This window comes from Panonychus citri, unplaced genomic scaffold (genome assembly GCF_014898815.1).
Source record: "Panonychus citri isolate SS breed McGregor unplaced genomic scaffold, ASM1489881v1 Contig00092, whole genome shotgun sequence".
Classification (NCBI taxonomy): Eukaryota; Metazoa; Arthropoda; class Arachnida; order Trombidiformes; family Tetranychidae; genus Panonychus; species Panonychus citri.
Window position 1 is genome coordinate 591,139 of NW_026515497.1, and position 557,546 is coordinate 1,148,684.

General features: G+C 31.2%; 97 protein-coding genes and 10 long non-coding RNA genes across 202 annotated transcripts; 45 read left to right on the forward strand and 62 right to left on the reverse strand.

Moving 5' to 3' along the window:
- The first annotated feature begins 1,854 nt into the window (after positions 1–1,854).
- Positions 1,855–50,717, forward strand: LOC128387618 (uncharacterized). Its single transcript, XM_053346843.1, has 4 exons — positions 1,855–2,912; positions 33,559–33,797; positions 47,845–48,055; positions 50,054–50,717. The coding sequence occupies exons 1-4, from the start codon at positions 2,669–2,671 to the stop codon at positions 50,590–50,592; spliced, it is 1,233 nt and encodes a 410-aa protein (XP_053202818.1). The 5' UTR covers positions 1,855–2,668; the 3' UTR covers positions 50,593–50,717.
- LOC128387619 (probable serine/threonine-protein kinase DDB_G0291664) lies at positions 27,389–31,646 on the reverse strand. 2 transcript variants are annotated; one of them, XR_008325121.1, is made up of 4 exons: positions 31,592–31,646; positions 31,355–31,522; positions 27,807–29,409; positions 27,389–27,722 (listed from the first exon to the last, which is right to left on the reverse strand). XR_008325121.1 is itself a non-coding variant. In XM_053346844.1 (3 exons), exons 1-3 carry the CDS (start codon positions 31,629–31,631, stop codon positions 28,523–28,525), a joined length of 1,095 nt encoding a protein of 364 aa, XP_053202819.1. In that variant the 5' UTR covers positions 31,632–31,646; the 3' UTR covers positions 27,389–28,522. The 2 variants fall into 2 exon arrangements, 1 of the variants encoding a protein (XP_053202819.1); XM_053346844.1 differs by having other exon boundaries at positions 27,389–29,409.
- A 168-nt stretch (positions 50,718–50,885) lies between the features above and the next one.
- On the forward strand, positions 50,886–54,734 carry LOC128387615 (TBC1 domain family member 8-like). Its single transcript, XM_053346837.1, has 3 exons — positions 50,886–51,343; positions 51,576–52,662; positions 52,774–54,734. The coding sequence occupies exons 1-3, from the start codon at positions 51,114–51,116 to the stop codon at positions 54,184–54,186; spliced, it is 2,730 nt and encodes a 909-aa protein (XP_053202812.1). The 5' UTR covers positions 50,886–51,113; the 3' UTR covers positions 54,187–54,734.
- A 593-nt stretch (positions 54,735–55,327) lies between these two features.
- LOC128387617 (ankyrin repeat and SAM domain-containing protein 3-like) lies at positions 55,328–57,353 on the forward strand. The gene is made up of 2 exons (XM_053346842.1): positions 55,328–55,557; positions 55,646–57,353. The coding sequence occupies exons 1-2, from the start codon at positions 55,439–55,441 to the stop codon at positions 56,862–56,864; spliced, it is 1,338 nt and encodes a 445-aa protein (XP_053202817.1). The 5' UTR covers positions 55,328–55,438; the 3' UTR covers positions 56,865–57,353.
- Positions 57,354–57,723: 370 nt separating this feature from the next.
- LOC128387621 (uncharacterized) lies at positions 57,724–58,923 on the forward strand. Its single transcript, XM_053346845.1, has one exon. The coding sequence runs from the start codon at positions 57,960–57,962 to the stop codon at positions 58,887–58,889; it is 930 nt and encodes a 309-aa protein (XP_053202820.1). The 5' UTR covers positions 57,724–57,959; the 3' UTR covers positions 58,890–58,923.
- Positions 58,924–59,053: 130 nt separating this feature from the next.
- Positions 59,054–63,456, reverse strand: LOC128387614 (UDP-N-acetylglucosamine--peptide N-acetylglucosaminyltransferase 110 kDa subunit-like). Of its 2 annotated transcripts, none has more exons than XM_053346835.1 (4): positions 63,325–63,456; positions 62,961–63,148; positions 60,265–62,692; positions 59,054–60,125 (listed from the first exon to the last, which is right to left on the reverse strand). In XM_053346835.1, the coding sequence occupies exons 2-4, from the start codon at positions 63,143–63,145 to the stop codon at positions 59,595–59,597; spliced, it is 3,144 nt and encodes a 1,047-aa protein (XP_053202810.1). In that variant the 5' UTR covers positions 63,146–63,148; positions 63,325–63,456; the 3' UTR covers positions 59,054–59,594. The 2 variants fall into 2 exon arrangements, with proteins under 2 accessions (XP_053202810.1, XP_053202809.1); XM_053346834.1 differs by having other exon boundaries at positions 63,262–63,452.
- Positions 63,457–63,957: 501 nt separating this feature from the next.
- LOC128387616 (serpin B9-like) lies at positions 63,958–67,029 on the forward strand. Of its 4 annotated transcripts, none has more exons than XM_053346840.1 (2): positions 63,958–64,332; positions 64,473–67,029. In XM_053346840.1, exon 2 carries the CDS (start codon positions 65,121–65,123, stop codon positions 66,804–66,806), a length of 1,686 nt encoding a protein of 561 aa, XP_053202815.1. In that variant the 5' UTR covers positions 63,958–64,332; positions 64,473–65,120; the 3' UTR covers positions 66,807–67,029. The 4 variants fall into 4 exon arrangements, with proteins under 4 accessions (XP_053202815.1, XP_053202816.1, XP_053202814.1 ...); XM_053346841.1 differs by having other exon boundaries at positions 64,751–67,029; XM_053346839.1 differs by having other exon boundaries at positions 63,958–64,311.
- A 1,292-nt stretch (positions 67,030–68,321) lies between these two features.
- Positions 68,322–72,192, reverse strand: LOC128387622 (histidine-rich glycoprotein-like). The gene is made up of 4 exons (XM_053346846.1): positions 71,983–72,192; positions 69,214–69,264; positions 68,941–69,054; positions 68,322–68,859 (listed from the first exon to the last, which is right to left on the reverse strand). Exons 1-4 carry the CDS (start codon positions 72,133–72,135, stop codon positions 68,734–68,736), a joined length of 444 nt encoding a protein of 147 aa, XP_053202821.1. The 5' UTR covers positions 72,136–72,192; the 3' UTR covers positions 68,322–68,733.
- A 1,174-nt stretch (positions 72,193–73,366) lies between these two features.
- On the forward strand, positions 73,367–74,443 carry LOC128387716 (uncharacterized). The gene has a single exon (XM_053346966.1). It carries the CDS (start codon positions 73,765–73,767, stop codon positions 74,248–74,250), a length of 486 nt encoding a protein of 161 aa, XP_053202941.1. The 5' UTR covers positions 73,367–73,764; the 3' UTR covers positions 74,251–74,443.
- A 436-nt stretch (positions 74,444–74,879) lies between these two features.
- On the forward strand, positions 74,880–76,472 carry LOC128387714 (motile sperm domain-containing protein 2-like). Its single transcript, XM_053346964.1, has one exon. The coding sequence runs from the start codon at positions 75,285–75,287 to the stop codon at positions 76,155–76,157; it is 873 nt and encodes a 290-aa protein (XP_053202939.1). The 5' UTR covers positions 74,880–75,284; the 3' UTR covers positions 76,158–76,472.
- A 585-nt stretch (positions 76,473–77,057) lies between these two features.
- On the reverse strand, positions 77,058–79,162 carry LOC128387711 (serine--tRNA ligase, mitochondrial-like). Its single transcript, XM_053346962.1, has one exon. The coding sequence runs from the start codon at positions 79,008–79,010 to the stop codon at positions 77,634–77,636; it is 1,377 nt and encodes a 458-aa protein (XP_053202937.1). The 5' UTR covers positions 79,011–79,162; the 3' UTR covers positions 77,058–77,633.
- A 181-nt stretch (positions 79,163–79,343) lies between these two features.
- On the reverse strand, positions 79,344–80,659 carry LOC128387712 (protein shifted-like). The gene has a single exon (XM_053346963.1). The coding sequence runs from the start codon at positions 80,508–80,510 to the stop codon at positions 79,446–79,448; it is 1,065 nt and encodes a 354-aa protein (XP_053202938.1). The 5' UTR covers positions 80,511–80,659; the 3' UTR covers positions 79,344–79,445.
- LOC128387710 (cell division control protein 45 homolog) lies at positions 80,097–84,094 on the forward strand. 3 transcript variants are annotated; one of them, XM_053346960.1, is made up of 3 exons: positions 80,097–80,231; positions 81,027–81,489; positions 81,575–84,094. In XM_053346960.1, exons 2-3 carry the CDS (start codon positions 81,143–81,145, stop codon positions 82,929–82,931), a joined length of 1,704 nt encoding a protein of 567 aa, XP_053202935.1. In that variant the 5' UTR covers positions 80,097–80,231; positions 81,027–81,142; the 3' UTR covers positions 82,932–84,094. The 3 variants fall into 3 exon arrangements, with proteins under 3 accessions (XP_053202935.1, XP_053202936.1, XP_053202934.1); XM_053346961.1 differs by lacking the exon at positions 80,097–80,231 and having other exon boundaries at positions 80,681–81,489; positions 81,575–82,943; positions 83,152–84,094; XM_053346959.1 differs by lacking the exon at positions 80,097–80,231 and having other exon boundaries at positions 80,681–81,489.
- Positions 84,095–84,465: 371 nt separating this feature from the next.
- LOC128387715 (adult-specific rigid cuticular protein 15.7-like) lies at positions 84,466–85,812 on the reverse strand. The gene is made up of 3 exons (XM_053346965.1): positions 85,657–85,812; positions 85,093–85,516; positions 84,466–84,930 (listed from the first exon to the last, which is right to left on the reverse strand). Exons 1-3 carry the CDS (start codon positions 85,660–85,662, stop codon positions 84,809–84,811), a joined length of 552 nt encoding a protein of 183 aa, XP_053202940.1. The 5' UTR covers positions 85,663–85,812; the 3' UTR covers positions 84,466–84,808.
- Positions 85,813–88,302: 2,490 nt separating this feature from the next.
- Positions 88,303–93,129, reverse strand: LOC128387652 (putative uncharacterized protein DDB_G0277255). Of its 3 annotated transcripts, XM_053346887.1 has the most exons (3): positions 92,829–93,129; positions 92,399–92,428; positions 88,303–92,021 (listed from the first exon to the last, which is right to left on the reverse strand). In XM_053346887.1, exons 2-3 carry the CDS (start codon positions 92,399–92,401, stop codon positions 88,908–88,910), a joined length of 3,117 nt encoding a protein of 1,038 aa, XP_053202862.1. In that variant the 5' UTR covers positions 92,402–92,428; positions 92,829–93,129; the 3' UTR covers positions 88,303–88,907. The 3 variants fall into 3 exon arrangements, with proteins under 3 accessions (XP_053202862.1, XP_053202864.1, XP_053202863.1); XM_053346889.1 differs by lacking the exon at positions 92,399–92,428; XM_053346888.1 differs by lacking the exon at positions 92,829–93,129 and having other exon boundaries at positions 92,399–92,730.
- A 71-nt stretch (positions 93,130–93,200) lies between these two features.
- Positions 93,201–97,794, forward strand: LOC128387657 (uncharacterized). Of its 7 annotated transcripts, none has more exons than XR_008325150.1 (6): positions 93,201–93,594; positions 93,699–93,825; positions 93,999–94,222; positions 94,685–95,646; positions 95,742–95,874; positions 95,995–97,737. It is a non-coding gene; the product is annotated as an uncharacterized LOC128387657 (long non-coding RNA). The 7 variants fall into 7 exon arrangements; XR_008325151.1 differs by having other exon boundaries at positions 93,202–93,594; positions 94,757–95,646; XR_008325155.1 differs by having other exon boundaries at positions 93,999–95,646; positions 97,713–97,794.
- Positions 97,767–100,953, reverse strand: LOC128387655 (sideroflexin-1-like). Of its 2 annotated transcripts, XM_053346897.1 has the most exons (8): positions 100,174–100,953; positions 99,351–99,584; positions 99,041–99,211; positions 98,860–98,958; positions 98,626–98,787; positions 98,422–98,549; positions 98,258–98,357; positions 97,767–98,173 (listed from the first exon to the last, which is right to left on the reverse strand). In XM_053346897.1, exons 2-8 carry the CDS (start codon positions 99,524–99,526, stop codon positions 98,029–98,031), a joined length of 981 nt encoding a protein of 326 aa, XP_053202872.1. In that variant the 5' UTR covers positions 99,527–99,584; positions 100,174–100,953; the 3' UTR covers positions 97,767–98,028. The 2 variants fall into 2 exon arrangements, with proteins under 2 accessions (XP_053202872.1, XP_053202873.1); XM_053346898.1 differs by lacking the exon at positions 100,174–100,953 and having other exon boundaries at positions 99,351–99,787.
- On the reverse strand, positions 100,220–102,815 carry LOC128387656 (protein HIRA-like). 3 transcript variants are annotated; one of them, XM_053346900.1, is made up of 5 exons: positions 102,628–102,814; positions 102,389–102,451; positions 101,420–102,165; positions 101,007–101,347; positions 100,220–100,734 (listed from the first exon to the last, which is right to left on the reverse strand). In XM_053346900.1, the coding sequence occupies exons 1-3, from the start codon at positions 102,662–102,664 to the stop codon at positions 101,516–101,518; spliced, it is 750 nt and encodes a 249-aa protein (XP_053202875.1). In that variant the 5' UTR covers positions 102,665–102,814; the 3' UTR covers positions 100,220–100,734; positions 101,007–101,347; positions 101,420–101,515. The 3 variants fall into 3 exon arrangements, with proteins under 3 accessions (XP_053202875.1, XP_053202876.1, XP_053202874.1); XM_053346901.1 differs by lacking the exon at positions 101,007–101,347 and having other exon boundaries at positions 102,628–102,815; XM_053346899.1 differs by having other exon boundaries at positions 101,007–102,165.
- Positions 102,816–102,953: 138 nt separating this feature from the next.
- On the forward strand, positions 102,954–106,893 carry LOC128387653 (syndetin-like). 6 transcript variants are annotated; one of them, XM_053346892.1, is made up of 5 exons: positions 102,954–103,618; positions 103,761–104,039; positions 104,314–105,787; positions 105,858–105,954; positions 106,052–106,893. In XM_053346892.1, exons 2-5 carry the CDS (start codon positions 103,892–103,894, stop codon positions 106,670–106,672), a joined length of 2,340 nt encoding a protein of 779 aa, XP_053202867.1. In that variant the 5' UTR covers positions 102,954–103,618; positions 103,761–103,891; the 3' UTR covers positions 106,673–106,893. The 6 variants fall into 6 exon arrangements, with proteins under 6 accessions (XP_053202867.1, XP_053202866.1, XP_053202868.1 ...); XM_053346891.1 differs by having other exon boundaries at positions 103,833–104,039; XM_053346893.1 differs by having other exon boundaries at positions 103,836–104,039.
- Positions 106,894–108,783: 1,890 nt separating this feature from the next.
- LOC128387701 (sideroflexin-1-like) lies at positions 108,784–111,642 on the reverse strand. Its single transcript, XM_053346952.1, is given in 9 exon segments — positions 108,784–109,175; positions 109,260–109,359; positions 109,424–109,551; positions 109,628–109,774; positions 109,776–109,787; positions 109,860–109,958; positions 110,041–110,211; positions 110,348–110,581; positions 111,262–111,642. Coding segments are annotated over 8 exon segments (978 nt in total). The 5' UTR covers positions 110,524–110,581; positions 111,262–111,642; the 3' UTR covers positions 108,784–109,030.
- Positions 111,643–112,117: 475 nt separating this feature from the next.
- Positions 112,118–113,473, reverse strand: LOC128387703 (phytanoyl-CoA dioxygenase domain-containing protein 1 homolog). Its single transcript, XM_053346954.1, has 2 exons — positions 113,312–113,473; positions 112,118–113,154 (listed from the first exon to the last, which is right to left on the reverse strand). Exon 2 carries the CDS (start codon positions 113,140–113,142, stop codon positions 112,297–112,299), a length of 846 nt encoding a protein of 281 aa, XP_053202929.1. The 5' UTR covers positions 113,143–113,154; positions 113,312–113,473; the 3' UTR covers positions 112,118–112,296.
- Positions 113,474–114,632: 1,159 nt separating this feature from the next.
- LOC128387682 (phytanoyl-CoA dioxygenase domain-containing protein 1-like) lies at positions 114,633–116,485 on the reverse strand. Its single transcript, XM_053346925.1, has 2 exons — positions 116,479–116,485; positions 114,633–115,279 (listed from the first exon to the last, which is right to left on the reverse strand). Exons 1-2 carry the CDS (start codon positions 116,483–116,485, stop codon positions 114,633–114,635), a joined length of 654 nt encoding a protein of 217 aa, XP_053202900.1.
- A 437-nt stretch (positions 116,486–116,922) lies between these two features.
- LOC128387693 (serine/threonine-protein kinase RIO3-like) lies at positions 116,923–120,740 on the forward strand. Its single transcript, XM_053346940.1, has 5 exons — positions 116,923–117,810; positions 118,178–118,482; positions 118,868–119,460; positions 119,549–119,719; positions 119,806–120,740. Exons 1-5 carry the CDS (start codon positions 117,317–117,319, stop codon positions 120,145–120,147), a joined length of 1,905 nt encoding a protein of 634 aa, XP_053202915.1. The 5' UTR covers positions 116,923–117,316; the 3' UTR covers positions 120,148–120,740.
- Positions 120,741–121,134: 394 nt separating this feature from the next.
- Positions 121,135–123,267, forward strand: LOC128387700 (probable phosphoserine aminotransferase). The gene is made up of 5 exons (XM_053346951.1): positions 121,135–121,655; positions 121,808–121,868; positions 121,950–122,019; positions 122,083–122,634; positions 122,732–123,267. The coding sequence occupies exons 1-5, from the start codon at positions 121,593–121,595 to the stop codon at positions 123,102–123,104; spliced, it is 1,119 nt and encodes a 372-aa protein (XP_053202926.1). The 5' UTR covers positions 121,135–121,592; the 3' UTR covers positions 123,105–123,267.
- A 1,419-nt stretch (positions 123,268–124,686) lies between these two features.
- On the reverse strand, positions 124,687–129,771 carry LOC128387709 (uncharacterized). Of its 4 annotated transcripts, XR_008325160.1 has the most exons (7): positions 129,568–129,771; positions 129,319–129,470; positions 128,604–128,999; positions 128,078–128,282; positions 127,303–127,903; positions 126,404–127,232; positions 124,687–126,270 (listed from the first exon to the last, which is right to left on the reverse strand). It is a non-coding gene; the product is annotated as an uncharacterized LOC128387709 (long non-coding RNA). The 4 variants fall into 4 exon arrangements; XR_008325162.1 differs by lacking the exon at positions 124,687–126,270 and having other exon boundaries at positions 126,774–127,232; positions 129,319–129,362; XR_008325159.1 differs by lacking the exon at positions 124,687–126,270 and having other exon boundaries at positions 126,774–127,232; positions 128,921–128,999.
- Positions 127,131–134,310, forward strand: LOC128387691 (kinesin-like protein KIF16B). 2 transcript variants are annotated; one of them, XM_053346936.1, is made up of 3 exons: positions 127,131–127,270; positions 130,261–130,344; positions 130,580–134,310. In XM_053346936.1, exons 2-3 carry the CDS (start codon positions 130,298–130,300, stop codon positions 133,614–133,616), a joined length of 3,084 nt encoding a protein of 1,027 aa, XP_053202911.1. In that variant the 5' UTR covers positions 127,131–127,270; positions 130,261–130,297; the 3' UTR covers positions 133,617–134,310. The 2 variants fall into 2 exon arrangements, with proteins under 2 accessions (XP_053202911.1, XP_053202910.1); XM_053346935.1 differs by lacking the exon at positions 127,131–127,270 and having other exon boundaries at positions 129,834–130,344.
- Positions 134,291–135,275, reverse strand: LOC128387705 (U7 snRNA-associated Sm-like protein LSm11). The gene has a single exon (XM_053346955.1). It carries the CDS (start codon positions 135,149–135,151, stop codon positions 134,405–134,407), a length of 747 nt encoding a protein of 248 aa, XP_053202930.1. The 5' UTR covers positions 135,152–135,275; the 3' UTR covers positions 134,291–134,404.
- A 7-nt stretch (positions 135,276–135,282) lies between these two features.
- Positions 135,283–147,893, forward strand: LOC128387692 (solute carrier family 41 member 1-like). Of its 3 annotated transcripts, XM_053346937.1 has the most exons (7): positions 135,283–135,378; positions 135,445–135,496; positions 135,679–135,739; positions 135,943–136,260; positions 139,001–139,173; positions 144,337–145,784; positions 146,969–147,893. In XM_053346937.1, exons 6-7 carry the CDS (start codon positions 144,359–144,361, stop codon positions 147,670–147,672), a joined length of 2,130 nt encoding a protein of 709 aa, XP_053202912.1. In that variant the 5' UTR covers positions 135,283–135,378; positions 135,445–135,496; positions 135,679–135,739; positions 135,943–136,260; positions 139,001–139,173; positions 144,337–144,358; the 3' UTR covers positions 147,673–147,893. The 3 variants fall into 3 exon arrangements, with proteins under 3 accessions (XP_053202912.1, XP_053202914.1, XP_053202913.1); XM_053346939.1 differs by lacking the exons at positions 135,283–135,378; positions 135,445–135,496; positions 135,679–135,739; positions 135,943–136,260 and adding an exon at positions 138,412–138,607; XM_053346938.1 differs by lacking the exons at positions 135,283–135,378; positions 135,445–135,496; positions 135,679–135,739; positions 135,943–136,260; positions 139,001–139,173 and having other exon boundaries at positions 144,159–145,784.
- Positions 141,195–142,263, reverse strand: LOC128387702 (phytanoyl-CoA dioxygenase domain-containing protein 1-like). Its single transcript, XM_053346953.1, has one exon. It carries the CDS (start codon positions 142,218–142,220, stop codon positions 141,324–141,326), a length of 897 nt encoding a protein of 298 aa, XP_053202928.1. The 5' UTR covers positions 142,221–142,263; the 3' UTR covers positions 141,195–141,323.
- Positions 147,894–148,019: 126 nt separating the features above from the next.
- LOC128387694 (diuretic hormone receptor-like) lies at positions 148,020–154,645 on the reverse strand. Its single transcript, XM_053346941.1, has 12 exons — positions 154,502–154,645; positions 151,481–151,827; positions 151,288–151,413; positions 151,100–151,206; positions 150,934–151,034; positions 150,509–150,623; positions 149,606–149,771; positions 149,453–149,534; positions 149,295–149,367; positions 149,122–149,207; positions 148,857–149,031; positions 148,020–148,738 (listed from the first exon to the last, which is right to left on the reverse strand). Exons 2-12 carry the CDS (start codon positions 151,638–151,640, stop codon positions 148,055–148,057), a joined length of 1,875 nt encoding a protein of 624 aa, XP_053202916.1. The 5' UTR covers positions 151,641–151,827; positions 154,502–154,645; the 3' UTR covers positions 148,020–148,054.
- Positions 154,646–154,670: 25 nt separating this feature from the next.
- Positions 154,671–159,079, reverse strand: LOC128387696 (molybdenum cofactor biosynthesis protein 1-like). Of its 4 annotated transcripts, none has more exons than XM_053346945.1 (6): positions 159,057–159,079; positions 157,307–157,670; positions 156,567–157,045; positions 156,361–156,481; positions 156,182–156,229; positions 154,671–156,012 (listed from the first exon to the last, which is right to left on the reverse strand). In XM_053346945.1, the coding sequence occupies exons 2-6, from the start codon at positions 157,563–157,565 to the stop codon at positions 155,402–155,404; spliced, it is 1,518 nt and encodes a 505-aa protein (XP_053202920.1). In that variant the 5' UTR covers positions 157,566–157,670; positions 159,057–159,079; the 3' UTR covers positions 154,671–155,401. The 4 variants fall into 4 exon arrangements, with proteins under 4 accessions (XP_053202920.1, XP_053202919.1, XP_053202917.1 ...); XM_053346944.1 differs by lacking the exon at positions 159,057–159,079 and adding an exon at positions 158,142–158,237; XM_053346942.1 differs by lacking the exon at positions 159,057–159,079 and having other exon boundaries at positions 157,307–158,088.
- On the forward strand, positions 159,060–160,165 carry LOC128387706 (uncharacterized). The gene is made up of 2 exons (XM_053346956.1): positions 159,060–159,496; positions 159,621–160,165. The coding sequence occupies exons 1-2, from the start codon at positions 159,221–159,223 to the stop codon at positions 159,987–159,989; spliced, it is 645 nt and encodes a 214-aa protein (XP_053202931.1). The 5' UTR covers positions 159,060–159,220; the 3' UTR covers positions 159,990–160,165.
- LOC128387697 (RAC serine/threonine-protein kinase-like) lies at positions 159,892–167,224 on the reverse strand. Of its 2 annotated transcripts, none has more exons than XM_053346948.1 (7): positions 167,013–167,224; positions 166,321–166,786; positions 166,005–166,202; positions 164,774–164,965; positions 163,560–163,991; positions 162,846–163,040; positions 159,892–160,029 (listed from the first exon to the last, which is right to left on the reverse strand). In XM_053346948.1, exons 2-6 carry the CDS (start codon positions 166,768–166,770, stop codon positions 162,855–162,857), a joined length of 1,458 nt encoding a protein of 485 aa, XP_053202923.1. In that variant the 5' UTR covers positions 166,771–166,786; positions 167,013–167,224; the 3' UTR covers positions 159,892–160,029; positions 162,846–162,854. The 2 variants fall into 2 exon arrangements, with proteins under 2 accessions (XP_053202923.1, XP_053202922.1); XM_053346947.1 differs by lacking the exon at positions 159,892–160,029 and adding an exon at positions 160,822–161,010.
- Positions 167,225–168,677: 1,453 nt separating this feature from the next.
- LOC128387689 (protein HIRA-like) lies at positions 168,678–173,001 on the forward strand. The gene is made up of 5 exons (XM_053346934.1): positions 168,678–168,850; positions 169,028–169,090; positions 169,324–170,417; positions 170,492–172,170; positions 172,245–173,001. The coding sequence occupies exons 1-5, from the start codon at positions 168,814–168,816 to the stop codon at positions 172,645–172,647; spliced, it is 3,276 nt and encodes a 1,091-aa protein (XP_053202909.1). The 5' UTR covers positions 168,678–168,813; the 3' UTR covers positions 172,648–173,001.
- Positions 173,002–173,528: 527 nt separating this feature from the next.
- Positions 173,529–176,377, forward strand: LOC128387698 (homeobox protein 2-like). The gene is made up of 2 exons (XM_053346949.1): positions 173,529–175,313; positions 175,404–176,377. Exons 1-2 carry the CDS (start codon positions 174,335–174,337, stop codon positions 175,856–175,858), a joined length of 1,434 nt encoding a protein of 477 aa, XP_053202924.1. The 5' UTR covers positions 173,529–174,334; the 3' UTR covers positions 175,859–176,377.
- A 1,350-nt stretch (positions 176,378–177,727) lies between these two features.
- On the forward strand, positions 177,728–179,855 carry LOC128387707 (neurocalcin homolog). The gene is made up of 3 exons (XM_053346957.1): positions 177,728–178,627; positions 179,007–179,136; positions 179,266–179,855. Exons 1-3 carry the CDS (start codon positions 178,380–178,382, stop codon positions 179,458–179,460), a joined length of 573 nt encoding a protein of 190 aa, XP_053202932.1. The 5' UTR covers positions 177,728–178,379; the 3' UTR covers positions 179,461–179,855.
- A 131-nt stretch (positions 179,856–179,986) lies between these two features.
- On the forward strand, positions 179,987–182,321 carry LOC128387699 (uncharacterized protein YfbL-like). Its single transcript, XM_053346950.1, has 4 exons — positions 179,987–180,765; positions 180,839–181,608; positions 181,679–181,979; positions 182,049–182,321. The coding sequence occupies exons 1-4, from the start codon at positions 180,660–180,662 to the stop codon at positions 182,183–182,185; spliced, it is 1,314 nt and encodes a 437-aa protein (XP_053202925.1). The 5' UTR covers positions 179,987–180,659; the 3' UTR covers positions 182,186–182,321.
- LOC128387708 (uncharacterized) lies at positions 182,230–183,190 on the reverse strand. Its single transcript, XR_008325158.1, has 2 exons — positions 182,882–183,190; positions 182,230–182,699 (listed from the first exon to the last, which is right to left on the reverse strand). It is a non-coding gene; the product is annotated as an uncharacterized LOC128387708 (long non-coding RNA).
- A 2,221-nt stretch (positions 183,191–185,411) lies between these two features.
- LOC128387599 (syndetin-like) lies at positions 185,412–189,543 on the reverse strand. Of its 3 annotated transcripts, none has more exons than XM_053346815.1 (5): positions 189,403–189,543; positions 188,980–189,186; positions 186,551–188,768; positions 186,383–186,479; positions 185,412–186,284 (listed from the first exon to the last, which is right to left on the reverse strand). In XM_053346815.1, exons 2-5 carry the CDS (start codon positions 189,125–189,127, stop codon positions 185,664–185,666), a joined length of 3,084 nt encoding a protein of 1,027 aa, XP_053202790.1. In that variant the 5' UTR covers positions 189,128–189,186; positions 189,403–189,543; the 3' UTR covers positions 185,412–185,663. The 3 variants fall into 3 exon arrangements, with proteins under 3 accessions (XP_053202790.1, XP_053202792.1, XP_053202793.1); XM_053346817.1 differs by having other exon boundaries at positions 188,980–189,258; positions 189,403–189,536; XM_053346818.1 differs by having other exon boundaries at positions 188,980–189,183; positions 189,403–189,529.
- Positions 189,544–189,665: 122 nt separating this feature from the next.
- On the reverse strand, positions 189,666–192,340 carry LOC128387600 (ribosomal oxygenase 1-like). The gene is made up of 4 exons (XM_053346819.1): positions 192,182–192,340; positions 191,590–192,038; positions 190,119–191,490; positions 189,666–190,014 (listed from the first exon to the last, which is right to left on the reverse strand). Exons 1-4 carry the CDS (start codon positions 192,230–192,232, stop codon positions 189,943–189,945), a joined length of 1,944 nt encoding a protein of 647 aa, XP_053202794.1. The 5' UTR covers positions 192,233–192,340; the 3' UTR covers positions 189,666–189,942.
- Positions 192,341–193,617: 1,277 nt separating this feature from the next.
- LOC128387601 (uncharacterized) lies at positions 193,618–197,206 on the forward strand. Of its 2 annotated transcripts, XM_053346820.1 has the most exons (3): positions 193,618–193,771; positions 194,037–194,873; positions 194,995–197,206. In XM_053346820.1, the coding sequence occupies exons 2-3, from the start codon at positions 194,321–194,323 to the stop codon at positions 196,056–196,058; spliced, it is 1,617 nt and encodes a 538-aa protein (XP_053202795.1). In that variant the 5' UTR covers positions 193,618–193,771; positions 194,037–194,320; the 3' UTR covers positions 196,059–197,206. The 2 variants fall into 2 exon arrangements, with proteins under 2 accessions (XP_053202795.1, XP_053202796.1); XM_053346821.1 differs by lacking the exon at positions 193,618–193,771 and having other exon boundaries at positions 194,018–194,873.
- Positions 197,207–197,480: 274 nt separating this feature from the next.
- Positions 197,481–200,185, forward strand: LOC128387604 (syntenin-1-like). Its single transcript, XM_053346824.1, has 4 exons — positions 197,481–197,674; positions 198,190–198,672; positions 199,279–199,718; positions 199,817–200,185. Exons 1-4 carry the CDS (start codon positions 197,624–197,626, stop codon positions 199,869–199,871), a joined length of 1,029 nt encoding a protein of 342 aa, XP_053202799.1. The 5' UTR covers positions 197,481–197,623; the 3' UTR covers positions 199,872–200,185.
- Positions 200,186–200,372: 187 nt separating this feature from the next.
- LOC128387606 (tRNA-uridine aminocarboxypropyltransferase 2-like) lies at positions 200,373–202,533 on the forward strand. Its single transcript, XM_053346825.1, has 4 exons — positions 200,373–201,169; positions 201,273–201,492; positions 201,567–201,972; positions 202,060–202,533. Exons 2-4 carry the CDS (start codon positions 201,398–201,400, stop codon positions 202,324–202,326), a joined length of 768 nt encoding a protein of 255 aa, XP_053202800.1. The 5' UTR covers positions 200,373–201,169; positions 201,273–201,397; the 3' UTR covers positions 202,327–202,533.
- Positions 202,312–204,877, reverse strand: LOC128387608 (uncharacterized). The gene is made up of 2 exons (XR_008325120.1): positions 204,749–204,877; positions 202,312–202,655 (listed from the first exon to the last, which is right to left on the reverse strand). It is a non-coding gene; the product is annotated as an uncharacterized LOC128387608 (long non-coding RNA).
- On the forward strand, positions 202,683–206,865 carry LOC128387607 (ras-related protein Rab-35-like). Its single transcript, XM_053346826.1, has 4 exons — positions 202,683–204,504; positions 204,831–205,005; positions 205,282–205,406; positions 206,044–206,865. The coding sequence occupies exons 1-4, from the start codon at positions 204,453–204,455 to the stop codon at positions 206,301–206,303; spliced, it is 612 nt and encodes a 203-aa protein (XP_053202801.1). The 5' UTR covers positions 202,683–204,452; the 3' UTR covers positions 206,304–206,865.
- Positions 206,866–207,571: 706 nt separating this feature from the next.
- On the reverse strand, positions 207,572–209,402 carry LOC128387602 (UDP-N-acetylglucosamine--dolichyl-phosphate N-acetylglucosaminephosphotransferase-like). Its single transcript, XM_053346822.1, has 2 exons — positions 208,055–209,402; positions 207,572–207,960 (listed from the first exon to the last, which is right to left on the reverse strand). Exons 1-2 carry the CDS (start codon positions 209,080–209,082, stop codon positions 207,666–207,668), a joined length of 1,323 nt encoding a protein of 440 aa, XP_053202797.1. The 5' UTR covers positions 209,083–209,402; the 3' UTR covers positions 207,572–207,665.
- A 184-nt stretch (positions 209,403–209,586) lies between these two features.
- On the reverse strand, positions 209,587–211,414 carry LOC128387603 (uncharacterized). The gene is made up of 2 exons (XM_053346823.1): positions 210,879–211,414; positions 209,587–210,733 (listed from the first exon to the last, which is right to left on the reverse strand). Exons 1-2 carry the CDS (start codon positions 211,279–211,281, stop codon positions 210,087–210,089), a joined length of 1,050 nt encoding a protein of 349 aa, XP_053202798.1. The 5' UTR covers positions 211,282–211,414; the 3' UTR covers positions 209,587–210,086.
- Positions 211,415–211,753: 339 nt separating this feature from the next.
- On the reverse strand, positions 211,754–213,290 carry LOC128387575 (uncharacterized). The gene is made up of 2 exons (XM_053346777.1): positions 212,690–213,290; positions 211,754–212,619 (listed from the first exon to the last, which is right to left on the reverse strand). The coding sequence occupies exons 1-2, from the start codon at positions 213,129–213,131 to the stop codon at positions 211,958–211,960; spliced, it is 1,104 nt and encodes a 367-aa protein (XP_053202752.1). The 5' UTR covers positions 213,132–213,290; the 3' UTR covers positions 211,754–211,957.
- Positions 212,925–216,557, reverse strand: LOC128387574 (uncharacterized protein DDB_G0283357-like). 2 transcript variants are annotated; one of them, XM_053346776.1, is made up of 2 exons: positions 213,318–216,557; positions 212,925–213,059 (listed from the first exon to the last, which is right to left on the reverse strand). In XM_053346776.1, the coding sequence occupies exon 1, from the start codon at positions 216,405–216,407 to the stop codon at positions 213,888–213,890; it is 2,520 nt and encodes an 839-aa protein (XP_053202751.1). In that variant the 5' UTR covers positions 216,408–216,557; the 3' UTR covers positions 212,925–213,059; positions 213,318–213,887. The 2 variants fall into 2 exon arrangements, with proteins under 2 accessions (XP_053202751.1, XP_053202750.1); XM_053346775.1 differs by having other exon boundaries at positions 212,962–213,100.
- Positions 216,558–217,342: 785 nt separating this feature from the next.
- Positions 217,343–227,633, reverse strand: LOC128387553 (uncharacterized). Its single transcript, XM_053346755.1, has 12 exons — positions 226,892–227,633; positions 225,802–225,996; positions 225,032–225,144; positions 222,082–222,199; positions 221,584–221,806; positions 220,961–221,109; positions 220,685–220,861; positions 219,390–219,481; positions 219,165–219,273; positions 218,402–218,665; positions 218,053–218,300; positions 217,343–217,979 (listed from the first exon to the last, which is right to left on the reverse strand). The coding sequence occupies exons 1-11, from the start codon at positions 227,448–227,450 to the stop codon at positions 218,185–218,187; spliced, it is 2,115 nt and encodes a 704-aa protein (XP_053202730.1). The 5' UTR covers positions 227,451–227,633; the 3' UTR covers positions 217,343–217,979; positions 218,053–218,184.
- A 3,931-nt stretch (positions 227,634–231,564) lies between these two features.
- On the reverse strand, positions 231,565–236,243 carry LOC128387629 (uncharacterized). Of its 4 annotated transcripts, none has more exons than XR_008325141.1 (6): positions 235,943–236,243; positions 234,847–235,847; positions 234,501–234,697; positions 233,131–234,375; positions 232,821–233,019; positions 231,565–231,990 (listed from the first exon to the last, which is right to left on the reverse strand). It is a non-coding gene; the product is annotated as an uncharacterized LOC128387629 (long non-coding RNA). The 4 variants fall into 4 exon arrangements; XR_008325140.1 differs by having other exon boundaries at positions 233,131–233,244; positions 234,285–234,375; positions 234,847–236,243; XR_008325138.1 differs by having other exon boundaries at positions 234,847–236,243.
- Positions 236,244–236,375: 132 nt separating this feature from the next.
- On the forward strand, positions 236,376–239,663 carry LOC128387631 (uncharacterized). 4 transcript variants are annotated; one of them, XR_008325145.1, is made up of 6 exons: positions 236,376–236,762; positions 236,816–236,889; positions 237,166–237,517; positions 237,907–238,072; positions 238,218–238,580; positions 239,405–239,663. It is a non-coding gene; the product is annotated as an uncharacterized LOC128387631 (long non-coding RNA). The 4 variants fall into 4 exon arrangements; XR_008325142.1 differs by lacking the exon at positions 239,405–239,663 and adding an exon at positions 238,751–239,395; XR_008325144.1 differs by lacking the exon at positions 239,405–239,663 and adding an exon at positions 238,759–239,395.
- Positions 239,664–239,677: 14 nt separating this feature from the next.
- Positions 239,678–246,026, reverse strand: LOC128387628 (uncharacterized). 15 transcript variants are annotated; one of them, XR_008325131.1, is made up of 9 exons: positions 245,650–246,026; positions 244,848–245,574; positions 244,531–244,727; positions 244,170–244,463; positions 243,787–244,055; positions 243,486–243,579; positions 241,106–243,026; positions 240,754–240,932; positions 239,678–240,290 (listed from the first exon to the last, which is right to left on the reverse strand). It is a non-coding gene; the product is annotated as an uncharacterized LOC128387628 (long non-coding RNA). The 15 variants fall into 15 exon arrangements; XR_008325129.1 differs by having other exon boundaries at positions 239,680–240,290; positions 241,106–242,504; positions 242,721–243,026; positions 244,531–245,574; XR_008325135.1 differs by having other exon boundaries at positions 239,680–240,290; positions 241,106–242,015; positions 242,721–243,026; positions 244,531–245,574; positions 245,650–246,025.
- On the forward strand, positions 245,414–255,437 carry LOC128387624 (potassium channel subfamily K member 13-like). Its single transcript, XM_053346851.1, has 3 exons — positions 245,414–245,553; positions 246,035–247,128; positions 254,362–255,437. The coding sequence occupies exons 2-3, from the start codon at positions 246,789–246,791 to the stop codon at positions 255,435–255,437; spliced, it is 1,416 nt and encodes a 471-aa protein (XP_053202826.1). The 5' UTR covers positions 245,414–245,553; positions 246,035–246,788.
- Positions 255,438–255,600: 163 nt separating this feature from the next.
- Positions 255,601–258,020, forward strand: LOC128387626 (histone acetyltransferase KAT6A-like). 2 transcript variants are annotated; one of them, XM_053346854.1, is made up of 6 exons: positions 255,601–255,741; positions 256,189–256,255; positions 256,345–256,391; positions 256,450–256,666; positions 256,883–257,369; positions 257,443–258,020. In XM_053346854.1, the coding sequence occupies exons 2-6, from the start codon at positions 256,195–256,197 to the stop codon at positions 257,792–257,794; spliced, it is 1,164 nt and encodes a 387-aa protein (XP_053202829.1). In that variant the 5' UTR covers positions 255,601–255,741; positions 256,189–256,194; the 3' UTR covers positions 257,795–258,020. The 2 variants fall into 2 exon arrangements, with proteins under 2 accessions (XP_053202829.1, XP_053202828.1); XM_053346853.1 differs by lacking the exon at positions 255,601–255,741 and having other exon boundaries at positions 256,026–256,255.
- A 182-nt stretch (positions 258,021–258,202) lies between these two features.
- On the forward strand, positions 258,203–260,003 carry LOC128387627 (endoplasmic reticulum resident protein 29-like). Its single transcript, XM_053346855.1, is given in 4 exon segments — positions 258,203–258,518; positions 258,800–259,098; positions 259,281–259,441; positions 259,444–260,003. Coding segments are annotated over 4 exon segments (780 nt in total). The 5' UTR covers positions 258,203–258,401; the 3' UTR covers positions 259,647–260,003.
- Positions 260,004–260,938: 935 nt separating this feature from the next.
- LOC128387623 (exportin-1-like) lies at positions 260,939–268,878 on the reverse strand. 4 transcript variants are annotated; one of them, XR_008325122.1, is made up of 14 exons: positions 268,737–268,878; positions 268,209–268,246; positions 267,618–268,125; positions 267,337–267,452; positions 266,954–267,188; positions 265,916–266,044; positions 265,224–265,814; positions 264,909–265,143; positions 264,645–264,808; positions 263,977–264,528; positions 263,226–263,870; positions 262,542–262,720; positions 261,187–261,263; positions 260,939–261,121 (listed from the first exon to the last, which is right to left on the reverse strand). XR_008325122.1 is itself a non-coding variant. In XM_053346848.1 (13 exons), the coding sequence occupies exons 3-12, from the start codon at positions 268,071–268,073 to the stop codon at positions 262,574–262,576; spliced, it is 3,270 nt and encodes a 1,089-aa protein (XP_053202823.1). In that variant the 5' UTR covers positions 268,074–268,125; positions 268,209–268,246; positions 268,737–268,878; the 3' UTR covers positions 262,224–262,348; positions 262,542–262,573. The 4 variants fall into 4 exon arrangements, 3 of the variants coding, with proteins under 3 accessions (XP_053202823.1, XP_053202824.1, XP_053202825.1); XM_053346848.1 differs by lacking the exons at positions 260,939–261,121; positions 261,187–261,263 and adding an exon at positions 262,224–262,348; XM_053346849.1 differs by lacking the exons at positions 260,939–261,121; positions 261,187–261,263 and having other exon boundaries at positions 262,355–262,720; positions 267,618–268,061.
- A 69-nt stretch (positions 268,879–268,947) lies between these two features.
- Positions 268,948–270,730, reverse strand: LOC128387625 (uncharacterized). Its single transcript, XM_053346852.1, has 2 exons — positions 270,527–270,730; positions 268,948–270,423 (listed from the first exon to the last, which is right to left on the reverse strand). The coding sequence occupies exons 1-2, from the start codon at positions 270,547–270,549 to the stop codon at positions 269,196–269,198; spliced, it is 1,251 nt and encodes a 416-aa protein (XP_053202827.1). The 5' UTR covers positions 270,550–270,730; the 3' UTR covers positions 268,948–269,195.
- Positions 270,731–274,802: 4,072 nt separating this feature from the next.
- On the reverse strand, positions 274,803–276,510 carry LOC128387572 (uncharacterized). Of its 2 annotated transcripts, none has more exons than XR_008325113.1 (4): positions 276,375–276,510; positions 276,129–276,205; positions 275,309–275,724; positions 274,803–275,208 (listed from the first exon to the last, which is right to left on the reverse strand). It is a non-coding gene; the product is annotated as an uncharacterized LOC128387572 (long non-coding RNA). The 2 variants fall into 2 exon arrangements; XR_008325112.1 differs by having other exon boundaries at positions 274,808–275,208; positions 275,309–275,660.
- Positions 276,511–276,719: 209 nt separating this feature from the next.
- LOC128387683 (uncharacterized) lies at positions 276,720–280,877 on the reverse strand. The gene is made up of 5 exons (XM_053346926.1): positions 280,706–280,877; positions 280,577–280,602; positions 279,525–279,538; positions 278,963–279,099; positions 276,720–277,996 (listed from the first exon to the last, which is right to left on the reverse strand). Exons 1-5 carry the CDS (start codon positions 280,726–280,728, stop codon positions 276,838–276,840), a joined length of 1,359 nt encoding a protein of 452 aa, XP_053202901.1. The 5' UTR covers positions 280,729–280,877; the 3' UTR covers positions 276,720–276,837.
- On the reverse strand, positions 278,599–279,978 carry LOC128387738 (uncharacterized). Its single transcript, XR_008325163.1, has 2 exons — positions 278,921–279,978; positions 278,599–278,723 (listed from the first exon to the last, which is right to left on the reverse strand). It is a non-coding gene; the product is annotated as an uncharacterized LOC128387738 (long non-coding RNA).
- Positions 280,878–281,095: 218 nt separating the features above from the next.
- On the forward strand, positions 281,096–283,015 carry LOC128387722 (uncharacterized). The gene is given in 5 exon segments (XM_053346979.1): positions 281,096–281,706; positions 281,771–281,929; positions 282,009–282,017; positions 282,020–282,442; positions 282,539–283,015. Coding segments are annotated over 5 exon segments (1,365 nt in total). The 5' UTR covers positions 281,096–281,399; the 3' UTR covers positions 283,006–283,015.
- A 49-nt stretch (positions 283,016–283,064) lies between these two features.
- LOC128387734 (ubiquitin-conjugating enzyme E2 C-like) lies at positions 283,065–284,757 on the reverse strand. Of its 2 annotated transcripts, XM_053346996.1 has the most exons (4): positions 284,600–284,757; positions 284,233–284,402; positions 283,948–284,122; positions 283,065–283,845 (listed from the first exon to the last, which is right to left on the reverse strand). In XM_053346996.1, exons 2-4 carry the CDS (start codon positions 284,382–284,384, stop codon positions 283,666–283,668), a joined length of 507 nt encoding a protein of 168 aa, XP_053202971.1. In that variant the 5' UTR covers positions 284,385–284,402; positions 284,600–284,757; the 3' UTR covers positions 283,065–283,665. The 2 variants fall into 2 exon arrangements, with proteins under 2 accessions (XP_053202971.1, XP_053202972.1); XM_053346997.1 differs by lacking the exon at positions 284,600–284,757 and having other exon boundaries at positions 284,233–284,593.
- Positions 284,758–285,066: 309 nt separating this feature from the next.
- On the reverse strand, positions 285,067–289,504 carry LOC128387725 (inositol-tetrakisphosphate 1-kinase-like). Of its 2 annotated transcripts, none has more exons than XM_053346985.1 (9): positions 289,248–289,504; positions 288,425–288,680; positions 288,223–288,340; positions 287,796–287,891; positions 287,667–287,710; positions 287,057–287,216; positions 286,141–286,377; positions 285,898–286,053; positions 285,067–285,618 (listed from the first exon to the last, which is right to left on the reverse strand). In XM_053346985.1, the coding sequence occupies exons 2-9, from the start codon at positions 288,650–288,652 to the stop codon at positions 285,575–285,577; spliced, it is 1,083 nt and encodes a 360-aa protein (XP_053202960.1). In that variant the 5' UTR covers positions 288,653–288,680; positions 289,248–289,504; the 3' UTR covers positions 285,067–285,574. The 2 variants fall into 2 exon arrangements, with proteins under 2 accessions (XP_053202960.1, XP_053202962.1); XM_053346987.1 differs by having other exon boundaries at positions 289,428–289,446.
- Positions 289,505–289,575: 71 nt separating this feature from the next.
- Positions 289,576–293,288, forward strand: LOC128387718 (uncharacterized). 2 transcript variants are annotated; one of them, XM_053346969.1, is made up of 5 exons: positions 289,576–289,900; positions 290,111–291,870; positions 291,935–292,072; positions 292,132–292,976; positions 293,148–293,288. In XM_053346969.1, the coding sequence occupies exons 2-5, from the start codon at positions 290,504–290,506 to the stop codon at positions 293,267–293,269; spliced, it is 2,472 nt and encodes an 823-aa protein (XP_053202944.1). In that variant the 5' UTR covers positions 289,576–289,900; positions 290,111–290,503; the 3' UTR covers positions 293,270–293,288. The 2 variants fall into 2 exon arrangements, with proteins under 2 accessions (XP_053202944.1, XP_053202945.1); XM_053346970.1 differs by having other exon boundaries at positions 290,554–291,870.
- Positions 293,059–297,042, reverse strand: LOC128387720 (mesoderm induction early response protein 1-like). 2 transcript variants are annotated; one of them, XM_053346976.1, is made up of 6 exons: positions 296,836–297,042; positions 296,063–296,180; positions 295,468–295,604; positions 294,420–295,373; positions 294,205–294,332; positions 293,059–294,134 (listed from the first exon to the last, which is right to left on the reverse strand). In XM_053346976.1, the coding sequence occupies exons 2-6, from the start codon at positions 296,124–296,126 to the stop codon at positions 293,507–293,509; spliced, it is 1,911 nt and encodes a 636-aa protein (XP_053202951.1). In that variant the 5' UTR covers positions 296,127–296,180; positions 296,836–297,042; the 3' UTR covers positions 293,059–293,506. The 2 variants fall into 2 exon arrangements, with proteins under 2 accessions (XP_053202951.1, XP_053202950.1); XM_053346975.1 differs by lacking the exon at positions 296,836–297,042 and adding an exon at positions 296,454–296,650.
- Positions 297,043–297,185: 143 nt separating this feature from the next.
- On the forward strand, positions 297,186–298,218 carry LOC128387736 (40S ribosomal protein S12-like). Its single transcript, XM_053347000.1, has 3 exons — positions 297,186–297,346; positions 297,508–297,618; positions 297,875–298,218. The coding sequence occupies exons 1-3, from the start codon at positions 297,330–297,332 to the stop codon at positions 298,146–298,148; spliced, it is 402 nt and encodes a 133-aa protein (XP_053202975.1). The 5' UTR covers positions 297,186–297,329; the 3' UTR covers positions 298,149–298,218.
- A 153-nt stretch (positions 298,219–298,371) lies between these two features.
- On the forward strand, positions 298,372–302,465 carry LOC128387717 (ATP-dependent RNA helicase DHX8-like). The gene is given in 2 exon segments (XM_053346968.1): positions 298,372–301,200; positions 301,203–302,465. Coding segments are annotated over 2 exon segments (3,723 nt in total). The 5' UTR covers positions 298,372–298,589; the 3' UTR covers positions 302,315–302,465.
- A 1,442-nt stretch (positions 302,466–303,907) lies between these two features.
- Positions 303,908–306,679, reverse strand: LOC128387726 (beta-1,3-galactosyltransferase 1-like). Its single transcript, XM_053346988.1, has 2 exons — positions 306,538–306,679; positions 303,908–306,244 (listed from the first exon to the last, which is right to left on the reverse strand). Exon 2 carries the CDS (start codon positions 305,462–305,464, stop codon positions 304,442–304,444), a length of 1,023 nt encoding a protein of 340 aa, XP_053202963.1. The 5' UTR covers positions 305,465–306,244; positions 306,538–306,679; the 3' UTR covers positions 303,908–304,441.
- Positions 306,680–306,820: 141 nt separating this feature from the next.
- LOC128387735 (uncharacterized) lies at positions 306,821–307,688 on the reverse strand. The gene has a single exon (XM_053346999.1). The coding sequence runs from the start codon at positions 307,575–307,577 to the stop codon at positions 307,146–307,148; it is 432 nt and encodes a 143-aa protein (XP_053202974.1). The 5' UTR covers positions 307,578–307,688; the 3' UTR covers positions 306,821–307,145.
- A 794-nt stretch (positions 307,689–308,482) lies between these two features.
- Positions 308,483–310,245, forward strand: LOC128387684 (ATP-dependent RNA helicase DHX8-like). The gene is made up of 2 exons (XM_053346928.1): positions 308,483–308,556; positions 309,366–310,245. The coding sequence occupies exons 1-2, from the start codon at positions 308,483–308,485 to the stop codon at positions 310,243–310,245; spliced, it is 954 nt and encodes a 317-aa protein (XP_053202903.1).
- A 76-nt stretch (positions 310,246–310,321) lies between these two features.
- Positions 310,322–311,744, reverse strand: LOC128387732 (beta-1,3-galactosyltransferase 1-like). The gene has a single exon (XM_053346994.1). The coding sequence runs from the start codon at positions 311,293–311,295 to the stop codon at positions 310,612–310,614; it is 684 nt and encodes a 227-aa protein (XP_053202969.1). The 5' UTR covers positions 311,296–311,744; the 3' UTR covers positions 310,322–310,611.
- A 2,654-nt stretch (positions 311,745–314,398) lies between these two features.
- LOC128387739 (uncharacterized) lies at positions 314,399–316,240 on the reverse strand. Its single transcript, XR_008325164.1, has 3 exons — positions 316,090–316,240; positions 315,715–315,925; positions 314,399–315,597 (listed from the first exon to the last, which is right to left on the reverse strand). It is a non-coding gene; the product is annotated as an uncharacterized LOC128387739 (long non-coding RNA).
- Positions 316,241–316,509: 269 nt separating this feature from the next.
- Positions 316,510–325,951, forward strand: LOC128387724 (solute carrier family 35 member G1-like). Of its 4 annotated transcripts, none has more exons than XM_053346981.1 (4): positions 316,510–316,841; positions 319,734–320,948; positions 322,100–322,848; positions 324,673–325,951. In XM_053346981.1, the coding sequence occupies exons 2-4, from the start codon at positions 320,755–320,757 to the stop codon at positions 324,831–324,833; spliced, it is 1,104 nt and encodes a 367-aa protein (XP_053202956.1). In that variant the 5' UTR covers positions 316,510–316,841; positions 319,734–320,754; the 3' UTR covers positions 324,834–325,951. The 4 variants fall into 4 exon arrangements, with proteins under 4 accessions (XP_053202956.1, XP_053202959.1, XP_053202958.1 ...); XM_053346984.1 differs by having other exon boundaries at positions 320,638–320,948; XM_053346983.1 differs by lacking the exon at positions 316,510–316,841 and having other exon boundaries at positions 319,243–320,218; positions 320,477–320,948.
- A 1,168-nt stretch (positions 325,952–327,119) lies between these two features.
- On the reverse strand, positions 327,120–334,646 carry LOC128387719 (merlin-like). 3 transcript variants are annotated; one of them, XM_053346974.1, is made up of 4 exons: positions 334,202–334,646; positions 333,900–333,930; positions 333,438–333,774; positions 327,120–333,352 (listed from the first exon to the last, which is right to left on the reverse strand). In XM_053346974.1, the coding sequence occupies exons 3-4, from the start codon at positions 333,619–333,621 to the stop codon at positions 331,368–331,370; spliced, it is 2,169 nt and encodes a 722-aa protein (XP_053202949.1). In that variant the 5' UTR covers positions 333,622–333,774; positions 333,900–333,930; positions 334,202–334,646; the 3' UTR covers positions 327,120–331,367. The 3 variants fall into 3 exon arrangements, with proteins under 3 accessions (XP_053202949.1, XP_053202948.1, XP_053202946.1); XM_053346973.1 differs by having other exon boundaries at positions 334,133–334,646; XM_053346971.1 differs by having other exon boundaries at positions 333,900–334,646.
- A 150-nt stretch (positions 334,647–334,796) lies between these two features.
- Positions 334,797–337,664, reverse strand: LOC128387723 (ras-related protein Rab-40B-like). The gene is made up of 4 exons (XM_053346980.1): positions 337,311–337,664; positions 336,631–336,769; positions 336,219–336,441; positions 334,797–335,472 (listed from the first exon to the last, which is right to left on the reverse strand). Exons 1-4 carry the CDS (start codon positions 337,583–337,585, stop codon positions 335,000–335,002), a joined length of 1,110 nt encoding a protein of 369 aa, XP_053202955.1. The 5' UTR covers positions 337,586–337,664; the 3' UTR covers positions 334,797–334,999.
- Positions 337,665–337,753: 89 nt separating this feature from the next.
- Positions 337,754–341,607, reverse strand: LOC128387721 (peptidyl-alpha-hydroxyglycine alpha-amidating lyase 1-like). The gene is made up of 5 exons (XM_053346978.1): positions 340,935–341,607; positions 340,422–340,834; positions 340,033–340,334; positions 339,174–339,270; positions 337,754–339,002 (listed from the first exon to the last, which is right to left on the reverse strand). Exons 1-5 carry the CDS (start codon positions 341,294–341,296, stop codon positions 338,512–338,514), a joined length of 1,665 nt encoding a protein of 554 aa, XP_053202953.1. The 5' UTR covers positions 341,297–341,607; the 3' UTR covers positions 337,754–338,511.
- Positions 341,608–341,659: 52 nt separating this feature from the next.
- Positions 341,660–343,602, forward strand: LOC128387728 (DNA-directed RNA polymerase II subunit RPB3-like). The gene is made up of 2 exons (XM_053346990.1): positions 341,660–341,819; positions 341,970–343,602. Exon 2 carries the CDS (start codon positions 341,980–341,982, stop codon positions 342,805–342,807), a length of 828 nt encoding a protein of 275 aa, XP_053202965.1. The 5' UTR covers positions 341,660–341,819; positions 341,970–341,979; the 3' UTR covers positions 342,808–343,602.
- Positions 342,826–343,453, reverse strand: LOC128387737 (intraflagellar transport protein 20 homolog B-like). The gene is made up of 3 exons (XM_053347001.1): positions 343,327–343,453; positions 343,178–343,263; positions 342,826–343,104 (listed from the first exon to the last, which is right to left on the reverse strand). Exons 1-3 carry the CDS (start codon positions 343,451–343,453, stop codon positions 342,919–342,921), a joined length of 399 nt encoding a protein of 132 aa, XP_053202976.1. The 3' UTR covers positions 342,826–342,918.
- Positions 343,603–343,880: 278 nt separating the features above from the next.
- On the reverse strand, positions 343,881–346,740 carry LOC128387729 (BCL-6 corepressor-like protein 1). Of its 2 annotated transcripts, none has more exons than XM_053346991.1 (3): positions 346,146–346,740; positions 345,091–345,349; positions 343,881–344,924 (listed from the first exon to the last, which is right to left on the reverse strand). In XM_053346991.1, the coding sequence occupies exons 1-3, from the start codon at positions 346,243–346,245 to the stop codon at positions 344,522–344,524; spliced, it is 762 nt and encodes a 253-aa protein (XP_053202966.1). In that variant the 5' UTR covers positions 346,246–346,740; the 3' UTR covers positions 343,881–344,521. The 2 variants fall into 2 exon arrangements, with proteins under 2 accessions (XP_053202966.1, XP_053202967.1); XM_053346992.1 differs by lacking the exon at positions 346,146–346,740 and adding an exon at positions 345,429–345,695.
- A 174-nt stretch (positions 346,741–346,914) lies between these two features.
- Positions 346,915–348,016, forward strand: LOC128387733 (39S ribosomal protein L49, mitochondrial-like). The gene has a single exon (XM_053346995.1). The coding sequence runs from the start codon at positions 347,117–347,119 to the stop codon at positions 347,792–347,794; it is 678 nt and encodes a 225-aa protein (XP_053202970.1). The 5' UTR covers positions 346,915–347,116; the 3' UTR covers positions 347,795–348,016.
- On the reverse strand, positions 347,893–349,112 carry LOC128387730 (polyubiquitin-B). The gene is made up of 3 exons (XM_053346993.1): positions 348,797–349,112; positions 348,437–348,664; positions 347,893–348,311 (listed from the first exon to the last, which is right to left on the reverse strand). Exons 1-3 carry the CDS (start codon positions 348,984–348,986, stop codon positions 348,040–348,042), a joined length of 690 nt encoding a protein of 229 aa, XP_053202968.1. The 5' UTR covers positions 348,987–349,112; the 3' UTR covers positions 347,893–348,039.
- Positions 349,113–349,670: 558 nt separating this feature from the next.
- LOC128387727 (phospholipid phosphatase 1-like) lies at positions 349,671–352,740 on the reverse strand. Its single transcript, XM_053346989.1, has 4 exons — positions 351,559–352,740; positions 351,247–351,398; positions 350,506–350,865; positions 349,671–350,355 (listed from the first exon to the last, which is right to left on the reverse strand). The coding sequence occupies exons 1-4, from the start codon at positions 351,617–351,619 to the stop codon at positions 350,032–350,034; spliced, it is 897 nt and encodes a 298-aa protein (XP_053202964.1). The 5' UTR covers positions 351,620–352,740; the 3' UTR covers positions 349,671–350,031.
- An 8,597-nt stretch (positions 352,741–361,337) lies between these two features.
- LOC128387612 (conserved oligomeric Golgi complex subunit 7-like) lies at positions 361,338–362,244 on the reverse strand. Its single transcript, XM_053346832.1, has 2 exons — positions 361,952–362,244; positions 361,338–361,878 (listed from the first exon to the last, which is right to left on the reverse strand). Exons 1-2 carry the CDS (start codon positions 361,952–361,954, stop codon positions 361,489–361,491), a joined length of 393 nt encoding a protein of 130 aa, XP_053202807.1. The 5' UTR covers positions 361,955–362,244; the 3' UTR covers positions 361,338–361,488.
- A 170-nt stretch (positions 362,245–362,414) lies between these two features.
- On the forward strand, positions 362,415–374,547 carry LOC128387610 (serine-rich adhesin for platelets-like). Of its 3 annotated transcripts, XM_053346830.1 has the most exons (7): positions 362,415–363,004; positions 363,163–363,283; positions 363,802–363,953; positions 366,764–366,829; positions 366,983–367,235; positions 367,310–371,936; positions 373,140–374,547. In XM_053346830.1, exons 1-7 carry the CDS (start codon positions 362,858–362,860, stop codon positions 374,122–374,124), a joined length of 6,351 nt encoding a protein of 2,116 aa, XP_053202805.1. In that variant the 5' UTR covers positions 362,415–362,857; the 3' UTR covers positions 374,125–374,547. The 3 variants fall into 3 exon arrangements, with proteins under 3 accessions (XP_053202805.1, XP_053202803.1, XP_053202804.1); XM_053346828.1 differs by having other exon boundaries at positions 367,310–374,546; XM_053346829.1 differs by lacking the exon at positions 362,415–363,004 and having other exon boundaries at positions 363,180–363,312; positions 367,310–374,546.
- A 24-nt stretch (positions 374,548–374,571) lies between these two features.
- On the reverse strand, positions 374,572–377,325 carry LOC128387685 (uncharacterized). Its single transcript, XM_053346929.1, has 6 exons — positions 376,848–377,325; positions 376,685–376,743; positions 376,158–376,603; positions 375,687–375,835; positions 375,202–375,260; positions 374,572–375,120 (listed from the first exon to the last, which is right to left on the reverse strand). The coding sequence occupies exons 1-6, from the start codon at positions 376,986–376,988 to the stop codon at positions 374,667–374,669; spliced, it is 1,308 nt and encodes a 435-aa protein (XP_053202904.1). The 5' UTR covers positions 376,989–377,325; the 3' UTR covers positions 374,572–374,666.
- A 554-nt stretch (positions 377,326–377,879) lies between these two features.
- LOC128387686 (glutathione S-transferase theta-2-like) lies at positions 377,880–380,822 on the reverse strand. Its single transcript, XM_053346930.1, is given in 7 exon segments — positions 377,880–378,403; positions 378,478–378,536; positions 378,709–378,761; positions 378,764–378,848; positions 379,880–380,330; positions 380,395–380,453; positions 380,531–380,822. Coding segments are annotated over 7 exon segments (1,305 nt in total). The 5' UTR covers positions 380,672–380,822; the 3' UTR covers positions 377,880–377,946.
- A 1,156-nt stretch (positions 380,823–381,978) lies between these two features.
- LOC128387613 (sperm surface protein Sp17-like) lies at positions 381,979–405,108 on the forward strand. The gene is made up of 3 exons (XM_053346833.1): positions 381,979–382,249; positions 385,376–385,514; positions 404,162–405,108. The coding sequence occupies exons 1-2, from the start codon at positions 382,103–382,105 to the stop codon at positions 385,475–385,477; spliced, it is 249 nt and encodes an 82-aa protein (XP_053202808.1). The 5' UTR covers positions 381,979–382,102; the 3' UTR covers positions 385,478–385,514; positions 404,162–405,108.
- LOC128387611 (uncharacterized) lies at positions 396,486–400,131 on the forward strand. The gene has a single exon (XM_053346831.1). The coding sequence runs from the start codon at positions 396,924–396,926 to the stop codon at positions 399,612–399,614; it is 2,691 nt and encodes an 896-aa protein (XP_053202806.1). The 5' UTR covers positions 396,486–396,923; the 3' UTR covers positions 399,615–400,131.
- A 1,265-nt stretch (positions 405,109–406,373) lies between the features above and the next one.
- Positions 406,374–412,507, reverse strand: LOC128387594 (stearoyl-CoA desaturase 5-like). 2 transcript variants are annotated; one of them, XM_053346798.1, is made up of 4 exons: positions 411,890–412,507; positions 409,240–409,370; positions 408,953–409,158; positions 406,374–407,086 (listed from the first exon to the last, which is right to left on the reverse strand). In XM_053346798.1, the coding sequence occupies exons 1-4, from the start codon at positions 412,203–412,205 to the stop codon at positions 406,651–406,653; spliced, it is 1,089 nt and encodes a 362-aa protein (XP_053202773.1). In that variant the 5' UTR covers positions 412,206–412,507; the 3' UTR covers positions 406,374–406,650. The 2 variants fall into 2 exon arrangements, with proteins under 2 accessions (XP_053202773.1, XP_053202774.1); XM_053346799.1 differs by lacking the exon at positions 411,890–412,507 and adding an exon at positions 410,891–411,406.
- A 1,926-nt stretch (positions 412,508–414,433) lies between these two features.
- On the reverse strand, positions 414,434–416,080 carry LOC128387592 (uncharacterized). Its single transcript, XM_053346797.1, has 3 exons — positions 415,926–416,080; positions 415,805–415,825; positions 414,434–415,720 (listed from the first exon to the last, which is right to left on the reverse strand). Exons 1-3 carry the CDS (start codon positions 415,978–415,980, stop codon positions 414,576–414,578), a joined length of 1,221 nt encoding a protein of 406 aa, XP_053202772.1. The 5' UTR covers positions 415,981–416,080; the 3' UTR covers positions 414,434–414,575.
- Positions 416,081–420,481: 4,401 nt separating this feature from the next.
- LOC128387595 (uncharacterized protein DDB_G0271670-like) lies at positions 420,482–427,095 on the reverse strand. 7 transcript variants are annotated; one of them, XR_008325119.1, is made up of 9 exons: positions 426,708–427,095; positions 426,465–426,591; positions 426,056–426,389; positions 425,831–425,997; positions 425,586–425,759; positions 423,638–425,040; positions 423,383–423,559; positions 422,754–422,822; positions 422,457–422,526 (listed from the first exon to the last, which is right to left on the reverse strand). XR_008325119.1 is itself a non-coding variant. In XM_053346803.1 (8 exons), exons 7-8 carry the CDS (start codon positions 422,854–422,856, stop codon positions 421,568–421,570), a joined length of 1,062 nt encoding a protein of 353 aa, XP_053202778.1. In that variant the 5' UTR covers positions 422,857–422,879; positions 423,383–423,559; positions 423,638–423,918; positions 424,533–425,040; positions 425,586–425,759; positions 425,831–425,997; positions 426,056–426,197; the 3' UTR covers positions 420,482–421,567. The 7 variants fall into 7 exon arrangements, 6 of the variants coding, with proteins under 6 accessions (XP_053202778.1, XP_053202781.1, XP_053202780.1 ...); XM_053346803.1 differs by lacking the exons at positions 426,465–426,591; positions 426,708–427,095 and having other exon boundaries at positions 420,482–422,526; positions 422,754–422,879; positions 423,638–423,918; positions 424,533–425,040; positions 426,056–426,197; XM_053346806.1 differs by lacking the exons at positions 426,465–426,591; positions 426,708–427,095 and having other exon boundaries at positions 420,482–422,526; positions 422,754–422,879; positions 426,230–426,371.
- LOC128387598 (myophilin-like) lies at positions 426,415–430,295 on the forward strand. The gene is made up of 4 exons (XM_053346814.1): positions 426,415–426,556; positions 427,102–427,235; positions 429,579–429,786; positions 429,908–430,295. Exons 1-4 carry the CDS (start codon positions 426,506–426,508, stop codon positions 430,028–430,030), a joined length of 516 nt encoding a protein of 171 aa, XP_053202789.1. The 5' UTR covers positions 426,415–426,505; the 3' UTR covers positions 430,031–430,295.
- A 24-nt stretch (positions 430,296–430,319) lies between these two features.
- On the reverse strand, positions 430,320–433,878 carry LOC128387590 (steryl-sulfatase-like). The gene is made up of 4 exons (XM_053346795.1): positions 433,735–433,878; positions 433,502–433,659; positions 432,123–432,375; positions 430,320–432,028 (listed from the first exon to the last, which is right to left on the reverse strand). Exons 2-4 carry the CDS (start codon positions 433,580–433,582, stop codon positions 430,539–430,541), a joined length of 1,824 nt encoding a protein of 607 aa, XP_053202770.1. The 5' UTR covers positions 433,583–433,659; positions 433,735–433,878; the 3' UTR covers positions 430,320–430,538.
- A 100-nt stretch (positions 433,879–433,978) lies between these two features.
- Positions 433,979–436,531, reverse strand: LOC128387596 (coiled-coil domain-containing protein 174-like). Of its 7 annotated transcripts, none has more exons than XM_053346811.1 (5): positions 436,283–436,531; positions 435,912–436,043; positions 435,507–435,747; positions 435,193–435,297; positions 433,979–435,084 (listed from the first exon to the last, which is right to left on the reverse strand). In XM_053346811.1, exon 5 carries the CDS (start codon positions 435,035–435,037, stop codon positions 434,078–434,080), a length of 960 nt encoding a protein of 319 aa, XP_053202786.1. In that variant the 5' UTR covers positions 435,038–435,084; positions 435,193–435,297; positions 435,507–435,747; positions 435,912–436,043; positions 436,283–436,531; the 3' UTR covers positions 433,979–434,077. The 7 variants fall into 7 exon arrangements, with proteins under 7 accessions (XP_053202786.1, XP_053202782.1, XP_053202783.1 ...); XM_053346807.1 differs by having other exon boundaries at positions 435,184–435,297; positions 436,283–436,529; XM_053346808.1 differs by having other exon boundaries at positions 435,184–435,297; positions 435,831–436,043; positions 436,283–436,529.
- A 246-nt stretch (positions 436,532–436,777) lies between these two features.
- On the forward strand, positions 436,778–445,710 carry LOC128387588 (protein PHTF2-like). Of its 2 annotated transcripts, none has more exons than XM_053346791.1 (7): positions 436,778–437,336; positions 437,491–438,741; positions 442,865–443,001; positions 443,081–443,433; positions 443,922–444,367; positions 444,438–444,656; positions 444,741–445,710. In XM_053346791.1, the coding sequence occupies exons 1-7, from the start codon at positions 437,283–437,285 to the stop codon at positions 445,146–445,148; spliced, it is 2,868 nt and encodes a 955-aa protein (XP_053202766.1). In that variant the 5' UTR covers positions 436,778–437,282; the 3' UTR covers positions 445,149–445,710. The 2 variants fall into 2 exon arrangements, with proteins under 2 accessions (XP_053202766.1, XP_053202765.1); XM_053346790.1 differs by having other exon boundaries at positions 436,781–437,336; positions 443,081–443,853.
- Positions 445,711–445,910: 200 nt separating this feature from the next.
- LOC128387591 (glucose dehydrogenase [FAD, quinone]-like) lies at positions 445,911–449,033 on the reverse strand. The gene has a single exon (XM_053346796.1). It carries the CDS (start codon positions 448,387–448,389, stop codon positions 446,569–446,571), a length of 1,821 nt encoding a protein of 606 aa, XP_053202771.1. The 5' UTR covers positions 448,390–449,033; the 3' UTR covers positions 445,911–446,568.
- An 898-nt stretch (positions 449,034–449,931) lies between these two features.
- On the reverse strand, positions 449,932–454,653 carry LOC128387589 (uncharacterized). 4 transcript variants are annotated; one of them, XR_008325118.1, is made up of 6 exons: positions 454,352–454,653; positions 451,261–454,074; positions 451,055–451,125; positions 450,565–450,754; positions 450,369–450,443; positions 449,932–450,230 (listed from the first exon to the last, which is right to left on the reverse strand). XR_008325118.1 is itself a non-coding variant. In XM_053346794.1 (5 exons), the coding sequence occupies exons 1-4, from the start codon at positions 454,537–454,539 to the stop codon at positions 450,377–450,379; spliced, it is 2,991 nt and encodes a 996-aa protein (XP_053202769.1). In that variant the 5' UTR covers positions 454,540–454,652; the 3' UTR covers positions 449,932–450,230; positions 450,369–450,376. The 4 variants fall into 4 exon arrangements, 3 of the variants coding, with proteins under 3 accessions (XP_053202769.1, XP_053202767.1, XP_053202768.1); XM_053346794.1 differs by lacking the exons at positions 450,565–450,754; positions 451,055–451,125 and having other exon boundaries at positions 451,261–453,679; positions 453,758–454,074; positions 454,352–454,652; XM_053346792.1 differs by lacking the exons at positions 450,565–450,754; positions 451,055–451,125 and having other exon boundaries at positions 454,352–454,652.
- A 684-nt stretch (positions 454,654–455,337) lies between these two features.
- LOC128387573 (putative uncharacterized protein DDB_G0277255) lies at positions 455,338–459,809 on the forward strand. 2 transcript variants are annotated; one of them, XM_053346774.1, is made up of 4 exons: positions 455,338–456,362; positions 456,519–456,771; positions 458,473–458,869; positions 458,931–459,125. In XM_053346774.1, exons 1-4 carry the CDS (start codon positions 455,516–455,518, stop codon positions 458,988–458,990), a joined length of 1,557 nt encoding a protein of 518 aa, XP_053202749.1. In that variant the 5' UTR covers positions 455,338–455,515; the 3' UTR covers positions 458,991–459,125. The 2 variants fall into 2 exon arrangements, with proteins under 2 accessions (XP_053202749.1, XP_053202748.1); XM_053346773.1 differs by having other exon boundaries at positions 458,473–459,809.
- A 19,700-nt stretch (positions 459,810–479,509) lies between these two features.
- On the forward strand, positions 479,510–491,022 carry LOC128387636 (neuroglobin-like). Its single transcript, XM_053346865.1, has 3 exons — positions 479,510–480,243; positions 483,569–483,800; positions 488,852–491,022. Exons 1-3 carry the CDS (start codon positions 480,017–480,019, stop codon positions 489,044–489,046), a joined length of 654 nt encoding a protein of 217 aa, XP_053202840.1. The 5' UTR covers positions 479,510–480,016; the 3' UTR covers positions 489,047–491,022.
- Positions 491,023–491,341: 319 nt separating this feature from the next.
- LOC128387632 (oxysterol-binding protein-related protein 1-like) lies at positions 491,342–493,997 on the reverse strand. Its single transcript, XM_053346857.1, has one exon. It carries the CDS (start codon positions 493,842–493,844, stop codon positions 491,601–491,603), a length of 2,244 nt encoding a protein of 747 aa, XP_053202832.1. The 5' UTR covers positions 493,845–493,997; the 3' UTR covers positions 491,342–491,600.
- A 499-nt stretch (positions 493,998–494,496) lies between these two features.
- LOC128387635 (UPF0692 protein C19orf54 homolog) lies at positions 494,497–496,516 on the forward strand. Its single transcript, XM_053346864.1, has 3 exons — positions 494,497–495,062; positions 495,140–495,261; positions 495,355–496,516. Exons 1-3 carry the CDS (start codon positions 494,794–494,796, stop codon positions 495,903–495,905), a joined length of 942 nt encoding a protein of 313 aa, XP_053202839.1. The 5' UTR covers positions 494,497–494,793; the 3' UTR covers positions 495,906–496,516.
- A 138-nt stretch (positions 496,517–496,654) lies between these two features.
- Positions 496,655–501,458, forward strand: LOC128387633 (WD repeat-containing protein 20-like). Its single transcript, XM_053346860.1, has 4 exons — positions 496,655–497,151; positions 498,021–498,203; positions 498,779–500,317; positions 500,425–501,458. The coding sequence occupies exons 1-4, from the start codon at positions 496,843–496,845 to the stop codon at positions 500,509–500,511; spliced, it is 2,118 nt and encodes a 705-aa protein (XP_053202835.1). The 5' UTR covers positions 496,655–496,842; the 3' UTR covers positions 500,512–501,458.
- A 13-nt stretch (positions 501,459–501,471) lies between these two features.
- On the reverse strand, positions 501,472–502,358 carry LOC128387637 (uncharacterized). Its single transcript, XM_053346866.1, has 2 exons — positions 502,176–502,358; positions 501,472–502,066 (listed from the first exon to the last, which is right to left on the reverse strand). The coding sequence occupies exons 1-2, from the start codon at positions 502,216–502,218 to the stop codon at positions 501,876–501,878; spliced, it is 234 nt and encodes a 77-aa protein (XP_053202841.1). The 5' UTR covers positions 502,219–502,358; the 3' UTR covers positions 501,472–501,875.
- Positions 502,359–502,465: 107 nt separating this feature from the next.
- Positions 502,466–528,984, reverse strand: LOC128387634 (suppressor of lurcher protein 1-like). 3 transcript variants are annotated; one of them, XM_053346863.1, is made up of 13 exons: positions 527,888–528,984; positions 527,236–527,624; positions 525,373–527,151; positions 523,322–523,536; positions 519,935–520,229; positions 516,623–516,870; positions 516,488–516,559; positions 506,627–506,813; positions 505,794–505,984; positions 504,159–504,197; positions 503,916–504,084; positions 503,642–503,841; positions 502,466–503,490 (listed from the first exon to the last, which is right to left on the reverse strand). In XM_053346863.1, the coding sequence occupies exons 3-13, from the start codon at positions 525,660–525,662 to the stop codon at positions 503,357–503,359; spliced, it is 2,040 nt and encodes a 679-aa protein (XP_053202838.1). In that variant the 5' UTR covers positions 525,663–527,151; positions 527,236–527,624; positions 527,888–528,984; the 3' UTR covers positions 502,466–503,356. The 3 variants fall into 3 exon arrangements, with proteins under 3 accessions (XP_053202838.1, XP_053202836.1, XP_053202837.1); XM_053346861.1 differs by having other exon boundaries at positions 525,373–527,168; XM_053346862.1 differs by having other exon boundaries at positions 525,373–527,168; positions 527,812–528,984.
- An 8,535-nt stretch (positions 528,985–537,519) lies between these two features.
- Positions 537,520–540,360, forward strand: LOC128387563 (akirin-2-like). The gene is made up of 5 exons (XM_053346768.1): positions 537,520–537,951; positions 538,397–538,520; positions 538,678–538,868; positions 538,941–539,015; positions 539,451–540,360. The coding sequence occupies exons 1-5, from the start codon at positions 537,756–537,758 to the stop codon at positions 539,459–539,461; spliced, it is 597 nt and encodes a 198-aa protein (XP_053202743.1). The 5' UTR covers positions 537,520–537,755; the 3' UTR covers positions 539,462–540,360.
- Positions 540,361–541,184: 824 nt separating this feature from the next.
- On the reverse strand, positions 541,185–556,741 carry LOC128387557 (ribosomal protein S6 kinase alpha-2-like). 2 transcript variants are annotated; one of them, XM_053346762.1, is made up of 11 exons: positions 555,934–556,741; positions 555,489–555,569; positions 554,930–555,009; positions 554,617–554,723; positions 554,037–554,285; positions 553,475–553,731; positions 552,773–553,059; positions 551,945–552,193; positions 550,575–550,813; positions 543,223–543,340; positions 541,185–542,890 (listed from the first exon to the last, which is right to left on the reverse strand). In XM_053346762.1, the coding sequence occupies exons 1-11, from the start codon at positions 556,139–556,141 to the stop codon at positions 542,627–542,629; spliced, it is 2,139 nt and encodes a 712-aa protein (XP_053202737.1). In that variant the 5' UTR covers positions 556,142–556,741; the 3' UTR covers positions 541,185–542,626. The 2 variants fall into 2 exon arrangements, with proteins under 2 accessions (XP_053202737.1, XP_053202738.1); XM_053346763.1 differs by having other exon boundaries at positions 555,489–555,600; positions 555,934–556,073.
- Between the last annotated feature and the right edge of the window lie 805 nt (positions 556,742–557,546).

Genomic DNA, 557,546 nt, shown 5'->3' on the forward strand with positions numbered 1-557,546 from the left:
ATCAATTTCCTTGTGAATTATAATAATGTCACCATTAAATTAACTACAATATAATCAAATCATATCCATCTTGTTTCTGTTTGACCAGAACAATTGACCAATCGAGATGGACAATGTGCTCAATCAAATCTAATCCCAAGAATGGAAAATGTCTTATGTCCAGTAGATTACCAGGGAACAATGTCCATTTCATGATTAACTTTTTCTATTCTTTTTTTTCATTCGTAAATTCATAAAGTTCAGTGGTCAGTTTATTTCTTTTTCTCCATCAAATCGAAAGTTCTAAAGGAGAGAAAGAAAAAAAAAGTTCTGAAAAGTTTTCTTCGTGGTGAAATAGCTTAATAATCAATGACACTTGACAATTAAGTGTTGATGATTATAATCAATTTAAAGGTTTCGATTACAATTAATACAATTAGCAAATTGTTTACATCCTTTTGTTTATCAAGGTTTAGATCACAATTGAAATGATTGTCTTAAACTGATCACAACAACAAACCACTTGTAAAGATAATTAATTTTTCAATTGTGATTAACACTTATTTTTATGGTTAACAATTAGTTAATTGTTTAATTCGAGACAATAAAAAAAACATAAACAGTTCATAACCTCTTCAAGTTTCACATAACCATTTAATAGTTAATTGTTAGACAACAATTGAAACTTGTTAAGTAAATACAAAAAGGAAAACCACTCATCACAATCAAATTAAGTAACTGAATTAAAAATCGATCACAATTAACAAGATGAAACAAATAAAAAAAACTAACAATTAAAGTTTATCAATCATATGAATGACATAATCTTATCACATTGATTGTGTTTCAATGATAATTATCAACAAGTAACAAGTTTGGAAACAATTAGATTGTGATAACTTAATTATTATCAAAATGATGTGAACAATTAAACCTAAAGATTAACAATTAACCAGAATGATTGATTAGATAGTAGAAAAAGTTAATCAAATAATTGAGATACAGAAATAGACTCAGATGAGAATTTTTTTTCAAATTGTTCAGTTGATTTAGTTAACCATAATGGATTTAGGTGATTACCTCGCCTCATCAAGGCAACAATCAGCTAATTGTTCATCAATGTTTCTCAATTTAATCAAATACACTCTGTTAATCATTTTGTTACTCTCATCGCTTTACCTGCTTACAATAATTTGTGTTTTCTTATTTAATCAAGATGAATGGATTAACTCATTAGCCACCAAATCCAATGTTGATCCATCAACAATTAGTTCATCAACATCGATCGTTGATGTTTACGAACCAATTCCCAGAGTTCTAAATCCAATTTCAAGTCAACTCGATATTCAAATTGAACTTTTCCAGATTAATTCTGCTCTTACCCTGGTTTACCTTGCAATCGGTTTTATATCGATCATATCGGAAGATCAATTTATCTCCTTATTTTTTGCATTCTCATCGGTTATCGGATTCCTGTTCAGTCTCTTCAAGCATCAGTCCGAATTTAAAGTCGAATCGATTGTCTTTTCAACTCTGGTCTCACTACTATCAATCATTTACTGTGTTCTATTAAAATTATCTCACAAATCGAAATCACCGTATTATTATGGTTACCTTCAAGCTTGAGTTCGAAATGGAAATGGTCCATTGAAAATTTCGAAATCGAAATTTGTTTATAACATATTATCACATAATTGTCAATATTAAAGTTCGTAGAAAATAGGACCAAACTTTTTCTCTTCTTTATTCCAATCCCCTGATCGCCATCTAGTTTTGGCCATTGAAAAGTAGTTCGAAGATGTTGATGGTTACTTTCGATCATCTGGAGCCATCTATTGGTTAGAACTTTTTAGAAATTATCGAAAGTTTTTTTATATCGAAAGGAAAAACTAAAAGTTCCAACCAATAGATGGCTGTAGAGTTAAACAAAGAAGGAGAATAAGTTGACTCGAACCGCGTAAATCGAAAAAATCGAAATAAAAAAGTTCGAACCAATGTTCATTAGTCAGTCATGGATTTGGTGCTCGACATAATTAACTGAGATCAAGGTCATGGTCTCAGTAAATTCTGATAACTTGACTGGTTTACTAATAAAAATTTCGAATTGAAAATGATTGATTTTAGATTTGTTTCCAATGAAAATTGAATAAAGAATTAATTTATTGGAGATAAATGTTGATTGTTCAATTATCGTCAATAATTGAGTTGACTTTTAGTAACCACCTACTCAATTTTGATGTAAACGTAAGTAATTTAGTAATCACTTTACAAACCGATGATCGAAAATTGAATTGACTCAATACGCAACTACTCAGAACTTTACTCTGAGTATTAATCAGAATTCATAGAAATCTTCATGGAATAATATCTGCTCATGTTTCTTCACAATCTCCTCTTTCTTCATCTCCCAAACTCTAACAACGTTGATCTTCATTGGTTTTCATATGAGTCTTTACGTAATCAAACGACAAGAACGTGAACTTTTTTCGAAACTGTTTCGAAAACTTATCAATAGTTCCAAGGAGATAAAAAGTAACATTATGTCTTTCATTCATCTTTTATTGTCATCATCATGTTTGTTTCGTAGTTTCAATATGATTAAGTTTAAAGAATACAGAAAAAATTGTATTATCAGTAATTAGATTGTCACTCAACAATTAGATTGTTATTTTCATTGAAAAGTTTCACTATGTTAACCGCTAATTACAATATTGTGTTGGCCATTTTTTATTATTTGACATCTAATTGTTCAGCTAATCAATTCAAATGGATTCCAAGGCTCCCCAATGATCAACCTTTGACTCCATTGACCTCATCATCTTATTTACAATTTTCGTCACCTTCATTTTCATCAACACCATCAGTGACTTTATCTTCATACAATCAACTATTTGGATATAATTTTGAAACCCGGAAACACAATTATGACAAAAGTAAGCAGCTAGTAAATGTAATAATTATAATTGGGTAACAATCAACATCCTCTGAATGATGATTAAATTTGATCAACATTTCATTTCATCATCCATTTAATTCAATACTAATAATCAACTTAAACTTAATTAACGTTAATTGATTGAAAACCTTGAAGGCTTTTTAACTTGATTCAATTTCAATTGATCACAAGAAATTCATGAGAAATTATCATGAACAGTTTAACGTTTTGAACATTAAGTTAAACATTTCTTATTGTTTATGATTAACTTTAAACATATTGAACTTTAATTTAATAAGTGTCTTGATATGATTTACCTTTCACTTTTAAGATGACATACAAATGAATGATTATCCATTAACATGATCATTCATGATAATTTTCATCTACAACTGAATCGAGAACTTTTTTGTATATAATAAAAACATTTCAATGTACATTAAATTTCTAGCTCGACTTATTAATAATACAAGTTCATTCAAATTCTGTAAGTTTCATCTAATATCCTGAATTAAGAAGGTTTCGAGCTAATATTTAATATCCATGAGAATATTAAAAAGTTTGTGGTTTATTATGGTTCATATTTATCAGGGAAATCGAATTCATTTTCATGATTGACCACAGAAAGAAAACCTTAGTGAGAAACAATCGAGGATTTAAGGAATATTACAAGAAGCATTTTCCTTGGAATTCTGGTAGAAAAGAGAGAGAGAATTTAGAAGATGAAAATAAAACTTTCTTGGTTTCGATATTGATAAATATTAAGTAACCATGGAGAAGAAAAATTTTGACCATAGATTATATTGACCTTTACTTTAATAGTCTTCGGAAATATTATTATTATTTCATAGATAATAATGATAATTTTATAATTCTATTATGATATTATTAATAATATATAATATCTCCACCAAGTGGAATAGAGGGTAAAAAGAAAATGATTCTGTGGTTAGAGAAAAGAGAATTTTTTTTCTCTCTCTTTTTCATCATGTTTCATTTTTCTTTTATTTTCTCACCATGAACATTGAAATTTTGAACGAAAGGTAAAATACTCGAAGCGAAAACAATTTGATTGTTGTCTCCTCTTCCTCCTCCACCTACTTTACCTCATCATCATTATCATCTTTATCTTGAGTACATCAAAAGTATCTTTTTCATCATCATCATCTTCACCTTACAACTTACACAACCATAAGAAAGTTGCGACTCAGAATCTTAAGTAGCAAGAAAATTATTGTTACATGGTCATTCTTATCTTCCTCATCATCATACTCTCAATTTCTTGATTCATCTTACTTCCTATCTCACTCATCAGCCTCTCTCTCACTCGCTCTCTTTTTCTTTATTACATTATCTATGCTCCATGTCATCAACTTTATCTTCATCTCTCTCTCTCTCCATCCACCTCGATTTCTGGGTTCTCATACTTTTCCGTTCCAATCTAATGTCTCTTAATGGTGTTGATCCAGTTGAGTTTTCATGTTTTACTAAAAATTTTCACCTTCTCCCTTCTTCATCCCACTGATCCTCCTACTTGCCCACCCTTTTCCTCTAATCGTCATTTTCCACCTTAGCTACATGGTGATGATGATGATGTTCAACAAAATACACTGAGAAAGATGAACAACTAGTTATTTACTTTTTCGTTAGTCTTTTACCTTATTCACTCCCACCTTTCAGCTTCCTTGTTCTTCCTCAATCTATTGTGTTAATAAGCTTTCAGATTATTTGTCATAATCTTTTCTCATCTTTAACTCAATTTGATTATAATCTCTCGCTCATTCTGATATTAATAGATAATCAAACACGAATTCCAAAAGGAAAAATCAAAGAGAATCAAATACAATCCAAAGTTCCATGAACAAAAAAGAAAATTCTTTCTCTCATCTTCTTACGAACTTTATATTTATATATAAATATATGTTCCATTTCATTCCAATCATCATCATCTCGAATAATTCATCTTCCTCATCATCATATTAAAATTTCTTCTCTCACCGCATTCTCATTGTCTTAATTTATTATCAAGTAACTTCCTCATTCTGTAAAAGTTTCAGTTCTAAGAATAACTATTCATGGTGACATTTTTCACTCTTTCACCCTTGATTACCTTTTGGTTCTTGAATCTCCTCTATTGAACATGATAATTATGTTATCATATTAATCAACTGTCATCCCAAAATTTTAATTGACAAAAACTTTCCACAATTAACTGTACATATACAAAATTATTGATCTAAAATTTAATTCTAATTATCATCACTTTTCATCATCATTAAATGAAGATGATGATGATACCAGATAATAATGTCCATTGGAATAACAATTGATGCCCATTAATTAACACACTAATCTATTGATATTCTTATGCAATCTTTTGATTCTGATTTTCATCTTCCTGTTTCAGTTTTACTATTCATCCTTTTCACCATCACCATGAGAATCATCATCATCATATTATCATTGTCCGCATCATCAGAGTCTATTGTCAAGTAAACATTATTAGTTCATTAATGTTCAGTTGTTGATGATTTTTTTTTCACTCATATTCAAAAGGGAAGACAATGACTACAGGAAGATGCTGATGATGATGATTATTATTAATACATTTTCATCATCAAGATGATTATTGTTACAATAATAATTTTATTAACTCCTACATGTAAAGACTAATGTGTTTATAATTTTGCTTCAATTGTGATGATTTGATCTGGTTTTTCATGAGATGAATCTGAATCTATCCATGATATGATCATGATAATACCTTGAGTCAACAAAGATAAGGATGATGAGAGGATAAACAAAGTCAGCAGACACGAATCATTAATTATCATGTTCATGTGATATTTATATTTGTCACATCATCTCATGTCATGATGATCATCATGATGATACTTAAGCTTCATTTGTTAAAGTTTGTGATCATATCAAAGTTATTGATTAAATTAACACTGAATAGAGGTTCACAATTTTAATATTAATCGTCTTCAAACTTTGTCCATGATTAATATTCAAATTTTCAATGGTTGATTAACAGGAAATTATCTCTCAGAATGATTGTCCTTTCGGTTACTTATTGACATCGAAAAATATAATCTTTGGACTATTTATCGTATTTATCTCTGGATATGTCAGTGTGAATTCTGGTTCATTCACCAGAACATCGTGATAATGATGACACTGAATTATGAGAGTTCAAGAATGAGAATGAAGGGAAAATTGTTGGATAACCTTGTTAATTAGCATATGATTGGTTAAATGGTTGGTTGATTACGTTTAATCTGATGATGATGATGATTAACAGGCATCAGCATTATCGTCATTAGTATCATGTATTAATCAGAATGAGCTACAATCAAAAAAAAACGACAACTAAAACAAAAGCAGATGAAAACATGATGAGCCGATTAAGTTGAATTCTGATCAATCAGAGGAAAGTCAATGTTCAGTGATAATAATAATAATACCTTACCATGATGATGATGGACAAGAAGATAATGATAGATGGAAATACAATCAGCAAAAGTTGACCATCATAAAGATTGACCATTGGATTAACCTGTCATTTTGTTTTGGACATAAAAAAAAGGTTCGAGATCACCTTTTGTCATCATCACGAATTCAGGTGAAATAGTTGATTCAATATTCATGGGTTACACATTGTTATCCTTAATAATATATATTTTTCTATCATGAATTATAATGATACATTCTGAATACAATGTCTATTTATTGTATCTAAAATGATGATCACCATGGTGTCATTGAGAAATTAATATAAACCATGAAAGATGAAAAATTATCTCCACCAGTTTGATTAATATTCAAATATCATTAATGATTATTCATTGGAAATTGATATCATGATGTTGGTGTTGGTGATGATGATGATAGATTGTTGCAATTCAATTCAATTACACGGCAATAGTGTTATTTCATGGAGTAGAAGATAAAGAAATTAGAATGGAACAAGAGAAAAAAGTTCTGTTAGAACATTTTTTTCTCGAAAATTTTCCGAATTCTCAAAATTCTGTGACAATGATTCCTTACCTTGTAGTGTTGCTTATTGTTGTTGGTTGGTTGTTATTATTATTTAATAACAATTTCAATTGATTATGATTCTAATGTAATCGAAAAAGTTTATTTTCAGAATTTCCCATGAATTCTGTGTGTGTGAGTAAGATACTGAAGAAAATGAAAAAACCAGGAACAAAATGACAAAATGATTTCACCATTGAACTGGAACCAGAGATAGTAAAATCCAGATACAAAGTTCTAGACTCAGTAAGAACTTTTTTATTATTATTATTATTTTTATTTTATTCTTCTCTCTATTTCCATGGTAAAAGGTTACACAGCTGATGGACCATGAATGGAAATGTGAAATTTTTTTCTACCACTTTTCGTTTTTTTTTCTATGTGTGTATACACATTTTCTTACCACCCCTTTAATATCATGTTCATCATCATCATCAGGGTGCTATCGTTCATGCTGATGATAATCATGAAAACCCGTATGAACATATGATTGGAAAGAAAGTTAAATTCATATTTTTTTCCTCTGGAACTTTACTCTTTACTCTTTAACTGTTTTTCTGTATTAAGAGTTTATTATTATTATTCAAGCTCAGAGAATTCATGAGAATTCAGTTCCATAGATTTTTATTAATATTTATCTTGAACGATTTATCTATTGGGTTAACACGCACAAACATCATTTCACCGTGAAAAAATAAACTTATCGATAGTTATCATGGAATCCGAATCAGAATCATGTTTATCATCATCATTTTCATTCTCAATGGATTCAGAATTTTTCTTTTCTTCTGATTAATCTCTCAATTATCTCAATCAATAGATTACTCTCTTGATCTAATTGCATCAATAAAACTAATGTCCACTCATTTAGATGACCACTTTAAATTGCTTATGATTCACTAATCTGATTAATTTTGGTTTTGTTTTTTTTTCTTGTTCATTATCGGATTAATATGTACATGGAATTGAATTAAAGTTGATTGTGATAAAGATAAATTATCACCGTTCATGGAGATGGATTAAATCACTGATTAGATTAACTAATGGTCATTGTGAATGAAAAATGGTCAAGAAAATTTGATGAAAATGATTTATTGTTCACCCTGATCATCAATATAAATGATAGTTTGTAAAGGTGATTTTCAATGTTGACCATTTGACTGACCTTAGCTCATTATGAAAATGATTAATTACCAACTGATTTAGTTAATCTAAAAAAAATGGCGGAAACGATGATGATAAACAAAAAACAATTATGATTAACCGTTTACAAACTAATCAGTATCAAAAAACGTAGTGATAATTAAGTTAATTGTCAACAGTTAATCTGATTAGTTGATTAGAGTTGCTCTCGCTTTTTTTTTGGTTTAGATAAAAGTTAATATTTGTTGTTGTCATCATTTAATTGTGATTAACTTTTTAAATGTTTTCCGTTAATCTTTTTTCTTGCCTTCACAATGAAATATCATTTATTTTATTCATGAATTCGTGATGATTATTATCATGGTTTATTCAGATGAGTAAATGTATCTTCATGAATAGTTGACTGAATCATTGAACATTTTATGTAACAACTTTTTCCTGTTACAACTTGAACATTTACTGAACTTTTTTTTTGTTTCATTTCATGATGATCTCCATTTACATTTACACCATGATGATGATGATTACAGGGTGATCAATGTTGACTGGACATTACAGTTGAAGGTGTAAGCTGAAATAAAAAAAGATTCAGCGATGGTAAAAAAAGACGAAGTTCCCAATTGACAGTTTCAATATCGAATCTAGTTTATCCTGAACTTTATGAAGAAGTTGATTTTCCATGTGTATATATTATCTGTAAGAATGAAAATATTTGAGATGAAATTTTATTTCTCAAGTGAAATTTTGTCATGAAAGTTGATGAAGATGAAGGATGATGATGATGATAACTACCAGGTTACACAAGTACCAATAAGTTTGTCACCTACAATTCAGATTCTTATTTATGCCAAATGAATATCATGAAAATTTTTATCCTCTTTCACTTTGGTGGTTGAATTTGGCTTGATTCATTTACATGGGAACATTTTTCACACCCCATGAATATCTTAATGTTAATAGATTGAATAAATCACCTTTATCATCATCATTTATCTTCAAAGTCATTTAATGTTAATGTCAAACAATCTGATGGATGAGAAAACTTTTACCATGAAATTCAAATTGACTGGAATGAAACATGATAATTTCAGAATTTTTGTCAATCATCACCTTCATTGAAAAAGTTCTCATTGAGTTCTGGACAGTTCAACTTTTCCCATGTTATCATTTTCCCTGGGACAAAATGATAACAATCAGAATGGAAAAGGGTTCAGATTATCATGATTGATTTTCTTATTTATATCAAGTGACCATTGGATGGACATGAAATTTTGTTTACTTAATGATTAAGGTTCACCGATTTCAGTGTTTATATAAAAAGTAAAACACATTGATAATCATTGTTTATCAAATTAGCAAATAACAAAACCTTGATAATCTTGACCATTCAGTGGACATACAATCCAATTGGCCGTTTGTAAGTAAACAAGTTAAACAAGAGAAACTTTTAATCTACTTTGATGTTGACAACCACCAAAAACAATAACAATTAGTTGATGGTCAAGAAAATCTCACTCTATTTATTTTATTCAAAATCAGTATTTACTTGATATTATTTTATATTATCCTAACAATATTAACCATAATCATTATAAACACAACAATCAGCTGATCAATTTTTATCAATTGATTTTACTCAAATGCATTTATATTCATTGGAAACATGATCACGTTTTCATGATGATCAGAAATCCAAACTGATCAAGAAAATGAAAACAAACAGAGAATCAAATTAAACGAAATAAGTTTAACCCTCTTCATTATCTGATGGGGTGGGTGGTTGAGAGAGTGAGAGAGAGACTGTCTCCTCATGTGTCCACCCTCAAGTCAATGAGTTCGAAGGGAAGTCGATTCCGTTTGATAGAATTTTCTTTTTGTTCGAAAATGCAAGAAATTGCTCTTTTTTCTTCCGGATATTCAACTTAAAATACACACAAGGAAACTGAAGAAAAAGAATTTGTAGAAAATTTTCGAACTTGAACTTTTATTCTTTTCTTGTTTCAAACTGGAATCCAAGTAAATTTTATCTCCATGATGATGATGAGCATCATCATGATAACTCTGTATTCATAACTTGATTGTTTCACATTCTCCTTGGGGACTTTTGATGACAAAGGTTATTCATTGATTCACATTGAAGGTTCAATTGTTTCTTACACTTAATTTAATTTCCTAATTGTAACCAAGGTTTGAGAAAGAGGAAGAAGAGAATCAAGAAAAACAATTGATGATGATTAAGCTAAAGTTAGTTAGTTAAATGTGAATGAGAGATACAAATGAAATGAAAGATAAATGAATCAACTAAACAATTACAACAATCAACTCTCATTGACAATTTAACGAAAATAAGAAAACATTAGTTATTAGAATGGAGAAGAAAAGAATTTCGAGCTGACCAATATAATATTTATTGGATCTAATTGCAAGTTCTGACCAGAACTCGATGATTTCATCACAATTAAGAATCGTAATTTAATCAGCATAAACATCATTAGATTGTTAGAAATGAAAATATGTAACCAATTTGATTACAATGTAAAAATGATGCTGATTGTTAATTGGCTGGGATCACATTGATGATTAGTTTCAGGTAATCAAATTAATCTTAATGATACGATTCAGTTAAATCTTGATTATCAATAATTATCATTGATAAATTTTTCTTTTTACATATTTGTAACTAATTGATTGATAGTAATCAAGTTTACTCGTTTAACCTTAATTTGATTCACTAATTTGATTAGAATGACAATCAACCATTAATCTTGATTTACTCATGTTAAAATGATCCATTTGCTTAACATGATAAAAATTATCATTTATCAATTAGTTTAATGATAATTAGTCTCATGAGTTGGTTTACATTATCATTTTGATCTACTAATTAGTTGATTTTGATTAAGATTATTGTTATTAAGGATTTTAAGATGAATAATTTAGCCGAACTGATTAAGAAATCACTTAACAATTAGAGTTGATTATTGGATTTTAACTTTCGTTTCAAGTGAATTAAACAAGAATCGTAGATGAAAGTTCAGTTTAATATTATTTCAAGTTCTCGATGATTTTTTCAGAGAATTGAACTTTCATCATGATCTTTTCAATCTTGCCGATTGACTTTTGTCGTTCACCCTGAATCATATTAAATGTCAACCAGAATTAATGATAAGTCTTGTACTCTGAGCTTTCATGGGTAAGATTTTATTTTTTTGTTCGACAAAATTTTCGGTAATTTAATATAACATGAATACTAAAGGATAACATTGAAATTCTAAGACAATCAGAGTATTTTGTTCATCTTGAAGTGTTGAATATGTCATCATGTGAATTAGAACAATGTGTTACATGGAATGGAATACAAGAAAAGTTCTTATCCTGAATATTTTCAGAATTCTCAGAATGTATCTTAGAATGTATTTATTACTGATTATATGAGAAAATCTCTTTATCGTTGGATTAGATGAATTTTTCTAGTAATCTTATCATCAAAGTTCTGTACTGAATTATATTGTTACTCTTTCATCACATTTCATTACCATCGATTGACAATAACTATCATTAGCAATAAATTCAATCGTTTTCAGAGCATTTACAAATTCTCAAGAAGTTATTTTCTGCTCGATAGTAGTATGAAAACCTCCGCTTCTGAGCCAGAAGCGGAAACGGAAATGGGGGTGGGGATCAGAGAACGTTCTAGAACATTCTAGAAAGTTCAATGAACTGTCTGGGATGACGTCAATAGTGTCCTTGAAACCATCATTCGATGTTAGGACTAATGAACTGAGTAGAATGACGTAATAAAAGATGATGCAATAAAAATAGGTATAAAAAGCACTAGTCTTTGTTAGTTAACTATTAGTATCAAAATGTGGACAGATCAAGTTGTGTTTAATTATGGTGCAAGTGGTCTAAAAGCCAATCTAATAATTGATATTGTTAAAAATGAAAATTTGACAGTAAAGATAACTGAATGGGCGCATAGTGCACCAGCAGGATATGATGAAATCGATGGACCAAATTGGACTGTTGTGGTCTCTTTCGTTACATTCAAACGTTTAAAAGCTCTTGTTGACCAAATAGATTATGACAATCTACCGGATAAATTGACATTTGGTCATGTTAAAGCGGATTTGGAGTTGATGAAGCTACTGAAGAGCAAAGAATTCTCAGAGAAATATGAATCTTTCTTGGTCAAAAATGATCTAATATAAGAATAAAGTTATTAAAAAAAAATGTATAAATACTTGTAACAATTTATTTAATCGGTCAATCATGAGTGATCTAGTCTACGCGTTGCTGCTTTTCCTCGCTCTAACCATTCTCATAATCTTTAGGTATTATTTCATCATTTCTTTTGTTCAAAATGAAAATAGCTAATCTCGTGTCATTATGGGACTATGGTCAAAAAATTCCTCTGAACAATCGAATGAAAAAATTCAATGCAGATGTAATAAAAAATGGTCTACAGACTCTTCTAACATTTGAATCAGGAAAAATTATTGCCACAGGATGTAAAACAATAAAACAAGCTCGTGTTCATGTTCAATCTGTTTATCCAGGAGCCAAATTTATTCGTATTGTTAACATCACAGCATCTGCTTTCCTTAAAAGTAAACCCAATATTGAAAATCTACCTGGAGTGAGTTATGAACCTGAAATTTTTCCTGCATATATTTGGAGAAAAGATAAATTATGCGTTGTTTATTACTCAACCGGAAAGTTAATCGTTACTGGAGCTAAGTCTTACAAAGGGTTGCAGGAGATGTTCAATGAGTTCAAAACTCTAGTAGGTATAAAAAGGGAAGTGAAACGAGGTGAAAATTCATTATAAATCAAGCGTTCAACATGTCAACATTAAACTGGTTATCGTTAAATCCTATTAAAATCAACAAGTACAATTTAACTATTTCATGGGGTGAACTCAGAAATGGTGAGATTAGATGTGCAAGAGTAGATCTACGTGAGTTCATCGAAGACAAACCTACATTGGCTGGTGTTAATCTAACTAGACGTGAACTCAGTGGACTTGGTGATTTCTGTAATTCGAAGATAGACGAAATTGGAGCCACGGAAACAATAGAAGAACTAACAATCGAAAACAATGACAATGGAATTACTCTATCTAAAAGAAACCGAAGACTTTGTATAGATAAAGTTGTTGTTCCAACAGTAAATGCTCTAATCCCTGGTGTTGTTTACTTAATGGAAATGTTATCACCTGTAATCTACTCGTCAAGGACTCTTAAAGGCTCATTATTTCTTGCAGACGTTTTTATCTTAGCAACATTGATAAAGGAAACCGGTCGTATTGATCAACCTTGGAAAGAAGAAGAAATGATTATCAACGGAAAACTAACGAAAGAAAGCTCTAATCAACTCATAACTAATTCTGATCAAATATGGCAAGACTATGCAAGTAATTACATCAACACGATGTGGCCACGTGAACATATCCCCAAGGTTATCTTTATGAAAAAACTCAACGGTGACTTCTTGAAGGGATTGGTTGATGCTCATACTGAGAATCCCGCCCTCTTGCGGTCTTTACTGTATATGAACCAAATGTTTAGTATAAATAAAGAGAGTCAATGTTAGTTGACATCAGTTCATTTAATCATCATGGAATATATTTGTTGTTACTTTGATGCTCAAGGTTTCTATTACAATGATAAGTTCTATCCTCGTGAGTTTGCTATCCATAACAAGACGGGTACTAGTGTTTTCAGCGTTGATCATGGTATCAAGTACCAAGACCTATCTTGGTATGAAAAACGATCAGCCTCCCACTGCATGCGAAACCTTCACGGTTTGCCGTTCGATGCCAAGCGAGGAATAAGCCTCACCGCTATGAAGACTCTTCTGATTACGTTTTACGAGGCTAATGTTAACCCTGATCAATATCTAGTAGCCTGTAAGTCGAAAGAATCAGAGTCTATCCTTCGAGCCTTTGGTATTCCTAGAATCAATCTTGAAAGACTTGGTGGTACTTGGAATTCATTGGAAATCAGTTCTACCCCTTGTTCTCTCCATAATGGCCCAGGTAAGTGTAGTTTAAATGCCGTTATGGGAATGAGCAAGTGGGTCGAAAAGGGTGGAAAAAAACCTGATTTAATTGACTTTAAAAAGAAAGATTGTTCACCGAGAAAAGAAGACAAAGATCGTAAAGATGGATGGCCAGACAGTTATGGAACTCTTGTCTAATTTTGTATAAGAAATTGAAATGAAAAAATAACAAATAAACATGATTCATTATAAAATCTATTTGCGTCACCCTTTTACTATGTTAGTTGCCGGTCCAACGGGTTGTGGAAAAACTGAATTTGTTAAACAATTGATTGACAATTCAAAGATAATTAGTAAACCTATTCCAGAAAGGTGTGTATATTTCTATGGTGAATATCAAGACAAGTTCAATGAATTTCAGAATGTTGAATTTATTCGCGGTTTACCGGAAGACACGATAAACTCATTAGGTAAAAAACCAACATGGATAATCATCGATGATTTAATGCATGAGTCAGCCAGTTCAAAACTAATCTCAGAATTGTTTACAAAAGGAAGTCATCACAGAAATTTATCAATAATTTTAATTGTACAAAATTTTTTCATTCGTGGAAGTGAGAGTAGAAATATATCACTTAACTCACAATATATAACCTTATTCAAAAATCCACGTGATCAATCAATAGCAACAATTGTTGCTCGACAAATGTTCCCTCGTAAAATAGCCAAGTTCCAAAAGATCTATGAAGATGCTACGTCACTCCCTTACTCTTACCTTTTTATTGACTTAAAACCTGCAACACCAAATGAAGTTCGACTTCTATCAAATATTTTCACTATACCAATAATAGCTTACCAACTATGATTATATAAGATTAACTAAACTAGATAAATTAAGAAAATGTCAGTCAAAAGAGCGATAAAAGTTTTACCTACTCTACGTCAGTTGGCAAAGACAAAGCAAAAGTTAAAAAGAAAGAAAATACTGGCTAAATGTCCTTGTCAGGTTTATACTGTTTTAGGCGACATCTCAAAAAACATTCTTAAAGGAAAGATAAAAGTTCCACCTAAAAGTCTAAGTAAACTCAAATTATATAAGACTCAAATGAGATCATTGGCACGAAATAAAAGCAAAGCTAGTATGCAAAGGATTTTGAATCAAAAAGGTGGCGCTCTTCTTCCATTACTACTCAAACCAGCCTTATCTCTTTTAGCATCTTTAGTAGCCAGTAAAATAGCCAAATGAACACTGTGACCCGTATGTTGCTTGTTCCTGAGGATCGTTTCAAGGATCCAACTAATGTTCTGTTAAAATCATCCATTCCAAATGACAGGAAAGTGAGATTGATCAATAATCTTAAAATTCGTGACCTTGACAAAAAAGAAGATAAACGTAATCTATCAACTATTTTGAATTCAAATCTATCAGCTAATCAAAAACAGGTTCTGATTGAAGGATTAATCGGAAAAGCAACAATGAAAGTTGATGCAGGTGTTCAAGGTGAACAAGAATTACCAGTCATTCCAGACGAATCAACACTAGCTTTTCAGACTCCTAAATCTGATCTATCACCATCAGATAATGATACAACAATGTTAAATTTAGATGCATGGACAATGAGTGATAAAACACCATCTGTTGAAACACAAAGTCTACCTACAACTCTTTTCGATTTACCATCAACAAGTAACACAACGAAACCCTCGAGAGCTAAAAGTGGTTTATCTCTGAATATTAGGAATAGCTCAAACGATCTTGAATTAGCAATAAGGAATATACCAAGTTTAGTCTCATCAACAAATAAAATAATAAGGGACGATGGAAAAGCGTTTGAAAGAAGTAATCTGTCTGATATTGTTAAGTACCTATTGAGTGAGACAGGTGGCGCTAGAAAACCTGATGGTGCCGGTTATGTTGTTGAGGTTATAAGAACTGAAAAGCCAGAGCTGCTAAAACTAATTAAAAATCCATTAGTATCTAAGAGAAAAGAGTCACAAACATGGGATCAGCTACAGAAAGCATCAGAGAAGGTTACATATCGCCGGAGAGCTCGGGAAGTTTCGGAGGAGTCAGACGACTTTTCGAGTTAGTTAAAAATAGAGCTAAATTATCACAAGTTGAACAATGGTTGAAAAGTCAAGATACTTATGTTTTATTCAAACAAGTACGTAGAAACTTTCCAAGATTACCAATACTTGTAAATAAACCATTCGAACAATGGCAGATTGATTTAATGGACATTTCATGGAATCATAAAGACAATGATGGAGTTCGTTATCTTCTTAACATAATCGATTGTTTCAGTCGTTATGTTTGGTGTGTCCCTCTCAAAACAAAAAACTCTGATGAAGTTGCTAATGCTATGGAATCAATTCTAGTTAAAAAAGCTCCTGAAAAAATCCAGAGTGATCAAGGAAAAGAGTTTCTAAATTCAAAGTTCAAGGATCTATGTAAAAAGTATAATGTTAATTTCTTCACAACAACAGATGACGCAACAAAGTGTGCAATTGTAGAAAGGTTCAATAGGACATTGAGAACAAGATTATATCGTTATCTCTATTACTATAATACAAAAAGATATATTGATGATCTTCAGAAGATTATTAAATCATATAATAACTCATTTCATCGAACTATTCAAATGTCTCCTAGCGATGTTAACGATGATAATAAAGTTCAAGTTCTATTGAATATAAGGAAAACACACCCAGAAAATAAAGCCAAACAAAAGCCGTTTAAAGTTGAAGATCCTGTAAGGATAACCAGGCGTAAAGGAACATTTGAAAAAGGATCAACCAGTAATTTTAAAGAAGAAATTTTTTACGTTACTAAAGTTAAAAAACGCCCCAAGGGTATATCTATAAATTAAGAGATTATGATGGGGAAGCGATCACTTCAATTTTTTATCATTATGAGCTTGCATTAGCTACTGAGCCTCAGACGTATAAGATAGAAAAAGTTCTTAAAACTAGAATTAATTCAAATACAAAAAAGAAAGAATATTTTGTTAAGTGGTTAGGATATCCATCTAAATTCAATTCGTGGGTGCAAGATGTCGAATCAATATGATGAGTATTTCATCGAAGCTGTTTCAAATGCTTCAATGGATCTTTTCCCTGAAAATACGTTAACCAAGTTTACTAATCGTCTTCAACAAAACATCAACCTTGAAGGTGAATGGTTAGTTGGAATACAAGAAATTTTCTACCCAGTTGACTTATCACCATCAAAAAGTGTTATCAGTGGAGTGATTGTGTCAGCATTTGGTGAACATGAATTTCGAGTTACATTGACGGAAACAGATGATATTCAAAAATTTGTTTCAAAATTCAATGAAACAATGGAGCGACTATTCAAAAAGAAAAAAGAAGAGATTATTATTGAACCACCAAGAAAAAAACGTTATACTCTTAAACAACTTTCCGATCTACCTGATTCAGAATATGAAATTATTGGAAGTGATAAACTGGAGGCCGAATTGAAAGACATCATGTCACAGTTAAAGGATGATGAAGTCGATAAAACAATTCCATTGAAACGTCTGGTTGAACTTAGGATCTCAAGTCTTAAAAGAGATAAAGAATTGGGTAATAAGATCAAGCAAATTGAAATTTTACACAAGTCAATAGAAACATTGAATCTTGATATCAAGAACAAAGAAAAATCCATCACTGAATTAACCAAAGCATGGTCAGACAGAGGAATCAAACTGGAATCAGCTAAAGGAGATGAAGAAAGTCTGAAACTACGTATTACCGAACTCAACAAAAAATTGGAAAAGGCTGAGAATGATCATCATGAAATGGGTGACAGGTACAATTTACTTGTTATCAAACATGATTCACTAGAAAAAGAAAAAAATCGAATTTCTAAAGACAAAGAGAGTCTCGATATTGATCTACAAAACTTGAATGTTGAAATCGGAACAAAAGAAAGTGAAATCGAGGTGTTGAAACAAAAGTTGAGTACAAGTGAAAACGATCAACGTTTAACTGATGCTGAAAATGAGAAAGTCAAATGTATCAAAAAGTATGAAGAAATAGTTAATGAGAAAGATAAAGTTGATATAGTTTTGAAACAAAAGGTAACAGAGATTGATGAATGTCAAAAACAAATAACAAAACTACAGGAATTAATGAATGAAAATAAAAAACTTCAAGATGAAATAAAAATAGGCAAAGCTGAAATTGCTATCGTACAGAAAGAAAAAACTGATTTGAAAGCTAAAGTCAGCGAACTTGATGAAAAACTGAAAAAAGAAGAAAAAGATCACGAAGAGATGATTGCAAAGTATAATCATTTGATTTCTGATTACAAGTCTTTAGAAGTTGATAAGAAAAGAATTGCGATGGAAAAAGAAAGTCTTGACCTTGACCTCCAAAACCTGAATGCGATAATTTCTACCAAAGAAAGAGAAATTGAGTCACTCAAAAAAAGATTAACTGATGTTGCTCACCCTCCAGCCGTTATTGCAGCAGAAATCGAAATGAATCGATTCAAACAGAAGTATGAAGATTTGGACAATGAAAAAAAGAAACTTGATGGAATTTTGCTACAAAAAAATTCAGAGATTCAAGATTGTCAGTCAAAAATCACCGACTTACAAAATGTGATGGATGCTAATAAAAAGTTACAAGATGAGATTTCAACTATAAGATCTCAACTTGATAAAAGCAATAATGATAAAACAAATGTTGAAAAGGAAGTACGTGATTATAAAACTAAATTAAGTAACTCAGAAAATGATTTAATCCAAACGAGAAAACTGTTAGAAAATACTAAATCGCAACATAAAAAAGAAGCAAATCTATTAAAGGAGCAATTGGAAAAGTTTATTGGACAAAAAAAGGTGAGCAAAGATAAACCAATAGAAAAGATGGAGATAAGCCGATCAGAATGGAGTATTCTGGTGGATTCATTTCAATTTTGAGAGGATGGCTTGGAGGTAAAAAAACTACACCAAAATTTTATGACTCATCAGTTGTCAGCGCTCTTGGATTTTTGAAGATCCTTCCAAACTACTTGCGGTTGAAGCAAAAGTAACTGCGCCTCGTGCTGCGGACCTCACTGCTAGGTCAAGTCTCTTATTTGTCTATTCTGATATTGTTGCTCCTCATTTTGTTGGTGATAAACTCGCGAGAGTGTTAAAATTTTACCTCTCAAAAAGGTCAAAAACATGACATGGTCCACGAAAGATTTACTAAACCATTTTATTATCCTGTAAGAACAAATAAAATAGAAGATGTAAACTTCATTTTAACTGATGAAGTGGGTAATCCAGTTGAATTTGCCTCTGGACGAGTATTAATTGGTCTTCATCTGAAAAGATTTGTATAAGATGAAACAAATAATACATTAATAAAAATTAAAATGCAAAGAAAAGTCTATTGTCCCCTTCATTCTGATTTTAGATCATTTTACAACTCCCAAGCTGGATCAGGTTTCTCTGATATCGAAGTATTCAGAGGTGCACCTTATCAGAGAGGATATGGTATTGGAAGTCTCATCTCGAGATTTGCCTTACCCGTTTTAAAATTTTTAGGAAAAGAGCGTTAAAACAGGAATAAGTGTTGGTCAAGATGTGTTAGAGAAAAGAATTTTAAACAAGCTCTCAAAGAGAGAGGAAAGGAGGGACTAAAAACTATTGCTCAAGATACATTGTCAAAAGCTGGTAATCTTCTAAATCAATCTGGTAGAGGAATCAAACGGAAAAGAAGAGGGTATAAGAAGGTAAAACGAAGGAAAAGAGACATTTTCAATTAATTATGGAGTATCTTCACCCATCATCCGTTCCCTCATCAAAGAGTGAACTTTCTCTTCAAAGTTCCACCTACACAAGTCGCAATTGATTCAACATATGATGTTGAATATAGACCTTCAGCATCTTTAGAAAGTGCTACTGTTCATGAAATTAACATTCCAGCATCAGAAGACTTTACTGATTTGTCACAAACGATGTTACATCTTGGCCTTGAAGTCCTAACTGATGATAACGTTAAAGTTTCAGATGATAAAGTTAAATGTGTTGAAAATTTCGCAAACTCAATTTTTGATCAAATTGATTTTTTTCTTGGTACTGTTAATACATCGCAGGCTAACAATATGTATCACTATACTTCTTACATTGAAGACTTACTCTTCCGTCATCCTACCAAAGCAGATATTAGTAGATATGATAAATCAGTTTACATAAAAAGTAATATTGAATTATACTTCAGATTACATTTACCAATGTTAACACAAGATAAATTATTGATTAATGGAATACCGCTAATGTTTAGATTCACGAGAAGTCCAAGTAATTTCCCTATAATCGCTGAAACGGGTTCATTTAAAATTAAGCTGACGAAACTTGCAATTCATATGAAACGTGTTAAACTTTTCCCTGACGCTCAAACTGGAATCATATCAGCTTTGAATAATTCAAATGCAAATTATTTCATCATAAGAAATGAAGTCAAGAGCTTTTCGTTAAGTAAAGGTCTAAGTTCAGCAACAATGGAAAATATTTTCGCTGGGATTCTACCTCGTCGATTAATCATTGGATTTGTTGAAGAAAGTGGCTATTCCGGAGACATAAAGATGGATCCATATAAGTTCGAGAATTTAAAAATAAAACAAATTTCTCTTAGTGTCGACGGAAACACAATACCGAGTATTCCATATCAACCAGATTTTCCTGATAATTGTATGAGGGAGTATGTAAATTTATTTCGTGTTCTAGGACAAGACGAAGGAATCCTCAAATTGACTTGTCTTATGATGATTACAAAAGTAAAAAAACATTATTTGCCTTTGACATTGGTGGAGCTCTTGGTGGTGAGTCAGGATCTTTATCATTGTTAAAAAGAGGTGCAATTAGATTAGAAATTAGATTCACATCGGAAACAACAAAACAATATAAGATAATTGTATTTGCTCAGTTTGATAATTTAATTTCAATCGATAAAGACAGAAATGTTTACCTAGATTACTAATGTTAACGACAATTGATATTACTAGATTACTCAGGAAAATATCATATTTTGGTGGTGTTTATCCAATCAATCGTTTACCATTAATTTCAAAAACCAAGGTCTCTGATAATTAATCTTGATCCTAGTTACAGACCTGGATCACATTGGGTTGCAGTGCACTTTTATTCTAATGGAACTGCCTTTTATTTTGATTCTTATGGCAGACAGCCGGAGGGGGAAATTTTAACGTTAATCGAACGGTTTGCACCCAGAGGATATGAATTTTCAAGGATGAAGTATCAAAATGATTCAACTACATCTTGTGGTTACTTTTGTGTGTTATTTGTTATCATGGCTGATCAGAAAAACAAGTTTTTAAAGTTGTTTGAGAAATGTAAAACAGAAAAAAATGAAAAAACCTTGAGTTACTTAATAAAGACTTTTATTGATTAATCTTGAAATGCCCGTAAGCGTAAGAATTTATTTTATCGTTTAACAAATATCGTTTATCTTCAAATGGTGAGATTGCAATTTTTTCATTTTTATACATTGAAATTTTATGGTTTTCAGATCCAATTCTTCTCGTTATCTCTTTATGGCATCTCTCTTCATATAAACTCCGTTTATAGTCATCAAAACTCATTTTCTTTTCCACAACGGCTTTTTGTATTCCTTTTGCCCTCTTTTTTTCCCCTTTAGATGATTTAATTATATAAAGTTTTGGCTTGATCGCAATAACTTCGTGAATTGCGTCACCTGCCATCTCATCTTTTAAACAACCAATTTTTTTCTTATTCAAATTTGAATAAAGAGGATGAGATTGGTCCAGGTCACTGAAATCCATAATGTCCTCAAAGTTTTCATATCATCAATCAGTGAATTGGTCTTGATCTCGAGAATGAATGAATCAGTATCAGAGTAGACCAAAGTTACATTTTCTTTATAAAATGATTTGAAACGATCATAATAAAGTTTGTAGACATGTAATTTCGATAACTCTAAAACACTAAATCCAGCAACAATAGCTTTGTCCATCAGTACTTTTTCAGGTTTTTTCTGTATCAAAACTTTATCTTCATTGAGTATTTTAAATCTTTGACAAAACGGATTGGCTATTTTTTTAGTAGCAATTTTTTCACTCATTACTAAATCAACATTTACATGTTTTCTTTTATCCTCCATAAGTTTTCCATAGATACTGTTGACAAAAAGTTTATATAATGATGATGTAAATGAGTCAACAGCTTGATGACGTTTCAATGTACAAAAGTCAATGTAAGGTTTTAACCATGCCTTTTGTTTGAATGTTATCACTCGATGAATCTTATCAACAATTAGTCCATTTTGTAAGTAGAATTTTAAATTACGATAATGTAAGACATATCTTTTACGAGGTAAAAATGTTGATACAAGTTTTTCTGATGATGATGGTTTAGTTCCTTGCATGTTGAGCTGATGAAAGAGATTAAGAGTGTATGGACTCAAATATATTTTATCAATTTTCATTCGATGAGGGGCCATTGGGAAATCATTATGAAGCTCATGAAGAGATTCAGGGTAAATAAGATCGAGTTCTAAAATATAACCATCATCAGCATCATCTTCTGTATTGATAATCATTTGAATCAACTCAAAGTCATCCGACCAATTGAACCACTTGTAAGAGCTAAACGGTAATACGTCAATCATCGCACTTCCATAAAGATTATTAACATCAAAGTATAATAAATGAATTTGATCACCGCCATCGTAACAAGGTGTCTTAGGATTATTAGCGATAGCATGACGTTTAGCAACAGTTGTGAATCCACCTCTAATTCCATTTTCAATCATTAATAACATATCAATTTGAGTGAAAAGTTCAATAGATATTTTCAACATCTTAAGTGCTGCAGCGAATGATAAACCAGGACAAGTCATATAATGAGGTGGATCGATTCCAAAATCACTTAAGCTTGTATCACGAAAGTTTTCAAAAACAGCTGCTAACATATAAATGTCTACTTTTAGATACAAATCAATCAGATCTCCTAATTTTTCACATTTGAATTGTGACCAAATTCTCTCTAGTCTTTGATACATTTCATCACTAATGTGTGAATCATTAAGAGATGAATAGAATAGCTCCTTAGCAGGGAGATTGCGTTCATCAAACTTATCAATTCCATTTAGATATTCATATGGAAGAGTAGCTTTACCCATCAGATCTTTCAAATCAAGATCAAACCACTCTTGTTCTAGAAACTTTTTCTTGTCATCAATTGATAAGTTTTTACTCAATGTATCGAGAGAAGCAGGTAAAAATCCATAGGAATCTAGGAAGGCGAACTCATCCACATACCAACCAATGTATTTTTCCATAGTTGTGGGTATAATTTTGAGATTGTCGGAGAATGATGAGCTGTTGATTGTGTCAATGATAATGTGACCATCATAATTTTTCAAATTGTGGAATATAATTGGAATTCGCGATGGAATTTGATAATTAACATTACAGTTATTATGAGCGGCACCTCTGAACTCTCCAGTGAAATGATCATGATCAGCCACTCGATCGTCCCTTAATGGTTTCTCACATATCCAACAGTTGATAGCATTTATCATTTCACCCTCAATTTCACTTGTCATCACTAATGGTTTTTGAGCTTGTTTAGTGTACAAAGCAGCATTTATCGCTGACTTTTTAAGATTTTCAAGAAAGTCAGGGATCAAATTTTCACCATGTTTAAATTGTTTATCAATTACTTTTTTGTTCCAATCAACAACAATGTAACCATAACTACAAGGTAAATGAACAAATGGTTTCTTAGGATCGTTGGTTGGAACATTAAGACACTCAAAGTCACAATAAACGATGATCGGGTGTTTGACCTCTTTTTTAAGATCTTTACGTTCGCAAAAGTTCCTTCTTGGTTTATTTTCAGTTGGAAATGGCATGACAATTTTTTGCGCAGGTTTAGTTGAACAATCCATTAGATGATTGTCTAACTGCCATTGAAATCGGAAACCAGAAAGACATCGCTCGCAATGAGCTCTATGCCACCCACTCCTTCGGTTCAAAAGTCTTTGAAAGTTGGAAATTGTATAGTAATGATCATCATACCAAAATAAACGGACATGGTGAGGAGCTTGTTTGTTACTCACTCGAAGTGGTACAACATACTTTTGATTTGTATCATATGTGAAAACACTTACACTTATTTCATTTTTCGATTCGAATTTGGTGATTTGATCAATGTCAACTTTGCCTCTGAACTTCTGGAAGTTGTGACGGTTTATTAAATTAGTATATTGGGTTATTCTTGATGGATGACTCGGATTGTAAATACCACATAAAACACTGTACATGAAACAATCATTGTCACATTCGATCGTTATAATACACTTTTTGCTTATCAATTCCTGGGGTAACTTATTTGCAAAGCAACCTCCGCGATGTGGTTTATATTTTGCAATCCAAATAGTCATCTCAGGAATGTCCATTATCCAGAAACCACTACCCTTTTCAGTGAACTGTTCGATTATCTCTTTCATTTCCAAGAAACTTTCATCTATAGAATGAAGAATATCAGTTGCTGGTAATAGTGATTTGAATATTGATGGAATATTTGTTTCGACTACTTCATCTATACCCAGTTTTTGGAACATCACATTTAAGAAAATCATGTATTTTACAGGACCTAGTTCCTGTAACGATGAGAGAAGTAGATTATACAGTTGAAGTTGTATCCTCTTTTTCACAAGATCTATGTCAATTAATCCATCTAACTTTCGTTGATAAACACGAAAACTTTACGGAAGGCTGAATGTTTAAGAGTAAATGATGATAATGATTCCGATGGTCTAGGTAATTCCATAAGTGATTGTGATGAACATACATTTTTATGGGCATTGAGTCTGTATCTGTTGGAAAAATAATGTCTACAGGATGGGCACTTGAATTTCACTTTTTCTTTGTTTTTTGTTGGCTTAACTTTTTTAATATCACTGATAATTGATTCTTGTTGGAGAAAAATGTCCATTCGTCTATCCTCTGTTGAACTACACTCATGTGATAAATAGTCGATTAATATTTCTGCTTCAAATTGACAACTTGGACAAACAAAAGAGTCCTTAGATTTTTTAGCTGGTGATTGCTCAAAAATGTCCATTCTTTTACAACTACCCACACAACAATGATGAGATAAATAATCCCCGAGATTAGAATATGAATGAAAGCAACAAGTGCACTTCATAACCTGAAAATAGATAATTAGTTATACATTAAAAAATTACACGATGAATGAATGAGAAAGGAGATTAAAATTGATTTCAATATTTAATAATTTTGTAAATAAAACTTCCAGTGAGTTACACCTCTTTTCAATACAGAAATGGTTTCATTAATTCTTGATATAACACATGAAGTTTTTAGAATTTTAACTAATTTTCTTTTGCTCTTTCAAGTTTGATTATTTTTCCATAGAGTTCGATAATTTTAGATTTAACTCTTCCTCGCATTACAACTTTCCTCACTCTCTCTCTCTATCGATAAACTCTTCCCAAAGTCGCTCGAATCGCCCTCCGTCCAATTCCATAGGATCAAAAGAATAGTTATCTATGTTGTATCTATTCATAATTTGTTCAAACTAAAACAAAAAAATTAAATATTAAAATCAATTTTGATTACAAAAAGTTAAACTTACTTCATGAGATAGTTCCATTTTTCTGGTACAGTTAACTTACAGTTAGATCCCCAAACACTAGAAATAATGAAACATGAATGAGAAAATTTTCAAGATCTCGGATTTATATCATCCTTGACCGTTAAATTTATCATTTGAATTACAACCACTCACCGTGCATCATTTAATTTGAGGCGGAGCTTAACCTCAGCAAGTTTTTCCCGGGCTGGTTTATGTATTTTATGATCAATGATTAAGTCAGGTCTAAAATACCCTCGAATGGAATGATAATATTGAGTTACATCTTCCACATTGCTATTCCATGTAGAAAAACAATAATCTATTTGTTTAACTGTAAACAATCCTTCATATTTTTTGTATTCAAAAAAAGCTATCTCAAGAGAAAAAGCGTATTTAGTAAATTGAAGGTTCATCTCTGGAATAACTATAGTTTTTATTGATGGAATAAGATTGACTGGCTCAAAATAAGGTCGGATTTTGGCTCAATGTGCCATCCACGATTTTTAAGTTCCTCACGCTTTATCCGTTCCATACACCCTGGTTTTCGAGGTTGACGATCACCATCAATGTCAATACCAACAACATGTAACATTATATTCCGTATTTTAGAAAAACACAAACCACAGTAAACACACATCCATTGCCATTGCCAATCGTTGTTACCTAAATTTTCATTTACTAAATAAAAAACAATGAAAAATAAATTTTTCTCATAAATAAGAACTCACCATATGGAGATGAAATAATCCGCATTTTTGGTCTAAATTTTGGCGGACAGGCACGATTTATTAAAGGAAAAAGGTCAAATTCTTTTATACCGAAACACGGATTTTCAAACCGAAAAATATCATGAGGATGACGATTTTTTTCTTCATCTTCTAACCTTTCTCTCACACACTTTAGGTATATCTCATCACTAAACATGATTATCAATTGAAGTAAAAACCTGAGAAGGAAATTCTATTTATCCTGATTTTGCACACGGTACCGAGTTTAAAAGAGAGTACAAATAAAAGTAAAAGAGAAAATTTTTAATGAAAAACAAAAAAGGTATTGCATACCGATTGCAAATCAGATTTAAATATGATTTGGTATATCAGGGTGGTAACGATTTATATTTTCTTTTATATATTTACGTTCAAACTTTTTGTATCCAATGTATAATAAATAATCAAGATAGTTAATCTCTGATTTGATCCATATTTTCCCATTCTGACCGTCCATTGAATCGCATTTCGATTTCCAATAGTTTTTTGTGCCCAAATATTGTTGCATAATCATTTATAAACTGTTTCTTTTCCTCGGTCAACCACTCATCAGCTGCGTTTTTCATTGTATGGAGAAGCAGCCAAAACTTCAAGTCGGTCATGACGGGAACGTTTTCGATGTTTTCCTGAAATAGGTAAAAAGAATATTGTTGAATTTATAAAGTAGAGATTATTTAAACTTAAAGCAGAAGAGATAGATAAACATACCATTATTTGTTGATTTTGAATTTAAACGTACTTTCCAAGGTATAAATTTGCTTTGATAATTTTCTTTGGCTTATTTTTTCTTTTATATTTTTTTTCAAGGTTTTCTTGAAGAAGTTATGAAGGAGCTCGCGATTGTGAAATAAATAATCGAGATAATAATATTAATTCTCATGTTAAATTTTTAATTGATAAGGTTTTAGTAAAATTTTAATCAGTTCGATAGATTTTTTCTAGAAAAACACACATTTTTTTAATACAAATGAAATCTTCCCACAGTTGTTCATTGTAATAATCGATCTCCGTTTTCAACCAAAGGTTTTCCCATTCATCTTTATCATTTGTTTTCAGCTGTATCTCCATTGTTTTGATTGAATCAAAGGTAGATAGGAATGATCGATACATCGAATGCAGTTCTATGTGATTGTATTTTACCACTGCCTTCCTTATTTGAAAAAGAATTTTCCAAAACGAGTCATCGTTAAGGTGAACAGTTTTATATGAAAAATCCTAAAAAGAAAAAAGAAAAAAGAAAAAAGAAAAAGAATTGATATTAAAAAGATTAGAGGAAAAAGAAAAAAGAAAAAAACTTACCATTTCAAAGCTTTAATTCACGTTGAAGGTTCACAAGATAAGGATAATATTAAAGTGAAGGATAAAGATTAAAGCAGTCTTCTTTTTATTCAATTTAAACAACTTATCTTTATCACCAATCTTTGCCTGGAGCATATAAACTATATACATTGAAACTCTTTTTAAGATAATCCTTTAATCCTGTCCTTAGGGGATAATTAAACCAATTGCAACATCTTAATACCATTAATATGGATCATGATTATAACCTGGGGTCTAGCAATAAATTAAAATATTATCCTTGGGATAATCTTGAGTACTTAAAGTAATAATTCATTGATAAGTTTAAAGATAAAATTGGTTAACTTAGTTGCTTAAAGTAAGCATCCACCCTACACCACGTGGAGGTGTTAACCTTGTAGGGCACCTGAAAAGAAAAAAACAGAAAAAAATGATGAATAAATAATAATATTAAAAAGTGATTGAGTACAAAGTTTAATGATATTAAATTGATGAAAAATATAATAGATAAAAAGAAATGAAAAAGAATACAAATCAGTTAATCAGTAAAGAGCAAAAAAGTGAATAAAATAAGTAGATAGTCTAAAGGAGAAATTAATGAAGAGAATACAAATAAAATGAGTACAAAATAAAAAGAATAAAATGAGTATAAATAAAAGAATATAAATGAAAAAAATAGAAAAAATTTCACCAATATTAGTAAGCCTATGACATTGTTATTTGTTGGGATCAATGAATCTTGAGTTTTTGAATAACATATTGGTTGTACAATACTTATTAAATTCGTTAACAATAGTAAGTGGAATTTTCGCGGACAATGGTATTAATGGATCCAAAATAGCAAATCTTGCCCATGGGTCTCGCCGTGGTACATTATTAACCTGGTTTGAACGTAGATTGTCAATTTTTATCCTTTTTTGACAGACACTTCTGAATTGGTTCGCTGCATTTTTGTTTCCTCTAACATGTCTGTTTAGATTTACTCCTTTGGTGTAAAAGGCTCCACAATATTTGCATTCCAAAACAAACGGATGATTTTTTTTATAATCCTCTTCATAGTCAGCAGCTTCTTTGTGTGTGATGTATTGTTCTTTTTCTTTTTGTTGTAGAGTCGCATATTCCAAAACGTTTTCATAAAAATCCTTTATTTCATCATGGTCCAAATCAATAAAGCTAGAAAGTGGTAGTAAATATTTAAGGAAAGTGGTTATCGCAAAAATTTCTCCATCTGGCATTCGCATTAGACCAATAATGTTCGCTGGACTGATAGACAAATTATGATACTTGACCATTTGTTTAGCAGGAACTATATCAGACAGGCGTGTTGATGAATGTCGTTGAACTACTTCGATCACATTATTCGGTTCTTCTTCCTGTTCTTCATCCGACAGTTCGAATCGTGCAGCTTTTTTAGTGGGTGAAGATCCATGACTGGAAAGTGGTCTTTTACTCCTAGTATTGGCTGAAGGAGATGTGATGGCTGAAGTTGAAGGTGCTGAAGGAATACCAAGAGAAATAGAAACAGTAGAGGATAAGGCCTCTGCTTCAGAAACAGGTGGAGTGGTAGGTTGAGTAGACGAGCTGGACAATGATGCATCATTTACTGGAGATGAGATGGAAACAGAAGAAAAAGCTGTATTAATAATAATAGAAGAAAATATTAGCAAAGTTATACAAAATTTTCATATAAAAATTTTTCGCCAAGTGCGAATCGATTAATTTTCGGTGTGAATGTTAGTCCTAATACTACTAGTAATAATCTCTAATGATCATTAGTCGCACTCATACTTTGATCTATTAACCCTATTTATCATGTAATGTCCATAGAGAAAGAAAATGTCTATAAAAATTTTTCGCCAAGTGCGAATCGATTGATTTTCGGTGTAAATGTTAGTCCTAATACTACTAGTAATAATCTCTAATGATCATTAGTCGCACTCATACTTTGGTCTATTAACCCTATTTATCATGCAATGTCCATAGAGAAAGAAAATGTCTATAAAAATTTTTCGCCAAGTGCGAATCGATTGATTTTCGGTGTAAATGTTAGTCCTAATACTACTAGTAATAATCTCTAATGATCATTAGTCGCACTCATAATTTGGTCTATTAACCCTATTTATCATGTAATGTCCATAGAGAAAGAAAATGTCTATAAAAATTTTTCGCCAAGTGCGAATCGATTGATTTTCGGTGTAAATGTTAGTCCTAATACTACTAGTAATAATCTCTAATGATCATTAGTCGCACTCATACTTTGGTCTATTAACCCTATTTATCATGCAATGTCCATAGAGAAAGAAAATGTCTATAAAATTTTTCAAGTGCGAATCGATTGATTTTCGGTGTAAATGTTAGTCCTAATACTAGTAATAATCTCTAATGATCATTAGTCGCACTCATACTTTGGTCTATTAACCCTATTTATCATGTAATGTCCATAGAGAAAGAAAATGTCTATAAAAATTTTTCGCCAAGTGCGAATCGATTGATTTTCGGTGTAAATGTTAGTCCTAATACTACTAGTAATAATCTCTAATGATCATTAGTCGCACTCATAATTTGGTCTATTAACCCTATTTATCATGTAATGTCCATAGAGAAAGAAAATGTCTATAAAAATTTTTCGCCAAGTGCGAATCGATTGATTTTCGGTGTAAATGTTAGTCCTAATACTACTAGTAATAATCTCTAATGATCATTAGTCGCACTCATACTTTGGTCTATTAACCCTATTTATCATGCAATGTCCATAGAGAAAGAAAATGTCTATAAAAATTTTTCGCCAAGTGCGAATCGATTGATTTTCGGTGTAAATGTTAGTCCTAATACTACTAGTAATAATCTCTAATGATCATTAGTCGCACTCATACTTTGGTCTATTAACCCTATTTATCATGTAATGTCCATAGAAAGAAAATGTCTATAAAAATTTTTCGCCAAGTGCGAATCGATTGATTTTCGGTGTAAATGTTAGTCCTAATACTACTAGTAATAATCTCTAATGATCATTAGTCGCACTCATACTTTGGTCTATTAACCCTATTTATCATGCAATGTCCATAGAGAAAGAAAATGTCTATAAAAATTTTTCGCCAAGTGCGAATCGATTGATTTTCGGTGTAAATGTTAGTCCTAATACTACTAGTAATAATCTCTAATGATCATTAGTCGCACTCATACTTTGGTCTATTAACCCTATTTATCATGCAATGTCCATAGAGAAAGAAAATGTCTATAGAAATTTAGCGCCAAGTGTGAATCGATTGATTTTCGGTGTAAATGTTAGTCCTGATGCTACTAGTAATAATCTCTAAAGATCATGAGTCGCACTCATACTTTGGTCTAACCTAACCTAACCCTATTTACTATGTAATATACATATAGTAAGAAAATGTTTATAAGTCTTTCGTAAAGTTCTAACGATTTTATGTACGGTCCAAACAATTTTTGCTACACTAAATGTAACAATCACGAATATTTTTATCTCATATATTTGTTACAGTACTAACTCTCACATCAGAGGATAACAAAATTCGATGACTCACCATCTGTTGTTGTTTCAATATTTTGGTTCTGTTGTGATGCGTTTCTTTCGACTTGTTCCTGTTGGTTTGTTTCAGCTTGTACTTCTTCTTCTTCTTGTTGCTGTTCTTGTGCTTGTTGTTGTTGTTGTTGCTGCTGCTGCTGTTGTTGTTGTTGCTGTTGTTGTTGATCTTTGAAAATAAAAATAGATGACATATTATTAATGGTATAAAATGATCACAATGATAATTTAAACCTACCATTTTGACTCATAGTATTATTAGCACTTGTATTTGTCATGTTTGCATTGAAAACCATTGCTGCAAAACAAAATATAAAGATTATTAGTCAAATTCATTAATATGAAAACGTTCTGTAAACTTACCAAACAATAAAAGTAATTGAAGTGGAGCTCGAGGTATAAACATTGTTATTAATATAATAAAACAAACGAATTAATCAGATAACTCAAAAAATTTTATGATGAAAAAATAACCACAATAACATTTACTGTAAAGCTAGATGAAAAAAGTAAACAGGAAAATAGTAAACAGGAAACGGAATGGTCATGTGATATGTTGCTTAGTAGCAAAAAATCACGTGACCATTCAACCGCATTATTTAAATAAATTTCTATTAATTAATAAAATAGACAATAATTTTTCCCCCACTTCCGCTTCTGAGTGGCTCAGAAGCGGAGGTTTTATTACTACTCTCGATAAAAACAAATCGTCAGAATTTCATGGAAATGGTGTCAGTAAAGATGAGCGAAAGTCTCAATGCCATAACTGGAATCATTTTTCCTCAGAACTTTTCATAGTAAGAAAATTTCTTATGGACGAAAGAGAGAGAGAGAGAAAGTGAAGAAAACTAAATAACAGAAATATATTAATATAAGAATTTACTATTTTTCTACCCTAAGGTTACCTTTAGGACGAATAGATGCTCATTATCACATGTTATCACAAAAGAAGATGAACTTTCCAATTGACCAGAATCCCAATCAGAATCTAAACACTGACCAGCTAAAATAGAAACAAACTACCCAATAGTTTTTACATCTTATCTTGAGATTTTTTTGTTCATTTCCTTGGAAGTTTATTCAGCATTCATATCACTAAATCAGATCTCATGAAGGCATTTCATCTTGAGAATGACTTAGAAATTGAATGAGAATGATAATTTCATGTCTCAAGGTGAATTAACTGTTCAATCATTATCATCATGATGCTGAGATCACAATCTGTCTATGTTAACTTTAGTTCATAAGAGGAAAACAAAAAAAATGTTATTGACTTCATGATGAAACCTGTAAAAATTTAGCCTCAGGGATTTCATGTTGAAACCTTTGATCACGTTAATCTTACCTTTACATTATCATCATCACCTCTAAGTAGAGCCTTTTTATTTTTTGTATCCCTCAGTATTTTCTGCACCTTATCCATCAAGTGAACCCACTGTGATCAATGATTTTTTCACCTTCCACCTCCATCATGATCAACTCCTTTTCCTTGTACTTCCTATTCATTGAGAGAGATTAACTATTCGTGTTGATATTGTTTTCCCATGAACCTTGTTGTTACTATTTGGGTCTTTTTATGTTGTTCTAATTGTGACCACTGGCTAAAGAGGAGGATAAAAGTCGTGGTGGTGAACATGTTAAGGAAGTGGATGTTGAATAAGAATTTACTATGTAAAGGAGGAAAATCGAGGAAAGAACAATGAAACTCGAATAAATTGGTTTCTCTTCGTAGATGAAAAGTCGAACCATTAACCTTTCAAGTTAAATTGTCTTTGACACTTTAAGATGATTCGAGTTACAAATTTTGTCTCCATGTTGATCTTTCCTTTTTTGCCTACATTAAGATGGGCACAGGGATTGAGAGGGTGGGATAAGAATTTATATATAAGAGATGATAAGCTAAGAAGAGAAATAGAATGGATGATGAAAGGGAAGACGATGAAGCTGTTAAGACAAATCATCATTACTGAACATCCAAAAGCAATTGATCAAACAGCTACAAGACAATTACTCATGAACCCATTGGTTATACCCTGAAAATTAACCTTTTGTTTCGAACAGTAAAAGTATAAGAATTTATGTCAGAATTTTAGTTAACTCCAAATGAAAATTCACATTTAATTGAACATTGAAAGTTGATGTTGATCATCAATGAATTTATCGGAATCTCATGAAAATTTCATTCTCTTCTCTTCTATTATCTAGATGCTCATTTCAATTCTGTCGCCTCAGCATACAAACAACAACAACAACAACAACAACAACAACTTCCATCAACTATTTTCGGTACAACCAAAATCGAACCACCCTCTAGACCTCTTTCAGCCTGGGACGATCCCTCCTTCAAGCCTTACTTTGATGACCATAATGTGGACAATGTGACAACTCAATTAGGTAAAACTGCTTACCTTCATTGTAAAATCCGTCAACTTGGTGATCGAACGGTAAGTCTGTCCAAAATTTAGACCAATTCTAAATACAAACATAAAATACAAACAAGAACAAAACAAAGTTTCAACTGTTAGATTAATTGGTAAACAAAATGCACCAAGAAAAAAAAACTCCCATGAAATAACCCGAACCCTTGATATAAAACATAATAAAAAATAATCTTGCATATAAATTATCATAAAGTAAATAGCAATTTAAATTGGATACAATTAATCTTATAGCTTATTATGAGTCTCTAAATAAAAAAAACAGGGTATCTCATATTATCATCAGCTAATACAATGTAATCTTGAATACGGAAAGTATATAATTCAAGTTCAAAAGTATTAATATAAACAAGCTTCGAAGTGGTAAAGCTGAATAGTCCCAATGTTCAGGGTGATTCTGATTCCTCTCTCCCTCTCTCTCTCTCTCATGAAAATCATGATATTAGCTTACAAGCCTCTTATTTATATGATCATATTCATTATTATTGGAAACTACTTGTGTTACCTCTGTAAATAAGATTTAGGTTATCAGTTTTTGTTTAGAATTAAGAAATCGATAAACTTTTTCATTTGTTCTAATACACAGTTACCATTTTCACCTATTAAAAGTTAAATTAGATCAACTTACCTTTTCGATTTCCACCTCACCCTAAATAATACTTGAGTTTGTTTCTTTCTTAATCATCTTAATTTAATTCATGAGACTTGATTGTTATCATCTAAATTGTTTTATCTTTCCTTCACCATTACTGTTAATCACACACACACCTTTTTATACCATTTAGATAGTTGAGTTGATTTAGTTAATTATTGTTAACTATCATTGAAGGTGAAACTTTTGTTACTTTTAAACGAAATTGAAAGTTTACTTGATAAAAGGAAAAGTTTTCAAGTCTCTTCTCATTTATTTGCTAAAGTGTTAGAACTTTTTATTTTCTCTCTTCTCGAATTTGAAATGTTCTTGCCAAATTGACATGAAAGTGTGAGTATTAAAGAGAGGATTGAAAATAATGAAGAAAACGACTGAATTATCTTCTTATTACCTTGGACAAATAACCATGGAAAACCTTGATCTCTCTCTCTCTCTCTGACTGAATAATATACCCACAGGAATCATGGAAATATAATTATATCCTAGTTATTATCCAATTAAATGGATTAACCTCAGGAATTACCATAGTATCCATGGGAATTTCATCATCCTTCCCTTTGATATTACTCTTTTGGTTTCCAACTTAACCACCATCAACTCATCATGGTGATGAACTTGGTGTGTAATTTATTACTCAACCTCGCTAATTCATATTCTCGAGTGTTGACACTTAATCAGAATTTTCCTGTGTCAAAAGTTCAGTGTGAGAGAGATAGAGAGAGAAATGAAATGTTCACCTTTCATCAGTTGGTAGAAACTCACTTAGGTGATAATGTTTTTTTTTCTCTTTGTTAATGAAATTATCAGATTGAGTTTTCAATCAGAATTTTGTGAAAAAAATAACCAAATCAATCAATAGGCTCAGGCAACACCCTGAAATTATCATGCTAATCATGAAAGTAATTCTGATGGTTACGAAAATCGTTACCTGTCAACATACATGTAACTTAATTGACTGATCATCAGGAGCCGTTGAATATTTCATTAATTTGAATTGTGATGATTTAGGTGAAACATCAACATGATCTACAAGGTGAGATCATGGTGACGTTCATGAAATTGGATGAACCAAAAAATGTATTCCATGTAACTTTATATTCATTTGCGAGGAAAGAACGAAAAAAAAAGTCTTGATGAAGATTCGTATCCATGGAAACAATGTCAAGTCGATGATGATGAAAGTGAAGATTGTTTTTGCATGGAGGATGAACGGATACCCATGAATAAGATGGGATACATGGAAGGAAAAAGTTCCATTGATGTTTAAGAGAATAATTTTTCTTTCGAATCTCAATTTTCTCATGTTATATCACATGCAAACCGAAAGTGACGAAAAAAAAAGATGATTATAAGGGAAAAAGAAAAAGTGTGTGAAGGTGAAGAGAGAAAAAAAGAAAACAATGAAAAAAAAAAAATCTCTTTTCATTCTTGTCGAATCACTGGAACAATTCAGTGAAAGAATAAAAAAGTTCTATTTTTTCCTCTTCCCTTCTATCATTTTCCATGATGGTGATACTTTTAATATCTCTGTAAATTAGAATCACTAGAAAGATCATCATGAGATCAGGAGAAAGTAAATTATTCAGAATAACAGTCATGATGAACTTTTATTTTTTCACTCATGTGACAGTTCAAGAAAAGTTCATTATGTTTACCAAAACGATGAAAAAGTTTTATTTTTTTTTCTTCAATCGATTGTAAACTAATCAGGCATTAGAACTTTTGTATTCCTTTTTTTAAGTTCGCAGCATTTACTATCCCTTGACGCTAATTGTTCATGATTAGGTTGAGAGAGACAATTAAATCTGATTAGTCGATATCAGGTAATCATCATTAACTAATCATCACGTTGTAACGATAACATTCAACTTGGATAAAACAAACATGGGTATAATATGATAATGATTAGCAAGAGTTTTCCTTTTTTTCATTAAAGCTCAGGGCAATTTCATGATAGTATAAATCAGATGAAGATGCTGATGACAGAGTTGAATAGAAGATGAAGTTTTTTTTACTCTTCATTGTCAATATAATATGTATAAAGTGAAAAAGTTTATCGTTCAACTCATTTCAATTTACACTGAGCTTTCATCAGTATTAACATGATTATTATCATCATCAAGTAAATCCTTGACGATCTTCAAAAATAATCATCATCAAGCATGATGATGATGATGATAATGATAATGGCGATGAAGATTAGAGCTGAAAATGAAATAGGATGAAGCTGAAAATATTCCTACAATACCTTAACCCACTCTAATCATCCACTTTAATGATATATATCATCATCATTTAAGTTTCATAATAATCAAGTTAATCAAGTCCAAGGCTCATTAAGCAGGACAGACTATTGATTAGCTTTCAATTGGCAACAATTGAGTTGATTGTCCAGAAAAATCAAAATTTGAACATTTCCGTTTCCTTTTATCTCTCTCTCTCTCCTCCTACTGAAATGATAATATCTCCTGAAGTTCATGTAATTTAATTCAATCTTATTATCATTTAGATGAGCAAAAATTTAGTTATTTCAAATTGACCAGACTATCCAATGGAGGAGCGATTTTTGTTCATGGTTTCATGATAATTTTTATGATGATGAAGTGATTATAATGACAATTTAAAGGTAAACTTTGATTATCTTCACATTGTTATGAAGATAGGTCCAGGTAAATGGTCAACAACCTAATTAGCTGTTGACTATTATGATGATGATGATTCAATTTCATCCTTTTGTGTTATGTGCTTATTGGATATTATTTGATATTGTTTAGAGATTAAATTACAATCATTATTAGATTGTAAGTGTTCAAGGTTGTTGGCCAGTTTAATAATAGATGGACAACATATGGCAACAAGTTTAGCGAAGAGGAAGAAAATAAAAAGTTCTGATTCAATTGCTAACTCAGAGATAATCAGATAAATTTAATCCATGGAACTGATTGGAATCAAGTTGAAACAAAAGACGAGGAAAAACAAAGGAAACATTGGTCAGCCTTGAAAAGTTCAATCTATTATTAACCTGAAGAATTCAAATTGACCATCTTAAGATGTTTTTTCGAGCGATTTATGAATTCGGGTGAAATAAGTTTCTCATCATGTCAGATGCTTAAGTTTTGATAGATATGAAAAAAGTGACCACAATGATTTTGATAAATGTGATAATGTTTGACCATCGATTCAGGATGATCTATTAATTCTGATGAAACTCTGAGCCAGGATTAGATTGGAGAAAATTTTTCACCATCCTCAGCAACAATTTACTAAACATGATGAGACAAAAATTGTAAGGGAGATAGATAGAGGTTAACCGATTGATGTCCAGAGGGATGGACACACAAAAAAAAGGATGATATTGATTTGAGAGAGGAAATGAAATCTTTGAAAATGAAACTGTAACTCAGATACTCAAACATGAATGAAACATGATAACAACATGGTTGAAGTTCAGTGTGGCTGAAAATGAAACTGGTCAGCAAAGTGATAACCATAGTCCAAATACTGAGTAGTTTAGGATCAACCAATGTAAACTTTGTATTGTAACCAAATCACGTAAACATGATGATGAACCAAAAACAGAACTTTAATATTTTCCACCCTCTTTTTTGTCTCCATCATGATAAACATCACCCGACTTCAAGTTATCATCTTCCTGTTACAATGAATCTCATCAAGTTAACATAAAATGATCAATGAGATTGATATTAATCATCACTCTTTCCACTCTCCTGTAACCAGAAACTCTGATGAATCTGATTCTTTGGTTGAAAATAAACTTTACGAAACCAAAGTGTCAACTTTTATTCACCAGCAGCACCTCCCATTCCCTCCATGAACAAATTTCATCTTCCAATGTCAATCTATCATTAGTCTAACAAACTTTCTGAGTTTGATTAGAAAATCTCATGGAATTGATGTTAATTCAGTTAATAAAGTTATCATGTTAACCTGTGAAATTAGAGAGGAAAAAATTTCTTGTCTAATGGTGATAATCTCGGATTCGAATTCAGAATTTCTCATTCTTCACCAATTCTCAAGCTATTAAGTTCTTTGCCTCATGATTATTATCAATTTTATTCAGATTTTTCTCTTATACTCTGACAATAATTTTCGATGAAATTTAATCTGCATCTTGTTAGAACTTTTTTTAAATACTCTTCTAGTCTTGTAAAAATTATCATTATCATAGAGTTGGGAGAAAAAAAGTTCAATAATGAATTCAAACTTTTTACTGTCAACGAAGTTGAGATTTTCTCCTCAACTTCGTGTTTAAACAAGAAAAAAGAACACAAAAAATTACTCCATGGAAATTCAGATTTCTCATGATAATAATGAGAAAATTAGAGAGGAAAAAAGTTCTCTGTTCAATCACATGAAACTCTATCTCTCCAGGAATACAAATCGTTATTTGATTATGATCCTTACGATAAATTGTAATGATTTTCTGTTATCAAGTCATTTTTTTCATCACCAGTGAGGATAATTTGTTTCCTCCATCATTATCAATACTCTATAAATTCAAATTTACATGATTCTAATTTTTCCTCCCTCATCTTCATCATCATTGTCCTCATGCTCATCTTATTTACCGCCTTGTTACTCTTAGTGATTTATTATATGTCTTCCCGGTGGGTTGAATATCTTTTGGTGGGTTTCATTTCATTGAGCTTTCTCATTATCAACTAAATCTTTTTTATGTAAATTGTATTCACCACCCACCTTCAAGAACCACCACCACCTAACAATCCCCACTACCACAATTTACCATCTTGACTCTTGAATTTTTTCCACTTTTATCATCATCTTCTTCATCTTTATCTTTTCTCATGAATCTTGTTGCATCATTTTATCATTCAACTGTAACAATTTAAATCGCTACATTTCTTAACTTTATCATCTTTATCCTCAATCATCTTTCACCTTCATCTTCCCAAATGATAACAATACAATCTCACCATCATATTCAGAGTATGTGTAAGTCGAAAAGTAAGAAAAGAAAACATCATCATCATCATTAAACAATTTTCCATGTTCAGATTCCAAAGAAAATGAACCATGAAAACGAAGATAAAATAAAACGGAAAGAGGAGAGAAAAAATTCCACTATCAAACCCTCTCTATCTCTTTTACACTCATTCATTGAAATTTCATGTTTTTCTCTCTTTCCATTGAAAAAAGGAGCAAATAAAAAGTTCTGATGAAGAAAATACTTTCTCCGAGTATATTGAGTATGCATTATATTAGTCATGTAACATTGGTGACGATGACTTACAAAACTTGATTTCATTCAATGATGATGAGGATGCGGAGGTGGTTTTACAGGGATGATAATGCCCTTTAACAATCAAATTACTTTAATACGACTTTTTATTTGTTACTTTTTTCAAATCCATCTTGAAGATTGTTCATTCAACCATTGGCAATTTAATACTAGAAGATAATAGTTACTAGGAAAACTTTTACTTCTGTAAAAATGTTTTCTTCATACATCTTTGTCACAACATCTTCATCTTATTTCTTACTCTTGTTCACAATCTTCAATTATTACCAATATCAATCTTATCATCTTCCACCTTCACTCACTCACCTTGTTAAATTGCTTTTGTTTGTACTCTTTGTTTCACTTTACTTACCAATCTATTGTCTTAAAAGTTTCTTCTTCATTCTTACCTTAATCTCACTTTAATATCATGAGTGGTAAAGGTAGAGGGTTGAGATATAAGATAAGTCCTTCTTGAGGTAGGTGAAATCTTAATCCAGAAAATTTATCTTTTCTCTTTCTTTCCGGCAACAAGATAACACTTTTTTGAGCGGGTCTCTCGTTTTCTGTAATTAAAGTAATTAAGTTAATTAAGATCTCGGCTATTTAAGTCCACAAGTTCGGGCTCAGTAGTAACGTGTACGACATTTTTAAGGCTGTTTATTCCTGTTCATTCTTCAGCTTCATCTTCGTTCCCTGCTTCTCCTGTGCCTCGTAGCATACTCTTTGCGCTTCACGCTCAGAGGACATGAAGATTAATTAACATAGTAGCAAGCCAATAAAGCCCAAATATGGATTTAATACCTTTCTCACTATGAGTGCTTATAACTTTTTGATGATAAAGGGTAAGCAACAGTCACTGGTCGTTGATAAATAGAAATAAATACTAAAATAAAGACTAAATATCAGATGGATTTATTTTTACACTCAGAAATTTGAACTTAGTTTTACAATTCTTAATAAATGAGCACAAAATTTTGAATAACTAACTCAAAACCGTCATACTGATTAGATTAAATATTCCTATCGTTAGTTAGATAGTTAGAGTTGTTTACTGATCGAATCTTATTAAAGACAATATAACTTTATTTTTATAGTGAATTATATTGTGACTGTATCGGGGTTCGAGTACCTTAGAGAGAGAGAAAGAGAAAGAGAGAGAGCAGAGGGAAAACTTTGATCAGCTTTTACAAAGTAAAAACTAAGAATCCAAAATTTGAGAGAGAGATGTAGACAAGAGAAGATCTCAGAGTAAACATAATTTTAATTTCATTTTGTCTCTGCTTATATACAAAATTGAGAGTGAGTCTTTTCATCATCATCATCTTATCTTTGACCAATGGTCAGTTGGGTCAGGGTAAGGTGATGATGATGATTACAACACAATGTTGAGCAATCAACAATCATCATCATCAACCAATTGCTATTGTTGATTGTGTGTTGATGATGATTGTTGATTGTAAATGGTTACAATCAGGGGAGAGAAGTTGATCTCACAATATTATATCAATAACTTGAAATTAGAGTTAGTTCCCGTCACAAAGTTATGGTTAAATCAACGAGACGAAATTTTCTTTGGCACAGCACTAAATCAGAAGGTCCCTATCAAAATACTTAAACGGATTATTCGTATTCGTCTTAGGAATTAGCACAATTATTATAAATGTCACAAAAAAAATGACGATGTCCCGGTGAAGAGAGTGAGACTCGTTGGCGATGACTTGCCTTTTTGAATCTAATTATTTATTATTTCTTAACCCTTTTTATACTACATTTGTTTTTTTCTAATCTTGAGAAATCATAATTCTTTTAAAGGTTAATTGGTTTGGGAACAGATTAAGGGGGAAGAGAGAGATATCCTGAGAAGGAAAAAGAGAGAGATAAAGAGAAGGTAAATGAGAAGGAGAGAGATGCAGTAACATTGTAATCTAAAAATTATAAATATTAATTAAGGTGATTAATTAATTAAAGGTTAGAAGATCAAGAGAAGGGGATTTCTTGTAAATTTTAACTCTTTCGGTTGTTAAGGTGATAAAATGAGTTAGCCTTTTGTTTATTTCGTTACATGTCCCCGGCTCGATTGATAACCGTCTCGGTTATTATTTTAGAGGTTTTTTATCGTTTCCTCGAAATCTTGTAGGATAACGTTGAAATTTACGTTTTTCACTTCGATGGTTAGTTCTTTCGATAATTTGAGCCAATGAACTCGAGCTTTTCCATATATTTTTTGCTTGGGTTTTGTTCATTTCGATTCGGGTGTAATAGATGTGTAACAGTCGATACAAACAGTAGCATTTAATTGTTTTGTATAAGTTCGATAAATGTTTATTCTTAACTTTAATTGATTGTGGACTCGGCGATTTGATTTTTTGAATGTGTAGAAATTGCATCTGAGTTGACCAGATGAGTAGCTCTTTTAAGGTTTCTTCCATTGTTGACATTCTTCAGGTGAATTTATCTTAATGGTTAATTTGATGATGAATTTTTATTATTAAATTTGTTTTTGTTAATTTTATTGGAATCTTTGAACTTTAATTGCTTCACGACCTTTTTGTAAGTTTGATTGATGTTTAACTGTGTGTCAAGTACCAAATATTTTTGTTTTTGAATCGACCCGATAATCACTTTCGTAGATTTTCTCTTGAAACTTTGTTTATGTAAAGTAATTTATTTGAAGTTTAGAGATGGTGAATATCATGGTCATCATCATGATAACGTCCTAGACGAAACAACTAACTGCTAATCAATAATTTTGTTACAATACCGATCAAGACTTATTTTCAATTTAATGTAATGGAAGGTAACCTTTTGTATTCTTTCACATGATGACCTCAAAATGACCTTTCAATGCGTTTGGAAAATGTCCTCAATAACCTTGAAAATCTTAGGGTCTCGTGCTTGATCTCTGTTCAATCATCTGGCAGGGTTTGACATTCATTTGACTTCTAGTTCTTGAATATCTGTGAAATGCAAAGCGAGCTTCATAATGATTGAAATTCAAATGAACGAGAATGTTCATGACTAATTAGTGCATAAAGTATTTGAATTCCTAATTCAATCTCATTCAACCTAACTAAACTAACCTAACCTACTTGACATCTATTATAGTATAAACCTCAGCACTTAAACTGCGCAATCTTTTCTTCACCCCTACCCACCATTCAAATGGGCGTACTCACTTGTGCCCTTGTTTTTGTTGATGGATGGAAAATCAATTCGGAAATAGAAAGACTTGTCCCATCATCTAATAGGGGACAACGAAGCTGCCCCTGTGATTGTGAACAGTGATGTCAATAATTCTATGGATTATCAAAAAACCATTAGGACCCACAAAATGAGGTAACTTCTTCTGATGACCCAGTTATTCCAGACATTCAAGCCATTGAACCTGTTGCTGACCCTTTAATTGAAGAACATTCAATTGTTGATGAAGACATGTCATCGAAGGAATAATCGAATGAAAGTGATAATGAATCTTTTTACCAAACTTCTCATCATCCTCTAATTCATCTTCACCTCCATATTCACCCTAGTCATCTTTGAGGGAATCTAAACCCGAAGACGATCACAATGATAACGGTAATACCCGATTGCTCGAGAGGATTTTAGAAACAATAGAAAGGAGCCTTGTTGTAGTGAATGATGAGTAACCTGTTTTCGTTGTGCAACCAATAAAAACTCAGGAAGAAGCCAATAATATTGTTATCCAGATGAGAGCTGCGATCGGTCCAAATGAAAGGCGAGGAATTTTATTTGGTTCTGAATTGGGTGAATATCTCAAGAGACATCGAGCTTTATCAGACTGTTCAAGAATGCAATGCCTAGCTCAAATGAAAACGATTACCGGGTATGGTCATGCGTGGATACAATTCCTTATCAATTTGCATTATCTAACAACATTATATCCTTAAATACTCAGAAATCAGCTCAAAAAGTAGATTAGTATATAACCAATTAACCATACGTTAGATTATATTTGGTTCAAATAACCTTCAAGTTCGAATATAATATTCGAGACCATTTTAAGGTTAAATGCAAGATTTTGGAACTCTGGGTTTTTGAATGAGAAACATTTATGAGTCGCCATAGAGTCGTTTTGGTAGGTGGATCAATGGTCGATCAAAGTCCTTATAGCAATAGTTAATTTATTTAACTAAAAACTTAATTTAGTTTATGATTTCGCTTTGCTTCTATACATAATTTTGAGGGAGCTATAGTGAGAATCTCACCATCACATCGATGACATTGTGTCGATCAATTAATTATTATTTTTTACAGAATAATCAATTAATTAATTTTTACTCTCTTTACAAAATTGTTGTTACATATTCGTCCTGTAAATTAATAACATTCCCTGTTATTGTACATAATTATAAGGGGAAAAATGAAATTTATAAAATTACTTATTTCTGAACAGAGGTTAACATAAGTGAATTTTGTTTTTGCTAAAAGGCCAAGAAATTGATTAAATTGCTTGCTATTTCGATACAATGTTTTTTTGATTCTTGAATGTTACCATGTTCGTAGTGTTGAATGTAGGCAGCAAGATGATAACCAATAATTTGGATTAAATGTTCATAGATTTTCGATAGGATTACCATTTGTTTGCTCGTTATTTCTGGTAATTGTTTAATTTCTAATTCATTAAATTTGATTTCAGTTCATGGATCGAGATTTTACATTTTTTTTCTTCTTGTTCAGATAGAAAACAAGCATAATTAACATCATCTTTTTTGATATAGTTGAACAATTACTGGGGAAAGTTCAATTTGAAATTACAAAACTCATTTTTTCTTATTTTTTAAATATAGTTGTATGAATTTAAACAATTTTCTTACAATCTTGATTTTCTTGAATAGAATTTCTGAAAATCTGCCAATTTTTGATTTATCGTTTTCGATCAAACTGTTTTCAGAATCTGGTATTTGCTTATTAATTAGATTGATTAAAGTTGAGGTCATTTAACGAAGGTAGCGTTACAAGGTCATTTTAAGGTCGTCGTGTGAAAGAACACAAAAAGTTGCACTTGAGTTTTGGGTTTGATGATATTCCGTCAAAAGGCAGCTGCGATACAGACTTTTCTTATAAACTTGGCTCTTGAAGTGTTTTCAGATTGAAACATGCCTATCTTCTAATCAGTTCATCACAGACACTTCAAAATAAAATCTGAAGTGTGATTTGATTTGCTCTTTCACACAATGACCTTAAAATGACCTTTAAACGCTACCTTCGTTAAATGACCTCAATGACCTTTAAAATCGTAGGGTCGAGCGCTTCAACTTTGTTCAGTCCTCTGGTCAAGTCTGACATTCGTTCTTGAGATATTCAGTGTAATAGCCGTAGTGGATAAAAAACGCCCCGTAGAATATGAATATAATAGTAGTATGTAAGTGTACCCCTTAAATGCAGGTATGACTTAAATGCATTATTTATTCAACTTGTGTAGTTTATAAATGCTTATTTTTTCATTTCCTTTTCCTTTTGATTTAATTGTGATGATCCAGGTGGAGAGGGTAAAAAAGGTAGATTATCTGATTAACAAATTTATTATTTTTAATTAAATGAGAAGAAAGCCACAGGGTTAGCCACGTTCAGTAAACATGAAAAACAAATGGGAAATTGGTAGCTTCAATATATGTTCATGATGGATGATAAAAAGACGATAAGTTTATTCAGCTTGAATGAAAAAAACATATCAAAAGAAAGAGAAAAGTACTTCAAATTATCAGTAAAACATTTAACTCCAATAATAACTATTGAATAAGTTTAGTCTTGTGACAATTTCTTCGAACGATTGAATCATCTTGTTGAAGTTCCTTGGGTTATCTGCTTCGTTCTTTGTCTTTGGATAGACTTGTTGAAGTTCCTTGGGTTATCTGCTTCGTAATAAAATTTATAACAATCATTTATGGCTCAACGAGGACCAGGCCAAGCACGATATGTCGAGGGCATGCATGCAATTGAGCTAAAGGCATGGGCAACAGACCCCGAAACAGGAATAAGAGAATATTTGTGGAGTTGGGGTTTCGGTGGTGGAAGCGAGGAAGATGCGTATCTTGAAGACGATCTCATTGAAGATTGGTTGGCATAAAAGTATGTTATCAATGTTGGAACTGGACTTATTGTTTTCTCTCTATTTTCAGTTAGTCTCTTCACCCAAAATGATTTTCCACATCCACTGGGTCCTGCCACCATCATTGTGAATGGGTGTCTCAAGTATATTGAATACATGTTGTTCATTTCAAATCTCTTATCACTCAGATAATCTTATATGATTCATTTAAAATTACCATAAATTTTGAGACAAAGTTACATTAAACAGGACAGGAAATGTGCATTTTTGAAAAGTGCATTTTAAGTCATACTTGCATTTAAGGGGTACCTGCTTTTAAGGGGTACCTGCATTTAAGGGGTACACTTACATACTACTTATAATTGAAATCAAAATAACTATGATTAGTTTTTCTGAATGTAGATAACTAAAATGTAAAATTACTATTAAAACTAGTAATTAACTATTTACAGAGATAAAATGTTTCACCAGCATAATAAAGGATCTAAATGATAAAGTTATCCTAATAGTTTCTGATTGTAATAAAGACACTTTTTTTGTTCAACAGTTACAAATGTTGAGTAATTTAAATTATCACAATGATGAAGGAAATCAAATTGATTAAGGTTTTTTATCTTTAACTGTTGTTGACTAATTAACTCAGAATTAGCTTATTTAACTGCTTAATTAAAGGTTAATGGAATGAAGATTCCATGTCGTGGTAAAGAAAAAAGAAATCTTTTTGTTTTTTGTTCTCTTTTATGTAATATTAACTATTGTAACAATTAATCTTCACTGATTATCATGATTATAGAATATAAATTTCGGGCTGTATTTCTGAATTTTTATTCTTTCTTCAAGATAGAAGTACATGTATTAATATAATTCTTTGAACCAAATAGATTTACAAGTGGGAACGATTGATTCATTATCTTCATGGTGATCTTGATAACTGAATCATCTTGATTATATTACATCATTAATATTGACACACATTGAAAATGATTGTTAATCAAATACACTTGATAATAATCAGATTCAATTATATTCAATGATAATGGTCCAGGTTGTTTTCTATCACCATGGAATCTTATTCCCTGTTACTCTGTGAACTTATGGAATGGATATTATCATGAAATCAGGATCTATTTTATGTGTAAAAGTTATTATCTAATATATAAGTTTGATAATAGAAACAATATCATATGAAGGTAATGGTAGAAGAAGAGAAAAATTGATCATTTCCATGATGATGACTGCAAATGATAAGAATCAGAAAATTTCATGTCATCATGTCCTCTTTTTACCAGGTTACATGGTCACACCTACAAGATGATATAAGATTTTTATTTCTTCCGGTTTCCAATGATAATGTAACATTAATAATATCTCACCAATAAATTTCATCATACATAACATTCATCCCCCTTCATTTATGGTGTTGGAGGTGCAAGTGTGAGTGTAACATTCAGAGTCAGAACTTTCAGATTCTATAAGATAAAAGTAATAATAAAAACAAGATATTTTATCGTTATAATGATTGTTATTATTTCATAAAAGATTCTCATGATTTTCATGAAAGAGAGGGAGAGAAACTTTCATGTCAGAAAATGAGATAATAAAAGTTATGGTTCTTTCTTGTATTCAGATATTGAATAGATTTTTTTTATCGAAAATTTTTCTTTTGTTCTAATTTTAATAATATTAATTATTTTGTGGTATAATAATTTATGGATTTCAATCTATTCTGGTGATGATTAATTGTCTCAATATGGGTTGATTTAGTTTCTGATTGTGGATTTGATTCAAACCAATCAATTTGATTCTAGATGATTAATCATAGTACGTAGTATATATGTTAGATTATACTATTGGTTAGTGGTTGAACTAAATCATTTTGATTTAATGTTATATCATTTACCTTGAAACTGTGAAAGTAATCATATTATTTTTATGGCTCCATTTAATATTGTCAATGATTAATTGTACTAATTGATTTTAGGCTATTACACTTCTAAATATCTAATATGCAGCTAATTGTTTACAATGTAATAATTGATTTTTTTGTTTTTCTATTTCTATGATTTAGGTTTCTTGGGTTAGACAAAAAGATTTGCATATTTTAACGGTTGGACGTTACACTTATACGAGTGACCAAAGGTTCACTTGTGTCCATCTTGACGATTCTGATGATTGGACACTCGAGATCAAGTATATTCAAAAGGACGATGCTGGAATCTACGAGTGCCAGGTCAGCACTGAGCCCAAAATGAGCTTGAGCATTAAACTTGGAGTTGTTGGTAAGAATTTGCCATTAACTGTAACCATATGAATTTTCGTTCGAACGATTCAAATGATTAGAAAATAGAAACTTAAATAGTTTAGAATAACTTTTTCTCAAAGGAATCAGAAAGTTTAATCCTCTTTTCCTTTTCCTTTAGAACCCTTATCGATATAATGACTCTGCGAATAATGATAATCGATCTGCATGTAAGATGTTAACGATGAGTTAAATTGTTATAGAAGAGGATAAATTATCTAAAGTTATTAAATTGTAATCAGTTGAGTTAAGATGAGATGAAATGGAAGAAAGAGAGAAAAAATTCAAATTCGATAGGGAACAAAAATTGAGACTTTTTTTTCTAATCATTAATATCTACATCACATAGTATCATGATCATTATCTTCATATTTCATCAGTAAACATCATCTTTATCATCATGATGATCATCAGGATCAATGAACAATAATCACAATAAGTTATCATTTTAATCATCATTTGAATATTATCAAACCTAGACCAAGATGGAAATTATCTTCCTCTCTTTTTTAGTATCATCATTCAATATCATGATATAAGAACCATGAAAATTATCATCATGATGAAAATTGAAGAAACAAAAAAATTGAGCTAACAAAAAGTTATCATCGACTATTTTAGCTTCGATATTTGTTATCATGATGAGAGAGAGATAAAATCAGTCCCTATTGGAATCCAATGTTAGATTATTGTGATGATAAGACATCAATCAAATTGTTTATCATCTTGATCTTCATCATAAGTGGTAGTTGGATGATAACCAAGCAAGAAAAACAGATAATCATTATTTTCATCAATAGGTAATTGTGATTATATTATCATGGTGATAACAATGATATTACATGAAGATAATGATTTAGATACAATTTCATTGCTTATCATCATCATCATAATTTATTACAACAACTTGAGACAATCAACTCAACTATTTACATAATCAGACAATCAATTCAGTGTTCATGATGATTAGATATGGAAACTTTTTTTTTCTTTACTAAAATTATTATCATTAGCTGACAATTTGAATCTTTTAAACTTTTTGATTAACTTTTTAATCCGATTAAACTGATTAATCTCAATCTATTTATTAAATTACAATATTGATTTTCTATCCGCTTTCATAATATTTATCGTCATTTTTTTATTTCTTATATTAATTGTGTTTGAATTTTAATCAACTTGATTGATTGTGATCGTATTGACTGGAGTGATTTATTATCATGGATTCAGGGTTAATCAATGAATTTCTATTAATCCAATTTTCCATTATCAAATATTGACGTTAAATTTAATTCTGATTAATCAAGTCTCCTCTTTTTTTTTATCAACATATATTCAGAATAATTAACTCCAAGTGATAAATGATTAGATTAAATTACATTTTGTTTTGATTGTTGGTAAAAGTTAGTCAATTGTCATATTATGGTTACAAAATTGGATTTAATTATTTTCTTATTTGATCTAATTAATGATCATTATTATTTGTATATTAATTTAATATTGATCTACAAATGAGTAACGATAAATATTTTAATCAATCAGAATCTTGATAATGATTGAATATCAAGATATGGTTAATCAGGTTAATTTAATGATACTAATGATTAGTTTATAGATGGGGAAAATTGATTCTCTGCTAATGACAATAAAGATGATTAAGATAATTATCTTAATCACTGTAATGATTAAGAGAAATGATGATTATTATTATTGGTCTTTATCATCATGGGAATCATCATGTTTACAGAATCTATTAGATCATTATTTTCATCTTATTATTATCACATTGGAATCAAATACAATCTCAGTTACAATTAGGAATCAATAAGAATCAATAATAGAGCTAATTAATTCCAATCTAGTGAAGTTAATTGTTGAACACAATTATCAATAAAATTAACTTACAAACAGATTTTGTTTTGCCTTATCAATTAAATTACTTGTGATCTATTTTAATTTTCATTTAATTTTATTCCAGCGGCCAAAGCAATTATACCAGAAGGATCAGAGTTAATTGTTGAAGTTGGTGTAACAGTTAATTTAACTTGTATCATTAGTGAACAATTATTATCAACATTATCATCACCTTCATCTTCATCTTCATTTTCATCACCAGTCTATGTTTTTTGGTATCATGAAGGAACCGTAATCAATTATGATTCACCTCGAGGTGGAGCAATTAAAGTGATAACTGATCGTAGTTCATCAATTGTCTCACGATTAACGATAATTGAAGCTCGAATTGAAGATTCTGGTGAATACTCATGTAAACCCTCATACGCTGATTTTGCCAATATAACTCTTCATGTAATCCAATCATCTGTATCATCTTCATCCACATCAAATACTTTTGATAATCATGATAAAAATTCATTTAATGATAAATCAAACTATCATTTAAGCTCAGGTTCAAGTTGCCTTTATAAAATTAACTCTACCAATAATTATGTAATTAAGTTAACCAATTTAATCTACTGGTTCAGTTTACTTTTTTTTACTCAAATGAAAAATAAATAAACAAAAAATTCTTTATGTATCAATAGTTATAAATATGTAAAACAATAATGTTATTAATGACTTTCTATTGGCCATATAATTAATAAAATTTTTAACAATTCAACTATTATTTGGATAAAAATAACAAAACGAACAAAAGTTTTTCGATTTACTTTTTTATCTCTCGTTCGATTTTCAAATTTCGCGCTTCAAAAGTAACAGAACATTTTCACTCTTTTCCTGCTGCCATCTGGTGGATCGAAATTGTACTTTTGTGATTTTCTCTTTTTTTTTGATTGTTTTTGTTTTCTTTTTGTTTTTATTGTTATTGAAATGATTAAATTAATTCACCTTCACTATGTTGATAGTTTATCATTTTTTACGTTTTTCATAAAATAATCTTTCTAATCTTGTTCTCTTTGTCTCTCTCGATATATAAGTTGTTATCTTTTCTTTTTTTCCCTTTTCCATAATCTCTGCAGCTCTTAAACACTTTTGGTGAATTTTGTTTGTTTGTTGTTTACAACATCTGATTTGACGAAATGGAAGAAGCAAAAGAAGAGAGAATGGAAAAGGCAATGGAAAAAGTTGCAAGAGCGACTGCCAAATGGCTGTTAAAGGACTTAGAATTACCAACTAGTCCTCTCCGTGAACAAAACAGTTACTTGGGTAGAGCTAAACACTTTCTCTCCAATGCTTCTAATCCTTTGAATTTATTTAAACCTTCATCATCTGGTGTTTCTAAAACTCGAAAAATGGTAGATAAACACAGGTTAGTTGATAAGCTTCGCAATCTCTTGTCTCTTTCATTCTTTCTGTCTCTTTCTATTCCTTTCTCTTCCTCTCCCTCTTTCTCACTTTCTCTCACTTCAACTTTCTCTCTCTCTTTCTTTCTCTTTCAATTTTGATACAGTTGAGATTTAACATTTGTTTTCATTTATGTTTCATTACTCTTAAACTCCTGTTAACTAATTCAATCTGTTTCTTGTTTCTATGCATCTCAGAAAAAGTAAAGACATTAGTCAACGAACTGAGTTTGTTCAATCCCATTCCAGGGTAAGTGTGTCTTCTCACAGTTCCCGAACCCTTGGAGGTGGTGGTGATGATGGTGGCGGTGTCGTTGGTGTTGCTGGTTATGCTGATGGTGTTGGTGGTGGTGAAAGTGATAATGAGTTCGTAATTCAAAGGCCTTTAAATGAATTGTTTACTATGCCCAAAGAGCCCGAAGTTGAGGCTAAAGAAGCAGTTCGTGAAAACCTTTGGGATCTTTATTTCGCTGATTTTGGAAGAGGTTTACCTACCCATCGAACACCAAAAGCTCGTGAATTGGTAATGAAAGGGATACCAGATAAATATCGAGGTGAACTTTGGATGCTTTATTCTGGAGCAATTAGTGAACTTAAACATTATCCAGGTTATTTTCAGAAAATGGTTGAAGCAAGTGCAGGTAGAAAGTGTGTTGCTGCTGATGAAATTGAAAGGGATCTTCATCGTTCACTTCCTGAACATCCTGCCTTTCAATCACCCGTTGGAATTAATTCACTTCGTCGGGTTTTAAATGCTTACGCTTTTAGAAATCCATCAATTGGTTATTGTCAAGCGATGAACATTGTCACCTCTGTATTACTTTTATACGCCACAGAAGAGGAAGCTTTCTGGTTACTAGTTGCTCTCTGTGAACGCCTATTACCTGATTATTACAATACAAAAGTGATTGGTGCCTTAGTTGATCAAGGAGTATTGGAAGAGCTTGTTAAAACCCATTTACCTCGATTATATCGAAAATTAGAACCTTATGGAATTCTTAATATGGTCTCACTTTCCTGGTTTTTAACGATCTTCCTTTCGGTGATACCTTTCGAATCGGCTATTCGTATAATGGATTGTTTCTTTTACTTTGGTGCTAAAATTGTCTTCCAAATTGCTTTATGTATCCTCGAATGTAACGAAGAGGCTTTATTAAAATCTAAAGATGATGGTGAAGCGATGACCATATTAACTGGATTCTTGGAAAATATTACCAATCTTGATGCATCTTCTCATTCAATACATTCAGTTTCTTATGGTCCAACAAGTAAAAGATTTAATCAGGTAGAGAAAATTTATTTCTCTCTATTGTTGACAACACACACGACAACAATTACAATTACCTTTGACGTATAACTAATTAGATGTTTTATTTTTGTTTTTCCTTTACAACAGAAAGTCACAGAGATTAATGAGCTAATCAATGATTCTTATACAAAATTTAGTTTTGTTACTATACAATTAATTGAGAAACTACGTTTCGATAGACGCATCAAGGTGGTTCAAACAATGGAGGACAATAATATGCGTGATGTTATCCGAAGTGTCCAAGCAAATCCATTTATAAATCATTACCTTAAACATGAAGAAATACAAAATTTGTATTTTATCGTTAAAGAAGGTCAACTTCGTCAACAAACATGGAGACGATCAACACCAACCTCTAAATTAACCAATACAATAGCAACAAATTGGGACTCATCTAAACCTTCATATGAAATGTACAAATTAAATTTTGATCAGTTTAAAAATTACTTTCATCAAATCTCAACCTGGACGGGAGGTGATAATGCCGAGACAATTAGCCTTCGAGTTTTCAAAATACTTGATGAAGATGATGATGGTTTCATCAATTTCCTACAATTTCTTCAAATAATCATAATAATGTGTAAATCGGACATTGAGGTTCGACTTAAACTCCTCTATTCTTGTCATCTGGTTGATCTTCCGGAAAATGAAAATGTAAACTCTACCGGTGGTACCAATCACCCGTCAAACTGTGAATCTGAAGTTGAGGAAGCTGAAGAAGTTACAGAATCATTTGAATTTTTTGGAAAATCTTCCTCTTCATCACCTTCACATCTCTCACCTTCATCATCATCATCATGTTCAGCTGAACTTATTTCAGGAAATGAAACTCCTTCTATTAAGATAACCGATATTATTCCAAGTTGGTTTGTGGTTCCTTCGTCTCTTCCTTCAAAAGGTTTCGAGATAATCTCTTCTGGTCCTTCAAGTGCTCCCTCATCTTCAAACTTAACCTCATCACCTTCATCTCTCGGGGTTACATCAAATGTCAGTCTTAGTCCGTGCCATGAGAATAAACCTTTACCCACAATGAAACAAGAACAATTTTTCGAACTTTGGAAAACTTTGTATGATATTTTCTCAGGTTTACCAGATGAACAGCGAATGTACCATTGTGTCGCCTCTTTGGGAACAACTTTACTCAAAATTGGTGAACTCTCATTCCAACAACGTAAACAAGCTCAAGAATTGTCATCAGCTAAAAGTCCAACATCGGATACAAAGTCACTGGAAAGTTTTGACATTGTCTCTCAATCATCAATCTATGGTGACAATGATTCTCAATCCAATGTTAATCTAAGTTATATAACTTTCGATCAATTTCAGGCCGCTTTTTTCATTGAAGAATCGTTGGTTAATTTCTTTGAAAAGAAACCTAAATTATCTGAAGCATTCCAAAAACCTCGTTCCGCTCGTAGTCGAAGTTCATCAAATCGATCGAAACCTGATGAAACCACCAGACAACGAACGCGTTCCCGTTTGATGAAAAGATTCCATTAATTGAGAAATAACCTTTTTCCTGAGCTATTTCTCTCTCAATCTCTCTTTCTTTCTCTTTCTATTTTCCAGCAATTAAATTTTTTCGAATTTGTAGTAACCTGCAAACGAACAATAAGAAAATCGTAAAACAAGTGAACCAAAAAGAAAAAAAAAGTCAATCGTAGCAATTAACTTGGAAAATCCGATCGAAACTACAACAAAAAATCGTTAATTAGCTTTGAATTGTACTTGGAATCGTAATTAACTTGTTGATCAACAGGAGTACAATTAACACCCGAAAAAAAATCAACTACAATCAAACTCAACTTCCGCCAATCGATCATGAGTTTACCTCCTCCGCCTGTGATGAAATGTTTTATCTCTCTCACTCTCTCTCTCTTTCTAATATATTTAATTATGAGCTAAATGCATAAATAATTAACTTTTGATTATGATAACAACAATTATTATTTTACTAGATAATACAAATCGATGTATTATTATTTTCACTAATTTTTATCTGTCAAAAAAAGTTCACCAACAACAACAATGGTGTTTACCAAAACCAATCAACAATTTGTTTCATTTTATTTCAATTAACCAGTTACATTTAACATTTTGGTTAAATCATAAAATCAATTGGTCACAAGATTAGCTTTTCTTAAATTAGTGACAATTAACATTAACTAGTTAATATTGATTGAGTTTAATTGTGAAAAGATTTTACGATTTTTGGTTATGTTTGATTAGAGAAACTTATTTAAGTGGTTAAATTACATAGATGATTGTTAATTAAGGTTAATTATGTCGCTAAATTGGTAAGAATTCTGGTTAATTGTTTATTGTCAAACCGAATAAGAAATTAAGAAAATGCTCTTTCTTTGTTTGTTTCTCTATTTTCACCAATAAAGAAAAGGAAACTAATTGTAAATAGAGAAGAAGAAAAAATTTTCTCAACAATTTTCTGGGAAACAATTTACCTTTTCTAAAGAGGTGAAGGTCAATTAGATGGACAATAAACGTGAACTACTTGTTGACCTCTACGAGAAAAGGGTAAAGGAAATTTAAAGGGAAAGGAAAGTTGTTGATTGTGTTGATTGATTTGATTCGATGGTGACAATTGGCTCAATTTCTTATATAATTGATTGGAAATTAACTTGAGTTTATTTTCATTTTTCATCTTCATCTCATCTCATCTTCATTTCTACTCTCACCTTTTTGTTTGTTTGTTTTTTTCTCTCTTTTTTCTTGTTTTTCTTTAGAATTAGTAAAAATGGAGTCTACATCGATTTCTTTCAAATATTTCAATGAAATTTCACCGGAAATGGATCTATTGACCGCCTCGAGTATCGGTGATCCAAGTCTTGTCCACAAGCTCATTCAACAAGGAGCGTAAGTGAAATTTTCCCATTTTGACCAACTAACCGATCACTTTGATCATCATCATCATCATCTTTTTATTTTTATTTTTTATCTTCAGAAATGTTGATCAACCCAATGAATCGGGATGGACACCATTAATGTACGCAGCTCATTATGGTCACTACAATGTAGTTAAAATGTTAATCGATTATGGTGCTAATGTAAATTTATGTGAGAGTGTTAAAGGTCGAACGCCATTGATGTTGGCTGCTTCTTGTGGCCACACTCGGTGTTTAGAAGTGTTGATTACTTTAGGTGCTGCCGATATTGAGATGACCGATAGTCAAGGTCATAATGCTGCTTATTACGCGATCCATTCTGGCCATGGAAGGAACAAAATTATCGCCAAACTTTTGAAAATTCAAGGTAAAAGTCGCTCATCAGCAACACCAACAAACCTCCCATCTCCGAATTGTTTATCAGCGTCTCACTCAAATCGGCAAATTCGCCATCAACAACAACACCAACAACAACAACAACAACAAACATCATCTCTGACACCATCATCAAGCTTCACACCCACCGTCAATCATCACTATCATCATCATCATCATGCGAAATCATCCCTGACACCATCACCATCGCCTTCACCGTCATCTTTTTCATCATCAACAACAACAACATCAACCGCAACCTCGACAACTACAACTTTACCTCCTGCAAATTTTTCTAATAAAAAATCAAGCCCCGGGGTCATTGGTTCTCAACTTAAAGTACCCTCCCCGTGGACCTATGATCGGTCAACCGCCAGTCCAAAATATAATGACACTAGAATCAGTTGCTCAGGTACAACGGGTAGTAGCCCATTGGCTGGAAACAGTAGTAACAGTAGTGGCGATGAATCATCTTTACCGACCATCATGAGCGATTCCGCTTCGACATGTTCAATAATCTCTTCAACCTCTTCAATTTCCGATGGGGGAATTAATCGAAGCCGTTCACCTTTACCCGAAAATCTCGACACTTTATTAGAGAGAATTGGCCTTAGCCAGTATAGTTTGTTGTTTACTCTACATGGAATCGATTTATATTGTTTCCTTACCCTGAACGAATCGGATTTCGAGGAAATTGGAATTACTCTTTTGGGCCATAAGCGAAAACTTTACATGGCTCAGCTTCGATTCCGTGAATCAGTTGAAATCGCCAGTACACAAGAGCGATTCTTTGCCGATTGGCTTCTCTCCGAACGAGAAAATCTAAAAAAAGAAAACCATGAATTGAAAAGTAAATTAAAAGGAAATGATTCTATTAGTCCTTTAACTTCAATCTACAATTAATTCTCAACAATTATCTCAAATTTGAGACAATCAACATAATCAAATTTTTTACTCTTCTCTCTCCAATGTATTTGTTTATATCTCTTTTTTTTCTTAATTGTTTTTCATTTTTAATTGTTCAATATTTCTAGTCACCCAATTCATATCATTTTCTGAATTGTTCTGAACTCTTTTCTTAATCAATTTTAACCAAACATCAATATTTGTTTGTTTATCTTTTTTTATATTTATAATTTGAATCTCTATTGTTGACACACTACCAAAGACTCACAATTAAATTGGTTGATTTACTTTTTTTTCTCTCTATGAAATTGAAACAAAATTTTCGTAATTTTTTTTTTCAAAACTTTGCAAACTAATCAGTTTCTCTTTCTCTTTGAAAACAATTGACCAAAGGTCAGTTTGTGTTGGGTAATTGGAAAGTTGAATTGATTTCGGGTTCAAATTTCGCATCGTAAAAGTTTAAATAAACAATTTAATCAATGATAATTGATTTTCTTTCTTAATTATTCACTTGGATTCGAGTGTAAATCTTGAATTGGAAAATATGTCCACCAAGTAGAGGGAAACAAAAGTCAAATGAAAGCCCGAAGACAAGTTAACCCCTTTAGAAAAGAGCCTCAAGTCTTTAGATAAAATGATTGAGAATCTAATCTAATTGAGATATTTTTTTTTTCTCCAAAATTAAACTCTCTATCTTTCTATCTGTTTATAGAACAAAATTTTCACGGATTAACCTTTCGCTGGATTTAAATGGTCTCAGTTTATAGGCGAAAGCCAATCGATGATTGGACGAAGGGCGGGATCAACTCGCGAGTTAATCTCTATGTACATAAAAAGGTTTCACTCGTTCTTGATTTTATTGTTTTTCAACTGATTCTCTTTGTCAAATTTTCACTTTTTCTTTATAAGTTAATTGTTTTCCTATTTAGTTGATTGTTTTTCGAGAGATTTAGTTACTTTTTGTTTGGAAAACAAAGAGAGAACTTCTCGAAAACAACCTAACCTTAACTCTAACCTTTAACAAGCGAAAAGTGTTTTCTTTTTTGTTTCTTGTTGTGACTTTGGACTGTGAGATTATTTTTATCAATCAAAATGTCTTCAGTTTTTACCCAAGACCAGCGATATTTGGCCTGGAATTTATTCATGTTACATCTTATGAATGATTATGATTTCATTGAGATGAATAGTAATCCAATTTCCATTTACCCTGAATGGGCAGATTTTTATGCGGATAAAGTGAAAGAATGTATGTCCGATCTTCTTAAAACTGCCACTCGAGAAGCTTTTCCACCAGCAACAATTAATATTCCTAGAGATCAGGAGCCATCATCACCGATTCCTCTTAATCCCAATGAACCTTATCAAGGATTATTGATGATCGCACCTCAATTTGTCGACATTCCATCATCTCCATCATCCATTTCGTCGGGTTCTTCTTCTTTCTCTGATCGCGATTCACCAGCATCTTTCTCATCGGCTCATGAAGAATCACCACCAACCTTTTCCAAGGTAATTGCTCGACCAGTTCCAGTGATTCGACGACCATCTTCCGGTTACATTTCGCCATCATCATCATCATCAAGTAATACATCATCATGTTCTTCCTCGGCTTACAATTTATCCAATGATTCCGCTGACAATCAAGTTCAACCTCGTTTACAACGGCGACGACGAGTCAATCAACGATCTCCACAGCCACAACAGCAACAGGATCGACCTAATCAACAACCACAATCACCCCAACAAAATCAACCAGCCAACAATCTAATGTGCAGCTTTTGTCGACGAAATTCTGAACCAAGAGAATTTTATACCAGTCATAATACTAAAGATTCCCAGGGTAACGTAATCTGTCCCATTCTATTTGCTTACAAGTGCGAAGCTTGTGGTGCCACTGGACCCGATGCTCATACTCGCAGTTATTGTCCCATGGCCTCTGTTGTCCGATCAGTTTTCAGCGAAGATTCAAATGTCCAGATTCGATATGCCAATTATGCTCGAACTGCTCGTGTCCCACAATAAATACAAAAATCATTTTTTTTTTTACATTTTTTTTTCACAACGGACAAATAGGCAATTGGAAATTTTTTTTTCTCTTTTTCTAAATAAAAATCAATCAAGGAAAAAAAAACAACACAAATTTGTATTGATTATTAAGATATATATAAGTTGAATGAAACACCATGTATAATCTGTCTTTGTTTATTTTGTTTTTTATGTTGTCAATTCAAGCTCCAGGTTTTGTGTGTCACGGCTCGGTACCATTTACTTGAACGGGTTAATGATGATTACGATGATGATGACAATATATAGTTATATCTGTTTCTTTTTGATGATAAAGAGATAGAGGGATATAGAGTGAGAGAGAGAGAGAGAAAGAAAGAAAGAAAGAAAGAGGGAAAGATGATAATTGGAGATGATGATGGAGATAATGTGTTGTTGGTTTGATGAGAACGAAATTTGATGAAAGAAAAAAAAAGTTGATGTATTTTTCAAGAGCTAAATACTTTTTAAGGTCTAATTGAATTAATCAAAATAAAAGACCATGAATTGATTAAATAGATAATATATGCTCCCGGTTATGTGTGTGTGTGTGTTTGTATATATTTTTACACTTTGTACACCTTGTGAATTTCATCAACTTGATTTCTGCTTCTTTATATTAGAGTAGGTTTTTTGTTTGCCCATCAAAACAATTGATAAGTTTCAATGGTTCCAATAATTGATTCACCATTCGGTTATATGATCAGGTTTCTCTCCTCTTTCATATTTGGACCACATTCGTCTGTACAATTTTTCAAGGTTCGAAGTGTATATTTTAACATTGAATAGAGATGATTCAGTCCTTGCTTTCCATACTTTTGCTCTAATAGCTTTAAGATATTGCCGATCAGTTCCAAGTTTAACTGCAATGTCCTCATAGTCTTGACGATTTCGGGCTACTAATTCAGGTACACCTAAACAGGCCAATTGTGAGGCTGCCACTCTTGATGCTAATGTTTCACCAGCTAGAGTTATCATCGGGGTTCCAGCCCAAAGTACATCCATTCCGGTTGTGTGTCCATTGCATAGAGGAGTATCCAAGCAAAGATCGGCAAGTTGACCTCGACGAACATGCTCTTCCTTAGCAGCTACATTCGATAAAACAATTCGATTTGTGGGTAAACCCAATTCTTCAGCCATTGATAAAATATTTGGTTCGCCATGAGCTGGAAATCTAAGAAGCCATAAAACACTTTTTTCGACTCTTAACAAAATCTGTAAACAAAAAAAATAAACAAAATAAAATAAAATAAAAAGAAATTAATTGCAAAATTAATTTATAATCTCTATTAAGTGTTGATGATGATTTTCTCCAAGTGAACAAATTGCTGAATCAATCGATTTTCATACTTACATTTACCCACATAGTTAATGTTGGTGGATCAATTTTATACAACTGATTAAAGTTACAATAAACAATAGCATCTTCAGGTAAACCGTATTGTTGCCTTGTAGTGACCACAATTGATTTAGGTGCCTCCTCTCCTGTAGCTGCTTTATTATTAAGTTGGGTTGTGGCTAAACCATTTTGTACAACAATACCATTAACTGAAGTTGAAAGTTGACCAGTACTTATCATTGCCTGAACAGCTGAGGTAGTTGGTAATTCAACCATTTTTTTAACAACCTCAATCTTTTCAGTTGTATTTGTATTTGAGGTGAGAGATTGAGTTGTAACAACGGCAACTTCTTTAACCTTTTTCACTTCAACTTTTTCCATGATTGGTGATAAATCGGTAGCATTGACAATGGCCACATTATCTGGTGGTGATTCATTTATATTTGAATTAAGTGTTGACGAATAATTGTATAAACTAGAATTTTTTTTCAATCCATTGGCTTCAGAAAGGATAACCCTTTCAATTAGATGGGGGAACATGTTAAAATGATCACCAATGAAAAATGTATCAGGCATAAAAGCCAATTTCTCTGAATATTGTGAAGCCAATTCAATTGGTGAGGTAATTTTATCGGTAATTATATAATCCATAAATGAAGCACCACTGGTTCCTGGATAACCAAGCCACATAACTTGTATTGGTGCTGGTTTAAGGGAAAATATTTCATTACGTGCTCCTTTCGTGTAACCATTCATGTTGATTAAAATGTGAAGTTTATCTTCATAGATAATGTCAGCTGCTTTACCATTACAGGTAACTGTTGATAGATCAGTAAAATGGTCACATTCACCAGCAATTTTACTTCGGAAAGTGGTTCCATCATCAGGGGAGAGAGCATAACAAAATATCTCAAAATTTTCACGGTCATGAAAACCTGGGACACTTTGCATAAGATGTGAAGTTGGATGATTACCAAAATCAGAACTGACGTAGCCAATTCTAAGTCTATCAACCTTACCAAACTTAAATTGATAGGGTGGTTTATGGAGTACTTGAATCTTTTCTAAGCATAAAGCAGCATGACGAGCTGCAATTGCTTTACGATATTCATGAGATAAAGGATATAACATTGAATGATGAGGATGAACGGAGGGTAGACGATTTTTTTTCAATTGTTCACCAACTATTGAAACCAATTTTTTCATTCGAGCCTCATAGTCAGTCCAATCGCAGATAATTTGTAAACAATGGGCAAGATTACAATAAGCATCAGGAAATTCTGGTTTAAGCTTTAGAGCGGTTTTGTAGGATTGAATTGCTTCCGGAATATTACCAGAATCTTTGTGAACCGAAGCAAGATTTGAATGAGCATCAGCAAATGCTGGATTTATTTGAATAGCACGACTGTAACATTGAAGGGCTCCTTGAATATCTCCCATTTCTTTAAGAGTGTTCCCCATATTAGAATATGCATCAGCAAAGGCTGGAGAAATTCTGATCGCTTCTTTATAATGCATTAAGGCTTCACCAAGTTTACCCTGTTGTTGTAGAACTGAAGCTAAATTGGAATGTGCTGCGGCAAATTCAGGGAAAACATCTAACGCTTTAAGATACAACCTGGTAGCTTCCTCAATGTGACCTTGTTCACGTTTAATATTGGCTAAATTGTTTAAAGAATCGGCATGAGTTGAACATAAACGAAGTGCTGTATGGTAACAATCTTCTGCTTCGGAAACACATCCTTTCTCCTTTAAAGCATTAGCCAAATTACAATAAGCATCAGGATAATCTGGTTGTAATTCAATTGCTCGGCGGTAAGTGTCAATTGCAAGATCAATTAAACCTTGCTCATAATAGACACCAGCAAGATTACCATGAATTAAAGCATTATTGGGACTGAGATTTAGAGCTCGTAGATATGCAGCAGCGGCTCGATCAAAAATTCTTGCTTCTTTCAATACATTTCCAAGATTTATATATGCATCAAGAAAATTGGGATCCAATTGAACTGCCTTCTCAAAATGATGAATAGCGAGCCACATTTCACCCTGGGCATTAAAGACACACCCGAGGTTAGACCAAGCAACTGCAAATGTTGGACATGTTTCAATTGATTTAAGGTAACAAGCCTTTGCCTCATCAAGTCGTCCAATTGCTTTTAACAGGTTACCAAGATCACTTCGAACACAATAAAGATCCTGATTATATTGCAAAGAAGATACATAGGCTTGAACTGCTTGTTCCAAATCTCCTGAAGCAACCAAAGCAGCGGCCAGATTAATATAACCATCAATAAAGTCCGGTTTAAGTCTGACAGCATGTCGATAATTTTCCAATGCCTCTTGGAGTTGACCTTTCTCTTTGTAAACATTTCCAAGATTTGAATAAGCCTCAGCAAGTAATGGATTCTGTTTGATAGCTAGAGAGCTGAAATGTGCCGATCTGGCAAAACACACAAACAACAACAACAAAAACAAGGAAAAATAAAATGAGATAAAGAGAAATGAAAATAGAAGAAGAAGAGAAAAAAAAATAAAGAAAAGGTAAGATATAGATTAAAAGATATGGGAAAAAAAGAGAGAAAGAGAAAGAGGAAGTGAGAGTAAAAAGAAAGAGGAGAAAATAAAGAAGAGTGTGTATGTGTGAGTAAATAAAAATTCACTCGCAGTGGAGAAAAAGGAACAATCTGAAAATTGATGAATTAACTTACTTATCAAGACGTCGACATTGAAAATTTATTGAGCTAAGGAGTAATAAAATACTGGTGTTGGTAGGATCTTGTCTCCATAGTTGCATACAGTGTCTTTCAGAGCTTTCATAATCTGCAGCAGTGTATTCTCTGTGAGCCAATTCTGCTAAGCTTTGGAAGGCTGCTGCTGACGAGTTGGATGTCATTTTCTGAATAGAGAGAGAGAAAAAAAAATATATAAGAGAAAAAAAGAAAGAGAAAGAGAAAAAGAGAGAAAGAGAAAGAGAAAGAGAATAGAAAAAAATGAAAGAACGAGTCACACTTTTTATCCAAACAAGTTCACTTGGTATTGATTAAATTTACAACGATTTGCCGATGATCTTACCAAACAGTCCACCGTCTTTTAATTTATTCAATTAATTGACAAATTAAACTAAATTACAAATGAAAAGGAGAAAAAATTATTCTAAAAAAAATCTTCTAATCTTCTTCATTCTCTTCGTGTTTATAATCTTGCGGGTAAAGAATCCGAGGTAGAATCATTTTCCATTCCAATCCAAGATTCGATTCTAAAATATCGATACCCGAATCCGGTTCGAGTTTTCGACGAAATTTCAATCGGTTCAATTGTTGTTTATTTCTAATTGGTAAGAGAATTAATTGTTCTGAAAAAAGAGAATTAAAATTTATTTAATAATCTATTGGAAAAAAAGAAAACAATCCAATTGTTACCATTAGAAAAATTCTATTAACTGTTTACTTTATTTTAATCGAAACTAAAGTTTAACCGGTAACTTGGATTCTTTTTTTATCTTGTTCATCTTTTCAATCGTTTAAATTGTTGATTCAATCAAGGAAAACTATTAATCATTCAATCTCAATGACTTTGATATTCTCAATTATTCACTAATTAACTAATCATCTTAATCTAATAATTATTTTTAATTTAATTTTGTTTTCTTCGTACTCTCGTGGCGCCTCCACTCGGTCAATAAAAGAATCTCAGTTTAATCTTTTTTTCTAGTTAATCAAATTATTTTCAATTTCTTAATTTTTGTTTAACAAATAACATCATCATCATAATCGTCATCATCCAGTAAAATTACCATGTTAACCCTTTAATTAGTTTGTCTAATAGTAGTTACATCATCAGATAAATTCTCGTAATTTAAATAGTTATAAATAAATTGGTGTTTATGTTGAAAGAGTCACGAAGATGTTTTTTTCCTCTTGTTTTTATAAACAATAACAATCTCTTAATTGTTGATGATCACAAGTTTATAGAAAAGAAATTATGAGAATTGTATTTCTAAATTTAACCAGAGGAATTAATTAGTGTATCAACTTGAGAGAAAGAAGATTAATAAAAGAGGTAAGTTGAGATGATTTTAAGGTGAGCAAAGAAAAAGCCAATTCCTGGATTTAATGGTTGATCGTTTTTGGAGAAGAAAAAAAAAATTCTTCCAATCATTTTGTGTGTTTCTCTTCATCATCATGACTCTGATTCATTGATTTTATTTATTGTTCATTTAGAAATTTATACATATTTATAGTGTGACAACGTTTCCTGGACACAATGGAAGATATTTCAGAGTTTCCCCTTGCCAATGAAAGGAATTGTCTTCATCTTCCATTTGCTTTTGTTAACAATCACTCTAAACATATAATCAAAATTGATATGAAACCGATGAATATCATTTAAGCTAAATTTTTATTCTCTTCTTGTTTTTCATTTTGTTTTTTCTTCTTCTTCTTCTTATCATCTTATCATCTCTCTCTCTCTCTCTCTCTCTCTCTCTCTCTCTCTCTAGGCATTTTCCCTTTACCTCAAATGCAAGTTTAATTCCTGCGGAAACCGGATTTCCCTTCGTACCCAAAGCTCCATTCGTTTTAATTTAGTGTAACCATTTTGATTTGGGTATTTTCACTGTTTGATTGCCTTCTTGTCTCATCAATCGTTTCAATAATCAAGCCCAATCATAGTTTCCATTACACTTAATTCCATCAACACACACACACACATCGTATCGGATTCTTATCATCAATACTTGATCTTCCAATTGTTGTCATCCCTTTGCTGGTCAACATTCATCTTTGTCTATTCACATATATAGCCACACGAAATTCATCATCAACATCACAACCATCGTCATCTTTTAAACTAATCAAATTAGAACCAATATGATTTGGTCAACTTTCAATGGTCACCAATATATTTTGGCTCTTGTGCTATTTATTTCCTGTGAATTTACCTCATCTCACTGTGGATACACTGGTAGATATGAAAGACGACGAACATCAATCAACAATGACCCTTTAACTGGACGATCAAGTCGAAGTGATAATAGCAATAGTAACAAATTTTCACTCTCTCCAAATTTTGCAACAGATAATAATAACAATAACAACAACAAAAATAATGATGATAAAGATGATAGTCAAACAATTAATCGACCATCAAGTCATGTTATCACTTCTTCAAGATTCACCGAAAGTTTATCATTAACTTCTGCTTCAGTTTCCCTCGCATCACCTTCATCATCCTCATCCTCTTCATTATCTTCATTATCTTCTTCACAATTACCTGATGCACCCTTATCTCCATCTCCATCATCATCATCATCTGATTCACCTTTATCATCTTCAATCTCTCCTGAAAACATTGAACCTCAACTTCCTCCTTCTCCATCACCTCCCAAATTTCCTGGAGTAAGTGAAGGAATTATATCTCGAGATATGTTGAACATTGTCACATCGAACAATATTTTCGGCTTTAAATTGTTCAAAGCATTGAACAAATTCCATGGAAATGAGAACATATTCATCTCACCTTTATCACTTTTCTCAACTTTAGTGACAGTTTACGCTGGTTCATCTTCGTCAACAGAAGATGAGATGATTTCTCTTCTTCAATTGAAAACCATGACCGAAAATCAGATACAAACAGCATTTCGAGATGTTCTACATACCCTTTTATACGATATTGGTAAAAAGAATAACCTTAAATTACTTAACGGTATTTTCATCGACAAAGAGTTGAACGTTTCCTCTGCCTACGTTGATAAGGTTCGAATCTATTACAATGCTTGCGTTGAAAAGGTCGGATTTACCACCGAACCCGCGTACGTAACCTCTTGGGCAAACGATTTCGTCTCTTGGTGGACCCATGGATTGATTCCTTCCCTATTAGATTCAACCTTAGATCCATTAACTCGACTTCTTCTAATCAATGTGATCTATTTTAAAGGTGCCTGGGCCGAACCATTTAATCCTACCCTCACCAGTGAGCAAAACTCATTCCACAATTTTGATGGGTCAACTTCAAAAGTTCCCTTGATGAGGTCAACATCGACCATCAATTATCACTGTGATCACAATCAAGTTAAAGCCTGTTTTATTGAGAAATTATATTCCACTGGATCATTGAGTTTCCTTGCAATTACTCCGACCAATGGAACTGATTTATCTCACATTGAATCTATTCTTGGAACTCAAACCATGACTGAAATGTTGGGTCAACTTCAAGATGCAACCGTCGAACTTGGTTTACCTCGATTCTCTGTTTCCGGTTCCTATGATTTACTTAAACCTCTCGAATATCTTGGAATGAAGGCCGCATTTTCACCCAAAAAAGCCGATCTCTCGAAAATGGGTAACTCGAAGGAGCTTTTCGTCAAAGAGGCTAAACACAAAACGGTTCTTCAGGTCACCGAGGAGGGAACTCTTGCCGCTGGAGCTACAGTTGCCGAAATTGGAACAAGAAAACGATCTCCAAGATTAATTATCGATCGTCCATTCATTTTCCTTATTCGAGATCTTAGAACGGAAGCCATTCTTTTCCTTGGAAGGATCAATTCACTTCCATGAATAAATAAATGAAGAAAATTAATTGATACCAACAATTAAGGTACAATCGATAATCCTTTCCAATTGATTAACAAATATCAATCAAATCGAATCAAATTATTTCTATCTATTCGAAAATCTATTTTCTATTTTCGCTATACCTGGTGTACTTTATTTCTTTAATCAAGTGTCATTGTTACTCTCAACTTAACAATTAACATTAATAATAGATGATAAACCGATAGCTAATTATCGTAATTTAAAATTGATTTATTAATATTTTCCTGTTTGTTTACTATCAACTTGATTGTAGTTCGGGAGTTGAAATTAGATCATCTAATTTAGATGATCATTATTTCATTCAGTTGGTGTCAAATTTTTTCATCCAAGAGTTTTAATTGTCTCATTGGATTCAGAATATGATTAGATTGATGATCAAATAATCAAAATTGATTGAACTTCAACTCATTTCCCTCGAAAAGAAAACTTTAAATTAATATTAACATTGAATTTGAAGCATCTTGATCAGCCTCCACTTGCTGGTCAGTCGGTTAGACGCAGGAAAGGAAACCTGTCGTGTCCGAGTTCTAACCTGGGTCCAGTCGGATAAGTGGAGGGTGTTGAATAGCCTCTGATTAAGGACCCAAGCTGTCGCTTTGTGTAAGCATTTAATGTTTCAATAGTTTCTTGCTTTTCAAGTCAACAAATGCTCTTTCACGAAATTTTTTATCTTTATTAGCGGCAATTAAACCGTTCATCACGATTTTATACAAACTCATGGCTTCTCGATAACTCCATTGATAATTGTTGGTATCAACACTTGATATACTACTAACAGCCGATTGCCATTTGGCATCTACAGAGTAATTCAGCTACTTTGCTGGTTTGTTTTTCACGATTAATCAAAAACTACTTGACCGATAGGGTGTATATTTCGTCTATGGAAGTTTGACCGATACTCAATTGTCATATTTCAAGGTCATAAAGTTTATTCATGAAAGAAAACACTTGAAGGTCATTTGAAGAACTTTTTGAAAACTAGAAATTTTTCCATCCTGGTCGTGAAGTCAAAAAATAATATTATTACAAAGCAACGTTAGTAACGCGCTAAGACAAAATCATACCCAGTAAGTGCAGAAATGATAAAACATCACAGGTGTGCTTGAAAAAATTTCTAGTTTTCAAAAAATTCATCAAATGACCTTCAAGTGTTTTCTTTCATGAATAACCTTTATGACCTTGACCTTGAAATATGACAATTGAGTATCGGTCAAACTTCTATAGACGAAATATACACCGTATCGGTCAAGTAGTTTTTGAGAAATCGTGAAAAACAAACCAAAAAAGTAGGTGAATTACCCTGTACATTATCTTCGCCAGAAATTAATTCTAAGATCATATTTAATTGTCTATGATTGTACTCTGGTATGATTAGTACTTTTACGGGTAATTCTACTTCGCCCGAGATTGAGAGACTGAGAGAGAGAGAGAGAGAGAACAGATAAAGAGATGGAAATATGAAATAATAAAGAATCAAGAATCAATTAAATTGTAATGATAATTTTTATTGTTTGATTTTAAAATCTTGATTTGATTTGAAGACAAGAAAAAAATTGAAAATCTACAAACTTAATATAATTAACATGGTAATTATTGTAAGTGTAAACTTTTCATTTAATTACAATGGCCAATTAATAATAGATTATTAATCGATAATTGTCAACATTTCAAATTGATTGATTTTGTTGTTTTGTTTACTTTCAACTTGATTGTTGATTGTAAGATTAAATTAATTGAATATTATTTTATTTGGTAAACCAAATCAAATAAATTCACTTGGAGTAAAAATTTTCTTTGTGTATATTGATTGATTTGATTGTGTCTTCTTGAGTGTATTTGTGAGTTGGAGATGATTAAGAATGATAATTAATGATGATTAGTGATTAAATCATTTTCTAAAATCAAAATCTAATCCAGAGTAACCATGAGCTTCGGGTTTACCCCAATGGTCATTGTGCTTCTTTCCGTAATGATGATGCTCTTCGGAGTGTGAGTGTTTATGATGTTCCTCAAGCTAATTAGTTGATCATAAAGAAGAAGAAAAAATCACAATTAAAGTCAACAAAACAATTAGAATGTTAATTGTCGCAATTACCTTATGTTTTCCATGGTGATTGTGTTTATGATTATGCTTGTGGTCATCGTTATGGTGATGATCATGTTTATCGTGGTGCTTATGAGATTCATGGTGATCATCATGATGTTGATGCTGATTAAATAGAGGAAATTGAGTTACAATTAGCCGGTGAAAATGATGATTGTGTAATTTTCTCACAATTTAAATAATTTAAACGGTAAATGATTCGTTAATTGTGAGAATTAAACAAATGATAGAACGAAAAAATATCCGATTAATTAATTCACTTACATCTTCCTTTTCCTTGTGGTGATGTTTATGTTTATGTTTGTGATCATGATTCTGAAAAATACAAATGATTAACAATTAGAAATAATAATCAACAATTAACTGTCATCATTTCAATTAAATAAAAAAAATCTACACCCAATTGATTTGATTCTGATTGTTATACTTTCATTTAGTGATCAACAAGTTAACAATCAAGAAAGTAAAAAGTGATCAATAACCTGTTAATTAACTGTCACTTGATGGATTAATTGTTATTCTGTTGATTATAATGTTCACAATTAAAGTTACAATCCAAATAAAGTGAACAATTGCCTTTCAATTAACTTTTCCATCCCCTCTCCATCCTTGTAATCAAATCTGACAATTAATACTCGGTTTTCAACCTTGTTAATTAAATTACAATTAATACACTAATACAATAGTTAATTAGTTCTTATTGATTATTAGTAAGTATTAATTGTCATTCACAATTAAAAGTTGATAAAGTTTCAAGACAAATATGAACAAAAATTAAAGCAAATTTATTAATCCAATTTGTTCAATTGTTAATTGTGACTCTGATTTGATGATTTGATTATTGATTAAAATTTTGATCAATTTCCGGATAACATTGATTTAAATTGGTCGTTGAAAAAAATCAACTAATCAAATTAGGTCAAAACCATAAAGGTTAATTGTAAATTCAATCCCAGTGATTAGATATTAACCCGGAACGTTAAAATCTTGTCAAATGTCAATGATCACAATTAAATCAATTACAATTTAAAAGTTATTAACAATAATTTAAGTTTCATTGGTAAATCAAGTTATTAGATTTAAATTGGTTACAACAATTAACGACCAATTTTGTAGTTGTTTTCGTCAATAATAAAATTATCACCGTTGATCCAGTTTGTAATATTATCTAATAATTTAGTTAATTGTTAAAATGATTAAGATTGACCTGTTAATTGCAATGTACTTGTTTCGTGGTTCAATGATCAATGAAATCTTGATTTCTAATCATAATCACTAATCAACTATATTAAATTATCCGTTTGTATATAATATTTTTAATCATATTTGTAGTAAGTGTTAACAGTTAATAACAACAATTAACTTTTCCCTGATCACAATCAAAAATAATAATTAATCTTCACAATCAATTGGATTAACAGTTTCAATAGATTTATATAAAATTTGTTAATTATCTTGATTGTTATCATTTTTATTTATATAAACGACAATTGAATGACATTGAAAGTAAATCAATTGATGAAATTAATTAAATCATTTAAACAATTAACTTGATTTTAATCATTTTGTTATAATTTTTACCTTAAAAGATTGAAAAAAATTGCAAATTGATTAGTTGATTGTTTGAATGGTTAAAAGTCACAAATAATAAAATTAACTATTAATACAAATGACAATTTGGTTGATCATAAACCATTAAGATTAACTAATCAACAAAAATAACCGTTGATTACAGTTGATTGATTGTTTTAATTGTAGTTATGATGATCAACAATTAAAGATACATTTTTAATCCTTAATTGAACTTTTAATTATTTCATTTCGTTTTCCTTTCACCTTAATTGTTAAACTTTCATTGTTTTTCTTTAATTATTGATTACAAATTAAAAAGTTAATTATAATTGATTATACACTTGACACAAAACTAATCAACTAATTTGTCTTCCCAGTGAAAGTGATTAGATTAACATGATTACAATTTTCCTGGATAATTTAATTGTTGTTGTTTGTTTTTCGTTCTCGTTTTATACTCACACTCACAAACCAAACAGTTTAAACAATTAATCGTAACAATTTAATTTAGATGGTCAGAAATCAACTGATTATCTTGATAACCATGGGAAAAAAACAGTGAAGGTCAAATCGGAATGGTCATCATTTTAATCAAAGATGGACATAGGTCACGAGAATCAGTGATAAAATAATCTCACAATCAAGTAAACAACAATTAACATTTACAACAACAATCAATTTAAATTTTTCTCATCAAGTTCAAATCGTTACCTTTAAGAAAATCAAAATAACAAAAGTTTTCGTCTTAATTGTTAATCATGATGATAACAATCAAATGGCTTGAAGGTAACAAACAGAAAACAGTTAATTATGATTAAATTCATTCATCAAAATAATAGTCACAATCAAACAATTTAAATTTCATTGATATTTGAGGTGTTAATTGTTGTCCTTTCTATTGTTGTTAATTATTACGATTCACACTTAATTCATCATTACGATTTGAATCAGAATCGAGATCAAAGTGAACATTGATTGAAAGATAATCTTTTGATTTAGTAACAATTATCATCTAAATAGCTTAATTAGAATCATTGATCAAATTTTCCAATTCCTTTTAGCAATTAGAAGAACGATTAAGTTTCACAATCTAAATTAATCCATAAATTAACTGGAATTAGATTCAATTAGATTAATAATATAAATGAAAATCGTTCATTGAACTAATGAGAAGGAAAAAGTTTCCAATCGAATCAAATTTTCACTCCTAATCTTTATCATGAGAATCTTGCTAATTATTATCATTAATTTGATAATAATCTCAATCAATCGGAAGTAAGCAACTACTCAATTAGCTTATAATCTTAATTAACTTAATTATTTGAAAGAATCACAAGCTAAATCAAATGGAATCACAATAATTAAGCTTCTCATCTGAATCTTTGGTTATTGAAAGTAAACAGAATCAATAATTTTCAGAACTTTAATATTATATGATATAAATTTCAATTCAATTCTTACCTCATGATGGTCATTTTTATCATCATGATCATGCCAGTGGTCATGGTGATGTTCATGTTCATGCTCTTGCCAACCATGGTGATGATGATGATCACTTGAAACTACAACAATTAACACTGAAAGTGTAACGAAAATAATAAAATAAGAATTCATTTTTTTTTCTTCTTCTTCGTTGATTAACTAATCGAAACTGTCAAACTGTTTGTAAACTTTGAAATTGATTTACACTTATATATAACCAAGAATTTAAATTGTTAGCAAATAGAGATAATCATCATTGAGATAGTTTTCAAACAATTAGAAACATCAACCAACCATAGCTCCCCATCAGAGCTTAATTGCTTGATTAGCATCGTTACTATTTAACGAACGTTATTAACTGTTGATTATTAGTCTGACTCTCGATCTCTCTCTCTCTTTCTTACTGGAAAATGTTACTAATTTGATTATCTGTTGATTAGGAAGTAATTTTGTTCAATTGACAAAATTAAGTCGATTTGATTGTTTCGGTTTAGGTTAAAATCGAAAGTCAATCAACTAAATTGTTAATTGTGTCTCTCTATCGCTCTACCTATTTACCTATTGTCCACAATTCATTGAATCCTAAATACGCTAATAAAAAATTAAATTGTCTCTCTCTCTCTCTCTCTCTCTCTCTCTCTCTCTCTCTCTGATTTAGGTACTAAAATTAATTAATTGTTAACAATTCTAATGATAGAGGTTCGTTTTTCTCTGAGTAATTAGAATAGTTTAAATTTCAATTGATTTGATTCAAATTTCATGGTCTATTAGTGAGACTTCAAGAGTGATTTAATTGTACCGATTATTGTTTTCCCATCAATCAGGGTCATTAATTAATTTTAATTTGATTAGATTTATATGCGTATTCATGTTTAGATTAGTAAATTGTGTAAGGTTAATGGTGAATTACCAGATGATTAGTGTCATCAATCAGTCTTGAGACTCTAATTTGAATATAGAACAACAGTAATTACTATTGTTAATTAATCACCAACTTTAATCAAGTTTGATTATTGTTATGATGTTATCATGATGATCTTGAAGTTTAATTGTTAAAGCGAGTTTTTGTAACGATTGAACTTAAAAAGTTTTTTAAATTTTAAAAATATGGAAAATTTCAACTTAATCTCATAAATGATTCAGTTTCATTGGATAAGTTGAATTAATCCACTTAATCCATTGAAGGTAATAATCTAATATACAATTTACGATAACTGTGATTATCGAATTAGTAAATTCAGAAGGTGTGGATTGAAACTGGATCATTAGAAAGTGAGACAATCAGCTGAGAGAAGTGAAAGTGAGTGAGTGGATGAGAGAGAGAGAGAGAGAGAGAGAGAGAGAGAGAGAGAGAGAGAGAGAGCTGAAGTTCTGGTGAGAGTTCAGGTGAGCGTTTGTTTATCTTCTTGTGATCATGTGAAAGTGAATTAACGGACAGTTTAACCGATTGTCCAGTTTCGTTTAACTGACCAAATCAGTTAACAATTAAATCATTCGTCATGTTAATTATTGGATAAATCAGATTAATCCCGAGTATATTGGATTCTTTCTGATAAAATACAACAAATATCTCACCTAAAAATTGATAAATTTTCTTAATCAGTGATAAAATATTCTCATCTCAATCTTTTATTGACCAATCAACTGACCATATCTCACCAATAACAAACCAATTCCTGTGTAATGTGATTTTTGTTAACATTTTTCATCAGAAAAGCAAAACCAAACATTCTGAACATTTAAGTTTACAGTTATTACCATATGATGGTCAAGTGTGATTTAATTGCTTTTATATTGTTTCTGATTAATTTAAATTTTGTTCTGTTGGGACGTGTTCGCGTTAAAATTTATGACCATCGAGCGGAACATGATCCAAATTCCTTATACGGAACTGGACCTTGGAAATACAAAGGCTACGGGTACGGAATTGAATATCAATACGAGCCCGATGGTTCCTATGGTCGGGAAAAAGGTTATGGCTTCATGAAAGCTTTCGGTGTTGATTTTTGTCGTCACTCGAAAAGTTCATTGTGTCGGAAATCATCACCTTTATCCATGTCATCCTCATCATCATCCAATGAAGATGAGGAAGATGATAAATCTTTTTTCAAAGAGATGATCAATCCTGGTGAACCCTATTGGGGTCATCCTTCAGGTGATGTCCTTCGAGATAATTTGTCAACGTTACAAAGTCAATCTAATAAAGTTGTTGGTTCATGGAAACCTAATTGGATTCGTCATGATTAACAACAATTAAACACTATTTAATTATGTTCCTGTTTAATGATAATCAATAACACAAAAAAAAACTTTTACCTTCTTTTCCTGTTGATAATCATAATCATTGTCAAAAGTTAATTCAAGTACAATTTATTAATCGAAATGTATATTATATGTAATAGACAATTTTTCTTGATTGTAATTAAATTTCTTTCTATTACATTATTATTATTGAAGAAGAGTTTTTAATTGTATCAATGTGATAGTTAATTGTAATCGTTTCCAATTGATTTTCGTAAGTTTAGTTGAGAGATTAAATTGATCTGAATGAAATTTTATTCGCAACGATTACAATTTACTAATTCTCTCATCTAATCTTGCTATTTATTATTATTCGTTGATAAATTAAAGAGATAATTTTGAAAAGTTAGAGAAAAAAAAAATACGATGATGATAAATATCTTGCAGTTACTTGAGGACAAATAACGGGATCGGGTGTAAAGAAAGAGGCCAAGGTCAAGCAAGAGAAACAAGATGTTTATCTTGGATGATAGATTCTAACATCTGATCATCATCCAATTTAAGGAAGAAGATGATAACCAATATGATGATGCAAGAGGAAGACAAGTAGTAGGGTCAAGTAACTGCCCACCAGCAACAGCAGCAACAACAACAACACCAGGAACATACAGGAACTAATAGTTGATCGAGTGATGAAGATGAAGATGATTAAGATGGAGAAGGGGGAAAACCTATTTTGGTTCCGATTCAATAGTAAGAAAATAAGGTCACCAAATTGACCTGAGGGCTTGTTCTTCATCGGTAAATCAGGGGGAACACCAGAAACCAGTATAACGAATGGAAGCAAAAAAAAAGTGGTCATCATGAGAGTGACCAGTTTATAAGGATGAACCCACCGGGGAAATAGATACAAGTTGAATTGATTGTGTGTAGACAATGAACAGTTTCAATTAACCCTCAAAACTAACCACTGGTCAAGCTGAACGTTTTTTTGCTTGTTTCATTCTTGTGTATGTTAAAAGTTGATCATAATCATCATCATGACAGTAATTCCAATTCATCTTAGTTATCCAGAGGAAACATTGACTCAAGTACGAAGTAAATTACGTGAAAAATTGTCCAATCGTTTGACGGAAATTGATGTTAATTTATTAGATCGTCTTATGGTTGATGATCTTTTATTACGTCGATACATTAAACGACGAAATGGTGATATTGAGACGAGTGTTCCGTTTCTCTGTTCCGTTCTGGAATGGAGGAAACGTATGGGTTTCCCTGAATTAACGGAAACCTCATTTCCTAGTGAATTCTATGAGGTTGGTGGTATATATAATTATGGTATCGATTCTGAAGGTAACCCGGTTGTTCATATCCGGATTCGTTTATTTCAAAAGATTGAAGGGATTCTCGATATATTGAAAAAGTTTTCCATCTATCAAATGTATCGAGCCGATGAATTGGCCGCTTCAAAGGGACCAGAATTTGGTTGGGTTTTGGTTTTCGATTGTACCGATGCTTCAATTGCCAATGCCGACATTGATATGGCCAATTTTGTCTCGTCAACTTTAAGAAACTATTTCCCCTCAGGTCAAAAATATATTCTGGTTCATCGGCTCCCCTGGTTACTCTCGGCGGTGAAAACTTTGGTCTACACAATGTTACCCGGTTATGTCAAGAAAAAGATTCGTTTCTGTGATGAGAAAACTTTAACTGATCATATCGCAATTAACAATTTACCTGATTACTTGGGTGGACCAGGGACTCCAAGTGATTATCGGTTAATCCCTCAGGGTTTAACCACCACCCGTGAGTTAACAATTAAGGGATTACTGCCAATGTCAGATGAACAATTAAGTAAAACTTATCAGTATTATGATAAATTGAAATGCTTTTTATATCCAAACAAAGATTGAAACATTAAAGAAACAATTAGAATATATAATTAATTGTTCAATTGCTATTTCGTATCTGATTAGTTTCAAACAATTCTAATCATGATGAGGATTAGCAAACAATCTAGTTAATAGTAAACAATCAAATACAATGTTATCAGTTTTTGTTTACAATCGATTAACAATTTAAACCACCGAACCTTTTTTTTTAATTCTTTCATCAATCTTTATGATTAACTAATTCACTTTAATTGTTTGTTTACTAACTAATTGTCCACTAGATTTAATCACAATAAAAGTCACTTGCTTCTTGTATAATCTGCTGGTTAATTTTTCTTACATGTAATCATTTAATCAGTCTAACAATCAACTGATTAATTAGATTATTTTAATGATAAATATCATTAATTTTTTTAGATTTTTTTTCCTTATAATTAGTTACATTTGATTATGTTTTTTTTTTATCAAATGTTGATTGTTAATCTAATTTTGATCATAATTTTAACTCTTTTTGATTGTGATCACTGATTGTGAACTTTGATAAAAATTAACACTTTACAATCAATGATAATGATTAACTTTTCTCATTCAACAATTTATTTTTAATCCATCTTTGTTAATCTAATTGTTTGACCGTTAGAATTGGTCATCCGTCAATTGACCGTGAGTACGAACAACAATTGTAATTATTTGATTTCTTACTTTCACCAATCAATTGATTGTGAATTTATTTTTTCTCTCCATCATCACAATTATAATCTAATTTGTTACTCAGTTTAATTTAATATCACGATCACGATTAGTTATTAAATTGTGTCTGTTGGTATCAACAACGATCTGATGGTAATGATGTTTTTTTTTGAATTACGAGTTAAATTATCATGTCAATTAACTTAGAATTGATTTCAAGGTTTCACCTAATTTTAAGTTGATTGTTGGGTATTTAATTGACAATTTAGTAGAAAATTTTGAATATTTTTTCTTCAAATAATCGGGAACCACTTCGTCTTCAACCCGATATCGAGGTAATCAGATTTTCTGTGAAATCGAGAAGGAAAAATTTAGATAGAAAATTGATTCTATTAGTAAATTGTTGGCTTTTTGATTGTTAGAAATTAACAGTTTACAGTTCAGATCAAGACTAGGGTGATGACGACAATTGTCCGATAGATTAAGATGATTAAAGGCAATAATGATAATAGTTTCATAATGATGATGACAATAATTTGATGCCTATGGTGATGATGACGATGGTGAAGTTGATTAACTTAATCATTGTTGCAGTTATTTAACAGTTTCAAGGTTAAATTGTTGTTTCTTTTTATTGAAAATTTTTCATTTCATTGTAAAGTTGATCGTCCATGAAGCCATTTTATCTTGGTAATCAAAATTTTCGCTGAAATTTGTTTAATCAACTAATCGGATCGATGGTATTGATTTTTGTTTCCACCCAATTGATGAAATTGTCGTGATCACAAGTAAATTAGTTGAAACAATTCACCTTAAAAATAATTCTCTATTTGTATCAATCAAATCTTTACCCATGTAATTGCGAAGCACCGGCGGGATTACTACGGTTCCATCGGCAGTTTGTCCATATTCAAGAATCGCTAAAATGATCCGAGGTAAGGCACAAGCGGTCGCGTTAACGGTGTGAACAAATTTCGTCGCAAATGGTTCATTGGTTTCGTAATTTGGTTCCACTACTTTGTACTTGATGTTAAAACGACGAGATTGAAAATCTGTACAATTGGAAGCCGAAGTAACTTCACCCCACATTCGAGATCCTGGTAAAAGTACTTGAATGTCAAACTTTCGGGTTGCCGTTAATCCCAATTCTTCTGGTGGCATATCAATAACCCGACATTTTAGATTAAGTTGAGAGAGAAGATGTTTCTGAATTTCCATAAATTCAAATAACATCTCAGAACTTTCCTCCTCTCTGGTTAACGAATACATTTCCACTTTAGTAAAATAGGGAACTCGATATATTCCAGTTTCCGTTTTAACCTTTGACACTTCAGCTCGATAACATCGACTAACAGTACAATACTTTTTAGGTAAATCTTGCTCATTGAATGTTTCACCCACATGAAGACCAGTTAACGGAATCTCCGATGTTCCTGCAAGACAAATTTTCCCTTCAAATTTATCCTCATTACTTCGGGTCCAAGGCTCATCTCCGTTAAATCCTAACAATTTATACACTTGAGTTGCTCGGCCTCTTGGTTGATATCCACAGCCACTGATGGTATCTTCATAGACTATATTGGGAACCATAACTGGAATGAAATCAAATTTATTCATCAACTCGTCGAGTGTCCAGTCAATTAGAGCCTGATGAAGTTGAGCCAATTCCGCAAGGAAAGCGTAACTCCGTACAGATGTGACCACACCAACGCCGTCATGTTTACTTGTCTGGACCAGGCCAAGTTTATTGGCGATGTTTAACCCTTTCTTTACTTTATCCTCTTCCAACATGATCGTTGATCCAAATTCTTCCACCATGAAATCATCTATGGCCGATCCTGGTGTATAATCGTTCCACCTTTCATCTAATCGGTTTGGTAAATTGTTTACATTTTGTTGTAAAAATTTTCCAATCTCCTCTTGGTTTGTACACTTTTCCAATTCTCGATTAAATCCACGTAATCCTCGTTTCTTTATATTGTCAATAATTTCACTTTGATTAACAGGATCCAAATAATATTCTCGATTAACATGATCATAAGTAATTATTGATGATAATCCATTTGAATCAAATCTTTTCCAATCTCTCCAACCATCAAAAGTACCATTGAAACGAGTAGAATGACTGAAAACACATTTACTTAGATTTTTCAATGTTAATCCGATTCTTGGAACAATCAACATGATTAATTTAACTTAACAGAAATTTAATTGTAATAGTAAATCACAATTAAGAGTAAAACAATCAATCATTTACAATTAAAGTTGATTCTGTTAACCAAAAATCTTACCTTGTTTTTCACATGAGAAATCAGCTGTAACTTGATTACCATAGAAACCAAAGTGACAAAATAATTTGACTTTTTAAATTTTAACCAAGTGAACTGATTTATTTTAAAGATGATTAATGAGAAATTATGATTGGACAGTGACCAGAAATTAATGACCGGATATGATATGGTTATACTTTTAAGTTTATACGCCATAGGTAAAGTTAAAGAAAGAAGAAGAAAAAAATTCATTTGAAAAGTTGTCATATGTATATCGGTGAATGAACAACAATTACGAGTTTAAATTGTTTGATAAATTTGTTGATAAAATTAAAATCAATCAAATGGATTAAACAAATTTCCTCTTGACTGGTTTTTTTCTTCTTCGTGAGCTTGTTAATGGGTCACGTTGACCGGTCAAGCTTATTTCACATTGTAAACCAGTGAATCCTTTTCGACATCGACATTTGTCAACTCCAATACAACGACCTCCATTTAAACAGGGAATTAAACACTTTGAATATTCACACCGAGGACCATAATAACCACGGGAACAGGTACACGTATCCTTTTGATCACATTTTCCACCATTGAGACATCGTTCCCAACAAATTCCACCCTCACAGCGTTGACCTTGATATCCATTGATACAATTACATATTCCTGGTGCTATACAATTACCACCATTAAGACAGGGTGGGAAACACAAAGGTGTCTCACAAAAGGTTCCAGAATAACCTCGACGACATTCACAATTAGAATCTAAATTACACCAGCCACCATTGTGACATTTGGTATGACAATTGATGTCATTTGATTGTTTTCCTTGACAGTGTTTTCTTAGCTTCATTCTAATCGGTGTACCTTCCAAATTCTTGTTATTCTCACCATCTTTTATTGCCAAAGTGATGGCAAAAGATGAGACACCAGGTATTGATCCTGAACATAAAATGGTAACACGAAAAATACTTGGATCATTGGGTATAAATCCTTCCCGGTTGATTGAGATAATTGGATCAAATAGAATTGACCGATTAAATGATTTCAATTCTTCAAACTCGTATTGATACATTTTACCAGCTCCTGAAGTCCATGTAAAGTTAATTGAAATCACTTCAGCAGGAATATTGGGCAGGTAAGTTTGAAAATTAGGTTCCAATAGGTAAGGTAACAATTTACCTTCTCTTATGGCATAAAGTTGACTTGATACATTGGCAAGTTCTCTAACTTGATTCTCATCTAACCAAAGGGAAACATCACGAGGTGGATGATCAAGGTAACCACGATAATCATCTTCTTCATCAATTATCAAAGGAATTGATTCATACTCAGATGAAGAAACACTAGACAAACCAACCAAAAGAATCCAAAACAAACCAACTGTTGATAAGAAAAAACCTTTAAAAGTTAACATTGAAACAACGAAAATCAATCAATCCAATTAATTCTCAATCCAAATAGAATATAATCCAAAGAGAAAAAAAATTCCAATCAACAGCTAAACAACATAATTAACACCAACAATTTAATTTAATAGAAAATTAATTCAACAATCAAAAAGAAATGGAAAAGTTGATAAAGAAAAGAAAAAGAATTTTTTTCTAAAAGTAAATAAATTCTCCACCCATAGATGGCGACACATCGTTTTCTTTTTTATCAAAGAATTTGAATTGTTTATGATTCTTGGCGGGAAACATTTTGGGTCAACCTTTGAGTCTAAATTACACGTTTCTAATAAATTAGCTAATTGTCATCTAATCACAATTAACTTTAATAATAATTGGTGTTAATTAATTAACCATTACCCTGTGAACTATCCAATGATCCAACTAAAATAGTCACAATTGATTTGGATCTTTAAACTGTAACCGAAAACAACTGTTACCCTTATTTTTTTTTGTTCTGTTTCTTCATTGTTAATATTATAAAGATAATTGTTTACTCATTGTTATCCTTTGGTGGCTTTGGTGGTGTTTTTGTTTCTTCTTGGGACTAATATATTCACCTTGACATTTGTGTAAAAGGTTAAATTGATGGTTATTTATCATGTTTCTACAAGATTATCGGAAAGAATTTTATGAATTACTGTTTGGTCAACGGATTTTGGTTCTTGTTAATTATGATGTAGATGCTGTTTGTGCTGCGAAGCTTTTGTCTTCGCTTTTCCGTTCGGATAATATTGTCTTCACCATTGTACCTGTTCTTGATGCTGAAGATCTTTACAAAACATACAATGCTCACCGAGGAAGTGTTAAATATATTCTATTGATTAATATTGGTGCTACTTTTGATATAGTCGAATTACTTGAACCAGATGATGAACAAGTTTTCTTTATCGCTGACAGTCATCGGCCCATCGATGTCTACAATGCCTACAGAGGAGATCAGGTTAAGTAAGTGTTTCTCTCTCTCTCTCTCTCTCTCTCTTTTATTTCTCTAATTGTATATTAATCATGTGTTTATTTTCCCGTTCTTTAGGTTATTAATGAAAGCTGATGATGTAGGTGAAATTCCTGAATACAATGATCTATTTCGTGACTCTGACGATGAAGATGATGAAGATGATCATTCAATTGCTGGTATGAGTTTGGAACAATTGGAAAAACGTCAAGAGAGAAGACTTTGGAACGAGAAAAGGAGACAAATTCTATTCGATTATAGTCAATTTAGTTATTATGGTGATTCAATTTCATGGACTTTCTTTCAATTAGCTTGTAAGCTAAATAAAGATACTAATGAACTTCTTTGGTTGGCAATAGTTGGTATTTACGATTTACTCTCATCTGGACGTATTGATCGTAGTGTTTTTAAAGACTACCTGAAGCAGCTTAAAAGTCATTGTAAACGTTTAGGTGAACTAAAGAGTAACGTTAATCTATTCAAAGAATCTGCTCCAATCGATGATATAATCAATACTCCGGCTGGAAGGCGAAGTTGCATTTCGGTAGTTCATAAAAAAGATTTACAATTACTCCTTTATCGTCACTGGAATCTACATGATAGTCTTAAACACACCATGCACGTTTCTTGTACATTCAGAGTGTGGCATTTAAAGGGTTATAAGCGTCTCCTTGAATTTCTCGCTGAACTGGGAATACCTTTGAAACAAAGTAAACAAAAGTTTGTCTCTATGGATCTGGAATTGAGGAAACATGTTCAAGAATGGGTTTCCGATTTAGCCGAGAAATATGGTCTAAACAAAGTGATCGGCGATTCGTTCGAGGCCAGTCATGGATTTAAGTACAAGTTTGTCGCTAACGATGTTGTTTCGGGAGTTAAAGCACTATTAGAATCACCAAATAAGGAGCTCTCACCGAAAGAAAAATTTATGAAAGCACTTGACTCACTTTCTTGGACCAAAACCGATGAACTTATGGAAGGCATTGAATTGGCCAAATTAAAATACGAAGCTATACTCAAAGCGGTTCACGATATTATCGAGATGAGAAGTGTTGAATCTTCTGGACCTTTTTTACATACAATTATTCCCGAAGGTTCACCTGATGCTAAATTATTCGCTTATCCTGGAAGCCTGATAACTTTGGCTCGATTTATTTTGGAAGCATTTGTGGCCACTTCCCGACGTAAACGTGTGGTCAATTTACCACTGGTCGTTATAACCCCAGACGTAAATAACGCTGGACTTGCTTTAGCAGTGGGAATACCACCGATTGCTGAAGACTCGACAAGAAATTTATTCGGAAAAGCATTCATCCAAGCTGGACAAACCATGAACTGCCAAATCGAACCCACCCTGTACGATTTATCTGTAGTTCGTTTCCCTTTTGAAGAAAGATCAAATCTTTTCTCTACTCTAATCTCACTACTCAGTTAATTATCCTTCAAGGTAGATTTCACCTCCTCATCCTCATCCTCATCCTCCTCATCCTCCTCATCACCATCATCATCATCATCATTATCATCATCATCATTTTCATCATTCTGTTACCACCCATGGTAATAGCTCATCACACAGAGACACACCCAACCTCAACTATATAAATATTTAAATTATTTATATTTAAACCATTCAAAATTCAACATTTATTATCTAGTGGCTCGGGGCATCCAGATTCAAAGCGGAAAAGGTTACAAAAAAAAAATGTCATTCGTCAATATATCAGGATAAGGATAAGCACTTTCTCCCCTCTCATCGTCATCCTCTTATTAATTTCATCATTATTATTACTATTATCATCCAAATCTATTTTATATTGTAAATTTTTACAAAAGGAAGTGAACAAATCAATTGATTGGCTTATCAACTGCTCAAAGGATACACATGGATCAACCATTATCAACAACAACAACAACAACAAAAACAATTGAATCATCTTATTGTGCATGGGATTTAAAAACAATTAATAGTTAATCATCATCCAATCCTTGGTTATATAACAATTCATTTAAATTGACCATCAGATTGATTTAATTTTCAATCAAGAACATCATGAATCCATGAAAAGGGAAAAGTTAAATCATCTTCTCATACTGAATTAATATTCATAAATGTTTCAATGGTTTCTAAATGGTTAGACGATTGAAATTAACAATCAGCTGATTCTTTTCAATGATAAAACAAAAAATTAACTAAAGACTGTCAAGAAAAAAAAACCTTCAGAGAGCAATGATAATTGATAAACATCTAAATGTTACAATTAAAAGGGATAAAAATTGTTGCGCGATTAAATTGCTCGAGTTAACTTTCTTCTTCTTTTTCTTCGTAATCACAATCAGTTAATTGTAATCGCAATTAATTCAGGTAAAACTTGATCAAAGTCTTTTTTTGAATTGATTATTGTTTTAATCCTGACGAAGAAATAAATTGTCGTCTCAATGTTAATTAGTTTTCTTTCTAACGATTATAAAAGACGACAATTAGTTTTGCACTTTAAATTACCCGAAAATTGATCCTTCCATTAATTAAACAAATTACGAACTCAAATTGTGAAAAGAAAAATTAATAAACTAACCATATATTTTATATGGGGAACTGATTCTCTTTTCTTTTTTAATTGGATTAGTTAATTACAATCACGGTCATCAGACTAATTTAGTGGAAATTTTTGATTCATTTGACAAAAAAAATGAAGAAAAAAAATCAAGTTTATCTTCAAATTGTCTCAATAAAACGGAGAGTTTATCAAACTTAGAAATCAAGGTAACAATTAGTGTGATTATGATCATGGTTTATCAACCTAATTCTTAATTGCAATCGAAAGATTCACAATCAGTTAATTGTTAACCTTTGAATTTTTCTTTCATCGATTTCCTTTTCCTTTTTTATCTCTCTCGTTCCATGTTGATTCTGTAACAAAAAAGGGTCTCAATTCACTCGTTGATTGGAAAATAATTAATTCGATGGACAATTAAGAGATTTAAATAGCTTTTATTGGTTTTGACAAAATTGAAAGAACAATTTTCATGAACTAATCAGAATCATGATCATCATGATTATCTGTAAGTTAGTAACAAAAAAGTTTTTCCTCTTAACAAAAAGGTTGATGTCGTTGATGGTTCGATCGGTAAATCATCAGAGTTTTTGGATTTTCAATGATGATTAGTTTTGAGAATTTCAATTGAGAAACGATTGGAAATTTAGACAGTGTGAGTTTGTGAAAAAGGAACAAAAAAAGTTTTCGAAATGAGAATAAAGTTCGTTATTGGTTCTACCAAATATGAATTTAGACTCGTTGGTTGGGTAGAAATCACTTATTGGAGTTGGAAGTTACCGAATGGAGAGAAAGCTCGAGCTGGAGCTGAGAAGACATTTGGTGCGGCGATGACTCGGGCTGGTTGTGGGGCGAAAGCGATTGGAGCAGCGACTGGGGTTTCTGTTTGGTAAGGGAGGAAGAGAAATTCAAAGTTTTACTTGGTTAAAATTTTGTTCGAGTTCGAAAGAGTTGGAAAGTTTGATTTTTCTTCTTTTAATGTTCTGTTTTTCGTTCTGAGAGAAGGAAAATTGAAATTGAACTTGAAAAGAAAATATTGATTACCTGGTGGTGGAGGTGGAGCGTTTGCGAGTGCGGTCAATTGTTCACTGGTTCGTTGGTTGGTTGCAGCGGCGATTCCAACGGTGTCTGGTGCAGAGATTGCGGTATCAGCGCCAGCCAATGGAGCGGTTCCTGGTTCGTTTGTTTGGATGGAAGCACGGAAACCAGTTTCATCGGCAACATATGAGACAATTCGTTGACGACCATCGGCATCACTTAAAGCATATGAACCAGTTTTACGACCGAAAGCATCACCTTGTTCACTTCGTTGAGAACCACCGGAAAGTCCTTGTTCAGTGTAAGCGAATTGATAATTACCTGTACCATCTTCAGATCTTGAGACTGATGAAGAACCAGTTGAAGCAATACCAGCGGGGGTAATGACGGCAGCCGAAGCGACAGCAACTAAAGCAAGAATAATGATGACCTTTGAAAAACGAAAACGAAAAACGAACAAAAAAAAGGAAAATTATATTATTAAAATAACAAAAGTTAAACAAGAAAATCAGTTCAATCAAATGATAGGAAAATTTTGGATCATCAAACCAAATTAGTGAATATATTTACCTTCATGTTGAAATGGTTTAGGATTAAACACCGAACAGGTAAATTAAAACTTCTCGAATGTTACAAAACTAAGTTAATGTTTCAAAGTGAAATGTTTTAATCAACTGACTCTGATCTTTATACCCAAATGTTTCTGGGCAGTGGATTAACTTGGTCACCACCTCTTTCATAATAAGATTAGTGGATCAGCGTTTAAATTACATGAATATCTTATTATGTTCAACACCAAGCGACTAATCATTTTGTATATTTAAGGTAAGATTGTTTTAAATTGTGGGCTGTCTTTAAATTGTAATTTTCTTGCTTTTTATTTTGTACTTTCACTTTCTCTTTCACTCTTATCAGGTAAATTATCCAGGATGATGATGATGATGATGATGAGGATGCAGAAAGATGATAATGATGATGATGTGAAAGATGAAGATGAAGATGAGAAAACCTTGAGACTTATAAAGATGAAGCCTCGAGCAATTATGATGAGAGAATCAAGATATTTATTCATTATTATTTTACTTCATCTTCATCCTCATCATTATCATCATTTCGCCATCATCATCATCATCATCATCATCATCATCTTCGCCATCATCCTTGGCCATTGATTTTTCATTTCGATTGGACTTTAAATAATTAGATTGTGATTAAATGTCCTTGAGGTTTACTTTTTTTTTCTCGTTTCTCAAGATTAAACTTGATTCCTCTCTCTATATAATTCATACTGTGATTAATTTAAATTGTTGTTTGTCGTTAGTATTATTTACAATTAAGAGAGTCTCATGTTATGGTAAATGAACATGATGATGATGATAACGATTGATGAAAGTTAATTGTCTACAATTATAATAGTAATTTACCAGAGAGATAGGAACCAATTAATTAGGTGGTTTTCCTTTTGTTTAGCATTTTCGTCTTAATTTGTTTTTTCTCGTCTAAATCAAGTTAATTGTTCCCTCTCTCTATCTCATAATTTATGGTGATTATCATTTGATTCATTTTTCAATTTACAACATTAAATTGTTTAGTTCATGATGTTTAGTTAATTGTTTAGGTTTTGTTTTCTTTGTTTCAATTTCAACAGATTCACTTACAATTTCATGAATCAAATTGAATTTAAGTTAATTGTTGGTTCACTTGGTCACTGATTCTTTTGATTAGTTTATTAATTCATTGGATCATTGGATCAGTGGGTTGATTTTTTTTTCTTATTCTCCTGTTAATTGTTGATTTAAATCTTAATTTGTTTTATCTTTACCTTAGTAAACTAGTTTGTCCAGGTTGATTAGTGATTAATTGATTAGGGATTAAGACAAACAAGAATCAATGATGAAAACAACTTTTGATTTTAAGATGAGTTAAATTGTTGATTAACTAATTGATTGTATTTTAACCCTGACATGTTAATTTGAGGTAAAACTTTTAATTTAAATTGATTAGATTATAAAATGATCAATAACAATATGAATAATCATTGATTAGTGACCGTTAATTTAAATTATTCAAAAGTCACAAAATTGTAATTAACTAAAATTGTAAAAGATTCAATTTTTGGTGTTAAATCTGCTAAAGGCAATCACGATTAGTTTTAATTCATTTAATTGGTAATCAATAAATTAAACTCAATCAATTAACAGTTAACAATTAGCTGGAAAAAGTGTTGATAGTTTTTGTGGTTTAGGTTAATTTGTTTTTCTTTTGATTGTTGATTAAATTAATTGATTAATGAAAATGATCAATAAATCAAAAATCGGATGGACACTTGAATCGGGAAATGATTTAATTGATCTGATTAAATTGCCTTGAGATTAGTTAATTTACTAATTGTTATAATAGTTAGTTGATTGCATCATATTTAATTATTTTTGGTTAAACAATTAAACAATTAACACCCTTAAGCAATTGTTTTAATTGCTCAGTTTATTATTAGTTAATTAATTAAAATGATAATTGTAATTTGTTATCAATTGTCACCAGTGTTTATTTACCAAATGAGTTACAATTAAAACTAATTGTGTGATTAATTGTGATGATAATAAGACAAAAAAGTTATTGTTTTAATTAATCAACTACTATTAGAGGATAGTGATAACAATTAAACAATCAAATAGACAATTAAAATACAATCATCTAGAATCTAGAGTAAGGATGATAAATCAATTGTTGATTGTAATGATTAGTTAATCATAATAATAATTTTACTCATTAAATTGATACACCAATTGATTGGATATTTCAATCAATCTAATTGATTGATTAAACTTGAAGAGAAATTATTTAGATGAGTTTAATTTGTTTAAGAAAAAAAAATTAATTATTGAACAAATAAGCGACTGATTGTCACAATTAACCCCTGAAAGAACAACAATTAATCAATATCGATTGAGATTTAGAAAATCTCAAAACTGATTATCCTTAAAGAGTAAATTAAACAATTTAATTTAAAGATTAAGATACTAATCAACTTTGGATTCCATTGGTTAAGATTAAGATACAATATCTCAAATTAACGAGAACAATTAACAACACCAAGTAAACAATTGAAAAGAATCTCCATTTAATCAGTTAAACAGAAAGAAGCTTAATTGTTGAACTAAATTCGGTTCGATCAATAATAATACGAAAAAAAAAATTGGAAGATCACAAAGTAAATTTACTTTTTTTCTTATAATTGATTATGTTTATTGATAGATTTTAATTTAGGCAATTGCGGACGTGATTAGGTTTCTTCATGATATTTTCTTAGCTTAACTAATTTTCTTTTTTGTTTTGCTTTTTAAATCAAAATTCAATTAAATCTTAGAAGATTTGAACGTGAAGAGGAAAAAAAAAATGTTTACATTTGTATTACGATATAACTTTTTCTCATATGTATATAAAAGGGATTTAAAAAGGAAGGATAATCCACTTGAACGCACGAACGAAGGCAAATGAAGGAATATTTGTATCGCCATCTTGTGGTGAATATTTTCATAATTCGCCGAACCAAATTGACTTAAAATGTGGGTTTAAAAGAGAACCAAAAGATGGCGAGACAAGCGAAAAAAGAGATTGCGAAATTGTTCAAATTGTTTCAAGTTGAATTTCCCCTTTTCCCTTGAAAAAAAAGGTGATTATGTGAATGTGTGTGTTGAATTAATTAATTGTGTGTCTTTTGTATGTGTGTGTTTTGTGTATGTAATGAAATGTATGTAATGTATGTGTTGGTTGTGTGTGTGTGTGTGTTTCTCTCATTTATATATGTAGGCTTTAAAGGCTTAACTAATTGGTTGATTAGTTGTTGTTGTTGGTGATGATAATGATTTTGTCGATAGATTTTTATAGCTTAGATCAAGTGCATGGACGGCGAGGTCTAAAGGCTGCGTTGATGAGGTTGTAAGACCAGCATTAAAAAGCATGGCACTTTTGATTTCGGGTTTGGACGTTTTCTTGTGACGTTTGCGAACGTGTCTCTCACAGTTCGCTTTAGTGGTGAAAGCGTATTTACAGATAGCACATTGGAATGGTCTCTCTCCGTTATGGGTTCTCAAGTGACGAACTAGTGTTGATTTGTCCATACTCGTGTAAGAGCAAAGATTACAAGCATAGTTATGGCTACCTTTGGTATGTCCACGATTCGCTCGTTTTTTGGATTCTTTGGTTTTGACAGAATTGGAATGACCATTTATCTTTCCAGTTGAGGTTCTTGGGTGATTTACTTTTGATTTAGCCAATAAACTATTATTATTATTATTATTATTGTTATTATTATTGCTTAAAGTGTTCATCTTGTTGGAGGTTGTTGTTGTTGTTGTTGTGGTTGGAGTTAAAGTTGGAATTGTTGTATTATTGGTACTGTTAATGGTGCTAGGAATATTAAAACGATTAAGAGTGACTTTAGCATTGATAAAATATGAAGGATAATCAAAATTGTTTTTCTCATCTTTAAACAATAATGATGATGGTGAAGATGATGATGATCCCTCGATTGAAGGGTGAACTTTGACCAGGTTGTTGATGTTAGTTTGATTGTTGTTTGAATCGTTAATTTTATTGGAATTGTTGAGAATGATCTTGTTCTTTTTGTATAATTGAAGCATGGCGAGAAATTGTTCCTTCTCATTGTCACTATTTGCAGAATGATCATCATCATTATGATCATCAACATCAACATCATTATCATTATCCATCTCCTCCTCCTCCTCTTCATCATCATCATCATCATCTTCTTCTTCTTCTTCTTCTTCTTCCCTCTCCTCGCTACTACCATTATGGATACCATCATCATCTGCATTATCATTATTAATCGAAGGTAGTTTACCAGTAATGGTGGTTGTAGTTGTTATTGGTGAATTAATAGTCGGATTGGTGACAATTGCTTTGAGAAAATTGGACGGAGATGAGGTTGTTGATGATGATGAGGGTGGTGAAGATGATGAGGTTGCTGTTCTTGCTGAGGTTGTTAGATTAACACCACTAACGGCATGGAAAATGCTTTCGTATTGATGGATTGCTTGATGTGTAAGGTAAAGTACAGGACTACCAAGGTCTACTTGGCAAAGGTGACAAAAGGTTGAACTAAATAATGTCCTGTTTGTAGGTCCCAAGCCTAATGATGTTGCATCAATTGGTGATGCAAATGGTGATGATGATATAGCCTCATGATGTTGAAGATGAGGGTGGACTGTTTGCTGATGTAAGGAAAGAGCTGAAGCACAAGGAAATGCTTTAGGACAATTTGAACATTGAAAATCGTGATAGGGTGAACTTGATTTGCGTATGTTGGCCTCGCAAAATGATTGGGCGATAAGTGGATACTTGTGAGAGGAAAAATCGGTAAATGTGAGATCATGAAACCCAATCGAAGCATAACCAGAATTAATACCATTATTATTATTATTATCATCATTAATATTACTATTATTATTGTTACGTTTGATCCCTGATTTGCTGTTGGTGTTACTTGTAGTAGTTGTTGTTGATAATGTTGTAGGAGATGTTTTTAATGATGATGATGATGGTGATGATGATGATGCTGTACAATGTTGTTTGGAAAGAGATGATGAAGACACTTCGTATAGATTACATCTAATTGATTCAACTTTGGAATGACTCGTTGATTGTAATGGTGATTTTTGTTTTCGCAGTTTTTCTGATGTGGGTGCTATTGCTGAAGATAAATTCATTTTTTTACCGTTTGATGATGAATCTGAAGTTAAAGTGAATGATGATGATGATAATGAGGATGTGAAAGAGGAGGAGGTTAAAGAGGAAGTTTTATGTGAAGATGATCTATCACATAGTGAAAGTGCTTTTTGATTTTTGCTATTACTTGTGCTGGTGGTGGTGGTGGTGGTGGTGTTTGTGGTGGTAGCAGTTGAATTTGTATCATTATTATTATCGTTATAATTTGAATTAGTAATGCAATTACCCTTTGAATCAGTTCGTAAGGCGCTACTCTTAAGTGAACTACGAGATGTTGGTGATGATGATGATGATGATATTGGAGTTGATGATGACAATGGTTGAAGAGGTAGAGCGTCATTCTCCAAGTTAACTTTGGTTTTATCATTAGCTATTGATGATGATGATGATGATGATGATGTAGTATTAGAAGTTGTTGTTGTTGTTGTTGTAACTGATGATGATGATGATGGTGCTGTAGTAGTTTTTGTCGATGATGATGATGATAATAATAATAATGATGAGATAGCAAGGTTAATATCAGATGAAGTCATCGATGATAAATTTTCAGGATGAGTCTCATCATCATCATCATCATTATCATCATCATAAGTAGTCATCATTGCTGATACCCCCACTCCTGTTCCCTTTCCTTTTCCTCCTCCTCCACCTCGTTTTCGTACCAACATTTTATGATGATGATTATTATTATTATTATTATTGATGGTCGTTGAATTATTATCATCCTGATCAGTATCACCATCGTTGTTGTTATTGGTTGTTGTTGTTGTTGTTGGATTTTTATTTGCATTAGATGAATAAGCACCCTTTAAATTTCGTGCATGGTGATGATTATGATGAGGACTATGATGAGATTTACTGTTACCATTGTTATTATTGCTATCGGGAGCATCGTTTTCATTTGATTCCATACCATGGGTTCTCATGTGTCGGTGCATATTACCGTTTGTTGTGAATGTCATGTTGCATATTTTACACTTAAATGGCCTTTCACCGGAATGTATTAACATATGTCGATCAAGGGAACTCGCAGAGGAAAGTGTTTTACCACAAATAGAGCACGTATGGGAATGATCAGTTGGATTATGCTGGCGAATGTGTACCGTAAACGAATGTTGAGAATCACATTTTGTATCACAAACAGGACAATTCCATTCACTGGTTGACATAACTGGTTGATTCTTTTTCTAATTTGTTGTTGTTCACAGAGAAAATAATAGATAAAAATGTAGATAAAGAGACAGAGAGAGAAGAAATTAACACAATTATAATAAAAAACAAAACAAAAATGACAGAGAAAAAAAGAAGATAGAAAGAGAAAAGAGAGAGAAAAGAGAGAGAGAGAGAAAAAAAAGAGAAACTCTTGTTACCAACACCAAAACCCAAACAAACACTGACTGTTTATTTTTTTCTGCTTCTTCATCATCCTCATCTTCCTCATCTTCCTCATCATCCTCCTCATCATCATCATCATACTCATCATTCTCATTCTCATTCTCATCATCATCATAATCATCATCATCATCATCATCATTATTATTATTAAAACCTGTTTCTTCCTTACCATTTATATTTTTTTTCGTGTTTCCTTGAGCTGAGTTAGAGAATCATCATCATCATCATCATCATCATCATCGATCGAAGAGAGTGGAAGAGAAAAGAAGATGAGATGAGAGAGAAAAAAATGAGAAAAAGAGAAAGATACACACATTGGGTTGGCAAGGTGATGAGAGAGAAAAAAAAGAAGAGAAAGAGATGATGATGATGATGATAATCATTATTATGATGATGATGATTATCATTATTCTCTCTCTCTATCTCTTTTTTTCTCTCTATCTCTCCACCACCACCATCATCATCATAATCATCATTTACTATCATCATCATTAACATCATTTCTCATCATCATCATCATCAACATCCTCAACATCATCAACATCATCATCATAATCATCAAAACAACAAACAACCTTTACTTTCCTTTCCTTACTTACCTTGGATAATCACAAAACCGAAGAAAAAAAAACTCTCCACTTCTTGGGCACTAATTGTCACATTAATTAATATATTCCTTTTGATCAAGAGATGATGATGAAGAAATAGATGGTTAACTTTATGGTAGAGATGATATACAAAAGATACACTTAAAAGATAGAGAAAAGGGAGAAAGAGAGAAGAAGAAGAGAAGAAGAAGATGAGAAAGAAAAAGAGAAAGTAACAATAAAGAATCTTCAATGTTTTCACTTTTCGCATTCTCTTTTCTTTTTATTTTTCGAATTCTTTTTTCCTTATCCTTCTAAATCTCTAAAAATTTAAATTTCCTTCTTTTCTTCCTTACCCAATGGCAGCAGTTCGACTTTACCATAGGCTTTGGGTTCTCTCTTATCTTCTTCTTCTTAATTGTCTCTTTATCCCAATCTGACGATTTTTAATCACTCGTATTATCAATTAATTCAAAAGATGATTAGTTGATAAGTAGTAGAAGAAGAAGAAGAAGAAGAAGATGAGAGAAAGAGACTCAATAGAAAGAGATTGTTCTGGTTTCCATGCCAACAGGAATATGGGTTGAAGATGAAGTTGGAAAGGGAAAGTTCATCTTCCGGTTTTGTTTTCTTTTTTTTCAGTTAAATGGATTAATAATTTTCGCCATTAATTAAGCTTTTTTTCTCTTTCTCTTTCTTTTTTTTTTCTTTCTTTTTGATAGCAACAATTAACCTTCAATGAAGAAACATTGGTTTCTCTGGTTTTCCTCCAATTACGGTTTGTATCTTTCCTTTTTTTTCCCTTTCTTACTAACCCGTTCTCATCTTTCTTTCTCACTCTTTCTTTTTCTCTCTCTTTTTCTATTCTATTTCGGTTTGTAGGTGTATTTTCAATTGATTGTTGGTTGATTACTGTTTGATTACAATTGATTTTCACCTTTTGTTATTATTTTCTCTCTCTCTCGTTGATTACTGGTGTGTATGTACATTTACACTGATACGAACACAGGTAGGTTATCATGTAAATTGTTATTCTAACATTGACTAAATAATCATCATTTTCTATTCTCACTAACCCATTTTTTTACCTTTCTCTCTTTTTTTCCTTCTTTTCTCTTTCTTTTTATCTTTCCTTCTCTCTCTTTCTCTCTTTCTCTCTCAATCTCTTGTGTTTGGGTTAAGGTTTTATTATTTTTGTCTTTGTTAATATACTAACGTTACCATTGGAACCCAATATTTCTCATCATTATCATCATCATCATCATCATCATCATTCTCATCAATAAATAAGTTTTAAAGGAAAGTAAAGTTTGCCTGATGGATCTGATGATGATGTCAAGAAGAAGAAAAAAAAAAGAGTCAAAGTAAAGGTAGGTAGGTGGTATAAAGGTACATAAGGTATAATGGTAAGTTTTTTGGAGGAAGAAGATGACGAAGAAAAAAAAGAAAAGGAAAAAGAAGATGAAGATAAAGATGATGATGTTGATGATGATGAGGATGATGATGATAAGGATGAAGGAGCAGGAGGATGAAAATGAGGTTGAGGAGGAGTGAAAGAAGAAGGAAAACGAAGGAGGACATTTTTTACATGTTACAAATGGAGAATGTTGTTTCTTTCTCTCTCTCTCTCTCTTCCACCCTCAGTTCTATCTCTATCTCACTATCTCACTATCTCTATCTCTATCTTCCTCTTTTTCCTTTTCTCTTTCTATCATTTCCATTCTCTTTCACTCTCTCTTTCATTTTCTCTTTCTTTCTCTCTCATTTTTTATCTCTATCTTTCTTCTTTTTCCTCTCTCTCTCTCTCTCTTCCTTGGCGATTCTATGGATTTTACAATGATGGTTGGTGACCTGATACCACTGGGAAGTAATTATCATTTGCTTTGTTGCTGCTGCGTGTTAATTGGTCACAAAACTGATTAATTTACTCCAACTACAAGAGTTAATCAAAGAGGAAAAAAGATGATCTTTTGATGGTTGTTTACGTTTATGATATGTCTTGAAAAGAAAGAATGAAAGAGAGAGAGAGAGAGAGAGAAAGTAAGAAGATCTTTATTACTCTTTGGTGTTGCTTAAGGCATAAAGAAAATAGAGAGAAAGTGGAAAATCTCTTCTTCATCATCAGAATCAGAATCATCATCTCAAACTCGTTTTCGTAATTACAATTAACCCCAAAAAAAAGATCGCAGATGAGTTGATCAAAATTCAACCTCGAATTGAAAAAATTTACCTGATTGTAGTTAATCATCAAGATTACTCTTCAGTCTTATTGATTGAACTTTATTGATTTTGTCAATATTTAACTGCTTCCAAGTTTTCCTTTGAATATAATGTATTCATCTAAATTGTTACATCTCTTCCTCTCTTCATCTTTTGATTATCATCAAATTTTCAATGCACTTTTAACTGTTAATTGTTTTTCGGTTAACCCTCTCTTTGGAAAATAGCAATAACCAATTTGGCACCCAAATGATTAACTTACAAGTTTAATTATCCTCTCATCAAGACAATTAGCATCGTATTACAATGAGATTCCCATTCACACACTCACAATGCGACTGATTAACGATTTAATTAGCTCAACTCATCATTTCGCTATCAATTGGATCACTCAAATTGTCACCATCTTTCTAATTGTTTTCCGTTACTCGCGAAACAATTAACTAACAAGCAATCGCGATGATGATCATACAATTGACAATTTGTTTTCTTTTTTCCATCTTCAGGTTTTGTCAATATTTTTCTCATAAATTTCCATGTTTTTCATTCTGTTGTTAGGTGATGATCATCAATCGAGTTAATAGTTGGTTCCAAATAATCTGAATTAATAGTAATCATATTGATGATCATGGATGATAATAAGAATCACTATTGTAATCACCTTATTTTTTTTCTTCTTTTTTTTCTTTTCTCTCTCTCTTTCAGAACTTCATGGTGTATAATAAGTGAATTGATTTTCTTTCTGAGAACCAACAACAAAAATCAAAGAGAATGAACAAAAATGAGGAAATTTTTTCTTTCGAAAACAAAAAATTGACCAACGAAAATGAACATTCAGGTAACTATTCACATCTCTTTCTTTCTCTCTTTCTTTTTCAGAACTCAGGTTATCTGATCAATTCTAATCGATATTTTTTTGCTTCTTCGATTTTCTCACTCATGTTTTATACTTTCATAGGAATATCAATCAAATTATGTAAAAACGAACTGAGAGAGAGAGAGAGAGAGAGACTTACGAAACTAACGGCGATTTATTCTGAATAAGTTCTGATTGTTTTTTTCTAATTCGATTCGAAGATATTTTTTCATTTTCTTCTATTGAAATTCAGTTGTAATCATGAATTTTTTTAATTCTTTTACAATTTATATTTCGAATCTATTAGCTGATGGAAAAAAGCATTAAGCTCATAACGGTTTATATTAGAGATATAAATTCAATTAGAGATATTGAACAGATTAATTAACTAAATTGTTTGTACTCGTGAATGTCAGGGTCAGTTTAGAGAATGGGATAAACTTGGAAATGAATTGTTTAGTAATTAACTGATTCTCTTTTGGACCTTTTCGTTAATCTATGTGATAAATTTGGTCTTAATTGTTGTCTCTCTCTCTCTCTCTTTTTCTCATCACAATTTTAACATTGATTGTGATTCGAAAAATGTTTCAACTATTAACTGTATTTAAGATGATGGTGATTCAATTGTGTAAACAATTAACATCAACTAAATGGTCAGTCGATTACAAAATCCTCTTCTCATCATTGGGCATCTCAAGTTACTTTTCAACAGACAATGAGGACTACAATTTAACTGAAACCATCAATTGTACACAATCAAGAAAAGATCATCAAGAGAAAAAGAGAGAGAGAGAGAAAAAAAAGATTTTTAATAATCAACAGAACAATTTACTGATCACGAAACATTAATTTCGTTTTTTTTTCTCTCTTTTCTTCATCAACTTCGAAAAGTGAAATTCTTTTTTTTTATCAAAAAGAAAATTAAGAAATATAATTTCACTTTCTGTTCGCAAATTTTTTTCTCTCTTCTAACTACATTTTCTCAACGAATCAACTCAACAATTAACATTCAATCATTTTCCATCATTGGGTTGATTCATTGAGAGAAAAATTTACAGTTAACAGAGTTTCAAATTTGGCGCGTTCGAAAATTTCGCTTACCCGTTTCCATGGAAACGATTGACCTTAAAGCTTATTTGAAGTTTCTGATTGTTTTGATTAAATTTGATTCTCAAGTCAATTGAATTTAATCAAAGTGAACACAATTAATGTTAATGTTTAATTGTTGCTGTTGGTGATTAGATTATCTTGTTAATTTGATGTAGTGACTTGTAGCGTCATCTGTCATTAACCATAACAATATTTTTTTCCATTTGTTTTGATTGTTTAAGTTTATTTGTTTTCTTAATTGTTGACCAGTAATTTTATTTACTTTTGAGTACAAACAGTTTGATTTAATTAATTTAAAATGTTTATTTTCATTGTAATTTCTATTCATCAAATCTTCTTTGTCTTTTTCTTTCTCTCTCAAGTTCACGTTTGATTGCTGTTAATCACTTAGACTTGTTGTGTTCATTTCAAGCGTTAGTTTATCAACTATGGAAATTTTTTTATGTTAATACAACATTAATTGTGATAATCTACTGATTGTTTGGTGTTCATCTATCTAATATAATCTCGGAGATATTGTCGGATTTGTGTCTTCTTTAATCTGTTGCCGAACCCTCATTGAAATATTGTGAAATCAAGGAGACGATCGAAATCAATTTACTCTTTAACTTTTTTGTTAATCATCTTTCCAATTGATCATGTTTCAATCTTAATTAGAAAGTAATCAATTAACTCAACTTTAAACTTGTTTTCTCTTCCAAATCAAATAGGAAATAATTGTTTTTGGCAAACAAATCAAAGTTAAATTACTTTGGACTTTGAAGTCTCACAACAGTCATAACAATAATATTATTTTAATGATCAACAAGATGGGTAGTAACTACAATTTAGAAAATAATTGTTAAAATATTGATATTCGAACACACAAATTCAATAAGTGATTTTTTTTTCCTTCGATTATTAATTTTCCTTTCTGTTTAAATCTTAGATCCATTGGTAAACAATTAAACTGTTCGTTTGATTCCGAGTAAAGAGAGGGAAGATGATGTCCTATTGGAACTTTGGAAATGTTTTAATTGATTATATTTACAATCCTTTGTTGTAATATAATTTTTCCGGGGGTTGAGGCAGTTTCTTCAATTCTTCACGAAGTTCTGGTTCAATTTGGTCCAATAATATTGAGCTTTTTTGAGGGAAAAGTGCACAGCATAATGGAGTTGTGAATATTAAGCTGAATTTCCGGAGAAAGAGAGAAAAAAATATGAAATTTAATTCAATTAGAAGTTATAAACAAATTTCCGAACTAATAACTCACAAGAAACCACAGATTACGACTTGAAGTGGAGCATTGATCCAGGGCATTCGCCTGAGAAATCCTCTTTTCTCAAGATAGTTCATTAAAATAGGCGGTAAAGCTTGATTGAAAAAAAGAAAAGTTAGAATTAGTTCATAATCGTAGCAATTAAAAAAGAGACTAACTCATTCCAGGAGCAGCCATTCCAATTCTCGAAAGAACGACCTGAGTAATAGCCTTTTGCGCTGCCACTTTCGATTCTCCGACCGGGTTATTATTCTCGTCATAGAGAGTGATACCTTCTCGAATTTCTCTATTAACAAGAGAGAGAAAAAAAAGTCAATCAATGAGCCACAAATTAAGCAAGAGAATGACAGTGAATTAATTACTTTGATCGCATCATGGGAATGTTAACACAATTCGCCGCAGCGACAGCACAAAAAGGTACAAATCGACCGACCAGTGGGGGAGCTTTTTTGACTAAACTATTGAGACCCAAGGCAGTGACCAAAGCCCCACTCGTTGCGAAAGCATAAGAAGTACCTAATTGACTAATGACAGAAGCACAATTTGTATTAGATAATATTCAAGGTAAATCAGTTAATCTTTACGATACGACTTACGAAATTGGAATATCAGATGTTCCACTTCTATTAGTATAATTAACGACTGCATTGAAAGACTGATTAAACCATTGCCAAAAGATTACTTGTTTAGTGCTCCTGAAAAGAGATTAAATAAAATGAGAGAAATTGAGTTAACCAAGAAAGTTAATCAAATGAGAATTTGGTTAATTGATCCTACTTGTAAAAAGTTAACATGCAACCAGTAATGAACATATTCATTGGTACTTGAGCCGACATCCGACCAATAATGAGTTGTTTTTCCCCTGTTTCCGGATGATGAGCACTGTCATAAAGATATTTGTAATACCAGAGTTGATCCTCGGTTAATGGGCCAATATCTTTACCATTTCTGTAATAAATACAGTTGATAATTCAGGGTAATTTGGAGTGTTGATTGTTGAAGGAGAGAGAGAGAAAGTTCAATTAGATTCTGACGATATTCCCATGAGTGAATGAGTTTGGATTAATTTTCTCATCATTCTGCTAACCTGTAATCTTCAACAACTTGTTTAGCCTTAACAAGTTCAGATGAAGGTTTGAATAAATTCAATGGATTGGTGACAACGAAAAAGTGTTTAGCTCGACCCAGGTAAGTACTTTGATCGTAACGAGGCGATTCAATGTCTATCATCCTTTTGGCAATTACACTTGGTGCTGGTTCCATGTCGTCAGATGTGATATGTAAACAGTGGATTCAGTAACCAGGGTGTAAACAGAAGATACTATAGAGAGAGAGAGAGAGGGAAAGGAAAAAAGAACAATTTAATAATCAGTTAGTAAGGTAGAAGAAGAAGAAGAGAATTTGAAAAATCAATGAAAGAAAACAACTTCTTGATGATCAATCATTTATCCATTGAAGGACATTGGTTCAAAAACGATGTGTTCATCTTGAGAGATAAGATATGATTTGAGAGAGAGAATGAGAGAGATCACAGGAAATTTAATCATGTTTGATGATAATGAAGATGGAAGAGTAAGAAAAACTAGATATTAGAATCGTAATCAACTCTAAAATTATCTTGAAATCTTAAAGAAAAAGGCAATAGATGCTAAGGGAATCTCTCAACTAACCAGATAACCCAAATCTCAACCATAGAATTGCCAGTTGAGGTTATTGAGCAATGTTCTTGTTACCAAGTAATCAGTCAATTAATAGTAATCGAGGAAGAATTTGTTACAATTGTAAAAACAAAGTGAATACTCTCATTGAAATTGTAATACGAGACCAGAATTTTCTCAATAATTTGATTGGAAAAAAATCTATTGAATTAGAGTTAATTGAGGAGGAGCAGAAATTACCGATGATCTTACCTGATGGAAAAGCTGAAAGAGGGAAAATAAACAAGAGAGAAAATGATTGAACAAATTAAAGATTTATTATAAATGCACTGATAATGAGAATTGTTGTTATGTGATGATGAAGATTGTAATCTACAAGTGTATTCTTCAAGGTTTAACAATAGGGAACATAATCTGATGAAGATGATTCATCCTCAGGCACAAGAAAGAAAAAGAAAACAAGAGAAAAGAGAGAAAAAGAGAAAGAAAACAAGAGAGAAGAGAGAGAGAGAGATCAATATTGGAGTCCAAGGTCACGGTCACGTAGATCAAACTGGCTGCCATATCTGGTGGCAACTTCTTCACTTCCTTTATTTAAGGCGACTTTCAACCCATTGAAAATCCCTTCCGTTATTGTGTAATAATGTGACTTAAGCTCCTCTATCGTCCAACGATGAGGATTTGAAGTATCTGCAGGAATGTAAAGTTGAAAGGTGAATAAAGTTTCATCCCAATCAAGCAGGTTGTCTGTTGTTCGCCAGAATCTATCCAAAAGAAATTTACGCTGGTCAATATTGATACTTGCGACAGTAACTTGAGCCATTTGTAATAAACAATAAAGAGGAAGTGAAGAGTTAATGAAGAAGGAGTTGTTGTTGAAGAAGAGTTGATTAAGAAAAAGAAGAAGAGTTGATGAAGAAAGAGAAGAAGAGTTGATGATGAAGAAGAAGAAGAGTTAATGAAGAAGAGTTGTTGTTGAAGAAGAGTTAACAGGAAGCACGTGAGAGAGAGAGAGAGAGAGAGAGAGAGAGAGAGTCAATCAATGAACTACAAATTAACCAAGAGAATGACAGTGAATTAATTACTTTGATCGCATCATGAAGAAGAGTTGATGAAGAAGAGTTGATGAAGAAGAGTTGATGAAGAAGAGTTGATGAAGAAGAGTTGATGAAGAAGAGTTGATGAAGAAGAGTTGATGAAGAAGAGTTGATGAAGAAGAGTTGATGAAGAAGAGTTGATGAAGAAGAGTTGATGAAGAAGAGTTGATGAAGAAGAGTTGATGAAGAAGAGTTGATGAAGAAGAGTTGATGAAGAAGAGTTGATGAAAAAGAGTTGATGAAGAAGAAGAAGAAGAGTCAACAGGAAGCACGTGTTTGTGTGTGTGTGTGTGTGAGAGAGAGAGAGAGAGAGAGAGAAAGAGAAAGAGCTGAGAATCAAGAGAGAAAAAGTCAATCAATGAACCACAAATTAACCAAGAGAATGACAGTGAATTAATTACTTTGATCGCATCATGGGAATGTTAACACAATTCGCCGCAGCGACAGCACAAAAAGGTACAAATCGACCGACCAGTGGAGGAGCTTTTTTGACTAAACTATTGAGACCCAAGGCAGTGACCAAAGCCCCACTCGTTGCGAAGAAATTGACCATCAGGTGACCAATTCAATCGAAGTACATGAGTTGTACCACCACACTCACGAAATGGTTCACTAACAGTTTTCTCTTCTTTCCAATCTTTGGTTCGCCAAATTTTAACTGATTTGTCATCAGATTGTGAGGCAACGTATTTACCAATGGGATCCCAACTGACTCCTTTGACAAAACCATTGTGTCCATTTAATCTGGTAACTATTTCAGGAAATTTACGAGCATTCCAAACGATAACATTATTATCAACTGAACCGGAAGCAATATATTCATCTGTAGGTGACCAATTGAGATCAAGAATATCACCAGAGTGTCCACGAAGAGTGGCAATACACCTCCATTGTTCAACATTAGCAGATCCTCGAAAGATTGAAGTCGCTGATGATCCCAAATACTTAGAGATTTGCCAAATCATGATGGTTTCATCATCTCCAGCCGATGCCAAATATTTACCAGATTGAGACCACCTGACAACATTGACACAAGCCAAGTGATTGTCCATTTGACACAACAATTTAGGCACTGATTCTTTTTTCTCCAATTCTTCATTGATGACAGGTCCAAAATTCCATAAACATACTCGCCCAGCATCACCACCTAAAGAAAAAGCAAAAAAACGAATCAAACGAATGAACAAAAACAAAGACAAAAGAAGAAAAAAATATCACACAAAGAGCTAAAAATACAGTAAATGAAAGATGATGAGATAGAAAAGTAAGAGAGAGAGAGATAAAGAAGAGGAAACCAACAGACTAAGAGAAAGCAATTAAAGCCGGGTTACCATTGAAGAGAATAAAAAAATATTCTGATAGAAACTCACCTTGTCCACCAGTAGCAAACTTTGTCCCATCCGGATGAATATCAACAGAGAATATGGGTTGACCTGTCAACACAATACCAATAGAAACAATTACAATTAATCGAATTAAATAAAGAAAATAAAAGAAAATTAATCACTGATCAATTAGATTAGATCACATGTAAAAACAAAAGGTGAGAAAAGAATAGAATAAAAAAAAGCAAACCAACAAAGTGACAATAAGAAATTAATCAACTAACCGTCATGATTAACCCAAACGGGCTTGAGGAGTTTCATATCACCCTGTTGATGTAAAATCAGTAGTCATAAAAATTAATTGTAATTAAATGAACAATTAGTTAAATTGTGATAAAAAAAAATCAAATCAAAATAAACTCTCATCAAAAATTGGAAACAAAAATTATCAAGATGATCCAATTTTCGACTGGAAGCGCCACCTGTTGGAAAATAACACAATCGATTTTCGATGGAATTTAAATTTCCCTCTTTACATTTTGTTCTTTTTAAACGATCGCAACTCCATCTATGAATTGTGTCAGGTGGTTTTTTCATTTTCTCTTTTATATCTCTGTTTCTGTCACTTGTTCAACTTGTTTTTATTTTTATTTTTCCATTTATTATTATATTTTTGGTCTCTCTCTTTCTCTCTCTCAATTTACATGGAATATCTAAATTAAATGTAATTTTGTGTTAATTTCGATTAACTCTGTGCTTGGTTCTTCAACCAATTTAAATTTCTGTATCTTTAATCAATTTCTCATCTTGATATTCTATTTCTTTTTTTCTCTACCTCCTCTCGCTCTCTCGCTCTCTCTCTCTCTATTTGTCTGTCTGTATCTTTCTCTCTCTCTCCCTTTTTCTTTCTCCCTCTCAAATAATCTTGATTATCATTTTATATCAATATGTCAACAACCACTAACAATTTGAAACAAAGGTTTATTCGTCTTAGAAAATTTAAGCTTCCGGAGACTGAGGCTTTTGAATCTGAGGAACAGTATAAAGGTTATATGGAACAACGATAAAAATGAAAGAGAAAAACAATTAAATTAATTATTCTCATTACGCAATGTTAAGATGATCCCACATTCGCTCAGGTGATTACCCCCTCTAGGTGTGTGTGTCTACAATTGAGTTAATTTGTTTTTCTCTTGTTGATTGTTACCATCATGATTGGTCAATTCTAATTAATCGAGATTGTCAATTAAATGATCGGAGGCCATTTATGAGTTGGTGAGTTAAATTGTTCTCAACAAATAATCAACAAATCAAATGATAATCTAATTTGATTGTTCTTCTTATTTCAAACCACCTTACACCTTTTTTTTCCTATTGGTTATTAAGAAAATTTTTTTCTATTCTATTTTTTTTTCAGGTTTTCTATTTGATTTTTGCTTTGTTTATATTTTGAAATTCTATTTCGTTTCTATTTCTAATTTATGTATAGAAGGATTTCTCACCTGATTAATTATCTCCTGGTGTATATAGAATTATATCTCTCTCTACATGTGCACTACCCCCAACATCATCATGGATGAAGAGAATGACCAACAGATTCTTGATGGAATTGATGAAGACATTTTCAAGATAGACTATCAACTTGGATCTTTTGAGAGCTTAAATTATATTCTTGATAAGGTTGAAAGTGAACTGAGTAAGTATAATCAATAGATGTAAACAATGGTTAACCTTATGGTGAAAGAAAATATTCCATGACAGTTTCTCGTTGTTGGGTAAAACCCAAACCTCGATGGATTCACTGTGTATGCATTTTGCAACCGCAATTAGTGATAAAGCCTTTGGTGTGGTTCATGGTTATGTTGAATTATGTTCAGTTGAGGTTAAAAAGATTGATAATTTTCGTAAAAAAGAGTATAAAGAATTGTGTAAATATGTAACCAACGAGTGTTTTATACCCTGTTTGATAGATCTCAGCAAATCTTTATTTAACATTTTACTCAACTATAAACGCATTTTATATTTCCATCAATGTGAAATTGATTCAAATAACGCAAATACAATTAATCTGAATAACATCAACAATAATGAGGATCATTTACCTCATGAAAGTGAACAAAATAGTAAATGTCAACCATTGGATACGGGAAATGAAGGTGGAATCAGTGGTTATGGTGATGAAGGTGAAGAACGTTCAATTGCTGCAGCAACAATTACAACAAATTCAATAATTAATTCAGATAAAGGTGATACAAGTGACATTGAAGATGATACTGGTTGTGATGGTGGTGGACCTGAGGCTGTTAATGGTAATTCAGCTGATGAAACAATTGGTGAAATTGAAGAGGAAGAAGATCAAGTGGAAGCGGATTTTAATCGTCGATTCATTTTACAAAAACTCGAACATGGATTGGGACGAATTTGGCAAGAAGCACAACAAAAGTTACGACTTTTAGTTCAAAGTCATGACATGTCAACCTGTTCATTTGAAGAGCTTATGACAATATTGAGAATTTCCCGACGAATGATGGACATTGGATCAGAATTTTGTGACAACAATTCAACCGAATTTGAAGAAACCCTTCACGCTAAGACAGTTAATTATTTCAATCATTATCACAAAACTCGACTGGATGAATTACGAATGTACCTGGAAAATGAATCATGGACTGTGTGTCCAGTTAAAAATGGTTTCCAATGTTTTGACCTTCAAGAGTTTAAATTTCTTAAACCTTTACGTACTTATTCATTGGGTAACCTTTCATTAGCTGCTAGTGAAACAAGTGGACCACCAGGTCAAGGGTCACCTGAGAAGTGTAACTTTTTCCGTGATTCACTTTTGAACGATTCTTCCGGTGCAATTGAAAATCCTTTTGATAATATTTGCTTGGAAAATGAAGATGCAAGTGATAGTATCATCAGAGAATTGGAAAGGACAACCAATAAAGGAGGAGGTGGTGATGATACATCGGAAGATGAACTTGATGATGAGATGACATTAGATTCAAATAAAACAACAACGACAACAAATTGTGGTGATAATGATAAAAGAGTCAACAATTGTTACAATGAAGGACCTTTGGTGACCAATACAAGTCTTTACGTTGTTCGTCTCATCGGAAAATATATGCAGATCATGTTTCTCCTCCGGCAAATTGCATTTGATATTTTATTATCCATATTCCATTTATTTGATTACTATTTTTATACAGTTTACACCTTTTTCGCCAAGGAAATTAGCGAAGTTCGTAACAATTGTCTTTCCTTGCGTTTTAAATCCTGCCTTGCACGAATTGAGTCTTCAATGAAAACCGATCTGATCAATGAGACAAATGATCTTGATCAACATCCATCGACAATACAATCAATGGGCCTTATGGATCGTAATTTATGTCCTGAAAATCTTCATGGTTTAGCCGAGAGAATTGTCGGAATTGAATCAGTGTAAGAATCAGCGAAAAGAAAATTTCACAAACAATTAACTAATTTTGTTTCTCTTTCTATTCCCTTTTAGGATGTTCCTTGCTTCACAATTAAATACTTTACAACAATTTTTCCGAGATCTTATTCCATCTGGTAAACATTCAATTCTTGACAAATACTATTCACAGGTAACAATTAATTACTCATTATTGGTTGATTGTTGGTCGATTCCAAATAATTTAGTGAATAAGTTTTAACAAGTTGTCTTGTTTTCCCCATCAACAGGCTGTATCAGTTGCTCAGGACTTACGTTATCCTTGTTATATGTTGGTTGCAATTAGATCAATTAATATCGAGTCAATTTTATCAACAGTTGAAAATGTCCGTTGGGATTTAACGGAAATACCGACCATGCATAATAGTTACGTTGATTGTTTATTGAAGGAGATTCAATTGTTTTCCTATCGATTGGAAAAAATTTGCTCCTCACTTGAAGCTAAAATTCCCCAAGAAGCTAAAGATATGTTATGGTCATCAGTTCTGAAATTGGCCAATCGAACCTTTGTCGAAGGATATTCAATGGCCAAAAAATGTACACCCGCTGGTCGAGCTCTTATGCAATTAGATTACCAAGAATTTTTAACCAAAGCTGAAAAAATGACCGCAATCAAACCAATACCGGAAAGAGAATTGGTTGAAGAATATATAAAAGCTTATTACCTGATGGACGATGCCCTCGAGCAATGGTTAATGTCTCGTAATGAATATACCCAACGACAATTAGTTTCATTAGTTAATTGTATTGCCTCTGAGAAGAGAGTTAAGACTCGTCTTCTAGCCATCATTGAAAACAAATTTGATAATCAAAATTGTCCAAATTCAACAAATAACGAGACAAGACACTAAATTTAATTATCAACAAACATAATTACAGAAATTATAATTGTAGCTCTCTCTCTCTCATCTTTATCTTCCTTTCTCTCTTTCTCTCTTTGTATCTTACTTTCTTTTCTAACTCTAAATTGTTCATTCATGATTCTCAGCGATTCATTTAACTTTCGAATGTGCAAATGTTAATTTAATTTATATTCACAATCAAAACAATTAAACAAATTTTCTTGTTACCATTTAACTGAATATGATTTTAATCAATTGTTCGTGTTTTACAAGTTGTCAGATTTCAATTATAATAATCGAAGGGCCTGATGATTACAAAATTTAAATGATTTGATTTCAAGAGATTCAAGTTAACCAAATTTGGAGGATGTTGGTTCAGGCGTTGACTCAGTTCCAAGGTCACTGGTTACTGTCAAAGGTCACTGTTCGGCTAAATCAAGATCTCTATTTTTCAGCCATCTCGCAAGATTTTCATCACCTTGAAGTCCATCGAACGTTTCAATGCCTGAAGTTAAGATGAGATAATGAGATTTTACCTCTTCCACAGACCATGAGTGATTTTGGCTACTGGATTCAAGATCTTGGACAACAGAGTTTCGCGTGACTTTCCAATTCAATCGATGATCATTTCCTCTAATGAATAGACCGCACAAATTGCGCTGTTGGGCCGTATTCAACACTGGAACCTTATTCAAAGTATTCTTTTGATAATGGTCACCAACCCATTCAAATAGAGCATTTTCAAACTCTCGAGTGTACTTTTTGTAATCTCGTATTCCAAAACTAATTCTAACCATGTTTAGTTGGAATTGAAAACTTACAAACAAAATCAACTGATTTAAAAGTTATTGAGAGACAAAACGAAAATAATTATATCAAATTTCAGAACAAAGAATCAATTCTAAATAAACTGAAATTATCCAATGAAGTGAATTTCAATAACTGAAATTATCGATCTAGAATTAGGCTGTTAACAATAAGAATCGATCTAAAATCGTAAGTAAACTAGAATGGTTTCTATCCGGATGCGGAAGGAGACCTGCGATTAAGCATACAGCATACCTATGTACCAAACGCATTTTAAGCCTCGCCCTGAGGAACAAACTTTCTTACCACCCTGTAACTAGATACCGAAGTGAGTGAACATTAGCTAGCTAATAGCCAATTTCAAACCAAATGGCTTTAGCCAGCAGTCGCGTTCGCTTAGCCGGTTTATGGTCGCTTATCTTTTAAGTAACTTAGCTACCTCGAATCACCTTAAAATCATTCATTATTGGTTAAAAACCTATTTAAATATCGATTTAGATTATAGAAAAAATCTATTTGTGAAATTCTGCAAATGTTTTACCTTGATTATCTAGAAACAGACAATTAATTTTTGATTTAAAAAGATCAACTATCAAACCAAAAATACCCGCGCTAATCAAAGTTGCGATCTCAAAATTTTTTTTTTGATTTTTGGATGTTTCATAGACTCAAAGCACCTTTGAGTATCAAAGAAATTGATTTAATTAGTTAACTTTAGGTTTAATTGTTGTATTAATGCATCTTAGCCACTTTGATAAATGGCTAATTGGCTAATCGACTAATAGCTAGCTAAGGTTAGCTAATGGTTGCAAATTTGTGCTTTTAGCCGGCTAATAAAATCTTCACTCACTTCGGTATCTACCTGTAACTACTGCTCGGAGTAGTCAAGGCGACACTGAAGCGCCTCACATGAGTGACTATTGCCGCGACTTTTAAGATATTGTTCGTTCTGTTCATTGATTTATTCTTTTTAGTAGATACCGAAGTCAGTTTTTAGCCAAGTAACTGACTGACGAGAAAATCAAGTGGCGGTCGACTAAAGTCGACTGAAGTCAACTCGCGATATTTTGTCGGTTTAAAAACGCGAATTTGCAATTTTGATGAAATTTTTTGTACAGTAGAGTACTCAGTTAATCAGTTACAGTTAGTTGTTAATCATCTTTCCAATTGATCATGTTTCAATCTTAATTAGAAAGTAATCAATTAACTCAACTTTAAACTTGTTTTCCCTTCCAAATCAAATAGGAAATAATTGTTTTTGGCAAACAAATCAAAGTTAAATTACTTTGGACTTTGAAGTCTCACAACAGTCATAACAATAATATTATTTTAATGATCAACAAGATGGGTAGTAACTACAATTTAGAAAATAATTGTTAAAATATTGATATTCGAACACACAAATTCAATAAGTGATTTTTTTTCCTTCGATTATTAATTTTCCTTTCTGTTTAAATCTTAGATCCATTGGTAAACAATTAAACTGTTCGTTTGATTCCGAGTAAAGAGAGGGAAGATGATGTCCTATTGGAACTTTGGAAATGTTTTAATTGATTATATTTACAATCCTTTGTTGTAATATAATTTTTCCGGGGGTTGAGGCAGTTTCTTCAATTCTTCACGAAGTTCTGGTTCAATTTGGTCCAATAATATTGAGCTTTTTTGAGGGAAAAGTGCACAGCATAATGGAGTTGTGAATATTAAGCTGAATTTCCGGAGAAAGAGAGAAAAAAATATGAAATTTAATTCAATTAGAAGTTATAAACAAATTTCCGAACTAATAACTCACAAGAAACCACAGATTACGACTTGAAGTGGAGCATTGATCCAGGGCATTCGCCTGAGAAATCCTCTTTTCTCAAGATAGTTCATTAAAATAGGCGGTAAAGCTTGATTGAAAAAAAGAAAAGTTAGAATTAGTTCATAATCGTAGCAATTAAAAAAGAGACTAACTCATTCCAGGAGCAGCCATTCCAATTCTCGAAAGAACGACCTGAGTAATAGCCTTTTGCGCTGCCACTTTCGATTCTCCGACCGGGTTATTATTCTCGTCATAGAGAGTGATACCTTCTCGAATTTCTCTATTAACAAGAGAGAGAAAAAAAAGTCAATCAATGAGCCACAAATTAAGCAAGAGAATGACAGTGAATTAATTACTTTGATCGCATCATGGGAATGTTAACACAATTCGCCGCAGCGACAGCACAAAAAGGTACAAATCGACCGACCAGTGGGGGAGCTCTTTTGACTAAACTATTGAGACCCAAGGCAGTGACCAAAGCCCCACTCGTTGCGAAAGCATAAAGTACCTAATTGACTAATGACAGAAGCACAATTTGTATTAGATAATATTCAAGGTAAATCAGTTAATCTTTACGATACGACTTACGAAATTGGAATATCAGATGTTCCACTTCTATTAGTATAATTAACGACTGCATTGAAAGACTGATTAAACCATTGCCAAAAGATTACTTGTTTAGTGCTCCTGAAAAGAGATTAAATAAAATGAGAGAAATTGAGTTAACCAAGAAAGTTAATCAAATGAGAATTTGGTTAATTGATCCTACTTGTAAAAAGTTAACATGCAACCAGTAATGAACATATTCATTGGTACTTGAGCCGACATCCGACCAATAATGAGTTGTTTTTCCCCTGTTTCCGGATGATGAGCACTGTCATAAAGATATTTGTAATACCAGAGTTGATCCTCGGTTAATGGGCCAATATCTTTACCATTTCTGTAATAAATACAGTTGATAATTCAGGGTAATTTGGAGTGTTGATTGTTGAAGAGAGAGAGAAAGTTCAATTAGATTCTGACGATATTCCCATGAGTGAATGAGTTTGGATTAATTTTCTCATCATTCTGCTAACCTGTAATCTTCAACAACTTGTTTAGCCTTAACAAGTTCAGATGAAGGTTTGAATAAATTCAATGGATTGGTGACAACGAAAAAGTGTTTAGCTCGACCCAGGTAAGTACTTTGATCGTAACGAGGCGATTCAATGTCTATCATCCTTTTGGCAATTACACTTGGTGCTGGTTCCATGTCGTCAGATGTGATATGTAAACAGTGGATTCAGTAACCAGGGTGTAAACAGAAGATACTATAGAGAGAGAGAGAGGAAAGGAAAAAGAACAATTTAATAATCAGTTAGTAAGGTAGAAGAAGAAGAAGAATTTGAAAATCAATGAAAACAACTTCTTGATGATCAATCATTTATCCATTGAAGGACATTGGTTCAAAAACGATGTGTTCATCTTGAGAGATAAGATATGATTTGAGAGAGAGAATGAGAGAGATCACAGGAAATTTAATCATGTTTGATGATAATGAAGATGGAAGAGTAAGAAAAACTAGATATTAGAATCGTAATCAACTCTAAAATTATCTTGAAATCTTAAAGAAAAAGGCAATAGATGCTAAGGGAATGTCTCAACTAACCAGATAACCCAAATCTCTACCATAGAACTACCAGTTGAGGTTATTGAGCAATTTTCTTGTTACCAAGTAATCAGTCAATTAATAGTAATCGAGGAAGAATTTGTTACAATTGTAAAAACAAAGTGATTACTCTCATTGAAATTGTAATACGAGACCAGAATTTTCTCAATAATTTGATTGGAAAAAAAATCTGCTATCTGTTTACTCTCATGTTACTGCCTGATAATTGTATCCACGTATGTGAATATGTGGATGGATATTGGTTTGTTATTATATACGAAATAATTGATTCTATTGAATTAGAGTTAATTGAGGAGGAGCAGAAATTACTGATGATCTTACCTGATGGAAAAGCTGAAAGAGGGAAAATAAACAAGAGAGAAAATGATTGACGAAATTAAAGATTTATCATAAATGCACGATGATGATTGTAATCTACAAGTGTATTCATCAAGATTTAACAATAGGGAACATAATCTGATGAAGATAAATTCAGTGGATTGATTTAATTCACAGAATTGAATTAACACCTTAATCCCAACGAATTGGAAAAAATCACAACAAAATTGTAAATAGAATAGAGAAAAATATTGAAACAAGGAAAATCCAATGGAAGAGACAAAATTATCATGGGAAGATGAAGATTTTGCGTTGTGGTAACGATGAAGATGATGATAAATGTGAGGGAGAGAAAGAGAATGAGAAATAAGTGAGAGAGAGAGAGAGAGAGAAAAATAAAGAGAAAAATGAGAAAAGTGATGAAGAAAAAAATAAACAAAGTCTATGAGAAATTTCTGGTTGCTAGGCAACCGAAAGGTTTAATTTCGTAACCAAATTGAACGATAAATTTAATTGCTCTTTCGAACATGATAATCACAATTGATTCAGTTCTTTTAATTTTATCCTTTAGTTACAACCTAAGCCAGATAATTAGAACAATATAAATCACTGTTAATCTTTAATCATAATCGATTCAATTGTTGTTAAGGTTATGAAAATCGTTTGAGATTAATATTAATGCAAACTAATCAAAGATCATGTTGAAATATTAATCAACATTTAGACGAAATTGATTAGTTGAATTAAAACAAATTCTTAAATCAACTTGGTGGTTATCAGATATTGTCTGTATTAAGTTCTGAAACTGAATTGAATTTTTTTTATTCATTCCAATCAATAAATATGATAGACAAGTTGGTGCAAGTTGAATATTTTTACTGATTCAGTTAATTAGTTGATACAATTAGTAGTTTTAAATCATAATTTGAGAAAAATGATTATCTTATGATACTTGTATTGGTTGGGTTTTATTGGAACAACGATCGTTGGGTGGTAACGATTTAAATCGTTGGGAGTTTTTGAATTATACTATTTAGATTAATAGACTTTGGGAAAAGGTCTTGAGATTTGAAGCCAACATTTATCGGACCATTTGCCCTTATTTTCATCGATAACGTGAACAGCGTAAGCGGGTCTCGGTTTATCTGAGGTGTTCGGTTGACTCCGATGAACCAATGCACCGTCGAAGACTAAACAAGACCCTCGAGGAACGGGAACTGGGACGAAAGCGGAATCTTCAAACTCTTTTGGTGGACCATCGAATGCTACCTTAACGCCATTCTCATCAACTGAACGGATGAATCGACGATGAGGTGGTTCTACATGAGAACCTGGAATAACCTCAAGACATCCGTTTTCTGTGGTCACATCGGTCAATGCGATCCAAAGAGCGCAAAGACTGTCAACTGGTTCGGTGAATAAAAACTCAAGATCTTTATGAGGTGTCACTTCTGAACCAGTTCGAGGATTTTTAAAAACAACGATACCTTGACAAACGGCTGGATCTTGATAGTTGATCGCTTTTAGAACACTTTTAACCCGATCGTTAAAGGTCACTTTGTAAAACTTTTCATTGCCCAAGTGAAGACCATGGCCGAGCTTTTGTAAACAAAGACTTCGAGGTAAAATGAGTTCGCCTTTTTCATTAAAAGCTTTTTGCTCGAAAAAGAAACCCGCTTTATCACCGGAGGCCATATAATAATCCGTGGGTCGATGTAAATTACCTGGGGCAATGATACTACGATGCTCGTTTAGGTCCAAATTTTCAACGATATCTTTCATTTCCTTTACGAGTTCATCAACTTCTTCTTGAGAGAGAAAGTTATGAATTAAACCATATCCATTTTTATGGTAATCTTTCAATTCTGCCTCGTAATTAACCATAATTAGTGGAATCTAGAAAAAAATCAACAAAGAAACAATCAAATAATAATCAAAAATAACAATTAGTAAATCAAGAGGAGGAAAACTTAATAAGATCAAAGATTTAGATTCAATTGAACAGAGGGAACAAAAAAGTTAATCAAATTAGTCTAATTAACTAGATAATTACCTGATTGGTGATAATTTCGTTGAACAGGTAAAATAAAATGGACAATTTGTTAATTGTTCACTTCTAATTGTGATCAATTGTCGTTTTCGATCGGCTATTTATATACTGACATCGATGGTGAATTAAATTCAATTGGAAGATCGTTGAGACTCGTGATCATGATAATCAATTGTTTTGACACGTTTATCAACCTTTTTTAATTGTTGATCATCCCTCTAACTGGGTTGATTAGTTAATTGTCAATCCTACTTATTATTATTATTGTTGAATGTTGGTGATCCTTGAGATTTCAATGACTAATCAATTGTGATTAAAAACAAAATCCAGTGCAAATCAATGCACCACCACCTCGATGATTATCAATTAACGAGAATTAAACATCGTCAAGATCAAGTCGAACGATTTTAATTGTTTTAATATAATCTATCAATTCAATCAATTCAATTGATGAGTCCATTGTTGTTATACTTTGATACCAAATTGATGATTATTTTTCTCATCAATTGAAAATTCAATTGATTACTTGATTAGTGTGATAACTTTTTAATTTGTCTGCTCTATGAGCTAATTAATCATCACAAGGTAACTTTAAGTTTGAACTTTTGCCAAGTTAATCAATTCATTGAGATTTTCATAATCTCAATTGATTAACTAATTGTAGAAAATCAGTTTAGTCTATCTACTTGATCAATGAAAAGAGACACAGACTCATATTCAAAGTTAATCAATTCAGATTTAGTGCTCACCGACACAATTAGTGTTAATTATGAGTTCGAACGCGAAATTTACAGCAATTGTGCTAATCGAATGTGACCTTGTTGTTATTCCGTCAAGTAATCGACGATCGAGATGAGAATATCGCTCGAAATCAGGTAAGTTTTATCCTTAGGAAATTCTATAAAAACTTATTCTTTTTCATTTTTTCTCTTTGTATTAATCACATCCAAATCGATAATCTGAATATCAAATCCAATCGATCAATTAAATCCGAGTCAATGGATTAACAAATCTTTTTACTCAACTTTTCAAGATTAAATTCTATTATTTGAAATTAGTTAATCCATACCAACAATTAGTCTCAATGGTGAACTTTAGTTTTCGTTGAGACAAATTTTTCTTCTTTTGGTTTAATTGTGATTTTAGAGCAATTAAATCATTTCTTTGATTAATTTATTCATTTTTTCATATATTTTTTGTTTTCATCTTCAATTCCGTTATTCTTATTATTTTGTGTATCATCTAGTAACTTTCGTTTCTTTCGTCACCAAAAGTCGTTATAAACGTAGATCAAGTAATGATTTAAATCGTTGGAGGAATTAGATTAATAAACTCTGGGAAAAGGCTTCGAAAGCTGAAGCCAACATTTATCAGACCATTTGTTTTCGGCTTCATCAATGAAATGAACAACGTAAGCGGGTCTCGGTTTATCTGAGGTGTTCGGTTTACTCCGATGGACCAATGAACCATCGAAGACTAAACATGACCCTCGAGGAACGGGAACTGGGACGAAAGCGGAATCGTCATATGATCCTGGTGGATTATCGAAAGCTGCCTTGACTCCGTTTTCATCAACTGATCGGATAAATCGACGTCGGGGTGGATCTACATGAGAACCTGGAATAACCTCAAGACATCCGTTTTCTGTGGTCACATCGGTCAATGCGACCCAAATAGCGCAGAGTCTATCAACTGGTTCGGTGTATAAAAATTCAGCATCTTTATGGGGAGACACTTCTGAACCAGTTCGAGGATTTTTAAAAACAAGGATACTCTGACAAACGGCTGCATCAACAAACTTAATGGTCTTTAAGATGCTTTTAACCCGATCATTAAAGGTCACTTTGATAAACTTATCGTTTTCAACGTGAAGACCATGACCAAGTTTCTGTAAACATTGACTGCGAGGTAAAATGAGCTCACCCTTTTCATTGAAAGCTTTTTCCTCGAAAAAGAAACCCGCTTTATCGCCTGAGGCAAAATAGTAATCACTCGTTTGTTTCAAATTTCCAGGGGTGATGATAGCACGATGCTCGTTTAGGTCCACATTCTCGACGATATCTGCCAATTACTTGATGAGTTCATCAACTTCTTCTTGAGAGAGAAAGTTATGGATTAGTCCATATCCATTTTTATGGTAATCTTTCAATTCTGCCTCGTAATTGACCATAATTAGTGGAATCTAGGAAAAAAATCAAAAACAACAGTTAGTAAATCAAGAGGAGAAAAACTTAATAATTAAAGATTTAGATTCAATTGAACAGAGGGGACAAAAAACTAATTAAGTTAACTATAGTCTAATTGCCTGGATAATTCCCTGATTGTTGATAATTTCGTTGAACAGGTAAAATAAAATGGACAATTTGTTAATTGTTCACTTCAAATTGTGATCAACTGTTGTTTCAACCGACTATTTATGTAACGAAAGAGGCTAAAAATCCGGTTCATTTTGTAAATCATTTAGATTTGTTATCATGATAATCAATTGTTTTGGCACGTTTATCAACCTCTTTTTTAATTGTTGATCATCCCTCTGGGCTGATTAGTTAATTGTCAATCCTTCTTATTATTACTGATGTTGGTCCTTGAGATTTCATTAACTATAAATAATATGAAATAAAATTCAGTGCAAATCAAATCAGGATGTCAATTACATTGTTGTTATATCAATACTTTCACATCAAATTGATAAGCATTTGTTTTCCTCGGTTGCAAATTCAATTGACTAGTGTAATAACTTTTAATTTGTCTAGTTTAGATACTCTATAAGTCCTAACTGATCATCATCAAGATAATTTTAAGTTTGAATTTTTGCCAAGTCAACCATCATAATCGTAATTAACTATTGTGGTTGATCAATGAAAAGAGACTCATATTCATCCCTCTATAAAATATTCAGATTCAATTCATTTGTATTGATTGGCCGATCGAGCATAAAATTTGCTCAATCAATCAGTGACTTTGATACATCATTTCGCCAAGGAATTGACCATCAGAGTGAATTAAAGTTGAATTTTCTTCTTGTGATAAGTAAAAAGATTAGCTAATCCATCGACTTTTAACAACAAATACTGTAAATTGATCAATTGAATATGGAAATTAAATGATCGATTGGCTCACCTTCAACACTCATCTTAACCTGAGGGAAAAACTTTTGAGAATATAATTACCATTCATGATAATTCATTCGTTTTTAGAGACATCTCAGGGGGGGAACTCACCTAATCGAGGCCACTCAAACGATGGGAATAGAAAGTTTCGAGCTTAATTCTGACCCTTATAATCAAATTTTCTCATTAATCACATCAACCTTTAGTCTCGAAATCCACACAAACCGTTCCTTGTGTATTCGAAAACATATCCTGCAAACATCTTTGTGATAAATCAACTCGATCTCGAAAAATCGGCCACTTCCTGAAAATCCCCAAACTTTTTCTCCACAAAATAAAAAAAAAGAGAAAATGTTAAACAGAAAATTGAAATTCCCGCGAAAAGAATTTGTTACTAAAATGTAACCATAGCAACCAACATATGGCCTCAGATGAGAAATTGAGTCAATTTAATTGAGTTTTCGTTGAGAAAAAATTTTCTTCTTTTGGTTTAATTGTGATTTTAGAGCAATTAAATCATTTCTTTGATTAATTTATTCATTTTTTCATATATTTTTTGTTTTCATCTTCAATTCCGTTATTCTTATTTTTGTGTATCATCTTATTTGGCTTCTTCAATTCTCTCCATCATCTAGTAACTTTCATCTCTTTCATTGTTTGTACAGATTTACGTAGATATTTATTATTTACTATAAATTCATCTCTTCTAATTTCACCTCTTTTGCTTTTTTTATACTAATCAGTCCATCAAAACGATCATTTTTTCATACTTATTATATAAATAAGTGTACATATATATATAAATTTATAAATTATTTCATTAATTGTATAAATAATCTCATCAATTTTTTTGTTCTCTTTGAGCCAATTTTTTTACATTACATCATTCATAGTCAAAATGTCTTGTTGGGATAAAAGAAAATTAACTGAAGGTTTATCTAACGTTTCCAATGGAATCAATCCTGCCAATAACCATAAGGATGACAAAGGAAGTGTCCAAGGGAAGATTGAACCTGGTAATCATGATGGTGGCGGTAAACTAAGGGTTGAAAAGATTGTCTATGGTTGTGAAGGTGAAAAAGGAGTAAGTGATAGGATCGAGAAAGAAATGATTCCTGAGGTATCTTTTGGTGAGATAATGAATGAACAATATGCATCTTATTTGATGGAGAAAGAAGGATTACCAGGAGAAAATTTTACCAATCAACTGGTTAATACGACCGAGACTCTATCAACTGATTTAAACGATGATAGCAAATTATTGAATCCAATTGAAACAGTTACAGGTGATTTCCAAATTCCAGATGATAATGAATCTACTGACAATGATCTGCTTTTGGCTCAAATGCTACAAGAAGAGTTTGACAAAGAGTTCAATGATCACCTTGAAAGGTAATATATTTATCTTTTTCTACTTGTTCAATTTTCCAATTTATCATTGAAACATTTAAAGATGAGGTAATAACAGCTACTTGTTACATTTAACCATAGATTCTGTCATCATTCAGGTTAACCTAATGTTAATTTAACCTGTTTTCTATTTCCTTTTTCAGAAGATTTTCTCTCTTTCAATTTGTTACTTGAGATCATCAAAGCCTAGGAATTAATTTAGGTTTTGTTTTTGTCTGAATTAGTGGAATAGTCAATCATTACCACTTCAACTATTTCCTTTTCCAATATTTTATCTTATAGATTTTTTCCTTCATTCTTTTTATTTCTAATTATCTAATAATTTATCTTTCTCTCTTTTCACCTGTAGCCAAAAGGAAACCGTGACAACAACCAATAAGCAGGAAAGTGTCAGTGTATCTTTTTGTCCTTCTCGTCCGATTCCCAATTCATCAACAAGTGAATCTGACGTTGAAGATGATACAATACCTGGTGGGGAATATCGTGAATGGGATTCATTTTCCAGTGTTGAGAAAGGTACATCAGCAATTACACTTGGAAGAAAAGGTTTTGCTAAAAATGCTGAAGGTTCTTACACCACGAAACATGACCCAACGGTTTGTGGTCGTCGGAATGCTTGTCGAGTGATGGATTTTGATGTCGCTGTTAAAACAGGTACGTTCAGGATCTTAATTGTTATGACCATTATTTATCCAAATCTTTATCTCTCATATTTCTATCCATCACATTTACCATCACAATAACAACATTCATAGAGAAAGAGAAAAAAAAAAGATTGAATTTAAAACCCATTCACAAAATTGAACTGAATTTAAGTGACTATGAGTAATTGATCATTTGACTCAATGATCTAAATGACTTTGATTATACGGATATTCAGGAAGTTATCCCGTTATTATTGATGAATATTAACAGAAAATAATTAACTATCATTATCCTCTTTATCAACCACTTTGTCACCATCAACATACTCTCATTTTGAATTGGTTTTGTCTCAATTTAAGATAACAATCAAATTGATATTTTTGATATAACATAGGAGACGGTGGTGGGTTTGATATGAAATTGAACAACAACGTTTTCAATGCCCTCAAGGTTCATTCAAAGAAGGAAAGTAAACGAGCAGCTCGACTTCGCCAGGCCAAGGAAAAATCTACCGTTGAACATGTTATGGATGAAAAGACTCGTCTTTCCCTTTATAAATTGCTTAATCGTGGTATCTTGGATGAGGTTAACGGTACAATTTCAACCGGTAAAGAATCACATGTTTACCATGGTATTGGCGGTGACCCCGAGAAACAGATAACCTGTGGTGAGGTGGCAATTAAAGTTTACAAGACAACCCTAAATGAGTTTAAAAATCGTGAGGCTTACATCAAAGATGATCATAGATTTAAGGATAAATTTTCACGGCAAAATCCACGCAAGATAATCCATTTATGGGCTGAAAAAGAGATGCACAATTTAATCCGAATTAAGAGAGCAGGTATCCCTTGTCCCGAAGTTGTTATGCTAAAAGATCATATTCTTGTGATGAAATTTATTGGGATGGATGGTAAACACGCTCCATCACTGAAAGATGCTAAACTATCATCAACTCAATTATCTCAAGCTTACCAAAATGTTGTTGAGGTGATTAATTATTGAGAATCAATTTGATTACCTCAATTGATTTAATTTTGTAAATTCATTTTTCTTTCTTCAAAATTTTCTGTTTTAGATAATGAAAAAGATGTACGGTAAATGTGAATTGATTCATGGTGATTTAAGTGAATACAATTTACTTTGGTATTCCAACAAAGTTTGGGTTATCGATGTGAGTCAATCGGTTCTCACTAATCATCCCTTCTCACTCCATTTTCTTTCGCGAGATTGTCTCAATGTTACCAAGGTAAATTTTTAATTTTCGATTTTCGATTCTACTTACTTTGTTCTTTTTCTAATGTTATTCTTTTTTCCATCTTTTTTGGTTAACAGTTTTTCGAAAAATGTGGCCTACAAGAGATCAGATCAAGCGGTGAACTTTTCTATGATATTACTGGCAAAGAATTGGAAGGAAATGATCTAGGAGATATCGATCATCTTGCTAATATAGTAGATTATGAACGAAACGTTGAACTATTGACCTATGGAGTAAACAGTAAAGTGGACAATTTCGAGGAATTGTTTGAACGAAGTGTCCTCGAAAGGGAAAACGCTGCTCTCAACGGAAATAACAATAAATATCAATCTAAAGGAACACCTTGTTACTCATCTTCCTCTTCCTCTTCAACTGGATCATCATCAAATGGTTCTCGAAAGAAACGACCATCTCATTGACCGAGGACTAAAATTAACTATCAATGAAAATTTAATCAACTGTGAGAAGTAAACAAAAAAAAACGCTCTTGAAAAACGAATAGAAATTCAAAAAAAAACAATAAGAGTAACAAAATATTTGAAAAAAAAATTCGAGGTTCCAATGGGAAGCCAAATGTTCACCTTCGATCGTCAAATGTACAAAGAAAGTAAAAATCACCAAAAAAAAAAGACAATTGGACATTGTGATGGTCAAGAAAATCAACTTAACTGTCACAATATCGTTAATTATAACAATCTCGGATTTAATCATTGGAAACCTAAATGATCCTGATCAGTTGAATCGCAATCACTAATTAAACCTTTCATTGTCTAATTTATAACGTTAATTAGTTGGAGAGAAAAAAATTACAACCAAGTGATACAAAATTTGCAAAAAAAAAGTCAACTCAATAAAATTAATGTGGCAATGAAATCTCACAATTAAATCTAATCAAATGGTTTTAATTTCACTAAATCAACTTGATTTGTTTATTATCCAAGTTTAGGTTTGATTGAATGAGAAAAACAAAACTCATTCAATTGTTACAATAAAATAATTTCCTCTGATTTAATCGAGATAATTTATCTTAATTACTTTGATCGTAACATAGATGACAGAATTACTGATAAATTGTAACTGTTTATTGGATAGAATTAATTTTCCAACAATCAACTGTTACCAATCACTAAATCAATATAATCAATTGTGATGAACAATCAGCAATCAAATTGATTGTTTATCTTACCTACACCAAGTAAATCATGAAGATGAATCAACTAAAATAGTCATTAATCTATTGATTATCATAACCAATACAATGTCAATCATATTTAATCAAACAATTTCTTGATTATCATTAGATAATCAAGATAATCAGTTAGATTGATTTTCTTTGATTCCGAAAATGATTCTCAGTTTTTTTCTTATGAGATTTTCCCTCATCTCATTTCTGTAAACACATAAGTCGATATAAAAACGAACTGACTTTTTCTTGATTCTCTCAGTGATTAATTGATTTAGTTACTAATTTCCATTTTCTATTTTGTTACTATCAACTTGTTGAAGGATTGGAAATCAAATTGTGATAATTAAATAATCAAAAGAGTTTGTTATTCATGTTGAGAGATTTTATTTTCTAATCCTATCAAGTTAACTCTCTGTTGTTTTGATATTTTTAGTTGGTACTTTTTTCATCCTTTACATCATCATTTTCATCATTTTCTCCTCATCATCATCTTCGTCATCATCCTCGTCATCATCCAGTCTCTGTTCAAGGTTATTTGCTTGAAAAATTCGTATAATTAACCTTGATAATTAACTCATAGAGTTAAAAACACGTTTCAGTTTGGTTTTCTCGCTTCTCTTTTTCCCTTCTCTTATTAACTCTTTTGATTTTTCAACAATCAATTCTAATTGTTTCAATATGGTTAATCAATATGGCCGATGTATTAACTTCTCCGCTGGACCTTCAAGATTACCTGAAGAGGTTAGTGATTAATAAATTGTCTCTGAAAAGAGAATAAAATTTGTTCTTTTCTATTGTTGCTATGATGCATTTGATTTTCTCTTTGGAGAATTTTTTTGTTCTATTCTTTTTAACCCTTTTTCTTTCTGTGTCTCTTTTCTTTCGGTTTTTAGATTTTGGTAAAAGCTGCAAGTGAATTACTTAATTATGAAGGATCAGGATGTAGTGTTATGGGTAAGTAAACGTTAATCTTTCGTCAATTGTCATTCTAATTGTAACCAAGATTAATCTGTTAATCTCTTTTCTTTCTTTCAGAGCTTAGCCATAGATCGGCTCAATTTAGTAAGATAATCACTGAGGCGGAAAATGATTTAAGGGAATTATTGTAAGTATTTGTTTTCTTCTATTGGTTTACAATTGAATTAATTTTCTTTGATTAACCTTTAAGGTCAGTGCCAGACACTCATGCGATTCTCTTCTTTCAAGGAGGTGGAACTGGTCAATTCTCAGCAATCGCCATGAATTTATTATCTAATCCCAATGAATCTGCCGATTATCTTGTCACTGGTTCCTGGTCAAAAAAGGCGTTTGAAGAAGCTGCAAAATATGGTAAAGTGAAACAAGCCAATCAACCAACCAAAGTTTTCACCTCAATTCCAGATTCATCTACCTGGAATATATCACCGGATGCCAAGTACGTTTACTATTGTGCCAATGAAACCATTCATGGAATTGAATGGCACGAATTACCTAAAAGTGTGCCAGAAAACATTCCTCTTGTCGCCGATATGTCATCTAATTTCATGACTCGAGCTGTTGATGTCTCGAAATACGGTTTAATCTTTGCTGCAGCTCAGAAAAACATTGGAATCGGTGGATTAACGGTTGTCATAGTTCGTAAAGATTTAATTGGTAAATCACAACCAATTACTCCAGTTACCTATGATTACAAACCGATGTTCGATAACAATTCACTTTACAACACTCCACCTTGTTTCGCGTTAGTATATATCGTTTTACATTTTTAAATCATTGATCAATTGTTACAATATCAATTTCTGATTGTAAATCTTTTTTTTTCCTCATCTATTTTGTAGTATCTACATGACAAACCTTTACTTGAAATGGATCAAAAAAGAGGGTGGACTTGCTGCTATGGAGGAAAATAGTAAAGTTAAATCGAAAATGATTTACGATACAATCGAAAATTCTAATGGTTATTATCATTCACCAATCGATGTTAACTGTCGAAGTCGAGTTACCATCCCTTTTAGAGTTGGTGGACCAACAGGTAATTCCGACCTGGAAGCCAAATTTCTCAAAGAAGCGATATCGGCCGGAATGATCCAACTTAAAGGCCATCGATCGGTTGGTGGGATACGAGCTTCGATTTTCAATGCCATCTCCATTGAAGATACCAAAACATTGGTACAATTTATGGAGCAATTTATGAAAGCTAATCCATTATAAAAAAAGATTGTTTCATTGAAACCACTAACAATTAACGAGACAATTGAGAGAATCTATTAATTAATTCTAACACTAATCCTGCCAACTTTATAATGAGTTAGCCAACAAACAAAACACAAAAATCAAGTTAACACAATAACAATTAAATGATTTATTACAATGACAGCTTTATGTATATTTAATCAACCGCTAATTGTTGGTAAACATTTTTTTCTCTTCTCTCATTCAACTGGATTAAAGAGTTTAGGTCACATCGTCATGTCAATACAAAGTCAATTCAATTGATTAAGTATCTTCTTCATCAATATTAACCTTTCACTTAACAATCATCCTGAGTCACTTAAATTGCCACAATTTAACTTTAAAGAGCTGCAATGAGAAAAAAAAGAGACAACAATCAAACAAAAAAATCTAATCACATTAATAACCAATGAAGCCAAAAACTGAAAATTATGATCAACTGTTGACAATCAATTATTCAATCGATGACGTTTTGTAATTGTTGATTTAATTGAGATCAGTTGAATGATCGATACTGATCTTAATCAGTATCACCAAAATTAACAATCAATTCTAATGATTGGAGAGCAAAAAAAGAGTAAATTGTTGATAAATCGCGAAAAAGAAACTAAATCAAATCAAGAAAGTGAAACAACAAGAGATCATTTTTTTTGGAAACTTTTTCGCTTTTCATTCAAACTTTTAATTTCTCTTTAGCTAGAAATCAATTAAAATGAACTTTAATTCAATTGTCTGAACTTCGTTTTTTTTAAAAATCCAGTTTAGTGACAAGAAGAAAAAGAAAATTCGAATGAATCGAATTTTGAATTTAGAGAAAAGACTTTGGAATATCCAAAGTTCCATTGTAAATGGAGAAAAGAACTTTTTGTTTATTCTTTCATTTCATTTTCTCTGCATCTCTCACATCGCGTTAATTAATTGATTCTGTGATCGTCACATAGGAAATGATAATCTTTGATTCTCTCCATTGGTTGAAAGATTTACTGTTATTCCGATCACTTTCGATTTCCTTTGAATTCTGTCTCCCGACCAATAAATTTCTATTTTTCATTGTTTGTGTGATTTTCATTGAAAATTCGTCGATATGATTTCAAGGGGAAGTTGGAACTCGACCGGAGAACCAAGATGGGAGCTGATTTGTTCCTTTCAAGATTGAGACCTTCAATTACGAGAAACATTAACCATGTTGAATGTTTTTCCACTCAAGCCTCAGCGTCCAACTCTCCCTGCGAATCTGATTCTAGTCCATATCCCGTTGATCAAATACTTTTGAGTCCAGTCGTGGAAACATGAGAGCTTGAGTAACCTAGTAGTTAAGTCCTCTTTTCCGTGGTTCTAGTGGCGAAAACGATGGAAATTTTCTTGTGCAAATCGTAAGATTGATAATGAAAGTAATTCAAATAACCTGAACTGACCTATTGGCCTCGAACCAATGCTGCTGACATTATCTTCTGGAAGTAGTGATAATAGATATTCAGGTTGGCCTTACCGTAAATGGAAAGTCGAGTGAACGGCACACCTATTCCAGTAGATAATCGAGAGGAGAGCTCACGTAGCAATCGACGTTCATCCTTTAACCCCCAAATACTGTTGGAACATTGATCTTAGATGAATAAGTTTTTCTAATTTCCGAATTAATTAAGCCACTTCCATTTACGACGTTGTCGAGTCAAGACTTCTTCGTCTCTATCAAATGCCACTTCTTCATGTTCTCAATGCCTCGTGTTGGTTATACGTTATCATGGGCTCTGGTTAACAGGGCCAAAGATTCAAATTTTAAAGCTCAATTTAATGCGAAATTTTTGTTGGTATGATGATCGCTGAAACCTTAGCTCAAATCTTAGATGCGCCTTTCGGTGATGCCATTTATTGTTTAATCGATGTTGATAATAAACATAATTACCCGAAGTACTCAGGTCATATTTCATTAAATCACATGAATGAGTAGTTTTGATTAGACAAAAAACTTAAAATTCTTGATTTAATCTGTCGATACATTTGATAATAATAGTAATCAAATTTATAACGATCACAATTAGACTGGTTCCTCTTTTTGTTTCATTATTACTTTCGTTGCATAAACTGTGCTGATTGTTGATTCAGTTCCCCGGTCTAATCATCAAACAATGATTTACATTACAATTAACAATGAGAAACATGATAGAAAATTAAATTTCATCAACACTCTTGAAGTGAAAGTAAATCAAAGTTACTCTGTTAATTGTTGGCCTTGAACAATTCAAGCAATACAAATAACAATTTATATTAGTTAAGGGAATAGTGATTTATTTTCAGTTGTTGATCAGTTTATGATTAAAGTGAATTAAAAAGTGTTGCTAACAAGTAAATTGAATCAAATTGTTAATCATTAATCTTAAAATAGATTGATAATAAGAGTGAGAGGGAAATTTTCAATTAGTTAATTGTTAAAGTATGTTAGTGGTTTATGGTGATTTGTTGATTGGTCACAAGTAGCTGATGATTGTTATATTGAACTATTGTTGGTTAACTAACCTGAAGATGATTAAATTATTTTCGTTGGTTGATTAATATCGAAGGTGATTAAGATTCTTAATGATCAGATAAATAGAATCCATTTAATGATGAAAATATTCAATTAAAAGGAATTAGATTATATCAACATGAAAATGACGACAATTAAAGTCAAAGGCGTTTACACACATAGGGAGATATTTTTATCATCACCATTATCATTTAGATTAGTGACAATTAATATTATATTATGAATAATATTTAATCGTTCGGATGTTTACTAATGATTTGATTATGAATAGTTGCTTTTAATTAATGAATATGATCAAGAGACAATTTTAATGTCGCCCAATCCATTCACATTTGAATTTATCTCTTTTTCCAAACTAACCTTTTTTTGGGACTTTTTTAGGAAAATGATGGAGATAAAGTTGATGGTGATGATGATGATGATGAGAGAGAGAGAGAGAGAAAAGGTCGATTAAATACCCTTTAAGCAAGAGTATGTAATTTAGTCGATCATCTTTGCGTGACGATATTGTTGATGCTTTGATTATACTCATGATGTTGATGTTCAAATCAGTTGATGATGAGAGTTAACTTTATCTTTTTGATGATGATAATTGTTGGACTCGATAGAAATGATAAAGATCTGAAAGAGAAAGAAAGAGAGAGAGAGAGAGAGAGAGAGAGATAAGTTTCTCAAGAGAAAGAGACTTAAGGTGAAAAAATGGAGAAAGAAAAACAAAAAAAATGAAGGAAAAAGAGAAAAATATATAAGTTACAGGTAAGAAATCGAAAGAAAGAGACAAATTATTTCGTAAGTTTGAAGAAAATGCTGGAAAGAGAAAGAGAAATAATTGATTCGATTGTGATTTAATTGGTGACCTCGATGCTCGAATTTCCTGGCAATCGGTTTTGATTGTTTGTTATTTGATTTTCATTCGTTTGTCAAATTGAAATTGGAGAGAGAGAGAGAGAGAGAGAGAGAGAGAGAGAGAAATGGAAAGAGGTAAATAAAGGTGAGAAAGAAACGTAGGAGGGGATGAGAGATGAAGAGTGAGAGAGAAAAGTGTTTATGAGAGAGAAGGGGTAGTAATGAGGAGGAAAAATACAGGTAAATAAGTGTGTCTATTGGAATCGCTGGTGAAACAGTTTATTCAGAAACACTGTTGTTGTGAGTTGGCTTAATGTGTCATTCAATTGATGGTTTAAGGTGCTGATAGTTGTTGTTGAACGTGTTTCAAGTTGAAGATGATAATGATTATGATGATGAAGATTGTTGTTGGCGTTTCAATTTGATGTTGTTATTGATGAATATTAAGAATGAAACAACATGGTGATGATGATGAGAAGAGAGACAATTGAAAAACAATTGATGAAATAATTCAACTAATTGTTGTCACTTTTTAACTTCTTCATGTTATTTGTTTTCAAATTAACCAATTGAATTGTGCTTTTCCTAAATTGTTACAACAATTTTCCTCCTTGTGAATTTTCACCAATTATCGGATATTTATTGTGACTTAATTTCATCCATTTATCCATGGGACATTTAACAACTGGATTTGTAGCTGGTTAATTGTTATCATCTCAACAGAAGTTAATTGTTACCTGTAATAAGGAAAGACGAACAGAAATCAAATTTAATTGTAAGTGGACGACTAATTTTTACTTCTTTAACCTTTTTGTTTTGATTGTCATCGTTTTTTTCATGTTAATTAAATGATTGATGGCTAATTGTCACCATTGTTATTACCACAGTGATTTGAGTACTTTAAAAAAGGTTATTTCAACAATAACGTGATAAAGATGAGATTTGATAATCAGCTCGTCATTTAACCTAATTTGTTGTATTATCAATGAAACGGTTGACAATCATCTTGAAATTACTGTTGAATTGAAAAACAGGTTGGTTAATTTGATAATAATGTTGATTGAAGAAAGAGTAAAGAAATGACAACAGGTAATTGTTAAATCCAAGGTGATTAATTTGATTGTAGCCAAAACAATCAACGAAAGAGTAATCAACATACAATCGTAATAGTGTTCAACTAATTTTTCATCATCTCCTCATGGTTGTCACCTTGATTTCCACAGAGGAAACAGATAATATTTATATATTAATGTACATCTGAAAGTCTGAATCAAATTAACTTATTGTAATAGTTATTTTTGTCATCTTAATCAATTTAAGTGATAACAAAAAGATGAAGTTGATGATGATGAAGGTAAGTTAATCAATCCATCATCAAGTATAATCCAAATAAGTTATCATCTCGATTCTTATAATAATACCAGCGTTTTGTTGTGAATGAAGAAGAAAAAATTAATGAGAAAATGAAATAACATTTGATTAGTTTATATTCTTGATCAGTTGTAAATTGCTAAGAGCAAATTAACTATCCAATTAACCTTATAACTCTTGGTGTATTATTTAACTTGAAATAAATAGTTACCTTTTCATACCGGTTTATCATTAGAAACCATTATATTTATCTAACGGTATTCAGTTAAAATAGCAATGGAAATGTGATTAATTAACATCATCATCATCTTAATCAGCTGTTTAATCAATTTGTCAGCTTCATTATCTTTCAACGTCTTTGGTTGCGTTTTTTTATGGGTCAGAGGGATTAGAGTTACGACTTAGTCAATTGTCATCTAAAAGAGTAAAAAACAAGAGAAAATATCAACATAATTAGTAAATTGTGTATATCAGAATCAGTTGATTAGTCAATTAAAGATGGAAACATAAATCGAGGGAGAGAAGGTAAATTGATACAAACAAAGTTAATTCTGGTTGAACGTGTGGATTAATATTTCACTTTTTTTAAAAACGATGATTGATTTGCTTAATCATGACAATAAGATGATATCTTATTGAATATATTGATAGACAATTAACTAATGAGTAGTATAATGTGAACAACGTGACAATCAACAATACAGTTGAATTACAAGATATTACTCAAAGAAAATTACCTCTAAATTACAAACAATCAAACAAGATTGAAAATGTAATTTGCCTTAAAAAATTTGCTGGGTGTAGATTTAAGGTTTACTTGTAAGATTAAGGCTTCCATCCTCTTGGATGATTCATCTCATTAATCTAATCATTATCGTATTGGTAAATTAGTGTAGAAAAAACAACAACAGCAACAATTAAGTGCAATACAATTGGTAGATTAGTGATTAATTGTTAAAGTTAAAGTTTAACAACCAATGTTGACACTAGAGGAAAACGTTATCATTGAGCCTTTTAAAATTTAGATAAATTGTAACGATGAAAATGTAAACACCTTGAAAAGTAAACCAGGAAACCGGAAAGATAAATCAACCAGATAACACGATTAGTGGTCCACAATTTATATAAATTATCTGAATCAAAATGGTAAATAAACATAGGAACAAATAAAAATTAACAAACCATTGAATGAAAAAGAAGCGAAGAAAAAAAAAATCAAATCTAAACAAAATCAAAGAGAGAAAAAAAGTAAACAAAGAATCAACATCTTTTTCTTATTCTCTTTTTGTTCCACTCCTACAATTAGATTATATCAAACAGAGTTACATTAATCATACTAATAATCCCTAATGAACATGTATAGTTACAATAATTAGATAGTAATTAATCAAATCAATGATTACAATCAAGATTATAGGAAAAACAAAAAGACAAACAAATATGTTTACTCACCAAAACAAAGACATCAACAAGTGACCAAGCAAAAACCGTTGACACTTTTTTGAAAGCAAATTTTTACCAATTAACCATCAAGTTGATTAAAAATGGAAGTCCAATTATAAATGAGGATAATGAAAATGTAAATTAAGGTTAATATGAATAATCTATAGAGAAAAATAAACGCTAATTTCAGGTCACTTTTATCAAGAAGAAAAAAAAATAAAACCGATAAAAACACCAAATAGATTTAATCATACGAACCTTTTTAATCTGATTACCTGTTCTCCTCATTTCACTTTAACCATATAATCTGATGAATGATTTAAATCCAATTTACGAAAATGATTTAGAAAAAAATAAATTGTGATCAGTTAATCAAATTATGTTAACCTTTCAATTGGAACTTTCGAAGAACAAAAATTTTCTATTCGTTTGTTGTTCTAGTTGCGATTTTTATTCGCTAGATGGGGTTAGTGTTTTTCTTTCTTTTCTCTTTCTTTTTGTTTCTCTTTCGCTTTCATCGGTTGGATTTTCATTCTAATGGAAACTTCATCAAGAGCAATGTTGAATTCTGGATTTTTCATTTTCTCTTATTGTTTTTTACTTCTTTTAATTATGATTATTGTTGCTACCTTAATGATTCTTAATTTACTTTACTTTAATCACTTGTCACTATTTTCATCATCTCAATCATCATCTTCATCGATTGTGCCTTAGTAACACAAGTCGCAAAAAAGAAAATTGAAAATTACAACTGTCAAGTCAAATGGTCAATTTTTTCTTCTCTTTTTACATTTTATGTTCTTTTCTCTTCAATTTTTCCTTTGTCTTTGTGTTGTTACTCTCGATTTAAAGTTATACATCTTGTTAACAGAAGAATATCCGTTTTTGTAAATAATTTCTCATCTCATTTTCTCTCTTCATGTTAATATTTACTTGCTTTTATACCTTAAGGTTACTGGTGACGAAAATTGAACAAAGTTAAACAAAAATGGCCTCCGTTAAAGTTGCTGTCAGGGTGAGACCTTTCAATAATAGGTAAGTTTGATTTTTTCGCTTATTCTTTTGATTTCATTTTTTATCTCTTTCTATCAGTGTAATTTTGCCATTTCTATCATTAGATTTAACTTCCTTATTGTTCTAAAAAAAATTCTACTGAAATTTACTATGATTTCTTTCAACGATTATGTTGAAAGAAAGTCTTCTCATGCGTTTCTCTTTAAACACTATTTTTAATTTTTCTGCCAATTATCTCTTACTTTCTATCTCTTAGGGAAATTGACATGGGTAGTTCTTGTATCATAAGAATGGAGGGTAAAAAAACTGCTATTGTTAACCCTAATCCTCGACCTGATTTATTGGATACAACTGCAAGTCCAACGGTATTTGATGGGTCACGAAAAGAGTTTACTTTTGACCATTCGTATTGGTCATTTGATGAAAGTGATAAAGATTTTTCTTCACAAGAGCAAGTTTATGAAGACTTGGGTCGCCCAGTGGTTGAAGATGCTTTCGAAGGTTATAATGCTTGTATTTTCGCCTATGGTCAAACTGGATCGGGTAAAACTTTCACCATGATCGGTTCTCCTGGAAATGAAGGATTAATCCCTCGAATTTGTAAAAATTTATTCGTTCGAATGAAAATGGAGTGTAACAAAGAAAGTTCTTATCGAACTGAGGTCAGTTATCTGGAAATTTATAATGAAAAAGTCAAAGATTTACTGGGTAAAGGAGAGGCCAGTTTAAAAGTTCGTGAACATCCAAAGCTTGGTCCATATGTACAAGATTTATCGAAACATTTGGTTACCGATTTTCGTGACGTTGAAGAGCTAATGGCCCGAGGTAATGCTCGTCGTACAACAGCAGCAACCGGAATGAATGATACCAGTAGTCGATCTCATGCCATTTTTACCATCGCCTTTTCTCAAGCAACTTTTGCTGGTAAAACACCAAGGGAAACATTGAGTAAAATAAATCTAGTCGATTTAGCTGGTAGTGAGAGAGCCATGGCCACTGGTGCTAGTGGACAAAGGCTTAAGGAAGGTGGTCACATTAACAAAAGTTTGGTAACTGTTGGATCAGTAATCAAAGCATTGGCCGAATCAAGTCAACAAAATCTTAATCCACCAACAACCTCAACTCCACGTCATGTTTTTATCCCTTATCGAGATTCGGTTCTTACATGGCTTTTAAAGGACAGTCTTGGAGGTAATTCAAAGACTGTAATGATAGCCACCATATCACCAGCTGATTGTAATTATAGTGAGACTTTATCAACTTTACATTATGCTAATCGAGCCAAAAATATTATCAACAAACCAACAATCAATGAAGACACTAATACCAAGCTTATACGTGACTTACGAGCTGAAATTGAGAAATTAAAATTATTACTTGGCGATCATCCAACATTTATTGAAAAAGTTCACGAAAATGAGGCTAAAGTGAAAATGTTAACTGAAGAATGGACTGAAAAATGGAAAGAGACACAAAGAATATTGAAAGAACAAAAATCTCTTGGACTTCGTAAAGCTGGACTTGGTATAATTTTAGATTCTGATTTACCTCACCTACTATCAATTAATGACGGTTTATTAAGCTCGGGTATGACTTTATACCAATTGAAAGAGGGTCGAACATTAATTGGAACCGAATATGGATTAACCAAACAAGATATTAATTTACAAGGTTTTGACATAGAAGATGAACACTGCTACATCGATCTTATCGATGGTGTTGCAACGATTACTCCGATAAACAATTCATTGTGTTTTATGAACGCTGTACAAATTGATGAACCAACTCGTCTTACCCATGGATGTGTAATTATGCTTGGTCGTAATAATATGTTCCGATTCAATGATCCAGGAGCCATGAATAAATTAAAAAGAGAGCGAAATGATAACAACTCATCTTTACTCAATCTATCTAAAATAATGAGTCATTCAACTGAATTAGCCAAATCATGGGATAATTTATGGTCCCAGGTAAACGAAGGTGAATGTTTCGATAGAGGAGTTGACCTTTGTGATATTGAGGAGAAACGTCGTGAGATTGAAGAGCTGGAAGAGGAGCATCGTCGAGCCGAACAGCGTAGATTGGAAGAGCAACAACGAGCTGACCTTGAATTGGAAATGAAAAGAAAAGATTTGGAAAAGTTAATCACTGAAAATGAGTTACTCGAAAAGAAAAGATCAGAAACCGAAGCAGAATTAAAATTGATGAGGGAAGAAATCGCCAACATAAGTGGTCTTAATGGTGGTGATGTTGATGTTACACTCGAAAAATGTTCAAAATGTTCAACAAATGGAGGTGACCTTTTGTTAAGTTACAGCGATACTGGTTTAACCAATGGAGAGACTGATAAAAAGACAGCAAATGATAACAATGATACAAATGTTGATGATGGTCAACCAGAAAGTAATACTGAATCTTTTAATTTATCATCAACGTCTTCATCTACAACCGTTTGTCAATGTAATAACAATACAATTAGTGATACATCAGCAACGATAATCTCATCATCATCATCGTCAGAGGAAATACCATCAACAACAACCGAAAACTATGTTAATAAATTAAGTGAACTGAAAGCTTTTGAGGAGCGATTAGTTGCCATGGAGAAAAATTTAAATGAACAAAAGTCACTTTTTGAAATGCAACGAACCAAAGAGTTAAGTCAAATACAAAAGGAGAAGGACAATCTCAATGAGATGGAGAAACAAGTTGAACTGGACATGTTTATCGAACGAGAGGTTCAACGTCGACTTCGTGATCATCAAGCAAAATGTGAGAAAACCTGGAGAGATGGACTGGAATCGCGAGCAAATGATTATCTTCGTATAACAACATCATCTCCCACCTTGATGCTTGCAGAGGAAATGGAAGAAGATGAAGATCAAATATTCATCAAAATACTTTCTTACAAATGGATAGAGCGAGCCTTTGATTCACACTATGAATATATGGTTGTTATTTGTATTAATGGTCATCGATTGACTATTCACCGACGATATCGTCAATTTCGTGAATTTCATCTTACTCTAGAACGAAATTATGGAACCCGGGAGTCTATAATGATACCCTATTTCCCACCGAGGAAAATGTTCTGGACGAAATCATCAACTTCCCTGGCTGAAGAAAGGAGGAAAAGTTTGGAAAAATATCTTCGAAAAGTAATTCCAATGTTCATCCGAGTTCCTGATTCTCCTCTAAATTATAAAGTTCAAGGAGCTAAAAAATTATCTCTTTCTCATCTTTTACAATTTTCTAATTTCTTCAAAGATGATGTTCCAGATATTGAAGATTAATCAATTCCCAAGTCTAGTCCAACCATCACCTCCCATAAGCATCATCACAATTAGCAACCTTCCCAATCTGATAATCCATTGGATCAAAAAAAAAGTTCTGATGTGTCAACAATCAATCTTCCCTTAGACACTTGTCATTGTTTTCATCATCAATTGTTTACCTGATCAAGATGCTATTTCTTCCGCTCCAAGCAATTGAGAGAGAAATTGTCTCATTGGTAAAAGAGCTAAGAAATTTGTTAATTGTTTTAATTACTTTGCCATCTATGTTTCTCTCTCTCTCTCTCACCATCTATTCATTTCTTTGGATGATAACAACAAAAAGACAACATCAAAAGAATCAACTTTTTAAATTGTTTCACAAAATCAATCACCTTTAAATCCAGTGCATTTTTTTAATAAGCAAGAAAAAAGTAGTAACAATTAACTCGATATATCATGAAAAGTTCACAATCAATCTACCAGAAATCAAAGTGCAACTTAAATCAAATTATTCTGTCATTTATGATGACAACATTTTGTGCGAAAAATTTTTCTAATCTTGTAATTTTCTCAATTTGTTTTTATGTATTTTCGTCAACAGAAAACTTATCACTATCATTGTACATTAATATTATATATAAATATGTATTTATATTGTTGCTAATTAGCAAGAAAACAAAATTGATGCATAATTAAATTTTTAAATTATTAATTTTCTTACAATAAATTGCTAACCTTTTGAAGGTAATTCAAAATGGTTACTAATACAAATGGAAAAAAATTTCAATTCGAATGATTGAAAAACTTCAATTAACAGATTCTGATGATTCCAATGAAACGGTTAACACATTTGATCCTCTGACAAAAATTGTTTTCAAATTTCTTCGAACATTTTTGGGTAAATCATCAGGAGAACAATTAGAAGAATCATCTTCAGATGATTTAATTAGAGCAACTTTTTCAATCACATTTGACAAAATTAAGTTGTAATGTTTATCAAAGGCAATCAGAGATCCAAATAGTTGAGCGATTTGTTGATGATGATGGAAGATAATTTTCCTCCGTCTGATTACCACTTTAATCTGTTGACCGATACACTTGAATAGAAACGATTGTGGTCCAGTTACATCAGAATTCATGAGAGATAAAACTGATTTTCCATCTCGCTTTTCAAATCGTAAATTTGGAACAAGAGTTTTTTTTAATTGTTCTTCACGTTTTTTCACATCTATTTTAAATCTACTCTCATAATCACCATCACTTGTTGGCAACACACCAATTTTAACAGAACCAGCACCTTGACCACCAGCAACCGGTGAATTAGCGGATAAACCCATTGGAGAATCTGTAACAATTAACCCTAATTGTGTTGCTCCACTTTTCTTTTCATATTCATCAAGATGATTATACGTTTTAGCTTTTGGATCGGGTAACTTGATTGTCTTTATATCGGCAATTAAAACAGCCCTTGGATCCAATTGATCTGATTCAAGATTCAAACATTCCAATGCATGATCGACACTTGTAACCTTTGAACTACAACCTTCATCCATTAAAATAGATAATCAGCTAATTGGAACAATTAAATTAACAAAAGTTAACTCTGATTAACCAAAACAATTTTTTCATTTTCATTAATTTTCAAAATAAAAACAAAACATTTTCATTGGACGATCGTGTCTCCATCTATCGGATTCTTTAGTAACTAATTAGGTAAACAAATGAATTTTTTTTTTCACTTTTTGATTGTAAGAAAAATGGTTTTCAAATTTTTAATTCAGTAAGTTAATTGTTAATCTAATCAAGCGGTTAAATGTTATTAATTTAATTTATTTTACTCTAACAGGGCCTTCCTCAGGACACAGAGTTCACCTTACATCGAATCATTAATAGATAAAGTAAGTAAAAGATAATTGTTAATCCTTTTTGTTGAAATTTTCCTTCGTCTCAATGATGTTGAAGGTTTTTCAATTTCTAATTTATATTCTCATTCTCATTTAGTTAATTAATTGTTTTATTTAGAATTTTATTCTTTACAAAATATTCTAATTCTCTTGTTTCATCTGTTTCAATTGTCTAGCTATCCAATACCAGGCCTATTAGACGATCTGCTCAATTGGCTGCTTATTTTATTACCAAAGGTAACAAAATTGTCAATACAATTTGAATATACAAATGTATTAATGACAATCTATTAATTATCTATCATTTATTGATAACTAATCATCAAGCTCTTTTGTCTATCTTCCTCGTCGTTCCTCTATTGATACACCTTCGATGTGTTACCGTTTAGTTTTAAATGATCACTAATATTTAATTTTGTTTCCTCAATATTTTCCTTTAGGAAGTCAATCAATTGGTAAAGATTTGCAAGGATTATTTAACTCGAAAGGAATCAAAGCAATTAAAGATAAATTTAGTGGAGGAGGAGGAGGTAGTGGATCAAAATATTAACTAATTCAATCGCAATTACAAATATAAATATTGTATCAATTTTAGTTTATTAATCAAATTACCTGTTTACCCGAGTTGAGAATGGTGTTAATTCAATTTGCCTGTGATACACTTACAATTAATTATCTTCTTGTAGTAATATATTTGTGTACATATTATATGAATGGAGGAGGAAGATGAAAACAAAAAAGTACAGATAAATGAAGAGGTAAATTAACAATCATCTTTACTTTAATCAACAAACGTAGTGTTACAATTTACTAATCGTGATTTGATATCAAACAACAGGGGGGAACCCGTGACTTTGATTATCAGCTAATCTCAGGGAATTAACAAATCACCTTGGGTGTCAATGAATTAATGATTAGCATCAGTAACTTTGTTGTTGTTTAACATTCAACTAAAAGAATCAGCAACAATTTAACATTCACACTTAAAATCATTAATTGTCAACTTTTAATTCTTACCTACAAAGTGTGAATTTAATGGTACACCCTTGTTGTTGTTAATTCTGTTGATGACAATTAGAGATGATAATCAACTAACGTCAACAAATATAATGATTGTTGATTAATTAATTAATTTTCTCATCCAACAATTTAAACGTAAAATTTATCTGAAAATAAACAAAAATCTAACAGTCACTTTGCCTCATCTTTTGATTTAGTAGCAATTAATCAAAAGAAAAGCTAATTCACTAAATCAGAAAAGCCCATCGGTTAATTACCATAACAATTAAGACCTTGACAATTAAACAGCAATTTCAAGTTAATTGTTGTATTTCTGTTGAAACAATTTAGTAAACTTTTTCTTTTCAACATCAGAGACAATTGAATTTGAGTTTAATCACCTAACAATTAACTTCCATATACTAGTTAACCGACCGTTAATTTGACAATTAATTAACTGGTTAAAAATTAGGGATAGTTTTTAATTGAAATGAGTTGACAATTAGTTGATTATCTCTATGATTTACCAAATGAAAAGTTTTCTTTTGTCTAATATCATTGTGATTTCCACCATCAGGAGTACAACAATTAACTGATTATTTGATTGATCTTTGATTGGTACTGATTTTATTTCATTTCAAATTTGCAAGTTAATTGTTGATTAGCTGAAGAAAGAAAAAAATAAATTAATGAAGCAATCATTTACTTCCTGACATCTAAATTAAATCATACTAAATGTAATTACCAAAAATCAACCAATGAATTAATATCCAAGGTAAACAAGCACAAAAATCACAATTAACTTAATTATTGAAACAATCAAAGGAAACAGATCTAATTAACTCAACTATTAAAGTTTTTTTTTCTCACTCCCTTTAATCAACAAATTGTCATCAATATCTCAGATTTAAACACTAACAATAAACAATTAGTTAATCATTTTGATACCTCAAGTACAAAATTTTAAATATAAATAATAATTTAACCGATATCAGTTTTAATCACAATTAGTTATATAAAATATATAACTAATTGTTACACAATTGATTTGTAGATGAAAATTTAATTGTCTCGAATCAAATAACAAACACAATTAACCATCAAAATCAATTACAAAACTTTTTTTTTGTTCGTTAATTGTAATTAATGAACAGTAACTACAACAATTAGTAAATCAATATAAAGATTAACATCTTACCTTGTAAAAATTGAAAAGTTACTCGAAACAATCAATAACAATTAACTCACTCAATGAATTTTCAATATATTGATTGAGCAAAATTTACAAATCATAACTTAATCAACACCAAACAAATCAACAACAATTTATCATATTGATTAGATTGATCAACTAACCTTAAATTTTGTAAACTTTTTGTTAATCAACAGAAAAAGTTTTTTTGTTGTTGTCTAATTGTTTCAAACACCAGATTCATTTTAATTGTTGTAATACAAATTTCATTGATAATTAACTAAATCACTACATCTCATCATTTGATTTATATCAACAATCAATGTTAATTATTTTATCCAAATCTAAATCAACCTTGTGAATACATAATATTGTTAATTGTTATTGTTGTTGTTTCCATTGATTAGTTTATCCTTTAATCATTTTGTGATTATATTAAATTGTTGGAGGTAAAAAATTAAATCACATGGAAAAATTGACTGATTAGTGATTAATTATCATCATTATTGACCAATTGAAAAAAAAACTGTTCAACAATTTATAACAATTAACTAAAAGGTAAATTTGTTTCCTGAAACTTTTTAACTCAATTAATTTCTCGTTATCATTTTTTGATTGTTGATTAAAACTGTAATTAACTTTTGAACTGCAGTTAATTGTTAAGTTTTGAACTTGATCATGAATGTTATTTATTTAAAGGATGATCAACAAGATGATGATGATGATAATGATGATAATCAAGGTGAATCCCTTAATCATTAACAACAATCATCAAGGATAATCATGATTGTGTATAAAATTGACTTGAATCAAAATCTACATAGAGACTTGAGTCTAATCATTACAATTGATTGTTGTTTTATCGTTATTGCTGATTGCTTATTAATTGTAACCATCCAGTAACAATCAAATAGGTAAATATCGTCATCTTTATCATCATCATCATCATGATTATAAATCATAATCAATGAAATCAATCAACAGAATCATGTTAGATTTTTTTTCCTAATTCAAAGTTATAGTTTTATTATTGATAAAAATGATTAGTGTTTCTTATTGTCTTGCAAACAATCAACTTAATTGTCTCATTATTTGTTGGTGATAATCAAATTAATTGCGTCTTCATAACCATTAGTTTCATGTCGACTTGACAGTTAACACCTATTTTTAAATTGTTGACAATTAACCAGATTTTTGTTGATTCTCATCGTTAATTTTGATTGTTTAAATTGTCTCGTTGTTAATTTTTAATTGTTACTTTTCAATGATAAAGTTTAATTTTCCGTTTTACAATCTCATCAAATTAGTGACCAATCAAAGCTGACCTGTGATGATGATTAAAGTAATTGCTGTTTGATTGGGGTTAAATCATCTTCCAATAGGAATCAAATCAAATCAAGTTAATTGTGATCAAGTGATTGGTGGTGAAATTGTGAGTCTCAGGAATCTAGTTAATTGTCAACAATTTTAATCCAATTGGGTAAGTTGATCAACTTGATTATCATTATCACCATTTTTTTGTTCGGTTTACAATTAACTCTAATTTCCAACAATAACAACAATTAACTTTAATACGGGTGAATCATTGAATCAATACAATTACAATTGTATTATTAACATATTACTCTAACAATTAACTCTTAATCAATCAATCAATCAACTCTCGTGTCAATCAAACGTCATGTTTATTGTGATTTTAATCAAATGTTAATCAACTGTCATTCACATTTATGCTAATCACCTTAAAGATAATCCCAATAGTTAAACTAATTGTTTGATCAATACCATCAGACACAATTAAATTAATCTAGAAATTTAATTTCTCAAATCAAATAACTAATTTTTCATCAATTTTTGGATCACGATTGAAAATCCTAAATGAATTTCAATCAATTTTATATAAAAATTTACTAATTGTCACAACAATCACACTCGTTAATTGTAAATAATCACTTTAATTGCTACCCGAAAACCTTTCAAATAAAATTAATTTAATTTTCTTCAAGTCAATCATTTGATTATCTGAGTAACGATTTCAACACTTAATCAAGTAATCAAATTCAATTTGCTTTTAAATTGTATTAATATCGTTTCTAACAATCAAAGAAAATTATCAAACAACAATCAATTAACTTAATTATCATAACTGTCGATTACAATTAACTTTTTAGTTAATTGTTGAAACACTTTTTAGGAAATAAAAATTGATCAGAATTTTTTTTTCTCCACTTTTTTCCTGAAACATGAAACAACAATTAACTAATTAATGTCAATAGCAATTAGTGTATCAATTATTATCGTTACCATATTTAAATTACATAACGTTGATTGTTAATCAATAATTATGGTTAAATTATTGTTACTAATTAACCTGCAATTCAAATTTAAAGTTTATCAAAACTTTTTCAATTGAATCAATTGAAAATCTCAACCTAACCTTGACCAAGACATTTAATTGTTGATTAATCAACTAATTAATACAAAGGAATTTAATTAACTTGATTATCAAATGATTAACAATTAATAACCCGCAGTAAATTTGCCAATTTACTAGTAAATCAAATGAACTACAATTAGATCAGTAGAGGTCACAATTAAATCTAATCATTAATCAGTTTAGGTGAATGAAGATTTTAATTATTACAATAATAAATAATTTTAATAATTAACAATTATCTTTAGACTTTTAAATTGTATCCATGTAAAATTTTCATTGATTAACAATTAAAACTAATTGTTGAAATTTTTCAAACTTATTAATCTAATCATCTTTGATTGAAATCTAATTGTTAACAATCAATTGTTTTGGTATGTTACTGTTGATTGTTTTGTTAATTGTTTCAATGTTTTCAGTTTCACCTTCATGATTAACAATCAACTGATTTGCTTCAACAATTTATCATTTATTTACAATTTAATAATATTAATCATTGACAATTATAAGAAAAGTATTTGTCTTTATAATATAATTTATATATTTTACTTGAAACAATTAAGTAAACAACAATCAAGTTGATTCAATGTCTGATCACAATCAACTAACAATTAAGATGATTGGTACCAGGTTGATGATTAACAAACATAATCAATTTAGGCCAAATCAAATTGATATCAATTCCTTAAGCCTCCAAATGATTTAATTTAATTCAAGGTATTATTGATTGTTGATTGTACTGTAAATCAATTGTTTAATTGTAATGATGAAACATTTGATTGATTTGATTGACTTTGTTTAATCAATCATTAAATTGTCGGTAATATGATTAATTGTTTATAGTTGATACTAAATGAAAACCTTAAAGAAATGAGGGACAATTAATTAATCATTGGGATTAGATTTGCTTATCAAAAGTAATTTAATAAAAATAGTCAACAATTAACTCCTGATTGTTGATTGATTTCAAACGGGGAAATTAAATCAATCGTTAATTTTTCACATCTTCAACCGTAAACTTGAATTAAACAACTTTCATCATCGACAATCATTGACAATTAACACGATTGCAGGGAAATCAATGAGATATTTTAATTGTGGTTAGTAAATTGAAATCTTTAGGATAGTAAATGATAATAATAGGACAGTTTGTTTTTCGCGGGTAATTTTTTTCGAGAAATTTTTTCTTTTTTGATCTAACCGTTAACTCGAGGGAAAGGTTTGGACAATTGAAGCCAACAATCGGGTGACCATTTGGTTTCATGTTCATCGGTAAAATGGATAACGTAGGCTGGCCTTGGTTTATCGGAGAGGTTTGATTTGGACCGATGGACAAGTTTACCGTCAAATACAAGGCACGAACCCTTAGGAACCAGAACTGGTACAAAAGCGGAATCTTCGTATTCTTTAACGGGTCCATTGAATTCGGCTCTTGATCCTGTCTCATCGTCGGTCCTTATGTACCTGCGATGAGCTGAATCTACATGAGAACCTGGAATAACCTCAAGGCATCCGTTTTCTCGGACCACATCGGTCAGTGCAATCCAAAGAGCGCAAACCTTGTCAACTGGTTCGCTGAATAAAAATTCCGTATCCTTGTGAGGGGTCACTTCACTTCCGACCCGTGGATGTTTAAAGATGAGCATACCTTGAACTATAGCGGGCTCTACATAACCGATTCCCTTCATAATGGCTCGAACTCGATCTGTATGTCCAATTGAACCGAAAGTCTTATTACCCAAGTGAAGTCCGTGTCCCAATTTCATGACACACTTTTCCCGAGGTAGAATCAAATTTCCTTCACCATCAAAAGCTTTTGGCTCGAAAAAAAAGTTGGCCTTACCAGCTGAAGCAAAATAATAATCGGTGGTCTGTTGTGGACTTCCGGGAATGGCACAAAGTCGATGCTCCGATAAGTCCAAATTGTCGATCAATGATTTAGCCTCATCCATAAGCATTTTAACCTCTTCGGGTGTCAAGAAATTATCAATCACCGCAAATCCATTCTTACCATAATCAGCCAATTCTTTCTCGTAATTAACCATAATGATTTTCTTTTCAATTTTGATTGATGATTGAAAATTTAGGCACATAAACAATTCACTTGTTATTGATCCGGCTCAACGAAAATCATTTGCTTTTTATTTAAACAGTTAATCTATTTTTCAACTTATGCAATTAGCTAATTGTGATTAATTTCTCTTATCGATTGTATTGTCTTCGTGGTCACGTTAACCAATGTGATCTCCTCGAAGTGGGGGATATCCAACGAAGTCTAAAGTTCGTTGGAGAGAAAGCAAAAAGTACTAATCAACAAAAATTGTAGTACAAATCAATTTAATCTTCAATCAATTCCAAGAAAAAAGTTGACTAATAATCGTTAATATTGGGAGTTAATTGTAGATGATAATTGATTGTTTCTATTCATAACTACGAAACAATTAAAGTTGAGTGCAAATTTAATCTCTTGTTTTCCGATTCTCTTGACAATTAATCCTGATAATGGTTAATTGTTTGATTCGATTGGAACAATTAACTACCCTTGAGTTATATTTATGACCATTGATTGTCAAGTTAAACTATTAATTGTATGATTAAGATTACAATTCATCTTTTCAATTATTACGAAGTTGATTATATTAATACAATTGAAATTGATTTCTTTTTATCTATTTTTTAATTGTAAAAATTTTATTAATACTTGATTCTCATGCTGATTGTTGTATATAGTTAATTGTTTAATAGAAAAGGGGAAAAATTTAACTAATTATTTTGATACAAATCGTTAGAGCGAATCATAATCAATTGTTTAACTTGTTTTCCCAAACAATTTAAATAGTAATTTTAACAGTAACAATTAAGAGATGATTGTACAATTTAAACTTTCAATGCTTCGTTTGAATACAATTTAAGTTTAATTATCTCACTAATCATGAGTTTTAATCATCATTTTAATCATGATCCACTTTAATCAGTGTGTGTATCAATTTGTTATATACTCAATATTTAAACACATCTAATTTATACCAATCAAATTGATCAATTTTTGTCTGATTGTTTTGACAACAATTAACCAGGTTAACTTGAAATTAACCCAGAAAAATATATTCACAAACAAAGTAAACTTTTTAATTCCTTAAGGATTTAGGAATCAATTCAATGAACAATCAACAACAATTTGATCTCAATTCAAATAAACAACAACTGATTTAAATGTTGTTATGATTAACTTTAAACCCTAATAATCAAATCACAATTTAGTGATCAAAGTGATTGGTTAAATTGTAACAAGAGCAACAACAACAAAACAAAACTAATCACCTTATATCAAAGTTTTGTCTTATTGATTGTTGATTAAGTAAATCATATGTTGATGATTAACCTTATATAATGTCAATCATCAACAATTATCAAACTATCAACTTTAATTGTTAGTTCAACGTCCCTCATAATAGTGGCAACAAAAAAAGCATCAACATTAATCATTTATATGTATGATTCAACTAATCAGGGATTAACAATTAACCAGAAAAAAAACCAAATCAAATCAAATTCAATAACAGCCAAATGATTAACTAACTTTATTAATATTGACATTTAACTTTCTTGTTATTGTAACAATTAATTTAATTTCCACGTGAATTATGGTGACGATGATTAAGATGATGATGGTAAAAAAATTACCCAACAATTTAGTGATTAGCGTAATAAAATCAAATTAATCTTGTATAATTAACCTTTTTTCTTAACCATAGATTTACCGTTGATTAATTAAAAGCAATTAAAAATTGTATCAACATGAGTTTTTAAAGTTTAATCAAAATTAAATTAGTTAAATCAAATGGTTCAAATTGTTAACTCTTTTTATTGTTGTTGTTGTTTAAAACATTGAGTTAACTTTAATACTGATTCATTGATTCACTTACAGTTAATTGTGACAATTAACAGGTGAATAAATTATCACCCACCCTCTAGTGAGCAAGGTAATGGTGTTGATGGATGATGATGAAGACAGAAGGATAGAAAGAGGATAAGAAAGAGATGATAAGAGTGAGAGAGAGAGAGAGAGGGAGACAAGTGAGTAAATAACCAATCACGTTGATTTACCTGTTGATTGTTACAATTAACATTTAGATGGTGATCAGTTATTGTTGCTTTGTGCCAACCATGATCAACTTTAACTGTACTTTAATTTGTCCAATTATCAAGATTCAGAATATCAACTCGACCAATGGATCACCCGACGGCTAAAGATGTGAACAACTGCCCTTCCGCAGACCCACCGCGACCCTCATCACCACCACCACCACCGCCGCCATCGCAAATCGTATCAAACGCAAATGTAATCCCAGTACCCAGTCCCACTTTTTTACCCTCCGTGATTAACGTGACAGGTAAACCAATAAGTAAAAGGTTATCGGTGAAAAAAGCGACACCAACATCAACTTTACCTCTTCCAAGTTCGGTAAATTTATCTGTTCCCAATGGTACAAGTGCTAATCCCGTTTCGAGTGAAACAATGTCGACAAATGTTGTACCTGTTAAACGGCCTTGTGTTGACCCGGAAGATGATACAAAGTCCGCTCTAAAGGAAATGTTTCTTCCCGTTATGTTGAGTGGTTTTGGTAACATGGGCGCTGGTATGGTTTTAGAACGGGTTCAATTTATGGACATTTTCATGGCGATTCCCCAGCTTATTCAACTGGTTCCACCGTTACTTGGTCTTAAGGGTAACGTTGAGATGACCCTCGCCTCGCGTTTATCAACCCACGCCAATTTAGGCCATCTTTCCGATAAAAAGACTCGAAGACGTATCATCATTGGTAATATTGCTCTATGTCAATTCCTCGCCACCGGGGTTGGTTTCATAGCGCCGATAATTGCACTTTTACTTTCACACTTTCAAATCACCGGTTCTCATGATACATCACCCGTTATTCATCAACCACCCTCATTGATGGTCAACGATGGTCATCTTTCGGCAACCTCATTGTTAAGTTCGTCTAATACAATCGGCAGTGGTTCGACCTCATCAATGGTCACCTTTGATGTTGATCATACGAAAGATTTTGTCTCACCTCAGTTGACCAAAAGCCTTTTGGTTGTGGCCATTTTTCTGGCCACTTCGGGGTTAGCCGATGTAATCCTTTCATCGACCATTACCTGTGTTGTTATCATTTGCTCTCAATTTCTTGGTATTAATGCCGATAATGTGGCCACACCAATTGCCGCTTCGGTTGGTGATCTTATGACGATGTGTTTCCTTGTCTATGTTTCAAATGGACTTTACAATTTAACAAAGATCCTCCCATGGGCACCATTAGTACCCTTGATCATATGGACGGTAATCGTTATTTGTACCGGTATAATTGCTCGGAGAAATCCGTTCACCAGGTCAATAGTTTTCCATGGTTGGTCTCCGCTTGTTGTCTCAATGTTATTACAAAATATCTCCGGTGTAATCATGGAAACATCGCTTCGGCGTTTCCCTCGAATGGCCATTTATCAGCCCATAATCAACGGATTCGGGGGGAACCTTGTGGCCATTCAAAGCTCGCGAGTGGCCACTTACCTTCACAAACACGCACCCAAACGGGAATTGGTCAACGAAAGTGACTCTTGTTGCCATTCACCGTTACTTTTTTTCTTTGGTGAAGGTAAGATTACCACGATTACTAATTTCCAACAATTAACTAATTGTCGACCTTCATTTTAACTCTACAACGATAAGAAATGTTTCCCTTGTTAATTGTAATTCTAAACTTTTTTTCGTTTCGTTTCGTTTCGTTTCTTAATCAAATCAAATCTTAATCATGATTATTTTCATTCTCTTGATTAGTTTGTCTAATTATTAACTCTCTTGTTCAGTTTAATCAGTTGATTAGTTAATTGTTACAGTTATTCAATTTATGTCTAATTAGTTAATCCTCATCGTATTAATTATTGATGAAGAAAAATCAAATTTTTCCTTCACCTGATCATTAGTTATCTTGATGATTACTGTTAATTGTTGTTAATTAACTTTAATGCTTTTAATTACACACTTTGATTATGATATTTATTAATAGTTAATCTCTAACAATTATCACAATCAATTTAGATGAAGATAATAATTAGTTTTAACAATTAAGTAGCTTTTAAATCACTCGAAACTAAATTGTTTACATAATATTGAATAGTATTGGTTCAGTCAACCTTTAATATCAAATTAAATTGCTGATCAATTGTTAATTGTTTGACTTTCTCAAAGATCATTGATCTTGATGTTAAAATTAATCAACTGGTTAAATCTAATTTAGTGATAAATTAACAATCAACCAGTTGATTTTTGTTTAATCATCAACAATTTAACATGACCATTGAAAATTAATCACGATATTCAAGAGTGTTTATAATCAATACCACCAACAATTAACTTAATCGCGATGACTTTTCAATCAACTAGTAATAATTTGATCCCTTTATTTATCATTACAATGGTGATAAATCAAACTAATTAACTAACCGAAGTGATTTATCAATTAATAGTTTCGTTACAATAAAAGTTACATGATAAGAAATACTAACGATTAATCAATAACCAATTAAACTACAACAATTAACTTATTATGATAATATTTGAGAGACACACAAAAACCTAATCCCAATAATCTGATTAAATCCTATTGTCACTCGATTAAGACAATTAATCAGTTAATCAGCCATTAAACCAGGAAATCAATTAACTGATTTCATAATTAACACAATTGATCAGTAAATGAATAAAAAATAAGCGAAAATTTTTGATTCTAAAATTTTATTTTCTTTTTCCTTACCAAACCGTTAATCCTTTTGACCACAGGTCAGCACGGGAAATTGGCATTTCTAATGGTTCTACTCGCAGGTCCAATTCAATTGCCCTTGGTACTAATATCGACCCTATTGTCGCCCACCTCGCAGATAACAATTTCCCAATTGTTGACTTACTATTTTTGCGCTACAATCCAAGTGATCATAATCCTTTACATTGGCTATTGTTTTGTTAATCTCCTTTGGGTATTTGGTGCTAATCCGGATGATAATGCGATACCAATACTGACCGCTTTGGCTGACCTATTGGGTACCATAATCCTTGTGTCGGGTTACATGTTTCTGGCCTCAATTGGTGATAAAAACGCAACTCCAATCAACGAGGACAATTTAATTTCCCCCGAATCAATATCTTCAATTGTTTACAATGCAACGACAACTTTAATCACAACCAATATCAATAATAATAATCATACTAGTAATCCGATTGTTAATTATTCAAAATATAATAGCTCATTATTATCATCATTATCAACAACAACTTCATCACCTTTATCATCATTATTGTCAACAACAACAGTCTCATCACAATTAACTACAATACCTTCAATCATTGCTACCAAATTAATTTCAACAACTTTGGCTCCAATTTCAAGCAATATTAATACAACAACAATTAATCAATTTACCTCTTCGTTGATTGCCAATTTAACAACAACAAAATCTACAATTAAACCAACCAATATAACTTTCTGAAATGAGGTGACACTTTTAATTGATCATCAAGTGATCATGATTAATGATGGATTTAATTTACTATTGAATTATATTATATTTTTCCCAACAAACAATCAAATATTTTACTTATTATTAATACTTATAATTGTCTTACTTATTATAATTATTATTAGTTTTAATTGTTGTTGTTACCATTTTAATAAAACAATTAAACTTGCAAAAATTAACCAACTGTACAATCAATTGATTGATCATAATGCTAACAATTAAGCAAGAGAGAGAGAGAGAAAGTAAATTTTGTTAATTGTAATGTTATTAATCAGATTAACACGTTGGGTGGACAGAAAAATAGATGATTAAGTTAATTGTTGTGAAAATTTTTAAAATTTAATTTAGTTTCTCAAATGATTTCTTCATTAATTGTTTCAGTTAATTGTTGGTGTTGAGTATGAAAACAATAATTATGAGAATGGTGATTATTATGATTGTTAACATGATTTAGATTTTGATGATAATGATAATGATTAAGGTGATTGTGATCATGATTATTATTATAATTGTAATGATAATTGTGGTTGTGATTTGTGTAATTATTAAATTGGCAATAGTGGTTGTAATCATTGTGTCCATTAGAGTTGATTAATTTACTGGTGACACAATGATTACCGTTATCTTCATCATCTAGTGATGATTTCAATGTACAGGGTGGTGGCGATGATGGTGTTGGACTTGATGGTGGAGATATTGTTAAAGGCTTATGAGGTGGTGGTGGTGTTGATGTGGGTTGGGGTTGGGGCGATGATACTGTTGATTTATTGTTAATAATTTGATCTTCATTGGTTGATTGATTGGTTATCGGTTTAATTGGTTGACCCAAGACGGTCATGATCCCGGAAGAGTTTAATAAACTATTGCTTGTAGTTGAATCTTTGTGGTCAGCGGGTAGTTTGAAGAAAGATGACCTTTCCGAATTGATCGATGAACAAAACGCGATCATTTTACGTCCATTAATGGAATCGTTACTTTTGTGAAGACTTCGAATTGTTTTCCACCTTTCGAGATGATGACGAACTGTATTTCGAACCTGGAACAAAAGTTTTGAATAATATAAGAATCATTTTGTCAAGAGAAATTTGCAGATTCCAATTGATTGATTGATTAGAATTGGAAACTTTTTCTTTTTCTCATTTTAGTTTAATTACCTCACCATTAAGGAAACAGAAAAAAACGGAAACGGTAAAACCTTGTGTTGAGTATAAAGTGGCCTGGAAATAAGTGAACACCGTCTTAGCTGGACCCGAACCAGGAGTTACCAGGAAAAGGATATAAGTCACTCCCAAGAGTGGAGTTAATACTAATAGAGCTTTGGCTGCTTTTCTGTTATAGAATTTAAATTAGTTAATCATAACAATTAGCGAATTGATTGAGAAAATTTTCGCGAAATCATTTGGTCTTTTTAATACTTACCGATATTGACGAGACTCCGGTGATGTTGCCGCTCTCAGTTTCGTTATCAAAACCCACATTATTTTACAAAGAAAGTAAATATTTAACTACATTTGTAAGAATTAAAATTTTACCAACAATTAACTTGATTGTTTTCAATTTTTCCAATCTTCAAATGAGATTCATTGACTTACCATGAGGACAAATATTATTGGACATATGAAAATACTATCAATTGAATCCTCAGCTTGCCAAGGACAATTAGACCTGAAATTTAAAGTAAATTACCAAACCAAATTATTATTAAATCCGACAATTAGTTGATTGATTAAAGAATTGAGATAATACTAACCCAGATTCAGCGTAATTTTCCCCTGATTTGTTAGAAAAATATTTAAATGGAGCCCAAAACATTACGACGATTGCAGGTAATCCTTAAAGAGAGGGTTGAAAATGTCAAATTTTAAACTAAATTAAGCTAATTACTGGACAATTAGCAACTTACCCCATCCAATTGAAGCATAAAAGTGCATCTTAATTGCTTCAACTGATGAAAATGTTTTCACCACGAGTATATAAAGATACAATCCTTCAATGAACATCCAAAAAAACTGAGTTCCAGTAAAATAAGGTAACAATATATAAAGAAAACACAGAATCGATGATGCAATCTGTGAACAATTAGACAACAATTAAAGAAGTGGACAGAACAATCAAGAGAAAATGAATTTCCAATTTAAAAACAATCAAAATCAAACAGAAATAGACTAATTTATCCTAATGAATATTATATTGTTTAATTGATGGACATGGATGAGAATGAGAGTTGAATTGATGATCAATCCAATTATTTAAATGGTCAATTGTAAGTAAATGTCTTTAAGTGGACTAAACGGAAACTTGACCATTAAGAATGTTAATCATGATGATTAAATCACGTTTTCAAATTACATCTCTAATCTATTGACACGCATTTAAATTGTATTAATATAATCATCATAATAATCTGAAACTTAATCATTGACTGGACATTTAAGTTAATACAACCGATTAATTAATCATCTCCTCTGGTCAAGGATAAACTATTTCCGTCTTCAATATTGTGACCTTATTTCTTAACGATTTCCGTTCAATTTTTTTTCTTCATCATCTATGTATCATCATCATTATTATTATCCTTTGATGACATTGTTTCTCATCTTCATCTTCATCTTTCATCATTTTATCATCTTTACTTTATGTACATAAAATTGTCAATCTCAATGTTTACTTTTATCATCTTCATCCATAGGGATCAATTGAGATTCCAATTGTAACACTTTACCTAATATAAGAAAGATAAGAATCAAATTAAATACTAATAATTGTTAATCTCGAGGATTAATTAACTCTTAATTGTTTACAATACCTCATTTGTTGGTTGATATGATTGAAGGGTCGCAGTTATTATCCAGGTTAAGGCAAAAAGTTCATAGGTCACCATTAGATTGGTATGAATTGTATTACGAGCACACCGCAAGTCTCTGGTAATTAAAACAACAATTTAGAAAACAACAGTTAATTATATACGATTAATCAACTTTTCCATTGATTAATTGAGCTCTAATTGTAGCTGAATGTTAATCAAATTAATGGGAACACCAAAACAACAACAATGTCCAAATAATTTTGATATATTGTCACGAAGGTAAATTCTGATTAAGTAACTGATTAGACCTAAATAAGACAGATTTAGTCTTATAATCAATGTTATATTGACATAATTGTGTTCTAATTAATTGGATAATATCATAATTGAGGACAATTTGAATATTATTAACAATTAAAACTCACTTGAAGTATAAAAATATGAAGAGAGCTGTGGTCAGTGCGAGGACTGAAAGTCCATAACCAAAATAGTAAACAGTTGAAGCATCTTTAGCATTCCAAATATCCTTGATAATTAGGAAATAAATTTAATTAGTCAACAGTAATTAGTTAATTGTCCAATATTACTTACAGAATAACTTGCAGGAATCAATTCTTCCGGTGTAATTGGCTCACATAATGAATAATCTGATTTCTCTGCCCAAGTCCCATTGGCAAGGCAAAGTTTAGAAGCATTTTCTAAATTGACAACAGAACAACAGACAAATACAATTAACTAATTGAACAATTATCTTTAATTGTGAATATGATTAAACTTACGAGATGAATCATATGTAATACCATTTAACTCCTTAAAACAAGGGATAATTGCTAATTGATTAACTAAAGTTGTCGGCCAACATGAAATCCTATCCCAAGTTGCTGAACAATATTTCAAATCGGAATCTGAAAAGTTGACATTTGATTTAATTGTTTCTCTCTCTCTCTCTCTCTGATACAACAATTAACTTACCAATTGGTTGTGAACTATTCTCACAGATAATTGCTTCGGTTAAATTGTTATTAAATAGATAATCATTTGCCTCCTCATCATGATTGTGATCAACTCCATAATTAAAATCATCAAGTCCATCCTCACTTGAAGCCTCTTCAGTTAAATTAAATATTATCATTACTTTTCCCACTAATCATTTAAATTTAATTGTTACAATTGATTTATTTTGATTTAATTAATTTTGCTTTTTTATTAATTTCAGAATCTCAGCTGATCATAAGAGTCTCATTGTTAACAATTAACTCAATGATCATTTTTGTTTCCTTTTGGCACTTGATTGATTGATTGATTTAATTGTCTTTCTCCTGGTAATGATTATGGAAAAGGTAAACAGTTAATTATTAATTATTAATTGTAAGTTTAATTTGTTAAATTGTCTTGTTTGATTTGCTGGTAAATCTATTTAATCATTGGATAACCTTGATTGTGTTGTTAGTGATTCTAATCACCCGGACAGTTAAATTGATTGTTGTTGTTGTCTTTGTAATTGGATTTAAATTGGATTGATTTTTTTATTCCGGTTTTCTGGTTAATTGTTTTACTTTTTATTTGCTCATTTAATTTAATTGTGATTACAATTGTTTATTTATTGTTGATATAAATAAATACAATTAAAAATGAAAATCCTCTCAGATTAACTTTGCCTTGTGATTTAAGGCAATTGGATTAATATATTTGATTCAGTTAATCAGTTGGGATTTAATTTGGATTAACAAGCAAATCAAATGATAAAACTTTTTTGTTTACTATTAGCTAATTGTTGTTATTGTTTTTTTTTACATTCTAATCATTCGTAATTAACAATTAACTAAGGATTTAATTGTTCATAATGTTAATATAAATTTCATTTGATTTGTAAAATAAAAGGTTAATTGTATTAGTTAACAATTTAAGTTGATTGAACTTAAATCATTAAGTTAACAATGTTCATTTAAGTTGTTGGTCATTTAATTGTTGATGATTAAATTTAATTGTTAAGATAATCTCTCTCTCTTTAACTAAATCAATTGAATCATTAGTCTGTTAATTGAGTTAATTTAATTACTTTATTAGATTTGAAATCAATTCGTAACCTTTACTAAGAAGCTTAAATGTTACAATTTAAATTGTTACGCTTAATTGTTTAGATATTTTCAGAGTTGATCATATAATTAATTAGAGTTGTAACAAATTAAGTAACAATTTATTGATTTAATTAAGTCGATCAGTTATAATAACCAAGGTTAAGTAAACTGTTATTTGTTTGAAACGTAAACAAATTAATTAACAATCAACCACTGGCAATCAATAATATAACTTAAAAATTAAAAAAATTAACTTAAATCATAAATTTTATTGATTAATTAACTTATTGAAAAGTTAATTGTTACTGGTGGTGTAAGTGGATTGTGATGACAACCTTCAATTTGATTTTAATTGTTGATAGAAGATCAATTTCCAGAGCCTGGTAATTACATCGTTAATTGTGATCACTGAAAAGGTAACAATCAAATAATTTCATCTGATTGACATCAAGCCAATAAGTACCTGGGAATAATTAATCAGATTAATTAATCATCACTTGAAAGTAACTAATAACAGTTTTGATAAGCTAATTACCATTAGAAATTATCAATTAAAATGATTAATCAAATATTCAACCTGACAACTAAATCAATCGCTAATTTAACTAATCACACACAAGTTAATCCAATAGCCAATCTGATGTGTCAACAATTAACTTAATCCTAACAATTTGTAATCATTTAGTTTCATCGCAATTTGTAAACTTACAATTAAGAAATGCGAAAATTAAATTGTCATTTCAATCAGGCAATCAGTTAATTGAGTGGGCCATCATCATGTTAATCATAAACTAAATTGTTGATTAACTTTTCTTTCAATTTTAAGTTGAAATAATCAATGGGAAACCTTTGTAATTAATTGATTTACAATTTATAAATAGTTACAATTTAGTTTTCAAGGTCTTAAAATGTAAACAAGGAAATATGAAAGTTTTGTATAATCAGTTAATCATTGCTAAGGATTGATTAACAATTAGATTAGTAAATTGCATTGAAAATTAACTAAAGGTTAATCATTGACAATTTAACTTTGCTACTGATCAAGGTTTTTACCTTTTGTATTATTAATTGTTACAATTTGTTACGATCCAATTGATTTAAGATTCAGGTTAAGATATTGGTTTTAATTGTTGATCATTATTAATTGTTGTTGTTGTTGTTATTATTGTTTGTTTATTATTGATTAAAAGTGTTTCTTAGTTGATTAATTTAATGATTAAGATGAGAGGGCGATCTGATTGTCGGTCAATAACCTAATCAATTGATTTTAATTGTAAGTGTTGTCTTTTAGTGATTAAGTGTCTCTGTGATTAAAACAGAAAATGATTTATTAGTTTTTTCCTGTTTCACTGATTTAGTTAATTGTACGATTTATTTTGGGATTTAATTGCATTTCAAACCATCATCATTATCTAACAAGATTTAAATTAACAAGTCATTAGATTTACAATTAACCATATTAACACCCGCTTAATACTTAGGGTAAGTCCAAGGTATTAATTGATTAATCGTAACAATCAATTACTATTTATAACAATTAGTTTCTATCTAAATCACAATTAACATGTTAATTATATATTCCTGGTAATTCCGTTGGTTAATTAGCTAATCCAGTTCTTTGTCGTTCAACTGGATTAACTAAATTGTCAAAATTTTTATATATGAAGTTTTGATCATCTTAACAATTATCCTTAACAATTTAAATTGGCTAAACAGATCCAATGAAATCCTTAATTGTTCAATAGTTTATTTTGATACAACGTTGATTTATCAACCATGATTAAGTTAATTATGCAGATTAACACAACAATTAACAAGCTGATTCAATCTAAATTTGACAATCAGATTAACACAATCAAGGTAAACAAAATGCAATAGTTAATTAGATTTGATTAATTTGGCAAAAAAATCTTACCTTTTCGAGGATTTTAAATTGTTGATTAAATTAAATCACAATTGGGAAATTTCAAAAGGAAGACACAATCAAAATAATCAGTGATATTAATTGTTACACTTGGTGATTAATCAATTGATAGAAAAGTTTTCCAAATTTGTTTTCAATAAGAAAATCACAAGAAAATAAATTAACAGAGATTCCAATTAGTAATCAGATTAGTTACCAAATTTAATTAACTGTTGATGATTGTTATCAATTATTAGATCTTAATTGTGAATTTACAAATCAGTTGAATGAATGACAAAAATACTATTCACAGTTAGAATGAAAATTCAAAGGTAAGTTGCTGATGATTATGATTATGATGATATAATGATGATGATGGAAGGTGATGGAAGATGAGAGAGAGAGAGGGAGAGAGAGAATGAGAGAGTCAATGAGTGAGTGAGAAATTGAGAGAGTGAGAGATAGACAGAGAGAAAAGAAAGTGAGAACATAAAGATTAGTTGATTGTAGCGCAATCGCCGATCACAATTAACGATATTTTCTTAAGATTGATATTAATTTATCTTCTTCCATTTTCTTTACCTGCTAAACCAACTTAATTAACTTAATTATCACCAGAAAATAACAACAATTCAGTTGATTAATGTAACTTTTTTTCCGTCATTCCAATTGCGTTGAGTTTGATTCCTTAAAGTTGAGCAAATCTTTCAAATTGCTCGCAATCAATTTTAATCATTGGCACCATTAATTTAAGACTTTTAATCATCATAATCTTTTCTTATCATCCTCATCTCTCTCTCTCTCTCTCTCTCTCTCCAGGTGAATTATTATTTGGGCTATCAAGTTATATCTTAAACACAATTAGATCAAATTAATTTAATGATGTTGGTTATTCGGCTTGTATTTTGTTGATCACTTGTTGATTGTTGGAGTTGTTGTTGTTGTTGTTGTTGGTATTTGATAATCTGATTTACCTCCGGTTTTCTTGATTAATTTGATTTCTTTAATTACCATTGATTTGTTGGCTGATTTACACATGTCGTAAATTGTTAGAGCTGCAATTGATACTCCGGTTAAGGCTTCCATCTCAACTCCGGTTCGGCTAATTGTTGAAACGATACAATCAATTTGGATCATCTCATTGTCTATTATTTCAAAGTCAATTGTCACCTTGGTTAATTGTATTAGATGACATAAAGGAATTAAATTAGCTGTTGATTTAGCAGCTAATATACCAGCTATTCGTGCAGTTGAAAGGACATCTCCTTTGGTCAGTTGATTGTTAACAATTAACTTGATTACTTTTGGCCCGATGTAAATTGTACCCATGGCTTGAGCCACTCGCCGAGTCTCATGTTTACCAGAAATATCAACCATCTCAGCTGAACCATGTTGATTAATATGAGACAATTGATTATCATCACTTGATTGTTGATCAATTGGTTCCTTTCCATCATTATGAGTCTGGTTAATTGTCGATGATGATGTTGATGACAATGAAAAAGATGAAAACATCCGATTGGCTAATTAACAATACGAAGTGATTAGAATACAAAATATTAGCCGATTGATTTTTCTCTTGTATTGTTAATCACTTTGTGATTTAGAAAATGAATTAAATTAAAACTCAAACAATCAAAAAACAATTGACTTTTATATCTCTCTATTGTTTTAATTGTCTTGATCACCCACCAATTAATATCATCGGTCGATTAGGAGATTTAGATATATTAATTGCTCCTAAAGAACGTACGAGAAAACAAAAACAACACAATTAGCTGATTTCAAGTAATAGAAACTGTTGACAATTAAAATCTATTATTAGATATTTGTGTACTTTGATTAATTTGGTTAATTTAACAACAATTTACCTGCATGTCGTTCACGTTTACGAGATAATGTTGATTCAATTAGATTGATTATCTGATCATCACTCCAACCAGATCTTAGTGGGTCTCTTAATGACACCTCTTCAGCTCCAAAGAGACAAACCTAATTAACAATTAGATTAAACAGTGATTAGTGAACAACATGGTTCGTGTAAAATGTAGTAATTTACTAATTGTTAATCTCTCACCTTTAAATTACCATCAGCAGCGATACGAAGTCGATTACATGTCGAGCAAAAGTTTTGTGTCATCGACCCAATGAAACCGAATCGGCCTTTGAAACCGTTAATCGTAAATAGTGTCGCCGTATCAGAGGGATTATCTTTAGCAATTGGATTAATCTCATCACCGTATTTACCTTTAATTGTTTTCATTATCTCATGGGCAGGTAACATTTTACCTTGAGACCATTTATTACCATCAAATGGCATATACTCAATAAAACGAACCTCTAATTGTTGATCTTGGGTTAATTCAACAAACGATATTATCTCATCATCATTTAAACCTCTCATGATAACACAATTAATTTTAACGATTTTAGGTAAACCAGCGGATAAACATTGTTCAATTGATTTAATTACCAAATTAAAACCTTTCCTACGAGTGATCAATTCAAATTTCTCAGGTCGCAAAGTGTCAAGTGATATATTGACAGAATCTAAACCTATGGAAACAATTAGAAAACAATATAATTACTAAGTTTTAATCATTAAGAAATTAGATTTTATCTAATCAAAGGTAATTTAAAGAAAACAATTAGATGATCAATTTGAGGAAATTGATTGGTAAAAGAAAAGGATTCATCAGGAAGCGGAACAGAAAATTAAAGATAGACATTAATCTAAGGTGGATAATCAGTCAACAACCAGAATTAGTAAATAGTAACAACAGAAACAACAATTAAGTAGATGGAAAGAGGAATTACCTGAATCAACAAGCTTTTTAATTGAACGGCCCAAAACCAGGCCATTTGTGGTTATGCCGATTGTTGATAATCCGATGGATTTTAATTCTGCTAAATCGTTAACGATTGAAAGACAATCCGATCTAACCAGTGGCTCTCCACCGGTTAGTTTAATTTTCTTAACACCCAAGGAATTAACAAATAGTCTCGCTAATCGGTTAATCTCATCTCGTTGGAGGAGAGATGATTTCGGTGAAAGGTCAACTCCATCTTCGGGCATACAATAGAGACACCTAAGGTTACACTTTTCCGTTAAACTGATCCTCAGGTAATCATGTTTACGTCCAAACGAATCCTTGAGAGGTAAAGATGACCAATATTTTACCTGTGAACGTTTTAAATTAGAGTAGAAATTAATTAGTATTAATTGTCTACAATTGGAAAACCACATTATTGTTATTAAGGGAATTGCAATTGAAAAGTAAACAGTAAGTGAAGAGGTTTAATTGTTGGTGAGAGAGGGAAATTAGATACAGTTGATCATTGATTCCATTTCTCTCATTGTGAACCTGTTGATTGTCATTAATTGTAATTGTCTCTCCAATCACAAGTATTACAATTGTAGATAATTGATAATCTTCAATTTGATTAGGAAAAGTTTAACAATAAGCAATAGAAACACACGTTTTCCCTTCATACACATTCAGTGTGTAGGAATTTACAGTTATAAACACTAATTAATTCAGTTTATTGATCATCTAGATGATTAGTCAATTTGATACAATTAGTAAATTGTTTTCGATTGAGAAACGAAAATTTATCCATAAGTGAATCTTTCGAGGATCTGATACTTTACCTTGATAGAAACATTGATACTCTTGACAATTAACAATTGTCTTTAATTATGACAACAATTTAATCGCAATTAATTCAGACACAAGAATGTTTTTAATTCAGTTGTTTACAATTTAGAAAAATGCAAATGTGCTGCCATCTCTTTTTCCATTATCTTACTAAAAGTTAATTTTTTTCGTTTTTTTAATTGTTGACGATTTCTTATTAACATCGATTGTTATAATTAACCCTTTTCTGATTTCATTTAATTATCTTAGGTGATTATTGTTCAAAGATTGTGATTAATTTTTCTATTGAATTATCTGAGGAAAAACAATAACCTCATGATGTATATTATACAACGATAAGTTAATTAGTATTGAAACTGAAACAATCTAATCATGATGAGAATGACTCACTGATTGTAATGATAAAAAAAAGATACGAAAAATTAATTATCCTAATTACAATTAATCTCCTAATCATTGGAAAACAATGAGAATGATAAAATCCCTTAAATCAGTTGATTGTTGTTGTTTTTACATTCAAACAAAAAGTTAATTGTAATCAACCAATTTCTAACATGTTGATAACAAAAAATGATGACTAATTGATCCTGAAAATTATTAGACAATTATCAGTTAATTAGTAAAAAAAAATTTACAATTATAATCTTGAAATCGACAATATTAATCAGAACAATTAAATTTCCAAGGTAACAATAATCGCTACCTTTTAATTAACCAAAAACATCAATTAAAATCGTAATCATATCGACAAACCTAACAATCAACCTTTGTATTATTTGCACAATTAAAATAAAAAAAGAGATTAACTAAAACTAATCAACTAAATTAATCTCATCATTTGCTATTAATACATAATTAAAACAATAGCAATCAAATACAAAATGAACATATAAAAACAAATCGATTACCTGGTTAACAATTATGATCAGTTAACTTTTACCAATCAGTTAATTTGGATTAGAAAATTAAAAAGGAAACTTTTCTTGTCCGTAATTGTTTAATTGCTGTTTACTTTTCCTTTTCGCCAATTACAGTTAATTAGTAAATTACGATTACAAACATTGGAATAACAATGATAAAGACAATCTATTTATGTGCTTTACTTTTGGGTGTTTTCTCATCACCATGTAGATCTGAACATCTCCCTGAAGATGATGAACAAGATCCAAATGCTTTCGTTGATTCAATTCTGTCAACTGCCGTTGAAAAGATTCACCAACAAGGAGTAATTCCGATTCCCGGTGAACATAAATTTGGACCTTTCGGACTATTGACCATTAAGGATATTCACTTGCTGGACATTGAAAATATCTCAAGACGAGGAGATTCATTCATCAGGGGAGATGAGGTTTGTATTAGCTGTTCCAATTTAATTGTCTTTCTTTTCTATAGTTTAATTTAATTCGGTTCCGAGTTGTTAATTGTTAATTTGTGTTTCCTTCTCCTTCTCTCTCTCTCTCTCTCTCTCTTAGGATTCAGGAATCATTTATGTTAATACATCGTTCACCTTGACCAATGTCCATGCCAATTCAAGTTTCGTTGTTAATTTACCGATGCAAGGGAAAATCAGAGTGACTGCAACCACCACAATTAAACAAATTGATTTAACCCTTCGGTGTGAATATGATCCTGTTAAGGGTACACTTAAACCCACCGCGATTCATATTGACTCTTATACTGGAGTTGAGACCGTTGTTCAAGGTTTAGGTCCGTTTAACCCGATCGTTGAAAAAATGGCCACAATAACTGCCGATGTGCTTGAAAAAATTATCGCCAAAATTTTGAACTTAACGATCGCCGCTAAATTGAATGGACTAGTTATCGATTTACCTCAACTTTGACTTGACCACTATTTCCGAACTGACCAATTGATACTCATATCTAATAGACAAAGATTCAAATAATAATAATCAGCATTCAAATTTTACATGATAATCAATTGTTACAATTTACTAATTATTTAGTAATTTTGATAAAAATAATAATAAAACATGACGAAATTGTCAATGAAACCAAATTGTTCAGTTATCACAATCAATTAACAATTTAATTGTGAAATCACATGACAATCATAATTGTAATGACGATTTTCATTACGATTCATCGTTAATGATTAAGTTAATTGTGTACTTGATTTTAAGATCAATCATTGAACAACAATCAACAAAAATCAATTCAATTAATGAGAAACATTTAATTTTTTAACTTTTTTTTATTTAAATAACATAATCAACCATTTGAAAGACTAATTAATTATATAATTAAATGGTAATTAAATTACGCAATTAAATGTTACTCTTTTTTTTGGACCAATTGTTATTTATGATTAACTTTTTAATTGTTATCAAATCATCATCATTGTCCATATAGCAATTAATGATAACACTTGGTAACATTTTCTCAGTCAACAATCAAGCATATTAGTTAATTGTTCAACAATCAAGAAAAGATTACAATTGATTTACTGTAACATTTAATCAAATTAAGGGGAAAAACACAATTAAAACACTTTACCATTGAGAAAATGAGTTAATTGTTGATGATAGAAATTAATTACTAAACCCATTGGATTAATTTTCCTACTTAATCATCACAGTTTTTTATATAAATAATTTAATCTCGTAATTTTTAATTGTTAGCATAATTGTTTCAATGGTGGACAATTGATTTAAGTTAAGGAGATAGAGGGAGTTTATTATTAATTAAATTGTAACATTGTATCATCATTATCAAACAAAATTAGATAATTAAAGTAATAATAATTATAATAATAAAAAGAAAGTTAAAATTAAAAGTTAATTGCAATTGGTAACAATTTGATTTGCCATTTTATCGACTTGTAAAAAAAGCTTCATTTGATTGCTGGAGATGAGAAGAAATAAAGTAACAATTAACTAATTGTTAGAAGATAAAATTATATCAAATTATAGAGAAACAAACGAAAACATAAACCTTACCTGAGAACAATCAAATTAATTTAATTATAAACATAGAAAAAAAAGAAAGATAGAGAAAAAGATTTGCAATTAGTTAAATTGTTGGTCAATTTTGCGAAATGATGATATTATGATTGAAGAAAATAGATTAATCTTCTTCCTCATCGTTAATTAATTAATTACTGATTACAATTTATTCTCACTCTTGTAATTGATAAATATTAATCTCTTACCTAAGCTTAAATTGTGAGATAGATACATACAATTAACTTAATCAACAGTTTTATCTCTCTCTCTCTCTCTCTCTGTTTATTATTTATAATTAATATCATCATTATCATTAAGCTAATCACACACAATTTATATCGTCTTGATTTCATTGACACAATTAATGGTTAAATCATAATTGTAGTGATTAATTAATAAGGTAAAATCATAAAAACCGGATAAAGGTTCAAATTTCAGATTTTGATCAACACATCAATTGATTTCTCGATTGATTAATATGGTGATGTTACATTTGATTATGATAATAATCATTAATTGAACGCATGTTTCAACAATTAATCCACATGCAATGTGAATCTCATCAAAATAACGATGATAATTAATTATAATAATAAATAGTAATCAGATTTTAACACACACACACACACATAACTAATGAAGAAAGAAACACAAACACAATTAAATTAACAAGATTAAATTAAAGTAAAAAACAAAAGTTAAGCAATTAGATGAGCTTACTTTATAACAATTAGTGTGTGATTTTTGTGTGATCGGTTAATTTTTTCCTAAATTAAGATTAGGAGATATAAATATTGACTCAATCTATTGCTGTTGTTGTTGATTGTTGGTTCTTGTTGTTAAATTGTTGAGGTTCTTGAAGATATTGTTGATTTTTAAAATTGGTTTGGTTAATTGAAGGACAATTCAACTAGTGGATAAGCAGTAACCAATCTCAAACATAAATCAAACTTTATGGTGTTAATTGTTGTTGTTATTATTAAACTTGCTGATATTGTTGTTGAAAATAATGATGATGGTGATGCTTGATTATGATGATTATGTAGTTGTAATAATTGCTGCTTCTGTAGGTGTTTAGGTGAGTGTGGTCTTTGTATGAATGTATTTGTGAGTGTGTGTGTATTTATATTTATATGGTTGGATGTGTGTGTGTATATGAATTGATTTAGATGTTAATTATTTATAAATCACGTGATAATTAATTAACAGTGTGATTGATGGAAAAAGGGAGAAGTTGTTACAGTCCTGAATTTGATTAGATTGTAATTAGTTGTGAGTCTTTTTCAATAGGCGCCATCCTTTTGATAAAATTACATTAGTTAAGATTAATTGGATTCGGGTTTGTAGTTAACTAGTGTGTGTGTGTGTGTGAGTGCGTGTATGTTATTGTTTTTGTAACTAGTTAACGGATTAATCAAAAACCTTGAACATTGAATGATTGTGTATGTTGATCACCACGAGAAAAGAAAAACAAATAATTACAATCTAGATTACAGTTAACCAGCCTGACCAAATTAAAAGGACTCTGTTGATTTCTTGTTGATTGTTGATTGATGATTTTTCATTTGTTTCTCTGCTTCACTTTTTCTTGTTGCTGTTGTTAAATTGTTGAGGTTGTTGCTTTTGTTTTACTTCTGAGTTGGTTTTGTATATATTTTTATATGCAATTAGTTAATTGTTTTTGTGTTTTGTTTTGTTTTTTTTTCTTCAAAAGAATTAGTTATTAAGCCCAACCTTGGTCAATCAAGCTCCTGTGCTGCCATGATAGGAGAATTGTTGGAAATAAGGCAATTCATCCTCTTCCGATATGGAATTCAAATTAGTTGGATCTCTAGGTGGTGTTAATTTAACTGATTCACCGGTAAATTCAGAGTCAAAATATCTAGTGTCCGTATCGGATGTAACGGCGGGTTTAAATGGCGGAGAAACCTTCAAATAGGAAGAAATAGAAGAAGAAAAAGAAAAAGTTAATCAAAATGTTTCAATAAGATTGATTAATATCATGTATTAATAATAATAAAAATAATTGAGACATATAAACATATAAACATCATCACCAGTAACACAATAATAAAACAATTGGAGACGATTATTATCAAGTTACATATGTAAAAAGCAATTTACTGATTGTGTTAATAATTAGTTTTGATTTGTTACTTAGTGTTACTCTCTCTCTCTCTCTCATTTCCCTGTCTCACTTTTATAATATGATTCTAATTATTCACATTTCAATAACAGTAAATAATACTGAAAGTATATCAAGCAATCGTGTGTGTTAGTTGATATAACTATTAATCATTTTTAAAAGGTTGTAGAAAATTAATATTATTGCTCAATTAACTAGAATAAACACTTAAAACTAATTATCGAATAATTAGATTGGAAACATATGTTTAATCGAATTATTCTTTAAATTTGGTGATTTTTTCTTCTTTTTTTTGTATTTACCTTCTTCTCGAGGACATCTTGCCAATTGACACCGGCGAAAAATGGATGAACCATGATCTCTTTAGCATCATCAGGTCCACCGCCGAGACGTTGTTTCGGATCTTTATTGAGTAAACCAGACAGAAGACTTTTAGCTTCAACTGAAAGATTCCTTGGGAATTTGACCTCTTCGATTAAAATAAGTTCAAATAGAACATCATGATCACGATCATAGAAAGGTAAACGGCCACACATCATTTCATACGTAACAACACCCAATCCCCACCAATCAACAGCTCGACCATAATCAGAGTCTTCCAATACCTCTGGAGCCAAATACTCGGGTGTCCCACAAAAGGTTTTAGTTGTTGTACCCCAATTAATGTCTTCCTTACAAAGGCCAAAATCGGCAATCTTAATATGACCATCTTTATCTAGAAGTAAGTTTTCCAACTAATGAAAAAAAAGAATGAATCAAGTAAACAAATGAGTGAAGGAAGAGAGAGAAGGAAGAAGAGGGAGAGAGAGACAGAGAGAGTAAGAAGATTAACAAAAGATTAATATTTATATGAATCAATAGATTGAATTGTGTTCAGTCAATGATGATGATAGTAAAAAAGAGGGATGAAAATGAAGGATATGAAGATATAATAACAAGAAGGCAAATAAGCAAAAGCAAAAACAAGGGGAAGAAGAAGAAAAGGAAAAGAAGAAAAAAAGATGATGAGTGAGAAAAGCAAAGAGTATTATGTTATTATTATCAAGAATTCATGTGAGAGGTTCATTGAAAATAATAAGTATTGGCAAGTTTATGCACATTGACGGGGAATGATAATGATGATGAGATGATGGTGACGATGATGATAATAATAAACATAATAATAAATGACGATGATTGGCACAGTTGACATTGGCAAGGAAAAAAATAAAAACAGAGGGAGAAAAAGGGAGACATAAAATTGGAAATAATAAGTATGGGTAAACAAGAAAAAAGTTGTAAACAGAAACAATGTGTTAAAATGTAGATACAAAGTTATGGTGATGATGAAGATAAAATAGGAGGGAAAGTAGAGAGAGAGAGAGAGAGAGAGAGAGAGACGATGATGATGATGATGATGATGATAGCGATGATGGAGTGACGAAGATGAAAATAACGAGGAATAAAAAGAGAAATGATAAAAGAATGAAAATCAATCATTGAATGAATTTGAACACAAAGAAGAAAATAATTTTACCTTTAAGTCTCTGTATATTATTCCTTGTGAATGAAGATAATCGAGAGCTAAAAGTATCTCACTGGAATAAAATCTTGTTCTATCTTCGGTAAATATCCTCTCCTTTGACAGATGGAAAAACAATTCACCCCCATTAACATATTCTATTACGAAACATAGACGTAGATCTGTTTGAAATGAATATTTTAGTGTCTGTGGGAGAGAAAAAGATAAAAAGATGAGGAGAGAGAAAAAGGAGAAAAACAAATTAAGAGATTAGATTTTAAGGACAAGAGTAACAGTAGTTGTTGTTATTGTGATAAATTGTATCATTTTGGTTGGTAGATTTTTGTTATTGTTTTCAGATTATTTGTTGACACAATTAAAGTTATAGCCGAATAATAATAATAATAATAGCAAGTAAACAATTTAGTTTCTATTTTCTATTATTATTATTATTATTATTATTATGTTGTTGTTGTTTTGCTATTTTTCAATAACAGTAATCAATCAACCAATCAATCAAAAGATAGTTATAGTAGATGGATAAGTAGATATAATAGCAAATGTATATTTAAGAAATAAAAGGAAAGGTAGAAAAGAGGAAAGATAATGATTAAATCGTGATAAATAGAATTAATTGAATGAGCAACAATATATAAATATAATAAAGATAATTAATTGTAATAATGTTTCAATAAAGTATAAAATTGTGATTTCTATTTTTTTTTCTTGAGAAAAAAGGTGTATGTTTCATGATTAGAAAGAAATTGTTATTGTGGTAATACAAACAAGGGAAAAAATCACTAGTTGTAAGAAACTAAAGAGAGAGAGAGAGAGAGTGAGTGAGAGAAAAATAATTCCAAGATAACGAAAGGAAAAAGATGATGATAGGAAAGGAGAGAGAGAGATGATAATGAAAATTAGTAGATAATGATGGATACACATATAAAAAGCAAGGAGGAAAAATAAATTAAATGTAAATATGATTATCATAATGGGCAAGAGTGTGTATTTTTTTTTCTTTTCATAGCCTTTGGTAAAAAAAAGTGCAATCTTGATTAGGGACATCGAACTCGTTGTTAAAAGAGATGATAGCCAAAAGAGGAGAGAGAGAGAGAGAGAGAAAGGCAAAGATGGAGAGAGGGAGGATGATGATGATGATGATGAAAGAAAAAAAGAAGAGTGTGGTAAAAGAGAAAGGGAGAGTGAAAGGGAAAGAGAATCAATGAAGGGCGGTGGTCAAACTTACAATTAAAAAAGGATGTTTAGTATTCTTTAGGACTCGGTTTTCGGTTAATGTGTGGGTTACTTCGTCTTTAGCGATGATCACTTCTTTCTTTAGCACTTTCATTGCGTAAAGCATTCGACTTGCTTTCTCTTGGCACAATATTACTTTGCCAAAAGTTCCTTTGCCCAGAACTTTGATGAACTCAAAATCTTCGATACTCTGTGTATGTGAGTGTAAGTGTGTTTTTAGAGGTTAAAGGGAGAGAGAGAGAAAAAAGAATTGGATTAATATTTACAGGTAAGAACAAAGGAATAGAAAAAGAAAATGTATAAATTACAATTTTTCTGTCCCTTGATGATGAACTGTTACGGGTTATGTTGAGTCTACTGCTCATATCTTCATCTTCCTTGAGATCCATATCTATGTACATATCCTGATCATCATTAGCCGACATAACGGAGGCAACATGTTCAATGGCTTGGCACCATTCATTTCTGTCAGAATCAGTGTCAGTACAGAAAGTCCTTTCAATAACACTTGACCAATGGAGACCTTTCAACAGAAAGGTATAAGGCTTTGATTTTTCAATTTTAAACACCTGACATCCTCTAACAGTGAAACGATTTAAAGGTTCACCAAAATCTCTTTCAGGTTTTTGTTTAAATCCTTTGAGATCACCATTATCATATAGAATAAAATACCTTGGCCTCCAATTTTTAATGTGTTCACCTCTTTTTAAAAGCCATCCTTCCTTAATTAACTTGGGCTCTGGAATGTTTGTTAACATAGTAAAAATTTGATCACTAGTTAAAAAAAAAGAAGAAAAAATTGACGAAGAAAAATGATGTTATTTGTGTTTTAACTTTAGTAGAGCTGAAGAAAGAAGACAGAAATGGAAAAGAGAAAGAAAAAAGAGAGAGAGAGAGAGAGAAAAAGAAATGAAATAAAAGAAATAAGAGAGGGAGAGAAATAATGAGAAAAAGAATATGAGAGAAAAAGGGAGAGAGATGATGAGAAATTTATACGTACAGACAAGTCAGAGATAGAATAATAAGATAAAGAAGAAAAAAGTAAGCAAGGTAGGGAGAAAGAGACACGAGACACTGTTGAAAGAGAAAAAGATGATCAATTTAACAGAATAACAATTACATTTAATTTTGATATTCCATGTAAATTATGAGAGAGAAGGAGAGAAAAACCAAAAATACAATAATACCAAACGAAAATAAAAACAAGTTGATCGACAGAATGAGAGAGATAGAAAAGAGAAAAGAGAAAATGAAAAACCACCTGACACAATTCATAGATGGAGTTGCGATCATTTAAAAAGAACAAAATGTAAAGAGGGAAATTTAAATTACATTGAGAATCGATTCGTTTTCTGTTTTGTTAATTGAAATGTTTTACTTTATATTTATTCATTTTTCCTTAGAGAAAGAACAATAATTGGATGATTATACAGAAGGAATGATTTCTTCATAACATATGAGATATTTTCTTAGATATGAGAGAGTTGTAGAGAAGGAAAAAGAGAGAGAGAGAGTGGGAGAGATAGAGAGAGAGACATGAGATGGAAATATAAGTTGGGACCGAGAACATTGTGAAAAAAGAAACAATTTTACTCAAAGTCACTTTGTTTACTCTATTTTTTGTTTTTAATTGTTGAATCTTTTTTACGTAAAATCCTCCGAAGTTTAGATGATTTTCCTACAATAGGAGTGGTATTTGTTGTTGTGGTTGTGATTGGTGATGATGTTGATGATGTATTGTTGATGGAGGTGTTAAGATAATTGGTTGTTGGTGTCGTGGTGTTTGTTGATGTTGCTGTTGTTGTTGTTGATGATGATGATAACGGTGAATTTGTTGGATTTATATTGCTAGATTGATGAATATTTGATGTGGTTGGAGTTGATTCATTTAATGTATTACTAAAAGATGATGAATCCCTTGGACCTTCAAGAGTCCATGTTGAAAAATAAGGCTTCAAACTTGGCTTTGGTGTGGATGATATGCTTATATCGTCAAATTCTTGCCCTGAATCACTAAAATCACCAATATCATCTTCATCGAGAAAATCATCTATTTGAGTATCATTTTGAGCCATCACTTGTTCCATATAACCTTTATACTGTTCCTCAGATTCAAAAGCCTCAGTCTCCGGAAGCTTAAATTTTCTAAGAAGACGAATAAACCTTTGTTTCAAATTGTTAGTGGTTGTTGACATATTGATATAAAATGATAATCAAGATTATTTGAGAGGGAGAAAGAAAAAGGGAGAGAGAGAGAAAGATACAGACAGACAAATAGAGAGAGAGCGAGAGGAGGTAGAGAAAAAAAAAGAAATAGAATATCAAGATGAGAAATTGATTAAAGATACAGAAATTTAAATTGGTTGAAGAACCAAGCACAGAGTTAATCGAAATTAACACAAAATTACATTTAATTTAGATATTCCATGTAAATTGAGAGAGAGAAAGAGAGAGACCAAAAATATAATAATAAATGGAAAAATAAAAATAAAAACAAGTTGTGACAGAAAAAGAGATAGAAAAGTAAAGAGAAACCACCTGACACAATTCATAGATGGAGTTGCGATCGTTTAAAAAGAACAAAATGTAAAGAGGGAAATTTAAATTCCATCGAAAATCGATTGTGTTATTTTCCAACAGGTGGCGCTTCCAGTCGAAAATTGGATCATCTTGATAATTTTTGTTTCCAATTTTTGATGAGAATTTATTTTGATTTGATTTTTTTTTATCACAATTTAACTAATTGTTCATTTAATTACAATTAATTTTTATGACTACTGATTTTACATCAACAGGGTGATATGAAACTCCTCAAGCCCGTTTGGGTTAATCATGACGGTTAGTTGATTAATTTCTTATTGTCACTTTGTTGGTTTGCTTTTTTTTTATTCTATTCTTTTCTCACCTTTTGTTTTTACATGTGATCTAATCTAATTGATCATTGATTAATTTTCTTTTATTTTCTTTATTTAATTCGATTAATTGTAATTTTTTCTATTGGTATTGTGTTGACAGGTCAACCCATATTCTCTGTTGATATTCATCCGGATGGGACAAAGTTTGCTACTGGTGGACAAGGTGAGTTTCTATCAGAATATTTTTTTTTTATTCTCTTCAATGGTAACCCGGCTTTAATTGCTTTCTCTTAGTCTGGTGGTTTCCTCTTCTTTATCTCTCTTTCTCTTACTTTTCTATCTCATCATCTTTCATTTACTGTATTTTTAGCTCTTTGTGTGATATTTTTTTTCTTCTTCTTTTGTCTTTGTTTTTGTTCATTCGTTTGATTCGTTTTTTTTTTGCTTTTTCTTTAGGTGGTGATGCTGGGCGAGTATGTTTATGGAATTTTGGACCTGTCATCAATGAAGAATTGGAGAAAAAAGAATCAGTGCCTAAATTGTTGTGTCAAATGGACAATCACTTAGCTTGTGTCAATGTTGTCAGGTGGTCTCAATCTGGTAAATATTTGGCATCGGCTGGAGATGATGAAACCATCATGATTTGGCAAATCTCTAAGTATTTGGGATCATCAGCGACTTCAATCTTTCGAGGATCTGCTAATGTTGAACAATGGAGATGTATTGCCACTCTTCGTGGACACTCTGGTGATATTCTTGATCTCAATTGGTCACCTTCAGATGAATATATTGCTTCCGGTTCAGTTGATAATAATGTTATCGTTTGGAATGCTCGTAAATTTCCTGAAATAGTTACCAGATTAAATGGACACAATGGTTTTGTCAAAGGAGTCAGTTGGGATCCCATTGGTAAATACGTTGCCTCACAATCTGATGATAAATCAGTTAAAATTTGGCGAACCAAAGATTGGAAAGAAGAGAAAACTGTTAGTGAACCATTTCGTGAGTGTGGTGGTACAACTCATGTACTTCGATTGAATTGGTCACCTGATGGTCAATTTTTAGTCTCAGCTCATGCAATGAATAACCGAGGATCAACAGCTCAAATCATTGAAAGAGAAGGATGGAGAGCACAAAAAGATTTTGTTGGTCATCGTAAAGCGGTTGCCTGTGTTCGATTTAATCCAAATATACTCACCGAAGATTCAAATTTTTATACATTAATCGCCTTAGGAAGTCGTGATAAATCAGTTTCTGTTTGGAGTACAAAAAATAGACGACCCACCTTAGTGATTCATGATCTTTTCCAAAGTTCTGTCCTTGATTTAACTTGGAGTAAAGATGGTTATTCACTTCTTGGTTGTTCTAGAGATGGGACAGTGGCATTTATACAATTTGAACCAGGAGAAATTGGTAAAACGGCATCGGAAGAAGCCAAAATGGCTTATTTTCAAAAATTATATGGCAAAAGCTTACAATCATCATCCAAAGAGACTCTGCTTATTGAAGATCCAGAGATTCTAAAAGTGCGAGAAGAACAACTGAAGAAGGTAAAAAAAATCATCTTAGCTTTTTATATCAATTAATTGACTAAACTTTCTTTCATTTTATTCTTTGTATACAGAAGGAGCAAGAAAAGTTGAAACAGCAAACATCTAGTTCGTCTAATAATAACAATAACAACAATAATAATAGTAAAGAGCAAAATTTGAATAATTGTTCTGGTATCTCGATTGTGCAAAATGGTAACAATGATTTACATAAATCTGGTCTAAATCTTAGTGATATAAATAATATTAACAAAGGTCCGACTGATAAACAAATAGAGACTCGAATGCCAAATGGTCGTAAAAGGATTACACCGATATTTATTCCACCTCCAAATGATTGCGATGGAGCACCAATGCCATTTAACGCTAGTGCAACAACATTCTCAACAACCGAACCCGATGTGGCCTCACTATTATCATCTTTAAAGTCAGATCAAAGGGCAGACTCAAATATTTCATCAACTCCTAAACAAAGTCCAGAGAAACAGGAGCAACCCGAACAACAGAAACCATCACAACAACAACAACAACAAGTACAATCAACACCAGTAATCAGTAATCAACAAACACCAAAATTATCTGGAGTCTCACCTGTTACACCAGGATCGATACTTTCACCAATAGAAGCACCAATAGTCTCTCTCACGGATTCAATACAAAATAAAACTCAAAACACATCAAATGGTGATAATAATAACAATGAGACACCTCTCTCATTAACTTCATCATCTTCAACGTCCAAAAATCCTTCCGAGTCAACCGAAAAGCGACCTGCCACACCAAACGAAAGTATTTCACCAAACTCTTCCGCTAAGAAGATTAAATTATCTACAACCACTACAGTACCACAATCAACAAAAACATTGAATAACAAATCAGCTGATCAACCAACAGTTAAACAAGCCAACGGGCCAACACGACCACCTGCTGTACATTTGATTCAGAAACTTATGCCCAACGATAAAAAGAAACCAAATCGTCAAAATTTCAGTAATATTACCAAAACACCAACTTCATCCATCCAAGTTGTTCGAGTTGAAGATCGAAACGAGAAATCATCAACAACGACAACAACATCAGCACCTCGATCAGAGGTTAGAGGATCAATTATGTTACCAAGTTTAAAGATTGATAAAAATTCAACAATCAGTGTTAAAGTTTTGGATGAAAACGGTTTATCAAAATTTTTAAGTATCGAAATTGAAAATAACATTAGCAATTCATCACTTTCAATTGTTCGGGTTTTGAACCAAGAGAATGAAAAAGTTTGGGAAATGATTTTATCGTCAAAAATTTGTGGTATCTCAGCTTGTCCCAATCTAGTCGCAGTGGCCTGTTCTGATTTAACTCTATCAGTTTTTAGTACCACAACGGGTAGACGGCTTCATACACCGATTACTCTTGACTCATTGGCGAGTAAATTAAATTGTTATAAACATTATCTATTAGCAGTAACATGTAAAGCATCAGCTTGGCTCTGGGATTTTGAAAAACATTCAGTGGTTGTCAAAAATGAATCTCTTCAACCAATCTTGTCATCTAGTACAACAGTTGTAAACACTGGAATCACTGATTCAGGATCACCGGTAATCACAATTTCTTCCGGTAAATCATATGTTTTCGACCTTTCCTTTGGTAGTTGGTCACTAGTGTCCAATGATAATGATCTACTCAACTTTTTCTCTGACTATAAGCAAATGTGGAAACCTGAGACCAATTCTTATCCATTAGCAATTCTTCAGTCACAAAACAGGTGAGTGAAAAAACTGTTTACTTATTATTTGATTATTAATCTTCTTGTATGTTTCTTTTTCTATTTATTAACAGTTTAATTAAAAAGAGTCATAATGTTTTCCTGTCCAATTCAAATCTCCAAAAAACTGGAACTTTAAGTTTCATTGATCAACAATTATCTTCAGCTTTTATTCTTGGCTCATCTAAGGAATATCGTCATTGGCTAATCACTTTAGCCCAATTTTTAACTGAACAAGGGATTGAACTTCGTCTCCGAGAATTGTGTCAATTTCTTCTTGGTCCACCATTTTCCTCGTCTGAAAGTAATTGGGATTCAAGCATTTTAGGAAATGAGAAACACTCACTTTTACGAGAGATTCTGGCGATCATCACAACTAATTTAAAGTTACAGAGGATTTACACGGAGTTTAAACAACAACTTGATCTCATCTCATCATTTTCATCTTCATCCTCGTCATTTTCATCATTTTCATGATGCTCAACTGCTCTTTCTCTATAACTAATCATTATGATCAACCTCGGATCGTTTTGGATTTGTAAATAATTTTGTAAAAAGTAATTGTAATCACAACAATCACGCTCTCTCTTTCTTTCTTTCAGTTCGCCGGTTTTTTTTTTCATTCACCTTTAATCTCACCAAATTGTGAGAATATGATTTAAATTAATTGCTAATCAACTTTACCCTCTCTTCAACCGTCAATTATTTCCTTTTCCTATTTCCAACTAAGAAAATATTTTTTTAGAAATCAAAGTCAATTTAAATGTAATAATCAAACTTTTTTTCCCTTTATCATAAAAATCAACTTTTTCAACACAAAACAAACCAAAACTTTGCAAACTTTTCTCTCACAATCAAGTTACCCTCGAACTAACAACTTCTCTCTATCAGCCCAACGAAAAATAGTCCAGAATGAAAGATAAACAATGAAAACAAAAGGAGATCGTTAATTGTTGACAAAGATCAAAGATCCATGACAATGAGGATGAAAGAGTGAAAAAGATCAACAAACCTAAATCTCGACAACGTTTCTCTTTGGACTAGACTTAAGGTCAAAAGTCGATCGCCCTCAGTGTGACCTTCCCAAGGTCAAAATCCAAGACTAGAAATATTTATCATCTCTCACTCTCTTTCTTTCCTCCCTTACTTTTCACTTTTCGCCCTCTGGTTAGCCTTTTATTTCTCATCTTCTTCTCTACCGATGTTCTGGTAGGTTGTTTTTTTCTTCTTCTTCTATCTAATAACAATAATCTTCCATTTTCCATCATTATCTTAATTTCTTTTACATTCGTGATTTACTATTCTAATATTTTCCAATTGTGATTATCCTCATCATCTATTTGATTATCAACAATTTCTCTCTTTCTCTCTTTCTAAATAGAGTAGAAAACATTTTTCTCTCTCAATCTCTTTGTTCATGTTACTTTTTTTTTCTATTCTTCCATCACCAATAATAGAAACTGTGCTAATCTACAAATCCACCTGAAAGAAGAAGATTAAATCCCAATCATCAGTAAATCTTTTTTTTCTCTCTCTCATTAGAAGAAAAAACAAAATTCATCAAGTGTCGTCAATTATTGTTATAGAATTTCGGTTAAACCTGTTTCTTTTTCTTTCTTTCTCCTCTTTCCTCTTCTTCTTCTTCTTCTTCTTTCCTTGTGGTTCTCTTAATCCACCGAGAGGCGAAAAGTGTAAAAGATTAACCATTTTGATTAACCAACTTGTTGATATTCTGTCTTCTTCTTGTACTTCATCAATTGACCAATCCAATTGTTGATTAAATGTTTAATTATGATAACAAAACGATCAGTAGATTAGATAACCATTACAAATTCTCTCTCTATATCAACTCTCACTTTAGAAACTCCATCTTACCAGTGTGTTTGTTTCTCTATCAACATAATGTATTAGATCAACAACAACACTTTCAACTTTTCTATTCTATTTCTTAATGAATAATCTTTCTTTTTTCTATTCTCCAATCTCTCTTTCACCTTCTCATTACTGTGATTAGCCGATGATCTTGATATAAAAACAAGAACAATAATCCATCAAGTGTCCACTGTTGATCCTGATTGTCTTTCAACCTACTCTCCTTTACCATTGTCTTTCATATTGGTCATCGTTACCACCGCCGTCCGTTCATAACCCTGTGACCTTCACCATGACATCTATAGCTGATCGCCATCTTTATCCAATCTTCATGTTACCATCAAAATTATTTTCCAAATTTCGAGGTTGGATTTATGGTTACATTAGATTACTCCTTGGTATGGTTTGCTCAGTTTCCTGTTTATTTTGTGTATTCACATTTATTTGGTATTTAACCTTTCGAGGTCTTTATGGTTTCCTGATTAATTTACAATTATGCCAACAACCCACTGGCTGTGGACCTGATGATGATGAAAATGACCTAAACATTGAATATACCGATTATCAATCGGGTAAACGTGGTAGTTTTCTGACACGATGTCGAGCACAAGCTGAATTAATTCAAAAATCATTGAAAAAAAGTCGATCCAATGGAGATAATAAATCTCCCAATGGACATAATGTTAAACAAAACAATTGTAATGATACTATTCAAGAAAACAATGGTAATAATCATCATCATCGTTGCCATAACCATAATCAAAGTCACAGTCACAGTCACCATCATCATCATCATCACCATAATTCACCCACCAAGGAAAACTCAGCTCATGGAGTTCTTGTTAGAAACTCTTCATACGTTTCTGAAGTTTATTACGATGAAAATGGTCATAAAATTGGTGAACAAATTTACCTTACAAATGATTCTGACGGTTTGGAGGAATCATATTTCCAATTCAAAGTGAATGATTATCAACACCTCAAAGAACTCGGTGCTATATCTACAAGTGTCCTGGTCGAAGAGGAACCGTTCGATGGTGGAGCTAAACAAGAGACCGAAGCGAATGTTGAAAATTCCCCTGATAATGAACCTCAAGAGGATAAACATGGTGCTAGTGGTGGAGATTGCGAAGAGAAAATCGTTGATTCCGGCGATGACAACGGCAGTGGTTCCGCCACAATTAAAGAATCAAACATGTTCCACCTTTCAGTTTCCCACTCCCCTGAATCAACCACCTCTTATTGTGGCTCCATTTTAACCGATGAACCAGGTAATATCTATGAAGACGATTCTAGTGCCAAAACTTTGATTAACAACGAAAACAATACAACAACTTATTCATCGACAATCATCCCAACAGATAAAACAACCAGCGATCAACAATCAACATTATTACATTTAAAATCTGAGAATCAAGAAAATGATTCAAGTAATAGTAATTATCCTGATCCTGATAACATTTGCTCAACAACAACAACAAATCAAGTCCAGTTGAACAAATATCCAATCGAATCAATTAAAGAAGAGGAAACCAAAGATTCAACAATTAACTTAGTTACAATACCTGATTGTTCAATTGATAAAGTTAATTGTGATAATATTAATGATGATAAACCAAATGGTGTTCAACTTAATGGTAATGCTACCGGTGAAAAAAAACAAACCACCAATGGTGATGATACTAAATCTAAATCAGTTAATGAAATTGCCAGAGAAATCGAAAGCTCAATTAAAGACCAATCAACTGGACCTTCGAAAAGGACGAAGAAAAAACGTCGCTATAATAATAATTACAATCGAAGTAAAAACAGTTAGAACTTAATTGTGATCAATTTAAAGGATATACGATCCATTGTGTATACATTTTCATACGTTTTCCTATTTCACCGATTAACCAACATTCGCCCATATATTTAATTATTGTTGTAATTATTTTTTAATTGTCTCAATTTTTCACTTAATTATTTGTCTACACATCTAAAAACCCAAGACTTAATATTTGTAAATCATCAGAACAAGATAATTACGATTGTCTTGTTAATCACTTTGAAGAGCAGATAATTGTTCATCTTTACCTTTATTTTTTTTCATCATCATCATCATTCAATTAATCAAAGGTCTCTCTGATCATCATCATCATCATCCAACTATAATTATAAAAATCTACAATTAGCTGATATTGGAAATCAATCAACGCCCTGATTTAATTGAATACAAACCGAATTATATATTTGCTCTTCATTCATCATTTTAATTATGTTCCTCTCGATGATGATTAAAATTCATCATCTCAAAAGTGTTATTTCATATAAAGTAATTAAGCAAAAATCTTAATCACAATTATGGTTTTCACTCTTATGAGAGATTTAATTTTTTTCAAACAAACTTTAATCATCGTAATTGTAAATGTTAAACAATAGAGAGAGAGAGAGAAAAAATTAACTTTCAACAATTTAGTTGGAATTTGATTAGTTTAATTAGCGATTGATTTGTCTAATCAATTGGATTACAGATTTTGTTAAATCAACAGGTGAACAATTAGATTACTATTAATCAAATATCTACAAATGTTCAATGGTTAAGGTAAATTGTTTGCAATTGTTTCTGTTTACAATGTGTATCAGGATTTTAATGATAATTAGTTAATTATCATCGTCGTCATTAAGTTTTAGGTTCATTCACATTGATAAATGATTTGTTTTTATCTCAATCAACAATTAATGGTTGATTGTTGTCATTTGATTACCATTATTATATTAATCATAAGAAGAAGATGAAATTGAACAATTATAATTGTATTTAGGGTTTTTCACTTATTTGAATAATCAGAATTTTGTAGAAATTGATTGTTATTAATTAATCGTGTGTGTTGATTAGTCAAAATGATCCTGATATGATTTAGACAACAAGCTCTTAATTGTTGACCATTGCTCCATTTAGAGTTGATTAACTGTTGTTATCTAATCTTTTTTATCATTTATTTTGATTGTAATATGAAATTTAACAATTGTCAAGTATTGATCTTCAAATGGAAAGTTGATATTTGATACAATGATTTAGATACTAGTTAATTAAGTCTAATTAACTTCGATGAGCTCACTGATTGTGAGGGTGAAAATTACTAGGTAAAAGAGAGAGAGAATAACTGAATTAACTAATATAAGATTGATTGAGAAGAGAAAATTTAATTGAAGAAAAAAATGAAACAGAAATCAAGTGAAAAGATTAGTTAATCCATCGACTTGGATTAAATTGATCGACTGGATTAAGGTAATTAATTGTCGATCGGTTCACCTCGAACACTATTATCGCTCATGTTATCAAGTTAATTCTTAAATCATTCAGAAATTTTAAAGAAAAATTTAATCACCTGTTGATTTTTTCGCCTTTTTCGTGGATACACCGAAATCTCAGTGATACTCACAATTCAATTGGCACTAATTAAGATTACCCGATAGAATGATCCATAAATTTCCACTTAATTATCGAGTTTCAAGCTCTTAATCAACTCGATTTCTTCTCATACAATTAACAATTAATTCTCAATTTAAAATACCCACCTCAATATTCAATCGAAGGTAACAACTAGTGAGATCTATGCTTTCGAAATCAAACTTGAAACAAATTTGGAAAAAAGATTTTCCCTCATTTCGACTGTTCAATCAAAATTGTCAACAATTTAATCGTCACTTTAAGGCTGATTAAGCTGTAAATTGTGTTGTTTTTCTGTTTAATCATACAATCAATTCGCGGTTAATTTTTGATTCAACCCTCAAATCTAATTGATTATTGGAACCATGAAAATGCGCAATGGATTGTGTTTCTTTTTGATTAATTGTTGAGAAAAAAAAAGTTCTATTCTATTGTAATAATATTTAGATGATCATTCTCAGTGTGTTTGACAATCATTGAGGTAACAATTTACCTGTCTAATTGTTGTTGCTTGAAAATTTTCATTCTTTAATCAGCTGAGATTGAAAATCTATTCTTAACATGATATGTGTCTCTCTCCTGTGAATGTCTAATCATCTTTGTGTATTTTTATCCACATAATTAGTTGATGACAACTTTTTTTTTCTTCACTTCTCTTACAATTTAACTAACATTGGCTCAAGGTTTCATTTTTTTCTCTGTCTTCTATCATCATTATCATCATCATCATCATCCCATCAACATCGTTTGATTATCCCTTGCGATTTACTTCATTTTAAACTGTGGTTCGTTGTTCAATTCAGTTGCCATTGTGATAGATTTTTTTTCCCGTTCCAACAAAAACAACAACAACAACAACAACCAATCCAACCAATAAATCAATCAATCAGTAACCTTAATTGTTATGGGTAAACACAACAGTAAACTAAAACCAGAGGAATTAAAGGACTTAAGGTCAACAACGGAATTTACCGACACCGAAATCCAAGAATGGTACAAGGGATTTCTGAAAGACTGTCCATCGGGTCATCTCTCTAAGAATGAATTTAAAAAAATCTATGGAAACTTTTTCCCTCATGGTGATGCATCAAAATTTTCTGAACATGTTTTCCGAACCTTTGATGCCAATGGTGATGGAACCATAGATTTCAGGTAAGTTGATAGAAAAGTTCAATCGTCGATTAGTACATCATGGAAGTGAAAAAAACGGAATTCAGATGATAAAGATTTTCCAATCGATTCTCAATCATTTGTTTTCCTTTGTTGTTGTCGTTTTATTAGCAAATTACTTACACTTGCCTATTCTTAATGGGGAACAATTAGCTGAAATTGTCACGTTATTTACCTTCATGTGTGCTCACTTTTCTGTGTGAATTAGATGAGAGACATGTTTATATTTAAATCTCTGTAAATATCATCTTATTCATCATTCCAATTTAAACTCAGCAACTTGGCAACAACAACAACATTAACTAAATGGAAAAGATTAAAAAGATTCTGAAATTTTGTCTCTTTCTCTTTCCTGTTTCAGGGAATTCCTATGTGCCTTAAGTGTTACTTCACGAGGAAAACTTGATCAGAAACTCCGATGGGCATTTAGTATGTACGATTTGGACGGTAATGGATTCATCTCTCGGCACGAAATGTTGGAAATTGTCTCGGTAATGATTGAATGAGAAAATCGTTACGATGTTGCAATCAATTAATCGTTGCAACTTAAATTCGTAAACATATAATCATGATGATTAGATTGATAATAATTCTCTGTGTTGTTTCATTATATATTGAAGGCAATCTACAAAATGGTTGGATCTTTGATGAAAATGCCTGAGGATGAATCGACTCCCGAAAAGCGGACTGATAAAATTTTCCGTCAAATGGACAAGAATCTTGATGGTCGATTGTCAATGGATGAGTTTATTCAAGGAGCTAAAAGTGACCCTTCGATTGTTCGTCTTCTTCAATGTGACACTCAAACATTTTAATCGAATCATTTGTTCTCATGATAATTTATTCATCTGATTGTTGTCATCGTTGGAACCTCAACAGAGAATCATTTTCCCTGGAACTTAATTATATATAAATATAACTTTTTGTTCCTTGTTTTCTAGTCCATTTCGTAAAGGAAAAAAAATCCTCAATCATCATCAAGAATTAATGAAAATTCTGAACATAATGAAATCTCACATCATCACCATGACATTTACAATGAATCTCTGTCTCTCTTTCTCTCTCCGTTCAATGTAATTGTTTTGTTTTTCAGGTAAAAGGAAAACAAATTAATCATGTTAATTGTTAATAACAATAAAAGATTCATTTTCATACAAGAAAATTAAAACCACTCATATGAGATAAATTTTACAGGACATTTCACCAAGTTTCCAAAGATTCGGTTAAATTTTCTTTCAATCCGAATTACTGTCAGGATCAACGCTCTTCGGAATCATCGAAACAGAGATTTTTCAGTTCCTCTTCCGGTTGTTTTACTCACCGATACAGATAAGTAGTACACTAATCGACAATAGCAACGATTAATAATAATTCCATTGGTCCATTCCATTCTGACCATCAAATGACCTTGATATTAAAATATGACAATTGAGTATCGTTCAAACTTCCATAACTCGAGTCTGGGGTCTGAACACTCAAAAACAGAAAAGTTATTTAAGAAAAACTTGTTGGAAATTTAGTGAAATGCCCTGAATTTGACCGATTTTCTTTGTTTGTTTGGTTAATCATCTTGACCTTGAACCAGTTTAAAGATCAATTTAAACTCTTATGACCCAAGATGACCACGAGTTGGCCTAATATTAATCAGCGCTTCCTGTTCATTGGCCTCATCATGGGTTCATGAACTTGAGAGATAAATTTGTTTTCTTTTTCTATTCTTTTCCTCCATCATCTTAATCATCCAACTGACCAGACCGGGTTTTCTTGGTGTTTTCAATTAGGTAATCAGATCATCTTGATTATCATCATGTTCAGGCCACTCTCATGATAATACTGTTCATGTCTTCAAGTGTTATTGTTATTGATTGATGATCATGATCATGATGACGATGATTTTTTCCTTCTACCTGATTTCAACTTTGATTGTTCCTTATTTAGTTAATCTTGATTAACATTTTAATCGGGTTAATTTCATTTCCAATGTCTTCTTGATTCTTTGATAGTGATCAATTCAATGTCATTACTTGTTTATCTGATTCTATCATCACAATTAACTTTAACCTTCCAACTGTTGATTGTTAACAGGTCGACTATTATTGATTCCGATGAAGATGATCAAGGTAAGTTGATTAGTTCATTGATTCTTTATTGTTTTCTTACCTTAATTGTGGTGGTTTTTTGTTGATTGTTTAGATAATTTGTTTACTTCTTTTGAACAATTTCCTGGTATTCGAGCCGCTGAACATCATGTGGACAAAATTCTCGAAAATTTGAATGGTGTTCACATAGAATCGAAAATAATTACCAACGATTCGGTTAAATTTTCTTTCAATCCGAATTACTATCAAGATGATTCAACTCTTTTTCCCGTTCATTATCAACAATTTAATACTAATCAAGGATCAAATATCAACAATTTACGACGATTATTGTCGGAAAATTTTTCTAAACAAAGAAACCACGAAGCAGATCCAATGTACAAAGACGAGGTTAGAGCGACAATTTTAGGACGATTGGCCTATTATACTCCAGAATCGTTTGTCCAACATTTTGAAGCATCGGTCAGTTTGGGTCGGACTGTTAAAGGTGCAAATATTGTCGGTATCTTACCAGGAATTCATCGTAACTCAAAATCTGATTCAATTGTACTGATCGGTGCTCATTATGACACGACAAAACACTCACCCGGTGTAAATGATAACGGTTCAGGAGTGGCCGCACTACTTGAAATGGTTCGTCTTTTGTCACCTCGATCTGGTGAGTTAAATCATACCATCATGTTTGTCGCATTTGACCTTGAGGAAAACGGGATCCTTGGCAGTCTAGCGTTCGTTAATCAATATTTAATCCCAAAAGAGTTGAAGCCTAAGAAAACGAGCTTCACCGGAGCGTTTATTATGGACATGATTTTGAACTTTGATCCAGCTAAACGATCACAAACATTACCAAACGACATGACTCGAGTAAGCACCAAACATGATTGATGGAATAACAATTAATTTGGACAATATAATCAAATCATTTCCATTTCAGGCTGTACCTAAAGTAGGTACGTTCTTACGTGGTAATCGATATGCCGGTGATTTCATCGCTCTGGTCACTCGACGGGATCTCGATGATGGCCTTTTAGAACCTTTTAAAAAGGCTTGGTACACGATGCCCGCTCAGAATAAGTATAAACTTCTCGTCATTGACCCTCCGATTCCTCAGTATCCACATTTTATTTCCGCTTATCGTTTCCGGAACTTTATGAGATCAGATCATGCCGCTTTTTGGAATCATCGAAACAGAGATTTTTCAGTTTCTCTTCCGGCTGTTTTACTCACCGATACAGGTAAGTAGTGCACTAATCGACAACGATTAATAATAATTCCATTCTAACCTGAATGTTGATCGATTTTAGGTCCATTTCGAGGAGTCCAACGAGCCTGTTACCATGAATTCTGTGATGATAAGAACCAAATTACAAACGAAAATCTTGATTTTCTAAAGCGGATTGTCGATACTCTCATTTCAACAGTTCTCAATTTAGCCAATTAATTTGTAATAGAGATAATAAGACAATAAAATATGCAAATGTAAAATAATAAAATGAAGAAATTATTTAGTTGGAATTGGACATTTTCGGTACATGAGGTGAGCGAACAGGTAGCAAAGGAGAACATAAAAGAAGAGAGAAATCTCCTCAATCAATGATCTCCATTGATGGTAAACTGAGACAAAGTAAATGACTGAGATGAAAATGTTATAAGTTAAGATGATGTAACATTGCTCTTTGACCGCACCGAAAAGGGCAACAAACGACAAGACGATGCCAAAGAAAACACCCAATATAAGTAGAGCAGTTTCTGGGGACCAAATGATCACATTAGGAGCAAATAGACAATACAATTGACCCGCTAAAGCGACAGCATTGATTGTGATAAAAAGCCATTTAACCAACAGGAATAACCACCTGAACGAAGTTGTCTCTTGACCAAGAAATATTGACGCATTGGTGACAATATTGACACTTTTAACGGGTTTACCTGTTGGTCCATCCATAGTAACCATACTAATTAAGAGAGAGAGAGAGAGAGAGAGAGAGAGAATAAAAAAATCAAAATTCTCAAAGTAAATACAATTGAAAAAAATATGGAACAAGAGTCAATCTGATCTATAAATAGATCCAGAGAAACCAGAAAAATGAGCAATCAACAATCAACATAGAGAATTGTAATCAGCTAATTAACTCACCTTCTGGTTGATTAATATTATGTTGGTCATTAACAATTAGAATATTTAAATTGCAGCAATTAACAAATGAATTGTCGCCATTAACCAGCGATAAACAATCTCGAGCTTTTTGTCAACAAACTGAACTGTTCATACGAAAGGTCAACAAATGGGTTAGCGGTTTTTACGAAATCATAATTAAAATTCACAATTCGAACAGAAATTAACGTAACAATTAACTTGGAGAAAATTTTCGCAATTAATTAGATTAATTGTGAGAATTGGAATTGTTTTTGTTTTGAAACAATTTGTTTTCTTTTCTCTGTGTAACCATCGCGACCAAATTAGTGACTCTTACAATTTATTTTTCTGATCCTTTCGATTGTGATTACAATTGGAAATTTAAATTTACCTTTTAATTGTTGAAATTTTTTCTTAATTGTTTCCATATTATTCAGCTTAGAGAATGAATTTAATTCATGGTGTCATTCATTTCTTTACTAAACGCTATGTGAATACTTATTTAATTGTTAGTTTAATCATCTTCCTTTGGAAGGCAATTAGGCTTCCATATGATTCACTAATCTTTTGGTTGGAGATTTGTCTCTTAATCTTAATCACCTTAATCCATCACTTATCCTTCATCTTATCTTACATTGATCAACCTTATATATCGGCAGGGATATTAACTCCAACCATTTTAGCAACAATTTACTTCATGATTTGGCAACAATACATTTTAAGGATTGAAGTTTTAACCAATGGTTTCCTATTGGGCTTTCAAAGTTTCTTCATATTAACTTGTTTCATTAAGTAAATTGTCTGGTTAATCATGACAACAATCAACTAATCACCATCACCATCATCATCATAATTATTTTATTCATGAAAAACAAACTACAATTTACTTGAAATTTGGTTAACTCAAACCTCTTGCAATCAAATCATTTAGGATTTCGTGATTACCAGACTCTTTGATTATTATCACAATCAATTGATTGTCAATTTGAGTTGATTATCATCTTGATTTGCAATAAAACTAAATCAGCAATAATTGAAGTTGGGAAAAGTTATCATTTACCTGTGTTGATTTGGGAAATTAACAATTAACGGTTAATTATCATTACACAGCAAAAAGGATTCAAGGAAAAGTTTAAGTGATTTCATCTGATTTATTTTCTGCTGTAATCTTTTCATCATTTAATTGTATTAAAACTGAAAACTTTGGTAATCAAATAAACAATTAATACTAAATTGGACTAATCATTGAATCAGTTAATCATTCACTCTTCCTGTGGATGTCCAATTGATGATTATTAATATTTACTTTTGCTTTTTCCTCAAGTGAGTGTTTCAAATGGTAAACAAATGATTATCTTTCTTTTGGTTAATTCCATTGATTAAGTTGATTTAGTCTGAAAATTTAATCAAAGAAATCAAATTATTAGTTATTAATTATCTTAATTGTTTCACTTTCACGTTTCAAACATCGAGACCCAAAAACAAAGTCCAATGATTACGTGACTATCGTCGTGTTGATTCATTTGTATAACTTTAATTGTGTCAAATTATTAGTTTATTGATCAGCTGAACAATTACCTAATCTCATTTATTCATTTCTTATTTGGATTAATTAATTTGCACTAATTAATTGGATTTTAGTTCTCTACTTTGTCGACGATTAAACCCAATTGTCTAAGGAATTGGATTCATGTTGGTTTATGATCTATATTTAAGGTCACTTTAGTTGTCGATCAATGAATGGAGAGAGAGAAAGAATTATCTTTGTTACCTATAGGGAAAAGGTCATTCTGGTTGACCACAAGCTCTAATATTGTTGAAGAGGTTGATGGAGATTTGGACACTGTTTCCAAAACGGGAAGAGCGGATGTAGATGGCTCATCATCTTCTGAGATCTTTGTTTACTTATTACAATTTTGGTACAAAATTTTTTAATATTTGAACCGATTCTTATTATCAACAGTCGAGTTTTTGATTTTGTTTGTAAGTTTTCAATTCCAACTAAACATGGTTAGAATTAGTTTTGGAATACGAGATTACAAAAAGTACCCTCGAGCGTTTGAAAATGCTCTATTTGAATGGGTTGGTGACCATTATCAAAAGAATACTTTGAATAAGGTTCCAGTGTTGAATGAGGCCCAACAAAGCATTTTGTGCTGTCTATTCATTAGACCAAATAATATTCGATTGAATTGGAAAGTCACGCGAAACTGTGTTGTCCAAGATCTTGAATCCAGTAGCCAAGATTACTTATGGACGGTGGAAGAGGTAAAATCTCATTATCTCATCTTAACTTCGGGTATTGAAACGTTCGATGGACTGAAAGGTGATGAAAATCTTGCGAGATGGCTGGAAAATAGAGATCGGGATTTCGCCGAACAGTGACCTTTGACAGTGCCCAGTAACCTTGGAACTGAGTCAACACCTGAACCAACATCGCAAATCTCTTGGAATCAAATCAATTTTGTAATCATCAGACTCTTCGATTATTATAATTGAAACACGAACAATTGATTAAAATCATATTCAGTTAAATGGTAACAAGAAAATTTGTTTAATTGTTTTGATTGTGAATATAAATTAAATTAACATTTGCACATTCGAAAGTTAAATGAATCGGTGAGAATCATGAATGAACTATTTAGAGTAAGAAAAGAAAGTAAGATACAAAGAGAGAAAGAGAGAAAGAGAGAAAGGAAGATAAAGATGAGAGAGAGAGAGAGAGAGAGAGAGAGAGAGCTACAATTATAATTTCTGTAATTATGTTTGTTGATAATTAAATTTAGTGTCTTGTCTCGTTATTTGTTGAATTTGGACAATTTTGATTATCAAATTTGTTTTCAATGATGGCTAGAAGACGAGTCTTAACTCTCTTCTCAGAGGCAATACAATTAACTAATGAAACTAATTGTCGTTGGGTATATTCATTACGAGACATTAACCATTGCTCGAGGGCATCGTCCATCAGGTAATAAGCTTTTATATATTCTTCAACCAATTCTCTTTCCGGTATTGGTTTGATTGCGGTCATTTTTTCAGCTTTGGTTAAAAATTCTTGGTAATCTAATTGCATAAGAGCTCGACCAGCGGGTGTACATTTTTTGGCCATTGAATATCCTTCGACAAAGGTTCGATTGGCCAATTTCAGAACTGATGACCATAACATATCTTTAGCTTCTTGGGGAATTTTAGCTTCAAGTGAGGAGCAAATTTTTTCCAATCGAGAGGAAAACAATTGAATCTCCTTCAATAAACAATCAACGTAACTATTATGCATGGTCGGTATTTCCGTTAAATCCCAACGGACATTTTCAACTGTTGATAAAATTGACTCGATATTAATTGATCTAATTGCAACCAACATATAACAAGGATAACGTAAGTCCTGAGCAACTGATACAGCCTGTTGATGGGGGAAAACAAGACAATTTGTTAAAACTTATTCACTAAATTATTTGGGATCGACCAACAATCAATCGATAATGAGTAATTAATTGTTACCTGTGAATAGTATTTGTCAAGAATTGAATGTTTACCAGATGGAATAAGATCTCGGAAAAATTGTTGTAAAGTATTTAATTGTGAAGCAAGAAACATCCTAAAAGGGAATAGAAAGAGAAAAAAAAATTAGTTAATTGTTTGTGAAATTTTCTTTTCGCTGATTCTTACACTGATTCAATTCCGACAATTCTCTCGGCTAAACCATGCAGATTTTCAGGACATAAATTACGATCCATAAGGCCCATTGATTGAATTGTCGATGGATGTTGATCAAGATCATTTGTCTCATTGATCAGATCGGTTTTCATTGAAGACTCAATTCGTGCAAGGCAGGATTTAAAACGCAAGGAAAGACAATTGTTACGAACTTCGCTAATTTCCTTGGCGAAAAAGGTGTAAACTGTATAAAAATAGTAATCAAATAAATGGAATATGGATAATAAAATATCAAATGCAATTTGCCGGAGGAGAAACATGATCTGCATATATTTTCCGATGAGACGAACAACATAAAGACTTGTATTGGTCACCAAAGGTCCTTCATTGTAACAATTGTTGACTCTTTTATCATTATCACCACAATTTGTTGTCGTTGTTGTTTTATTTGAATCTAATGTCATCTCATCATCAAGTTCATCTTCCGATGTATCATCACCACCTCCTCCCTTATTGGTTGTCCTTTCCAATTCTCTGATGATACTATCACTTGCATCTTCATTTTCCAAGCAAATATTATCAAAAGGATTTTCAATTGCACCGGAAGAATCGTTCAAAAGTGAATCACGGAAAAAGTTACACTTCTCAGGTGACCCTTGACCTGGTGGTCCACTTGTTTCACTAGCAGCTAATGAAAGGTTACCCAATGAATAGGTACGTAAAGGTTTAAGAAATTTAAACTCTTGAAGGTCAAAACATTGGAAACCATTTTTAACTGGACACACGGTCCATGATTCATTTTCCAGGTACATTCGTAATTCATCCAGTCGAGTTTTGTGATAATGATTGAAATAATTAACTGTCTTAGCGTGAAGGGTTTCTTCAAATTCGGTTGAATTGTTGTCACAAAATTCTGATCCAATGTCCATCATTCGTCGGGAAATTCTCAATATTGTCATAAGCTCTTCAAATGAACAGGTTGACATGTCATGACTTTGAACTAAAAGTCGTAACTTTTGTTGTGCTTCTTGCCAAATTCGTCCCAATCCATGTTCGAGTTTTTGTAAAATGAATCGACGATTAAAATCCGCTTCCACTTGATCTTCTTCCTCTTCAATTTCACCAATTGTTTCATCAGCTGAATTACCATTAACAGCCTCAGGTCCACCACCATCACAACCAGTATCATCTTCAATGTCACTTGTATCACCTTTATCTGAATTAATTATTGAATTTGTTGTAATTGTTGCTGCAGCAATTGAACGTTCTTCACCTTCATCACCATAACCACTGATTCCACCTTCATTTCCCGTATCCAATGGTTGACATTTACTATTTTGTTCACTTTCATGAGGTAAATGATCCTCATTATTGTTGATGTTATTCAGATTAATTGTATTTGCGTTATTTGAATCAATTTCACATTGATGGAAATATAAAATGCGTTTATAGTTGAGTAAAATGTTAAATAAAGATTTGCTGAGATCTATCAAACAGGGTATAAAACACTCGTTGGTTACATATTTACACAATTCTTTATACTCTTTTTTACGAAAATTATCAATCTTTTTAACCTCAACTGAACATAATTCAACATAACCATGAACCACACCAAAGGCTTTATCACTAATTGCGGTTGCAAAATGCATACACAGTGAATCCATTGAGGTTTGGGTTTTACCCAACAACGAGAAAGCCTTTTGAAGTCCTTTATATGTATCGATGTTGAAATTATGGCACATTTTGGAAAGGCTTGAATCTATGTGCTCTTCAATCATTTCCAGCATCTCGGTTAACTTTGAACTTAACTCGGAAACACAACGATAATGTTTCAAAGTGTTAACAACCTTTTGACATTCGATACAAAGTTGAATAGCTCCACAATAGTCACCATCTTCTTCAACCATCTCTTTCAATCTAACATTGGTCTGTTGAAGAGTTTTAATTGTTGATAAAGATTTGAGAACATCTCTTAAACCTTCCCGTCGCCGGTAAGAAGCAACAATACCTAAACTGGCACAGGTAAAATTACTTCTTCCCTTATCGGCACCTTTACGAGCTGTTCGACAAATTTCAATGGCCTCACTTAATTTATTCTGAATGTCCATTACACGTTTCATCTCTTTTCCATAGGCTCCTTCCTTTTCCATGATGGAGGTTGATAAACGTCTTGAGACGACATTCAATTGTTTCTCTAATCTCTTCTTCTCTTGGAGGATATAATCTAAATCTAGTTGCAAGATTATCAGAGGGAACAAGAAGAGGATGGAATCACACACAAAGATAATAAAACAATAAAAAAAGAAAGTAATTAGACATGATTATCACAATAAAAGGATTTGTTTCTCTCTAGACAAAAATGACAGTTAATAGAAACTGTCATGGAATATTTTCTTTCACCATAAGGTTAACCATTGTTTACATCTATTGATTATACTTACTCAGTTCACTTTCAACCTTATCAAGAATATAATTTAAGCTCTCAAAAGATCCAAGTTGATAGTCTATCTTGAAAATGTCTTCATCAATTCCATCAAGAATCTGTTGGTCATTCTCTTCATCCATGATTATGTTGGGGGTAGTGCACATGTAGAGAGAGATATAATTCTATATACACCAGGAGATAATTAATCAGGTGAGAAATCCTTCTATACAGAAATTAGAAATAGAAACGAAATAGAATTTTAAAATATAAACAAATCAAAAATCAAATAGAAAACCTGAGAAAAAAAAAATAGAATAGAAAAATTTTCTTAATAACCAATAGGAAAAAAAAAGGTGTAAGGTGGTTTGAAATAAGAAGAACAATCAAATTAGATTATCATTTGATTTGTTGATTATTTGTTGAGAACAATTTAACTCACCAACTCATAAATGGCCTCCGATCATTTAATTGACAATCTCGATTAATTAGAATTGACCAATCATGATGGTAACAATCAACAAGAGAAAAACAAATTAACTCAATTGTAGACACACACACACACCTAGAGGGGGTAATCACCTGAGCGAATGTGGGATCATCTTAACATTGCGTAATGAGAATAATTAATTTAATTGTTTTTCTCTTTCATTTTTATCGATAGATTTTTTTAATTCTTTAATAATGATTGATAGGCAATTATAATTGTTATCGATTTCATGTCAATGTTCACATTTATTGCCAAAAATTGGTAATTGTGATGGTATAAAGGGACAATTCTCAGTCAATTTAATTCAAGACGATTATTAGAATTGTCTAAGTGATTAATATTGATTCTGGTGTGTATTTAAGGTCACTTGTGTTGTCAATTAATGATTGAAAGGAAAGAAAGAAAGAAAAAGAGAGAGGGAGAGAGAGAGGTAATTGTTAGAATCGAAAAGAGATTCGAATGTCCAGATTGCATGTTGTCATGGTTATTTATCTAATCCGATTCAGAATCTGCTTCGACGATAGTAATTAATCCTTTGTCAAATAATAAATTAGATATTTCGAGCTAAAAGGTAAAGATAAAGAGAAATGATAAGATTAGAATTAGTTTCTCGCATTCAATTCAGTTCATCTCAACTGATTAATAGGAAATGGCTTTTGATTACAAACCTTTTCATCAAGTTTTTCTAATGGTAGACTGGAAATTTCAACATAATTTGGATAATTCTTGATGAGATAATCAATCGCTGGAGCAAGATTCGATTCGATTTCAACGTATTGTGGATCAATCTCATGATTTGGATCATAAGAATTTTCCATACAATGATAAAGACGAACAACATCTTCTTCCATCACAAGTCTAACTATTCCATATCGAAGAAGGCGAATTGATGTTTCAGGGGAAAGTTCAATTCCACCTTCAACTGTTGCCGAATCAGCGTCCCAATATTCACCTGACCCATGGATACTTGACCTCTTTTCTTGAGCTGTTAAAACTGGAGGTAAACTTTCATGAAGTAATTGTTTTGCTTTCTGGTCTACAGCTGAATCAACATTAATGTGAGAAATTAATTTGGTCATTAGATGTTTAATCTTAGAGAGGAAAACAGTTCTATTGTTGTACATCTCATCGGCGTGAACAATTCCCATGTTTGCAAGATAATCAACAGGTAGAGATTCTCGAAAAGCCCGATCCTCCGTCATAGCAGTTTCCAATGCAGCGGGTAATAGGATTTGTAATAAATCTCCGTAGGTGTTTTTCTGTGCCACTGAAATCGTTATGTGAAGTGAGTGTTCACCTTCAACCGCTTGAGCTTCATGAATGAATCCTCGAGGAAAATAAAGGAAATCACCGGGTTCCAATTCGACCGTTTTCAATGGCGGAGCGGTGAGTTCGCTTCGTTTGAAATTTTTACTAGAGAAACGTGGTAAAGTATTGGCTTCGTCTAAAGGTGGATAAACTTTCCATATCTTTCGACCTTCCAATTGTAAAACGAAAGCTTCAATATCATCATAATGAGGTGCGAATCCTTGTGATCCAGCCGGTGTAAGATAAATATTGGCACCAACACGGGAACCGAAAAATTCTTGTAAAATACTATTCAATTTCCAAACTGATCTAGAATAAGTTTGTGGATTAAGTAATCGAATGGAACAACCAACTTGAAAATGATCCCAAACAACCGCTGGATAAGCTCTTCCATCGGGATTATATGTTTTTCTTTCGTCATTTATGTAACTGGTAATATCAATATTCTTGGTAAACTGTAGATGCCTCTCACGTAAGGCTCGATCTAAATCAGCGGTACTAAAAACACCTTGGTAATAATTGGGTTTATCACGTTTAATTAGCAATGGTTCCTTTTCCCAATTGTCTGACATGAAACGGTCAACATCAAATGGATTAATCAACCATTGGAAACATCTTCTAGCTTGTTCCCTACTGTCGGTTAGATATGGAGGAATATTGAAAGATCGGGTGCTTTTGGTGTCTTCATCACTTTCTTTTTGTATTCTAATAGGAATCTCTGGCATTGTGGTGCTGAAAGGATAAGAAAATCAGAAGAGTGAGAGATTAAGGATTGGAAAAAGAGTAAAAGGAAGAGAGGGAGATTAAGGTGGTTTGGATTATCTTTTCTACCTTGGAATATCGAGGCTACTGATGAATGGAGATTTTTTAAGATCATCGAGACTGTAACTCTGTTTATGTTTCAAAATGGACTCAATTCGACGGATCTGTTTGGAAGGTGTTTCCTCTTTTGACTTTTTATGGACTTTATTTCTAAACGAGAGAACACCAAATGTTTTCTCTTTCTCCTCGTTAATGGCATTATCGGTAACATCATCGCCATCGGTTCCATCTGATTGTGGACCATCAAATTCATCATCTTCCGCAAATCGAACTCTTTTACTACTGGAAAAAGGTTCTTCTAGTTGACCAAAAGTTCTTTTATTTGTTGTTGAAGAGGTTGACGGGGATTCGGAAGATTGTGTTGCTCCAAAATCAGGCAAATCGGATGTAGATGGTTCATCACCAAGTGATCTTCTTCGTTTCGAGTTCTTGGGTTTAGGTGATTTTGACTTTTTACCCTTTGGAATATAAGTACAAGGTCAAACAAATTTGAACAAAAAAGAAACAAAAAAAACGTGTCAATCTCCATACAGAAAATAATCGGATATGATTATGAGAATAAGAAAAGCCGGTAACCTTAAAGATGTTATATCAAACTTACCTTTGCTAATTTGTAGAATTCAAAAGCTGACAATTGTTTAGGAATCTTCATGATTAAGGAAAATTTGAAAAAATCAATTTAAAACAAACCAAATAGAAACTCAATCAACAGTTGATTACCAACTGAGATTTTGGTTGACGATTGATTAAGATTTTCGGTTCAATAATCGATTCTTATTATCAACAGTCGAGTTTTTAATCGATTAATTACTTTCTTTGTATCTTTTTGTCTCTCAAAAACTTTTAAATCAGTTGATTTTGCTCGTGAGTTTTCAATTCCAACTAAACATGGTTAGAATTAGTTTTGGAATACGAGATTACAAAAAGTACCCTTGAGAGTTTGAAAATGCTCTATTTGAATGGGTTAGTGACCATTATCAAAAGAATACTTTGAATAAGGTTCCAGTGTTGAATGAGGCCCAACAAAGAATTTTGTGCTGTTTTTTCATTAGAGAAAATAATATTCGATTGAATTGGAAAGTCACGCAAAACTCTGTTGTCCAAGATCTTGAATCCAGTAGCCAAGATCACTCATGGTCGGTGGAAGAGGTAAAATCTCATTATCTCATCTTAACTTCGGGTATTGAAACGTTCGATGGACTGAAAGGTGATGAAAATCTTGCGAGATGGCTGGAAAATAGAGATCGGGATTTCGCCGAACAGTGACCTTTGACAGTGCCAGTAACCTTGGAACTGAGTCAACACCTGAACCAACATCACAACATATCACAGCCACAACAACAATTTACTCCAATTTTGTTCAACTTAAATCTCTTGCAATCAAATCATTTGAATTTTGTAATCATCAGACTTTTCGATTATTATTAAAGATCAGAAAAAGAGAGCTACAGACATTTTCAACTGTAAATAAAATTGACTCGATATCAATTGATCTAATTGTAGCCAACATAACAAGGATAACTTAAGTCCTGAGCAACTGACACAGCCTGTTGATAGGATAAAAAAAGACAACTTGTTAAAACTTATAATAAGTTACTTATTCAATAAATTGGCCGGAATCGATCAACAATCGATCGATAATGAGAAAATATTTGTTACCTGTGAATAGTTTTAAAAAGGAAAAAGTTACACTTCTCAGGTGACCCTTGACCTGGTGGTCCACTTGTTTCACTAGCAACTAATAAAAGGTTATCCTATGAACAGGCTCGTAAAAGTTTAAGAAACTTCATCTTTTTTTGACCAAAAACATCAATCTTTTTAACCTCAACCGAACAGAATTCGCTATAGTTACGAACCACATTAAAAGTAATTGATTCACTAATTGTGGACACAGTGAATCCATCGAGGTGAGAGAGTCTCTTTCAAGTCGATTCGATGTTGATTCAGTTGACTGATTCGCTTTTCAATTTCGCGCCTTTTTCGTTTCCTTTCTGTTTGTTGTTACTTGGGAACAGAAAAGTAAATTTTTCAAGACAAATTGTTCATCTACTCAGTAGATTTTACTGATTGTTGTTTTTTGCTAATTTAATTAACTTTTTTCTCTTCAGATATTTAGTTATTTTTTCTATAATCAACCATTTTCTCATCTAATTCTATAATTGATTGTAGGAATTAAACCAGTTGATTAGAAGTAAGTAAACAACGTTTGATATTTTCATCTATTTTTTCATTAGATTTTATTGTTTCCAATCAGTTGCTTTTGTTTTATTTTTATTTCTCTCTCTCTAATTACCTTTTCTTTTTTCTTCCTTGATCATCATCTCTTGTTCATTAATATCCGTTAATCAAGCCAGTTGATCTTAAATTGGTGCTTCATGTGTTTCCTTTTTCCCATTTTCTCATATCATTATACTAATAAGAGTCATTTATTTTGCTCATTTTCTTCATTTTTCCAGGAAGGATACTAACTGTTGAAATGAACATGTGTTGACCACTCATCTGATTTCTATTATATTCTATTCAAAAATTGGTGATTACTGACCATGAGTTGATGGTTAATTCTTTGATTTGTTTGGCTTTAAATTAGAAAAAGCAAAATCATCTTTTCCTTATTCTCAATTGGACAATTGAAAATATTTCCTCCAAATTTGTTCAATTCTTTTTTTGTTCATTATAGTTCTTAAAGAATCTGTTCTACTTATTTTCTCTTGAATTCTACCTGTTTGAATCTTCTTATTCAATGGATAATGGAATCCGATTGTCTCCCACTCCTCGATTTAACCAACAAACAATCCGAGATGTTTACAAGTGTGGATACCTTAAGTATTTTAGTAATGTTCCAAAAGGATGTAAGATAACCCAAGTTCCTGTGAAATATTGGGTTTCATTTGCCATCATCAATGAATGTGAACCTTTTCTTGAGATGTTTAGTGAAAAACCTTCAACCATAATTGCCAAACCAACCTATTGTTATCCACTTAAAGGATGTCTCCATTTATGTCCTGCTATTGTGATCGAGGAGAAAGAAGATTGTTTCGAGTTCTCCATAACCTTAGAAAATCAATTAATCCGATTGATAGCTCCAACTCGACAAATGATGGATGAATGGATTGATTGTATTCGAACCAAATTGAAACAAATGTCTATATTAGGACCTCAAGATAATTATTACACTAAAGAACCACATTTTAACCTTAAACCTCGAACAAGTAATCAAAGTTCACGACCATTACCCCCGATTCCTCCTTCAGATTCAACGGACACACTACAACCACCAATCACACCACCCAGGGGTTAGTCTCTTTCCACACCTTTGATTTAATTTCCGCTATTATCTATCTCTCTCTCTCTCCCTTCCTCTTTGTTAATTGTCATTAATAATAATCTTCTTTCCTCTTCTCGTTCTGTTGACAGCTTTGACACCCACTTCCTCATCTCTAACGGTTAACAATGGATCTCTTTCAACGGTTACACCTCGATCATCAACAACCAGCCTTAATCAATCTCGACCATCAACACCACCACCACCAATTCCACCTCCACGTTCATCAACAAATCCTTTGGGTCAATCTTATTCAGCAACACAATCTCTTTACGGTGATATCATTGATCACGTGCAATCAAGTTATGAGCCAATTTTTGGCTCAGTTGCCAATCGTTTATCAAACTTGTCACTTTCAACTCGAAACTCAGCTTTACCCCATGAAGAAGGTCCACCTCCATATGATGATGAACAATCTACCAGAACATTAAATTCTGGTAATAATAACAGTAACGGTTTAAATCATTTAGATCAACAATTAAATCCTGATCATCATTTGAATCTTCTCTCCCTTCGAGAGTCACAAATATTACGTTTACAGAAAGAAATGGCTCACAAAGATGGTGTCCGAGTGGTGGTCCGAAAAAAGGATTGCAATGAATCAATAGCACTTGTTGATTGGTTGGGTAAAGTTTGGATTGCCGGATGGAAGCAGAAAATGTATCCCCAACTTCATAACACTTTTCACATTGGTGATTGTCTAATTAGCGTTTGCGGTGAAAGAGTTCACGATTCTTGTCAAGTGCTTCGTCTAATGAAAAGTCAACCCTTAATTGTTGAGATAATTTTATCTCGACTTCCCTATGGATTTGTATTTGTACTCAAACGAGACTATGAGGGACAAGATTTAGGACTTATTCGTGATGGAAACACCGCTGAAGTGATTCAAGTGATTCCCGATGGTTTGGTTGCAACAAACGGTTTAACACCTCGAGCTCCTTGTGTTGATCCAACAAAGGGACGAGATTGTAATTGGATAATTACCGAGATCAATAATAGGCCATTAAATTTGTTCTTCAAAGGAAATGAAATTCGTGACAGATTGAATGCCGTCGGTAAAGATATTTCACTTCTATTTCAACCTTCGGATTTAGTTAAGGTTCTCAAAAAACGACTTAAATCTTTCAAGAATTATAAAGATTATATTGTTCAATAGATTCAATTGTCAATATCAAACCAATCAACATTTTCTGGCCTTTCAACAATCAACTAATCATTGAACTTTAGCCTCAAATTTACTTGAAGAAAACAAACAATTACCAGTCTTTCATTGTCACTATCAATTTCAACATTTGCATCACTATTACACCACCATGACCACCATGAGTATCATCATGATTACCATAGTCATCATCACGTCAACCACAAAATTATCTGAGCAATCAACACACATAATGATATGAATCATCATCATCTCTCTCTCTCCACTCATAAGATATCAACTATTTATAAAGCACCACGTGCTCAATTATTTGTTCAATGAGAATCAGAAACATCATTAATCCGGCAATCAACTGAATCCAACCTGGTTTCACAATTTAAACACCAAATTTCAATCTTTCATTGATTGAATATCTGAAAATACTGTTGAAACTGTGGAAATAAGGAATCTTTTCATCAATGAAATCACTTTTATCATCCATTATTATCATCATCATTTTCCTCATCACTTTGACTGTCAATTTATTATCTGATTACTGTCACAATCAAAAGCTTCGTGTTGGACAACAAGGAAAATACCATGAAAAAAAACGAGGAGACAAAGAGACAAGAGGAATAATAATCTTTACCATTATAATCTCACCGATCATCATCATTCCAGCATCAAACTGATTAGCAATTAACTTAAAATCAACTACATGTTAAGCATGGAATCGAAAACAAAACAAAACAATTCAAAAAAACAAGAATCATCAACAAATCATTTTGCATTTTTCGAGAAGATCAAAAACAAAAAATGTCACAATTCTCATTGACAATTTAAACCAAAGCAAAACCCCAAATGATCCAATATATTTACAATACCAAACAAATCAATCAGAACAATCAATGGAGTGAAAGAGAGAGCAAAAAAACCAAATTTAATTTTGATTATTCTAATTGATTACAATTAATCTCAAATCAACAGTGACAAAAACAAAACCCAAAAAACATATGATGATATTTATTTGCTTGTGAAATTAACTATATATACACTGTAACAATTGATCACTCATACATACATATATCTATATTAATATACTAATTGCCTTGTAAAACAAAATGAATTAAACGAAAGTAAAATTAAAAACCAACAATTAACAAGTTCGCGAGAAAGTTAATCCAAAAGTTTCAATCGAAAATCATAGTCAACTGAAACTTTACTTTTCGAATCAAAAATCAATTTAACAACTCACACAATTTCCTTCTCTAAATCATCAAGGATTAAAAAGAAAATCAAATTTAATTTAATTTCTAATCAGTGACAATTAGAATCAAATTTCATCAATTGAATCAAATTGTTAAATTTTGCGCTTTAATTGTTAATCTAAAAAAGAGGAGGGAATGAGTCTGAATGAGAGAAGCTCTTGAATCTTGTTTTCATTGTCAGACGACAACCGTTAGTTTAAATTGATTGTTTGATTGATCAACTTAATTGTATTAATTGTGTGCCAACAGAGAAATTAAATCTCTAATTGTTTTCTATTAATTGCCAAAATAATCTCGACAAATTCATCAATCATGTCTATGTATCCATCATTGGAAGATATGAAAGCTGATCAAATGATCCAGGTAAATGAAGTAGAAATTATTGTTTTTCTTTTTCTTTTTTTTCTCTTTTTCTAATTGTTCTCATTAATTTATTCGAATTGATCATTTCATGGAGAATTTATCATCTCCCTCTTCATCTTTATCATCATTTATGTTCCGTTTTGATGTTCCCCATATATTTTTCTGCCCATTTATTCAACAATTTGTATTGTCATTCTGTTGATTTGGTGTCTTCATTTTCTATCTTTTGCCTACTCTGGTTTTCTCTGGTTTTCCATCTTCTTCCTCTCTTATCTTCTCTTTCTTTTTCTCTTTCTTTTAGTAAAATTGATAGGCTATAATATTGATAATGATACAAAGAAAATCATTGCGTTTTTCTTTCTATTAGCAATTCAATTTACTGGTTAACCCAATTTTCTCAAAATGACATCTCGTTCTCTTCAAATTTTCCAACCTCATCATCGACTCTTCCTATTAGTTTACCTTTTTTTCTACAATCAATTATTCTCACAATTTATCGATTTTTTCTCTTTTAGGCTCAGATAAACACTATCCGATATTCTGCCAATTCACCATCACCTTCTTCAACAACCACCGTACGAGAGGGAGGCTATCCCACTGTTTTACCATTCGCTTCACCTCCTTCAGCTCCAGTTTATCCTCCAACCTTAGGAGCGACATCTTCTCCTCCTCCTCCCTATCCTGTTGACTCTCGTCGAATCGGTCAAAATGAACTACACATGTACCCAGCATTGGTTGATCTTCATGAGTACATGGGCCTTAGTTTAACCTCAGCTGAACTTGCTCTAATCACTCCTAGTCCAACCAATAATACAGTTTCAATCAGATCTCCTCGAGAATTGATTCCAACCTCATCTCCAAACAGCAATATGGTTGCTCCTCTTTCCGGTGATTCATTAGGCCTCAAAAGAGCCGCTGTTACTCATGGTCTCCGTCAAGTTGTTCTTTGTAAAGATAAAAGTGGTAAAGTTGGACTTCGAGTTAAATCTCACAACAAGGTAAGAATTAAATCGCTTATTCTTTGCTAATTTAGCTATTGTCTCAATCGATTGCAATAACTATTGTATCGCTAAAACCAGATTAACAATATCCTCATCTCTCTCTCTCACGACTGTTATTATGTCAATCAACTCCCCAATCAGCTAACTTGATTTCCCTGTTTATCTGGTTAAACTCCTTGTTAAACCCAAATCAATGAGTCATACTAATTACCATGAAAATTATCTTGTTTATATTGTTTTGTTGTGTTAATTGTTTCTACAATTGTTACGATTTACAAGAGAAAAGGTCAAAATTTGATCTTTTCTCTTATTAAATCACTTGGAAAGAGAAAAGACATTTTAAATGTTACATAATTTGCATAATTTACTCACATTTAATTGAAAAATCTATCCAATTGTATTAATTAAAATGTAAAAAATCAACACCATCAATATCAACAAGTTGATGATAAAACGTAATTTATAACGTTTAATGTCATCATAACAATCACTTGCTAAGTTTAGATGCAATAGTAAATCAACTAACGTAATTACTCAACAAATGGAAACATTTCTAACAAGTGATTAACTAATTTTTTTTTCTCGTTAATTTTATTCTAAAAGGGAGTTTTCATCATTCTGGTCAACGTTGATTCGCCTGCAGCTCTTGCTGGACTTCGGTTTGGAGATCAAATTTTACAGATTAACGATGAAAATGTGGCCGGTTACTCGATGGAAAAGGTTCACGATATCATTAAAAAATCTCCAGTCAATGGGATTAACATGGTGATTCGAGATCGACCCTTTGAACGAACGATAACTCTCCATAAAGATAGTACAGGTCACACTGGATTCGCTTTTAAAGAGGGTAAAATCACTCACATAATTAAAGATTCATCAGCCGCTCGAAATGGTTTACTAATTGATCATCAATTGTTGGAAGTTAATGGGCAAAATGTTATCGGATTAACTGATAAAGCAATTAGACAAATCATGGAATCGAGTGAAAATGTTATCACCATTACAATTATGCCTTCAGTTATCTTTGATCATATGGTTAAGAGGTAATTAATTTTTTCTCTCTCTCTAATTATAAACAATTTACTAATTTGTAACTCATTGGCAATGTTTATTTGTTTTCCGTTTCTATCAAATTAAATAGTATGGCTTCCGGATTGATCAAAAAATTGATGGATCATTCAATTCCTGATTTCTAATCAATATGATGAACAAAAAAAAGATGCAACAAAATTTCAACAATCAACTAAATGAAGCTACAATTGATCATCACAATTACAAATTTCTAATTGTGATTTTATTGATATTCTCTCTATTTTGATTTGATTTAATTTAATCACAATTCCATTACTACAACAACTCCTTTCTCCATTTTAAAAATTCAAAATTTTGTGACATTTGATTTGAAACAATTTGTTAATCATTTCAATTAATCATTGATTCATGTTCCCCAATTATAAAACTCTAGCTATAAAAGTATCAACCACTTTCAAGCTTAACAACAAAATCTTAATCATCATTTAATTGTTGCCAATTTATTATAATCCAGTTTGTTTATTTAAATTGTTTTCTAATCTCCGTTAATTGTGATTAACTTATTAAAGGTGGAACAATTTTGTTTACCCTAAACAATTAACTTCTACCCAAGGTTCAAACAATTAACCGGAACAAGGAGTAACCCTGAAAATAGACTCACTGATTAACTAATTGTCCGCTTTTCCGATGATCGCCCAATTAATTGTTATACTAACAGAAAAAAACAATCCCATTGATTGACTTTAATTCCCACAGGTTATTTACCATTTAACCTCTCGGAAGTAATTAACAAACAATTAATTATTCTGGTTAATTTCCACACTTAATTGTTAAGTCCAACTAATCCAATGTACAATCAACCATTGAAAAAAAAACAAGCCAACATCCAGTTGAAGAAAATTAATTTAATCAGAAAAAAAGAATAGAAAACTTTGAAACCAATTAAATGGAATCAGTTGGAAACTAAATTGCGAAAAATTTAATTGTCAATCACAATTTGTGATTCTAATTGTTACTCACCTTACGCCCTCTTTAATTTGTTTACTCTACTTTTCCTCGGAAAGAAAATGAAATGAAACCAAAACCTTAAGTCTTTTCATTTATTTAATTGTTTCCATTTATTTTGTTTTCCATTTTTAATTTAATTTAATTACATAGTCACTCCACTGATTAATCAGCAACTTAATTATCCATTGAACTAATCAATTTAATTCTATAACAAGTGGTGATACTTTTACCTGAACCATATCAACATAAATATCTCCACGTGGGTCTGTTGATGTTTTGTTCAATTTGTTAATTCGGTTCATTGATTTGATTTGATTTACATTTTAAGTGACAATTATCATCATTGACCTTGACACTTTCACCTTTTACCTTTGAGAAATTCGAATGAAAAAGAAAAACAAATGATTAGTGTTTTCTATCAATTGAAGAGATTTTATTTCTATACGATCATATGGTAAGTTAATTGTTCTATTCTTTTTTTATTTTGTTCTATTTTGTGAGTCATCCATTGGTCAATTTACATTTTAATCTTAATTTTTTCTCACCTTCTCTTGTAGAGATCATGATGTTTGAATGATTTTCTCACTTATTCTGTTGTTTGTTTGAAAGAAAAAAATAGATCTTCTCTTTGGGATCCATTTTCTTTTTCCATTTTTACTATATCATTGTTTTCATTTCTATCATGTCGAGTGAAGATGAATTAGGTGAAGTGCTTGATGAATTGCTCAATATTCCATCAGAACCTCAGGAAAGTCGAAAATTATGTGATAAATGTTGGTAAGTGTTTGTTGTTTACCTTTTCCTTTAAATGTTTAATTTCCTTTTCTTTTTCAACTTTTTCTTTTCCTCAGTAGACCAGAGAAAGTTTGTCTTTGTCCTTATTTACCAGGTAAACCAATACCTGTTTCGAATAAGTTAATTATCCTTCAACATCCATCAGAGGAGAAACGATGTCTTCGAACAGCCAAAATTTTGGAATTAAGTTTACCTGTTGATAAATTTCGCGTTATTAAGGCTAAAAGATTTTCCGCTCATAAACAACCCGAATTGGCTGAGATTCTGAAAGATCATGAGAGAACATTTCTTCTTTTCCCTGGTAAATCATCTCAGCCATTGGAAACTATTGACACACGTCAACCTTATAACATCGTTATTATCGATGGTACTTGGGCCGAAGCTCGTTGCATTTACCATAATAGTCACGACCTCAAAAATATGAAGAAAGTCGTACTTAATGTTCAGAAACGAAGCAATTATGTAAGAATTTTCTCTTTTCTCTTTTTTGTTTCTTTGTTATTTTTCTCCAATTTCCAATTATAATTTGTATTCTCTCTCTGTCTTTAGGTTATTCGGACTCAACCCACAGAAGAGTCTCTTTCCACTGTCGAAACGGCCGCTATTACTCTGGCTCATTTGGAAAACAATCAATCAATTTACGATACATTAATGAAGCCTTTACAAGCCTTATGTACATTCCAATTAGAGCATGGAGCTGTTCATCACTTTTCTAAAGAATATCTTATACTCAATGGTCTTTACAATAAGCCAATTACTCGTAAAATTCAAAAGAAACTTGGGAACAAACAGGAGATCAAATACTTTATCCGGTGATGGTTTTTTTCTTTCTTTTGATTAAATTGTTTCATCATCCAATTTCAATATTTCTTGATATTATATAAATATTCTTGACTAACAATTTAGTACCAATTATTTATGAAAATTTTCGCATGTAACATAATCTCCAGTCTCTTGATTGTAATGGAATCCGCAAAATCTTGAATCAACTAGTGGGTAAATAAAACGTTAAGAAATTATCAATCGAAATTGTCCATATCGTCCTTTTCACAATCGGAAATGGTTTTAAATATAAATCCAACGATCTTTCCCTTGGTTGCTTTTGGATATTAATCACGGTCAAAATGGAAATGGTAAATGAGCCGCTTTAATGAGCGAAGAGAAAAAACAAACAATCAAAATTGATTGCACACATTACGTGGTTAAAGTCATTAAGAGTTGGTTATTATTATTTAACAGCAGAAACATGACTTGATTCTCACAAGTTGATTGCAAGTGAAACCATCGGAAGCACATGAGTGATAATAATAGTTGTTGTTGGGAAGAAAAATTATAACCCAAGACAATTAACAATTTGAGACTATGGCCTTCAGGTCTCACCCGTTTCTCCTCTTTGTGTATTCAAATCACCAACTTTAATCTCATTTTTTTTTCTCTTATTTTTCTGGTGAACAATCAACCATTACAAACGGCTAAACAACAGCAAACACTTAACATAGGTTAATGGGGAAGGTAAAATGACACACAAAGATATTTTCTTTTTTTAAAACAGACAAACACTGGCCTGGAAAGAAAGATCGATAAGATATATGAATATCTCTCTCTCCCTTTCCCTCTTTCCCTAGACAAGATCCTTTACCACCATCATCACCAGTAGCCTTTGACCTCTTCCTACCTAGACTGGACTCACCATCTGCCATGAAGAAGCCACCTTGCTAAGTACAACTACTTGTAACCTTAACCGATATGCTTCATGTACCAAAAGCCATTGTGTCGCCTTCAGGTCATAGAGACAAATTCAAAATGGACACCACAACATTGGAAGAAAATAAGAAACTCAATTACTCCAATTAAATTGTAATCACCAAACGATCAACTGAGACACTGAAACAATTAAATTAAATTGTTTACAAAGAAACAAAACTAATCACAATTAAATTTAACCAACGAATACAAATCAACACCTGACGCCCTCTTTGGTTTGGGAGGGAATAGAATAAAAGAGAAAAGAACAAAAAGTGAAAAGAGAAAAAAAAGAAAAAAGAAAGAGCCGAAAAGGAGAGAAAGAGAAACAGATGAAAAAATAGACATTAAATTTTCTCTCTCACTTGAACAGTTTCTTTTTCTTTTCTCTCTCTCTTTTTTCATTTATCTTCCAATTAATTAATTGTCAGTCTTGTTAAACTGTGATTCTAATCATTACTCAATTCATGTTATCCATTCAATTGAATACAATTAAAATCCAAATCTTGTTTTCTTTAATCAAAGATCAACAATTTTAACTTGATTTTTTTTTCTTCTCCCTCTTAATCATCGTCATCTTGGTTTAATCATTAATCTTCTTGTGTACTAATTTTTTTGTGTGTGTAACAATTACAATTAACCAATTTTGCTTCATCAGTTAGAGTTATTACAACTTCAAGTAAAATATATTTTACTGATTCTCTATCAGTACAGTTACTTTAACGGGATAATCTCAATCAACCATCAAACCTTTTTGTTTGTTATCACTTTCATCGTCATCATCATCATCTTAAAACAATATCAACCTAATTAGGATAAATTGTGATTAATTTTGTGTCTTCAATCAATTATCTCTTCAATAATCTTACCATGAACGCCCTTCACAATTAATTTATCAACTGTATTTAGTTGATTAATATTGTTATTCTATTCTATTTAATTTTTACTATTACAAATTCTCTCAAACCTTTTTTTTTGTGTTTGCCTCTCTTTTTTTCTCTCTCACTCTTATTTCTCTTTCTAACTACCTCTTTCTCTTCTCCCTCTTTGCCTTGATTCTCTTTCTCTTTCTCTTTCTCTCTCTCTCTCTCTCTCTCTCTCTCTACTATTCTTGTTTACTTTTTTTCAGATACAACAACATTTGAGACCAAAGTTAATTTTTGTTTCTATTCTCAGCTTCTTAAATAATCATAATAATTATGTCAAAAGATTATGATCACCTGTTTAAATTACTAATCATCGGAGATTCAGGTGAGTCTCTTTTAACTTTTCTTTTCTTTGCCCTTCACCATATCGTTAATTGTGTCACCTATGGTTTACATTCATCTGGGTGGATTCAGTGAAACAACCCTTTTTTCATATACAAAAACCACAGAAAAGGAAGAAACTCTCTCAATTACCATTAGGGAGACAATTGTGATCTTAAAAACAATTTGTTCTCTGTGATTGTGATTCTGTGTCTTTTCCTCTCATCATCAACAACATTCTTATTTACCTTTTTATTTCTTTTCTCTTTTCCTGTTGCTATTTTTTATTTCTTCTCCATCATCAACAACCACTTCCATTGCTACTTTTAGGTGTTGGTAAAAGTAGCCTTCTACTTCGGTTTGCTGATGACACCTTCTCTGGCAATTATATAACCACAATAGGAGTTGATTTTAAGATAAAAACATTAGAAGTAGATGGACAAAAGATTAAATTACAGATCTGGGACACTGCAGGACAGGAAAGATTTCGAACCATTACAGCAACGTATGATAATTAATTCTTTACTTTTAAAAAGAAACTACAACAACAACAACAACTTCTTATTATTATTTTGTTTATCTCTTTGTTCTCTATTTGTCACACCTTTCTCCTTGGTTCTTCTGTCAATCACATTTTTAATACTCTGACAGAAGGAGAAAGTAATATTTTCTCATGTGTATAATTAATCCTTCTTCTAAGAAGTTGCTTGTTTTCTCCCTCTGTTATTATCAATTTCCTCATATTCTAATGTCATTTTGTTTTGTTTCTTCGCTTCAACAGATATTATCGAGGAACTCATGGAGTTATAGTTGTGTATGATGTTTCAAATGGAGACACATTTGCCAATGTGAAAAGATGGTTGCATGAAATAGATCAAAATTGTGAAGATGTTTGTAGAATATTAGGTAATTATTGAGCAAATCATTTGTCAAAGAAAAAAGAAGAGAAATAGAGAGAACATGTAAACATTTACCCCAAATCAAAATCTATCTCTTATGTCTTAGAGATAATTCTGTTCTTCATGACTGTTCATCTCTCTCTCTCTCTCTCTCCCTCCCTTCCTCTGACTCACGTTTCTTTTTTCTCTATGTAGCATCCGATCTATTTAGGCCAAAGACTAATGTTATTTTTTCTTTTTCTCTTTCTCGTTTCCTTTATATTTCACACGAACCCTCTCTCTCTCTCTCACCAACACACACATTATATACAAATACACATTCTACTTTGATGTAATATTGAATGGTTTCCCTTTTGGATGATGCCAATATCCTCTGTTCACCACTCGCATTGGAATCATTAATGATGATCTTATGAACTGCAAACCTCAAAACATGCAACAAAACAAACAAACAATTTATCCTTAATCCATATCTCAATTTTGATGTTCACCATTTTAACTGTTAATTCTTCTGACTTCTGTTAACCATCATATTCACCATTCACTATTTTTGGTTTACAATTAATTGGATTGTTAAATTGATTACTATTTTTGGCTGTTGAAACTAAATAATCATCACCATCATTATCGTTACATCCTAAAAGTCGGTAACAAAAATGATGATCCTAACCTTAAATTAGTATTGACCCAAGATGCTCAACGGTTCGCTGATCAAATGGGAATCGAGTTATATGAGACCTCAGCCAAAGAAAATGTCAACGTTGAAGAGATGTTCATGGCAATCACTCGAATGGTATTAAGAACGAAAAAAGAAAAGGAACATAGACAACAACAATCCCAAGATAATGCGATAAGGTTACAAAAAGGCAGTGGTCACAAGGGCAAGAAAAATAAGTGCTGTTAACCAAAAAAATCGAACACAATCAGAATCAAAGAAGAACCAAATTGTGAGCCAAAAAAAGAGGAAAATCAAATCAAGAGAAACCTTTCCCGTTTTAACTAAACCTTCACCAACGAGAACAACACCAACTTATAGAAAATCGAATGTCCTTTTTTTTCGATATGAGAATTTAAATATTTTGAGTCTTCTCCCTCTCTCTCTATCTCTCCCTGTTTCTCTCTCACTCACAAAATCTCCTTTTCTACCTTCTTTTTTTTCTTCTTCTCCTCTTCTTGGCTCCCCAATAGTTGAATCAATATCTATTTTCACCGAAAAAAACAAATAATTTAGCTTAAAGGTGAATCAAAAGCCAAGTCAACGTGAAGATTATATAATTATAATGATAAACAGCTCTAGGGTTAAACAATTTTTTTCCTTTTCTATTAAACATCGATGACTTGTAAACAATCAGCAAACAATTAAGATACATGAGAAACATTTTCTCACTGATGGATTGCCAACATTCATTATTGTATCTTTTTAAATGTAACTTTTCTTAATCATTTAATTTTCTTTCCTCCAATTAGTTTCATTGTAATTAACTGATTTCTTCAATTCATCTAGTTGACAATATACACAATTTACAATTAGCCTTGTAAACAACAATATGAAAGACGATAATATAATTATCCAGAAAAAAGGTTAAAACAATTAGCTTCAAAACAAGAACAAAACTCAAGATAAGTGACAATTAACTCTACACATTTAATTAGTTTAATTACTTCCAACTCTTTACTTGTTTTCTTTTAAAACTAATTCCTCATCCAAACTAATCAGTTCTCTTCCAGCGTAACAACAATACTCTTAATTGTAATCAAGAAACAATAATTTAATCAGCAATCAAAAAAAATGAACAATTTCAAGTCAAAAAACTAAATTCTTTTACTCGGAAAACAAGATTAACCGAATCAAAAAAAAAATCAAATTCCATTTTCAATTATTGATCACTTTTGAAAATCTAATTTAATTGTTACTATTTAATTGTACCTTTTCCTCTCGTACAATTATTTTTCTCTAATTGTCACTGATTACAATTAGATTGGAATCAGGAACATTTTGTATTCGCCCAAGAGCTTAAGCCATAAGTGATTGTAAGAAAAATTTGTCATCTTTTATATTGAATTAATCGAAATGATTAAAAATTGAAAACGAAATCAAATCAAATTAACTTTTTGATCTTCTTTCTCGTAATCAATGAAAAAGTTTTGATTGACAAAAGCTACAAGAGACAATTTGTTTCAATGGTTTTCTAGTTAACCCAATTGACTAGTCAATAATTTAATTCCTCTGCTGATTGTTGTACAAAATTGTTAATAGAATAGTTAATTAGTATATAAATTGAACAAGATAGTAACGGATGAAAAAGGCGCACGCAGATGAGGCCATTTGAATGAAAAGTAATCGACGGACAATTGAGTCTTCCCGCTTTGGACCAGACCATAAGATGACTAAGTTGATTAAGGTTAAATTGGTACATTTAATTTTGGTTGATGAAATTGTTTCCTCGTTGATTAGTTTAAATGTGCGAGCAAATTTAAGGCAAAACCAACCAAGGAATTTAACTTCTTTCGGGTTATATTCAAAGTAACTGTTGTCCATTAAATTTGTCTTCGAATTGTACCTGGAACGAGTTTGGAAAAGAATTGAGATTTTTAGTTGATCACCAGAGATTCGTTGATAACAATTAATGACAATTAAAATGGTTTTTAACTTACTTGGGGAGTCGATGTCGTGGACATGGGACAAAGTGAAATAATTGGGGACAAGAGAATAGAAAATTGAAAATCTGTGGAATAAAAAATAGTAACATCGTTTTACTAAAATGACCCAAGATTCCAACGACAGCGAAAGTCATTCCAGCGAAGTAACAATAAGTATCGCCGACGAAAATTTGAGCTGGATACCAGTTGTACCAAAGAAGAGCCGATGATACACATATAAAGGGTAATATAAAGGTGATCGAAAAAAGATGAACTTTCCAAACTGTGCTGGAGAGTTCGATTAGATTGTAGATGAGAACCGAAATCGAAATGATCAAACTTTGACCAACTTCCAGTCCATTGATTCCAGCGAGTATGTTTATCGCGTTAGTACAAAAAACCGCCATCATTGCCATATAAACGTAATAAAATATACCCAAATTAAGTGCAAACGAAAATGGTTTGGGTAATAATACCCAAGTACAGTTGTAAGTGACCGCATAAACGGTCAACAATGGGAACGACGCGATCGTGGGTAAGGTTAACTTATGAAGCCATCGAAGGTCCAAAATATCATCTACGAATCCTAATAGAACCATACAACAGATTGAAAGAAGAGCGGCAATTAATGATTCGAATTGAAGATCATCGAAAACACGAGCCTTTAGGTTGATCATTGGTACGCTTAATTTGATTGAATCGGTGAGGAAATTTTCATTTATCAAATAAGTTTTGTCAAACTGGAGGAAAGGGATCGGGATAAAAAGTGACATTGTCATCAGGAAAACAGAACCAGCGATTACACCCATGGCTTCGGGTATCGGTTTACCGTTAGGTTTACACATATCGACACCGGTAACTTGAGCTTTTACAAATTTCTCCGATAAACTGGGAATAGTTTTCATGGTAACGTGGAAACTGATCAATGAAAATATTCCAATGGACAGAAAATGAATAAATAGATGAGGAGATAAACCAACAGCAAGACTTGTTGTTAGTCCGAGAAAAAGAAACATGAGATGATAGGGATTCACATTTGCCATTTTGTACCACAAGTCTTAAGTAATCTTATCAATCAGCGACCAAATATTAGCAGCAATTATCCTTGGAGAATCATTGAGAGTGGTCAAAATTAATAACAACAAAAAGATTCACTAATTAACTTTAAAGAAAATGATGTAAACAAAAACACCGGTTGTCTCCTTGTTGAATATTGTCAACATCTAAATGGTTGTTAGGGTAATATAACTGTCGATGTGTCAGTTGATTTCGATGAATCGGAACAATCGTTGAACTAATTATAGTTATCTTCTAATTAAATTGATTCAACACAAGAATCAGATAGTTTAATTGTTGAGAAATAATTTCGTCCATCAGATGAAAACATAAACAAAGTCCAAGAAATTTGGTCAGAAGAAAAAAAGAATAAATAAAAAGTGGCTCCATCTATTGGCGGAAAAAGAAACTAAAAACGAAAAGATGAAAAAAGTTGATAAATTTTGATTGAGTTTCGATTGTAGTAATTAACTAATTGCTGAGGTCAACATATTTGTCCTGAAGGATTTTCATGGATCTGCTTAATTTTAATTCTTCCATGGTTATTAGTTGATTGAAGTTTAATGGAAGTGAAAAGAAATTAATAGAAAAGTTTGAAAATCTTTTTTAATATTTAACTTTTTCAACTTTTTGTTAATTGTTACAATTTATTATTAATCGTTTGTATCTCATTCATTAAGATCATAATATATAAATATTGACCAAAGTGCTCTGCTAATTAATCTTAGCTTGAATGTGAAACAAGAGTTACAATGTAAATCTATTGGAAAATGAGTTTTGTTTCAATCAAATTATTACTAAAAAAATACATTACAATTAACCTGTTAATTAAACCCGTTTAATTGCCGATAACAATGAAGTTTAGATTTTCCAACACTTAATCATTGAGAATTAATCTGAAAAGCAAAAAGTGTGAAAACCTAATCTTCATAGATGAATAATAAATATTTGTACCATTCTAAATTGCGAAATTGAATTTGAATAAAGATGATTAAGGAAAAGATGATTCGATCCAATTGTAAATAGAATCTAGAATTAAATTGTGAAAAATTGTCATGAATTCATTATCGAAATCAAATGAGAAATTATTATCACCGATTGACCTTCTACCACGAGCTAACGCAGGTCCACCCGATCGGGTTCCGTTCGTAGCACCTCCAAGTCCCGTGGCCAGAACAGCGATCAACGTGGCTAAATTGAGTAGGAATAAAACACCAAGAGGAAGTAAAAGAGCGCCAAGTAAAAGGGGTAAACCAGCGGCAATAGCGATCGCCGCTAGTAAAGTCGTCAAATCGTGTTTGTGATGCGACGATTTCTCTTGATGACCAACCGACACTGGAATAGGAATATATTGAACTGCATGGTGACCATGATGCTCGTTTTTCGGATAATGATGCTGATAACCATAACCTTGTCCATGGCCATAACTATGGCCGGAAGAATGGCCAGAATCGTGACCACCACCACCATAACCAGAGTCCCCACCAGCATAGTTGTAAAGTGCAATCGGTTTAAACATTTGTGCCGGTGAAGCAAATGACGGCTGACCCATGAAACTTGCCGACATTGGTATCGATGAAGCATAAGATGCAATCGGATTAAATGTCGACCCTCCAATTCCGGGACTAAGATCCATTCCTAAAATGAAAATATCATAAAACAAATAAAAGTGAAATCGACCAGCCGACCAATTGATTGACGATTTTTTTCAAGTTCAATCCAACCAAGATCGCTAATTGTTGATCCTTTTTAATTGTTTATTTCTCTACTTATTAGTACTTACCCATTTCGGGTGTTGTTTGCCGATAACTAAGATCACTGTAAGATGGACTTTCGGGAAAAGCGTAATACTTGTTGAAATTGTTGCTCTCCGATGAATTAGCCAATTCTAGTGCCGATGAAGGTAAAATTGTTTTCTTAATTGTATGATAAACATAAGGATAAGTTGATTTGTGGGTTGGATAAGTTGATCGAGGTGTTAATTGTGATTCACTTGGGGTAATACTCTCAGGTGATTTAAGTGAATTAATATGATCCATAATTGTTTGGAAACTCGTAGCTATCGGAGCAATCGAAGGTGTTGATTCAGTAGTTGATGAAATCGGTAATCTAAAAGTGATTAAAAGTCTTGGCACTTGGAGTAAGAAAATTAATCCATACAGAATGTTAATTGTTGAGATAATCATGATTAATATTAGAGGGACAACTTTACACTTATACTGATTATTAGAAAGTGAACATATTTAAACGAATCAACTGATTGTCATTCTGTAAACAATTAAGATTAGTGAGCAATCTTAATTGTTACATCGAGATTGCACTTTACCTTTGTGTATTTGTCATTTTCATTGTATCAAAATGATCACAATAGAAAGGAAAAGTAATTGCAAGTTTAAAAATCTTTTCTAATTGTTTAAGCTTTTAACTTTTTGATTGTTACAATTTAGATGATTGTATTATCAATACTCTCTCCCTCTGGTATTGTATTAAATAAGATCCACTGAAATGTATCTCTGATTTATCAGAAAAGTTCATCGATCTACTAAATTCTGAGATGTTCAAATTTATCCAGTGATTTTCCAACACCAAGATATGGTTACAATGGAATCAAGAATACAATTAATTGTAAATAACCATTAGAATTGTTAAGCAATTAAATCAAACGAATAATTTATTGTTCTTAAATATTATAAATAACATTGGATTGGTTGGGATTGGACTGAGGTAGAAAATTGGAAATTTTTTCAATGGATTAATTTTCTTCCGGTTAAGATTTCAAGCAATACGATTAAGTTAATTGTGATTACCTGGGGAAGATAAACAATTAAGAGAGTGAAATTTGTTACAATAGAATTTTTTTTCTCAAAATTTTCGAATACAATCAAGAATGAATGATTGAGTTTCATTTAGTTTCCGCTCGTCCCAAAGTTCAGAGGAGAGACTCCGTTTCCTTTTTCCGGCCGCTATGGCTCCGGTGGTCCCATTAACTGGTATAAACGTGCCACCTCCGCCTGGGCCAAGAACCGCTAACAAGGTAAATAAATTAAGAGCAAACAACAAACCCAACGGAAGTAATAAAGCCCCCAAAAGGATGGGCAAAAGCGCCGCTGCCAATAGCCCGTAAATCCAATAGGACACATCGTTTTTATGATGATCCTGATGATGATGTTTAATATGTTTCACATGAATAACTGGATAAGGAATTGGAACATGAATATATTTAACTTTATGTCCTTTCTCATGATGGTCAGTCAATGGACCAATAAAATTAGGTAAAGGATACGAATGAAAATTATGACCAAATGAATTGAAGGAATCAGTTTGTTTCTTAAAATCGTCCAATGGTTTCAAAAAATCGTACGAAGTTGAACCAATCGGTAATCGATAATCTTGTTGATTACCTGGAGAAATTGATGATGATGATGATGATGATACAGAGATCGACGGTTGATCTTTATTACTACTTTGCCCTCCAGGTAAACCAGGTAATCCCAATGATTGGACAGCACTGTTAATACCAGAGACTAATCAAATATAAAGATAATTAATCGACTGATTGATTTTCATCCTCAACTAACAATCACTTATACTTACTAATAGGATTTTGATTGAGAGATTGATCTTCAACATCGTCCATGAAATCGGAGTCGGTTAGAGTAACATAATTGGGTAGCCCGTTGGAACCAGAGAGCCCATTTAAACTGCTGATACCAGGAAAACCAGAAAACCCACCCAGACTATCCTGTAGCTTGGGCTTACGAAACAAATAAACCACCGGCACCAAAGGTTTACCACCGTCACCACTTCCTCCTCTTCCTCCTCCCGCTCCGGATCCACTGCCGTTAGAGGCACTATTATGTTGACCGGCGGTCGATTGGACTTGGTGGAATCGTTTCCGAGTAAATGGTCTTCTCCATGATTTAATTAACTTATTTGAGATTATATTTGTGTATCCATTGGTTGTCTGGTCAGTTGGGGTCAACAAGGTGATTACAATTAAGTTAACTGACCAAATGAAAAGAGGCAAAGAAAACATAACATTAACAATAAACTAATATTCATCTATGATAATCATTATAATCTTACACTCAACATTTACAGTTAATTGTTGGAAAGTACAAAATTATATCATCATCATACACGAGACACTAAAATGATTAGATGACTAAATTAAATTGCTATTAACAAGAATATTTCATTTGATTAAGTTAACGGTTATTACCTTAAAGGGTTGGGTGATAAGAGGAAGCACCTTTTTTCCCGTTTCAATTAATTGTTGATTGTTAATTCTTGCTGATTGTCAATTGTTTGGATACTTAAATTGTAACAATAATCAATAGATTGAAACTAAATTTACCTTTCCGGCTGTTAATTGTCACGTTGTTAACTTGGTGATCATGATGAAAGGTAAATAACTAGGATAAGATGAGAAAACTTTTCTACAACAATTTAAATTAATTGTTGTGTAAATTGTTTTCTTCCGATTGAATTATGATAAATTGTTGATTCGTGTGAGCATTTTAAACTCTGTTCATTTGTCAATGATAACAATTTAAATTGTTAACACATGAGATTCACAAATTTACATTGAATCGGTGATGAAGTTAATTTATTTTAATTGTTGACAGGATTTAGATTAGATTTACAAATATTATTATTAATACAATCGTAATCTAAATAATTGTTTTTGAGTAGAGATTGATTTTTGTAAAAGTTAAAAGATATTCATTTGATAATTAGTTTATTTACAGTTTGATTTGTTTTAATTGTGGATTAAGTGATTCAATTGAATTTAGTTAACCATTGTAATACTTTTGGTTATATTTCCTCCTGATTGGGGTAATTCAATTGTCTTAATTGTAACCGATGGAACTGAACCATTAGGAGAAGCTCTAATTATCACTGTTGGTTGATTTGATTTCTGTTGTTGTTGTTGTTGGTTTAATTGTGAAGGTAATAGTTGTTGTAATTGTAGAGTTGATTGTTGTTGATTAGGTAATTGTTGTTGTTGTTGCTGCTGATGTTGATGTTGTTGTTGATTCAAATTGTGATCTGATAATCTAGAGATTATCGGATTAAGTGTTGCGACCCCAGCGGGTTTACTTGAAGAAACATCAACATTCATTGTAGTTAAATGGTTATTATTAAACATCATTTGTTGATTGTTTTGATTATTTAATTGCGGTTGAAGTTGATGAGTAGTTAGTGGAGGATGAGAAGGAGACATTATATTATAAGGATGAGGTTGCGGTTCATGATGATGATGATAATTATGATTAGGGTGATGATGAACAAGCTGCTGATGCTGATTATGATTATGGTTATGATTATGATTAGGGTTATGATTATGATTAGGGTTAGGATTAAGATTAGGATTAAGATTAGGATTATGATGGTTTTGATGATGATGATGATGATGATATTTAGGTTTCTGTGGTTTAGTCTCAACTGGCATCGACGGAACTGACCCAATGGCCATCCCTTGGATCTGTGGCACCGGAACACCAACAATACTTTCAATTGGAAATCCTCTTATAACGGGAATCACTTGACCGACCAAATTTTTCATTCCTTTAGCATCGGCGGTCACTAAATTGTTAACTTTACCGGTCAACACATCCACCTTATTACCCAACACGGTCTCAAATTTAGCGTCACCATTGGCCACTGTTTTAGCGGTCAGTTGTAAATCGTTTTCATCATTATTTGCATGTTTAACCGTTAAAAGATTTGATGGTTTTTTATTTTTACCGTTTGATTTCATCATCATCATGATTAATTCACGATTATTGTTGTTATTAGCATTGGATGATTTACTTTCACTTGGAGCTTTCATTGAGTAAATTTTATTCATCTTTGAGTCAATCGTGTTGATCGGTGGCTGCGGCGACGGCGGTGTTAATATCGGACTATTGTTGATCTCAATTGGACCTTGGTCACTTGAGGTAAGTATCTCGTTCATTGTTAATGTTGGTTTATTTCCGATTCCGTCTAAAAAGTTAAACTTATTGGGAATTGACATACTTGTCTTATGTGCGACCAGGTCAGTTAATTGATTACCCACCGAGTTAATTATTGAAGCTTTGGTTCCAGCGATACCATTTAATTTACTCTGTACCATATTAACCTTTGACCCAACTAGTCCACCGAATTTATTGCCGACATTGGTCATCATGTTTTTCTTGCTGTTCCAAAGATTTTCAAATTTAGACTTTACCATGGTCACTTTTCCGTCTAACAGATTATCATCATATCCAAACTTTTTCCGACTGAAAACCGTTTCATCTTCAATCGGCGTTGGTTGACCTGATCCAAGGGGAGATAATAGTCCACATGAACGACCCCAACACTGATCCAGTCCACAGAAACATCCGTTCATTTGTGAACAGTTCGACCCTTTACAGCCCATTTGATCGCAATAACATCCATCCGTCAGGTCGGCCACGGAATCTTCAGCGATATTTTCACTTGGTAGGATTGTTTTGATTTCATCGGAAATTTTCATGGAACTTGAATTGTTTGCTAAATTGAATAAGTTAAAAAGCGGATCAACCAAAAGGCCATTTGACGGTGTTTCCACTGGCGTTATTGACGGTGGGGTGGCCATCAAATTTTCCATAATTCCAGTTTCAACGGGAGAATCCAAACTACGATCAGTGTTTACCGATCTACTCGCTGGACAATTGTTACCCCAACAGATCCCGTTATCATCGTTACAAACACAACCATTAAGTTGATTACAAGCGTTCCCCCGACACCCAAGTGAATCACAGAAACACCCACTTCGAATAGAAAGTGGCTTAGTTCTTACACCGCCATTTTTACCTCGAACTCGTTCACGATATCTGACAATTCGCTTCGTCGTTTGACTTCGAGTTGGATTCCTAATAGTCGCCTTTTTACCAGTCGAAGGTCGAGGGACCCGTCGAGGATTGATCATCATGTTCACTCGAGTTGTCGCACGGGAACAGTCACAATAAACACTCGAAGCAGGACAATAACAACCCGACACATGCCAACCCGATTTCTTACCAGCCGTAGGTTTCTGTTCAAAACGGAAAGTTGCGACAACCGCCGGTCGAATAGTCCGCTGTCGCTGTTGAATATTAGCCCGTCTAATTCCAGGTTGACTTCGAACTTTGGCCAAAGACCCATTAGAACCAAAAATCGAACCCGTTAAACCATTAGGATAAACATAATACTCATTAATACCATCGTAATACTCTTGATGATGATTAACAGAAGTTGAATTGATTACATGGAAATCCTTTAGTATCCAAAACAAGAAAAGACTCAAACTGATTAAAAACATTTCCAATCAACAATTAAAAGCTAATTGTTACCGTTAATCACTTTATAATCCATATAATAATCACCTTAAAAGCTGATCAATATTAATCAAAAAACGATTAAAATAATAAATCAAAGTTTCCATGATTTAAAATGATAAGACAATTTGGAAACTTTGAAACATCCTAATCAACTTTTTGATTGTTACTGTTAACAATTTCTAATCTTCTTAATTGTTAATCCTTAATCAGGATGTTTTCCTAATTGTCTCTCTTTCTCTTCATAATTTTTAAAATCATCACAATTTAATAATTGTATTGTTATTTAATTGTGAGTGTTTCAGTCAACTGATTTATTTTCAATTTCTCTAAATTTTTTTTTTGTAAGAAACAAAGTAAATCAAAATAAATTGTGAGTTCTAATTGTGATCAAATGAGCTTAATTGTTGTCGCAACGATGCTTTTCAAGTTCATCATCAAGATAATCAATTGATCAGAATAAAGGAGAAAAATTAATTTCCATTCATTTCATTTTCTACCATTTTAATTGTTGTTAATTCACCTTAAACGGACTTGTCTAAATTATTAACGATTCCTTTAAACAATTAACTTAAATCGAGATGCTTTCTGATGATTACAATTAAAAATCATCTCAACCATTAACAATTAATTTCCATCCATTAATTTTGTTAAATTTAAACATTTGAAATAAACTTTCACTTACAATTAATTAACTTTTCTCATCACTAATTTGTTTCTTAATCAACAATCTCAATTGTTTTACTCTGATTAATCTGATTGTCTTAACGAACCTAATTAACAATTAACAATTATGATTACTGATAGGTAACATTTAGCAAACTAAGGAAGTGATTAAATGAGAAAAAAAAGTCAATTCAGTTTCAGAACAATTAAAAAATTTTGTAACAATTTGATTGATTAAATTAATTTCTATTGATCAATTTTTTAATATAATTGTTTATTGGAATCACAATTAATTATTCAAGTATATAAATCAAATTGTTCATATAATTGTTGTGATTTTACAAAATTAATTTGCCAATTGATTGACAATTAAACTAATTTAATTACATATCTACATCAATATATATTTACAGTAATTGTAATTGTGGTTTAATTAAAAACAATTGATGACCAATTTGTCCAGTGTTTTTGATTGGATTGTCCAGTTGATCACAATTAGAAGATCAAAACAAATTAACTCAAGCAATTAATTTAATTTTCTCGGTATTAGTTTTTGGAGCTCTAATTAAATCCACCAGCATTTGATTTTAATACTATTAAAAGTATTAATTAACTTGTAGAAATGAATCAGTCAATTGTTTGGGTTTACAATTAAATCGTGATTAATTCAATTAATCATGGCAGTTACTCCGTAATTGTTTCCATAATTATATAAGACTAATTAGATTTGATCAGTAAAAATAGTTGGTTAATTATTGTTATACTTTGACTAGGATTGTGGCTCTGGTTTTATATTACAATTTACAAATTGTGACTTTAAGGATTCCACTTGTGATTAAATTAAAATCAGGTAGATTTATTAATCTAGTTGGTTAATCAGTGATTAATTCCTATGATGAAAGAGAAATAAAAGTTTACAATTAGTTAATTGATAACGAGAAATGTGTAATCAAATTAACAAACCTTTTCGTCTTAAAATATTGAAGATCAGTTTAATTTTTGACTAATTGTTGTCATCTTTTAGTAGTTGAAAATAATAACGATGATAACAATTTAAACAGGATCAACACCGTCTAATCAATCCTGTTAATCTGATTAAGATGTTAATCCAAATAAGCGATTGATTAAGATTAAAGGGATAATTAACCAAATCATCGGAACAATTGATGAACCAGAATTTCGTCTCATCTTTGTATGTCTGAATGGAATAACTGTAAATTATACAAGACAATTAGTTAATTGTTGTGACAATTTTTCCCAAAGAATAGGATTAAAACAGAGAGAGAGGGTAATCCCTCTCAATTCAACTTACTTGAAGCGGGTTTAGGATTTTTCTTAGCCGGTGTATCAGCTTGGTACCAGTGGGGATTAGTGTCACCGTAGCCCAACATGGCGGGTGAGGGACGAGGGATATATTGAGGTAGAGCGGAAATTGGTTTAGTTGATAAAGTTTTCACCACCGGTGGAATTGAAGGTTTGTGATAAACGGAAGGTGACAATTTATCAGGTCTCGATTGCCAAGTGGGTCTATTCACAATGTACGAAGGTACCTGAGGAACACCTCGAGGACAGGCAGCTAATTGTAACAATAAGAATAGAAAATCAACAAATTAATTAATCATAATAATAATTGCAATCAATTCCTAATTAACTTTAAAGACAAAAGGACAAGATAGATGGAGCTTGTTGTCCACAAAAGTTTCAATTGTTAAAAAGTTTGATGAATCAACTAAGAAGTTAAATTGTGAATAAACAATCAACTAATCAATTGATAAACTAATATGATAATAAAAGGGAAAAGATGATAATTCTGTCAACTGAATTAATGGTAAAGTTAATTTAGAATAGAAAAAGTTGATGACAATCAAACAAGTTGAATTTTAAAGGTTCCTCTTAATTGTTTTGCTCCTCAATCATTTGATTTAAAAATCTCATCAAGTGTAATAATAGTAATTGGAATAAGCCAAGCATCAATTTAAAGTCATTAAAGGTGAGTAATTAAGAAAGAAGAAATAACGAAAATGAAGCCAATCGAAGACAATTAAAGCTGATCAATAGCCGAACAATTAAATTACCTTGTTTGATTATTTTCATTCCAATGGTGGTTGGATCATCACCTCGAATACAATTTTCTCCGGCTTCCCTTATATAAGCAACTTCCCCATTGTCCATGATTTTACCAGCCTAGAAACAGAAGCAAAAAACAAACAGGAAAAGGAAATAAAGCAAAGAGAAAAGATAGAGAGAGAAAAAAAAATTAATGAAAACAATTAAAACTCTAAAAGTAACAATTAACTTACGAAACATTGATAACCAGTTGTATCTCTACGTTGAGTGAAGGTATAAAGGATTCCATCTTCTTCCCAATTACCAAGGCATCGATATTCACGTTCTGTAATTAAGAAAATGATGAGGACAACAACAAATTAGAACTTCATCTTTTTTTTTGTTCATTTAATGGAAAACAATAATGACGATGATAATAATAGTGTCATGATGATAATGTTAATGATTCCATTCAGGGGAGAGATAGACACACACATTCATTGAGAAAGATTGAGTTTAAGAATGGGATTTAAAGGTCAACTTCCGGAAACAAGTTTGAATAATATAAATAAATAAAAAAAGGTAACATTAAGATGACCGGAATTAGTTTGACTGGTTGGTTGGTTAAGGAACCAAGAATTAGCTGAATAGTTTAGTAAGGGAAAAAAATAATCAGATAGTTAACTGAATGTGAATGTGAATGTGTATGTGATTTAAAGGGATTGTTAAATCCAACGAACCATTCAATGTAATTAAGATTGAAATCTATCTTGTCAACAATCAACAAATGATCAAACTAAATTAACGTATTTGGTACGTTGATTAAACAAAAAAATATATCCAACACATACAGTAAATAATATGCTTGGATCGGTCAATGATTATGATGGAAACATTTATACAGATTAAGATTAAGAGATAATCATTTCCAAGAGAAACTAATCTTAATAATAATCATCAACATCAGAATAATGATAAGTAACAATCAAAATAATAACAATCGAAAAAGTTAATCAAGTTGAATAATGAAAACAACAAGAGGACGAAAAAGTTTCCAATCAGTTAGAACCGTTAGAACCACGAATCATATTAACTCGATTATAATGATAACAATTTAGAAAACTATTGATAAGATTAACTAATCAAGAAGAGAAAAAGTTGTTCTTTTTTTGTAAATTACGATTAGAAAATATAATTAGAACTATTAGTTTCGAATTGGAATCTCATTGATGAAGGAAATTCATTTTTTTCTCTCAGGAAATTTACTTGTTACATGTTAGTAAATTGACCAATATAATAATAGAACGAGAGAAATTCATCACTTTTTTACCTTTAATAGAAAAGAATCTTTGTTGTTTTTTTTCTGTAAATTCTATTCTATTCTATTCTATTTTATATTCTATTATCATCTTCATCTCCACCTTCACCTTTGTGCTGGTTGGTGATGAAGTTTTCTATTCTCTTCCTACTTCAATATCTTCATCTCTCATCTTTTCAAGTTTTTACTTTTTCTTTTTGATGGGAAATGTTTATGGTAAATGTTATTTACCTTCAAAAACATGAGATCGATTCTCACAGCTTGAAACTGAATGGAACATTATATCAGGATTATTACAATCAGATGAAACTTTGGCACAAAATCCAGATTCACCAGGAGATGCTACAGGAACAACACCAGTATAATCACCGGTAATTGGACATGGAGTTTGTGTGGAAACGATTTTACCTGTTGGTTGAAAGAGATGGAGAAAGATGTAGATAAATATATGACAATTAGTTGATTTAGATGTAGATTGACTAATTTTATTTCGTATCATCAACTTACGTCCTTGGGTAATCCAGTTCTTGGAAGTGAAATGTTGATCATCACATAAATTTCCCAAAAAGTTAGAACTTGATTTAGAACCAAATTGAAATTCGAGTATATTTGTTGATCGACGTTTCATCCAAACGCAGGTATAAAATGAATCACCACTGAAAACATTGTAACAATTAACAGATAATTAGATTTACATGATACATCATACAAAACTGATTGAGTTTAATTAAGACAAAAATTTGTATCAATCTTTTTTTTTATATTTCAAATCATTTCTATTATAAAAATAGTTAACTGTGAAAGTTAAATTGTATTAATATAGCAAATCAAATTAACTAAATAATGATCCATGTCCAATAAGCTAAAATGATTAAGATTAAGAAAAAAAAATTAACGGTTTTTGGAAAGTAATCAATGAAAAAGTGATTAAACTTTAATCTCTAATCAAGTCACTGACCGAGAAATCAATCCAAACAGTTAATAGCTAATAATTAATCTGATTAGTGATTAAAAAAAAATAAATACAATCATTTCTCTCTCTATGCACAATCAACTGATTGTTAAGCCAATTAAGATTGAAATATGAGTTGAATATGTTTATGGAAAACAAGTCAATTCAATTAACTTACCATTGGGAAGTTGAATGGACAATGAATCTATCGTTGGGTGTATTGGTTTGTCTCATGATACATTTAGATGCTAATGTCCGGTAATTGTTGACCACATCTTTGAATTTAAATTGATTGCCCTCAACACGAGCCCGTTCCCATTTACCTTGAGTCCACTCGGGAAAGCGGCATTTAACACTATCCGAGAGCAAATAAGATCGGCTATTAACTTTCTCAGGAATTACTGGTAATTAGAGATGAAGAAATAAATAAATAAATTAGTTAATGATTTAAAGGAATTTACTAATTACAAATTCAAAGTAATTCATCAACAAACAACAACCACAACAACAGAATCAACAATCAAATCAATCTCAAGTTGTTGTAATTAAAGAAATACAAAATTAAACATATCCTTTAACACTAATCTAAATATTTTCACAGTTGAAAGTTAATCAAATTAACCATGGTGATTGTTGGTAAATTGTTTATCTTTAATTATTTAAATCAATTACTTACTTGGAGTTAATGTAAATGTCTCGTAACCCGATTTAGCGTTAATTAGATTGGTAAGACAGGTTGAATCAGATGATAGAGAGACATAAACTTGACCAGTGGTCACATTTTCCCGATACAACTGGAATATAGAAATAGAAGACAATTAGTTAATCACTAATTAGTAAATCCAATTGATTGAAAATCAACAGTTGATTTGATAATCTGATCATTAGATTGATCAATTTGTCCCTTTCTCCATATTCAAACCAACACCCATGTTTATTTGCCCATAGAAACAAGTGATTAACAAATTTTCCCGCTAATCTAATTAATTGTTGTTAACCTTGTGAAAACACAATCAACAACAATAAGTCCAATTACCCAATATCAAACTGGTAATTGATTAACAACGGAAATGTCGTTAAATTGTTAATACTTTCAATTATGTTAACGGGTTAAAAAAGCAATAAGATTAATAGATTTGATCAAAATTAATGTTTCTCTTTAAGGAAAACAGAACTTTTTTTATCATGAAAATCATCATCATCATGATAAAGATATCAGAAGAAAAAAAAACAGCAAAAATGATGGAAACAAATTGATTCAAGTTAATAATCAAGATATACAGACATCACAATTTAATCATTTGACTGGAGATGGTTATATGTATGTGTCAACAATCAACTGGTAATAATAATCAAAGGCAATCAAGATGATGAGGCAAAAAGAAATCAAGATTAAGTAGATTGATAGAGCGAGTGAGAGAGTGAGAGAGTTGTTAATGGTCAACACAGCGGATTCAATGGTAGTAATAAATGGTAATAGATTTACAACTACTAAAGAAATCATTCAATCGATTAATTTGATGGAAAGAGAGATAAAATTCAGTGTAAATTGAGAAATTCCTAGTTACTACTCAACCGGTAAGTCAGCATCATCTCCATCCTCATCTTCACTCTAATCATTTTTTATTTCTCTCTCTCTCTCTCATCTACTAAATGATCAATTTGAAATTTCTCCTTGGTTAATCTGTACACAGAAAACAACATCAATTGAATTGATCAACATCACTTTTTACGAGTTGGTTAAAGTTTATTTGATAATCAGAGAGAGAGAGAGAGAAAGTATCTAAAAGGAAGATGCTGATTATCATGGCGAAAAAGGAAATTACTTCAAGACCTTCAAAACTCTGTAGAGTTTCAACTTTCAACCATAAAGAGCCCAAAGCAATAAAAGGAGGAAAGAATATACTTGTTATATGTAAGCCGAAATTGGGATAAAAGCGAAAAAAGAAAACAGGATTGGTCTATGAGAAAAGAATAAACCTGAAGAATGAGAGAGAGAGAAAGAGAGAAAAAAAGTTCTATTTCAATAGTTAACATTGTAGAAGAATTAAAATTACCAATAATTTATGATTAACTTTGATTATGGTGGAAAGAGCGAGGAAACGCCTTAGACGATAAACAATCTTGTTCCGATTTAGTTTCCAAATAAACACCAACACTCAAGAGATGGAAAATAAATCAACACCAATCGTTAATATTGACAATTAACTCGATATCCTTTTCCAATCAAGTATCATAATCAATTGAGTAACAATTTGACAATTTAACAATAACTTGTTAACAAACTAGAATCCTCATCAACAAATGAACAGTTAATAAAGTTGATCAACAGAATTGAAATCAAAAGAAATGAATCAACAAGTAAAAAAAAAACTCTGTATAATAATAAACACAATTAAAGTAATATAATTGATAAATTGACCATAAATTGATTGAAACTATAACTAAATTAAAAAGGAGGAGAGAAGGTGAAACAATTAAAGGTTGGAAGAGAGGAAATGAATTTACAATAAGACAATATAAGAATATGGTTATCATGGTTATATGAATATCAACACAATTAGATAACAATAAAGGTTAAATTGGGAATCATGGCTCATCATGATGCGGATGATAATGATAATGATGATGATGATGATGGTTGATTATCATCATCAATAATAATAATCGGCTTTTCTTTGTATAATATCAACTTAACAAAGTGTATAAACTTTTTTTTCTCAATAGAAAAGTTAATTTGAAAGAGAGAAGAAGAAGAAAAAAAAAATGAATATAAGTCTATCTGAATATCTCTCAGGGTGTTTCATGTTTATACGCATTTAAAGGTTAAAAAGCATAACCAAATCACAGAGAGGAAATAAGCATCTCAAGGAGTAAAATGTTATTTCACTCTCACTACGATAAAAACCATAATCAAGCTCATCATCATTCTCATCATCATAATCATCATCATTTACCTGGTTCCTTGATTGACAATAATGCACCATTCATATTTATTTTCAATCAATTATATGAATTATCTTATCATCTTCAAACAAGGTTAGAAGGTGTTCTCAGTGGGAGATGATAATTCATCTTGTTTATTGTATAATCTTTATCCATGATAATATCGCCTCATGATAACTTTTTAGTTATTTCAACGGAAATGCTCATGTTAATTAATATTCAACTATTTTTCGTATGTTATTTATATATGAAATACAAAATCAAGTAATTGAATATTAAATAACGAGAAAAAAAAGGCAAGGCCTCGAAATGCTGATGATGATGATGAAGATAATGATGAGGATGAGGATGAGGATGAAAGAGAGACTTATGATGATTGCAATTCTAACGAACCCTTAATGTTCATTTGGACTTTTTTTTTTCTTCTCTTCACTTTTTCTTCCTCCTCTTCCATAGAGATATTATTTAACCCTCGACATTGGATGAGGAGAGATGATGAAGTAAACTTCCTGTCTCCTTTTTCACCTTTGTCATTTTCCTCTTATTCTCATCATCATCATCGTCAACCCATTTCCGTTTGTTACAGTTGATGGAGATAAAGATGATGATAAAAAGGATGATGGAATAATAAACATGGAAACAATAATTTTCTCTTTTATCATTATCGATATTCTACTTACACCACATCGATATTTAGGTCGATTTTTGGGTTCTGAAAGGTCCATCAGAGCGATATAACGATCGCCTCCCACTATGGGATTGTCCCAATCGCCTAAGCATTGGAATTGTATTACTGTTGATGGAGAAAAAAAAGAAAAAGAAAAAAAAATTATCAATAACAGAAAAAGGAAATTGATTTATTATTATCAATGGAAAATTAATTGTTATTATCAACTGATCAGTTGATTTAATTGCTGGTTGATGCGTTCATTTGCTGATCTCTTATATCTTTGTTTTGGCTTTTAAATTGTTTCGAATCACAGTTAATTTAAATGATAATGGAAAAAGTTTAACTAAATTAAATTAACTATTGTTATTGTTAGTTAACTTACTTAATCATTTACATATTATCATCGTTAGGGAAGCAAACTAAAGGTAACTAACTAATCATTATTATTAATGATTAAGTTTCTTGGTTTGCTCAATGGAAATTAATTAACTTTTTTCTAACCTTTTTCTAAATATTAACAATTAAATTTAAACGAAAAGAAAACAAAATAATATCATAATTCACTGAATTAAGTTAACCAAGAAAATGGTGAATTCTAATCATTTGAAAAGTTATTTACTCTTTTCAGTTAATTATCATTTTCATGGTGATAGTTGGAAAGTAGTAAATTGTATTCTAAATGATTAATTGTTTCGATTAATGTTTTGATTGTTATTTCACTGGACTAACAGGTAGGTAAGTGAACCTTTTAGAGTAATAATCATGTTAATTGTTAATTACCTTGATCGGGAATAGATTGACATCTACGGAAATGGGCTGAGAGTATATTTCCTTTTGGACAATTAGATAAATCCGATGGTAATGAGTTACATTGATTTCGTCCATTGTTTGTTGTATAAGTGAATTTATATCGACCATTAATTGGACAGAAAACTTTATCAATCGATTGATTAATTGATTCATTCACTTCTTTACCTGTAATTACATAGACAGAGAGTAAGATGAGAGAGAGATAAGATGATGAATATATATTATGAGAAATTTAAAGTTACATCATCAATTGTGTGTAATAATTAATCTGATTTGATGAAGATAATTTTTTATAATCTAACTGTATAATTAGAAAGTTAATAGTTAATCAATTGCGAAACCTTAAAATGTCACCAATGAGAGAAAAGCTTTTGAATCCTTTTAAGATTAACTATTTACATTGGATTAACATTAATCAACGACAATAAATGATGAGGTAAATATTATCATTGGATGGAGAGAGAGAGAGAGAGATACGAATTCCTTATCAATTGTGTATCTACAGAAAACTATTTCTTTGTTGGAAATTGTTTGATAGTAAAGGTAAGTGATAGAGAGAAAAGGTAAAGTTGTAAGGTGCCAATAATGTTAGGGGACAATGAATACAAACAGGAAAAGGAGGGTTAGGTTTAGGGTTCCCTCTTTCCCATAGAGGCTTTCAAGTCACTTTTTTTGGCTTTTCTCTCTCCAGGTAAGGTGAATATATGAAGAAAAAGAAGAAAAAAAAAGCAAAAAATGTTCTAATACATAAATGGACAGGTTTTCATCGGTGAGAAAGATACCTGACATTGTGTTTATATGGAAAAAGGTGAAAATTTTTGACAACAATACGAGGAGATTATCATTTTATCAATGGTAGTTAATGATGAAGACAAGAGAGAGAGAGAGAGAGAGAGAGAGAGAGAGAGAGAGAGAGAGAGAGAGAGAGAGAAATGACAGTTAAGGTATTTTGCCCTTTTGTCTTTGAATGTTTATCTTCATTATCTTGCTGATTATTATCACTGATCAATTGATGATGAGATTGAAAAGATGATTGATTGTTAATTAGTTGATAACTTACGATATAAAACAAATTGATTTGTCGATTTATTTTCTTTAATTGTTTTATCGGTGGGACATGTTGCTCTTGCTGCTTCTTCGGTGGTGAAACACAATTCTAATCCAGCAGAATGGATTTGAAGGATATTCGATGTTTTCAGAGAAAAGTGAAAACATCTCATACAATTTTCAGTTCCATCTTTAAGGATAACATTGGCTCCTTCTCTTTTATGACATGATCCCCATGGTGGAATAGCGTCCGATTCAATGGTTAACTCGGAGTAAGTCACTTCTCCGAAAACTGAACCTGAGGAACTCGAGGTTGATCCTTGTTGTTGTTTTTGGGGCACAATTGATGGTAGAGATGAAGGTCGAGAAAGAGATGATGATGATGACGACGATGACGATGGAGATGTTGGTGAACCTGAAGATAATGCTGATGATGGCGATGGTTGCATCATAAATGTACCTTGATACTCTATGGGAAAGTAACAGGTACATGAATATCCAGTGATTTGATATGTCAGGTAGACAAGAAGAAATTTGTTGAGAAAAAGTAAAAAATGTCTAATTAATTCCATTGGTATTTGAACACAGGTAAATCACACACACAGAGAATAAACAAAATTTCAAACAGGTAAACAATTTACTAAGAAATGGAAAAAAGTAAAAAAAATCAAATGGTAAATCACTTTACTGTTGTACTTTATTTCGTTAGTGATGTTACCTTGCAAAGCTAAAGCTACTTTGATGATTGAGAGACTTTCAACTTTACGCTCTCTCTCTCTCTCTCTCTCTCTCTCTCTCTCTCACCTCTCTTCTTGCTCACTCACTCGCGCATTCTCATTCATATATAAATACGTCATATATGTGAATGTAAAAGAGAGAGAGAGAAAGAGGGAGAGAGTAAGAAAAGAAGGTGAAAAGAAAGAGAAGATAAAAAAGGAGAGAAAGAGAGAGAAAGAATTTTTTTTTTCTCTTTTTGCTCTTTGTTCGAGTGAGTCTAATCCCGTGCCAATGTATCGCTCCCCTTAGGCCAAGATGAAAGTACCAATGCCCTCACCCTCACCTCACAACCACCAAGATGATGAAACATCATCATAGTTAAAGCATGACACTTGGGTTGGAACCTCTTCAATGAGAGAGAAAGATGAAGAGGGAGCCCTAAAGGTGCACTACAGACTCACACCATCGTTTATATTAGACTTTTTTTCATCCTCATCTTTTCATATAAGAGACTGACAATAAATACGATATGTACTTATGTACGTACGCACACAATAAGCAGATGGATAAGGTCCTATTTTGACCTATCAACCGAATCCATCTGTACATATCCATCTGTAGATTAGCGTTTTTCATGAGGGTCATGAAGATAATCCTTTCAGTTCAATTTCAACTGCAAATCTCTTGAAAGATTATCCACTTTTCAGAATTTCCTTATTCTTATTTCATTTCAAAATCGCTCAAATTTATTACCAAGATTATTAAGTTTAGAACTTTTTTTTCTTCTCTTATCATTTGATCAGTTTTCACGATTTCAAGTTATTCCCAATAATCTATTGTTTATAATATACAATCAATCATTTGAATATTGAATATTATCATCGATAGACAATCAAAGTACATGAAAAAAGTTCAGAATTTGAGAGAAAAAAAAAAGTTTTTTTTTCTTCTTCTCAATGAAAAGTTTGATTTTCCATTGAACTTAAAATAATCTTTCATATTGATGATTATACATTTACCTTTAAGTTATTGTTATTATTATCATGATTATCATCATCATCATTATCAAAACTAGTTAATAATGTGTATTTGTTAAGGTTTATTACCAAAGATGTTCAGGTTGAAAGTTGAACTATTTCCTGTGAACTTGGATTCGCTTCACTGTAGCTCAATACAAGTTGTGTGATGATTATTATCATCAACATCCATGATTACTATTACTATTATCATTATCATCATCATCATCATCATTGTGAAGCCGATGATTGCCTTGAAACATTGCCAATTGACTGTAGATCCCTAAAAACATCATCAACAATTGTAAAAGGTGAGATGAAGATTGAAGATAGAGGGAGGAAGATGATGAAGATGATGTTGATGATGGTGAGAGGAGGAGGAAGATTTAACATCAATGGAAAAACTAAATTAGACTCATTCGAGAGATGATCAAGTTAACCTGATGCTTTCAATATATATTATCAAAGGTAAATCTCACGGTTAGGTTAATCCTAATAATCTTTGATATACTTGACTAATCATCATTATCATCCTTCAGTAAAACACCTTAACCAGGTAAGAGTTTCTCTCTCTCTCTCTCTCTTCCAAGATGAACTCATTCAACTTTCTTTACACATAAATGGTAATGATAATCATCTTACCTGAAGAAAATGAATTGAAGAGAATCAAAGAAAAATTTTCTAAGAGAAAGTTACCTGATTATCATGATGATCAAGTTTAAGATGAACATGAACATGATGATGATGATGAATATCTTCCTCTCTCTCTCACTTTCTTACATCATTTATTTACTAAGTTTTGTAACAATCAGGTAATCATAACAATTAATTGTTCTGCCGCATGTAATCATGGTTACTAGTTTCATCTTGTTACAATTGAAACAAATTTCAAATGAACGATTGTTGATTGTTTCAACTAATATAAATGATTAGATTTCTAATTGTTGGTGTTACCCCTTAGATTTTAATAATTATCATCATGATTATTATTAATTGACCATCATGATGATATATATGTTTAATGGTAACAATTAATTTTATTATAACTCTCAACAAACAATCAACAATTTACTTTACGATTATTATATTTCCTCAATCATTAGGAAAATGATTCAATACAAATATTGGAAAATTAAAATTAAACCAAACCTTTAAATCAAATGTCAAGTTAATTCATTTCATTATCAAGTTGATCATCATCTTAATTTAATATATTATTATTATGGATATACAATTAATTGCTGGGTATCATGAAAATAATAATATAATCAAATATTAATCATTAACCACAAGTTTATATTTAGATTTTAATATTTTACCATTGGATTAATAGGCTTGGTTAATTTGGTTTAGTTTACTGATTGTTATTAACTATTTATTTATTTTAGTTAATAAATATTATTATTAATGATGATTAACAATCAATATTGTAAAATTGTTACTTGATCATCATCATTAACCTTTAATTCATTAATAAATTTTCAATTCTAAATCATGAAGATCATTTATTTCCCAATAATCATCGCCTTATTCATGATTAGCTCTTGATTCAGTTTCTAATTTTGTAACAATTTACCTTTTACCATCTTAATCATAATCATGATTCTAATCATCATTAGCTTTAATTGTTGTACAATTGGCTATAAAATCACTAAATCATTTTGATAACAAAATGAAACCTCACCTTGATTTAGTTTCTTAATTGTGCTTAGTTGTTGGTCCCAATTATTTGGATTACTTTTGTTAAATTGTTCAACAATTAATAATATGAAACATTTGATTATTTCTCATGTTGTTTGAAGCTAAAAAAGATTCATCATTAATTAACTAACAACAACAATCAACAGACACAAATCAAATTGCGTGAGAGTAAATTGTTATCATTAACTAAAAAAATCATGATTTGTAATGACACAGAATTTAAATCTCAAATCAACAAGCAAAAAATTAAATTCTAATAGCTAACAATTAACATCCATAGGAACCAAATTACAATTAAAAACAATATGATTGTTTATTAAAGTCACGGATTAACTAACAAAAACATAATCAACATAAAAAATGATTAACTTAATTGTTACCAATGAAAATGAAGATGAAAAAAAACTAATTCAAAAAGTTTTTCATATTTTGTAACAATTTAACAATCAAATCAATATAATTGAGACAAATTCAGGTAAGAAAGTTGCTAATCAAATTCATAATCACGCTAGTAAATCACAATTACAAGTCTTAATCAACAATAAAATCATAATCAATCAACAATCAACATATTCAATTTATTTGTAGTCACATAACAAATTATATTGTAACCATGTGAATAAATTGTTTGCTTGATTGTAACTTGATTGTTGACTGATTTTTGTGGGAAAAAATTGAATAAAAGTAAACCAATTATCATTAGAACTATTTTAAGGTCAACAAAACATATTCGACCTCTTCAATGTTATCGAGCAAAGGTGAAAGTTGATCAACTTGAAAACTTTTTTTCTTGTTGATTTTTGTCTCAATCCAAATTAAATCAACATTCACTTACAATTTACTAATTAATTTGTGTATTAAAAACAATTAAATTAAATTGGCCACTCCCGAAGTTATCTAATTGTGATAATCAATGTGTTGTTTTCTTGTCCACAATCAACTCATGATGATGATTAAAGATTAACAATTAAACTTTCACTTTGGTTTAGGAAACTTTTTCATCTTCAAGTAAAGTTTTTCTTGTTACCTATTAATAGGTGAGGCTGTTAAATCATTATCCTGATTATGTTAATTGTTGTTAAATCAAAGTGAACCAAATTAATTCATCTCGGTGAGCCGAACCTACAGAACAATTTAAATCATCATTTTCTTCTTGGGTTAATTGTTAATGTAAACAATTAACTTTCACTAACTTTTTCATTGTGTTAACTCAATACTATTATTATTACAATTAACCAAGAAAAAACAAATCTTAGACATGGAAATATTTTCTATTAATTAAATTGACCATCAGATAACAAACAATTAGATTATCAGATTATTAATATACTAATTTAAAAGAGCATTTTTTTTTTGTTAATACCAATAACATTAGCTGATAGCAGCTTAGGGATACGATGCCCTGAGGCTGTGGTTAATATTCATAGCTACTGAAGGGTATTGAGTTGTCCGAGTTGAGACTTTTATCTGATCAATTCTGAAATCGTTACGATTGAGACAAAGATCATTGGTCAATCATCATCAACACCATCGACAATAAACAACAACGATTGACCAGTTTTCCAAATATCAGTCGTGCAATTGGCCGACAAGATTCAATGCTTGAGATGACAGGATTGACCAACTAATTTCGAACATGATCTGAATCGATGAATCAATCGTACTTTTGTCCATCTACCTAAGAAATGATCGGAAGATCAAAGTTCGAGAGAAAAAATTCAAATTAATCAGGTTCATTTGTGCAGTTCTATTGATATGAATTTCATGAAAATCAGAGAGAAAGTTCAACAGATAAATATGAATTTATATGTAGATGAATCAAGTTCTTGATAATCATCATGAAAAAGCAATTAGATTATCATTTATGTATTTGATTTGGATTATGAGAAAGTATTAATATGATCATTAAAAGTAATTGTGACAATCAAAACAGCAACAAAATGTCAAAATGAAAGGTTGAGCTTTTGTTTTACCAACAATCAATAATCAAAAGAGGAATAAAAAAGATGAAATAAAGAGAAGATGATAAAGTCTTTCTTTTCTTCATGGATGAGAAAAGATGATTTAACAACAAACATTTAAAAGTCTATGATGATGATCAATAGAAAAAGACCATGAGAGGGTTTGAAGAAAACAAAATTTCGAGTTACATTTTGCTCTCCTTCATCTCTTGGCTGTTTATCATCCATCTCATCATCATCATCATCCTTCCTCTTCCATAAGGAAAGCAGGTTAAATACACTTTTGTCATCTTTCATCTTCATCATCTTCACAAAGACATTTAAAAGTCTTAAGAACCTCTGGTTACCATGTGACGCTCGTGCTTCCAAATAGTAATCATTATCTTCCTTCCTCCTTCATCTTCCTCTCTCACCCATATGATAATTTTCCTCTCTTCATTCATCTTGAAGAAAACAAAGACAAAGAGAGATCATTGAAAGAGAAACAGAGAGTGAGAGAGCAAAAAGGATAAACAATTTCCAATCGAATCATAATATTAATATTTACCTGTTTTCTTTACATTTCATATAAGAATCAAGGTGTACCTTTAGATGATGATGATCATCATCAAAGGTATTAATCTTATGATGATGATCCCACGCGCCGAATGTACTTTTACCGTTGTTATTAAATATAAATGGGATTTATCATCTTCTTCTTACGGATATTGAGCCGGATACATGTTTATGTTACAACATAATCGTTTCTGTATAAAGGGCGGGGCAGAGAGGCTGTTAGAGATCCTCCTTTACCTGGGAAAGGTAAGAAGATGATGAATACAATCATCATCATCTCTTTGTATTATCTTTTCGTTTACCTTTCGTCATCTTTGTTGTTCTTTTCATCTTGATATTGATCTTAAAAGTTTCTCTCTTGCCATTGATTCAAATTCAATGTTTCAATTTCTCATCGTAATCACTTAATTATTGTTCTGTAATTGAATGATTATGATCATTTGAATAATCACAAATTCATGATCATCTTGATTAAGATAAAGTCATTAAATTATTTTGTTGTTGTTGTTTTTTTTTACTATTTGATTGTGATTTATATTAAGAGTTTTTAATTAAGTTGTTGTTGTTGATAATGATGATGATGATGATGATGATTTGATTATTATTGATTGTAAATTAGATATTGAAAAGTTTAATGAGTTGGGAAAATGATTGATGAGATGATTTGATTAGTTGATTAACTAACAACAGCAAATCCATCATTTATTGTTACCTTTTTTTTTTGTTGTTGATTAACTGAGTGTATGATCACAATTAGATGGATCGTAATTGATATAATCAATTTTTAATGATGACTAGTGGATAACAACAATTTAGTTAAATTTGGTTAAAAGAGTTTTAAAAAATTATTAATCCAATAGTGTTTGTAATAATTAGTTAATTGTTACATTGTAACTAATAAAAACATTCAAGTTAAACATCATCATGGTTGTGAATGTAAATTAAATTACTTTTGACCACCATTGTTGAAATGTAATTATCATCATCATCATATATTAACTATTATGATTACTAGCAAGTGATTGTCATTAAATAAACAAACACAATATGCCAGTAATACAATAATAGCAACAATTATTTAAATACAATCAGAAAAAAGTTAATCAACATAATAATAATAAAAAACAAAACCACAATCAAGAAAAAAAAACAACAACAACATTGTAAAGAGTAAACAAAATGGCTGAATAATAAGTATTGTTATCAAAACCAATGATGATGATGAAGATGATTATGTGATTATGATGAAGCCGGATGATGATAAGCTAAATGAATTAGTTTCAAGATTAAGATGATGATGAAGATGATGAGGCCATAAGGGATGATAGAGAAACATTTGAATGTAGATGAAGGTAAAAAAAAGATGATGACACATAAAGAAGATAAAAGATGAAGATAATAATGATGATGAGAAGACAGTGATTTGATTAAATGTCTATTGATGATGATGATGAACCTTATGCTTATCATAATCATCATTTTTCCTTCATCAGGTTAAGACCTTGAGGCCTAAGGTCGCTTCCAGGTCGACGTAGTTTTTTTTTACTCTGAAAGAAGAAGAAAAAAAAATGTAAACAACCTTCGCGTGTCTCTGTTTCTCTTTCTTTTCTCTCTTTCCTCCCAGTTTTTTTTTTCTTCTTCTTTATGTAAATGTATATGTAAATACACTCACATACAACATTTACACCATTGGAATGTACAGTCAGCACAATATGAATCCATTATACGGTTTGGTACCAGAGAGAGAGAGAGAAGAAGTAGCAATAAACAGCAGGAGAAACACAACAAAAGCCATTGAATCGCAATATAATATAAGGTGAATACAGAAAATATCCAGTCATCATTATTATCGGTAAATATTGTTGTCACCTAGAAGAGAGAGAGAGAGAGAGAGAGAGAGAGAGAGAGAGAGAGAGAGAGAGAGAGAGAGAGAGAGAGAGGGATGAAGAAGATAAGGATGATAATAAGATGAATTCTAATATTAATTCTCTATTTTATTCCTACATAAGCGTATTTACCTTTCACTTTAATCCTTCTTTGAATGTTTCTTTTTTTCTCTCTTCTTTTTTTCTGCTCCTTCTTGCACCTTGATTCTCATTCATCATTATTTCATTTAGATGAATGAACGATGGATGATAAAGATAATCAAATAGTAAATGAGAAGCATTACACATTTGACGTTAAGAAGTTAAATTATCGATTATTTTATCAGCATCATCATCACAGTTTCTCTTTTCATTGAGAATCCAAAAAAAAGGGATTGGTTAGGATGCTTTAAATCCGGACACTTGTTGATCTGATTTGCACTTTTCTTTATCCTTGTTGTTGATCCTTTACTTGGATTTTGGGGGATAATCTGATGACCGATGAGTTTATCGTTTTCCATGATTATAATCTTATAATAATCATCATCTCACATATCCAGTTATACCAAACTAACATATGACCTGACTGGTGATTAACCTTATCTAAATGAGCAGTTAAAAATGTCATTGGCCGTTGATTGTTAGTAGTTAATATTAATAGTTGTTAACTGTTGTATGAATATACAAATTAGATGGTTAATGAGATTAATGAGATTATCAACAAATTGTTGGGCTTAATCATAATCACCAGCGTTTGTCTTGTTGTTGTTGTTGTTTACATAATGAAGATATTAAAAAAAAAGGCTTGGGAAACAAATTGTCAACTTAATTGTTGTTAGTTAACCATCATTAGAGATTGACTTTCATTGCTGTTTATGTTGATGGTAATGAAGTTGTTGGTTTAATAAGTAGGAGGATGAAGCTTAATGTTGATGGTGATAATGGTGATGATGAAGACAGATTATGATGTAAACAATATAAAAAGCAACAGGTTAACTAACGGCAAGTTTTGACCGTTTTGTTTTTTTTTCCCAATGAAAACCATCATCGTCCAGGGTAATCATCATGTTGATGATGATTAAATGATGAAAATTACATGAAAGCACAATAACCACCACACATGAAGGTCTTGATACATTTTTCATTTTGTTTTTCTGTTGGAGACAAATTAACGTATGATTAATATGATTAAGAAAGAAAAACTTGGTTAACATGGTTACCCTAATTGTTGATATAAAACAACAATTACCATCAACAAGAATAGTAGTAGATGATGAGGAAGAGAAGTAAAAAATAAATCATTCATCTTTCCATTGTCACCAATTCAAAAAGAAAAGAATTAATAAAAAAAAAGATAAACAAGATTAGTGAAGAAAAAAATTTTCTATCAAAACGAAATCATATCAACAAGTTTGAAACTTAATCGAGAGAAGAAAATGAAAAGGAACCGGAAGGAAGAATGAACAAAAGAAAGATGAACTTATCAAGATGATTAATAGAATTTAGAATAAATTTGGAAACAATCAATTAAAAAATTAACGAATAAGAATTAAAATTAACAACAGAAAAACAAATCGAAATGTTTACATTTTTAATTAGAATAGAAAATTGAATCGATTGAATATTTTTCGATATATCGATTAATCTGTTTACTTGTTGATCTTTTAATCAGTTGGTGAGATAATAAATTATTTCACTTGAGTGCGAATTAATTAATTATGTGACAATTTTTATAAGCTTGACAACAAGAGGAACAGTTAACTAAATTGATTAGTTAATTAACTAAACTGTTAACTGTTGGGTTAGTATTTTGTGTCTTTTCATTAAGAGAGACACACATTTGAAATGATGATGTTGAGAGAGAGTCAAGTTAATGATGAACAGAAATAATTAATGGTTTATTTTTTGTTCTCTTCCTTAAATATTAACTCAACTCTCACCAACTAATCATCATCATCGTTGTCGTGATATTTGTGATCTAAAAATGATCTTTGATTGTTCAATCAATTCCATTTTCTTTTCATCTCCTATACACTTGTGTTGATAATTCCAAAGAGAAAATGTAACAGGTAATAATTTTTTTCTTCTGTGAAAACATTTTGACACTAATTCTAATCCACAGACTATTAATTGTGGTTCCTATTTGGGTTGTGATGACAATCAATTGGTCTTCTTTCTAACATCCGTTATTCTACCGTGAGTATATAGAATATCCCCCTTTAGACACCCATTGTTGGTGAGAAAAAATTACCGGAAGAGAAATGACGTTTTACTTTCTTACATTTTCTTTATTCTTTTTTTTGTTCTCTTCTCTTTTGGCTCTTTGTGTTATTGTTACAAGTGCCAAGGAAACGTGAAAGAAATGGAGAAACAAGTCTTAAGAAAGAAAATGCGAAACTCTTTCTTCTCTTACTACGAACTTACTATTTCTCTCTCTCTCTCTCTCTCTCTTCTTCCCATGTGATACTTTAGATCAGCTGATGTTCCAATAGACCGGATATTCCCATAGATGACTAGCAAGTGTTGTAAAGGGTCAGTCTAAACAGTTTTAAATGTAAAAGCAGAAATTTGAAAGGAGCCAATAGATAAACTTACGACAACAACAACAACAACACAACAGTAACACCAACAAGTCTTAAGGTCAACACTGGTCATCTTGTTTTTTTCGGAACATTCTGTGTATACAAAGATGAATACACTTAGTGAAAGGAAATATTGAAATATTTGTTACAGTTTTCATGGGAAAAGATCACTTGAAGTAGATTGGAGACCAAGTTGATTGTTTCATGGTGGAAGATGAAAGAATATGATGATCGACCATTTGGTAAATTATCTCTTTTTATATATTAATGAGAAATAAGTGAAAAGGATGATGAGAAAAATGGATGAAGAAAACAAAAAATAAGTGTATCCTTAATAAGAGATTAGCATCATCATCATTTTCGTGTGTTCGTATAGATACACGTTAACAGTTTTCACAACTAAATGATCATTGATAATCACTAATCAATAGGATAAAAGTTAAAGAGACATTAACATCATCTTTCCGTCATTATCTTTATAATCATCATCATCCATTGATGTGCATAAATCGTTGAAGTAATGATGATAATAATAATTTGACAAGTTGAAGGAAACCAGAGATGCAATTCATTTACAATCTTAATTCACTTTTACTAACAGATTTTTCCACTTTTCCTCTAAATTGTTTAGGATTAAGACTACACACAAGGACAGGATATCCAATGATGGAATATATTTCATCTTGTCTCTCATCATCATCATCATCATAATCATCATCAAATGTGAAAAGATAAAAGTAGTAATCGTATAAGAAGCATCATCATTATTATCATCTTCATCCGTATCACAATCTTATGTATGAATAGATATTCACAATTGAATATTTAACTTTACTCTGGCTTCATCATCTTCATCTTCATCTTCATCTTCATCATCATTATCTGTATTAGTATTAACATCTTCTTTCCTTTCTCTCTCCCTCCTCTATCTTCATCATCTAGTTACAGTTGATGTTAACTGTAATCACGGACAATTTACCGATGATCACAAGGAATGTGGTTCGTTAATAACATCATCATGAGGATGGATGAAACAACGAAAAAAAAGTGAACATAAATATGATGATGTCTTTGATTTGACGATAAAAATAAAATAGCGATTAATATTTGATCCACTGGAAACCATTAGGGTAACATATTACCTACACCAAGATTGACAAGAGACCAACATTTTTTTATATCATCAGTATCATCCCTGCATCTTTTATCATCTCGCCAACATCCCAATGGTTATGTTGATCATCTTCCTTATCTCCATCTTCTTAAGGAATTTGCGTGACTTTGGCCTTGTCTTATTTTCCTTTTGTAGGTTTAAATATGTTTTTTTTTCTTCATTTACTTTTCAAATAGTAATGAAGATGATGAAGATGAAGATGAAGATGATGAGCAAAGTAATAAGTTGTTATTGCTTTGTGTCTGTCTGTTTGTCTCTAATTCAATGTTTTCCTTATTCTCTGTCTTAATCTTCATCTTAGGACCTCAGGTCATCACAATGACGGAATATTTTTCTTCTAAGAAATCTGAGAAATTCTTCTCTTTCGACATGTTCGTCATTCTCATCTTTATGTTCATCATCATCATCATCAACCTCTTCCGATGGATTCTTATTACAACACTAACCGAATGATCAACAATCAACTAAGAAAAGGCAAATACAATTGATGCAAACAATTGGAGACAAATGATTAAATCAATTGTTCTGCTAATTGGTCTGTTGTATTTACTACTAAATATTTAAACTAATCAACAAAACGACAACAATCAAAGCGTCTAAAAGTTAATCAAGTTAATTTGATTCTTGTGGTTGTTGTTATTTGTTTATTCAATTGTTTAATTACTTTCAAAGTATTTACTCAAATGATTGAATTTTCAATTAGATGATTTTCCAGGAGAAAAAATTGTTTTACTGATAATTAAAACTAATTATTGGATAAACATACCAACTATTCAATTAACAGTTGATTAACTAATACCATTAACAATCTGATTAATGGTAAACTATTTATTATCATTATAATGCCACTTGATCTTGATTAGGTTTAATTAATCAGTGATCAATAATGTTAATAATAAGTATTGGTTGATTAATTGACAAGGAAATAAATTGCTTTTTATTTATCTTTTTGTAGGTTTATTTGGTATGTGTGTTACCTGATGACCTGCGGTCATCTTTGGATGAAAATTACTTAGAGAATCTGAGAAAATTTTTTTTCTTCCTCATCATCATTATCATCATCTGATGACCTTAACTATGAAATGATAACATTGTCATTAGTAAATTAACAGGAGTGGCAATAAGAAAAAGTTAACAATTTTTCAATCAATTCTTTAAGATGATTGCAATTAGTTGATTACTGTACTTAAATGACCTGAATTAAGTCAATTATCATCAATTTATAATTGTAATTATTTATGTAAATAGAGACAGTTACTGATTAGATCAATAAAACTTATCATCGACCAGTAAATAAGTTAATTTGATTTAATTGTAACCTCTTTTTTTTAGCATAATATCAAAAGTATTTATTATTTGATTGCTATCAATTTAGATTCTCTCTTAATCAAGATTACTGATTTAAAAGATACAATTGATAACAATTAAATATTACAATCCACTTGAATGATATTAATAACAGCTCAATATCATAAATAATCAATTTCAGCAGCAATTGATTGTTTATCTTGATAATATTTGTTGTTTCCTCGATAATTGATTGATTGTAAAACTAATTGTAATTAGGCAACTGACCATTAACTGACAGATTAGAACCAGAAACCTTATTAAATGACCAATGGTGACCAAATGAAAAGGGAAAATATTGAATTACTCTGATTGTCTCGATTCACCATTTAGTTTCCTCTGGATGTTTAGTCAACAATAAACAAGAAAATGATAACGACAATGACGATAAATTTAATCACAATTTGTCATCAACGATGATGATACTAATAGATGATAACAGAATAGCGAGTAAGTGAGAGAGAGAGAGACAGAATCATCCAAGAGGAATGAAACTGTAAATAAACAGAGAGAGAGAAAAAAAAATTCTTATCATTAGAAGTTGATCTGAAATATGAAAAATAATATGTCACATAAGATGAGGATGATGATGAAGATAAAAAGAAGACAAAATTTCATATGATTGAATATCACATATCATGTCAACAACAATTTCCTTCCGTAAATGATAAAAAAGATGATGATGATGATTACGTTGATTGTGATGATATTTAAAGTGTGACAATGTTGATGTAAAGTGACAAATGTAACGATATCTATTATCAAATTACAATTAATTGTTGATATCAATGGTTGGAGGAGGAAAAGGTGGATCAGTTGAATTACATCAACATTGTTGTTTTACTACAACAAAAAAATGTATCTACCCTAAGGGTGGAAATGTTTTCATCATCATCTTCATCTTCATCTTCATCCTCTTCCTCTGTGGGTTATTTAAACAGGTTTTTAATTACAAACTTGTATATTCACCAGATTGGATTCGGATTAAGTTAATAATAATCGGAAGTAAAACATGAAAAGTTAATTGTTGAGAAAAATGTATTATTAGGATTATAAGAGTAATAATAAAGTTTTGATTTAGTTGATTATCAATTGAATTGGATGTTGATTGTTTTCCATAAACAAAGATATTGTTCCTGTAAGAGAAAAGATATAACAAAAAAAAAGTTAAGAATAAGTAACAAAACTTCACATGGAAAATGATGATGATGATGATGATAAAGTTGTATATTATCATTAACATCATCGCAATCATCATCATCTTAATCATCGTAAATGGAGTATTAAGATGAGATAGCGTCAAAGTTACCGGCTAATTGAACATCTCGCATCTTTATCTGTTTGGCTAAATAGTTATGGTGGTGGAAGAGGGAGGAGATGGAGGAGGTGGAGGTGGATGAGATGGGGAGGAAGATGAGGAAGATGTTTGGATGATGATGATGGTGGTGGAAAAGTGAAGAGCAAGATAAAGGTCAATATAAGTTGTAGATGTTCATGGTTAATATATAATATTGATGGTAAGATGAGAGTCGAGGCCACCGACGTAACTATTTACTGTTGACCCTTGGAAACGAAATTGTAGTTAATGTTTTTAATACAATGTTTCATTGAGAAGATGATGATGATGATGTTGTTGTTTTGATGATGAGAAAGAGAGAGAGATATGATTGTAATAAGGTTTCAAGAATGAAAACTACAAGTTTCATTCACATTTTTCTTCATTTTCTCTCACTTATTTTTCTCGATAGTAAAGGGAGGCATTAAAAGGAAATGATGATAGAGGGAGAAAAAGAGAGAAAGAGAGTGTGAAAGCGGAAACGGACTTCCTACACCATCTGCAAGGAGAGATCCACCTTAGTCATTCACATTGCCCTTATTTCTTACTAATACCACAGTTACCTTCAATTTCATCACATCTCTCCCTCTCCCTCTCCCTCCCTCTCTCACTCTCTTAATGTATACAGGTAACAATTTACCGATGGACACACAAATTGAAGCTTTAAACTCCGACATTTGCTCTCTTATTTTGGTCTCTCTCTTTCGCTCAATTTTTCTTTTATCATCAATTTCGAGACTCTTTCTTTTTACTTACTTTTCTCTCTTGTTTCCACTGTGAGTGTGCCTCTTCCGTTGTCAATACAATCGTCTCACTCACTCTCTATTTCGCTTTCTATTTGTGTGTGAATCCATTTTGAGTGTACTTCGTTTCTTTAGATCACCTGTTCATGATAAGAAGGGTGATCGCCCCTTACGATCACCATTTCTTGTCATCTTCATATTTTCTCTTTCTCTCTCTTTTTTCTCTCTTTTCTTTCCTTTGATAATCTTTCATCTTCTTTAAAGATTCCTTGATTTTCTCTTCATCTTGTCAAATCGTTTGTTACTCTAGTTGTGACTATTTTTCATTCATAATCTTTTATATAGAAATAAATAATACTCTACACTCATGGTAACCAGCAAAGTTTTTCTTTCTTCTCTTTCTCTCTGCTTTTGTATCAATGAGAAGCGTAAAGTGAATTTCTAGTAGTAAACTTTTATAGAGAAAGAGACTAGTAAACAAGAGCTACTGAGCATTTTTCAAGATGAGAAAAGAGAGAGAGAGAGAGCCAAGTGAAAGGAAAGAAAAAGTCTATGGACTTTTCTTTCGCTTCTTTCATCATCTCCTTTTCTTTTGCTGTCTCTCACTCGATGTCTAGTTAACTATTTTCCTACGAGAAAAAAGAGGTTTGCATTCCAAAAGAAAATAAAGAGACAAAGAGAAGAGAAGGAGAAAAGAAACCTAATATTAAACCGAATGTTTTTCTTCGTTTTCGTTTCGAAATCAACCTTATCTTCAATTCGAACCTCCTACTCTCTTTCTCTCTCTCTCTTTCCTTCTTTCATTCAGCTGGTCTTTCCTTGGCCTTTGACCCACAAATACTGACCTTATGGGCCTTTTAATAATGACAACAACAACTGACCACAACTGATCCATCCACTTTGACCATATTCCCCTTGCCGTTCAACTCCTGTTATTATTATTCGACTACAGATGTTTCTCTCTCGTTTTTCATCAATAACTGGATGGAAAATTTTCTTCAAATCTTTTCCCTTTCTTTCCTTGACCATTCGATTATAATCTTGACCATCTATTGTGTCATTTTTAAATTGATATGTTACTTTGATTGAGAGTTAACTGGTCCATGATCAATATCCTCCTCGTGCGACAACTTCTGTCCATAAATGTCCACCTTTGGAAAAGGGTAAAAAAGAAATGATTAAGAGTCGTATGTTTTAATAATCTGATAGAGAAAAAGTAAATCAATTAGATGATGATAATTCATCTCCTGGTGAAAAGTAAATGGAAACAATTTAAGAGATGATTAAATCATCATCTGAGATAATCAAGGTTAATCGTTTAGTATAATCACTGTTTAAACATAATCATCAGATTATTTCAAATTCTTATGAGATAATCAACATGAGAATTTTTTTTTCCTCATTTTAATTACTACTCAACTTAATCAACAAGATGATAATGTTGATATTATTACCCCCTAACGAATATATAAGTTTTGGTGTGACAATTAAGAAGAAAAAGAAACTAAATGGACAATCAGTTAATTAACAACTATCTGGTCAACAATCATAATTAATTGCTTACAAGTTAATAATTATTCAATTACTTCAATTCATCAATATGAACTTACCTGTTAATCTATCAACGTTTTTATGAGAATCTCAAAAAATAATTAACAGGTAATATTTGGCCAAAGAACAACAAATTTCCCATAAGTTTATCAACTGTAAATTTGATAGAGTTAAAAATAGAAATTAAAATAACCATTTTGATTTGTGTTAACATCATTAACAGAATAACAATTTAACTTCTAAATACAGTTTGGTTAACATGATAATATTATTATGGTTTGATGATCATAAGCCACGAGAATGAAAAAAAAAGACTAACTCAATGAATTAGTGTTTCTGTTATGATTTTTGTTTTTTCACCTTGATTGTTGCTTATTAGCCTTCATCTTGAGGCTACTTTCTTGGTGATTGACCAGTAGAAAAGTAAGTTTTCACTGTTGTTGTTGTTGTTGTTTCGCTTCTTGGTGGACACTGTCCAGTGAATATATGATAATAGTTTGGCTGTTGACCTAATCTCTGGACCGTCAAATCCGTTTTTTCACTTGTTCAAGGGAACAAGAAAAAAACACCAACACAACCAAACATGATCTTCATCTTTCCTATCCAAGGTTTGGCCGCTAATTAGAATTCTTTCAATTATAATGAAATGGTATAACAAGGGAAAGAGAAAGAGAAAGAGCAATTAAGTAGCTATAGCGAATAAAGAAAAAATGTCTTCTCTTTCTCCTTCTGAGCTTTTATACCTTATGTATACTTGTTGTAGAACAATTTTTTTTTCTGATTGGGTGATGTAGTTGTTTCTTTTTCCTTGGCTTTTGTCGTGTTTTTATATTCCACTTTATATATTATTCACTGTGAGTACTTGTTCTCCTTCTTTTTCTCTCTCTCTCTCTCTCTCTCTCTCTCTCTCTCTTCTTTTTCGGAAGATATGCTTCGCTGGTAACATTTGACGATGATAAAATAGCATCATCATCATCAGGCCTTTTTTTTTTTTCTCTCTCCTTTGTCCTTTGCTATGGTTCACTTTAAAACTGCTTCTACCGGAGGGAGATAAAATAGCGAAATACTATTAGAAAGCAATAAACAATATTAGGTAAAACTCACCAGTCATTACATCATGTGCACCGGAATAAAGGGAGAGCCATTTTGTTTTGTTCCTTCGTTAGGCTTTTCCAAATTTCCATACAAAAAGGGGACATCATCTTTTACCACGATCACGGACAGATTATAATTGATTGGATTGTAGATAAAAACCAATTAACTCCTTGCTTCGTTAACTATCGATGTCTTTCAATTAATTACTATTAATATAAAAGAGAGAGAGGGAAAAATATATTATATTAGTTTCTGTCAACCCGATGTGTTTTTATGTAGATTTTGGTTATTAGAGGAAACCAATGAACCATCAATGTCCATCAAACCTTAAACAAAGAAGAGAATACTCAAGGTCATGGATGACTCAAGTATCTAAAAGACAGATGAAAACCTCATTAAACAATTTACGTGATTAAATTTAATCAAAAAGAGAGACTCATCAAATTAAATCAAACAAAACGAAAACAATTAACAATTTGAAAAGACAAAAAAAAATAGAAAAAGAAAATGACACATAACAAGTGACTCCATCTATCGGTTTAGAATGATTACTTTTAATTGTCACAATTAAAAGTAATCATTGAATGGAAAATAGTTTAGAATTGATTGTTTGAGTGGAAAGAAAATATATTCAGACTAATTGTTGAACGAACATTAACTAATTAACCAATCGTTCATTTGAATATATTTTTTTTCTTCCATTCAATTCGCCTGAAGGTTAATCAATGGGAAGAATATGTTAATTGTTAGGAATAAGAGAAAAGGAGGAAATGTTTCTTTCTCTTGTCAGGGTGATTAAATTACGATGGAGAATGTATAAAGTAACAACAATTAGTGAATAGAAATCAATTAATTGGAATTCAAGTTAATTGTTGTAACGAATGTAGAGTGAGCCACATAATGGAAACAAAATCCAATCACTTTGGTTGGTTCATCGTTGGTGATGAGATGAGTCAAACAATCAACTAATTGTGTTTAATTTTGTGTTGTTTTTTAATTAATTTTTCGTCGTCTTCGGTAATTGTTCACAAGGTAAGAATCTAAATTCACATTCTAATTAAAAGAAAAACAAAACTGATTAAATTAAGAGAGAGAGAAATTAAAATGAATAACAAGATGGCGACTTACCATTTTGGAGACAAAAGGTTATGGAGGGAAATTGGTTTCTCTTGATTGTCTCTCTTTCTTGTTATTCATTAATTGTGATTAAACGATTTATTAATTGTTTCCGTTTCCTCAGTTTTTTCGTTGTCAATTTGTTGATCATCTAACATTTGATATTTAACCTTTTTCTTCATCTTCTCTATGTTACTCATAATTTGTTATTCTTTTTCTCAAATTCTCTCCTGATCTTCGAGAGCAAACTCACCATGTTACTCACTTTTCTTCTTAAACATTTTTTGTTCTCTTCTCTTTTTCAACTTTTTTTTCTCTTCTCTTTCATTTCTCTTTTTTTCCTTCTTTACCCATTTGATTATTTCTTTTTTCTCTCTCATTTATGTCTACTCTTTAGATTCTTCATCTCCATGTCTAGATGGAACTGTGATAATATCTTCTATTCCAAATGATTATCAATACAATTTAATATCGGAAAAAAAGAGGAACACCAAAAACAATGGCCGATAATCAACAATCTTGTGTCCACCATTTATCTTGTCTTGGTCAATTTAATTTCTCTTCACTTACCAATCAGTGTTCTCACCTTCAATATATTAGTAAACCAGATAAGATAATCCAATCACCATCACCATCACCATCATCATCATCATCATCATCATCATCATCGTTATTAATTCTGTCATTGTTATTAACAAGCAATGTAAATATTGATATGATTTCTTTTTGTGTGTTTTAATTGTTTCCAAACTGTTTCTCAATAATTGAGTAAATTTATTGATTGTTTTACTCTTATAGTGCCTTAATTGTGATACTAGTAATCCATTATAATCTGTGTTCTAACAAATTACTAGAGATAATCTGAATTCTATTCTCTCTCTCTCTCTCTCTCTCTCTCCTGGTTTAAATTGTAATTTATCTCTATTTAGGTATAAATAACTCTTCCATTTAAGTTATGTGATCTTTGTTACCAAGGTAGTTATTAACTCGAAAGTTAATTCTGCTGATTAACTAAGAATTTTAAGAAAATTATTGACCAGAATCTTTAACGACACAATATATATTCAAGTGATTTACTCTCTTATGTTTATTATCTCATCTTGTTTAACATCATCTTAACATCAGACCTTTTGGCCTGGTGACACAAGGTCATGGGTCAAGGTCGAAATGGTTGTTGTACTCGACTTCATCTACGAGAAGAAAATGCCAGATTCTTACTATTGGCAATTGTTTTACTTATCTACATGGTTCTTGGTGCAACTTTATTCAATCTAATTGAAGGTGATGAAGAGATACGATTAAAGTTACGTTATATTGCTCATTATGATGAATTTGTGACTAAATATGCTTCCGTTATCAACATAACTGAATTTAATGCAATACTTCAACATTATGGTAATGTGACAACCTCAATTGGAATAATGGACAAACATGGACAGTGGGATTTTTCCGGTTCATTTTATTTCGTTGGAACTGTTATATCAACAATAGGTAATAAGTAATTCCTTTTTTTTCCAAGTATCACAATTTAGAACAAAAAAAAACATCATCTTAATCCCTACAATATTAACATAAACTTGGTTTCATTTATCCCTAACATAAACCTCAAAGTTAAACAACCTATTTCCTATTCCCTGTAATCATCATTTCATTTTCCGTTTCCTGTTTCCGTTTTTTGTTATATATTTACATACACGATGTACTTAACATTGAATTCCTAATGTTTTCATAATATTTCATTTTGATATCTTATCCATCATTTAAAAAAATACTATTGAAGGGATTGTGAACTCTTTTAACATCCGATTGATGATAATATTTGTTATCACCATAATGATGAAATTGAAACAAGGTTATACCAAATATCATCATCATCATCAACTTCATGTAGATGAAGATGGAAAAAGTAAAGAAACTGTCATTGATGAAGATTGATTTTTGCTCTTTCTCTCTGGTATCGACAGATGATGATGATGATGATGATGATGATGATATGAAGGGATGATGCTGATGATGAATCAAGGGAATGATGGTAATAATGATAGTGATGATAAAAGTAAATTGAGATGACATTTTATTTCTTGATTTTTGCTTCTTCTGGTTCTCCTCCTTCTTCAAGATCAACTTTGTTTTACTTGATTGATTTAAATTAATTGATTTGAAATACAGAAAATATTAATCTGAAATTAGTTTGTTATTAACATGAAATTATCATCAATATTATCACCTCTTAAATTACCACCAGAAACTTAATTTATCAAATACTTTCATTAATAACAATATGAAATATTCCAACTTATCAAATTGTCTATTCACTGATTATCTTGCATGTGAATTAACATTAACATAATCGATCTAATTGTGATTGATTTAACGTTCTGTCTATTGTTATTTACATTAATAATATACAACTTTTTCTTAAGCAATCATGATAATAATAATAACCGATAAAACTATTATCATGAATTGAATATACTCTGATAGATGAATTCCTTTGAGGCAAACCATATGAAAATGAAGAAGATAATTCTTCCTCTAGCTTCATGGATCTCTCTCTCTCTCTCTCTCCTTGCCTTTCATGATGATCTTAAATATTATATAACCAATAAGTATTGTAACTACTTGATGTTATTCATAAATGTATTAAAACATATGAGTAAGAAGAAAGGAAAAAGATATTCATCCTGAAATTGTGATAAATTCAGAATCGATATATTTTTTTAAACTGTTTCTATTTCCTTAGGATAATAAGTAAAACTTTTCCCATGAAAATGAGTGGAGACCTCGAACTCACCTGTAAATTGAGCCTCTTATACATATATGATGAGACTGATTCCAATTTCTGAATGAAATCAAATGAATATTACGATGAAACTCAATGTAACAGGGAAAATTTTACCATCGCCTAGAATAATTGAGTCGAAATGTTTTTGTTTTGTCAAATACAATCATCGATAATATTATTTAGTTGAATTCAACTCAATCGTTTCAATTTCTAATCGAATTGATTATTCATGTTTAAATTTCATCATCGATTTCACTTGATTTTGATTGATTTTCTAATTATTAACGTTTATAATTTATTCACAATATGAATTGAATTTAAATTGTAAATTGTTATGAATATGAATGGCAATTGATATCAATTTAAATAACTTTAATCAGGTAATCTGTCAATTCAGCAATTTAACCATCAAATCTAATATGCTATCGATACAATATCTTGTCTATGTGCTTTTTTTTATACGAGTATCAATTTTTTTCCGTCCTCACCTCATCTATAATTTACAATTCATGTTAACAATTTATAAATTGTTCTTTCAACATGATGTTTCAACAATCATGTAAATTGTTACAACCCAACATGTAAAGCATATTGATTAACATGATAATCAACCAACAATTTTCTTGTCCATATCTTGAAATTTTCATTGGCATGAAATTATCATGATTGGAAAAGAAAAGTTTCCTCATCATGTTTATCATTTAGGAAACTTTATTTTGATGATGATTATCATGATGATAATATAATGTTAATGATTAAAGAATTGACAATTTACATATAAAACATTTACCATGCAAATCACAATCTAATCATAACCATTTCCATTAACTAATATTATCATTAGATTGTTAAAGTTTGATTACCGGCACAATGAAAATGATGGTAACTATTTAAAAACAACTGAATCAAATTAAACCATTATTTAAGTAAATTTCTTATAATTCCAGTGTAACAATATTAACAAGAAACGTATACATATAAATACCCATGGCAAAAAGTATCCTGAAAAACAATCAGAATAGGATGAACTTTATTCAGGATGGAAAACATGATAAAAAGATTATCATTTAAATCTGATAAATACACAAATTCAGTTGAAAAGACTCAGTTTGAAATTCTGTGTGTTTCTCTATTCATATTGACTTTGTCTTAGGCTTATGGGTTGTGTTATATTAAAAGATAGTAAAAGATAAGCTTAACATTGAATTTAATCATGAAAATTGAGTTAATAGATGATGAGATGGATAAAGATGAGATAATGATGAAGATAAAGATGAAAAGTGTACTTAGAAAAACAATAGCAAGAGAAACGTTTAGATAACATGATGATGACTTTGATTCTGTTCATCATGTAAACCATGAGAATCCCTTTTAAATTCTGTGTCTTTTTTTCCATATCTTGTTATTGTTTTTCTTCAGATTCCCCATGTGAATGAGTTTTCACTGAGAGAGAGAGAGATAAAACTGAATCAAGAACTGAAATTTATCACATTTCCCTTTGATGGTGATAACTTTCAACTTTTCAACTCTCAATGGGAAATGATAGTTGTGAATAATGATAACATGAGTTGCTACGATGAATAGAAATGAAAAAGATAATAATAATCACCATGATATCTTAATATTGTTTAATCACATTAACCATGAGAGTTTTTTTTCCCTCTGAGTGGTTATGGTGATACCAACATGTTTAATATGATTGTTGTCACCATTATTTTTCATCATCAATTAATTGATTGACTCTTAATCATTTTCCTATGTTCATCCTTTTCTGAGTTATCCAAGCAAATCAGATTATCATCATTATCTTGATGATGATCATGGTCATGAAAAACTTTCATTCAGTTATCATTGATATTATGTTTTCATTTCTGATGCTCTTCTAATGCTACCAAACCGTTATCATCATTACATTTATCATTGTTTTCATCCTATTCTTTGTTATTGTTATTATATCTTTTGACTTTTTATCCTCATCATGTTTTCATCCTCATCTTTTAGTCCTTTTCCAATGCCTTCGATGTGTCTCATCTTAGTTTTGTCCTCTCTCTCTCTCCTTTTCATCTTGTTGAGTTTATCTTCATTTCTCTTCATCATTATCATCTATTTTTCTTGTTGCCTTCTATTAAATTCAATTCAGTTCATCCTCTTTTTTTAATATACTAATCATTTTTCATCCATTCATCATGATGATGATCACAATGCCTGTGGTAGAGATGAAAAAAAGTATATCATTCATGAACAATTGACTGATTCAATTCATCATCACCATTGATTAAAAAAAGAACCATTTTAATCATGATGATCTCTGAACTTTTTTTTTCTTTTTTAATTTCTCTTGAAATCTTAATCATGCTCTTTTCAGTATAATCACAATTATATGCACACATTTATATACATATAATTAACAAAGGTGTAGGTTAATTGTTGGTTGAAATATTTGACAAATAACAATTGACACACAACAATTTGATTTGATTATAATTATTTTTCATTTGAATAACTGTAAATATGTAACAATGAGTAAAAATTGATTGAAATACATTTTCCCATGTAAATATTAACTCACTTTCTTTCATGTTAATATTTTGGCTCAACAATCAAATATTTGATCAATACAATTATTATTCACCTTTTTTTTCATTCATCACTTTATCTTCATCCTTTTTTTTCAAGTGCATCTTAAACATTGTCCTCCAATACATCATCATTGTACTTGTCATCCTTTTATCATCATCTTTCCCATTGGAAGATAATATTTATCTGTTATCCAATGATTGGATGATTAATATCATGAATATATTGAAATTGTATTGATCAACTACTACTACTAAAGTTTATGATGACCTATTGGTGATGAAAATGATGATAATGAATCTAATTACTATTTAGAAACAAATGTAAATATAATCAACTTGATTATCATTCCCTAAATCAAGAAATTGTGAAGATGATTATGATTACTGTCACTTTTATCATAACTTATGATTATGATTAACTTTCAGTGAAACAATTTAATTTAATCATAAATTGATATTGATTTTTGATTATTATTATTCTTGAATCATTATCTGAACGTGACTTAAGTAATCAAGTTGATCGTTAACTATTATTAATGATTGTTTATCGTTGATCGTTGATTTAATTTAATCATCATGATTAATATCAGAATCAATTTGTTACAATTTACTTTAATACAAAAGGTTAATCTAAGGTTAGACTCTAATCTATTAACTAAAGATAAGTATTAACTTGTTTCTTCATGGATTAGATTAAGATAATTTAAATTATCTGATTGTTGTTAATCAATCAACTGATTGTTTAGGTGATAATCCTTTGGTTAATCATTACAACCATTTTAATTGTAACGATTTTCATGTCTCTCTTGTCTACTCGGTGTAATTTAATTGTCAATTCAATCATCACTTAAATTGAAATACAAGACAATTTGCAATTGAACAGTTTAATTGTCCCATTAATCAATTGCACTAATTATTGTTACCTATTGATAGTAAATATCAGGAAGAATAGATAATTTAGTTTTTTTGTTAACAATTGATTCCGTTAATTATTTCCTAAATATCTAATTTCCCTTAAGGTTAATCAACCTGTTCCATGTATAATTAACTAATTAATCAATTATTCATACTAACAGTAATCACGATAAAAAGTTAATTTACCAAAGTTAAACCGTTGATTTGTTTTACCAATGATGAAACCACATCTATGGTTACAATGATTAACCTAATTTTTTGTAACAATTTAACTTTTATTGTTATTAAATCAATGAATCAAATTCATGAATTGTAGTTAAATGTTGAATTGGATTGGTCATTTTTACGATTTTGTGTTCGATAAATTTATGATTGTCCAGTTAAATTTATCGCAATTGAATTGATGATGATTTTGATCATGATTTTAAATCTTGACCATTAAGCTTAATTGTATTGTTTAGTTAACTGAAAAAAATGAATCCATTCCAATGTTAATGTATATGAATGGGTTTAAATTGTTTCTCTTTCACATAATTAAATCATGGTAGGAATTGATTGTCAAGGATTCTAACCATTAACTGATTTAGATTTACAATTGTTAACCTAATAGTTTAGCAAACAAATCATCCATTGATATGTTTATAACAATTTAATCTAATTGTTGATTTTTCTGAATTTGTTTTGATCCATATTGAATCGAGTTGTAAACAGTTTGTTAATTGTTGTCTAATTGGTAGTTTCAATCATCAAAATATCGTTGATTGTTTATCATTTTGGTTAATTGTTGTTGATTTCAAAAGTCTGGGAATTTAATTTTTTGCAAATAAACATGTTAATTGTTCACCATTAAGGGATAACTATTAATAAATTGCTAGGGTTTATAACCAAAGTTTAATTATCATATCATCCCAGTCTATTAGCAAATGCAATTAGTGATTTAATTGTTTGACATTAACCTAAAAATCTTAGAAAATATTCACAATTAATTAACCACAATTAATGGGATAAATTAATGATAAGTTTCATACAGTTTAACGAATTAAACTTTTACAAACAATTTGATTTAATTACAGTTTAAATTGTCTTCAAGTTTTAATCAGTTGACAATTAAATTACTTTGCAACTTTTTCAATGATTGATTAACATTTTGTATAGTTGAATCGTGTCCATAGTCTGATGGTCAAATTTAATTAATTTGATTTCAATTGATTACATTTCTCTTGTCAAATTAAATGGCTAATTGATGGATTACTTAATTAAACCATTGATCAACTTACAATTGTAACCAACCCTTTACAGAATTGATTAACAATCAATTAACTGGTAATCAAGAAGAAGATCAAATGAGTTGACAATTACAATTAAGAATCGACAATTTAATCTGATGGTCAACACGAAGATAGATTCTTATGTGAAAAGAATAATTGAAAAAACTGATTTATCTCCATTGATTCAGTTTCATGATTCCAATGTTGATATTTCATGATAATTATAAGGTTGAAATAACAGGAAAAATCTAATCAACTGATGATAACTTTGTCCATGGTGAAAATTTTGATTGTTTGTTTATTTTTTATTCGGATGAAACATTTTCTTCATCAAGTAATTCATCATTTCTACCATGATGATGATGAGGATGCTGACAATAGATTTTTATTGTTATCTTTTTCTTTCCACTCTCTCTCTCTCATTTTTCATGATGATTTCTCATTGAAAATTGTTTACAGTTATCAATTTTTCATCAGAATCAATGATTGATACTTTTTCTTGTTTTTTTCTCCTCCTTTAGAATCCATCATGAAACATTCTGAGTATTCTTAGTTTATCTCTCAATTATTTACAGAATTTTCTTTAATCTTCAAATTTGATTGTTTACTTTTGGTTTAGAGAGAAGGAAACAAAAAAAACTTTTCTCGAACTTTTTGTTAACTTAATTGTTGTCGAAAAACAAAATTAACCATCAATGATATAAGAAGAATGATTAAAATAAGTTTTCCAAAGACAATTAGATCTTCTCACTAATAGAAATTAACTTAGATTTAATTTCATCAACTCTCAGGGTGGGTTTAGGAATGAGAAAGCTCTGGGTGAGGGTGGGAGGTGGGAAAAGATTCGTGAAAATGATAAACTTGCCAATCACTTAAAAAGTAAACTGTCATCAGCAGATAAATTAATCACTTGAATGTAAACTGTTTTTGGTTGATTTTCTTGTTCCAATTCAATCTAATCATGAACATCATCTTCATGAAGGTTTATATTGAACTTTTGATTCTTCTCATGATCGGTGATAATAATAATTTTTTCTCCCTTTTTCCTTTTTGACACTGATTGAAAATCTCCTTTTGATGTTTTTCCAAGCAAACATTGATTCCTGATTCTCTGGTAATTAACAGTTAATTAACTAACCTTTTATTTTGTTTCTTTCTCATCTTCTCTCTCCTTTAGGTTTTGGTATGTCTTCACCAAAGACACTGATTGGTAGGATTTTGTTAATTATCTATGGTTATTTTGGCTGCTCTGGGGGCATTTTATTTTTCAATCTATTCTTGGAACGGATAATAACCATGTTGGCCTCATTGATGCGTTTCTGGCATGAACGAGAGCAACGTCGTGCTCTTGCTGCATCGGGAATGCGTCGGGATTCAACCGTCTCTTTGGACGATGGACTTGAAGATTGGAAACCCTCCGTTTATTGGGTCATGGTTGCGCTTTTAACTGGCACGCTAACGGTTGCATTGATCGCGTCAGGAGTTTATAGTTCACTTGAAGATTGGACATTCACCGAGTCGATATATTTTTGTTTCGTAGCCTTTTCAACAATAGGTTTTGGTGATTTTGTCCCAAATCAGAAATCTGATTATCCTAATCCATTGGCTTATCGAGTGGCTAATTTTTTCTTCATCGTTTTTGGTTGCTGTTGCATTTACAGTCTATTCAATGTTACGTCAATTGTGATTAAACAATTTTTAAACTGGATAATTAAACAATTAGATTGTCAGTGTAGATGTGGCCGGTCAAAGAAACGATCACCAATATTTACACAGGTAACAAGGATGAGGAGAAATGCAATCACACCAAATCATTTACGATCAATACGAACTGGAGGAGGACCAGGATCGGGATCGGGTGGTGTTGGTCCGAGTTCCAAGTCTACAAGTGAACAGGTATCATGTTCCAGTTGTACAGTTAGTGGATCAGGTTTACCATCGGTAGGAGGTGGTGGTCAAAGGAAATCAATTGTTACAGTACGAACAAGTTCAGCTGATATTCAATCTGATCTTGATTCTAATTATGATTCTGATGGTGAGAAAGATTTTACCATGAGAGATTTACTCAAATCAAATAAGGTTTCATTGGCTATTCTTCAAAAAGAGCTCTATGAATCAGCTCAAAGGTCAAGATATCGGAGTCCACCGATCTTATTACCATCTCGAATCCATGAGGAATCAGATGATTTCAAGAGAGGAGCAGTTGGTCCACTGGCCATTGTCCGTAAAACTTTGGGTGATGATGAAACCTGAGATGCAAATATAATAGAAATTAATAGAATCTCAATAATAATATTAAATTGTGATGATGATTATCTGTCAACCATAATAATTAGTAAATACAAACATTCACCTCAAAGATGAAACAATTAGGAATCAGATCAACTGTTCAGCTGAAAAGTTTATTAACTATTGAAGATAAAATCATACGAACAACAATCAATCTTGTTAACTGATCGCAAACAATTTATATTGGATTAATTTCTGATTTATTTATCCTTTTAATCAGAAAATGATTTAAAAAAATCAATTCAGTTTTCGTTCAAGAGTTTCTCAAGTAAGTTTTTTTATTTGTTTTCATTTTCATTTCCATTCAATATTTTTGATTGTTATCAAATGATTTTCTTTATGATTTTGATTAACTTTTACTATTATATGGTTACCATTATAATCTGATAACTTTTTAATGATTACAATTAAATTGTGTAATAATAAAACGTTATACGATCGTATTGATTAAAATGATTTATCAATTGTGTTAATACAATTGTAATCAATCAAATGACCATTGATGATTAACATTTCCTCAATTCGTATAGTGAATAATTGTAACAATTAGGTTTCATCTGAACGTAACAATTAACAAAAAAAACTAAATACCAACATGTGAAAATTTGAATACGCATTTGAGTGTGAAACAATTTAACAATTAGTATTACAATTTAATACAAGACAATTAACCAAGATGGATTTACTAATTGTTAAAATGTTCATTTTTCTTCAGTTAATTATGATGATTAGTCAACAATCAAGAGCAGATCAACGGAATCTTGGTTTATCAGCTTTAACAGGTAAGTTTACAATTAATTAAATTAACAAGAACATTTTTCCTCGTAATTAACTGATTGCTCTTTGTATTCCTGATTGCTAACCGTTTCAGGAGGATTAGATCCAGTTGGTTTACTCAAAGCGGTTAAATTTGCAAATGTAAGTTTTAAATTGTTGCCTTAACCCTTAATTGTAATCAATTCTTAATTATGATTAGACTGCAAGTCAATTGCTTCCCGTTGATCCGAAAACTATGGTTGATACAACGTTAAAAACAATGGAAGATTATTCACCAATTACTCTTCCCCAATCATCCTCATCATCAGGAGATTCAACTGTCGACGAAACAATTAAATTAACTTCGAGTCAACTTAAATTATATTTAACTCAAGAACAAGTTAATCGTCTAATTGAAAGTGCTGGTCTTGCCTCAAGTAATTAACAATTTGTTACTTTCCATTTACCATTTTATGTGTTGATTGTGTTAATTTGGATTCTTTTCTTTTTTTCCTCTCTAATGATTAACCAACCTGATGATTGACTGATTGTGGATCAATGTTTCTTTGGTTATTTTCCTGGTTCATTTATTGTCGGTGTTACATGATGATGGAAACTTTGATTCTGTAACATTACGATTGTTAATATGATAGAAACCATTGATTGGAAGATCTATCGATTTCCATTGCCACTTGATAAAATGGAGTCAATGCTAAGAGCTAAGCAGGGATCATCATCATCATCATCATCGCGACTTTCAATTATGTCAATTGATTCTTACATTCCCAAGTTGATGTCCAGTCTTGATGGCTTACAGGTTAATAATTATCGATTACTTCTGAAAAATATTGAAACTGATATGGATTATGATGAGTTTTTGGAATATTATGACCAATTAGATGATGTTGATGAGGGAATGACCATCCTGCCGATAGGAATGAAAACTGGAACAATTGAAAAACCTCCTGGGGCAATTATGCTCATTGGATTGGCTAAATTTTCCGCTGATCGTAAACAACATGACCCACCAAGTATCGTCCCGACAATTTTGATCGGACAAGTTGGTCAAGTTTCACCTCTTCAATCTAAATCAGAGCCAATCGTTGAGGAATCCAAAACGTCCACTTCAACCCCTGAAACGTAAGTAAAGATGGTCAATTTTTCGAGGAAAATTTCATCATTTATTTTCCTTTTAACTTCTTTCCATCAACAGGGTGGTTGAAACTCCCAAGAATGATCCAGAAGCTGCAACAATCTTAGAAGCGAATGAATCGCCTCTCCCTGAACCAAATGTTCCAATCGCAGCTCCTCCCCCAATGACCAGTGGAGGTGGTGGACCAACAACTCAGCCTCAGGCAACATTTTTCCCCCCACAACCCTCAATGAACCATCAACCTCAACCTCAACCACAACCTCGACCCATGCAACGTCCTCCACAGCCTCAACAACCAAGGCCAAATTTGCGACCTCCACCGCCATCATTTGACGGTAGACCTTCATCTCAACAACAATTTCAACCAAATTCAAGGCCAATCCCTAGACCAAGAATGGACAATCAAGGTTAATCAACTGGACATGGAGTTTTTTTATTTCACAATTTTGGTGTTAAATCTCAAGACCATTTAACCCAATTTACTGTCAATCATTTCACTTTAAAACTAAACCAGAGAATCTATTATTTCAAAACAAAATGATAACAATAATAAAAAAACAAAACAAATCCACTGATACAACAATTTGATTGTGGATCAAATCAAATTAATTATTCTAATAAAAGAATAAAAAAAAACATTCCAACTAATTAGTAGCACATTACCCATGGTAGAACAATTATTATACTTTAAATGTGTAGAATATACAAGAACAGATAATTAAAACAATAGAAAAAGACTAAAAAGATAAAAGAAAAGTATTTAGCATAAGTAACTCCACCTTCTGTTTGTTTGAGCAAACTCAAAGCTCTCTTGTTGGTAAACAAAAGTGTCTTTTTGTTTAATCATTGATCAGTTTTTCTTGTTGATTGTTACAATCAATTTTTCCCACCGGTAACCAATCAATTCTAAATCGACTACTATTAACATTAATTAGTTAATTAAATTCTACTCTCTAATACTTGTGTTCTTTTTGTTTGTAAAATCTTTGATTACTTTTCTTTGTTCATTTACCATCACAATGGTTAACCTAAAGAGTAACAATAATTATTTAATTCCGTTGATTGTGTTGATTAACTTGTCTTTTAATTTAGCCCTTAAAGGAATTGTTCCTCTTGATTCTCTTACATTCGATAAGGTTTGTTAAATTTAATTGTCTAATTAGTAACATTCACAATCCATTTTTGAAAATGGAAAATCTCATTTACCGGTTTACACTTTTTCCTTTGTCATTTCAACCTCTATATTAGTTGATTTGATTTATTTCTCTCTTCTAATTATTTATTCTGTTCATCATTCACTTTAATACACGTCATCATTAATTTGATCTAAAGCGATTTAGTGACTGTAATTAATTACTAACAAGTGGTTGAATTTGTTCTCTTATATTTTGTTCATTCTTTTCCAATTTTTGTTCAGGTTGTCAAGAAATTCCGAGCGACTGTTGTTAAATTTGATATTCAATATCCTTATGGTGAGAAACACGATGAATTTGGTTCACTCGCCGCTTCTTTGAAAAATAACGACGATATTTTGGTCGGTGAAGTTGGAATCCAAGACTATGGAGAGAACGAGAATCAAGACTTAGCTGATAAATTCAACGTTAAAAAAGACGATTTTCCTGTTGTGAAAATCTTTCTCTCCGATGATCTTGATCATCCAATTGATTTCCCAGCAACTGAGGATTTCAAAGCAGATAATTTGAAAAACTTTGTCAGGTAAATTGTTGATTGTTAATTATCCTCCATGATTATTAGAAACTATCCATCTTTAAGCTTCTTCTAGTGACGTGTCTTAATCCCAGAAAATATCCAAATAAGATGATATAAGGATGTGTAAAGAGAATGGATTATGCTAATTCTAATTCTATTCTATTTTTTTCTCTTTTGTTGATCAATAGGAAAAATACTGGTATTCGAATTCTCCTTGATAAATGTTTAGGTGATTTCGATGCTATTGCAGAGAAACTGATGCGACCTGAGACAAGTAAAGACGAACAATCTAAATTGTTGGAAGAAGCTCAATCTAAAGCTAGTAAATTATCCAAAGATGATGATAAAAATCTGCAGATGTTTATATCAAAGTGATGCAGAAAGTTATCGAACGTGGACCAAAATTCGTGGAAAGTGAAAAGGTTCGAGTTAAAAACATTATGGACGGTAAAATATCCACGACCAAGAAGAATGAGTTACAAGCTCGACTCAATATTCTAACCAGTTTCCTCGAATCCAGTGACAAATCCAAAGCCAAGAAAGAAGACCTTTAATATCGAATTCTAATCAAAAACTTCTTATGCAAGTTGGAAATGAATTAATTTCCAATCTAATTACCTCTATAATCACCCAAGATTATTTCACTTTTTGATACGAAAATTCAATGATAAGCATTGAAAATCTCTCCTCTCTCGCCATCTATTCCTTACAATTAAGGAAAAACATTCCCTTAAACATAAAATCAATTCTAGTGTCAAAAAAATTCAAACATTCCCAAAGTCTTGAAACAAAATCTATTGATACTTTTCCAGAAAATTATCAATCATCACAACAATTAAATTGAAAAGAGTAACAATTATTGTTATTGTTTCCCAATTTCCAGTTGCAATGATAATAAAATACAATTAAAATGAAACTCCAAGTTTACCTTTTAAAGTTCATTTCAAAAGAAAAAAAGAGAGAAAAAAGTTAAACAATTAAAAAGTTGATTAACTAAATCAAATTGAGGAAAAAAAAATTCGCGAGTTACTTTTGTCTCCACCAGAGTTCACCCAAACACCGAAACAAACATGTGACATTTTTGTTTTGAAAATCTTAAAGTTGTTATTGGAAAATTAAATTGTTCCAACTAATTGTGATTTCTAATTGTTCACTTAGGATTATGATTCCCTTTATTCTTGCTGCTGCGAGGAGTTATGCTCCATATATCACCTTTCCTGCTGCTCTGGTTGTCGGTGTAATTGGTTATAATTTGGAAGGTTATTTATGGCACAGAGAAACTCCTTCTACTCCAAGTGTTGAATCAAATCGAATCCAGAGATTAATTAGTGAATTAGATTCGACTGATCCACTGAATGTTCAACCATTAAAGTCTAATAAATATGTGCCCGAAGCAGTTATCAATCGACAATTGTCTCCATCTCTTAAAACCAGCAATTAACATCTTTAAATTGGTTGGCCTTTGATTCTGAAATCACAAAGAAATATTGATTTGAATTAATCTTCTCTTGATTATTTTCATTTCTAACCGTTGATAGTTAATTATAGTTGATTGCAATGACTTGTAAAGATAAAAATCATCTGACACAATTTTGTTGTTGATTGTTGTAATATTTTCAACTACATTTACATGATGATAAAAGTGTTATTGTGAATTGGTTCATCTCTTACAAATGATTTAATTATTTGGACACGATAAAACAATTAACCAATTTATATGTTTCCATCAGTTAGTAAACTTATCAAATTGTCATCATCATTTAATCACCAAAAAAAAAAATAAAAACAACATAAAAGACAATTAGATAATCAGTGTTTACATTTATTAATCATGTTATCAAATTTTTGTTATAATTAACAAGTTAATTGTCGTTTTATAAATGGACGGGATTTCGTCAACAATTAGCATCATCTCAATTTCGAGCCATCAAATTTACTGATCATCCAAGTTGATTAGCTGCTTTCGTTATTTGTACCTTCATTGTCTGCGGATTGGCCTTCACAATCAACCGATCACATGGATTAAATACTAAATAGAGAGAGAAACAATTTAATCTCAACGAAATTAAGAGACAATCAACTAATTGTACTTACTAAATTGGAACCGGCATATACACTGGTTGTTGTTGGGCTCGATTTTGACTTCCAAGTAATAGTCCCAATAGAATGGCCTGTTTGTATTTACGGTTCGCGATCGCGATCGTGATTGTGTACAACAAGAAGACACAGAGGAAGAAGAAGAAATTTAATTTACTCATATTCGATTGTTACAATTAACTTCCAACGTGAACACACAATAAAAGATCGAGAAAACAATTGATTTGAGTAGTTGACACTTTGCTGACGATTTAGTGAATAACTAAATTAAAATGATCAGTTGAACAATTTATCTTACAATAAACTTTTAAAACTATCAACTGTTGATTAAATTGTTTAAACTCTCCCGATGTCAGGTCATTTAATTGTTGGGTAATTTGTAATGATTAACACCTTCGTTTTCACCAACTATTATCATCTTAATTTCCTTCCAACTCAATTAAATTTCATCTGATTAACAATTTAAGGTAATCAAAATAATAATAGAGTTAATATAATAATAATAACAATCTATCATCATGATTAAAATTAAATTTGAACAACATCAATTAAGAGAGAAACAATTAACTTTCTATTTTATTCTATTTCTAATTATATTAGTTAATCGATAACGGAACAATTTAACTGATTCACTTTAAATTATATTTTAAAAAAAGTTAGAAAAACATGAACATTATCATTAAGAGATAATTTTTTTAGTAACAAAATGTTGAATATTGATCCGTGAACAGTTAAATTGTTGTTAATCACTGACACCAACAATTTGGTTAACCATTAATGTAATTAAAGTTACGTTTTCTCAACCACAAAAAATCACCTTTCAAGTGCTCAACTGTCAACTCATTTAAATACATTCAATTGTTTCCGTTTCATTTATTCATAAATGATTAACCACAATTAAATTATTCACCGACCGATCATCAAAAGCTACAATCAACTAATCTCGAGATCAGAATCTAGCTAATTAACAAGATTAATTTAAGATCAGTGCAATTGATTTTTGATACAAAGAAATTGATGAAACTCAATTTGAATTCATGTTGATTTGGTTTTATTTCAGCTTAAACCGTTGATTGTTGACATGATTAGTAATTCTTGTTGATCATTTGATTATAGTTACAAAGGTTTGTTTTTCATTGTTGTTCGCGAAATCTGGACACTTGACAGAGAGAGAGAGAGAGACAGACAGATAAAGAGATAGAGATAGAGAGAAAGAGAGAGAGAGAGAGAGACACAGATATTGTGAGATATAAAGAGATGATGATAATGATGATGGTGAGAGAAGAAAAGAGATGATGAGGTTCAAAATTAGAACAGAGAAGGTGATGAAAATGTAGCAAAAAATAACTAACAGTGTAGGCTTGGTTCTCATTTAGTCTTGGTTCTAATCTTGCATTTCCTCAGGTAGTTCATGAGGATTGATGATTCCTGGTACTGTCATTTGAAGTTTTCGTTTCTCGGCTTCTGTTACTCTCATGGCTTCTTCTCTTTCTTCGAGGTATAAGTCACTATCATCTTCACCCGCGAATTCCTGGAATACAAATAAAAGAAAAATAAATCAATTAGTTAAACAGTGAATAGAATGAAAAATAAACAAGTTATCAACTAAGCAAACATAAAATGATACTAATATAATCATCAGTATCATTGGTTTGAGAGAGAAAAAAATGATTGCTCATTTTAGACTGTTAGAGTGAAAGAATTAGCAGATCAAAAGATCATTGTATTGTTTTTAGTGAGCATAACAGTGCAAAGATACTGGATGAACTTTTTTCTTTTGAAGGAAAAATTGAACTGGAAAAGAGAAAACATTGAGGCGTATCCAAAGAATGGGAGAGGTAGGAAAAAATTCAATTTCTAAGAATTAGACTGAGCTGATTGACCTTGAATGGAAAAGAAGTTAAATTTAAGAAATACTAAAATGGAAAGTGTTTACTAGCACAAAACACTGTAAGATTAGAAAAGAGAGAGAGAGAAGGAAAAAAGAAATAGAAAATTTCAAATCATTTGATATGGATTAGAAAAGATGAACTTACCCGAATCCGAACTAAAAAGTCTCTTAGACTCTCTTTGAAACCTGCTATGTCTCGATCTAATTTGAAAAATCCTCGAACTGTTAACTGTATTTGTGGATCTGTGAGATGTGGGAAGGCGGCTTTGAGGAGATTGGCCACAAAATCTTGTACATATTGCTCATTGGTTTGGTTTGTTTGGGCTTGAACAACAGGATTAAGTGGTACTGTTATTTTACCCGATTCAACGATGAAAAACATGTAAGCCAAGATGGTGGCCTGAAGTGTTAAACCAGCCACGTGAGAGGTGTCGGTGACCACTGAGAAAACGTGTTGAAGAATATCAGTGTAATAAGTTTGATAGAAACTTTGCATTGCTGCAGGTTCTCGACCAATGTCTTCTAATAATTCAAGTAGAATATGTAAACCCGTGTCAGCCACATTTCTCATGGTATGTTTAAATGCCCATATAATGGAGTCAAGAACAAGTTTAAATTGATTAGGTGGGATCATTAACAATGCTTTGAAACAATGATTCACGACTTCTTGTAACATTAGATAGAAATTGGTACGATATTCTGGAAATTCTTGGAAATCTTTGTTTATCATATCAAGCGTACACTCAAAAACTGCATCAAAAATTTTGGGAATCTCTGAAGCAATTTCACCCTAAAGAGAAAATGGAAAATCGCATGAAAACAAACATTAATTATAGTTTCAACATTTCGCTTGAACATTAGGCTGTGCTAAGTGAATACACACTCGGGTTACTTACTTGCATTTGATTGACTATTGTTGCCATGGTTGAAAGTACCTCTGGTTCTCTAGCACAAGGCACTGCACATCTCTGGTAATCCAGAAGTACGGCATCGAGAAGAGGTGGAATAAAGTTTTCTAATACCATCTTAGAATCTGCTGATTTCTCAATCCATCCAGAGATAAGTTTTAATGTTTCTTTTTTAACAGTTCTCATGCTCCTGATTAAAGGCTGTTTGGTAACCGATTCACCGTTTAATGCGATGGCTGCACTTATATTTTCACTCATAACTTTATAAACATTTAACATGTCCAGGTAAATCCGACCAAGTTGGGCTACATAAGGATGTCCCAATGCTTTACAAGCGCGCACATTGGTCTTTAAAATGTTACCCAATTGTTTAACTGCATCTGGATCTTTGAGCACATCCACATTTTTAAATGCTTGATTGATTATATCGTCCCACACTTGATTCGGAAGGAACATGTACTTTTTGATCAAAGCGTTAGCAGCCGGCACATCGGATTGAGCGGATATCATATGGCCTACAGCTTCATAAAAAGTATGTACCTGATGCGTAAAAAAATAGAAATATTAATCAAAATTTTAGGCGTTGTAACTGTTTTATCAACTGTAAAGTAAAACTATCTGTTGATTCATCTGATGAAATTCTTGTTGAAAATTACCTGTTGAGGTTGTAAATCACAAATAATGGAGTTGATGTTGCTCAATATTTCTTCAATGAAAGGTTGAACTTCACCAATCTGGACTTGAACAAAATGACGGCGACATTTTTGCGCAATTTTAATGAATGTATCACAAGCCATATCCTGTACACCTTCATGTGTCTCTGTTGGAATAGAAAGTTAATAGATAACAATAAAGATTAAAGTAAAAGTTACGAATTTCTGGTCACTAACAAAACGAATTAAATAAGATGATTCACTTACCGTGCATGAATTCGAAAAGTTTGTTTACAACAGTCTTGAGAAATTTCCAATGGGCGCGCAAAAACCTAGGATATTGACCAACAACATACATAATGTTCGAGGCAATAATAGCTTTATTATCCTTCCCTCTTTTTTGTTCACAGAGACCAAGTAAATCTTTAATTACTGTGACTAGAAACCTGCGCTCGTCTTCCTCACTCATGGCTCCACTAATCGAGCCGATCGCCCAACACAACTAAAAGAGAAAAGATGAAAACTCAGTTAGTTATACGATAAAAATGATTCACTAAGTTCAATTTAAAAGTGACCACTTACCGTGTTGAGATTTTTCCAAGACCATTCTGATCCATTAACTTGATTTTGCAATTTCTCAGTCATAATCCTTTCAGTATCTTGACCATCAAGATTTGTTAAATAAATAAGTGTCTCTCTCATATTCTTATATAACTGTATTGAATCTGTGTCTTTCATAAACTCTCTGACAACTTCCCCTTGTTCATTTTCAACAACCAATACTTCCTCTGGCTTAGCCATTCTACCGATAATGATATAACGAAGTTTAGACAAAATGGGTCTGTACAATTCACGGCGATAACTGGTAACTGAAGTTGGAGGCATGACAGCACCTCGTTGAGTTGAAGGTGGAAAGTCATGGTACAGATCGGTGGCAAGTGTATTCCAATATTCTAAACAGATCTTAAAAATCTCCACCTCATTAACTTCCGAAATCATAAGAAGACCGTTTAACGCCCCCATAAGAATCTCTCGGAACTGTGGTTTCTCTATTAAAGTTCCATGCTCTTTTAAAAAAGTGCACAAAAATAAACTCAAATTTTGAACAAATTTTTGTTCTTCATCAGTTCCAATCGCATAAGCCTCTCGAATATCAGTATCAGCTGGAAGCATCTAAAGAGACGGCAAAAAAAAATATAGAGAAAGAGAGAGAATATATTAAATTTAAATGAAAAAAAAATGAATGAAAAAATTATAAATACCACAGAACTTACATTCTCAAGTTGTTGGCCTGTTTGAGTGAATAAATTGACAAACATTTCTTCGTAGTGAATGGCATTAATAGCCGCAATCTCGGTGAGACATTTAAGCGTAACATTTCGGAACATAGGAACGATGAAAAACTGTTAAAGAAAAAGAATAAAAAAAACGTTCGTTAGAATGATAAAATATATTCACCATAGGATACAAAAAAAATGAAAACAAAGAGAAAACAAAACATGAAACTAGACCACCAGCTAAGTTAAGTAATTAAGGGAATTTACCAATGTGTGTTACAAAGATAAGAGATGTACGAGAATTGAATTGATAAGATGATCGACCAAAATCCGGTCAATTAATATTCAAAAAGGTAAATGATTAAAAAGATGAAAAAGGGAGAACTGATTGACTGTCGCTAACTTGTTAACCAGGAAAAGTAACAAAATAATGAGAATGTTACTTTTTATAAGAGTTAAAAGAAGAAAAATAAGCCTGAAGAAAGGACAAAAGTCGAAAAAAGATAAATTCGTTTATCTGAAACGGAAAGAGAAATGAATATTTGTAAACTTGGGATGAATTTGGGAAAAATTCTCTCCAAGATAACTGAGGTATCGTGAACCGGTATGAAGCGGCAAAAACAGATGAAAATAATTGTTTACTGATTGTCCATTCTAATGGAATATTTCCTTAATAATATGAGAAAAGTTGTTTACTAAACAAGGTGGAAAAAGAAAAGATTGAATCAAATAGTATCAAATGGAAGCAACAAGTTTCTGCTAAAAGCTGAATAGATTAAGGTGATATTTTAGTTCACTTATTTTTTTTCCAAATCTTCTTGATAAATTGTTACGTTGGTTGTGAGCAACAACAAACATTTTACCTTAACAATGCGTGAAGGTAAAAGGCTCATCATCTTATTGGATAAACTGACTATTCTTGATTTGTATTAATAAGTGAGAGAGAGAGAGAGAGAAATGTTCGAATCAAATTGAGTGACAATGTGTGAGTGGGTTTAGTACAAATTAGGTCTATTATGAGAGACAAATGCTTACTTTAAAAATGAGAGTGCTGATAAGTTTTGTCTCGAAAATGTATCCAAGAGGAATCCAATTGAGAAAACGTAAAAGTGTTTCCAGTGTACAGAGAATTAAATTGGGATTTTGAGAATTTTCCAAAACAAATTGACACAGCTGAAAAATTTGTGAGAATTCTGAGCACATGGTGTCCTTGAGATGCTTAGCTTTGGCTTGTGTCATTTGACCGGTAGAAAAATCGAAAACTTCTTCACTATAATTCATATACGTAAAATTGAGAGGAGAGAAAGCGAAGAGAAAGAGACAAGGAAAGATTAAAATTTAAAGAAAATGGAATGGTAACAATATCACGAGCTGAAAGAGAGAGAGAGAGAGATAGATAGATTTTGATGACAATTTACCTGAGAAGTTTAAGAATAATCATGTTGTTCTGACACAAACTTTCATTGGTTTTACTTGCTCCCACAATATCACTGATAAAGGTGGGCCATTTCTTTGGCCATTCTCTTTTCAAAATCTGTTAGCGTGAAGAGGATAAAAAGAAAGAAAAAAAAAGGAACAAGATAATTAGTAACTAAGATCAAATAATAAAATGTTAAAGATCGTGATGCTATTAAAGCGTCACATATATAAAATTTACGATTCAAATATCATAATCATACAAATAAATGTATCTACATACCTGAACTAATATCATATTGAGTTTATTGAGATAAACTTTTTCTTTAACAAGAGACTCAGGGTCGGATGATGTCTTAATGATAAGACCAACTATATATTTTTTAATTCCTTCGCATTGGTTACGGGGCAAGACTTTCCACCTTGTTTTGATGACATTTTCCAATATTTGTAAAGCATAATACTTGGTTTGTTGGTTTTTTGAAAATTCAAGAATGGTGTCAACACGAGTCCAAGCATCTGGATGCTCTTTCAGTGTTGTTAATATTTCTTGTGCTAAACGTTGGTTAGATCCTTCACCATTATACATATAATTGACTATGGAATCCAACAAGTTAATATCAAGCTTCTGGTTGAAATCCAACAGACTTGAAGCCGCATCGGTAGGAAATGCTCCCAATCTCCCCATAGTTTTAAGTCTTTGAGTCAAGCAAGGTGTGGTCAGCGTCTGAGAAATCATAATGATATTAAATGTGGTGGTGGTTGTTTCACACAAGATGAGAGAGAAAAATCTATTGATTAATAATTAGCAAGAAAAACCCACAGAGGTAACTTCATCTAAGAAAACATGTTTTCTTTTTGATACAATACATACCTGATTTATATTTGGTTAATTTCAATTCAATATTTGGACTGATAAAGATGAATAAAAACAGGAAGGAAAAACAAAAATAATTAAGGTATTGTAAGGTGGTTGTTACAAAAGCTCAACAAAAAAGACATGTAACCACACATACACACATACACACACACTCACTCTATCTCTCTCTCTCACACACACAAACACACCACAGGTAAAAGACACACTCAGGTTGTTGGTTTTGTAGCTTGCTGATGATGTTGTTGATGATGATGATGATGATTAGTAGTAGTAGTAGTAGTAGTTTTTGTTGTTATTGTAGGAAAAATAGAAAAGGAACAAAAAAGAAAGAGAAAAGAGGGAAAAATAGGAAAGAGAGAGAAAGAGAAGGGGGAAAAGAGAGGGAATAGAAATGATCCTGATCCTACTTGTTTTGACTGGAACAAACCGGATTTTGGTTGAGTTAAATGAGCAAAGGAAAAGGTTGTTTTTCTGTTGATTGTCTATCGACCAAATAAATAAGAATCTTGAAAAAACACTCACCTTTGTTAATTAATCATATCAGGAGAAGACTTTAGATTTAATAATTATTGGTGACAAACGATTAATGTCCGTGGTTAATTTGCTTTAATTACTCCCAAATTAACACAAGTTCAACTTCATGTGTTCACTTTAAGAGATGAAGAGAAACAGTTGGTTAAAGTAAAAGAAATAAACTCCACGTCCAATGAGAGAGAAACAAAAAGAAAAGCGGTTAATTCGAATATCGCATTTTTTTTAATTTTTTTTTCTTTTTTCATTTATTACAATTAATTAACGAAAAACAACCTGTTGATTGTTATTCCTCTGGAAGTGGATTCACAAAATATGACACACATGAAGATATTAATAAGATTTATTTAATCTAACCATTTTCTCGGCTTAATTGTTAGTCCTTTTAATTTGAAGATTGATTGTTGATCAAATTTTTCAGTTTTCGTTAAAATTTTTCGCTAATTTAATTCAATAATTTAAACTCGAGTCCCAAAAGGTTGGAATCTCTTCCCAGAGGTGAAAATGTTGCAATGTATTGAAATTAAATTCCGAATGTGAGTTGACGGCAAAAATTGGAGTCGATTCGTTACAGTTTTCATCCAGAGAAATTAATTCTTGGATCATCGGAGTAAATTGTTCATTAGTGATGATTAAACAATTGTCTGGTTTAGTTGAATTGAAATTTTTAACATTTCCCATGAAAACTTGATAATTTATCTCAAGCTTGCATTTAGATGATGGTAACAGTTGATGAAGATTTTGCTCTTGAGGTCCGGCGATTTTAATTATCTCATGTAACTTATTAATGTCGATAATTTTTGTCTGATCAATTAGCGGTTTAAGGCCATTGTTGTGGTCGATTAAACTTGAATTCGGTAATTGGTCCAAGATATTTTCCTTAGAACGAAGGTCATCATTAAGCTCTAATACGGTTGATTCTTCATCGAATATGATTGATGAATTTTCTCTCGGTTCCATTAATCGTTTGTACTCTGACCAATTTGCCGTTTTAGCGAAACTTGTCCCATTTAGAAACATTGGCCTTCGAAGTGGAGTAACGACCACTTGTAGATTGTTAAAATTTGATCTGCAACTTGGTTTGTATGTAAGTCGATTGATCTTTTCATTCAAATGATCTGTGATTGTCTTAACATCAAGACTAGAATTGGATTGATCCTTTGTAAGTGATTTTTTATCATCACATTTAAATGATTTAAGTTTGAATCCTAAACGAGTTAAATAAGAGTAAATTTGGTAATTTCTTCCAAGTTGATTGTTCGATAAAATTAATTGGTATGCACTTTGAAGGCTTAATTGAGCTCCCATGTAGTTAACTAGAATAGATTCACATTCCATCAGGAAAATTGTCTCTTCAGGTGAATACATTAGTTGATTGTTTTCCATAAATCCCATCCATGGAGATCGTTTCTTTGTACTAATCACTTTACTTGATTTACTTTCGGGAATCCATTCAGCTAATCCCATTTCATTAGAAGATCTCACTCGATCTCTTCCAAGTAATTCAAATCGATCTTCAAGTTGCCGATTAACTTCCTGTTCAATTGTCACCATTACACCAGGAGATGGAATCTCTTCTCGTTTGATTGACAAATTACTCGAATTGAACCTTTGCCGTTTCCGTCTCATCTTTTTCTCCTCTTGATAGAGACACTTTAATTCCAATAATTGTTCACCACTAATCAGAAGAAGAAACAGAAAAGAATTGGAAATAAACAACTAAATATAAACACAAAAGAAAACAAAAAGAAAACCAAAAATATCCTTATCCATATTCTTACCTTAACAATAAAGATTTATCCATTTCTTTATCTATCCAAAAACCACTATAACTGTATCAGAATGTGGATGATTAGTAAACTAAATTAGATTTACAATTAAGAAAATGAGAGATGAAAAAGTAAATAAGATTCGCAATTATAATAATAACATTAAAATGAGAATCAAATGAATCAGAAAAAAAAACTAAACAGAAAACAGCTGATTGATTATGAATGAAAAGAGGTTAAATCAACAAGTAATTATTACCAAAGTAAATCAAGTCATCGCAACTAATTAATTTCTTTTGATAGTCAAGATACTAATTAATGAGAATATTAACAATTGGAGATAATTTTATCATTAGAAAATCAATAGAATCTAATTGGAAATGATTAACCACCTGTGAAGATGTGAAAGTAAACCAAAGGAAAAGATTTACCCGCGTAAACAAATGAAACATTTTGATGGAAAAAATTTATCATTTTAATCAATTGATTTGAATAAATGTTCATTCCGACAATTAAAAGTTAATTGTGAAATTATAAGTTGAAGGAGAAAGAGAATCAACTAATCCGATGATATTGTGCCACTCATCAAATGTGTCATTATTATCCTTTGGATTGATTTTGTAGTGTTGAAAATTATCAACAACGATCATCCGATGAATTTAGTTAATTGTTTGGTTGCATCTTAATTATGATTAAATCATTATGGAAATACACAGAACATATAGTGAAAGTTCATTGCCAAGTTTATTTTCCAATCTATTGTCCAAACGATCGGCACCATCGAACCTTAAATTACAACATCGACAAAAGGTCCAACCTTCAATTCTCAACCACAAAAAATCACCTTTCAAGTGCTCAACTCATTTAAATACATTCAATTGTTTCCGTTTCATTTATTCATAAATGATTAACCACAATTAAATTATTCACCGACCGATCATCAAAAGCTACAATCAACTAATCTCGAGATCAGAATCTAGCTAATTAACAAGATTAATTTAAGATCAGTGCAATTGATTTTTGATACAAAGAAATTGATGAAACTCAATTTGAATTCATGTTGATTTGGTTTTATTTCAGCTTAAACCGTTGATTGTTGACATGATTAGTAATTCTTGTTGATCATTTGATTATAGTTACAAAGGTTTGTTTTTCATTGTTGTTCGCGAAATCTGGACACTTGAGAGAGAGAGAGAGAGAGAGAGAGAGAGAGAGAGAGAGAGAGAGAGAGAGAGAGAGAGAGAGAGAGAGAGAGAGAGAGAGAGAGAGAGAGAGAGAGAGAGAGAGAGAGAGAGAGAGAGAGAGAGAGAGAGAGAGAGAGAGAGAGAGAGAGAGACAGAGAGAGAGAGAGAGAGACAGACAGACAGATAAAGAGATAGAGATAGAGAGAAAGAGAGAGAGAGAGACACAGATATTGTGAGATATAAAGAGATGATGATAATGATGATGGTGAGAGAAGAAAAGAGATGATGAGGTTCAAAATTAGAACAGAGAAGGTGATGAAATGTAGCAAAAATAACTAACAGTGTAGGCTTGGTTCTCATTTAGTCTTGGTTCTAATCTTGCATTTCTCAGGTAGTTCATGAGGATTGATGATTCCTGGTACTGTCATTTGAAGTTTTCGTTTCTCGGCTTCTGTTACTCATGGCTTCTTCTCTTTCTTCGAGGTATAAGTCACTATCATCTTCACCCGCGAATTCCTGGAATACAAATAAAAGAAAAATAAATCAATTAGTTAAACAGTGAATAGAAAAACAATACAAGAAATACTACGTGGCATTTCGCCGAGCTTCGACCGAGTTTTCTCTCGAATAACTTTTACTTTATAGTATTCAGGCCTCAGACTCAAGGTGGAAGTTTGAGCGATATTCAACTGTCATATTTCAATATCAAGGTTCTGGTCATTCTGTTGTTACGGTTTCAAGGTCACTTCATGGGCAGAATCTACAGGGCATTTCACCAAGTTTCCAACAAGTTTTCTCGAATAACTATTTTGTTTTTGAGTGTTGAGACCCCATACTCGAGTTATGGTAGTTTAAATATACTCAATTGTCATATTAAAATATCGAGGTCATTTTGGTCATTCTGTTAGGATACTGTTTCAAGGTCACTATGGGCAGAATCTATTCGAATTGAAAAAATTATATTCAAAACATAAAGGTTTCTCGACTTTCACTCTTGTGTTACAATAAAATTAATGAAAATTGAATGCCAAGGTATCCAAATAAAAAATGCTATATCTCTGCAACTAAACCTGTCCTGAAGTTGTTACCCGAAACCATTCAGTCAGCTTTTGATGAATTGACTATGTTCATGAATTCGCATAACCAGGACCGTTTGATAGTTGTGCTGCAAGTCAGTTTATTATCCTAATGGAACATGATTTCAATTCTCATTAACCTCTGTTAAAAAAACATGAAAACCTCTCAATAAGATCAAAAGCTCAATCGATTGGAAAAAAAATTCTGAATCACAGTAAATAACTCTATTGATTGTGAGAATACAATAAAGCTAATCTATCGAAATATGATCATTAATCAGTGTTTTTTTCTTTTGAATAGTAAACATGACTATAGTAAAATTAATGAAAATTGAATCTGCTATTTCTCTGCAACTAAACATGTCCTAAAGTAATCACCATGTCTGAAGCTCCAACATTGAGTCTTAATTTGATTCTGGTCATGAAGTGACCTTGAAACCGTAACTTAACAGAATGACCAGAATGACCTTGATAATGGAATATGACCGTTGAATATCGCTCAAACTTCCATAACCTTGGTCTTTCGAAAATATATCTATTTCCCAATTGATTTTACGATTACACTTTCGTGTGTAGAAAGAGATGACAAGATTGACTAGTAGAACGTTGTACCGGTCTGCCATTTTGTTAAGTTAGGTTAGGTTAGTCTTTCTGAATAGAGCTGAGACATTTAATGTTTGAAGGAAACTCGTGCCGTACATTTATACAATCTAAAGAATGAGATGTTTTGTGCTGTGGTTGTTACAAAATATAAATAAAAAAGCAAAAAGAGAAAGAGGAAGAGAGTCAAAGAAATAAACTAATTTTATTAAACTACGCGTCAAATGAGAGAGAAACAAAAAGTAAAAGCGGTTAATTCCTTTTCCGTCTCATCTTTTTCTCCCCTTGATAGAGACACTTTAATTCCAATAATTGTCATGTGCTAATCTTATGATAACCGCATTAGCAGGTTTCGGATTAAATTTGGCAACTAATCAATGGATTATCTTGGTTTGTTTCATCATATTGGGTTTTACCAATGCTTTTCTTGAGATTGGTGAGTTTGGACAATTTAAATTGTTGGTGTACCAATTTAGCCGATTCACTTTTCTTTTCCTTTGTTGTTCACTAATTAGTTATGGAGGTCTGGATAATCAATCTATGGGCTGGTTATGGTGGCAAAATAACTCACATGGCTTATTTTTTTTACGGATTAGGAACAATAGTTAGCCCACTTTTGGTTTCTCCTTTATTGATCAACCACCGACCAATGGAACAACAATTAGCCATCCACAATTAACTCGAGCCTTCATTCCGTATAAAATAGTCGCTTTCTATTGTCTTTTCTTGTCCATTTTCTTGGGTGCAATTAGTTTCACCGAAGATGTGAATATTGATCAATCTGGAGTCAAGATAAGGTCAAAACCCGAGAAGGTCAAGGTTAATCTTGAAATTATGATTTTCTTTTTCCTATTAACTCAATCAATCTCTGGACTTGATTCTTCATTCGGTTTACTATTGATGAACTTTGCTGTTTCCTCTGGAAATGGATTCACAAAATATGAAGGTGACACACAAAGATTATTATTAAAATATAAAGATTTTTTTAGTAAAATGATGAATATTGATCCGTGAACAGTTAAATTGTTGTTAATCACTGACACCAACAATTTGGTTAACCATTAATGTAATTAAAGTTACGTTTTCTCAACCACAAAAAATCACCTTTCAAGTGTTCAACTGTCAACTCATTTAAATACATTCAATTGTTTCCGTTTCATTTATTCATAAATGATTAACCACAATTAAATTATTCACCGACCGATCATCAAAAGCTACGATCAACTAATCTCGAGATCAGAATCTGACTAATAAAATAGAATTAATTTAAGATCAGTACAATTGATTTTTGATACGAAGAAATTGATGAAACTCAATTTGAATTCATGTTGATTTGGTTTTATTTCAGCTTAAACCGTTGATTGTTGACATAATTAGCAATTCTTGGAGATCATCTGATGATAGTTACAAAGATTTGTTTTTCATTGTTGTTCTTGAAACTATTGGACACTTGACAGAGAGAGAGAGAGAGAGAGAGAGAGAGAGAGAGAGAGAGAGAGAGAGAGAGAGAGAGAGAGAGAGAGAGAGAGAGAGAGAGAGACACAGATATTGTGAGATATAAAGAGATGATGATAATGATGATGGTGAGAGAAGAGATGATGAGGTTCAAAATTAGAACAGAGAAGGTGATGAAAATGTAGCAAAAAATAACTAACAGTGTAGGCTTGGTTCTCATTTAGTCTTGGTTCTAATCTTGCATTTCCTCAGGTAGTTCATGAGGATTGATGATTCCTGGTACTGTCATTTGAAGTTTTCGTTTCTCGGCTTCTGTTACTCTCATGGCTTCTTCTCTTTCTTCGAGGTATAAGTCACTATCATCTTCACCCGCGAATTCCTGGAAAACAAATAAAAGAAATATAAATCAATTAGTTAAACAGTGAATGGAATGAAAAATAAACAAGTTATCAGCTGAACAATTATAAAATGAAACTTACCTTATTGTTGGCCAGCGGGAGGAGCGAGATCCAATCTCTTATTTTCCTCCCAGTCATCCAAATCAGGATGATTTAGAGCCCGAGCCGCTAGACCATAGGATTTCGATACAAGATCGTAAAAATTACGAGCTGATTGGAGATTCCAATCTTGCCCTTCATCAGCGAATCGTTTGAATGTGGGAAGAATATCTATTTCCCAATTGATTCGTCGATTACACTTACGTGTGTAGAAAGAGATGACAAGATTAACTTGCAAATCATTAAATTGATAGTCCATACTTGGTAAGTAAGTCTTTCTGAATAACGCTGAGACGTTCAATGTTGGAAGGAAACTTGTATCATACATTTTATACTAAGAGATAGGGAGAGAAAACAGAGATAAAAGTGAGAAAGAGGGAAAGGAAATATTCACAACCCTAAAGAATGAGATGAATAAAATAAGAAAAACAAAAATAATTAAGGTATTGTAAGGTGGTTGTTACAAAAGCTCAACAAAAAAGACATGTAACCACACATACACACACACACTCTCACTCTATCTCTCTCTCTCACACACACACAAACACACCACAGGTAAAAGACACACTCAGGTTGTTGGTTTTGTAGCTTGTTGATGATGATGATGATGATGATGATGATGATGATGATGATGATGATTAGTAGTAGTAGTAGTAGTTTTTGTTGTTATTGTAGGAAAAATAGAAAAGGAACAAAAAAGAAAGAGAAAAGAGGGAAAAATAGGAGAGAGAGAGGGAAAATAGGAGAGAGAGAGGGAAAATAGGAGAGAGACAAAAAGTGAGGGAAAAGAAATGATCCTTACCTCTTTGTTTTGATTGGAACAAACCGAATTTTGATTGAGTTAAATGAACAAAGGGAAAGGTTTTTTTTTAATCGAGTCTGTGAAAAATTAGAAAAAAATAAGCAAAAAAAATATTCACCTTTGATAAGTAATCATATCAGAAAATTGGGTAAAGAAAAAAAAGGAGAAAAGGAGAGAAGAACAAAGGGAAAAAAGAAAAAAATTTCTAAGATTGCAACATAAGGAATGTAAAAAAAACAAACAAACCTGAAAATGTGATTTCCTTTTTTAATTAACCTTATCAGCTAAACGATTAAATTATTGATGATAAACGATTAATGTCCGTGGTTAATTTGCTTTAATTACTCCCAAATTAACACAAGTTCAACTTCATGTGTTCACGTTAAGAGATGAAGAGAAACAGTTGGTTAAAGTAAAAGAAATAAACTCCACGTCCAATGAGAGAGATACAAAAAGAAAAGCGGTTAATTCGAATATCGCATTTTTTTTAATTTTTTTCTTTTTTCATTTATTACAATTAATTAACGAAAAACAGCCTGTTGATTGTTACTCCTATGGAAGTGGATTCACAAAATATGACACACATGAAGATATTAATAAGATTTATTTATTCTACCATTTTCTCGGCTTAATTGTTAGTCCTTTTAATTTGAAGATTGATTGTTGATCAAATTTTTCAGTTTTCGTTAAAATTTTTCGCTAACTTAATTCAATGATTTAAACTCGAATCCCAAAAGGTTGGAATCTCTTCCCAGAGGTGAAAATGTTGCAATGTATTGAAATTAAATTCCGAATGTGAGTTGACGGCAAAAATTGGAGTCGATTCGTTACAGTTTTCATCCAGAGAAATTAATTCTTGGATCATCGGAGTAAATTGTTCATTAGTGATGATTAAACAATTGTCTGGTTTAGTTGAATTGAAATTTTTAACATTTCCCATGAAAACTTGATAATTTATCTCAAGTTTGCATTTAGATGATGGTAACAGTTGATGAAGATTTTGCTCTTGAGGTCCGGCGATTTTAATTATCTCATGTAACTTATTAATGTCGATAATTTTTGTCTGATCAATTAGCGGTTTAAGGCCATTGTTGTGGTCGATTAAACTTGAATTCGGTAATTGGTCCAAGATATTTTCCTTAGAACGAAGGTCATCATTAAGCTCTAATACGGTTGATTCTTCATCGAATATGATTGATGAATTTTCTCTCGGTTCCATTAATCGTTTGTACTCTGACCAATTTGCCGTTTTAGCGAAACTTGTCCCATTTAGAAACATTGGCCTTCGAAGTGGAGTAACGACCACTTGTAGATTGTTAAAATTTGATCTGCAACTTGGTTTGTATGTAAGTCGATTGATCTTTTCATTCAAATGATCTGTGATTGTCTTAACATCAAGACTAGAATTGGATTGATCCTTTGTAAGTGATTTTTTATCATCACATTTAAATGATTTAAGTTTGAATCCTAAACGAGTTAAATAAGAGTAAATTTGGTAATTTCTTCCAAGTTGATTGTTCGATAAAATTAATTGGTATGCACTTTGAAGGCTTAATTGAGCTCCCATGTAGTTAACTAGAATAGATTCACATTCCATCAGGAAAATTGTCTCTTCAGGTGAATACATTAGTTGATTGTTTTCCATAAATCCCATCCATGGAGATCGTTTCTTTGTACTAATCACTTTACTTGATTTACTTTCGGGAATCCATTCAGCTAATCCCATTTCATTAGAAGATCTCACTCGATCTCTTCCAAGTAATTCAAACCGATCTTCAAGTTGCCGATTAACTTCCTGTTCAATTGTCACCATTACACCAGGAGATGGAATCTCTTCTCGTTTGATTGACAAATTACTCGAGTTGAACCTTTGATGGAAAAAATTTCTCAATTTAATCAATTGATTTGAATAAATGTTCATTCCAACAATTAAAAGTTAATTGTGAAATTATAAGTTGAAGAAGAAAGAGAATCAACTAATCCGATGATATTGTGCCACTCATCAAATGTGTCATTATTATCCTTTGGATTGATTTTGTAGTGTTGAAAATTATCAACAACTATCATCCGATGAATTTAGTTAATTGTTTGGTTGCATCTTAATTATGATTAAATCATTATGGAAATACACAGAACATATAGTGAAAGTTCATTGCCAAGTTTATTTTCCAATCTATTGTCCAAACGATCGGCACCATCGAACCTTAAATTACAACATCGACAAAAGGTCCAACCTTCAATTCTCAACCACAAAAAATCACCTTTCAAGTGCTCAACTCATTTAAATACATTCAATTGTTTCCGTTTCATTTATTCATAAATGATTAACCACAATTAAATTATTCACCGACCGATCATCAAAAGCTACAATCAACTAATCTCGAGATCAGAATCTAGCTAATTAACAAGATTAATTTAAGATCAGTGCAATTGATTTTTGAACAAAGAAATTGATGAAACTCAATTTGAATTCATGTTGATTTGGTTTTATTTCAGCTTAAACCGTTGATTGTTGACATGATTAGTAATTCTTGTTGATCATTTGATTATAGTTACAAAGGTTTGTTTTTCATTGTTGTTCGCGAAATCTGGACACTTGACAGAGAGAGAGAGAGAGAGAGAGAGAGACAGACAGATAAAGAGATAGAGATAGAGAGAGAGAGAGAGAGAGACACAGATATTGTGAGATATAAAGAGATGATGATAATGATGATGGTGAGAGAAGAAAAGAGATGATGAGGTTCAAAATTAGAACAGAGAAGGTGATGAAAATGTAGCAAAAAATAACTAACAGTGTAGGCTTGGTTCTCATTTAGTCTTGGTTCTAATCTTGCATTTCCTCAGGTAGTTCATGAGGATTGATGATTCCTGGTACTGTCATTTGAAGTTTTCGTTTCTCGGCTTCTGTTACTCTCATGGCTTCTTCTCTTTCTTCGAGGTATAAGTCACTATCATCTTCACCCGCGAATTCCTGGAATACAAATAAAAGAAAAATAAATCAATTAGTTAAACAGTGAATAGAAAAAAAGGCCAAAACAAGAAATACTACGTGGCATTTCGCCGAGCTTCGACCGAGTTTTTCTCGAATAACTTTTACTTTTATAGTATTCAGGCCTCAGACTCAAGTTATGGAAGTTTGAGCGATATTCAACTGTCATATTTCAATATCAAGGTCATTCTGGTCATTCTGTTAAGTTACGGTTTCAAGGTCACTTCATGGGCAGAATCTACAGGGCATTTCACCAAGTTTCCAACAAGTTTTTCTCGAATAACTATTTTGTTTTTGAGTGTTGAGACCCCATACTCGAGTTATGGTAGTTTGGGCCATACTCAATTGTCATATTAAAATATCGAGGTCATTTTGGTCATTCTGTTAGGATACTGTTTCAAGGTCACTTCATGGGCAGAATCTATTCGAATTGAAAAAAAAATTATATGCTCAAAACATAAAGGTTTCTCGACTTTCACTCTTTGTGTTACAATAAAATTAATGAAAATTGAATGCCAAGGTATCCAAATAAAAAATGCTATATCTCTGCAACTAAACCTGTCCTGAAGTTGTCACCCGAAACCATTCAGTCAGCACTTGATGAATTGAACTATGTTCATGAATTCGCATAACCAGGACCGTTTGATAGTTGTGCTGTAAGTCAGTTTATTATCCTAATGGAACATGATTTCAATTCTCATTAACCTCTGTTAAAAAAACATCAAAACCTTTCAATACGATCAAAAGCTCAATCGATTGGGAAAAATTTCTGAATCACAGTAAATTACTCTATTGATTATGAGAATACAATAAAGCTTATCTATCGAAATATGGTCATTAATCAGTGTTTTTTTCTTTTGAATAGTAAACATGACTATAGTAAAATTAATGAAAATTGAATCTGCTATTTCTCTGCAACTAAACATGTCCTAAAGTAATCACCATGTCTGAAGCTCCAACATTGAGTCTTAATTTGATTCTGGTCATGAAGTGACCTTGAAACCGTAACTTAACAGAATGACCAGAATGACCTTGATAATGGGATATGACCGTTGAATATCGCTCAAACTTCCATAACCTTGGTCTTTCGAAAATATATCTATTTCCCAATTGATTTTACGATTACACTTTCGTGTGTAGAAAGAGATGACAAGATTGACTAGTAGAACGTTGTACCGGTCTGCCATTTTGTTAAGTTAGGTTAGGTTAGTCTTTCTGAATAGAGCTGAGACATTTAATGTTTGAAGGAAACTCGTGCCGTACATTTATACGATCTAAAGAATGAGATGTTTTGTGCTGTGGTTGTTACAAAATATAAATAAAAAAGCAAAAAGAGAAAGAGGAAGAGAGTCAAAGAAATAAACTAATTTTATTAAACTACGCGTCAAATGAGAGAGAAACAAAAAGTAAAAGCGGTTAATTCCTTTTCCGTCTCATCTTTTTCTCCCTTGATAGAGACACTTTAATTCCAATAATTGTTCACCACTAATCAGAAGAAGAAACAGAAAAGAATTGGAAATAAACAACTAAATATAAACACAAAAGAAAACAAAAAGAAAACCAAAAATATCCTTATCCATATTCTTACCTTAACAATAAAGATTTATCCATTTCTTTATCTATCCAAAAACCACTATAACTGCATCAGAATGTGGATAATTAGTAAACTAAATTAGATTTACAATTAAGAAAATGAGAGATGAAAAAGTAAATAAGATTCGCAATTATAATAATAACATAACATTAAAATGAGAATCAAATGAATCAGAAAAAAAACTAAACAGAAAACAGCTGATCGATTATGAATGAAAAGAGGTTAAATCAACATGTAATTATTACCAAAGTAAATCAAGTCATCGCAACTAATTAATTTCTTTTGATAGTCAAGATACTAATTAATGAGAATATTAACAATTGGAGATAATTTTATCATTAGAAAATCAATAGAATCTAATTGGAAATGATTAACCACCTGTGAAGATGTGAAAGTAAACCAAAGGAAAAGATTTACCCGCGTAAACAATTGAAACATTTTGATGGAAAAAATTTCTCAATTTAATCAATTGATTTGAATAAATGTTCATTCCAACAATTAAAAGTTAATTGTGAAATTATAAGTTGAAGGAGAAAGAGAATCAACTAATCCGATGATATTGTGCCACTCATCAAATGTGTCATTATTATCCTTTGGATTGATTTTGTAGTGTTGAAAATTATCAACAACGATCATCCGATGAATTTAGTTAATTGTTTGGTTGCATCTTAATTATGATTAAATCATTATGGAAATACACAGAACATATAGTGAAAGTTCATTGCCAAGTTTATTTTCCAATCTATTGTCCAAACGATCGGCACCATCGAACCTTAAATTACAACATCGACAAAAGGTCCAACCTTCAATCGCCACATTACCAAGGATAATTAGGTTAATTGTTACATTTGCTTGTTTCATTGAAATTGGTATAACAACATCATTAACTGGTGTCTTATTACTTGACCTGAAAGAAGCTCTTGAATTTTTACGTGAAAATAAATCATTAATTATAATCAACATATCGGCTGGGGATGTTGTTGGAACCTTAATTGGTTAGAGCAATTTGGGTTTTCTTTTTCTTGTTAACAATTAATTGATTATTATCTTTGTCTTTAGGTGGATATTTGGCTGATCGAGTTAGAGCAGAAAAATTGTCATGTGCTAATCTTATGATAACCGCATTAGCAGGTTTCGGATTAAATTTGGCAACTAATCAATGGATTATCTTGGTTTGTTTCATCATATTGGGTTTTACCAATGCTTTTCTTGAGATTGGTGAGTTTGGACAATTTAAATTGTTGGTGTACCAATTTAGCCGATTCACTTTTCTTTTCCTTTGTTGTTCACTAATTAGTTATGGAGGTTTGATAATCAATCTATGGGCTGGTTATGGTGGCAAAATAACTCACATGGCTTATTTTTTTTACGGATTAGGAACAATAGTTAGCCCACTTTTGGTTTCTCCTTTTATTGATCAACAACCACCGACCAATGGAACAACAATTAGCCATCCACAATTAACTCGAGCCTTCATTCCGTATAAAATAGTCGCTTTCTATTGTCTTTTCTTGTCCATTTTCTTGGGTGCAATTAGTTTCACCGAAGATGTGAATATTGATCAATCTGGAGTCAAGATAAGGTCAAAACCCGACAAGGTCAAGGTTAATCTTGAAATTATGATTTTCTTTTTCCTATTAACTCAATCAATCTCTGGACTTGATTCTTCATTCGGTTTACTATTGATGAACTTTGCTGTTTCCTCTGGAAATGGATTCACAAAATATGAAGGTGACACACAAAGATTATTAAAACCTTAATTCTCATCGTAATTGTTAATCCTTTTAATCCGAAAATTGATTGTCTTTGTTTTTCCAATCATTCAAGGTATCCAATTATCGGCTGCTTATTGGATCATCTATACATTCACACGGATCATCACAATGCTCTTGATGAGTTATGTTCATGATCGTGAATTGATGTTCCTTCATTTGGGTATCACCGGTACAGGAATTATCCTCCTTTGGATTAATTATTCAAAAAAATCGTTCCTTTGGATCAGCACCATCATCATCGGGGCCGGAGTTTCACCAACATCTCCACTGGTCCTTTCGTATTTCAATTCGTACATTAAAGTGACCGGTAAAATTGCGACAATTTTCATGCTCGCCGATTGTTTTGGTGAATTTTTCTATCCAACTTTGATTGATTACACACTTAATCACAATCCATTATCCTTTGTCCATGGAATCATTTTAACTGTTTTCTCCTCGATTATTTATCTTGTCTGTATCAATTATCTTCTCAAATTGCGTGAAAAAAAGCTTGTTGTTGCAGTTGAAGAAGTTGATTAACCTAAGAAAAAAGGAAATTATTTCCAAGCAATTAATGTGAATAAATTGATTGGATTACATTTTTGTTTTGCTCATGCGAATAGAAAATACATTTTGTTTATCGATCATCAGGGTTGACACTTTTGAACTGTTCACATAAGTAAAAAGTTCATTTTGACATTACATTCGTGTATAAATATTACATCATGTTAAAATACATCAAGTTGTACATTTAGTGTCTTTTGATGGAGATAATTAGCCTTGGATCGCAATTAAATAATCTCAGGTGTGTAAATGATAATCAGTCTTTTGTTTTTTCAGAGAAATAAGTTTGATTTAGCAGAAAAGTTAATTGGATCTGCATTAATAAGATTAGCTATGATTGTACTATTGTTTGGACTTAAAGGTGGAGAAGAGAAAAAGAGATTAATTCTATTCTATCCACTTTGAGGTTTGAAAAAAAACGGAAGTTGTTTCAGCGATTATAATTTCAGCTGCTCTTCTGTTCCTATAGGTAATATTAGGGTAAACTTATATCAATAAGGATATTTTCATTAAGAAATGTCAACGAAATTGGTATGAAAATTTTGGGATCGAAACTAGAGAGAGACGGAGAGACTTAAACTAAACGTTAAAAATATAGTACAAATTGTTGGGTGTATCGCCTAATGAGAGGAAAAATTATTGTAAAGATTTTTTTTCTCCTTTTGCATGTTGTGATAACATGATCTTTTTGAACTCTGGTTTCTTCCAATTATTGGCCGCGTCAATATCCAATGGATCATCGAGATTGGGTTCGTTGAGAAGAGATTGGATTGATAATAATACCGATCTTATGTCATATGATGCAGTCCATTTGTCCTGAAAAAGAAAACATAAAATAATGAAACCAATAAGAACACGTTAGGAAAAATAAGCGAGCAACAAAAAGACTAGTAATTTAAGGTGATAAATGACACTAACCTTAAGGATGTCCAGACAAATTGCTCCAGAAGAATCAATATTTGGATGATAGCAATGACTGATGAATCTGATGACAGGTGGGACATAAGGATATTCATTTGTGAATCTAAGATTCAACTTGAATTTCAGATTCTCATAGACAGTGTCTTTGGGTCCTTCAATAGTGGCAACCCACCTAGAGGAGGAAAATTAAGAACGGAGTTTTATAATTATGAATACAGAGTAACAAGTAGACAGCTTGTGTCATCAAAACCAAGATTAAGATTCTCCCAAATAACCACTTACTTGAATAGATTATCTTCCTGAGGAAAGGCAGAAATACCTTTATCACTGCTCATTACAAGATCCATCAATTCCTTCCGTAAACGGTTAGATGCATGAGATTTAACATCTCGAGTTGAGTTGGTGGGACGATTTTCACCGGAAGCAGAAGACATTATGAGTAAATGAAAGATCTAACAGTGATAGAGATAAGTAAAAGATGAGAAATTAATTAGATGATTAACAAGAAGAAGAAATGAAAATTCTATTCCAAACAAGGTGTCAATAGAAAATAGATGGTTAGAAGAAGAGAGAAAAAAACAATATAGAGAAGAAAAGGGAGAGAGAGAGAAAGAGAGAGAAAGAGAACAATTAATCCAAAGTGATTAACCTTTTCCAAGGAGTTCAAATGATCAAAAGAATCAACTTAATGATGACGAAGATTTTAAAATGAGACAATTTAAACTGATTTAAGTTGCTTTTGGTGACGATTTATTATTAATAATTACCAAAGAGATGAGATAATTAGATTTAAATTCTCACTTCTTCAATCTGATTGGTCGAAATTCTTCGACAGTTGTGCCACCTGCCAGGTGCTTTTCTCATTAGTCTTTTTCTTTTTTTGAATCGACAATTTGTTTCTTTGTGAACAATTTTAAATTCAATTGAATTGATTCAAATTCACAATTAGATTGTTTCTGAATAGAATTGACTGAATTAAGAAAATAACACTTGTTGACTCTCTGCAACGAGAATTTTGATTTTTTGTTGCAATCCGATAAATTGTTTCTCTTTCTTGTTCTTTTTATTTGAAAGAAATTAACAAATATTTTGATTTTTGTTTTTTTCTCTCGTTAGTTGAACATTTAAACTTAAATTGTATTTTCTAATTAAATAGTTTTGTGTTGATGTAGAGCAAAGTCAAACATTTTTGATGAAAAAACAACGGGAAAGGTATTAATAAAAGTGTCCGTTTTGTTGCTCAATGTTTACTTCAAGGGAGAATGATATTTTTGTTGTTTAATTAGTCAACTTATTGGATAAGTTAATTAATATTAGTTAGCATCATTATAATTGATTTTTTTGCGTGATTCGAGTGGTTTTCAGCGGGGAAAGGGTGATGAATATCTGCATTATATGATACACAAAGAAGTTGCTGGATACAAAATAACATATAAGCAGTTATACCAAAAAAGAAAACAAAAAAAATACATGTAATAATTATTGGCCAATTTTTTTTCCTGGGAGACAAAAGAGAGAGAGAGAGAGAGAAAGGGAGAAACTTGTTCATCATCTTGTTTATATCATGCGATTCCTTTTCATCCGTTCATTTGTGAAATTTTATCATCTCATTGAACATCATTCCCTATTTGAGTGAGCTTTTCTTCCGTTGAAGATTCAAACGTGTTCCTGTAATAATAAGAAGTGAGGAAAAACAAATTATATTAGTAAAAGATTCAAATCATCAATGGAAATTGAGAATTGAAATAAAAAAATTTGGTCAATGGTAAAGAAGAAAATTTCAACATTATCCTGATAATCGTAAGAATAGTTTGTAACTAATAAAGGGAACTTTTAGTTGATATAATGTGTTAATATGGTCTTCTTTTTCCGTGGATCAAATTTCTACTTAATCATTATCATCAACTTCTTAGTTATCTAATCAGTATTTAGACGATAAAGATGAACCTTTTTTATTTTCATCACACGAATCAGATGTATCGATACCCGAATCAGATTCAATTAGATTATCACTTTTCTCTGGGGATGCTTGTTTTTTGGATCGAACCATACTTGACACCATTTCTGCTATTAAATCAATATGATTGGTGACACCATCATAGCCTGAAGGGTACGAAAGAGAGAGAGAGAGAGAAAGTTAAATAATTAATTAGTTGAAAGTGTAAAAGAAATGAAGAAAGGAAAACAAACCTGGAAATATATTCATGTCTATTATCAAATATCGATCTGTCTCATTTTCAATAATGAGATCAATGCCAAACAAATTTAAACCAAGAATAGTTCGTAGGATATTTACAAGCTTGGAGACAATTTCATCATTAACTATTGGAGTTGGTCCTCCTTCATCATCTTCATCTAATTCAGTTAATCTAGAAGATGAGTTAGCTTTAGATACATCAGGACTGTCAAAATGGAGCGTTGGAAAATCTAAGGAGAGAAAAGAAATCAAGTGAAAAACAATTTAAATGTTATTTTTAAAATGATTTATCCAAATAGTGGTAAATTTTGGAGGTTGAAATGATAAATTAGATTTAAATAGACAACTTAAATATCAATAGATTGAATATTAGGAGGATAGATTAAGTTGGTAATCAGTTCACAAGCAAAAAGAGTAAATAATTTAAAGTTAATCAGTTAAATTGCTGAATATTATAATAACAGTAAATCTGAATAATCTCTAAATTATCTCAAAGTAAAAACTAAACTTTTTCATTCCATTAGTGGCCATACTTAGAAGTAAACAAGAAACTATGAAAACAAAATCATAAATTAACTTGTAAACAAGATGATAACAATTAGAACGAAAAATATATTAATTACTGACGAAGCTCATAAATCAAAGTCGAGGTTGTGTATTGGTGAGAATGGAATATCTTTACTGACAAGGTCATGATTAATTCATGTTTTTATCTGAAACGACATTTCAATTAATCAGTTGTTGATTATGACTGGAAATAAATTGTTATATTGTTGAGAAAAAATTAAAGAGTAAAATAATCTTTTCATTGAGCTAATCTGTGATTCTTTCACTAACTACAAATGGTGATTTATCAAGTTTTAATGAAGATTATTAATTTTTTGATGGATTATCATTATTTTTACCAACCTCCAGCCTTGAAATTTTTTAAAGATGGTCGATCAACAACAAAATATTTCTCATGGATCACAAAAATTTTGAATAACTTTGCATTATGGTTGATAAATGTTTGGGCAACACAAGGTGGGTTAATATCCTTCAATCCCTTTTCATTGAAGATCAAAGACATCTAAAAGAAATTAGAATTAAACAAATAATAACATGATTAGAATGATGATGATAGAAGATGAAAAGAGAGAATGGGATTCTGATAATAAGTTATCGAGAGGATAAAAAGTTTGGCATAAAGACAAGGTTTTCTTTCATCAATAGAATTGATCTAGACATGTAATTGTGAAACAATTTGAGAAACTGTTTACATAATTTACAGTTAATTCGTTGATTATTTAATTAGAGAGGATTTGGTAGTTCTGTTGAATTAGTAATGAGTAGTTCATTAGTGTAACGGATGAAACGTTGACATTTCTCTAGGAGTAATTAAATATTCATTAATTGGTTAGAAATAGAGAAAGAGGGATAAAGAGAGAGAGAGAGAGAGATTGGGAAAGTTAATTGTTTGGTTTTTTAGGAATTGTTATCAATTAGTTATTGGTGAAAATAATGAGAAAAAAATGGGCACCTGATGAGCAAAAGAGCCTCCATGTGCTTCCAACGGCTTGCAAACTACAAACAAAATACGACGAGGAGAAAGTACAATATAGAAAATGTCACCCTCCCGGTAAAATGTTTCATCTTCTTGGTAACTCACCAAATGGAAATTTAACACCATTAGCAATCAATTTTTGTCGATTAATTTCACTATCTTTACTGGTGAGTTCCACAAATGTAGGAGTGAAAAATCCCTCTGTCAGAATAGGAAAAAAAGAGAGAAAATTATTAGAGAAAATTGTAATGATGAATGATGAAAATTCATGTAATTTGTTACAATGAAAATCATTTAGAAAATACGTATAACATTTGATATCTTTTTATTTCCTAATGACGTTCACGGATTCAGGTGAAAAATATAATTTCTTTATCAATGGAAATGATTTATCTATTAGCCATAACGATGTTATGAAAATACAAATACGTTTCTTCATATAACGTGAGTGAATATAAATCTATATATAAAATTGATAGTAATTTATCAAAGTGATTTCATTCAATTGTTTATCAATAACAGAGAAACAAACCTTTAGAGGCTAATGGACAGTCCTTGATTATTCTGTATTGTTCATAACGATTTAGAAGAGTCCAAAGATTGGGCAAAGGGTCAATAATAACAACTTGTGGATTTAATTTAACATAATTCTGCATAAATTTGACAAGAGAGAGAGAGAGAGATTATGAGAAGGAGGTAGAGAGAAAGAAAAAAAATACAAGAAAAAGTGTTACCTGAAAAGCATTGATAATTTGGGAAGCTTTCTCATCACCAGAATCAGCTTTAATCAAAATATCTGATAGTTTATGGATTATAGCAACAAAAGGACCTTGAACGGTCAAATCTTCATCAAGATCAAGTCTAACTAGATTGAAACCAATGGCAGACAATTTAAGCTCCAATTCTTGTTGATTAAATCGTTGGGTTTTCTTTTCACTCCACCAGTAGCCAACTTTAGCCATTGATACTGATGTAGTGTTGATTTGGTAACTGTTCAGGTTGAAATTGGTAATGTTGAGTTGTTGTTGTTGGTGGTGATGATGGGCAGATTTGTTGAATGATGTCGTAATTGGATTAAGATGATAATAAAGAATTGGAGAAAAAAAAATATAAGAATGAGATTAACGTTTGACAGAAAGGTATTAAAATTGTAAGTGTAAACAAGAGGGAAAACAGAGGAAAATAATAATCAAGATAAAATTATTACTAATCACAGAAACAAAGATAATCAAAATGACATGGTGATAATAGTAATTGTGAGTGAGTGTGTAAATGTTGGTTTCAAGGAGGGAACAATAATAATCAAATCAAGTGGAAAAACAAAAATAAAGCCAACCCAACACACTAACACAGACACGGTTTGGAATATGAGAAAATGAGAAAAGAGGCAGAAAGAGAGAAAAGGAAAGAGAAAGAGAAATTGGTAAGAAAATATGTGAATGTGAAGTTCACATTGTGAACAAGTAAAGAAAAAGAGAGAGAAAGAGAGAGGGAAAGAGGGAAAAAGCAAGAGAAAAAGTAGAAAATTCTTGATGAATTATTGAAAGAGACACATACCAAGCTGAAAAGAGAAAGAGACAGAGATGATGATGATGATGATGGGTAGAGAGAGAAAGAGAAAAGAAAAAGAGAAGAGAAGAGAAAAAAAATAGAATAGAATATGAGTGAAAAAGAATATAAATTAAACACTGGTTTTCTTTTTCCTTTTATTCTATCACTGGAAACTGAATTAATTACTTTATGATGGAATGTTGAAGTTACACTATAAGAACAATTAACTTAATCACTATTAACAAGTGAACATCAAGTTAATTGTTAACGTTGATCTTCATTGTTGATTCTTCCATAAGCCAACACACATTTTCAATTCTCTCTGGAGACTCGAATGTGGGGACATCTGTTGATAGAATCTCAATAATCTCATTGGAAACTTTTTCTTTTTTCTTTTAATGTTATTGTTTCAATTTCTTCGGTTCTTTTATTTTAAATTGTTCACTAATTCTACTTTTAATTAGTCTAATTAGTTATAGAGGGGAACAAAAAAGAAAGATGAAAAGTGTCCATTCCAAACGAAATGATTCAAATCATAGGAAGAAAACAGGTTTAGCTTTTTTCTCTATGAAACTTGGACTGTTTTGTTTACTTCTCATAAGTAGTACTAATTGTGGTTAATTGTGTTGTAATACTGTGGAAACAAATTTAAATTATAGGTAAGTTGTTGATTGTTCACTTTAATTTGCGTTTATTTATTGTTGAAAAGTATCACTTGGTTTACTTTCATGTGTTGAGAGAAACTTGGTCATCAGTCTATTGGGTCAACATTTAGTTTGTTTTCATTTTGTGACTTGTGTTTCTAAATCAGTTTATAATTAGTGTTTCAACCTTCAGCCAATTTAAATCCTCTTATTATCCGTTTTCAGGACGTTGATTGCGTCGTTGGTCACGTGGTGAGAGAGAAAAAAATCTCCTTTTTGTTAATGAGGAAATGAAATAATTCAAAATTTCCCGAAAGAGCAACAACAATAATGGAAGTAAACATTTTCTCTCCATCATTATGATTCCATTATTATGGTTACCATTTTCTTTTTTTCTTCAACTCAACTGATTTACTAATTAGTTACATTTAATGTGGATCCATGTGATTGTTGATTAACTGTTCCAATTTATTAGTACCCGTTTCTTTTCAATCTAAATGTGAACCAAGAATATTGTTGTTGATACTTATTGTTTAGTCTCTTGTTTTTGAGACTTGGAGACAATTTTAGTGTTAATCATATTTTTTTTTCTGTTTTTCAATTGTCTCAATTAACGTGATGAATTCAACTGTTTGTAACCATTCACATAATTTTAACAACTCATTAAGTCAACGATGTTCAACCTGTGGATTCACAAAGGGAGCTCAAAATGATAATCAAAGGATCGTTGGATCTTCATCTAATTCATTAGGAGTTTGTTTATTATCACCATCAACAGTTAACGAAGTGTCTACTGATTTAATAATATTATCATCTGAATCTTCATCATCATCTCCATCAACAGCTTCAACAACCAAGGCATCAATCAATACGGTTGTTAACAAAATGGCCGTTGCTAAATCGGCCTCAAATTCATCGATAATCAAATACATTTACGATCTTCCATATCATGTTCGTAAATCTCTATGTGATTTATTGGATGCTGATGGAAGTTGGCGCCAATTGGGTGGTCAGTATATGGAAATTAATGACACACAATTAACTTTAATCTCTCATGCAATCTTACGAAATGGATCACCAACTAATGACCTACTGGTTCGTTGGGAACAAACTAATGGTCAAGTACGAAATTTATTCAAATACCTTCATGATATGGGTCATAGGAGAGCGATGATAATCTTGGCTCCTCATGTTGACCTTAAACTGCGACAAATTTGCTTAGGATCATCTGATGCTGATGATGAAGATGATTTAACTTTTTATGGTAAAAATATTTTACCAATTGGTGTCAATAGTGTAAATGATAATCAATTACAATCGATAAACAATGATATTGATAATATGGGTAATAATTATATCGGTGCTGTTAGAAGTGCAACTAATCAATCCAGAGGATTAATTAACAATGACAATGAGATTAATGAAAATAACACTAATGGTCCTTTGGTAACTCATCGTTATAATCCACCAGGTAAATCAAAAGGTATTGCAATTGAATCAAATTATCGTGATGGTGAAAAAAGTCATCAACAAATTGCTGGAAATGTTGGTATTGTTGATAATGATAAAAGGATTCATCATCTTCACCATCATCATCATCCAACAGCACCAACACCAAGCTATTCAATGGAGCAGAAAATTGTCAATCAAGGTCGTTGGAATGACCTGAGCGTTGAAAGTGCCGCAATCGCCGCTGTACCAGTTAATCCAGTGAGAGAAGAACCATCAAAACAAATTAATTTACCAGCGAACGCAAAAAGATCAAATTATCGAGACAAAAGTATCTCCGTTACACCTTCGGTGACCTCGAACTCCGAAGACGATTTTTTGGAAGGACTCGAAATACCTTACAAGGAACTACTGATTTCTACCGACGATTTCAGTAAAGATCGGATAATTGGTCGAGGTGGATTCGGTGTCGTTTACAAGGGAATCTGGAAAGGAACCGAAGTGGCCATTAAAAAGCTAAAGAGCGTTAATAGCATGTAAGCATTTGATTACAAGCGAATCAATCAAGAGTGTTAATTGTACCCATTTCTTATCAATCAGGCATCAGGCAAAGATTGAACTTCGAGCTTTGAATCAGTACAGAATCGACAATATTTTACCGCTTTATGGGATAAGCTTAGATGGACCCGAAGCTTGTCTACTGTACCAATATATGCCGAATGGTTCACTCGAAGATAGGTAAGAATAGGTTCGAAAATTTTGTTCAAATTTACTGAATTTTATTTTCTTATTATCAGATTACTTTGTAAGGGAAATACTTTCCCATTAACATGGGACCAACGAGCGTCCATTGGTGAAGGTCTCGCTAAAGCGTTGAATTTTTTACACACACTTCGAGGTAAACCATTGGTCCATGGGGATGTGAAAAGTGCTAATGTGCTACTCGATTCTCAATATCAATGTAAACTTGGTGATTTTGGACTCGCTCGACAAATTATGTCCTCTAAAAGTGGAGGTAATTATACTCATCTAACGGTGACCTCTGTTCACGGTACTTGTGTTTATTTGCCTCCGGAGTATTTGAGAAACAAAATGTTGAGTCCCGCAGTCGATGTGTTCAGTTATGGTATCGTTATGCTGGAAATGGCAACTGGTCGAAGGGCTTATGATGGTAAACGATTACTTCTTGAATTGGTCCAGGAAGAATTCGCAGCTTCGCAATTAGATGAATCAAGGAAAGATTGTATTCGATTGAAAGATCCTCGAATGGGTTTGACTGTTGAAGAAAACCATTGGTTCACTAATTTAATTAGATTGGGTCTCGATTGTGCCAATAAGATGATCAAAAAACGTCCACTTATGGGTCAAGTCTTGGAATATTATGATCAGACTAAAACTCGTGAAAGAATCCGAAGGTTAAGCGCTGGATCGGCCAATGGTGGTTCCTCCATAATCTCTGAGTTGAAAACTCCTCTTGAATTGAAACTTTATTACGAAATGACTCGAGAAACTAATCAACAATTAGAGGAAAATAATCATCAACAACCAACCGGATCAACTGTTTATCCAATTGAAAATTCAACTGATAGATCAACAGTTTTTTCATCCGTTCGCCAAACCGTTTCATCAGTTGGTTATAATGGTAAGTTGGTGATTAGTTTGATTTCAAAGAATAAATAATTATTCAGTTTTTGAGAAAATAAGGATCACACATTTGGATAACCTTTTGTTTTAAATAATCGATTTAATCAACAATCAATGTGAAGTTTAAAAAGATGATTAACTTAAAGTGTTTCCAATTTGATTGTTTCAGATTTGGCTCAAGAAGACGTTTCAATCCAACATCATGACACTGGAAACGAGATAATACCTTTACTTACTGAGTTAGGTATTGGTGATGAAAATACAATCAATGCATCTTCAGAAAATTATTAAGATTTAATTTGAATGTTTGGGTAATTGTACACACAATACACCACAAATTAATCGTAAAAACAAAAATTTTCTCAAGCAAAAGCAAAAAAAGCTCACACTTGTTTCTTTTAACCAAAAAAAAAGAGATGATGAGATGATGAAAATTGGACAATTGATATTGTATCAATGATCATAATTTATATATAACAGTATTATTTTTTTTTGGAAAAGTGATTCTGTTTGATTTACCAAATATACTTATCCATCCACAATATTCATTCTCATTTTTGTAAGTGGAGAGAATAAATCGGAAGCGGATGTCGTCTTGGATGGATTACTATTGCTAGAATTATTTTGTACATTTTCACGGGACAAGCCGCTATTTAAAGATTCGTTGATTGTACCAGAAACTGCAACATTACTATTTAAAGTTTCAGGTCCATTATTTGGTGACGATAATGAAGTTAAATTATTAGTGGCGGTGGAGGTGGTAGTGGTAGTGGTTGATGCTGATGAAGATGTAGATGATAAAGTTGATGATGATGTTGTTGTTGATGTTGGTGCTGTTGTATTAGTAGTTGAAGTACTACAATTGCTGGATTTTCCCGCGTTACTACTTCCAATAGGACTTCCATTTGTTTGATGAAGTCCAGAAGAATCGGTTAAAACGTCAGAAGAGACAGTTTCTTTAGTTGATGTTGCAATTGTCGCATTAGAAGACTGTTGACCTCCACTAACGTTTCCACCGGATGAATTATGATTATAATGAATAATGGAATATGATCCATGGGATTGATTTCGAGTGTAATTTGATGTGGACATGTTCATGGAATGAGCCTGGAGAGCTAAATTTTCTTGTTCGTCAATGAACCTATCCATATAATCACTGATGGTTGAAAAAAGGAAAGAGTAACAATTAGAAAAAATTTTCAATGTTATTTGGAATTTTAACTTACGTTGTTCCTGGATGCAGAGAATACTTTTTCTTTTCGACTCGCCATTTACTGGCATACATATCATGTCTTTCCGTTTTTTTCCATAGATAATAAAACTGTACTAACTCTCCAACCGATCTCGTTGATACCTGATCATAACGAAAGTGTTAAAATAAAACAATCAATGAATATTGTAGAGAAGAAAAATTTATGATGAAAATGGAAAAACGATTTACCTTATTTTTCTGAATTTGATGAAAATCTTTACCATAAACTCTTATTCCATCTTCAAAATTGATACACTCTTCTTCTGACCATGGACTCATAGTCTCAAATGGATTATTTTGTTGCATTTTTTTCCTCCTCAAAGCTTCATCAACATTGTGACCACACTGATGGAGTAAATAGAGAGCTACTTCATCATCTCTTATACTATTGGTCATGGGTAAATTTGTAGTTTCCCTTAAAGGAGTTGGTTGATTTAATGAGGATGTTGATAAAGGAGCACTTGCTGGATCACAACTTTTATTATTTCCACTGGATGAACTCAATGTTTCTAAATTTTCCGCAGTATCGAAGGAAGAAATTTGTCTCAGAAAATTTACCACGATATCTTCGGTTAAAACGTATGCATCCCAAAGAAGTTTATCCTCATTCTCATAAGGTGGAACATTTCCATAACCATTCAATCCTTCAGGAATCACAGCTTGATAATCTGAACCAACTTGAATGGTCCTCCTCCAATCACCTTCACCTTCTTCATCGTCTCCATCTTCTTCTTCATCGTCGTCATCATCATCCTCTTCATCATCTTCCATATCTGAACATTCTTGATCAATTAATAAATTAGTGTTAGTCAAACCAACAGCGGTTGAAGGAAGTGACCACTGAGAAGACAATTCTTCCAATTGTTTTGATGAACGAGTTGTTGTAGTCGTAGTTGTGGTAGTAGTAGTAGTTGTTGTTGTTGTTCCGACCTGATCGGTAGAGGATTGATTGACTTGTGAGTCGTGACTAGCATTTGCTGTGGCATCCTCAGCGTAGCTACAATTACTTTCTTTACCATTATCATTATCACCATGATTAGTAGATGCTCGTTGAGTTGATTCTTGAGAAGATTTATCCGCCTTGTTATTAGATTGTTGATAACCATAAAGTGCAAGAAGCTCTTCGATTGGCATCTCACCTTCCTATTAAAACGTTTAAAAATCCACAGAAAACCATTTGATTACAATGAGATGAATGGAATAAGATTTCCAATACAATTAATTGAAATAAACTTACCTTTTTCAGATCACTAATCTCGTTTGTTATATTACTACAATCGTCATTTGCCTCCTCTTCTTCGAGCGTATGTTCGTCGTCAAAATCGTTAATCAACATCTCAGCTGAAGGATCAAAATCTTGATCACTGTCATTGGCTAATGAAAAGAAAACAGAAAAATATAAGTAAATGATAATAACCTAACAACATAATAAAAGATTTAATTAAAATCACTTGAGAATAAAAATCTTTCTCAGAATTGGATTACTTCATTATCATTAAGATTATGTATTCTGAAACCTCCAATACAAAGGAAAAGTATATATTGATTGTTAATAATGATTAGAGAAATTTAATCCAAAGAAAACAACTCAAAGAAAGATATAAATGAGAGAAAATTAAAATAAACAATGAAATGTGAGTAATTTAAATCATCTTCTCAAATATTGTTCGGAAAATAGCTAAACTATAACTGATTAATTGACAGAAGAGACGGAATATTATCTCAAAAGAAAAACTACAGTAGATTAACTAAAGACAAGTAATTCAAATAGTAATTAAATTCGCTTTTAAAGCAAAAACTTGAAAGATAATTAAAAGAAACGATCAACTCACCTGATGGAGTGTTACTCCCCGATGTTGGCGAGGGCTTATTCATCCCATCAACATTAGCATTCATCGGTGAAGATAAACCAAAAACAATCAAACTTGGATAAGAATTAAATTGTCAAAACTGTAAAAGAGAATAGAAAATAATAGAAAAAAGAAAACGAAAACGAGTTGGTTAAAAGAAGCGCAGATTTGTTATCATCGTATCCTCTCCCTCTTTTCTACATTTATCTTTCTTCATCCCAAATGAGAGAGAGAGAGAGAGAGAAAGAGAAGAAAAAAGAAAACAAAACAAAAAAAAAGAGAAAGGAAGGAAAATAAAAAAAAGAAAGAGAATAAAAATTCTACAGACAGAGAAAAAGAAAGAGGATAAAAAAATAGAAAGAGAAAAACGTACCAGAGATTATAGAAAAGAGTAAAGATGAAAAATGCACAGAGAGAATAAATTAATTTCTAAATTATTTGTAACCAATTATTATTTGAAACTAAGTGAGAGAGATGTTTAGAATTGTTAGATTAGAATAATTTAGTTAATTTCATCAACAATTAAAAGAATATTTTGTTAATGTCTAATCAATGGAAACAAACAAAATGAACTTGGGCCTAGAAAATTGAAAAGAAAGAAAATTTTTTGACAGAAATGATCAGGTAGCTCCATCTAAGGATTAACCATAAGACCATCAATCTGTTTACTCTGGAAATTAATTATTCTTTCAATTAATTAACCTTCTTTTTCCTTAAATTTCTTTAAATTGTTCACAATTAATTCATCAACTTACCTCGATTAACCTTCGATCTTCATCCAACACTCCAATCCAACGATGGAAATCCAATGGTTTCAAAGAATAGAAATTGTTACTTTTCTTTTCGTTTCATTTTCTCTCTTCAAGATGACGAATTTATTCAAATTCTTTTCCATGGTCATTTTCTATTCTATCAACCCCACCGATAGAATAATCATTTTCGACCTCATGAAATTGTCATGAGATTAAAAGTAACGTTTTAACATTTAGATTAAAGGTAAGATTTAACTTTGCGAGTTGTCGCTCTCTTCGTATATTCCGCTATCAATGAGTTGCCATTCGTTTCCCTGACAACCACCACCAGGCAGCTCTTTAGGAAAATAGGTTTTCCGTTTCCGAGTGAAGAAAACATTTAGAATTAGTTTTTGTCTTAATTAATTTAATTGTCTTTTTCTCTCGCAATCTAAATTGATTGTTGTTTTTTCTTATTCTCATTTTAGTTGTAAAGACCATATTAACTATTAGAAATCATGTCTGTCGAAGTTGGGTAAGTAGCTAATTTTTAATTCTAAAAAGTGATGACTTAGCTTCTTAATTCAACATGTTCTCTTCTCGGTTAATATTGATGATATTTTAACCGGTCAGTTAATTGTTTTACTATGCTAATTGTAACCGTTTCCATGATTTTCTTTTCTTTTTTATTTCTAGGCCTGATGGACAAATGGATATCCATGTTGCTCTTCAACAAGTTCTTAAAACTTCACTAATTCACAATGGTTTGGCCAGAGGTTTACATGAGGCTGCTAAAGCTTTAGACAAGTGAGTAAACCTAATTGATCACTTGCTATGACTAAAAGGATCCCAAATTGAACTATTAATTATTATTAGTCTTAATGATGACTATGCTTTCTAAGGCTCTCTCTTCCTAATTGGAGAAAAGGTCTTGCTCCTCGTGAGGAATCATGTATTATCTGATGATGACTATAATAATTATAAGATTCACTTAAATCCATCTAATTATGTTGAATTATTCAATTCTAATCTTATTTCCATTTTTCTCTTCCACTTATAACAGGAGACAAGCTCAACTATGTATTTTGGCAACAGATTGCGATGAACCCATGTACCTTAAATTGGTCGAAGCCTTGTGTAAGGAACATCAAATTTCTCTAATCAAATTAGATGACAATAAAAAATTAGGTGAATGGGCTGGTTTATGTAAAATCGACAAAGATGGAAAAGCAAGAAAAGTTGTTGGATGCAAATGTGTAGTGGTTAAAGATTTTGGAAAAGAAACAACTGCCCAAGATGTAATTACAGAATATTTAAAAACAAGAGCAACTGCTTAAATAAATGTTCTCTAATATCTCAAACATCAACAATTGATTTGTTTAAATTAAAGATTGTATCAAAAGAAAATTTATAAATTGTTATTCTAATTTTTAAACCGACAAATAACTCAATTAACGTAACCATGTTTATAATCGATGAGAAGAAAAATCGAAAAACAGTCAATCGATTTCTCTCTTTCTTTTCTCTTACTTTTTCCTTTGAAAAATCGATAATCGATTTAAATCGATCCACTCGACATTCTATAGAAGTTTTTTTTTATTCCAATGAGTTTGTTTTTCTTTTTGATTAGTGACTTGAAATCGTTTATTATTTAATTTCTTTCATTGGATTGGTTTTAATTTAGTTGTTGTTTGATGTGTTTAAGTGTTTGCGGTTATATTGTTTCACTTGTGTTCTTCATTTGTTCAAATTAAAAGTGTTTCTGTTGACTTGTTAAAATGGAAATTGAAGATTTGGAAAAGCTTGAATATTTATCTCTCGTTTCAAAGGTTTGCTCTGAATTAGAGAATCATTTAGGAATAAATGATAAAGATTTAGCCGAATATATAATACATTTGGCTGACGAAAATGATACATTTGACAAATTTAAAAAGGTTCTCATTGAAAATGATCCTGATTTAACTGATTCTCTCATTGCCAATCTATTGAGAATCATCACTCGGATGAGACCAAAGAAATCAGCTGTTGAAGATAAGCCTGTTATTCAAGCAACTTCTAAAGACGATTTAGCTATTAAGAGGATTCTTTATCCAGGCCTTGCCATTCCTAATGATTTTGCTGCCAGTAGAAAATTATTAAAAGACTCAGATGATGATGAAGATGATAAGAAAGAAATTGTCAATTCAAAAGCTTTTTTTGAGCAGATGGAATCTTCTAAAAAGATTGATGCTGATATCGATGACACTATGGCCTTACTGGAGTCTCTTGCTCCTAGTGAAGATAATAAGGAACTGGCCTCATCAAATAAGCATTCAAGAAGTCACAGAAAAAGGAGTCGAAGTAGAAGTCAATCAAGAGAAAGAGATTCACGTCATCATCGATCATCTAGACATAGAGATCGGTCAAGATCTCGATCACATGATAGATCAAGGAGATATGAATCAAAGCGGCATAGGAGTCGATCAAGAGATGGTTCAGGTCGCCATCGTAGAAGTAGATCAAAGGAATCATCCAATCGCCATCGTAGAAGTGATAGTGATGAAAGAAGATCTCATTCAAATCGATATGCTGATAAAAAACCGGCAAGAGAGCAGAAACAATTACCTCTTGAACCAGAAGTTGGGGCTATTTATGATGGAAAGGTTTCCAATATTATGAAGTTTGGTTGTTTTGTACAATTGGAAGGACTTAAGAAACGATGGGAAGGATTGGTTCATATATCACAACTTCGACGTGAAGGTCGAGTTAATGATGTCTGTGATGTTGTTTCTCGTGGACAGAAAGTCAAAGTAAAAGTAATTTCTTTTAATGGACAAAAAACAAGCCTTTCAATGAGTGATGTTAATCAAGAAACTGGTGAAGATTTAGGAAATCGTAATAGTTTTGGTAAAAAGCCATTAGACATCGATCAAGCTGATGATTCAATCACTCGTAATCCTGATCGACCTGCTATGTTACCCCTCGAAGATACTCGAGCCAATGATGAAGATATTGACAATAGACGAAGAATAATCCAAAGAATATCATCTCCAGAGAAATGGGAATTAACTCAAATGTTACACGCAAATGCGATTGATAAATCAGCTCTTCCCGAATTTGATGAAACCACCGGCTTATTACCAAAGCCGGATGAAGATGATAACGAAGATATTGAAGTAGAAACCATTGAAGATCCAACACCATTCCGTCGAGGTCATGGACGTTCAGCTCAAGAATTAAGTCCAGTTAGAATAGTAAAAAATCCCGATGGTTCTCTGGCACAATCAGCCATGATGCAATCAGCTTTAGCCAAAGAGCGGCGAGAGTTGAAACAACAGGCAAGAGACGCTGAGATAGAAGGAGCTCCTTCAGGCTTGAATAAAAATTGGATCGACCCAATGGCAGAAAATGAAAGTCGTGGACTAGCAGCAAACGCCAGGTCATCAAACAGTGTCCCTGAATTACCTGAATGGAAAAAGCATATAAGCGGTGGGACGAAAGCATCGTACGGTAAAAAGACTCAATTGTCCATAATCGAGCAGAGAGAAAGTCTTCCCATCTTCAAGTTGAAAGATGAACTGATCAAGGCAGTTGCAGATAATCAAATCTTAATTGTTATCGGTGAAACGGGTTCAGGTAAAACGACACAGATCACTCAGTATCTCGCCGATGCAGGTTATATTTCTCGAGGTAAAATTGGCTGTACTCAACCAAGAAGAGTGGCTGCAATGTCGGTTGCCAAACGTGTCGCTGAAGAGTTTGGTTGTCGATTGGGACAAGAAGTTGGTTATACTATTCGTTTCGAGGATTGTACAAGCCCAGAGACTTTAATTAAATACATGACAGACGGAATGTTACTTCGTGAATGTTTAATTGACTCCGATTTAAATGGTTATTCAATTATCATGTTGGACGAGGCTCATGAACGGACAATTCATACCGATGTTTTATTTGGATTATTGAAACAGGCGGTTAAAAAAAGACCAGAACTTAAATTGATTGTCACTTCTGCTACTTTGGATGCAGTTAAATTTTCATCATACTTTTTTGAAGCTCCCATTTTCACTATTCCCGGAAGGAGTTATCCTGTTGAAATTTTATATACAAAAGAACCGGAAACTGATTATTTAGACGCATCTTTGATCACCGTAATGCAAATTCATTTGACCGAAGCACCAGGCGATGTATTACTTTTCTTAACTGGTCAAGAAGAGATCGATTCGGCTTGTGAAACTTTATACGAACGAATGAAGTCCCTTGGACCTGAAGTTCCCGAATTATTGATTCTCCCCGTTTACTCAGCTTTACCCAGTGAGATGCAAAGTCGCATTTTCGAACCTGCCCCGCCAGGATCTCGAAAAGTTATTATCGCGACCAATATCGCTGAAACGTCTCTTACAATTGATGGAATTTTTTCGTCATTGATCCAGGATTCGTGAAGCAAAATGTTTACAACCCAAAGACCGGAATGGACGCACTTGTAGTCACTCCGATCAGTCAAGCGCAAGCTAAACAAAGAGCTGGACGTGCAGGTAGAACTGGACCTGGAAAATGTTATCGACTTTACACCGAAAGAGCTTACAGAGACGAAATGTTAACTACACCAGTTCCTGAAATTCAACGAACAAATTTAGCCTCAACTGTACTTCAATTAAAAGCCATGGGAATCAATGATTTAATCTCTTTCGATTTCATGGACGCTCCACCAACCGAATCTCTAATCATCGCGATGGAACAACTTTACTCACTTTCCGCTCTCGATGAAGAAGGTCTTCTCACTCGACTCGGCCGTCGAATGGCTGAATTTCCTCTTGAACCCATGTTATCAAAAATTTTAATCATGTCCGTGAATTTAGGCTGTTCTGATGAAATTTTAACGATCGTCTCCATGTTATCAGTGCAAAATGTTTTCTACCGACCGAAGGATAAACAAGCTCTTGCAGACGCTAAAAAGGCCAAATTCAACCAAATGGAAGGTGATCATTGTACTTTACTCGCAGTTTTTAATTCTTGGAAATTGAATAAATTTGCAAGCATTTGGTGTCACGAGAATTTTGTCCAAGCTCGAACACTTAAACGAGCCCAAGATGTAAGGAAACAATTACTTGGAATTATGGATCGACATAAATTAGATGTTGTCTCGTGTGGTCGAAACACGGCAAGAGTTCAGAAAGCGATTTGTTCCGGATTTTTCAGAAATGCAGCGAAAAAAGATCCACAAGAAGGATATCGAACTCTCGTCGACAATCAAGTGGTCTACATTCACCCGTCAAGTTCATTATTTAATCGACAACCTGAATGGGTAATTTACCACGAATTAGTTTTAACAACCAAAGAATATATGAGAGAAGTGACAACAATCGACCCAAAATGGCTCGTTGAATTTGCACCATCATTTTTCAAGTTCTCTGATCCAACCAAATTAAGTAAGAACAAGAAACAACAGCGATTAGAACCTTTGTACAATAAATACGAGGAACCAAATTCTTGGAGAATATCCAAAGTTCGTAGAAGAAGAAATTAGTTTCAATAATCAAATGTGAATAATTGTAAACAAAAGAGAAACAACTAATTTATATTTAAAAAAATGGATCAATAAGATTAGGTGATTGTTCAGCTGATCAATTAACGCATAATTTGACATAAATAAAGTTATGCAAATGATTAAAAACAAATTTTCTTGTTTCCATTTAACTGACGATTTATTTTATTCAATTGTTCACAAGTTATAAGATTGTAATTGTAATAATATCAAAGAGTCACATTATGACCTCGGTATGGTTTGAATAATGTTGAGTCAAGGTCAAGGTCAGTGTTTGCAAGGTCAAGTTCCCTCCTTTTTATCCAAATTGCAAGATATTCATCACCTTTCAGTTCATCGAATGTTTCAAAACCCGAAGTTAAGATGAGATAATGAGATTTTACCTCTTCCACCGACCATAAGTGATTTTGGCTTGGATCTTCGCGAAATTGGACACCACGTTGTAGGTATTTCCAGTTCAATATATAACGAGTTTGTCTAATAAATAGAACGGCCAAATAAAATTGCTGGTCCACATTCAACACTGGAAACTTATTCAAAGTATTCTTGTGATAATGGTCGGCAACACATTTATTTAGAGCAACATCCAGAGATCTCCTTCGATAGAACTTTTTATAATCCGCTAACGTGAAAGTAAATTCAGGATCCATTTTAAATTAGAATTGAAAACTTACAATCAAAATCAACTGATTTAAAAGTTATTGAGAAAAAGGATATAGAGAAAACAAAAAAGTAACTTAAGACAAACTGAATATCAGTAACTGAAATGATCGATTGAGAATCAGACTGTTGAGAATAAGAATCGATCCAAAAATTCAAAAATTTGGACCAAAGTTGTAATAAGTAAACGAAAATCAAGAAACTGGTGAAGATCTAGGAAATCGTAATAGTTTCAGTATGAACGAATGAAAAACGTATGAAGAAGAAGTCAATCAAGAGAAAGAGATTCACGTCATCATCGATCATCTAGACATAGAGATCGGTCAAGATCTCGATCACCTGATAGATCAAGGAGACATGAATCAAAGCGGCATAGGAGTCGATCAAGAGATGGTTCAGGTCGCCATCGTAGAAGTAGATCAAAGGAATCATCCAATCGCCATCGTAGAAGTGATAGTGATGAAAGAAGATCTCATTCAAATCGATATGCTGATAAAAAACCGGCAAGAGAGCAGAAACAATTACCTCTTGAACCAGAAGTTGGGGCTATTTATGATGGAAAGGTTTCCAATATTATGAAGTTTGGTTGTTTTGTACAATTGGAAGGACTTAAGAAACGATGGGAAGGATTGGTTCATATATCACAACTTCGACGTGAAGGTCGAGTTAATGATGTTTGTGACCATACCGTGGTTACCATATAACTGGTGATTGATTTTAATCATCGGCCATGATGCAGTTACTTAATTATCATGTTGAACGAGTCCCATGAACGAACAATTCATTGCGATGTTTTATTTGGATTATTGAACAGGTGGTTAAGAAAAGATCAGATCAAAAGAGAAACAATTAATTTATATTCCTCCAGCGTAAATCAATCAAACATGAAGAGAAAACAAAAAGAGTAATCAAAGCTCATTTAATCAATAACTTTTATTGTAATGAAGATTTAATTCAATTATCGATATCGAAGCAAAAAAATAGCATCGATTGGTGAAAGAAATGGTGAACAAGGAGTTGACTTTCATTGATTTAGACCAGAATTAAAGCAAATCAATTGAGGTGAGAAGCAATTGTTTGTTTTTGTTTTCATTGTTTTCAATGAGATTCAATCAACTTAATTAAAAAAAACAAAGCTTTTTGGTTTGTATTATCCTGGGAAAAAAAGGGAGCGAGAAAAAAACCCTTTTTTAGCAAAGATTTGATTGTTAGTTGATTATATTATTAATCGATTGGTATTTAGATCATTTCTTGGCTTGGGAGATAATTGATCAGGTTAGAATTTGCTGATTACCATGAAATGATGTACTGATTTCAAGTTAATCATATTGGTCACAGAATCATTTTCACTCATCACGAGTTGGGGACCACAAGAATCATTGCAAATCTCCTGATTTGTTGGTATTTAGAGTTGAGAGAGAGAGAGAGAGAGGAAAAACTAGAATTTTGTTAATTTCGTTGAATTAACGACCAGATAGAATCAAATTGTTTCGCTGAGCAATCATAAATCACGATGGAATTGGCCACTTTCTCTTGGAAATTTCTTTCATTCAATTGAGAGCAGAACAGAAATTGAGGATTGTCAACCAAATCGATGCCAATTTCACGAGCTAATAGAGTAATGTAAACATCCTCCAGAAAATAAATATCCTTCCGAGAAGTTAATTTAGCATGATTAACTAATAGTATCACAGCGGCTCGAGTCAGTACGTACATGGGACCTGCAGGGTAGGGCGGATAATAATCGAGGTAATTTAACTTATGATGATCCTCGAAAGGCATACAATGTCTCTGTTTCCACCAAACGAAACAAGGACCATTAGATTTGAGAAGATGGCCAATGATTGCATGAGAATTTGAAAAAGTGGCTAAATTGGTAACCAAATTGTCCACATTAATGACCGCATCATCGTCCACTTTAATAAAATATTTCGCCTGAGAACAGTGGCTTTTGTACCATGAGAGAGAGGCGATTGTTTTGAGAGTCAAGTTCCTCCAATCATCGACAAGGTTGAATTGCAGAATATCTTGATTAATTTCATCTTCCATTAGAATTTCTGTTGAATCCTCATGGAAAACGGAAGATCCCAGTGAGAAGAGAACCTTCATTCCAACTGAGAGAGCATCTTTCATCCATGTTGCTCTTATTTGATCTCGTCGCTCTTTTGATCGGATACTGGAAATTATCATGATGAACGCTAAAGGTTCAGAATTTTTACACAAATTTGGTTTGGAGATTACGTAAGATTCAGTTGAGTTGATCAGTTGACGGTCGATAAATGCTTTCGGTGAACATCGAGGGCACCAACGCCCTGTCCGAGAATAAATAAATGTCTCTTTGAATGCGGTTTCAAACCAGGTTAAATTGGCCATCAAAAAGAAAACAATTGTTAGAGTGAAACATGTTTGGTAATATTTCAATCTCGGTGGTGAAGCTTTCAAGCTCTTCACATATCGCAACAGTACAAACATTGTTTCCAATCCGATGTTTTCATGAGACAACAGATTTTCCGGTTAATTTTGTTAGATTCGTGTTCCAAGTCAGTGATAGATTTGCATATAAATATGTCACCAGTCAAATGGTTTTCATATTATGCTGGTGGATTATCATGTTCCAAATGTTAAAGAACAACAAGAAAATTATGATGGCGCGTTAATTAGACGATTGGTGAGGGGGAAAATCGTGAGATGTGAGATTATTATGATCCAAAGGAGATTCCAGAGAATTGAGAAAACAAAAGGATGTAGAAGACAAAGAAAGAGACAAAGAGAGGCAGAAAAAAGAGATTATTTGAAAAAATTCTCTGTAAACTTGAAGACACTAATGGAGATTCATGAAAACCACTGGAACCACTGATTAGAAATTGGGTGAATTTTTTTCTCTATCTTGGTAAGACATTTTTTTTTGAACACTTGTTAAATGGAATTGAGGTTAAAGGAGAGAGGAGAAGAAGGATAAACACAAAACATTGAGAATAGAAAACATAGAAAATGAAAGATGAGGATGAGGATGAGGAAAAAGATCAAAGAACAGAGGGAAAAATAGTTGATTGCTCTATAGATGTTTATGATTTTCACCAAAAAATTTTTGGGTGAGAATTTATTGTTTTAATGCCAATCATGGTGACAATTTTACATTTTACGTTTGGTGACAATAATTAGTGGAAATGAAAAGAAATGCTAACCAGGGGGAAATGGAAGAGAAAAAGAGTTGAGGAAAACGTTGCTTATTCTCTGCCAGTCAAACCACTTCTGTTTTCAGAAAAAGAGGAAAATGAGAGAGAAAGAGGAAAAAAAGAAAGAGAGAGAAAGGGAGAAAGTAAATAGAAAGAGAAAAATGAAAATGAAAATATGTTTGGTTTGATGATGAGGATTATGATCACTGATGTTGATCGTTAATTGACAATGTAATTAGTTTTGACAGTTGATTGACCTTCAACTGAGAAACACTCGTTTCATGACGAGTTTTTTATCTGTTTTCGTAACAAAATCTAAATCTTTTTGGTCAAAAATCACATTGGTGCCAAGAGTTAATTGATATTCACCTCGAAAGAAACAATTATCTATTTGCAACATTGGCTCGTTTGTTTCAATGCCGATGAATTTTGCTGAGGTGAGTTTGTCCTTCATAGCAAGACGGTCAATTAAACCAGAAAATTCAACGACAAAATATTTCTCCTTCTCACTTTCACCATTCGTATTACAATCATTACAATTATTAGAATCACTATTTGTATTGTTGTTGTTACCATCACCAGAGTTTAAGCCACTTGATCCACTTGGTTCACTTTCCATTATAATGATAAAGATTGTCCAAGATGAGAGAGATGCGAGAATTGTAATTTAATCAACAAGTGTTTTAAAAACGAGACACGAGAATTAAAAATCAAATGAAATTGAAAGTTACAGCATAAACATATGAGAAAATAACAAGTATAGAGAGCGATAGAGAAAGAGAAAGAGAGAGAGAGAGAAAGAGAAAGAGAGAGAGAGAGAGAGAGAGAGAGAGAGAGAGAGAGAGAGAAAAGGTAAACACAAATGGCGGTTGATTAAATTTTCATCTTTTGAGTAAAATATGTATAAAAATAATTTTATCATTTCTTTAATTTTCTCTCCTTTGGTTTTTGGGTAATAATTTAATCCATCTGGTGATTTAATTGATTGTTGTTACTAATTGTGGTGTTGCTTGACCACCTGTACCATCACTTTCTGCTTGGCGAGTGGCCACCCAATTGGTAAATGCAGTCTTGCAATGTTCAACTGCACAAATTGCTGAACAATATTCATAATCCCAATCAGAATTTTCAACTGCTAAATTACAACAACCAATTCTTATACATTTAGGCTCGTTGTTTTCTCCTTGTTTAAATCCATTAAAATAGGGATTGGAAATCTTTCCACAATCTGGTAATCGCCATAATTTGTTTACCATTCTGTTGTTATTATCACTCATTTCCATTGGTCTCATCTCTGAATCATCACCTTCACCGTCGGTACCATTTAAACCATCAACATTTGTACTCTCAGTACCATTTTCATCTATTGTAATTGGCTCAGTGGTTGATCCAGAAATGTCACTCTCCATGATTAAACTAAGAATTAAATAAATCAAAAAGGTTTTACTATTTAAAATAATTATCAACAAAGAAAAACATAAACAACATCAACAAACAGGTTGAAAGCTAATGAACCAAAGGGAAAAAAAGAGAAAAAGAAAAAAAATTTCTACCATTTTAGTTGCTTTTTCTCTCACCAGGTAGAGACACAGTTCGTTCTTTCAAATTTTCTTTTCTCGAATTGTCAAAAACTTTGACAATTTGAGATGAAAATTTAACCATGAAAATTAACATTTCTAATTAGGAATCAACCATGAGATCCACGGTGAATAAATTTGCTTCATGGACTCATAATTTCAGGGAGAATTATGAATCATAGATTTTGACCTTAGAAAAGGTCAAAAATCGATAAGGATTGTTGATCGAGTTGAGAAAACAAAAAGTAAACAAAAAGTGAACGTAAAGTTTGATACTCGAAAAGAGATACAATGAATGTTAATTGTAATTCTAAATCAACATTGATAAGTGGTTTAAATGAAAATCTCTCAGATGATCAACAATCAGCTGAATCAATAGCTTTTTTAAAATGTTTATTTCGTTTAAATTGTTCACAAAAAAATTGTACTTTTTAATCACTTGTTCAAATTGGGACAACAATTAAGAGTTAGAGATGAAGATTGATAACAATTAATTACTTTCTTACTAATTAAACCCTTTAAGTAACTAATGATGTAACCCAGTTGATTGTCTCTTAATCATCATAAACATTAACTAATAAAGAGAGAGTACAATTTAGGTTTAATTGATTGACAATTAACTTAATCATCTCGTAAATTTGATCATTAATGATTTTTTTTCTTCTTATTATTAATCAAATAAATTATTCATTAATTAATATTAAATTCAATGAGTGATGAAGATAACGAGATTGTTAATGATTAACCAAAATCAACAAGTCAAATTGGGACCTTTCTTACGTTTGAATAACGAGGAGTTAAGCAGGTCAAGGTAAGTGTTTTCAAGGTTAAGATCTCTATTTCTTATCCAAAGAGCAAGATATTCATCACCTTTCAGTCCTTCGAATGTTTCAAAACCCGAAGTTAAGATGAGATAATGAGATTTTACCTCTTCCACCGACCATAAGTGCCTTTGGCTTGGATCTCCGCGAGATTGGACAAGGTATTGCAAGTCTTCCCAATTCATTAGAAAACTACTACGCTGGCAAGTAAATATGGACGCCAAATTCCTTTGCTGGAGCACATTCAACACTGGAACCTTATTCAAAGTATTCTTGATATAATGGTCACTAACCCATTCAGATAGAGCATCTTTCAGCTCTTGAGAGTACTTTTTGTAAGCATATAGTTTAATTTCAAGTTTATCCATGTTTAATTGAAAACTAGCAAACAAAATCAACTGATTTAAAGTTATTGAGACAAAAGGATATAGAAAACAAAAAATTAACTCAATATAAACTGAATATCAGTAACTGAAATGATCGATTGAGAATCGGACCGTTGAAGATAAGAATCGATCCAATTGTTCAAAATTGTAATAAGTAAACGGAGATCTTAGAAAATCAAGAAACTGGTGAAGATTTAGGAAATCGTAATAGTTTTGGTAAAAAGCCATTAGACATCGATCAAGCTGATGATTCAATCACTCGTAATCCTGATCGACCTGCTATGTTACCCCTCGAAGATACTCGAGCCAATGATGAAGATATTGACAATAGACGAAGAATAATCCAAAGAATATCATCTCCAGAGAAATGGAATTAACTCAAATGTTACACGCAAATGCGATTGATAAATCAGCTCTTCCGAATTTGATGAAACCACCGGCTTATTACCAAAGCCGGATGAAGATGATAACGAAGATATTGAAGTAGAAACCATTGAAGATCCAACACCATTCCGTCGAGGTCATGGACGTTCAGCTCAAGAATTAAGTCCAGTTAGAATAGTAAAAAATCCCGATGGTTCTCTGGCACAATCAGCCATGATGCAATCAGCTTTAGCCAAAGAGCGGCGAGAGTTGAAACAACAGGCAAGAGACGCTGAGATAGAAGGAGCTCCTTCAGGCTTGAATAAAAATTGGATCGACCCAATGGAAGAAAATGAAAGTCGTGGACTAGCAGCAAATGCTAGATCATCAAACAGTGTCCCTGAATTACCTGAATGGAAAAAGCATATAAGCGGTGGGACGAAAGCATCGTATGGTAAAAAGACTCAATTGTCCATAATCGAGCAGAGAGAAAGTCTTCCCATCTTCAAGTTGAAAGATGAACTGATCAAGGCAGTTGCAGATAATCAAATCTTAATTGTTATCGGTGAAACGGGTTCAGGTAAAACGACACAGATCACTCAGTATCTCGCCGATGCAGGTTATATTTCTCGAGGTAAAATTGGCTGTACTCAACCAAGAAGAGTGGCTGCAATGTCGGTTGCCAAACGTGTCGCTGAAGAGTTTGGTTGTCGATTGGGACAAGAAGTTGGTTATACTATTCGTTTCGAGGATTGTACAAGCCCAGAGACTTTAATTAAATACATGACAGACGGAATGTTACTTCGTGAATGTTTAATTGACTCCGATTTAAATGGTTATTCAATTATCATGTTGGACGAGGCTCATGAACGGACAATTCATACCGATGTTTTATTTGGATTATTGAAACAGGCGGTTAAAAAAAGATAAGAACAAAAGAGAAACAATTAATTTATATTCCTCCAGCGTAAATCATCAATCAAACATGAAGAGAAAACAAAGAGAGTAATCAAAACTCATTTAATCAAAAACCATTTTTTAGCAAAGATTGTTAGTTGATAATATTATTAATCGATTAGTATTTAGATCATTTCTTGGCTTGGGAGATAATTGATCAGGTTAGAATTTGCTGATTACCATGAAATGATGTACTGATTTCAAGTTAATCATATTGGTCACAGAATCATTTTCACTCATCACGAGTTGGGGACCACAAGAATCATTGCAAATCTCCTGATTTGTTGGTATTTAGAGTTGAGAGAGAGAGAGAGAGAGAGAGGAAAAACTAGAATTTTGTTAATTTCGTTGAATTAACGACCAGATAGAATCAAATTGTTTCGCTGAGCAATCATAAATCACGACGGAATTGGCCACTTTCTCTTGGAAATTTCTTTCATTCAATTGAGAGCAGAACAGAAATTGAGAATTGTCAACCAAATCGATGCCAATTTCACGAGCTAATAGAGTAATGTAAACATCCTCCAGAAAATAAATATCCTTCCGAGAAGTTAATTTAGCATGATTAACTAATAGTATCACAGCGGCTCGAGTCAGTACGTACATGGGACCTGCAGGGTAGGGCGGATAATAATCGAGGTAATTTAACTTATGATGATCCTCGAAAGGCATACAATGTCTCTGTTTCCACCAAACGAAACAAGGACCATTAGATTTGAGAAGATGGCCAATGATTGCATGAGAATTTGAAAAAGTGGCTAAATTGGTAACCAAATTGTCCACATTAATGACCGCATCATCGTCCACTTTAATAAAATATTTCGCCTGAGAGCAGTGGCTTTTGTACCATGAGAGAGAGGCGATTGTTTTGAGAGTTAAGTTCCTCCAATCATCGAAAAGATTAAATTGTAGAATATCTTGATTAATTTCATTTTCTATCAGAATTTCTGTTGAATCCTCATGGAAAACGGAAAATCCCCGTGAGAAGAGAATCTTCAATCCAACTGAGAGAGCATCTTTCATCCATGTTGCCCTTATTTGATCTCGTCGCTCTTTTGATCGGATACTGGAAATTGTAATGATGAACGCTAAAGGTTCAGAATTTTTACACAAATTTCTTTTGGAGATTACGTAAGATTCAGTTGAGTTGATCAGTTGACGGTCGATAAATGCTTCAGGTGTTTACCATTCTGTTGTTATTATCACTCATTTCCATTGGTCTCATCTCTGAATCATCACCTTCACCGTCGGTACCATTTAAACCATCAACATTTGTACTCTCAGTACCATTTTCATCTATTGTAATTGGCTCAGTGGTTGATCCAGAAATGTCACTCTCCATGATTAAACTAAGAATTAAATAAATCAAAAAGGTTTTACTATTTAAAATAATTATCAACAAAGAAAAACATAAACAACATCAACAAACAGGTTGAAAGCTAATGAACCAAAGGGAAAAAAAGAGAAAAAGAAAAAAAATTTCTACCATTTTAGTTGCTTTTTCTCTCACCAGGTAGAGACACAGTTCGTTCTTTCAAATTTTCTTTTCTCGAATTGTCAAAACTTTGACAATTTGAGATGAAAATTAACCATGAAAATTAACATTTCTAATTAGGAATCAACCATGAGATCCACGGTGAATAAATTTGCTTCATGGACTCATAATTTCAGGAGAATTATGAATCATAGATTTTGACCTTAGAAAGGTCAAAATCGATAAGGATTGTTGATCGAGTTGAGAAAACAAAAAGTAAACAAAAAGTGAACGTAAAGTTTGATACTCGAAAAGAGATACAATGAATGTTAATTGTAATTCTAAATCAACATTGATAAGTGGTTTAAATGAAAATCTCTCAGATGATCAACAATCAGCTGAATCAATAGCTTTTTTAAATGTTTATTTCGTTCAAATTTTTCACAAAAAAAGTTGTACTTTTTTATCACTTGTTCAAATTGGGACAACAATTAAGAGTTAGAGAGGAAGATTGATAACAATTAATTACTTTCTTACTAATTAAACCCTTTAAGTAACTAATGATGTAACCCAGTTGATTGTCTCTTAATCATCATAAACATTAACTAATAAAGAGAGAGTACAATTTAGGTTTAATTGATTGACAATTAACTTAATCATCTCGTAAATTTGATCATTAATGATTTTTTTTCTTCTTATTATTAATCAAATAAATTATTCATTAATTAATATTAAATTCAATGAGTGATGAAGATAACGAGATTGTTAATGATTAACCAAAATCAATTCACCTTGATTTATGTAATCATTTATTAACCATTTTCACAATTAATTGTGATGATGATTAACACAAACGAATCAAGAGAAACAAAAATTAATACACTTACAAATTTAACTATTTGATGGTTGATTAAATTGTTGTTTGATGTCTAACAATCAAAGTCATCCAATTCACCCGAAACACAATTAAAGCTAATTTTAGGCACAACTAATCAACTAATTGTTGCCAAATACTAAGATACTTATCAAAATCATCATCATTTTGATGATCAATATTTGTTTCCCCTTGAAATTAATTGTTATAACAATCAGTTATTATCAATAACAATTAACATTTACAGGGCATTTTTTTATCCACTGGGCTATTTCCCTAAATATCTCTCGAGCTAAAAGTCATATGAATGTCAAACTTGGCCAGAGGACTGAACGGAATTGAAGCCCTTGACCCTACGATTTTCAAGGTCATTGAGGTCATTCCCCGAAGGATGCGTTGAAAGGTCATTTCAAGGGAAATGGCCTTAGTGGATAAGAAAATGCCCTGTACATATCTTTGTTTGAATGTTTGTCTTAATTGTTGATTCCTTTTAAATTGTTAACTCCATGTAGTTTATCTGATTATCAATTCATAACAAAATCAATTCAATCAACCAAACACAAAAAAGTCATTGAAATTTCAATCAATAATCAATTAAGCAATTTAATTGTCACAATTAAAGATGAAACATAATTTCATATTCAATAGTCATTCTTAATTGTGACAGTTAATCAATTGTTATTTCGCAAGAATAAATTAACTAGATTAGTTGATTAGTGATGACGATGATCATTTCTCATAAATTAAGATGTGATAATTTGTCCTTGATTCAACAATAATCAAACTAATTAAAATTAATTGTTAATGATCTTGAACTGTCACCATTAAGTTATCCTCTAACTACAATCAAAGTTAATCAACAAGTGCAACAGTAATCAAACATGAATAAACGGAAGTTAATTGTGACAATTAACTCTTTCAATCCAAAAGTTAATTGTTAAATTGATTCGTTGGGGGGAAAACAATCAAACTATTTTTAGTTGTTAGTTAATTGTTGAGAATTAACTTTGTTTTGTTTCGTAGACTAGAGATTTAATTTAATTAACTTAATGTGTATTTGTGTGTCTGCATAGTTGATTAATTGTGATTAAAGTTTTTGTGTAACAATCAGTTAATTAACCAACCAGATTTAACCAGAAGAAAATGATTATCAATGTTAATGAACCAATTAACAAGGTTAAGGTGATGATTAATTACTAGGAATTTTCATTTCTTTAATTGTCTCTGATTAGTATTGATTAGTAATGATGAGTTGATTAACTTCATCGGAAGTAATCAATCAACACTAATTAATGGCAAAATCATGTAAATAATCAACGATTAATTAATGAAAACGAGAAAAAAAATTTCTTGTCATCACTTTGACTTGTGAAAAAAATTGATTATTTCCCATCCTTTAATCACAACAATTAACATCTCATTTAAGTTAATTGTTACGATCATTGGTTAATCTAATTTCCGTTTAATAGTACGTAACCTTAATTGTTGTGTGAATAAACTTCCGTCTAAGTTAATCAATTAAATTTACTTTTCCTTCCCTTATAATCAAAGAAAATGTGATCAACAACAATTTAATTTTTGTCTATCAAGGGTTGATAATTGTTGCAAATTAATATGATCGTTAATTTGTTCAAACAATTTAATTATAATACCAATTAGACTATAATTAAATAGATGCATTTAATTGTTCAAATTTGATAAAAACTTTTCAACACTTAATTTCCTATTGTTTTAATTATTGACTTGAACAAATTGCTGCTAAATTGTTAATGTAATTGTAATTACAAGGTCATCTTGTTATTTAATTAACGGTGTTAATTAATAGTGTTACAATGATCAAGGTTAATCAATGATGTATATTTTTAATCATCAGCTTGTTAAATTGTGTTGAAAGTTGATTAAGATTAACACTTTGATTGCTGTGACAATTTAGAGAGCTAAAAATGATCAAACAGTAATTAGGAAAATTGTAATTGCAATTAACTAATTGAAATGCAAATTAAATTTCTCATATGGTTTATACACATTGCAAATATAATTTACAATAATTAAATCTTAATTTACTTATTATTACATCTGATTACCTTAATTAGTTAAATTAGTCCAGGTAAAAGCAATAATAACAAATTTCCAATCAATGGTTACAATTAAAATTAAACCAATGGTTGGTAAAAGTAAACAAATGATTAAATTGTTAAAGTTTACAATCAACTTGTTAGTATATAAACAAGGTCAATCTAATGATAACAATTAAGATACAATTACAATTACAATGTTAATAATTATCGTAAGAAAATCCCGTAAGCTTAATTGTTTCTGGTTAATTTGATTGCATAACTCAATTTAACAATCATAACATTTACAATTAAATAATTTAAGGTTTACATGGGGATGATTAATCTTGATTGTGATGAAAGAGTTGATCCATTGATGCTATTTTAAAGTTGATTGTCTCGAGTAAACAATTTACTAATTGTTGGTTACCAATCAGTCATCCTTGTTTCCTTCATGATTAAAATTCAAGATTAAATTGTAACCATTGTGAACAATTTAAATTGTGAACAAGTTAACAAAATTAACTCTTCTCGGTTATTTAAATCAATCTTGTTGTGAAGATTTTTAATTGTAAACGGGAAATCCTTTGATTTTTTTTCGCAGTTTGACAATTTAGTTAATTGTAATCAATTCACCTAATGAATGGCCAATGTTTTCAGGGTTTTTTTTCACAAATCATTAACAATCAACTGGTTAATTATCAATTAACCTTTATCGTTATGCTTTGATTCCTTTCTTGATTGTTAATATATTGATACCATTTATCTTTCACATTGTATATCGACCCAAGACAATTAAGACAAATCAAGACAATTAACATTATGAGATCTCATCTTCGTCCAAAAGTAAATTACCAGCCGATTCTATTTCTATCCTTCTCTTGATTGTGAACCCAATTGGAAAAATATCTTTGTCAATCAACCTTGGAATTAAAGAAATATATTGAGAAGACAAATAATCATTAGAATACCTAGTTAGTTAATTACGATTGGAAATAGTGATTAACAAGCAACAACAAGTAACAAATGAATACACTTACCTTTCTCTCCCCAGACAGAATCAATCATCATGATTATCAGAATTGATATGGAATTTCAAGTTTTACAATAAGAACCTTTGATTGATAAGTTAAATCGTTAATTGTTATTTACACCAAAAGAAACAACAAAAACCAAACCATCGGCAATTAAACAAACCTTTGGGGTTGAGCGTTTAATGATCATCCAGATTTAATGATTAACTTTATTTTCCTGCAACAAATTTCAAATACAACCATTAGAAATCAACTAACCATCCACAGGTACACAAAGACAATGAAATAAATAAATTGCCAATGGAAACAATTAACCATCAATTTAATCACAAAGAAAAAAAAACAATTCAATTTGAGAAAATGAAAAACATAAACACTCACCTGATAATCGGACATTTTCATATACACAATAATCATCTCCCATTGACCAGAATACCATAAGTCACTTAATTGTCCAATTAAATTTACACACAAATTAATAAACAATAGAAATTAAATTAAATTAAATGACAATTAAGAAAATTGGAAAAGAAAAACAAAATTGGAGGGAAGAAAAAAAAAAGAATAGAAAACCGATCATATGTTTTATGCTCTATTCTTTTTATGCTTTTTCCAAATTAATTTTCTTTCGGCTGATTAATCGTTTCCTTCCAAATTTGAACCAAGTTAATTTCTCTCAATTGCAAATGAAATAAACTCTCAGCAATTAGAATAATTAATTTAAATACTTTGTTAATTGTGAATTTAATCCTTCCTCTTTTAACTCGTATATTTGATTACCAGCATTTAATTAACCACCTTTATGCTTTTTCCATCTCTCTCTCTCGATATTTACTCTCACTTAATTGACTCTCTCTTTCAAGGTGATTACATTGATCATCTTGTTGTTCAATTGTTTCACCAACAATTAAATGTTTTTTTCTTATCAATTGTTAACACAACGTCATCATTATCATCTCCATCTCCATCACCAGAATCAACAACAATTAACTAAAACACCAACAAACAAACACTAAATTGTTTACACTTTTGTCAACCCTTTTTTCATTCATCTCACCCAAATGTTACTCTCACCCAATAGGTTAATTGTTAAATTGTTTATCATCCAATTAACACCACTAATTAATAATAAGGTAATTATATTAACTGTAATTACAATTTTTCCATCTTTTCATTCAATTGGTTTAGTTTAATTGTTGTTTACTGATTTTCTTGTTTTGGTCATTTTTGTTTACTTTCACATTTTCATCTGTGATTGTTAATTGTTTCATCATCATCTCTTTGATTGTGTTTACAATTAACTCACTCTAATCAATATCAGCTGAATTTGATTAGCCTAATTAGTTTAATGTGTATTTGGATCAGTTGATTACTCTTACATTATCTAATTATTACCACCACTAAAGATATATAGATATTCAATAATTTACTAATTATCAAGTGTATCTTTAATTGTGATCAAATTTAATTTTCTCGTTTTGTTTATTCTGTTGAAAAATTAACTATTTCACAATCAAATTAAATAACAACTCTAATTGTTACCATTGAAAATCTATGCTGGTTATCAGTGGTAACAATTAAATCTGGATCAACATGTAGATTAATTTGTCATCAATCAATAACAAACAATCAAATGATAAACATTAGTTAAAATCAAATTAATTGACAGTTAATTGTTATTGAAAAATTCACAGAAAACAATTAACCTCCAACCAAATCAAATTGTACAATTAAATTGTTGATTCTCGTATATATAAAATCAAGAAATTGAGACTAATTGTTTTCCATTAAATGAAATCACAATTAAATTGTTATCAAATTTTGAATCAAAAATCTATCAAAATTTGTTAATTGTATCAATGAACTTGTCACTAATAATAATCAATCTGTTAACCATGAAAGTCTATTATTAACAATTAAATGTCTCACACAATTAGATTGACTTTTAGGTGAAACTTTTTTAATTTCTAATCAAAAATCAAATGTTTAACAATTATCATTATTATTGTCACACTTTGTCATCTTAATTGTTCACTAATCATGGTTTTATCAACCACAACAATTAACTGAACAAGTGAAAAACATAATAATAAACAAATTTCATTTCGCTTTCATCTTTCAACTTAATCAACTAATCTGATGTAATCAAATAATAACAATTAATTCATATTATGTGTTCAATTAAGTTGTAAATTGTTAACATAGTGATCAACGATAGTACAACAATCAACCAAATACAATAATCAACAATCAATTGTAATTACCAGAATTAATTAACTATGACAATATCAAAGATGCGAACCAAAAAAACAGCAAAGTTTAGTTAATCAATTATCTAATGATTTACCTGAACAATTTGTGTGACAATTAATTTAATCAATTGGGGTGACAATTTAAATTGTTATTTTACAACAATTAGTTAACAAATTTACTGAATTAATTGAGAAAAATATGAAAAAAAAACTAGGAAGTCTTTGTACCTTGAACCTTAATGAGATTGTTAATCAACACGACGACGACAACAACAATTAACTAATTTACTTTTACTCTCACATAGATTTGTTAATCAAGATAAACAAGGTCGTTTAATTATCAATCTATTATTGATCATCATCATTATCGTTTATTGTTAATTGTCAATGTGACTAAATTGCCTTGGTTAATCATCTTTTCGGATTTAATTATGTTATTTTTCACGTAATTGATTTCTCTTTATCAATTTAATTTCCAACAATTTAATATTATCATTGTCTTGCCTAATCATAATCAAAAAGAAACTAAATTAACGTCATCATTATGTTGTTAGAACCGTGATTATATCGTGTTTGATTTGATTGTAAACACTAATTCCCAGTAATCAAAGTAACTCATTTAAATTAACTTACTAACCAAAGTGAATTAAAATTAATTGCGATACTCTGATTAGTGATAATTGTTTAAATTATGTACATGGCAATGATAATTTTTGTAGTGATTTGTTTTCATGGTGACAAAATAATACTCACATTGTCAAATAATGATAATAATACGGGTTAATTGTTATATATTAAAATCCTAATCAATGACAATTAACAATTAAAACTATTGTTTACAAGTAAAAGTGAAAACCTTACATCTACTCTGGTCTAATTGTATCATCATCAAGAATAACAATTAACGAAACATGAACAATCAATGATTCCTCCAATGGTATTGTACAAATTTAGTGTTAATTAAAGAGGAGAAATTAACAAATCAACTTTAATTGTCGCATTTTTTGATTCCTCAATCAATTGAAAACTTTGTTTACCTTTTTGAGACATATCGATGGCAATGACTGATTAATCAAAAATGATAAATCATCTCTTTTATAAATATACCTGAAGAATGAGAGAGAGAGAGAGAGAGAGAGATGATGATGATGATGAAGGTGGGAATTGGGGGGATAAAGGGTAGAGATGATAACTAATCAATCATCTAACATTCATTTATCATCTTTTTCTCATTCTAATTATGAAAAAACTCCCATTTGAATCTTGGTTGCAACCTCATAATTATCATGTATGAATACAACTCAGTGTATCATGATGATAATGATAATTATCATGATTCCTTATTACAATTAACTAGAAAAAGTGAAATATGTTATTGTGACGTTGGAGTCCACTCAGCAATTAGTAAATAACAACATTGTTTGAAAACAATTTAGAAAGAGAGAGAGAGAGAGAGAGAGAGAATATTATTCGGAAATGATTAGTAAATTGGTTGATGACAATTAGTTGATTAGTTGCTCAAGAAAAAAACACCACACAGTGTGTGACAATCTGATGAGATGATGATGATGATAATAGTGAACCCAAATGATCAGTATATATAAATTGTTTTTCCCTCGTAAACCTCAGTTCCAACATATGAGTGCCTAGAAGAGCATCAACAATTAACTTAACAATAGTAAACAATTAATATCGTCGTAACAATTTACTAAAAATCTCTGTTATTCTGTTGATTAATCCAATTTGAAATATTTCATCAATTCTTATCCTCAGGGTGAACCAAATGTTATTTGTATCTACCTGTTGCTTTTATCCTCGTTTTTATAATCATCCTCATCCATAGTGATCATCATCATCATCACCATCTAATGCCGCATCTTCATTCAACAATTAATGATTTACTTTACCAAAACAATCAAGTTCACTTTCAATTAACTGTCTGTCAAACGATTTAAACAATAACAACAAGAGACAAACTGATCACTTTTCGTCACTTCGTCTTTTTTATTGTTCGTTTCAATTTTTTTCTCTCTCTTCTTCGTTAACGTTTCCACCTTCAACATTTTCCACCTCCCTCCCTGGTTAAAAGTCTCCCTTTGTCTCTCTCTCTCACTCATCGTTAATTGTTAACGTCGTTTATGTTAATCAATTGAACTAAAACTCCATTTGGTGGATAACGAACTGAAACATCCCTGAACAAATTTCAGAACTTATTGTGACGTATGTCGACCGTTTTGTCTCATTCGCTATTCGTTATTGTAATTATCCTTTTCCATTGATTCATCTAATTTACTTTTCACTTCATTCAAGTTTCTCTCTCTCTCTCTCTCACTTGCCCACCCTTATCTCTCACTAACTCACTCATTTACTCACTCACTCACACACACACACTCTCTCTCTCAAACCATTTCACCTCCTTCTCTATCCCAATCGGGATAATCTTACAAGTGTTAAACTACAAAGTCTCAATTATTGTCCAAAGACCTAAATCATCAATCGTTTTAATTAATTAACAGTGAAAAGTAAAACGTGAACCGAATCGGAATCAACAATTACAATCACAATTATCCAAATATCAACATCATCAAATTAATCGATAAAAAGTTCAATCGTTTCTCATCCTGAAACTTTTTCTCTCTTTCTCTGTCTTTTCCTGTTCCTTGGTGCCTTCGAACAGATCAAATTGAACTATTCTCTCGTTTCTTAAATCAATCGGGATCCAATTAAAGAGTGACCATTGTCAAGATCGTTCTAAATTGTTCTCTACCCCAAATCGAAAGCCAAATTCAACAAGATGACCGACATCATTGGACAAGCGGAATCAGCGACCATCCACAAACCCGTCAAGAAAAAAGGACGAATCAATCGGATGCGACAAGTCCCTTGTTTGGGAATATTTTTTGCTATTCTTTATGCTTTCTTCATGTCATCAGCCGTCACCGCAGTTAAACTAATCACACTTCATCCAATCGAGGTTCTTGTCTTCAGGTGAGTCGATTATCATGATTACTTGATTGTCTTCATCATCTTTATTATCATCATCATCAACGATTAAACTGTTTCCTTGCTTTTTTTACACCAACAATTGAAAAGTTACTATTGTGTTCAAACAAGTTCAATTGTTTGTCCAACTTTTTCACTCGAAAAACTTTTTATTTTCAATTTGATTCTCGAATCGATTGTTGTTATTGTCTTATTATCATTATCGATCCCATTAAGATGTTAGAGAGTTAATTAGATTAATTAATCAATGCTAATTCCTCAATCTTTGTCTTTAATTTTGTCTACAGAACGAGAAAGTTAAATTGTTTTATTAATTGTCAAGGTTAATGATTAGATTGTTGTGTTTGTCAATATAATTTACCCATCTGAGTAAATTGGACTATGAAACCAATCATTTGTTTCCATACTAAATTGTTGATTTAAAATGATTAACTTTTGATGGTTTTGATTAAATTGTTTAACTTTTTCTAAACTAATGACAATTGTGACTGATTGTTGATCAAGATCATCATTCAATGATTATCAAATTGTTAGACACTTTTTACTTGAAAATTAACAGAAAAAAGTTTCACAACTTAATATGAATACTTGAGTTTAATTTCAACATCAATCATAATTGTTAATTGTTGATTAGTTTTTGTTTGATTTAAAAAAATCAATGTTTAAATTAACTGATTAGATCCGAGTACTTGATTTTAATTTCAATATTTGATTTAGATATCGATCTAATCTTATCATTTAATTTTCAATGGCAATTTAAATTTAAATCACTTGATAATCTTAATTGTAACCATATAATAAACTTAATTATAAATTGTATCTTCAAATAATTGGTTAAACTTGTCAAATGATAATGAACAATTAAACAGAATTACAATTAAGTAATTAACTGATTACCTACAATAAGATCATAAAAAGTTAATTCATAAGAAAGTGATGATTAGATGATGAGAGTGAGAGAGGTAATTAACTTTCATCACTCAGCTGATGTAACTAAATAATGATAAAGACAATCAAGACAATTAGACAACAATTATATTGATTTACCTTTGTAATTCAAATGAAAATGTTAATCATGATTGGATTAAATCAATAAACCAGTTAACGAAAAAAAAAACTTTTTTTTCCTTTCTCAGGTCAATCATTCAAACGATAGTTTTTGGACTGATCGCTCTTTATAATAAAAGGTCACCTTGGGGCTTACCTCAGGAGCGATGGTCACTAGTCGGTCGAGCGGTAACTGGTGCTATCAATCAGGGATGTTGGTACATTTCTGTTCGTAAAATTTCATTGACCGATTCATCGGCTGTCTATTACAGTGCCCCCGTTTACGTGGCGCTTTTGGCCTACGTTTTCCTTAAAGAACCTTTCGGCATGTTCGAAGGTGTCTCAATAATCGTTACCGTTATCGGTGTGATAACGATATCGAAGCCCTCATTTATTCCCATATTTGGTAATGATTCTGAATCTCTATCCGGTGAACATTTGGAAGGCCTTTTATTTGCCCTTGGCGGTGCTTTAACTTTCGCATGTTCAAACATTTTTGTTCGTAAATTACAAAAAACGTCAACCGAAATCACGACAAGTTGGTTTTCCATTGCCTGTGTTGTCCTTGGTTCCATAGTGGTTGCTTATTATAAAGCATTTCGCTTTCCAACTGACCCATTTGAATGGTTCATCATTACCGCTTCCGGAATATCGGGTGTTCTTGGTAACATTTGCTTTGTCACCGCTCTTAAAATTGAGAAAGCGGGTCCCGTCTCAGTGGCACAAACATGTAACATCGTCATCGTCCTTATTTATCAGATCGCTTTCTTCAACGAACCTCTATCAATATTCACATTGATTGGTGCCTTTCTCATCGCCTCATCAGTAGCATTAACAGGTAACTCAATCAATTTCTCTCTCTCACTCGATCAACTCACCTACGAACAATTAACCAAACAAAAATTGAGATTGTGTTTGTTAAATCAGTTGATCAACTTTTCTTCACCATTATTTGGACTGTTTTACTTTTAATTAACAATAATTAATCATAGAAATATATTTGTTCAGGTAAATAATATGAATTTGTTTTCTTTGATTAATTCAATTTGAAGGCCAAGGTTAATTTTTGTTGATTTAGATTTTGTTGACTTTTTGTTTATATGATTAGTTTATGAATGTTAATTAACTAATTTAGTAGCTTGATGAACAGAAAAATGATTAATCACATTGACAATTAATCATTAACATTTTCAATGATAGTAATTTTTGTTTACCATTTTGATTGAGGTTTTTTGTTTCTCAATACAAATCAAATTAAAGTTAATCAATCCAGTTGATCAGTCTATGAATTTGTTTATTGAGAAGTTTAAATTGTTACAATGATGATGATTAAGTTGTTTTAATCACCACTCGAATTGTTATAATTATATTTATTACCCAATAGGTGTTAATAACAATTAAGAAAAGGATTAGAGTCGGAACAATCAAGTCTAATTAAGTTTAATTTGGTTTCTCTCTTTCTCTATCTGGTTAATTGTTTGAAGGAAAATCTAAAATCTAAAACATTCACTTGGAATCATTTAATTACCTAATCATGATTGTAAATGTTATCGTCTCAAATCAAGAGGTTGTTAATTAACAGTTATTACTAATTATTATCTAACAATTACCAAAGTTAGGTAAACAATTAAATCACCACTACGAACCTCATCTTACATAATAATCAATCATCACCTCATTGTTTAAATTGTGAACAAATCAACAAGTAAATCACAATTAATCTTGATGATTAAAAAACAAAAGGTAGGAGTTGAAAGTATATAGAAAATTTAATTGATTATAATAAATGATTAGTGATAATTAAACAGTTAATTGTTTCTAACAATCAAATTGACTCAGTGAAACCTTTGATCTGAAATTGATTTGAATAAACTTCAACCTATTAAAGGTAAATTAACAATAACAATTAGCTAATCATTAGTAATAACAATTTAATGATTAACTATCTACAATTAACTGATTGATTTTGAGGTTAAATTGGATAATATTAATCAACAATTAAACAGAAAAATTTAATCTAATTGTTGGTGAGTTTGTTATTTTTTTTTCTCATCTTCATTCACTCTGATGATCATGATGCGACAGATACACTTTTAATTGTATACGATTAATTTAATTGTTGTAAATGTGAGTGCAAAATGATAAAACAATTAAAGGTAAAAATAAATGGAGGAAAATAACTGATTGATTAATTAAAATAAAACAAGGTGATTAACGGGCTAAGACCGGATTTACCTCGACCTCTTGGTGATTATTGTTTTGCAACATTGATTAACCAACTCAATCAACTTGTGGATAAACAATTAATTATTAGTTAATTGTTAATTGACTAGGAAATGATTTCACCTTGGGTGATATTATTATTAGCTGATATCTCTTTACCTGTATTTGTTAATTGTTTACCTTAATTGGTGTTGATTGTTAAGGTAAAATATGATTTTATCAATTACTATCATTGATTAACAGTAATTGTCACTTAATAATTAACTTGATTAACACTTTAATTAAGCACAATACTCAATGGAACATGAAAATTGATATCAACTTGAAATCTTAAAATGGTTAATTGTTATTCATTTACCATCTCACCTAATCAATAATTTTGCTTTATAATTAAACTAATCAACTAATTGTTTTCTTTTTCCATCTCTTAATTGTCCAGGATTGAAAGACGTTTTCAAAGAGACTCAATTCTTGACCAATTTGAAAAATTTTGCCTCCAATACGGTTTCCTATCAAGTGGACAGTAAATTGTCAACAGTTAAACCATCAACACAATCAGTGGCTGGTAAATACATCCCATATAATAAGGACGACATGTGATTGACCATCGCTGACCAGTCCACTTGATGTTAATCAATACTAACTGTAAATCTAACGCTGCTTATCACAATTGCCATCATCATAATCATCGTAATCATCACAATCACCACTGGTCATCGCAATTTTTTTCCTCATCTATGTCAACACAATTATCTTACCCACACTTTGCCATCATGGTCTTAATTGTTCACACCATAAACTAAATCAATGAATAAGATGAAAGTGAAAGAGAGAGAGAGAGCAAATTTTAAATTGTTCAACTACTACGAAAAGATGGACAAACAATTAGAAAGAAATTTAATTTTTTTTCCTTTTAATTTTGTAGTTAAATTTATATACAAATTAATAATTATTCATATTTATATACATAGTATTTAGTATTGGAAACACTTAAACATGATTATAAGCATCTTGATTAAAAAGTCGTAACAATCAATTTAATAATAGTAACAACTCACAATCAGTGGCTTATTTTTAATCCTGGACAATTAATTAATTGTCAGTTGTTTCTATTATTGTTTACTGATTGTCATCATTTCTACACAAAATGTTCATCTATTTTCACAACTAAATCATCATCATCATCACCTCCAACTCTCCACCAAAACAATATCATCATCCTCATCATCATAAACAACAGCATCATCATTGTGATTATTTTGCTCTTGGTTAATTTTTGTCATGTTCATCATAACAATCAATTCACTCATTAATACAACTCTCTCTCTTTCCATCCACAAACGGAACAATTAACAAAAACAACAACAATTAGCAACAATTTCTTATTCAATCATCATCGTACACCAAAAATAATAATAATTTTCCATTAATTATTGTTCTCATTTGATTATCAGTTCTTACAGATTCCACAGCAATTAAGGAGACGCACACGACTGTTGTTCAATTTTAACAATTAATTTGCATCCAACATTATAAATACACATCAATCAATATAAAAACCCATCAAAAAAACCAAATGACAGCAAGCAAATCACAATCAAAATCAACGAGCAACTAAATAATTTGTTTCTTTACCAATCTAAATTATTATAAGCTGTGTAAATCATGATTAAACTACCACATAGACAATTATAATATATATTTAATAACAACTGATAGATTCAATTTAGTGTGATAACAATTAAATGTAAATTGATGATTAACTTTGATAAAAATCAATTCTAAAATGTTGATAAGTCTCGCAATTTACAATAATGTTATTAATTTTAATTGTTGACTAATCTTTAATATCATATCACTATGATGGACCTTTCAGAACCCGAAAATTGACCGAAATATCGATGTGGTATAATTAGAATATCGATAATGATAAAAGAGAAAATTATTGTTTTAGTTTTGTTTATTATTCCAACCTTTTTATCAACTGTAATAATTATTGATTACAAATTGTAAATTCGTAAAAAAAACATAATTATTTTCATACATCGTGTGTTGGCTTACGTCTGATAAATGAGGATTCAAGGTCAGTGTTAGCGAGATCAAAATCTCTATTTCTTATCCAAATTGCAAGATATTCATCACCTTTCAGTTCATCGAACTTTTCAAAACCCGAAGTTAAGATGAGATAATGAGATTTTACCTCTTCCACCGTCCATAAGGGACTTTCGCTTGTATTTCTAAGCATGTTGACAAAGGCTTGCGCGACTTTCCAATTCACAAGATAATAACTTTTTGAGGTGAAAACATTGATCAAATTTCCTTGCTGAGCCACATTCAACACTTTAACCTCATCCAAAGTTTTCTGGTGATAATGATCAGCAACACATTTACTTAGAGAAACTTCCAAGTTTCGAGAGAACTTCCAACAATCTAAACTAATATGAAGTTTAATATTCATTTTAAATTAGAATTGAAAACTAATTTAAAAGTTATTGAAAGACGGAAGGAAATAAAGAAAACAAAAAATTAACCAAAATAAACTGAATTTCAGTAACTGAAATTACCGATTAAGAATCGGACTGTTGAGAAAAAAAATCGATCCCAAAAATTTCGCCTCACCAAAATTTTGGCGCTGCGATACGATTGTATGTCAGGTCACTTTTCTTGCCTTAAGCCAACATCTGGTTCGGCTCGAGACTAATCTTCAGCTTAAATATTTCGCCTTAAACTTTAATAACTCAATTAATTAATTGTCTGATTTCTACACAAAATCATCATCAATTTTTTTACTTCTTCATTCATAAATAAACTGTTATGTTTATTAATACAAACTTTAATGATTTTTTTCCTGAATGAAATAGTAAATGATTACATTTTGATCGTATATTAAATTTTATAATCTACAGTTTATTGTACAAAGGGGTGGTGATTTAAGATTGTTTTACAAGGTACATATTAAGAATTTGTCATTTTTTATCAAAATGTGATTTTTCTGTGTGTTGATTTTTTACATTGTGATTATGATGGAGATGATGATGATGGTTGTTTAAAAAGTCAATGAAAAATTAATCCAATTGATTCACGATTGTGTTTACATAAGAAATTGGTATTGTAGCAATTAAAGAGGGAAAAGTATTGGTTGGTGAAATTAAATTCACCTTACAGAGCTAACATTAAACTGATTAAAAACAATTAACAAATTTTCTTTCAACCATTTGACTGAAGACGATTTTAATCAATTTTTCAGGTTTCACAAGTTATAATCGTAATAATAATCAACAAGTCGAATTGGGACCTTTCTTACGTTTGAATAACGAGGAGTTAAGCAGGTCAAGGTAAGTGTTTTCAAGGTTAAGATCTCTATTTCTTATCCAAAGTGCAAGATATTCATCACCTTTCAGTCCTTCGAATGTTTCAAAACCCGAAGTTAAGATGAGATAATGAGATTTTACCTCTTCCACCGACCATAAGTGCCTTTGGCTTGGATCTCCGCGAGATTGGACAAGGTATTGCAAGTCTTCCCAATTCATTAGAAAACTACTACGCTGGCTAACAAATATACGGGCCAAAGTCCTTTGCTGGAGCACATTCAACACTGGAACCTTATTCAAAGTATTCTTGATATAATGGTCACTAACCCGTTCAGATAGAGCATCTTTCAGCTCTTGAGAGTACTTTTTGTAAGCATATAGTTTAATTTCAAGTTTATCCATGTTTAATTTGAATTGAAAACTTACAAACAAAATCAACTGATTTAAAAGTTATTAGTAGAGATAAAAGGATATAAAAAACAAAAAAGTAACTCAATATAAACTGAATATCAGTAACTGAAATGATCGATTGAGAATCGGACCGTTGAAGATAAGAATCGATCCAAATGTTCAAAAACTTTGAAATCAACTTGATCAATTCTTCCCGTTTCGGGAACAAATCCAATCAAAAAAATCAAATGACAGCAATCAAATCACAATCACAATCAACGAGCAACTAAATAATTAAGTTGTTGGTTTTTTATTTCTTCATTCATAAATAAACTTATGTTTACAAACATTAATGATTTTTTTCCTGAATGAAAATAGTAAATGATACATTACATTTTGATTGTGCAGGGCTATTCAGCTATTTTCACCGATGTTTCCAGATTTTCTCATCAACTAAGAATCAAAGAGACTCGAGACTTGAGTGGTATAAGTTTGAGCGATACTCAATTCTCATATTAAAAGATGTAGGTCATTCAGGTCGTTGTTGAAAGAAAGCGTTTCAAGGTCATCTCAAGGTGATATAGTTATTCTCCACATTTTTTAGCCCTGGAAAATGAGTTTAGAGATTGTTGTTGTCGCAAATCTTGAGATATTTTAGTTTAATTGAATAACTATTACAAATCTTCTATCCAACTTAACGCGCACAGCAAAGCTCATGGAAACCAAAAAACTTGCCATGGTACCTTCCGGAGCAACAGAGGTCGAAATGGTGGTCATCCGGTGATTAAGATGGTGATGATAGTCAACTGATTCCATGTTGAGAGAAGAAGAGATCAGGGAAAAATGGAACACAAATCACGAAAAGAAACAATAATGGAAATACACAATAGAACAATAATTGCCTTGTTCATCAGAATCAGAGAATCACTTGGAATCAATTTGGTGGAAAGAGGAACATGAAAATAGAGATTGAATAAAAGTAGTCCAATTAAAAGAGTCTCTTGTAAAGATCAACTAGAATTTAATCAATTCTATTAACCTAAATCATTCTCACCGATTGATTGTTGACTCAGATTAACCCAATACACGTGAAGATCGTCTAATGATGTAAATCGAGAAACAAATTTAACCCAAATTTAGAATTCAAATCCAATTTAATCGCAAGTTTAATCCACCATGTATCTCTGAACATTGTTGAACATTTTTTGTTGAATTACCTTCAGGTGACCTTGAAACGCTTGCTTTCTACAATGACCTGACAATGACAATTAGTCTCTTTGACTTTTAGTTGCTAAGAAAATCGCAAAAACATCGGTGAAAATAGCTGAATAGCCCTGTATTTTAATTTTTATAATCTACAGTTTATTGTACAAAGGGGGTGATGATTTAAGATTGTTTTACAAGGTACATATTAAGAATTTGTCATTTTTTATCAAAATGTGATTTTTTCTGTGTGTTGATTGTTTACATTGTGATTATGATGATAAATAATGAAAGATACAATTTAAAAAAAAGCACACACCAACCAAAATTATTAATCAATATTAATTAGGTGGTAATGAGATCACATTGATTTCCATATAATATTTTTCATAATAATAATATTTACATTTTGTTATATTAGTTATCATGGATTAATTAATTAACAACATTTAATTAGCTTTAATTTTCCTTAGAATATCGATAATGATAAAAGAGAAAATTATTTTAATTCTGTTTATTATTCAAACTTTTTATCAACTGTAAAAATTATTGATTACAAATTGTAAATTCGTGAAAAAAACATAATTATTTTCATACATCGTGTGTTGGCTTACGTCTGATAAATGAGGATTCAAGGTCAGTGTTAGCGAGATCAAAATCTCTATTTCTTATCCAAATTGCAAGATATTCATCACCTTTCAGTTCATCGAACTTTTCAAAACCCGAAGTTAAGATGAGATAATGAGATTTTACCTCTTCCACCGTCCATAAGGGGCTTTCGCTTGTATTTCTAAGAATGTTGGTAAAGTTTCGCTTCGATTTCCAGTGTATACGATATTTATTTTGTCTAGTGAACGTATCGATCAAATGCTTTGCTGGGTCACATTCAACACTTTAACCATACCCAAAGTTTTCTGGCGATAATGATCAGCAACACATTTACTTAGAGAAACTTCCAAGTTTCGAGAGAACTTCGAACAATCTAAACTAATATCAAGTTTATTACCCATTTTAAATTAGAATTGAAAACTAGTTTAAAAGTTATTGAAAGACAAAAGGAAATAAATAAAACAAAGAAAATAAAAAAGTAACCAAAATAAACTGAATTTCAGTAACTGAAATTATCGATTAAGAATCGAACTGTTGAGAAAAAGAATCGATCCCAAATATTCAAAAAAACTTTCGACCAAAATTGACATAAGTAAATAAAGATCTCAGAAGATGATGAGCCATCTTCATCCGCTCTTCCCGTTTCGGGAACAAATCCAATAAAAAAACCAAATGACAGCAATCAAATCACAATCACAATCAACGAGCAACTAAATAATTAAGTTGTTGGTTTTTTTACTTCTTCATTCATAAATAAACTGTTATGTTTACAAACTTTAATGATTTTTTTCCTCAATTAAAATAGTAAATGATTACATTTGATTGTATATTAATTTTTATAATCTACAGTTAATTGTACAAAGGGGGTGGTGATTTAAGATTGTTTTACAAGGTACATATTAAGAATTTGTCATTTTTTATCAAAATGTGATTTTTTCTGTGTTGATTGTTTACATTGTGATTATGATGGAGATGATGATGATGATTGTTTAAAAAGTCAATGAAAAATTAATCCAATTGATTAACGATTGTGTTTACATAAGAAATTGGTATTGTATCAATTAAAGAGGGAAAATTATTGGCAGTAGGTGAAAGATGTGTGATAATTGTGAATGATAGTTAAATTATTCAGTACACTAATTAGCTGTGTTTCAAATGTAAGGCCAAGTATCCGGTGATTTAGTAACTTTTGATATTAATTTACATAAATAGAAATGCTAAAGATTTTAATTGTTGGCTCATTTCGTTGGTGACAATTGTTTCCTTATTCAGTCCATCAGATTGATTGTTCTCATGCGTAAAATAGATGATTTAACTTTGTTATTGTTGATCGATGAAAATAGTTAGTATAATAGGATGGCCACAAAAAATATCACGAATAATTAATTGTTGCTTTTGACTATGATTGTTAATATTGACTATGAAGATGATGATGATGATGAGGTGCTTCAGATCATTTATTAAATAATTGTCGAGGCACTGATATAATTGCTGTGTTGATGTTTCTTTTTGTGACTTATTGTTTGTGTGTGATGGGTAAAGTTGCATAGCACTTTTGTTGAAATTAGTTGATTGTTTGGCATCAATTAAAAATAGGAATTATCGATTATCTAAAACAATTTCAAAGTTCTTCGAAAAAGGCAACTCGAGCTTTCGTTGATCCAGATTTGGTTCGTTTTAATGTTGAATATTTATTATCACCACGAGTTGTATTTTCCTCATGAATTCTGTCCATGGTTGTTAATCGATCTTCAACTTTAAGAACTTCAATCTCCGATTTAAGATCTCTTAATTGTTCCTGAAGGTGTCGACTTTTCTTTAAATATTCCATCCTTTCCTTTTCGATTTCTAGAACCAACTTTTCTACATCAGTGTCACTAATAAGGTCACAAGAGGTTGGACTGGTAAGTTTACTATTTACACTCTCAGGTCGGGTTGTTATTCCAACTCCTATTCCAAGAGGTGGTGAAATTGTTGTCGTTGTGTTGATTGTAGGATTGTTGTTGTTGGTTAAGGTGAATGTTTGAAAAGAGCTGTTTGTACATGGTGGTGATAAATTGGTTGGACTTACAATAATAGGATAAGTATCGTTAACCGCAACATCGCTAATGGTCAATTCCTTCAATTTACTAAGACACACTTGATGATGGTCAAAGGTATCTAGATTATTGGTTATATACAGAGAATCTGAATTGATTAAACCGGAACCACCGTTGATTATTGGTGATTTGGGACATTTTGTATCATTCAACTGATGAGATCCGTTAATGTAAATTGTCGTTGAATCGAGAGATGGACTTTGCGAAGGTACCCTTAGAATTTCAAACAATTTTTCTTTAGCCTCTCGTTCCGATAATTTAGCTTTCAGCAATTCTTCTCTTAATTGTTCCGCTTCTTTGGCTCTTCTTTCACTTTCCTCAACCATTGTGGTTGCCAAAAGTTCAGCTTCAGCGGCTTTTCTTACCATCAGCATCTTCTCCTCTTCTGTTTTAATAACATTTAATTTCACCCTTTGAATTTCGGCCTCGGTTTCTGCTGCTTTTTGTGATAAAATGATAGCATCTTCTTCAGCCAGGCGAGCCTTTTCCGCCAAAAGTTCAACAGTTTCTTCCGATCTTCTTAATGCTTCCTGAGCAACCCGAGCTTCTTCCTGATATTGGAATAACCTTTGCTGTAGATCACGTTTCTCCCTTTCAGCTTCTTCTCTTAATTGTTTTTCCCTAATAAATTTTGACCTTTCAGCTTGACGGCGTAACTTTTCCTCCTTGGCTTGAGCTTTCATCTGTTGCATTTCCATGGTATCAGGACGGCGTCTTTTCATATAGAGATCATGATTTCCAATACACAAATCCAAGATTAACTTGTTCATCCGAGTCTTGGAAGAGTAAAAATGAAAAGGTGGAGCATTTTTGTCCACAGGTTTAATGGTAAACTTTTTATCATCATATGAAATATTACGAATCTCATTCCATGGAAATGTAATCTTAGGTGATAGTTTATTGTCCTTCTCATAAATGTTCAATCCCATGGCGGTAACACCTAACCAAAGTTCAGATTCTTTCTTATTACTTATTGGGAAATAATTAACACCATACATGTCAAGATCTTGAGCTATTTTCAAATATTCCATTTCCGCTTCATCTCTGGCCATTCCTCTATGATCAGCATACCAAACTCTGATTCTTTCCTCCCACATTTCTGGTGTCATCTGATATTGATCAATAACCCGCTGAGGTAATAAATCTTCAGCATCAGCTAACGTACCAGGCTTGTAAGTAGCCTCATCATAATCACCATATTTGGCCTGAACAGCGTAACTGGCCAATAAAACGGAAGCTTCTGGTGGACAGTAAATATCCTCATTGAGAATTGCTTGTTTAACTTGTAGAAAGAAAAGATGTTGAGTAATTTCTTGAATCAATTCTTCAGCAACATCTTCAGGATAGAATTTGGCAAGAAAAAGAAATGACATTTGAGGCACTGGTTTGTTTTTGTTTGACGATGAAAGACTGGATGAAGATGAATTCGATGAGTTACATGGTTTGTAGGTTAATCTAACTTCTTGATCACAGATTCGTTTATCCATTTTTAACCAAGCAATATAACCTGTTGATTGGGACAATAGAAACAAATTAGGATCTTCAAAACAAACACCTCCAAACAGAGTATTCTAAGTATATATGTAAATTACCTTTCACGTCGACATATTGAAGACCAAAGAAACACGTTTCTCGCAAGCCTAAGGTACGAGTGACCAGTTCAAAGAGATCACCTCCTGTTGCCTTATGTAATATATCAAAATCCAATTGAGCGTCCATGGTGATCACCTCAACGGACATCATTTTGCTTTTAGATGCTCGTAATAGACTTTTCATGGTGACAAATGGTTGCCGATGATCCAAAATATATTGCAAATAAGAACCGATAAAGATGATGAGTGGTTGTTGTTTTCTTCTTAAATGATGAGACCCAAATTGTAATCCAAGATAACCAGGTCAGTATTGTCAAGAGAATATTGTTTTAAGTAGCTTTGGATGGAAAAAGAATAGAAAAAGAGATGAATGAGCAACAAGTTTCCATTGTAAACATGACAGTAAATGGATAGAGAGAATGGAAATGGAAAAAAACATTAGAATTAAACAAATTAACTTACCTTAATACTCCATTCATGGTAAATTGGTTTTCTTTTTTGTTTCAAATCGATTGAATAGTTGAAGATTATTAGAAATTGGGTATTAAGGTGAAACAAAACATTCCAAAGGCATTAAAAAAAATACAGAAAATAGAAAGAGAGTGAAAGTGAGAGGGAGAAAGAAAAGAAAGAGATGCTATGTCAGTGGTTATATATAAATTACAGAGAAATTCAGCTCAAGAATTTAAGCTCACATTTGAAAGAATCTCTTGAAGAATATGATTCTCCTTGATGATGATGATAGATAAAAGCTTTTAACACACCGATAGGATGGCCTCAAATGATCAATTCTTGCTGGAGAGAGAGAGAGAAGTTGTTTGACCAGGGAAAGGCTAGAATAGAAGGTAAGAGAAAGAGAGAGAGAAAGAGAAAGAAAGAAAGAAAGAAAAAGAGAGAGAGAGAGAGATAAAGTATCGGTTGATTTGACGAGCTCTTAATTGAATTTCCTAATCAATTTGTATCACTTTTGGTATTTAATCTTCCAATCTCTCTGTCTCTCCCTCTTCAAATAGATAAATTCAATGAATGAGATGAGAAAACACCAGAGGAATGTAATTGAGAATAACAATGGAAACTTTCACACAAAGAATATTGAAGAAGAAGAAAAGAAGAAAATTCCGGTCAACAAATTCAACAAGTGTCTCTATTTCCATGGAACACAAAACGATAATAACAAAACTCTTCCAAAAGATTATAATAGTCTATTCGCGAGATGGAGACACTGCAGGGAAGAGAAAACCATTGAGATCAATTGAAACTTTTTCGTTTCAATTTGATGTTTCGTTAGCCGATAATCGATTTATTAATTAATTATTTCCTTTGATTGCAATCGGTAAATTTTGATAAATCCAAAAGTGACAAATTGTTGAAATGTAATTTTATTAAATCAAATGTAACAATAACTTTTTTTTTCTTAGAAATACCTGATTGTTTATTCATCTGAGAAAAAAACTCTTTATAAAATCATAATAACAAAAAATTGATAAATATTAACTTCCTTTAGAATCAAATAATTAGATGATTACTTTTTTGTTTGTTCATTTTGGACAAAAGTTGTTTCCTTAGGAGATCACACAATTTTTTTGATGACAATCAACGTTAGTTGAACTACTACATGAAGAGTGATGGTGTTGAGCTTGTTGTTGTTGTTGTTGTTGTTGTTGTTCTTGTTGGGGATTAGGGTGACGGTAAATGTACTGATGTTGATGATGATTGTGATGGTTATTATGATGACCGATACCTCGTACATTATGAAGTCTATTAGATGAATGAGATTTATTTGTATCACATGAAAAAAGTGCCTTAGCTTTTCGTCGTAAGGTATTGTTAAGATCTTTATATTTGTGGGATGAGGATGAAGTCGATGAATGGGAGTGGTGTGTATGAGATCGAGCCGATCTCATAGTGTAACTGGTCAATGATGAATAAGACTTGAGGTAACATTTTAGTTTCGGTGGTAAAGGTAACTGTTCAACTCCATAGACGGTGGTACAAGCGACAATGGATCGACAGCAAATTTCCCGTAATGAAAGAACTGTAAACAAGAAAAAAAAGTAAACAGAAAAGAAAAAAATCATTAGAAAATAAAATAAAATATCGAAAAAAAATTCGAAGGTTATAAAAGTTATTAGAATCGTTTGAACAATTAAGTTTAAATTACTAACTATCAAATAACAACAAAGTGAATATTAAATATTGTGATTCATGATTTAAGTAAATGATAATCAAAACTATTCCAAAGTAATTGAGATTAGAGTTTAAATTAAAGATTAAGGACAAGGTTAAGATCAAATGGATAAATCGTAACAATTTTCATGTTGATTTGGTTTAAATTGTTATTTAGAAAAATCATTTAATTCTCTCGCTTAATTGTGAAAGAAGGACAAAAGACTATTATAATCAGTAAACAAGGAGACTTGATTAACTTTGATTACTTGAGGTTTTTTTTTCACTTCGTCATCTTCATCATCATCGTTTTGATTATCATTTCAATCATTGGCCTTGGTAAAGTTCAGTTATCTGGATTATTATTATTATTTCAACTACAAACATTTAGATTTTATGAATTAAATGATGTTGATTGTTTTAGCTATTAAGTGAATTAGTGGAAATATGATGAAAATCTTCAGAAAATGAAATGAGGATAAAAAGGTAAGAAGGGAAAGAGGATTAAGAATCAACAGGATTTGATGATGTTCAACTACTTTAGTTACAGATCAAGCAAGTATAGTGATAGAAATTAGATATCAATTAAGTAACAAGATTATTTGATTTACTAACCAGTATTACGCCTCCAAACGTTTTCCATTCCATTGCGAAGTAAAACCATTCGGGAAAGTTCAGCAAAAGATTCACGAATGTTATAATTACAGAGAGGACTCACCTCAAAGAATGACATATTATACCTATTTGCGTAATTTTCAGCTGAATGTTCATTGACTTGACGTTGGAATGCTAGATGAAGTCGATTACCAACCAGAATTTTGGGTACTCCGGGTGCATGCTTTGGATAGATGAGAAGGCCAATCAATCAATTCATGTTGATATTCATTAAATCCAGAGTTTCAAGTCATCATTATTTATGTGTGTGGGATAAACAGATAGAAAAAGGAAAAAATTTATCAGATTGAAATGGAGGAACAACAATTTACTAGGAATTTTCAGTGAGTTCCATTTAGAGTATTTGATTTACCTCTTCGACTTCACGAAGCCATCGTTTGAGACCAGAGAATGACCACTTGTTGGTTATATCATACACTAAAAGAATACCTTGAGCCCCTCGAGAATATGAGCGAATTATTGTGGAGAATCGCCCTTGTCCAGAAGCATCCCTATTGATTTTAGAATAGAGATAGAGAATGGAGAAAGAAATGTGAATGTGACAAGTTTTAAATTTAGATATTAAATTGATGCGGAATCGGATGGAAAAAAGGTAAAGAGAAAGAGAAGATGTGATAGATAGAGAAGAAAAATGAGGAAGAAAAAAAAAGCAAGATTCAGATACATAGTGGATAGAAAAAGGAAAAAAAGTTGCTTAATGATGAGGATGAAGTTTGTTGAAGATGGAGACAAGTGAGAGACAATCTTTGATGCGGGAAGGGAAGAGAAGGAGAAAAAGGAAGGCAGAACGATACAAGAGAGATAAATGGTGAGGCCAGAGAGAGAGAGAGAGAGTAAAGTAGGTTGATAAGAATTAAAGGTACTGATGACTTAATGAGAATCATTTTTGATGAGGGCAAATAGGAAAATGAAACAGTAAAAAGTGTAAAAAGGAAACACTTAGAGGGTAAAGAGAAAGATGACAAAAGCAACGAAGAATAAAGAGAAAAAGGTGGTTATAGACATGGAATAGAAGAAAAGAGCAATAAATACCATAATTGAAGTCTAATTCTTTTACCATCAAGTAGAATTTGTGTTGATTTAAAGGCAACACCAGGAGATCCAGAGAAATGTTGTTCATAATTAGAAAAGGACGAGGAAGATGTTGATACATCCGAATCTAAACTGTTCATTATTTCATCTTTGCCAACATCCGGATCACCGACGAGTAAAAATTTAAGCAAATAATCATAACCTTTCAGTTGATGATCTCGTGTTGTTTCGAAATTACCTTGGTAAGAAATACTAGAATCTTGATCACTAATCATATCATAAATCACAATAAAAAAATCACTAAAAGTAACAACAATTTAAAGTCACAAAACATAAACAACAGTTGGAATGAAATAAAAAACCAGAAAATCCAATCAACAAAAAAAAAAGAAAAACAAAAACGAGCGCCATCAACAGGTGGAAAAAACAACTAAACGGAGAAATTAAATTTTAGAAATAATTTTTATTAATGAAACTTATTCTTTGATAATGTTTTTCTTTCATCTTTTAATTAGATAAAATTTTAATTGCTTGGCCCAAATTAGTAGATAATGAGGATTATCAAAATAAAAAAGAAGCAAACATTGAATGAGAGAGAGAGAGAGAGAGAGGAGAGATGATGATGATGAAACGCCGATGAAACAATTTTGTCATTTGTTAGAATAACTTTTTGATTGTTTACAATTAAAATGAGATTTTGTTTCTTCGTTAAATTGTTGAGTAATTGTAATTATTATATATTATTGAAGAGATAATAATAATAATTAAAAACCAATACGATTGATTGGTGATTGATGATTAGTCTTTTGTTTGATTTTTCCTCATTTTTGATGTAGTAGTATAAAAGATTGCAATTGGTTAATTGCTAGACAATCGGAGTTAATTGTTGTCTTCATGGTGATGATGATGATAAATAATGAAAGATACAATTTAAAAAAAAGCACACACCAACCAAAATTATTAATCAATATTAATTAGGTGGTAATGAGATCACATTGATTTCCATATAATATTTTTCATAATAATAATATTTACATTTTGTTATATTAGTTATCATGAATTAACTAATTAACAAGGGAAATTGATAATGAGTTGATATAACAAATTTAAGAAGATAATTGTTATATCATCATGAGATGATTAAAATAGTCAATTTGTCGTGATGATGATGATTATTGTGGTTGTTGATTGGTTGGTAAAATTAAATTTTCCTTACAGAGCTAACATTAAACTCCTCTACTTCAGATTCACTGTGAATTTCACCATTAATTAATTCAGTTTCATTATCACTATCATCCATGGCCAATTTATTGAATCCTGATCGTTTAGGATCGTTAAGAATACGACCAAGATTTAATTCATTTTTAGTTGATCGATAACCAGTAACCCAGCCTTTAATTTCTTGTAATGGTGAATAACTGTTAGGCCGATAATCTCGACGTCGATTGATTAAAAAGGCGATTAAAATGATTAATATAATCGTCGAGAGGATTAATATAATAATCACTGAATTACTTGATGAAAAAGACGTTGGAATGAGCGGTAATTTTGGAAGAAAAAATTTTCTACTTTTGTTTGTTGACAAGGCATCAGTTGAATCTTTTAATGGTGAAGCTAATTTAGTTGATTTATCGTCGATATTAATTTGATTATCTGAAGATTGAAGCGTATTAGTTAAATCTATTGGCACTTCTATTGTATATTGAAAGAGAAAGAGAGAAAAACAAATAAAAAACAATTAGTCAATCTGATTGATTGGTAGACTTAAATGAAGAAAAAGTAAATTAATGTTTCAATGATATTAATCAATAATAATCTTTGAATATTATTGGTTAATTGTTCATTTCCTGAGTTACAATTTACCTTTATCAAATCTCCAAAGGTAATTTGGTCCAATTTCAACTACATAGACATTTTTTGCATCCGCAGTGGAAACAATATCATGAGGCTGTGAGAAATTCTGAAAGAAAATCGAAAAAAAAATCAGATAACAATTAGTTAATTGCTAGAAGGATAAGAATTAGGTATGATTAGTATTCTCAGATTAAAGATAATTGTTACACACAAAGGAAACTATTGGTATTAATTAGATGTAAATGTAGATTGACGTGCAATTGTTAATTGATAGCAGATTGTTGGTTAATCATTAACAATTAGCAATTCATATGGCAAGAGCATGTTGGTTAGTAATTAAAGATTATTTAAAAGGTGTAAAAATTGATCATAAATTGTGATTACTTTTTTTCTAATGAAAATTAACAACAATTAGAAGAAAAAATTACTAGTAACTGTAATTGTTTTTCAAAGTCTCTCAACTTAATCATACAAATCTTTTTAAATGTTTTCAATGGGAAAGATTAAGATGAGATTGAGAAAATTTAAGTCAACTAATGTGAACAAGGTAATGATTAAGAAGACAATTAGTTGGATGGAAAGAAAAGAAATCTCAATTGTTACATAGTATGGAGATGATAAAAAAATTCTGTTCTCTTTATCATCTCTATACTAGAATCTTTTCTTGCCAGCATTTGATAGCTCAGGTGAGACGAAGTGTTTAAATATAAAAGGTTAGAATGAAAAAAGTACAGGTAACATAAAAAATCAACAATCAAGATAGAGATGAGGATGAGAAGGTATTAGAATGAATTGGATTTAGAAACAGAGAGAGAGGATAAAGTTAATGGTTATGTTGATTATCCAAGGTTTTGATTAAATCACTTACTCCAAATGAAGTTAATAGTTCACGGGTTGTTAGGTTGAAGAGAAATCCTTTCACTGGATCTTTAATTGTGAAGGCTCCATTGACGGCGAAAAGGACTCCACCTTGATAAGGTGAATACGAAATTGAGAAAAGTCTACCAGCGAATTCATTGTGAGTTATAGAGAAAGCGAATTGGCCATTAGGTGGAGTGAAACATTGAATTCTCCCGTGTTCTCGATCAGCGACACAGACTAAATTCAATTCCTCGGCCAGGATAACTTTATGAGGAATACTGAAAAAATTGGGCAAAAGTTGACTGGAAGCTGCGAATTTGGAAATTTGGAAAAGAATAATATATTTTTAGAATTTCGGATAATTTTTATATAAATATACTCGATAAAAAGACTTACTTGTATCAGCTTGTCCCCATTGATTAAGAAAAACACCCGCAGAATTAAACCTTGCAATTCGAGAGTTACAATATCCATCGGCTACATAGAAATCACCGTTTCGAGAGTCAATCGCGACACTTGTTGGTTTACAGAAATGTTTCTCATCGTTTCCGGGAACAAATCGCTCTCCTAATACCAATGTTGGCTTGTCACTTCCCTCAGCAGGAAATTTGAATATCTGATGAAGGGCAACATCGGTTAGCCAAACATTTCCTTTAGTGTCAAAGGTTAATCCATGAGGTAGAAAGAAAAAATCAGCACCCCAACCATTAACACTTTGCATTGTTTTAGGCTCAATTACAAGAACAGTACTAATATTAATCGGTCCATCTTCAATTGGTTGATATTTATTGGTGAATATATTGAAACTCCTAATAGAATAAAGAAGAAACGGAAACAGTCAGCAAATATACATACATAGAAAAGAACATTTTTCCAAATAGAATAAGAATTAAAAAGAATAGAACAAACTTTTCATTCCATACGTGTGATCCTCGGTGAAAAATAACAATATTGCCCTTTGAATCAATGGAAACAGCGGATATTTGACCCAACTGATGATCTGTGACCGGCCATTTTGGAGTCACCGAATATTTGAAAGAATTAAGATTCTTCTTAACAGATTTAGTTAATCTAGACTCTCTAGAATTTGATAATATAACTGAATTAACGCCATCACCACCTTTACCACCTCCACCATGACCAGCAACATAATTCAGTTGATTAACCGATGATGATGATGGTTGATCCAAGTCATTCAATAATCTTGGACTAGAATCACATTTACATATTACCACAATTAGAATTAAAATTTGTTTCACAATTGAACACATATTTAATTCGATAAATAAAAACAATTAACAGTTAAAACTAAATTAAAATCATGATAAAAAAACACAGAATGAAACAATTATGATGATGATGTTGGTTAAAAAAAAGGTGATGATGTTACAAGATTAAGACTTGAACAGATGGAACCTTAATTATAATCGAAATGTAATCACAATAATTTAATTAATTGTTCCAATATGATCTACATTAAGTACTTAATTACATTGTATAATTAACAGGGTTTAAAGATGATTAAGTACAACTGTAACCATCAATTTGTTGATTGTTACTAAGTGTCAACAAAAAAATGAATTCATTTCTTTTCAAAATGAAAATAAACTAAAGGGGAGATCTCATTTTCTTTTCTAAATTAGGAGACGGTCCCTTCGCTCAGCTGAAATTTTGGCTTTTTCATTTTCAAATTTTCCATTCAATTAATTTAATTGTTTGATTACGTTTTTCGATAAGTTAATTACTTTGATTGTTATTTTATTGATTAACAAATTGTTGTGGAAGCTCTAAAGAGTAAGTTGATTTGTTTTTTTGAATTTAATTTTTGTTCAATCAATGAGAATATGATTGATTTATGTTAATTGGTTTTTCCATGTGTTTGTTTTTTTGTTTTTCTATTTTTTAATTGATTTTGTGGTTTAATTTTTTTTCTCTTTTGTTTAGATTGATCAAGATGCCGTATGCTAACCAGCCTAATATTACGATCACTGAGTCTAATCGGGAGAATATTAAATTTTCTATTGAAGATACAAGTTTAAGTGTTGCTAATGCTTTAAGACGTACATTTATCTCGGAGGTTCCTACTTTGGCTATTGATTGGGTTCAATTGGAAGCCAATTCAACTGTACTTTTTGATGAATTTATCGCCTCAAGATTGGGTCTTATTCCTTTAACCAGTGATGAAGTCGTCGATAAAATGGCTTATTCACGGGATTGTGTTTGTACCGATTTCTGTCAAGATTGTTCAGTTGAGTTTACCCTTCACTGTAAATGCAATGAAGATGCGACAAAAAATGTTACTTCAGCTGATCTAAAGAGTAAAAATACTTATGTTGTACCTGCAACCAAGAAAACCGATGACGAAGATGCTGATTATGGAGTTGAAAATGAAGATATTCTAATTGTCAAACTTAGAAAAGGTCAAGAATTACGAATTCGAGCCTATGCAAAGAAAGGTTTCGGTAAAGAACATGCCAAATGGAATCCGACCTCAAGTGTATCATTCGAATACGATCCAGATAATGCTTTTAGACACACAACCTTCCCAATACCAGAAGAATGGCCGAAAAGTGAATATTCCGAACTCGATGAAACAAAATCCGAAGCCGATTACTTACGCGATCAACATCCATCTAAATTCTACTTCAACTTAGAATCTTCTGGAGCCCTAAAGCCCGTCAACATTGTTCTAAGTGGTCTTAACGTACTTAAAAAGAAACTCACAGATCTACAAACCCAATTAAACCACGAAATCGAAAACGATGCTCTCGCCATCATGTAGACAATTAACTCCATCAAATCGATTCATTTTAACTTTTAATTTCGATCTCTTCTTTCAAATTTCACCTTCAAATTACTCATTAATTGTCATTGAATAGATTCAAATTCCAGATCATCTTAAATTTGTGAGACGTTCAATCAAATCTTTCTGTTCGGCCTCATCTCTAATCAACGATTGCTCCAAACTGTTCAATCTTTCCAGTTCTTGTCGTTTCTCGTTAATCAACACAATTAACTGTTGTCGATTAGATTCCTTTTGCATACCAACAGATTTAAGTGAATTACGTGATCCCAATGCCTGAATTTATACAAAACAGAAACAATCAAAGGGTTACAATTAATTCTTTCACGTTCGAATTGTTCAAATTTACTTTGATTTTCTCCTTTTCAACTTTCTCCTTAAGATTGGCAACAATTTGGATAAAATCATCAACAATTTCTTGAAATTCCAGTGTACCTATTGAAGGAACAGAACAATCAACAATAATTAATCAAATTCAAATTCAAATTAACTTCTTACTTTGAATAAATTCTGAACATTCTGAAGTTAATTCAGTTGTAGTTTGATTGGCATTTGGATCAAGAATTCGGATCCGATTTTGATCATCAAAATATAAACCAAGTCGACTTAAATTATAATCAGACATTTTCGATAAGTTAATCGAAAATATAATGTTTATGATTAATTAATTACCGTTACCTTAGTTACCTTCAAATGAAAACAATAACAAAAAGATTATCGGGTTACTATGATTACAATTGGATCAACAAAATAAATTGTTTTTTTTGTTTTAAATTGTGGAAATTATTTCTCTTTAATTTGAATTACATTAATTGTACATATAAATTTAATGACCATTGGTTTAGTTTTGATTACAATTATGTGCAATTAATTAATCTCTATTATTATTAACAGAAAAATGTTGATAATATTAGTTGATTTATCTTGTGATGAAACTTTGGACGAGTTGATGATTTGGTTATTGTAACTAATTGTTTTGTAGTAAAAACAAAACAATTATCTTGATGACATTTAAATCCAATGTTGATGAATTAATTGGTTAAACTTTGTATAGCAAAATCAATTAATGAAATTTCATTGATGATGTTAATTGGATGGATAAATGCAAAGATGATTTTTACTAATACATAATAATGATAAAAAATAATACTAATAATATAATCAAGGAATAAGAAAAATACTAACTACTAATGCTAATACAATATAAATATAATCACTGATGAAATAATCAACGATGATAATATTATTAATAATAATAATCATAATAACAATAAATATAATCAAAATAAAGATAATGATGATAAATAATAATAATAACTGACCTCTAATGATATTGGTTGATGAAGATAAGGGATGAAAGATGATGATGACAAAACTCATGTGTATTATTTATATAATGTGAATATCTATTGGTAATTGTAACTGATTAACTCATTGATGATTTGGGCTTTTAATCAATTTAATTTGTCACCGCAACACTTTGATTGTTTACTATTAGTTTAGCTTATTGGTAATGTAATATTGATGATGATTTGCTTTTGGTTGTTGATTTAATTCATGTTACGATTTTGTTTTTGGTTTTAAGTTAATTGTCAACTAATTTTCGTGTTCATTGATTAGATGATTAGGTTTGTGTTTGTAAGTTGTAGTGATTAGTTGATTTGAATGAATGAACTTTTTTTTCTGGTGAGTATTATTTTCCCATCATCATTGGCATTGGTGATCCTGACCACATCATCTTGGGCATCATCATTGACGATGGACCGGTCATCATCATTGATGATGGCATCATCATCGGTGTTGGCATCATCATTGGTGATGGACTTCCCATCATCATACCACCAGAAGTGGGCCAGGTCATTCCAGGTGACATCATCATCCCTCCGCTCATCATTTTTTTACTTCCATCCATCATTTGATTACTATTCATTTCCGTTGACATGGTCATCGGCATTGTCATGGACATTGAGACAGGCATCATCATGGACATGGGAGATGAGGCTGGAGATGGAACCGGAATAGGAATTGGTATCGGCATTGGCATCGGCATCGGCATCGGCATTGATGACGGCATAGACATGGGCATGGACATTTGTCTAATATTCATAAAATCAATCAATAATCAAAAATCAATTCTATTGTAATATTAACTTGCTCAATAAAGAAACTGATTGTCAACAGGTAATCACATTTACCTTGACAATTTATGAATAAAATGAAAAGGAGATGAAAATGAAACTTTCTAATTATTGATCTACTTACGGTAACATCATGACCTGGACGCTGGGAGACTGAGGAGCCGGTGGTTGAGCCATTTGAGCCATCGAGGGCGATTTCTCGGCTGAATAGACTTGCATTACTGGACAACAACCCCTCCCTCCACCTCCTCCATCGCCATCGCCTCCTCCACCCATTGATTTTTTCATCATCATCATCTCACCTCCATCATCCATATCCATCATTGGCATCATCATTGACTGACTGCTCATTAAATCAGCCATTTTATCATCTTTGTCACATTCTGTTAAAAGTAAAACAAAAACAAATTGATTTACAATCAGATTACATCACAATTAGAGTTAATTAATTGCTCTGATTACTTTAGCTTGATAAGTTGTCAGGGTTGATAGACAAAAACAAAAGACAATTTTAGCTTATGATTAAACAGTGAATATTACATTTAATGGACAGAAAAAGAAAAGGAAAACAATTAAAAAAAGAATACAATTAAAATTAATGAATTAACTGTCGTTATTTAAGTTAATTGACATCATTCTCGTTCTGATTAAAGTTAATCATAAACACTGAGAGTTTTTTTAAATTATTATGACAACATAACGATTACATTTATTTAAATTGTCAACTCAAGTTATCATTCAATTAATTTAGTTTTGTTTCTCTCTCTGTCTGGATAGTTAATTAACTAATTGCTATTAACAAATGAATCAAAAATGATGAAATAATTATGATAATCGAATAGAATTACGATTAAAAGAAGATGAGAATAGAAAATTATAACTGTTCTTATGAAGAGAAAAAAATCTTTTCTTCTGATCGAGATTAATTGAACTCAGAATAACTAGATTAAGGAATTGTTGGAACGATAATTTACTAATCACTGAATCAGATTAAATTTCTTTTCTCAGGAATAATTGGAAGTTCATTAGTTATGATTAGTTGATTCACTTTGGATAATTTTGCCGATTGTTGAGTTGAAGTCGATGAATGATTTTTCCTTGATTATTATTGATCGATTTTCTTAGTTGTTGTGTTAATTTGGTTAAGGTAATCAGAGGAACAATTAGTTAATCACTTACCCATCTTCTCGAGCATCTTTGAAGCCATTGTTTTACCATTAAGAGGATGAATAAATATAATTGATGTAATAGAAGCGAGGAAAACTGTAAACACAATCATCGTAATTAAAACGATCCAGACAATTAATAACTGAGGAAAACAATCATAGGACAATTAAGAAGTTAATTGTGACCCGAGTTTTGACTAGAGGTTTGTTAATCTGATCGCTCGGTGATTTGTTCTTGAAAGAATTTGAAGAAAATGATCTTAAATTGAGTGAGTGAGAATATCGACTCACTAATTAGGACAAATCTTCCAAATTGTTTTCACACATCATGATTTCGATTCCATGAATATGAATAAGATGAAAAGAGTTGTTTTCATGAAACAATAGATTCGTTGGCAGACTAATAGACTAAAGCATTTGAGCCTGATAATCAATCGGCGACAATTAATTCATTTTATCAATTCGAAAGTGTCACATTTATGATAAACTTTCGATCAATTTAATAATCGAAACAATAAATCAAAGGCTTAACTCAATCTCGCCACAAATACTCAATGAACTTTCTCAATCTTCAGTTCGTCAATTTCTTTTAGGGTGAAAAATTTTCTCTTTCAGTCAAATAAACAGAATAAAAAATCGAAATTCAAAGCTGCAAAAACAAAAATTCTTTTTTTCGAAGTTTCGAATTTAATCGTTTGAATTTCCCTCATTTTCATTTATTCTCTTTCGTTGATTAGGTTAACCAGAAGGTGTCACCAGTTTCCATTAGAAGAAAATTGAAAAACGATTGATAATCAAACTTTGTCAAAGTTACTTTGATTCAATTTCTATTGGAGAAATTTTTTTGTTTACTAATTAACTAATTGTTTTTCTTAATTTAATCGTTTACTTGATTAACTTTTCAACGATTTAATAATTGTACAACTGTTTGTTTGTTCATCTTGAGGGTTTATTCGGGTGTTTTGGTTCTTTTTTGCTTTTGAAATGTTTTCTGTCCCATCAAAAATTATCAATCGATATTCAACATTATCTCTGTTTAAAAGATGTTTGAATGATCACAAATTACCTTATCCAAAATTGTCCAAGGAGGAAAGAGAAGCTCTAACTAGTCTATCGTTGACCGAAAACCTTCACATTCAGCTCGAAGGGATGCCTGCTAAAGAATTCGCTGATGTTGATCCAGATTCGGAGCCATTTAATCACATCTATCAAGGAGTCGATGATAAAGGTTTTTTCACGAAAGTTGAAAATGTTACCGATAAAGATCCTGATCGATGGTTTTGGGTTGAAAGGTTATTGGTTAAAAAGAACATCTCATCTTATCCAACATTAACTTCAAAGGATAATAATCAAAGTAAATCATTTCCTTCAGGTTATCAACCAGTTAATCAAATTATACCCGATTTACCTTATTTTATTGGACGAACAAGAAATGGCCTTTATCCCGTTTTCAAGATCGTTCATTTCAATCAGAACGTATCAACAGTTGTAAGCCATATCGAAGGTGATGTTTGGTTTGCTCGAAAACAAATAGTCCAACATTTGAAAGGGAAACTTAAACCCGAAAATCTAGTTACTGTTAATGAAGTACATGGATCATTAAGCATAAGGGGTGATCACGTTCTCGATGTAATTAATTTTCTAAAGGAAACTGGTTTCTAATTGTCTTTTCTTTTTTGTAGAATAAAATAATAGTTAATTAAAGCTTAATTTGATTTAATCCTTTTTGCTCTGTAAGTGATTGAGAGAGAGAGACAAAGTTGATAGTTGAATGAGCCTTAGCTTTTATTCTAAATCATGAACCATTGAATTAAATGAAAATGTTTTTTCTTCTTTAAAGTTGTTGGAACAAATTAAATGAGGTCATGTAGCTTTGACAAAAAAGGAGATTTTGGATAATGTTGAGGTTAGTTACCACCACGAAGACGGAGGACCAAATGAAGAGTTGATTCTTTTTGGATGTTGTAGTCTGAGAGGGTTCGACCATCTTCAAGTTGTTTACCAGCGAAGATTAAACGTTGTTGGTCAGGGGGAATACCTTCCTTGTCTTGGATTTTAGCCTTGACATTTTCGATTGTGTCAGAAGGCTCGACCTCAAGGGTGATGGTTTTACCAGTTAAAGTTTTCACGAAAATTTGCATACCACCACGGAGACGAAGGACCAAGTGAAGAGTAGATTCTAGAAAAAGTAAAAAAGGGTGAGGCAAAAAAGAAAGATGAGAAATGAGAACAAAAGGGGGTTGCGTAGGAGAAAATCTCTAAGGTTAAACCATTAGAAAAACGCTAATTAAAGAGAACACAAACCTTTTTGAATGTTGTAGTCAGAGAGGGTTCGACCATCTTCGAGTTGTTTACCAGCGAAGATCAAACGTTGTTGGTCGGGTGGGATACCTTCCTTATCTTGGATTTTAGCTTTTACATTTTCAATGGTGTCAGAAGGCTCAACTTCAAGGGTAATTGTTTTTCCAGTTAAGGTCTTGACGAAGATTTGCATACCACCACGAAGTCGGAGGACCAAGTGAAGGGTAGACTCTAGAAAAGATAAGCAATAAAAGAGGGTGAGTCCAAAAAGAAATGAGAAAAAAAAGTAGGGCGTAAGATGGAAGGTGAATTTCAACAAGACCAAAGGAGAAAATCACTAAATAGAAAAAAAAAATAACCAACCTTTTTGGATATTGTAATCCGAAAGAGTTCGTCCATCTTCCAATTGTTTACCAGCGAAGATCAAACGTTGTTGATCGGGTGGGATACCTTCTTTATCTTGGATTTTGGCTTTAACATTTTCAATAGTATCAGAAGGTTCAACCTCAAGGGTGATAGTTTTTCCTGTTAAAGTTTTCACGAAAATTTGCATGATGATTGCGAGAAAGTTGAGACGTAGAAATAAATTTCAAGAAGAACAAAGAGAAAATTGGAAAGAATTAACTGTTAATTGATGTAACTCGAAGTAAACACAAAGAATGAATAATTGGTTTAGTGTTGCCGTGAGAATTTAGAGAAACTGAGAATTCTCGATATATTGTCATCGATTTCTCATCGATATAAAATTCAATTTATCGAGAACCAAACGATTGTCTTTTGTTTACATCTTATGCTCTTCAGTTGAGTGATAAGTATGGTGAAAATGTTAATGTATAATTGTGAACTTTGTTTTAAATTGTGGAAATTATTTCTCTTTAATTTGGATTACATTAATTGTATATATAAATTTAGTGACCATTGGTTTAGTTTTGATTACAATTAAATTGTGAAAAGATATTTCACAAAGTCAATAGAACTAGAATTTAAACAGGCTAATAGTTGAACTACATTTCGAATTGATTGAATTGATTTACAATCGTTAGATTCGGTGAGGGTTAATCTTAATAACTAATTAAGAAAATAGGTCACAAAATTTAGAACTACAAATGAATGATATGTGCAAAAATTAATCTCTATTATTATTAACAGAAAAATGTTGATAATATTAGTTGATTTATCTTGTGATGAAACTTTGGACGAGTTGATGATTTGGTTATTGTAACTAATTGTTTTGTAGTAAAACAAAACAATTATCTTGATGACATTTAAATCCAATGTTGATGAATTAATTGGTTAAACTTTGTATAGCAAAATCAATTGATTGTTGTTGTTGTTGATAACCATAATGAAGGCATGATTCAGAAGACAATTTGGTTAATCGTTTTTGATGGAATAGATTTTTTTCTCCTTGTATTTAATCAAATATAACTTCAATTAATGAAATTTCATTGATGATGTTAATTGGATGGATAAATGCAAAGATGACTAATTTCTCCAAGGTTGTAGTAGAATAGATTAAATTGTCGACATTTGATTAGGGTTGTTGATGATTTATATTCACAATTATATGAAGAAAAAAGTTGAAGTAGAATAAAAATTTAAGCAGGTTCATGATCAACTTCAAAAGTTGCGAAATTATTTCCTCTTTGTTTAAGATCTTCACTGACTGATGCATTTTCCACTGCCACCGCCGATAAACCAGAAGCTGAAATTGTGAATCTAAATAGATTGGCCACAAATCGAGTGGTTAAAATTGCAACCAAGGCTCCCTGAAATAATCCAACAAGGACATCAGACCAATGGTGTTTATAATCAGAGATACGAGTGAAACCAGTGTAAATAGATAAATAGATTACGAGGACTTGAAGGAAAGCTCTGGGTAGAGCAAGTTTTTGATGTTTAACACGATTTTGGAGGTAAATCTAATATCAAATTAAGAGAAAACGAAAAAAATAGAGTAAATTAAGAGCAATCAATCAATGACAGAAGAAGAAAAATAACAAAATTTCCTTTGTCATCATGGTTACATTTTTTTTTCTTCTTCTATGAAGGCAAAAGTGTCATGTACTTACAGCAATATAAACAGCACAATAAGCAGAGAAAGATGAATGTCCCGACATGAAGGATAAACGGGAATCTCTTAATCGATCACTAGTAAGGCAACTGTAATCTTCAATGTATCTATACTTGTTTCGAGGTTCATCACAATTAACATTTGGATCGCAAACACTGATAAAATGAGGTCTTAATCGACCAATAGAATATTTTGCAATGTCGGTTAATGTTTGTGAGGCTAATGCACCAAAAGCGAAGACAATTAATTGATGGTACAAAGTCCAGATAAATTGGATAATCGGTTGGCCGCCATTGTTTCCACTTCCTCTTTTCATAATATTCATACCAGGTAAGGACATAAACTCAGTGGTCATTATCTGTAGTCAAAATAAAAGAAAAAGTCAAACGATAATTAGGTGAATTATTCTGATAGAAAGAAGGTCAACATAATAAAAAAAAGAAAATCTATAATTCTAAATATACGAAGCTATAAAAAGCTTCTTTTTTGTTGACTTAAAGTCGAAAAAGAAAAGAAAGAAGATAATAAAGATGGAAGAAGAAGGTGAAAAGTAATTAACACTCTATTTCATCTCCCTCTCTTTCTTGTGATTGGCACAAAAGTCACCAAAAAGAGTAGAAAAAATTAGAAAAGGTTGACAACAACAATTATCGAGAAAAGGGCGAAGATGAAATTCAAAATGGTGGATCAGGTAAAGAGAGAGTGAGAGAGAGAAAGAGAAAAAGATTTTTCTACTGACCACCAAAAGTGATGTAATAATTGACACTGAGAAAAGTAATCCAGAGGAAATGGTTGATTCTTTGAAAGGATAGCGAATTGATTCATCGTCACAATAGAAGCCACGTACATAAGGATCACCAATAAAATAGAAGAGAAAAAATGGAAGACCAACTAAGAATATGGAAGAGAAAATAGAATAGAATAAAATTAATCAGAAGATAATGTAAGAAGAAAACATGGCTGATAAAGAGAAGAGAAAGTTTTTCTTTCAAGAGAAACAAAAAGGAAAATTAAACACCAAAGATTTTAAAAAAAAGAATTGACAATTTACCTAATAGAGTGGCCAGTAAATCTAGTCCCAATTTAGCGATTAACTTTTTGTTGTCCGGCATGATGATGATGGAATAATAATTAGTTGATTGTTATTGCTGAGAATTAGAGTTAATCACAGGAAAAGAAAACAGGGAACAGTTGAGAATGGAAGAGATAAAGTCAATTATGAAATCATATCTTAAACCAATTGCATGTTTAAAGGTGGAGTTGAAGGAAGAGAGAGAAGATGAGAAGAAGAGAAAGAGAAAAGTAGAAAGAGAAGATAAATGAAGAAACACAAAGAAGAAAGAGAGGGAAATGGAAGACAGATGATGAGAAGGAGGAAAAGTTGATTGTGAAAATTGTTCGTTTTATGGACAAAATTTGGATGATTAAAGTAAATTAACTCTGAACATGGAACCATTTTCATGACAGGAAACAGTTTTTTTATAGAAGAAATTAATTCTTTCCTTTGGTTAATTTCACCTTCACTTTAATTGTTTCCAAGATTTTCCTTTCCTTGGATGTTAATTAAACATTAATTGTCTCCAATTCTTTGATTAGACATCAAATGTTGGTAGAATTAAATCTTGAGGTAAAGCGGAGTCCAAACGCAGGTCACTTTGAATAGAATTTATAATGTTGTTAAAAGCTTCTTTCCATTGATAATCTCCACGGGAATTTATGGCGGAATAAAAATCTTGTATGACTGAGGCGAGAAAAATATAATTTCTCTCCTCAATTAGATCGTAGAAAAATTTTAAAATATAAGCGACATCTTCGTCAATCAGGTCAAGTTCCGTTTCTACCCATTCACGGACGATTGATGTTACATCGGAAAGTCCAGTTTCCCCACAAACATTAGCATATTTGGTGCGAAAATTTTTATTCCGATTAGTATGTGACCGAGTTGATGATGAAACATTAGAAACTGTTGCTGATTCGGTGACTGTTGTTGTCGTTGTCGTCGTTGTTGTAGTTGATGATAATGATGTAGGTGATGATGAAGATGAAGAGGATGATGGTGGTGGAGGAGGAGATGATGGATTTGTTGAAGTTTCAGTCCGTTTAACATAAAAATCCATCGGTCCCAAAACTGTGTTTGATTTTGAGCTTTTAGAATTTGATTTTTTCATCTTCACACTTTGGGTTGATTTTTTACTCTTATTACCAGTAGATGAATTCGATCTCACCATTTTTAACCTTCTTCACACCTTTAACCCAACAATTGATGGATAAAAAAATGATTAAAATATTTAAAACAATTGGAAATTAAATTAAAAAACATTTTCGCTGATGAAAACAATTCCATTTACCTAACATCAGCTGAGGGAATTTACAATTCTAAATGTGTTAACTTTCCCTTTTGTTACTTTGTTTTTTCTTCTTCTGGTGATCACGTTTTTGATCGTTCTTTTTCGGTCAAATTGGTGCTAATTAACACGATAAACGGCAAGTAGAAGGACAACCAACTCATCAGTAAACCGTTTAGAGGACCAGACGACAGATTTGACTGACGAGAACTAAGGCTACCAATGAAACTGCTGATACCAAGATCACAAGAATATTGATAATTAACCTGACTAATGGTAAGTGCCTAATTAACGTCCACAATTGTTCTAACAAAGATCTATGAACTATCATAGAGACAATTTGAAAATCCGATAAAATTCATAATGAAACAAACGGAAATAGATCAAGATCCCAAGGGAGACAAGTATAAGGATATCCGTTATTGATAACGGTCTTATCAAAAGATATTTAAATCAAATCAATTGAGTAACTAACTCATTTGAATATAATCAAGTGAACCTAGTACAACAATTAGTATTAACTTCATAACCTCACACCTTATTATTATTTTTTTTACTCCTATTATTCTTCATTACTAGTATAATCAATAGTGAATCTCAAACAATAATAATAAAAATGACTGGAAAAAACCAAAAGAAAAACGAATGGAATGAAAAAATAGATCTAATCCAAAACCTAATGGAAAGTGATATTAACCCATTTTGTGAAATAACACCAATCGAGGAACTACAAGAACTTCAAAAAGACATCAAAACACTTCTCAAAAACAAAAAATTACTCGAAAAATTTGGAAATACACCGGAAAAAGTAACTAAACTACAATCACTAGGAACAAGCCTAGCCCAAGCAACCAGATCTAAGGAATCATCACAAATGATAGCTGAAATATTGAATATCAACCCAACAACAACTGAAGACACCCAAATAAACAAAAGAAAAAACAACGAAGACAATGAACTGATTCCAAACAAGATCAGGAAAACTGATGATCCAATACCATCAAGCTGGATAAAATGGGAAATGAGAACACTATCACCAAGTGCACTAATTAAACACTCTAACAAAACTCCAAATGAAATCTTCGAACTCATATCAGCCTGTAAAAGAGAAGATAAAATGGAAATTGAACAAACCCACTCGTTCTTCATAAACAACAACAATGTGAAAATAAAAGCAAAAGACGAGGAAACTCTGAACAAAATCATTAATATTATAAATAATAATATTGATGGATGTGAAATCGATGTCATGAAAATGAAACCACCTAAAATCAAGATTCTCAATGTACCAGGACTTCACAGAAATGAACAAACATTTGAATTGAACTTCATGAAATATAACAAAAAACTGGATATGGCTAACTTCAAGATACTAAAAGTCATGAAAAAAAATAATGGAAATAATAATGACATCATTGCAAAAGTCAGTCCAGCCCTTAGATCGGACATTCAATTAGCAAATGGAATAATATCGAGTGGTATGCGGACACATAAAGTGATCGATATTTTCGATATCACATATTGCTCACGCTGTCACTCACTACAACACTTCCGCAAAAATTGTAAGAACCAAGATATTTGTGCCTTCTGTGCTGGTGCACATAATCAATTCTTCTGTGTTGACCAAAATGAACAAAAAATCAAATGCGCAACCTGCAATCGAAAAGGTCACAGACCAGGTACTATCACCTGCCCAGATTACAAACAAAAATTAATAATCGAAACCGGAAGAACAGCTTTCGAATATCAATATTTAATGATGTAAACAAAAAAAAAAAAGTGTTACTGAAAACAACTAAATATTCCGGCCAATTAAAGATAATATAAAATCGCATTTCAACTGCAAGTAATAATCGAAACTACACCTCAATGAATTAAATTGTATTTCAAAAAATTTAAAAATTACATTTCAATAATTAAAACTGCATTTCAGTAGTCAAAACGTGCCTTTCAATAATAGAAACCACATTTCAATGAATAAAACTGCATTCCAATAAATAAACTGCATTTCAATGATTAAAACTGCATTTCAGTAGTCAAAACTGCATTTCAACAACTGAAACTACATTTCAATGAATAAAACTGCATTTATTGAAACTGCATTTCAATAACAAAATTGCATTTCATCAATTGAAATCGCATTTCAATGATTTAAACTTACATACATATACAAATACAATTAATTAAAAATTAATTTTCGATGAAAATTAATTGTGATTAAACAAATTGCACGTTAATGTAACATTGACGCGATTACGAAAATAATATTAGTTTAATTGTTCAGAATCAATTGATGAATGATTTATCCTTCTGCCCCCAATTAATCTAATTTGTAATTTGCATTTCAATAAATAAAATTGCATTTCAATGAATAAAATTGCATTTCAACATAAGAAATTGCATTTCAATAAATGAAATTGCATTTCAATATAAGAAATTGCATTTCAATGAATAAAATTGCATTTCAATAAATAAAAATGCATTTCAATGAATAAAATTGCATTTCAACATAAGAAATTGCATTTCAATAAATGAAATTGCATTTCAATATAAGAAATTGCATTTCAATAAATGAAATTGCATTTCAATGAATAAAATTGCATTTCAATAAATAAAAATGCATCACAATATAAGAAATTGCATTTCGATACATGAATTTGCATTACAATAAACAACTATTATCTAAATATTGCAAATTAACTAATCAAATCTAAATCTAAGTTTCTATTAATATCTATTAATATTAATCAATTATTAAACTCACCCAAATCTTAAGCATGAACACTTACATCCGAATGAAAGGGTAAAAATAGTTAATAGATCATAACAATGGTTAAGAAATCCCTTTATAAATCAACAACAATTTATAATCAACATTATCATTAACAATAAATTCAATCTTATCAATGATTGCAATGGTGCCTCGACTGTCCAAACGACTAATGTAACAAATTGCATAAAGTGAATTGTCAATTGTGAATTGATGAACAATTAATGAAATATTAGTGAAATTTAATAATTTTGTTTGTTGATAAATCTTATCATACTCCAAGGTTACTATTAATTGTTGATTAATTGTAGCGTAATTTAGTTTTCGGCGATGATTCTCTCTCTGGTTGTCCTTCAAGAGCCTCTTTCTCTAGGAAACTAAATTACAATAGAAAAGATTATAAAAGGAAATGTATGCTTAGCTAATTAATGGAAAAAAGTAATCTTTCAATTGTAAGTGATTAGTTAATTTACCTAAACCATAAACATGGTAGACGAATTGTTTCAAAATGCCAAACTGAATGAACATCCAAAATAAAATAGATTGGAGGGAAATCGTTAATCTCAAAAATGAGAAGACAATTAACTAGTAGAATCAATTCATATTCGGATTCAATCCAAATTATAACCCCAGATGGCACTAGTCAATGAAGATAAAGGAAGGAAATTAACCAAAATAAGTAAATCACACCAATTAACACGTGCAACCAACGTTAATCTAAGTAAACAATTAAAATATTATTAACTTTGTGAATTATGCTAAATTGGTTAATAACAACGATTAATGACAACAAAAAATATGTTGATTATTCATCTATAATACCAATTATTGAAGCAATACAAAAAGATCAACATAACGAATACAGAATCGACCAATTAATCCAATTATTGAACTTAATCACTTGCCAATGGTTAGAAGACCCAACAAAAGTAAGAAACGATATTTTCGCCGTGGAAAAAATAATAAAAATAATAAAAGAAAAAACGAACCAATCATCATCAGTGGAAAAAGACAACTCTAACAACCCAGTAATCATCGCATTCAAAGGACTACTACAACAAGAGAAGATTAAAGAAATAATCACTGAAAAGTACTTGACGGAAATTCGAGGTGAGAAAAGTCAAAGGAAACAATTTACCCTTTCAATAGACACACCTGAAAACATCATTCACGAGATAATATCACTAGAAGATATAAATATAACGGTGATACATATAAAGTGGAGATACTACGAGATAATCTGTAACGACAAAGCCGAGGCAAATAAAGTAAAAAAGCTATTCCAGGACCAGTGTGATCAACAATCTATCACCATACAGATTAAAAAGAAGAATGAACAATTTCTAACGATCATACAGACCAACAACGTGAATATAATCGATAAAATAAAAAAGGAAAAGAATATTATTATTATCAACAACAAGCAGCTCAGAATATCACCAAAAGCAACATACCTACAATGCAACAAATGCCTACTGATCCACACCGGATACCATATCCAATGCTCGAACACATGAATGTGGGGAAACGTCGCCAAATAACAAGAACAATAATCGAAGGAATAAACAAATCGACAAGAAGAATCATTTCAATCAACGAACCAAATACATCACAAATATTTACAGCGAATGAGAAAATCAAAGTTAATAATGCAACGACCATCATAATATCTAATGACATTAAAATTGAAAAAACTTATTATCCACAGAATGATATTATTATTATTGATCTGGGGAACCCATTCAATGGTTTACGAATAATTGGCTCATATATACGAACGAATGAACTGCAAAAATGGCAAGATATATCTGCTTTTATAAATGACTTAACAATAATAATAGGAGACGTAAATTACCAACACCAACTATGGTCACCAAAGCCGCAAAATAACTTCATGGTAGATCAAATAATAATTAACAATAATATTGAAAGTGTCTTTTCACCTCAATCAGAAGAAACATTCAACCGAAATGACTGTAAATCATGGATAGATGTTATCCTAATCAATGGTGGCATAAAAGCAACGAGAAAAGAGATAATTGATGTGAAAACAAACGACCACAAGTTATTAAAATGTGAACTAATAATACCAACAATAAGTAAACCAAAAACCTTCAAAAAATTACATCTAAATAACTGGCACCTTAAAATAAAACCAATGGATCTTAGACCATTCAATAAAAATCATTTCTTGATAGAAAACTGTCAAAGGATAATCAACTTCCCGGACAAACATGGTCGATGGCGAATCACGAAAAATACAACAAAAATCGACTGAAAATGGAAAACTAAATTACAATAAACTAATGGAAATGGATGCAAAGAAAAAATGGAAAATAATAAGAAAAACAATAATATATAAAGAAAATCAGTTCATGTTAAATAATGATCAGAGATACGAAGAATCATTGAAAAAAATAATGGAAACAATGTCGACATCTAAACCTAAATTCACTGAAACCGAAGAAAAAACATTCAAATTCAACGGATTAAACACTAAAGAAAAACAGATGATATTCGATATGAAAATGCAAAAATCATCGTTAAGTGGAGATAAATATACAATACCAATGTGGAATGAGTTCTTCAGACGGAATAAGTTAAGAATAATCAAAATAATAGACATGATTATGATGATGGGATATGTTCCCAAATGTATCAGAATCTACGGAATTGGCCTGATCAAAAAACCCGATGGAATGAATTTAAGAACAGTGAAATCACCAAATTATCTACTCAGAATAATAGATAAAATATGTGCGAATAGACTACAAGATATGATACCATTAATCATTGACAATGAATCACAATTTGCTTTTATAAGAAAAAAATGCAGAGAACATCTACTATTTGAATTATTATTGAAGAAAAACATGAAAAACCGATGGATGGTACAACTAGACATCTCAAAAGCATTCGACGAAGTTAACATTGAATCTACAATAACAATAATAAAACAAAAAGACGAACAACTGGGCAACTTACTTGAATCAATGAATACAATAAGATGGACGAAAATGATATGGAAAAATCAAATATGGTGGGAAAAAATGAACAAAGGTACAAGTCAAGGATCATCATGTGGACCATTACTCTTTATACTGGCAATTGATCAAGTGATAAGAGCTATGAAACAAGAAACAATCGAGATACTTGCATTCGCTGATGACATTGTTATTATTGTTGATTCTGAAATCGAAGCTAAAAATGCATTAAAACTCATGGAAGAAAAACTGGAAAAGATAAACCTGAAAATAAACAAAGAAAAAACAAAAATTATAAAAGGTTCGGAATGCTCAAAGGTGATGGGATGTTACAACATCAATAAACAAAGTGGGAAAAAACGGAAAGAAGTGATAAATGAAATAATGGTAAAAGCGATTTCTCCATTATCACATGTAACGAAGTTCATAAAAAGGATGCCGAAAAAACTACAACAACTTCTGATGAATACATATGTCAACTCAGTAATGAAAAACTACGATTATTCATGGATAATAAGTAAAAAATACCTGAAAATAGGTAATAATATACAAGGAATAATCCAATGTAATTTAGCACCAATAATTGGAACTAAGTTCATGGAAAGATGGTCACAAGAAATGCTACTGGAAATTCCATCAATCATAAGAATACAACTAAAAACAATCATCAAATGGGACATCTACGAAAATGAATGTAAATTACTAATTAATCACTTCAAACTCACCAAAAACCAATACATCCCGATAAAACCAACAAGAACAATAACCGAAAACGAAATCGCCAACATAAAAACGACATGTGAATGCGAATTTCCAAGAATAACGATATTCAGAAATGATACCACGTTAATCATCTCGATAAAATTACAAGAACAAATTATTAATATTAATATTAATAATAGTAACAATAGAAGTGAATTTGAATCATGGATAATTACATTTGCTGTTGTAATTGAAATTACCAAAAAGAAAGGATTCAAACACGTACCTATTAGTAAAAAACTACTCAAAACAATTTACTCCAAATCGCCAACAGGCAATGATCTAAGAGGACTAATATCACTAATGGATCACAATGAATGGACATGGTGTGTGAGTGAATGGGAAATCACGAAAGAAAAACCAAAAATATCAATAAATTGGGACATCAAATGGACACACGAATCGGGAATAAACAAAATAGTGGACAAACTGGTTAATAATATTATTATTAAAATACGAAAAGAACACCAAACAATCGATACAATATTGAACCCAAACATGAAGATAAAACCCTTATGGTACCAACCGTTAACACCGAGACAATGGTTTAGCCTATGGAAAAGATTCGAAATAAAAAGAAAAATTAATTGCTGTGGAATAAAAGAAAAAGTAAATATAATCACTCACACATTAAAGGAACCAAAACACATCGAAGAAATTATCGGCCGAAAACAGAATTGGAATTGGTCACTAGACGAAGTAGATATAATATCAAGAAGGAAAAAAATAGAATTTGTTATTAATATTATTAATATTATCACCGAAAATGAACAAATGTTAAAAACAACAAACATCATCTTCATGTAAAAAGAATAGAATTTATTCTATTCTTTAGCACATGAGCAACGACTCATGTGCATGATCACCTGTATCGCCATCAATCTTGGTAAATAAAATTTCTTTCACTTGGTTTGGTTTATTTTTCTGGTGGAAATTAATTGTTCACATTAATTAGGATTAATTATTCTTCTTAATTTGATTTTCGACTGTTTAACCTTCTAGAATGGCTCGTAAGTGTTGATTTGTTTTTCTATGTCCCATTTCAATGGAATCAAAGTTGTTGATTAGATTGTTGTTTATGTTTTGTGATGAAAATTGGATTGTGATTGGTTTTTGTTATCCTTTTTGTTGTTGGTTTGTTTCTTTTGGTAATTAATTTTTTTTTCTTTAATTGTTTGCAGGTGGAAATCAAAGGGATTTAGCTCGTCAGAAGAATCAGAAGAAACAACAAGATCAGAAAAAGAGCGCTGGTGCTGGTGCCAAGGATGGAAATAAAGGGTTAACGTTGGAGGAACGGAAACATAGGTTAGCTTAAGGAATTTGTGATCATTTGATTTTCCAATTTATTTTCACTTAAATTGATTGTCATCTAATCATCTGTAGATTGGTCTACACAGTGAGACGATTAGATGCTGGTGATTTGGGTAATTTAATTGGTCTATCAAGGGATAACCTTTGATACTAAATGAAAATCTTACCTTTTTGGTTTTGTGAACAATAACAAATGATTTATGATTTAATTGTTGCAACTTGTTTTCTTAATTGTGTTTGATTTTTTTCTTCTTATTTTTGTGTAGAGATGCCGAGATGATGAGGCTTAAGCAACAAAAAGCTTTGGAAAAAAAGGAAACTCAAGCATCATGACGATCTAATTTCTACTTCGATCTATTGTCTTCTCGACTTAATTGATTTACTGTGGAATGTGAATATTATTAAAACAATCAAATATCCAGAATATGAAATGTTATCCAGTTCGAAGACAATATTCAGTTCTTTATTATTGATCATCATCATGAGTGTTTTTCTTCTTCTTCTTCTTCTTCTACTTGAAAACTAATCATCATCATCCGATTACAATCAACACCAGAGAATTTAATTATACACCTGAAAATTGACTTGAGCAAAGAACAAAAGGAAAAAAAATGATAATAATACATCTAATTAACTTGATAACATCTAAACACTAACAATCAGTTGAAAACAATGTGGCTTGCATTTAATCAAGTGGAAATATATATAAATACATAGAAATATGTATTGTGTTACAATCAAAAAGAGATTTTTAAAATCCTTGGAAGAATAAATTTGATATTAATAATTATTCAATTAATGATGATCATTTAATTGTCACGGTTATCTAAATCATTGTATTCAGCCAATTTCATCTCAATTGATGATTTAATTCGGTCAATATTGGCTAATCGATTCATTCTATCATCTGAATCATCTGCAAGATTATTAATCTCTTCCTTAATAGAAACGAAATCATCTTTAAATTCCTTGGCTTGATCACTTAAAACTTCAATGTCTCGATTTAATTTAGGTAAATTACTGATAACACTAAGAGCGGTTTCCTCCAGTGATTGATTGATTTCCTGGATAAACAATTGTAGTTTAAAGACAATATTAGAAGCATAACTTTCTTTATCCTCCTCTTTTGGTACCGAATTAAGAGTATCGTTAATCCAATCAACTGAATCAAAATTTTCCTCTGTAAAAGCTTTAAAATCCTAGAAAAGAAAAAAAAATCCAACCGTTAAACATAAGCATAAACTTAACCACAAAAGAAATCAACTAACTTACCATAATAACCAAAACCTAACACACCATCCGAAAATGAAACACGTAATTAACAAATTAACCTAAAAAGACACAAGACAATCAACTAAATTATCAACAAAAAAAATCACAAAACCAAATCAAAAGATTGACAATCAAATCACCAAGGGGAAGGCAGAGAAAAAGAACCAAAAACAACAGTTAACCATCCAAACAAATCACCACAATCGGAACAGGAACAATCAGATAAACAGAATCTAATATTCAACAAGATTAAAATTTAATTCCAAGTAAACGAAGAAGAAAAAGTTAATCAGTAACAATTAATAAGTAAAAAAGGTAAATGAGAATTAAATTAAATTAAAAGAAAAAAAGTAAACAAGAAAAGTGGTGACACCTTTTGGAGAAAAAAAGAAAAAAGGTAAACACGCCTTGGAAAAAAAAGATTTTCGTTCGTTAGGAAATCCAATAGTTTGAAGTGAAGTTGCTGTTGATCAGTAACTCTAATTTTCTAAGTTGATTGAATATGTTTTTCTTTCTAGTTAATTGTAAGTTAACTAATTACAATTGGATTAAATCTCTGCCTTGTTAATCTTATGTGAATAATTAATTGTCTTTATAAAAAATTCTATCCAAAGAGAGAGAGAGAGAAGGAGAGAGAAAAAGAACAAAATTTTTCTTCTCTTCTTTTTTTCCTCCATCTTTTGTGTTGGTGTTTTCTCTTTTTTTTCATATTCTGTGAATTCTATTCTCTTTTTTATACCTTTTCTTTTTCTCCTCTACAATTTGTAATCTATAATTAACATTACATACAATATATTCTTATTGCTGGTGTGGTTTTCTCTTCATTTTTGATAATTTATTGTCTTCTCCAAGGAACCGGTAACATTTAAACGAACAAAAAAAAAGAATAGAATATTTGACTTGAAGATGGTTCAGGCCAGCGTATCAACGCCTGGTCTTATCAAACATGATAAGAAACACCGATTGAAACAAAGATTTGAAGTTAAACACAAATTGGGCCAAGGAACTTATGGTAAAGTTCAATTGGCCATAAATAAAGAGACTGGACAAGAGGTAAGAAACCAAATCATCGTTGATTTATTTTCACTGATTAACAATTCCAATGATTGTACAACCGTTTCCTATGTTTAACCTGTTGTGTTTCTTTTCCTTCCTTTTTATTTTCTCTTTTCCATTAATCTTTAATTTCTTCATCTCATTCACTCTCTTAGGTTGCAATTAAGACAATTAAAAAGTCAAAGATTCAAAGTGAACAAGATCTGGTACGAATACGTCGAGAAATTCAAATAATGTCATCAATACAACATCCACATATCATCCATATTTATGAAGGTGAGGCAAATCAGTTCAATTAGTTCAAGGTAATCTAATCAATCTGTTTAATCTTACAATTTTCTCTCCTTCTCCCTCTCCCTCTCCATCTCTCTCTCTCAATCTCTCCTTTCTCATGTTCTTCTTATTCTCTCTCTCTCTCTCTCACTTTGCCCAACTATTAATCATCTATCAATTTCATATAATTTTCATCTCTTTTACAACTTACACACTAACTAAACTCAATTTTCTTCCCTTCGTTACCATTCATATCTATCCATCTTATTTGTCTTCATCATCATCATCATCTTCGTCCTCTTTTCTCTTTTTTGGTTTTTAAACTTTGGGATGAACGATAATGATGATAATTATTTTCTTCTCTCTATTTCTGACTCTTTAACCTACTAAAACCACCATCCCAACCATATGATCACACGAATACTCGATCACATCTCTGCCCACATGGTTTAAATATTCATCATCAATGATAACAAATTGATGAATAAAACAACAACAAAAAAACTCTCAAAATGATTCAGTTTTTGAAAATAAGGAGAAAATCGTCCTGGTCATGCAATATGCCAGTGGAGGTGAACTTTATGAATACGTTTCAGACCGGAAAGTGCTTTCAGATAATGAGGCAAGACGATTATTTAGACAAATAGCAACAGCGGTTTATTATTGTCATAAGGTTTGTAATCCTTTTAATTATTACAAAACATAATCATATAATCATCATTCCCAAATCCACAAATAGCAACAGTTTTAAAAATTGTTCACTTTTCCTCAAGAGTCTGATAGCTTTTGATGATGTTGCTGTTTAATCTCATTTGTTAATTGTAAATAAGTAACTTTTACTCTCTATGTGTTTTCCAAATGATCTGTTGATAAACATTCCCATCCCTCCATCTTCATCACCATCAGTATCTAATCATATTATTGATGTCGTTAAACTTATATCTTGAGAATTAAGTATCACTCTTTCTCTCTCTCTTTTTTTCTCTGTCTTGATCTTAACACACAACCGGAAGCAAAGTTTTTTTCTGCTTTTCTCTGATTTCATTGCATATATTACATTGCATTTAGTGAAAATTTTCCTAAGAAAGATCAAATAGAAAGAGAGAGAGAAAACTGATGATGAGGATGACGATAAATACGAAGATGATGAGGTTATGAATGTACAGTTAAAAACTAACTTTTTCTAAAAATAAGGTTCCTCAAGAGCAAAATATCAGAGAAAGAGAGAAAGAGAGTGATAATAAGTATATTTATTTGAAAACATAGGCAGAAAGGGATGAAGATGAGAGGATGACGAAGAAGATGATAAGGAAGCAGAAATTTTTCTTGTCTTGTTCATATCCAATGTAAACGGATGTAACCAGATGATGGCGATCATCCAAAATGATGAGAGAGCTTCCAAATTGATGGTGTTTGTGTTTTCTCCCTTCTCTCTCTCTCTTTTTTTCTCTCTTCATCTTTCTTTGTTTCTAATGTTTTCAATTAAACAAAAGAAAAAAATTACTCTTTTCATTTCCATCATCATCATTATCTTCATGCTTATTATTTAACTTGGATAACAAAAAAAAATCATCAATAGAGGAAACATTTTCCCATTTGATACAATGTTGGCTAACAAACGCAATTGGTTTTAGCAAACATTATCATCATCATCATCATCATCATTCAACTCTCATCATGTTTACTCCATCTCTAAATGTTCATTTTTCTGGATTAGAATTAGTCTGACAATTTGCCTATTATTTAATATTATGTTTAACTGATTATGACTAATTACTTAATTTATGAAAGAAAAACTTTCTATTTAATTACTCAAACAGATCATCACAATCACCATCTCTTAATCTTCATGATGGTGATAATTTTTACCAAAGTTTACTGAAAGTTACTGTTTCTATCATGAGTCTTAATTATCTTAATCATGTTTGATTTATTTTCTCAATCCAAGTCCAAGGATGATAATGATACCAGTCTACAAGTAGGAGCACAACAATAATTCACAACATTACCACCGAGAACAACAAAGATCATGAAATTGATTACGTTTACTATTACAAAATAGTGAATATTATAAAGAAGATGCTGATTAGGATAGAAAAAGAAATAAACCACAAAGATGAGGATAAAATTTTCGATGCGTAGAATTTATCAAAAATTCTGGTGTTATCGTCATAGGAAGAGAAATTTCTTGGAACCAGATCAAGAAAACTGTTGAATCCAACGAGCTATCCATCATCTGTAGGCTTTATCATATCAACCATGATGTTCAAGATTCCATTGGGATTTCTAATGATGAATCCTACCGGAACAAACCTAAAGAGAGAAAGAATCAAAAATGAACCTTTTACCTTCCTTATTGCAATTTTAATTATCCTACTATCACATCATCAGAATCGCTTTAACCCTTTCAGATTGTTGCTCATTCTTATGCTAACATGATAATCAAATGTCTATGAGATTTTTGATAGAATTCAAGTTTATCATGTTGGTAAATCGAGACAGAATTCTTGTTTTAATCTCAGATTTTCTTTCTCCTAATTCTTTGATGATCATCTTCTGAACTTCGTCACAGAATCTCATGAAAATATTCACTTTCTTTCCACTAATCTCTCTTTCTTTCTTTTTCAGAGTATTCCATAAATAGCTGAGTTACCATCATCATCTTTCATTAGAACCTTGTGAACATTTATCCCTCTTTGTCTTCCCTTTCCTTCTTTCCCCTTTTTCTTCTCATCATCATCATCATCATCTCTCTCTCTCTCCATCGTCTCTATCAATAATATTATGATTATCTTTACTAATTTGAAGTTCGATTCTAAAGATATTAGGGCGTTTTCTTAACCTTAAATTTTTTATACATTCGAATGTCTCTTCAGGTATTCATTATCTTCTCTATCTTCAGATTATCTTCATTATTATTCACTGTCTCTTTCTTTATCTTCTTCGTCCTTCTCTAATTGTCAAATTTCATTGAGAGATTATGATAACTTGACATCGAAAGTTATGTTATTACATTTTCTGCTTACTTCACTCCTCGAAAATTTCGAGTGACGTTTGATTTTCGAGGAAATATTTTTAGTTCTTAAAAAAGATTTCTAAACTTTCTTTGTCTCTCTTTCGGTCTTTTTCATCATCATCATTCCCCACCCTCAGAATTCTGGTAATCACCATGATGATGATGTTATTTTGATTTCAAGTTCTCTCCCCAATCACCATCATCATAATTACTCATATTCTCAAATGATTATGTTTAGATATTAAAGAAAAAAAAAGCTCACAAACTTAACCAGTTTTCTCAATTATAATTAACGAGTAAAATTATGCACAATCTTCACATTACAATTAACTAAATTTCCACAATTTGATTTACACTTTTCACATTCTGTTGCTATTCCAAAGATAATTAACAATATTGACTATCAACTAATTGATTTATTCTTTTTCTCTAATCATCAATTTAACAATAATTAACTAATTATCCAGAACAAGGTTTGCCATAGAGATCTGAAGTTGGAAAATATTTTATTAGATCATAATGGAAATGCAAAGGTAAGTTAAACTTTTAATTGCTGATGAAATTATGTTATAATTAGTATTGTGATGTAACGTTAAATCACTTGAAAAGGTTCAAAATTACGTCAAGCAATCAATTTGATTGTTCTCAATCAAAGACTAACGTTTTCATTTCTTTTCCTCATTCAGATCGCTGATTTTGGTCTTTCAAATGTTTTCGATGAGAAACATTTTCTTAATACATTCTGTGGTAGTCCTTTGTATGCATCACCCGAAATCGTCAAGGGAATACCTTATTATGGTGCCGAAGTTGATTGTTGGTCTCTGGGTGTTTTACTTTACACCCTCGTCTATGGAGCGATGCCTTTTGATGGAAGTAATTTCAAACGATTGGTTAAACAAATCTCTGAATCAAGTTACTTTGAACCTAAACAGAAATCAGGTAAATGATTAGATTTGATTATAAGCTTTTCAGTTGTAGTATTTTATTCATTGATTGCTTTTACTTTGTTACAGAGGCATCTGGATTAATTAGACGATTATTGGCCGTTGATCCAACTAAACGAGCAACAATCATCGATATTTGTACCGATTGGTGGGTCAATAAAGGTTATGAACATTCATTACTTCAGGTAGCTGAAGATTTAGCTAATCTTACACCGGTTCGTTTGGATGTACTATTGGCTTTGGCTCCGATTTCACCTCCAGTTGAAAGTGGTAATGGTCAAAATCCATTATCAGGTCAAGAAGGTGATCTATCCGTTGTTAGTAGCGGTGGTAAACCTAAGCGAGTTAAGAGTAAATCTTCCCGTTCAGATGAAAATCTTTATCCGTCATCAACTGCGGCCATAGATTATCAAGCTGATACTTCTGAGCTTTCCAATGATATTCCAACTTATCCTGAAGAAGAGGAAGAAGAGCTTATTGATGCAAGTGAAAATGTCGACGATGGCGATGAATTTTTACCTTCAGCAGTGGCCGCTGCTCTACAAGATGAATGTCAAGAGAGTGTTAAACAACAACAACCATTACAAGATAATATGGTTACTGGTGCTCAAGATTTATCGATGGATTTACCAGAGGAAAATAGCTCAGAACCTGGTAAATCAAGTAAAAGAATTGCTGGTTCATCGATTGATTCTAATAGTGTAAGTCGAGTTTCAAGTCATGTGATGAAACATAAAAAGCCAAAAAAAGGTTCTGAAGATGCGATTGTTACTCAATCTGAAGATCATCAAGTGACCTCTTCGGGTTATATAAGTGATGGTACCTCAGTGACCGGAGGTACTTTTCCACCGAGTCAAATTGTCACTGATGATTTAACTCAACCAATTATGTTAACAGAGGATAATGAAAGTGTTACTTTAAGAGGTGAAGACGATGATACAACGATGCTCAATAAAACATCAACAGTACCTTACGATTCCTTACCTGATGAAAATGTTTCCATATCATCACAAATTTCATCTTTACCAGAAACCGGAAGAGATTCTAGAAATGCTAAATTAGAATCTGTTAGCGGAATAACAACTTCAAAGACTCAATCAAGTGCCTCCATTGAAACATTAACAGCTAAAGATGATGAATCAACCCCATCATCTCAAATTGAAATGAATTCATCTTCAAGTACCTTAATCGATGATCAGCAAAAATTAACTCGACAAAATTCAATTTCAAGATCAAGTGTAAAGAGTAAAAGTAAAAGTGCAAGTCCTAAACGTCCAACGCCTTCGAAAACTTCATCATCCTCTTTTACCTCTACTTCGTCCTCCTCAACGATAATCTCAGGTAAACAACCTCGTCCATCATCTTCATCATCACCATCATCATCTACCACAGTTTCCAATAGTAGTAGTACCATAAACTCCTCGAAATGCCGAATAAAATCAGGAGATAAAATTGTTAATCGTAAAAGTGCCAAAGAATCACCGCCTAAAGGTATTAAGGGAAAACTTGAAGGTTCGACAACAACTTCACCATCAACATCAACAGTTACCACAACCGAAACATCATCAACACTCAAAGAATCACCATCAACATCAGCACCAGGATCGGAGGCCAGTGAATCGGTGCCCACAACTCCCGATGCAGATAAAACTAAACCTTGGCTAGAAAGGCGGGCAAGTGTTGATCGTAAAGTTGGTAAAATATCATATCCAAAGTTTCTTGAAAATAAATCGGCACCGGAAAAGAAACCCGTTCCAACGTATGGTAAAATTTCAACGGCCAAAAAGCTATTTGAAACACGTCGATCAAGTGTAGATAAAGACAAGGAAAGAGTCATTCCCATGGTAAAAGTTTCCGATGCTAAAAGAGCGTTTGAAAGACGAGCATCAATGCCAGCAAGTCAATCGACCTTATTGAGAAACGCTTCTGAAAGAAAGGCCAGTTTAATTCAACAATCATCGCTCGATGAAACATCATCAGCAATTAACAGTGAACGTAATCAAAATCTATCTAAAGATAAATCATCAAGTGTGGAAAATAATAACAACTCTAAACCTTTAAGCTCTCGACCCAGAAAATCACCTTCATCTCCAATTAAAAGTAGATCACCAAATAAATCACCAGTGAAAACAATCACAGGTAAACAATCAACTGATTCTAAAACTGATCAAGTGAACAAATCAATCGAATCAAAACAATCTGAAACAATAAAAGATTCACAAGTTAAACCTAAAGTTAAAAGCACAAGTTCAATAGTAATTGATAATGGTACTAAAAAGATTGGAACAAGTTCCGAAGTGAAAAAGGAAATTAAATCAATCGATAATCAGTCAAGTGAAATGAGGCCAAATGAAAGTGTTTCTGAACTAATTGAATCTCCGTCTATTCTGGATAATAAAGAGGAGCGAAAATCTCTTGCCAAAGATGTAATTAAGAAGCAAATTGCCAAAGCTAAACTACAAGAATTAAGACAATCATCAATAGAATCACATGAATCTAATTTATCGGTTTCATCTGATCAACATCATGGAACTAAATTAACTTGCCAATCAGGATCAGAAGAGAAACCAAAATCCTACGTAAAGTCACCAAAACCATTTATCAAGGAGGAAATTAAACCCACTCCGGTTCGTAGTGTGGCTGAAATTAAATTATCCTCAAAACCTAAATTGGGACTGGACATTGAAGCGGCTCATCGAGGTCAACAAAAGCATCAACAGTTAAAACATCAAGAGGAAATTGAAGAGATCACACCAACCAATATAATTGAACCTCCATCAACGGCAGGAACTGTTCAGAATCAAGAATCTAATCCAGGAACACCATCAACCGCAGCTACAACTGTTACTACTCAAAGTAAAGCCGCTCCGATCACACGAAGTTATAAAAAGGTCACTTTTACCAAGGACGGAGCTTGTATCACGGAAACGGGGAAAATAATCTCAGAGGAAAGTGCTGATGGTTCATTTAGCCGAATCGAGAAGAAGAGTAAAGTTACTCATTACCCGGTGGCCTCTGGTAGCGGTGCTCCAACCACCCGATCAGAGTCAAGTGAGGAAACTCGGACTATTAAAAATTTCGGCGGAAGTGTAAAGAGTAGTAGTGGTGGTGTTGGTGATGGCGATTCTTTTGATGAATCTCGAAATGGTTCAGTTTCACCATCGCCTGTTTTATCTTCGACTTCTGGACTATGTCGGTCGGAAAGTGCATCTTCTTCTGGGTCAACTGATATTTTCGATGATATATTTGACACTTGGAGCGGTGATCCAGTTTTCGGTAATATAAGTGGTCGAATGAGATCAATGTTATCTTCAAGTCGATCTCCTTTTACCAGTTTATGGGGAACAGGTCGAAATAAGAAGGGAAAGAAAAAATCTCGAGCCGAAAGTGCTGAAAGAAAACCAACAACGGAAACTTTAACCGGTGGATCAAATCGACGTCGAGTCGCAGGTCATGGTACCGATCAAGAGTTTAGTGACACTGATACAGATACTGAACCATCGATGGGCTTTGGAAGTACCGGTTCAGGAGGTGGACTTTGGAAATTTCTTGGACCCACTGCTCCATCTTCAAGTAATCTAATCGATCGTCATAGATCATTGTTATCACGACACTTTGGCTCAGATGATTTTTTCTCTGATGCTGAACCTTTCGGATCGTCTTTCCGACGCTCACTTTCACGTGATCGAGGTTCAACATCCTTCGGTACAACTCGTAATTCATCGGCTGCAGGTACACCCACCATGCGAATGGTAGTAAATCCACTTCGCAATCCGAGATCATCAATTAATCGGATGACAAGTACAACCACGAAACAAGATAGCCTTGATTCTAATGAAAGCGGGGGCAGTAATACTCAACATGTGCCAACTCCATTCAGTTCTCAGCCAGTTACCGGAAGACCATATTCTCGAACCATATCACGGGAAAGTCAACGGCAACGCGTAGGAGGAATTGATGAGAAATCAACTGGAGGTGGTAACTCATTTGATCTGGATGACGGTTCAGTTGGACCTTCATCCCGTGGTCGAGTTGAACAATGGTTGGATATGAATCGTGATGATGAAGAGATTGGCACTAATCATCCAATAAGTATGTACACAACTATCCGTCCACGTTCAGCTAATCGTTATGGTAGATCAGTTTCATCTCGATTTGGTTTTGACCTTGGATCAGTTGACTCACCACGAGACACATTTCAAGGTCCATCAGGAGGATCTAATTTATCTTTCAGTACAACACAAGAGATACAAATTGGATCTCCAAGCAGCAGTAGCCGACCAGAAACACCAACACGAACCTCAACCAACACCACCACAGGTAAACCAAGAGCAGAGGTGATTATACCTGTTGGTCGTAGTAATGTTTCATCACCTTCAATGGCCACAAGCTCACAAGGTAAACCATTAATCACCATGAAATTATCACTTGGAGGTGGAAATGAACCACGGGAGGTACGAACTTTTATTTCAAGTGGCTCAGGAGGAGGATTAGGAGGAGGAGGATTAACTGGGTCAACATCAACAACGGGAATCGTAGAAACCCCAGGAACAGCTGATTCATTCGGTGGTGATTGGTCAAGTTCTATCTTATTACCTGAAAGCTCATCTCTTTTAGATCAACTTCGTACCCATGGTTATCGTAATTTGGTCTCACAGCGTTTATCCGGTCTCAGTGGACCCACAGTCGAATCCAGGTACGATAATCGCGACAATAGTTGTGTTTCTTCTTCTTCTACTACTACTACTACTTCCACCACCACAACTCCAACCACAAACACCACCGTCAACCTTCCTCCTCAACAAATGAAAAGAGGTAAGAGTTTAACGGGAGACTCTTCCTCAATCCGGAATCTTGAGAATCTAATTGTTAAGAATGGTCAAAATTACATCGCATGGTCAAATCCTGTTAATGGTCAATCAAGTACAATAATTAAATCAACTAATAATAATCGCATGCCCAACAAAACAATGGATCAGTCAATCACCACTAACCCTGATAGTGATAATATTATTACCGTTAATCATAATGATAAACAATTAAATAGTTGTAATCGGGTTGTTAAAGTTGTCTCAAAACCTGTTGTTGTTAATGATGATGATCAAAGTGTTGGTGTTAAAAATAGTAACAATCAAATCAATTGGATTGATAAAAATGATCAAATCAATCAAAATTATGATAATATTCAATTTATTGATGAAGGTAATGGTGATGATGGTGATGATATAAATAATATCAGATTTAAATCTACAATTAATTTTAATCCAATCAATTGTGAGACTGGAAAATTAATCAAAGACAATGATGAAGATAATTTTGAAATAATGAATAACAAAACTAATATCAAATCAAAATTTGATACAAAAAATGATCAGAAAGAAACTACAACAATTAACATACCAATTAACATAATTAGTAGTAGTCAAAATAACGGTAAAAGTTGTACAAGTTATTTTTCATCTTCCATCACAAAAGTAACATCCTCTTTACCACCTAAACCTAAATCATTCAATACAAAGCATGATCTGGATGCTAAATCATTGATTGACGAAAGCCAATTAAATCATCATCACCATCACCCCAAACTAAATCGTAAACATAATCAGGTTCACCCTTTTAACTTTGCTAAAGGTGAACCCTTAACACCATCACCACCACCACCACCACCACCACAACCAACCACAACCAGTAAAACCTTCAACAGGGAGGGAAACCATCAACATCATCATCATCAACAACAAGAGCATCAACAACAACCTGAACAAAATGAGCACCAAAACCGCAAGAAACAATTTAACGATATTAAAACTTGTAATAACAATAATCTGTTATCGAAAGATGAAAACGATGAAACAATTAATAGGAAAAATGTTAATAATAATGATGATAATTCCCACAGATCGTTAAGCAATTCAACCAACACCAACACCACCACCACCAATGACCCACATCACAAAGAGACTCTTGCGGAAAGGATACTACGAAAATCATATTATTCGCGATTTAATCACCCACTCGAAAGGAGAGCGTCTTCAGTTCGTAGACGAACCTCAATGATTGAAAATGGTGATCGATTGATGGACTTTTCTTTATTCGATAATTTCTCTCGTCCTCATTATCCATCATCAACGCCCGTAACTCCAGCAGCCACATCAGGAACATCTCCTAACCATTCATCGCCATTTGATAATCATCATCATCATCATAATTATTCATCTTCTAATCATCAAATGAAACCACCAATTTATCTAACAAATGATCAGTTTATCGAGAGAGTTCAAATTCGAGCTCAACAGCTTATTGAAGAAGCTCGAGAGCGACACTCACGAATTAATTCACAATTAATGTCTTCTTTCCGACCAATTACTTTGGATTTTAATGGCGATTCAATTGGTCATCAACATCTTCGTAATCATTCATCACCAACACCTAATTCATTTCATGTTTCCTCTTCCCATCGATCCCGTGAACCCTCACCGATGACTTTCCTACGTCGAACAAGTTCATTCTCAGATTCAGATGAATTCTACCTGAGTAATAAGTTTCGTCGACCCTCATCATCATCAACCACAACTACACCAACGACATCAACAACCAACCGATCATCGGCTATCGGTACAATTTTCAATGGATCTACACCGACAAGTACTAGAAGCTCAGCCAATAGCTATAAATCAGCTCGAACATGTTCAACACGACTCACTAATGGAAATAGTCAAGAATTAGATGATGACGAAGATGAAGATGATTTTGATTACAATAATACACTCAGGAAGATTAACGGTGAAAAAGACGATAATCTTGGCGATGATTTAACTTCCCGTGCCCAAGTTGTTTCGGAGGCCTTACAAAAACTCAAAGAACGTGCCTTACGAGAAGATTAATTAATTTCTCTCTCTCTCTCTCTCTCTCTCTCTCTCTCACTCCCAAATCTTTTCATTTGTGATACAATTTTACGCTTTACATATTAATTAATTTAAAATCCAATTACAATCAAGAAGGAAACGAGAAAACGTCCGCTGAACCAGTCAAAGGAAAACAATTAATGCAATCAACAAATTACTCAACTTATATATCTCAACAGTATAATTCAACAAAAAGAACAATTAACTAAATTATGATTAATGAAAAAGGTTTTCTTGTTTAAAACAAGAATCAAATCAAATTTAAATGATTAATTGATATTTTATGATGTGAATCTGATTACGAGAAAATCATAACAATAAGTTAATTGTTTATCTTACATAAGAAAATGAACAAACTATGTATTAATTTCTAGTCTATTGTTGAAAATCAATTGAAATCAATCAATTAAATAACTTTAAACAATCTTGTCTATTAAAATAATTTTACTTTGGGCAGTGTTTACAAAAGTTTTTCAACTAAAGTTTAGAGACTTGGACACCCAATTTATCACGAACTGCAATCAAGATGTAATTTTGTCTTTGATTAAACCATGAACAATATTAGCTGGTTCGATGACCAAAGTTGACCAAGTCTCCGAGGTTAGGTCACTTTCTACCTGTTTAAGCCATCGGTCAACATTGGTAAGGTTTGAAAGGTCAATTCCAACAGCGGAAGCCAAGGTGATATTAACACTGATTGTGAGATCGGCTAAAGTTAACGAATCACCAGCAACATATTTAGTACTTTCTAATGATTTATCAAGATCTTTAGCTTTTGTTTTGAACAGTTCAGCAGCTTCAGGAACTGGGGAATTTCCCCTGAAAATAGTTTCCAAATGAGTAACTAACAAAGTAAACAAAGTACCAGCGTCCCAATATAACCACCTGTTGATCGTGGCTCGAGCCTTGAGATCAGCTGGATAGAGTGAATTACCTGGGGCGAGTTTATCAACGAGGTAGGTCAGAATAGCTCGACTATCAACAGACGAGGAATAAGAATAAGAATCAAAATCAAAATCACATTCGAAATCAACAAATAATCAGCTGATTGTTTACCTTTCCCAAAGAGTGAAATCGCCATCAACAAGAGTTGGAACCACATGGAATGGATTGATCTAAATTAAAACAGAAAAATCAAACCAATATAAAAGGAAATAACAATTAAGAGCCTTTACTGAAATAATAAGATCGATAATGAATTTACAAATCGAAAACTCAAAGGATTCGAAAAATGTTCTTTTATCAAAAAGTTTAGCTAAAATTCGTATGAAACGAATAAAATCGAGCCTCATGAGAAATTCTGGAGTTGAGATTTCAAACTACGCGGAAAAAATTTCTTGAGAACCGAGATTCTAAAGGAAAGGGAAGATCAACAGAATCTCTGAGCGATTCTCTGCCCACAGTTTACCAGAATAATGTTTTCGATCTCGATAAGTTTTGCCTTTGCGATCTTGCGGCAGATCTCTGCTTATCTCTATCGTTAACGAAAATGAAATTTTCACCTATAAGCTGCTCATTGATTTCTGCTTGTTGGCACTTACCGAGGTAAATTCTGGCTTGAGGTTGTCACCAGCAAATACATCAATCTCCTTTTCTTCAACTTTTACACCGATAAGTTTAATTAAAACTCGAACTGACCGAGAAGGTCCAGATATTTTACTATGGTACAATTGGATAACCATTGTGGAGATTTATCAAAGAAAATAATTTTAACTTGGACATCAAATTAGAAAAAAATTCTTCATAATTTCGAGTGGAAAAAGTGATAATGAAGAGACTTTGATCCTCTATTGGAGATTATCTGATGTTATTGAATCGATTTATCCGATCAATTGATGTCGAGAAATCAATCGATAAAATTGAAAATTTTCGCGGAAGAAATGAAGCAGAAATTTCAAATTTCTCTTTCTTTTTCACTCTTTCTGTTTTTCTCAATTCGTAGACGATTTTAATCTTTCAAAATTTAAACTAAATTGTTTCGAGAATTAAAACTTGGACATACAATTAATTGCGAACCTTTGATTTAACAAACTGACCGAGATCTTTATTAGGTTCAACTAGTAAACTGAACCAAACTGATTGTGGTAAATCATTTTCTAATTGTTTCAACCATCGATTAACATTAGTTAAATTGTCTAAGTCAATTCCAACAGCAGAAGCTAAGGTAATTGTAACACCGATTGAAATGTCAGCGACTGTCAATGAATCACCAGCGATATATTTTGTCGCTTCCAGTGCAATGTCCAAATCTTTGGCTTTCACCTTAAATGCTTCGGCAACTTCAGGGACCAGGGAACCACCATGGAAAATGGGTCCATAATAAGCACCCAAAGTCGCATATAAAGTACCAGCGTCCCAATATAACCACCTGTTGATCGTGGCTCGAGCCTTGAGATCAGCTGGATAAAGTAAACTCCCTGGGGCGAGTTTATCAACGAGGTAGGTCAGAATAGCTCGACTATCAACAGACGAGGAATAAGAACAAGAATCAAAATCACAATCACGATCGAAAGCAACAAATAATCAGCTGATTGTTTACCTTTCCCAAAGAGTGAAATCGCCATCAACAAGAGTTGGAACCACATGGAAAGGATTGATCTATTAATAGTATAAACCATAATTAGAAATGAGAGTTAATCATTTGCTTCAATTTTGTGAAAATTTGATCAGTTGATTGTTGATGAACTTTAAATTGTACTTACGGAGATAAATTCTGGCTTAAGATGTTCACCAGTTGATAAATTAATCTCAATTTCGTCAACATCCAGATTAAGAAGCTTAATTATGATCCGAATAACTCGAGCGGGTCCAGATAGTTTATTATGATACAATTTGATGGACATTTCGAGGAATCGGTCGATCGAGAAAATTGTTTAAAACTTTGATGTAGATTGAAACTTTTCAATTTGTTGATTGTTGATCAACTGGTAAATTGATTGAGTATTTATATTAGATTTTAATTGTTTAATCACTTTCTGGGACCAGAGTCTGGGAGTGTTTAATTGTTAATCAATGCTCAGGTTCATCAGATTAATTGTATCAAAATGATCTTAAAGATTTGTTGTTCACTTTAATTGTTAATATTTATGATGTAATCTAGTTGATTCTTCATAATATCATATTAATCAAGAATCAGAAATACCATTAATTTGATTAAATCCAATAACAATCAGAAAATTGTAACTAGTAGCTTATGTAATGATTAACCTAAAAATAAACAATGTAATCAACTGAGATCAACATTCTTGAATTGATCACAATCATGATCTTAATCAAATTGATCAACAATCAGTTGGCTAATTAAGTATATAAATAATAGATTATGTTAATTTCAAATGAATTTTTTTGAGGCACAAACCATTGATTGGAAAAGTTTGTTATTTAATTGATTTACAATTCATTGATTGATCATGATTATCTAATTATGAGCAATAATTGTGATTCATTTCAAGTGTCATTCGTGTCATCAATGTTTCTCATTCATACTTGATAAGTGATTGATTTCATCTGATCATTAACAATTTGCTAACTACTTTTATATTGTAAATCAAAATCATGATGAATTTGTCATGAGCACAACAATCATTTCAACGATTAATGTTGAAACATTGATTGAGAAAAACTTTGCTAATTACCTAATGATAAAAAGTCTCGATTTGTACTAAGAATGGCAATTCAGAAGTCAAAATATATTATCAAAACGTTGGAATCTCAATATCGACACAAATTTGCGGTAAATTGAAATGAACGAGAAGTTTTTTATTAAGATTGAAACTTGAAACTTTTTAATAACAATCACAATTAAGAAGATGCGATTTTGGCTTTGATAAAACCACCAAGAGCATTAGCTGGTTCGATGACCAAAGTTGACCAAGTCTCCGAGGTTAGGTCACTTTCTACCTGTTTAAGCCATCGGTCAACATTGGTAAGGTTTGAGAGGTCAATTCCAACAGCGGAAGCCAAGGTGATATTAACACTGATTGTGAGATCGGCTAAAGTTAACGAATCACCAGCAACATATTTAGTATTTTCTAATGATTTATCAAGATCTTTAGCTTTTGTTTTGAACAGTTCAGCAGCTTCAGGAACTGGGGAACCGCCTCTGAAAATGGGTCCGAAATGAGCAGCCAAAGAAGCAAACAAAGTACCAGCGTCCCAATATAACCATCGGTTGATCGTGGCTCGAGTTTGTAAATCAGTTGGATAAAGTGAGTTTCCTGATGAATGTTTATCAACAAGATAAGTCAAAATAGCTCGACTATGAATGAGAATAGAAAAATCGACAATTAAACACCCGAAAAACAATTCGAAATGTAAACATTAATTCGTTACCTTTCCCAAAGTCCAAAATCACCATCAACCAAAGTTGGAACCACATGGAAAGGGTTAATCTAAATCAAAGAATAAAAGAAAATCAAAGAGACAATTAACAATAGAATCGAAATTGACAATCAAGAGCTTAACCAAATCGGATCGTTAATAAGTTTGCATCGTTAACTTTGAGGTATTTTCATCGATCAATATGATTAGCTGATCATTTTGGTTAATTGTTGTGATACTTACAGAGGTGAATTCGGGTTTGAGATGTTCACCAGCCATTAGATTGATCTCTTTTCTTCAACCTTTAAACCGAGAAGTTTAATTAGAATCCGAACAACTCGAGATGGTGGAGATAAATTAGCGTGAAACAATTGGATGGACATTGTTAATTATTGGGAGAAATTAACTAATTACGAACAATTGAAATGTTTACTGTTTGTGAGAATAAAGAAATTGATTGGTGACAGTTTACTAATTGAAAGGAATCAATGGAAATCAATTTGTATTTATTTCCATTATGGGAACAAAAATTTAATCATTTTCGGGCGTTTAATTGCTGGTGGAAAAAGAAAATCTAAATCAAGATAATTAAACAATCATTAACAATTTACTCTCATAAGGACAATTAATCTTCATCTTATCTAATGTACTCAACAATTATCCAATTGCTGGTTTACACGGATACGATGGTTAACTAATCATCTCCCAATATACACTTATTAATAGTAAATCAAATTCAATTCTGGTCAATTTAGTACATCTGATAAATTGTCCTCATAATAATAATCATCACAATTAAATTGCTCATTAATTTGATATTCTGGTTGTGATATTAATCTTCTAACCGATAGTTAAATTTTGCACTTAATTGGCTCAATATTGTCCAGAAATCAAGTTATCTTTTCATAGATTCAATCGTAATGATAATTACAATTAGTCCTTATTGTTGGTTATGATTAAGTTAACTATCCACACTAATAGTCCTAATTAAGGAATTGATTGTAATAAATTTCTGGTTTTAATTGTTTCCTCAATTTGATTATCATTGTAATATTATTGAGAGTGATTAATATTTAGGTTGAATAGATTATTATTTCAACCAGAATGATAAAAATAAACAGTAATTAATTTAATCTTACCTGGAAATTGCTGGCAATTTAATCAATTATTTGATTGCTAGTACTATCTCAGTCTAATCAACAGAAATTTTTGATATATTTTTGTGACAATCAAATTGAACAGTAATAATCAAGGTGACAATTTATATTGGAATCAGTGATCACCGATTAATTTGGCTACGAATTTATTTCATTCATTATCAATTGAAAACATAGTCAACTGTTGATAATTTAGGTTATCATTACATCAAGAGATTAGTTGATCATTAATTAGTGAGATGAAAAGATTGATCTTATTTTGAAGCTTTGGATTTAATAAAACCAGCAAGAGCGTTATTTGGTTGATCGACCAAACTTGACCAAGTGTCGGCCTTTAGGTCACTTTCTAACTGTTTGATCCACCGATTAACATTGGAAAGATTTGACAAATCGATCCCAAGATCGGATGCAAAGTTAATTGTGACTCCAATTGAAAGATCAGCGACTGACAATTTATCACCAGCAACATATTTGGTCTTCTCCAATGAACTGTCCAAATCTTTGACCTTATTCTTGAACACTTCACTGATTTCAGGGACCAGGGAACCGCCATGGAAAACGGGAATATAATAAGCACTCAATGTAGCATATAAAGTACCAGCGTCCCAATATAACCATCGGTTGATCGTGGCTCGAGCCTTGAGATCAGCTGGGTAGAGTGAATTACCTGGGGCGAGTTTATCAACAAGGTAGGTCAAAATAGCTCGACTAGAAGAGGAATAAGAAACAAAAATCACAATCGAAATCAACAAATAATCAGCTGATTGTTTACCTTTCCCAAAGAGCAAAATCACCATCAACAAGAGTTGGAACAACATGGAAAGGGTTGATCTAAATTCAGTAATGACGAGATTAAATCATTTGGAAATACCAATTGAGAATAAGAAGTTAATTGTTGTGATACTTACTGAGGTGAATTCGGGCTTAAGATGTTCACCAGCCATGAGATTGATCTCCTTTTCTTCAACTTTCAGTCCAAGATGTTTGACCAAAACTCGAGCGACTCGAGATGGTGGAGATAAACTAGTGTGAAACAATTGGATGGACATTTTTGAGTTCGAAAAAGAATCGAAAGTGGAAATCAAAAGGGAATATTAACCACAACGTTTATTAACGAAAGATCTTAGGTTCAACTTGGTTTTCTATCGAAATCTCTGACTATTTATATACTGAACAATTCTAATCTAATCTTGACGGAGTTTCACTTTAATTAGTAATTCTAATTCACCCAAATCTAGAATCTTCATAATTCTGAAATCATCTTGTGTGAATTTCAGGTACATCAAGATTAAATGTTCCAAGTTGAACTTGTAAGAAATTAGTTACAACATATCATTTGAAGATTAATTATCCTTGCGTTCAATTTAATAACAATTTATCACTATTATTGTGAGTTGTTTACATCTTATCACAAAATATTAATAATAAACCGATAATCATGGTAAAGATGTCAGAATCAATATTGATACTTTTGTAACGAGTTTATTTACATAAATTATTATGAAAATGAACAATTTTGATAACTTAAGCTATCGAAATCTAATCAATTGATTAGATTTTCACAATAACAGTTGATAAATTTGCTCTCTAAATTTGTAAAGCCTTTAGGTTGAACTAAACTCGACCAAGTTTAGAACGTTAGGCCACTTTTTAATTGGAATAATGAAAAAAAGCTATGAGTGAATGAATAAACTCTCACCGAACGTCACCAAAACTGTAAAAAGGTCACTTTTACCAAGGAAAAGGCTTGTACACGGAATCAGAAAATGATAATCTCAGAGAAAAGTGCTAATGGTTCATTTAGTAGATTCGAGAAGAAGAGTAAAGTTACTCATTACCCGGTGGCTTCTGGTAGCGATGCTCCAATCACCCGATCAGATTCAAATGATGAAACTCGAGCCGAAAGTGCTGAAAGAAAACCAACAACGTAAACTTTAACCAGTGAATCGAGTTGCTGGTCATGGTACCGATCAAAAGTTTAGTGACACTGATACAGATACTGAACCGTCGATGGGCTTTGGAAGTACCGGTTCAGGAGGTGGACTTTGGAAATTTCTTGGACCCACTGCTCCATCTTCAAGTAATCTAATCGATCGTCATAGATCATTGTTATCACGACACTTTGCTCAGATGATTTTTTCTCTGATGCTGAACCTTTCCGAACAATCTTCCACCCCTCAGCTGAACTCTCCCTGATAACAGATTCTCTTTCATATTAACAGATGACACCAGTGTTATTAATGAAAATTGTTCCAATAATATGAATAGTTGGATAATCATCTAGTAGATGGAAACTCTGGTTTACACGCAGAATCAATTGAATAGGGAAAAATATTCTCTGACTTGGAATTAAAATTCTGATCTAAAACTGTTACTGATTCATTGACAATCGACATCATCAGCAACTTCTCAAACTCCATCCTAATTGCAATATATAATTTCTGCGAAAAGTAATCAACAAATTAACAATTTTCTGTGCAATGGATATCGATTTAACTGATCCTGAATTGGAAAAAGCTGCAACCAGAATTCAAGCAACATTCAAAGGATACAAGGTTAGGAAGGAAGTTAAGGAAAAGACTCCTGAAAATGAGGAACAACCCAAAGAAATCCAGCGAAGTGATTCAGTAAGTTGTTAATTGTTCTATTATAAAAAATTCCAAATTCAATAGAAGAAAATTTATTCCATAAATGACTAGAAGATTTCGCTTTCCAACTAATTGGTTTGGAAAAGAAGAAAACAAATTCGAACATGAAAATGATCCCTAGTTACCTTTCACATTTAGAATTTTGTTTTTCTCTTTCATTTCATCTTTTTTTTTCTTCTCTTTTCTTTCACCAAAGAAAGAGAAAAAGAAAGGATCATGAATTCACATGAAACTCGAAGAAAAAATCTATTATTCGAAAACATATATTAATGATAATACTATTATTCTTTCTGCTTTGGTGGATCGATATTTTCTCTCTCTACTTCCCATGTAACTATCCTTTTCTATTACGATGTTACCTTTGTGAAAATATCAACATCCCAACAATGATGATGATGATTTATTAATATTAATCATCAGAATTAATCTTTAGGTAGTAAAAGAGATACATGGTTATCATGAATCTCTTTTTCTCTCTCATACTATTAACCAGAATTTTCATTTCGAAATTTTTTTCCTCCTCTCTTCCTATTCCCAAGAAAATTCTGGTTCAGGTCAGAGTTTTTGGTGAACTTCCCATGGAACATGATAACTTTATTTTCTGCCAATTCTTCAAAATTTTCAATTAGTATTCTCATAATGATGATAATCATCATCATCATCATCAGATGAAGATAATCACCATCAATTGATTGATTGATTGTTGGTCAATTAGTGGATTCGTGACTGACTTGATTCATTTTCATTAACCAATATCGTAAATGAATAAACAATCAACAAATTGATTAGATAAACAATTCTCAAGGATTAACAATTAAGAATCATTTCTTTCATTTCATTTTCAATTTGTTTATTACCATCAGATGATTAACCTTAATTGTAATCATTTAATTTAGTTAATTGTTGTTTTCCATTTTCTCTCCCTATTCCTTAATTGCTCAATATTTACCTCTAATTTTAATGCAATAATTTGATTATCAACATACAAATTGTTATGTGACTATCACAGTTAACCAATTGCTTCCGAATTTGATTAATCATATCAACATGCTAACAATTTAATCAGTCAGCATCATATGATCAACACAATCAGCTAATTTCATATCTATCCATTAATAACAAATAATCAAATTAATTATAATCTTAACTTGATTCTTAAATCAAGGTAATAATTTAGTTAATCATTATTAATGCAAACTTATGAAAAGCTAATCATTAAATTGTTTCATCGTTTATTAGTTAATATAAACAAATTCAGCAACAATTAAACATTGACATTTACCTGCAATTAACTAATAGCATTAACATACATACATATATGCCTGATGATTACAATTAATCATCAACAATTTAATATCTTATGAGTCTTACTTTTAATTGATCAAAACAACAAACACAATCACAATTACAATGAGTATAAAATTAAAATTATCCTTATCAAATGGATTATAACAATTAACTCTAATTGTAATTAGTTGATATTGTTTTTCAATGTTCTCATTAACAATTTCATCCCTTCATTTAACAACAATTAAAAATCAACCGGAGACAATATGATTTAGATGAATTAATAATTTTTCCTTAGTACCAGTTAATTGAGTTGTGTTTGTTTTTATTCATGATCATAATCAGCTGATTATCAAATTGTTGTTAATCACAATTAAACAACATAAACAAGTGAAACAATTTGTTGCCATGTGAACAATTAACCTTATTTCAGATTTTGACATTAACCATTGTAACTGAAACTTTTTCTGCTTCATTATAATTAAATTAATCTAATACATTAACAATTGTAATTGTTGTAATTATCCCTTCATGGTAATAACAACAACAACTCAAGACTCAATTTATGTTTTAATTAATTAAATTTAATCAACAAAAACAACAACAAGAAGAGCAAAAAAAAACTGGTCAAGTTGTCACATAGAAAAAGTTTTTCTTCATTCTTTTGCTTTTCCAAGTTGACAATTTTTCCCTGATTGTTAATGGTTTTTAATGATTACGATTATTATTGTTTCTGACAATCAACTAGACTATGATGATTAGTTGATTGTTAAATTAAATCAACTCCACCCAAACATCATTGAGAATATGAAAATTTGTTTTTTTCACCCACAGACTAAATAATAGTAACATACAAATATGATATATGTTCATACAACTAGGCGGAAACTATTCAGATTCATACACTTGATAGTATTTAAATTGTTCATTATCATGATGATGATCATGATGATGATTATCATCATCATTGAGTAAAGTAGGTTATTGTTATTATTGGATGATAGTACAACAATAAGATGTCAAATGCAAGGTAAAAAGTTGTATCAAAAGATGATAACTTTTGGGTGTTATCATTGATCACTATCAAGGTAATGATAATAAGATGAGCAAATTGACAATTAACTGTTACACGATAATAATCAATCTGTATGCAAACAATTAAAGTTAATCAGGTAAAAGTGGAGACTAAATATTTTTACTCTACTTTTTGTTTAGTTAATAGTGATGATAATTGATTCTGATTAAGCTTCATGTCGATGGATAATTGTATTCAAGACATGATGATGATGATGATGATGATTTTGATCATCATCATGATGAACCTTAAAACTAAATTGGTTGATTGTTTGCTTGTTAATTCAAATTAGTTGAAATACAATTAGGGTTAGGCAAATACTACAAGGCTACTTGGATTTGAATGGAAACTGTTAATGAGTGTTTACTGAGAATTACATGAAATGGAAACTGAATCAATGTTTAGAATACCTGAGAAAAAAAATCTCATGGTTACACTGATTTCTCATCAGTTTTCATCATGAAACATTTCGTGATGATAAAATTGATGAGAAAATGGGAAGATGCTAAAAAAAGAGGATAAAATCAAAATCTAAAATGAGAAACTTATTCATCCATTGATTCCCAATTTAATGTAATTTTATTCAGATTAAATGTTCACAATTCACAATCAAACATTTACCTTTATTGCATTTATTTTATCAGGTGATTATCATCATGATCACATAATCATCATTATCTTATTGAATTTCTCACTCTCACTCACTCACTTTCTCTCTGTCTGTCTCTCCCTTTACTTTTCAGATCGATATCGATTTAAATGATCCTGATGTTGAAAAAGCAGCGACCAAGATTCAGGCCACTTTTCGAGGATACAAATCACGTCGAGAAGTAAAAAAGGATTGATACCAATTCCAGTTAATTAATCATAATAACAAAAAAGGTAATTAAACTAATTATCTTCACTTATAATTACATATCAATTGTAGATGATCATCTTGCTCATCATCCTCGTGATAATTATTATCCATCTTGGTTAATGTTTATTATTTTTTTCTGTTAATATTGTTTTGCTTTTTACCTTGAACTGAATTTCATTTCCTCATTCTGATCATGATTATCATGATATTACATCAAAATCCTGTCATCTTTATCTTCATCTTCATCCTTTTTTTTTCCTCCCTGGTAATTATCAAAATCTACATCTTCCTTTCATCTATTCACCTTATAACCTCTTCACATTTCTGCTCCATGATTTATCCCCTTCTGTTCATCAGAATCAGAATCATGATAATCTTGAATCAGTCAAGGCTCTACTTTTTTTATCATCTTCTTTCATCATCTTCTTTTTTTTTCAATTAAATATCAAAGTCTAAAGATGCTGAGAACATGTTAGTCTATCGTTATTTCATTTTTACTCATTCGTGATGCTCACAAAATCTTTTGCATCCTCATCACTTTTACCACAATTACCATTACCTTTTCCACCTCCACCATTATTATCATTTCAAATTCTCAATTCCCTCCCATTTGATTATGAATTAACTGGAAATTTCCTAAATTCTCACAATTCAAATTCTCAATTGTGATCGAAAAACTTTTCGTTCACAATTGAGAATAAAAGAGAAAGAAATTTGTTCCAGTTCCAATTCTCATTGAAAGGAAGAAATATTTTCCACCGTTGATTAGTTGATCGAAATTACTTTTAATTATTGATTTAATTAAGAGAAAAGAACAAAAAAATCACCATTAGAATAACTCAGAATAATCTAATAATAACTGAACAGGAAGAGAAAGTTCAACAGATTGAGATTCATGGTGATTCTGAATAAGAGATAAATACAAACATTAGTTACTATTAACCTTTCATATCTCCTAACACATTGGCAATTAATTTAACCAGAACTTTTTTTTTCCTCTTCCATTATCATAGTTTAATCATTAACTTGATCAATATTGAATTATTCAATTACCCATGACTATCATGATGATTATCACGATTACCTTTACAAATTAGAGTAATATAATCAATAAATTTCTGTTACTCTTTTCTTACTGATTATCTTGATTACTTAAAATAATCATCAACAATATTATCATTAATGTTTACTATTATTTTATAAGATTAACGGTTAATTATCATTACATTTATAACAATTTTTATCTTGGTAACATTTAGTTATTATTACACTTGGATTTCAATGATATCTCATCATGAAATCATCTCATGATTATTGAATAAATTTCACCAATGGTTAAATATTAATATTAATTGTTCAACGTTACAATTTATTGTAATAAATATCTAGAGATGAGCAATTAGTTTGATTATTATCTAGTGTTTGTTATTGTTGTTGTTGTTGTTGTGATTAACAATATAACAGATCAATGGTTGTGAGATAGTTAATTGTTGTTGATAATGTGAAAGTTGATCAACTAAAATTCATTGGACCAAAACTGATTATCACTGTTTGGATATTGTATTGATACATGTGTAAGGTTATTAGGTCAATAGGTTAATCATTAATCATTGATTTAATTGTTGAAAAATTAGTTAATTTCTATGGTTAGTAAATCAATTTTCTTTACATCAACTTCAATGAAAAGGAAAAGCAAAAAAAAAACCAGAAACTTTAATCCAACTCGGTAAATCTATTGGTTGATTGTGTTTTGATTATCATCAAGTAAATTTGATCAACCGATTTTGATTGATGTTGATAAAGTTCAATTAATTATCCATTGATTTTCATGATGGTAGTTTTATCGGTGAAGGTGTAGATGATTGTTGTAAACTTTTGACTATCGATTAGTTTTATCATGATAATAATGATGATGATGTTCAAAAGGTAGAATCAGTTGAGTGAGATGAAACTGAAATGAAGGAGAGTGAGAGAGATGAAGATAAATTATCATCTCTCTCTCTCTTCTTTGATTATCTCTTGATTCCAACTCAGATTTGGGTGATTTTCATGTCATTCCAGGTAGGAACAGGATTGAGGATGGAAAAGTAAACCTCAGATTAATTTCAATTTGTATCCCCTGTCATTCACAACTGAATGTCCACCTTGATGTAACATCTCAAAGATAAATAACTGTCAACCTTATCCATCTCTCTCTCTCCTCCTCCTCCCATTCACTCACCATCATGATGATGGTCATCATGGTGCTCGAAACAATTTGATAACAATTTAATTGTAGTTAAAATTGTAACATTACGTTGTAGTATCATTATCTAAAGGTAATAATGATAATGTAACAATAATAATAATAAAAAAACAAATACAATAATAACCATGATAAATTGCGATAGGAATGATTATGTTGATGGTCAATAAAGGATAAAGTGACCAATGCATTAAGAAAACCATTTCAATCCAATGGTCATTTTCCCATTGGATAACAATTTCATCATAATATTATCATCATTGATTGTTGATTTCTTATTAAAAGCTACGTTTAAATTTGTTTTTCCCTCTATGATTTTGTTTGTTATTTTACTTTTTTTTTTGATTGATCGATAATCTCATTGATTGAAACTTGTCATCATCATGTAATATTATCATGATTGTTATGATTAAGATCATTATGATTGTTGTTACTTTTATTGTCTTTGCTTATTTATACATCTTCATGTTATTATCTGATTCTGGCATTTCCTCTGAATCTTGAGCAACTTTTTTCTTCCTTTTTCTTTCCTGATTCAATTTCTGTTATAATCAAGATGAAGAAAACCATATAATCTGATTAAATCTATACAAATACATCCCCTTGAATCCTCATCCTCATCTTCATCTTCATCTTCATCTTCATCATCATTGAGCATTCAGAATAGTCTAAAAATATTATTGAAATAATCACATTGATTTGTAATGATAGCAAATGAATTTGAATCAAACTCAATCATGATGATAATCAATGAACTTGAGATATTTATCATCCTCATCTTCACCTTTATTTTCATCCTCTCATCATCTTAGTACTTGATCATCCTGATCATCATCAAGTATCATTTGAAATCAATTTGCATCAACATGTAAGGGAAACGCTTCGATTAGGCTTCTCTCTCCCCAAATTATTTAATTGTAAACAATTAACTATTTAAATTCTCTCTTTTCCCGCACAATTATTATTAACCAATTACAATTGTTTACCTTCAGTATATTTACCTGTTCTTCTCACCTTAAACTTCACTTGAAGATTTACTCTCATTCTCTTCTAAGTCAACCCTTTTTCTATTTACATTGGTTACTCTAAAGGTTAATCCCTTTACTTCCTCTCTTTCCGTTTCCTCAAGTTATTTACCTGACCTCTACTCTCTCTATGTGTTTCTATTGTTAAATAAAAGTGATTCGAATTGTCAAACAATCTCTCAACTACATTAGCGCTATCGGAATCACGGTCATCAGACTATGAACCGCCGCTCTAATTGTTAGGCCTTAGCAGTCGATCGTTACTTCGGTGCATTTTTGTAAGGGTGCTGTACCTCATCCCCGTGAATTAAATTAGACCTTACAAATGGTGGAGATTCCTCATTTACTTTTATAAGTTTTGACCATTTCTTAACTTGTAAAAGGCGAACGTGGTCAATTTAAACAACCTCGTTTTCTACTAATAATTAGTGTGTATCTGAAAGTGCTATAAGTTAAATGAATTGACAATTTATCAAATCACGAAAGTGGATCTTTCATCATCATCCTCATCCTCATCAACTGAGTTAAAATATCTCTCTCTGTCTAAATCAAAGTCATTACCAAATTTGAGTGAGTCATTCATCGAATTTTACAACCATCACATCAATTATAAACAAAGTATTCTCGATTGGACATTCAACGATTCAACAAGAATGATTGATCCTGAATCAACAGTTACTGTTTGCGATTTCATTGCTGATCCAGCGAATCGAGAAAAATTGTGTAACGTTTATGGCCTCAAATTCAATGACGCTCAACAAGGCAAAGCTTACATCACAAGAGTCATCCGTGAAGCGATGACTACACAAGCTTACATTTGTGGTTCGATTGATTCCTATTCCCTCATCGATAAAACCTTAAAAGTCGACCCTAAATGGCTTGACTGCCCTGAAATCTATCGTCGCATAAGAAGATGCGGTATTACCGAAGAAAATCTAAGAAAATTGATCAAAGAAGACGCTCTTGATGAAGGTAAGAGTCTCGAAAAAGAATTTTTGAAAGATTTAGAGTTCTCGGCAATACAAATTAAAAGGTATTACGAATGTTTTCCAGAAACTCCTAACCCACAAGGTCAAGTCAATGACGACGAAGATGACTTTAGTGATGGTTATGAGTCTCCAAATACTCACAATCAATCATTTTACAACCACAATCAAACTGTTAATAATCAAAACAATGATCAACAGTTTATTAATCGCCCAATTAACCCAATTAGGTTAGCCTCTAAGGCCATTCACAAACCGTCTCCAATCCCTGAAGGTTTCAAATTCAAATCAGTTATTGAAGAATTTGCAGAAAAAGGTAATCTTACCTTTTCTCAATGGCTCAATAAATTAGAGAGAAGAATTTCCCTCATGGAAATTCCCGACAAATTAGCAATCAAAACTCTTTGCGCTCAAGTTACTGATGAGATTCATAAATTAATTGATGAGATCCTAAAAATTAATCGAAACATTAGTTTCAAGAACCTAGTAAAGCTAGTGAGAGATAGCTTTGTAGGAGAAAGAGAAATAGCTGACGCTACTGAGAAATTATTTAATAAGAAATTTACCAAAAACCTTAATCCAAGTGATTACGTTTTTGAGCTCACTGAAGCAGCGAGATTAGTTATACCTGGTATACCAGATAAAGGAATTATTTTCCTGATTTTTCATTTGTTACCAAATGATTTAAGTTTCTCATTAAGACACAATAGCGCAATCAGTTCTCTTGATAAATTAACAAAATTTTTGATAATTTATGTTAATAAATTAAAACAAGAAAATAACCTCGATGAAAGTCACAATTCTGGTTCTTCTAATAGAAGAAACCAATCTTACAATAACCGAAAAGGTTATAACAATTCTCAGAATTCAAATAATGATTCAACCCCCCGAAGAGACAATTCCCGTTCATCTAGATCTTACTCAACCCCTCACAATAACAATAATAATTTAGGAAGAGTTAGATCAAGTCCTTCGCAAAGCCAAGATCAAAGGCAAAATTCATCAAATGGTTACAACAAGTCAAATAGAGGTCGTGCTCAAAGCAACAGAGGTCGACGATCAAATAATCAAGGAGCTAATCAAGGTCAACCTTATCAAAATCGTCAATCAAATCCTCAACAACCAATCAACAACGAGCCCAATGTCAACAATAACAATAATACAAATAACAACGGAAATGAGTATTGTACATATTGTACCTCAACGGGACATTCAATTGTAAATTGTCCAACAAGAATCAATAATGAAAGGAATCAAAGTTTCATGATTCAATCAATCAATCCAAATCAAATTCTAAAGAAACCTAGAGTAACAATTGATATTGATTCAACACTTGTTAATCGAACAGAAGCCCTATTAGATTCTGGTTCTGGTTCGACATTCATGAGAAAAGATCTCGCTATCAGATTAAAGATCCCGATTTATCAAAGTCGTCATGAATTTCTTGGTTTATCAGGAAGAGATAAACCTGTGAGAGCGGTTGGTGTAACTCAAATAGTCTTCAGAGTTGAAAATCCATTCAAACTGGACCCTCTCAGAGTTTTCGTGCTTGAGGAATTACCTGTGGAAATGATCCTAGGTAGAAATTTCTGGTTCTGGTCGAATACAACACTGGAAGCTGCCCCTAATCAAGGTTGGAAACCGTCGAGAAACGGATATCCCCTGAAGGTTACCTTGCGGATACCTGGTATCGATTGTTACAACTATTTGTTTAGCACTCAATTCCCGAGACTCTATGGCCCAGCAGAGAATTACCCACTCTACTGCGAAAATAAACAATCACAGTCCATTCTCTTCCTCATCAAACTCAACACAATCATCAAATACGCCAAATCAAACAAGGTCATATGACCTTGGTTCTCATTCGGCTCACCATCAAAAAATATCATCACCAATAAATGACCAACATCAACAATCACCTAATCAACAATCAACCTTCAATCACAATCAACAACAATCTTCATATTACAATCAACAGATCTTCAATTACAATCAGTCACAAATCAATCAACATTCATCAACTAATCAACATTCACCATTGTATAATAATCAACAGTCACCTCAAAAATTAGACCAACATGATAATCAAGCCCTCTGGTCAGATGAGCAGTATAATCAAGCAATTAAAAACGCAAAATTAGATCTACGAAAAGATGAGTTCCCTGCCGATATTTCCGATTTACAAGCAACAATCATTAAAGGAGTTTCATCTAATTTAAATCATCAACAAAAACAATCAATGATCAGCTTTTTAAATAAATTTCACGGAGTCTTTTCAACTCACAAATACGATTTGGGATGTATTCCAGCTGAAATGATCAACATTCAAATTGATTTAGGTAATCATCCCATTCCAAAATGCAACCCATATCGCCTTGGTCCCATGAAAAGGGAAATTTTGGATAAAAAGATCAAAGAGTTGATGGCTCATGGAATAATTGAACCATCGAATTCACCTGGAGGTTCACCTGCTTTTCTTGTTGAAAAACCTAATAAAATCGATTATCGATTAGTCACATCATTCAAAGATTTAAATTCGATAATGAAAACTCGAAGCTACCCTATGCCTAATATCGAAGATCATATCCAAGCATTGGCCGGATATGAATATTTCATAACAATCGATTTCGCTCAAGGCTTTCACCAAATAGAGTTACTTCCGAAAGAAAGAGAAAAAGTCGCTCTAGTTACGGAAATGGGAAAATTTCAATATGTTAGACTACCGATGGGATTAGCTGATTCCCCCGCCTATTTTCAACAGTTTGTCAACACAGTTTTTGGCGATCTACTTTACAAGGCCTGTCTAGCTTATATCGACGACATCATCATCTTTGGAAAAACTTTCGATGAATTAATCGACAACGCTCATGCTGTTTTTAACAAAATCAAACAAATCGGTTTGAAAGTTCAGCCAGACAAGTGCAAATGGGGACACAAAGAAGTGAAGTTTCTGGGACACATAATTAGTGGTAAATCAGTGCGTCCTGATCCAGAAAAAATTAAAAGATTGAAAGAGTTTCAACCCCCTAAAAATGTTAAAGGTCTACAGAGTCAATTAGGACTATTCAATTATCTTTCTAAATTCGTTCCTAATTACGCTACAATCGCATCAATTCTTTTCGAACTATGTTCAAAGAAGAATAAAGGTAAATTCACCTGGGATAAGAATCATCAAAAAGCCTGGCAAACGATTAAAGATGCTCTTATCAAAGACTGTATGTTATCACAATTTAAACCTGAAGCACAACACAAGCTAATGGTTGATGCTTCATCAATTGCTGTCGGTGGAATGTTGTTACAATTGGAAAACAATGAATGGAGAGCAGTTTCTTATTTTGGACAGAAACTTGCTAAGTATCAACTTGCTTATACAATAACAGAGAAAGAATGTCTCGCTGTTATTGTCGCTGTTAATAAATACTCACACTATCTAAGTGGGAAAAAATTTACGATCGTTTCCGATCATTGCGCTCTTTGTGCTTTGCCAAAGATCAATTTTAAATGCGCTCGATTACATCGATGGGCTGCGTTAATGTCCCAATACGATTACAAGATTGAATATGCTAAAGGAGATACTCATCCTGCTGATTGCTTCTCCAGATCAAGTGAATGGCGTCACAAGAAGATTGGAGAAATCAACGAAGAAGATTATTACAAATATCTACTATTTGCCTATGAGGACAATTGTCATGTTCTTTGCAACGATTTGCATCAAGTCCCTCATCAACTCATTCATAATCACGATTGGATGAACAAAGAAGAATCGCTAATTAAAAATTTCGATTGTGATGATATTCAAATGATCAAAGATGAAAACAAACAAGAATGGATCTTGTTTTCTAAACAAATTGCAAGAGAAATTGGTGAACAAATCGGTCAACCAGAAATTATTGATGATAAATTAATTTCTAAATTCATTATTTATGGTGAGAACGATCATGAATCTAATGAGAGCGATAATTCTGAAATTAAAAAGCAACAACAAAAAGATATCTACATTAAACAAACAATTAGACAATTGGCAAAAGGTCTATTGGCAAAACACTTCGTAATGAAACATGGTATTCTTCATCGTAAATCATCAACAAATAAATTAACAATTGTGTTACCAGCATCATTGCAAGATAAAGTGTTCAAGGAAATGCATACTGAAACAATCGGTGGTCATTTTGGTTACAAATCAACCTCAAGGAGGATGAAAGAATTATTTTGGTTCCCTCAAATGGACGAATGGCTCAAGTCCAAAATCGCTAATTGCGAAACGTGTATAAAGTTTAAACACCCTACAGTTAATAACCACAGACCGCATCAGATGCCAATTCCCACTCAACCTCTGGAAAGGTTACAAATAGATATTGTTGGAAAATTTCATTCCTCAACTCAACGAAATGAATATTTGTTCACTGGAGTTGATTATTTTACTAAATATGTTTTCGCTCAACCATTTAAAAAACAAGAAGCTAAAGATGCTATCAAGTTTTTAAAATATATAATTCAATTCATTGGTCATCCGAACACAGTTCAAGTTGACAATGGACCATGTTTTCGGTCAAACGCTTTCAAGGAGTTTTGCGATGAACAAAAAATTAAATTACAATTTACTTCTCCTTATCGTCCTCAATCGAATGGATTAATTGAGAGACTCAACGGAATTCTTGGTAACAGGATAAACATGTATACTGTTCTACCTAAAGATTGGGATCAGTGGATCACTGATCATGTGTTAAGCTACAATTCAGCTTACTCTGAGAATCTTCAAACCTCACCTTACTATCTCTTGTTTGGAAAATTGCCTAATACCCCGTTGTTGAATGAATTGGACATTCAAACTACTACAACTTCTCCTGAAGAACTGCAACAGTTAAGAAAAGACAATTATCAAAGAATGGTTATGGCTCAGCAAACAAGACTTGATCTAACTCAACCCAAACCACTTCCTTTTAAAATAGGTGATAAAGTTACTTTAAATGTTAAAATTCAAAATTCTCTCAGAGGTAAAAAGCTAACAGCCCCTTATAAAGGCGATTACATTGTAATCGACACTTACGATTCAGCTGCTCTTATTGTTAATCAGAAAGGTAAAAGAATCAAAGTTAATTATGAGAATTTAAAATTAGCTGGAGAAACTCAAGAGACAGAAGATTTAACAAATCTAGAAGATGATGTTGACGAGTCAACACCCGAGATAATTAATTGATTAATTCATTCTCTTTCTCTCTCTCCTTTCTCCTAATTAAGCCAAGAAACAGAAATGATTTTTTCAAATCATCTCTTTCTCTTTATTTTCTTTTAAATTTAAAAGAAAAAGTTCTCATCAATCGCATCCAGAGTCAGATAACTCTGAAATTGACAAATTTACGAGGTAACAAATCAACCCTTTGGTCGATAAAAAGATCAATGAAAAGCTGAGAAACAAACAGCGGTCAGATGACCATTGTTTTGTCCCTGTCAGTACCAATCAATCGCTAAGAGTCAGATGACTCTTATGCATTCTTTACACTTCCTTCCTTGTGGACAAAATTTCAACTGTTAATTCCGTTGGTTTATTGATCTGAATAGAGAAACAAAGTTAAAACAAGAATTAGTAAAAATTCATATAAATTAAACAAAAAACAAAAGAAAAATTTGACAACTTCGAATTCAATAATTAACAATAGGAACAAGATCATTAATTAAACCAGCAATTAACAAATGAAAATCTCTACAAGTAATCTGTTAACCTCAAGGATCCACATTTAATTTTTAAGATCCACATTTAAGTCAATCCTTCAATCCAATTCTTCTCTTTCCTTTCATTCAAATTCGATTTCAATCATTTACTTAAATAGCCTAGAATCGTTAAAAATCTCTAAATTAAATTGATTAATTAATTCTTAAATTCAAAGTTGAGCAAATTCAAAATCAAAGTCAAACGACTTTTGATTGAGTAACAAAGACAAGAAAGAAACGATACGAATTTGAACTTAATACTCATCACCTTATATTCTCCATTTTAGTTTCCATGTTTCCAATCAAAACTCATCGCCATATGAAACACATGAAACAAATAGAAACAAATCAATTAGCACAATTTGAAAATCTGTTCATTGATCAATAATCAAAAAGTAAGATTACTCTTTTGATTAAGATCTAATTAACAATTTAAACAAAGAAAAAATTCTTACCCTTTGTATTTGCCATTGAACCAAATCATCAAATTTTCTTCAAGAGATTCTTTCAGAATCATACGATAGATTTTCATAAATTTAGTATCAAAATGATGAGCATCGTTTAATTAACAATAATCAATAAGATTCAAATCACAAAAATTGAAATTAATTAACTAATTAATTAATTAAAAAAGTAAAAGGTCGGATGACCTTTTTGCCTTTTTAATTAGAGAACAATAGATTTGCGCAGTCGCAATAGAAAGAAAACTCTTTCCCACCAAAAATGTTCTATTCTATTTTATTGTCTTTCTCTTCTCTTTCTTTTCTCTGTCTTTTTCTCTGTCTAATTAGACATTTTATTTTCTTCTTCAAAAAGAACAATTAATTTCTCTTTGTCCACCAATGTGACAACAACGTGTTTCTGTTAGAAATTTTTCTTTTTAGAAAAAGTGATTTTTTTTTCTTAATTAAACAATCAATTAAGATTAGTTATTTAATTGATATTAGGGTAAGATTACCCTAAACAATTAAAAGAGAATTCAAATCAATCAACAAATTTAAATCAATTAGAAAATTTAACAAGTGAAAATTTCAGTTAACCTTCAAGTGCTTTTCAAATGCTCTTTAGAAATTGATTTGATTGATTTTCTTTTCTGGTTCACATCACCAGAATTCACATCACATCACCAGAATTCACATCACATTACCAGAATTAACTTCACATCACCAGAATTGTTCAAACAATTAAATATTCAGTGTTTCCTTTTCCTCTTCAACAAATCGTTGAATTAACACTGAAATAGATACAAAGGAAATCTTTCCTTCGACTATCTCAGCCATTAGTTTCCCTTTGTTATGTTACAATTAAGGTAATGTTACCTTAAACTGACATTAACAGTCCCAACATTTCCCAATATCGACCACAAGTGTTAAGTGAATGTGCTCATCCTTCACGGAGATCATCGGATATTGGTGGTGGACTTGTTAAAGTAATTTACCTGTTGTTAACTCGGAACTAAAAGTTAAAATGGCCAAAGAGATGTCAACAAATGAACATGATGAAGTTTTCGAGGTTAATAAAACTAATAACAATATTAAAGAGTTAAATGTTGGACAATTTAAAAAGTTAATTTCTCTTAAAGTGTTAAGTGTTTTCCCCAAAATTACCGAGAGACAATTATCAGTCGCTTTCGACAAAGTTAATGTTACTCCAGGATTCACCTTAAAGAACCAAATAGAAGAGCAAGTTAGTCAAATTTGTCTCTTATGTGATCAATTGGCAAGAAAACCAATGAAATGTGTCGACTGTGGTTTCTTTTATTGCCGTTACTGCTCCTATTTTCTTCATATTTTATCTCAAGCAGTTAGAAATTTACCTTTAACCCCAAATGTGACACAACAAAAATTAACTGGAAAATCTTTTATGTGTCAACTTGGTTTCTGTGGTCCTGATGGTGTTGGTTTTTCTTCACTAAATCCCTTAGATAAAGAAGAAAGAGATTTTCTTTTATCTCTCAATGTAAATTGTATATACAAGAACTGTCAAATCGAAGACAATTATTTATCAATCGACCAACATTCAGAAAAATGCTCTCATCAAAACACTTCATTCAAATTCGACTGTACCAATGTCGCTTCAACATTTTTAACCAAAGATGATCAGCGTCAAAATGACGATTTGGAATCGTTTCTCATCGATAAAAATACTCAAGAAGAGTTTACTGAATCAGATATTCAAGCCTTATTCAGACAAACAGCTGATCAATCATTAAAAAATATGTATTCCGATAACGATGAATCAAATTTATCAGATTCATCTTCTTCTTCATCTAAACGATCATCAGAATCTGAATCAACTCAACCAAGAAAGAAATTAACACCAACAGAATATCTTCAACGAATAAATAAAAATAAAATTGATCATCAAATTCAATCTACCAAAGCTCCAACAAACTCACCAGTTCCTTCATCATCATCATCAACCTTAACCTCAACAACAACAATTCTTCCAGAAAAACTATTAATTCAACCTTCATCATATGAACTTCTCCTCGAAAAATTAGGTTCACCTTTGGAACCTCGTTCAACTAAATCATCTACATCATCAGAAACCGATATAATTACAGCAATAAATAAAACTAAAGAAATTTCATTATGTACATCAGATGATCGAACATCACAAGAAGTTCGAACATCACAAGAAGTTCAAACATCAAAAGAAGTTCAAACATCACAAGAAGAACAATCTCAAGAACTAGATTGGGATACATTTTCTAGTTCCCGATCATTAAAAGCGGAAACTCGACTTCGTCGAAAGATAAATAAAAGAGCAAGAAAACAAGGAATATTTACTCCTGTGATTCTTCCTCCTAAATTTACATTTATCAGACCAACAGATGATCAGTGTTGTGACTGGAACGATCCACCGCCTTCTTCATCAATTCCGTCAATTGAACCAACCAATCGACCAACAACAATAATTGAAAGGATCCCAAGTCCACCACCAATTCCATCATCAAATAAACAATCTTCTCCTTCTGCTCCAACATCTACTCAATCTGCTGAATCTACACAATCTTCTCAATCATCTCTTTCCTCATCTCAACAATCAAATAATTCTGATACAAGTGATTACGTTTTTAGTGATCTACGAACCTACAAACCAATTACGAAAACACCTTCCGCTCATACCGATGAAACTAAACAAACTCTTAAAGGTAGAGCGAGATCTCGACTTTTATATCGAACCAAGTACAGCAAAAGAGTAAACAAAAATCAAAAGAACAAGAGAACCAAGATTTATCAAGAAATCATTTATCAAAAATCTTTACCTGCTCTCAACCTGATGTCACCTCCTTTTAAATTTTCAAAACAAATCGCATCAGCTGTTGACAAATTAAAATATTTTAATTTGAAAGTTTGTTCAATGGACATTGAGAAACAAACTATTATAATGAAAAATGGTTCTTATAAAAATGTACCTGTTTGGATATCGATAATTGATCAATATAATCGAGTCGTTTTTAATTCATTTATCCGTCATCCATCATCAGCAAATAAAGACTTTCAAACTGTCTTTCATGGTTTAACATGGGATGATGTTAAATATGCTCCAGGATTTTCTAAGGTTCGAAAGGATGTAATTGAAATTCTAAGAAGATATGACCGAATTGTTTTGGCTGGTCATATAGCTGATTTATCCGATTTATTTCTTACACCCAAAGATCATTATTATTTTCTCCCACGAATTGTGGATGTTTCTAATTATTATAATTGTCGTATCAGATCTCGAGATGCAATAGGAATAAGATACAGTGTTTTTATCTTGTTTGGAAAAATTTTTCAGGACAGTTATCATTGTCCCATCATCGATGCAGCTTTTACCCTTTGGTTGTATCTTATTGATATGGTTCGAATTGAACAAACTTTATTACAATTATACCAAACGAAACCAAGATTCACCAAAACAGGATATCGAGGTTACCATTGGCCTCTTAACTACAACATGGGCGGACTTTTAAAAGATGTTTTAAAGCAAATTAAAGATTGGCCTGATTCTATCAAAGTTAACCCAAAGTTATCAAAGAGAGATAAAGAAAAAGCCCTAATGGATCAGAAATATTATTCTGAAGATTTCATTGATGGTGAACCATCATCAAAACGACCTTTTCCTTATCAGTATGATCGAAGCCTTTTCTACGCTTACGAACGTCATTAGACCTATTTAAGGTCATAATCGACGCTTTGTGAGGGGGCTCTGTAAGGGAAACGCTTCGATTAGGCTTCTCTCTCCCCAAATTATTTAATTGTAAACAATTAACTATTTAAATTCTCTCTTTTCCCGCACAATTATTATTAACCAATTACAATTGTTTACCTTCAGTATATTTACCTGTTCTTCTCACCTTAAACTTCACTTGAAGATTTACTCTCATTCTCTTCTAAGTCAACCCTTTTTCTATTTACATTGGTTACTCTAAAGGTTAATCCCTTTACTTCCTCTCTTTCCGTTTCCTCAAGTTATTTACCTGACCTCTACTCTCTCTATGTGTTTCTATTGTTAAATAAAAATGATTCGAATTGTCAAACAATCTCTCAACTACATTAGCGCTATCGGAATCACGGTCATCAGACTATGAACCGCCGCTCTAATTGTTAGGCCTTAGCAGTCGATCGTTACTTCGGTGCATTTTTGTAAGGGTGCTGTACCTCATCCCCGTGAATTAAATTAGACCTTACAAACAATTCAGAAAACAATCAATCAATTCAATTAGATTCAATTTGTATTTCCACTTAATCAAGTAATTGTAATTTTCATCAATCCAAATCTAATTGAACAAACTTACAATCAAATTAATGACAATCTCAAAAATACATGATACAAATTGTAATTTATTTAGAGAAAGAAAAATTAAATTAACACTTAAGGCAATTTAGTCAAACAACAATTTAAAACTCAACTCTAATAGTCACTTGATTGTTTAGAAATATTTTCCATTCAATATCATTATTATCAAGACTATTCATTAATAGTTAATTTTAAATTGTTCATTTCAAATTATCTCACCAAAGTTGATCATTAATAATTAACTATTTTCCAAAAAAAAATACATAATAGATGACAATTAAATTAGAACCAATTGAAACATTGATTAACAATAAAAAAAGTTTAATCAATGAAAACGAGAAATAATAAATTCAAATACAACAATTACCTTACAAGTGATAAAAAGCTTTTCAGTTAATCATAATACAATCAGTTAATTGTTGTGAGTTTATTTTCTTGTATTCCAACTGATTAACAACAAGTCTCAATGTTAACTATTTTCACCTCAAAACTATTATCAATTTAATCACAATCAATATTTCAAATCAGTTGAAAGGAAATTAAAACTTTTTTTTGCTCGAGAAAAAAAAAACTTCATCTTACTTTTTTTCTGCCAATCTTTTAGCATCCTCATCCTTTTTTCACCGATAAATTTGATCAATTCAATATAATCAATCTACTTCTGGGAGTGAAAACCTCCCTGAGTGAAGGTGGTGAGGATTGAATATTTTATCATCATTAATATTATCATCTATTGAAGCATCAAACTGTAACTGTTTTCCTCTTCATCTTATTGATATTAACATGGGAGATGCTGGTTGATGGGAGTGGGTTGAGTCGGTGGGTAATTCTGAGGATTCCTGTTGAGGTTCAGCGTTGATCTTACTTTCAGAGTTATATATTTGCCTCTCTCTCTCTCTCTCTCTCTCTCTCTCTGAGTGAATCTTATCTTTATCTATCTGAATTCACCTTCTTTGCTTGAGTAACTCACTTAACATATAAGATGAAGATGGAGATGAAGATGATGAGATAGAAATCAATAGATTCTGGTTTACTGGGAGGGTGGAAAAAAATTGTAAGTGAAATACAGGAAAGGGAAATTAGGTTAAAGGAGGAAGATTTTTGTGAACATGTTAAAGATACACTTTGAAGATGATGAGGATGAAAGATGAGAGAGAGAGAGAGAGAGGGATAATCATAATGAGAACCTGTGATTCCTATGTAGACATTTTTACTTCATCTTAAGTGACAAGTAAACGTTTCCATCCTCATCCTCATCTTTATTATCTTATTATTTTTTTCTCGTCTTCTTTTCCCATATTGACAGATCCAATCAACTTCTACCTGGAATGGAAATTTCAAATTTAATTGTTAATTAGTTTCTTACCTTTCTCCCAACAGTAATTAACTTAATTTCTTGATATCATATCGATTTAATTAACTTTTAAAAAGTTTTTCTCAACATTTGAATGATGAGTGAAAAATGTGATTCCAAATTGTCATGGTGATGATTTATTAATATTTCACCTTAAGGTTAAAAAATATTCATTTCCTATCTTCATGTCAGAATCATGATGATTCAATGAGCTTTAATATTAAGTAACAGCTTATTTCAATCTCATTAAATTATCTTAATCTTGTCTTGAAACTTTTCATGATGATTTTTGGTGAAAATTTAGATAGTTTATTTTTATTTTCTTCGGGAAATTAAATCAATCAACTGAATGGTAATTCTGGTTTTATATGATATATATAATAGATGAATTGAAAGTTGTATTAGAAATCAGATTCATCATTTTTTGTTGTCATCTTCATGATGATGATGAAATTTTCATGATGATACACAAAAGATTTCATTCATCTTCACTTGAAAAAATGAACAGGAATGAAAAATGAAACAGATTGAATAAATTCACATCTCAAAGCCTATTGAATTGAAACCGTTTCATTTTCAGATGCTCATGATTATCATGATAATATCATCAACATCATCCTATTGAATGAATGATAATATTATACAAGATGATGATGATGAGGATGAAAAATTCAGCATCAATGAAGGTGAAAATATCAACCCAGACAAATGTTGACCCAATATCAGGTTATTATATTGATTACTTTTGATTATCATTAATAATCAACTTAACTCTCAATTCACCTTAATCAATAATCAATATCATTAATCATTATCTCTTGATAATCATTGATCATTCACTATGAACAATTAGTTGTTCAAAGTGAGGAGCAATTTGTTGATTGTCGTACACAAAGTTAACGATTTAATCGTTAACATCATTGGACAATTAATGTTAACAATTAACAGGCTAAATTGGTTATTCTAATCACGATTAGCCCTTCCTATTATTACAGTTAAGGGTAAATGTAATTGTCTCTGGTATTGGCCATTAAATGGCCAAGTAATTTACTCTAATTACTTGATCATCAGAAAGTAAATATAAATATAAATTTTCATCATCGTTGATTATTATGATTAACCTGATTGTTGGTGATTAAACCTCAAAGATATCAATTACAACTTTGACAACAATTAACACTTGATCAATAGCTAAATGTCATATATGATTAACTGTTAACAATCAGCAGATAATCATGATGATAATATCAAATTTCAATACGTTTAAACCAATGAAATCTACTAATTGTTAACAATCAGCATAAGTAAATATAAACTCATTCAATGATTTACTTTAAATTGTAAACAAATTTGTAATGATGATCATAACGATGATTAATTGATTTAGATGTGCAAGTAAAAAAAAATGAGGTCAAATTTTAAACAAAACAATCAAAGTTTTGTTTATCACAATTTAGAATGAAAAATTTAAATTGTCAACAATTTCCTGATTAGTTAACCATTGAAAAGTAATTTAGTTAAATTAACTTTGCTTTTGTTGTTGTTTTCATCAAGATGATTAATAAAAATCAACAACATTAATAATCATCAAGTTACAATTCAGAAAATTAGGTTAATCAAATAAAAACAATAATCAGTGAGAAAACAACAATTGAATTAAATGATAACACCAAGAGAAAGAAAAGTTTACAATTAGAACTTTTTTCATATTTGCTTCGAAAATCAAATCTCGAATTTGTTTGCAGTAAAAATTTGGAATTCGGAAAAAAAAGTTCCAAGGAAAATGTTCATATTCAATTCTTTAATTGTGTCATTAAATAAGTAATACATACAAGCTGAATAACCTATTATGAATTGTAATCATTTTCATGAGAAATTTTCCCCCACCAGGTATTCAATTGGATTATTATTCATTGGAACTTTTTTCCTTATCAGAATTCATCATGATAATGATGAGATATCATTCATGTTACATTTGCATATTCACCGAATTGTATTTAAATAATAATACGAGATTATGATTATTATTTGCAAGAGATTTTCAATTATCTCTCACATTGAAAATTCTGTGAGAATTTCAATTCATTCATTTTATTTTTTTTCTTCATATTCTGATTTCCATTGATAAGAATTCGTGTTGATTAAGTATCGAGTTAATGATTTACCTTCTCAATAATATCATCAGGAAATTGTTACGATATTAAGTTTCACTATTTACTATCGATTCCAACAAAGAATCAAGAATAGAAACAATCAAGATGATGAAGAAAAAAGTTCCAATAATGATTCCATTGGGATAAATATAAGAGAGTTAATGAGTTTTGATAAACATAATTAACTTTTTCTTAATCATTGTTATCAATTAACTGACATCTTATGTAATCAGTTTTCTTTATTCATTTTAATCGTCATCAGAATGAATCAATTTTCCAATCCAATTCCATTCCAACAATATGTTCATATCGTTAATCCAATTGTTAATCGTAAATCCTTAATCTCCAGCAATTAATTGACAATTTAACTAACTGTTGATTTATTTTTCTCTTTTCTTTTTATCTAACAGATAACAGTTTCCAACGGGTTTCAATGATGATGATGATGAGGATGAGGATGGAGATGAAGATGAGGATTAAGATGGCAAGGATGATATTTACTGATGATGTTGATGATTAATCAATCCTGATGATACAACTAAATTTAAACTGCAATGATATTAATAACATTAATGGTAATAGGAGATTTTCAAATCAACTCGAAACTTTTTTTTCCCTCTCACAATTGAATGAATTATAATAATCAATCAGATTCATTCTTGTATTGATCTACTAACAGCAAATCATCATCGTAATCATCATCTTTGTATCTTCATCCTCATCTTTATCATCTGATCATCATCACCATCACCATCACCACCACCACAACCACAACCATCAATCAAGTTAATCATGATTAACTTGAACAATTTTCTGGCTACAATTTTTTTCCCTCTCAATCTTTTACAATAAGAAACAATTTCCAACAAACAAACTAATCAATTCCTAATCTTTAATCATCAACGATTTAATTACACACACACAATAACCAATTTTAATTTTATCTTTAATTAACTTTACCCAAGCAAACAACAATTAACAAGAAGAAGACACGAAAAAAAAAACTGATCACAATAATGGCAACAATTAACTTAATCATCCTTTTTACTTATAAATCAATTTCAAGAAACGACAACAACAACAACAATTAGATTGAAACAATTGATTACTATTAGTTAACAACCAAACAATTTAATTAATTTGAGTTTTATTCATTGATTATTATTATTATCGTTTAGTAATTAACTCAATTGTATCTTATCATTATCATTATCATCATCATCAAAATCATAATAATCATTATGATGATTATTGTTGTTACCATTAATTAATTAATTCCCAACTTTTTTTTGTTCAGTTTTAATCATTTACAATTAAGTTTTATCCAAATTTGATTAAAGGTTAACATTAATTACGATTTCATTGATGATTATTAATTGTCAGCGTTATTATTATTATTTTAAATTGGGTATCAAAAGCATTTTCATTTAAATTGATTGGTTAATTGTTCAACAACAATCAAATAAACAAACAAAATTGAATCGACAATTATAACGATGATAAATGATAATCATGATTAAATCACCAAGAAAAGCCTTTTTCAATTTGATTACAATTAACTTTCCCTAAATTAGATAATAATAATCAACAATTAAATGCTCTGCATGTTAACAACAACAATTAACTAATTAATCAAGTAACAACAACAACAACAATTAGATTGAAACAATTGATTACTATTAGTTAACAACCAAACAATTTAATTAATTTGAGTTTTATTCATTGATTATTATTATTATTTTAAATTGGGTATCAAAAGCATTTTCATTTAAATTGATTGGTTAATTGTTCAACAACAATCAAATAAACAAACAAAATTGAATCGACAATTATAACGATGATAAATGATAATCATGATTAAATCACCAAGAAAAGCCTTTTTCAATTTGATTACAATTAACTTTCCCTAAATTAGATAATAATAATCAACAATTAAATGCTCTGCATGTTAACAACAACAATTAACTAATTAATCAAGTAACAACAACAACAACAGTTTTTTGATTTTGCTTTTCAATTACAAACTAAATCAAACAATTAGATTTGATTACAATATAATGATAACATGATAATAATAATGATAATAATTAACTAATCATCATTGATTTTATGATTAAGTTGAACAATTTTAGTCGATAATTAATTTTGTTTTTCTGTCTCTCTAAATTTAATTAAATTCACTGATTTAATTTAGTTAATTTAGTTGTTGCTTTTGTTTATTTCTCATACAATTTAATTGATTATTGTAGTTGTTAATTGTTACAATTATAATATTATTTTAACCAATTGAAAATCTCATAAACTTCATCAAGGGAACATTTAATTGTGCTAATTAATTAATTAATGATAACAAAACAAAAAATTTTGCACCAACAGTATAACAACAATTAGTGAAAAATAATTAACTAATTATTGCCTGTTTTTTTTCAAACTTTACCTTATTAATTAATTGATTGTTTCCTTATAATTGTAATAATAAATATCGCAACAATTTAGTTTAATTTATTTGTTAAATTGTAAAATTATGATTTCTAGTTGATTTAATTTTAACCAAACTCATTTAAATGTATTAAGTTATTAAGTTAAGTCTTAAATAAATATTATTAATTACAATCAAAAGTATTTTCAAACAATTAACTTGCAATTTATTTGTAATAATTAAGTGAAAATCCACAAGTCGCAATTGTGACTCAGTTAAATCGAAAGTGTAACAATTAAGGTTAATTGTGACGGAGAGAAAAAAAACCCACCGAACCAGAGGAGGGAAAATTGATTTGGAATGAAAATGAATTTGATTGTGATGATGATTAGATTAATTTGATTATCATATGAGGTGAATGATTAAAGGAAAGTTGATTAGTTGATTGTCAGTTTGTGGACAAAAAAAAAGTTTTAAGTTTTAAACCGCAGGAACTTCACTCATGTTGAGAGTTTTGTTTTTGGCCTTTTCGATGAATTCGGGTGCGACTTTCCTGAGGTTATATGCTTGACCGAAAAGTGCAAAGAAATCGATGAACAGTTTGGAGATGTTGAAAGTTTGTCCGAACTCGGAAACGGTGTAATCGTAGGGGAAAGTGTGATGGAAATTGTGATAACCTTCACCAGCAGCGATCACTGACATGAGGCCAATATCTCGAGCTGTGATCTTATTATTGTATCGTCGTTGGCCGTACATGTGACTAACCGAACCAAGGAGACCATGGACGAAAATCACTCCACAAGACTTAGTACAAGCACCGATCAAGAAAGCGTGGAGCAAACTGTCACCCCAACAGTAGTAAGGAATCAGAGTGGGGAGTACAAAACCAAGAATAAGAGCAAGTGGAGCGAAAAACCTGATCAATTAAAGAGAGAGAGAGAGAAAAAAAAACAATTAGAATCGAAATCGAAATCGAAATCGAAATTAGCAATTTAGTTTCATTTTCGATCACGAGATGGCGCTGCTAATCCTTCGCGATAACAATTAAATTGTTGCGAATTAGCAATTAACTGGTAACAATTATAATCTCTAAGATTATAATTAGAATTAAAAAAAATGGGATATTAATGAGAAATTAAAAAGAAAAGTTTTACAATTGTGAATTGGATTATCAGTTATCGTTCAATTTGATGAAATAAATTTCTGATGAAACAATTAATTAGTTGGTCATTGGTTTTATCTGATTAAAAAACTAAACAATTGTAACTTTTAACGATTAATTTTGATCCATCAGGAAAGTTCATTGTATTACCTTTTATCATGATAACCAGAAATCATTCAGGTAACATCATCAATTTTTGAACAGCGAGACTGTTTTTTTTTCATCATTTATCTTTATCCTCATCCTGATGATCACAATGATCATCATCACAAGGATGATAAGGAAGATAACATAAAACTGTATTCTATTTGATGTAAAGAAAGCAACATGAGTTCAGAAAATAGTAAAGGAAGAGAGAGAGAGATTGAGTTCTGAACTTTATCATTTCTATTGAACTAAAGTTTCAGTGATCTTAACTCATGGAGTGAGAGATGAAGATGAAAAGATTGAGAACTGAAAAAAATCATCCTGAATCGAGATGATATTGAAACTTATTCTCATCTTTCCTTGTTTGATAATCATCATCATGTTACGATTGATTATCAGGGTGAACCAAATGAACCCAGATGTAACTGTACATGAAGATATCATGACATTAGTTTCGATATTGAATAAAAATGAATCACAAGAGTTCAGAACTTTTTTCCCACTTCCAATCTGAAACTTATCCTCTCGATGATAATCATGAAGATGATTATTTCCAATGGCATCGTCATGATTAACATCACTCTCAATCAATTGAATAAACAATAAGCTCTCATCTCATAAAACAATCAATCAATGATGTTATTACCTTATGATCATCAGTAATTAAACCAGTACAATCAAACCCGGAAATGATTTAAATAAATGTTTATCATAATGATCAATGAAAATGGGGAAAATTTTATATATCAGTAAAAAAAAGGAATTCACCTCATTGATCAACTTAATTGTTAACAATTTGATACTTAATTTCAGCTTTTTCCCATTTAATGTTAATCTTAATTACTTACGTTTTAGTTACAATAACTTACACTTGATAATTTTTGATTAAATTGTCAAGTTAATCTGTTGATCGAGTGATGGTCAGGAAGAGATGACAATTAAATTGTTTACCTGTTTCAATTGTTTTCATGACAATTTTTCATCATCTTTTTGTATGAAAACGTATAAACAACAATTCCTGTCAATATAACATGAAATACCTTCAGGGTAATTTCATGATTCAGATTGTAAAGTAAAAGGGAAAAATTTAAATTTCCCCAAGAATAAAAATAATCAATAATCGATATCATTGATGTTGATTAGCTGAGAAAATACAATAAGCTAATCGGTACTCTATTAATAATGAGCTTAATTGTAATCAATCTGAACCAATTTAGATTCTAACTAAAGAATGACGATCATTAATAGCGTTAAAGTTAATCAAATTGTTTGAACTAAACTGAATTGATTGACAGAATCGCCTCAGGGAGATGGACTGAAGACTCGTCAGTTTAATGGCCATCATTTCATGATAAGTTCAATATGAGAAATCAGCCACTTGATGGAAGTGAAAATTTGGCTTCTTGTTTGTAAGTAAACTAATGAATTGATCAGTGATGATCGATGATAACGATTAATGAACAATTAACTTACATCTTTTGATATTTAACAACAGGATCGGAAAGAGCGTCAGTAAAATCGAGGGTTTTAACTTTGGTCCGATATTCAGGTCGAGGTTTCATGAATCGCCAACCCAATTGGGCGAAGCAAAATCCTCGATGAACATTCTGAGGATCAGCATGAGTATCAATGAACACATGATGAGCTCGATGGTGTTTAACATAGTAATAAATTGTACTCTAAATTTGGGATGAACAATTAAAAGACAAAGCGATTAGCGATTGGACTGAATTTTGACCTTGCAGTTGATCAGAACTCACCTCGGCCACTGAGGTAAACATTAAGGCCAAAAGTATTCTCATGAAAAGTTTGGCCTTATACGAGTGGTGGGACCAGAGCCGATGACATCCCGCCGATAGACCGATACTGCCAAATATTGCCAAGGTGAAACCTGAGTGAACAATTAAATTTAATTGTTATAATCGACATTTGATTGTTGGTTTATATTTTCTCATCAATTCAAAGGTTAATCTGATTAATAATTTGTTTCGACTGAACTTTCACTTTCTTAGACTATAATTGTAGTTAAATATAAATTATATATAAATTATTCACTATTTTCAGTTTACTTAATTGAATTAAATTTAATCAACATTAATCATGATTGATTATCTTGTTATAATGTTGATCAACTTCATGTCAATTAGTTATCATTGATCAAAGGTTATCAATGAGTTGATATTATAATTACAACAAGAGATCAATAATCAATTGTAATTAGTGATTCACTTTAATTGTCATGGTCTATTGTGATAGTCTAACAAACGATTAGACAATTTAATTGAACAATTAAGGAAATGAGAAAATTTTCAGGGAAAATTTCTGAGAAAAAAAATCGTTAATAACTTATTCTAATTTTTTATTTTACTGATTGTTTCATTCTTGATTAATTGATTTAATCGAAAAAGTTACAATTTAATTCTCATAATGAACATTAATCAAATCAACGGAGCAATTAAATGATCATCAAAAGTATCGAAAGTAACAATTAGACTTTAATATAACAATCGAAAGGAAAAATTTAACTTTTTTTCATTACTTTCTCTTTCCAATTGATTAATAATAAACTCGAACAATTAAATCAATTTTTTTCTACTAATCATCTCATACTTGATAACGACAATTAAACTTGATTGTGCTTCATTGGTTACAAAGTATATAATCAAATTTATGACAATAATCATGATTAAATATACGAATAATGATCGAGGTAAAATTAGTCGAAAAAAATTTTCGAAACAAAAAAAAAGTTTCAACATTAACTTCGTTACCTGAAGATGTTATATTTTCGTATGAAACAAAAGATGATGATGATGATAATGAACAGAAAGTGTACTGATAATGCTAATAGTTTTTTCTCATCATCAGAATGAGTTTCATCTTAAAAACTTCATCCCTATGGAGTAATAAAGAAGGAAAAAGTTTCTCGGAGAAGATGAAGATGAATTGATGATAAGGAAGAAAAGAGAGGAAAGAAAAAGAAATGGGACTTGAAATGAAAGATTCACATTAAGATGAAGACAAGGATGATGAAGATGATGACAAGATCGAAAGGAAAAGGTAAAAGAAGACACAAAGTAGACAAATAAAAAGCAGATTCGATGCCAATGCTAAGGCCTTCAAGGTAAATTCTCAGGTAAAAGAAGAAGAAAAAAGTTCTTAAAGTTATTGTTACCATGTTACTTTTTTCCCCTTCTTTTCATCATCATCATCATCATCTTTTTCTTGTTCATCTCTGGTGTTTACTTTTCTACTTAAAAAAATATTACCGTTATCATCTTTTCATCTTCACCCAAATTTTCAGGTAGATTTGAATTTTATTCACTCGTACACTTGGAATTAGTTAGATAACTTTTGCTTGAGAGATTAGTTAACTCATCTTATCGGCGGATTAATTATCCATTTACTTACCAAAGGCCCAAGTATATAGTCTTGGTGTTACCTGGGGATCATGGGGATTGGTTATGAATAAAACGGAATCTCTTGTTATCCCATAAAGAGTTGCTCCAATTAACGATAAATGATAAATCACTTGAACCCAACGAATATCAAATATTATATATTCAATTGTAGATGTAACTTGATTACAACAAGTTAATTGTTTATCGTCTACATGATTGTCTCCTGATTGATCAACATTAATTACACTTGAATCACCTTTAGGTTGAACCTTAATACTTGGTAGATTAGAGTTAATCTTTGAACTTGTCTTAATTTCAACAACCATTTTGCTACTTAATTGGTGATTAAAAAAAGTCCAATGAGAAATTAAAACACAATTTATCAGTTAATTATTTAAACAAACACTTAAATGTAAAAGTTTTCATGAAATAAACAACAAATCAACAAAAGTTAATTGTTAAGTCAATAAGTCAATCAGTAAGATAAGATTGAAAGTTTGGTAAGAAAAATAAAAGTTTGATAAAAGTTTTTCAATTCGTTGCAACGAAAAACTTTTCTCAAAGAGGAAGAAAGAGAAAAAGAAAGAAACATAAGAAAGAGAAAAGGGAGTTTCAGGATATCATGTCTATCATCATCATCATCATCATCATCATCATCTTCGTCTTCATCTCTATCATTATGATGAAAGGTTATTTTCGAAAAATAGAAAGAAAAGAAAGAGAAAAAAAAGTTTACGACGTAAAGAAGAAGAAAAAGTTCTTAAAGTTATTGTTACCATGTTACTTTTTCCTTCTTTTCATCATCATCATCATCATCTTTTTCTTGTTCATCTCTGGTGTTTACTTTTCTACTTAAAAAAATATTACCGTTATCATCTTTTCATCTTCACCCAAATTTCCAGGTAGATTTGAATTTTATTCACTCGTACACTTGGAATTAGTTAGATAACTTTTGCTTGAGAGATTAGTTAACTCATCTTATCGGCGGATTAATTATCCATTTACTTACCAAAGGCCCAAGTATATAATCTTGGTGTTACCTGGGGATCATGGGGATTGGTTATGAATAAAACGGAATCTTTTGTTATCCCATAAAGAGTTGCTCCAATTAACGATAAATGATAAATCACTTGAACCCAACGAATATCAAATATTATATATTCAATTGTAGATGTAACTTGATTACAACAAGTTAATTGTTTATCGTCTACATGATTGTCTCCTGATTGATCAACATTAATTACACTTGAATCACCTTTAGGTTGAACCTTAATACTTGGTAGATTAGAGTTAATCTTTGAACTTGTCTTAATTTCAACAACCATTTTGCTACTTAATTGGTGATTAAAAAAAGTCCAATGAGAAATTAAAACACAATTTATCAGTTAATTATTTAAACAAACACTTAAATGTAAAAGTTTTCATGAAATAAACAACAAATCAACAAAAGTTAATTGTTAAGTCAATAAGTCAATCAGTAAGATAAGATTGAAAGTTTGGTAAGAAAAATAAAAGTTTGATAAAAGTTTTTCAATTCGTTGCAACGAAAAACTTTTCTCAAAGAGGAAGAAAGAGAAAAAGAAAGAAACATAAGAAAGAGAAAAGGGAGTTTCAGGATATCATGTCTATCATCATCATCATCATCATCATCATCTTCGTCTTCATCTCTATCATTATGAGTAAAGGTTATTTTCGAAAAATAGAAAGAAAAGAAAGAGAAAAAAAAGTTTGCGACGTAAAAGAAGAAGAAAAAAAATCCTGACGAAGAAAATGAAATAAATTCTGATAGAATCAAAAAAAGATGATGATGATGAGGAAGACAGAAGATGACTTTTCACTTTCGCTCTCATCGTTACGCTGCAACGGGTTTTGTCCCTCGAAAAGAACCGGAAGTAAAACCTCAATTTCGATTGGAGATATAAACAAAAACTATTACTTTCCATGAAGATAACGACGATTATTATTCCTCATCATTTGAATATAACTTTTTAATAGTTTGTTGTCTGTTGATTATGATGAAGATAATGATGATAAAGTTGTTTGGTAAGTGTTGTTTCATTATTTACAATCAAAGTTAATTTAGTTCTGTGCTCCGATTTAATCAAGGAAACCGAAAGGAAAAGATTTAAAATTAACTTTCTACTGGTCAAGCAGCTTTAACCTAATCACCTTAATCACTATTAACCTAATCATCTCATTTAAATTGTCCTCTTTTTGTTGATTACAATGAAAATAAATTGTCATCAAAATGTTTATTATTTTCATTTACTAATCATCGTTAAATTGCTTTCAGATTATTTAATATAATTAATTAATTGCTTCAATTATCAGTCAATCAATCGACGATTTTTTATTCAGCCTTTTGTTTATTTCTCAATTATCTTGAGCTCAGTCACGTTCATTTGTTTCATTTAATTAGCTAATTGGTAACATTGATGAGTATTATTCATTTAATTGTCACTGTTTAATAGGGTTATTGGTGATTAATTTTTTTCCCAATGCTTTCAATCAATCAAAACTCAATCATTGTAAATTATCAATGGATTTAGAATTCGAGTTGATTTATTGAACCTTCGAATTATTAATAAAAAAAATATTCGCTTATAATCAAATTAATCAACTGAAGAAAAATGTTGATTAAATTGATTAATTTTTTCTCTCAGAATCTACATGATCATCAAGTGATTTATCGTAAATTTTACAATTTAATTGATTAATTGGTAAGAAAAGTGAGAGAGAGATAGAGAAAAAAAGTTCTAAGAAAAAATGAATTCGATCAAATCGGATGATCCAGATAAAAGATGAAGATGAAGATGAGGATGAGGATGAGGATGAGGATGAGGATGAGGATAAGGATGGAGATGGAGATGAGGGTGGAGATGATGACTTGATGCGCACGAAAAGTTCTGATAATGAGAAATCATGTGTAACTTATTTCTCTTCGTGTTCATTTATTTACCTTTCATTTTCGTTCACAGGTTAACATTATCATCTCTATTTTCATGGCTTAGTTATTGACTCTCGAGTAGTTTATTCATTTCAATTGGATCTGATAACTCTCAATGTGACAACTATTCATTAGTGTTACAAGTAAAGGTGAACGAGCAGAGTGGGAAATGGGAGTGAGGTGGATTTTCATGGTAACAAGTATATAATAAGATGAAGGAGGAAAAAAAATAATAATGAACTTGAGTTTGAAGTAATGATGATGATAATTTGAAGATAACAAGATGCATTGAGTGTGTATATAAATTCACGTAAAAATAATAGCAATTTGTTGATTGTTATTATTACTCTTTGATTATGATTAATGTCTCTGTTAAATTAATAGGATTGTTACTCTTGACATGATTTCGAATCAAACTGATTGTGTTACTCAAAGACAATTAATACCATATAATTAAACTGGTGAACCAGAAACTGAATTGTCATTAATCACCAATCTAATGGTTTAATTGTTGAAAATTGGTGTGAATTTAGTTGATTCTTGATTAATGGTTAATGATAAGGGTTTTTTGCAATTTGGGTTCATGGGTTGGCTGAATTATCAATATTTATGAGAAATGTTTTTTATTATGATTTAATTTAATTTGGGTGTTAAAGTTTAGGGGGTTGATTGTTTGAGATCAATTCTGAAAATTAGAGGTTGGATGATCTTAATTGTTTAAAGGACTATGATTTTTAATGGGTAGGGTTTAACCTCGTCCACCTCGACCACCTCCGAAATTGAAACCACCGAAGGAGAAACCACCTTCACTCTCTTCATCTCCATCACCTCGGCCACGACCTCCGCCGCTGCCTCGGCCTCCACCTCGACCGCCACCGTTACCTCCGGCACCACCTCGGCCACTACCGCCGCTGGAACCACCTCGGCCACTGCCACCTCCGCGACCACCGCCGCCGCGACCTCCCATTTGACCCATGGCATCAGTAACCATACCACCGATACCTTCGAAAAGGTTACCAAATCCTTGAGCGGCAGCACCAAGGCCCGAGGCTCCGTTTGAAACAGCACCAGCCATTGATCCTAATCCACCACCACCAAGATGAACACCGGTGGCAGTACCAAGAATACCAGTACCAACATCAGCCATAGATGAGGTAAGGGAAGCGATAAGATCGCGATTACCGAGAATCCGACCGGATACTTTAAGCATGGTTCCTGGTTCGACACCATTTTGTTGAAGAGCGGACATAATACTTGAGAAATCAGGTCTTCCACCGTTAGAAGCCATTGAAGAGACAACTGAGGCCATAACACCGATTGGGTTAACACCTTCTTCTTGTAAAATTTTGGGAATTAATGAGAGAGCACTAAAAGCTTGACCACCGGCATTAGCCAAAGCACCAAGAGTTGAAATAGCTCCAGTAATCCGACCAGCTCCAGAACCAGCACCAGCGGCAGTACTTAAACCATTACCAACAATCTTTGAGAAACTACCGCCAACACCTTGAGCGGCACCACCAAGACCAGTAAGTCCACCAGAGATGAAGGAACCCATTCCATTGGCGATACCTCGAGCACCAGAAGCAGCGGCATCAGAGAAACCATAACCACCGCTCAATGAGGGGACAGGGTTAACAGAAGCAGAGGGTCGTTCTTGAATGGTGGGTAAACTAAGACCACCGCTACTACTACTACTACTGCTACTACCACTATTACTACTGGCACTGCTACTAAGGCCACTTTGACTTGATGAAGCTGATCCTGAGCTTTGGCTGCCAGCGAATGAGCTGAGAGCGTTAGCTGCAAGACCACCAAGACTTCCGAGTCCACCTGAGCCGAAACTTGAACTTGCAGCTTGAACCAAACTACCAAGACCTGAGCCACTGCCGAAACCTAAAGCCGATGAAAGGTAAAAGTTAAAGCAAAACAATTAACAATCAAAAGTAAATAATCAGTGACAAAAAATCAACAACTTACCACCAAAGCTTGGGAATTGAGCTGATTTGGTTAATAAATAAATCGAAACAAATAAACAATTAGAATTAAATTAGAATTAAATTTCTTACAATTAAATCATTCGTCTAAACAATCAACTCACCTGAGCTTAATTGTGAGCACAAAGCTACAATTAAGACGAAACTGATTCTCGTCATTATTTTTTTTTTCTTTAATTGTTGTTAATTAATCCAAAGATAAAGTTAAACTAAAGATTGATCAACCAACTAAACAAGACTTTTAATTGTAATGAGATTTTTATATAATTACCACATGATTTAAGTTAATCACAATTATAACGATAATTGATCATCGTCATTTAAAGTGATCAACAAACAATCAGTTAATCATTTTCATGTATTACAATTTAATAACTTAATTTACTTTATTTGATTTATTAACTAGTAGGAAAAAACGTCAATTTATTAATTGTTAAACCATAACAATCAACATCCGATTGACATTGGTGTCAAAGCCAATTACAACTCAACTGATAACAATTAACTAAATTAATTGATTAATATTTTCATTGTCGATAAATAAAAGACAATATCACATATAAAGGCTTATTAATTACCAAATTAATTGTTCAACCAATGGAAACAATTAACTAATCAATCACCTTATTAATATAACAATAAGATTATGAGAAACAATTTAACTGTAATCATGAGGGAATCAGAATACAAATATGATTAAATTTAATTCACCTCGTTGATTCTGAGATAATGTGATTGGGGAGCAATTTATTTCCAATAATACAATTAACTGATTGTGAAAAGAGAGAGAGAAATCTTGAATTGATTAGATAATAAATTATCTTCATTATGGATTAGGGATTAATCCATAAAAAACTCAGAATTTGAATTCGAAGAGGAAAAAAAATCATGTAGAACTTTTTTTGTTCATTCTCCATTCAAATCTCATGTGAATTTCTCCCCCTTCCTCGTAATCATTGAACTACAATCGAGACGATTTCATGATAATCAGGGTAACAATAACAATCTCTCCCTGAACAATTGAAATCTCATCTTAATGAAAAAAAAGGAAGTGAAAATATTTACAGGAAAAAAAGTTTCAATTCGAAACTTTTTTTTCTTTGTTTAATCTTTTCTCCTTCAGGTAAGCAGATTTTTATTACTATTATTATCATGATTATTATTACCATAGGATTCTTACATTATTATTATGGTGAAAAAGGAATATAATAGAAAATATTCTGAGAAATTCGAAATGTTCGAAATGTTCGGATTAGTTTAGAAATTGAAAAAAAGAAGAGAAAAGAAAAAAAAAGTTCTCATTCTGTTCCCTGGCTGTTGCTCTTCACAGTTGTTGCTCATTTCCCCATTAATTGTATTGATATGATTATGTTATCAGGGAGATTCAGGATAAAGTTCTGAGCCACGAATAAAGTTCAATCTGTTTTATCGTTTCGATATTTATGTTCTAAATTCTCTTAAATAAGTTTTTTTTTATTTCTCTTCAACCTTTAAGTTAGATTGATTTTTTTCTCATCTTCTTGGATGTTTGTTTATTTTCAATGTTCGCAATGATCAATCATGTTGGTTGATCGATGAAACTGAAAGATATCGAAGCTGGAATGACAATTTGTTCATTATTAGTTCGATATTATCATGGAACTTTCAAAACTTTCAAGTCTTTATCCGTATCTCACTTTCACCCTTTTTCATTAATAATTGACTCGAGAATCAGATTCATTAATCTGAGGATAACATTTGAATATTATGGTGAATTTTTTTCATCATAGAAAACAAAGTTTATCTCAAGTAAAAAAAACTCTAAAATCGATCAATCAAAATTCAAACGAAAATGGAATCAGAAAAAAGTTCCACAGTAAAATTCACCATCATTAGCATGTTGATAAAAGTTTTAGCATCTTTTTATCATCATCCTGAATTCATGATGGAAAAATGTAGATAATCAAAGTTGGAAAGTTTCAATTTCATCAATGAATCATATTTATTAACAGTAAGATTCAATTTTCACCACAGAGGGAAAACTTTTCCTTAAAAAGTTCAGTAGGTTGGTTGAGAAAGAGATAATATCATCAAGAGTACATACAGAATTCTGTCAATTGTCATTTTGTACAGATTAAGAAGATAAAATTCATCACCATGAAGAGAGAAAAAAAATTGAGCTGTTCAGATAATTCTCATGTTTCCTCATCATCATCATTATCTTTTTGTTACCTGGAGAGATAAAGAGTTGAGAGTTTTAGGAATCCCCCTGTTATCATGTTCACAGCTTAAGTTGCCAATTATTTTCACTGCGAAGTGATGATCAACTCAATTGAAACTGGATGACAAGGTGGATATGATGATAAGTAGAGAAGATGATGAACAACAACAATAACATGAAAAGCTTATCAATGGCGATGACAGGGTCATCATGATGACCATGAGATAGTCCATCATCTGAATCTCTAGACTTCAGTAATAAAATCATTCCAATTAACTCTCATCATCATTACCGATGAATATTCACTTCATGAAAGTGAACTTTTTCCTCCTTGTTCATAACAATTACCATGAATTCACACAATTGATCATGATTGATGATTGGAACAAAAAATCTCGATTCTTTTCGGCTTCCTGAGTCGTCAGAGAAGAAGAAAAAAATTCCAAATTCTTTTTCCGGATAAATCTTACCTTCCATGAAAATCTCACCTTGGTGGATTTACTCGTGTTGATAGTGTTTAAGTTACACTCAACAATCAAACTGATTTCAAGCATGACGCTGATGATTAACTGTAAATCCTTTTATTATGATTAATACTTAAAAAAGATTCCCATGTAAGACAAATCTGAGTTTCTGAAAGTTCTGAGTTTACCAAATGATTTACTGATTGATTTTATTTTCTTTCAGAGGTTTTAAAGGATTCCAAGTGAAATTGAATTGAAAACTTATCATGTTAATGTGGTGAATTGAATCAAAATTTATTGAGACTTTTTCTGTTCAATTCCTATTGTAAATATATCACTTTGGTTGGACAATCAAGATTAAATCACATATATATATCTCTCTCTCCCTCTCTTTCTTTACATGATAAACATCATGATGACAGCTTGAGATTATTGATACAAAATGATTCAGTAAATGATATGAAATTTATTCAATTTACTCAATCATCATGAAGGAAAAGATGACAAATGTTAATGACACATGATTGCGATAGGAATCAGATGATAAGTATTAAAATTATCAATTTCATTTCCACTCATGAAATTTGCACCATGAAAACTAAATTTCAGGGTTAAGTTCAACAACATTATCTTGAATTGAGTGGATTCAACCATTTTATCATTGTTTATTGGTCAATTTGTGTAACTTGATTCAGTTGTTTATGAATAAATTACATTTTGAGTTTTAATTACAATTCGAGGCTTAGTCTCTCTCTACTATTAATATTATGGAATGATAATAGAAAGTGATTCCTATTAGATTGATTCAGTTGATTGAATTTTGTATTTTACTCTTTGCAGCTCTTGAATCTGGTCACTAAATGTCCAGTTCTATATTTATGAGAAAGGGAAAAGATGAAATTGTTAAGATGATGAGGAAACATGATAATCGATATGTAATAAAGGGTTAAAAGGGGAGGTCAAAAGTTCAATATCAGGAATGAGACCATAAATCATTTCTTGGATATTTTCATCATGATGACCATAATGATGTACCAGTGGTAATGATCAAGATAATGAATAATTTCATCATTCTCATGATTCATTTTGAGATTGACAAAAATTTTTGTCAAATGTGTATTGTGATTGTTGTTGTTGCTGTTGTTGAATAACAATCAGGTCAGAACTTTTTGTTAGAACTGTTTATTTTTTTTCTAATATCATGAAAAAAGGCAAGAAATTCAGAGGATGATGAGGATGAACAAGAAATATGTTCAAACCCCAGGGTAATGTTGAGAGTGAGAGAGGATAAGAGGTGGTGTAGGGTGAGAATTGCTGATTCCTATTCATTGATTTGAAAATTCAGAGATTCTCTTTGAGTTGTATCACAAATCGTATTAGCAAATTACTGAAATTCAGTAAAAGAGTAACAATTTATATCTTCCACCAAGAATAACATCCACCGGTGGGAAAGAAAAGCATTCCAATTGTCAACAATTTAAACTCCATGTTAAGATTAAGTGTCCAAATTGAATCGATTGACAATTTAAAGATGAACAAAACAAAAATAGAAAGAAACAATTAGAGACAATTTAATACTTCTTTTGGGTGTAATTAGTATTGACATTTAACTTTGTAATGATTAATTTAATTACTAATTTAGTTTATCAAATTAGGAATAAAAATTTCATCAATTCAACTTGATTGTTAGGAAAAATTAAATGTAAATACATCATTGTAATTGTGAATTTACATTTGAAAGTTTCAATTTGAATTTTAAATTAAATATATATATTATTTTGATTAATTTAATCAATAATGATCATCATTACTTAATCATGTTGGTTGAATTATTTAAATATTAATCATATTAATATCTTTTGATTAGATTTAAATTGTTACGTTTCTATTTAAAGTTATTGTTATTTTCCTATTATGTTAATTCAATATGATGATTAAATTTTTTTACCGTTATTTTTATCCGGAATTGTTTTTAATTAAACATGCGACTAGTGAATAAATTTTACTGTTAATTGTTGCTGATCATTTGTTTTACAATTAACATCTTATTTAATCACTTTTGTGAGATTAAGATTACAAATTAGCAAATTTTGGTGAATCAATTTGAGTTTTGTTTTGGTTTTTTGTTTGTTTTTCAATTGTGATCCAGCAAAATAATAATACAATTGATTAACAATTGAATTAACAACAATTGGGTATAATAATCAACATGATTAACATCATTGATTAAGTGGAATCCTTTGAGTGTGTTTAATCAAATGAATGATGATAAAAGATGAAGAGGAAAAGAAAACAAAAATGATTACAGTTGATGAAATTGGTCCTTGGTTTGTTGATTGTAACAATAACAATCAACAATCAGCAATTTAATATACGATGATGATGATGATGAATAATTGTAACAATAACATTCAACATGATGAAGACGATGAAGATAATGGTGATTAAGGATGAGATGATAAGGGGGAAAGAGAGAGAAGATGATGAGAAGGTAAAACAAAACTTTTCTCCCGCCATGTTACATATTCAAGGTAATCTCAGGTTCTTTGCTTTAATTTTATATCATTTGGAAGATAATATTAATCATGATACTTCAATGCTCATGAAATTAAAGTTAAGAGGTTTTCGATGTTCATAATAACATGGGGAATGTCATCCAGTGGATGATAAGGGAAGAGATTATCACCCTGAATCAAGATGAACATGGTAAAGGTAGTGGTAAAAGGAAGAGAGAGAGAGAGAGAGAGAGAGAGAGAGAGAGAGAGGAAAATGTTGATTCTCTTCATGAAAATTAAGGAATCATTCTAATGGCTCATAGAATTAAAATGATGCGGATAATAAAGGATGAAGATGAAGATAATGAAGATTCGAGTAAACAAATTAATAAATTACACTGATAATCAATAGTGATTCTATTTACCATTGATTTCTCATGATTAACTTTCGCATCCTCATTGAACAATTGGTTTGATGGTTTGAGGTTTAGTCTTGATGTTATTATTACAATAATATTTCCTTTCGTTCACTTACTAATTAATTTGATTGATTGATTGTTTATTACGGATGGTTAATTGTTGTATTATTAAATATGTGATGTGTAAACAGTTGATTGATCAGAAACTATTGGTACTATTGGAACCTTGGTTTGTTGTTGTTGTGGACAAGATAATATTAATTGTTGACATGAATTGATTCCAATTGGATCAATAGTTGTTGTTGGTGGTGGTATCACTGTTGTTGGTGCAATAATTGATGATGATCTTGATTTGGTTGATGATCGATTGGGATAAGAATGGGTTGGATAGGGATGTTTATGTTTATGTTGCTGTTGATGAATTAAATGATGACCTGACGATGCAGATGATGAAGATGCTATTGATGAAGCAATTGATGAATGTGATGGAGGAGGAAGGGAGGTTGAGGTGGTTGTGTTTGTTATCCCTCCGGATGAAATTAATGATGAAGTTGATGATCGTTGTTGTTGTTTTTGCTGTTGATTAACAAGAGCCTGATAATGAGGATTAACTGTTGATGGTGATGATGAAGATGATGAATATAAAACTGGTTCACAAGATGATTGATAAGATGATAAACTAAGTCTACCTCCCCCTTTAGGAATGATATTTAAATTATCATCGTTACTATTTGCATCATTTACTAATGATTTAGTTAATCCTATTATTTTACCTCCACCTCCCCCAATAGATGAGGTGGTTGCTGTTGTTGTAGTTGTTGTTGTTGTGTTGATGTTTTTAGATGATGTTGTTGAGGAAAATGCTTGAGGCGATACCATTCCAGCTGATGTAGTGATCGGGTTAATTGATCCTCTTTGAATTACAGTTGTACACTGACACGATTTGGAGGTGACACTTATCCCACCCTCTCCATCATTAGTTACAACCGGTTGAACAAACATTTGTCGTAACTTGGGATAGAAGCGACAAAAACAAATTGATAAAAATAATCCCGTTACAATGGCTAATGTAACAAGGGCCCAGGTCAATTCTTCAGCGTTATAGTTATCAGGGCAATCAGGACAAACTAGAAAGAGAAATATAAACAATATCATGAATCAGATACAAAATTCATTCCATTGGGAGGTAAACAAAAAATACTCCACATGATAAATTGTGAAAATAAGATGAACATTATAATCAAATATGATAAAAAATGATCATTATTATGATAGGAGTAAAGAGGAAGAGATTGATGATCATCAGGGTGGGGTGGAAGTTTAGAATTGAAATAAAACAGAGACAATAAGATACCTTCTCGGTTTCCCTTACCACCGATAACTGCTAATCCTTTACCATGGATATAACCAAATCCATCTAGAGCTAAGATGATATAAGATGATGTTATGAATCTCATGGTATTTATCCGTTTGAATGATTCTGAGAGGGAAGATAAAAATCATCAAAGTGTATCAACATGAAGATAAATATATTCAAGATGATCTGATTGTTAAGGGTAACATGATGAATCAATTTCAATAATAACATAATAATATTCATAAGTTTAGAATCAATGTTGAGAGAGGAAAAAAGGATCAACTGAGTCACTGAATTTGTTACAAAGAAACAACTTAATGATCAGTATAATTTTCTTGGTGTAATTGAATTAAAATTCAATTCAAAGTGTTAACATTACAATTGACACTATTTAAACAATCAACTATCAAAAATAAGATAATAATTGAATGATAAACTTTCAAGTTTTTCTCTGTTTGTTGAACAATTTCATGGTGAAGTTCATTAAAATGTGAACAATAATCAAAAATTGTTGAAAACATCATTCAACCTCTTTCTCAATGTAATAAAAAAAAGTGATGATGATGATTACAAATAAGTTATCAGTTGATCTTATTGTTTTTTTTCCTGTTGTTGACTGAACATACCTGAGTTTAGTTACTGAGTTATTCAGAGGAAAAGTTCAAGAAGATGAGGATGAACAAGAAAACAGCGCATGGATTTGGAAATGATGAGGATGATGAGAGAGAGAGAGATTTCTTCAAATTGTTCTGGATTCTTTTCTATCTAAACATTTAGGTAACCATTGGCATCGATGATAAAACCTAGAGAGAGAGAAAAAAATAAGAGATGAAGATTAGAATGATGATGAAGATGAAGATAAGTATCGAATGTCTTCTTACCTGTCAGAAAAAGAAAAGAAATTTTTAGCTTCTCATTTCAATCTAAATGAAGGTAAAGTGTTTCTCTTGTTGATTGTGTCAACAATCAACTTATATATTCAAATATTCAAGGTCAAGATGATTATTATTATTACTCACCCATCATGAGTATATTCTGATTCTGGTCATCATGATCATCACTATCATCTGAACATCTTGTTCAACATTCAATGCAATCAATTCAATCAGTTAACAAATGATAACAATTTAGTTGATTCAATAAGACTCAGATAACATGATTACTTTACATGAGGAAGAAGAAGATGGAGAAAAAAAATTCCAAGTTCATTTATCCATGAATATTCAGAGGAACATTATTTTCGCTGGATATCATTAATATATATTAGATAAATCGAAAGGATTTTGACCATTGGTCAAGCGAAAATTTTTCACTGGAAAATAATTGAAATCAACTTCATTCCAATTTCAATCTTCTTCTCGTCATCTTCTCCTCCCACTCTTCATATGATTAAAATTTCATGTTATCATGAAGGAGAGAAAGTTTCAATTCATGTGTATGTGATACTCTGGTTATACATTAGAACTTTTTTTTCTACTTCTTTTCGGAGAAAAAAAAAATTCTTGATACAGAAAAAAAAGTTCAATTTCCTGATAAGATGGAAAAAGAAAATTTTACTTTCGAATTTAATATTTCATTTAAAAGAAGAGAAAAAAAAGCTTAGCTGGTTTTTTCGGGAGAGAATAAGAAGAAAAGTTATTATTATCATGATAATATACATTTTATCTGATTCAGAACTTTTTTTCTCATCTCATTGAAACTCTGAATATGATGAGTATCTTGAAATGAATTCGGGATTAGAGTCATTGTGGTAATTATTGTATCTCCCTGACTCACTCTCTGTTTCTCTCGTGAGAGATGTTGATTATTCATGCAAATGATTATCATTTTCCGGGTGTGATGATATGATTATCATTAAGGTAGCTTTTCAGATTCATCAGATATCATCATGATTTCCTTTGTTTCTTTGTAGTTTTTTTTCCTTCCTTATTTCAGATTCCAGCTGAATTGTATTAACACCTCATGTGGTGGGATGAGTTTAATGTTGGTTTTAATCTCAATGTTCTGAACATCATGTAGATGTTGAGGATGATAAAGATGAGGAAATGATAACTCGGCTCCATGATGATATAATATAATAACTGGGATTGAATAGTAATTTTTGTCCTTCCATTGATACTTCACAACTTTGATGCTATCACAATATTTGTTAAATTGTCAATAATCTTGATGACAAAAATTGATCATCAACATCAATTGATTGTTGTTTTCATGTTTTCGGTGATTAATTCTGAACACAATAAAGTTCAGTAGGTCCAATTGTTGGATTGAATTGAATTTAAATCTAAAATAATTGAGAGAGAAAAATAAAAACTATTTGATTAATAATTCATCTATGGCAATTAATTTGTTTTTTCCCTAACGAATTATATTTTAAACAATCAATTTAGGTTAAATCATTTTCCATTATTGATCAAGAAAATTGATTAATTGTTAATGTTCAATTCTGATTGAACAGTAATATCGAGATGGTTAAAGATGAACAATTTTGATTTAATCAGTTGGATGAAGAGATATTTTCACTTTTACTTCTGAATAATTCAGAAAATCAGATGAGAATTATATTAAAAATGAGATAACTGTTCATCTTGGAATTAAATCAACAATCAAATCAAGTTAAGAGAAGTGGAGAATTGAATCAAATAATTCATGTTGATATTAATACGTTTCTGCTAATACCTAGAAGGCTTTTCAATGAAATGATCAATATTTCGCCTCAACAGATTAGATAATATTAATACATATATTATTGGATTCACAATTTTTGGCTGATTGTCAAGAATTGCGAACCACTGACATGATGATGACGAGAGAAAAAAAAATTGTTACCTCATTAACATTGAGTAAGAAGAAGCTAAATGTTTATCCTCATCTTTTTTCCCTTTGATTGTTTTGGTTAAGTTTTTTTCGCATTCATGATCATCTTTTAATCTTCATTGTTGTCGACATCATTATCCTCCATTAAAGTAGTGATTAAATTAACTGATTACATTGTCAGTTTACCTTAAATACAGAAAAGAGAGAGAGGGAGAGAGGGTTAGAGTGAGTGAGAGGAAGCTACTTAAAGATCAAACCTGATATAATGGATTAAGTTAATGATGATGATGAAAAAGTAAAGGGAGTTGTTATTGCTTTTGAACATTGAAACAAGTAAATGGCTCGATGATGATGATTGGAGATGATGATGATGATGATCTTGCTGATTACCCTCTCGATCCTCTGTCATTTTTTCGCTCGCTTTCTGTAAATTGGAAGAAAAATGTTAACAAAATGAGAAGAAAATGAATGTACATACAAACCTGAGAAAAAAAAATTGCAATTCTTTTCTATCACCATAACAGAATCTGTGGTTTTCCTCCTACACAATCTAACCTCTTCTTCCTCTTTATCTTCTCTATCATCTTAAAAATAGACACCTTTGAAGGACCTTTTAAGGTAACTGTTTACAAATATTCTATTTAAATATTACCAACATGAGAAGATGATAAAATTGATGAGAAAAGAGAGACATTGGATGAATAGTAACTTGTTGTTATTCCTTCTGGTAAAATCTCAAATCAACGGTTTTCCATTTACACTTTTCGTCATCTCTCTTGTGTTTAAATTGGAAGCTTCTTTTTTTTCCGTTAACACCTAAAGACAGAAAAGAAATTGACAAAGTCAATCAACTAAATTGAAACACTTAATCCAGTGATTAAAGAAAATTACCTTTACATTTAAATTGTTCCAACAATTAAACAAATTCCACCATGGCAACAGCTCACACAGCTCCAGGTCTCCATGTTGAAGTAGCTAAGGCGGTAAGTAGATGTTTCTTTTTCTTTAATTATTCCAACTAAAAGAGACACAAATCAAATCCAATTAGAGACACTTAATTGTTCACCTTGTTAATTAACCATTTTAAAGAGAAAAATAGAAAATAGAAATACAAAAAGAACTTAATTTTCTCACCTAATTAATATTCCAAAAGAAAATTTAATTCTTGTTCCCTCCATTGTCTCTATGAGATCAACGCCATCTTTAGATTTATAAGATTAATAGAAAAAACAAATTCTATTCTCTTTCATTTTGATTAATCCAAATCGGATTAATTGATAATCTTTTGTTTCTTTTTCTGTTTAATTTATGTTTAATCTTGTTTTCGATTTGTATTAATAATATAATAATTACTCTACTTCATGTGGATTATTCTGTTATTTTCCTTTTCTATCTGAGTGTTTCCATTTACTTTTCAGTCGTATTGTTATTTACCCTTTTTGCTTTTTGCTTTTTATTTTTCTCTTTCTCTTTCCCTTTGTTATCATTTGGAATTAATTAATTGTTCTTCTACTTCAATCATGTTTAGATGTTTGCCAAACGTAATCCTGATCTAGAAACTAAAGTTCTCAAATGGATAAGTGAAATTATCGGTGAAAAAGTTCCCAAATATCAAGGAACTCCCTATGAAGAGGCTTTGGCTGATGGTGTTTTCTTATGCAAGTAAGTTGACAACAAGAGAAAAGAAAAAAAAATTTTTCTTCTTTTCTATTATTTAAAATCACAAATTCTATTCAATTTTCTTACTCTTTCTTCCCTGTGAATATTATACTTAGATATATGTATTATATGTGCTATATATTTCCCCATGAAGCTAAGTGACAACCTTTAAACGTTTTTAATGAGATGGTAATAATGGTTGTAGAAAATGAAGCTCCTTTTCCCATTGATATTTACAAATTCTCATAAGGGAAACAAATAGAATTGAAAATTAATTCCTCATATTTCACCTTCTTCTTCTCATACATCAACAGTAATTCAACTTTTTGGTGTAAATTGCTGAAGGAAAATGTCTGACAGGAGAGATTAAAAGAGAGCAAATAGAGAGAGAAAAAAAATATTGTGACAAACCTTCAATATTGAACAGAATTAACCTTCAAGAATTTGTCCCATATTATCATGATATTGAATTATGGTGAAATATTCATATTCAGTCAATCATCTTGATATACTCCCAATGGAAGTGTAATAAGAGACCAAGAGTTAACCTCTTTCCTGATGAACGATGTTAATCAAACCTTTTTAAAAAAATTTCCTCACTCAAGGTTATTATTCAATCAATCAACAGATAATCAGAGAAAATTCTCCATAATTAAATTCTCTATATTAACTCTAACAATCAGCAGAGAGAGAGAGAGAGAGAGAGAGAAAAGGGTTGACTTAATGAATTTTTCATTCTCTTCTCAATCATTTTAATCAATCTACTAACGATAATCAAAACCAATATGCTCATCATTATTATGATCATCTTATTAATATAGCACCAATAAGATAATCTTAAGAATCGTTGATATATTTAAAAGTTGATCACAATTGATCCTTAAGGGATAATACAAAAAAGACAATATCAACAGACGAATAATCAATTTGAAAGATTTAATATTAAATTCAATAGACAATCAAATCAATTTGATTTATTATTCTCTATGTGTTGATAACCAAGTCAATCAACTAATATCCAAACAATATAACAAGATAAATCTAGTTGACTTTGTATCTTTAAATTATGTACATTTATTTATGAACCGAATTGAATTTTCCTCAGATTCTGTTTCAATCTTCGGTTGATGATAAACTATCATGATGATGATTGTCATCATCATGAAATTGAGATAAGAAGAGACACATATTTACACTTGGAAGATAAGCCAAGATGATGGATCTCTCGTTATTTATATCAAGTGAGCGAGAGAGAGAGAGAGAGATCGAATAAAAAAAAAGAATTGATTGTCAAAAAGAGATTTTTTTTTCTAGAAATTCAGAGATATTCTTGCTTTTAGATTACAATCTAAATCTATCTATTATCTTCCTAATCATCATCTTCGCCTCCTATTTATCCTCATCTCTGATAAACTTGTATGTGTATTGTGATTATCATCATCTTATCAACACAATCAACTAAATGTAATACAAATTGCCAACAATTCAGGTTCTTGTATTGTTATTAAATTGTATTACTATTATTGTCCAACTTTTATCGCAATCCTATGAGTTTAATATGTTATCTATTATATAATTTATTTCTTGAAAATTGAATAGAAACAACTTGAAATAATTGTTGTAACTACAACTACCACTTAGTAACTGGACACAGAGTGGACAAGAAGAGTGGGAAGGTAACGAAGGCGGTAAAAAATGAAATGATGAAAAGCTACAAAAAAAACTCAATATCAACAAATTTAATCGATTGATACTTTTACTGACTTATTATTATTACCAATCAAATACAGAGTGTTCATCATCATCATGGAAGATAAAATTTTCTCAACCATTTTCATGATACTTTTACTTTTTTCCTTTGCTTCCTCATTCAGGTTCGTTAGGTTTTCCATCTTGTTTCATCATTTTGTTTACTTGTTCTCATCAATTTTATCACAATCAAGGTGACACCAAGATGATGATGATGATGATGATGATGATGATGAAAATTCTGGTAAATAATTTGATTCTAGTTTGAAAGTTGTTATAATCATCATTTGTTTAGATTAGTGATTAATTTTATTGCTATTCTGGTTTCTGACATAACATGATGACCAAGTTGATTCAGTTTATCGGATTAATAATTTATCCTTTCGCATTCCAGTTTCCAACTCAGATTCATGATTCTCTTCACAGTCAAATAATATATTATTATTACAATTTGTATTGCCAATTTGTTTTCGAAAAGTTAAACAAGTTGACCATCAATGCTCATTCTTGACCCTTTACCTTTTCTATTCTCTATTGCTTCCTTAACTCTCTCTCTCTCTCTCTCTCTCTCTCTCTCTCTCTCATCAAAAAATTTAGATTAATGGAGAAATTAAATCCCGGATCAGTGAGAAACATTGACCTGGAACCTAAACACGCATTCAAAGCGGTTGAAAATGTCGCCAAATTTTTACGAGCGGCTCAAAAATATGGAGTACCTGAAGATGACCTTTTCCAAACCGTTGACCTGGTCGAGAAAAAGAATACACCTCAAGTGACCGCTACAATCGTCGCCGTTGCTCGAGCAGTTAGTTGAAAATTCTACAGTTTTTTCCTTCTTCTTTTCTTATTCGATTATTTAAATCTCTTAATCTTCATTCTCTAACAATCTTAATTGTTTTTTATTTTCTTTTCTCTCTGCTAATTAGACTTGGCTCCATCCAGAATTCAAGGGACCTCATTTAGTTGGTAAATCAGCTGAACCTCAACCCAGACATTTTGATGAGAAACAATTAAAAGAAAGCGCTGCTCTTGGATCACTTGCCTTATAAAATCTAATTAATTACAATTCCCTGTTACTAATTAATTTGATTACTACCTTCACCTTCCCCTCGTCAGCTTAAATTTCTGATCTTTACATTGGAACAAGTGAAAGGAAAACAATCAATTGTTTCAATTAAACTCTCCAACCAATCAACTTATTATCATGTTAATTTGTTTCTTGTTAATCTGAATTTGTTTTTAATTTTGTTTGCTCTTTGATTGTTATCGTTTTTTTTCTGTCAATCCTTACAATTAAATTTATTCAATTGTTAACTAATTGTGAATTTGTCAGGAACAAAAAAAACAACTTTAAACCTTTAATCTCAGTGATTGATTAACAATTAAATTAATCTCATACAATGGTAATAATCATCGTAACAATTTACTAATGGTAAAAAAATGATTTGGAAAAAAATTAAAAAAGTTCAACAACGATTTAGAAAATTGGACTTTTCGACATTGGATGTTCATTTAGAATCATATTGTCAACAGGTAAACAACAATTAACGAGACAAATTAACTTAATCGATTATCGTCCGTTGAGTTAATTTTTGATTCTCGACATGAACAAAATGGCGGATTACAACAGGGCTGCATCCATGGTTTCCAAATGAAGTTGATTGTTGAAAATTGTGATTCGATTGATGGATTAAGAGTTGATTGGTGTTGGACAATTTGTTGATTAACGTAATTGATTAAACTTTGATTATTGGGAAGAGGTGAAGTTTCCGTTGGATCGACGGCAATGTTATATATTAAGGGTGGATCATGGCGGATAACATGTTTACCGAAACACTGACAGATAAAGTTACACTTTTTTTCCGCTGGTTTATCATAATTTGGAGTAAAATAATACAATTTATAAATTGTTTCAACGTTTAAAATTAAACGGACACCATGAAGGTAAGTACCACAGTAGTGAAACAATATTCGTGAGGATAAATTGTTATCATTTGGAGATGATTTAAATAACCATGGAGTCCAAGTTATCCCATCTAAATGATGATTGTCATCAACTTGATATTTAGATTCCATTAGGTCAATAAGTGTTGGAACTAAGTCCATTTGAGATGTTGGGTGGTCATAATTAACACCGCTTGGAATTTGTCCAGGCCATGAGACTATACCCGGTACTCGGATTCCACCTTCAACTGCCCCGTGTCCCTTTCCACCGGGAAATTTACCGTTATAACCACCGTCAGGTTGACCCTTTATGTTTACCTCTTCAATATGACCGCCGTTGTCCGATGTAAGGTAAACAAATGTTGACCTGGTTAAATTTTTTTCTTCTAGGGTGGCCAATATTCTGTTTATCGAGTGATCAACTTCCATAACACAATCTCCGAATTTACCATAATTCGAACGTCCGAGAAACTGTTCACTTGGATAGTGAGCTGAGTGAACTTTTAAAAAGGTCACCATTAGGAGGAAAGGTTGTTGTTGTTGCTCGTTAATTGTTTCCGTTGATTGTTGGATGAAGTTAATTGATTCGGTTACGATTCTGTCAGTTAAAGTTGGTAGATGAATCGGTTGTTCGATTATGGTTCCGTTTCTCATGAGGAATAAATTTAATCGAACCAAAGATTGGACGAAAATCCAAGTTCCGCCAAAGAGCGTTAGGAAAAATAACACAATTAGACAAGCGATAACTCGATGATGGAGGAAAAACCAAAAACCACCTCCAATAGAAAATCCCAAACAAACACCGGTTATTATGAGCTTATTGAAGTTCGGGAAGTTCGAAGTGACCACAGAGTAGCCATCTTGACCAGAATCTTTTATATTGGTCATCGGTGTCCCATAGAAATAGTCAAAGCCATGAGAATTGGGATGATGACAATGGTCACCAATCGATGAACACGAAAGGCCAACATGCCATTTACCAATCAGGCCAGTTCGATAGCCAGATTGTTTTGCAATCGTGGCAAAAGTGACCTCAGTTGCAGGTAGACCACCAGAAGAACCAGCAAATAAAATGACTCGATTAAGATAGGGTGAGGTCATTCCTTTAGCGAAAATTCAAAAAGATGAAGAAAAAAATGATCGGTATGGATAACAAAAGCCCGTTAATCGATAACTAGGAAAGAAAAGGTCACTAACCGTAACGAATTGGGTATCGTCCTGTCAACAAAGCCGCTCGACTCGGTGTACAAACGGAAGCTGCCGCTATGTGATGAGTCAATTTGACCCCACGAGCTGCAAGTTTATCAACCCCGGGTGTTGGTAAGGTTGTATTGCCGAACGGACCAAGGTCACCATATCCCAAATCGTCGACCACGAAAATAACGATATTCGGCCTTGAATTTGTTACCGATGAACATGGCCCAATAATAGTAACCCAAATAAACAAAATCTAAAACGAAATAACAAATTTTTTCCAATTAGAATTAAATTTAATCAAATGGAAAATTTTGACGTTTATTACGAGTCTTTTTTCAACTTTGATAAAATATTGTGGAAACATTTTCATATAATCTACAGGGTGGAGAAAGATAATTGTTGTTGTTGTTTGAATATATTACAATTGTCAACAATCAACTAAGTTAGTTATCTAATTTTGTTGGTTGATTTTGTGATTTAGATTTGATTAATTCTCTTTGGTATTCCTTCATTTCTGTTCTTGTCATCGTTCCTGGTCTCACATGAATTGGAATCATGTCAGCTCGTCTTATCGGTTGTTCGGCGGGTTCTAAACTCTTCAGGTACGCTAAGTGTTTCTCTAATAGATCAACTGCTGGATCGTAAGCGGGTTTCTGGGTTAGATCATCGAATTGAACACCAAGTGTCCAAAGAGATTCAAGGTCATATTTCTCACGAGTTTCCGACATGAAAAGGTGAACCATTATAGTCCTCATGTCCAGAGTTTTCCAATCGGGAGTATCGTCACCTTCAATTTGAAGGAAAGGATCTTTAGGATGTTTTTTAAGTTTCCACGCTTTCACCAGGAAATCGGCAACTGATTCAAGGTGTTTAACTGATTTAGCTGAAGCAATTAACATATAATCAGTGTAACGTAATTCCCTTGGCAGTGAGATAACAACGATATCTTCCATGTTTTCATGGCGTAAAAGTGCCACCAGTTCATCAATATCGATAACCTCTTCTTTTCCTCTTTCCAAGTTAATCGAATCAAATTTAGATTCTCTCTCTCGGTGAGGAAAATTGATTCCATCGGAACTCCAATCAGTTATAATTTGATTCTCTTTTGATAACAATTCTTCCCGATAATCAAGAATCAGCTCTTCTTCACTGTTCTCAAATAACTTGTATTTACCAGTCAACGAGGGAGCTAATTTAACACTGGAAGATTTTTCTTGTTGATCATCTGTTGATTGTTCCAAATTGTCATCAGATTGTTTACCATCTCCAGAATCGCAAGGTAAATCACTTTTACCTCTTAAACATCCATTGATTTTTAATCTTTCAAACTGATTAACTGTTGATGGGAACAATTGTCGATGTGATTGTTGTCTACTTGCCTTGAACAGATTAAATAAACTGTAGCTTCGTTTTGAGGTTAATTGTAAAGTTAATCGTTTAAATAAAACTGGAGTCGCCATGATAATGATGTGAAGATGATCAATTTATTCACTAATCCAAAGTAAGAAAAATTAACTCCAAGAAATTATTGTTCAGCCTAAAAAAGGAAAAAAACAAAATAAAATGGAAAATGAATGAAAAATTGTTACAATAGACTAGTAGATCTACTTACCAATCAATGATCTGATTCTCTAATCAATTTAGTTAATTGCGTCGACCATTTAAAAGAAATTAAATTAATCAAATTAAACATAAACAAGAAAAATCTTCAGATATGGTCACGTGATTGGAACATGTGTTTGGAAAAAGAAAACAGAGTTTGGAGTTTGCTCAGAATAGAAAAATTTTTCCAACAATTAACTGATTGAATACAATTGATTGGGATGATCGGAATTGGGAATTGATATTTTGAGATATTGACATAGAAAATTAAATTTACAGATTAATTGGCGTGAGTTTGGAAGTTGATTTTTTGCTATAATCTGGTGTGAGAGTTAATTGTTTGAGGTGTTGATTTAATGATCGTCATTGTTGGTGTTTTGTTCATTTGAATTGGTTGATGATTTACTTTTAAATTTGATTCCTCTTCGAGCTGCTATTCGAGCTAATCTTTGTTCAATTGCGATTGATTTTTTCTCCTTCTCTTTGGCTTTCACTTTAATCTGTTCAATTGTTTGTTCACGTAACTGATTTAATTGGTCCAATTGTTTGGTTCTTTCCTCTGATTCACCAGAAAGTTTATAAAATCCAACACCATGATCACGAACTTCGTTGTATCGAACATCAGTATAATGAACTGGTCCTTGTTCATTTGATTTTTCTTCCTCTCTGTAATTATCTTCATCGTCTTCATCACTATCGATTAATTTAAATTTCTTCAATCCACTTGATTGTGGTTCTAGTTTTTCATCTTTTTCGAGATGTTTATCTGCATCCACAAAGAATTTTAAATCTTTTCGAAGACATCGTCTAGTTCGACCAAGAGAATCTGTAAATTCGACCCAATCTTCAGAATCTTCTTCATCTTCTTTCCGCTTGTAACCTCTCAGCCGACTTTCAGCTTGACGTCTCTCCTCATTTCGAATTTTAATCTGCTCCAATGCTTTTCCATCGAAATTAATAAGACACCTTTTATCTTCATCTTCCGATTCTTCATCAGAATCTTGGAAAATACCTTCCATTGCTTTACCCATTCGAGCCTCATAAATGGCTGCTTTTCTTTCCAAGGCTTCTCGAGATAATCTCAACTGTTTTTCAATCTCTTCATCGATGATTTTCCTTTCGTCTTCATCCGATGTCCTCTCCTTACGAGCTTTCAACTGTTTAACTTTATTTTTAACATCAATTTTATCGGCTAATAATTTCCACTTTTGACCTCCTTTAACGTTAACCTGGGGATCCCGATCAGATTTAGATTCTTCCCTCTTCTTTAATAATTCTGCTTTCAGGTCAATCAATGAAGTAGCTAAACTCATAACTGTCTCTCTTTCTCTTGAGGCGCAATTTGGTTCCACAAATCAATCTATAATAAGTAGATGAAGGGTGAGAGAAAATTAGAGTTAAATTAAGTGATCGTCACAATCAAGAAAAGTAAATCACTATAAAAAAACAGGAAACTCACAACTCTTACTCTTTTTGGGGAAAAGATGAAAACAAAAGGATACAGATGATAGCCAGTGACGAATTATCAATGATTAAATGAATCATGAATATGAATTTAATAAATTCAATTTATCTAAATCAGACAAAATAAAAAGACAATTATTAGTTGATGTTGAAAGAAAATCTAAGAGAAAAATGTAAACATAAACATATGATCAGTCACATGACCAGAAGAAAGGTGAGCTCATCATAAAGAGTCGAGATTTAAAGCTAAACTAAATTAAAGTATAAAACTATTAATCTAATTAATCTAGAATATTGAAAATTAATCCTTTCATTTACCTGTTAAACTGAATAATTGGTCGCAATCAAAATATAATGTAATCCAGGCTCAGAAAGATCATCTCTTTGCATGGCAACAACTTCTTGGTAAATGTTTGGGTTATTTTGAGTTATCATTAAATCAGCATCTCGCTGATAACAATTAGTAGCTTAATTACTTCAACATCTCCATAATAAATTGACCTTAATATGGTTGATTAGTGAATCTGATTACTTGGAAAATCCGATATTTCAGTTTACCCTGGTTTTTAAAGAAAGAGAGAAAAATTCAAAACGAAATATTGAAATTAGTTAAAATCTAATCCAAAGCAAATTAATATTTACTTGTAATTAGCTAAATTAGCCAATAAACTAAACCAATAACACAATTGATTCTTGACGATTGATTGTCACAAATGAACCAACCTTTTTGAATCCTTTTTTTAACCGTCTCACTTTCACTTTGATATTTAGTCTGATAGAAAATAATAGAAACCAATTGGTACCAGAAGAAAAAAACAGTCAATAATCAGCAAATCGATTAATAAATCACAATCACTGTAAGAAGATAAAAAAGTCAATTAGACAAATTAAATTGCAACAATTTAACGAATACAACAAAAAAAAGAGATCTCAGTTCAGGGTTAATTGTTTACTTTTCCAACAAAACAACAACCGAAACTATATTGATCCAAATAACCAAGAATCTTTTTTTTGTCACAACAAAAATTTCATTTCAAGGTTAACACCAAACAGAATTTAACAACAATTTAACATTTAATCATTAGAGAACTTACCTGATTCCGAGATTAATTAGCAACAATTAAGCAAAAAAAAAGGTAAATATTGAAAGAGAGAGAGAGAGAGAGAGAGAGAGAGAGAGAGAGAGACAAACGATAAACCAAAAGGTGTCACAAAAGTAGAAAGAGGTAAATGAAACTGGTCCATAATTTGATCACTTCGGTTGATTAAATTAGTTTAATTTTCCAATTGCAAGTAACGTGTAGTTAGTAAATTGTTGAATTAGTGAATTAATTGTGAACTTAAATTGTTTAGAATAGAAAATAAGACAAAAGAAACAAGAGAATCACCAGAGAGCAGCAGCAACAGAAAAGAAACTCTGGTTACCAAGAGAAAATTTTTTCTTTCTTTTCTCTTTCTTGTCTTGGAGAAAGAAGAAAAAAAAGAAAACAGTTTTTCTCCATTTTCGTTTCTCTCTTTCTCTCTCTCTCTGTGAATGTTTACTTTCTCTCTGATTACATTTGATTCCATCGCAAAGGAATAAACAATTAATTATTATTCTACCGATTGTCCAATCTAATTAATTGTTAGAACTTCGTTTAATTATTGATTTGTTTTCTATTCTCAATCTTTACCTTTTCCTTTCTTTTGATTTTCTCTCTGTGTCTTTACCTCAATTTTTGGTTTTTTTTTCTTCTTCTTTTGTTGTCAACCATTTTATTCTTTCATCATTTTCTTTTATCATCATCAATGTTTCTAATTAATTTAATGTGATTCCAATTCTCTCATCTATTCCCTGTGGCAATTTACTAATTGTTCATCTTATCCTTGGTGGAATGATTTCTTTCTCAAATTTGGAACAGAGAACAAAATTCTAGTGTTTCTAATATTCCATCTTTCTATTCCTCCATTTTTTTCAGGAATTAGAAAAGATTATTGAGAGAATAATTTCTTTCGATACATTTACATGATTAATCAATCAATTAATTCTAATCTGTTACTTGTGATATATGATTTATCCTTCAGCGATAAGTGATTCATTCGACATTTGTGATTATGTTTCTAACTGAGAGTCAATTTCGTGATGCTTTACATTGGTATCAGAAGAAGGTGAGTATTGATTACTTATACTCCATTGTTGTTGTTGATCGAATTTTAATTTGATTCTATTTGTTTTGTTTTATCAAAATCTTTTTTCTTTGTAAAAACTGATGATTGTTTCATTCTTTAACCCTTTGTTTCTTTTAATTCTATTCCTATTTAGATTGGTTCATATGATCAGCAGGTTTGGGAGAAATCAATTGAGGAACGAGTCCTTCGAGGTTTAAGTCATGCAATACCGAAGAAAGTTGCTCGTGTTAAAAAGGAATCAATTGATTTAGATTTAGATTTGATTCGTGGATCATATTTTGCTAAAGCTAAACCACAGCAAAGTTGGTTAACTACAACTTACCTTGGAATTGTGAGAATCCTTCTATTTCCCTTCTATCTAAATTGGTGGACCGAACAAACCAATCCCCTAATATGTGCCATTCTATTTATCCTTTATTGTCTCCAAATGATCTCAATGTACATTTACTTTAATTCGGAGAAAGATGAATTCGATGAAATTCCCATTTCAGAGGTTGTCTCACCTTTATTCATGTTCTTTATCCTGGGAACCATGCAATCGCAGATCGGTGCCTCTTCGAGCAGTAAAAATAGATCATACAGATCACGACTTAATCCAACAATTGAAACAATTTCTAATCCAATAGCATCTTCACCTTGTTCATCATTATCACCAACAATAACAATTCCTGAGAAGCAAAATCATCATAATAACAACATCAACATTTCGTCAAATGATAACTATGGAAATGACTCTAATTATAATGTAAATTCATCATCATCATTTAAATCAACTCCATCATCATCATCTTCTTCAACATTAACAACATCAAAACGGCGAGAATCAAGAAATCAATCTACTTCCAATAGTGATAATAGTAATTTAATCATCGGATTGTGTAAAAATTGCTCTAAACGTGATACTCTTAAAGAGACAATCATCTCATCACCAAATGTACAAAACAATTTACCATCAACATCAACATCATCTTCATCCTCATCAATTGATGTTCCTGTTGATAAATTACCATCAAAGTGTAAAAAATTTAATCCAAGAGATGAGACAAAGGTATCAGATGATGAGAGTGGATTAGACTCTATGGAAACACCTAATGGTACTCCCAGGGAAGAAGATGATAATGATGATGAAGATGAAGATGAAGATGAACGGGAAACCCGTTTAAGAAGGAGAAAGGTGTTAACCAAACATATTACCAATGTAAATACTATTCTTACAAAAGAAGGAGGGGAAGATGAGGATGATAATAGTGACAATAGTTCCACTCAAGAATCATGTTCACCATCAGCTGATCAATCAACATCAACCCCGAGTTCAACTAAATCAACTCCCGGTTACTCAGGTAGACGGAAGAGTTTTCCCCAGAAAATTTCTAATTCTGAATCAGTGAGTATTCATCAACCTTAATTGTGATCCTATGAAAAGATAGAAAGAGAGAGAGAGAGAGAGAGAGACACTTGAAACAATCAGTTGATTGATAATATATTGAAATAATCAAAGATGAAACTTAAATGTCATATTGATTATTTTTAATCACTTGATGATTCCCGGAAAAAATTACATCTTCTTTAATTGTTAACAATTATGCTAATATTTTTAGCTCAATTATGTAATCATCCCATATGATTACATCACTAATATCTATCAAAATCTTTATGATTAAGATTAGGATTAGTTTTTTTATTATTATTTCCTCTCTTAATCTTATGTTTCTATCCATCATTACGGAAATGATTGAGGAAGAAGATGAGCCATTCAAATGTTTAATCTAATCTTTTAATCATCATCATTAATGAACAATTAATTAACTTCTTCACCATCAAAGGCTCAATCAACTAATACTCAAACCACAATCGTTTAATTATTGCTAAATAATTAAGACTTTAGAGAACATTTAAATTTAAATTGTCCCAAATATTTTCTCTCTCTCTCTTTCTCTTGATTAATTAACAATTAACCTTGAATTTCTCATGAATCTTATTTAACCTTTAATATTATCAACTAATTTCTATCTTAATTAAAATTCCTGTTGATTTAAAATGTTAAGATTCAAGTTCACTATGTAATCATTAGTATTTCACAACTTTTTCTTAATTAACTAACAGAAATAGTTAATTGTATCTCCATCGTTTATCGTGTTAATGACCAATTTATAGTTACCATGAATAGATTAGTTTGATTACTTGAATATCGATCAACAATTAACTTCTTTGTTGAAACCAATGAGCGAGTAACGATTACATTCAATTAAATGAAAGTTAATTAGTCAAACATTGTTGGTATCATAATCTTTAATTAGCTAATTTAATGATCATTAATTGGAAAATTTTGATTTCATTTGATAAACTAAATTGATTCTGATGAGCAAAAATCAAACTTTAACAAAAATAACATTGAAGTTTCAATTAACTGCAATATTTTGGCTTCATCATCAGCTATTAACATGATTAAATCACAAACTACTACGTTATCAGACTAACAATTAAACACTATTTGGCAAACAATCAAATTAAAGACACATTACCTAAAGCAGTAAAAAAAGTTACCAATGAAACAATTAGAAAAATCTTAACACAACAATCAGAGGAAATAAAGGATTAACAGTACTAGACAATTAACCCTTTAATTGCAATTAGAAATGAAAATTTGCTATTTAGCCAGTTAATTTGATTTCTAATAGGGTTTAATTATTAAAATTAACTCCATCATAAATTTTTCAGACAATTTAACCAATCAATATCAATAGTTGTCTACGATTTCAACAAATAAATCATTTGAAAAAATTGATCATGTTAATTGTTATTTCTCAATCATGAGATGTTGATTGTATCACAACCTCATGGCTATGATAGTTTCCTAACTCTGATATTATAACATTTAAATTCATATTCATTACAATTCAATTTTCATGATGATTCAGAATTCTGAGAATTGAATTGTTTGGATTATTAGAAGTGGAATTTTAACTCTTCCGTTTACCCTTTGATATTATAAATAATTGAACAAAAAACTATTGTATCCAAATAGCAATCGAATAATATTGAAATTTTCATACAATCACCATGACAATATTTTCATGATCTTTAAGCCTTAAGGGTGAACAAAGTAAATGATTATTTGCTACTCGCTCAATCTGTCATTGTCAAGGTTAAATTTCATGTTATTTTTTCATGATTATTCACTGAGAAATCATAAAAAAAAAACAGGAGATGAGGATAAATTGAATTTATACTTTGATCTGTTTTCCTAAAAAAAGATAGAGAGATGAAGATGAAGATGAAGATGATAATAATAATAATGATTGTCCTTGATTCCATTTCAAGGTTCAGGTTGCTGCGTCAATAAACTTACTCTTTCTTTACTTTGGTGACATTTTGCTTAACATTCAATTTACCGTCATCATCTTGATCCTTATCATCATTTTGATCCTCATCATCATCATCTTGCAATTTGTAATTCTTTGATTCCATCGTTCAATAATCAATGAAACAAATTCTTTCAGTGTATAAACATATAATTTGCCAATGTCATTTTCTTTGCTTCCTTTTTATCATCATCACTAATCTTTGGCTCTCATTCATTTACAATCCAATTGATTTTCTATTACATGAATAACAGATCTTGGATTCTAATCCTATGGTTACCTAAGTTTTTTGTTCCTCATCATCACAACAATTCATTTGATCATTATTATCATTCCCAAAGGTCAATTAGCTGGTCAACCTTGACTACAACCTACGCTTTTTGATCATCACGCTAATATAATAATTAACTATATCTTTGTAGTTGACAAAATGACCATTATCATCTTGATGATAACCATTAACGGTTTATATTTATTTCATTGTCATAATCAATTGATTGTTATCACATTTCCACGTCCAATGGTTAATAATCTGTATCTTTTGCTTCAATGATCTTAATCATAAATCATTGATCATATTTACCAAAAATATTAACCAGATAACATTTCCATTCATATAATATCTCAAAAGCAATTTAATTATGATTAACATTCAACATGATTGCTAATCAATATTTTTCTTTCATTATTATATTGCAACTCTTAATATTAATAGAAAATATCGTCAACTCATCTCAAGCATTGGTAATTTTTACTTCCGATTATCATCATCACTTTTACCAAGATTATTTTAATATCATAATCTTCCAAATGATTTATCAATTTAATCACTTTCGTACCCGCAAAAAAAACTCCCAGTCATGGATCAATAAGATGAAAGAAAAGCAATTTGTCAAATTGAAAGAGTGATCCTGAAAATCCTGGAATATGAATTTTCATGATTGCTTGAATTCTGATAGTTTCAAGGTCAACATGAACTGATAATTCACCTAAGAAACCATAATAATAATAATAATAATAATAATAGTGTCACGACACATCATCATGATGGAAATCTGTTGATGTGGATTGTCGAGAGAGAAGATGTGAAATAACAAGCGGAAATTATCTCGGAATTAATCTGAAAATTCAGTGATATTCACTTTCGTTTATCTTTAATAATCTGTTATAAGTTCCATCATCATTTTCGTAGCATTTTGATAAACATCATGTAACTGAAAGCTGAACTTAATCCTTGGAAACTCATCATAACCATTATCATGTAATCACTACTTCTGAAAATAATAATACTAACAAAACATGATAATGTTCAGTTTTACCTTATCATCATCATTTATCTTCCTCTTAGACTAACATTTTTTTCCCATCAACTTTCATGATAATTCAAGCCAGTTTCCTTTCATGACGATAAAGTTCAGACCTCAAGAATAACAATAACAATCATTATCGACCTGTATTCTCAACCTTGAACTCGATCGTTGCTATTTTATTATTATCACTTTCCTTTCAGAAAATTAATATTGTAACATTATTTCAGGGTGATTTTAATATTCACTCAATGATCCTTGAGTTTTCATGAAACGAATATTTTTTCAACATAAATGCTGATTAATCATGAACATACTAAATGAGAAATTACCAGTCTCTCCCTTCAAAATGTTCAATTATGATCAAGTAAATTGTATTCCATTAATAATGTTAATTGTTAGATGATGAAATATTTCACAATTAGCATAACATGCAGATGATTAGCATGTCAATTTATTTGATTATTATTATTGCTATTAATATTAATCAATCATTCAAATTGTTCCATTGATCTGAAGGTATTGATTTCAATACTAAATATAAGCAGTTATATTTTGGAGTTAATTGTTAGTTAACAATTATCTCGAGCTTTTTTCCCTCTCGTAACCATAGATTATTTGATTCGATTGAAAATCTATTATCAATTGATTTGGTATTGATTTTCATCGTTGATGTTGATCGATTTCTCTCTTTTTTTATTCAATGGTTAAAATCAATGAATTTTGTATGATTATGAGATTATTTTGATGGTCAGTTGATTGTCATGGTGATGGTATTTTCGTAGTAAATGAAATTGAGTTGATTCTGATTGTGTTTTTTTTTTGTTTGACTTTCAAGGCTCGAATTGAATATGAGGTCAAAAAGGAGGCCAATACAGATACAGAACCCGATGGAACCATTGGTGATTTAAGTTCAGCTGATGAGTGTTCACCTTATTCAACAGTTGATTCCAATAATCGTTTTGAATGGTCTAGGTAATTGTTACGTTCAAATTGTAATAATTAATCTTAATTTCAACAGTTCATCTAATTAGTGTCTTATTTTTATCTCCAGGAAATATAATATCACTTCACCAACTACAGGGATTCCAATTGATGTTCAACGTGATTCCCGATGTAAACAAAGTCCGGTCAACTTTTGTCTCTCTCAAACAAACACCAATGGTCAAGTTTCTAGTAATGGTAAAACTATTAAAATTAGCAAAGATCCAATAATCGATAATAATAATATCGGTAAAATTAGTAAGGATCAACGAAGTATCATCATTAATAAGACAAAACTGTTATCATCATCAGCAACAATTCATCACCCACCTCATAGACTTCAATTTTGTTTACCTGTTTCTTGCTCTAAATCAATAGTAGTTGGTAGAGGAGGTGGAGGTGTAGATGGCTGTTCATCTTCAGGTGAATCTGAATGCTCCATGTCCCCAACATCACCAATAACAAAATTAGCCTCTGACCTTGACTGGCCTTCAATTAACTCAGACGGTACCTCTGATGATGAAGGTGAAATGATGATGGGAGTTGATGTTGATGTTTCTAATGAAGCTTTAAAAAAACTCAATGACAATCAAGAATTTTTCAATTTCAGTGAACAATCATCTAGATCATTATCCAATCATCATCACCATACTCATACTCATCATCATCACCATCATTCCAATCATCAATCTCATTCCCATCAGCATCATCATCGCGAAGATCATCATCATCATCACCATCATCACCACCAGTATCACCATCATCATGCTCCGTCCATTAGTTATAGTCCAGAAGAGTCTAACCCATATAACCAAAGAACCGGTAAAACCCTTAATGACAAAGGTACTAACATAATCACACAATAGAGAGAAATTAATATTAATTAACTAATTGTTTTCCCTTTCCTTCAGTGAGCTGTGCTATTTGGCAAACGAGAGAATGTCAAAAAGTGGACTTATCGGTTTTGGACATTTCATCGGCTATAATTCGCAAAGTTGAATCGGTTAAACACTCGAATGAATATTTTTATCTTGGTTTCCTGCTCTCCCTGGTTTTGGCCTTTATTCCAGTCATCTTCCGAATCCGTCAGTTTGCCACCTCTCAACGTTTCTCTGAAACCCGTCGAAGAAAAATGACCCCAGCCCACTTTTCCAATCCCAATTCATCAAAGGAAATATTATCCGATATTATCCAAGAAATACCGACACTGGCCACTGATCTGTTAGCGGAAACAATGGTTCACTCATTTTCCTCTTTAAGTGTACAATTCGTTGTTCTTGTTGCAATAATTGAAAGATTTTTCTTAAGTTTATGTTTCTTTTTCCTTCTCTGCGTTGCCGAACGAACATTTCGAGAGGTAAATTAGAACATTTAACATACAATAATTAACGAATCAAATTAACTCTCTTTTTCTATTATTATTACAGAGGTTCCTTTATGCAAAATATTTTTGTCATCTAACATCATCCCGACGAGCTCGACGTTCTGACCTACCTCATTTCCGTTTGAATAAAGTAAGAAACATAAAAACATGGTTATCAGTACGTTCGTACCTACAAAATCATGGTCCTCAAAGGTCAATCGATGCAATTGTTTCATCAAGTTTCATTGTCGAAGTTAGCATTTTAACCTTTCTATGCATTCAGGTAAGTAAAAAACACTAAAAACAAATTTCATCTACCAACAATCAACTAATTGTTTCGATTTTTTCTCTCTTTCTAATGATTTAGCTTCTTCGGGACAATGAAATTTGCTCAGAAAAACTTTATTGCTGGGAAATGGTTTTCTGGAATCTTGCCATTGGATTATACATAATGAGGTTAATCATCCTTGGATCGAAGATGAATCGTAAAAGTCGAGGTTGTTTGACAATCTTATTATCGGAACAAATTAATCTTTACCTTCAATTGGAGCAAAAACCTCACAAAAAGGAAGACCTTACCCTCGCTAATCAATTAATCAAATCAGCGGCTGATGTATTGAAACTACTCGAAGCTCCATTCAAAATCTCTGGTTTCTCAGCTAATCCCTATCTCTACAATATAACCAAAGTTATTGTTTTATCGGCTTTCTCAGCTGTTCTTACTGAACTTTTGGGCTTCAAGTTAAAATTGTACAAAATTAAATTAACCTCTTAAAAATTGTAGTCACTTTTAAAAGCAATTATTATGAGATTAATTTAATTTTAAATTTCCTCTCTCTCTCTCTTAGAATCCTGATTGTTTGTAAAACTATTCAATCATAAATTGAAATATATTTACAGCAATTAAGTTTAACCTTAATATTTAAATGATTTAGCGTTTGACTTTGAAAAACAATCAAATCAAAGTTTAAATCAAATTGATCATCATGATTACACTTTGATTGTTGAGGGAAAATTATTATTTTTTTTCTTTGCTTAATTGTTATAATTGAAAATATATTTTAATTCTGTTTGGGTCCTAATTGTCAATAATCAACAGAGAAATATGTATATTTTAATTGAATGTTTTAATCGAAACAATTTATTGATTATTGAGATATTTTCAGAAAATTGATTAGTGTTAATCAAAGTACTACAATCATTATGATTCAATTGAATTAAGTTTTATGTTTTCTAATCATCTAGTATATCTAATTGAATCAATAATATTAACACAATGATTAACACAATTAATTAATAAATTGTGATCAAATGTCACTGATTAATAATCAACATACATATAAAAAACGTAATCAAATTAAAGATGAACAACTACAATTATGATATTAAATTGATAGAAAAACAATTGATTGTTAGATTATTACAATTTGTATAATAATTAACTAAATAATTAATTAATTATCATTTATCTTTATTTTGTCAATATGAATAAAACAAAAACAAACCAATTGAAAAAAAGTAACAAATTTTTTTCCCTTTTAATTGCAATCAACATTTTACTCGACGTGTTTACTAATTAAGGTAAATTAAATTCAAATCGCTTCAGGCTAATATTAAATTTAGAAACAAGTTAATTGTGATTAAATCATAAATAAGAAGAAAAAATTTCTTTTCATCTTTAATTATAATTGTAATCACTTTTTACTTCAACATTTAAACGTTTGAAAAGTTTTAAAATTGTTGATTTATTTATGGTGATGATTAAATGATTGTGATGGCAATTTAAAGTTGATTTTTGTTAATTGTTACCAACGATAATGATGATTATGATTATGATGATGATGATGATTATGATGATGATGATGATGATGATGATGATAGACCTAATGGACTAGAATCATTAATTATTTGATCTTAAATTGTTATTAATCCGATTGCTGGTTCAACAAAAGGCTTAATTGTTCATGTTGATTGTGGTGGTTGTCGTCTTAATGATGATGAAGTTAATGATTAAGATGCGGATTAGGATGATGATTAAGTTGATGATTAAATCAATTTTGTCTTTTACGGTTTTGAGCAAAAAATGTTAACATTAAAATAAAGCACTTTTCATGTTAATCCGTTTGAACAATTAATTGATTGGTCACTTGATTAACTTTTAGTCTTTTTTTTGTGATTATGTGTGTTGATAGTGATTAAAGGTGATGATTATATTTAGATGATTTAATTAGATCAGCGGCTTTTTCAGCGATCATTATTGTTGGAGCGTTGGTGTTTCCCGAGACGATTAGTGGCATGATGGAAGCGTCAACGACTCTTAGGCCACTTACACCTCCTAGGACTCGGAGTTGAGGGTCAACAACGGCTGAAGGGTCGAGGGGTGAGCCCATTTTACAAGTTCCAACTGGGTGATAAATAGTGGCCGTGAAGGAACGGGCGATACAGGCCAGATATTCGGATGACCATTGAAGGTACTCTTCACATCCTGGGAACATGCGATCGTATAATTTAGGACGAAATTTTTTAAATGCGTGTGAGTATCCAAGTTGAATCGCGAATTTCATTGAATCAACGACCACGTGGATATCGTTGTCCGCCGTTAGATATTGAGGGTCAATCAAAGGAGCGGCAAATGGATTGCGAGATTTTAGACGAACCCAACCTCGACTTTTAGGTCTCAATAAAACGGGATAGACTGAGAATCCATCTTTCTCCGTGTAAGGTTGATAATATTTGGTCCAAATTTCTTCCTTGATACCAACTTGATCTCGAAGGGATTTCCCATCGTCGGACATTGGTCCACCAGCGATAAAATGAACCTCAACATCCGGATAATCATCGGTCCAATTTGCGAATCGAGAATTAACAAAACCAAGACCTTCGATGGCACCGAGCGAGGTTAAAGGTCCTTTGCCGAAGGTAAAATAGGTCAAAACGTTTTGTGGATTAGCGGTTCGCTCCTCGACAATAGAGACTGGCTCTTCGAGAGAGAAATGAATTCCACCCGGATAAATGTGATCTTGAAGGTTTTCACCGACCGGAAGATCAGCAACCACTGGGATACCGAGTGATTCAAGGTGATACCTTGGACCGATTCCCGATAACATGAGTAACTGAGGTGAATTGATTGCACCCGCTGAGACAATGACCTCACGTTTGGCAGTTACTTTGTGCATGATACCAAAGTGACTGAATCTGACACCTACTGCTCGTTTGTGAGCGTTGAACAAAATTTTGGTCACTTGAGCAAAGGTCACAAGTCGTAGGTTAGCTCGGTGCTTAGCGGGTAAAAGAAAAGCTTTAGCGGTTGAACATCGAGCTCCGTGACGAATGGTACCTTGTGGGTACATGAAACCCGTTTGTACGGGTCCGTTAACGTCACGAACTTCATAGCCCAACGGACCTGCAGCATCAAGAAAAGCTTTAGCTAAGGGAGTGGGCGAAGGTGGAGTGGAAACTGTCAAGTAACCACCTCGAGCATGCCATGGTTTAGATCCTCGAATCGGATCTTGATTATCTTCCGATTTTAAAAAGTACGGATAAATTTCGTCCCATGACCAACCGTAACACCCTTGGTTGTAAGCCCAATTATCGTAATCCCGACGATTGGCACGCACATAGAGCATAAAATTGAGAACTGATGAACCACCAAGAACTTTACCTCTTGGCCAGTGAGATCGACGACCTCTCAGGCCAAAACACGAGGCAGACTGAGGTTCCGTTTCATATGCCCAATCAAGGGGAGTCTTTTGTAACGATGTTGTACTAAGCGGGACATCGGTCACAATAGATTCACTTCCACCCGCTTCAAGAACTAAAACTGAAATACTTGGATCCTCGGTCAGTCGATTGGCCAACACTGACCCAGCTGAACCCGAACCGATGATAATATAATCATAAACTTGATCCCAGGTCGGACCTGAGACTGGAACCGAATGATCAATTTGCCGAATCAATAAAACCGTCGCTAGAGGTAAAAGAGCGGGTAATACTGGACTGATCACTTCGAGGGCCATTTGAACACTAAAACTAATTTCTGATGACGATGAAAATAATTAAGATGATGATTAAAAAAAAAAAGGACGAAACAAAATAAAAATCCTTTAATTGTCACATAAATGGTTATTAATTGGATTAACCCAATGAATAAAATAAAAGGAAACAACAATTAACTAATAATCATCAATCCAAAGTGGTCAACGTATCAAACTATTTGTAAATCAACATGAAAGTGAGTTGATTACAAGGATGAGAAAGATGATAAATATAAGATGATGAAGATAACGGTAAAAAACTGCAACAGAAATCAGATCAACAGGTAAGAGAAGAAAATAATTTCGTATTCAAAGTAAAGAAATTGTTTTCGAAATATTAATTTAGTTATCATCCTCATCATCATCCTCATCTTTATCATCATCATCATGGTATAAAAGTAATAAATAAAGGTAATGAAATTAGCATCATGTAAAAGGATGAAGATGATGATACATTTAGTCAACGGTGAAAACCGGTCCATGTTTATGTTTAGAGATAAAATTTACCGTTATTTTAGCTTTGGTCATCTAACTTTCATCTCTCTCTCTCTCTCACCCTCTCTTTCCTGGCTCCCTTTATCTCCTCCGGCGTCCGGTTTTTAGATACTGACCTAGTGAGAGATGGAGATAAGTTTAAGTTCATTAAACGCAAATACACAAAAAGTGTGATGATTAGCCTACTCTTCATTTATCATCCTCATCTTCATCATGTTTTTCAAACATTATATTGGCTTCTTCATGATTAAGATAATTTCCTGTCAACTTTTCAACAATTTAGAAACGTTTCCGTTTTTACTTTCATCAAAACAAACTGACCTCAGGTCAAGCACCTAACACGAAGCTCATGATGGCGATGATAATTGTCATGACACTTTTATCATTAAAAGTAAACTTTAAATTGTTGTGTCAAGTTTAAATCTAAATTAATGTTTATAACATTGGAAACAATTTATATAAATTGTTACACTTGATGGTTTGTGAATTTGTTTAATCATTTGGTTACTTTGAATTAACTAAACTAATTCAGGGCAATTGATTAAATTCATGGTGATGATCATCCTTGATTAAGAGTAAAAATCTCATCACAATTAAATTGTAATTGATGTTGAGATTTCAATCAATCAAAGTTAAAATAAAAACTGGATTAAAATTAAGGGTTTAAGGATAGAGGCGAAAGTAATAATTAGAGTTAATTATTAATAGCTGATTTAAAGGTGAATTAAATTTGGTTGATTTTTGTTATTTTATCAAGAGTTTAAATTGTTAATCCTTTGATTGTTGTTCTTGATGAAAATATCTAATCAAATAAGAGAGTTTAATTTGATTCCAATTCTGTCAGAAAGATTAATTGATTGGATTGAAAGAAGAAGAAGAAAATTGATTGTTGATCCAATAGAATAGAATTACAATTAATTGTTAATCCGAACAGATTATCAAGAATGATTAATGTTTCATCTCATTACAATTAAATTTGATTCTTGATTATCGAGACAAATTTAAATAACAAAAGAGAAAGGTGATTCATTCATTAAGAATAATTTTAACTTTTGTCTTCACTATTTAATCGTTTTGTATTAAATTATCGGTGTAATTTGTATATGATATCAACAACACAGAGAAAAAAATATAATTAAGCAGCAAAACGATTGATTGGCTTATTGGTCAGTTTGTTTTCGATCAAAAAATTTGTGTGGTAAACATCAATTGATGGTCAGTTCATCGTGGTAACAATAGTTTAACGGAAACCAAATCGATATTTATACTTTGCGAATCTTTTTCAATTCTCTTTTCTTTAGTCTTTTTAGTTTGGCAGTTTTTTTAATCTGTAATCAAGAAAAACAAGAGATAATTAGCTTTGGAAAACAGAAAAGGATAAAGGAAGATCGAAATCACGATTAATTAGTGATGATAAAAATAATATTCTATTAATTCAGTGAGGAAAGTGATTAAAGTCTACTCACTGGTTGTACTATCTCAGCTTTACGCTGGTTTTCCTCTTTGCGTTTTCTGGCCTCCGCTCGTAATCGTCTCTCTTCCTGCGGAAAAGGTAAAAGAAAACATTCACAAATAATTAGCTATATATTTCGAAATCAAATTAAGGCCTAAATTAGAATAATAATAGAGAGAAAATTTGGACAAAAGAAATTAAATAACAACCTCCAACTTCTGTTGACGACGTGCTTTAGATTCATCATCTCGTTGCTTGATTGCTTTTCGCTCCGCTTTAATTTTCATCTTTTCTGACCAATTACTACGAGCCAAACTTGTCTTAATTGAGCTAAATCGTTTCTTCTTTTCGGCGTTTTTCGACTTGATCTTAGAATTGTTTTTCTTGATGTTACCAGTACTAATCCACCAAAGAAAACAAAAGTCAAATTAATTATAAATATGTACATTGATGGATTAGTGATTTAAATGAGCGATGCAAAGAAAAAGCCAAATTGAGGCAAAGGGATAGAGAGAAAAACGTTATAAAGGTCAAAAAAGTGATTTAAATATCAAATATGATAAAGAACAAAAAATTCGATTAAGTGATATGAAGATTGTGTGTGTCTTTCGATGTTGTGATAAGATGATGGATTTATATATGGATCAAAACGGTGCGAGCAAAGCAATCAGTGGGCAAAGATTTGTTGGCACAACTCACAGTAAGTTGAAGATTATTGTAAATTTCATCTTCGAAAACGGGAAAGTGTATTGATTTCTTTCTGAACATAACTGAAAAATAAAGTATAATAGGTAAGATTATATTTATGAGAATATCAGAAAAGATAACCAGAGTGTTTGGAACACTATTATTGTTAATGGATAGTTTTTTTAGTAAATTAAATAAACTAATCGAGTAACACTTACGAGTTACAATATAAAAATAATAGCTCATCGTTAACTCGTTGAGTTGGATGAAGTTTAAATTTCTCCAGGGATGTAACAGAGGCGGGAATGGATAGAACCCATTTTGCAAGGTGGGAAAGTTTCGGGAAATCATTTTGATGCTCTTTCCACCATTGGAGTAAATTGGTTTCATTACATGAAGTTAACATGGCGGTGATGTATTTTTCCACTTCGTCCACAGAGTCAACTGCATTATCTTCCCAATCTGAGAAGTCAGATCTTGCTTTTTTAGCTGAAGCTGCTATTCCCTCATCGGTTGATAATCGAGTATCAATGTAAGACCGAACTTGGGAATGAACTTCTTCCCGTTCTTCGGTGGTTAACATTTTAAGGTACCTAAAATTGGGCCATAAAAAGGTTGCAATTTTGTGAAGATGGTGAAGACTGAAATGCTGTTCGAGACCAAGTTTGAGGAAATTTTTTATCGATCCCAAAAATGGTGTCTCTTCAATTGGATCATTGGTTGTACTTGTTGTGGTGGCGATTCCAATTGCAGGAATCAATGCTGTAACTACTAGTGAAGATGATGATGATGGAGATGTTGGTGAAGTGTTGGTTGTATTGGTTGGTGGGATTTTCGTTGTGGTTGTGCTTGGTGTTGGTGATGATGCTGCCGCTGTTGTTGTTGTTGTTGTTGTTACAGTTGATATGGTCGAGGATGATGGTGAAGGTGATGATAATTGGGTTACATTGATGGTTACATGGTTTGTAGATACATTGAAAAGTGAGGTTGCATTTAAAACTTTTAAAAGCTTATGGTACCAAAGTAATACATGATTAAGGGTTGGGTATTTGTTACATTGTCTCAGTTCAACAGAGGCTTCTTTAAAAATAATTAAAAGATCGACAATATTTTTAATTAAATCAATGTCAAGGGTTGAATTTTGCATCTCAAAATTATCACGATTCAATAAAACGGTATTCATTAATTCCCATTTATAAATCCAGGTAACGTTTATGGTTATCGGGTCAAGTTTAATTTCCGCTTTTAACTCGGCGCAAATGATGCGGCAATTTTCAACCAATTCACTAATCATTTCATCATTGAAAATTGTTGTCTCAATAAGTTGATCAATTGTATGGGCAATTGAGGGTAGACAAATGTTAACACCATCAAAAAGTCCACCTCTGGAGACAAAGGTAAACTTTGCTAATCTTTCCTCTTCATTTAAACCATAATCGTTAAGAGCAGTTGTAATAAATGAATTAATATCTTCATTGGAAACGGTGGCACTTAAAATTGATTCAACTAATTGCCAATCACGGTTAATATAATAAGCGGATAGGATACAAAGGGTTCCTTGGGTATCACAGACAAGGGAACCTCCCATGTTACGGGCAATTTCATGGTCTAATTGGATTCTAATTGTTTCCTTGACTTGGAGAAAATGTTGATTCATGTGAAGTTGAAGTTGATTTACATCGGGTAAGACTAAAGTAGATCGTCCATATTGTGATCCAAGAGAGACCAAACTTTGAGCAAGTCGTTTAAAAGATTCACTGGTAACCGCTTCAAGACCAACCAATTCACTGTAACAAAATTGGATAACTTTCTCTCGAAAATCTGTCTTGGCATTTACAATTTTAGATGATGATGGTGTTGATGATGATGAGGTACTTGAAGGTGCAATTGATTTATTTAGAATTGATGATGATGAAGGTGGTCCCATTGGCGATCTTGGTGATGAGGTTATCGTTCGGGTGGGTGATTGTTGATTAGATGATTGGGATGAAGATGCATTTTGTTTGATGGAACCAGAGGTTAAGGAATTGGTATTATATGATACAATTTGAACAATCGCTGAATCGATTTCAGCTTCATTATCATTTGGTAATATTATTCCCGATTGATCGTTAGCCGGATCAGCTGGACAATTGGGAATATGTTTTCTTAATACTGCAGGAACTGATTTAGGATCAGTGGCACGAATTATATTTTTACATTGTTTACAACGAACATAACCAAGGACTATGTTGGTGGTTGGATCGATAATCTCTTCGAAAATTTCCCAAACTGGAGTAGCTCGACTTTTAGGCTTTTGACGAAATAATAGAAGAGATGTTTCAATGTTTGATGAATTTTTCCTTGCAATGTCTTTAGATTTACAGGTATGTCCGGTTATGTTACGAATATCTCGTTTAATTAGAGCTTTACATTCCTTACATGAGAGATAACCAACAGACTCCGAAGTGAGAGCATCTTTAACTTCAGTAAACTTTTCGTAAACTAAAGACCAGCTGATAAATGAGCAATCATCTCCTCCAGATCCTATTGTTGTTGTTGTGAAATTATTTATTCCTCTTTTTACTAAAGGTAAAGATGATGCTGATGGTGATGGTGATGATGATGATGATGATGATAATGGTGATTGGGAAATTCCTGGTTTGAAATATTTTTTACTATAAGTTTTTAATTTAGTCCCATCAGGGAGAATAGTAAAAGAAGAATCATTTTTACCTAATCCTCCTCCTACATCTCCATCAACACCACCTCCTGATCCTCTTAATCCGGCCAATATTCCAGAATCAGATGAATGGGAATTGGCAAAACAGGGATGACGCCTCATGTGTGAGGTACCAGTTATTTGACCATGATAACGGGTCATAAAGTGACACATTTTACATCTTACAATACCAGTAAATTCTGAATTCTCCGTGTAGGCAATCTCATCAAAAAGAGACCAAACCTCGGAAGAGGCATGAGAAGTTCGGGTTCGGGTGAAACATTCTCCAGCTTCAAGTTTGGCCAAGATAATTGGTATCTCTGGAAAAGTCCTGGGAAAGGGCACATATTATATATATTCAAATTCTTGAATAACAAATTTAAAACCGCAAAAGAAAAATTCTCGTATTGTAAAACAAAAAAACTGGAAAAACTTAACAAAACAAAAATGATCCATATCCATATAATCGCATTGAAAATCATGTTCATCGATTGCATGATGATTTCATTTCATCATCTCATCACAACAGAAAAGAACACAAAACCGAGAAAAATAGGAAGACAGAGCGAAAGAAAGAGGGAAAGAGAAGTAGAAATAAATAAACTTACGCTGCTAAAGTCCGAGGACTAGTTATCGGTCTACCAACTTTACCGGCCGTTTTTCTGCGGGTTGGGATCGTTTCCACTTCTATCGGTGTTGGTAAAGTAACATGAGTGACAGTCGTCGCCGCGTCTTCTTCAACGATAATTTCACCCGTATTCGGATCAGTTAGATCATCTGGTTTATCTAATTCCATAATTAATTACCTTTTATCGCCAATAATCAAAAATAAAACAAATAAATATTAATATCAAAACAGAAAATCGGTTAAAAGAAATGAAAATGTTTCTATTTCCGCCTCCGAGCGTTACCATGGAAACGAAAAAGCGCCATCTGGATGTGGAAAACCGGTAATTACAAATAGCGAAGTCGAAAATTATTTTCTCTCAATAAAAGTTAATCAATTAATAAAATTAATCCGCAAGCAAAAAGTAGAGAAGAAAATTTATTTCATTAGAATGGAAAATTTTTCTCTTAATCAACTTGATTGATTACCAAGTATTAGCCAAAATTTCATTGGAAAACTGGTTAATAACATGGAAACAAAGAGAATTCGTAAACAATTAAGAACTTTTAAAGTTCTTGTAATTTAAAAAGAGTAAATTATTCAAAGGGTAAGAATAATTTTCTCCAATTAGCTGAGTAAATAATTGCGGAAGAATTTGAATAGACTTTTAGGAGAAAAGAATAACAACAAAAAAAATGACAATTGAATTCGAACTGCGCAGTTCTAATCGAGTTCTAACTTATTATTATTACTTTTTAGGTCCAACCTTCAATTTCGTATACAATCAAAGCAGATAGACTTGAATTTCCTCCTCCCACCGAAGCTTAGAATCCTCTCTCTCTCTCTCTCTCTCTCTCTCTCTCTCTCTCTCTCTCTAGAGGTAAGGGAGTGGGAAAAGGAGGGAGGGTGATAAAGTTGATCTTCGAGTTATAGGATTTCAAGTTCTAATATGAGTTCTAATCAGTTGTAAAGTGAATGTCGACTAAGTGAGAGTTGAGAAAAAGTTTGTTAAAAAATAAAGAAAATCCCTTGATTAGATTTGACCATTTAAATTGATTTCTTTGTGAAACTTTCAACAATCAACTAAATTTTCGAGTTTAAAAAACTGTTGATAAATTGGTTGTAATTTCTTTCAACAATTGGTGACAATTAACGGATATTAATCATGTCAACTTCATCTCATATTGATTCTGATGCATCTTCATCAGATACAACAATCACAATTACTAATCATGATTGTGTTAATAATGAAAATAAAGTGATTAACAAATCATCATCATCATCAAGTATAACAACCACAACAACAACAACAACAATTAACTCAATAAATTCAACACCTTCATCGTTAATTAAATGTGATAATGGTAAGAAAGAGTTGTCATTTGGAATTGATAAGTTAATTAATCAATCAAAAAGTAAACCAAACAATTTGGATAACAATAATAATCATAATAACAATCATGTTAATCATCATCATCATAATCGTTCACCATCACCAATCAATGAAAATATGAATTCAGATCATTCAGATAATTCTGATGATGATGATATTGATCAAGATGATGATGATAATAATAATGGTGCCGGTGGATCATCATCTCGATCATCATCTGTTAATACAACAACCGATCATCAACTTAATCATCTTAATCATCATTCTAATCATCAAAGTAATTTGGTTCGTTCAATGAATGTTATGCTTTATGAAGGCGCTTTCAGATCATTTCTTAATCATCCTCATCACCCTGACAATTATAGTCATTTACAATCTTCGGGAGCAATTAAATTTGATCAACTTCATCCTCATCCTCACCTTGGATATCATCCTCATCATTTATCATCATCAGTTAATCATTTAAATGATTCAGATTCACCAAGGATTAGTTCATCCTCCTTATCATCATCTTATCATTTTGATTCAAACAATCAAGTTAATCACAATGGCACCAACTCTAAATCAGGTGATCTAAATTCAGTGTCACTAACTAATATCAACGGTGGACCAACAACGAGTGAGTAATTATCGATAATTAAATCGAGAAAAAAATTGTTCGAACATTTGGATTTCGAAAGACAAAAAGTTCTTTTTTTTTCTTCAATTTCATTTCGTTTTCGATAACTAATCGAAGATTATTTTATATTTCTCTCTCTTTTCGAACTCAATTTAGTATCGCTTCCATTAGTCCACGGATTACCCCCACTTCCACCTCGAAGAATAGGTCATCCGTATCAGAATCGAACCCCACCTAAGCGAAAAAAACCTCGAACTTCATTCACTCGAATTCAAATTAACGAACTAGAGAAACGTTTCCAGAAGCAAAAGTATTTGGCCTCAGCCGAACGGGCGACCTTAGCTAAATCGTTGAAAATGACCGATGCTCAGGTCAAAACATGGTTTCAAAATCGTCGGACAAAATGGAGGTAAGATGATTAATCTTAATTGATTAGATTACCATCAATTAGTAACAGTAGAAAATAATTAAACAAAGTCAAAGAATCAATTCTCTTCCTTAATTAATATCATAATCAACTAATTATCAATTTAACGATCAAATTATAAACCATTTGAATTAACTTTATATTTTAATTGTCCAATTGCTTGAGGATAATATTAATTATCAAAAACAATAATAATAATAATTAATATTAATGATTATTAAAATAATTGAATTGATAGTTAGTCAATCAAATGATTAACAAACTATTGAATTGTGACAATCAACAGCAATCAAATAGTCAGAAAAATTGCCTCAGGCATAAAATCATGAAAAAAAAAGTTGTTCAACTTAATTAAATCAACATGCTAACAATTTAATCAAATTATCACTCAATCACTAGATGTTAATAACAATCAATGAAGGAAGCAAAAAAAAAATTGTTACAATCAAATTAAATCAATATAAAAATTGATTATTATTCTTGCAACAGAAAACAATCAATGATTAATTAAATTGTTTTACTTTTTTATGTTGCAACAATTAAGGTACCAAGCATTTAGCAGACAGACAGATGATTTAGTTAATTCCCCTGGTTTATTTAAATTGTTACCTTAATAGTAACAATTTAAGTAAAGTTAATAACTTTGTCGTCTCCAAAGTCACACAAACATGATTATTATTATGGTTGATTATGATTGTGATGATTAAAGAGCAGCAACAAATTGTAAAAGGCTTAAGATGATCAGTTGAGGCTTAAGTCCTCATCCTCATCCTAATCATCATCATCATCATCATCATCATCTTCATCATCATCTTCATCTTCATCTTCATGACAATAATCAATTGCTACCCTATTATTATGATGAGAGAAACAAAATATCAATTTGTTGGAGTAAAAGTAACAATCAGTTAATAACAGTGAGCGAAAGACTCACAATTATGGCCATCAAGTTGTACAGGTAGGAAGATGACAATGAAGAAGATGATAATGATAATGAAGACGAAGATGATGATGAAGATGATGATGATGAAATCGCTGTTAGTGATAAACCAAAAGGTTTATTATTAAAACAATGTTATTGTTTTTTGAAAGAAAATTTTGTTTTTGTCTAAATCCAATGTTAATCCTCACTCACTTGTGAAAGATGAGGATAAAAGGAGGATTGAGATACAGATGACGATGATGATGATGATGATGATGATAATAATCAAATGATGACATTTTTATTCCCAACGGTACATTTTTTTTCCTCTGGATAATAGTTTTATCAAACACAAACTCGAGGCTCACAAAGACTTTCAAAGTTGCATAAGTAGTTAAGTGTGTGTGTGTCTTTATGGTTGATGATGATAATGAAGATAATCAATTTTTAATTGTTCATCATGATTAAATAACAGTTTATGATAATTACCACTGATATTGATCAATATTCACCGTGAGTATTTTTATCAATATTTAAAGGTCCATGGTAAATGTTTCCAGTTAGTAAAAGTTTTCCCTTGACGATGATTTTATTTTTTTTTGCTCTGTTGATATTTTATTGATTCTGACTGTTGACTTGATGTAGGAGTGTGTGTGTAATTATGTGTAGTTGTTTCCACTCCTCCTGTTTATCATCATCATCATCTTTTTATCATCTTTTATCATCTTTTTGTGCTTCTTTTTTTATTGTATCTTCCATAGGCGACAAACAGCAGAGGAAAAGGAGGCTGAACGTCAAGCCGCTAATCGGCTGTTGATGTCTTTCCACGCTGAAGCTGCTTCGGTTGGCGGTGGTCCTGGTGGTGGAGGTGGTGGTGGTAATGGTGGTAACGGTGGGAGCGGTAATAGTGTTGGAGGCTCTGTTGGTAGTGGAGGATCAAAGACAAGTTTCTATGGTGGTTTCAATGGTCCCGATGGTTCATCTCTTGGTCTTTTATCAACTCATCCTCATCACCATCACCATTCACTTCATCCACATATGCATCATCATCCTCATCATCAAATACATCATCCTCATCCGCTTCACCATCATCCACAACATCATCATCATCTAATGACCACAACTCCAGTTTCTACCACTCATTCAACCTCATCCTCTGTAAGCTCAGCATCTTCTTCCGCTTCCGTTTCAATATCATCAACCTCATCTTCCTCTCCAGGTAAATCAACCAATCACGCTGCAGCCGCAACCGCCGCCTACCTGTCCAGTTTACCTTTGAATGCATTGAAAAATCTGCAACCATGGTCATCGGTGGCTGCTGCCGCCGCCGCAGCAGCAGCAGCATCCGCATCCTCAGGAGGAGATGGTGGTGGAGGATCAACCAATGGATTAACAAACACCAACAGTAACGGAGGAACCAGCGGTGGTGGAGCAAGTTCATCGACATCGTCATCATCTGATTCCTCTCATCATACACTTTCCGCCGCCACAGCATCACATTTAGCACTCTTAGGATGTGGTAATCCAATGTCGGAATACCTTCAACCACCTTCATCTATGGTCTCACAAATTTGTTAAGTAAACCACCTTCCACTCACCACCATCAACATCTTAAACCTTTAATATTAGTTAATCCTAAATCCTAAATGAAAACAATTAAAATTAATGAAAAAAATTCCATATTCAAAACTTTCACTTGCTCGAAAAGTAAAGTTATCACCTTGTTAACCCTCATCATTTCCGCTTCCGCTTTCGTTTCCGAGTTATCATCCTCATCCTTTGGATTAAAAGTAATCGCCATCAACTCTAGTCTGTATTTAATCATCATCATCTAAAATCATCAACAATTAACTTTTCAATTAATGTTCCTTTTACCCTTAAATAACAACTTTTTATTCAAATAATCAATTTTAATCATAAACAATTAGAAACGGTGCTTTGTTCCTCCAATAAAACAATCAATTTAATCATCAACAATATTTATTCCAACAATTAGTTAATTGTTATCCAATGTTATCAACAAAACTGAAAACAGTCAGTGACAAACAAAAACAAAAAACAACAATTAAAAATTAAACACAAATTAAAAAACTTATACATACTTTTTGTTTCATATATAATCAATTGATCGGGAACAATTAAGTTAACAACAATTAACGGTTAAATATCAAGTTAAGGTTAAAAGGATGGACTCTAAGGTTAGATTTAAATTGTTAACAATTGCAAAAATTAAAATTGCAAATATAATAACAAAATTATCATCATGATGGTTGAAAAGTGACAATTAGTGAAACAATTTACCTCTAATGTGACCACAACAATTTATTAAACAGCAACAATCAAAACTAATCATCAACCACTAACCCGTATGAAAGGAATACCAATCTAATTAATTCAGTTACATAAATACACTTAATTATATATCCACACACACAAACAGATAAGTACAAGTTGATTAAGTTAATCAGATTGATTGGAAAGACGGTAATTATGATAATCAACTAATTGCGAGAGAATCAAAATTATGGAGGGAAAATTTTCCAAATTTATCTACCTTTCCAATGGAGATGACAGGTTAACCCATCACTTTGAATTAAATCATCATCATCATCTTCATCTTCATCCTTATCTTATTCATCTTTTAAATCATCTTTATCATCCTTATCATCTTAATCATCATTGAAAGATGATGATGATCATCATCTTAAATATTATCGATGAAAACATTTAAATCTTTTTCCAATAATTTTCATCTTCTTCATCATCCCTGACATTTTATCAACTTTGACAATTTATACCTTTTATCATCTCCATCCTCATCCTCATCTTCATCCTCATCCTCATCATTTTCCCATTTAAGTGAGCATGATAAACTTTATCATCCTCACAACTTAAACAATTTGATATCAATTTTTTGTTTCTCATCATTTATATTGATCATATTAAACTCATACAAACAAAAAAGTTTATATCAAAATAATGTGATACTAATTTGATTGATCCTGTTGATTTAATAGTTATCATTATCATCAATTGAACAACCAACAATTAAGTTAATCATTATAATTTAAAAGCTCAAGTATAAATGTTAATAACCAGAGAGATGTAAATTGATGATGTTAATGATGATACTTGATTTGCATAATTATAAATCTGGTTACAGGTTTGGTTTTCATTTCATGTTGGTCACTTTGTTTTTCCTCATCAACTTGGGTGTGACTTGGACTCTCATCATCCTCATCCTCATCATCATCATCATCATCGTCATGATCTAACCTATAAAAAGGTAAATTCAATAATCATAATTATTATTATGATGATGATGATAAACCAGAAAATACATTTACTCATAAAGAATCAAAGGTGAACCTGTTTTTTAGTTATAATCATCATCATCATCATGATAATGATTATCAAATATAAAACAATGTATTAAGCTTATAGGTAATATTAATGATGATCATCATGATTGTTATCATGATAATCATCATGTTAATCTGGTAAAAGTTAATTCAAAAAGGTTGAGTTTCATTTATCATGAAAAAATTGAATCTCAATCTAATTGTTGTTGAAAAACAATCATTATTTAAATAGTAAACTATTCAAATTTGATTGTTTGAACAATTTAACACAAAGTAAAACTTATCAACTTAAATTATGATTATGATTATGATTATTGTGATGATTATGATTAGCATGATGATGATTAACCATCAATAATTTATGTTGAACACCTTGATCAAAATTAATAATCAACTTCAATTGTTTTCAATCAGAAACTTAACTTTGTTTCAATTGTAAATTATGATTGTTAACAATTAAATTTAATTTCGATTGGAATTAAAAACCAGTTAATGATAATATCTAAATAACAATTATCTTAATTGTTAGTTAACAAACACCTTGAGACGTTTTCCTTTTCTCGAGTAAAACTTATGATTAGAACTTTTTTTTTCTTGGTTTTTACAAATTCGAGAAAAAAAGTTTTTCTCTATTACAGTTTATTATCAGCACTTAACAATTTACCTTTCGGACTATTGATCTCTTTAAAGTGACCAGTACTTTCAGGTATAATTAGGACCACAAAGAGATGACCAAAGATGATTTGGTCAACCAAGTTAATCAACTGTCTCACCATTAACAATAATTACACTTAAATTATCATTGATACTAAATACTAATCATTTACCATCAACACTAATTAACATAAGTACGAGATGATTATATCAATGATTAGATTGTAAATTGTTGATTGTGAATATTTAACTTGATTGTTGACCATTAACTTTTTTTTTACTTTTGAAAATTAATCATGAATAATAACTAAAACTAATTATCTTTAATTGCTTCAAGTAAAACTTAATTGTTAATGGTTAGCAAAAATTGATCATTCAAATTAATATCATTTGGATGATTTAAAACCGGATTAATTAAACAACATTTACAGACAACAATTAATTTTAATCACTCTCTCTCCATTACATTTAAATCTTAATTGTTGTCTTTAATCAGGTTACCTTAAAGATGCAACAATCAAACCTTAATTTAATCACTAATTATGATGATTGGTCAATGAAATTTGATTTGGAAAGGTTTTAAATTGTTATATCAACCTTTTTAATCAATTGATTTTCAACAGTTAATAAGCAATTAAACTCTTATCATTTCTGATTGTTGCAACAAAAAAGCAACATTATCAATATCCTTCATCAATGATTAAAACTGTTAGTGAGACAATTAAGTTAATCATTACCACCAGGATGATTACGGAAAAAAAATTAAACTTTATGAAACTAAATTAAGTGTCAAACTAATTAGTTTAATTTGCGAAGAAAATTATTTTCGCTAAATTGTTTTAATTGCAATCAAGTTAAGACAAATTTTCCCCAAAATCAGTGTAAACTTTAATTGTGGTTTAATGGTAACAATTTAAGAAACATCAAAACCTCCCCTTAGGTTTGGTGATTAATTGTTAGATTCAATTAGTTGATTTAGTAAATAAACAGATGATCAATTAATAGATTAATATAATAATTTGTTAACTGTGTGTGATGATCATTGGATAAACATCATCAATTTGAAATGGTCAACAATTAACTAACTACTATTAACGATTACACTATTAATCCATGTAATTAACGCCATTTACAACACAACAGTTAAATTAAAAAAGCTAAATAAGTGACAAAATGATTAAAGATGAAAGTTTGATTAACTTTGATTTGAAAGTTTTCCAGCAATCAAATTAATCATTGATTAGAATCTTTTAGATTTTGATTTTGATTTTATTTTCTTATCCTTCACAATTTAAAACAATTTAAAATCTATTGCAATCAAATACACACACACTTTTACCCAGGGTATTGGTTACAATCATGATTAAGGTGAGGAAACTGATGCTCACCTTGATTGTTACAAATGATAATTGTTGGGTTTTGATCAAGATAATTGGTTTTTCATATTGATGATTTTAACTTGATTCTTTGCACTTCAAAACTAATTAAAGTGTAATGTGTGCAATTACAATTTACTATCAACATCTACCATCATCATCATCATCACCATCAAGAGACAAACCTAAGGTGAGAGAGGAAGGAGATAAGTTGAGAAGAGAAAAAAAGTTTTCGAAAAAAAGAAGAAAAAAAAGTTCTTTTCATCATCATCTCTCTCTCTCTCTCTCTCTCTCTCTCTCTCTTACCTTATCAACACCATTTTAATTTGGTGCTAAAATGAGAGGATGAGGATGACAAGAAAATTATCATCTTCTTTTATCTTCCAATGAAACTAGTTCCATGTTCATCTCAACACGAATTTGGAAAATTGTAAAGAAAATATTTCTCCTTCTAATTGATCATCATCATCATCACCTTTATCTTCATCTTCCTCATCAGTCTCATCATCATTGAATTTTGGTTTCCATGGTTACGTTCTGATAATTTTTCTCTATCAAAATTATTACTATTCGCAATTTCTAAATTGTTACAAAAATGAAAAACAATCGTTACTCTCTAATTGTTTTGATTATACGATTTCAATAACCGGATATGATTAGAAATTATTAGTTTGATTAATAATAATAATACAACAATTGTTAACAATCAATTGGAGATCAAGTAAATTGTTACACTTGGTCATTAATTTTACTTTTGTTGTTTCGGCGACAATTAAGTTATAGTAGCAAAAACAATCAATATATATCACAATACATTGAAAGGTGAAAGATAAATGGTCAGTTGTTGATGGAGTAGTGGTCAGTATATTATTAAGAGGAAATTGAACTGGAATAGCAAAAGTTTTGATTCCATTTTGTGAACAATATTTTTTTTAAGCTTCACTTGAGAGGAGAGAGATTGAAACAATTCAGTAGATAATCATTAGGTTAATTGTTGTTGATTAGAGACGAGAAATTTACCGAAAGGTTGACTAATTGTGATCTTTAAATTGTTAATAATCAATTTTCACAGTTGATTAGTTATCAAAGTTACATGATGATCAAGTTATTATCTGGAAAAGATTGAAATTTTCATGGTAACATTTTAAATTCTGAAAGTTTATTTTTCGTTTCATCTTCTTTCATTGAAATTGAATCAATAATATTAACAGATAAATGTCATGATTAAATTGTTCATGGTTAATATCATATCAATTGATGATCAATTGATTATTCATGATGATGATTCAATCAATTTTCAAACCATGAACGGTCAATTATTATTACACCTTAAGCTTGACCATTGACCAGCAAAACAAAACATTATGATTATCATTTGATAATTCAACAATTTGATTAATAGATTTTCATTTGATTTTCCTGTTCATTCAATTGCTTTGAATTGGTTTAAAACTTTGAAATTAAACAGATAACCAAACAATTTAATCAACTGATTACAATAATCATTTTCAACATTGATGACAATGAATCAACTTGATTGATCAAACATGATCACACTAATCAAATTAATTAATTAATCTCTAAGTACATATAATAGTAAACATGTAAACCTAAATAATTAATTAGTAATCAACATTAATCATTAAAAATTAATTCATTTGGGAATCACAATTTGTGAGCAGATTTGAAACAAGTCAATTGATCAACATTAAAAATAGTTCAACTGGACATTGATCAATGGTCAGTTTACAATTTGGACAGTTTTAGTTAATATGTAACCAAATTAAATAGCCTCCAACAAGATTGTAAACAATTAAAAATTAATGATCATGTTGATGATTAATCACAATCAGCTGAAAGGAAATAAAATAAAATCAACAGAATCAACAGAATCATGATAATGATAATTTACCAATAATCAATTGATAGGTAAATAAAAAAAAATATTGATTTCTCCTTGATTGTTATCAATTTATACAGAGAAACAATTTAAAAGGGTGATTTGTGATTTAGATTAATTGTTAGTTAAACCTGATAATTTATACTATTAACTTTTGGGTTAAACATCATTAACGATTAACATTAACTATTAACTGATTATCTCGAGGATGATAAATAAATGGGTGTAATCATCAAGTTTATCAGGTAAAATCTCAGGTAAAAATAAGAGAGAGAGAGAGAGAGAGAGAAATTCATGATGAAACTGAAATGATGAAGATGAGATAAACCAGAAAGAAAAAAGAAAAGAAACTTTTCTCAAAGATGAAGATTAAAGATGAAAGATGAAGATGATGAGAGAAGGATAAAGTTTATAGGCGAAAGATGAGAAGATGAAGATAAAGGATGAAGATGAGCAAATTCACAAGTGAAGAGATTTAAGATGAAGATATCATTAGATTTGACATTCGTTGTTTATACAATTTTCATTTTCTTTTTTTCTTTCATGTAGAAAATCAATAAAAGGATACGGAAGGAGGAAAAATGATGAAGATGATGAAGATAAGGCGTGGAAAGGAAGATGAAACAATGGTAACCAATAGAATGGTGTAAATGAGGAAAGAAAAAGGAAGAAAAAAAGAAAATTTTTTCGATTTTGAGGTTACAGGGTATTCGAAGGTAGAAGATGAAGTTTCCACCATTGTGAGAGGTTACAGATTACATTTGAAGATTAGCATCATCCTCATCATCTCTTCATCATCTTCATCTTAATCATCATAAGCAATTGAGATAATTACAAGAATATTATTTGATTGTTTTTATCTATTTACTTTTAGTTATTTTTTTCTCTCTACTTTCTTTCATCAGTTAACTTAATAAAAACTTCATCTCTCCCTCATCTTCCTCTTCCTCTTCCACCTCCACCTCCACCTCATCATCATCACCATCATCATAACACGTATCATCTATAATCATCTTCATCTTTTTTTCATCTTCTAAGTATTATTATCATTATGATCTATATCATCTAATCTCATCTCCAGGAGAAGAAGATAAAAAAATTCACTCATCTTTCATCTCAACTACTCCACCCAAAGAACCCACCCCACCCTCTACACTCTCACCTACTCTAGGAATCAAGTTCTTGAATATTTCAAGTAATCGTCAGCATGTAATAGGATGAAAAGGAAGATGAGATTGTGAAAATGCAATTGAATTACTAATCGGTTACATGTTTATGTGAATTGAATCAATGAGGAAACATGAGGAAGTGGAAGAGGAGGAGGAAGAGTGGGAGTGGGAGTTGAAATAAATGAAGATATTTAGTAGAGTAGGTAAAAGATTAAGATGATTAGCTTAATACATTTGAGAGTGTAAATTATTTACTAACAGTAACATCATCAGTAACCAAGTATTAGGAAGATGATGAGGAAGATAATACAAGATGATTACTATAAGGAGAAGAAGTAGATGATGATAGAGTTTTGATAAAGAGAAAAAAAAATCTTCTTTTACTTTTATCATCTTCATCATTACTCTAAATTTACCTGATCTATTTTACTACCAAAGGTAACAAATGGAATCAAAAATTAACTAACTCACTCAAATTGTTTTAAAAGGTAATCAGTTCAAATTAACTTTTATCAAGTGTAAACAATTTACCTTTATTATTGATGATTAAATCCATCATCAACCTGATTCACCACCACCACCACCAACAGCAACAACAAAACCACACCCAATCCACTTCCTGATTCACATCATCATCATCAACAACAATGAAAGATTGATGAACAAGAGTAAAACTTGAAATAATTGATTCCAATCAACTGATTGTATGGAAACAATTGAAATCTCATGATTAAGTGATAACAATTTAATTGTAACATGATAATGATGCAGATGATTAAGAAAATAAAATAACCCACAATTTGACAATTTAATCAATAAACTATTCCAAGGATAAGATAATATTGAAAACCTCAAGAGGAGGATTGAGATTAATATTTGATTAAGAGAGTGGGTCAGTTGATGAGGATGAGGGTGGACAATGGGATGAGGATGAAGATGAAGATAATGTAATAGTCTTTACCTTGTGCATGATATATTAATCTTGATCAATGTCAATGGACAATTATTAGTTAAATGGTAAAAGTGAAATTTAAATTTTTCAATGTAACAATTAACTTAACCGGAAACACTCAATTTGATATGTTTTATATTCAAGGGTATGATTTAAATTGCTTGTATATTAAGGTAACACACTCCCATTGGCCACTCTTATTTACTCCTCCTTATGCTCCTATCTGATAATCAAATTAAATCAACAACAATCAACCGTTAAACAACAATAACAGTAACAATTAACTCCAACCTCATGTAGCAATTTATAAATACAAATAATACTTAAGTATTGATGGTTATTATTATTATCATCAGCATCAAGAGACTTGTTTGTTGTTATTGTTACTTTAATAACAATTTATTGATTGTAAGCTCTTTTTTTATATATAAACAATTAACATGTCACACTAATGATTAAATTGATTAAATTGCTGGTGATCTGGTTTTTTCCTTTTCATTTTCAATTAACTGATTTAGACAAATATTAACTTTTACAACTGAATTGTTGTTTGGTCAATTTGTTGATTGTTGTTGTATCTTTGCTTCAATGAATCTTAATCACCACCAGACAAACAATTTATTTAATTTCACGGTTAACAAATCATCTGATTGTTGAAGGTGATTTAATTGTTTAGAGGGAGATTGTGCAATTGTAATGATGATGTTACTTAAATTGTGATTTGATTGTTTGATTATTGTTTGTTTTTTTTGTCACTGATTGTACAAGAAACTTAAATGATTGTTGATTGATGGACTTAATCAACTTTATTATAACAAATCACAAACAACAATTAGTTGATTGTGTGACATTCATTTGCTTAGATGAACCTTGATTAACTTTTCAATCACTAGTTAAACAGTTAATTGCTGCTTCGATTGTGACATTTATCCCAATCGACAAAATAATTAAACTAATTGTTACGTTAAGAATAGATAACAATCAATTTCAAGGTTAACTTTTAAATTGCTAACAATAAATCACCCAAACAATTAAGAAATAGCGAAAAAGTTATCAAAGTTTTGTGGTTAATATTTTTTTCATCTCATAACAATCAGAAAAATTGAAATCAACTGATTAACAATTAACTTAAATTTGGTTTAAACGGTCAATTGAAACAATTTAATAATATGATGATTAACCAAATTTGATTGGAAATTAATCAACCACAAGTAATCAACTATCAAAATGTTAAATACAATTTAAATCAATCAGTCAACAGAAAAATCAATTTTCTTATTTACAATCAAATTAAATCAAATAGTTTGAAACAAAAAATGATCACAATTTAATGATGATAATCATCATTAAATCAAATAATTATGATGTTAATAGCAAATTTGATTGATTTGTAATAAATGAACATTTTGATTTGGTAAATTGTTGACAGTTTAATTTCAATTATCAAATGATTTAAATTACAATCATCAAGGTGATGATAATTTACCAATGGTTAAATTTTATCAACCATCAATTGTAAACCTGTTTCATGAACAATTTAAAATTAAATTGTTGATTATCACGATGATACAATTTGTATTCAATTGATTGGTACTAATATTAGTTAATCATAACTTTCGTGTTGATTGTTACACAATATAATTATTGTTTATTATTTACCTGTCAACAATTTAATCAGTCAATTGTTACAGGTAACAACTTTTATATTGTTGTTGTAATAATAATGATAATATTTAATCAATGGGCTGATCATTATAATCAATGAATTTAAAAAAAAAATTATTGTCACTCAATCAACTACAATGGTTATAATTTAGTAACAATTAAGGTGACAAAAGTTAGACTGGTTGATAATTAATAACATCCCAATAGATATACAAACAATCAGTTGATTTGTTAACCGTGAAATTAAATAAATTGTTTGATGATTAAAATCCATTGGAGCAAATTAAAAATATCTAATCCCAATCAACAATTAAAGGAGAGGAAAAAAATCTCCAGAATTAAAAGTAACAATTAAGAAAACCTATATAAATAGAATCACAATTTAACCTTTAATTGCCTATTTGTACATAACGATTTAAGTTAATTGTCGACAATTTAATTTGATTTCTTCATGTTTAACCCTCTCAAATTAATTAATTTGATTTAACTTTACATGTAAATATAATGAATATTTTTTTGTTTCTTTCAACAATCAGCAATTAATATTAGTTGATATTGAACTTTAATCACTTGCAATTAACTTGATTACTTGATTGTAATCAATTTAATTATATTGCAATTTAATGTTAATCACTTTAAGCAATTTTAATAATAATTTAGCTTTGAAAAGTTTTTGATTTTTTTTGAAATAATAATAAATTGATTTGATTTAAGATTATGATTAGATTTAAATTTATTTTAAACTTCTTGGATGATCAACAATTAAGGTTTAATTGTTGAAAGTGTTAATAGAGACATAAGTTTGATATCTTAATTAATCAACAATCAACTTCCCCAATGGTCATGATCAACCATAAATCATTGATCAATATTAATGATAAACTAAAAGAAATGGTAATGAAAATAACAATTAACTAATTGTGATAACAGCAACAACAACCAGGCAACAATTAACATGATTATCATCAGAATAGTTAATTATATCAACAGTAATAACAGTTTAATTTGATTAACTATTCAATAACCGTGTGTTAATCATAAAATGAGTTAAATTGTCTACTCTAACAATTGAGACCTTAATTGTATAAACGGTTAACTTAATTGTTGAAATTGGTTTAAACTTAATAGTTGAAAAAAGTTTCATAATCTCTTGGTAATTGAGAGTATGTTGTGTAGAGTTGGAGGTTTGATTGTTTGTTGATTGTTTAATTTAATTTGATTGTTATTTTTGATCACAGGCGTGAGGTGAGGGTGGGATGAGTGTGTGTAGTGTGGGAGATGGTGTATAGTTGGAGGGAGGGTGGGAAATTGATGAGATGGTGGAAACTGATGGTTACCTTATTCTTGGTCTTCTTAATGATCCTCTTGATGATTAAGATGATTAGTTTACTTTATGACCTGATTAACTTAATGAATTAATGATTAACTGATTGCTTACTGATCCATTGGGGTGGGCAAGTGGTGGTGGTGGTGGTGGTTGATTAGAAAGAGAGAGAAAAGAAAGAGACTGTTTGATAATTGATGTTGATTGATAATCGATTGAGTTTTTGTTTAAGTTAATCTTTTAATCTTTGAATCTCTTTTAATCTGGGTAACAATTTAGTTAATTGTGATTAAACATTAACCATGGTTGTGACATGTTTTTATCAAGATGAATGGTAACCAATTAATAATTACAATTAACTTTTAATTCACTTAACATTTAACTTTCTAACTCTTTCCAACTATTTTATTACAATGAAAGATTATTATTATTACATTAACATTTATGTGTTAGTTAATTGTTTAAGAGTTAATTGTAATTAAATTATCAGAATAAAAGTCAATCTCATTGGCAATTAATGAACCATAATATGAGTTTAATTTAATAACTTAAACATATTGATTAACAATTTAAGGAGTTTGCTTAAAGATTAACTAAAATAAATTGCTACAATTAAACTGATTTCATTAAGAGACACAGAAACAACAATGACAACAATTTGATTGGCAAAATAATAGTTGTTAACAATGTTAATATATTGGACAATTTAATTTAATAATCAACATTCATCATGATTAACAATCAAGAAAAGGAAAAACATAAAAAAACAATTAAGGATAACAACAGAAAGTGATTAACGTTTTATTCAAATGATTATGTTGATTGTTGGAACTGTTAGTTAATCATCATTAAATTGCAATGCAAAAGAAAAAGATGATTGTGAGTAGAAACAACTAACAATTAACTAACAACCTACTCTTAACTAAATCAATTGAATATTAAAATGGAATCACAATCAACATAAAAGAGAGAGAGAGAGAGAGAGAGAGAGAGAGAAACTTAAAAAAACGCCCAAGGCGATTTTCTTATGGTTCTCAGGTAACAAGATATTTACCTAATTGACCACAAGAAAACAATCATCTCCATCCTCATCTTTATCATCCTCATCATTATCATCATCAGGAGGATACAGGTAAGATTATCAAGATGATGATGATGATAATAATGGTGATGATAAATACAAAGCCAGCAATTGAATCAACAACAACAATCAATGGTACTTACAATTAAATGGATAAGATATTAACACGATTTCCTTTAACTAACTTACCTTAATTTACTTAATCCAGAGTAACAATTTAAGACGAATCCATTTCAATCATAATCGACATAACGTGATCAATTTAATCACAATCAAATTGTTTTCTTGTTCATCATCATTATTATCATGAATACATAATAATAGTGGACCGGAGTGAGTTAATGATAACAATTTAACACACCGTCAACAATAACAACAATAAAAAAAAAATCCTACAATTTAAAATGAACATGAAAAAACAACAACAACGATTTATACAAAAGCAAATTGTTTGTCAAGTTGATTTAGTTTAATAATGATAATATTTAATCAGCATGATTGTTTGATTATAATAATCAGTTAAATCATCATTACATAGTTAAATAACCATTAACAATTTAAAATATCATATTTGAATTGAATACAATATTCATGATTATGTTGATATGATAATAACAATCAAGTTTATCATTTTTTTTTACAATTACAAAAAAAAACTGTTAATCATTTAATCATAATTGTTGACAATTAACAACACGACTTTTCATTATTATTATCATTTGTCCTTAATTATTACAGAAGTCAAATGTCATCCAATGGTCAATCCAAGGGCTGGGCAAATTATCAATCAGGTGAATTAAAGCTCAGTGATTAACTAATCATTGACTACAATTTAACTCGTGACTATTGATGATGTTAATAACATCCTATATGCTAACCATTGGGTTGGTTTAATTTTTTATAGTTTACTTTTGATTCTGTAACAATTTAAATATTACAAAAACGTGATTAACTAGACATTCACAGGGTAATCAATATGATTACATGGTGGTTGATGTACAGGGTGATGGAGGAGGTAAGATGAGAGATATTATCATGAATATTTGGTGAACATGAATAAGCAAACATTTTGAATAATATTCATAATTTAAGAATTGAGAAGTTAGTTTTTCATGAAACATGATTAACTTGATTGCTTCTGAATTGAAAGTACAGATTTTACAACAATTTAAAAAAATATTCAATAAAAGGATATTTTGAAACAATTGATTAATTGTGAAAATTTTTGTACAATTAAGAATTAGCAATTTCATTAGATAGATTCATCTAATTGCTGCATTTAATTAATGTTGACAGATATGTTTGGTTAACTAACTGTTACTTTGAATTAATTTTGATTGATATTGATTGATTAACTTTATCATCATCATCATCATCATCATCATTATAATGATTACCATTTGATCAAGTTAAATTGTGCTGTTTAATTTTCATTATGTAACAATTAACAAATTGTTTCTTTAATTTCTTGTTCCTGGTTGATTCAAATTAACATGAATTAATTTTTATCCATCACTTAATATTAATGATGATAAAATATGATAAAAACAAAAGGTATGATGATGATTATGGTGGTTCTGAGGTGTATGATGATAAAATAATATCATCATCATCATGATTAGATGGTGAAAAAAAACTGAATTATCCCAAAGGATTTCAATGGATTCTGTGAATATAATCAACCAGCCATGAACATGAGGATGACAAAGGATGATTGTTACTATTATGATGATGATGAAGATGAGTTTGTAATTGTAATGATTAAAATAACCAATCGAGACCAATTGCTTTTAATGATGATTAGTTAATGATAATCATAACAATCAATTCTCTTGATAATAATTAACCTTTAATTTTGTTTTCTTTTTATATTTAATTCTCTCTCTTCTATTTTCAACCTCTTGTAATCATTATGATTTTGCTCACAACTCATACAATTTACTAATTGTTAAAGTTGATTTTTAACCTGTGAGGACAAAAGAAAACATGCACTTTTAATCAATTTTAGCCCAAGAGTAGAATATTTTTTTTAAGTTTTATGAAACCTTAGTAAAAATGAATGAATACGTGTCTTTTTATTTGTTGATCTAACTTTTGCTTATCGAGATAAACGCTTAAAACAAAAAACCCGTTTAAATGGACTCACAGCCTTATAAGGTGATCAAACCTATTGTAAAAGGGGTCAAATGAAAGCTCTTGAGCTTTACTATTCAAAAATAATATCTAGAAAGAGAAATTGTTTGCCTGAATATGGAGATATTAACAAAAATCTCGTTTTACGTGTTCAAATGCAGATAAATGCCTCGGCATACCATGAACTTCATGGCATGAAGACCAACTTTTGACCTCAGTTCATTATAGTTGTCGATGCAGCCTAAACCTTTCAGGATCAGAGGGAGGACAAGAAGACGGACTCGGTTAGCTGCAGGCCAAAGAAATGAAGGGTAAGTTAAATCAACATATTTTATTCATCATTAACATTTTTGCTAGTCTAACTTTATCTTTTTCTATTTCCAGAAGAATAACAATAACTATTGATGGACGATCCAGGATATCAATAGATACATAGCTAGCCATCAGCGAAGATCATTCTGAGGTCGTCAGAGGCTCAACAACATGAACAATAGAAGGTGGTGGTGATAATAATAATAATGATAATAATAATAATAATAGTGATAATGATGATGAATAAATAAAAAAAATTGGACTTGAAACTCTCGTGACTCTTATTCTATCTATTTCTCAGATTTATTTCAGCTTAGATGAATTCATTCTAATCTTTGATGAATTTGCTTTTCTTTAAGAGTTGATATTTTTCATTTATCCCATCTCAGATTCATTCATTCTTTTAATAAGTTTGAGACAACCAATGCTCAACTATGTTTTTATCGACTTTTTCTTGAACCTCAGGACGAGGTTGATGATGAATTTTTGGTCATGTAGGAAATTCTATCGGTTTTTCGCAGGAACGTTTTCGTTTATTGGGCGTTATTATTCGTTTATTTAACACCCCAAACGGTGTGATAATGTGCGTTGGTTTATCATCTCACGGCTTAGCTTTATCACATGACAATCGTAAGTTTCAATTTATTATTTTGAAATTACAGCGTGACAATTCATATGTGCGCAACTTTTTTTTGAAATTGCCACCGTATTAGCTGTTACTAGGTGACAATTTTTTTGCTAATTAACATGACGCACATAAGAAATTGTTTGAGTATAATTTTGAAAATTTTTGTGAACTTTGAAAAAATGGAAAATTTAACACGTGTTCAGATCGCTTTTTTGCATCAAGTCATATTATATGAGAAATTGTAGCATGGCAGAAGCTGGCAGAGCTATGAGATCGAAATGGAACAATATTAAACTTCCTCATTTAAAAACTATGCAAAGGTAAGTCAGTTTTTCTATTAATTAACGATTTCTCCCTATTTCAATTCTTTTTCTCTTTTTCAATAGAGTCATTCAGAAATTCGAGGGAAAGGGAAAATTGATAGACTTGAGAAAACATCTCAGACCTTCTGTCGTGCTCACCGAGAAAAAAGATTCAGGAAGTTAAAGATTTTTTTTAACAAAACCCTAAGGCATCATTGAGACAGTCAGCTCCGTTACTTGCACTGTCTCGTGGAAAATTGAGAAAGTGTCTGCGGAAGATTTTACGATTATACCCGTACAAAATATCAACAGCTCAAAGATTGACTGAAGTTGCCAAGGAGAGAACAATTTTGTGGACAACTTTTAGGAGAAGTTGAAGGAGATATAGCGCCTTACGATAAGATCATTTTCTTAGATGAAGCTCATTTCTATCTTGATGGTTTTGTCAACAGACAAAATTACAGATTTTGGGGATCTGAAAACCCTCACTTAGAATTAGAGAAAAATCTTCACCCTGAAAAGGTAACTTTCTGGGCTGCTGTTTCAGTGAAACGTATCTTTTTAACACACTTCACTGAAACAGTTACTGCATCTCGATACATAACTCTCTTAAAAGATGAAATTGATTGTGGAGTGATAACCTGAAAAAGTTAGTGACACATCAAACATCAATCATGTTCATTCGAAGTCCATTGGTGTTGAAAGTTCAAGCAACTTTCACATTGACACCTTATCGTATTTCAAATCAAGTTGATTTATTTAATTAATTTAATTTCAGGAATCGATACGGTGTATTTCCAAGGAAGTGAATTAATTGGAATTCATATTTTGTGAAATATCATTAATCGTTTCCATTGCTGAAATTTCTGGCTGTTACTGTTGCTGCTGCTGTTCCACCTTATATACAGGGCGATTACGCTAAATTAAGAGATTTGTTTTCGGAATAACTTGAGAACGGCGAATCGTTGACAAGATCAGATTGCAGATATGGACTTGGGAGACCATGGGAATTTGTTTGACATCAAGTTCGAAACTGACCTTTCGGTAGGCCAAAAGTCCGTCCGAGTTTCGCTTTGAGAACAGAAATCATTTTTTTCTGGCTTTAAAAGAGCAAAATATTTCGCAAAATTTTACCAGATAATTTTGGCCTAGCGATTCATGGACTTTGGCCTACCGAAGGTCAGTTTCGAACTTGATGTCAAACAAATTCCATGGTCTCCCAAGTCCATATCTGCAATCTGATGTCAACGATTCATTTCTCGTTATTCTGAAACAAATCGTTTAATTTAACGTAATCGCCCTATATATGAAAGCATTTCAGCAATTCGTTTACTCTCATCGATACAAGATCTAGGTCCAATTGGATTAATGTTTCCCTAATAATCTTCCGATTGTGGGTGGACTTGAGGAGCTCCGTCAACTTCTGATATTGTTGCCACCAAAACTCTAGCACTGATTCGTTTGGCTAAACTAAGCATATTAATTGTCCCCAAGGTATTGGTCTTGATTGTTTACACTGGATTAAACATGTAAGGAGGAGGCGAGGCTGGAGATGCAAGTTGGTAAATCTGATCAACTTCAATGTATAAATGGTTAACTATTTCATGTTGGTTCAGTTCAAAATTTTTATGATAAAACCAATGATGTAGATTACGTTTTCTACCAGTGAAAAATAATCAACTACAGTTACATCGCGACACTTTTCAATAAAGTGTCGACCAAATGTGACCTCACTAATCCATAAACCTCTTATGTTGACGCAATCAAAACTCCGACACCGATTCATTTAACTAAACCTAAATATTAATTATCACCCAAATATTGGTTTGAATAGTTTTCACTGGACTAAAATATTCAATGATGTATCGAAATCCTTAGTATCTTGGTTAATTTCTTATCATAATCTTATCTTATTTAACTGCTTTAAGACATGTTATTCCGCTAAGTAAATTCCTCGCTTTTATTTCCATTCTTCTGAAGATCAATATCTCAGAAAGTAATGGTCATAACGAAAAAAGTCGCTTTTCTGAAATCAGCGTGTCAAAATTTCTACTCTAAAGCCATTTATCTCAGGAACTAGATCTTTCTGCAATCCCATGCTCGCACATAATATGTAGTTTGACATCAAGCCTCTAAAAGTGCGGACCTAATCCGAAGTCCAGCCTCACTTTTCAATATTTACTTGGTTATATTCCTTGTTGTTGATGATGATGATTAACATTAGATTTTAATTGCATAGCCAAATCTGACACTGATGAAAATTCATGTGCTAATAGGGATTATTCTCAAGAGCTAATTATTACTTGATATTAATTATACGTTTATATATATTATAGTATATCTTCATCATCAGGTTAATTTAATTGTTACCTTTTATTTGAATAATTATTTCAACATTTATTCATATTGAGCGTCCAGTAGGTAATCAATATAATCACTTTTAAATGCAAGCCGAACTGATCAAATTGATTATCTTTTCATATTAATAAGAACATCACTTAGACAACCAAGAGATAGTCGATGGATTGTCACAGGGACTAAATCAACCTCCAATTCCTATTCCGAACGCATTAAACGGCATCTGCATTTGAACTATTCCATAACAAGCAAGGGTATATCGAAAATCTATGGAAAGATAACGAAATTTACCAAGTTATAACTTCGAGTCTTAAAAAAGAAAATGTTCTAATCAAGTTCGAGGAGTGGTTCTAACCATAGATTATGATAAACAACATAACTTATGAGTTGACTGTTAACAATTAAATATTATCATTAGGTGTGGTGATTAACATTAAACTATTCCAACGTAACTTAGGATAATGATAGTTAACTGATTAACCGGATTAATTATTGTCTACAAAACTTTTTTTTCTAGTTTTATGTTAATCATTTTGTTTGGTTAATCATTTAAATTGATTTTATACTTGGAGGCAAATCTAAATTGTTTGTAACAATTTAAATAATCAAGATGGCCAATTAATTGCTAAGTATTTTAAATTGTAATTATATTTAAATTGTCATTCAAATTAAAATTTGTTTGCTTGAAACATTTCAATGATGATTATTATTAAGACACTTTGTTGATGATTGTGTTTTAAATTGTTAAATATTCAAATTTATTACCAACAATTAAACAATTTAATTGTGATAAACATGATAACCTGTTTATTGTTAATGATCAAGTTCAACGTTTGATTAGTTTAATGTAATCACGTTTATTAATTTAGTTTAATATTTGCTAAATGATTACTTTGATAGCCTTGATTATTATGATAGTTTAATTGTAATTTAAATATCAGGTTAGTGATTTAAATTGTTGATTTAAAGATGAAGAAAGTTTTTTTTTAATTTGTTATCACTATGTACACTTAATTGTTCAACTAACCAGCTAATTGTTGTTATATTATTTGTCGGTATTAATATTATTGCTTATTAATTAACATAATGATGATTAACAAATGATCATGTTAATCATGATTACGATGATGATGATGATGATGATGATGGTGATATTAATAGTTGATTGTTGTTATGTTATTAAATGGTTCAGTTGACAATTAATATTTGATTCGGTTGGTTGAATTGAAATCAATTAACACAATTAATTGTTAACCAGAGAGACACAGAGTCAAAAAACTGTTGGTTAACTTTAATAATCATTAACATGTCAACACAACAATTAACTTAACTACAAAGCCATTTAAATTGATAACAGATGAATAACACAATTAACAATTAAGGATTAGTAATAAATTTATGAAAATAAAATCGATAACAATTAAATTATAAATGAATTAAGCTAATCAAATATCTCAATGTGACAATTTAAAAGACAGAAAAAAACTTTTTTAAATATTAGTTTCGTTTTCATTATAAACTTTTTGATTGTTGATTAAATTATTATCTTGACAATTGATGGTGATAATTAACAAGAAAACAATTTGATTGTGATTAAGTTGATCACGTTATGTCGATTATGATTGAAATGGATTCGTCTTAAATTGTTACTCTGGATTAAGTAAATTAAGGTAAGTTAGTTAAAGGAAATCGTGTTAATATCTTATCCATTTAATTGTAAGTACCATTGATTGTTGTTGTTGATTCAATTGCTGGCTTTGTATTTATCATCACCATTATTATCATCATCATCCTCATCCTCATCCTCATCATCATCTTGATAATCTTACCTGTATCCTCCTGATGATGATAATGATGAGGATGATAAAGATGAGGATGGAGATGATTGTTTTCTTGTGGTCAATTAGGTAAATATCTTGTTACCTGAGAACCATAAGAAAATCGCCTTGGGCGTTTTTTTGAGTTTCTCTCTCTTTCTTTTTATGTTGATTGTGATTCCATTTTAATATTCAATTGATTTAGTTAAGAGTAGGTTGTTAGTTAATTGTTAGTTTTAATCATCTTTTTTTCTAATACGGTTTAATGTTCATCATTTAAATAATGACAATAATCATTACTGTTAACTATTTTGTACAACCAACGATTTAAAGTTAATTCATCATTAAATTATCTTTAAATCGTTTCTACCCTCACATTTAACAAGAAATTAATTCTTCACTCTTTAATCAACCATCTAAATGAATTAAAAGCTCAAAACAAAATCAACTTCGATTCTCAACAAATAAACGTAACGATCAACACAAAAAAAAATCCAAACCAAGTCCATCGAAACCATCAAATGAATACTTAACCCTAAATATAATCAACTTCTCTCAGTTGATTGTTCACACAAAATGATGAAAACAAGTCAAACTAATCGTAACAATTAAAATCTAATTAACAAAACAATAGAATTACTCTCGCCATCTATCGTCTCAAAAAGTAACTAAAAAATCGAAGGAATTTTTTTTCTATTGTAAAAATTTCCCCAAAAATCCAATAGATGGCGAAAGCTAAACCAACGATTTAAATTCCATTTTCAATAAATCATTTGGTAAATATTTCTTCATCACTCCCACCGTCACCATCACCACCACCACCAAAGCATCATCATCATCACCATCTACCACCACATACAATTTACCACCATCACTATCAAAGTATTTTGAATGAACAGTATTTCAACCAAAGGAAAGAGACAAAAAAAGACTCTAAGTAAAAAATACTGAGTCTGAGTCTGAATTTGTTATTGTTTTGGTTATGGATTTTTTTTTGTTTCTTTTCTTTCATCATTTCTGATATTAAACTAAAACTATAAGAAGTTGAGTTAAATATTGTCCATCGAAAAAGGTGAACAACTGAGAAAAAAAAACCTCATCTAAATTTCATCTTTTAAGTTTTTAAGTTAAGTTGTTTTGGGAAAATTTCTCATTCAAATTGGAAATCAAATAATTTGTGTTTACCATTTGAAACCTTTTCATCAGATACCTTGAGATCCTCCATTGTGTTTGTGTCATCATTGTCAGAATTTTATATTCCTATTCATAATCATGGGTTGTGCCTTCACTAAGAACCTAACCAATGGTTCAGGATGTAATTCAAGTGTACGTGCTAATAATAAATCAGGAAATGTGTCCAATAATCCACTGGAAGTGCCGGAACCACCGCCACCCGATCCAAGGCTTCCCCTGAATGCCAGGCAAAAGTTTCAAATAACCAAATCATGGAAAGGTATTCAAAGAGCCATGGAACCAACCGGAGTCTCAATGTTTATCAAGTAAAAATTATTCTTCTCTCTCTCTTAAACAAAACAGAAAAAAAAACAATTTAAATACAAAGAGAATTACAATTGAATCGATTTAAACATTTATCTATTTACTTTTCAATCAATTTATGAAGCCGAGTACAGAATTTATGTTTTCCCTCCTTTGTCATAATTTTCAAAAATTCTGATTGTTCAGTGGTTTTTTTCCTGCTAAATTCACAATCAACATGATGATGAAGATGATTATTATGATGATCGCCATGAAAATTACTCCAATAATGACGCATCATTTTTGTGATTATCATGAAATGATGATGATTATTCAGAGTATTGTGTGTGTGTATCATGAAGAGACAGAATAATATTATCATCAGATTATCTATGAAATTTTCAATTTCATATTCTTATTCTCTGTTTGCTACTCCCGTTAATTATCATGATTAACACGAGAAAAAGATATTTACTTAATTCATACATGTAATTGGAAGAAAAATTTTCCCACACTTTATCTCTTTTTCTTTAATCCTCTTCAAGTGATTAAGGTTTATCATCATTATTTTCTGATTAGGTTTCAATGGAAATCCGAATTAGGATTCAATTTGTATGAAATTTTTGCTTCTTCTGGTTAGATTAACAAAAAAAAAATACTCTCAAGTATAAACTTTAAGGGATAAGGAAGATGATGATGGAGGAGGAGGTTTAGTGATGATACTGATGATTGAGGTAGATGATGATGATGATGATGATGATGATGAAAGTAGCAGGTTGAATATATAAGAATGAGGTTTGTTAGGAGTGATGATGATAAAGATTATCATCATCATCTTACACTTGAAAGAGTTACTATCATCAGAGTATGTGAATCAGTCCACAAAATTGATTTAAGATGACAAGAATTACTAGATTACGTCATTCACCACCATCATCATGAACAAAATCATTATCATGATGAAAATTCAGAGAGATGATGAAAACTGTTTACAGTTTAATGCTCATGTCGTTATTATTATTACCATTGTTGTTGTTGCTGTTGTTACCATTATAAAGACCATATTATTTAGTTTCACATTTCATGTTAGTTTGATAATTAAATTGTTAAGCTTGATTAAGTTGATCACAATGAATCTGATTCATTTTCATGAAATCCAACCATATGAGCCATGAAACATCAACATGACTATTAACATATCAGCATATTTCTCTCTCTCTCTCCCTCTCTCTCTCTATCTTAATCTCTTAATCTCTTCATTAAATTCACTTCCAATTTCTAATTCTATCAATTGTGAGTTTCCATTGAATTTACCTGAGTTTTTATCTGATATGATTTTCAACACTGAGTTGCAACAATTTTATTCATGGAAATGACTCTTGAAATTATTGTTATTACTATTCAATTACCAGTTAAGAGATGATGATGATACATGTAATTATCATGATTTAATATGATTTAGAAAAAAAAACCTCTACAAATCTGACGAATTACATTAAATTGTCTTTATCAGGTTAACGAAAATTTTAGTTACCATTAGATAAGGTGAAGGAGAAAAAAGAGATTCTCAAGATGAAGATGAAATTTCTATTCATGTTATGATGATGATGAAGCTTTTTATCTTCTTCATCTTCATCTTCATCTTCATGATAATCATGATGCTTCGACTCTGAGATATTGTTGATGATCATCAGGAGTTTATCTGAATTCTGAAGATAATGTTCAAATTCTGATCAATTGTTTTCATTGAATCATGAAAATCTCGTTATCTCATGATGAGAATTTTTTTCCTCTTCTAGGAACTTGAGATTTTCGTCCTTCTTCACCTCCTCCACTTCCTCAACTTCCTCCTCTTACAATATCTCCACCTGAACTACAACCACCACCTCCTCCATCACTATTAGAGAAAAGGAAAGTGAGTTGGTTCTATGAATCATGAGGGTGGTGTAGGATTTTCATGGTGGCTATCGTAGTAGTGGGAAGTGATTATCTAAACATTAACATTCATTATCTGTTTACCTGGATTCTTCGAATCAAATTATTCTGATTCTTCAATTACTAGGTAATATTATATCCAACAAATAGCCTGAAGGTTTGAAAAAGAGGAGAAATGGTAAAGTAAAATAACAGATAAGATGAGGATGGAACCTGAATAAACAGCAAAAAAAGGTACATTTAGTTGAGAAGGAGGTGAAGGTAGAGGTGGATGAAGATAATAATATTGTTGTTTCTGTTGTTGTGTTACTATTGATGATGAAGAAGATGATGATGATCATCTTCATGAACAACATTTAACATGCTCAGGGTTTATCCTGAAGAAGCCAGAAAAAAATATCGATTGAATCGAACTTTTTTTCCGTAGAATTTTTTTTTCCTCTCTCTCTCTTTCTCTCTTTATTTTTTTCTCTTTCACTAACGATTCTTAATCTTTTTGTTCATAATGACGATAATGATGATGATGATAATGAAGATACGCTGAAAAATGAGACAGTAAATATATTCATCAGAATTCCAGGAAAAAGAGAAGAAAAGGAAAACTGAAATATCTCTTGATACTCTTTCTGATTCTGTAACTGAATCAATTCATTATTAATGTAATTTCCTATTTATGATATCATGTTGATCTAAATTATTGCTTAATAATCAGTTGTTACTCATCATCATCATAATCATTAGAACTTATTTTGTATTAAAATGATACAAATATTATCTTCCCGTAAAAGAATGAAAAAAGAAAGAAAAAAGTTTTGTTCGAAAATAAAACTTGTAACCTTAAATTTGTTAATTCTTTCTCCTAGTTTAATAACCATTATTGAATTAAATCAATTACTAAGTTGAAATTTACCAGCAAAAAGAAAATCAGGTAATAACATGGAAGAGAAATTATTGATTAAATTGGATAATAAAAATAACATGAGAATAGAAAAAAAGATTCTGACCAAAAGAAAGAAGATAAAAAGTTCTAATCGTCGACAAAAATATAAACACTTCGAAATCAACTATTCTACCTTATCTCTCTCTCTCTCTCTCTCTCTACCTCTCGGGCTCCCTTCAATCACCACCACCCACTTGACACTTTCTACAAAAAATTGTGATTAACATTAATTATTATGATTAACCTGATTCTTGTGGAAATTAAATGTTGTTATTGACAACAGTTAATGTTGATAATCAATAATCAACTTGGTGTTAATCTGATATCAGTGTTTATGACACAATGGAAAAGCAATTTTTATCCTGAATACGAATTATATTAATTCTTTTCGATTCTTATAACTGAAATGTTTTCTTTTCGATTATTAAATACTAATTGGAATGTTCTATTTTACTCTACTTCTCTTCGATCAGATTATTCGAGGAAAACTCTGAACTTCTTAATCTTTTCACCAAATTTCAATCATTAAAAACCAAAGAATCCCAAAGAGAGTCGATGGAATTGGCTGAACATGCATCGAAAGTAATGACAACCCTTGACGAATCAATTAATTCACTCGATAAGGTTGACTTTTTTATGGACTATTTACACGCAATCGGTCGTGATCATCGTAAGATACCTGGTTTCAAGAAGGAATATTTTTGGGTGAGTAATCATAATAATCATCATGATGAAGTTTTCCATGAAAATATCTCATCTTTACCACACCTTGAAAGTCTTTGTGAAAAATGATCACATCAAATGTAAGAAAGTAACGGTAACTTTTTTTTGTTGAATTTTCATCATCTTGATCATCATCAAAACAATTAACTCGATTATTATAATATTTGAATTTTAATTGTTTCACTTGTTATCTTCATGATTAATCATAGATATTCACTTTATATATTACACGTACAATCAGTTCATCTTCATAGCAGAAAAAAAGTTCTGATAATAATTTTTCTTTTCTCATTTAATATGAGGAAAAAGTTTCCTTGCAGTCTTGTTATCATGTTGATTGCTTAAATTAATTAATTGATTGTCATGGTATTTATGATAATTAGATGACGATGATGAGGATAATGGTCATTTGTATGATAATATTGCAATAGGTAAGTAAGGTTGTTACACTTATTACCTTAATCACGGAAATATTATCATGAAGAAAGGAAAAGAAAGAGAGAAAAAGTTCTTGGATTGAATGAGAAACTAGTGTCAACATTATCATGACAATATCATGAAAAAGAAGATGATAATGAAAGGAATGATGATATTATCCCTTTGGTATCAAGGAAGATTGTATCATGTATATTATTAACAATCAATCTGATTAATAGTGAATAATAATATGAAAGACATTGAGTTAATGGAAATACTTAATTATCTTGTAAATATTATCAGAGTTTTAATCAGAATCGCAATCAGAATCATGAATTACGAGAGAGATAGAGAGAGCAAGAAATTTTCGTATCAATCTTTGATTTCCTATTTGAAATGGATTCATGATCATGATGAAAAAATTGAATTTGTAGATAAAACTTTCTGTCACCGTCATCACAATAAAATGAACAACAATCAATAAAATCTCAGGTAAACAGTTAATTCAATTCAGTTTGTCAACAATTAGATTAATTTTGTTGGATTTTCCTTTTCATGTTGTCAGAACCTCTTTTTTTTACACTTTTCCTGCTTTTTTTTGGAGTAAACTTAACTCACTTTGATTATTTCCATGGCTCATGGTGATTCTGTTTCTGATGAATCAGGATTCTCATTATAATTAAATGCTCTCTCTCACACTCACTCGCTCTCTATCGTTGACATTATTAATTGAGTTTCATTTTGATTAAAATGAAAAGGTAGGATGAACAAAAAAAGATGTAAATTAATGAGATGAAGTACCAACCGTTTCCTGGTTGTTTTTTTTGTTCATCACAACTGAATCAAGAAATGAAAATAATCACCATGTTGTTTAATATGTTTATTCAGGAATTGAATGTTAATCATGATGACAATTCTCGTCTTGTTGATTTGATTATCATCGTCATTAATTAATCAAATTGTGAATAAATTTTTGTTCATCAATTGAATCATTTTGTATTACATGGTATCACCACAATTGAATTAAAAAAAAGAGGTTACATTTTCAATTGGAATGAAGAAAAAAAAATTTTTCTTCTAGCGTTCAGATTCATCATCAATTCATTCCTTTGAATCTTTTATCAGATTTTTTTTTCCTTCATACTCTTTGCATGATAATAACTTTTTTTACATGGTGATGGCTCATTTCCATGAGATAAATATTAATACAATTGGTTCAATATGAGTTTTACTTACTTTCCTGTCTTTCTCAGTGGGGTGGGTGAATCCTCTTCCACTCTCTCTCTTTTCTATCTCCTTAAGGGTGTAGGGGGAAATAGTCTCATGATATTTATTTAATGAAATTCTGGCAACACCATGATAATTTTTCAGAATTAAAGTATAACCTTAATTGCTTTGATTTAATAGTTACTCATATTGAGGTTGACATTTAAATGTTAATGTTAATCGTTGATGTTAATTGATATGAAATCTTGTTTGTCTCTTCACTTACCATGTAATTCATTCATTAGGGTGGAACAGAGAGAGAGAGAGAAAATTATTATTCGAATAAATAATTTTTCTCTTCTAATGATTGAATTGAAAAGTTGCACTTTCAGGGGAATATGTTTAACATGAACCTATGAACTGAACTTTTTATCATCATTATTAATCGATAATCATTCAATATCATGATAAGAATTTTCATCTCAAGTCAACTCAAGGATGATAAAGTGGGAGATAGAGTGAGAGGGGAAATATCATCTTGATCATTTTTTCAGAATCAATTTTTTTTCTTCTCTTCATCATCACCATGAATGTTTTGAAAAGTATGAAGATGATGATAAAGATAAGGTTGAATGATAATGAAAAAAATGGAGAGAAAAAAACACAGAAAATGAACTTTGCTGAAGTTTCTGTTTATTTTCAAGATTCTGATGTTTAGATGAAAAGGTTTCAGATGATGATAAGCATGATAAGCATGATAAGAATGTGAAGATGATCCTGGAATTAAAATCAATGGAGGTTTACTGAAGGTGGAGGTGGAGGTGGTGGTGGAGATGATGATGATTATGGGAGTGGAAAGTGGTAAACAAAAGGTTCTCATTAACTTGTTATTTAATCAGTTGCATCATGAAATTATCTCATTGATAAGCTTTTATCATGATCTACTAATTGAACATTCTGATAACATGATTAATCGCTCAGATTGAGGATAAAATTTTCCTTCTTGTCTAATAATATCTTTACAATATGTTCAATATGTTTCCGGTCTCTGTCTTTATAATCAACTTACATTAAATTAGATTGATAATCAATTGGTGATAAAAATCAGCCATTGAATATATTATAATGATGGTGATAAGCAAATTCAATTGTTTAATTGACAACAATTAGTGATGAAAACACTTAACTAATCAATTTAATCTAGTTTTTGTGTTACTTTTTTTTTTTAAAAAAAAAGTTATCATTAATATTAATAGTAACATTTTAAGTGATAATCTTAATGACTAATTGTTGGTTAAAGGAGATTAACATTACTATTTTTAGTGATTATAATCATTGATCAGATTAAATTTAATCCAGTTACATGTAGAGTAGCCATGAAATTACAACAGTTAATTGTTTAATTGATTTACTTGTATTTCTTTTTACCAACTAACTAAATCAATCAACGTTTTAATTTGAATGAAATTTTTTCTTCACTTCATCTCTCTTATAATGATGATGATGATGATTATCCTTAAGATGATTACAAGGATGACAAGGAAAGAGAGAGAGAGATGAAATTGACTGGTATTTATATTTATCTTGATATTATCCACCCTGAGCATTCAGTGGGAATATAATAATACCCAGTGAACAGGAAAATGACATTATTCAGCATTATTTTGATTCTTTGTGTTGTTTTTTCATAGATGATGAGGATGAATGTAAAAAAAAGCTGTCGAAAGCAAGATGAGGATAAAGATGAAGATGATGAGGTAAATGTTATTTATATAAAGTATTTTATTTGCCCTCCCTGTTAAATCAAATAGTGATTAAGATATAAATGGTTACCTTGAAATCATTGAAACTGAATAGAAGTTAATTATCGGCAAGATATTTATCATGATCACAATTTTCTTGATATTTTTTTTTAAATTCTTTTCTTCCTGTTTTTCTAAAAGATAAAATTCTGAAAATTCCAAACTGATAATTTATCCTCTCTTATATTATTCTTTCATGGTGATACTTAACAATTCATCCAGTATCTTATATGAGTGAGAGAGAGAGAGAGAGCCTCATGTTCATGATGATGTAAGTTATATTTCTGACAAGTTGATGATGATATTCAACAGGAATATTCACCCATGGAGGTAATTTGAATATTTTGTCAGAACTTTTTTCCTCTTTCTCTCCTTCTCTTACTTTAACTCGTGTAATACAATTTCCCATGATTATGATAAACTAATAATAATGTTAGATGATAAATTTAATTCAATTTGAAACATCAAGGTGAATAAGAGACTGAATTTTTTACATATTCATCTGGAACAATAATCATGAAGGTGTAATAAATTACAGTGTTTCAAAAGACGATCATAAATATGGACTCATTTTCATCAGGCTGATCAATTTCATCATGCTCATGTTGATTATTATTATTATCATGTCAGAACTTGTATCATGAAAGTGGGTGGAAGGGGAAAAAGATGAAGAATATTTTAGAAAAAGTTGAAAATTCCAAATTCTTTTTCGCTTCCTTCTCTCAGGATACATGAAGAGTTACCATGTATTTCTACCCACACCTTATCCATTGACGATGATTAATCCAGTTGAACTAAAATTAGCATCTCTAGTAGTAGTAACCGGAAAAAGGAAGTGGGTAAATTTGTTCCTCCTCCTACTTCTTGTAATAAACATGGATAACAAAATTTGGTGATAAAAATGAATCAAATTGAACTTTTCCTTGACAATTTTCGTATCTCGTTCACTTTCATGAAAAAGTTTTGAATATTATTTTTGGCTGTTGGTTCTGACACAATTCGGGGAGAGAGTTAGATGAATTCGGATTCTGATTTCATGTTGACTTACATGTATGAATCTAACTTGTGTTTCCCTGTAATCAGATAAACCCAGAATTCTGGGTGGAAAGATTTATCACTTTTCATGATAATAAACTTGAATTCTGAAAATTTCACCTAAATTTCCAGAGAAAGACAAAGAAATTCTTTCTTTTTCTAGTGAGATTGTATTCATTATTAATTTCATAAAGAATTCATTTCATAATGACAACAATAATTAAAGATGATTAGCTAAATCATCATCATCGATTAATGTGATAATCAATGAGAGCTTTTGTCTCAATGTTAATTATCAACTTCTATCACAGTTTTACCGTTAATCTGATTGATATTAATTGTTTAACACGAAATAAGTCAGAAAATTAAACAACATAATTGATTGATTGTCACAAGAACTAAAATTTACAAACAAATTTTACCGTTACAATTAAATTATCTCTTACAACTTGAATGGATTCGTTACCTTGACATGTTATTAATTTTTTGTTCCAAGTTCAATGTTAAAGGTTGGAAACTAATTAACTGATTCTCTTAATTGTTTCGATTTTTTCATCTCATCTAATCAAACAGAGGATTGAGAGGCCATTTTTGACCGCCGTTAAGGACACACTCGAGGATAGATACACCGAGAACATGGAAAACATTTATAAAATAACTGTACATTTCATCCTCGAAACTTTGATTGCCGGTTACGAGGAAGCGGAATCGGAAGATGTTAATAGTAACACTAAACAATTAGAGGATAATCAAGATGCTACAACGTAACAATTAGATGAACGAAACTTTTTCCTTCTTGATTCTCATGGATTTACAAACAATTAACTCTGATCAATTTACGTGTGTAAGGACAAAGTGTTAACTGTTGTAAATTGTTAATCAGTCAATGAGAGTCAATGTTTCAATCTAACAATTTAATTGGATTACATCTTACAATTTTCTAGTGTAGATGTTAATTGTTTTGTTTCTTCTCATTGTGATTCAACTTGATTCAGTTCTGCTTAATCACCATCATCATGATACATGAGGATTATTGTATCATCATCAGTGTTTGATTTGTTTCCTTCTGGCTAATCCTGGTTGATTTAGAAAAATTTATAAACAAAAAATTGATTCGGTTAAAATTCAAATCACAATCAACAATCAGAATCATCTTGTAATTTTAATCATCTCCTCATCAATATAAATATATTTATCTCATCAAGGGTAATTGTTAATAGTTTATCAAGAGCTGCCCGTTAATTGTAACATTACAATATCTTAATAATATTGAGTTAATTAGCTTTAATTGTTGACCCAATTAGTTAAATAATAATTTCCAGATTCTTGGTGCTTCATATTGATAATTATATAAATCATTTCATTCATAATTTAAATCATCAACATCATCATCAAGCTCAAGCAACAACAATTTGTGTTAATTATCACCACAAAAAGAAAACAATTTACAACAGAAAAAGAAACAATTAACTGGATTAATTAAAACTAAACACTAATCACACAATCGACTTGCGGATCATCAAAATTAATCATGACCGTCCATTGAGCTTAATCAACAATTAGTTGATCTATGAATATAAGGAAAACGAATCAAAATTAACAATTAGCTCTAATTGTTTACAATAAATTACACAATTCACAAGTGAAAGCCAAACAAAATTCAACAAATCTAATCAACAATTAAAAAACTAATTATTGTGTCAAAAGAAAAAGTAACAACCAAATGAAATATTATCTTTTAATGAACAAACAACAGCAATTAAATTACTCTCATGGTTATTACTAAATTGTCATCGTTATAATCATCAAGGTTTGATTGTTGTTCTGTGAATGTTAATTAAAACCAAAAATCCATGGGAATCAATGAATGAGAAATGAAAAGAGGAATAGAAGAAAAAAAAGTTTAATTCTAAAAAAAGTAAACAAAGAAAATCGAATTTCAATTGATGAGAATTTTTTGTTTTCTTTTTCGCATCCAAATAAATCTTCCTCATCTTCATCATGATCATTCATTCAGTTCAATATTCAGGATGAAGTCAGAATTGTGATAACTAATAATCATGAGAAGTTTATTCATATGGAATCGAGATCTTTGTTCAGAACTTTTTTTTTCTTTGCTCAGAAATTTTTTATCGAATTTTTTTCTTCTCTCTCATTCTCTCTCTCTCTCTCTATTTCTTTTCAAGTTATCATCATGAAATCCTCTGAATTGTCAGTTAAATAAACAGTTATGAAAACTGTTGAAAGGTTAGTAAACAATTTACAGAATTGACAGAAAACAAATATTATGAATATCCAACCAACTTTAAAAAATTTTTTCCTTTCTGTTAATTGTTGTCAGTCCATTTTCATCATTAACTTAATTGTGATCATTAAATTGATTATAATTGATGTTAAATTGCTTCATTTCTTTCCTTTGTTTACTTTTCATTCATTAATCATGATAATTAATCAACAATCAATTTCGGTTTTCTTTTTTCTCAATCTAATCAAATCTCAAACTTTTCTTTGCTTAATTGTGTTGATACAATGATTCAGATAATTTAACAACATTATCGTTTCTTTTTATATCTTAATTATGTAAATTGTTTCACCATAAATCATGTAAACATTAACATCTCTCTCATCTAACAATTAAACAAACACAATATGTACAATTAACTGATTATAATCAACTGTATGTAACACTTAATATATCAACTGATTAAATGTAAAACTTGTTGATTAGTTTTGATTAACATTTACTTTCATTTCATATACTCAATTGATTAACTTTTTTTTTTCGTCCACAATTAAAGTTAAATTGTTGACCGATTGATTTTTACATGTATAAGTTAATTAAATGAACTTTTAATTGTTAAGGTTTCCACAGTTTAAATGGCCTCCAATGAATAGTAATTAACTATTCAAACTGTTATGAATATCATAAAGTTTCATCAACCAATTGTTAGATTTTCAGATGATCACAATTAATTACAATTAATTGTTACCTTGATTAGTTAAATCACTAAATTAAAAATTCATTTGAGTTTATCTTTGTTTTTTGACAATTTTTGATTCTGATTGTTAATTAATTGACACTTGGCTTTTATTAAACACTTGGAAACTAATTAAAAGTTAATTAAAACCTTATTTTGATTTACTTGTTGATAATAAAATAAAATAACAACAATTAGTTAATTGTCGCTTCTGGAAGTTGTGTATGCGTGAGTGTTAATTATCACATTGAATTAATAAGCAATTATTGTTGTTGTTTGTTTTCTGAATCACAATTGATTTTAAATTAATATTATTAACAAAAATATATTATTAATTTGTGTTATTAATTATTTGACAATGATATTAATTGCTCTAATTGATTAGGTGGGTTTTCATTGGACTGAGTTAGAGACACTGATGATGTTTGAGATGAAGATTGAGCCTTAGATGATGATAAAGACGATAAAGATGATGGAGCTTTAATTGTTTCGGTTAATTGAGTATCCATTGGAAGAGCTGAAGGTAAGGTCAATGATTTATTCAATGAATTTGATAGTGTTTCCGTTAAAATATCATCGATAGTTGTATCAGCGGCGGTAAGATAGGCATTGAAAGCTTTAATCGGATCATCCATTGGTAACAATAAAGATTGTAATCTTTGTTGATTAGATTGATTATCGTTAATAGCTTCTGGGTTTTCTTGATTATCCTTTAATTTGATTATTCCACTGGCACTATCACTGGTCGATGTTGATTCACTACAAGGTTGATCAATAACTGAAATATCATCTTCATCACCGAAAGCGTCAAAATATTCATCAGCATCGGTCTCAGAAAATGTTAATCGTGATCCTCGGCGAGCGGTTGATTGGATCAGGGAATGTTCAAATTCATGGTGTTTTCTGGCCAATACTCGGAGTGATTCCTCGAGAACTCGAACCTTCTCCTGGTCCCGTTTAGCGAATAATTGTCGAAGTTGATCTTGTTTGGCAAGTAAAGCGATACAATCGGCCAGGGAAGCGCTTGTATGACTTCCGGATTCCATTAGGATGTTGAGGTGAAATTTAAGAGTAGGCCAATAATTTTTCCACTCTTTATAAAGCTCTTTGGAAGTGGAAGAAGAACTTGACCCACCACCACCAGCGGAAGAAGAGGTACCACCATAGAAATAGGAACCAAAACCTTTCGATGGCGGTGGCTCAGTTTCGGCTTTATCACTATCGATTCGTAAAAATGCCATATCCTCTTCGAAAAGTTGAACTAGCGCTTTAATGTGCTTCTGAAAGATACCAAGATGAGCTTGAGCTGAATTAATATGAGGTTGAACAGATTGAGTTGAAAGAATCTCTCTTAATTCATCTTCTCCGTCATTATCAACTCGAACTCCATCTTTAAGAAATTTGGTCGCATAATCAATATGATCGGTAATCGCATTGATCCACTTTTGCCGATCAAGTGAAGTGTTTGAGGTAACTGATGATTGTCCAGTTGACTGAGGAACAGCAAGTACAGTTCGAGTGTTATCAGGAAAGAAAATGGTAAAACTATTCTCATCTTTAGAATTTGGTTTGACTACAGCTGATTCCAGGTATTTGTAACCTCGTCTTTTAACACCGGTACTTGCATCAGCGAGGTTAGAGAAAAACGAGAGAACTCCTCTTTCCAGAACAGCCCAAACATTACGTCGAACCAGAAATTTACCTCGACGAGCCAATGGCCCCTCAAAACGACTGATCATACATTTGGCCAAAGTTTTTATGTTCATATTGAATGTAACTGGTTGAACATTGAGAAGTAATTGTTTTATGTGGACCGATGAGGCCAAAGAAGATGCGATTCGATCACTGTTATTCCTTATATTGGGATCGGTTCCATTTTGAAGTAGGAAGACAACGATTTCCTTATGATTACGATAAGAGGCCCAATGTAAGGCTGTATTTCCAGCTAAATCTTTACAATTAACATTAACCGGATTCAAATCATTAAGCAATTCTTTAACAGTTGATAGATCACCGTCTCTGGCTGCTCTTAAAAATTGAGCCTCTTTCCTTTTCATATCATTACATTCAGCAGCCAATAGAGCTTCCAATATCTCAGAATCTTGGCAAATATCTTTCGGTGTTTTATCTTCAGCATTTTTAATGAAAACATCAGCATCATGAGCCAATAAAAGGGTAACTATATCCAATCGACCAACGTATGAAGCTTTATGAAGAGGTGTATCTCCTGAATCGTTGATCACGTTAACGGAAGCCCGATGTTCCAATAAGATTTTAACCACCTCATAGTGACCAAAATAACAGGATAAATGAAGGGCTGTCCATCCATGATTGTTTTTCTTTTTACCTTTACAATCAATATTCAATTCAATTGTTCCACCTTCTCGAGATGATAATAGCTTACGGACCATTGATAGCTCACCATTTCTAGCATAATATAGAAGAAATTCTTCTCCATTTTCCAGATCTTCTAGCTCATCAATATTGACACCAACTTTGTTCCCCTCGTCATCAATGTAATAATAATTTTCCTCCAAAGGTTCACCACCAGAACAAACTTCGCCCTCAATAATATCTGAACCATTCATTTTCGATACAGTAAAAACACCGTTGAAACACAAGGAAGAAATAGTTAATTGACGTAAATATTAAAAAAAAAAATTTGATAAAACTCAGTTAGAATTAGAAAGATTGAATCAACAATTTAGTAAACAATCACAGGAATAAAACAAATGTCATCAGAAAGAAACAAAAATAAATAGAATTTATTAATAGTTAACTTACCAAACGATAGATGTCACTTATTTCGGTCGAGTTTTTTTCCTTTTAAATTTAAATTAGATTTAAATCTTTGCAATTAAACCGATTAAATTAAATTAAAAGTCAGTTTAAAATCAACTAATCAAACAGGTTAAATAAGTTCAAGTATTCAATCAGCTGATTGTGATTATTAAAAAAACAAAACAAAAATGAACAAGAAAATTATTCTAATCAAATTATCTTAATAATAATAAATTGAACAAGTTTAACTTTTAGTTTACACTAATTGTTGATCTGGTTAGAGAGGAGAAACACTTGGCAATTTAAAGAAATGATTAAAGATTTCGGTTAATTGATTAGTTATAATTAAAGTCGAATGAAAAAAAATATCGAATTGATAAAATTTGAGAAAAGAAGTATTAGTTCAATGGTCGAACACTAGATGTCACTAGAAAAAGAATTTTTGTTTTTTCGGTTAAGACCAAAAATTCATTTGAATGATTGAATTTTTTTCTCTCGCTTGTTATGTTTATATTTCTCTTTGTGATTAATTGTAATCATGGAACCGGTTAATTAGTGACCAATTTTAATAGCCGATCAAGTGTCTTTCTAATTGTGTTAAAATTAATCTGGTAAATGTTATAGTGGATGAGTAATGTGAGCACTTTATTGGTGTTGGTTACAAGAGAAACAACTGAACTGAATTGAATTTCCAAAGGAATAGAATAAATTTCAATTTGAATAATTGTAATTACATTGGAATTTTCTTCAATTTTGATGGCTTTCAATCCTCAACGATTACCCCCTCCACCTCCACCTCCACCGCCACATGCTCCATTTCAATTGATTCGTCGGCGAGATGCTTACCTACAGATCACAAGGCCTTCCTTTATTACTCTTCCCATTCAACATGCTCCAGAAGAATCATCAACTTTAATTTGGAAACTTTTGTCTGAATCAAATGCATTAACCCGTTACGATGATCCTGATTACTATTTATTTTCACGTTATAATCAAACAATTTCCATCACCCAAGAAGGACCAACGTATGTGTTGAACTTGTAATTTTCTCATCTTTTTTTTTATTAATCTGATCATCTCTTTATCCTTAATTCCCTTTTAGATGTGGACTAGTTGCCTTAATGATGGCATTGGATTGTCTTGGAATGTCAATACCAGATTTAAGTCAAATTTTACCAAGAGCTAAACAATTGGGCTATACAAATCATGGAGAAATGTACTCAGGTAAAAGTTGGAACAAATTTTCACACCTTAAGCATCGATAACAATGTTGAAAGAAAAACTTATTACTTTTTTGTATTCTTTTCTTATTTAAAGCTCTTAATCTTAGCCAACTTGTCGGTTATTTGGTACCCAATGTTCAAGGAATTCATGTTAACAATTTATCTGGACGAAAATCTCAATTCATTGAACATTTATCTTCAGGATGGCCAATCTTAATTCCTTACGATTCTGATCGTAATCATTATCCATGTCAGGCTAATGGTTATCATGCTCATTGGGCTGTTATTCTTGGCTATTGTATTGGAATGAAAAAGCCTAAAGAGATGAATATTGATAAAATATTATCTCTCTGGGAAAAAGATTCTTCTCACCCTAATTTGTATCACTTAAATTCACCTGATGATGCTTATTTATTGCGAGATTTTTTTAACACTCTGTTAAACAATTCATCGCAATTATTTCTCTATGCTAAACAGGGTAAAAGTATCAAGGTTCGTCTATTTGACTTTGATCAACTTCTCAAAAGTAATCATAATCTCCACTCAACTGCTCCTTATTCAACTCGAGATTTACTAATTCCAGAAGGTGGAGTTCGAGCTGGATTAAGTGATCAAGCCATTTTAATTAAACCAAAAAATGTTTGATCTCATCTCATTTTCATACCAACTAACAATTAACAATTAACAACGACAACGACAACAATTAACGTTAAACTAACTACTACTACTACTACAACTAAATCAACTCATGTTTAATATTCCATTAATCAATGAACGAGTTCATTTTTGAATAAAAATAATTTAAATCACAGAAAAAAAAACTTTTTCATCGAAAACAAAAAATTCAATCAAAAAAACAAAAACAATTGAAAAAATTGAGAAAAGAAAAAAAATGATTAGTTGAATTACCGAACGTTAGATGTCACCAAAAAGCGAATTTTTTTTCTCTCTATTTCGGTTCATATGAATGTGAGAAATTAAATTTTTATTTCTTCTCGTTGGTATTTTATATTCTTGTGATTAATTGTAATTATGAAACCGGTTAATTAGTGTCCACCTTTAATTACCAATTAAGTGTCTTTCTAATTGTGTTAAAGTTAACCTGATAAAATGAAATAGTTGATAAGTGATGCGAGTATTTTATTTGGTTACAAAAGAAACAACAACAACAACAACAAGAATCAAAATATCAAGAAAAAAAGATTGATGAAAATATTAATCATCTAATTAATGTGATTACAATTAAAGGAGAAAAAGTAACTCATCGTTAGGAAATAATAACCTTACCACAATTATCTAAAATCATCATTGATATTCTAAAAACAACATCACCAGCAAGAAGAACCTCAATGAGATTGATATTCTAACATATAAATTTATCATCATTCCAAGAAAAAAGAAATCATCAAACAGTATCACCATTATAAATAATATTTTCTTTTTATTTTGTTTAATATCTTCTTTTTTCTCTCTCTCTATCTTTATCTTTCTCTTTTACCCTCTTGATTGCTGTTGATTGTTTACCTTATTTTCTTTTGTAAATTTGATTGTTCCACAAAAGAAAAAGCAAAATTCTATTTCAATGGCAATGAATTGTTCATCAGCTGGTGGTCAAGATTCGGTTCTTGGTGGATCCTCTTTAAGCCCTTTAACCATTGGAAAAGAGGATACAGTTAAATGTCAATTTATCACCCGAGAGGGAACATACAAATTGTCCAAGGGTGATAATTGCAGAACCACTGTGGTGGGTTATACTCCACCTTCACCCCAAACCAATACACCGGTGAAATGTTCATTTGTTCATATACCTTCATCTCCATTCAATGGTGATCTTATTTGTTTCAATGTTGGAAAGGAATTATATGTTTGCAATTATAAGGGCATTAAGAAGGTAATTATATATTAATTAATTTCTATTCTATTCTATTCTTCTCCATCTCTCTTAATCTATTCTCTTTGCCTTTGTCAATCTCCATTTTCCACCAGTAATTAACCTGAAGGAAAAAAAATACATCAACTATCATCACAATTTAACTCGATTACAATTATATTTTTTTTTCCTCCATCATCATAACCATTATGATTCCTTATATTCATTATCTTTTTCTTGGATCTCTTTTCACTTTCTCTATTAATATTAATTTAATTCTCTATTCTCATAACAATTTACTTTTCTATTCAATTAATCATCTTATCAACATCTCATCATATTTTGTTCTCTCTCTCTCTCTCTTTATTATTGTTATGATTTATCCTTTTTCGTTTCCATTTCAATTGTAAATACTATTACATCTCACTCATGGTTATAATAATAATAACGATGGAGGGAAAATTTTTTAGCTCTAATTGATTGATTGATGATGAGCGTTTAAATTGCTATCATATTTTTGATTGAAGAAAAGATCATCTTTTCACCGCTTAAATTGTTGATTTAAATGTAGATGAAAAGTATATAACAAATGATGAGAAATTAGTGTAATCATACAAATGAATGATCACAATAAGTAACATGATTATTTGTCCATTTCCCTGAGAACTGGGCAAACAAAATTAACTAATTATTCATGAATTTTCTTGTAATTTCATCTAATTGTCATTTTTTTTTCTTCTCTTCCTTTTTCCTTCCTATGTTGACGATGGTTCCATTGACTGGTGAAACAATTACAATCAACACTCACTCATACACACTCATCAATAATCAACTGATGATTTATCCTGCTTACGATTGGTTTGACAATTCATCTTAATCATAACAATTAGGCAACCGATCTCAATAATCCCATTGACAAGAGGAGTTACAAAGGACTTTACCCAACCTGCCATGATTTTAATCAAGTCAACATTTCCTCTGATTATGTTTATTTACTGGTTGGCCTTTCTGCTGGTCAGATACAATTAATAGATCCAATTAAGAAAGAAATCTCTAAATTGTATAATGAAGAGGTAATTTAATCAATGGGAATACAATATCTACACTTATAAACAAAACATGATTATTGCTTCTGGTAATGGCTGATGGTTAATTTAACTGTTGGACAATTGAACAGTTAAATCATTTTCCAAGGTTAATGTAATTCTGTTGATATTGTTATTCATAAAATGTGTCATTTAGCATTTTCAATGATCATGTTAATCATAATAATCTGATAGAAACTGTTTATTTTCAAGTTATCATCTGAATATAAGAAACAGCCACAAACCAAACCATAAGCAATTATCATTTTGTTTTATAATACAATCTAATTAATTTAGATTAATTCAATGTTTTCATTTCTTTGATATTAAACATCATTATTAATCAACTAATGATGATGTAAATATCATTGTAAAAATGAAACAATCAACAAAGTCCATCCAATTTTCCCAATCACCATGATACATATAAATATGAATATAAATTGTCTTGATTATATTATTACCCTTGAACCAAATTCCATGACAATCTTTCATATTGATTACTTTTAAATTGAGAAAGTCGATAGCAATTAACTAATTGAAATAATGTTTTCTTTTCACAGAGAGCAATTGATAAGACAAAAGTGACTTGTATCAAATGGGTTCCCGGTTCAATGAATCTTTTCCTGGTTTCTCATAGTAGTGGACAATTATATGTTTACAAGGAGGATCTTCCCTGTGGATCAACAACACCCCACTATCAGATGTTTAAACAAGGCGAAGGATTTGCCATTTACACGTGTAAAACTAAATCAACACGTAATCCACTTTATCGTTGGGTAATTGGTGAAGGTTCAATTAATGAGATTGCCTTTTCACCCTGTTCCAAGTACTTGGCCACCGTTTCTCAAGATGGTTTCCTCCGGGTTTTTAATTATGATACCATGGAATTGGTTGGTAGAGTGAGAAGTTATTTTGGTGGTTTATTGTGTGTTTGTTGGTCACCAGATTCCAAGTTTATTGTTATCGGAGGCGAGGATGACCTGGTTACCGTTTGGTCTTTACATGAGAAACGGGTTATCGCTCGAGGTCAGGGTCACAAGTCATGGGTTAGTGTTGTTGCTTTCGATCCATATACAACAATTGTAAGAGATACTGTTGATAATAGTGGTTGTAACGTTCAATCAGCTAATGATGATAATGAAATAACATTAAGAAATGATGTTAATGATTCAAATCATTTACAACCAAGTTCATCAACATCAACAATTAAAACTAATCGTAGTTCACCAATATCAACAAGCGAAACAAATTCAAACCATTTAACAACATCAACAACAACAATTACAACTTATCGTAATACTGTTAATAAATCACCAATAAGTAATAACAGTAATAATAATAACTCAACATCTTCATCAATTATTACTTCATATCGATTCGGAAGTGTTGGTCAAGATACTCAATTATGCCTTTGGGAATTAACGGAAGATGTAATTAAACAACCGGTCGGTCGTTCAAGAACTAGTATATTATTACACAGTCCAACAAGTGGATCTAATCAACAATCATTATCAACACCTTCATCCATAGTAATATCATCATCATCATCAACAACAACAACAGCAACAACAACAACTAGTTCAGGTCATCATTCAAACCAATTAACAAATTGCTCTAATGCGGATAAATGTCAAAATTTACAATCACCATTAGTTACCAATTGTTTATCAAATAACTGTAATTACCTTGATCCTGGAAGTGTTTACACTAATCATGTTGGTAATACTTTAGCACCAACAGCAGCCGTTCACAGTACAAGTAGTAGCAGCGGTGGTTATACAAATAAACATGGAGATGGAAGCGGAAGTGGGATGACAACTTTAACAAAAAAGGAACACAAAAGAAACTTCAGTCTCGCCTCTCGTAATAGTGATAAAAACAGTCTAAATAAAACTAGTCATAGTAAATTAATTGATGATCCAATCAGATTATTAGGGACAACAATTTGTCCTCGATTGGATGAAGTACCGTTACTTGAGCCGTTAATTTGTAAAAAGATTGCCCATGAACGATTAACCTCCCTTGTATTTAAAGAGGATTGTTTTGTTGCCGCTTGTCAAGAGGGTTATATATTTACCTGGGTACGACCAAGTAAATGGGTAAGTTAATTTATTAATTGTGTTGAAAAAAAATTTATCCTCATTTATGTTTAAAGCGTTGATTTAATTTCTAATTTTCTTTTCTTTTTGTTTACCATTTGTAATAGGAAAACATGCAAATCGCCCCAAGTCCAATTCCAAGTATCGAGGAAGAGTCTGCAATGGTAGATGAAAATGAATCAACAGTGGTGTGATTTTAACAATTAACTACAATTAAATCACCAAAGTACTGCACAAACCAATGAAAAAGAGCATTAAAAACAACAATAGCAATGTATCAATTTACACCAGCAACACACATACACTGAAAATCCTTAAATTACCAATTGAATGTCTAAAGTGGATATCATTATATTTAATTTGATTTGGAATTGAACCAACAATTAACAACTTTAATCATTATTATCACTATTATTATACAAGCAATGAAAATCTCGTTTATATTTTATATTTAAAGTGCCAGAAGCTTAAATTGAAAAGCCGATCATCATCATTACGAGTTTGAATTTGCAAATTAATTAATCTTGTGTCACACACTCACATTAATTGGTCACAATAATTAACAAAGAAAACAAAGCAATTGTATAAATACTGGATTAATTAACTGTAAACAACAACAATTCACCTTTTTCACAGTCGATCACAAAACGGATTTTACCACAAATACAATCTCATCATCACCACAATCTCACTCAAAGCAAATTGAAAACAAAATAGCAATCACAACAAGGGAATGTGCTAAACGATGATGAGACAAGGAAGATGCCGAAAAGAAAGAGAAGACAAACCTAAATCATTAACCATCACCATCGTTAATTGTCACAAATTTAAAGGCAAAATTAAATGCTCACACCAATCGAAATGGAAATCGACATGGAACAAAAAGTCGAAACTCTCTCTCTCTCTCATTTCCATCTTCATCTCGATCACCTAACACTCGGGTTGACACATTAAGTGCTTGTAATGTAACAACCCTTGAAGATAATTATGCCAATAAGAAAAACAAAATTACTAAATCATCATCATTTTCTTTTGTAAATTGTAACCTCTTTTTCCTAGTCTTGTTTGATTCCACACAACCACATCTTACACAAAGAGCTCTTGATATTTCCAGATATAAAAAACACTGAATGGAAAATGATTTAATTGTCTCCTTGATTGTTTAAAGTTGATTTTAATTACCTGTCAAATGTCAATTTACTTTTACAGTGTCAAATTGGTTAGGAAAGAAAGTGAAATAATAATTATTTTACACGTCAGATTGATGATTGTTAAAGAAAAGGAAAGGAAAGGAAATTATTGTCATTGTTAATCGTTGATTAGAAAAGTTAATTAAGGGTCAAAAGTATTTTCTTCTTGAGAGACCCAAAGTCAGGGGTTAGTTAATTGTTGTGTTCAAGATGAAGATTGATTTTCTTATAAGATGAAGAGATTATGTCAATTACGCTGTCGTGTAAATCGGTTATCGGTTGTTGATTGAAACATGGAAAAGATTTTTTATGAGCTATTAACAGAAATTGATTATGATGATGATGATTGTTAATTCGATTAAAAAAAATCAAAGGCCTAATAGTTTTTCCAACGATAAATATTTCCAACTGTCATCTTTTAATTTCTCAGCAACTTCCCTCATACTTTGTAATCGTTGTTCATGTAACAGTTTCTCCAATTTATCTACATCTTTGGATACTTGATGATTATCTCGAGCCATTTGAGATAAATTTTTGGTAGCATCTTGAAGAGAATTGGCTATTAAAAACAGAATAACAAATGAAACAATTTAATTGTAAGAAAAATTAACGAAATTTTGACAAAGAGAAAAAAAAATCAACAAAAAGCTAATCGATCAACTACTTACCGGTTGTTTTATTTTTACTTTCTTGAGATGATCTTCCAGCCATAATGATGATTGTGCTCGCCCAAAACAACGCTGCCAAAATTAGTAACAATTAAAAACAATCAAATTAAATATACAAAAACCACAACAATTAAATTAAAAGAGGAAAAAAATTTCAACATTTTTTTTTGTTTACATTTTAACCGACTGAAAACTGTGCCATCTGGTAGATGAAAAGTTAACTAATCACATTTCCGTTTTGAAAGATTTTGTTTTTTTAATTGACAATTAAAGTTAATCAATGTGATTGCATTACTTTGATTGGAATGAATTTAGCACATTCAATTTTTGTAATTAGAAAACATTTTGAATTTTAATTTTCGGAAAAAAGGCGATATTTTGATACCGAAAAACGAGAGACAATAGTAATTGTAACTTAATTATTTAGCTATCATATTAAATTGCACAGTTTAAGTTTCTTGTTAATTATAAATATTGTTTCATTTTTGATAACAATTTACACTTGATTTTACAGCTGAAAGCAACTTAATTGCGTTGATTACAATTTTAATAGTAAAATTCGCGGATTAAAACAGAGAAACAAATTTCCCTGCCAAACAAAAGAGACACATAATTAATTAACAACCATAATTTTGTTTCTTCTTCTGCCTAGTTAATTAAGTTAATTGTGTTATTATATTTGCCATCGTTAACTTTGATCTGATTCCGTTGATTGGTCCATATCTTAGTCGTCAATAACCGTGTTCATCGATGGCTATTTCAATCAGAATACTGATTAGTTGATTGCGATGTGAATCTCTCAATTATGTTGAACAACTTTCCTTGTTTAACAATTAGTTGTAAATTGATTCGTTTCTAGTCAGATTAATCAATTAGAAATCATCATCAATTTATTTTCCATCATCATGTTTTTCTGTAAATTGAGTGATTATTGATTATCTTTAATTCCTCCGTCAACATCAAGGGATGAACCTAATCCTTTGATTCATCATTCCATCATTGGACCAATTATCAATTCGATAATATTTGATTTAACTTCCGCATCCATTGAGAAGATCGATATTTGCTCAAGGTGATGATAGAGATGACAATTGATAGAAAGACAATGATGATAATAGAAAGTATAGAGAAGTAAAGAAAAAAAATAAAATCTTCTTCTCTCTTCTTCTCATTCTCTTGTTTCATAAAACAACCAATAATTTCATGATCATGATTGACAGAGTTAATCCAGCGGAAAGAACTGAGTTCCTCCAGAATTTCATGTGAACATTGATTCCTGATGATAGTCCACGAATTTGTTTAACATTGAAGGCATCTTGAGGTAACGAGGAGTAAAAATGAAAACATCAAACAATTAATTAGATTGTCAACCAGTTGGATACATAAAAAAATGATCATGATTGATGGATAATTAATCCTAAGAAATTAAAGGAAAAAATTCTGGTAAATGATTAATCTTTAACTACCTTCGGGTCCTCTAAATTGGTAAAATGCTTCGAATCCAGTTCCATCGAAACGATCGTTTGATTTAAATGTAATTCGGAAAAAGTCACCATCCGATTCAATGGTTTTCGGCTTTTTCACTCCACAATGTCGGGGTATCTTCCTGTCGACAGTCCGATAATTTGAAAATTCAACATAATCACTCGCGGTTTCGGTAGTACATCTAGAGAATTGATTGGAAATTTATTAATATTAACGATTAGTTAATCGATTGACTGATTAGTCTAAGATAATTACGGTGTAACTCCTTCGATGTCGAAATAAGCAAAGGTGATATGAGCTCGTTCAGATTGATTTCCAAAGAAAAAATAATGACATTCGGTGTCTCGAGGATATTGACCAGGATAATTCGGTGATGTAAATGACCCATTGGAGCGATCAGAGCTTCGAAAAATGAACCCACAAACTGGATAACAATTAAATCAAACAAAAGAGAACAATTAGAAAAAAGTATCAAACAAGATGAGAAAAACAATTTACCTGATTGCGAATCTTGAATACCAGCGGTAATACCAAAATCTATTGGAGGCAATGAAACGAAAACATTATCATGTTTGAATAAAGATTCTGAAAAGTTATTATATTGATTAACAATCGAAACTTTCATTTTATTAAATCAGTTGTCGTAATCATCATCATGATAATCTTACTCAGGATAATATACAACAATTTATGATTAAATATAGTAAAGATTAGTTCAAGAGTAAATTCAAATTAGATGGAAATTACTTGATGGAAAATTCTAACAATCAAATGATTGTTTCTAAAAGGGAAACGATTGATTGTCAAAAACCATCAAAATGATTTGCAGATAAATTAGATTCACTTTTGATGATGATGAAGATGAGGATGGAAAGGAGATGGAGATAAAGTGTGAACCAATGTGATGGAATTGAATTGATAACATTAAGTGAGGAGAAAAATCAGAAAATCGATGAAAAAGATGATGAGAAGAAGATGAGAAGATGATGAGAAGATGATAATGATACATGAGAAAAGATGAGTTGAAATAAAGGATGAAGAGGATGAGGAAAAAGTAACAATCTCTGAATAAGTATCATCATTATCATCTTATGTTTAACTAAATCAGTCTAATATTAATCCAATGAGATTTACTGGGAGTTTTTTTGTTCACCTGAAGATGATGAAGATTAAGAAAAAGATGAAAAGCAAATATTTATATCGGAAAAGAAAGTGAAAAAGAAAGAGGCTTTTCTTATTCTCTTCTTCTTCTTCCATGTATCTTCTTCATCATCTTATCATCATGAAAAGAAAAGATTATCTCTCTCTCTCTCTCTTCCTCATGGTGATGAGAATGAAATTAATTGGATATCCACTCTGTCCATTTACAGTTATCTTTTCTTTATCATCTTTCTTTTTATTCCGTTTCCTTTTCCTCGTCTTTGTCCTCATCATCTTCTTCCAAGTTAATTTCATCATTCAAGGTGAGTGTCCATCATCATCACTAATGAGATAAGTGTGATTTAGATCAATATGTTTCTGTTTCAATTGCTGATTGTTTGGATATATATTTGTTCCCAAATCTCTCTATCTTTTCATTGAAAAAAAAGGTGAGTTCCTAAGACGAGAATCAATATCAATCCATGCCAATTAATTCTGGAACAAGTTAATTTAATTAGATGAAAAGTATCACTCAAGTGAAAAGATTGCTAGTAAAATCAATTGCACAAGTTATCTTTTCGGTTTGATTAGTTATTTCCAATCTCACATATTAATAGCCAACATTTAGCTAATAATAATATGAGAAGGAATGAAAAATCCTCCGAAAATCATCATTAAATCAAATGATGCAAGTTCCATGAGTTTATATTGATTATGAACAGTAATGGCCAGAGAATTTCAGATTTTCTCTGAGAGAAAATATTGAAGATTCTTGATGATGTAAGGAAGAAGAAGAAGAAGAAAAGATTATGATACATAATGATTACGATTACAATGATATAAGAGATGTTTAGAAAAAGAGATCGTTAAGTTATCCTTTGTGTTGACCATAGTTGTCCATTAGAATGACTTTAAGAGTAAAGGTCAACATACACCTATGGAAGTTGTATTGATAGAGAGCAACGATATGAATACGATATTGATTCGACTTACTTGTTACAAATCGATAATCAGCTTTGAACCCTCGAAATTGTTCAAAATTATCTGTACTTTTAAATTCAACGGTCATTGATGGACCGTTGGACATTAATTGGAGAGGTAAAGTGTCCCCACAAAGGTTATCCAGTCGCTCCTTTTGTCCGTTGATTGTTATGAAAACCATAACAACATCAGCACCATCACAGCTGAGAATTGATGAAATTGAGGAAGATGAGGAAAAAAAAAAGAAGATAAATTAACATCATTGATCATTAGGCTCTCTTTTGGAATCATTAACTCAATGGAATCATTATATTGAAAGTTTCTTCAGGTAATTTGTATTTCCATGGGGAGAAAGAAACAAATTACAGTATAAACGTTATGTTCATAGATGAGAATTTGTTTATTATCTTAGTAATACATCAATTTATATCATCATCATGATTAGAAAATGGTGTGATGATTATGTAAAATTGACTTTCATCCTGAACTTTAGTTATTAGAACAAAAGAAAAATTTTCTTTCTCCTTATTAACCACCATGGAAGAGATTAAATGAATTATTTCAAGCGGTAAATGTTCATTCCTATCAAGATGCTCGTTAAAATTAACACAAACACATTTTGTATATGGAAAATATTTCAATCAATTAATCAATCACTCGAAATATAAAAATCGTATGTATCATTTTCCAGGCTCAAGTTGTAATCAGCATCTTCATGGTGATAATAATGTTAATGTTGAACTTATAGCTCAATAATCCTTGGAATTAGCTGAGAAAGATTCTGATCAATAATGATTCATTTTTCTCCATGAAACAAAATGATATTATTCTTATAAATTTCTTACTCTTTAGATGAATCATCAGGCTTGTACACATGAAAATCGGAAAACATTATCTGAACCCTTTCTTTTCCTCGCCCATTGAAATTGTATTTACATTGAACGTTGGCTGGATATGGATTTGGATAATTGGGTGAAGAGAAGGTTCCATTTTTAATTGTATCACTGTTGAAAGTTTCATCGCAATTAACACCTAAAAATCAGGTAATAAAACCAAAAGAAAACAATTTAAAATTTAGCAAATTAAAAACAATTAGAGATCAACATTTGATGTGGAAAAAGATTCAACCTGTTATCATGAGCTCATAGAAAAGCTCATAGATTATATTATGTTACATAAGAAAAGTAATTAATCATTCACAATAGAAACAAACTTACAGTTTACAACTGAATTAGTTGAACTAATTAAAAACAAAATCTTCCATTTCAATTGAACAAATTGTTGCTCATTAAACAAAAAGATAATCAAGTGAGATGGAAAAACGATATTAAGAGAAAACGACTAATTGTCTTAATAGATGGCGCGAATGCTAATGAATCGAAAAGTTAATTGTTATTAATTAGATTATTGATTTTTGCGAAGTGAAAGAAAAATTTTGCTAATCAAATTTATGAAAGAAAAAGATTGTTGTTGTTTTCTCATACAATTTACTATTGAGGAAGAAAATTATTATCTTTTATTTTCTTTTTTCTTCTTCCTTTCAATTCCTTTCACCCAATTTTCGTGAAGGAAAAGTTTAGTTACCTATGGAGAGAAAAATGAATCCACCCTGAATTCTGGTGAAAAAAAAAGATGAAGAAAATTAGGTCAACTAACCTGAACCTTTTACTATGTTTCTTATATACATGATGGAAATTGTTTCTTCAACTTGATAATTTATTCAAGCAGGAGAAAAAGTTTTATATCTTACCCACTCTCTGAATCATTCCCACTCTCACTCCTCATCCTTTACCTCAACCCTGAACTTTTACCCCATTCAGATTGTTATTATTATACATTTACCCTGAAAATAATCTTGAATACAATTAGTTTCCGTGGGAAGGAATCAAAATATATAAATCTAATTTTCGTTCCATCTCAAAATCAAATTAATTATAATCAAAACCTTACGGCTATTTGTCATTACTATTATGATCGTCTAAGTATCACAGCTAAATTAGTGTAAACTAATTAATCAACATTTTTACCCAAAGGTTAATTATATATTATATTTATATACAATTAATTAGCTGATAATCAAACTGATCAATCTAATTAATTGATTTAACTTTCGTCAATTGTCAACTTTTGTTCAGTAAAGAAAAAAAGTTCCAATTTCAATAATATTCATTGAGTTGAAGTTTTTTACTCATTGAGAATCCACATGAATCATGGTGATAATCTGAATCATTGGAAGATCAAAAGTTCTATTTACTTGTTTTCTTTCATCATGTTATCATAATATTCAGATAATCAGCACTTCATGTAAACAATTGATTCTTGAGTCAGAATTATCCCCAAAGGTGTAAAAACTGAATCTGAGTTGAAGAGGGAAAAAGTTACACCTAAATTCAGAGAGTGGGAAGAGAGTTGCAATTGATTGAGACTTTTATTCATGAGAATCGAGAAAAAAAAACAACCTAATGATAATTACTCTCAACGGGATAATCAAGTTCCAATCCTCATGAATTCATCATGTTATCAACTAACATCAGCTGATTATTTACAATCTAAATCGTAAACATAATAAACTCCCATTTCATCAATTTATATACTTTAAAAATCCTCATGAATTTCCAAGAATCAGGAGGAAAAAAAATTCATTCTTTTTATTTCCACCATGAAAATGAATCGTTTTCATCATTCATGATTACATATAAATTCTGCACATTCAGATGCAATTGAACTCTATCATTATTTTCATGATACTTTCACTCCAACGTAATTGCATGTAACCCAAACAAATTCAGAATTCAGTGAAATCCACCATAAATTCATTCACCTTGATACAAACTAACATGTAAATAACATTCAGGTAAATTGTTAATCAGCTAAAAACTTCAACTGAATCAAATTTATCCACATGAATATAAACATATCAAGATAACAGTTGAAAACCACCGTTAACCTGAGCTTACCCACCGGTGGGTAATTCAAATCACCCTAACAAAGTGCTCATAACTTTTAATTTGAATCCAAATACTTGATCTTAACTTGAGTGAAAAAAATTGTAAACTTAATCAAATTTAACCAACAACAACAACAATTTGAATTGGCCACTCAATCCAATTAATTGTAACAATCAAATTGAATAACTGAATCGTATGTTTAATGGACAATTTAATTTAATCCAATTTCTTTACTCAATATTTGATAATCAAGTTTAAATCTTTCCCGTCAACACAATCAACAAATTTAACTTTTTTCAACAATTCAATCAACTCAACAATCATATTAATCTACATACATGATGAATATTGAATCGTATTCAAGATAAATTATCACCAATTTACCAACAATCATCATGGAAATAAATAAGAATCTTTTTCTTTCATTAATATTAAACTGAAATTCATACTATGTAATATCATGGATTCATGGAGGAATATGAATTCAACCCTGGAAACTTTTCCCCAACTGAGTATTCAGAGGTTGATGAAAATTCTGAGTAAATAGAAACATAAATAATCAAAATTTCATGACTAATTTTCCCACTGCAAATATCATGATAATAATTCCAGGAATTAACCATCAAGGTGAATGAATACCCACTTCCCCTTTCAGTATTTATTCATTTAAATTTATCCTCATCATCGTCATCACGATTATTATGGTTCAGAAAATATTCAATTTATTAATTTATGAATATAAAGTAATCATAACAATTTAGAACATTTTTTTTACAAATTTAAACTTATCATCTTGCTAATTAAGTTTCGCAAATAATTTTACAATTTAATGATCGATATTAATAAATTTCAATCAAGACATTATCGTAATAATTGTAAACAGTTGATTTAATGTTGTTGTAACAATTAAGTAATCACCAATTCTGATTGATTGATCTTATCTTATATTCAGTTGATTCAGTTGTTAAACAACTGAGTCGGAGTGTGAAGATATAATATTACCCTGAAAATTATTTTCTCTTTCAACAGAACTTCATGTTTCATGAAAAAAAGAAAAAATTTTCTCATATTTCATGATGAATTTATCGTTCTCTCTCTCTCTTGAATTCTGAATTTCATATCATTTTCTTACTATTACACCAAGTTCATGGTTACTGTTCATGTGGTGATATTGAATCAAATCTCCCATCATGTTACCTTCATGATCCTCGTTGTTTTCACACCCGAAAATCCTGAATCTTCATGTAATATCAAATAACTTACATTTGTTGATTGATGAAGTGAAAAAATAGTTCCCTCAACTGAACTTTTTGATCCCCACCCTCATGCACCTATCAATTATCACCCACTAGCTTTAAAACCATCACCATGTTACTCTGAATCGTAAGAAGAACCGGAAAAGGAGTTGAGAGTGAAAATGAAAGTATAAATAGATTACCCGGAAATTGAATCAACTTTTTTTCTCCAACAAAGAAAAATAATCAACTAGTTTTCTTTTCTCATGATCAACAATCAGGGGAGATTTTTTTCCAAAAATTTTATCGAAATTGAAATTGATCGTTATTTTCGTTAATCATTTATCTAAATTCACCACAATCCATCAGAAACTAATCAATATTAATTTGATTTTCGCCTTAAAAATGATAATCGATTGTATTTTTAAACACAGTTAAATAATTCATGATCACTTGTGGACAATTAATCAATAAATAGCTGATCAACAATCAATCATAACAAAAAGAAAATATTGATTTAATTAGTCAACAATTAACTTTTGGGTAACTCATCAATTTATCTAAAATACTCCAAACTAATAAATTGAATTTCCAATTAAATTGTTACAATATATTAATTGTTTGATCCTTGAAACAAATAATGTTCATTTGGAAGATGAAATTTCCGAATATGAAATTTTTACTCCATCGACATTTAGTTAACTTTAATTATCTTCCTGAAACTAATTACACTCACGGAACAATTAATTGGTGGTTTTATATTCTCGCCTGGCCTTGTATCGCCTTCGGTACTTTAAAATTTTTGACAATGATCTTGGTTAAAAGTGACCTCAATCTATCAATGTTACTTTCCGATCCGACGGTTAACATGGGAAACGCTGGTTTCTGGTTACTTTTGGTACTTTTCCTGTGGACATTGATTGCGACCATTGTCCGTTACTTTTATTACAAGTCCACTTTTACTCCTCGAATGCAGCACTGGATTCACCCGTTAACAATTATCGAGCATCGGTATAACATTCAAAAGGTTCAACTTCGATTCGTGGTCAACTGTATTTACATTGGATTCCAATCTATCATCATAATAGCCACGATCGCCGGTTGGTTACTCTCAGTCCAAATACTATTTAGTGCACCAATCGGCTACTTTCCGTTGACCTTAATCAACGCGTTGAACACAAGTTTCATCGCTTATATTGTGGCCGCTTGGCAGGTTAACTTTGCCTTCTTGTTAGGATTTTATCTATACTATTGTGGCCTTAGGTTCACAAGACTAAGTACCTTATTCCGACGATCGTTCATTTTAACCTCCGTTAACTGTTCAAACTCCTCCAAACAATCAACTTATAGAAAGTTGTTTGAATCTTTCACTAATAAGATAATCAAATTGTGCCAAGAAATTGATCGATCAGAAAAGTTCTGGTATCCGGTCAATAATACGATCTTTATGGGTACTTTTATCGCCGAAACGATACTTTTGTACCTTATGTTTTTCGCCGAGATAAATGATTCCCTCTTATTAGCGGTCATTTATCTCGGCGGCATTTTGACCGTTTTCTATGGGAACTCCGTCAATTTCATGTCGGGAGTTTATCTCCAACACAAAGTAAGTCATTAATCCAATTGATTGCTCTTAATTGCTGACCTTTCTTTTCTAGTTTGACAATACAATCAATGACCTTAGTAAATGTATCTATTCAGATAAACCGATTAATCCAATCACTAAGATTAGATCATTAATTGTTCTCGATCATTTGATTAATCGTCATCTTTTTATCGTCTATTGGTGTGTCCATGTTGATACTTGGAGCTATTTAAAGGTAAAAGGATAAACAATTTAATCCTTAATCCACACTAATCCATACTAATCAACTTAATCCATTTACTCAGGTTCAACTTGAAGTCGCAATGTTATTGTTACTATTGTTATCAAATAGCAAACGATGTTAATTGTTATAATACTTAACTAACCATCAAAAAATAATGTAAACAATTTAACGGAAATAAACCAATCGATATGATCTACAATCAACTAATTTAAGGGTTAATTCATTTGAAACTTAATTACGTCAAAAATTAATTACTTTGATTAATTTCAACTAATCATGAACAGCTAATTAGTTTGTTTAATTTTATCCAAAAAAAACAATAACAAAAACTGTTTAATTAACACCCAGATCAAGTTAATCACTAATTAGTGATCAGGGAGACATAATTACAATTGTATTCGGGTGAGAATTGATTAAGATTGTGTAACAATATAAAAGTAAACAAATAATTTAAGTTGATTATTGATGAATAATATTTTCTATTAATATCGATTAATATTCTTAATTCAGTTCAAATTGAACAATTTATCGATATGAGTTCAAAGTGGACGAAATTTTAACAATTTGATCGTGTGTAATGTAACAATCAACATCTCAAGAGTAAAATTTACTCAACAAGAGCTAAATTGTTATCAATTTAATCATGTTATTGTTTCAAACAACATAAACAAAAAGATTAACAATTAACATGCAAATTTAAGCTTCGATTACAATTTGAAACTTTTCAATTCATCGAGAGACCTAAAAGTTGACACTTGAAAACATTGTAACAAAAACCTCGAGGAAACAGAATGTCAACCCATCCCTTTAATTGTGATTCCATGAGTACAATTAACGGTAAATTATTTTCCAATAGTCGATTAAAGGTCAATTCAAGAAGTGACTATCCGAATATAAAAGTTTTATTCCATCAGCATTTACTCAACTTTGATTATCTACCTCGAACTGGTTACGATCGAGCAAGTGTTTCCTGGTGGTTTTATATTCTGGCCTGGCCAAGTATCGCCATCGGTACCTGTAAATATCTATTTATGGCCATTTTCAAAAGCGACCGAGACCTGATGATAAGCCTTTCCGATCCAACCGTTTACATGGGTAACGCTGGTTTCTGGTTTCTATTGGTGTTTTTCAAATGGTCAGTGGTCAGTACGATTGTCCGTTACATTTTCTACAGGTCAAATTATTCAATTCGATTACAACACTGGATTAAACCATTGACCATTCTTGAAGCTCGCTATACACACCAAGATGACCATCTACAGAAAGTGATCAACTGGACACACAAAGGATTAAAATTACTCCTTTTTTCCGGTACTTTTGCCGCTTGGGGAAATTATGTCTCAATTATCATTGGATTTCCGATTGATTATCTACCGGCAACTCTAATCAATTCAATATTCACCGGTTTTCATGGTTATATTGTCTCAGCTTGGGAGATAAATTTTGCCTGTTTATTGGGATTTTACCTTTACTATTGTGGTCATCGGTTTGCTCGGTTAACTCAGACTTTTAAATCAACTGACCATCGTTCAGTTGAACATGTTAATCTTGATCGAATTAATAATTTACCTTCAATCGCCGTTAATGAATCTCTTTTACTACAATTCATTGATCAAGTGATTAAATTATGCAAAGAAATCAATCAATCTGATTTCTTCTGGTGTCCAGTTAATAACACGATCTTTATGTCCACTTTTATTTCCGAGACTTTGATGTTGTATCTAATGTTTTTCGCAAACGTTTCCGGTCCGATTTTAGCTGTGGTCACTTTTCTTGGTTCGCTGACCATTTTTTATGGACAATCGATTAATTTTATCCCCGGAATTTACCTACAACATAAGGTAACATCTTATCCAATTCGATCGGGATATTTGAATAAGTTTATCGTTCAATTTACTAATTATTTGTTTTGTTCCTTTACAATTAGTTTGATGAATCAGTTAATCAAATTAGACGATCTCTTCATCCATCTAAATCAATCAGTCCAATGGTCAAGATTAGATCGTTAATTGTTCTGGATTATCTTGTTGATCGAAACATTTTCATTGTCTATTGGTGTATCAATGTTTGTTCATGGAGTTACTTTAAGGTGATCAACAATTAACTAATCAAAGACAATCAACTAATCAACTTTTTTAACTGTTTACAGATTCAAGCTGAAGTTGCAATGTTATTATTATTGTTACTTGCCAATAGTAGGAAAAGTTAATCACTCAAGTTACTGATCATTAATTGTGGACAATCAATTTGTTCATATCTAAAGGTATTTAAATACAATTAAATTTTGATTTTGAAAAATCAACTTATTGCTAAACAATTAACTCTTCAAGGATAATGTTTAGTTTAATATCTTTGGATGGAGAATTTTTTTTGCTAAACTATCAAAGTAAAGGAATTGATTAATTGTCTTAATTACTTTTTATCCTGCCAACAATTAGCTTAATTTAATCAATTGATTCTCTTGGAAAAACTTGCTGATTTTGCTTTCAATTTCAATTAAATGTTATTTTCTTGGTTAATTGTTAAGTGATTAATCAAAATCTCTGTAATTACTAAATTAACAATGATTAAAGGTAATACTCTGACAATCTTGTCAAATAATCAACAATAAAAATTTAATCAACTTAATGGTTTGGGTTAACATGTAGTCATCATTTGTAAACATTGTAATCAATAATTTAAACTGAATCAACTTTAATCAACGTAGTAAACATAATAACCTAATCAAATTGATTATCTAACATTTACTTTCAATCTGATGGTAATCAAAATAAAATTAAAATCCAATTAAATTGTGAACATTATTTTCCACTTGAAATAATCTACTGACCATAATTTCCAATTAATTAACTTAATTATGATCATTCAAATTCTCATTAGTACTGATTATGAATCGATAAGAAATTCATTTCCACCTTTTCAAGTTCTAAATTCTGAATTCTGATGATGATCATGATCATCGTCATGAGTAAATTCATTAGAATGAGAATCAAGGTGGAGTGAAAATAGTGAATTCTAAAAGCCTTTAGGTTACATGGACAGAGAAATTATATTTTCATGATTAGTTCAATTACGAAATCAGAATCTGAGAAACAAATGGAACTGAATTTTCCATCTGAAACCCCTGAAGCTTTTCTGAATATTCTTAAAATACTTTATCAAGAATTTTCTCTTCTCATGATAACTCAGAATATGAGAAAATTGTTCATTGTTTAAGAAAAACTTACCATGAAAATGGATTGAATCAACTTTGGTTATCATGAAGATAAAGGTAACAATTGATTTGAGATAAATCCAATAATAAAATAGTAACATTGTTGTAACCGGATTAGAATTAATCTTGTTTTTGGTTTGCAACAATTTGTTAAGATGATTAACAAATGAACAATAACTTTGATTGGAAACTTTAAAAATAATCAACTAGAAGATAAGTTGAGATGAAAAAAATTCTGATGATTTTTGAGTTATCACAATGTTGTAATTCATATGTACAAAAAAGACGATCAAAAATGATTCATGATGAAACTACGAAGCTCATCATCATCATGAGATGAGGAGAATGATGAATTAAGTTGGAATTTTTTGTTCTCTTCTTTTCTCTCTCTCCAGGTAACCATAAACACTACTTAAGAACTTTGGGTGAAATTAGATGAAGATAGAGATGGAGAGAGAGAGAGAACAAGACGATGGATTGAAATTCGATGGAAGTTGGAAAAGAAATAAAAAGTTCTGATTCAATTTTTGAAAGAAATTTGATGATGAATGAGAAAGAAAATAAAAGGTGAAACTGAACGAAAATTCTGACAGATTTTTTTTCGGTTTCTTCCCTTTTTTATCTGGAAACCAGGGAAAGAAAAGGAAAAGTAATTCAGTTGGATGAAGATGAAGATGAAGATTGTATGTAAACATATTTGATTCTAAACTCAGGAGGATAAATCTGATGCTCAGCATCTTCATGAGGACGCATGACAAGCAGCGTATCTGATGAATATGATTCAAGTTCATGGAGAGAAAAATTCAAATTTCAACAACAAACTCAAAAAAATAGATAAACAATTGAAACTGATCGTCAGCTTATCATCATGGTGATGGTTTACTTGTTTCTCCCCTTTGAATTAAAATTCAGATCATATTCAGCATCATGAGTAGTATGGATGAAGAAAATTACTCATGATTTCATGATCATTTTGAATTTTTTTTTCCAAAACAAAATCATCAGATCAATTTGTGAATTCACTCATGATGATTTAATTATCATTTCATTTCAGAAACAATCATGATAATTATTCAGTAAAATGAGTTGATGGGTATGAAATTTTTTCTCATTGACAAGAGGAAAAGGGGAAAACCAAAAGTTCATATGATAAACTCTTGCCTCTGAGTTACTCTAGATGGCAGCAGAAGTTATTGTCAGAAATTCAAATCTGTGAGGGTGGAAGGTGAATCAGTTGGTGAAATGAACTCTGATAAAAAGTTCTGAAAAGGGAAATCCGGTTGAAATGGAGGAAAAATGTTGCTCCATTTCTTGAACCAGAAAAATTGGAAGAGAAAAACATTTTCACAATGGAAATAAAATCAGATGACAAACTAGAAAATCATCAATGACCAGGGGTCAATGGTTGACATGACATACATGATAAACAGAATCAGATAAAGTGCGAGAGAGAGAAAGAAAGAAAAATGTTCATTCTTACTTTGAATCGAAATGGACTGAGCTTCAGACTCGACTTTCCCACCTCCAGGCGAGTCTCTGGACTTTTCTGGTTCTAATGAGTAAAACAGAATTACATTAATAACTGACCGATAGATATTCAATTATCTATTCTTACCTGTGGAAGGGATTTCAAGAGAATTGGTCTGACCACTAGAACCCGGAAATGAATAAGTTGACTCGAAGAAAAATTTCCCTTTGAACCCTTGACCAGGGGCATGACTTTTGCTTACAAATTGAATATAAAGATCGGGTCCGGTTGAGACCAATTCGACAAACGTGTTGGTATTACAAAGCTGACCGATAACCGGACCTGATTGATTTCCTCCATCATGGATATAAATCACATCGGGACTGTTTAGACAACTGTAAGAATATGAAAGCGAAACAATTAGATTGAAAAATTAAATCGAAACAGTTATCGATTTTCTCGATTCCATCTCATCGAATTTGTTTATTAGAACAAAACTTTTGGTACAAATTTTTTCTTTTTTCATGTAATTATCTTCACTTTCATTCAACTCAATTAGATTTAATCGATAGAGATGAATAATTAGATTAACTTATCAATGGAATTAAATTTAATTCAATTGTTTGTATTTTCAATTAACCTTAACAACAAAAAACCATTTGACCGATTATAGTGATTAATGATTAGACTTTCAGAGAGAAAGAGAGAGAAGTTAATTAAGTTAATTGTCATTGAATATGTTACATGGGTTTAACTTTTAATTGTTGAGATAAATTGTTCAATCTAATTACTTATTGACGATTCTAATTGTTATCCGATTCATATTATTGGTGAAATTTAATCAACAACTTTTCAATTTGAAAAGATGTTTAATTTAATTATCGGTGAAATGTTAATTGGCCACAAAATTAATTGGAAATAAAAAGGAAATAATTAGTTAATTAGTTAATTACTTTGGATATTTAATTGATTACTGAGTTAATTTTTTGTCTAAAAAACAAACAGGTAGAGTCACAATTTAACCTTTAATTATCAACTTAATCCATCAACAGTGATCATTATCATTCAATTAATGCATTACCAATATTGTTTAACTATTAACAATTAATTGATTGTCAATTTGTTGTTTAATTAACAGAAACAATTAACTCTGTTTCACTTAATGAATTTTCAAATGTAAGGACGTTGATAACAATTTGATTGATTAAATCTACATGATTAAATTTGATTGTTGGTAAAACAATGTTACCGATTTTGTATTAATTCAACAATCAGGGTGAATCGGGAAAGCGACTGAATATCAGATATCAGAACTTTTCTCGTTTCTTTTCAGAATCGAAAGAGGAAAATTTTCTTACAGGGAAAGAGATTAAATTTCCATGTAATTTATGTGTATCAAATCTAATCACCATGTAAGCTTATGGAATCTGATTTCATGGGAGAAAAGAAAAGTTTTTGTTGAAATCGAAATAAGAAAACATCTAACTTGATATTTGTGATTCTGAAATATTGAACATTAGGAATAAAATTTTCTACGATAACTCAAGGATTGGATGTTTCATTTTGAAGAAAATCAGTTAATTGTTTGATTGTTGTTCGTTGTTTGTGACATAGACCATTAAATGGGATGAAGATGTTGAAAGGAAGAGGATATTGAGTGTATTGAGAATTTTTATCATGAATTACTATTCTAATGAAAAAAGGAATTCAGGGTATTCAGAGAATCACGATAATGCTTTGAGAATACATAATCAATTGGAACTTTCGAATTTGTCTCAAATAGAAGAAGAAACAAAAAGCTCTTAAAAGAGAGAGAGAGAGACTAAGAACTTTCCTGGAAGAGAATTGAACAAATATCATTATCTTTCATGGAAACAACTGAATTTCATTCTCAATTCAATTCTTCGATACAATTTCCTCATCGAATGTATTTTTTTTCTTTGTAAATTGTTGCCTGTTATCAACAACAATTTAGTACGAAATAAACTATTTCCATGATAAAGTAAATAAGGAACAAGTTTCGATTTTTTTTCGAGTTCATCACAATTGAAAACATCGAAATGAATTATTATCAAAACGATGGAAGATTTGAATTCAAGCTTAGCATTTTTCGCTATTTTTTCGTTGAGAAAAATTATCGAGAGAAAGATGATAATTTTCTAATTGCAGCTCGGAAATTTCAATCTTCCGATTTACTCTTGTGAATCGAAGTGATTTGTTTAAGTTAATTAGTTATAATGATTTTCTCTCTAATAATTACTAAGCAGTTGAGCTTTAATTGTAAATTGAATTGATAGACAATAAGTTTAGATGATTATCATTTGGAGTTAAAGAAAAGAAAAGGAAAAACAAACTGATAAAAAAGAGGAAACTAAGGAAAAGGAAATGAGCCAAGCAAGAATTAAGAAGATGGTGATGAAGATTGAATTCTCATGAAAATCAGTTGAAATTCTGTGAATTGAAGGTCAACTGTTAATTCAATTAATCAACTTACCCTTGGGTCTTTTTCATTTTCTAACTGTTTTTAAATCATCATCATCATCATCTCTTTATCTTCCAGTTATTTTATCTTCTTCTCATTAAAATTCCATTAGTATCAACATTTATCTTCCTTTTCTTACCTTTTACCTATTCGATTCAATTACAAATCTTTTCATCTCTCTAGCTTCATCCAGAGACATAAGAGAGAGAGAGAGAAAGTTCATTCATCAGATCTTCACCATGAAGACGATAATAATGATTAAGGTTTTGATTCAACTTTTTCGAAGGCAAAAAAGTATAAAAAAAGTTCTAAGTAAATTCTGAGCTTAATTATTTCATGAGGTTGATATTGTTCAACGAAAAGATAACATTATCTGAAGATAATGGTTCATTTTTATCCTTATAACTATTTCCTCGAGTTGATGATAATGTTCACTGGAAACAATCATGATAAAGTTTTTCTTTCTCATCAATTTTTTTCCTGTTGACCCATTAGTGACCTTGGCTACTGTCCAATATAATAGAAATCAATTATATCAAAAGTTGGTATCTAATGGTGATAAGCAAACGAAGGTTGGATGATGAGGATGATGAGGATGCTGATACATCAAATCAAGGGTAATATGATCAAGAAAAAATAAAAACATCAATGTAATTAAATTGATGATGATTTTTGACAAGCTCATCAAGGCTTAGGCACATTAATATAATAACTTACAGAGTGAATTTAATATCCACCATGTAAGTTGAACAAATCAATCAGTAAAATCCCACCGCCATCATCACCATCAACATCAACATTATCATCATCATCATAATCTTCATCATCTCAACATTTCTCACCCAAAAACAAAACTTTTACACCCAAAAATATCAGATCAGATTGAAGAGGAAATTTCATCTTCTACTCATTTTATCATCAGTAATTCTGTAATTAATTTTATCGATTGATGAATTTATTCATGATTAATTACTCACCTTGAATCACTTTTCTGTAGTCTAATATGTTCAAAGACAAGTTTGACCCTTTCCGATGGTTGACCGATAAAAGTATATGAACATTTGACCCCCTTAGGGTAAGTAGATGGATATTGAGGTGAATAGAATCGACCTCGAGTTATCCTTTCGTATATTACATTAGTATTGTTATTGATTGACGATAAATCAGTTGATTGAATTGAATTATTGCTGTTGATTGTTGTCGATTGTAAACTTTCAAAAATATAATCACAATTTGAATTCTCTTCTAATCGTCCATCCGTTTGAAAAAGTTCTAGAAGAAAAAAATAACAAAGAACAAAACAAATTCGATCAATTAAAAAGTTCTGTAGTTCGTATTATCGTTGACAGATATTCAAATCAAATTCAAATGAATAATAAACTCGTATAATTAAATCCAAATTCTGGATTAATTTGTTGACCTTTTTATTATATTTTCATCGTGATGATTGAACAATCAACCAGAATTTTATTATTCTGAATCAAGTTAATGTTATCTTAATCTATGGAATCAAGAATTCAGTTGTAAATTCATGGTAAACTTATCTAAAGGTATTGATTGTAAATGTGAACTGAAAAAGTAACAAGTTCACATGAAATGATGATAATGTTATCATGTAATAAGATGTAACCATTGGAACAGATTTATTCAGTTGAATGTTTGGTGAACTGAATGATAATATGAAAAGAGATTTCAGATAAGATAAAAGGTAGAAATGACCAGTAAATGACCATGAAACATTATCATGAGATAACAAGATAATATTGATAACATAATATTAGATAGAGAATAGAAAAGTTTCAATTTCGAATTGAATTTTCTGTTCTGAAACAAGAAGAAAGAAAGAGAAAAGTTCTGACAACTTTCATCTCATGTTATCCAACGATATGATTACATTTATCTATCATTGTGAGTGAATTTTATTCATAATGTGCTCAGATATTTTATCTAATACAAGTTAGAACTTTTTCCTCGAACATGAAACAATCGATAGAAAAGTTTTTTTTTCCTCCTCTCATTTTATTCTTGAGAATAATCTATTCCACCCTTAACATTATCATCATCATGGTGATATTCAAAAATGGTAAACATTATAAGTACTCATGGTGGTGATTACGATGTTGAAGATATCAAAATGTTCATTCCAATGAGAAAATCGAGGAAATTTTTTCTTCGATTCTCTTTTGAAAATATTATTATTCTTGACAGTTTTATCCACCCCACTCTCTAAGATCTTCCACCTCTTCTTACTGATCATATGCTTTTACTTTCAATCAACATGATGACGGATTTTGTTTGTAAAGAAGATAAAGAAAATTCTGATTTTTATCTTTTCCTCATCGTCTTCATCAGAATCTGAATCTGAACAAGTTTATTTTGAAAAGAGAAAAAAAATCTCGTTCTAATCGAGAGAGAGAGAGAGAGAGAGAGAGAGATTCGAGATTCGAAAGTATAACAATAACAGAACATTTCCATTCCCTGTTTACGAAACTAAAAGAAGGAAAAGTTCTGACTCATAAGGAAGAAAAATTTTCTTCTTCTGATGTACTTGAGAAGATGAAGATGACAATAAAGATGTAATTTCTACATCAAACTCTGTCAGAATTTTAGAACTAGAAAAAAGATAGAGAATAGAGATTCTTTGAATAGGATAATACTTGGAAAGATGGAAAAAATTTTGTTCGAACAAAATTCCCATGGTAAAGTTGAATAATCGGAAGGGGAAAAGTCGATGATCATGGAAATAATTATTCATTGAATCGACTTATTTAAGAATATTGATTGTATGAGACTGAGAACCTTTCACTTTCATGGATAATTTCATTTCCAATGAACCATGTTCATCTTTTTCATGATGAATATTCTTAATTATCATATCATGAATATCAACAGAATATTCAATCGTTCGAGGAAAATGTTCTAACAAAGAAAGTAAACGAAAAAAAAGTAAATTGTTCTTTTTTCGTACTTTCATGGAGATACTGAACTTGTATATCAGAGAAAATGTTAGAACATGTTCTAGTAGAAAGAGAAATTAGATGATAATGATGATGGAGAATCGAATTCGAACACTGTAAGAATTTGAGTTCGAAAAAAATGGAGAATTTGAAAAATTTCGATTTCTGCTTTTTTCCCCTGGAAATCATGAGGATTCCAATGAATTCATACCTTCAGGTTCTATTGTTTCAAACGATTAAATTGTTATTTACATGATAACTATTTTCTCTCATGATTGTTGAATCTTAATCCAACGATTTATGATAAAGTTCTGAATGAAACTCATGATTGAAATTCAAGTCTCATCATCGTTATCATGAACACTAAGAAATAACTGTTTTTTATTTGTTGCAGAGAAGATGAAAAAAAGGAGGAATCATTTCAATTCTAACCATTATCATGATTCTCATGATATATATCATGAAAAGAATGAAAAAAGTTTCATTGATTTAATATTTTCTTGTGAACTTTTTTTTTGTATTTTCATCATTCCCAATTCATCTGATCACATGGAGATTGTGTATTAACAATGAAAAATTGAATTATCATTCTGATGACAATGATGATACACAGGATTCAATTTCATTCATAGAAATCATTGAATACCATGGGGATACCAGGATAAAATTCATGATACCAGAATAATATCATAATGGTAACATTGAATTTCGGTAGGAAAAAAATTCATTGTCAATAAACTAATAACTTCCAATGGTTACGATTTACATTGTAAATGGTTAAAGACAAAGTGTGATACTAATCAATTGTCACAATCAAAAGGGTGATGAATAAATTGTTCACTCAACAATTAAGTTAATTGTCAGAGAGACGTAAAGGAAACCCCTCAGTTAACAATTAATAACAAGTAATAATAATAAGATCAATCAAATGAACAATTTAGAGTTGAGATGAAAAAAAAACCTTGATGATTAATAATAATCATCATGTGGAAATCATCATGTTGATGAGTTTTAATCATTATAATGAACTTAATCAGTAAAGACTGTTAATTATTAGTATGAATTTTGTGCCCTGAGGAAAATATTTCATTGAAATTAAATTTACTTTTCAACTTGTCACTCTAATTGTAGAGATTAATTAATTGTCAGTGATGATAATTGCTGGTCAAATATAATTTTCGTGTTGATTCAATTATTTACATTAAGGATCAATGATTCAGCTGAGAGAGGAAAGTTCGTAAATTCAATTCGATTGGAACTTTTTTCTTTCTTTTTCTTTTCCATCTCAATACAACTAATGTTTAACTTAGAGATAAATGAGAAAGTTTATCATCATCATCATCGTCATCATCTGTAGGTAACAGGATTAGAGGAGGCGGAAGATAAGATAAAGATGATAATACTTACTCTTGTCGAGGAAACGATAAGTTCCCCTGAATCCGGTATTATTACCATGTCTCCAATCAGAATGAAATTCAAACATAAGGCAAGAATCAGATGAATAGTGAGTTTGTTCAATGTCCACGATTTTACCACATAGAACTTGATTCCAAAGGGTTTTCTCATTAATCGCAAATTCATTTAAATGAAGATAAAGTTTAACAAAATCACCATAAACACAGCTAATTAATTCAAATGAACAAGAGATAATTTGAGAGAGAAAAAAAGAGAAAATTTCATCATTAGTTTATCGTTTAAAGTTCATTGGTTATCATGTCTTTATCTGCCGGATAAGTTATGGAAAATGTTCTGATAGTTTATCAGAAAGATTCATTTTCTCATTTTTTCTGTAAACATTTATCTTTGTGGGAGGATGAGGTGGGTAAAAAGGGTGGAACAGGGGAGAGGGTGGGTAATGTTTATCATCATGTTCCTCAGCCTATCATGGGTTTTGTTTACATTGTTATTATCATTGGGTGGACATAACATCATGTGAGAGAGGAATTATAATCAAACTGAATCCATCGAGGGATTTTAAGCCTTTGTCTTGGATTTTTTTTCCTTCATGAGGATTTTCAGGGGAAAATGATGAGGAATAATTGAGAACTTTCTCACTTTCTTTCTTTCTCTCTCTCTCTCTCTCTCTCTCTCTCTCTCTCTCTCTCTCTTTCCTTGTTTCGATTATTCGATTATTCTCTCTTTTTTATATATTATATTCTTATTCCAAGTCTCAGATTTTCTGAGTTGATTCTCTCTTATTTTCTCATGAAATAAATTCCACCATCCATATGAAACTCTGAGATGTGTATATAAAATGCTGAGTTATCCTTAAAGATCAATGAATCATCATTATAATCATCATCTTTCTCAGTAGCTTTCTCTTTACATCTTTATCTTCCTCTTTATCATCTTCCTCCATCTCATCCTCTTTCTCACTCCCACTCTTCCTCCGCATAATCATCATCACTGAACTTAACTGAATCAATGTGAACTGTTAATTGACCAAAGGAATGAATTTATTGCTTCATCAGTAAACTTGATTATTGGCAAGTGAAACAAAAGTAAAATGATAATCATCATTATCGTCGGGAAAATCAAGACCTGATAACTAACAATTTCGCTATTTTTGTCATGGTAACTTGGTGAAAATCAGAATCATCATGATAATCAAATGTTTAGATGAAATGATGAAAAAACAACACAACATCTTGAAAGTTCATGTCTCTCTCTCTCTCTCTCTCTCTCTCTCTCTCTCTCTCTCTCTCTCTCTCTCTCTCTGTAATCATTAAGATGATAATGTCTCTATGATAATGATAAGGATAAAAGATGAAGATGAAGATGAAAAAAGAGGAAGCAAAAAAATACCCTGAAAGTGATTCTCATGAAGATGATGATAAAAAACTGTAGGAAGATGAAAATAATAATAGGGCGTGTATGATAAGGGATAATAATCCACCGCCATCCCACCCACCCCACCTCTTCATGACAAGAGACTGAGAAATATAAAAAACAACAACAACATGATGGCAATTCAACTGAATCAATGATCAATTCCCATGAATTTTATTTCCTACTGAATTAACTCTCGTATCTTAACCATTAATATTTCATTCACTTAGTTAATCTCATCATCATCATGATCATCATCATAATCCAGCTCACTTTTAACTAATAGATTATATTACCTCATCCTAATGATGATGACCCAAGAGGGAAACGATAAACAACCAAGAGAGGAAAAATTTTTTTTTCGTAAGGAAAAATATGATTCATATCACTTCCTATGTGAATTAAATCATTTATCTTACAGCAATTAATTGCTAATAACCTTTTTAGTGAAACAATTAAGGGAACCGGCAGTTAACCATTAATCGTTATTAACCACACAATTAACGATCAAGGTTTCAGGTTTGAATAGTTAGTGAATCGCATTTTTTTTTTCTTGCTGAACTGATTGTTTTTAGCGATTATTAGTTAATTGTTGACGTTTCGAATTCGTTTTTTTTTGTTCAACTTACGCTAAATGTGATCGCTGGACATCAAACTCATCAAATGTCACCTCGATTATTTGATCTGGACGAGCAACGAAATTGTATAAAAGGCAGTTAATGTTTTCATCATAAGGTATCGGCCAATTGGGTGAGGTAAAGACACCATACTCTTTACCGTAAGTATCTTGAAAGGTAATACATTTACAATCAGCACCAAGAGATGATATTGATTTGATTGTTAGAGTTAATTGGTTAACAATAATCCAAGTAACATGATAACTTAAAATGGTTACAATTAAATTACAATCAAATTGCATGATGTATATAAAAAAAACCAGCCAAAGATTGAGATGAAAATGGTCAAGATGAAAACAGTTACATAAGAATCGGTTAGATAATTACAACAAACATTTTACAATTTAGTTAATTAACACAATTAATTCAAGTACATTTGTATAAATATTTTCTTATCACAATAATTTATCATCACACTTTATATACACATAATTAAGTTGATAAACATTGATCACAATAATGATGATTGGTAACCAATTGGTGAACATTTTTTGTACGAATATCCAAAAATTGTCATTCTAATGATGATGATAGTTGATTGTTGATAATTAAAGATGTTAGATGTACGAAGAATCAATTTTTTTCATAATATTCATCCGACAAATTCATTTTCCCTTTTCTGGTTATAACATATGATTGAGTTATTATGGGTTATCATGAGTGAGCAGATCACATTTAGTTAAAGTCATGTTACTATTGAAAATTTTCATTCCTCTGGAAATATAATAATGCTAATAACAATCTAGCATTATTATTGTTGTTCCTACTCTCTGGTATGATTATTGTTATCATCACAATATATACATACAGGGATAGAGAGGAAAAATCATCCACAATTATTATTAAATGTTGAACAGTTCACAGTCACTTTGGTAAAAGTGATAATAATAATAATAATAATACTAACATACTTATCATTATTATTATTATCTTACTTATAACAGAGTTACTACTATTACAAAAAAAAATACAATTCTTACGAGAGGAATTGGTTAAGATGAATACACACTCATACTCAACTATTACATGGGTATTCAGTGGGTATGCGCATTCAGGTTAGTATATTTTCACCAGGATGAAAAGAGAGAGAGAGAGAGAGAGAGAGAGAGAGAGAGAGAGAGAGAGAGAGAGATAAAATAGAGAGAGAAGATGAATACCAATGTATATATATACTTTTGGGATTCCAAGAGTCTGATGATGTCGATGATCATGATGATTAGGGAGAGAAAGAGAGAATTGAAAAATAAAGAAAAAGATAGATATTCAAACTGGGAATGCGCTTTGTCACAATTCTGTCATTTTCTGTCACTATCGCCATCTATTTGATCATTTCTTTAGATTCTTTTAAGATTAATTGTTAACTTTTCTTCAATCTTTGATTCTTTCATAATCCTCTGCTGGTGATGATTTTTGATTCATTCCAGTCAATTATTAAATCAATTTCTTTCCATTTGCTTGTCTCTTATTCCAATGATATTTTCCTCATTCAATTGTGTTCCTGATAACTAATAGTTATCTCATCCTTGATCGTGATCCAACTTTTTGCAACAATCAACTTGTTTTTTAATATACTTTGATTGTTATTACCATTATCATCTTCGTATCCAATATTAGTCAATATGGTTTAACTTTTTTTTTTCTTTCGCAACTATTGATGAAAATTCAATAGTATATTATTAATGTATTGGTGGCTTTCAACGTTATCATTATCGGTGAGAAAATCAGATTTATCTGGAATATAAAAGAGGCTATAGAATGAGAATAGAGTAACAAATTAGTATTGATTACAATCAGAAATTTGATATTAAAACTCACCTTTGGAGGTTGACAATTGGCTCTCGATTGTTGGATCGATAAATGAAATTAGTGTATACGTGCTCTGTTTAGGTAATTAGATTTGGGCGACAATTATTAATTCGTTACAATCGTTAAATCATCAAGAATTTTCTTTTCATTTCTCTGGAAGATTTTGATTTTTGATTGGTGTTCTTTTCTTGGACAAATTCCCTTGATCGTGAAAAAATTACTCCGATTTTTTTTTGTCTCTTGCTTAATTTGAGGTTCCAAACAATTTACTTTTGATTGCAAAAAGGTAATTGGTTTTAAAAAGCAATTCTCAGGGTAGATGGAGAAAAACAAGAAACGAATTTCAATGGAAAAACTGGTCAATGGGCTATTTTAGGTTTTCCTTTGGATAATATTATCTAGATCAAAGTGATGGAGAGAAAAAAAAGAAAAGAGAAAAAAATGTTATCAAATTTGTCACCAGAGATGAAGAGGAAAAAATAAAATAGAAAATAAAGTGACACGAAAAAGACAACAAGATAAAAAAAATGGAGAAAAGAAAAAGTTCTAAGGAGAAAAGGCTTTTCTTCACTTCACTTGACTTACATTCTGAATGACTTATTGTTTTGGTTAGTTTGTTTTTCTCGAATTATTTTCATCTTATTCTTTGTTTCAACGTTACCTTAAATCGTAGATGTTACTGTTTGAAAGATAATTTTCTTGTTTGCAAGAAAAAGACCAAGAAAAAAAATCCCAAAGGGAAATTGTCATCAATCAACTTGACCACAACATTCAAACTTTGACTTTCTTCTGGTTGCAGTTTGGAACTTTTTTCATCAGCCTACTCTCTCTCTCTCTCTCTCTCTTCCTCTTTAAAAGGTGAAATTCAGCTTCAACCATGATGATGATCCAGAAAAGGATGAAAGATAAAAGCTTTGTCGTTGTTAAGGGTTTTCCGTGACATCAACAATAGATCATAGACTGAACTTGGCTAATTAATCAAGCATTTGTTAACAATTGGCTGGAAATGAGAGCGAAAGTGTTTGATGAAATGCCAGAGTTACGAAAGCAGTTGTATTACCAGTCAATGAGCAGCCAGTTACTTTAGGGTGGAAGATGAAATGATGACGATAACGATGATGAAGATGAAGATGCTGGAGTAATGGTGTGAGTGCTTAAGATTGGAGAATCATGTAAGTAGGATCTATGGATCATTTAACCGACAACCAATACTCTCTTTATCGATCTTTAACCATCTCCCTTGTCTCTTCTTCTTGGTAATCATGTGTACATGTATTATGATCACTTTAACTCCTTCTTCTTTTCCTCATCCTTGTCTTTTTTTTTCATTCTCTTTTTCAAACTCAACTTGCAGTCTCCAAAATCTTCACCAGAAGAAAACATCAGCCACCGATGTTGTTAAAAGAGAAGATCAAACATCTGGAATTTAGTCATTAGGATCAACAAATAGACACATCACCAAAATCAAAGAATTAAAAAAAATTAGAATAATAATCAATCACCAATTTAATTGTCTCCATGAAGAAGAAAATTCAAAACAAAATTGTCACATTTTCGCCTCGAGGAGGAAACACTTTTCTCTTTGGTTAACCCAAAAATCACACAAGAAAAAAGAACCAACTGACAGAGAACAAATAATCAGAAAAAACTCTACAAACCAATCAACAATATTCCAATTTCCAAACAAAATAAATTATCACTCATTAAAACAAAAAGATACAAACAATTAACTAATTGTTTACAATAAATGAATATTTAAAATCCAAGAGCTGAAAAGATAAGTGTTACATTTAATTTAAATGATTTACAAAAGAAAAACAAGTAGCGACATCTGTTGAAAAAGAAGTTAATTATTCTCTTTAAATTTTAAACTGAATTTGTAACAATTTCCAATTGAAAACAAAGAAGAAAATTTCAACCAAGAAGATTAAAAATCTAAACCCAAACAGAAAACTAACAATTAACTAATCACGAATCAATTTAAACTAACCAACGAAAAGAAAATGAAAATAATGAAAACAGCACCAAAGAAAGAAAAGAAAAGAAAAATTAAACAATTTAATTAATCTAAATCTCAGTTGAAAGTGGAAGACCCAACAGAGATGAAATTAATGACATGTAATTAAAAAGCAAATTGAATTGGATTAAAATTGGAATGGAAAACAATTAAAGAGAAGAAGAAGAAAAAAAGAAAAAAATTTTAACCGTTGGAAAGAAAAAGAATTTAAACTTCGCGCGTAATTTGGTTTCTTTTATTCTCTCGAATGTGATTGGCCAATGGTTCGGGTTTGATTCTCTTACTGTTACTTTGGTTTTTTCTGTTAATCTTTTTGTATCTTTGTTTTCATTCTTAATCAGCTTAGTCTTGTGGTCTCTTGTGGTAATCATCGTAATGATTTTCGTGAATAACCAAATTACCATCAACTTAGTTGGTGGAGAAATTCTAATTGTTTTTCAAGGAGATGCCAATAAACTGCCGATGTTTGAAACCAACAACCTTTGGATCAGAATTGACGAAGAAGTTTCTCAAATAGCTGTTCTTTTGGATCTGGAAAACTTCTTCTTCCAATGTCTAACTATAAATGAATTATGTAAGTTAAACTATAACCTACTCAAAATTGTAAATTTTATATCCTGTGACTCTGAAAATCTATCAATAGATGAAAATTTTGTTATTACCTCCAAAAATACCCTAAGATTTTTCAAATAAGAATGTAAACTAAAAGACAATTAAATTAAAAGACATATACGTTAAAGGACATATGAATAAAATATTAATTAATATAAATTCGATGAATCTTGTTTATTCTTCTTAATGGACAAATGAATATCTTTAAAGCTCCTTAAACATCCGAATTGTGTAAATAAATGTTGGTCAGGTCAACTTGAAATTGTGCGGTTCCTTCTCTCACCATTTCTAACAATTGATCACAAAAATTAGAATGCGTATGAACCAAACCACATTGGGAACAACGGCGTCTTCGACGACATTCCAAAGCGTGAAAAGGTCTAGCGCAATTACGACAGATCACGTCCAGATTACACTCGTGTTCTCCATTATAGTACTTCTTGCAAAAAGGACATTGTAACACCCCTGTATTATCAAAGCAGTGAATAGTCTTACCATTATAAGTTAATCCCATTCCTAAAAAGAATGAACAAGAATTAAAAAGCCAATTAGATCGAAAGAAAGTTAATTTACTTAAAACAAAGGGAAATTACTCACTAGCTTGATGGAGCAGTTTATAAGTTGACAAACCACACTTAACAATGACCATTTCTCCAATGGTATTCCTCTTCACCTCCTTTAATGTTAAACTATTACCAGGTAATCCAATTGAACCGGCCATTTTTGCTAACATGAGCTCCATTGACACAACATTTTCAGGTTTGAAAAAACATATTTCATTATCCAGAAAAGGAATTGGAACCACATCACTTACGAAATCTTCATTTTTTAAGATTTCGGTAAAATGGGTCACATTAGAAGAAAAAATACTTATACCAAAAGAATCATCGGAATACAATTTAATTAGATTTCGATTGATGAAAATCTCTCCCATTCTTTCAAACTCTTTCTCCATATCAACTAATGAGTAATCAGGATTAGGTATAAGTCTCCAATATCGATATGGGCAAAAACATCCGAAATTTACCTTCACTGAGTAATTTTTTATAGACATTATTATTTGATTTTTTGATTAATCAAAATAAATTCAAAAAGAAACAAAGATAAAATAAAAAACAAAAAGACAAAAAGACAAAATCACAATCTAAAAATCAAATGAAACTACAAACAACTTCCACCAATTAAACGACAAAATGAACCAATTTTTTGAAAAAAAGCTCCCACTTCAAAAATAGATCATAGATGGAGACACTTATTCGTTATTGGCCATTTAAAATGGTGGCACTTCCGGTATCACCATTTTAAACTGATCCTCCTCGTACCATTAGGGAAGATCTCACAATCAGATTCTCTTAACTCTAGGAAAACTTCGAGATAGATCAATCTTATTGAAGAGTATTTTCCTTTAGTATCTTGAGGAAGAAGAAGGAATGCCCATTCACTGCTTGAAATAAAATAAGGAGCATCAAAAACAGGATGAATCTTGTTTTTATAACAAAGATACATACTGTTCTCAGCCAAAACCTTCCTGAATTTCTCAGTTATCACCAAGCTCACTCGATATTTATCTTCTTGCTTAATAAACTCGTAACTTTTTACGGATGAAGGGTGTTGACCATTAGATGAGCACAACATAAGAACAAAGTACTTAAATTCAACATTAAAACTCAAATCAGTATAATAATAAACGTCAAAATAATTAGACTCCATTTTTTAATCAAAAGAAAATGAAAAGAATTATTTTTTACTTAAAAACAAAATGTCAACGGAAATACACCTTTCTTCACTCATTTCTCTTTGTAGCTCCACCTTTTGAATCTTTTCCAAATTCAATTTTTTTGCGCGAAATCAACAAGATTCATAATCTGGTTCCAAAATCAAACATTTGTAATTGAAATTAATCCTTTCCAGAGCCAAATTTACTCTTGAGATAAACACTTTACAAGCACGGTCCAATCCTGAATGTCCCCTGGTTCCACATGAAGGGCACAGTAATGTAATCGATGAACAATCTAAAAAAGTATGAGATTCGCTACATTTGTAACACTTCGGCTCATTCACACAATTTTTCTCCAAATGACCAAATTGACTACAATTAATACAAAACTTTATATTCAAGTTATCATAAACTTGATACTTTTTACCATCCAAGAATAAATAACGCTCCTCCATTTCAGTTACTAAGCTATACATTTCTGGTGTCAAACTCAATAAAAGTATGTCATGATTAGTCTTGAAAATGTAAAACTCAACTTTCACTTGATCTTTATCCAACCAAGAATTTTCCTGAGCCAATTTAGTCAACAATTCACCGCTTCGCACGTAGTGATTAACCCCATTACATCTCGATATTAACAACTTCACCACAGGATTAACCAGCTTAGGTATATGCCAATCGAACTGAGGAAATTGTGATGCCAATTGCTGATAACTTATCCATCTCTCTTGCTGATTAGAAAAACGAATTTTTAAGCAAGAACATCCTTGATCCACCAAGAACTCCTTCTCCTTCAACTTCATGGCCAAATCCCTTAAAGTAACGTAATTCCCACGATTAACCTTTTTTCCTTTAGATCTAACCAATAGACTCCAATGACGAACATAATCTACCTCCAATACCATAGGCTTTATATGCTTAGGGATCTTCTTTGGCACAACGTCATCTAATCTATAACTAAACAACTCTTTAACCCTTTGTTGCCTCTCTGTCAAAGGCCCTTCATAAGCCTGTAAATCCAAAAGAAGCTCCATTTGACCACCATATGAACATATTAAATCTTCATTACTCAACATTAGATTAACAGCCATTTGATCCAATTTTTCATCTATCAAAAGAAAAGAGATTAAAATCATAACAATTTACTCACTCAACTATGAAAAGCTTAACTTACCCATTGAACACCTTTTAATCAATTATAACTATCAACAAATTAATTTTAAGAATAGTTAATTAATATATGAAAATTTTTTCAATTTTATTTAATTGTAAACAAAGACACTTTTCATGAATACATTACTACTATCACCATGGTGATAAAAGGAACACTTATTTAGAGGGAACTTCAAATTTTTGAGCTTGCATTAAAAAAACCACTATGGAAAAAGCTTTTACTCATTTGAAGTTCACAATTTCTTAAAAGATTACATAACGGTATCGGTGATTAATACGCTCTAATTCAGCTCCCAATAACCTTTGATATGTTGAACACTTTATCAAAAGCATTTTCACCCTCCTTACCACAATTAGGACATTTTGTTCATCCAACTTTAAACGTAATCGACAATCTTTGGACAGATGACCAGAACAACAATATCCGCACAAAGTCAATCTGAAACATTTTTCTCTTTTGTGTCCATATCGACAACAATTTTGACACATCAAAATTGGTATATAGTCAACAACAGCCACCTTGCCACTCGGTGTCTTAACGTAACCATCACTTTCCTCTATAAGAACACGAATTCTTGATTCAACCTGCAAGAGAACATTACAAAAAGAACCTCTTGACAAAAGATTCACTTTCCAATTAACACGAAGACTTTCACTCCATCTATTCCATAAAAATAAATTCTTGATCCATATCTTCATCTTCTCTTCATCATCGTTCTGATCTATATGACAATTAACTAATTTTATCAACGGGTCACTCAATTGAGGAAACTTCAATGAGAAAGTTCTAATGAAATCTTCATGTGAAAGAAACTTCTCCTTCAAGAAGTAACGATTTTCATCCTTTTCCACATAAATTTTTAAACAAAATTTCCCCATCTTGACATCATCAATATAAGAAACCAACTCTGGATGACTCTCTAAATAGACTTTAAATCTGGCGTTTATATCAGGACCAAATGAACTTTCCTCAAGAGAGAACAATAACAAAACAGGTCTGATAGGAAGATCCTCGACATTTAACCAATTTTCCTTAGAACTGTGTACGTTATAACGTAAGAAAATTTTACTCTCGTAATCTTTTCTTGTCCTTTTTTCACTCATATCAATTGAGCCAACTTCTAGGGGATTTCGATCCTCCTCTTCTTGAACATCCACGGCCACATAATGATCATGAAGTGACATAAAATTAATTATCATCTTCCTCTTGGTGTCATCCAACAAATTTAACTCATCATTTTCCAGAAAATCCCGAAGTAATGAAACCATTTCAGCAACGTCTTGCTCACCATAATTTTTTATCATCTCCTCACTATAGCTACCTCATATTTGGTCATATACTTTTCAATCACAAAAAGAGAGGCTTCCAGATCTCGACAAGCTTCACCTTCAAACAAATCACCATCATTTAACTTTCTCTTTGACATCTTTTTTCCAAAAACAAAACAAAATTACTTTAACTATGTTTATAAAAGTTGTTAACTTACAAAGAAAACTAAAACTTATAATCATGTTCTCAACAAATTCAAAAGTAAAAATGACTATATTCTAGTTATGAGTGAGCTAACCAACAGAATGGACTTTGCTATCAACATTTACAAGAACAACAAAATCGCCTTAGGACTGCCCACCACCGTTAAAAAAATCAACATCAACTACAGTTACGATAACATTATAGTTTGCCTTGCAAGACATTATCACGATCACTTCTTTTTTATTGCTGTCTATAATCACAACACCAAAAATGAAAATTTTTGGAATCAACTAGAGGAAATTTTAAACTCCATCGGTAGTTACCCAATCATACTAGCTGGCGACGTAAATTATGAAACGGAACTGTGGTGTGACCAACCAAAGATCTATTTCAACAAATCTTTAACCAAAAGAATTAATAATCTCTTCAATGATTTTCACTTTAAATCGATAAACTTAAAATCAAGAGATGAAAACTACACAAGAAAGGACAAAAGAATTAATACTAAGACAATCATCGATTTAATCCTGATCAACTTTGAAAGTAAGACAGAAATTAAACTGATTGATACCAATTTAAGCGACCACAGAATCATTAATGGTTACATAGAATCATTTCCCCTGAATAAAATCAAAATAAGCTTTTATGACTTCCTAATTAAGAAAATTTCATATGAAGACATCAACGAAACAACCAATAAGATAATGTGTCAGCCCATTAAATTCAGATTTCAAGGAAAAAACCCTTTCAATCAACGACAGGACATTAACAACCATTGGAAAAATATTGAATCAATCAAAATAGAAACAGTTTAGACAATATGATTCCCAACGAACCTATGAATTTAGAAACCCTCAAATTTAACCAAGTCAACTACTCCTTTAAATACAAGGCAGGCATTAATCAAAATGAAAAATTATTTATTAAGAAATTTAAAACAGATAAAAGTTCAGGATTAGCCGATCCATACAACTATAATAAATGGAATAAATTTATAAGACTTAACCAGGAAGCTATTATTAATCTAATAGATGATATTTTCAAAAGTACTTATATACCTGAAATTCTGAAAACTAGTGGAGGCACCTTAATCCCTAAAAGTAACGGTAGTTTTAGGATGATAAGGTGTCAATCCTATCTAACCAAATTAATAGACGAAATCCTATATCAACGAATATTAAGCAATATTGATAATATCATTGATAACCAATTTCACTTCGCCTTTCTACAAAACAAATCTAGATTTGACTTACTCTCAATAATTGAGGATAATTATAAAAATTTTAAAACAGTAATTACCATTGATATTAACAAAGCTTTCGACGAAATAGACAAAAATATAATATTCAGAAAACTTAATAAAAAAGTCTGTGACCAAACGATGGAAATGATTTTCGAGTTTTTCGAAAAAAGAAAAATTAGAACTTTCGAAAATGGGTCATTTAAGATCAATGATGATGATAAAGCCATAATTCAAGGGACCTCGATCTCTCCACTACTATTTAATATCGGCATCGATGATACAATCAAACAAATGAATGATCACAATACTCTCACACTATCATACGCCGACGACATATTCATTATGACTAATGACAGAATCGAAGTAGCTGTTGAGAGACTTCGAGGCAAACTTAAAGAGATTAATCTAAAAATCAATCCGAGCAAAAGTAAATTCCTTAAAGAAGATTATCAGATTAAAACTGCTACTTATCTAGGTTTCACAAACCTTTTCTCATTATCTTCCCTTAAAACTAAATACTTTAATCCCGAAGTTAAAAATTACATAACCAATATTCAAATTACACAAAGTAAAATCATTATTGATTCCTATTTCTCATCATATTTACATCAATTGGGCTTTTCTCCTTTTAGAAATAACAAATTATACGAATATAGAATTAAATTACTTATTATTACTAGTTTAAAAATAATTTTTACTTCCTTACATCACAAGAAGGCAATATCCTTTTGGTTTGCTCATAACCTAAACATAAATAACCCCACAATTAATTATTTATGTGAAATATTAACTTGCTTATTAAACAATAATAATGACGCCAATGACTTTCCAATAATTAACTGGATAAAACCAATTAAACATGTTTACATTAAGAATAATAGATTAAACAAAAAGGAACCAAATGAAATCATATACACTGATATTATTATTGATAATGAAAAAATTTGTGTTAAAATCAACAAGTATCCTAACATCAACAAACACTCCCATTACGATAATAATAATAAACAATTTAAAGTTAACAATTTAATTAGAATCATAGATACTCTAGCTGCATTGTCTTATGATTTGAACATTACCTTCAACAAAAAATATAAGCAATTAATAGAAAGTTACGTTAATTACATTGCTAACCAAAACAAAATACACATACAACTAATTAATGAACCCAGTAAAAGAAAATGCCTAATCACAATGCAATTCGATACTCTTCAAAACGAAACCAGTTTTACAAAACATAATCTAAAAACGATTATCCAAAACAAAATTAATCGAATTCAATCACAACTCTACAGACAATATGCGCCAAAATACTTGTTTGAGTGGTTCCCGAGGGAAAATAAATTCTTTACTCAAGATATCAAATATCCATCTCTATTTATAGAGAACATTACTAAATTAAAAATGGCAACTAAGAATTACAAACATCATCAATGTTCACAACCCTTTAGTAATCAACATTACAGCAGCTGCCCTCTAATGCTTAAGTTTATAAACAACTGGAACTTTGAACGTAACTTCAAAAGTAAAACTTTAAAACTATTTTTAATCAAAAATGAACTTTCGAAGCGACAAGTTAATACTTCAAATCAATGACATCAACAAAGTTTTTTATCTCTTTAGTGACTCAAGTAATATGATTGAACCTCCACACAACATCTGGACTAAAGTTGTAAATGATGAAAAATTAACAATTGTCGCCCTCAAATTCGGAACGATTAGAATTGATCAAATTTCCAAAGTTATTACTGACAATTTAAATGAACAAACTTGTTGTAACCTAATTGGTTTTCATCCATACGTACTCTTTACAGGAAGTGAAAACAACAAATTCGTCATGAACAAATTGAAAGAAATAATTGAGGACTGGGAAATCAACGAATACATGATAATCGACAGCAGTAATCTTGAAATTCATCTAATTGTGTGAGATTCTTGACGAGAAATAATCGAATTAATCAAAGATTATATTCCGCTCCTAATCAAAATAAGCGCCAGGGTCATAACGAACCCCTCCCGCTTGGAGTCGCTCCTAGAGGAGTGAAAATCACCTTTTTCTTCATTTTTTTCTCTCTCTCTTGTTTAATTAGTTTATTTTTTTGTTTCTTCTCTTTTTAATCCCTTTGATTAACCTTTAAACAATCAGATCTTGTTTCTTTTTTCAATTTATTACCAAACCTTAAAAAAGAAAGAAAGAGAAACAATCAACTCCAACAAACCAAAAACCTATAACCTTGGGTAACATTTATAATAGGATTGTGTAAATATATATACTATAAATTTCAAATTTTAAATGGCTTGTGGGGCCATAAAGAGATCCCTTGAATGGGATCCATTGAATTCACCCTCACAAAGTAGCACTCCAGTTGTATCAAGTGCGAGGCCAACTAAGAAACGATGTCTTGTCCATCATAATTATAATACCACCGCTTATAGTGGACCTAAGGAAGCTTCACCCTTTGCTGATTTACACCCTAAATTGTCTCCAGGTAAGTGTATTGTGTGTTACCTTTATCTCTCTTTTTCTTTCTTTTCCAGTCTCTATTTCCATCTATTACTCTCTTTCCTTCTTTATTTCTATTGCCTTTTTCTCTTTCTCTCCTCATTTTTTTCTTCTTCTCTTTGGCTCTTTACTTTATTATTGCCTCTTGGCTTTACGTCTTCTTTTTTTCTTTTCCTTGCCTCTTTAGTATCACTTCTCTTTCTATCTATCTCTCTTTCTCTCCCTCCTTGATTCTCTCTCCTTCCTTTTCTCTTTCCCTATTGAAAAAATTACATACCCATCATCATCATCATCATCATCATGTTCTTACCCAACTTGAAATTTTTATATTTACACACACACACATACACATTGATTACTTTTAAACCCGAAATTAATATCCTGTCTTATTTATTCTTTTTCTCTGTCTCTTTTTTTGTTCCATCTTACAGAAACTATCGCAGCTAATATTAAGGATGAAATGAAACGACTACAGAATAGGAAACAGTTGTATTACTCAAGTAGTGGAAATCAATTCATGCTGAACTCACCCAATCCAGAGAATAATTCAAATGAGTATGTGGATTCTATACTTATAAACATTGAAGCACACACACACAGTATTCTCATTGTTGATTCTCTTCTCACTTCAATCTTTTAATGCTCTTTAACATCCCATATAAATTGATTTATAAACTGACGACTATTTTTTCCCGTTCTTGTTTTTTTACAGAAATGAAGCCTCAACGTCAACTGAAGGTCAAAGTTTAAATTCAAGTTTCCTTGGACTACTATCACCATCTCGCCGTGATCAACCTTTATTCACATTTAGACAAGTAACAATTATATGTGAGAGACTCCTTAAAGAAAGGGAAACATCGCTTAGAGAAGAATATGACCGAGTCCTAAGCAGCAAATTAGCAGGTAAATTTAAACAGTAATCAGTCTATTTAAAACATCGGTGATTAACTATCTCTCTCTCTCTCCCTTTTTCAGAGCAATATGATACATTTGTAAAATTTACCTACGATCAGATTCAAAAGAGATTTGAAAACGGGACAACACCAAGCTGTGAGTTGAACCTTCACCACCAACATAATCTACTCATGGTTTATGTGTATCTAAGGATTATGTTTAAAAATGATTATTGTTGATTTCCATTATTAAGCTTTTTTATCTCTCAACACAAAAAATCAACAACGATGTATTTTAAATTACCATTTAACTTTGCAATGTACACTGGTAATAGACTAGACGAAAGTCACTGATAATCCAAGTATAATTAGCCTGATAATCTTGTCCAACATTGTTTTCTTAAATATTCAGTTTTTGAATTCAAATCAAGCCTTTGGAAAGATATTTTTAGATACACATGAGCTCTCTTTCTCTTTCTCTCTTTCTCTCTCTCTCTCTTACTTTCTCATACACACACACACATGATCCATATACAATTGTTACAAAATATCCCACTAATTGTTTTCTCTCTTTTTTCTTTTTTTTTTACAGATTTATCTTAGACTTCCTCTCCTCCTTTTTCTATCAAGTATTCATATATAAAAAAAGTCAATAATTATACAGCATAGAAAGTGAAATTTGAACGCAAAATTTTTCTCTGCGCAGAATTTTTCTCCAATAGCGTTAAGATGCGTAGATAATAAATTCTTTTTCACTAACAAAATGTTACTTTCAATGCTGTATATTATGTATACTGATTTAAATCTAATAACTACAAATCAACAACAACAAAACAAACCAACAACCACCAACATCTAACTTTTTTTTGCTACCGATGTTGATGATCTTGATTCTTCTCATCTTTTGTTCTATTCCCTTCCCTCTATCTTTTCTTTTCTCTATCTTTCTCTATCTCTATTTCTTTCTTTCACTTCCCCTGGTCATCATAATGTTTATCATCATCACTTCTCTCTCATCATCGTCATCATTTGTGTCATCACAATTATCAAGGCAAAAACATTGAAAATATTTGGAAAAAAAAGTGAGATTTGAATTCTGTTTTTCATCCATACTTTTTGTGTCTTCTTTTTTTCTTCTTCTTTCTTTGATCTTTCTTTTTCTCGAAAACAGCGACAAAACAACAACAACAACAACATCTAAAGATTGAATTTTGTTAAATTGATTTTGCACTTTTTTTTCCACTTTGGATTCTACTTTAATTGTGATCGATTATCACCAAAATCAACAACAAAGACAAACGCAAATTCAACACACATCTCAATCTATATATCAACTTTTGGTCATTTACACCATGCAAAAAAAGATTCAACGAGAGAAATGAAAAACAACAACAAACAAACAAACAAAATAGAAAAGATAATTAAAAGAAAAAGCTGATTACAAGCGACGAGAAAAAATTAAAACAACCCAAGCAAACGTATAAAAAAAATATTCAACTAAATTGTTTTCAAATTTTTCGTACAATTTATTTAATTACCTTGTGTTTGATTCGTGCGGTGTGTGAACAATTTAATCAATCAATTTCTTTCTTCTCAACCAACTTTTTACTTGTTCTAAAGTTGAGAAAACAATTAAAATCAGATCAACGCGATGAAAAGTTGATTAAGTTAAATCAGTGACACCGAAAAAACAATTAACTATAATCATGGTTACTTTTTAACAACAATTAACAACCAAATTGTCATCAAGGGTAAATTGTTATCGGTTTGTTGTTGTTTCAATTTTTCGTCATCAATTATGATTAACCAGAAACCAGATAATTAATTGACCTTTGAAATTAACATTAAACATCATTAATTATAATTAAATGTTGATGATTATCAATGTTTGGTTAACATTCACTTTTAATTACAATTTAAAATCCCATGAAACAGATGAAAAGTTAATCCAGATTAGTTACATGACAATTGATGATCGTCAATTGATTTGTGACATTTTAATTGTTGACAAACATGAAAGAACCCAAATTTAAATTGTTAATTGTGTTCATGTTATTATAGTTAATTAATAATATCGTCGATTGGATTAGATTTTGGTTTCATTTTCTAGAATCCTTTTAGTTTGAAACAATTGTAATTGTTTCGATTAAATTTGAGTTGATTGTCGCGATTAGTTAATGATCAGTAAATTAAGGCTATGGTTTTATAATACATTTTATATCTGTTGAGTTAATATAATGATGTTTCTGGTTCCTTTTCCGGTTTAGTTAGAGATGGATTTTGATGATTGTATTAAAAAAGACAAAAAATAATATCAAATTAATGATTAAAGATAAATAATGATAATTATTATATATAAACGGGGAACGAATCAAAGTTAATTGTTGGACTTTTGTGTATGTTCATCTTGATCTTTTCCTTGGGTTATGAAGGTGAGATGATTAATGACAATCAATGGAAGATAATTACAATGATTTAGTTTAAATTGTTTCGATGGCAATATAATAGTTTAAGAGATTAATGAAAATGATTAAGGTTTTTTTTTCTCGATGATGATGAGATGCTGATCGTTTCCTTGGTGCTGAATTAGAGTTAATTAGAATTACAATCAAATAATAGTTAATTGTTGACAATTGATTGTTAGCTTCATCTTTAAAAGTATTCATACTTGGTGGTTGGAGAAATGTAATTATGCTAATTTAGTGAGTTATCTTCTTGGAAGATGTAAAAACAAGTGGATTTTTATCATCACCAGTCTATTGATTTTGAACACAGGAAGATGCTGATGATGATGATGATGATAATGATGCGTAAAGGGAGATGATGAGATACAAAAAGTAAAAACAATCAATGAAGATGATGAAGATGAAGATCAATCCGTTGACTTGATTTTTTTTTCAAGATCAAAAATCAGCTGAGAATCAGATGAAGTTCAAATTTAAGTAAATTAGTTCTTAATGATTTGTAATTAATAATAATTATCAATCATAATGAATGATAATTATCTTTGTGGCTCTTTTTTAAATTTGCATTTGGCATAATCATCATCGCATGGCTTTGATTGTGACGGCAATTCAACTGGGTTATTATTAATTTACAATATTTATAAATTTAAATATATTATTGATATATAATTATTTATAGTTGTTAATCATTTAGTAAGAAGGCCAATCGTAAATGTAATAGTTAATTGAGATCCATTTTTTTTGAACAGGGAGAGAGAGAGTAAGATTTGTGATAATTAAACAGGTAATGATGATGATGATAACAATTAACCTTTTCTCCAATCAATCCCATTGATTTTTAAGCTTCTCAATCAAATTGCGTTTTGCTATTTCTCAATATCATCGGCAAGGGTTTATCCAAGATCCTCTTTCCTTAAATTTGGTGTTTCATCATCATCCTTATCATCCTGATCATCTCAATCATCTTGAACTTGTCTTTACTATTGATAAGATTGATATTTTCCAATCTCTTTGACTTTTTCCCTCTATCTTGATAAGCAGAAAATCAATCATTCCGGTTTGTAGGATTGCTTGTTGACATTATCATTTTGATTCGAGTTGATCATCATCTCCTCCTCTTTACCTTTATCATCATTATTATCACCAGAAATGTTTGAATACTTTAAGAAATATATATTAATTCATCGGGCTGATGTTCTCGGTGTTATCATCATGAAATTCATCAGAAAAGGAAAATATAATATTAAGTTTTTTGTTTGTTTTTCTTTCTCTTGTGAACTATTATTTTTGGCTTTATATTGGATTACGTTTCAGGGGAACGATTTGATTTTCTTTCAGCTCGTCTTTTCGCTAATTTAGACTGATTTACAGGCTCAAGATTAATCGGCGGTGGGACATTTACAGCTTCAAATACTCGACCCATATTGGCTTTGATTAAACTTGGCTCTTGATGAGATAAACTTTCATTTGATAATTGATCACGTTGGTGGATGAAATCATGATTTAGTACATTCTTGGCTCGATAACGTATCTTTGGGTCAACTAGTAACATTTTACTGACCAAATCCTATTGAATAGAGATATAAAAAAACAATTAGAAGACAATTAAATCAAGTTGAATCATTTTGAATAACTATTAGATTGGACTAACAAACTGTTAATGGATAATAATAATTTTAAAATAAAGTGAATTATAATCCAATTATAATCATTGTATGTAATTAAATGCTCAGAGAAAATCCTATTGTATTTATTTTACCAATGAAAAAGATTAATTAATTCATGTGTTAATTTAGTCAATTAACATTTGGATTTGGATCAATTTGAGTTGGTTACTCGGTTATTTTTATGATTATCAAATTACTGAGTATATTTAGCAGTTAATTAGATTTTAATTACCTTGGCTGTTTCCGAGACTCTCCTCCAATTACCTGATTTAAGGTCAAATTCACCTTTACCAACTTTACCCAATATTGAATTCGGAGTATCTTCTGGACCATTGGCGAAAGGAGTGTGACTGTAATTGATGAAAATACAATTAAAATTAATCATCATAATCAAAGTGAAATGATTTTACTATAAACTCTCTTTATTAATCAACAATCAACGTTTTAAACTTTAATTGTAATGATAATCATTCTAAGACTTTTTTGATTACTTTGAAAATATTAACTTTCATCTTGAATTTAAACTTTCTTCACTAATTTAATCAATAATTAACAGACTTTAATAAATCAATTTATCAAAAATGAACAATTGATTATTGAAACTTTGTCCATTTAAATGGTAATGGACAAAGTTAAATGGCTCGAAAATATCAAACTGTTAATTGTCAATGGAGTAAAAAACACCAAAAATAATCAATCAAACAGTGAGAAAATAATATTGATTAATTGAAAATCAAATCAACAATCAGAAAACAGACAACAAACAGAATAAAAAAATTAGATAATCTCAATAATCGGCTCAGGCAACATCAACATAATACTTGATTAGAATTCAGTTAATGAACTGTTCAGAAAACAACATCGACAACATTACGATGCGTCAGCGAATAGTAAATAGACACAAGTCGATATTACGATTCAGTGGGGTGTGTTCATTGATCGTAAGTTGCTTCTTCGTGTTCAAATTATTGATCGATCTATTTTTCGAAGAAGGCCCGTTAGATTATATTCGAGTGAATCGACTTTTTCGCGATTTCTTATTATATCTAATCCAGGGAGTGACCTTCGTTTTCATTATCAACTGGTCTCATCTTGAGAAGCAAAAATTGACCGTTCGAAATCACACTGACCTCGTTGTATTAGCTTATCTTAAACGTAATCGATTCATCAGAATCGGGGTAATGCTATTTGATTTTGTTCGAAATATAATCTCTCATGTTATCGTACTATCGCATATACTCCCGAATAATGTTCCATTCATGGAATCCTCGATTAAAGATGTCATAGAAATTGTCGAAAAACTAATGTTATTCATCTTATCGAATATCACATACGTGGCTCATATTTACATGTTCAATCTTCTATTCGAAGGTATCACTTTGCTAACCGCTGATTTCATTCACTTTAACGAGCAGTTAAAATCAGCGAAATGTAAGAATGACACTTCAATACCAGAGCTTCTCTCTCTTCGTCAATTTCACAGTCAAACCATACGAAGTACCAATAACTTTGAACGATTCGCGCGCTGCGAAATCGGGAGGCTCTATTTGTCATTCTTGGTCTTGTATCTATCCATTATTTACAATAAGATAGTTTATAGATTAGAATCTGAGGACAAATTTATGATCATAGCAATTGTTAATTCGTTAACTGTTATTATCTTAACAATTAAGGCAATCGATTTGCATAATAAATGCTTCAAGCCTTCGGAGACACTTTATGAGTTATCATTACCTGTCAGGTCGGATAAATATCGAGACGAGGTAAGTTCACAAGTAAATCTAATCGCTTTGTGAAATTGATCAATTTTCATTTGGATTCTGTTCACTTAGATTATCTCATTTTATGATCGATTGACCAGAAAAGATATTGGTTTCACTTTCATGGGTATTTTTACATTGACACCATGTTTCGTCCTAACGACAACCACTTTGGCCTCGACCATTTTCATGGCCGTTACAAATTTCAAGCCGTCTATTTGATCTTAATCCCAATAGGATTAACACTTAATCAAATTCATTTGGATTGCACATGAATTGCACTGAATTGATCTCACGGAAATTCATCACAATTAACACAATCAGCACAAGTTAATTTAATCAATGTTTGCTAAACTAAATCTTGTTGATTACAGATAAATATTAATATTTGAGATGAATTTAAATAAATAAAATAAGTTAAATTTAAAAGTTAAATAAGTTAATTAAGACAAATAAAATTAAAAGTATTGTTGTTATTTGATAAATTGTGATCAAATTTCACTTTAAGATACAATGATCACAATTTTAGTATCAAAGTAATTAAGTTATCATGTACTACACCAATTTATTGATTGCAAAGTATTAAATTCATAATTAAATATAGCAAATTATCATCACAATTGGAGATCTAACAATAATCAATTTCAAATCAATAAATATCTAATCTAATCATTGAGAGAGTGAGAGAGAGATAAACTCACACCCTGAACATTGTTAATCCTGTAAATAGCAACGATAATCAAATAAAAGTTAATCCTAGTAATCATATAGAGTAACTATTAACAACTAATTACTAAATCATGATTTCAATTAATCATCATCATCAACATCATGACCATGAATAACATGACATGATTATAATTGTCATTGCCTGGTGATAATATTAATAATAGCTGCTGATGAACAATATTAATGAAAAGTAATCATCACAGTTTGATGAAGATAAAAAAAAAGTTTCAAATATCCTGAGGCTTATATATTAATTCATTGTTATTATTTTCATCATGAAAATCTAATAGACAAATTCAATTTCTAATGAAACAATAACTAAATGAGGGAAATCAGGTTAACAGCATGAAATGATTAACTTGATTGTGATATTAAATTGAGACAAAGTGATTTTATTAATCGATTAAATAAATTTATTGTAACTAATCAAATATCACTGTTTGGGTCAAGGTTTGATAAAAATAACATCAGTGACCTGATTGACCATTGGCTATCCCTTTTATTGAAGGCTTGTCATCAGCGACAATTTATTGACAATTGCAATTGATGAAACAATCAACATTCAAACTACAGTTAATTTAATCACTTAGCACAAACAAATGATGAGTGTGAGCTTTTTTTTTACATGTACAAAAAAAAAGCTGAAAACATTGAGAATCCGCTTATTTTTACTTACAACTAATTAAATTGCTCTCATTAAATTGTGATAATCACAATTAGTCAACTGTTAAGCACGAAATGTATTAATTCATCAACATTTTGTATTACAATCAAGAAACAAAAAAAAACAATTATAATGTTAATTTTTGTATTGTAAGTTGCCTGATAAAGAATAAGCAATCAACTTAATTGTATTTTAAACCTTGATTACAATCAAATTGGGAGTTAACTATATAAACAGGGAGTTTAATAATATTATTATTATTATAAGTTTTCCAAGACAATTAAACAATCATCAGAAACAATTATAATTTCAACTAGTATTAAACATAACGGTAATTAATTGTGTGAATGAAAAATTATGCAAATAAACATTTCTATGTGAATGATAAAAGAGTTGCAAGTTTAACTGGATTAAGATTTAGTTACAGTTATGTTTGCAATTAATTTGCAATTTAATTGAGATGATTGCCAATGGTAATATAGTTAATTTGAATTGGGTAAGCTGCTGATTTCTTGTGTATATATAAATGATGAAATATATACACATAGAAAGTACATTCAATTGAATATTATGATAATCAATTTTATCGTTTAGCTTAATGATAATCTCAGGGATCTGTGAATCTTTCATCAATGTTTAGGGTGAAAGTTTATTCAGCTAAATTGTATAGATAATGTTTGTTATATGTGTACATGAACGTTTCAAGGTTTCAATCATGGCAAAAATAAGATTAGTAATCTAGTTGCAAACTCTGTTTTCTATCATAACAATTAACCGTTATTATAATCATCATTGGAGTCGTAATAATATCAATAATAAAATAGGGAATAACGATAAGTCAATAATCAAAGTGAGAGAATAGTAAAGATTAAGAGAAGACAAGGTTAAATACAATGGGAGTAAAAGTATTTACAATCTTCACCAATTGTTCAGGGTCAATAATCATTCAAAGTTAATCTTATTTCAGGGTGAATTCAGTTGAATATTAGACACAATTTTCCAGGTTACAAGAAATATATACAAGAAACAGATAGAATATGAAATTTATTATCAACTGTTAGGAAATAAATTGCATAGTCCATTTATCAGTGAGTGCAATTCAATTGACCAGTCATTTGTTTGCATCATCAAAGCCTCATCTCTATTTTATTGATTAATACAGAAAATCAAAACAAATATTTGAATCTCAAGGATATTCATCATCATAGAGTAAGAGAGAGAGAGAGAGAGAGAGAGAGAGAGAGAAATAGGGAAAAGGTATGACCATATTATAATCGAGAAAAACTGAACCAGGATAATATTGAATAGTTATTATGATCAGTTAACTAATGGAGATAAGTTGAATGTTTGAAGGATGTTGGAAGTTAGAAAGACAGGGAAGAGAAGATAAATTCTGGTGATGATGATGAAAATTGTTCTTTTCATCATTCTGTTTAAACTCCCAGAGAGTGATACAGTTTCTCAAGTATTAGGATGATGTAATAAACGATGAGTGAAAATGCAATAGATTCAGAAACTAATGGTTGTTCATGATTCAGCTTTCAGAAAACCACATACTGCAAATTATTATTATTATTATTATTATCATATTGATGGTGTGTATGTGAGAGAGAAAAAAGAAAATCTTTTTAGGAAAAGATGAGGATGAAAGAAGAAGGAATGGAAGCATGAAAGGAGTGAGAATCGAAGATGAGTAAAACTTTCCTTTTCTGGGTCAAGGCCGATGAACAAGGAAAGTGGAAACATTTACTTTCATCATCATATAACCAAAACTATTGTTCTCCCACATTCTCCCTCATCCTCAATGATGCTTTTATAAGGAGTTTCTTGAAAATGAAATTGAATGAATAGAGAAAGAGATGAAAAAAGTAAATAGACAGAGAAAGCAGACAGAAAGTATATAAGCTTAAGAAATAGAAGATGTGTTATTTTTCAGTGGAAGAAAAAGTGAGAGAGAGAGTGAAAGTAGCTGATTTTAACCATGATAATCATCAAATTAACGAATTAAAGAAAAGTAATAGAATTCTGGATACAACAAAGATAGCAAGAGAGAGAGAGAGAGAGAGAGAGAGATGAATTGACATTGATGCAAGTTAAGCTTTTAGCTATCAACCTTTCCCTTTCCACTTCCTCCTCCCACTGAGCTAGACTTGTCATTTGATTATATGTGTTTTTAACCATCAGAATTAAATCATCATGTAATAAACTCGTAGCAATTACTAATGTTTTTCCAACGATTTAGTCAAAATTAAGCTAACCCACAGCAAGGGTTGGTTGTCAAGAAGCTGAGACGATTCCTTGATAATAATATTTACAAGTCAAGGGCATGGAAACAAAAATCATAATCGTCAACATGGTGAAGATGATAAACAATAACAAAAAAAAGACTAATGTTTATTACAAGAAGATGGATGATGAACAAAATACTTGAAGAAAAGAAAAATTTTTCTCCATTTTAATCATCATTATCATGATAGTATTTTCTTATTGAACAGAAAAATCAATAAGATCTCAATTGATATTAAGTATAATCATTTATTAGATAAATATTTTAATTTGTATGGTTAGAAAAATAAAAATTTAATCAATAAACACACACCAGTTAATTAATTATCAACAAGATAATCATCAGAATGATTATCTTCTTAAAATAACAATTATCCCTCTTATAATTGTGTTTATAGCTGAGTAACAACAACATTGTAATAATTATTGTTTACCTTGTTAATTTTATCGTAATATTAATATAATGTTCATGTGATTATATCAATTGAAGATAATATTATTCAGGGCTTCCTTTTACATTAATTGCTTTTCTCTTATTATCATCATTAGATAATTTATCAACAAAGCAATGGGAATATTTTTCTCGACAGAGAATCTAAAAGATGAGAATGAGTTAGAAATGATGATGATGATGATTGTGGTTGTAAAAAAATTGCGAGAGGGAGATGATGAAAAACAGACTCATTACCTTTCTGTATATTTTCTGGTTACTTTGATAATCATTTACAATTACAGTTATTATAATAGAAAATGATTAATTTCATGAATTAAGTTGATAGTTTGTTGTGTTTACGGTTTATATTCACAATTGTATATTGTTCACTGTAAGTGTCATGTGTATCAATGAGTTTTTATGTCATTTGCTGTTAATTTTATTAATATAACATAAGAACAGGTGATAATTTGATATTGGTTGTAATCAATTAATTGGTTGCAATTAAATTTGCATTTAATAGCATTATCCTGGATTATAGATATAAATTAATATTTTTTTTCCACAACAATTTACAAATTGTTTCAAGAAATGATTGTATAGTAAACTAAAATTGATTGCCTGATCATCTTTATCATATTTCATTTTCATACATATCGATCTGAAAGTAATAAGATACTTTTTAAACATGAGAAGGAAAAAAAAAGGTTTCAAATTTTGGGTTGGAAAGTTTCATCATCTTCATCTTGTTCATGATACAATCATATAATCTGAATCAGTTCAGGCTGAATATGAGTGACAATCAGGTAATAGTGAGTGAGAGGTAGCAAAAAATACCTATTAAATAATAGTTTGCAAAATTACATCAAGAGAGTGAGTGAAGTATCAGATGAAGATGAGGATGAGGATGATTTAACCAATAGTTGCAGCTCTTGATTCTAGATGAATCTTTTTGCAAGAAAATGTAGTTACTGTAGTTTTTGATGATGAGAATATACCTGATGCTAGAAGACAATGATGAGAATGAGCAAAAAGATGATGATGATTATGAAAAAGTCTTTTCAAATGACCTCAATAAACATGTAATAATATTGAAAGTTAAAAGGTTCGAGGCTCTTTCAACCTCGATCTTGAGACACAATTCATGAGTATCATTGGTGTTTCTTTCAGCAAGTAAGTTCTTTCAGTAATCTTTGTCTATTTGACTGTGTAAAGATATAAAACCATTATAAGAGCATCATCATCATGAAGGATGATTACGACAATGATAAAGTTTCATAAAAACAAATGCAAGTGGAAACATAAACATACAAATTCAAACACATCGTGTATGTGTTTAATATATGAATGAATGTGTGTACATGTCAAAACATCAAAGTTGATGTAAAAGAAAAAAAACAAAAGTAATCAACATCATCTCATGTAACTCATTACAAATCATCATGAATAAGTTAAAGTAATATTTTACTTTCCTATCCTCTTATGTTAATTATTGCAATGATCAACTTATCGTATAATATAATCATCATTATATATCAACAAATTCAAGTAACATTTTGAGAGGTACACAAATAATATTAGTATAATTAACTGGTAAACAATAAATGTGATCCAGTTAGAAAGTTAAAATTTAAATTATATAGTTGATTAATTAGAGGAATATATAGTAAATAAATGATTAAGATAACTAATTAAAAAAGTAATTAACATACCCAGCGAGCATTGTATATAATAATACACCCATACTCCATATATCACAAGCTTCATCATAACCTTGTTTCTTTAGCACCTCGGGTGCGACAAAGTTGGCGGTGTAACAGGGAGTCATGAGAAGGCCATTTCCCGCTCTCATTTGTTTGGCGAAACCAAAATCACAGATTCTTATTGATTGTGGGCAAGCCGAAATATCGGCGTACATTATGTTGGATGGTTTAAGATCGCGATGGACAACCTGAAGAAAAAAAGTGAGAGAGAGGAAAAAGAATCACATTAATCAATGGAAATGTACAATTCTGAATGAATGAAACAAAAAGAAAGGGGTAAAGGTCAGATTGAAAAAGAGAAAATTTAAAAATAGAATTACAATTTATATATTTCTCTTCTTTGGTTTTTTTCTACTGAAAAGACAGAACTTTTTTTCCAGAACTTCCCTTAGGAGAAACAACTACTTCCATTAATGGGATTCACATTAAAGAGATATAGAGAGATGATTTAGACTGTGATTAGATTAATTCACTTACTATTTAGTATTGATTAAATATCTGAACAAAATTTGATTAACCATGAATTAGTTAAGATAAATAATGTATCGTGCAAGTGAAAAAAAATAGAAAACAACAACAACAAGGTAAACATTAACACATAAATTATTTCACATGGATAATCATATACCTTTGGTATTACAGTTAATGTAAATTTATCATCATAATCAAGATGAAAATGATAATAATCAGGGATGATAATGATAATACATAAATCAATAAACTATCAGAATAATTTGCTTTTTTGTTCAACAGGAAAAGAGATTGAAAAAAAAATAAATATAAACTGAATCAATTCAATTGATGGTTAACATGTAAATTTGATACTATTGTTATAAAGTTTGCATGTAAAGTGAATATAATTTGAAAGTAGTAAAAAGTTAATTGTAAACTTTTCTCAATAGAAAATAATGAAAAAGAAAAAAAAATCTTTTCAATTTAAACGATAAATTGAAATGAATATGAGATATTATTTCTTGCTATCATGCATTTCAATTGAATAGAAATATCCTCATCATTTGCAACATCATCTTCTGTCCAAAATTGTGACAAAAAAAATTACAATAATAATACAATCTAACATATCAAATCCTAAACAAAGTATTATATAAATAAGATGATGAGATAACGGTAAATGTAGTGTGTAAAAAAAATGAGAGAAAGTGAAATGATGATGATGATATTTAAAAGAGGATACTTGATGTGAAGATGCTGGACACAAGGGAGTAAGAGAAAGGAATAAGATTGATGGATAAAGATGAAAAAAGGATAAAAGATGAGGATGGTAAATAGAATGGAACATTTTCTTTTTCAATGCATACCCCATTTTCGTGAAGATATTTGATAGTTGCCGCAATAACTTCAAGAACTTCACTGGCTTCTTTTTCGTTGAAACTTCTTTTTGAAAGTATACGGTCCAATAGTTCACCACCCTCAAGGAAATCCATGAATAAGTAAACACATTTACTATCCTCATAAACATCATGAAGAGTGACTATATTAGGATGTTTACCAAATCGCAAAAGTATTTCAACCTCCTCGGAGCAATCAAATTTCTGTCTATCAATGATCTGTATGAGAATAAGGAAGAGAAAATAAAGATCATCATGATTATTATTCCATGAGTATAAGATTGGTTGTATTTGGAAAGAAGATGAAGAGAAAGAATCGAGTGGGAGTTGATGAGAGAGTGAAAAAAATCGTAATTTCAGCTAAAAGTGAAAGTTAATGATAATAAGTGAAGAGTTTAATTCTTGTTGATTGAATAACCTTTGCTTAGGTGATAATCGAAATTGAGATTTTGTTCTTGTCATGAGTAAATTGCAAAAGATTGAGACTTTTTTTTTACTCCAAATTTGAGTGATTTGCAAACATGAGATTATATTTTCAGAATTTGAAAATTGCAAGTTCAATAAGTTCAATTTCGTTTGGAGAAAAAAAAATTTCATATTTTTTCCAGGCAAAGGTTACAAATGGATTTCCAATAATGATTACCAATATATTTTTCTTATCAAATTTCATTTTATGTTGTCTTGATTTTTTTGTTGCTCTTCAAGGTTATGAGTTGATCAGAATTGAGAGTGTGTGTAGAAGAGGGAGAGAGGTCAAGGTTATTTAGAATAAGGTGTAATAAGAGGCTTAATTCTTACCTTGACAGCGTATTTAACCTTAGTCTCTTTGTGAATACACATTTTACAATAAGAGAAAGAACCTTTTCCCAATTCTTTGCAAAATTCATATTCAACTAGAGATCTACCCATGCATTTAGATATGATTCCGGTTTGCTTGAGATGCAGGGTAAGGTTTATGGAAGCTTCATTTACCATCTTATCAATTTCCATATCGGTTTCATGGTTATTAACTAGACTTGGAGCAATAAAGCTGAATCCTTTGAAAAGTTCATGGGCATTGGCACTAGGAGGTACTCCAGGAGAGTCTTTAATAAGTGTGTAAGTTGATGTGAGAGAGTTAAGATAATTTAAAGATTGATTCATGTAAAAATCAGAATTAGAATGGTAATCAAATTTTTGGATGTAAAAAAGAAATACAGTAAACTTTTTAGCAGATTATGTAAATTATGTGCATTTAAAGTGGCTGAGAGAGAAAGAGAGAGAGAATAATTGACAGATAATCTCAAAATTCTGAATAATCTGAAAATTTTCAAAAATGAACTCAAGTAGACTTGAGAAAGAACATATATCAAAGTCTCTCTCTATCACAAAAGAAATAGAAAAATATATAAGTCATTTTCGGATTTATAAATGATCAAAATAAACTTTAAAACGATTAGTTATTAAGGTTGATTTTGTACGTATTCTTATGTATTTTTTTAGAATATGTATTCTTCTTACCTGCTTGTATTCTATGTACTAAATCGTGATCAAAATGAAATAGATCATCGTCACGAGCAACGGTGGGAATGTATGGTGGTGTTATCTCCTTTGCAGTTAACTTGTCGAATTCAATTGGCTCGAAAAATGCATGATCCATAATATCCCTACCACCATTTGGACCAGAACCTAATCGATTGGCAGGATTACGTTTGAATAAAGATCGCAATAGACACTGAGCTTGTGCACTTAAATATTGTGGCATCGCAATCCGTGCTCTTCATAGCGATATCAAGATGCGTGTCAAAAAAGGTGTTTTTTATGGTTTTAACATAAAAGAGAAAGAGAAAGAGAAAGAGAGAAAAGCGTGTTAAGTGTTTTTGTGTGAATGTGTGAACGTTTTGATTGGTTCGCAATTCATTAAGTGCAATGAAAAGTGCTAATAATATCTTAAGTTAACCATAGAAATTGAATTAGGTTAAGTGATGAACCTTTTCGTTTGGTTAGTAATATAATTATAAAGAGGAAATTATATTATATCTAAATACAGGGTAGTCTTTGAGAAAGAAGAGTTTAAATTTACTTGAGAATTTGGTGCATTGTTTCCTTTCTTGACCCACCCCGGAAGGGTAACACTCCGGTTAACATTTCAAACATAAGAACACCAAATGACCACCAATCAACAGCCGTTGTGTGACCTTTTCGGTTAATTATTTCCGGTGCCATATATTCAACTGTACCACAAAAGGAATATGTTTTAACCTCAGCAAGAGATTCCTTACTTAGGCCAAAATCGGTTAGTTTAATGTGACCTTCAGAGTCCAAGAGAATACTGGAGGAAATGTGAAAGGAAAAGAGAGAGAGAGAGAAATAGATGAGAATAAAAGATAGAAATTAATCAAGGTTAAATCATCATGATATTTACTTATCATCATCAATTTATGCTCAATCTAAACTTCATTAACATAAATTATCATGCATTGAAATTGATGAGAGATAGAGAAAGGATTAAATAGACAGATATAAATCTGAAATGATTGAGATTCTTAATTCCAATGGAAATTGAATAATCAGAAATTAATCTAATGATAATCAAATTGATAACATGTAATATTAATGATGGAACAATAAAAAGGGAACAAAAAAACCATAAGATGACTAACTTTTCAGGTTTAAGGTCTCGGTAAATTATTCCAAGTGAATGAAGATGATCCAAAGCAAGGACAAGTTCTGCAAGGTAAAATTTGACATCTTCCTCTGTGAACATAACCTAAATAATGGTGATGATAATGATACAGAGAGAGAGAGAGAGAGAGAGATTATATTAATAAGAATATACAAAAATCAGATGAATATAAAGGATGAGTGAGGCAAAGGAAGAGGAGGAGATTTAGAGGAAAAGGAAAAGGTAAGAAAATAAATGTTGATTGTAATGATAATATTATATTAATAATAATGATTGTCAGCGTTATTTACCTCACGATTTAACCTTGTGAACAGATCACCTCCATGCAGATAATCTAGAACTAAATAAAGTTTTCCTTCAGTTTGAAAGGCTGAAAAGAGAGAGATGATAAAATGAGCAAAACTAAAGTAAAGAGAAAAAGAAAGAGGTGAAAAGAGATTATGATGATGGAAGAAAAGGAAACATGATATATGATGTATTATAAGAGAAGATGATCAGCTGTAAACTAAGAATTATCATCATCTAGAAGACAAGCCAATTGATTTTGATTCTTTTGTTAGGTTGAAGAAGAAGAAGAATAAAAAAGCGAAAAGTTAATGTTGTCATTCATTTTCATGGAGATGAAGATGAAAATATATGAATATCTCTTAGCATGAATAGATGAGATTTTCTCAATGAGATGAAGAAGAAAAAAACAAAGTTGAAATTAGGTTTTTCTTTTGAAAAATAGTTTGTACATAGATAATTGAATATTGAATCATCATCATCATCATCTTTTTCATCTCTTAATCATCATTTTCCTCTTCCTGGATCCACCATAATCACATAATTTTCTCACCATCAACTTACCGTAATTAAGTTTCACTATGAATGGGTGATTAACCTCGGCTAAAATATCTCGTTCCATTTTACTTCGTTCTCGGTCACGAACTGCGAAATAGAAAAACAAAATTCAATTCATCTAGAAAAGAAGAAGAGAGATATTTGATTCTATGAATCAATAATGTAAATTGTTCTTCATTCTCCTCATGTCATCATCCAAATTAATATAATCAAAAGAATTAGAAATCATATAATCTCAATGATAATCGCCACTAGAAAAAGTCCACTAACAAATTGCACTGAAAAGATTTGCCTACTTGTTGATTTCTCTCTTTCAAAATGATGATGTTATTCAAGGATAATTACAACGATCAATGATCGAATAATCAATCAACTCAATAATTGACACATTGCAACAGGAAGTCAAATGAGAGAAAACGAGAGAGAGAGAGTGATAATATTATCAACACACCTTTTAAAGTTGCTTTTCTAAGGACTTTCATTGCGTATAAGGTTCCGGCATCAGGGCCAATTGTTTTCTTCACCAAATACACTTTACCAAATGAACCTTCACCAAGAACCTTTAACAGGGCGAATTGGCTTGGATCGGCTGCCGGGTGACCCTCTCGGGTTATATTGATCACCTCAATTTCTCGGATTGTTGATCCATCGGTTTCCATTGTTTTTGTACTTTGTTGTTTTCTTTTTGCAGAAAGTTTAACACTAGGGAGGGGATTTAAAAGCCTAATTTTTAGACAGACAATGGAAATTAGTCCTTGATTGGAATAAATCCTAATTTAATCCAGTTAAAGGCAAAAAGTTAACGATTGAAATGCACAGAAAATTTTGATATATCACACACATGAGATTATTCACAAGATTTTAACAAGAAAACACAGATTGAGGTTTTCTTTTTAACAAACTAATCAATGGATCAATTAAAACTAGAATATTAATTCAATTTAATAGAATAAGTGACAATTGATGTTGAGAGATTTTTGTGTTTCCCTCTGGTTTTTTCTTTCTCTCTCTCTCTCTTTCAGGCTTAGTGATTATTGTTTGACCAAAGATTTTTGGTCATTTAAACTGTTCTTTAATTGTTACACTCATATACATTTACTATGAAGGGAGAGGCAAAGAATTGTTTTCACTGGTCAAATTAAATGATTACAAGAGGGTGGGTGTTTATGTTTATGTGTTTTGATGGCGAATCCAAGAGATAATGTTGAACAAGTGAAAAGAATTGAAAATAAAAAGAAGTGAGAACAAAATTCTCTACCAAAAGACTTACCGGGATTTCTCTTTACCGATTCGCCGTAAAACATTAACCGAATTCGCTGAAAACCGACTCGATTTTCGATTTTAAATCGATTTTTTCTCGAATTCGAACTAAGAAAATAGTAACAATTTCCACAACTAGATGTCACTAGTGTTCTAATTAGTTTTTTCGCTCAATTGGAAAATTATTTTATTCTTAATTGTAATCAGGAAACAATTGAAGTAATTGAGAAAATTTCTAACGATCAGATAATTAGATGAATAAAGATCAATAAGTTAAAAATATAAATGGATTGACAAAAATTTCGATAACATCAAGTCTCCGATTCTTTGTGTTGATTTCATCTAAATGTTTAATTGTGAATAATTTAGTATAATTAATTGTAGTTTTATAGGGAACAATTAATTGACTCAGTGTAAGATGATTGAGATAATTAAAGTTAATTTTCTGTAAAAGATCGTTGAGTCCACTTTTTTTTTCTCGAATTCAATGAAATATTATGTATGAGATATTTTTCGATATTTTTGTAAATCAAAGTTACGATTTGATATTTTCATGGTTAAATTAAAAATTTGTTTCGAAATTAAACTTTTAAATGACCTGAACAGTTTCTAATTATCATAAATCACCATGTGAATTATTAGAATGGAAAATATAATTTAGTTTTGAATCAAGTGTAATTACAAATCGACTAACCAACTAAACAAGAACGAGGACTAAATATTTGAAATGAACGATAATTAACTAAAAATACTAATTACAATCAATCAGATGATCAACTAGTCAGTAAGATTAACGTTGCAACA

Excerpts from the sequence above, each read along its gene's own strand:
- LOC128387734 (XM_053346996.1), bottom strand. The coding sequence starts at position 284,384 with ATGTCTTCTGCTTCCGGTGAAAATCGTCCCACCAACTCAACTCGAGAT. Across the intron at positions 284,123-284,232 it reads CAGGAAGATAATCTATTCAA|GTGGGTTGCCACTATTGAAG; the intron begins GTAAGTGGTTAT and ends TTCCTCCTCTAG. Across the intron at positions 283,846-283,947 it reads TTTGTCTGGACATCCTTAAG|GACAAATGGACTGCATCATA; the intron begins GTTAGTGTCATT and ends TTTCTTTTTCAG.
- LOC128387574 (XM_053346776.1), bottom strand. The coding sequence starts at position 216,407 with ATGTTTTTAATCAGTTTGAGTCTTTTCTTGTTTTGGATACTAAAGGAT.
- LOC128387621 (XM_053346845.1), top strand. The coding sequence starts at position 57,960 with ATGTCTTCAGTTTTTACCCAAGACCAGCGATATTTGGCCTGGAATTTA.
- LOC128387730 (XM_053346993.1), bottom strand. The coding sequence starts at position 348,986 with ATGCAAATTTTCGTGAAAACTTTAACAGGAAAAACTATCACCCTTGAG. Across the intron at positions 348,665-348,796 it reads GGATTACAATATCCAAAAAG|AGTCTACCCTTCACTTGGTC; the intron begins GTTGGTTATTTT and ends TATCTTTTCTAG. Across the intron at positions 348,312-348,436 it reads TGACTACAACATTCAAAAAG|AATCTACTCTTCACTTGGTC; the intron begins GTTTGTGTTCTC and ends TACTTTTTCTAG.
- LOC128387721 (XM_053346978.1), bottom strand. The coding sequence starts at position 341,296 with ATGTGTTCAATTGTGAAACAAATTTTAATTCTAATTGTGGTAATATGT. Across the intron at positions 339,271-340,032 it reads AACTATTAACTTCATTTGGA|AATTTCTCACAGCCTCATGA; the intron begins GTAAGTGATTTA and ends ATTTTCTTTCAG. Across the intron at positions 339,003-339,173 it reads CCTTTGGAGATTTGATAAAG|AAGTGCCAATAGATTTAACT; the intron begins GTAAATTGTAAC and ends AATATACAATAG.
- LOC128387719 (XM_053346974.1), bottom strand. The coding sequence starts at position 333,621 with ATGAAAAGTCTATTACGAGCATCTAAAAGCAAAATGATGTCCGTTGAG. Across the intron at positions 333,353-333,437 it reads TCAATATGTCGACGTGAAAG|GTTATATTGCTTGGTTAAAA; the intron begins GTAATTTACATA and ends CCCAATCAACAG.
- LOC128387728 (XM_053346990.1), top strand. The coding sequence starts at position 341,980 with ATGCCGTATGCTAACCAGCCTAATATTACGATCACTGAGTCTAATCGG.
- LOC128387718 (XM_053346969.1), top strand. The coding sequence starts at position 290,504 with ATGAATTCAACTGTTTGTAACCATTCACATAATTTTAACAACTCATTA. Across the intron at positions 292,073-292,131 it reads AATGGTTCACTCGAAGATAG|ATTACTTTGTAAGGGAAATA; the intron begins GTAAGAATAGGT and ends TCTTATTATCAG. Across the intron at positions 292,977-293,147 it reads TTCATCAGTTGGTTATAATG|ATTTGGCTCAAGAAGACGTT; the intron begins GTAAGTTGGTGA and ends TGATTGTTTCAG.
- LOC128387653 (XM_053346890.1), top strand. The coding sequence starts at position 104,136 with ATGGATTCACTGTGTATGCATTTTGCAACCGCAATTAGTGATAAAGCC. Across the intron at positions 105,788-105,857 it reads ATTGTCGGAATTGAATCAGT|GATGTTCCTTGCTTCACAAT; the intron begins GTAAGAATCAGC and ends ATTCCCTTTTAG. Across the intron at positions 105,955-106,051 it reads TTGACAAATACTATTCACAG|GCTGTATCAGTTGCTCAGGA; the intron begins GTAACAATTAAT and ends CCCCATCAACAG.
- LOC128387592 (XM_053346797.1), bottom strand. The coding sequence starts at position 415,980 with ATGACGAGAATCAGTTTCGTCTTAATTGTAGCTTTGTGCTCACAATTA. Across the intron at positions 415,826-415,925 it reads GTGCTCACAATTAAGCTCAG|CTCAATTCCCAAGCTTTGGT; the intron begins GTGAGTTGATTG and ends TAACCAAATCAG. Across the intron at positions 415,721-415,804 it reads TCAATTCCCAAGCTTTGGTG|GTTTCGGCAGTGGCTCAGGT; the intron begins GTAAGTTGTTGA and ends CATCGGCTTTAG.
- LOC128387590 (XM_053346795.1), bottom strand. The coding sequence starts at position 433,582 with ATGGCGACTCCAGTTTTATTTAAACGATTAACTTTACAATTAACCTCA. Across the intron at positions 432,376-433,501 it reads GTTTATTTAATCTGTTCAAG|ATTTTGTTTATTTGGGTTAC; the intron begins GCAAGTAGACAA and ends ATTTCGTTTTAG. Across the intron at positions 432,029-432,122 it reads ACGATACCCAATTCGTTACG|GAATGACCTCACCCTATCTT; the intron begins GTTAGTGACCTT and ends TTTTCGCTAAAG.
- LOC128387602 (XM_053346822.1), bottom strand. The coding sequence starts at position 209,082 with ATGGCAAATGTGAATCCCTATCATCTCATGTTTCTTTTTCTCGGACTA. Across the intron at positions 207,961-208,054 it reads CCACGACATCGACTCCCCAA|GTACAATTCGAAGACAAATT; the intron begins GTAAGTTAAAAA and ends AACTCGTTCCAG.
- LOC128387598 (XM_053346814.1), top strand. The coding sequence starts at position 426,506 with ATGGCAACAGCTCACACAGCTCCAGGTCTCCATGTTGAAGTAGCTAAG. Across the intron at positions 426,557-427,101 it reads ATGTTGAAGTAGCTAAGGCG|ATGTTTGCCAAACGTAATCC; the intron begins GTAAGTAGATGT and ends AATCATGTTTAG. Across the intron at positions 427,236-429,578 it reads GATGGTGTTTTCTTATGCAA|ATTAATGGAGAAATTAAATC; the intron begins GTAAGTTGACAA and ends CAAAAAATTTAG.
- LOC128387634 (XM_053346863.1), bottom strand. The coding sequence starts at position 525,662 with ATGCAATTTGATTGTAATTTAATTGTAACCATTTTAAGTTATCATGTT. Across the intron at positions 523,537-525,372 it reads GTCCAGCGATCACATTTAGC|CTGTGTTTATGGTGATTTTG; the intron begins GTAAGTTGAACA and ends TGAATTAATTAG. Across the intron at positions 516,560-516,622 it reads TCTTGAAATCCCTTCCACAG|AACCAGAAAAGTCCAGAGAC; the intron begins GTAAGAATAGAT and ends TTTACTCATTAG.
- LOC128387616 (XM_053346840.1), top strand. The coding sequence starts at position 65,121 with ATGATTTGGTCAACTTTCAATGGTCACCAATATATTTTGGCTCTTGTG.
- LOC128387599 (XM_053346815.1), bottom strand. The coding sequence starts at position 189,127 with ATGTGCACTACCCCCAACATAATCATGGATGAAGAGAATGACCAACAG. Across the intron at positions 188,769-188,979 it reads TAAGGTTGAAAGTGAACTGA|ATTTAGATTATATCCTCCAA; the intron begins GTAAGTATAATC and ends TCTTGCAACTAG. Across the intron at positions 186,480-186,550 it reads ATTGTCGGAATTGAATCAGT|GATGTTTCTTGCTTCACAAT; the intron begins GTAAGAATCAGC and ends ATTCCCTTTTAG.
- LOC128387736 (XM_053347000.1), top strand. Across the intron at positions 297,619-297,874 it reads GCTGCTAAAGCTTTAGACAA|GAGACAAGCTCAACTATGTA; the intron begins GTGAGTAAACCT and ends CACTTATAACAG.
- LOC128387591 (XM_053346796.1), bottom strand. The coding sequence starts at position 448,389 with ATGGCCCTCGAAGTGATCAGTCCAGTATTACCCGCTCTTTTACCTCTA.
- LOC128387601 (XM_053346820.1), top strand. The coding sequence starts at position 194,321 with ATGGATAATGGAATCCGATTGTCTCCCACTCCTCGATTTAACCAACAA. Across the intron at positions 194,874-194,994 it reads ACCAATCACACCACCCAGGG|CTTTGACACCCACTTCCTCA; the intron begins GTTAGTCTCTTT and ends TTCTGTTGACAG.
- LOC128387624 (XM_053346851.1), top strand. The coding sequence starts at position 246,789 with ATGGGTCAAGGTCGAAATGGTTGTTGTACTCGACTTCATCTACGAGAA. Across the intron at positions 247,129-254,361 it reads AACTGTTATATCAACAATAG|GTTTTGGTATGTCTTCACCA; the intron begins GTAATAAGTAAT and ends TCTCTCCTTTAG.
- LOC128387691 (XM_053346936.1), top strand. The coding sequence starts at position 130,298 with ATGGCCTCCGTTAAAGTTGCTGTCAGGGTGAGACCTTTCAATAATAG. Across the intron at positions 130,345-130,579 it reads GTGAGACCTTTCAATAATAG|GGAAATTGACATGGGTAGTT; the intron begins GTAAGTTTGATT and ends TCTATCTCTTAG.
- LOC128387712 (XM_053346963.1), bottom strand. The coding sequence starts at position 80,510 with ATGTTAACTTTTAAAGGTTTTTTCTTATCAACAGTTGGTTTGTTTTGG.
- LOC128387636 (XM_053346865.1), top strand. The coding sequence starts at position 480,017 with ATGGGTTGTGCCTTCACTAAGAACCTAACCAATGGTTCAGGATGTAAT. Across the intron at positions 480,244-483,568 it reads GGAGTCTCAATGTTTATCAA|ATTATTCGAGGAAAACTCTG; the intron begins GTAAAAATTATT and ends CTCTTCGATCAG. Across the intron at positions 483,801-488,851 it reads TCAAGAAGGAATATTTTTGG|AGGATTGAGAGGCCATTTTT; the intron begins GTGAGTAATCAT and ends CTAATCAAACAG.
- LOC128387617 (XM_053346842.1), top strand. The coding sequence starts at position 55,439 with ATGGAGTCTACATCGATTTCTTTCAAATATTTCAATGAAATTTCACCG. Across the intron at positions 55,558-55,645 it reads AAGCTCATTCAACAAGGAGC|AAATGTTGATCAACCCAATG; the intron begins GTAAGTGAAATT and ends TTTTATCTTCAG.
- LOC128387725 (XM_053346985.1), bottom strand. The coding sequence starts at position 288,652 with ATGGCTAAAGTTGGCTACTGGTGGAGTGAAAAGAAAACCCAACGATTT. Across the intron at positions 287,217-287,666 it reads GAGGCTCTTTTGCTCATCAG|ATGTCTTTGATCTTCAATGA; the intron begins GTGCCCATTTTT and ends AATTTCTTTTAG. Across the intron at positions 285,619-285,897 it reads GTGTGATGAAAATAAAAAAG|GAACACGTTTGAATCTTCAA; the intron begins GTTCATCTTTAT and ends TTATTATTACAG.
- LOC128387655 (XM_053346897.1), bottom strand. The coding sequence starts at position 99,526 with ATGGAACCAGCACCAAGTGTAATTGCCAAAAGGATGATAGACATTGAA. Across the intron at positions 98,959-99,040 it reads TGCATGTTAACTTTTTACAA|GAGCACTAAACAAGTAATCT; the intron begins GTAGGATCAATT and ends ATCTCTTTTCAG. Across the intron at positions 98,358-98,421 it reads AATGGCTGCTCCTGGAATGA|CTTTACCGCCTATTTTAATG; the intron begins GTTAGTCTCTTT and ends TTTTCAATCAAG.
- LOC128387596 (XM_053346812.1), bottom strand. The coding sequence starts at position 435,037 with ATGAGTTTAGCTACTTCATTGATTGACCTGAAAGCAGAATTATTAAAG.
- LOC128387684 (XM_053346928.1), top strand. The coding sequence starts at position 308,483 with ATGATTAACCAAAATCAACAAGTCAAATTGGGACCTTTCTTACGTTTG. Across the intron at positions 308,557-309,365 it reads GAGGAGTTAAGCAGGTCAAG|CTCTTCCGAATTTGATGAAA; the intron begins GTAAGTGTTTTC and ends TTGATAAATCAG.
- LOC128387553 (XM_053346755.1), bottom strand. The coding sequence starts at position 227,450 with ATGGAATTAATTAGACATTTTTTACTTTTTCTCAACAAATTTCTTCTT. Across the intron at positions 218,666-219,164 it reads AATGAAAATAATCAAACAAG|CTGCCTGTCCTCGAGGTGTT; the intron begins GTAATTTAATTG and ends TGTTACAATTAG. Across the intron at positions 218,301-218,401 it reads AAATCCTAAACCCGCTTCAA|TTATTCCATTCAGACATACA; the intron begins GTAAGTTGAATT and ends TATAATTTACAG.
- LOC128387623 (XM_053346848.1), bottom strand. The coding sequence starts at position 268,073 with ATGATTTCTCAGACGCTGACCACACCTTGCTTGACTCAAAGACTTAAA. Across the intron at positions 264,529-264,644 it reads GTGATTTACAACCTCAACAG|GTACATACTTTTTATGAAGC; the intron begins GTAATTTTCAAC and ends TTTACGCATCAG. Across the intron at positions 263,871-263,976 it reads CAATAGTCAATCAAATGCAA|GGTGAAATTGCTTCAGAGAT; the intron begins GTAAGTAACCCG and ends TTTTCTCTTTAG.
- LOC128387604 (XM_053346824.1), top strand. The coding sequence starts at position 197,624 with ATGTCTATGTATCCATCATTGGAAGATATGAAAGCTGATCAAATGATC. Across the intron at positions 198,673-199,278 it reads GAGTTAAATCTCACAACAAG|GGAGTTTTCATCATTCTGGT; the intron begins GTAAGAATTAAA and ends TTATTCTAAAAG. Across the intron at positions 199,719-199,816 it reads TTTGATCATATGGTTAAGAG|TATGGCTTCCGGATTGATCA; the intron begins GTAATTAATTTT and ends CAAATTAAATAG.
- LOC128387573 (XM_053346773.1), top strand. The coding sequence starts at position 455,516 with ATGTCAACTTCATCTCATATTGATTCTGATGCATCTTCATCAGATACA. Across the intron at positions 456,363-456,518 it reads CAACGGTGGACCAACAACGA|TATCGCTTCCATTAGTCCAC; the intron begins GTGAGTAATTAT and ends AACTCAATTTAG. Across the intron at positions 456,772-458,472 it reads AATCGTCGGACAAAATGGAG|GCGACAAACAGCAGAGGAAA; the intron begins GTAAGATGATTA and ends TATCTTCCATAG.
- LOC128387700 (XM_053346951.1), top strand. The coding sequence starts at position 121,593 with ATGGTTAATCAATATGGCCGATGTATTAACTTCTCCGCTGGACCTTCA. Across the intron at positions 121,656-121,807 it reads CTTCAAGATTACCTGAAGAG|ATTTTGGTAAAAGCTGCAAG; the intron begins GTTAGTGATTAA and ends TTCGGTTTTTAG. Across the intron at positions 121,869-121,949 it reads ATCAGGATGTAGTGTTATGG|AGCTTAGCCATAGATCGGCT; the intron begins GTAAGTAAACGT and ends TCTTTCTTTCAG.
- LOC128387697 (XM_053346948.1), bottom strand. The coding sequence starts at position 166,770 with ATGTTAACAAACATTCCAGAGCCCAAGTTAATTAAGGAAGGATGGCTT. Across the intron at positions 166,203-166,320 it reads CATCAAGGGACAGAAAAATT|AGTATCGAAGATTTTGAGTT; the intron begins GTAATTTATACA and ends TCACATACACAG. Across the intron at positions 163,992-164,773 it reads TAATATACAGAGACTTAAAG|TTGGAAAACTTACTTCTAGA; the intron begins GTAAAATTATTT and ends TTTTTTCATTAG.
- LOC128387689 (XM_053346934.1), top strand. The coding sequence starts at position 168,814 with ATGAAACTCCTCAAGCCCGTTTGGGTTAATCATGACG. Across the intron at positions 170,418-170,491 it reads GAGAAGAACAACTGAAGAAG|AAGGAGCAAGAAAAGTTGAA; the intron begins GTAAAAAAAATC and ends CTTTGTATACAG. Across the intron at positions 172,171-172,244 it reads ATTCTTCAGTCACAAAACAG|TTTAATTAAAAAGAGTCATA; the intron begins GTGAGTGAAAAA and ends ATTTATTAACAG.
- LOC128387699 (XM_053346950.1), top strand. The coding sequence starts at position 180,660 with ATGTCATTACTTGTTTATCTGATTCTATCATCACAATTAACTTTAACC. Across the intron at positions 180,766-180,838 it reads TTCCGATGAAGATGATCAAG|ATAATTTGTTTACTTCTTTT; the intron begins GTAAGTTGATTA and ends TTGATTGTTTAG. Across the intron at positions 181,609-181,678 it reads TACCAAACGACATGACTCGA|GCTGTACCTAAAGTAGGTAC; the intron begins GTAAGCACCAAA and ends TTTCCATTTCAG.
- LOC128387723 (XM_053346980.1), bottom strand. The coding sequence starts at position 337,585 with ATGATTAGTGATCAAGATTCTAGTATTTCTTACCAAGGTAATTTCGAA. Across the intron at positions 336,770-337,310 it reads AGAATTAGACTTCAATTATG|GGATGCTTCTGGACAAGGGC; the intron begins GTATTTATTGCT and ends TAAAATCAATAG. Across the intron at positions 335,473-336,218 it reads CGTTTGGAGGCGTAATACTG|TTCTTTCATTACGGGAAATT; the intron begins GTTAGTAAATCA and ends TCTTGTTTACAG.
- LOC128387735 (XM_053346999.1), bottom strand. The coding sequence starts at position 307,577 with ATGGAGAGTGACATTTCTGGATCAACCACTGAGCCAATTACAATAGAT.
- LOC128387563 (XM_053346768.1), top strand. The coding sequence starts at position 537,756 with ATGGCTTGTGGGGCCATAAAGAGATCCCTTGAATGGGATCCATTGAAT. Across the intron at positions 537,952-538,396 it reads ACACCCTAAATTGTCTCCAG|AAACTATCGCAGCTAATATT; the intron begins GTAAGTGTATTG and ends TCCATCTTACAG. Across the intron at positions 538,521-538,677 it reads CCAGAGAATAATTCAAATGA|AAATGAAGCCTCAACGTCAA; the intron begins GTATGTGGATTC and ends GTTTTTTTACAG.
- LOC128387733 (XM_053346995.1), top strand. The coding sequence starts at position 347,117 with ATGTTTTCTGTCCCATCAAAAATTATCAATCGATATTCAACATTATCT.
- LOC128387633 (XM_053346860.1), top strand. The coding sequence starts at position 496,843 with ATGGCAATGAATTGTTCATCAGCTGGTGGTCAAGATTCGGTTCTTGGT. Across the intron at positions 497,152-498,020 it reads ATTATAAGGGCATTAAGAAG|GCAACCGATCTCAATAATCC; the intron begins GTAATTATATAT and ends CATAACAATTAG. Across the intron at positions 500,318-500,424 it reads GGGTACGACCAAGTAAATGG|GAAAACATGCAAATCGCCCC; the intron begins GTAAGTTAATTT and ends CATTTGTAATAG.
- LOC128387600 (XM_053346819.1), bottom strand. The coding sequence starts at position 192,232 with ATGAAGATTCCTAAACAATTGTCAGCTTTTGAATTCTACAAATTAGCA. Across the intron at positions 192,039-192,181 it reads AATTCTACAAATTAGCAAAG|GGTAAAAAGTCAAAATCACC; the intron begins GTAAGTTTGATA and ends TATATTCCAAAG. Across the intron at positions 190,015-190,118 it reads TAGAAAAACTTGATGAAAAG|CTCGAAATATCTAATTTATT; the intron begins GTTTGTAATCAA and ends TTTACCTTTTAG.
- LOC128387619 (XM_053346844.1), bottom strand. The coding sequence starts at position 31,631 with ATGACAAATACAAGTGCTAATAATACTATGAGTCAAAATG. Across the intron at positions 31,523-31,591 it reads TAATACTATGAGTCAAAATG|ATCAACAACAACAGCAACAA; the intron begins GTAGGTTTAAAT and ends TTATTTTCAAAG. Across the intron at positions 29,410-31,354 it reads TATTGAAACAACAACAGATG|TAAATGATGCATCATTGTCC; the intron begins GTGAGTCATCGA and ends TCTCATCTCCAG.
- LOC128387737 (XM_053347001.1), bottom strand. The coding sequence starts at position 343,453 with ATGTCTGATTATAATTTAAGTCGACTTGGTTTATATTTTGATGATCAA. Across the intron at positions 343,264-343,326 it reads ATGTTCAGAATTTATTCAAA|GTACACTGGAATTTCAAGAA; the intron begins GTAAGAAGTTAA and ends TTCCTTCAATAG. Across the intron at positions 343,105-343,177 it reads TTGAAAAGGAGAAAATCAAA|GCATTGGGATCACGTAATTC; the intron begins GTAAATTTGAAC and ends GTATAAATTCAG.
- LOC128387726 (XM_053346988.1), bottom strand. The coding sequence starts at position 305,464 with ATGTTTGTACTGTTGCGATATGTGAAGAGCTTGAAAGCTTCACCACCG.
- LOC128387614 (XM_053346835.1), bottom strand. The coding sequence starts at position 63,145 with ATGACATCCAACTCGTCAGCAGCAGCCTTCCAAAGCTTAGCAGAATTG. Across the intron at positions 62,693-62,960 it reads CAATGTCGACGTCTTGATAA|ATCGGCACATTTCAGCTCTC; the intron begins GTAAGTTAATTC and ends GTGTTTTGCCAG. Across the intron at positions 60,126-60,264 it reads CATTAACTATGTGGGTAAAT|ATTTTGTTAAGAGTCGAAAA; the intron begins GTAAGTATGAAA and ends TTTTGTTTACAG.
- LOC128387595 (XM_053346806.1), bottom strand. The coding sequence starts at position 422,856 with ATGAGATTCATAACATCATCTTATATCATCTTAGCTCTAGATGGATTT. Across the intron at positions 422,527-422,753 it reads TGGTAAGGGAAACCGAGAAG|TTTGTCCTGATTGCCCTGAT; the intron begins GTATCTTATTGT and ends TTCTCTTTCTAG.
- LOC128387637 (XM_053346866.1), bottom strand. The coding sequence starts at position 502,218 with ATGGCTGGAAGATCATCTCAAGAAAGTAAAAATAAAACAACCG. Across the intron at positions 502,067-502,175 it reads AAGTAAAAATAAAACAACCG|CCAATTCTCTTCAAGATGCT; the intron begins GTAAGTAGTTGA and ends TGTTTTTAATAG.
- LOC128387606 (XM_053346825.1), top strand. The coding sequence starts at position 201,398 with ATGTCGAGTGAAGATGAATTAGGTGAAGTGCTTGATGAATTGCTCAAT. Across the intron at positions 201,493-201,566 it reads AAATTATGTGATAAATGTTG|TAGACCAGAGAAAGTTTGTC; the intron begins GTAAGTGTTTGT and ends TCTTTTCCTCAG. Across the intron at positions 201,973-202,059 it reads TTCAGAAACGAAGCAATTAT|GTTATTCGGACTCAACCCAC; the intron begins GTAAGAATTTTC and ends CTCTGTCTTTAG.
- LOC128387683 (XM_053346926.1), bottom strand. The coding sequence starts at position 280,728 with ATGGATAAATCTTTATTGTTAAG. Across the intron at positions 280,603-280,705 it reads GATAAATCTTTATTGTTAAG|TGGTGAACAATTATTGGAAT; the intron begins GTAAGAATATGG and ends TCTTCTGATTAG. Across the intron at positions 277,997-278,962 it reads CATGAACTACCTGAGGAAAT|GTTCAACTCGAGTAATTTGT; the intron begins GCAAGATTAGAA and ends TTTCCATCAAAG.
- LOC128387656 (XM_053346901.1), bottom strand. The coding sequence starts at position 102,664 with ATGAAACTCCTCAAGCCCGTTTGGGTTAATCATGACG. Across the intron at positions 102,452-102,627 it reads CGTTTGGGTTAATCATGACG|GTCAACCCATATTCTCTGTT; the intron begins GTTAGTTGATTA and ends TTGTGTTGACAG. Across the intron at positions 102,166-102,388 it reads GTTTGCTACTGGTGGACAAG|GTGGTGATGCTGGGCGAGTA; the intron begins GTGAGTTTCTAT and ends CTTTTTCTTTAG.
- LOC128387625 (XM_053346852.1), bottom strand. The coding sequence starts at position 270,549 with ATGGATAAATCTTTATTGTTAAG. Across the intron at positions 270,424-270,526 it reads GATAAATCTTTATTGTTAAG|TGGTGAACAATTATTGGAAT; the intron begins GTAAGAATATGG and ends TCTTCTGATTAG.
- LOC128387615 (XM_053346837.1), top strand. The coding sequence starts at position 51,114 with ATGGAAGAAGCAAAAGAAGAGAGAATGGAAAAGGCAATGGAAAAAGTT. Across the intron at positions 51,344-51,575 it reads AAAATGGTAGATAAACACAG|AAAAAGTAAAGACATTAGTC; the intron begins GTTAGTTGATAA and ends TATGCATCTCAG. Across the intron at positions 52,663-52,773 it reads CAAGTAAAAGATTTAATCAG|AAAGTCACAGAGATTAATGA; the intron begins GTAGAGAAAATT and ends CCTTTACAACAG.
- LOC128387626 (XM_053346853.1), top strand. The coding sequence starts at position 256,150 with ATGGATTTACTAATTGTTAAAATGTTCATTTTTCTTCAGTTAATTATG. Across the intron at positions 256,256-256,344 it reads TGGTTTATCAGCTTTAACAG|GAGGATTAGATCCAGTTGGT; the intron begins GTAAGTTTACAA and ends TAACCGTTTCAG. Across the intron at positions 256,392-256,449 it reads AAGCGGTTAAATTTGCAAAT|ACTGCAAGTCAATTGCTTCC; the intron begins GTAAGTTTTAAA and ends AATTATGATTAG.
- LOC128387703 (XM_053346954.1), bottom strand. The coding sequence starts at position 113,142 with ATGGTTAATTACGAGGCAGAATTGAAAGATTACCATAAAAATGGATAT.
- LOC128387727 (XM_053346989.1), bottom strand. The coding sequence starts at position 351,619 with ATGCCGGACAACAAAAAGTTAATCGCTAAATTGGGACTAGATTTACTG. Across the intron at positions 351,399-351,558 it reads TTTACTGGCCACTCTATTAG|TTGGTCTTCCATTTTTTCTC; the intron begins GTAAATTGTCAA and ends CCATATTCTTAG. Across the intron at positions 350,356-350,505 it reads ATTGTGCTGTTTATATTGCT|ATTTACCTCCAAAATCGTGT; the intron begins GTAAGTACATGA and ends ATTTGATATTAG.
- LOC128387618 (XM_053346843.1), top strand. The coding sequence starts at position 2,669 with ATGTTAACCGCTAATTACAATATTGTGTTGGCCATTTTTTATTATTTG. Across the intron at positions 2,913-33,558 it reads GAAACACAATTATGACAAAA|ATGCTCATTTCAATTCTGTC; the intron begins GTAAGCAGCTAG and ends TCTATTATCTAG. Across the intron at positions 48,056-50,053 it reads CATTAAACTTGGAGTTGTTG|CGGCCAAAGCAATTATACCA; the intron begins GTAAGAATTTGC and ends ATTTTATTCCAG.
- LOC128387607 (XM_053346826.1), top strand. The coding sequence starts at position 204,453 with ATGTCAAAAGATTATGATCACCTGTTTAAATTACTAATCATCGGAGAT. Across the intron at positions 204,505-204,830 it reads ACTAATCATCGGAGATTCAG|GTGTTGGTAAAAGTAGCCTT; the intron begins GTGAGTCTCTTT and ends TGCTACTTTTAG. Across the intron at positions 205,006-205,281 it reads TTTCGAACCATTACAGCAAC|ATATTATCGAGGAACTCATG; the intron begins GTATGATAATTA and ends TCGCTTCAACAG.
- LOC128387706 (XM_053346956.1), top strand. The coding sequence starts at position 159,221 with ATGATAAAGACAATCTATTTATGTGCTTTACTTTTGGGTGTTTTCTCA. Across the intron at positions 159,497-159,620 it reads CATTCATCAGGGGAGATGAG|GATTCAGGAATCATTTATGT; the intron begins GTTTGTATTAGC and ends TCTCTCTCTTAG.
- LOC128387610 (XM_053346828.1), top strand. The coding sequence starts at position 362,858 with ATGGTTCAGGCCAGCGTATCAACGCCTGGTCTTATCAAACATGATAAG. Across the intron at positions 363,005-363,162 it reads ATAAAGAGACTGGACAAGAG|GTTGCAATTAAGACAATTAA; the intron begins GTAAGAAACCAA and ends TCACTCTCTTAG. Across the intron at positions 367,236-367,309 it reads TGAACCTAAACAGAAATCAG|AGGCATCTGGATTAATTAGA; the intron begins GTAAATGATTAG and ends ACTTTGTTACAG.
- LOC128387588 (XM_053346790.1), top strand. The coding sequence starts at position 437,283 with ATGTTTCTAACTGAGAGTCAATTTCGTGATGCTTTACATTGGTATCAG. Across the intron at positions 444,368-444,437 it reads CCGAACGAACATTTCGAGAG|AGGTTCCTTTATGCAAAATA; the intron begins GTAAATTAGAAC and ends TTATTATTACAG. Across the intron at positions 444,657-444,740 it reads TAACCTTTCTATGCATTCAG|CTTCTTCGGGACAATGAAAT; the intron begins GTAAGTAAAAAA and ends CTAATGATTTAG.
- LOC128387693 (XM_053346940.1), top strand. The coding sequence starts at position 117,317 with ATGTCTTGTTGGGATAAAAGAAAATTAACTGAAGGTTTATCTAACGTT. Across the intron at positions 117,811-118,177 it reads TTCAATGATCACCTTGAAAG|CCAAAAGGAAACCGTGACAA; the intron begins GTAATATATTTA and ends TTTCACCTGTAG. Across the intron at positions 118,483-118,867 it reads TGATGTCGCTGTTAAAACAG|GAGACGGTGGTGGGTTTGAT; the intron begins GTACGTTCAGGA and ends GATATAACATAG.
- LOC128387635 (XM_053346864.1), top strand. The coding sequence starts at position 494,794 with ATGGCTTTCAATCCTCAACGATTACCCCCTCCACCTCCACCTCCACCG. Across the intron at positions 495,063-495,139 it reads ATCACCCAAGAAGGACCAAC|ATGTGGACTAGTTGCCTTAA; the intron begins GTATGTGTTGAA and ends ATTCCCTTTTAG. Across the intron at positions 495,262-495,354 it reads TCATGGAGAAATGTACTCAG|CTCTTAATCTTAGCCAACTT; the intron begins GTAAAAGTTGGA and ends TCTTATTTAAAG.
- LOC128387692 (XM_053346937.1), top strand. The coding sequence starts at position 144,359 with ATGGATCACCCGACGGCTAAAGATGTGAACAACTGCCCTTCCGCAGAC. Across the intron at positions 145,785-146,968 it reads ACTTTTTTTCTTTGGTGAAG|GTCAGCACGGGAAATTGGCA; the intron begins GTAAGATTACCA and ends TTTTGACCACAG.
- LOC128387705 (XM_053346955.1), bottom strand. The coding sequence starts at position 135,151 with ATGGATGAAGGTTGTAGTTCAAAGGTTACAAGTGTCGATCATGCATTG.
- LOC128387715 (XM_053346965.1), bottom strand. Across the intron at positions 84,931-85,092 it reads CGCTCCACCTCCACCACCAG|AAACCCCAGTCGCTGCTCCA; the intron begins GTAATCAATATT and ends CTTACCAAACAG.
- LOC128387632 (XM_053346857.1), bottom strand. The coding sequence starts at position 493,844 with ATGAATGGTTCAGATATTATTGAGGGCGAAGTTTGTTCTGGTGGTGAA.
- LOC128387696 (XM_053346942.1), bottom strand. The coding sequence starts at position 157,736 with ATGTGGTTTTCCAATTGTAGACAATTAATACTAATTAATTTCTACTCT. Across the intron at positions 156,482-156,566 it reads CTGCTGATGGTAATTTAAAG|GTTTGTCTCTTTGGAGCTGA; the intron begins GTGAGAGATTAA and ends ATTGTTAATTAG. Across the intron at positions 156,230-156,360 it reads TAAACGTGAACGACATGCAG|GAGCAATTAATATATCTAAA; the intron begins GTAAATTGTTGT and ends TACGTTCTTTAG.
- LOC128387711 (XM_053346962.1), bottom strand. The coding sequence starts at position 79,010 with ATGTTGATTGTTCCAAGAATCGGATTAACATTGAAAAATCTAAGTAAA.
- LOC128387589 (XM_053346792.1), bottom strand. The coding sequence starts at position 454,539 with ATGGAATTAGATAAACCAGATGATCTAACTGATCCGAATACGGGTGAA. Across the intron at positions 454,075-454,351 it reads AGTCCTCGGACTTTAGCAGC|GACTTTTCCAGAGATACCAA; the intron begins GTAAGTTTATTT and ends GCCCTTTCCCAG. Across the intron at positions 450,444-451,260 it reads TTATTTTTATATTGTAACTC|GAAGAGAGACGATTACGAGC; the intron begins GTAAGTGTTACT and ends CCTTTTCCGCAG.
- LOC128387575 (XM_053346777.1), bottom strand. The coding sequence starts at position 213,131 with ATGTTTTCTTTGCCTCTTTTCATTTGGTCAGTTAACTTAATTGTAATC. Across the intron at positions 212,620-212,689 it reads TCTCAATCAAAATCCTATTA|TCTCTGGTATTAACAGTGCT; the intron begins GTAAGTATAAGT and ends ATATTTGATTAG.
- LOC128387594 (XM_053346798.1), bottom strand. The coding sequence starts at position 412,205 with ATGGTTGTTGAAATTAAGACAAGTTCAAAGATTAACTCTAATCTACCA. Across the intron at positions 409,371-411,889 it reads ATTATATACTTGGGCCTTTG|GTTTCACCTTGGCAATATTT; the intron begins GTAAGTAAATGG and ends TTGTTCACTCAG. Across the intron at positions 407,087-408,952 it reads GTTGTTAAATATCAAAAGAT|GTTTTTCGCTCCACTTGCTC; the intron begins GTAAGTTAATTG and ends TTAATTGATCAG.
- LOC128387603 (XM_053346823.1), bottom strand. The coding sequence starts at position 211,281 with ATGATTATCTCAACAATTAACATTCTGTATGGATTAATTTTCTTACTC. Across the intron at positions 210,734-210,878 it reads GCAAACAACACCCGAAATGG|GAATGGATCTTAGTCCCGGA; the intron begins GTAAGTACTAAT and ends TTTTCATTTTAG.
- LOC128387613 (XM_053346833.1), top strand. The coding sequence starts at position 382,103 with ATGGATATCGATTTAACTGATCCTGAATTGGAAAAAGCTGCAACCAGA. Across the intron at positions 382,250-385,375 it reads AAATCCAGCGAAGTGATTCA|ATCGATATCGATTTAAATGA; the intron begins GTAAGTTGTTAA and ends TTTACTTTTCAG.
- LOC128387720 (XM_053346976.1), bottom strand. The coding sequence starts at position 296,126 with ATGAATGCTAATGTTGATGGGATGAATAAGCCCTCGCCAACATCGGGG. Across the intron at positions 295,605-296,062 it reads GGGGAGTAACACTCCATCAG|CCAATGACAGTGATCAAGAT; the intron begins GTGAGTTGATCG and ends TCTTTTCATTAG. Across the intron at positions 294,333-294,419 it reads ATCAAATTCAGAAAAATAAG|GTATCAACGAGATCGGTTGG; the intron begins GTAAATCGTTTT and ends CGTTATGATCAG.
- LOC128387685 (XM_053346929.1), bottom strand. The coding sequence starts at position 376,988 with ATGTCCATCAAATTGTATCATAATAAACTATCTGGACCCGCTCGAGTT. Across the intron at positions 376,604-376,684 it reads GATTTCACTCTTTGGGAAAG|TCGAGCTATTCTGACCTACC; the intron begins GTAAACAATCAG and ends GTCTGTTGATAG. Across the intron at positions 375,836-376,157 it reads GTTTGTTAAATCAAAGGTTC|TCTCCACAATGGTTATCCAA; the intron begins GCAATTAATTGT and ends TTCTTTGATAAA.
- LOC128387729 (XM_053346991.1), bottom strand. The coding sequence starts at position 346,245 with ATGATTGTGTTTACAGTTTTCCTCGCTTCTATTACATCAATTATATTT. Across the intron at positions 345,350-346,145 it reads AAAGATGCTCGAGAAGATGG|AATGTGACAAAGATGATAAA; the intron begins GTAAGTGATTAA and ends TACTTTTAACAG. Across the intron at positions 344,925-345,090 it reads GTCCAGGTCATGATGTTACC|ACAAATGTCCATGCCCATGT; the intron begins GTAAGTAGATCA and ends TATGAATATTAG.
- LOC128387716 (XM_053346966.1), top strand. The coding sequence starts at position 73,765 with ATGATGGTCAAGTGTGATTTAATTGCTTTTATATTGTTTCTGATTAAT.
- LOC128387707 (XM_053346957.1), top strand. The coding sequence starts at position 178,380 with ATGGGTAAACACAACAGTAAACTAAAACCAGAGGAATTAAAGGACTTA. Across the intron at positions 178,628-179,006 it reads GATGGAACCATAGATTTCAG|GGAATTCCTATGTGCCTTAA; the intron begins GTAAGTTGATAG and ends TTCCTGTTTCAG. Across the intron at positions 179,137-179,265 it reads AAATGTTGGAAATTGTCTCG|GCAATCTACAAAATGGTTGG; the intron begins GTAATGATTGAA and ends TATATATTGAAG.
- LOC128387714 (XM_053346964.1), top strand. The coding sequence starts at position 75,285 with ATGACAGTAATTCCAATTCATCTTAGTTATCCAGAGGAAACATTGACT.
- LOC128387698 (XM_053346949.1), top strand. The coding sequence starts at position 174,335 with ATGACATCTATAGCTGATCGCCATCTTTATCCAATCTTCATGTTACCA. Across the intron at positions 175,314-175,403 it reads CATTTTAACCGATGAACCAG|ATAAAACAACCAGCGATCAA; the intron begins GTAATATCTATG and ends TCATCCCAACAG.
- LOC128387694 (XM_053346941.1), bottom strand. The coding sequence starts at position 151,640 with ATGATAATATTTAATTTAACTGAAGAGGCTTCAAGTGAGGATGGACTT. Across the intron at positions 151,207-151,287 it reads TATTACATATGATTCATCTC|AAAATGCTTCTAAACTTTGC; the intron begins GTAAGTTTAATC and ends TTGTCAATTTAG. Across the intron at positions 151,035-151,099 it reads TGATTCCTGCAAGTTATTCT|GATATTTGGAATGCTAAAGA; the intron begins GTAAGTAATATT and ends CTAATTATCAAG.
- LOC128387710 (XM_053346960.1), top strand. The coding sequence starts at position 81,143 with ATGTTTCTACAAGATTATCGGAAAGAATTTTATGAATTACTGTTTGGT. Across the intron at positions 81,490-81,574 it reads TACAGAGGAGATCAGGTTAA|GTTATTAATGAAAGCTGATG; the intron begins GTAAGTGTTTCT and ends CCCGTTCTTTAG.
- LOC128387724 (XM_053346981.1), top strand. The coding sequence starts at position 320,755 with ATGACCGACATCATTGGACAAGCGGAATCAGCGACCATCCACAAACCC. Across the intron at positions 320,949-322,099 it reads ATCGAGGTTCTTGTCTTCAG|GTCAATCATTCAAACGATAG; the intron begins GTGAGTCGATTA and ends TTCCTTTCTCAG. Across the intron at positions 322,849-324,672 it reads CTCATCAGTAGCATTAACAG|GATTGAAAGACGTTTTCAAA; the intron begins GTAACTCAATCA and ends TTAATTGTCCAG.
- LOC128387702 (XM_053346953.1), bottom strand. The coding sequence starts at position 142,220 with ATGTGCCTAAATTTTCAATCATCAATCAAAATTGAAAAGAAAATCATT.
- LOC128387557 (XM_053346762.1), bottom strand. The coding sequence starts at position 556,141 with ATGGAAACCGATGGATCAACAATCCGAGAAATTGAGGTGATCAATATA. Across the intron at positions 555,010-555,488 it reads CATAGTGAAACTTAATTACG|CCTTTCAAACTGAAGGAAAA; the intron begins GTAAGTTGATGG and ends CTCTCTTTTCAG. Across the intron at positions 553,732-554,036 it reads ACAATGCACCAAATTCTCAA|AGCACGGATTGCGATGCCAC; the intron begins GTAAATTTAAAC and ends ATCGCTATGAAG.
- LOC128387611 (XM_053346831.1), top strand. The coding sequence starts at position 396,924 with ATGGCCAAAGAGATGTCAACAAATGAACATGATGAAGTTTTCGAGGTT.
- LOC128387732 (XM_053346994.1), bottom strand. The coding sequence starts at position 311,295 with ATGAAAGATGCTCTCTCAGTTGGATTGAAGATTCTCTTCTCACGGGGA.
- LOC128387622 (XM_053346846.1), bottom strand. The coding sequence starts at position 72,135 with ATGAATTCTTATTTTATTATTTTCGTTACACTTTCAGTGTTAATTGTT. Across the intron at positions 69,055-69,213 it reads ACCACAAGGAAAAGGAAGAT|CATCAACATCATGATGATCA; the intron begins GTAAGTGAATTA and ends CTATTTAATCAG. Across the intron at positions 68,860-68,940 it reads ATCACCATGGAAAACATAAG|CTTGAGGAACATCATAAACA; the intron begins GTAATTGCGACA and ends TCAACTAATTAG.